General features: G+C 36.0%; 2 protein-coding genes and 1 pseudogene across 7 annotated transcripts; all 3 read right to left on the minus strand.

Annotated features, from left to right (window-relative positions):
- Nucleotides 1-9305: 9305 nt before the first annotated feature.
- LOC150101248 (uncharacterized) lies at nucleotides 9306-402247 on the minus strand. 5 transcript variants are annotated; one of them, XM_090401381.1, is made up of 14 exons: nucleotides 401835-402247; nucleotides 337011-337198; nucleotides 236049-236200; nucleotides 223249-223385; nucleotides 187362-187460; nucleotides 170073-170195; nucleotides 140533-140649; nucleotides 110798-110941; nucleotides 90036-90173; nucleotides 64391-64522; nucleotides 52774-52890; nucleotides 31792-31915; nucleotides 12906-12995; nucleotides 9306-10927 (listed from the first exon to the last, which is right to left on the minus strand). In XM_090401381.1, the coding sequence occupies exons 4-14, from the start codon at nucleotides 223279-223281 to the stop codon at nucleotides 10872-10874; spliced, it is 1173 nt and encodes a 390-aa protein (XP_090257507.1). In that variant the 5' UTR covers nucleotides 223282-223385; nucleotides 236049-236200; nucleotides 337011-337198; nucleotides 401835-402247; the 3' UTR covers nucleotides 9306-10871. The 5 variants fall into 5 exon arrangements, with proteins under 5 accessions (XP_090257507.1, XP_090257505.1, XP_090257504.1 ...); XM_090401379.1 differs by lacking the exon at nucleotides 236049-236200; XM_090401378.1 differs by lacking the exons at nucleotides 337011-337198; nucleotides 401835-402247 and adding an exon at nucleotides 281914-282399.
- A 10274-nt stretch (nucleotides 402248-412521) lies between these two features.
- Nucleotides 412522-459018, minus strand: LOC150101249 (general transcription factor II-I repeat domain-containing protein 2 pseudogene; annotated as a pseudogene).
- Nucleotides 459019-463317: 4299 nt separating this feature from the next.
- Nucleotides 463318-525942, minus strand: LOC150101250 (gamma-interferon-inducible lysosomal thiol reductase-like). Of its 2 annotated transcripts, XM_090401566.1 has the most exons (7): nucleotides 525786-525942; nucleotides 502609-502752; nucleotides 495067-495141; nucleotides 486196-486291; nucleotides 472760-472906; nucleotides 466249-466317; nucleotides 463318-463547 (listed from the first exon to the last, which is right to left on the minus strand). In XM_090401566.1, the coding sequence occupies exons 1-7, from the start codon at nucleotides 525867-525869 to the stop codon at nucleotides 463485-463487; spliced, it is 678 nt and encodes a 225-aa protein (XP_090257692.1). In that variant the 5' UTR covers nucleotides 525870-525942; the 3' UTR covers nucleotides 463318-463484. The 2 variants fall into 2 exon arrangements, with proteins under 2 accessions (XP_090257692.1, XP_090257693.1); XM_090401567.1 differs by lacking the exon at nucleotides 495067-495141.
- Between the last annotated feature and the right edge of the window lie 50774 nt (nucleotides 525943-576716).

Below are 576716 nucleotides of genomic sequence, written 5' to 3' on the forward strand. Positions count from 1 at the left end.
AACTTCAGTTTAATATAAATCAAAATATCACTCGACGTCATCATAAGGAGGTCATCATCTGGAGTATACACATATGTACAAAGAAACAAGTTGTACTATAATCTACATGGTATGCTAAAGTTATTGGTCAACCATTAAAAACTGTTAGCCACTTCTGGTGAAAAACAAACAAAAAAACCACCGTACTACATGAAAGCTAGAGTCCTGTTATTATTATTATCTATTAGGTTACAAAATTAAATTAAGCTAGAGAGCACATGTTCACACAAAAAAGTTACTCATATAAACTAAAACAAACCAGTATGGATGGTGCCCAATAAAAGCGCTGAAAACTTGCTGAGTCCTGAAGGCAAGGTTTGCTGGAAAACTTGAAGTGGACCGAATGTGTGCCATCCAAATTCTTGGGATTTTTATGCCACCATTCTTGTTAAGATTAGGGTGGTTAATCTTTTACAGGCTTCTTTAAATTTCCGTTCATACCAGGTTTTCGTATGATGCAAAGGACAAGTACTTTTCCAATCAATAGGTATACTTATGTGTAAGTAGGTATATTGTACGCCCACACTTCGTAGAACCGACCTTGGCTTTGTGCCAAGAATAATCAATTCATGCTGAAGTGGAGAAAGAAATAAAGGATACATGAATTGGCCACCAACACGCGAAGTCACGTGCTTTATACATAAATTTTTCCAACTGTTATACAAGCAAAATAGTTACCACTTTAAGAACTAGAATTTTCGTAAAAGAAAAGCTAATTTTCTGACGTACAATAATAAACACTCATCGCACGAAACGCATTGATTACCCTAATTTTGGAATGGATTCTCCTTCTTTTGACATGCGCAGAAGTGTCGAAGGGTCTCGCATCTGTGGGCGAACATCACTTATATGAATACTTATGAGTAACTTTTTTGTGTGAACATATTGCTATCTAATTAATTTAATTTTTTAACCTAATAGATGATGATGATAATAATAACAAGACTCTAGATTTGATGTAGTAATGGTTTTTACAACAGAGGTCAGGCCAATAGTTTTAACAGTTGACCAGTAACTTTAGCATACCATGTATACTGTATTTTAGTGCAGCTTGTTTCTTTGTATATGTGTATATTCCAGATGATGTCCTTATTGTGAAGGTAGAAACGTCGAGTGACATTTTGGTTTATATTAAACTGAAGTTTTACACGGCAGTTGTTTCCATAATTTCTAAGATGTATTCTGATCACCGTGTAACAACGAACGAAAGAAGACTTTCTTCTAGCAGTCTGGCATTACGGAACCTGAAGCTTTCAAATGACTACACTCTTATAATGAAAAAATGCGCAATACTCTCTACCAATAAAAATGAAATACTAACGGTAAAAAAAAGCAAGACATATTGAACCTTGGGCTAGTTTACCAACGAAAATAACTGCACTGCAGCTTATCTACACTGCTCGACAAAATTAACAAAACTTCTTTTATTAATATTTTTTTTTATCAGTCTCCGAAGGCAAACATTTGTTATAACAGGCATTCGAAAATGCAATTCCAAATATTCAATAAAAATTGAACTACCATGAACTGGATCTTTTCCAAGGTTCTCATGCTTCTGCTACTCTTCCCATTCATCAGCTGATACAATGCAACAAAATATTCTTCCCATCTAGTATAGCTTCCGTTTTACACCATAAGGCCTCAAAGTCGGTGCTACAAATCCTAATTGGATTTGTTATCTATTATTAGCAATATTCCACTCAGTCTCATCATTCCTAAAAATACCATATCCTTTGCAATCGATTCGACTCTGAGAACTAGGTTTCACTAATGTCAACAATTTTAGGCCACGACGTACTAACCGAAGTAACAAACTCAACCAGTTTGTTTCTAATGCTCCTGGCATTTATGTATAGACATAAGTTACTTCCTCGCTTTTTCTTATACTTAAATCTACTCTGCTTGGCCTGGTGCAACATTCTCTATCTCCTTCCCACAATTACTCTAAAAGCATGAACCCAAAGCATAGTCCATCTGTTCAGCAGATTCATAACAGTGCTCATTGATAACTATATTACATGTATAGATCCCACTTATGTATGTTCTCGGTATCCTTCCCAAGATGATCTAGTTTCCCTGAAGCGCTGCAATATGTCTCATTCCAATACATAATTTATCTAGGCACCTGATGCCAAATCCATTCAAGTGCAGGCCATCCCTCTTATACACATATTCTCTACCATCCGACTGACTCACTCCACACATCCAAAAACTCGCATCCGCTTTGCCTACATAGCCTGTGCATTGACTTTTCTGCTGTAATTGCCCTTCTCCTTAAATGATTCCTTTCATGTTGTTAATAAACTAACCATTTTTACATTCTCACTTCTTCCATCCCTCTCCCATACCATATTTGTCACTACTGAAATTATTAGTTCTGACAAGTACTGCTATGTCTTATTTAGTTTTACTATTGCCTTTTTAGATCCTTTATTTTATCACAGTTCCAGTCCGCGTAAGAATCTTTCTCAGCCATCCCCAAGTTAACTGGTCTTGGGCATGGACAGCAAGGTTTTTCCCCCAGTTCATCTGGGGTTTTTCATCCTATCGGTTTGCAAGCAGGCAAACCGGCCCGTGAACACACGCTGCTACAGTCAAAAATTCATTTCCCCCCTCAGCTGCAGGCCGGCTGGGGGTTGTACTAACAAAAGTCGTATCTACGTAACACTCGAACCCTGCAATGGAAGCGAGAAAAACGCGCAGAGGAAGAATTTTATCACAGTTCCAGGGTAGCAACTCCAAGCGCAAATTTTGTTATCAAATCACTGTACCATATGACATTTTTTATCTTATATTTTGATTGACTTACCTTATTATTAGTACAGCAATCCCTCGATTAATGCACCTAATGTGTTCTTTAAAACAGGCGCATTAATCGAATATAATAACCTATGCAAAAAAGTATTATTCGTTCCTCAAATTTCTTTTTTGATCGTCAATTTTTTTTATAAACGAATTAGGGTATGTCTCAAGGCCTAGTTAAAGGAAAACCATGAAGCTGAAAGGCAATAAAACATATTCAGAATATAAATTTATTATTCTGCTTCTTAACAAAGAATTCAGCTAACGTAGTTTGGCGGGCATTCTGTTTCTTTTTTTTCATACAACTGATGGTATGGCCCTATTGCCTCTTCTGCAAATTTTACTGTTTCTCTCTTCACCAGGGTCAGTTTCTAAGCATTGCTGCTTAAGAACTTCGGTTGCACGAAAAATATTTCAATTTGTTTCTGTGAATTCAGGATCTTCCACTGTGCATCTAAATTTAGCAGGTCGGAATCACTCAATTTCTCAGAATGAGATTTAATTGACTTAGATTCATTTGAAAAGCCTCTAAAATCATTTGCACAATGTGGAAGAATGTGCTTCCAAACGGCTCGCAGTAATTTCATTCGACTTTATAAACAGGCTGAGATTTCTCTGATTTGGCCATTAAAGTCTTGAAAGACATTCCCTTCCAAAAAGGCTGGTTTCATCGACATTAAATATTTATTGGTCAAAATAGCCCCCTTCGTCCACAATTTTCTTCAAAATGTCTGGATAATTTGCGACCACTTCCTTATCTGCACTTGCAGCTTCGCCTGTGATTAGAACACTATGTAGGCACGTTCAAACCACCCAGCACTAGCATGGATTTCTTCTTTTCCATCATTGATAGCCCTTTCTTTCAAGGATGCAAAGAGACTTAATGCTTTTGATTTAATAAGGCCAGTGGATCCGTTTTTGGTTACAATCTTCGATCCATGTAGAAAGACGTCTCTCTAATTCAATGATTATAATATTCGATTTCGAGTGCATTCATGATGAACTTAAAGCAATCTTACCTTTCTCTATGTATTCAGCAGTTTTGCTTAAAATTGCTCTTATAGTTGATTCACCCATTTTTGTGTTCTTGTCCTATCTTTGCTCTTGACTCGCCTTGTTCATTGCCTTTATTATTTTAAGTTTTTCTTCCAATGAGATTACTTTTCGAATGATTTTCATACTTCCACATTTTTGCTCACTAATTCCTTGACTCATGATGAAAGATTGGGAAAATACTTTAAAAAAAAACGTAAGGAAAACAATTGCAAAGGAGGCACGAGATATGATCATCAAAATGCTATGTAATTAGCAGACGACATTAATTTAAGAGTTAAATTTGAAACATAGTGTAGATAGAAATAATGTAGTGACATTAAAAAATAACTATTTTTTAATGTCACTACATATTATAATTTAGCTACCGATTTAAAATGTTTTAAATGTACCTAAATTATTTCATTCTGGTGAGTGATTTTTTAAAATAGTTAGCCATGAAAAATGTATAGATAGAAAATTTTTAAAATCTTTTTAGAGAACCTTTATATTGTTAATTTTTCTTCATTTATGTCAACAATATAAAGGTTCTCTTGACTAGGTTTCACGCTATCATTATCTCTTCTTATGCTGGTTTCTAGGTAACGGTTTTTTAAAACTATCTTAATTTAACAATATTTCTTAAAGGATATTAATAAATATACTGAATACAATGGGAACAGTAAAAACCACAATATAGTAAAAATACTATAATAAAACTAAAAAATAATAAAAAAAAAAAAAACTGAATAAATAATCACCTATTTAACAGAAACTTCAAATTACACACATCTGCTCACAGAATATTATTAGTTCAATTTGAATATTTTTGTCAAATTTTGCCAATAAACATCATCTGACTGAATGCAAACTAAATTTCATAAACAGTAAGTTTTGTACATACAGCCTACATCCAAAATTTCATTTAATTCCATTTGATCTGAACACAAATATTGCATTGCAACAGATAATTCTGACAAGAAATTGTAAGAAAGTTTTAAAGTAAAAAAAAAAATGAGCAGCTCTCAGATGCGAATTGTAGACACAAACATTATTCAAGAAAAAAATGAAAGAGTTTGAGAGCAGGAACCAAACCTTGGAGATTCAGTGGAAAGCCCTGAAGAAAACATTGATTCAGCCAGAGAGGCATGTGGAGCGGTTGTCTGCAAGGATAGGAAAATCAGAACTTCATGGAACTACAGACAGCGACCAGTGGTCCCACTCCAAAACCCAGCTGAATGCACCCTATGCCATTGCTCCTTCACCACCAAACTTTACTGTGGGTACACCATTCTGTGGTAACACGCATTCACCAGGCTGCCTCCACAGCCTGCAGTCAGACTGGAAACAGGTGAACCTTGATTCATTACTCCAGAGTAGCGTTTTCCACTAATCAATTGTCCAGTTCACATGCTCTTTGCACCAGGCCAGACGAGCCACCTTGTTCATTGTTGTGATGTTCGGCTTCTGTGCCACTGCTATTCCATGTAAACCCAGTAAATGGAATTCTTCTCGTGGTATTTAGTGCTCGCCATGGTGTTCCTGTCGCTCTGGAACTAATCACAGATGGTCTGTGATGATTGTAGTCGGTTTTTGTGTGTCACCTGTTTTAACACCATCCTGTCCATGTCAGCCATTTTTGGCAGCTGCCCTAGGTGTTTCCCTGCACTAGTGATGCCAAACTATCCCCATTTGTTGTTCACATCACAAACCGTTGATTTTGGATGCTCCAATTAAGCAGCAATGGTACGTATGGACATGCCAGCAACGTGACACCTCTCTTGAAGTCATTTGAGTTTACTTTGTGTTGCCATGCTACCTGTATTCAACTGCTACGACGAAATACCACTCCCTACTACCTGTACATGGTTTTTGTTATTAACAAACTTGGAATGGTCCATAACTTCAAATTACAAGGGTGTCCAGACAATTGTTGGTAGATGATGTAGTCTGGAGGTTGTTTAAAAAGCTCAAAAATGTAGGGAAGAGTGCTGTAAAGGAATTAGAGATATTAAAGGTAACATGAAAAGTGGAGAAAAGGATATTCTTGATGTCTGGAGTAATTACTTCAAAAAATTGCTATATGAAACATGCAGTGACAGCAGTGGTAAAAAACATTCAACAAGCATGCAATCAGAAATACATATCCATACTTGAAGTAGAAAATGCCATCAAAATCCTGAAATGTGGAAAGGCAGCAGGAGTAGATGATATTTGACCAGAAATGCTCGAGTATGGAGGTATAAAAGTATTGCAGTGGCTGCACTGCATAGCTCAGGCCTGGTCAGAGGGACGAATTCCAGATGATGGGAGCAGAGCTCTTACAGTACCCATATTTAAAATTTAGAAAGGGAAATAAAAATAAATACGAGATTTGGCGGTATTTCCATACTGAGTGCTCCTGGTAAGATTTATGCAAGTATACAAGGGTGGTCTGAAAAGTTCTCTGCCTAACAACGTAAAAACGCATTCATAATTTCAAAATTATTTTTATTTTTCAACATAATCTCCCTTCAAGACTAATACATTTATTCCAGCGATGCTCCAGAACCATTATCCAGTCCCTGTAGTGGTTCTCAGTAAGATCTGCAAAATACCTCTTGACAGCTGCAATTGCCTCTTGATTCGAAGGAAAACACTGACCAGCAATGAAGTTTTAGTTTTGGGAAGAGATAGAAGTCAGAGGGAACCAAATCTGGGAAATAGGGTGGATGTTCCGACAATTCACAGTACAGTTGCCTTAATTTTTCCTATTGCCAAAAAACCTTTAGGGGCAGGTACATTGTCCTGATGAAAGATGATTTTTTTTCTTCTGCAAACTGGGTATTTTCTAACGAATTTTTTCGTCGCATGGTTAAAAGATCAGAATATTCCCCACTTATTGTTTTATCCTTTTCAAGATAATAAACAAAATGCCTTAAACATCCCAAAACACAGATGCCATGATCTTTCCTGCTGATGGAACTGACTTTGTCTTCTTTGGTGTTGAACAACTGGTTTCTGTCCAGTGTAATGGTGAATCCAAGTCTCATCCATAGTAATAAATGGATGCACAAAATCAGCTTTATTCTTGATAAAACGCCCTAAGCACTGCCAGATTTTCATGCAAGTGCATTTTGATCTGCTGTAAGCAAGCGTGGCAGCCACCTTGCGCAAAGCTATTTCATTTGCAATTCTTCATGCAAAATACATCTTACAAGTTCTTTTGAAATGCCTAGTCTCAGCAATTTCACGCACTGACTCCCTGGTCATCCAAAAATCTTACCAATAGTGTTGCCATCTATATTTGATATTTGAGGCTGAGAAATTTTAAGATCATCCTCGTACTTGAGAAATGGTCGAGGATTGTGAAAGGGAAGCTCGGTGAAGAACAAACTGGATTCAGGAAAAAGAGGCTGTCAAGATCAGATTTTCCCTTTACAACAAATAGTTGAGAAATTGTGGGAACATAACAAGGTGCAAGTGAAAAGCTGTTCAAAACGCTATAGTTATATGGTGTCAATGAGGCATTACATCAAGCAATACTTTATTTGATTTGTAAGTTAGCAGTTAGAATTGAAGTACAGAAGATGGTTTGATGTTAAATCTGGTGTTAGACAAGGATGTACATTCATTCTGTTATTTATTATCTGCATGGATCACATTATGAAAGTGGTATTAAACTTCATATCAAAATTGGAGATGTTAATCACAGCTCTTTACTTTTTGCAAATGGTGTTATACTTTTAAAGAAATCCAGTACAACCCTGCAAGATTCCCTGGCTAAACTGAATAACTGTCATAATAAATTTGGCATGAAAATCAGCAATAACAAGACAAAGACCATTAAAATCAGCAGAAACATTGAAAATATCAACTGCATCATGAATGGAGAACCTATAGAACAAGTAAAATATTTCAGCTACTCAGGCACAATTTTTAGTGAAGATGGTAAATTAAATATGGAAATAGACAACAGAATCAACAAAGCTGGTATGGTAGGAAGTCAACTGAATAAATTTATATGGAATAAGAGAGAAATTAGCTGTATACAAGACAGTGTTCAAACCAATTTTAACTTATTGATCTGAGAGCTAGGTCAGAAGTAAAACACTTGACCAAACACTAGAGACAGCAGATATGAGAATCCTGAGAAAGATTAGGGGCATGAACAGATGGCATCAATGGCAGTATCATATTTAAAATGAGGATATTAGGAAAGAACTTGACATTGTCAGCATCCAGGAATGCATTAGCAGAGCTAATCTCAGGTGGTATGGTCACTTAAACAGAATGGGAGAGGAAAGATTAGCAAAACAAGTGATTTCTGTCCAGTTGGCAGAAAAAAGACCCAGAGGAAGACCAAGATATAGGTGGATTGATACAGTAAAGTGCCTTAGAAGACAGAAATATAAGATCTGATAATATTGGAGTCTTGACAGGTAACAGACTGATTTAGAGGAAAATTGTAGATAGGAAGTTAGTGATGATGTAATTTTTCATGTAATACTATCATAACCTGAGGGTATATATCAGGAATTTGATGATGATGATACAGATTAAATGAATATAAAGGATGTTTAGACATTTTGTGAAAATTATATTGTGTATATTTTGGTGGGCTAATCAAGAATGGGAAAGTATACACACTCTCCAACACACTTTGATTCCAATCCACCATGACATGGATGTTCATGAAGGTCTTTAGGTGATTGTTTTTATTTCTTTGTGAGACAATCCAGCCTGCTTTATGGAAGACTGAAATATGGCTTGAAAAGTTCCATGTCATTAAAATTAACAGGATTAACTCAACCTTAGCCAATCCACAGAATTAATGTGATGTTGTACCCATGAAATATTTATTACATTTCATATGTGGGAGTCACAAACAAGTAATTTTATAAAGAACATTGGTCTTTCTAGAACTTTGCAACAGCAGACAGACAGCAACATGCTTATGTCTACTGCAAAATCATAACAGTGGGGGTCACCTTTCAAACAGGTCTCTTGTATCTCTTTTAATGAATATTTACATCATTAAAATAATACAGAAACTGTTATTAATTCCTTCCAATAACATATTCCCATTTTTTCAAAAAAATAGCTGAAGCAACTGCCAGTATATGTAACTGTATGTATGTATATCAGCTGTTGGAAGTAAACTAACAATCTAGGCTTATTTATTTTTGAATTAATGAAATGAAACTTAGAAGAAATAAACAATAACCCCCCCACATGTTTTTGGAGAAAAGCATGTGGATTATTGTTTCAAATTCAAAGGAAGTAGTTATTATGGTCTCTTCCCAGCACAATATAGATATCAACTATATACAACTCACCCAATTTCAGTGATAACAGGACTGTTGATATTGTTATTATTCAACAGCTTCTTTGTTCAGTGGAAGATGTAAATAGAAAAAAAAATAACACAAAATAGCAAACAATAACACATATTAAATTCATTTTATTACGATTTGATACAAAAGGAGTGAAATGAATTTTCTTAAAGTCTTGCAAGCTTCCTAGACATATTTTAAATTACTTTAACAGGAAATTTTTGCATTATTACAAGAAATGACTTCTTTTTGTTTACCAGAGAAGTCTTTAAAATATTGTTACATCAACATAAAATATGCTCCCCTCCCTCAATCTATACGTTACTTCAAATATATTTGAAATATCTATAATGCAATGAAAATCTGTCTTGATTTACTGAATAGCACTGTAAAAAAAAAAAAAAAAAAAAAAAGGAAGAAATATTAAAGAGCTTTAAAATTGATATTAATATTTTGATTTCACAACCTCATTTGCAAGACTGCAAAATATAAAACACATCAACACAACAGCATTTCTGAAAGAGCATATTTACAACCTGAACAAATGTACATATAGCAAGAATAGAAACTTTAAGGTAACTTTTTTGTAAATCTTAATGTACATCAATTATGATACATCCTAAGTATTTCATGACTCTGTTGATTTATTAATAATGACTTGCATTTAAGAATAATGTCACAATAGTGCTTTTTTCATTTACTATCATGAATCAATTATGAAAAGCAAGTGTTTGTGTGCATATGTGTACATCACTATGTTACACATACACAAATATATATATATATTTCTTTTTTGATGCATAATAATTTTTTAAAGTAAACAGAAAACATTTTTGATTAAAAAAATGAAGCTGCCAAAACATTTTAACCGAATCGCTTAAATCGTTAAGTGATTCGGTTAACTTGAACTTTTTACTGCCTTTCATTTTAATAGAGCATTAAGTTGCAAATTATTTTCTTTGCAACATTCTCAAAAATCAGACTATAAAAGAAAAAAAAAATTTAAATATTAAATATTGAGATGTGTAAATATTAAATTTACACATCTCAATGACCTCAGTTTAGCTACTATTACTCAAAAACTAGTTTTCTTCCTGAATTTTTACATAAAATGACCTTCATGTTATCCAAATCAATATTTTAGACAAGTAATTTTATTCTACAAATATGTACAATGCACACATAAGTTGAAATTAATTAGGAATAAATAATTAGACTAGTTCAAAAATATATGCTGCATTTAATACATTTTTATAATGTAGACAGAAGTGAGAGATTTTTAACAGGTGGGTTATCACACATTTAATTTGTATCTGAATATTTTAATTACATAGGAAGATATTGTGCAGACTAATGCATAACTGCCATACCCTCCACACACACACAAAAAAAATAATAATAAAAAATAAAATATTAAACATGGCAAGAATAAAAATAATGTGTATTTAAACATAAACAGGAATAAGTTATAAATATTTAACTGCCTCTAACTTTGAGCAATTACCATACAGTTTATTTTCATCTGTACAAGAAAAGTAATGGACTGATCTGTCTGATAGATGTTTTATGAGGTTTTTCACTCAAGGCAGGAGGATGGCCACAAAAAAGTTTAAGGCCTCATTAAAATTATTTATAAAAAATCAATCTATCAATGCTAGAGAAATTTTTTACATTCCTTGACTGCTACAATGGAACCTTTACACTAGGAGAGTTCTGTTTCTCAGTAGTTGATGTCCTTACTGAAAACAAACAAACAAAAAACTGAATAGAATAATAACAGCAACATATATAAAAATTCCTAAACTTTGCCTGTTAGAATTTGATATATTTAATATTTAAACAAACACTTGCCTAAAGCTTTGCAGTTTGTATTCATTTCAGTGACAAAAATCATTTCAGATAATAAAGGTAGAAATATATTATCAAAATGAAAAAGTATTATTTTCAGTTTTAGTTATAATTATTTTAGTTTAAGAACAAACCGTAACATAATTGGGAAAATGTTTTTTTTTTTTGTTAAAGAAGGATAATGCAGAAAATTTGGTATGCTGAGAGGAGAAGTATCTTTCCCAGGAAAGCATTCTAACGCTTTCCTGGGAAACCCCCCCCCCCATATATTTTTAAATGATAATCCCACAAAAGTATGCTCATCTAAAAACACTGCTTAAGGGATTAAGCAAGAATCATTCAAGGAAACTTCAAGCCTGTAATAATATTTTCTTTCATAGAGTAATGCATGATGGGAATGGATTGCCATTGGATATTGTGTGTGCAAGCAGTCAATGAATTCAAGAACTAGTATGATAGCTGGCATGTGTAGTGTGTGGCCTCCTTTGATGAGTCTCTGACTTCCTAGTTTCTCATATTATTATTATTCTTAATAATAATAATATGAGACAAGCTAACTGACCTTCCATTGATCCAATAAAGATTTTTGTGCCTTACACTTGGTTCAAATCCAGGTCTTTCCAATCAAAGGCATATCTATTGACCGAGAATATCTAAGCTCGGTCCATATCTTGGACCAAGCTTAGATTATCTAAGCTTGGTCCAAGATTAGGCTAGAAAAAAGATTTATTAACTACGTAGATTTAGTTTACTGGTATAGAAAGCATGAGCATGTAGCTTGGTTCTGCATACAGTTGTATTCTTCCGATGATGACCTCGATATAGAGGTCGAAACGTCAAGTTTTATTTTATTTGTAATTAATAAAATAATCTGTTCAACACGTGTGTTTTTGAGTCCCTAAATCTACAAATATGAGTGCTGATCACTGTGTAACCCTAAAAGAAAGAAAGATCTGACAATATTGGATTCCTGACAAATAAAAGACTAATCCGAAGAAAACCTGCTGATTAGGAAGTTAGTAATAATATGAAGGCAGATAATTAGAATTTGATGAGTCTTTATAACAGTTCTCTGCCTTTTCCCAATGATTTCAAAGTCAATGAAAGTTACCCTTAATTGCTTGCAAGCATAATATACAGTACATGGATACTGTACATTATGCTTGCAGAAAATATATGTGAATTCACAGGATAGTTTTGCAGTAAAGAAACTGAGTTTACTGAAGGAAAAACACTGTCACTGCAGCATGAGACAAATTCTGACTCCAACTGGAAGAAATCTAATAAAAGTATTTTCCAAGTCTTCTGTGATATGAAAGTGCCTTGGCCTTGTATTTTTTATTTCACATAGTCCAGAAACCTTGCTCTAGAGACAAACACAGAACTTTATCAAGTCACTTCAGGCTTCCAAATAAGGGGACAGTGGTCTCAACCTGGGTGAAGAATTTCATCTCCCACCTAAAGACTTTGCCTGCTTGTTAGAAGTGGATACACTAACTACTCAGACAATGGGCTGACTGAGTGGTTAGTGTATTATGAATGAACAGCACAAAACATGAACTATGATAACTTTCATCTAGTATTCAAGCTCATAAATTTGCACATTATATATCAATAAGCCACAAGAAAAAATTCAACTTATTTTTCCTTAGTATAATGAAAAATAAGTTGAGACAATCAACAATAAATTCTTTGCAAAAAGAATTTAATGAGGATTAAATATAAAAGGATGCAATGCAACATTAATGCTAAATAATACTTACATAATTATAGATCCTGCAAACTGGCTATCATATTTAATAAATGCCTTGGTTAAATACTTAAAGTCTGATTAGAAGTAGTCAAATAATGAAATTATTCTTTACTTACTCGGTATGGCTGGGGTTACATGATAAGACAGTGTGGATGTTGCAGTATCATGGTTAGGTTTTTCATCGACATGAAGAGAATCTGTTTTTCCTAAAGTAAAAAGAAAGTTTTATTTTTTAGAAAATTGAAAACACTGTTATCCAATCATAAATATAGTAATATATATTATTTATCTGATCACACTGGAAGGCAGTTTCTTAATTCTGATAATTGAAGAGTTGGATAACTGAAGTATAATTAGATAGTGCAAGAAGTCTGTTGACATGCAAAGGTCAGTTAATTGAAGGATCACTGTTTTCAGATAAGCAATAGTTTATTGTATTTATATATTATACAGGTATCTCTTGCTTAACGTGGGATTTGATTAAAGCGGCAATCCCTTGATATACGCGGCAAGAGTTTTGATTAACATGCCTGTAACCCTGTGAAGCTCGCAGCTGATCTGACAGATACATGCAAAATGCTTAATATAAATATTCTTACACAATTCAGTGTATAGCTTGGAGGTCATGAGTAGCTGTGCATTCATATGTTACGAGTGATATTCTGCACTGTTTTTTGCTGTCAGTTTAGTTTAACACACATTATGTAAAGGTTTCTGATATTTGACAGTAAATTGTATCTGAGAGATACTACGACCTCCGATGTCAGTAGATTGTAATCTAGATTGTAACTGAAAATAAATAAACCTTTGTATATTACTGAAATAGAAAGCCCAAGGCTTATTTATCATCATGTCCTCTAGGAGATGTGCTTTACTTAAGTTAAGGGGATAATAAATCCCTCATTATTTTAAAGCTGGCTTTAAAATAATGATGGATTTATTATCCCCTTAACTTAATTTATGCCACCAGTAAAATAGCCTCTTGGCTCTTCATCGTAGATGTGCTTTACAGTATGGAAAATACTAAGGAAAGTGATCTGGAACTTACTCCACCTTTACTACGAGTTGCCCATAAGGTTGCTTATGCTTGCATCCGCCGAAACTTTCAGTTTCTATATATTTGGTACGAAACTCTTGTAGTTTCTATATTCGACTATGAAATAATGTTGGATTCAATATCCACTTAATTTGTACCATCACGTATTATATTTGCAGTGTTTTTTCTCTGTTTTATTGCTTGCTTGCTGAGGTCTGGAGAGTCATTTTGCTTGTTATCGTAGAATTTATGCCGATAAGAAAAAAACTAAACCTGTTCAAATGACTTTTGATAACTTCTTTTGATAAAAAACTGCAGTAAATAATGTAGGTATAAGTATTTATTAAACATTTACTTTGCATTAATTTTTTATCTTTCTTAAAAGAGTACGATATAAAACGAATTATTAATACAGTAATCGATCATGGACGAATTGTAATTTTTACCATTGATTATTAGATTTGATTAACACGATAACATCGAGAGATACCTGTATTATGTTTATATAACATAATGTGGGAGGAAGGAGAAGGGACTATACAATACTTGAATTATTTATACAATCTAATATTAGAAAAAGAGGGAATTCCTAATAACTGGGGACTCAGTAAAATCATCCCAATACATATATTAAGAGAGAGAGAGAGAGAGATAAAAGAAAATGCAATAATTATAGACCCATATCATTGTTGAACTATTTTAATAACTGATTTTAATGAAATCATTAAAAGCAGAATAAAAAAAAGAGTATGATAACACTGAAAACATTCTAAATAGGCTACACAGAAGACAGTTACAGTAGTTTGGGCACATAGTCGGAATGTACCAAGAAAGAATGCCTTATGTCCTTCTTTACTAAAGGATTGTATGATCGAAGCAGAGAAGGAAAACTGAGAACAAGATGGCATGAAGCCTTGAAAATTCCCTTGGGCTTGACCTCATTTCAAAAGATAGCAAGGCTGGCAAGGGAAAGAACTCAACAGTGGAAAAGAATCCATGGAACACTTAACCTGTCCTGAAGATGATGATGTTTACAGTTTCTAGATTATGTAATGACACTTTGATCTTCTGAGAATGATCTGATGCATAAGCAAAATTATACTACAAGAACAGCTACAGCAGAAGAGTGTTATAAAAATAATCACAAGGACAGGGAAAATATGTTATAATGAATATCCCTTATTAGATAGCTAAACATTTGTCCCAGAATCAACAGTATATTTGTCTTATTGAGAATTTACAAATGATTTATAAAAGAGGAATTTAATAGTGTCAGAATTTATACTCTGAAGTGCTACATGTCAATAGCGAAAAGGTGACCATAAGCCTCTACATACTGTACACAAATGCAGTTAACTGCATGTCATACAGTAGCTTATCTCCTATCTCATCCAAATGTTTCTGATTATGATTATTATTCAGAGCATTTTGTGCATATGATAAGATAAAAGTTGTTTCACAAAGAATGTCATTAAGAAAGAACTGAAAATCTATGGAAAATTGTTCAGTACAATAACTAATTTATAGTAATCAGACTGTACAGGATTAAAAGGAACATTAATTCAATCATGAACATGCTGTAATTTATGTGAACAGTCATGAGTACATTAAATAGTTCTTGAGTGATATAGTTTGTTATTTGACATTAATTTTAATGGCAATTAGCAATCACATGGCAATCTGTGGTAATATTTATATAAAGCTGTAAAATGATCATAACTGCTCATTATAAAGAAAATAATGGAATAGTGTTCTTGTTACAAGCTGAAAAATATTTCCACATTTAGCATTATTACACTGATTGCAATACACCATTTTTGACAATGACTTCAAATATTCATAATTAATAATTAATTGTGAATTCTTTCATGAATGAAATAACTGACGTTACACTGAACTTCCTAGCTAAGGGAGTACAAGTATAAATTCCATAACCATTTCAATTATGCATATAATATACCAGCAATGTCTCCCACAATAAACCTAAAATGTAAATGCATTAATTCAGTAATGACAGAAGTGCTCATTATATTAGCTATTGATAATCAGTTATCACTTTAGAAATGTTAGAAAGAACTATATATTCCCAATTGCAGCTAAAGTCAGCTGAGCAATGTTATCTGTTGAGGTATAAAGGTAGGCCCCACCCCAACCCCATGATGGGTGCCTGATCGTGCTGAAATTATTCTGAAAAATAAATGTTAAGAAATATGTGTTGAGTAATTCCGAGGAATAACGGTGTTTCAAACTTACTCAAAATCACTTGACTGAAACAACCTGCAGGAGATTCCCTTTATCTTCATTATAGTGCCTGATTAAATAGAATTTTTCAGGAGACCTTTTAGCAATGTAAGAAACAACTGTATTCTATCTGGTCGACCAGGTGGATGATGTTACCCATAGAGGTGTTTGTGGGAAAGAAGGTAAAAATGAACAAAGCTTCCATCCCATCCTAACACCACGGGAGTTTTTCACTATTTTTCAAGTGCTTTTAAGTAACTAGATTCAATTCCTGAGATTTGCTTGGTAGTATCCTATTGATATTGACTGTGACCACCAATGAATTAAAGTGCTGGTGGAACATATTCGACTTAGATCTGGAATTACAGAATATCAAATTTAGCTGCAATAGTTGGTTAGTGACTTGCTACAGTACTTTGTTTAAAGTTATTACAAGAGTGCTGATAAAATGATGATAAACTACATCTGGACTATTGACATGTAGAGTCAGTCATCTGGATTTTGATGGGATGGAAAAATTTTAGAAATATTACAAAGCTGGTTGACAAATATAATATCAGGAATCAGCAATGAAGACAAGCTGAGAGCATGCAGAATTTGATGGAAGGACAAAGTGTAGGATTATGACTGACACATAAATGTTGTTTGAGAGGTGTTTACTAGATGGTTTAAATAATGCTAAAGGAAATGAAGTTGCGCAAAACAAGCGTATTGTCTGTTAACTGTATAAGGTCTCTGGCTGATTTGCATAACACGAAAATATTATGAATATGGAAGTGGCTAACTGATCTTTACTTGAAAAGTCCTTACAAAGAGTCCTTTGATAGAATCAACCTCAGATCTTTTCAACCAAAGAGTATCACAATTTCTGAGTACAGTGCCTCTGGGAACATATTCCATACTGCCCAAGAGTGATATAAGTGCAAATAGTTAGTAAATGTGTTTCAGGAGTAGTACTCTGGATTTGTAACACCTAGAGTAGATCTAATGCAATGGATCAATTAACAACACAGATCTTTTGTAAAATAACAAAGATTCATAGGTTTCATTCACAGATGAATGAATTCACCATTTTAGTGGCATTTAATACTGCAGATATCTAAATGCTCTTCTGGCAGCTTGACAAACATCAAGATGATACCTTATCTCATTTTAGCCAGCCCTCTCAGCAACATGTGGTACATAAAATCCTTTATGTATTGCCACAAAAGTGTGATCAAACTTGAAGAGTGCAGAACTGTGTCTGCTAAAGAAGACCAATAAAGATAAATGGATTTTTTTTTTTCACTATATAATTTAATGAAATTACAACGTACTAGGATATACATTAAAATAAATTTTAATATATTTCAATATTTCGGCAACGTCACGTTGCCATTTTTAGAAACTTAAGTACAACACACGTGCACGCAGGCACAACAAAACAGTAAGTGATGAAGAAGTAGGAAGCTATTATTTCTCCTAAAGTCCTGATGGTGCCCTCTAGCAGGCAATGTTGGTATTCTTGGGCAATTGGGCTGAGGGTCTTCTGATGTAGGTTTCCCAAATCTGAGGAAGTCTCATGCAGCCAAATTTGTTGAGGTTTGGATCATTTCTTAGGGCTGAAGCTGATTCCATGAAAAGCCTTTCATATCTGTATTGGCTACGGTGTATTATCCTGGCTTTCTTCCACCATATTCTATGGCAGGTATCCAGCGCATGGTCTGCAAGACCAGAGTGGCTGTATTGGTGAAAACAGATGTAGTCGTTGTGTTCTGAAATTCTGATATTTGCTGTCCTGCCTGTTTGGCCAAAGTAGCACAGCTTACAGCTGCAAGGGACCTAGTATACACCGTATAGGTCTAGAGGGAAGAGGTTGGTCTTTAGTAGAGCAGATAAGGGATGCCAATTTTCTATATGGTCTGTAACATGAAGTTATATGTTTTTAGGATTTTTGTGATTTTTGGTGAAAACAGATGTAGTCGTTGTGTTCTGAAATTCTGATATTTGCTGTCCTACCTGTTTGGCCAAAGTAGCACAGCTTACAGCTGCAAGGGACCTAGTATACATCGTATAGGTCTAGGGGGAAGAGGGTTGGTCTTTAGTAGAGCAGATAAGGGATGCCAATTTTCTATATGGTCTGTAACATGAAGTTATATTTTTTTAGGATTTTTGTGATTTTTTTCCAAGGGTATGGCCTCAGATATAGGGTATGGTGATAGATTTAGAGTAATCCTTGTTGTGTGTGTGTGTGTGGGGGGGGAAGTTTGTGGTTTACTGGTTTCAATATTTTTTGGATTTTTTTGGGGCGGCGGGGGGTGGGGGGGGGGGACGAGGAAAGTGTCGAGAATATGGTTTAGTTCTGGGGACTTGTTTTGAGCGTCCCCCCCCACCCCCCCCCCCCCCCACCCCCCCCCCCCCCCACCCCCCCCCCCCCCCACCCCCCCCCCCCCCCACCCCCCCCCCCCCCCACCCCCCCCCCCCCCCACCCCCCCCCCCCCCCACCCCCCCCCCCCCCCACCCCCCCCCCCCCCCACCCCCCCCCCCCCCCACCCCCCCCCCCCCCCACCCCCCCCCCCCCCCACCCCCCCCCCCCCCCACCCCCCCCCCCCCCCACCCCCCCCCCCCCCCACCCCCCCCCCCCCCCACCCCCCCCCCCCCCCACCCCCCCCCCCCCCCACCCCCCCCCCCCCCCACCCCCCCCCCCCCCCACCCCCCCCCCCCCCCACCCCCCCCCCCCCCCACCCCCCCCCCCCCCCACCCCCCCCCCCCCCCACCCCCCCCCCCCCCCACCCCCCCCCCCCCCCACCCCCCCCCCCCCCCACCCCCCCCCCCCCCCACCCCCCCCCCCCCCCACCCCCCCCCCCCCCCACCCCCCCCCCATGATAACACTAATTTTTTGAGAGGTGTGATGAGCGGACTTTTGATGAACGTATCTGCCAGTAAAGGTAGGTTTTTCGAAAAACACTGGTTGATAAAATTACTGGAGGCTGTGTACGTAAGAAGGATGTCCAAAAATGGTAAATTACCAGCCTTTTCTTTTTCCATGGTGAATTGAATGAGTGGATGAAAGCGCTGTAGGAAAGTGGTAAGTGCATTTTCAGAATGAGGCCAAACAGCCAAGACATCATCAATATAATGAAACCAATGAGAGGGTTGGGGATGAATGGATGAGAACAAGGTATCTCCCAAATGGTTCAAAAAATAGTTTTACAAAGGTGGAGACAGGGCTACCCATAGCAGTGCCTTCAACTTGTGTATAGAACTTGTTTTTCCAGCTGAAATATTCTGATTCTATAATGTGTGCTCCTCTCCCTCAAGCTTACAACAAGAACTTCTCACTATTAAAACGTTAATGGAATTTAATGGTTACAACCCTAATCAAATCCAGCAGATAATTGACTCCTATGTTCCAACACCTCAGGATTACAATTCCTTATATTTCTGGCATCTCTGAACCGACTGATAGAATTTTAAACAAGTATCACCTCATTCCCACATATTTTCCTATCAACAAAATTTTTCACCTGTTGCCATCTACAGAAGACAAATTGTCACCTCTATCATTAGCTGGCACTTACCAGACACCTTGTGAATGTAATCTAACATACTTTGGGTAGACAGCCGTTCTGTGGAAAAAAGAATTAATGAACATCAATATTATATGGAATACACAAAACCTCAAAAGTCTGGTCTGGCACAGCATAGCACTGACACTAAACACAGTACCCAGTGGGATGAAGCTCGTCTTCTCCATAGAAGTAGGTTTAAATATGAACACCATTTCAAAGAAAGTTGTGAAGCCCTTTTACACAGGCCAAATCTGAATTAGAACAATTGTCTCTCTCTCTCTCTCCCCCAAAAGTTTGGGAGATTTTCATTTTATGTAACCATCAAAAATAGTTTTTAATAATATTATTTATTAATTAATTTCTAACAAGCAGCAAGAGTTTTTAATTGGTAAACCACCGACTGCTGTATGTACCTTGTATTCCCGTTTCTTTGATTTGCTTGTTTCTATGCACTGATGATACACCATTATTTTCAGTATGAAATATCTGTATTTCATTTCATTAAAGTTAATTACTGTGGTCATTGCATAATTTATTGTTTATAGTTATACCACAGGTACCTTTAAAGATTCTACATCTTTTCTTAATCAGTTTTCCTTCTAGGCACACACACTGTTGAGGTCACCTGTCCTCTTAGTAACTCAGACCATATCTTATACAAGTTTCATTTCTAGTGGAATGCCCTTCTCTCAGCCATTCTCATCCACATGTCTTTTAGCATTACTGTAGCACCTATTGGCTGTTTCCTCCTTTCCATAGTCAAATTACCATTTCTGCTCTCCAGATATGAATACTTGCCACAATCTTGTTACAGATATTACCAATGTTGGAATGAGGACAACAAGAAGTAACACTCAAATATGGACAAAGTTAATATCTAAATGGTATCCTAGAGATGGAAAAAAAGCTATGCAAAAGTCAAAGAGAGAAGATGAGATTAAAGAGATGGCTGGAACTTAGTGACATAGAAAAGCTCAAGAAAGGACAGAAAATGAGAACTTTCATTTCCCATACACTATCCAAGCTGTTGTTCACCAAAATGTGTGCCAAAGCATTAAAACAACAACAGCAATAGTATATTGCAAATCCAGTTTCATTCTCGGCCCACATGTTGTTGTTGGCAACTATTGCAAGCCTATGCAGCAACTGCAAATATAAATGACTCTGAAAAGAGCTGAATGCAAAAAACTTGCCTCTTGTTTCTCGATTACCCATGGTTCTCATTTTCTCATCACAATTTCTCCCGTTTTCCTGCCTCTTGTTAATCCAGATGGTGATATTACAACATCACCTAAAGACAAAGGTGATTTCTTTTCTTCTGACTCCTGCATACACAACCTAGCCAAATCACTTCCATCTAGAACAGAAACAACATGCTGCGTGCCTTCCGCCAGAAAGAGACCTGAATCTTGAATGACTTGGCTACTGAAAAAGGTTATTGGTCCTGATGTGCACCTCCACACACACCAATTATACTGTGCTACTAACACTTGTCCTTATCATCTCTGTACCCCAGGGCTTCCCAAACTTTTATAGGTCAAGACCAACTTTTGAAAACAGTAATTTTTCCCATCCACTCGCTTGTAATGCATATTTTAAAAGGGGCAGGTGAATAAAAAATATTGCTTACTACTTTAAATTTGTTTTATTGAATACACTTAATTAATATATAAATTTATTAATGAGATACATAATGAGGTGTATATAAAGAATGGGCTTGTTTTCTATTTTTGCTGTGACATCTTTGACATCCACATTGATACGTGTTATTTTCAGATACAAGGTGTTTGATAATTGAAGTTTATTTTTAATTCCTATCACTGCTGAAAATCCAACTTCACATAAGTAATAAAGGGAAGCAGCTCTCTTAAAGCTGCAGTAGAAAGAGACCCAGCCAAAATCAGCTCCGTAACCCACACTTTGAGGATCTCTGCTGTACCCTATTATACCCAGCTGGTTTGTCCTTCAGCATGAAAGCAAGTTAATATTCAGGTGATTCAAAAAAATAAAAATAAAAAATAAATAAATAAAAATTGAAGTCTGCCATCAGCCTACTGACTAAGTGTTTTCATCTCATGCCCTCTAAAGTAATGAAAAAGGTCCTTAATGGTTTACTTATTATGTGGAGAGTTGCCACTTATATCATCACATAATCCACAGGTAGACCCTTAAGACTACACTGCCTCTGAACATGTAACTATGGAAAGGCCTGGAGAAACCTATGCTGTTGTGATTGACATTTTCAAGTGTTTCTGATAGGATCATGCATATCCTCTTCCTCATGTAAATGCCCTTTTCTCACTGACCTCAAACCACAGTTTTACTGATAATGGCACTCTCTATTCCTACTCATATGACATGCTTTGCAGTGTTCAAACATCCCTAGTTTCAAGATGCACATCTAATCTCGTAAACACTAACTGCATTCCATTCTTCAATCAGGTGATGACAACCTAAACATCTTCAATGTCTGTAAAAACAGGATTCTGTCTTTATTTCTTGAAGAAAAAAAAAAAAAACTAGTAGTTCTTTTTCTTGCTTTTGATAACAAGCTCACAAGAACAGACCTCTCTCTCTTGAACTGACACTTATTTCTAGTCTTTCTTGGCATAAACAACACTTCTATAGCATCCCCAACATCCAAAACACTTAGCATGGCATTCTTTTTTTTGCTCAAGACCTGTCCAGCAGATCCTTTTCACCTGTCCATCTAATAATTATATATAAATACTAAATCTTCCCAAACTTATAATACTGCTCTCATATTTAAAGTGATGCACTAAATATCAAAAATTCATGAAGCTGTTCAAAATAGGACAGCACTCACAGATTCCCACCAATGCCAGATAGCTGGTTTCTGCATTGTGTGTTTTCTACAGATACTCCATGGGCAATATCAGCAGAACTGGCATCCATAGTTCTTCCCATTTCTGCTACAAATACACATAAGCAACAAATGTCCATTTATAGTTCAAATGCTAACACAATGAACATGCCACTTCCATTCCATCTGTCTCTGTTCACTAGAACAGCCTTTTCTAAGAAGTATTCCACAAATATTATAATCTCCAATTCTTCAAAAAGAAAATTTACAGATTTATTCTGTCTCCCCCCCCCTCTGTTAACCCCTGCTCACATGGCATCAACTGCTACTGATATCAATGAAATTTTTAGGGAACACAGAAACTACAGAGGTATCCATTATAGATAGTCAAGTAAGAATGGTTTAAATTAAACTTCCAAGAAATTATATTCTTGTTTAATCCTTTATCCAAGTGTAAACACACACAGCTTGAATATGAAGATATTTCACATGATAACTTTGTCTACTTACACTTGAATAAAGAATTAAACAAGAATATAATAAAACTTTTTGATGTAAGAATATATGCATTCTAAAATGCTATACTCTATACATCAATATAATTAAACAGGATACCGACTCATTTTCAGTAATAAATTGCACTTTCGCGGGTGCGTGTGTGTAGTGATATAAAAGTGCTTATTACTGAAAATTACTAATATTCTTTTTTAATTATATTCACGTAAAGAATACAGCAATTTAGAATGCATTCATTCTTAATATAATGGATACCTGCATGTAGTTTTTGCATTCTATAAAAATTTCATTAATCATCATCATCATCAAATTCCTGATATGTACCCTCAAGGGTACATATCAGAAATTTGATGTAGGGTACATACAGGATATGATAGTACTACATGAAAAATTTACATCATTACTAACTTCCTATCTACAATTTTCCTCCAAATCAATCTCTTACCTGTCAAAACTCCAACATTATCAGATCTTATATTTCTATCTAGAATTCTAAGGCATTTTTTACTGTATCAATTTACCTATCTTAGTCTTCCTCTGGGTCTTTTTTGTGCCAACCTGACAAAGAACATTTGATTTGCTAATCTTTCCTTTCCCATTCTGTTTAAGTGACCATACCACCTGAGATTAGCTCTGCTAACACATTCCTTGATGTTAACAATGTCAAGTTCTTTCATAATAACCTCGCTTTTAATATGATATTGCCACTGATGCCATTTGTTCATGCCTCTAATCTTTATCAGGACTCTCATATCTGTGGTCTCTAGTCTTTGGTCAAGTGTTTTACTTCTGACCCAGCTCTCAGATCCATAAGTTAAAATTGGTTTAAACATTGACTTGTATACAGCTAATTTAGTGTTTTGGCTAATTTCTCTCTTATTCTATATACCATATTTTCCGGTTTATAAGACACTCCTATGTATAAGACGAACCCAAGAAATTTAATACAATTTTCTGGAAAAAACTTCTAATCGTTCTAATCATTTTTTCTGTAGGAGGAGGTCCAAAATGTCTTTCAGCTTCCCTATTCCCATGTTCTTCTGCATATTTCACAACCTGCAATTTGTAAATTGAAGAATATGAATGTCGCCTGTTTTTTTCCATCACTAAAATCTACGGGGAAATATCAAACTGAACACAAAATATCTCAACACGTCAACTCAATACTGATAAACATCGGTAACTGATTACTCGGATAAGATATTATGAAACTTGAATAGGGACTCCCTGTTCTTAGCCAATGACATGCTAGAAGTCACGTGAAGGTCATACATCAATTTGATTGCACCATTAACCGCCTACAAAGATCTTGGAACATAAAAGGGAGTGCGTATAACTTTGAAAAGAGGAAATAATCTTTACCTTGATTATATAAGACGCACCCCATTTTTAAGATGAATTTTTAAGGTAAAAAAGTGCATCTTATACACCGGAAAATACAGTAAGTTTATTCAGTTGACTTCCTACCATACCAGCTTTGTTGAATCTGTTGTCTATTTCCATATTTAATTTACCATCTTCACTAAAAATTGTGCTTAAGTAGCTGAAATGTTTTACTTCTTTATAGGTTATCCATTCACAATGCAGTTGATATTTTCAATGAGTCTGCCTATTTTCATCGTCTTGTCTTGTTATTGCTGACCTTCAGACCAAATCTATTACAACAGTTACTCAATTTTGTCAGGAAATCTTGCAGACGTGTACTAGATTTATTTACAAGTATAACATCTGCATAAAGTAAAGAGCTGAGATTAACATCTCCAATTTTGATATCAGGTTTAATACAACTTTCCTTCTTAATGTGATCCATATAGATAATAAATGACAGAGGGGATAATGTACATCCTAGTCTGATACCAGATTTCACATTAAACCATCTTCCTGTACTTCCTTCAATTCTACGTGCTGACTTACAACTCAAATAAAGACTAAGTAAGTATTACTAGATATAATGCTCCGTTGACACCATACAAGTGTAGAATTTTTAATAGCTTTTCTCTTGGCATTTGTCGTATGCCTTTTCCAGATCTATAAAACTTAATTATAGATCTTTTGTTATATTCCCATGATTTTTCAACTATTTGTCATAAAATGAAAATCTGATCCCAACAGCCTCTATTTGGCCTGAATCCAGCTTGTTCTTCACTAAGCTTCTCTTCCACAATCCTTCTCGACCTTTTCTCAAGTATACTTGCATAAATCTTACCAGGAACACTCAGTAGGGAAATACCTCTGTAATTCGAACATTCAGTTTTATCTCCCTTTTTATATATGGGTACTATGAGAGCTCTACCCCAATCATCTGGAATTTGTCCCTATGTCCAAGCCTTTTGAACTATGCAGTACAGCCACTGTAGGACTTTTATGTCTCCATATTTGAGCATTTCTGGTCAAATATCATCTACTCCTGCTGCTTTTCCATATTTCAGGCTTTTGATGACTTTTTCTACTTCAAGTATGGATATCTATTTCTGACTGCATGACTGTTTTTAATACTATGCTGTCATTTATTGTTTTGTTTAGCAATTTTTTGAAGTAATTATTCCATACATCAAGGACATCTTTTTTCACCACTTTTCATGTCACCTTTATCATCTCTAATTCTTTTTACAGTACTCTTTCCTCCATTTCTGAGCTTTTTCGACAGCCTCCAGAATACTTTGCCACCTTCTTGATATTTATTTTCTATGTTCTTACCAAAGTCTTCCCATGACTTTTGTTTAGCTAGTTTTACACAGTGTTTAGCTTTCTTACATTTGTCTCTGTATTCTCAAAGAGCACAAGCAGACTTACTTGCCAGGGACTTTTGATATGCTTTCTTCTTTTCTTTCACTGCCTCTTTAACCCTGTGTGTCCACCATGGAGTTCTGATTTTTCTATCCTTGCAGACAATCTCACCACATGCCTCTCTGACTGAATCAATCAATGTTTTCTTGCCACTGAATCTCCAAGGTTTGGTTCCTGTTCTCAAAGGGTTTCATTTTTTCTTCAATAATGTTTGTGTATTTCAGTCTGCAGTTCACATTTCAGAGCTGCTCAACTTATATTCATTTTAAAACTTTCTTACATGTTCTTCTTTTCAACATGAAATTCAATTTTATCCTACTCAAGACTAAACAGTGATCACTTCCAATTTCAAATCCCCTGTACACTGTAGTGTCCTGCACCAGGGAGAAAACATCACTATCAACAATATCATAGTGAATGAGACTTTTCTTATTCCTTACCTCTTCTCTCCATGTGAATTTGTGCACATTTTTATGTTAGAACATTGTGTTAGTAATAACCATGCCATGTCCTGAGCATAAATCCAACATGATTTGCTTTGCTCTTTTCTCCAAATTTTCCAAAAATATAGACATACAAAAATTTCATTAATAGAAATATTTATCAATTCTACAGACAAGAACAATATTTCGTTAGATTAACATCAATCTGATTCAGTGCTTCAGTTTTTTTTTTTTTTTTTGGGGGGGGGGGGGAAGAAAGTACCAAATGAACTACTACTCCTGATGCAACATTAAATTTATTTTTCTTAGCCTTTTCCTCTTTTGTAAGTTCAGAGATATCCTTTTGTGAATGTTTCATGGTCACATTACAAGTTTCAACTGTTAAACTACCTCATCTACTTTCAACATGCAGTGTGTGTGTATACAAAGTGAATATATGAGATTTTTGCAGAGATTCATTACAAAAACCAAAGTTTCGAATCACATTTACTTACAAATTTCCTACAAAAAAAAAGTATAAAAAAGTAATTAACTTGTGAAGGATGGCATGCAGGCATCAATGACATACTAATGTATCGTAGAAAGTTTTTTTACCTTGGGTAAAACTTTCTAAATCTTTCTATCATCCAGAGATTTTTATTAAGAAGGTCAAGCACCTTTTGTCTACTTGTATGTGAGATATATTATATATGACATCTGCATTACTTCAACCTTGGTATCTCTCCCAGGTCTGGCTCCCACTGAAGTGACTTCAATAAAGGTCGAAACCAGTCTGGGTTGTGGCACATGCATGAAATGGGGTGTGCTTTGCATTATGGGATACATACTAAGGCAAGTGATATGAAGTCATTAGCCTCTATATACAAGTAGCTCAGACGTGGATATATTTCATGCGCAAAACTTTGCTTTGCTTACTTGGAAAAAGAATTAAAACCAAGTATAAAACTTTTTGGTATCTTGAATGATACATTAGTATCATTCAATAAATAACATTCCAGTGATCACATAACATGACAACTCTTGGGTCATTTCACATTTAATATCAATAAAAGCTGTAAAATTTGAAAACATTTAAACCCATGCTTAACTATACACATCAGTTATTCCAAGTCCACTCCAGGAATAACTTTTAATAAAATACAGAATTTTCAGTGGCATTCTACTGAGCACCTCCTCTCACTCCTGTTTAACATGCTCTCTCTCACACACACAACACACTGTGCCATTCATGCCTGCACATCAGATGAGAACTTGCTGGATCACATAGCATGTCTTTCAACAGGCAAGCACATTTTTACAATGTTTTCAATATATATATCATTCCAGTTTCAATTTCATCCTGTAGAATTTTATTTGTAAAATCAGCATTCATGAGCTATCTTATGATACAGAAAATCTCAAATGTAATTCTATCAGATTTCAGGTTTATACATATATATGCATTATAAACAGGTGTGACCACACACACACACATATATATATAAATATATTTTTTTTTTTAAACTGAAAATCTGAAATAAGTTGTTGGGTCATTGTGTTTAGTTGGATACTGCTTTTAGTGTTACAATAAAACTTCTCTTTTGTTTTGCTTTCATCTGTGGAAGGGAAGGTTTTTATTTTTCTCTACAGGATTACTTTCATTCTATTTGTCTCTAATTATGATAGTCTAATTGTATACATACTATATTCATCATCATTTATGATGAGAGAAATCTATACAAGAAATATTCATATAACAAAAACTCATGGAGATAAACTATCAGAAGAAAGTGAATCAAGTTTCTCTGTTTTGTGCTAAATGTCAGATGGTTCATGAGATTCATCTTCAAAAAGAAGTTTATGTATTGCCAAAAATGTTTTCTTGGTCTTTCTTTTCCTCTGTGTCCATTAGTTGGCATTTTGTTAATTGTTGGCTAATTGTTACATCAGAGCAAGATCACTGAATGTAGGTGAAGGTGGATGTCTAAGCTGGTGTCTTAACCATTTCAGTTGACTTTTTTGAATTGTTTATATTAAAGGACTTTGCTGACTTTTTGATCCTTCTAGTAACCTTCTGAAGCAGTAGATGTGTTCAAGAGAGCTTCTATTTTTCAAGAATCTGCTTAATTTTTGGATAGAAGAGGTGTTACATGTGGTTCACTTTGGTTTAGAAGCATCCTATTATAGATTTTCAGTGTGACAGGAAGTAGCATAATTCCTCTGTAATTTTCTGGGTTGTTTAGATTGCATTTTTTGGGTACTGGTATCATTAGGCGTTCTCTCCACTGTGATGGAATGTTGGATGTAGCTAGAGCTGTCTTACAGACATTTAACAGAGTTGTTTCCAAAACCCTTTTCCAACATGTTTAATAGCCTCCTCTGTTATACCATCCAATCCAGGTGCTTTCTTGTTCTTTTGGGTTTTTAGTGCAGTTTCAAATTCTTGCATTATAAAATTGTTACATATATAATGGGAAGTTCTTTTTGGATTATTATTTCTGGCAAAGTACCTGAAGTGAAGTTTACTGATGAAATTCAGTGAAATTCCACACTAAACGTTTTTCCTTTTTATCTTCAGGTATCTTGCGATTTTTAGCTTTTATTCTTGGTCATTTGGGCTTCCTTTTCTTGATGCATAAGGAATTAGCTACCTGATACATTTCTCTCATGTTATGGCTATTTTGATATAGTTCTAAGTTTTGACAGAATGGATAGTTTTTCTTGTCATTTCAAAACACTATATGCTTGATCATTTAGTTCTTTTAGCTGAGTGTATAGATTCTGTGCACTATGATTCCTGCATTGCTGCTTAATGTCATTGCATTTCTTTATCAGTTCTTCAGTGGTTTGTATTACCCATTTCCTTTGAAGCTGCTACTTCCTTGATGGATTATACAATATGAACAAAGCTCTGACATGATTCTTTAGGCCCAGGCCTTCCATTAGTTTTGTAATATTTCCTTATACACTGAGTTTGCATGGTAGGGAGTAAGGTCATTCCAGTGATATCTTTTCTTGTTTTCTTGTTTTAGGTTGAAAAGTGCTGAGACAAAGTTTTCTATGTGCACTTACTATTCTGTGATCAGTTTAGTTCTACACTGTTATAAGCCCTGCAATTTTGAGCTAATCACACCCACTTTCTATTGATTAAAAAATATGATCAGTTTGTGATTTTGTTCCTTATTTGGATGTTCCTAGGTTCATTTTCTTCTAGGTTTGTGTGGAAATTTGCTCTGTGGATTGACAAGGTTATGAGTGTTGCATAGTTCAGCTGGAAGTTATCAATTTCATTTGTTGTATTCTGGAACAGGAAAGGCCTCATTTTTGTGATTCCTGAGGCATCTGATCCTACTTGCGCATTAAAATCTCCACTTATGATGTGGAGATTGTGTGCTAGGACAATGTAGAGAAAGTCTGAGAGTTAACTGTAGAAAGCATTCTTGGAGTTTCATCTGAAGTCTCAGTGGGTGCATAGGTACAGGTTATTGTTGCTATAGGGTTAGAGATTAAAGCTATTATCATAATTCTCTCGGAGACTTTGGTGACAGATGATATATGATTGTAGATCCTTTTGTTGTCTGGTATTCTGATTCCTCCATTACCAGATATGTCTGTTGATGTATAGATGAAAGTCCATTTTTTACAATTCGATGCGACTTCAATTCTATTCAAAATCTGTTCTCTAACTGTGTTCTTGGATGCACACTGCATTAAAGTTTGCTGACTCTGCTCCAGTGTAAAGTTCATGAAATTTTCCAGATTTCAAGAGGGTATGAACAATGTAAGTGAATATAATGAATGGGTTTTTCCAGAGTTAATGTTTTGAGTGTCTACTTCTTCCTGCTTCAGCTTGTGGGCTTCCTTGAAGACTCTCACCCACGAGCTTCAACTTCTCTTTGGGAAAAAGGAATGGAGGTTGCACTATATATATATCTTTTATTCCTTTCATAATCAGCAATAAATCCACATATTCAGTAATTGACTCCAGCCAGTAGGCCACGTTAGCCTACTGGAAGTATACTCAGCATCAGCATTTCCTGGGGGACACCAACTAGGAAATGTGCCTTGTGCCCCCCCCATACTATATTAGTGATACAATAAAACATCTACTTTGTTTTGTTTGCATCTGTACCATATGGTGTCTATGGAGGCAGGGAGTTTTTCACTATATAGGGACATTTTTATTCCAGTTTTTGAAAAAAATGGATGTAGTGAGTAAAAATTTGTTTATTCTTCTAAATAAAAAATGAATCCTTCTATGGTTTACAAGATGACTGCACGTGGTGATCAGCAACAAAATATTCGCATATCTAGGATTTATTACTATGTAAAAGGAGTGCAGATCATTTATTCAAAAGCAAATTCTTCTCAGAAAAAAAAAAAAAAGTTAAATATAATTTTTAAAGCTACCAATATACACCGGTACTGTTTATTATTGGCTAGTTATTTATATTTTGCAAACAAATCTCTTTACCTTTCCTAATTTTTTTTTTTTAATTATACCCATCATAAATGTGAACATGCATGTAGACATTATAGGATGACATGCTATTCATCCATCTCAAAGCAACTTATCTGACACTTGATACCACAAATGTAAATTATTAGCAGTTTATTTTGCCTCTAATGAAAGTATTTCTATCCACATTTACACCTATTCTTTCCCTCTCTTACATATGCCAATCCTTCTAACATGTTCATGCCTGATTAATATCAGTTTAGATATTTACACTTTTTAGTTATACCAACCAAATATAGAATTCCCTTTAATTATTTGTTTATAATATATCCTGAAAGACACATGTTCTTTCCTTCCACCTATGAAATTTTGGTTTCAATCAACACATCACAATTTGTGGTATGTCTGTCCAATGCAAACAGGAAGTATGAGACAATTTCTTATGTTCTACCTAAGGCCAACTACAGCACAAGATAATTTGTTCCTGTCCAATGTGAAAGTGCTAAAAGTGGTAAGTGAATTTCATCATGTGATATAAGACAATGACCTTGCTTACCACAGGCTTGAAAAAATTCTTTGCTTAGTCCTCAGATAGGGTTTCTAGATTATCTAACTCTTAAGCAAAATTTTTAATTTCCTAATTACATAAAAAGTCAAATATGAATAATTTTCTTCTTTTGCCAACATGAACTCAGTCAAAGGCAGCATACACTCAAATATTCTCACGTTTTAATGCAAAAGTGTTAAAAAAAAAAACTTCTCTGAAGCAGTGAGGTAGAATAAATCTAACCATTTTTCTTTATGATATTTTCCTTTCTCGGTGATATTATAAAAAGAAAAGTACTTTATTTATTTATTATTTTTTTTAAAAGTTCATAATTTAATTTTAAAATCTATCTAGTACAAACTATCAAAGATATTTTATTTGAGTCAAATTAACAATACATCTGTAATTTGCTAATGAATCAGTTAACACTTTCACATTTAGGTGCCTTAAAGTAACACTACCTGATACAAAATTAAATTTATACCTAATATAAAAATAATACAAAACCATAAATTTCTTTCTTAATAGAAAGCAATGTAAAACTGTGACAAAGGAGATTATCAATAATTATAAAAAAAAAATAAAAAAAATAAAAAAAACAGATAAAAAAGATATTTACTGATCTGTTGCTCCAAATGGTGAACCAAATTCATCATGGTATCTACTTTGTTCTCCAGTGTTACCTGATTTTGCTGTACTGAAGCATACAGAGCAGACAACTGCTCAAAATATTCATTCAATTTCTATTTAAAAAAAAAATGAAGTTAATAGTTGGATATATTATTATATATCAAAATATAACAAATAATTACTAAGTACAATGCCAAATGAAAATCTGAAATAATAATAGAACAGAATGTTTCCAAGAGGATTGCTGGTATTTTAAGGTAAACATTTTTCATGCCAAATTATTGATAATTACTTAAGAACAATCACTACTCAAAGTTTTCTTATGTGCATACATCCCATTTCAATCAGTAGGTGTCAGTCAAGATGGCATATGGTTCAGCTAAAAAGCTCAGTATGTTTTGTGGAATAAAAAATGAAAAATAGTTCTTGGGGAAGGCTGTTCCACGGAATTGTAATAAATGAAATAAAAGACAACTGGGAACAACAGGTCTGTGAGCGGCAGCTTAATTATAAATGGATGTTGGGCAGGTGTTGCTCATGTTCCTGCAGGATTAGCAGAGGGAGGGAGGAATTATTGATTCTAGTTCTGCTGAACAGTGCCAATGGAAACATTTGTAGAAGAGAGAGAATGCAGAAACAGACTATCTTCAAGTATGTGTATGTGTGTGTGGGGGGGGGGTCATCAATCAACAACCACTCTCTTCTGGACTGCATAGAGAATTTTTAGAGAAGTCTTAGGTGCACCATCCCAAGGTTAGGCGAATCTGAGATTTGTAAAGAGTAAATAAATGGACAGGAGAGAAGTAATGTCTGGAGCAAAAAATATGTCAAGTTTTCTGAAGCTCAATATATTATAGAAATGATGTGATTATGCCAGGTGAGACTAGAAGTAAGAGAGTCAGTACAAACAGAGAGAGATTGGTCTTGACTGTTGAGCTTCTGAGAAAACAAGTAAAACTATGTTTCAGAAGTATTGACTAGAGATATGAACATTGTTAGTAGATATAATGAGTACACTTCTTTCAGAGGTGATGTTTTGAGTGCTTACCTGTTTCTGCTTTAGATTGTGAGCTTCCTCGAAGGCATTTACTGATAACTTATCATTGATAAAAAAGGAATTGATATGGCTTTCCTTGCTTCCTCCTGGCATCACATCCTTCCTGTAGTCTTCTACCAGAATAACATCAGCATAATCTTGAAAAAAACATCCTTATTGCAGGATGGTATGAAGATCAGTATTTAGGGTATTTATCATAGATTGTTTTGAAGCTTGAGAACTGCAAGGCTTATCATATGAGTAGGATGAGTGGAGAATGCTATCATTAGCAAAACTCTAAATAGAGTTTGAGGTAAATGAGAGCAGGTCATTTATATATATATATATATATATATATATACAGGGTGGCCACAATTGATTGGTGAAATCCATATTGGTAGTCATTGATTAGTTGACAATTCTCCAAATATCAAAGAAGATCTATGTTGATCTTCTCCATTACTATAGACAACACTAAGATGAGAGCAATAGGTCAATAGTTGGATGGTAAATGCTTATCATCCCCCCCTTTTTTTTTGGAATTGGTTGCTATCGTCTATAATATAGTGTACAGATGATAAAGAACAGGTGTTGAATTCAGGAGCACATCTGTAGAGTACAACTGGTTTGATTCTATTAGTATTCAGGTTGTTCAAGATTATGCTGATGTAATTCTGGCAGAAGACTATAGGAAGGATGTGATGCCACCACGTCCCACATAAGAGAGAAGGCAAGGAAAACCATATCAATTCCTTTTTATCAAAGATAAGTTAAGCCTTTGAGGAAGCCTACAAGCTAAAGCAGGAACAGGTAAGCACTCAATGTCAGACGTTTCAGGAGATTTGCACTGGAGCAGAATTAGCAAACCTTGATGCAGTCCAAGAACATGGGTGGAGAACTGATTTTTTAATGGAATGAAGTTACATCACACTGGGAAAAATAAAATAAAATAAATGGACTTTATTTTATTTTCACAGTGAAATCTGAATCCTAGTGATCATTTTGTTGACTAGAGTTTTTGTATCAAGTCTCAGTGGTTACATTTCAGCAATTTTCAGTCACCTGTATATATGCAACCACTGAGACTTGATACAAAAACTCCAAGAATAATTTCTATGATCTGCTCTCAGACTTGTCGTCATCTGGTAGCATCCTCTAGCAAGAGGGTTGCAGCAGATGAGCAGCTCTTCTCCATTTTTCTCGGTCTGTTGCCCCCATCATTCTTAAACCAGTCCATTCCATGATGTCATTGAACCACTCTCTAGTTGGTCTTCCACGTCTTCTCTTCCCCTCAACTTTCCTTTGTAATATAGTTCTTGTCAGGTGTCCTGAAGAACCTCTCAGAAGATGTCCTGCAAATATGGTCTTTCTTTGCATAATATTCTTGAGCAGTGTTCTTTCCATCCCAACTCTTCTTAAAACTTCTTGATTTGATATTCTCTCTGTATAGCTAATCTTTTCCATCTTTCTATAACACCACATTTCCAATGCATTAATTCTTTCCATATCTCTCTTTCTGAGTGTCCATGACTCACTTCCATAACTTGCAATACTCCAAACTGTTGCTTTAACTATTCCAACTCTAACACCTATTTTAATATTCTTGTTTATTAAAATTCTCTTCATTTCCATAAATGCCGATTTAGCTTTGCCTATTCTATTTCTAATGTCCAACTCTGAAGTTCCTTTCTCTGAGATCCAGCTACCTAAATATTGAAATCTTTCCTCCACATCTTATCTTTACATTATCTCCTATTTTTCTGCCCATTATCATTATCTTGGTCTTCTTTGTGTTAATCCTTAGTCCGTACTCTTTACAGCAGATTTCAATTCTCTGAAGAATTTGTTGTAATCCATTTTCACTTTCTGGCATCACCACTACATCATCTGCATATCTTAAATTATTAATGGTTCTTCCATTTATTTTTATTCCTTCTTCTACATCCTCAAGCACCTCTCTAAGCATTTGTTCACTATAAAGGTAAACTTGCATCCTTGTCTAACTCCTCTCTCCACCGGGAATTCTCCTGTTTCCTCTCCATTTACACATACTGATGCTATTTGTGACCAATATAATCTCTTTAAAATTTCCAAGTCATAAGAGTTAATATCAATATTTTCTAGAATGTCAAAAAGCCTTTTCAAAGTCTAGAAATCCCCAAAACAACTTTCCACCATTTTTCTCCCCAATAATTCTTAGACAAGTTATAGCCTCTCTAGTTTCTCTGTTGGTTCGGAATCAAAACTGTTCCTCATTCATTTCTTTTTCTATTTTACTCTTAATTCTCTCTAAAATTATTTGTGCCAGAATTTTTGCTGTGTGAGTTATAAGACTTATCGTTCTAAAATTGTTACAGTCCAAAACTCCCATCTTTTTTGGAATGGGGATAAAAATTGATCTTCTAAACTCCTCTGGTAATTCTTGTCCCTCATAAATTCTGTTAATAATTGGCCATAACACTTCCATACCTTTTCCACCTATATTCCTCATTAGTTCCATCTGTATACCATCTATTCCAGAGGATTTTCCTTCTTTCATCTTTTGAATTGCTAGATTTGATTCCTCCCTCATGTACAGCCTCTGTCCACTATGCTCTTTCATTTGATTTTCTCCTCTTTCTCTATTTACTTACATATCCTCCCTATTTCTGTAATATCTTCTCTTTTTCTATCAGCATTTCACCTCTTTCATTCTCAACTGCTCTAATCCTTTGCATCTTTCTCCTTTCTGTCATCATATTAATGTTTTTATAAATACCTTTTATGTCATTTCTTTTTGTCTTTGCTGTTGTATCTTTACTTATTTCATCTACCCACTCTTCCTTTTTCCTTCTTATCTCTCTTTGTATCTCCCTACTCAAGTCTTTATACTGCTTTTTTTTTTTCTCCCCTGTTTTACTATCAACTAACTTTCTTCTTTGTGTTATTTTCCTTAAAATATTTTCCATCATCCATGGTTTCATTCTTTTCTCTCTTTCCTCTTCTTTTTTTGCTAAATGCAATTTTGTAGCAGTAATTATGCTTTCCTTCAGAATTTTCCATTTTTCACTTGCTCTAAGACTACCTCTGCAAATCCCCACATGGGAAAAGATTTAATGTAAAAATAGGATCCGACATTTCAGGAATTAAAAAATATATAGAACTTTCATGTACCACAAACTTGTATCACTAATAACCTTGACAGAGCAAATTTCCACACAAACCTGGAAAAGAAAAGACCTCAAAGCATTCAGTTGGAACAAGATTGCATATAAATCATATTCTAATTAATGGAAAATGGATGAGATCAGCTCAAAACTATAGAGCCTATGATATCATAGAACTAAACCATGATCACATAATAGTAAGTACACATAAAACTTTGTCTCAGTGCATTTAAACCTAAAACAAGAGACATTAAACTAATAGAAGATCTAAATGCCTGAAGACCTGAAATGAAGCTCTGACTTCAGAGCTTCACTTACAATGCAAAATCCATCTATAAAGTTCAAATAAAAAGTAAGTCACCAAGTGCTTTATCTCAGATTAAATGGGTAACAAACTGAAGAATCTATAAAGAAAAACAATGACATTAAATAGCAATACAGGAATCAGAGAATGTACAATAATCAGCTAAATGAACTAAATGTACAACTGTGTGTATGTGTATGTGTGTGTGTGTGTGTGTATATATATATATATATGGCCTTTCCAAATGCCTAGGAAAAAGACATCCAGGATGTCAGAAATTAGAAATCAGTATATACCGGGTGATTATAAAATAACGTCAAGTGTTCAGAGCCCTCTAGCGAGTAATGTATTGGACGAAATATTTGGCGCTGTTTACCGAGTAAAATGCATTAATTTGCATTATCGTGTTTCTTGTGAGCGATCATGCAATAAAAGGAAAGACTGTGAGATTTCTTATCATTCGTAGACGAACTGCTTTTTGATGCCTCTTACCTTACATGAGCGTGCTTTGTTAGTCAAACTCTATTATCAGCGGAACAATAATGTCAGTGCTTGTCTTCGTGATTTTCGGCGTATGAAAAATTTATGAAAAGGACCGATTAGCGTAACAAACTTACGAAAATTGATGCGGTGATTTGAAACTACTGGAACTCTAGCAGTGCAGGTAGGCAGGGGATGCAAACCAATCAATCACCAACAAGTTGAACAAGTTGCAACTGCTATTGTGGAACAGGAGATGACGAATATGCATGAGCAATATCCCGGCAAATGGATATCGCATACACAACGTGTGGAAAATCCTACATCAGATGTTGAAGTTTTACCCCTATAAAATCAGTCATGTTCAAGAATTGCGGCCTGGTGATGCGACCACAATCGACTTATCTTTGAGATTCTTAGTGCACATGGAAGTGGATGATGCATGGCCGTGGCAGATTTTATAGAGTGATGAAGCGCACTTTTATTTGAACGGCGATATTAGCACACGCAACTGTCGCATTTGGGCTGCAACTAATCCGCACGTGTGTCTGCAGATGCCTATCCACTCGCCCAAAGTCACAGTGTGGTGCAGATTTATGGCATCTTTTATCAATGGTCCATACTTTTACAAGGAAAATCGCCAAAATGGACCAGTGACCTGTTCCATCAATGCTAACTGGTATGCCAATATGCTACAGAACTTTGTGGTTCCACAACTGCAGCAAAGAGGATGTCTCGATTCGACCATCTTCATACAGGATGGTGTACCACCCCACATCAGACTTCAGGTACAGCGTGTTTTGCGACAACATTTCTCTGACAGAAGAATCATTATTCATGCATTTCCCACGCCATGGCCACCGAGCTCACATGATCTCAATCCTTGTGACTTTTGGCTGTGGGGATTTCTTAAAAGCATTGTGTATCAAGGACATATACCCGATATTCCAACTTTGAAAGATCGAATAATGTTACATGTGAGACAAATCAATTCTGATATGTTGTGAGCCACTGTGGAAAATGTCGTGCACCATATGCAGTTCCTGGAACATCAGAATGGTGGTCATATTGAACCTCATTTGTAATTAACAATAAATGTCATGAAATTGATGTGTGCTGTCTCTCATTTGCCATTTAGTCATTCATTAGTCACACCTACGTAAATTAATTTGGCAGCGCCAAAATTTCCCCTGTTGGCAACTTTTGGTACTTTTTTTTCATTAAATCGAACCCCCATGTTCCACGGTGTACATCTACCGAATATTGGTGTGTTTTGTCCAATACATTACTCGCTAGAGGACTCTGAACACTTGATGTTATTTTATAATCACCCGGTACATAAAACCAGGAAATGTAACTGGTAGCTAATTCCTTATGCACCAAAGAAAGGAAGTCTGAAATAAATGGTAAAAATGGTAAGATACTCAAATACAAAAATGAAGAACTCTCAGTGTAGAACTTTGAAAAACAGTTGAATAATTCACCAATGAACTTCGTTACAGATGTTATGCCAGAAATAATAATCCCAAAAAGTACACCCCATTATATATAACAATTTGACAATGCACGAATTTGAAACTGCAATAAAAATCCCAAGAGAATGAGAAAGCACCATGACCAGATGGTATAACAACAGAGGCTATCAGATATGGAGGAAAGGAACTTTGGAAGCAACTACTAAATATCTGCAGTACAAATACATCCAACATTCCATCACAATGGAGGGAAGGTCTAATAATGGCAATACAAAAATGTCAATTTAATCAACCCAGAAAAGTACACAGGGATCACACTACTTCCTCCAAAACTAAAAATCTATACCAGAATGCTTCAAAACTAGATTGTAATATGTAATAGCAATTCTGCTCAAAAATCAAGGTTTCTTGAAAAAAAGGATCTATGTCGAATACATTCATTCCTTAGAAGGGACAAGAGATAAAACCTTTCAGTTCAATCAACAAACAAAAGATACTCAAAATTCTGTTATTATAGCATATTTGAAAATAATTAAAGCAACAGCAGAATGATGCCAGAATTACCATGCAAGAGCAATGGTTAATGGAGAGATGACTTTCCTATTTCCACTGGAGTTCTTCAATGAAGCTCTCTGAAACTATATCTTTATATTATTATTCTTGACTACGTATGCAGACAAACAGTCTGCTTTGCAGATGATGTTGTGCTAACCAACTAACATTCAGACTGTGCAAAACTGTCTAGATAATTTACGTAAAAATGCAGCACTGATTGGGTTGACAGTGAACAGCAGTAAAACTGAAATCTTAAAAACACAGAATAGAAGGAAACATTAAGCTAAACAACTACACTCTTGAAGATGTGGCACATATTTTTTTTTCTCAATAATACAATGGATAAAAAGGGAAACAAAATCACCAAAACATGAAATCATTTTTGCTCATACACAATTTTTCAAAAGGTGACTATGCTTTGAAGTGCTGCCAAGTGATAGTGATAATTGCCTCTTGTAATCTGATTATGTCTTCCTGACATGTGCCTTATGATGTTCATGAGACTCAAAAATGTCTTTCTCTTTTAGCAACTCCTGCTAAATGATATTAATCCTCCATTTAATTCCTACTTTATTTATCCTCCTAGTTCTAGATATGCACTCTGCTATGCCTTCCTTCAAACACTCCTTGACCATTTTCCATGCACTACTAACACCCCTCACCTGCAATTTGTTATCCCATGATACCACTCCAAGTAGTCTCTCAATTTGTCATAATTACCAGCTCTGTAACTCCATATGTAACATTTAGCAAAAAATTAATCTATTATCTGTCAAGACTTCAATCTTATCAGATCTTAAAAGACAGAAATCTTATATCAGATTTCTGTCTTTTAAGGTGCTTTTTACTGTATCTATCAAATCTACATCTTGGTCTTCCTCTGGGAGTTTTTTCTATCAACCTGGCAAAAAAACATTTGTTTTGCTAATTTTTTCTCTCCCTTTCTGTTTAAGTGACCATACCACCTGAGATCAGCTCTACTAACACATTCCTGAATGCTAACAATGGTGAGTTCTTTCCTAATATCTCAATTTTGATGTATTACTGCCATATGTAATACTCCACTAATCTTTCTCAGAACTCTCATATCAGACATCTCTAGTCTTTGATCAAGTGTTTTATTTCTCACTCAGCTCTCAGATCCATAAGTTACAACCTGTCTGAACACTGTCTTGTATACAGCTAATTTAGTGTTTTGACTAATTTCTTTCTTATTTCATATAAATTTATCCAGCTTTACTAATTCTGTTGTCTATTTCCATATTTAATTTACTGTTTTCACTTAATATTGTGCCTAAATAGCTGAAATAGTTTACTTATTCTAATAGGTTCACATTCAGGATGTTTTCATGCCTATTTTCATTGTCTTCATCTTTTTTTATTGCTGATTTTCATAACAAACCTATTACAACAGTTATTCAATTTAGTCAGGGAATGTTGCAATTTTGTACTGGATGTAATCAGAAGTATAACATCATTTACATAAAGTAGAGCTAAGATTAACATCATCAATTTGGATATCAGATTTAATACCACTTTCCTTCATAATGTGATCCATATAGATAATGATTATTCATTATCTCAGTGAAGGTAATGTGCATCCTTTTCACACACCTGATTTTATCTCACACCATCTCCCTGTAACTCCTTCAATTCTAACTGCTGACTTGCAGCTTAAATAGAGACTATGTATTGTTTGATATAATATCCCATTTATACCATATAACTGTAGCATTTTGAACCTCTTGGCACATTGTCATATGCCTTTTCTAGATCAACAAAACTTATATACAAATCCTTGTAATATTCCCAAGATTTCTCAACTACAGTTGACCACTGAATCATGCAGGGATTAGGGATGCCCTGTGTTGTTTGAAAATCTGTGTATGACTTTTGACTCTCCAAAAACACTAAACTACTAATAGCCAACTATTGACTGGAAGCCTTACCAATTACATAAACAGTCGATTAACACATATTTTCTATCTTATATGTATTTGTATTATATGTATGTATTGATAGTACTAATCTTGATCTCTATTGATGTTGAACTGGGACATGTTCTGGGATTTGTTCCAGTAGCGGACTTTTTACTATTCACCCTGGTTCACTGACAAAAATAATAGGAACCTTTTTTAATAAGCAAAAGGCTATTTTACCGGCAAAAATTGTTAATAGAAAGGGGGATGGTAAATCCCTTTATGTTTTAATAGCCAGGTACAAAACTCGGATCGAAATCCATAGAGTTTCATGCCGAAAAAAACTATCGGCAGGCCCAAGTGTAAATGATCACTTGGGTAGTACTACACCAGGGCAACTCCATGCAAAGGTGGAGCAAGCTCCTTCACTAACTTTAATATTCTCTCATAATGTAAACGCCAGCTCCTAAGAGATGTATATATGTTGTTTTACATTATGAGAAGAGGTCACTACCCAGACCGGTTTCAACCTTTTTTGAGGTCTCATCAGTGAGTAGGTAGACCTGGAATATCAAGGTTTTAGGTGAACATGAACTTACATACCTCTACTATCAAATTGCCGAAGTGGTGTACTCCTTTATTTAATGTTAATTACTAATTCAATAAGCCAAAAGGCTATTTTACCGGCGAAATTGTTAATAGAAAGGGGGATGGTAAATCCCTTTATGTTTTAATAGCCGGGTACGAAACTCGGATCGAAATCCATAGAGTTTCATGCTGAAAAAAACTATCGGCAGGCCCAAGTGTAAATGATCACTTGGGTAGTACTACACCAGGGTAACTCCATGCAAAGGTGGAGCAAGCTCCCTCACTACCTTTAATATTCTCTCATAAAAAGATGTATATAAATTGTTTTACATTATCAGAAGAGGTCACTACCCAGACTGGTTTCAACCTTTTTTGAGGTCTCATCAGCGAGTAGGTAGAACAGGAATATCAAGGTTTTAAGTGAACATTAACTTACATACCTCTACTATCGAATTGTCGAAGTGGTGTACTCCTATATTTGATGTTAATTACTAATTTAATAAGCCAAAAGGCTATTTCACTGGCGAAATTGTTAATAAAATTGAAAGAAATAGAAATTGTTAATAGAGTTTTGTACCCGGCTATTAAAACATAAAGGGATTTACCATCCCCCTTTCTATTAAATAGGAACCTTGTTTAACTGGGCAACAAATCTGATGCAATCACAAGATTCAGCAATCTCAATCAATCAGTTAGTAATCACATGCTGCCTTAAGTAATCATTCCTCAGTAGCTGCATAAATTCCATTTCCTTTCACCCACATGACCATTCCTCTTTCCAATCTATATTCCAATAGTTGTAGTTCCCCATAATAATTATCCACCCTCCACTTACTAAGTTTATTTACCAATGCATACCATTCGTATCCCCTGGCCTATAGCAGCAACCAACTATTTTGTCTTGTTAGCCTGTATCGCAGATCAGATTTCTTCAAATGTACTGCTTTCCCTTTCACTGCTACCCTATGAAATTCTCCTCGTTTGGCTGCAATTCACCAGTTATCATCAGTAATACCCCTTCCACATCTTATTTGCTTTATATGCCCTGAAAATACTGCAGCCATTGAATTCTATAGCAATAACTTTTGGCTCAAAAGGGCTAACCAATGCCAAAAACTCCTCTTTGTTCCAAATGCTTCTCACATTTAGTGTACATAAAGGTAAGTTACTTCCTACACCCACAACTACCTGTATACCTTGTAATTATACTCTTTATGGATTATACAGCATTGTTGATCTCCACATTTACCCTAATTCAAGCACTAATAAAAGATGAATATATATAGGCTCCTGGGAAAAGTCTGTGTCTTTAAAGTAGTGCAAGCCACGGCAACTCTGATGTCGAAGGTTACTTGCTCATAAGCTCTGGTAAATTCTGAAACTCATTACATTTCATTTACATTTAGCTATAAAATATAGATGAATTTATAATATTCTCCCTATTAATATCCTAAATAAGCCAAATTGAAATTCTCTCTATATATACGAGGTGGTATCAAAAAGTTTCGAGACTAGCTCTGTTTACGAGAAATTACTTTATTTATCTACGTTTACACACTATCACCTTCAAAATAGTCCCCTTGCATATCAATACAGCACTCCCAGAGTTCTTGCCACTTCTGGAATTGTCCTGGAAGTCTTCTTTTTGAAGCATGTCAAGCACCTTCTTCGCGCTGGATCTCCGCAATGGTGTCAAAACGGTGACCTTTGATCACGTTGTTTCTGGCGAGAAACTCATGTGTGAGGAGAGCTCGGTGATAGGATGCATTGTCGTCGTGGAGTATCCAGTTTTTCGCGTGCCACAGATGTGGTCGCCGAATGTCTTCCCTCAGACGCCTTAAAACCTGGCAGTAGAACTCGACGATCTGACCCCTGAGGACGAATTCTTGATGCACAATGCCGCAAATATCGAAAAAGACGATGAGCATGCACTTGATCGAGCTGCGGACCTGCCTAGCCTTTTTCGGTCATGGAGATGATGGGCTCTTCCACTGTGAAGACTGTTGCTTCATCTCAGGGTCGTACCCGTACACCCAAGTTTTGTCACCGGTAATGATCCTCGACATGAAGGATGGGTCATCCACGACACACTGATGGGAGTTCTTGGCAGACTTCAATGAGGTGTTCCTTCTGCTCCTGGGTCAGCAGCCTGGGGACGAACTTGGCAGCAACGCGGCACATATTCAATTCACACGTGAGGATTGCCTGGACTGTTCCGTATGACACACTGACAATGGCAGCAATGTTGTGGAGTGTTTTCTGACGATCCTCATGCACAAGTTGCCGAATGGTCTCGACATTTTTGGGGGTTGAGCTCGTTGAAGGTCTTCCTGATCTCTCATCATCTTCCAGTGATGTTCTTCCGTGCTTGAAGCACGTGTGCCACTCAAAACACCTAGAACGACTCATTGCAGCATCGCCATAAACGCTGAATCATGTCAAACGTCTCTATGGCAGATTTGCCCAGTTTCATGCAGAATTTCATGTTTGCTTTTGTTCTAACTTGCTGTCCATGATGAAATTGCAGATGTGGTAACGCAGGTGATCAGAATAGCATGAGTTGCACAGCTCCTGATGTATACAAGACAATGTCTTTTGGCACACTGACTTATGATGATAGGTGCTCCCTGTGACTGTGCCAGCCTTGTGCTGCCATCTGTTGGCATGTTACAAACCTAGTCTCGAAACTTTTTGATACCACCTCGTACATAGCTTTATTTTTTGATTTGTACACTGATATCTTTCTGCATCACAAAAGTTATCTTGTAACAAATGTCCAAAAGGATTGCATAATTTATGGATGACCCTTATTTGAATTTTTCATTTGATGCTTAATAGGTATCACTTAATTTAAAATAAACCGATTAGAGACAATAAAAAGGTACATTTTGTAATAGCATTCTTGCTGTTTATTATCACAACATTGAACCTAGAGCAGTTTTTGGCTTATGTACTGCAGACACAAACTACTGTTCTGCGTAACCTCCATTTAGCCGGAGGGGAATTATTACTGTTATTCTGAACAGCTTTGGCAAATTTACCAATAAAAATAGTCCAAACAAAGCCAAAATCGAACCTTGTGACAATTCTAAATACCATCTAAATATCACAGATCTCCAGAGTTTAATTTACTACATATTCTAGAAAGCAGTTAAATAACATAGGTGATAACTTCTGCTTCTCACTCCACACTGCATAGGAAAGGGAGTGCTATACTTTCTCTTAATTTCAGTCTTTTCAGAAGACAAGTAAAGGGATTCAATCAAGAGTATCATTTTGCTATCTTTTCCATAATGTGGAATTTTCCAAAGAACATCATGCCAAACAGAATCAAAGGCTTCACGAAGGTCAAAAAGATTATTGCATATTACTTTATTATGTTCTATGAATTTTTCTCCAATGATATAAAGTACAAATATATGGTTTATTACAGTCCTGTTTTTTCTAAATCTGGCCTGGAAGTCTGAAAAGTTGAATTTCATTTTAGCTTCAATTTATGGGAGCAAGATGTCTAAAACTATTTTGGTTGGATGGCTGATGAGACTAACTGTCCTTAAATTATTGCACTTTTTGCTGTTTCCTTTTTTTCAGAATAGGAATGAGAATAAGTATGTGCCAATCTTTTGACCAGATTTCAGTGTTCCACACCTGCCAGTAAATTTTATGGAGTGCACTAACAATAGGTTCTTCTCCTTGTTTTAAACAGTTCTGATGGGATATTGCCAACTCCTGCAATTTTTTTCCTGTTTTTGATCTTCAAATAGCTCTTTCTACTTCTCAAAGTATACAATAATCACTATTCTCTGTTATCACTGGGGCAATTCCCATTAAATTTTGATGGTCCAAGCTATCATCATATTTCAATAGTTTACTTGAATGATCATACCATTTTTTCAATATTTTTTCCTGATCAGTAATATTTATTCTATTCTCATTCTCACTTATTCAGGTCTTATGAATTCAAGGCTTTGTAAGTTTCTTAATTATCTGGTATGCTGATGTATGGTTATTCTTTTGAAGGTTATCCTCAATTTCTTTTTATCTTCCCTAGATAAAAAATCTTTTTATCTTCCCTAAATAAACATTTTTTTGCAAGTTTTATCTCCTTTTTAATCTGTCTCTTCAGATAAGTATAATGCTCACTGTTGTTTCCAATGTTCCAAATTAGTCATAATCTCCTCTTCTGATTGCAAAGCTCTAATTATTTGGACAACCTAAGGTTTACTGATATAGAATTCTCTTCCAAAAATGTTTTTGGCTACTTCACTGACTGTCTATGAAAACTGTTGGTAAGATGCATCAAGATCAAGAGAGAGAGTCTGGAGGGATTTCAGAAAGAGAAGCAATATTTGCTTTAAACAGTTCTTGAGTGGTGTTTGATTAGAACTGTGTGAATTAACTTTTGTCTTCTTATTTCTGTGTGGTCACATTCCAAATTTCAACATAAATGTTGCTATATAACTAAATTATGGTCACTTCTATTGTCATGACCAGGAGAGAATCTATTCTTGCTGAGTTTATACAGGTTTTACATTTAGTTTTTATAGGTACACTGTCAATGAGATTGAGTTTTTTTCCCATCTGCAAAGCAAATTCTATCAGTTTCATACTGCCATTTGTTTGTCCTAGTCAAAAAGCACTAACAAAAAAGAGAAAATGCCTTCCTATTATCTGTTCCAATTTTCACATTCCTGTCCCCTTGTACTATTCGAAAATCTTTCTTGGGTGTTTCACGGATCAGGTTATTGAACTGGTGATAAGAGATCCACTTTCTGATCGCCATGTGAGGTTGTTGGTGCATATACATATATTATAGATATATTTAGTGGCTTACTCTGTAATCTCACTACTGGAAGTGTACTATTTACAGGTTTTAAAGTCTATGACACAATGCTTTATGTTCTTTTGGATCAAGAAACCAATTTCTTCTTGCCTCCTTCTGGAGTACCGGAGTAAAGAAAGGGATTTCTATTCTCTGTTGTTAATTATCTAGATTCTGGGCAATGATCTTGTCTGACATATATACACCAATGATGGACAATTCACAGCTTGCTAGTTCATGTTGAAGTATCCTGAGCTAGCCTCTTTGATATAACATTCCAAGTCCCAATCATAAATCTATTTATCAGCAGAAATTCACCTTGAAATATCTTTATGTTCATTGAAAAATCACAGTTACATACTAATCTGAATTTTTATATTTATTTCTTCTTCATATTTTGTTTTTCATATTCACCAGGGATATTTTAGAATTGTTTATGTCTAGGTTTTCCATTCCTATCAATAGAAGATGAAATTATTATTATTATCTGAGAACTCGTGAGACAAGGACTCACGTTTACTATAAATCACCCAAAACCAGCTATCATACCTTCACTTAAATTCATTCACACTAGATGCACTCACTACCCCTAAGGGCAATTATTCCACTCACTCACTAGTCTCTGGGAGAAAATCCTAGCTCATACCCCTTTCTTGACTGCAAATAAATTTAACTTCCATGGATGCCCCTGTATTCTCTTCATTATATGGAAGCTTCCCATCTTCCATATAACGAAACATTTTTTCAGTTGATATTCTATTGCACCAATTCAAAGGTTTATAGACCTCTATCATATCACCCATCTTTCTCCTATTAACCAGAGTCTGCAAATCCACATACTCGCAATCTAAATCCCATAATCCAGATATAATCTTTATAACTCATTGTGACATTCCTTCCATTTTTAGCACCCTTTCCACAGCTTCTATATCCACTTGGAACCCGGGAGACCAAATCTGCAAACAATATAATCCAGGTGTGATCTTATCAAACCTTATAACGAGGCAAAATGACTTCCTTATCCTTACATGTAAACGTTCACTTCAACATAGCAATTATCCTCTGAGTTGTATTTGCAACTTTTGCTATGTGACCTTTGAACTTTAAATTACTATCCACTAATATGCCAAGATCCCATGCCTCTTCAGTTTCTTGTTGCATAACCCTGCTAATATAATATGCCGCTGGAACTCTAATCATGGCAAAGAGCAAAACACTTACTAACATTAAATTAAAAGTAATTTTCGTTTGCCTAAATTTCCAGTCTATTCAAATCATTTTGTAATCGCTGAATATCAGTAGCATCCCTGATTTCATTGCCTACCTTCGCATCATCGGCAAAAAATTGCACATCTGATGTTAGATCCTTATTGATGTCATTAACGTATAGATTAAACAATAATGCAAGAACTGAACCCTGAGGTACATTACTGGTCACCTTAAATCTGGCAGATTCACACCCACTGTATATCACTTTCTGATATCTGTCCATCAACTATCCCCTGATCCAAGTCAAAAGTTTATATTCCAATCCCACATTCTCCAGTTTATGCAACAGCCTTTCGTTTGGTATCCTATCAAATGCTTTAGAAAAATCCAACATTATCATAGTGTATCCATTCCCTTTATCCAACTGGGCCATAACATTGTTATAAAATATGAGCAAATTGCTAAAACATGACCTTCCTTTAGTAAACCCATGCTGTTCCTTGCAGAGTATAGCATGTTTGTCTACCCGTTTCTGTATGCAAGTTCTTACCAATTTCTCTAAAATCTTCACTACCACACCAGAAATACTGATAAGCTGGTAGTTAGACACATCAGTTTTTGCACCACCCTTGTGCAATGGAACTATCATACATTTCTTCCATTCCTGAGCTGAGACTCAAGTTACACAAACATGTGAAAAGTGTAGCTAATTCAGCTGAACATTCCTTTAAGCAAACAGGCTGATATTCTATTTGTCCCTATAGACAAATTCTTATCCAGGTTATGCAATAGCTCTTCAACTTCATTTTCATGAATCTCTAACTCTTCATCCAATGTAGCAGTAGCACTGTGCACCATGTTACATACACCTGGTTGATATATCTTAGCAAAGTGAGTACTAGTTAACTGAACAATCTCAGTAGCTTCCAACACTTGAGTACCACTGCATTCAATAAAGTTATTCTTCCACATTCATTCTTTCTTTTGCTTGTGGCATAATGATAAAATTGTTTTGGATTGCTTTAGCTTGCATGGCCAATTTCTTTTCATACTCAGATTTAGCTTTCCGCACAATACTCGTCGGTTTTATGGCCTGAGCTTTACAAATTTCATAACTCCTCTCACTCTTATTCTCACGATATTCTTTCTACATCATCTTCTTCTTGAGGATTTCTTGCTTAATAAGTTTGCACATCCATTTCACTCCCAACCTATTTATTACTTGAACAATAGGGATACAGTCAGATAATGCCTCATTTAAGCATTTTTTCAAATATTCCCATGCACTGCTGACATTTTTCCCATTCAGTAACTGATACCATGGGAACAAAGATAGTATTCTCCTAAGTTGATCATAATTTCCAGCTTTGTAGTTCAGTATGTGACCTCTTTTCGACTGGTTTCGACCTTTATTGAGGTCTCATAAGTGAGAGCCAGACCCAGAGGTCTGGCTCCCACTAAGGTTGAAGTAATGCAGAAGTCATATTTTCATTTCTGCATTACTTTTCCACCTTTTCCAATTCCCTGGTAGATTTTCTAATAATTTCTATTAATCTAGATATTTCTAACGTCAACTTATCCTCAGATAAATTATCATCATCTCTGCAGGAGTACTTTTGTTCATCAGGTCAAACACTCTCCTTAGTAGCAACAACTTGAGCTTTAGACACTACCTTGATACGATGAGTTTTCAGCACCATTTTTAAAAGTATTAAAAACTAATAATATTTCTTCAATTATATTATAAAATGCTATAGTACAATAATTACACTAAATCTAAGAAAACACGTAACAAATTAACAAAAATCACAAATCTTTCAGGAGCTCTCTAACAGCATGTCTTTTCACCTGATAGCCTCGACACCAGATCTAAAATATTACCGGTGAATAAGAAAAACAGAACACGAGAAAGAAATAAAGAAATGAAAAGTAAAACACACAACAATTTGGACAGGTGTGCAAGAGGAGGTATGAAAATGGCAAAATGTATAAGTCAGAATGAAAAACTCTGTTATAAATTTTCTGGCCTGGTTGGCTAAGTGGTTAGCATATCTGTTCTCCAGCCAAAAGGCTGTGGGCATGGATTTTGCAATTGTCTTTGAAAATACTAGTGGTGGTGGTCGGCAGTAGATGGGCATTGGTGTAGATGATGAAGGTAGTTGCAGTTGGTGGAGACGGAGAGTTGTAGAGTAGGTGCCCTTCCTCGATGAGTCTCTGGACTCCCTGGAGGTGTTATATAATAATAATAATTCGAATTCAAAAAAAATTACCACACTCTGCATTCAACAATGATAATGAATTATAATGCTTATGCCACTCAGCCTTCCCCTGAAATACAATACATCTTTTTTCCTTTTTTTTTAAATGTTGGGCCCATATATGAGTGGTTGGCTGATCAACCTATAGTACCGTATATGGGTAGTGGATTGGTAAAGGAGAAACGTGTTGACATTCAATTTAAGCCTGTATATTGTATTCCTTGGAAAAAACATCAGTGGGAAGAAGACTGTTCCACAGTATAGCAGTAGCAGGAATGAAGGAGGAGGAGGAGGAAAATAAACTTGTTCTGTGGGTTTCAAGGTGTACGTGTTCCAATGGGTTTAGTACAGAGTGGAGGAATTATTGGTGCTGCTTCGGATGAACATTTTCCATGGAACTATTTATAGAATATACAAATTGCAGAGACTAAATGTCTATGCGAAAGTGAGGGGAGTGAGTTGGTAAGAGATGGGTCATTTATCAGACTAATTGCTCTTAACTGCATCTTAACGAAGAACACCATTATCTGTCATCTGTTGATACCTGAACAGCACGTGTGATAATTTTGATTTATAACTGCTGCTAAATATACAAGATACTTTTTCAGTAAATTTTGCTATTATAATATGCACAATACTCTTCAAAAGTAACTGAACTTACATTTACAATTTTACATGAATGAGTTAGAGAATGACACTACAAACATTCTGATTACAAATGTTTCGAGCATAACTATTTTCTATTTATTACCTGAAAAGTAACGTATTAAAAATCATTTAAGTATGTATAGTGGTACTGTTAAAAAAAGTCAATTTATTGTTTTTTTTATACTTATTAAGTATCTATAACATCTTTCTTCTAGCAGCCTAGTATTATGCTACAGGGCTATACATACACACTTCAAGAACAATAAACTTTTAATTATGAACCAAATTAACTATGAAAACAATGACAATCCCTGGTCCAGCTGGCATTATACGAAAGCATTACAAATAACTTTTAAATAAGAGAAAAAAAATAAGTAGGAATAGTATTTAAAAAAAAAAAGAAGCAAGAAGCATGTAGATACTTTAAATCAGGATGTTTTTTTTACCCTCTTTTTGTTTGATGAATATATCAAAAACAGGTGACCTCTTTCATATTTATTAACAGGGCTGTTTCAACCCAACATACAAAGTCGACTCCCGCTATGACAAACTTGAAGAGACTACAAGTACAGTCTATGTGAACAGCTGCTTACCATAGTGAATTTCCTTTAGAACATGGTTGTGCTATGAGGATTTATTTGGTCAGGACTTTTTTTGGTACTTTTTTATAGTAAGAATTGAATATAGGTGTTGGAAATTGAAATAGATATTTTAAATAACTAATTCAGAATGATAATATATATATACACATTGTTGGATCCTACTTGTCCTTAATCTATACTTTGGATCCGACATGTTAGTCACTATGATGTTCTTAAACAAAATAATAAGTTGCTAGTTGGTTTCTAATTCAAATATAGAGAAAATTTATATTTAAAGACTGTGCCACTCTATATCTGAATTAGTTCAAGAATTGAAGAAAAATTAACCTTCAACTATTTCTCCTTAAAATATATACTGGCCGAGTATATTTGACTTACTTAATTTACCTGCTTTGGTTCGAATATTTTATGAATGGTGCAGTAAAAGAGATTCAGGCAAAATACAACTTTTGATTAACAAAAACAAACATTTAATTTTAAAATCACAAATTTTACACTTAACTTCAAATCACTAATTAAGTTATTAGAAACACTTCAGCCTTCCTGACAATACAGTCATACAAACTCAGACAATGGTAATTCTGCTATCTCTATTACAGTTTTCTCACAGTTCCTTAAGTTCCAAATACAATAAAAATTGCAGTAACACACCTCTTCACAAACAAACACTTTTAATTTTACACCTCAGTTAATTCTCACCAATAGTTACTGTTAATATAAGGAAATTCTAGGATGAAACTCACACACTTCTCTGTATAGGAATATTAATGGTTGGAATAATCTTACCGATAATCTTTTTTCTTCATTTACTTATACGTAAACACTTAAACAGAACACGGCACTCATTAAATAAATCTTCTAAGCAATAACTGAATTAATCACTATACACATAAACATTCTTGCATGAAATACTATTGATCATTTATGAATTAAGGCAATACACAATAATTCCTTAACTTGAGGTTTTATATGCACAGTTGTTCACTCTTCCGGCATTCAATTAATTCTTAGACACTACAATTCTAAACACAGCTATCGGTAAACTTCAACTTTACAGCTCTACTATTCTCTAGTAACTCCGTGCTTTATTTCAAGATTCTGTGTGTCCTTGACAGGTCGGCCCTGAAATTAAATCTCAATTCAAGTATTGCTAGTCTATTTAGTAGTCACTCAGCTGTCTTCCGTAGCTATAATTGTTATTCTACAACTTATTAGCTAACCGCCTCTCGACTAGTAGACTTTATTAGCTGCTTGAGTGACTTGCCGACTCGCTATTATCGCACTGTGATTCCCGAATGCTCCGATTCCAACCTAATGCTAATCCTCTCTCTCTGTTTCTTTATTATTCTTATTTTCAGCGTTCTTCGCTTATATCTCCGTTTTTCCAGCCTAAATTCTTCTCGTGATATCTTTAACTAATTCCTTTTTAGTAAACTTTCAGCTTTCTCCCCACGTTCTGTTCCAAAAACGTGCTCGCTCACTTACATATGTTTCCATGACAACCAAACAAAATATAATAAAATTGAGCTATTACATAACGTTAAACTTTACAAACAGGAATAAATAGAGAATGTTTACATTTCAAATAATGCGCAGTTAAATTATCAAATACAAGTTCTTATAATATTAACATAGTAATAATTAAAATAGCTTAATAATATTTAATACAGCCTTTTCATTATTAATTCATATATCTTTGAATAAATAATTAAATATTAGACAAAATTAAAGTAGTTATATGAATACTAAATTATAAAATAAGTTATTTACATTAAATAATGTTTACAAGTCTAGCTTTTGTGATGGAAGATCATGTTGGATTTTGAAGCAAATAATAATTACTCCAATCTCTATATATTCAGAATCCAACAACATCTCAGAAAAAAATATTAAAACATTATGAATATATATTCTGCAAATAATGTTTACCTTGTTCTTAGTATTTTGTTCCTTAAATAATTCTGAGAGAGTAGAGTTAAAGAGTTGCTCAACAAAAGCTGTAGAATTGCTCTTCAGAAGTAACTCAAGATCTGCTGAGGAATTTAACTAGAAAATAAACAGGCTTATTTAAAATTCAATTGTTAAAATATACAAAGAAGACAGACAAAAATCTTTGTCCCTATCAATGTTTTAACACAAAGATATATTTCCTTTTAAAATGCACCTTAATCTTCTGATCTCCATTACCATTAAATTTCTGATACGTACAGTATGCTATGATGATAATAATAAAAACTTTTCATGCAGTATTAACTTCTTATCAAAACCTTTTCTCCAAATCACTTTTTTATCTCTCTGGAAGAGTATTGTCAGATTCTATATTTGTCTTATACAGCACTTTTAACTGCATCAACTCACTTAGATCTTGGTACTCCTCTAGAACTTTTTCCTGCCATCAAACTTCTGGTTTGTAGTTTTGCTTTTAAATTCTGTTTAACCATATTACTGCATGTTCACACACTAATGAATCTAACGATTTTAAAGTCCTTCCTAGTATCTTAATTTTTAATATAATAAAAGCTGCAGGAAATTTTAAGTTAATGAGGATAATAAATAAGATGCAACAAGAATATGCTATGTATGTGCATATTTTATATACAATTATATTTTTGAACTTTAGAACTTTTTCCTGCCATCAAACTTCTGGTTTGTAGTTTTGCTTTTAAATTCTGTTTAACCATATTGCTGCATGTTCACACACTAATGAATCTAACGATTTTAAAGTCCTTCCTAGTATCTTAATTTTTAATATAATAAAAGCTGCAGGAAATTTTAAGTTAATGAGGATAATAAATAAGATGCAACAAGAATATGCTATGTATGTGCATATTTTATATACAATTATATTTTAGTTGAATAAAGATAAGTAATGTCTCATTTTTTTAAAGATAATTTTGGGAACTTATAAATGTAAAATGTTTTGCTGATTGCTGTTCAAAAGATATAACTTGTGCATTTGCTTCATGGCTTAAAGGGAATGTCACCTGTAAAAGTTTCACGTAACTTTCCATACCTGATTATTTAATTCTTAGCTTGCAAATGGTACTAAATGTGCTATAGCTTATCAAGCTTTCCTGAGAAGGATTCACATAAAAATATTAAATAAATAAAATAAAATAATAATAGCAACTACAAAGTGGAATCTGCAAGAAGTCATGGATTCTACTACTAATCTCCTCAGAAGCCACAACTAGTGACTGCAAGTATGCAATTTGCTTCTGAAGATGGAAACATTTTACCTGTAGTTTGATACACAGGAAATGCATTTAATCCAAGAATATATTTCAAACATCTTTAAAAATCAAGTCTGTATAGAGATCACAAACTAAGCAATTATAATTCCCACACACCTGCATGTGTATGATTAAATCTCATTATAACATTAAAATTAACAAAGACAATGAAATATTACTTTTTTAAGAGGATTTTCTCCCACCATTTGGGAAAGATTGTAAATATGGGAAGATTTTTTTTTTTTAAATTTGCAAATAATTTGTGTTTGCAGTTTCAATAAAATCTCTAAAGTTAATTAATATAACCAAATTCTTTTCATGTTTAACATTTCTCAATCTTTTTTAAAATGAAAGGTTTATTTTATTTTATTATTATTTTTACATTGCCATGCTTCTAATTTTCCTTTCCTGTCTCCCACTTTTCCAAAACCTTACATCTCTCCTAGGAGTGAAACGTTATTAAGAATAACCTTTACAAATATCTTGGTCTCAAACATTGTGAGCAAAATTATATAATAATAGAAGAATGACACTTGCATATAGTTTTCCTTGTGGCAAACAGAAAAAGCAATAACAAATATTTTAAATTCTTTTTAAGTGCATTTCTTTATTATAGTCTGATTCAAAATTTCCTGAGAGCTTATGAGAATATAATCTTCAGCAGAAGAGTGGCTGTTGGTGTACACCACTTAAATTGGCCTTTTATTAATGCTTTCATGTTTTACTGGCCTGACAGCTGTTTTGAACTGTTCTCATCAGAAACCAGACAGAAATTTGGTTTGGATAGACTTATTTTTCATTTTAAAAATTTTATGGAATTTACAACCGTGTTAAAAAAACTTTTTTTTATATAAAAAAATATCATATATAAATTTTAAAAATTTTATAAAAAGTTTTTTTTTTTTTTTTTTTTTTTTTAAACACGGTTGTAAATTCCATAAAATTTTTAAAATGAATGCTGATCACCGTGTAACTCTAAAAGAAAGGATTGGATAGACTCTTAGTTTTCAACCATAGCAATCCTATGCCAAAAAGTTAATTTTATTTTTATTATATATATCTATATATAGGTGGAGTCGTGTGCCCATTTATATTGGGTGTGCTGTCACGTGGCTAATGCAACCCACACTACAAAATTCACGTCAATTTGACCATATGATTGCATAGCACATCAGCACTCATCTTAATTGGTCCAATGCAATTAATTGTAGGAATAATAAATTTAGTTTAACCCTTTATCCAAGTGTAAGCAAACAAAATTTGTGCCTGAAGTATCTTCAGGAATGAGGCAACTCATGGCAAAGGTGGACTAAGCTCTCCTCACTTATCTCCCACAATGCAAAGCACATCTCCTTGCAGACATATATAATGCTATGCATTAAGGAAAGGACCACTACCCAGACCGGTTTCGATCTTTATTGATGTCCTCATCAGTGGGAGCCAGACCCAGAGGTGGTGGTACTACAGTGGAAGTAATGGAGAAGTCATATTTACCTACACGAGTTGCCAAAAGGTGTCTCACCTTATCATTAAATTACTCTGGAATTAAAGAAAGATGTTGGAAGAATCCTTTATCCAAGTGTAAGCAAACAAAGTTTGCGCCTGAAGTATTTTCAGGACTGAGGCAACTCGTGGTAAAGGTGGACTAAGCTCTCCTCGCTTGTCTTAGCATCTCCCATAATGCAAAGCACATCTCCTTCTGGACATGTATAATGCTATGCATTAAGGGAAGGGCCACTACCCAGACCTGAAGATACTTCAGGCGCAAACTTTGTTTGCTTACACTTGGATAAAGGATTAAACTAAATTTATCATAGTCTAACCAAGTGAAAGGAAAAAAAAACAAACTTCCAACATCTTTCTCTAAATCCAGAGTAATTTAATAATAAGGTGAGACACCTTGTGGCAATTCGTATAGGTAAATATGACTTCTCCATTACTTCCACCTTAGTATCACCACCTCTGGGTCTGGCTCCCACTGACGAGACCTCAATAAAAGTATAAAAGTCTGGGTAGTGGCCCTTCCCTTAATGCATAGCATTATACATGTCTGCAAGGAGATGTGCTTTGCATTATGGGAGATACTAAGAGAAGTGAGGAGAGCTTAGTCCACCTTTACCACGAGTTGCCTCAGTCCTGAAGATACTTCAGACGCAAGCTTTGTTTGCTTACTCTTGGATAAAGGATTCAACTAAATTTATTATAATCTAACCAAGTGAAAAAAAAACAAAAAACTTCCAACATAATTGTAGGATAACTTTGGATACTTTATCAATTAATATAATTTTAAATATGGAAAGCATAAAAGTCAAATGAACAATAGCTATACTTCATGAGTGCCGTTTATGCAAGAAGCACAAAGGGTTTGTGCTTTGTGGTGAAATTAGATTATCATTAGCAAATACTAGAGTGAGACACAGATAAATTGAATTTTGATAGGATTTTTAAATAGAGCCATATAATACACACAGAAATCAGAAAAGTAATCACTTGGGAAATTCTTATTTTTCTGGATTGAACCAAAGAAAGGCTGAACTCATTTACTCACTCATTTATACAGAAGTTCCACAAGTTCAAACAACCTCCTTTTAATAAATTCACATAATCTGCAAAAGCTTTTGCAAAAAATGGGACATTCAGCAAATCGTCAACACTATTTCCCATTGTAAATATGGGCAAAAAAGTTATAGATTATTTTTTTGAAAATTACTTGTCTATATCGGTCCTAAACATGTCAGTTTCACATCTATTGCAAGCAAAACAGATGAAACTCAGAAAACAAAAACAGCAAATCGTGACAAATGACAACGTTCAACTGGATTAGTCGACAAAATAATCAATCACGGCCATTGATTTCTGGGTGCTTTTCCCAGCACACATTTTGCCTCACCTTCGGGGTGGATTATATCCACTGGAAAAGAATTTGACCTGTTGTGCCATCTGTATGTCTGTTCAAAGAGCTCAAAGGTATCTGTATTTGTGACCACATATCCGGCTTTTAACATGAATGTGATGTAATGTTTATGCATCTAAAAGTGTTCTCTTCACGATGAATTAGCATGCTGTGTTTAATTTCAGGCATCACGCAAAGCCAGGAAACAATGATTGGAGTCTTTAACAGGAATAAATGCAAAAATATAATATCAGTGTTATTGCTATTCTGTGTGTGTCAGGGGCATTCAGGGTGTGCAGTGAACACCCTGAATGCCCCTGACACACATGCACACAGAGCCCTAGATACGTAAATCTGTACTTATGTAAGAAATTCCTGAGATACACAGTACTTACAGAAAGCGCTTACCCGCAAACTATGTGCTCAGCCACACAGCTGCATCATCCCAGTTCCCGAGTGTCTCTTGTTATGAATGAACTATATAGTGTTGTGCTTATTTTCACGTTTTTCGTGTGTTTTCTAAATATTATTCACAATGGCTGGCTCATGCAATGAGAAATATTGTAAAAGCTTGGAAAGATGTTACTCCAGTGTGTTAGAAACAAGTGTAGAAAAAATCTCTGCAATTTTTTCCTGACAACTGAAGTTTTGAAAAGTACAAAAATTTGAGGAAGTCAGTGAAAAAATTGCAAAACAGTTCGAAACAGAAGTCAATGAACATGATGTGGAGGAACTTATAAAATTGTAGGATGAACAGTTATCAAATGCTGATCTCATTGAACTAGAAGCTGCTATAGTTGCAAGTGAAGAAAGACATGAAATGTCAGAACCAAAAAGGTTCACAGAAAAAGAAATGGCTGAAGCATTTTGAGAACTGACTTCTTGTTTAGCTCAGTTTGAGAAACTGGATCCAAACACTTGTTTTCTTAAAGTGCAAAGAATGGCTGAATAAACTTTGCCTGCTATAAGAGAAATTTAAAAGGAAAAAAAGAAAGCAAAAGTTCAAATATCTCTTGACAGATTTTTATAATTAGCAACAATATGTACCATTTTTTTTAATAAATGTAATCTTAATATTGGTGGGCAATTTTGGACTGTGTTTCAATTGATTATTCTTGATTTTCTTTTATTATCCATAATACGAGTTTGATTGTTGAAAGCCACAAGTTAAAATATAATGTGCAGTGACAATTTCCTGTTAATATATTATGTTGCCGGCACTAAAATGTAGTCAAATTCATCATCATCATCATCATCAAATTCCTGCCATGTACCCTCAAGGGGTGTACAGGATATGATAGTACTACATGAAAAAAATTACATCATTACTAACTTCCTATCTACAATTTTCCTCCAAATCAGTCTGTTACTTGTCAAGACTCCAACATTATCAGATCTTATATTTCTATCGTCTAAGGCACTTTGTACCATATCAATCCACCTATATCTTGGTCTTCCTCTGGGTCGTTTTCCTGCCAACCTCACAGAGAACACTTGTTTTGCTAATCTTTCCACACCCATTCTGTTTAAGTGACCATACCACCTGAGATTAGCTCTGCTAACACATTCCTGGATGTTGACAATGTCAAGTTCTTTTCTAATATCCTCTTTTTAATATGATATTGCCATTGATGTCATTTGTTCACACCTCTAATCTTTCTCAGGACTCTCATATCTGCGGTCTCTAGTCTTTGGTCAAGTGTTTTACTTCTGACCCAGCTCTCAGATCCATAAGTTAAAACTGGTTTGAACACTGTCTTGTATACAGGTAATTTAGTGTTCCAACTAATTTCTCTCTAATTTATTCTTTCCGACTAATTTCACAATCATTCAAAAGTATATTTTCCATCTGTTTCTTATGTCCACATCCCTCCATAATACTCTTCCTTCAGCATCTTATTATTATTACTATAGTATTACACTATATTATTATTTCCACATATGAGCCATTATTATTATTATATATATATACTGTTCGTCAGGAATCCGAGTTACATACAAATCCAACCTAAGGACATTCTCAGGAAGATATCTCTTTTGTAATCTGGGGAATGCTTGTATTTCAGCTATTTAAAAATAGTTTATAGTGATATCACAAACTAAATTGGGAAATAAGCATCACAATAAGCAAGATTTATTCTGGTATGGTGGGGAGCCGAATGAATACATTTATATGAAAGAAGAGAAAAATTAGTCAAATCACCAAACTAGCAGTACAACCGACTGTGTTCAAACCAGTTTTAAGTTATGGCTCTGAGAGCTGGGTTAGAAATAATGTACTCAACCAAAGATTACAGACCACAGATATGAGAGCTTGAGAAAAATTAGGGACCTGAACAGATGGCATTAATGGCAGAATCATATTAAAAATAAAGATATTAGGAAGGAAGTCGACATTGTTTACATTCAACATTGTGTGAGCAGGGCTAATCTGAGGTGGTATGATCACTTAAACAGAATGAGATAAGAAAGGTTAGCAAAGCAGGTGTTTGATGCCATGATGGTAGGTAAGAGACCCATGGGGAAGACCATGGGCTTATGTGGATTGATTCCATCAACAGTACCTTAGAATCACAAAATGCCAGATATGACAATATTGAAGTGCTTACAAGTAACAGACTAATTTGGATGAAAATTATTAATAATGATTAATAGTAATGTAAAATGAATTATGCAGTGCTGTCATAGTAGCTTGAACAACCCTTAAGGGTACATATAAGGAAATTGATGATAAATAACTGAAGAAAGTATACAATCACAGTGACAAAAATATAATTAACAGAACTAATTAACCAGAATTTTTTTTGGAATATCACGTAACATTATCATCATCAAATTGCTGCCATGTACCCTCAAGGGGTGTACAGGATATGATAGTACAACATGAAAAATTTACATCATTACTAACGTCCTATTTACAATTTTTCTTCAAATCAGTCTGTTATTTGTCAAGACTCCAATATTACCAGATCTTATATTTCTATCATCTAAGGCACTTTGTACCGTATCAATCCACCTATATCTCGGTCTTCCTCTGGGTTGTTTTCTTGCCAACTTGGCAGAGAACACTTGTTTTGCTAATCTTTCCATGCCCATTCTGTTTTAGTGACCGTACCACCTGAGATTAGCTCTGCTAACGCATTCCTGGATGCTGACAATGTCAAGTTCTTTCCTAATATTCTCGTTTTTCATATGATATTGCCATTGATGCCATCTGTTCACGCCTCTAATCTTTCTTAGGACTCACATATCAGCAGTCTCTAGTCTTTGGTTAACTGTTTTACTTCTGACCCAGCTCTCAGATCCATAAGTTAATACTGGTTTGAACACTGTCTTGTATACAGCTAATTTAGTGTTCCGACTAATTTCTCTCTTATTCCATATGAATTTATTCAATTGACTTCCTACCATAAGTTTTGTTGATTCTGTTGTCTATTTCCATATTTAATTTACCATCTTCACTAAACGTCGTGCTTAAGTAGCTGAAATGTTTTACTTCTTCCACAGGTTCTCCATTCACAACACAGTTGACATTTTCAAAGATTCTACCTATTTTCATTGTCTTTTTATTGCTGACCTTCATTCCATATCTATTACAACAGTTATTTAGTCAGAGAATCTTGCAGACTTGTAGCAGATTTATTTAGAAGTATAACATAGTCCGTATAAAGCAAAGAGCTGACATTAACATCTCCAATTTTGATATCATGTTTAATACCACTTTCCTTCATAATGTGATCCATATAGATAATGAATAACAAAGGGGATAATGTACATCCTTGTCTCACACCAGATTTAACATTAAACCATCTTCCTGTACTTCCTTCAATTCTAACTGCTGACTCACAACTCAAATAAAGACTAAGCATTGCTTGATATAATGCCCCAATAACACCATATAACTGTAGCGTATTGAATAGCTACTTTCTTGGCACCCTGTCATATACCTTTTCCAAATCGACAAAATTTAAATACAGATATTTGTTATATTCCCATGGAAAGGCTTAGACGTTGGTTATGCATTTTCACTATATAATTAAAGGAAATTACAACGTACTAGGATATACATTAAAATAAATTTTAATATATTTCAATATTTTGCCAACGTCACGTTGCCATTTTCAAGAACTTAAGTACAAGACGCGTGCACGCATGCACAACAAAACAGTAAGTGAGGAAGAAGTAGGAAGCTATTATTTCTACTAAAGTCCTGATTGTGCCCTCTAGCGGGCAATGTTGGTATTCTTGGGCGACTGGGCTGAAGTTCTTCTGATGTAGGTTTCCCAAATTTGAGGAAGTCTCATGCAGCCAAATATGTTAAGGTTTGGATCGATTCTTAGGGCTGAAGCTGATTCCATGAAAAGCCTTTCATATCTGTATTTGCTACGGTGTATTATCCTGGCTTTCTTCCACCATATTCTATGGCAGGTATCCAGCGCATGGTCTGCAAGACCAGAGTGGCTATATTGGTGAAAACGGATGTAGTCCTTGTGTTCGGAAATTCTGATATTTGCTGTCCTGCCTGTTTGGCCAAAGTAGGACAGCTTACAGCTGCAAGAGTCCTGGTATACACCAGGTTGGTCTGGGGGGGGGGGGGGTTGGTCTTTAGTAGAGCGGATAAGGAATGCCAATTTTTTATATGGCCTGTAACATGAAATTAAGTTATGTTTTTTTAGGATTTTTGTGATTTTTTTCCCAAGGTTCCTCGGATATAGGGTATGGTAATGGATTTAGAGTAATCCTTGTTGTGAGGGGGGGGGGGGTGATTTACTGGTTTCAATATTTTTTGGATTTTTTTTGGGGGGGGGGAAGGGAAGGGATAGTTATTGGCTGAGAAAGTGTTGAGAAAGTGGTTTAGTTTAGTGGTTAGGGCATTGTCATTCGAACAGATAAGTTTAGCCCTGTTGTGTAGTTTCTTAATGACTCCACATTGTTGTGAGGAAGGTTGGTGGGATTGTTGGTGAATGTATCTGCCTGTATGGGTGAGTTTTCTATATACTGAGAAAACCAAGGTTCCATCAGGCTGGCGGGTGACTAGTGTTGTCTAAGAAAGGAATGCAGTTGTTTTTTTCCTCTTCCAGGGTGAATTTGATTCTGGGGTGTTGGTTGTTTAAGTGTGTTAAGAAGGAGAGGAGTGCATCAGAGCCATGTGGCCAAATAGTGAATACATCATCTACATAGCGAAGCCAAACAGTTGGTTTTTGTGGGGCAGAGTCTAAGGCTTTCTCTTCAAAAGTCTCCATATAAAAGTTGGCCAAGGGTGGGGAGAGTGGAGAACCCATGGATGTCCCCTCTATTTGTTTGTAGAATTTTCCTTGCCAAACAAAATAGCCTGAGTTCATTGTGAACTGAAATAGGGCTGTGAGATCGGGAAGAAATTTAGCTTGGATTAGCTCTAAGGATTCTTTGAGTGGGACATTTGTGAATAAGGAGGAGATATCAAAACTGACCATTATGTCAGTGTGTTTGAGTGTAAGGTTTTCTATGCTGGCTTTGAAGTGGGCCGAGTTTTTTATGTATGAAGGTGTGTTGCCAGTATAGTGTGAGAGAGTTTTGGCCAAATATTTAGCCAAATTTTTTTTATCACTGTGCTGTCATCACAGCTTGTTTCATTTAGTTTTTTCAAAGTAATTACTCCATACTTCAAGGATATCTTTTTCTTCCGTTTTCATTTCACCTTTATCATCTCTAACTCCTTTTACAGCACTCTTTCCTCCATTTCTAAGCTTCTTCAACAACCTCCAGAATATTTTGCCACCTTCTTGATATTTATTTTCTATGTTCTTGCCAAAGTCCTCCCATGACTTTTGTTTAGCTAGTTTTACACAGTGTTTAGCTTTCTTACATTTCTCTCTGTATTCTCTAAGAGCACAAATTGACTTATTTGCCAGGAACATTTGATTATGCTTTCTTCTTTTCCTTCACTGCCTCTTTAACTTCCTGTGCCCACCATGGAGTTCTGCCTTTTTCTATCCTTGCAAACCTCACCAAATGCCTCTCTGGCTGAATCAATCAAGGTTTTCTTCAGGGGTTGCCACTGAATTTTCAAGGTTTGGTTCCTGTTCTCAAACTCTTAAATTTTTTCTTCAATAATCTTTCCGTATTTTAGTCTACAGTTCACATCTGAGAGCTGATCAACTTTTATTCACTTGAAAACTTTCTTACATGTTACTCTTTTCAATATGAAATTAAATTTTATCATGCTCAAGACTAAATAGTGATCACTTCCAATTTCAAATCCTCTGTACACTCTGGTGTCCTGCACCAGGGGGAAAACATCACTTTCATCAATAACATAGTCAATGAGACTTTTCTTATTCCTTGCCTCTTCTTTCCATGTGAATTTGTGCACATTTTTATGTTGGAACATGGTGTTAGTAATAACCAGTCCATGTCCTGAGCAGAAATCCAACAGATATTTGCCATTATTATTAGCTTTGCTCTTTTCTCCAAATTTTCCCAAAATATTTTTGTATGTCTGACAATCATTTCCTACTCTATACGCATACAAATGAATGGTTTTAGAAAAGGATCAATAGAACTTTAAGGATCCTTAAGAATATTGACAGAAGAAAGTTACAATACTTTGGATATATTGAAAGGATGGAAGAAGAACTTCTCAGAACAGTAATAGAAGGTAAAGCTCCAGGAAAAAGAGGAAGGGGTTGACCATCATTGAGATGGATGGATGGTGTGTGTGTGTGAAGTGACTGATCTTCAGAGAGTTGAAAAATCAAGAAAAGCATACAACAGGACCACATGCAAGGACTGTGTGGCATATCACAGAGCATCAGAGTGACTATATGGCATCTGTGGATGTCCAATGAACAGATGATGATGACGGTAATGCTGAGTAATGATCTTTCCATTTTCTTCTGGGTAATCCTCAACTTGTTGGTTAGTCAATTTCCACATTTCACACCATAACAGTGTTATAGTGTGAACCTATTCAACCCAAAAAAGATGAATTTATAATAGATTCCTGTATCTCCTATGAAAAATTGAAAACCTGTAGTACTTTGATAAGCTAAGAAAATTGTTTTTATAATTTTTTATTTATTTTATTAATCTAGAAACTTTTTCATGTCATTTCAGGCCTTCAATAAGCAAAGCAATGGTCTCAGACCAGTCAATGCAATCAGTCTCTCCATTTAAAGAAAATTACAAATATCTATGCCCATGATGGGATTCAGACCAAACCTGTTTATTGTGAAGTGAATATATTAACCACTCAGTCAACTAAGCTGGCAAAGTTGCATTTTAATTTTCTATAGTTTTCTTAGTTTTATGGAGTGATGTTTGTAATACTCAAAATATTTGTTAATTACTTTAGTTAATTAATATTTTACTTGTGGTAACATATTCTTTCTTCGGTTAAAATTTCTAATGTTAAAATAAAGTGTATTATTAGCATGCATACCTGTTGAACTATAGTGGCATACAACTGTACTATTTTTAGTGACTGATGGAGAACATTCTCTAAACTGAAGTTTCCAGGGACAGCAGCTAAACATAAGCTGGAATTGACTAAATCTACCACAGCCTGGGATACCTGTAAATATTATGAACTAAATTAAAACAAATGAAATGCAAAGATATAAATAAAAGCAAGCACTATATAATGCAGTCTATGATAATATTTGCTGATATCTTACTATATAAGATTGTATCAGTTGGACTTTTCTTTTGTGTCTCCCACCCACAAAAGAAAAGATATTCCACAAAAGGTTTTTGTGTAAACCTACAGTACATTAGTACTATGGGTGAGCTACGGATTTTTTTTTTTTATTTTTATTAAAATTTACTGCTCTATCAGCTTTACTGATAGAGCAGTATAAAAGAAAGATTTGATAACTGATGAAATTCTTTCTCATGTGGATCAATGCAGATCTCATAAAAACCATACTCCAACAAAATATAGAGGTTCAGAAAATTATTAAAGACAAGATCAAAGAAGCAAAAGAAATATGGATGAATGAAAAATGTAAAGAAACAGAATTTCTACACGAAAAGCATGACAGTATTAATCTACACAAAAAACTGAAAGACTTCAGGTATATTTAAGAAAAAAACAACTATGTATCCTTCAAAACAATAAAAGGGTGAAATCACATCTGAAAAGTATGATAAAATTGAAGAATGGATGAAATATGTAGAAGAACTCTTTACTGATAACAGATAAAACCCAGAAAATACTTATGAACAGATGGAAGGTACATGCATTCTAAGATCAGAGGTAGAATATGCGATGAACTCAGCTAAAAATGGTAAAGCCTTAGGCTCTGATAGAATACCAGCAGAAATAGTAGTTATTAGAAGGCGACAACATTACTATATTAGTAAAGCTATTTAAATAAGATCTATGATATAGACATATTCCCTTAAGACTGGTTACAGTTAACCTTCATCATGCTATGTAAAAAAAATTCATTTCATTTGCTTCATCGACTTCAAGAAAGCATTTGACAAAGTCCAACACACTACAATGATTTAATTATTAAAAAGAAATGGATTAGATGGTAAAGATATAAGGATCATTGAAAACTTATATTGGAACCAAAAGGCATCTGCACCAGTTGATGACATTATTACAAAACCCATTAACATTAAATGAGGAGTAAGTTTCTCCTCGTAAATCTCTGTCGCCTCTCCTTTCTAACATATACTCAGAAGCCATATTTCAAAAAATCTTAAAAACGAAGAGAGAAAGTGATTAACGTGAATGGTGAAATCATCAATAACATCCGACATGTTGATGACTCAGCTCTCCTGGCTGATAATATTCAGGATCTTCAATATCTTCTCAAACTAGTGAAGGAAGAGAGCAAAAAAATGGAATTAAGAATAAATATCACCAAAACTAAATTCATAAGAAAAAAAGCAATTCTTAATTCAGCACTTTCTTTAAATGGGAAACAAACAGAAAGTGGGGTGCTTAAGGGTCAAAGCTGTATAACTGAGAGGAGACCTCCACACAGCCTTTAAAGGAATGCAGAGAAAGGACCAGGGCTTCTGACCTAATGTCCAATCCTCACCTTCTTGTGGTGCACCCTGTTGGGTATCTACTTGGATACTGAACGAATGAGGATGGACTGGCAATTTGAGATTTAGCCAACCAAATTGTATTCTTATTGGCTTAAACCAATATAGAAAATGATGGTACAACATGACAAAATTTCATGTCGGCTAGGGCGTCGCCTGGCTAAACAAGGCCCCCGTTGTTTTCACCAGGGAACCAGGGTGAACAGCGAAAAGTCAGCTACTGGAACAAATCTGAAAGCACACCCACACTCAACATCACCAGAGTTAAAGATCAGTACTATCAAAATAAGAAGCCTGAATGGCAAAGAAATGGAGCTAGCTGAGGAATTAGATAAGTACCAGATCGACATAATAGGGATGACTGAAACACAAAAGACAAAAACTGGTGAGATCTTTCTGAGCAATAAATACAAAATGCTATATTTAAGCAATAACAATCAAGGAAAAGAAGGAGTAGCCATAGTATTCAACATAAAATATGAGGCTAATCTTCTTGAATGGCAGTCAGTCTCAAGTAGAGTAATGTGGGCAAATATGAGAATGGGGAACTGGACAATGAGACTTATTTGTGCCTATGGTCCCACAGAAAGTTCTACGAAGGTAGAAGTGGAGGAAGTTTTTGAGGCTTTAGAAAAAGCAACTAACACAATGAAAAAAGAAAAGTTGGTCCTTGATGGGGATCTAAATAGCAGAGTAGGAAATGATTGTGAGACATACAACAATATTTTGGGAAAGTTTCGAGGAAAGAGCAAAGCTAATAATAATGGCAAATGCTTGTGGATTTCTGCTCAGGACATGGATTGGTTATTACTAACACCATGTTCCAACATAAAAATGTACACAAATTCACAAATGAGAGAAGAGGCAAGGAATAAGAAAAGTCTCATTGACTATGTTATTGTTGATAGTGATGTTTTCTCCCTGGAGCAGGACACCAGAGTGTACAAAGGGTTTGAAATTGGAAGTGATCACTATCTAGTCTTGAGCAGGTTAAAACTGAATTTCATATTGAAAAGAATAACACGTAAGAAAGTTTTAAAGCGAATAAAAGTTGAGCAGCTCTCAGATGTGAACTGCAGACTAAAATACACAAAGATTATTGAAGAAAAAATGAATGAGTTTGAGAACAGGAACCAAACCTTGGAGATTCAGTGACAAGCCCTGAAGAAAACATTGAATAATTCAACCAGAGAGGCATGTGGTGAAGTTGCATGCAAGGATAGAAAAATCAGAACTCTATGGTGGACAGAGGAAGTTAAAGAGACAGTGTAGGAAAAGAAGAAAGCATGTCAAAAGTTCCTGGTGAATAAGTCAGCTTGTGCTCTTAGAGAATACAGAGACAAATGCAAGAATGCTAAACACTGTGTAAAACTAGCTAAACAAAAGTCATGGGAGGACTTTGGCAAGAATATAGAAAATAAATATCAAGAAGGTGGCAAAGTATTCTGGAGGTTGTTGAAGAAGCTTAGGAATGGAGGAAAGAGTGCTGTAAAAGGAGTTAGAGATGATAAAGGTAACATGAAAACGGGAGAAAAAGATATCCTTGAAGTATGGAGTAATTACTTTGAAAAACTGCTAAATGAAACAAGCAGTGATGACAGCACAGTGGCAAAAAACACTGACCAGACATGCAGTCAGGAATATACATCCACACTTGAAGTAGAAAAAGCCATCAGAGGCTTGAAATGTTGAAAAGCAGCAGGAGATGATATCTGACCAGAAATGCTGAAGTATTACTATTACTATTATTACGGGCAACTCCAGGGAGTCATTAGACTCATCGAGGGAGGCCCCAAATCATATTCATCACAACTATTCGACATTCTTACAGTATCTATCATACCTCGCCTTAAACTCATTCACTGTCACAGCATCCACCACAGACTCAGGGAGCGCATTCCACTCATTCACTACTCTAAAAGTAAAGAACCCAGCTCTAACACCTTTACTAACCACACTTTTGCCCAGTTTACATGGATGTCCCCTAGTCCTCCCACAACCAGCCCTGTTCTCAAAAATATCTTCTGAATTAATTTTATAGAAACCCTTCAGTAATTTGAATGTCTCAATCATATCTCCCCTCCTCCACCTATCAACCAATTTTTGCAACCCACAAATCCTCAACCTGTTCTCATACGGTTCATTCCACTGACCTGCTATCATCTTGGTCACTCGCCTCTGGATCCTCTCCACCTCCTCCTCATTATGAAGGAAAGTGGTATTAAACATATCAAAATTTGAGATGCTGATGTCACAGCTCTTTGCTTTATGCGGACAATGTTATACTTCTAAATAAATCTGCTACAAGCTTGCAAGATTCTGTGACTAAATTGAATAACTGTTGTAATAGATATGGTATGAAGGTCAGGATTAAAAAGACAAAGACAATGAAAATAGGTCGAGTTTTTGAAAATGTCAACTGTGTTGTGAATGGAGAACCTGTGGAACAAGTAAAACACTTCAGCTACTTAGGCATGATTTTTACTGAAGATGGTAAATTAAATATAGAAATAGACAACAGAATCAGCAAAGCTGGTATGGTGGGAAGTCAATTGAATAAATTCATATGGAATAAGAGAAATTAGTCAGAACACTAAATTAGCTGTATACAAGACAGTGTTCAAACCAGTTTTAACTTATGGATCTGAGAGCTGGGTCAGAAATAAAACACATGACCAAAAACTAGAGACTGCAGATATGAGAGTCCTGAGAAAGATTATAGGCGTGAACAGGTGGCATCAATGGCAATATCAATATTAGGAAAGAACTTGCCATTGTCAGCATCAAGGAATGTGTTATCAGAGCTAATTTCAGGTGGTATGGTCACTTAAACAGAATGGGCGAAGAAAGATTAGCCAAACAAGTGTTCTCTGCCAGGTTTGCAACAAAATGACCAGAGGAAGACCAAGATATAGGTGGATTGATATGGTACAAAGTGCCTTAGACGATAGAAATATAAGATCTGATAATGTTGGAGTCTCGACAAGTAACAGACTGATTTGGAGGAAAATTGTAGATAGGAAGTTAGTAATGATGTAATTTTTTTCATGTAGTACTATCATATCCTGTACACCCTTTGAGGGTACATGGCAGGAATTTGATGATGACAAATAGAAAGAGTGACAATATTTAAATATCTCAGATGCTGGTTAAATGAAAAATGCAATCCAGAAATGGAAATAAAAGTTAGGATTGAAATGGCAAGAAAAATTTTTCTTCTGATGAAATCCACACTCTAACAACAATTTAAATTTAGAGCTTAGAGTACAAATGGTTAAATGCTATGTATGGTCTCTACTGCTGTATGGTACAGAAACTTAGCTCTCGAATACAACATTTATAAAAAAAAAAATAAAAAAAATTGAAGTCTTTGAGATATGACTATACAGACAAATGTTAAAAATCCCATGAACACCAAAAACATCTAATGAAGAAGTATTGGAACAAATGGGGAAATTACGTGAACTTCTAGATACCATAAAAAGAAGAAAAACTGCATATCTTGGTCACGTACTTGTATAATTAATTGTGAAGTATCTTATATTTTTTATTATGAAGATAATTCACAATTGATTATAAAAGGGAAGATAAATGGAAGAGGAGGACAAGGAAGATGAAGAAAATCTTGGCTGGCAGACATCGTCAGTGGACTGGCATGAGCTCTGAAGGAGCTCATGCCAGTCCACTCTTTACTTTTTTTTTTCTGTTATTTCTATTTAATTTTTATATAATCCAGAAACCCTGCTCTAGAGACCAAACATGGAACTTTTACAGTAAAAATTATAAATCAGTGAAACAGTGGTCTCACATGGGCGATGAAATTTACCTGCCGCCTAAAGGCAATCACAATATCTGTGCCCATAATGGGATTCAAACCTGCAACCTCCTGGTTGGAGAGCAGATAATAACTACTCAACCAACCATGGAATAGATGGCTATTACTTTCATTTTTAAAAAGTGATGACATGCTTAAAATTTTGAGCTAGGAGAATTTCAAGGTCATGCACTTCAGCATAAATATCTCTGTGTTAAATACCTCATTTGTATGAAGTTTAAGCTATGACCCATACCAACAATGGGACTTGCATTTCAAGCATATTAATTCATGATATGAATTATTCATAAACTGACTGAATCTCCAATTTGGTACAGTATGTATGCTGTAAAGGGGATACCTTTCTAGTTGGAAGAAACCAGTTCCACTAGGTGGCATGACCCTCACTGTCCAGTGATGCACTACAACTTTGCTCAATGAAAGCCAGGAGAATGAAATCATATTATAGAGATTCAAATTTGGATCCTCTCCATTGTTTTTTTAAGAGAAATGAGGTGAGAACAATGAGTTAATGGCTTGAGGATGATTTTTATCCCTGTTTTCTAAGAGGATAATATAAGCTCTTGTTTCCCTGCTTAGGTATATTCCAGATTAGTATGAAAGGTGTAAAGATGATATAGACTCAGCTTCATGAATATAACATAGTTAAAAAAACATGGCATTTCATTGGATATTTTCAATAATTTTGCACATATTGAAAGTTTCATGTTTTCACCATCCCTCCCAAAAAGTATGCATAATTAACACATTCAAGTAATAATTGGAAGTCTCCATTTTAAAAGATGAAGAAGCAAAGAGAGAAAGCTCAGTCACTTTTCCACTGGTTTGTCTTATACAGTTATTCCAAGAACATCATCCAGAAGATGCAATTTTCTCACAATCATTATTAATTCCTGATATGTACTCTCAAGGGATGTTCAGGCTTGCTACAACATTACACGATTAAGTTTACATTATTATTAATCTCCTACCAACAACTGTTCTGCAAATTAGTCTATTACTTGTCAGCACTTCGATATTGTTGTATTATCTAACATTTTGGTCTTCTAAGGCACTTTTGACTGAGTCAATCTACCCAAGATCTTGACATAAACACACCTGTTTTGCTACCTTTTTTTATCTCCCAGTCTGAAGTGGGCAATCCTTAGATTAGCACTGCTCACACATTCTTGAATGCTAACAATGTCAAGGTCCTTCCTAATGCCTTCATTTTTAATATGATTCTGCCATTGCTGTCACCTGCTCACTTTCCTAATTTTTCTCAGAATTATCATATCTATGATATCTAGTCTTGATCAAGTGCTTTATTTCTAATCCAACTCTCCGATCTATAACTTAAAACTGGTTTGAACACTGTCTTGTATAACGCTAGTTTCATTCTTTTGAGATATTCTAGAGATATTCTTTTGATAGATGACTGATGCTGATATTCTGAGACATGCTATTTTCTGATACAAAATCCTAACATCTGATACAGAGATTCAGTTTCCAACCCATACATTGAAAATTTCTCCGCCCTACTCAAGAGTCACAATATCTGAGTAGCTTACAGGCCTATCCTTACTGTCAATGGTCTCCTTATATCCCTAAAACACAGCAACCTTCCTTTTACAAATATCCAGGTGTATCAACTATGCAGAATACAGAAGAAAGAAAAAATATGGGCTTATACATCACGCATGCCCAAAAAATCACACCACCCACTAGGACAGTGATGGTGAACCTATGACACACGTGTCAGCACTGACACACTTGAGGGTTTCAGGTGACACACGTTGGATGTTGAAAAATATTGTTTTCATATTCTGATGAAAAAACTGCGATGAATCGTGTAAGATCGCTCTCAGTTAAGGCGAAGGTAGGTTTTGGCTTTGAGAATAAACTCAAAATATTTCAACGTGATTTAGAAAGTAACAATTTTAAGTATTCCCCAAGAGTGAAAATTTTTTTAACAAAACCAGCCCCCAAAATCGTGAACAACATATCAACCAATCTATCGAAGTTCTAAAGTCAGTAACTGAGCAGTTTTCTTCTAGATTTGAGCAATTTTGAATGTTGGAACAAACAATCCAATTCGTAAAGTATCCTGATGAAACAGAATTAATGGATCTTAAATTTAGATGGCTTTGAGTGGTTGGATTTAAAAGATCTAGAAATGCAACTAGCCGACTTCCAGTGTAATCCTATCTGGAAAAGAAAGTTTATTGCTCTTAGAAATGAATTAGAAGAACTCGAGCAGGAACATCTGCATGATACCGCGTGTAAAAATTCAGACTGTGAAATTCTAAGTGTGTGGAATAGCCTTCCCGAAAACTTTCATGCTCTTAAAATCTGTGCTAAAGCTCTTCTAACAATTTTCTCTTCTACATACTCTTGTGAAACTCTATTTTCTGCCTTAAATAACACCAAATCGAAAGGGAGAAATAGATTGAGCAATGATTTGAGCGTTGCCTGTGTAGCATTAAAATGTATACATTATAGAACTTCTATAAAGCAACTTTCTACCAGCACTCAGCAACAGAAAAGTCATTAAATGTAATGTAAGTTTGTAATTTCAGTTTATTAAATTAATTGTATAATATGAATTCATACAGTTTATATCAATATCCTATTAAATAAATAGACTAATATGATATGTACAAATCACCATCTATGATTATGTAGTTAAATTTATAATGCATGTATGCAAGTGGCACATCAACAACGTCAATATTTAAAAAAAAAAAAAAAAAGATGTTTGACACACCTGGGGAAAAAGGTTTGCCATCACTGCACTAGTACATACAGTGCAAGTTAACTATCATGTCCTAGAAAAGGACTTTAAAGTGAATAATAATTTATCTTAAATTTATTTGTGAAGGCAAAACTAACACATGTTTAGCTGGCAAACTACAGATTGCTCTCCCACTCTCCAATAAACATGGGTTGGAATTCCACTGATGCCACCATCATCAAATTTGTGATATGTACTCTCAGGGTGTGTACATGATAATTATGATAATACTACATGAAAAAGTTATGCCAGTACTAATTTCAGTTCAACAATTTTCCTCCAAATTAATCTGTTATCTGTTAAGACTCCAACATTATTAGATCTTATATTTCTGTCTATTAAGGTACTTTTTACTATATCAATCCACCTACATTGTGGTCATCCTCTGGGTATTTTTCCTGACTACTCTTGGCAAAGAACACTTGTTTTGCTCATCCTTCCTCTCCCATTCTGTTTAAGTGACCATACCACCTGAGATTAGCTTTAATAACACGTTCCTGAATACAATGGCAAGTTGTTTCCCCAATATCTTTGTTTTTAATGATACTGCCATTGATGCCATCTGTTCACTCCACTAGTCCTTCTCAGAACTCTCATATCAGACATCCCTAGTCTTTGATCAAGTGTTTTATTTCTAACCCAGCTCTCAGGTTCATAAGTTAAAATTGGTTTGAACCATCTTATATACAGCAAATTTAGTGTTTTGACTAATTTTTTTTATTCTATATTAATTTATTCAGCTGACTTCCTATCATAACAACTTTACTAATTCTGTTGTCTATTTCCATATTTAATTTACCATCTTCACTAAATATAGTATACGAAATAGTGAAATGGTTCATCATTCATAATACAGTTCATGTTTTCCATATTTCTGCCTATTTTCATTGTCTTTGTATTTTTATTGCTGATTTTCAAATCAAATTTATTACAACAGTTATTCAACTGAATCAGGGAACTTTGAAGACCTTTACTGAAAGCATAACATCATCTGCATGAAGTAAAGAGCTAAGATTAGCATTGCCAATTTTGATATCAATTTAATACCACTTTCCTTCATAATGTGATCCACATAGATAATGATAACAGTGGAGATAATGTGTACCCTTGTTGCACACCTGATTTAATATCAAACCATCTTCCTGTACTGTACCCTGTTCAATTCTAACTGCTGACATAAAGCTTATATAGAGCCTACGTATTGTTTGATATAATGTCCCATTTACACCAAATAACTGTATAGTTTTGAAGAGCTTTCCTCTTTGCACTTGTCATATGCCTTATCCAGATTAACAAAACTTAAATAGAAATCCTTGTTATATTCCCAAGATTTCTCAACTAATTGTTTTAAAGTGAAAATCTGATCTTTACAGAATCTGTTTGGCCAGAATCCAGCTTGTTCTTTGCCAAGCTTCCTTTCCACATTTTTTGTTAGCTGTTTCTCAAGTATACTTGCATAAATCTTACCAGCAACACTCAACAGGGAAATATCTCTGTAATTCTCACATTCAGTTTTATTTCCCTTTTTATAGATGGGTACTATGAGAGCTCTGCTCCAATCATCTGGAATTCAACCCTCTGAGGAGACCTTCTGAATTATGCAGTGCAGCCACTGTAAAGCTTTTATATCTCCATATTTGAGCATTTCTGGCTGAATATCATCAACTCCAGCTGTCTTTCCATGTTTCAGGTTTTTCTACTTCAAGTATGTATTATGTATTCATGACTGCATTCCTATTTGGAGTTTTCTACCATTATGCCAACACTGCTTGTTTCATTTAGCAGAGTTTCAAAGTAACTACTCCAGATATCTAGAATATCTATCTTCAGTTGGCACCTTCCTGATATTTTCTATGTCCCGTGACTTTTGTTTAGCTAGTTTTAGAAAGTGCATATCTTTCTTATATTTTTCTCTGTATTCTCTATGAATACAAGCTGACTTACTCGCCAGGAACTTTCAATATGCTTTCTTCTTTTCCTTTACTGCCTCTTTAACTTCTTAATTCCACCATGGAGTTATGATCTTTCTATCCATACAGATTATCTCTCTATATGCCTCTCTGACTGAATCAATTTCTTTTTCTTTTCTTTCATACTTATACCGTGATCAGAATACATCATAAAAATTATGGAAACAACTACTGTGTTAGAGTAAAAATTTAGTTTAATATAAACCAAAATAAGCACTCGATATTTCGACCTTCACATTAAGGTCATCATCTGGAGTATACACTTATATACAAAGAAACAAGCTGCACCACGTTTCACACAACATGCTAAAGTTACAGACCAACTGTTACAACTACTGGCCTGACCTCTGGTGGCAAAAAAACCTTACTACATCAAAGCTAGAGTCCTATTATTATTATCTGTTAGGTTACAAAATTAAATTAAGCTGGAGAGCAACATGTTTATAAAAAAAGGAAAAAATTATTAAATAATAAATAAAAAAAATTACTTATATAAGTATATACATATAAATTACAACCAACTGGTATGGATAGTAGCCAATAAAAGCTGAAAAACTTCTTAGAGTCCTAAAGTCAGGGTTTGCTGGAAACTAGGTGGGCTGAATGTGTGCCATCCAAATTCTTCAGAGTTTTATGCCACCATTATTGTTAAGATTAGGGTGGTTGATCAAAATTTCCTTAGTTTAAGTTTAAGTTTAAATTTAAGCAAGTACTTTTCCAATCAGTTTGGTGTAGGGTGTTAAGAGCGTGATCTGAGAGGCATGCTTAACCAAAATTGTTAAATTTAACGTGTCGTTTTTTTAGGGATAGGGATTGTACATTCAATTTCCCAAATATAAGGTAAGTTACAGGTGCAATAAACTCTAGGATGTGCCAATGGGGAGAGAGGATCCTTAGAGGAGTTGAATATGTTTTTTAATTCTAAATGTGGTTTAAAAGTGGCATTAAGATTATAATGGTGTAGGATTCTATTAATTTTTTCTGATAACCCTTTAATGTATGGGATAGCTATGGTTTTACTGTAATCTATATTATTTTTGATGAAGTTTTATGAAGAACTTTATTAATAGTATTTTTGTTATAGCCATTATTTATAAATGTATTGCTAATAATTTTTAATTCTTGTTTAAGAGCTTGTTCATTAGAGCAAATTGTTATAGCTCTGTTTTTGAGTGCTAATGACTCCAAATTTTTGTGAAGGGCGGTGATATGAGTTAGCATATATATATATATATATATATATATATATATATATATATATATATATATATATATATATATATATATATATATAGACAGGTATGTGTAGGTTTGCGGTCAACAGTGAAGGATAGACAGCCTGAGGGGAGTATCCAGGAAAGGGAGCGAGTTCTGATTTTCAATTTCAAACTGAAATTGAAAATCAGAAATGTATGAGCTCAAGTTGTTTATTCAGGTGGCTAAGGAATGTGTTTAACTTTTCTCGACCATGTGGTCAGATAACGAATCAATGTTTTCTTCAGGATTTGCTACTGAATTTCTAAGGTTTGGTTCTTGTTTTCAAACTCTTTCATTTTTTCTTCAACGATGTTTGTGTATCTGCGTCTACAGTTCACTTCTGAAAGCTGCTAAACTTTGCTAAAATTTGTTTGAAAACTTTACTACACTCTTCTTTACAACATGAAATTCAATTTTATCCTGCTCAATGCCATGATGTTTACAAATGTTTTAGGTGAATGAATTTTTATGCTGAGCATGCTGTCACTATCATGCTTTTCAGAGGTCTTAAATGGCTTGAAAAAGTTACATGTATGGTATTTAGAATAGAGTTCCTGGCTTATCTAATCATTAGCCTGTCCACAGTACTAAAGTATGCTATAACATTTTTTTACAGAATGACAGAGAACTTTGAAAACTGAAATGCTATTATATTTTTTCCCAAATATCTACAATTTGCACTAGTTTTATTCAGGATTTGTTAAAAACAAGAACCAAACCTTAGAAATTCAGTAGCAAATCCTGAAGAAAACATTGAATAATTACATGACCCCACCATTACTCCCCCACCCAAAGAGTCCAAGATCTCATTGTGGGCGGTCACTCCACTCAATCTACTCTCCACTACTTAATTCATCATCTACACTAAAAGGACAAACCACCATCAACAAACGTCACCATCCACCAATAGTGATTTATGTTTGTAAATTATATCACTACTCATCACTTTTTATCACATATCATTAAAATTCTTCATCCCATAGTCCAAAAAAAAAAAATAAATAAATAAAAAAATAGAGTAGATATATTCCTAACAGAGATCTTCCACTCAGTCCTTGATAGACTCTTTGCCAAGATCTGTAAGTGAAGCACCTCTCCATTTTTTATATTGTCTATCCAGTTAAGTCTGCTCTTTTTCTAACTTGGCTGCTGACAGATTGGACTGGAAAGCTACTATTTGGGATAACCTAGTCCCAACCCACCTTAGGTGGATGGTGATGAGTAGTAGTAGGACAATACATGTACAGTAGTCCTCCCTTATCTACGGGGGATAGGTTCCAAGACAACCCACAGATAAATGAAACTGAAGATAGTACTGAACCCTATATATACTATGTTTTTTCTTATACCTATGATAAAGTTTAATTTTTAAATTAGGCACAGTAAGAGATTAACAACTAAAAATATCTGCAATTCTCCCACATCTCTCTATCTATACATATCCAACCCCTCCCCTTCCCTCATTTTAGTCATACTTCAGCAGTAATATAAATGATTATCACCATACGTTGCTCGATAAGAAGACAACCAGGAACACCCCAAAAAGGTATGTCCAAAATTATTCCTTCCTTATATTCTTCATGTATCTGTCGTTAAAACATCAGTAATGCCCTAAAAATTGAGTAAAAAGTCATAAAAATTACAATAAGGGGGACCGGAAATTAATCAATTATTTGAACTACATTTTTAATATAAATTTTATTAAAGAAAAAATTAACATTATTCAATTACCGTATTTGCTGGCGTATAAGACGCACTTTTTTTCTTTGAAAATAGGTCTGAAAAACAGGGTACGTCTTATATGCCGATACTCAGTTTTTTATTATTTTCATTTCTGGAAATTTTCTCTGTTCCGAGTTATGAGATTTCTTTATTGCTTCCTTGCATTGTGTGTGTGAGAGCATTCCAGTTACATAGAGCAGGGTTTCTCAAACTTCACACATCTGCGTTCATATGATTGGTGTGATATTAACAAAAGATCGTGCTACTAAATGACAAAGACAAGCCGACAATTGAGTTGAAATGATAATTCTCTTCAACCAAATTCCCTATATAATATCTGAAACACATTCACTATATATTTCTTCATTTTAATACGTTCACTCAAACAAAACCATATGTTGCACCGGCAACATATGGTTTTGCTCGAGTCATACAGCATTTTCTGTGGGAGGGGGACATGCGATTCATTAGTTAGTGCCGTTTTTATCCCAGTTGTCTCTAATTGCATTGTTTGTTGAGAAACATATTGCACAGCCTGCAGATGTCTCTATACTTTATTCAGTGATACAATAGGAACGTTTTACGATCTCGAACTTCATGGATACATTTAATTTTATTCTATGCATTAATAATGCATAGCCGAAAATGGCCACGGACCCCCTGAAGACCTCTCACGTACTCCCGGAGGTACACGTATCTCACTTTGAGAAACAATGACGTAGAGTTCAGTGGATGCGCATGTGCTGTCATCGACGATCACAGCTGTGTCCTGTTCGTTTAAACTTTCCAATTGTTGTCGCAGTTGTGAATGGTGATAAATTTCTGCCGTTAAATTTTCTCTAAATTTCTTGGCAAATTATGGCTGAAAAAAACATCAGCATTGTTACAATATTGCATACAAGCTACGTGTGATTGCGTATGCTAAAGAACATGGAAACAGGGCATTTCGGACCACCCAAACTGAGAAAATGATAAGAACTTGGCGGAATCAGGAAGAGGATTTAAAAAAAGCAACTCACAGTAAATATAACCTACGAAGTGGAACAGCAAAATGGCCAGAACTTGAGGCAGAACTGAATACTTGGATTTTAGACACAGAAAAGCGGGACTTTCAGTGTCTACAAAAATGATTATTCATCGAGCAAAAGCGATAGCCACTAACAGACGGATCGCCAACTTTACTGGATCAACATCATGGTGTTCAAAATTCGTGAAGAGAAACCAGCTATGTATGCAAACTAAGACAAAAATATCACAAAAGATGCCATCTGAATATGAAGAAAAAAATGACTGAATTTCATCAATCATTTTTTTCTTCATATTCAGATGCCATCTTTTGTGATATTTTTGTCTTAGTTTGCATACATAAGTTCATGCAAAAGAAAACAAGAAAATTTTGAACTTGCGCAAATAGGAAACATGGACGAGATTCTGCTGACTTTTGATGTGCCCTCAAACAAAACTGTAGATTCCAAGGGCACTAAAAGTGTTACTATTAAAACTTCGGGGCACAAAAGAACTCACTACATGGTTGTTTTATCCTGCTGTGCTGATGGGACAAAATTGCTGCCACTATTGTTTTTTAAAAGGAAGATGCTACCCAAAGAAAAACTGCTTAAAGGAGTGTTTGTACATGTTCATGCAAAAGGCTGGATGGATGGAGGAGGAATGAAGCTATAGATAGATAAAATTTGGTCTGGGTACTCTGATGGACTGTTGGAGAAGCCTGCCATGCTAGTATGGGATCAGTTTCGTTCTCATAAAACAGACGATGTTACAAATAAACTCAAGGAATTGAAAACTCAGTTAGCTGTAATTCCAGGAGGTCTAACTAGTCAGCTTCAACCTTTAGATGACTGTATTAATAAACCATTTAAGGGATTTATGAAAGAGAAGTGGAATAGCTGGATGCAGTCTTCAGATTTTGAGGTTACGCCATCAGGAAGAGGCTTAGCATTTCGCAAGTTTGTGAGTGGATCAAAGCTTCATAGGATGCTGTGAAAACTGAGACAGTGGTTAAATCATTTAAGAAGTGTGGAATTAGTAATGCAATGGTACAGAAGACAATTTGTTGTATGAGGACTCAGATTCTGATTCACAAGAGGTTTCAAGTGTTTCTTCATTTAGATCTGGAGATGAATTTCTGGGTTTTGACGATTAAAAGGTGGGTACTCTTTCCTAGTTAGATTAGGCATTTGTTGAAACTAGACCTACTTATTACTTTATATTTGAAATACTGTAAATTCATTATAATATTCAGTGATAAAGTTTTTTTCCTAAAAAATGTGTACAAAAAAAGGGGGTGCATCCTATACGCTGGAAAATACAGTATACAATCGCCACCGTTAATTATAATCTTATTCCAACGATCTACTAAGTTTAGAATTCCTTTTTTGAAAAAAGTTTTTTCTTTGGAGGCAAAAAATGATATCAAACTTCTTTGTACATCATCTTGCGAACGGAAGGTTTTATTTCTTATGCTGTGTTCTAAGGACCTGAATAAGTGATAGTCACTAGGGACAATATCCAGCAAATATGGAGGATCTGGTAAAAGTACCCATCCTAACTGCCTAATTTTTTCTTGAGTCATTCTTGCAGAATGTGGTTTTGCATTATCTTGCTGCAAAATTACCTCTTTTCGACTGACAAGCGTTTTCTTAGATTTAATTGTGTATTTTAGTATATTATTGTAGTTTTTTAATGTAGTTATTGTATACTAAAGCATTATATAACATAATTGCAGAAATACTATTAGTTTTCACTACTCTTAAAAATGGCACCAAAACCTCGTTGTAAAAAGGCAGTGACTAAAGCTAAAGTTGTTGCTACTGAGGAGAGCATGTGTCCTGACGAACAAAAGCACTGCTGCATTGATGATAATAATTTATCTGATGATATGTTGACATTAGAAATAGCTCGATTAAAAGAAATTATTAGAAAATCAACAAGGGAATTGGAAAAACGTTTGACTAAACTTAGACATGATAAGAAAAATGATCAGAACAAGAACAGGCAGGAAAATAATGAACTTGGTAATCAAAATATTAATAACAACAAGGTAAGTCAGTTAATATCTAAGAAAAAAGAGATAATATGGTATGATGACTAAATTTTAAAATTTGCAATTGCTGAGGAATCACTAATTCTAGTTTCCTGGGAAGGAAAATTAAAAATATGACAAACATAATTGAAAACCAAAAAAAAAAAAAAAAAATGTACCAGGAGAAATGGTAGTTCTGGTAGGTACTAATAATTTAAGTGGTGACAAATATAGTATAAGAGAAGATATAAAAGGTCTGCTAGAAGTGAGAAAGAAATGTGAGAAACCAAAAATTGTAGGATTACTATTACTATGCAGATATAATAGTACTGAATCAAGAAGGAGGGCGATGATAGCAAATGATTTCACACGCAGGCTATACAGAAGATATGGATGCGAGTTTTTAGATGTTGGGGTGTGTTTGATGGCAGAATAGATTTGTATAAGAATGATGGCCTGCACTTAAATTCATTTGGGATCAGAAACTTGAAGAAATTACTTCTTGATATGAGACCTAATGCAGAGAGTCAGGGAAACTACATCATCAAAGCAGGAATGGGAAGAAATGTGTGTGAAAGTTCAGATATGGTATGCAAACGTGATAAAGATATGAATGCCTTTGAACATGGTTATGTCTTTGGCAAAGGAGTGGAAAAATTAACTTTGGGTTCAGACTTTAAAGTTATCTGGGGAGGGAAAAGAGAAAATTCTAGAACAAGACCAAATAGATTGTATATCTAATTATAAGAATAGGCTAGGTCGTAATTTAGTATGTCTATACACAAATGCCAGGAGCATTAAAACAAAAGGGTTGAGTTTGTTGCTTTATTGAATACGATGTGGCCGAAGACTGTTGGCATTAGTGAAATCTGACTATCAGAATCAGATATAGAAAGTGAGATCAAGCGTAACAGATATACTATTTTTAGGAATGACAGAAGATGAGGAGTACTAGTAATGATATCAGATGATTTAAGTCCAGTTAGGGTAGAAATACAAGAAAACGATGATGGTAACAATAACCGATGTAGAGGTGAGTTTGAGTCTATCTGGTGTGAAGTGGAGGTTAACAGAATGAAATATATGGTGGGGTGTTGTGACAGACCTGGTGGCTCAGTTGTAGGGGACGAAGAAATACATTGCTAATTTAGCCTTATGAGTACCAAGCGAATGATCATTATGGGTGACTTTAATTTTCCAAACATTGATTGGGTAGAAGAGAAATCTCATGATAAGAAAAAAAGAGGAATTTATTGAACTGTTGCAAGACAACTTTCTCATGCAGCATGTGAAATAAGGAACTCTAGGTCAAAGAGTGTTGGATTTGATCATAGAGTCAGAAAGGATCTTTGTCAAGAATATGGCCATTTTACCACCAATTGGTGACAGTGATCATACAGTACTTTCTCGGGAAGTATCTACTTGTATTGAAGATCCAATTAAAACTGGCTATATGCTGAGCTACAAAGTTGGAAATTATGATAAACTTAGGAGGATACTATCTTTGGTCCCATGGTATTAGTTACTGATTGAAAAAAATGTCAGCAATGCATGGGAATCTTTGAAAAAGTGCTTGAATGAGGTGGTATCTCAATGTATCCCTAGTGTTCAAAGAATAAATAGGTTAGGAGTGAAATGGATGTGCAAGCTTTTAAGCAAGAGATCCTCAAGAAGATGATGATGTAAAAAGAATATCGTGAGAGGAGTTATGAAATATGTAAAATTCAGGCCAGAAAACTGACGAGTATTGTGAGGAAAGCTAACAGAGTAAGAAAAGAAATTGGCCATGCAAGCTAAAGGTAATCCAAAAGAATTTTATCATTATGCAGCAAGCAAAAGAAAGAATGAATATGGAAGAATAAAATGAATGTGGAAGAATAACTTTATTGAATGCAGTGGTACTCAAGTGTTGGAAGCTACTGAGATTGTTCAGTTAACGAGTACTCACTTTGCTAAGATACATCAACCAGGTGTATGTAACATGGTGCACAGTGCTACTGCTACATTGGATGAAGAGTTAGAGATTCATGAAAATGAAGCTGAAGAGCTGTTGAATAACCTGGATAACAATTTGTCTACAGGGACAGATGGAATATCAGCCTGTTTGCTTAAAGGAATGTTCAGCTGAATTAGCTACACGTTTCACATGTTTGTGTAACTTGAGTCTCAGTTCAGGAATGGAAGAAATGTATGATAGTTCCATTGCACAAGGGTGGTGCAAAAACTGATGTGTCTAACTACCGGCCTATCAGTATCTCTGGTGTGGTAGTGAAGATTTTAGAGAAGTTGGCAAGAACTCGCATACAGAAATGGGTAGAACAAACATACTATACTCTGCAAGGAACAACAGGTTTACTAAAGGAAGGTCATACTTTAGCAATTTGCTCATATTTTATAACAATGTTACGGCCCAGTTGGATAAAGGGAATGGATACACCATGATAATGATGGATTTTTCTAAGGCATTTGATAGGATACCAAACGAAAGGCTGTTGCATAAACTGGAGAATATGGGATTGGAATATAATCTCTTGACTTGGATCAGGAGATGGTTGATAGACATATCAAAAAGTGGTATTGTATACAGTGGGTGTGAATCTGCCAGATTTAAGGTAACCAGTGGTGTACCTCAGGGATCAGTTCTTGGGCCATTATTGTTCAATCTATACATTAACAACATCAAGCAGGGTCTATCACCAGATGTGCAATCGTTTACCGATGATGCAAAGATAGGTAGGGCAATCAGAGATGCTACAGATATTCAGCAATTACAAAATGATTTGAATAGACTACAGGTCTAGGCAAATAAAAATGGCTGTTAGTTTAATGTTAATAAGTATAACGTTAAGCACTTTGGCATGATTAGAGTTCCAGTGGCATATTATATTAGCAGGGTTATGCAACAAGAAACTGAAGAATTCAGTTTCTTTAAATTCCTATTCACCAATACGACAAGGGATCTTGTCGTATTGGTGAATAGGAATTTAAAGTTCAAAGGTCACATAGCAAAAGTTGCAAATACAACTCAGAGGATAATTGCTATGTTGAAGTGAACGTTTACATGTAAGGATAAGGAAGTCATTTTGCCTCTTTATAAGGCTTTGATAAGACCACACCTGGATTATTGTGCATTTGTCACAGGCAAGAGATCAGAGGACAAGTTGTGAGTGAATTTTCAGCCTTGTTCTAAATACATTGGAAATGTATATTTTCTTCACATAATTTACAGGTTTTTTTTATTTTTTATTTTTAAACATCGTCTCATTCACTGTCAAGTTATTTACCATGGGTGAACGAAAAAACTTTATTAAAGCAATTTTATTTCCAGAGAGTTGGAAATAAACTTCTGGATCTGAATTCTGTAATCCAAACACTACAGCATTCCCTTTTAAAGAACCACAAAAACACTTGCAATTTTTATTGCCATTTTTCTCTAAAAGTCATAACATAAACCAATCATCTCCACTTTCATCCATCTTTTTATTTCCTTAAATGTGAAGTGAAACATGGACTTGGGGAGAACAAGATAAAAGACAAGTGGAAGCTGCAAAAATGAAGTTCCTAAGACTGCTCGCAGGCTACAAAAGAATAGACAAGATAAGAAATGAAGAAAGAAGAAAACAATTATCCATAATTAACATCAAACTATAGAAAGAACTGGAAAAAATCACATAGAAAGAATGAATGAGAACAGATGGCCAAATATTACCTGGAAATATAAACCAAAGGGACACCGGTGAAGAGGAGATGGGCAAAAGACTTTTTAAACCATTGAAAATGTTACAGGCAAACAATTGCCTAATAAGCGATGCCAAGAAGAAGACTCACCATATCTTCTTGGGCTCTGTATGTGTGTGGGTTTATATATACCAAATAATGCTGATTAGGGATCATCCTTATCTAAGTCCTCTTATCATTTCAAACGGTTTGGCTCCATTCTTGCCTCATTTTATTCTTATTACCATTTTCTTATATAAACTGTAGAGTGGTTGTAATAATTTTCTCACTAAGTAGTTTTTTTTGTCATCGTCAATTCCCAATATGCATCCTTAGGATATGAATAGGATATTATGGTTTTTAGTAGACAGAAATTTTCCATGTCTATTTAGCCAAAGTTTTCTTTTTTGTTTGTTTATTTTTTTTAATATAATCTATGAATGTTAGGTACATTTGTAAGCTAAATCAGTGGTTCCCAACCTTTTTTCATTTGTGCACCCCCTTTAAACTCATTTCTATAAATTGTATCCCTTATTTTTAAAATAGCTGATTTTAAATACTGACACTTTTATTCAGTGCTTATCTTAATGTAAACTAGTGGAGATGAGGTAACGAGTTGGGAAAGGAAAATTATTACACAAAAAGTACAAACCACAGATTTCATTTTATAATATTCTTAATAAAGAAATAAGTATAGCTTCATGTTAAATATTGATAATGATGATCAAGTATTTAACAAACTTCATCATCAAATTCCTGACATGTACCCTCAAGGGGTGTACAGGATATGATAGTACTACATGAAAAATTTACATCATTACTAACTTCCGATCTACAAATTTCCTCCAAATCAGCCTGTTACTTGTTAAGATTCCAATATTATCATTATCAGATCTTATATTTCTATCGACTAAGGCACATTGTACTGTATCAATCCACCTATATCTTGATCTTCCTCTAGGTCGTTTTCCTGCCAACCAGGCAGAGAACACTTGTTTTGCTAATCTTTCTTCGCCCATTCTGTTCAAGTGACAATACCACCTGAGATTAGCTCTGCTAATGCATTCCTGGATGCCGACAATATCAAGTTCTTTCCATATATCCTCGTTATTAATATAAAATTGCCATTGATGCCATCTGTTCATGCCGCTAATCTTTCTCCGGACTCTGATATCTGCGGTCTTTGGTCAAGGGTTTTACTTCTGACCCAGCTCTCAGATCCATAAGTTAAAACTGGTTTGAACACTGTCTTGTATACACCTAATTTAGTGTTCTGACTAATTTGTCTCTTATTCCATATGAATTTATTCAATTGACTTCCTACCATACCAGTTTTGTTAATTCTGTGGTCTATTTCCATATTTAATTTACCATCTTCAGTAAAAATTATGCCTAAGTAGCTGAAATGTTTTACTTGTTCCACAGGTTCCCCGTTCACAAAACAACTGACATTTTCAAAAACTCTACCTATTTTCATTGTCTTTGTCTTTTTAATCCTGACCTTCATACCATATCTATTACAACAGTTATTCAATTTAGTCACGGAATCTTGCAAACTTGTAGCAGATTTATTTAGAAGTATAACATTGTCCGCATAAAGCAAAGAGCTGTGACATCAACATCTCAAATTTAGATATCATGTTTAATACCATTTTACTTCATAATGTGATCCATATAGATAATGAATAACAGAGGGGATAATGTACATCCTTGTCTCACACCAGATTTAACATTAAATCATCTTCCTGTACTTCCTTCAATTCTAACTGCTGACTAATAACTTAAATAAAGACTAAGCATTGCTTGATAAAATGCCCCATTGACACCATATAACTGTAGCGTATTGAATAGCTTCTCTCTTGGCACCTTGTCATGTGCCTTTTCCAAACCGACAAAACTTAAATACAGATCTTTGTTATATTCCCAAGCTTTCTCGACTATTTGTCGTAAAGTGAAGATCTGATTCTGACAGCCTCTATTTGGCCTGAATTCAGCTTGTTCTTCACCAATCTTTTCTTCAATGATTCTTCTGAACTGTTTCTCAAGTATACTTGCATAGATCTTGCCAGGAACACTCAGTAGGAAAATACCTCTGTAATTCTCACATTCAGTTTTATTTTCCTTTTTATATATGGGTACTATTAAAGCTTTACTCCAATCATCAGGAATTCATCCCTCTGTCCAGGCTTTCTGAACTATGCAGTGCAGCCACTGTAAGACTTTTATACCACTATACTTCAGCATTTCTGGTCAAATATCATCTACTCCTGCTGCCTTTCCATATTTCAAGCCTTTGAAGGCTTTAAGTATGAATATGTATTCCTGACTGTATGCCTGTCGAGTGTTTCTTACTACTGTGCTATCACTGCTTGTTTCATTTAGCAATTTTTCGAAGTAATTTCTCCATACTTCAAGGATATCTTTTTCTCCTGTTTTCATGTCACCTTTATCATCTCTAACTCCTTTTACAGCACTTTTTCTTCCATTCCTAAGCTTCTTCAACAACCTCCAGAATATTTTGCCACCTTCTTGATATTTATTTTCTATATTCTTGCCAAAGTCCTCCTATGACTGTTTAGCTAGTTTTACCTAGTGTTTAGCTTTCTTACATTTGTCTCTGTATTCTCTAAGAGCACAAGCTGATTTATTTGCCAGGAACTTTTGATATGCTTTCTTCTTTTCCTTCACTGCCTCTTTAACTTCCTGTGTCCACCATGGAGTTCTAATTTTTCTGTCCTTGCAGACAACCACACCACATGATTCTCTAGCTGAATCAATCAGGATTTTCTTCAAGGCTTGCCACTGAATCTCCAAGGTTTGGTTCCTGTTCTCAAACTCTTTCATTTTTTCTTCAACAATCTTTGTGTATTTTAGTCTACAGTTCACATCTGAGAGATACTCAACCTTAATTCACATTAAAACTTTCTTACATGTTATTCTTTTCAATATGAAATTCAATTTATCCTGCTCAAGACTAAATAGTGATCACTTCCAATTTCAAATCCTCTGTACACTCTTGTGTCCTGCACCAGAGAAAAAACATCACTATCAACAATAACATAGTCAATGAGACTTTTCTTATTCCTTGCCTCTTATCTCCATGTGAATTTGTGCACATTTTTATGTTTGAACATGGTGTCAGTAATAACCAGTCCATGTCCCGAGCAGAAATCCAACAAGCATTTGCCATTATTATTGGCTTTGCTCTTTTCTCCAAATTTTCCCAAAATATTTTTGTATATCTGACAATCATTTCCTACTTTGCTATTTAGATCCCCAACAAGGACCAACTTTTCCTTTTTCATTGTGTCAGTTGCTTTTTCTAAAGATTCAAAAACTTCCTCCACTTCTACCTTAGTAGAACCTTCTGTGGGACCATAGGCACAAATAAGTCTCATTGTCCAATTCCCCATTCTGATATTTGCCCACATCACTCTACTTGAGACTGCCTACCATTCAAGAAGATTAGCCTCGTATTTTGTGTTGAATACTATGGCTACTCCTTCTTTTCCTTGATTGTCATTTCCTGAATATAACATTTTGTATTTATTGTTCAGAAAGATCTTGTCAGTTTTTTGTTTAATGTCACCCCTATTATGTCGATCTGGTACTTATCTAATTCCTCAGCTAGCTCCATTTCTTTGCCATTCAGGCTTCTTATGTTGATAGTACCGATCTTTAACTCTGGTGATGTTGAGTTTGGGTGTGCTTTCAGATTTCTTCCAGTAGCTGACTTTTTGCTGTTCGCCCTGGTTCCCTGGCGAAAACAACGGGGGCCTTGTTTAACCAGGCGACGCCCCAGCTGACATGAAATTTTGTCATGTTGTACCATCATTTTCTATATTGGTTTAAGCCAATAAGAATACAATTTGGTTGGCTAAATCCCAAATTGCCAGCCCATCCTCGTTCGTTCAGTATCCAAGTAGATACCCAACAGGGTGCACCACGAGAAGGTGAGGATTGGACATTAGGTCAGAAGCCCTGGTCGGTTCTCCGCATTCCTATAAAGGCTATGTGGAGGTCTCCTATCAGTTATACAGCTTTGACCCTTAAGCACCCCTTTAACAAACTTTTGATTTATTATTATTAATAATATTTATTTGTGTTATCTGAAAAGTCTGTCATAATTGGCATACAGATCACTAGCCGATTGAAAATTATTTCAATACTTATTACAGATCGGCTAGTGATTATGATTTCTTAGTATAGATTGCACGATTGTTCTGGAAAGGAGGAATGGTGACAAAAGCGAAGTGTCTCCATTAACAGTGATTCAAACTTAACATTTATTGTTCCTTAACTAATTTTGCATTTTGTTTACATTACTTGTTTTTCCGCCATTACTGATTATTTTTTGTGTACCCCTCAGGTACAAGTACCAACAGTTGGGAACCGATGAGCTAAATTATCTTTTTTTTTTTTTCAGTTAGTATTATGACCCTGGATATGTATTTTTTTTTCAACAGGACTGATGTTGATCTTCAATTTTTCCATATATTTTATATGGGAAAAACCTGTGTTTAATAAATATTCTGCAGTTTTCACAGCTATTTTGCCTCTTTACAAGATCATAATTGGACAGCACCTGGACCACTGTGTTTAGATTTTCTTCTAGGTATGGCAGATAAAGAAGGCTGTGAAAAGTGAAATGTCGATTATGTGGACAGATTAAGATCATGTGAACTGCACATTGGTCAACAGAAGAAAGAGGGGTGATATAACAGAGGACTATAAACTTCTGAATGGGTGTTATAGGATACCAAATGATGAAATTTTTTATTATATGGATGATGGGGCATCTGTGGAAGTTATCTTTTTTTGTGCAGTTAAGAAAGGGTTGAGGACTAGATTTTTCTCTCACAGAGTAGGGAGTGGATGGAACAAACTGTCTGTTGAATTAGTGAGTGCAATCTAGTGTGAATGAGTTTAAGAGAAGATATGGACATATGGTGTGGTTGACTATGGATTCTCTCTATAAGTTCTTGACTTCCTGGAGGTGTTTGATAGTAATTCTTATTACCTTAAAAAAAAAAAGAATTACTATCAAAAAAAAGGGGGAGGGGAGGAATCAGTTGCATGGTTCAGTCAGTAGAATATTTTATGGTGTTACATGTTTTGTTTGTTAATGTAAGATATCCTTAGTTAAATGTATTTCTTGCATTCTTGACTACTGAAATTTTATCTTCTCATGATTTTCTGCTTTTCATTTTTAATGCTTCATGTACTTCTGTTATTTGGGAGAGTATTATCAGTTAGATTTTCTAAAGATCTTTTAAATAATTCTGCAGTTTATTTCCTAGTCATAGTTTCAATAATCTATCCATTGTCGGTCTTCTTTCTGTCCAATATTTACTGTTTTTTTTTTTTTTTTTGTAAACAGTTTAGTGCTTTATATTTTTTGGGTTCTAGTTTATAATATATAGAATACTGTTTTATCCAACCAAACAATTGATTTATCATTCATTTTTGCAGTCAGTGTATCAAGACAGTATACTTAACAAATGAAATATTCTAAATATCTCCCATCTATGAGAAATTCCCAACAAAAGAATGTTTCCTAAGCCCACATTCATAGGCCACTATATTATTATGCATATATACTGAAAGCTAGAAAGGCAAAAAATGCACTACCATAATTATAGAGTAACTTCATTCCAATCCTCCCTTAGGGCAGGACACTGATGTTTTAATGTTATTACAGATACTTACCAAACTTTTTACTTCTTCCTTAGCTAATGTTACATTCAATTTGGGTTCCTGGGTAGAAAGTAATGCACCTTCAGTTTCCAAAACCTCAAGTCTTGCACTTAGATTATGAGTATCCGATTCCAACTTGCTCAGACTTTCCTTGGGAGAGAAAAAAAAAAAAAAAAAGAAAGGAAAATGCAATATTTCTGATCAAAATATGGGCTGACTAAAGCAGCCACCAGTGTTATTCCAAAGTATGAAAAATAATTTGAATACTAAAGAAGCAAAGCATGCTATTTTGTAATATATTTGGAACTTGTTTCTTCATGTTTTGTATGCACTTCAATTTAAACATGCTATACAATTTTTAATGGGCAGCAAGGTTTTGAAGTGTGCATGAGATGTTTCCAAATACTGCTGTCATACCTTTGGGAGGAATTTTTTTAAACATAATACCAAAGTGCTCCTAGCTGCTTATTGGGGAGCATCTAGAAACACCTTTTACTTACAGATCAACACTTTGATGTACACATTTTTAGTACTGCTAAGTATTAAATCATACAAACAGTAGACGTTTGTATGAAGATTGTGATGGAGAAAGGGTGGTGGTGGGGGGGATTGACTACTATTTAAAACAGGAAAGCAATAAAATTTTTGAAAGAAATCATGCCCAACATTCAAATGTCACAAAAAATACTGATGTGCAATAAAAACCCATTTCATATAAAAAATAATGGCAGGTTAAAAAAAATATCACCAATGTGAATTCCAAGTTAGCTGATGATTAACACAATTCAATTCATATCAGTATGTTTTTCTAACTGAAAAGTTTTTTAACTTCCTATGTATGAAAATTCCAAGATGTTTAGCCTGATCAGTGTCTTCAAACATAATCCCATCAGCACAATACACCACTCAATATCTTATTAAGCCAAAGTGCATAATCTTACATTTACTAACACTGAACTAACAGCCATTTTCATATGCCAGCAATTCCAGCTTGAAATCATAATCAGTCACACTCCTGATTATTCTGCTTATCTCTGCATCACCAGCAAAAAAAAAAAAAAAAAAAAAAAAAAGTTGTATGTCACCAGTCAAATCCTTCCCAATATAATAACAGACCAAGGAATGAACCCAGTGATACACCAATGGTCCACTTAAGTTTTGCAGACTCACCCCCCCCCCCAACAAATTATTTTTTGATATATCAGTCAGCTATCCTCTTATCTAAGCTAATAGTTCACAATACTAGTTTCTGTGGTGATTCTGATACAACAGAGAGAGAGAGTGCAAAGGAGTGTGTTAAAGATATTGGGGGTGTAGAATGTAGATCATGAGAACAGACTGATAATTTGTGGATTGCAGACACTAGCAGACAGGGTGTCCACATTTGACCTCCTTAGTTTCAGAGAACAGCAAAAAATCGAAATGTGGAAATATGTGAGGTTTCGGTTGTTCAAATGTTCCATAGACTACAATTTTCATCCAGACTTTTTTTCCTGCATCGCGATGTCATGGCACTGCTGGACAGGGCTGTCGTAGTTTTAAACATGGCATCAGGGACGAAGAAAGCGCAAGTTGTGTGGTAGTTAGCTGAGGTGAAATCAATCAAAGCAGTGCAACGTAAATTCCATCAGGTGTACAAAAAAAGGCAGCACCTGACCCCCAAGAGTATCTGTTTGTGGAAAGAAAATTTCCCAATGGCAGGAAGTGTTTCAAAACAACACTGAGAAAGGAAGCAGCCAATATCGGAAGAGAGGATTCATGGGACCTTTGCACAAAGCCCGACCAAATCTGTAAAGAATCACGTGAACTGCATATATACCCTGCTCCACTGTTCACAAGGTCACCCATCATAAGTTGCATCTACATGTGTACAAAGTGCAGGTGTTGCAGGAAATCAAGCAAAATGATAAGTCCCAACAGATAATGTTTGCAGCTGAAATTCTGGAATGTATCAATGAGAATCCAGATTTTCTTTCCCAGATTTGTTTTTCGGACAAAGCCACTTTTCATATCAGCAGAAAAGTGAACAGGCAAAATGTCAGGATATGGAGGAGTGAAAATCCTCACTGTGTCATGGAACACAAGCATGACAGTCCCAAGGTAAATGTCTTGGTGTGATGCAATGCGAAATGCTACCACGAAAAAAAAAAATGCCCATTTTTTCGTGACTAAAGGATTTACTTCGACAGGCTGGAAAATTTCGTCTTTCAACAACTCAAAGACTTGCAACTGCACATCCTCTTTCAACAGGATGGTGCTCCACCAAAAATATGATTTTTGCATTACTTCAACCTTGGTATCACTTCTGGGTCTGGCTCCCACTGATGAGACCTCAATAAAGGTCAAAATCTGCCTGGGTAGTTGCCCTTCTCATAATACATAGCATTATACATGTCTATAAGGATATGTGCATTGCATTATGAAATACTAAGGCAACTGATGTGAAGTCATTATCCTCTATATACAAATAGTCCAGTCATGAAGTGACTTCACGCACAAACTTTGTTTGGTTACACTTGGATAAAGGATGAAACCAAGAATATAATTGATTGGCATCTTTAATTTACAGTATAACCAAGTGAAAAAACTTTCAACATCTATCTCTAATCCAGAAGGATATTAGCAATGAATGGGCGACAGTTAAGGGGCATGCAGAGGAAGCCATATTAAATTGTATACCTAAGGTAAAAATGGTTAATCAGGTAGGAGTTAGATTGATGACTAAAATCATTAAGCATGAGATGAAGAAAAAGAAAATACTGTAAAGGGTATAAGAAAAAAGGTGACCAGCAAACTCACGAAGAATACAAGGGTTAGGCAAGAAGGATGGCCAGCAAACTCAGATTACGAGAAGAAACTAGCCAAGCAGGCTTAAAAGAAATTCCAGAGTTCTTTCTTTACGTGGCAAGTAAAAAAAGGAATTGTTATAGAAGAATAACATTAATGAGTGCTGATGGTGACAGAAGCAGATAAAACAGTTGAGTTAGTGAATGAACACTTTGCAAAAGAGTATATAATATCCAAGGTTAATGCAATGACATATGTGACAGACTTACGTGGAAACAGAGGTGGATGAATACAGTTGTGGGATTAGATTGTATATCAGATTGCGGTTTGTGAGAATGTGCAAGGGAACTGGCAATGCCTCTGACTAGGCTCTTTAATTTAAGACACAGCTCTGACAGAGTTCTAAGGGAGTGGAAAGAGGACAAAATAATCCCCTTACATAAGGAAGATTTTAATATTGCAGTAGCAAATTATAGACCAATCAGTATATCAGGAGTGGTGGTAAAAGTAATAGAAAAATTGGTCCAAAAGAGAATTCAAGAATGGGTGGATAAGAATATGATACTCTATAAGGGGCAACATGGCTTTGTGAAGGGTCAGTAATGTCTTTGTAATATACTAACTTTTTATAATAGTAACAGCTGCATTGGATATAAAAAAATGGCTACCTGATGATTCTGCTGGATTTTGCAAAGGCCTTAGACAAAATACCACATGGAACTGTTATGCAAATCAGAACAAATGGGGAAAGGATATGATGCTCCTTATGTGGATAAGAGGGTGCTGCTAGAGAGAGATAAAAAAATGGTATGCAGAGGAGCAGAATCTAAGCAAAAGCAGGTATTAATTATGTTATGCAAGGTTCAGTGCTAGGAACCATTACTGTTTAATTTATACATAAATGATATAAGAAATAATCTGAAAGGAAATATTCAGTTGTTTTCTGGTGGTGAAAATTAGGTAAAGTAAGAGTTAATCAAGGTGATGTAGAGAGCTTGTAGGATGACTTAAAGAGGCTGTCAGTACAAACAAAATATAATGGTCTCAGTTTAATGTGGAGAAATGTAAAGTTATGCATTTTGGGATAAATAATTACAAGTTGTGCACCACATTGATGGAACTGTACTCCAGGAAATAGATGAAGATAGAATTTATGGATGATGGTAGAAGAGTTGGAGTTCAGAGGATATAGCTAAGATAGTTCACTAGAATAGCATGGCTATTGAAAAACATCTTAACAAGTAGATTGTTGTTGGAAGTTTTTCTACTTGGTTATACTATAAATTAAAGAAACCAAGAAATTATATAGAGTTACACAACATACGACTTACGTAAATTATACATAGTAAATCTACTAGCGAGTATGAACAAGTTTGTGTCTTTGCGCAGGTGCATCTTTGACAGCCTTATTGCAGTACAGTGGTAAATGCCTCAAGCAGTTAGCTCAGTCACTTGTTATCACTGCTAGTTTCGTTGTTTTTTTACCCATAAAATGGAATGCAAACGCAAAACCGAATGTGCTGATAATATATCTAAAAAACAAAGGTTGGCAATTACTTTAGAAGAAAAGTTGAAAATAATTTGTATGTATGAAGGTGGGAAAATTCTATCTTTAAGAAAATTCTTGTGACGACTAAGTTGGCCGTCACAAGACCTTTTTTTATTTGAAGTGAATATTTCAGTTTGTTTTTATATTCTTATATATATTATGTATTTTTCATACTTTCATATTTACAGTATGTATATTATTCAAATACAACTGATAATTTTTTTTATAATTGAATATTTTTTTAATCACCTCAAAAATTAAAAATATTAAAAATGGAAAATATCTGATTAATGGCAAAAAAATTAATGTAAAGACTTTACATTAATTAATGTAAAAATTAATGGTATGAGTAGCCACTGAACATTTTATTGTACGTAATTTACAAATTCGACTTAAGTACAGGTTTATGGAATGCATCACTTACGTAACTCGGAGTGTAACTGTACTTGGTTTAATCTTTTATCGAAGTGTAAGCAAACAAGTTTTTGAATTATTTTCAGGACTGGGACAACTCATGTATAGAAGCTTATGACTTCAAAATAGTTCAGGTGCAAACTTGTTTGCTTACACTTGGATAAAGGATTAAACCAAATATATAATTTCTTGGTATCTTTAATTTATATTATAACCAAGTGGAAAAACTTCTAATAACTATCTCTAATCCAGAGTAATTTAATAAGTTGTGACACCTTATGGTAACTCGTATATGAAAATACGACTTCTGCATCACTTCAACTTTGGTATCACCTCTGGATTTGACTCACCCTGAAGAGACCTCAACGGTTGAAACCGGTCTGGGTAGTAACCCTTCCCATAATGCATAGTATTATACATACGGATATGCACTTTGCATTATGGGATACTAAGGCAAGTGATGTGAAGTCATAAGCTTCTATATACGAGTTGTCCCAGTTCTGAAAATAGTTCAGGCACAAACTTGTTTGTGCCTGAAACTTGGATGAAGGATTAAACAAAATTTATAATTTCTTGGAATCTTTAATTTATCTTAACAAGTAGAGATAAGGAAGTTGTAATTCCTCTTTTTAAGGCCTTGATATGTCCACATCTGGATTACTATGCTCAGGTCTGGGTTTCTTGGGGATGAGAAAGTGGTGGAGAGGATTCAGAAGCAAGCTCTCAAGATGATAAGTGGTCTGTGGAATGCTCCCTACGAGCATAAATTCAAGGTATGTATGAGAATTGCAGAAGTTGGTTAATAGGCAAAAAAGAAGAGATATGATAGAAACATTTAATTTGCTTAAAGGGTTTTATAGGAATGATACAGGGGAAATGTTTCAGCACTAGAGAGGGAAGGAACATGAGATCATCCCTGGAAGTTGAGTAAAGGTGTGGTTAGTAGAAGTGTCAGGATTAGATTTTTTTGCTTGGAGAGTTGTGATTGAATGAAATGGGTTGCCAGTTTTGAGTGCAATAATAATAATAATCCATACGTCACTTTCAAACCAGCCAAGAAGTTATCTTCTTTCTTATTGCTATTAAGGATAAATTATGACCTCCATACCTTGCCTAATTTTATCAAATACACTGTTCTTGTTAACTTTGCTACTTTGGGCAGAGTGGCCATTATGCTGAGATAAGAGTCCAAGAACATGAAGCATAACATTTCTGAATCAGAAAGTTCAGGCAATGCCTCTCATGCTATCAACACTAGACACAGAGTATAATGTAATCAAACCAAAATGTTTAACTACTACACGTTTAAATATGATTGCCTATTTCTTGAATCATGTAAAAATCTATGCTACCATCCTAATTTTAATCAAGCAGACTGTATATCTATCTCTAAATTTTGAAAAGTAATTGCAATAACTGTTTAAACATACATACATGCGCAATTACATAACTGTACCTGTTGACCGGGGTGCTTAAGGATCACAGCTGTATAACACAGAGGAGACCTTCACATAGACTTTAAAGGAATGTGGAGAACCGACCAGGGCTTCTGACCTAATGTCCAATCCTCACCTTCTCGTGGTGCACCCCATTGGGTATCTACTTGGATACTGAATGAATGAGGATAGGCTGGCAATTTGGGATTTAGCCGACCAAATTGTATTCTTATTGGTTAAACCAAAATAAAAAATGATGGTACAACATGACAAAATTTCATGACGGCTGGGGCGTAGCCCGGTTAAACAAGGCCCCGTTGTTTTCACCAGGGAACCAGGGCGAACAGCGAAAAGTCAGCTACTGGAACAAATCTGAAAATACACCGCAACTCAACATCACCAGAGTTAAAGATCGGTACTATCAACATAAGAAGCCTGAATGGCAAAGAAATGGAGCTAGCTGAGGAATTAGATAAGTACCAGATCGACATAATAGGGGTGACTGAAACAAAAAAGACAAAAACTGGTGAGATCTTTCTGAGCAATAAATACAAAATGCTATATTTAGGCAATGACAATCAAGGAAAAGAAGGAGTAGCCATAGTATTCAACACAAAATACGAGGCTAATCTTCTTGAATGGCAGTCAGTCTCAAGTAGAGTAATGTGGGCAAATATGAGAATGGGGAACTGGACAATGAGACTTATTTGTGCCTATGGTCCCACAGAAGGTTCTACTCAGGTAGAAGTGGAGAAATTTTTTTGAGGCTTTTGAAAAAACAACTGACACAATGAAAAAGGAAAAGTTGGTCCTTGTTGGGGATCTAAATAGCAGATTAGGAAATGATTGTCAGACAAAAATATTTTCGGAAAATTTGGAGAAAAGAGCAAAGCTATTAATAATGGCAAATATCTATTGGATTTCTGCTCCGGTCATGGACTGGTTATTACTAACACCATGTTCAAACATAAAAATGTGCACAAATTCACATGGAGAGAAGAGGCAAGGAATAAGAAAAGTCTCATTGACTATGTTATTTTTGATGTTTTCTCCTTGGTGCAGGACACCAGAGTGCACAGAGGATTTGAAATTGGAAGTAATCACTACTTAATCTTGAGCAGGATAAAATTAAATTTTATATTGAAAAGAATAACATGTAAGAAAGTTTTAAAGCGAATAAAAGTTGAGCAACTCTCAGATGTGAACTATAGACTAAAATACAAAGATTACTGAAATTATTTTATTTTTTCTTCAAAGATTATTGAAGAAAAAATGAAAGAGTTTGAGAACAGGAATCAAACCTTGGAGATTCAGTGGCAAGCCTTGAAGAAAGCCCTCATTGATTCAGCTAGAGAGGCATGTGGTAAGTTTTCTGCAAGGATAGAAAAATTAGAACTCAATGGTGGACACAGGAAGTTAAAGAGGCAGTGAAGGAAAAGAAGAAAGCATATCAAAAGTTCCTGGCAAATAAGTCAGCTTCTGCTGTTAGAGAATACAGAGACACATGCAAGAATGCTAAACACTGTGTAAAACTAGCTAAACAAAAGTCATGGGAAGACTTGGTAAGAACATAGAAAATAAATATCAAGAAGGTGGCAAGATATTCTGGAGGTGTTGAAGAAGCTTAGAAATGGAGGAAAGAGTGCTGTAAAAGAGTTAGAGATGATAAAGGTGACATGAAAACGGAAGAAAAAGATATCCTTGAAGTATGGAGTAATTACTTTGAAAAACTGCTAAATGAAACAAGCAGTGATGACAGCACAGTGATAAAAAAACACTGACCAGGCATGCAGTCAGGAATACATATCCATACTTGAAGTAGAAAAAGCCATCAAAGGCTTGAAATGTGGAAAGGCAGCAGGAGTAGATGATATTCAACCAGAAATGCTGAAGAATGGTGGTATAAAAGTCTTACAGTGGCTGCACTGTATAGTTCAGAAAGCCTGGACAGAGGGACATATTCCCGATGATTGGAGTAGAGCTCTCATAGTACCCATATATAAAAAGGAAAATAAAACTGATTGTGAGAATTACAGAGGTATTTCCCTACTGAGTGTTCCTGGCAAGATCTATGCAAGTATACTTGAGAAACGATTGAGAAGAATTGTGGAAGAAAAGCTGGGTGAAGAACAAGCTACATTCAGGCCAAATAGAGGCTGTCAGAATCAGATCTTCACTTTACGACAAATAGTCGAGAAAGCATGGGAATATAACAAAGATCTGTATTTAAGTTTTGTCGATTTGGAAAAGGCATATGACAAGGTGCAAAGAAGCTATTCAATACGCTACAGTTATATGGTGTCAATGGGGCATTATATCAAGCAATACTTAGCCTTTATTTGAGTTGTAAGTCAGCAGATAGAATTGAAGGAAGTACAGGAAGATGGTTTAATGTTAAATCTGGTGTGAGACAAGGATGTACATTAACCCCTCTGTTATGAAGGAAAGTGGTATTAAACATGATATCAAAATTGGAGATGTTAATGTCAGCCCTATGCTTTATGCGGATGATGTTATACTTCTAAATAAATCCGCCACGAGTCTGCAAGATTCTCTGACTAAATTGAATAACTGTTGCAATAGATATGGTATGAAGGTCAGCAATAAAAAGACAAAGACAATGAAAATAGGCAGAATCATTGAAAATGTCAACTGTGTTGTGAATGGAGAACCTGCAGAACAAGTAAAACCTTTCAGCTACTTAGGCACAATTTTTAGTGAAGATGGTAAATTAAATATAAAAATAGACAACAGAATCAGCAAAGCTGGTATGGTGGGAAGTCAATTGAATAAATTCATACAGAATAAGAGAGAAATTAGTCGGAATGCTAAATTAGCTGTATACAAGACAGTGTTCAAACCAATTTTAACTTATGGATCTGAGAGCTGGGTCAGAAGTAAAACACTTGACCAAAGACTAGAGACCGCAGATATGAGAGTCCTGAGAAAGATTAGAGGTGTGAACAGATGGCATCAATGGCAATATCATGTTAAAAACAAGGATATTAGGAAAGAACTTGACATTGTCAGCATCCAGGAATGCGTTAGCAGAGCTAATCTCAGGTAGTATGGTCACTTAAACAGAATGGGCAAAGAAAGATTAGCAAAACAAGTGTTCTCTGCCAGTTTAGCAGCAAAACGACCTAAAGGAAGACGAAGATATAGGTTGATTGATACGGTACAAAGTGCCTTAGACGACAGAAATATAAGATCTGATAATGTTGGAGTCTTGACAAGTAACAGACTGATTTGGAGGAAAATTGTAGATAGGAAGTTAGTAATGATGTAATTTTTGTCATGTAGTACTACTGTCATATCCTGTACACCTCTTGAAGGTACATGGCAGGAATTTGATGATGATGATACCTGTTGACATGGAACTTTAACAGCGTTTTCTCCTACTCGCACAACTGTAACTGAGACACATTGAAGTATATATACACACACATACTGTATGACTCATTCTTATGTTCATATTTTAGATGTTGTAGACAAATTCTTCTGCTTTCTCCCTGAATGATGCTTATGTTACATCAAGCAAAATATATACGAGTATTTAATAAATTCTATTTTCTTTTAAATATGTGAAACTAATTTAAAATGCACGGTGTCCCATAACTCTTAGTGCAGTTTTAAACTTTAATAGATCCAACATTATAAAAGTTACAGATTTATAGTATACAACAGCTTAAGGAGTATGTAATTAAGTTTTATCTACAATTATCTGATTTGTTTCTTATTAGTGCTCAACATGACCGCCATCTTGCACGATTTTCAAATTTCCGGAAAATTTTAAGAGTTGCTGAGCAGTGACTGCATTGATTCCATTTGTAATATTAGTCTTAAGGCCGTCAAGAGAAGCAGGTTTTGAAACATACATGATTGTTTTGATGTGACCCCATTAGAAAAAGTCTAATGGAGTCAGACCAGGTGACCGAGATGGCCACGCAAGAGCACCTTCTCTACCAATTCACCTGTCTGCGAAAATGTCATCCAGAAACTTTCGTACCTGTGTCACATAGTGATAGGGTGTCCAATCTTGTTGGAAAATTGTTTTATTCATAAGATTTAATCTCTTTAACTTGGGGATAAAAAAATTCTGAAGTATTGCTAAATAAGATTCACCCCTGACAGTGGGCTCATCAAAAAAGAAAGACCCAATAATGCAACACCTCCTAACCACGGCACCATACATTAACTTCTGGGGAGTCTCTTTTGTGTTGATACATTTCCTGAGGCTTCTCTGTACCCCAAATGTGTCAATTATGACTGTTAACTTTCCCATTTATGTGGAATGTTGCTTCATCTGAAAAAGTCAACATGTCAATAATATCTGTGTCTTCATCAGTTGACAGAAATCCAACCTGGCATGATAATCCTCTTCTTGTAACATTTGAACAGTCATAATTTTGTAAGCATGTTTATGGAGTTGTCTGGTTAGAATTCTGTGCATGTGGTTTTTGGTACATTTAACTCAGCAGCAGCATGTTGCACTGATTTCTTGGGACTATCAAATGCCCTTTCCATTTCGACCACATTTGCTGCCCTTGATGAACGCCTCCCAGATCTGGGTTTGTCATGAATTGATCCAGTTTCTTTGAATTTTTTCATTTTCTGTGGGGCGCCTCCTTGTTATAATGGGCAGAGAATTTTCTTCTTACTGCTGTTATGGACTTGAGTTCAGCATGCCACAGGATGCAATTGACTTTTTCTTCAATATTTGCCATCTTCAATCACACCAGTCTAAACAAAAATAAGAAAAATGTAATGAAATAATAATATCAAAATGCATCAAAAATTCTAATAGTTATACTTTCAAATGATATTTATTGCAACTCTGTAACTGTGATACTTTTGAAGCAGTTAAAGATCAAAACTGCACTAAGAGTTATGGGACACCCTGTATAATATCATGTCTACTATACATGCAATTGATAATTTTGTCCCATGGTGAACTATATTCCTAAAAGAACACTTAGGGATGTTTTCTTAATTCATTGACCTTTCATTTGTGGACTACAATACCTAAAAGCATCATTAGTCTCCTTAAAACTGATGTTATGCTAGAGGAAAGAGTATATCTCAAATGAAAATGTAAAAAAAAAGGCCATAAGTATTTTATTTAAATGCTTTGAATTTTTTAAATTAGAAATACATTTTAAAAATTACTTAAAAGTTCAAAAAACTGCTGAATAGAAATCCAATCCAATCACCATATTGTATTGTATTCATTAATTACTAAACCATTAAAGGATATAACAAAAAAAGTTCATTCAGATATTAAATACAGTGGGGCAAAGTTTTGCATTTAGAGAAAACTTTATGCTACTGTTTGTTCCTTTAAGTAGATGTGACATCGAGAATGAAATGGCAAGGAAGTTTAAACATTGGATTGAAGGCTTTATAAGCACAATTTATGTTATGACACGAACAGGACCACTTATAAATTGTAAACACATTTTCAATTTACAAATGTACAGAGACCCATAAATAAAAACAAGAAACAAAGGAGAGGAGATGCCAAAATATATTTTAATGGTCTTCTGAAACAACCAGTTAATTATACAGTAGATAAATTTTATTATTATTATCATCACAATTCTCTTGGACTCAATGAGTCACTGAGAAAGGGTTTTACACAAACAAATAGCAACTACCCCATTATATCTGGGACTGTCCCATGTTTGAAAATCCTAGAGTTTGTGAACAATGAATTACATTCATTTATAATAATTTTCTTTTTTTTGTTGATCTCAAAAATATTTACATATATACAATTATCATCTTGAGTAACATTCCAACATGTTATTTTACAAAGTACAGCAACTAAGTTCTGCAGATTATGGTTCATTTTCTACATTAGATTTGTAAAAAAAAAAAAAAGGAAAAAAAAAATACTAAAAAAAAGTTTATCAATAATTGTTACTGAAGTTGGTACTTTATAGTTGTGGTTGAATAAGATTACATTTTTACAGTGTTTATACAATAACAATATATTATATATATTTACAATTTTTGCTTTAATATATTTGAGTGCTGTAGTTGTAATAAATCGTTTTTTTTTCACTTTGTATTGATCTCAGCAGAGATGTAATGTCTCAGCTTGCATCCTTGAAAATTTTTTATTAAGCTTATCTGAGGATGCCACCAGTTAGTTATTGTTTATCGGTTTGATTGCTGTGTTGGAAGTAGGTTGATGTTTGATAGGTCTGACAGTCATAGGATGAGAAATGCATTCATGAGCGCACATACACAAGAATTTAGAATGTCATGACAAGTCACTGAACTGGAAAGCCTGAACTAATATACTGTGTTTCATTGAGTTTGTAAACTGTAGGGTGTGTATTTCTTGTTCATAATATGAATAAGAAGGCCCTTTTGGCTAAAGTTACTGTATCCAAAAGTAGTTTAGTTAGCATATCTGGGATGTAGGAGCTTCAAGTGACCTTTCAGTAATTATTATTTATATGTGACAATTAGCTGTCTGAGGTCTTGTTATATGGTATGTATTTCTGAGTTTCCTACAGTTGGCATCAAAATAATATTTTAGCATAGCTACATAGTGACATAAATGTGTTACTGTTAGCATTTTGTGTTCTGACACTGAAGTGTATATATAAATAAAGCCAGTATTTTCTCTGATTTTTGTTACCAGAAGATCAGTTTCATCATTTTGTACTATAATGATATTAATTTATTTAGTCTGTAGTGAGCACAGAACACATTTATTGTTTGGAGTTTGTTTTGTAGATGGTTTATTTAGTATCCAGTTCATATCTGCACTGAAGTAAATTCCAAGGTATCATATTGTTTCAAACTGAGTGATGGTAGTAGTTTTACTGTTCTGTGTGTTTTTTTTTTATGCTGGAGAGTGGATGTTGGATGGTTATATATATATATATTATCAACTGGTTGAGTCAGTGGATTTCTGAATATAATTAATTTTGTACTTATCAGAATTTAGGAGTATGGAGTTTTTGGTGAGCCAGTCCATAAACAGATTTATGTCATGCACATTGTCACATTTGTTTGGGCTATGCTTGCATTATTATGGATGGATATAGTTGTATTGTCTGTGTATTAGAAGATCTTGCCTTTGAGAGGCAACTGGTCAATATCATTCATATGGATGTTGAATAGAGTTGTGGAGAGAACAGCTCCTTGTGGCACTCCACAGGTTGCTGGTAGTTCTCTACTGTGGTTTGATATGTTTTCTAATTTGAGCACATAGTTTAGATAGTTTCTAAACCATGTGTACAGAGGCCCATCTATTCCAACATGTCCTAGCATTTCTAATAAGGTTTGATGTGTAAGTGTGACAAATGTATTGCAAGCTCTCAGATGTGAACTGTAGACTAAAATACACACACATTACTGAAGAAAAAATGAATGAGTTTGAGAACAGGAACCAAACCTTGGAGATTCAGTGACAAGCCCTGAAGAAAACATTGAATAATTCAGCCAGAGAAGCATGTGGTGAGGTTGTCTACAAGGATAGAAAAATCAGAACTCTATGGTGGACAGAGGAAGTTAAAGAGACAGTGTAGGAAAAGAAGAAAGCATGTCAAAAGTTCCTGGTGAATAAGTCAGCATGTGATCTTAGAGAATTCAGAGACAAATGTAAGAAAGTTAAACACTGTGCAAAACTAGAGAAACAAAAGTCATGGGAAGACTTGGATAAGAATATAGAAAATAAATATCACGAAGTGGCAAAATATTCTGGAGACTGTTGAAGAAGCTCAGAAATGGAGGAAAGAGTGCTGTAAAAGGAATTAGAGATGATAAAGGTGACATCACAAACTGGATAAAAAGATATCCTTGACGTATAGAGTAATTTCTTTAAAAAGCTAAATGAAACAAACAGTGACAGCACAGTGATAAAAAACACTCAACAAGCATGCAAGCTATCAAAAGCCTGAAATGTGGAAAGGGTTGAGAAAGATTGTGGTTGGGAAGCCTGGTGAAGAACAAGCTGGATTCAGGCCAAACAGAGGCTGTAAAGGTCAGACTTTCACTTTATGGCAAATAATTGAGAAATAATGGGAATATAACAGAGATCTGTATTTAAGTTTTGCAGACCTGCAAAAGGCATATGACAAGGTGCCAAGAGAAAAGCTATTCAAAAGGCTACAGTTGTATGGTGTCGATGGAGCATTATATCAAGCAATACTTAGTCTCTATTTGAGTTGTGAGTCAGAAGTTAGAATTGAAGGAAGTACAGGAAGATGGTTTGATGTGTTAAATCTGGTGTCGGTCAGGGATGTACCCCCCCCCCCCCCCATTATCTATATTGACCATTGTATTAAACCTGAAATTATATTGAATTACTCAGGTTTAATACCGCTTTCAATTATAATGAAAGTGGTATTGAACCTGATATCAAAATTGGTGATGTTAATCTTATCTCTTTACTTTAAGCAGTTGATATTATACTTCTGAATAAATCTGCTACAAGTCTGCAAGATAGCTGTTGTAATAAATTTGGTACGAAAATCAGCAATAACAAGACAAAGACAATGAAAATAGATAGAAACATTGAAAATATCAACTGCATCATGAATGGAGAACCTATAGAATAAGTAAAACATTTCTGCTACTTAGGCACAGTTTTTAGTGAAGATGGTAAATTAAATATAGAAATAGACAACATAAACAACAAAGCTGTAATAAATTTATATGGAATAAGAGAGAAATTAGTTAAAACACTAAATTAGATGCATACAAGACAGTTCAAACCAATTAACTTATGGTTCTGAGAGCTGGGTTAGAAATAAAACAGCTGATCAAAGACTAGAGACTACAGATATGAGAGTCTTGAAAAATGCTAGGGGCATGAACAGATGGCGTGAATGGCAATATCCTATTAAAAATGAGGTTATTAGGAAAGAACTTGACATTTTTGGCATCCAGGAATGTGTTAGCAGAGCTAATCTCAGGTCACTTAAACAGAATAGGAGAGGAAAGATTAGCAAAACAAGTATTGTCCGCCAGGTTGGCAGGAAAAAGACTGAGAGGAAGCCAAGATATAGGTGGACTGATACAGTAAAAAGAACCTTAGAATACAGAAATAAAAGAATATGATAATGTTGGAGTCTTGACAGGTAACAGACTGATTTGGAGGAAAATTGTAGATAGGGAGTTAGTTAAATTTTTCATGTAGTACTATCATATCCTGTACACCAATTGAGGGTACATGGCAGGAATTTGATGATGATGATGATGATAGCAAGGAAACATTTATTATATGATTTCTTGACTTTGTGACATTTTCCACTGTTATATTAAAAAAGCACCACAGTTCTAAATTGTTCATTTTTTTTTTTCCCCATCCCAAGTATGATATGAATTTATTCAAGTACACCATTTCAAAGCAAGTCATTTCAGCTGTAGGGAAAAATGATAATTGTAATTTCTTATAGTGATTACTGTAAAAAACTCTACGGTTCTCCTGATTAATTCAATGCATCCATTGGCATGTTTTAAGTGGAATATCTAAAAACCACTGATTTTTTGATGTCTTTTTTTTTTTTCTTGTTTCATCAGTTGTTGCAATATAAAGCTATTATAAAATTAAGAGATTTTAGAAAAAACTAAGCATATATCTTAGCCTCTACAGAAAATTGTTTCTACTACAGCACTCGAAGTTTCTCATATTATGCGTGATATTAGATTTAATGAAATAACATGAATAACATTGTTATTGTTAAAATAGCATTTTGTAAATCAGCAAAGAACATTGCTTTAAGTTAGCATGATGAATACACTACAACGAAATGAATAAATCTGATTTCTTTCTTTTAGAGAAACTTGTGCAATAGTTTTATGAATTAATTAGTTTTATGAACATTTGCTACAAGGTAGAATGCAAACAATGGATTTATTTGAAATAAAGTGAGCTGAATGATGTTATATTTCCAGTAACAGTATGTTCTAACTGAGTTGAGAAAAAGTTTAATTGAAAAAAAAAAAAAAAACATTAATAATGCACTATTCTAACCAGACTTTCACATATTTTTGATAATGATAGGCAGTCATTCCGATTCAAGTTCAGGAGGTGAAGCAAGGCTTACACACTTTCCTTAAATAAATGTTCAAATTTGTACGACAGTGATGTAGTAGGCGTGTTTCAGACCAAAGAATGTTGTGGTCTGTGTCTACTCCATGTTGAGCCAATTCAGATTTACTGGACTTTCTATGAAAAATATATGATCGATGTTCTTGTAATCTCTTTTCTATTGATCGTCCAGTTTGTCTTAAGTAGTATAGATGGCAGTCACAAGGAACTTCGTATACACCCGGCATTTATCTTTTGTATATACGGAGAGCATTTATCTTTTGAAGAGGGGAAATAAGTTGAGAGTTTATTGATGGGTATAAAAATAGCTACTAAATCATATTTCTTTAGAATTCTGGAAATTATTTTGACTGAAAGGAAGTAAGTAACAAAGAGTTCACGAAAACAATGGCTTTCCATTAGAAACAGCCTAACTATAGCAAGTGGATCACCATTTTGTTTACAGTTTGCTATGATTAACACTTTTCCCCTGCTTAAGTAATCTACTAATTCCTGCCTTCTGAAAAAGAAAGTTATTACCCCCCCCACCTCAAATTGATAAAACCAGCTAAAATCTTCAGTGATTATACGAGGGTGGTCTGAAAAGTTCTCGGCCTAACAATGAAAAAACGAATTTATAATTGCAGGCATAGACTTCTGTGGCTAATTGGTTCAAAAGATATATTTCGGTGATTACACCACATTTTTTATTATTCAGTTATACAAAATACTGAAATAATAGTTCCCGACAAGTTTCGTAAATCGTAGGATTTACATCTTCAGTGGGTAAATAGTATAACTTAAAGTTTAAACAAGAGAATTAATAAATACAAATCATAACCGTCTGGCTATTCATAAACTCAAATAACAGAATGCAGATATAAAACGTTATTGACTTTGAACAATACTGGACGATAATCAACGTCAATAACATTTTATATCTGCATTCTGTTATTTGAGTTTATGAATAGCCAGACGGTTATGATTTGTATTTATTAATTCTCTTGTTTAAACTTTAAGTTATACTATTTACCCACTGAAGATGTAAATCCCACGATTTACGAAACTTGTCGAGAACTATTATTTCAGTATTTTGTATAACTGAATAATAAAAAATGTGGTGAACATCATCGAAATATATCTTTTGAACGAATTTATAATTTCAAAATTATTTTTATTTTTCAACATAATCTCCCTTAAGACTAATACATTATCCTGTCCCCGTAGTGGTTCTCAGTAAATCTGAAAAATACCCCTCTACAGCTGCAATCACCTCTTGATTCAAAGAAAAACACTGACTAGCGAGGAAGGTTTTTAGTTTTGGGAAGAGATAGAAGTTAGAGGGAGCTAAATCTGGGGAATATGGCGTGAATGTTCTAACAATTCACAGTGCTGATCCCTTAATTTTCCCATTGCCAAAAGACCTTTGCGAGCAGGTGTATTGTCCTGATGAAAGATGATTTTTTTTCTTCTGCAAACCGGGTCTTTTCTCATGAATTTTTTCGTCTAGGCTGGTTAAAAGATTGGAATAATCTTCCCTGGTTATTGTTTTACCCTTTTAAAGATAATTAATATACAAAATGCCTTTAGCATCCCAAAACATCGATCCCATGACCTTTCCTGCTGATGGAATCAACTGTTTTCTTTGGCGCTGAACAACCAGCTTCTGTCCACTGTTTTGACTGCTGTTTGGATTCTGGTGAATCCAAATCTCACCCATAGTAATAAATCGATGCACAAAATCAGTTTTATTCTTGTTAAAATGCTTCAAGCACTGTTCAGAGATTTTCATGCAAGTGCGTTTCTGATCTGCTGTGAGCAAGCATGGCACCCATCTTACGCAAATTTTTTTCATTTGCAATTCTTCATGCAAAAATATATCCTACACGTTCTTTTGAAATGCTTGTAGTCTCAGCAATTTCATGCACTTTGACTCGCCAGTCATCCAATTCCATATCGTGTACTTGATCAATGATTTCTGGCGTTGTTACACTTTTTGGACGTCCTTCACATGGATCATCTTCAAGGCTGGTACGTTTAAACTCAGCAGCCCATTTCTTAATTGAAAATGAAGGAGAAGAGTGCCCATAAACTTTTATGAACTTCGAATGAATTTCTTTTGGCATTAAACCTTCTTTTACAAAGAATTTTATAACTGCACGATACTCAATTTTATCCATTTCAAGGGATAGAGATAACGCTTTTGCTTCGGATAGCTGTATAAAACAAACTACTTGATAGAATGACTTGCAATTTTGCATGGATACTTATGACAGATGTATGAACTTAGAAGAAAAAAAAAAATCTTGCTGATAGTGCTGCCATCTATGGTTGAGGCCGAGAACTTTTCAGACCGCCCTCATATTTTAAATTTAATAGTAACTTAAAAAGCATTCAGTGGCCCCAAGATTAGTGCATTAATCAATGATGTGCACAAAAAAATCCTTCAAATCACTGAACAAAAATCGCTTTCCCAACATGATCAGATAAACACTAGATAACTCTATTTTGTTTGGAAAAAATTAGGTTGTCTGAAAATGCATAAAAGAAATAAAAAAAGACATATCTTGGGTATTAAAATTGCACTAAAAACTCGACATTTTGGAAACAGGCTGTGATAAATTTTAAAAACCCTTGGAAATAGTAAAAATTCTTCATCAAACTGCTGAGAAACTTCATTACTAACTTCTGATCAATAATTTTCTTCCAAATTAATCTATTATCTGTCAAAAGTAATATTATCACCATATTTGTCTTCTAAGGCACTTTTTCCAGCTAGCTTGCCATAGAACACTTATTTTGATAATCTTTCCTCCCATTCTTGTTTAAATGACCATACCATCTGAGATTAGCTCTGCTAACAATGTCAAGTTCTTTCCTAATATCCTCAATTTTAATACGATAATGTCTAATATGCCATCTGCTCACTCCTCTATCTGTAGTCTCTAGTCTTTCATCAAGTTTTATTTCTAATCCAGCTCTCAGATCCGTAAGTGAAAACTCGAACACTGTCTTATACACAGCTACTTTAGTGTTATAACTAATTTCTCTATTACTCCACATAAGTTTATTCATACCAGCTTTGCTAATTCTGTTGTCTATTTCCATATTTAATTTGACATCTGCACTAAAAATTGTACTTAGGTAGCTGAAATGTTTTACTTGTTTTACTTCTACAGGTCAGGATACAGTTAATATTTTTAATGCTTCTGCCTATTTTCACTATTTGTGTCTTTTTATTGTTAATTTCCACACCAAATTTATTACTCTGAAAATCTGATCCTGATAACCTCTATTTGGCATGAATCCAGCTTGATCTTCAGCAAGCATCTCTTCCAATTATTCAATTTAATAAGGGGATCTTGCAAACTCATAGTGGATTTATTAAAAAGTATAACATAATTTGCATAAATAAAGAGCTGGGATTAACATCTACAATTTTGACATCTGGTTTAATATCACTTTCCTTCATAATGTAACCTATATAGATGATGAAAAACAGAAGAGATAATATACATCCTTGTCTCACCTGACTTAACATCAAACCATCTTCCTGTACCTTGTTGATTTACACTGCTGATTTACAATTCAAACAAAGACAAAGTATTGCTCGATATAATGTCCAACTTATGTCAAATAACTGTATATGGAAGAGCTTTCCTCTTGGCATCTTGTCATATGCCCTGTCCAGATCTACGAAACCTAAGTACAGATCCATGTCATATTTACAAGATTTCTCAACTATTTGCCTTAAAGTGAAAATCTGATCCTGATAACCTCTATTTAGAGTGAAACCAGCTTCATCTTCCCACAATTTTTCTTAGTTGTTTCACTGGTATACTAGCATAAATCTTAACAGGAATATTCAGTTGGGAAATACTTCTGTAATTCTCACATTTAGTTTTATTTCCATTTTTATAGGTATATGAGAGCTCTACTCCAATCAACCATCTTATTAGACCTTCTGAAGTATGCAGCCATTGTAAAACTTTTACATCTCCATATCTGAGCATTTCTGATCAAATATCATCTACTCCAGTTTCCTTTCAAACATTTCAGGTTTTTGATGGTTTTTTCTATTTCAAGTATTGATAATATATTCCAGATTGCATGCCTACTAAGTGTTTTTTACCACCATGCTGTCACTGCTGGTTTCAGTTAGCAATCTTTCAAAGTAATTACTCCAGTCATCAAGGTTATCTTTATCTCAAGTTTTCATGTCACTTGTATCATCTCTGATTCCTTTTATAGTGAAAATATATAAATATTCATCATAATTAACAGAATGCAAGCCAGGACAAATCTTTAAAAATAAAAAATAAAAATCCTTCCATCTTTTAAAGGACAGGATGATAAAATAACTCACTTCTATCAAAATACAAAAAAAATGCAGCTTTGGTTCAGTTTAATATTTGATGATTTTTACAAGCACCTGGAATGATCCTTATGTGATTTACCATTATTATTCCATTTATCATACATAATATAAACTCTAAATTAGGACTGGCTATATCAATAAATTCTAAACACTTACATGATGATGATTGATGTCTTCTATTAACCATGTTACAGACTCATTCATTGTCTCTATCTTTCCTGGAATCTCACTAAAAGGTAATAACTGAATTGCAAAAGAGCTGTTTAATCTATCAACAGTATCTGTGACCTGCAATAGCCCCTAAAAGTACAAAAAAGAGAGGGAAAAATGTATCAAATCCATAAACAAATTTAGAACAAACTACTTTTCTGTTCAAAATGGAAATAAGAATTATGTAATACTTGACAAGAATATACTTGATAAGAAGAAAAATTGTGCACATGAAATAAGAATATATACCAGCTAATGATTCAATATATAAAACAAGTCAATAGTCAAAACTTACATTATATGAAACACACAAATGGTACTCAGGGTTCCAGAAATAAAACTTAAATCTACTAGACAAAAAAATTACCTGCCAATGCTGTTGGTCCACTTTATATAAATATTGTTATAGGTGCTGTTTTAAAAAAACTAAATGTTATGATGGAAAACAGTGTAACTTTAATTCTCCTTATACGTTCATGTAATTAAACAGAAACATGCTTTCCTTTAATGTGGATTTAAAATGTATGGCACAACACAGTTCATCACAACTTAGTTTGTGTTTTCTTTCATTTATTGTTAATAATGAAGAGTGAATTTATATCAATTCTCCATTAACAGTAACTTAATAGGAAAGACAAATATTAAAATTCATGAAAAATAAAGTAGGTAACACTCCATGTGGAGCTAGACTTTTTAAATAACAGTATTAAAAAAGCATTTTTGCTAGGTCAAATTTTCAAGCATTTAATTAGACTAAGATTCATAGTGCGAGCTGAAAATAAGCTTAGGAAAATATTATATTATGATTGCACACCTACTCAAGGTGTTGGAAGAATAAGATGCATAGATATACTGCAGTATTGAATTAGATTGTGGTAATTTAAATTTTTGTTTTTATAATGACCAGTTTATTTTGTTAATGAAATTACATGGTGAGAAAAATATAACTACTGTCTTGTTTTTTAAATAATAGATTGCCTATTATATATATTACACAGATTGTCTATTACCTATAAACAAATCAACGTTGAATGATGATTTGTTTAAATTTTTCTTTATTGGAAACTTGCATGTGTCCTCTTGCTTGTAAACTTACATGTTTACAAGTGCAATAACTATGACATGTAATGTTATCCAGCTCATTTTTCCCACTTCATGAATGAAACAAAAATCATAAGTGTAATGCATAGTGGAGCATGCCATGGAGGGTAGAAATTAGGGTATTTTTGGAACTTGACAGCAGATATTTATGAAATTTGCATGTGTCCTCTTGCTTGTAAACTTAGATGTTTACAAGTGCCATAACTATGACATGTCATATTATGCAGCTCATTTTTCCCACTTCATGAATGAAACAAAATATCATAAGTGTAATGCATAGTGCAGCATGCATGGAGTGGAAAAATTAGGGGATTTATTATGTTATCAATTATTATGTTACAACAATAACGACAGAACATGAAGAAGAAATGGTTCACATTAAGACTTTTAACTGGTAATTAGCTTACGGAATTAACAACACATATAAAGGATATTAAATAAGGCAATTTTAATGAATAACTTCAATATTTCGGCAACGTCACATTGCCAACTTCAGGAACATAAAAATATGGTATGGGCACGCAGGCACTAACAAAAGCAAATGAGAAAGAAGACAAGAAACTAATATTGTTCCTAAAGTCCTAATGGTGCCCTCTAGCAGGCTAATTGGGTTGTCTTGACCGTTGGGCTGAAGTTCTCATAATGTAAGTCTCCCAAATTTGGGGTAGTTTCATGCACCCAAATTTGTTGAGGTTTGAAACGTTTTCTAGAGCTGCTGATGATTCTTTGAATAATCTTTCGTACTTGAACTTGCTGCGGTGTATTATTTTAGTTTTCTTCCAACGAATTCTATGGTGAGTATCTAAGGCATGGTCTGCCAGCCAGCCCAGAGTGGCTGTACTGGTGAAACCGGATGTGGTGTTTGTGTTCTGAAATCCTGATATTTGCTGTCCTGCCTGTTTGCCCAGAGTAGGACAATTTGCAGCTGCAAGGGACCTGGTATACACCAGGTAGGTCTAGGTGAAGTGGTTGGTCTTTGGTAGAGTGGATAAGGGATGCCAACTTTTTATATGGTCTATAACAAGACGTCAGGTCATATTTTTTGAGGATATTGGTTATTTTCTCAGAGGTGCCCCAGATGTAGGGGATGGTGATAGATTTAGTGTAATCTTTATTGTGGAGGGGGGGGGTATTGGTTTTAGTATTTTTTTGGGGGTTATAGCCATTGGCTAAGAAAGTGTTGAGGATGTGGTTTAGTTCAGTGGTTAGAGCATCGTCATCTGAGCAGATTAATTTTGCCCTGTTATATAGTGTTTTTATAATCCCATATTGATGTGAGGGGGGGGGGATTGCTGGTGAATGTATCTGCCTGTATGGGTGGGTTTTCTGTAAACAGAGAAAACCAGAGATCCATCAAGCTGGCGAGTGATTAAAGTGTCTAGGAAGGGGAGGGTGTTCTTTTCCTCTTTTTCTAAGGTGAACTGGACTCTGGGGTGTTGGTTGTTTAAGTGCGTTAGGAAGGAGTGGGGTGTATCTGAGCCATGTGGCCAAATAGCAAACACATCATCTACATATCGAAGCCAGATAGTGGGTTTTTGTGGGGCAGAGTTTAAGGCTTTCTCTTCAAAGGTCTCCATAAAGAAGTTGGCCAAGGGTGGGGAAAGTGGTGAACCCAAGGATGTCCCCTCTATCTGTTTATAGAATTTTCCTTGCCAAACGAAATAGCCTGATATCTCAGCCCTATTTCAGTTCACAATGAACTGAAATAGGGCTGAGATATCGGGAGGAAACTTGGCTTGGATGAGCTCTAGGGTTTCTTTGAGTGGGACATTAGTGAACAGGAAGGAGACGTCAAAACTGACCATTATGTCAGTGCAGTGTATTGGAGTGAGAGGTTTTCTATACTGGCTTTAAAGTGGGCTGAGGTTTTTTTATGTGTAATGGTGTGTTGCCAGTATAGCGTGTGAGCGTTTTGGCTAAATGTTTGGCTAATTTACATGTGGGGGAAATCAATGCCATCCACTATGGGATGTAATGGCACATTTTGTTTATGTATTTTTGGGAGCCCATATAATCGGGGGGTCTAGAGTTAAAGTTTTAGTTTGTTAGTGACCTCCACAGGCCAAGAAGTGACTTTCTTAAGGAGTCTGTGGAGAGTTCTAATCTGAGAGTTGGTAGGATTATATTCAATAGGGAGGTAGGTCATACGGTCTAATACTAAAGCATTAAGCTTACCTTTGTAGTCCTTTTGATTGAGCAGCACAGTGGCGTTTCCCTTATCCGCTTTAGGGATTACTATTTTTTTTTTTTTTTTTTTTTTCATTTCTAGTAGAGCTGCATATTCGTCTTTGGATAAGTTGGTTTTTGGAGGTTTTGCTTTGGTGAGAAGACCGGCTACATCCAGTCTGACGTTGTTGGCGATGTGGTTAGGAAGGTTGCAAATCCCACGTTTTGAATTTGAATCATGATTTCTTCGGCTGGTATTCTTTTAGGAGCTAGGGCGAAATTGTGGCCACGTGAAAGTGCGGTGAGTGCTTCAGGCTTTAAAACTATGGACAAGAGGTTGACTACTGTGTTGAGTGGTGGCTGTGGTAAGGAAGTAGAATTCTTTATCAAGTTTTCGTATTTCTTCAAGTGTCGACTACGTATATTTTTGAATTCTTTTGTTGACGAAGTGCATGAGACATCATAAAGAATCGTCCAAAGATCATGGCCAAGCGTATCTGAAAGCTCTTCTTCTGGCGCCCATAAGGTTTTGTTTTCGTCGGCAAGGAGAACATGCGTTGCGGTAATTTGTTCTCTTAATAGAGCGAAGCTAGTGCGATTATAAATACGGAGAGCTTTCTGTGAAGTAAAATGGTGCTAAAATTTAACACAATTTGGGATTATCTTGTTATCCCGGCAGCGTTTTAGGAAGGTCAGACGATTTAGTTGTCTCGATATCTTCAAATTCATTTTGCTGTATTGACGGGCCTTTCATGCGATGGAATCTCCATGGATGATCGTAATTCTAGTAGCAAGGCTTACATACCTTGGTCATACATAACTGATAATTAGCTTACGGAATTAACAACGCATATAAAAGATATTAATTAAAGGCAACTTTAATGAATAACTTCAATATTTCGGCAACGTCACGTTGCCATCTTCAGGAACATAAAAATATGGTATGTGCACGCAGGCACTAACAAGAGCAAATGAGGAAGAAGGCAAGAAACTAATATTGTTCCTAAAGTCCTAATGGTGCCCTCTGGCAGGCTAATTGGGTTGTTTTGGCCGTTGGGCTGAAGTTCTCATAATGTAAGTCTCCCAAATTTGGGGTAGTTTCATGCACTCAAATTTGTTGAGGTTTGAAACGTTTTCTAGAGCTGCTGATGATTCCTTGAATAATCTTTCGTACTTGAACTTGCTGCGATGTATTATTTTAGTTTTCTTCCAATGAATTCTATGGCAGGTATCTAAGGCATGGTCTGCCAGCCCAGAGTGGCTGTACTGGCGTACCGGATGTAGTCTTTGTGTTCTGAAATCCTGATATTTGCTGTCCTGCTTGTTTGGTCAAAGTAGGACAATTTGCAGCTGCAAGGGACCTGGTATATACCAGGTAGGTCTAGGTGAAGTGGTTGGTCTTTGTTTGAGCGGATAAGGTGCTTAAGTTGCCAACTTGATGGATCTTTGGTTTTCTCTGTTTACAGAAAACCCACCCATACAGGCAGATACATTCACTCCCCCCCCCCTCACATCAATATGGGGTTATAAAAACACTATAAAACAGGGCAAAATTAATCTGCTCAGATGACGATGCCCTAACCACTGAACTAAACCACATCCTCAACACTTTCTTAGCCAATGGCTATAACCCCCCAAAAATACTAAAACCAATACCCCCCCCTCCACAATAAAGATTACACTAAATCTATCACCATCCCTACATCCGGGGCACCTCTGAGAAAATAACCAATATCATCAAAAAACAAATATGACCTGACTTCTTGTTATAGACCATATAAAAAGTTAGCATCCCTTATCCGCACTTCACCTACACCTACCTGGTGTATACCAGGTCCCTTGCAGCTGCAAATTGTCCTACTCTGGGCAAACAGGCAGGACAGCAAATATCAGGATTTCAGAACACAAACACCATATCCGGTTTCACCAGTACAGCCACTCTGGGCTGGCAGACCATGCCTTAGATACCCGCCATAGAATTCGTTGGAAGAAAACTAAAATAATACACCGCAGCAAGTTCAAGTACAAAAGATTATTCAAGGAATCAGCAGTAGCTCTAAAAAACATTCCAAACCTCAACAAATTTGGGTACATTTGTTGTACCCAACATCTTCCTCATTTACTTTTGTTAGTGCCTGCATGCAGATACCATATTTTTATGTTCCTGAAGATGGCAACGTGATGCCAAAATATTGAAGTTATTCATTAAAGCTGCATTTAATTAATATCAGTTATATGCACTGTTAATTCCGTAAGCTAATTACCAGTTATGTAGGACTTTTAGAAGAAATTGGCAACTAAACCTTGCAGGTTTAGTTGCTAATTTCTTTTTCCAAATATTTTTGTCATTCTTTAAACTCTCTAAAGTCAGAATTAAGAATTACATATCCAGAAATGTTTTATTTCCAACTCTGTGGAAATAAAACTGCTTTAATAAATTTGTTGGCAGCCACCAGTGATCAATAACTTTGATAGTGGTGCCTTTTTATATATATATATATATATATATATATATAAAAGGCATAAATGATGTGGGGAAAAAAAATATTTTTTTTCAAATGTATTTAGAACGAGGCTGAAAATTCACTCGCCAAGTATCTGATCACTCATATGTTTTGAGTGAATTTCTGGAGCCATAACTATAGTAGTATCTACAGTTAGTAAAAAACAGAAAGTATATTACTGAAGTACGCAAAAAAAAGCAGGGAAAATGATACACAAATAAATTTTTGTAAAACCAAAACAATGGCAATAGATAGAAAGTGCCAATAAGTAGAAATGGATAAGAACTTAACTTAGAAGAATGAAATAACCTACAGCAGGTGAAACTTAATTACTTAGGTATGTTAATCAGAGATAGGTTAAATTATAAAGAAACTATCAAACAGTATAAATCAAGGCTAGTTTGCTATGACAAAACTTTCAAATATATGGAAAATACTCTAAGCTTAAAGTATATAGCTCAATACTCTCTACAGTGCTTTATGGTGCTGATACTTGATCAGAAGAACAAAGACTGACAGGCTTTGAAAACAAGTGTTTGAGAAAAATAAATCAAACAACTTGGACTGAAATGAAAACCAACAAGATCAGAGAAGAATAGACTATTATATCCTAGTAATAGCAAGAATGAAAGAAAAATAGCTACAGTGGTATGGATATATGTACATAATGCTTATTGAAACAGTTCCTTAAATTCTCCAAAATAGAATGATGGAAGGAAAATACCACTGGGAAGACCAAGTTGTCTGAATTCTTAGAAAAATTTAAATAACTTGGCTGCAGATAGATATGACTGGAAAGCTGTTGTTCATTGGCAGATGATAATGATTTCAATACTTTGAATTTAAGTTTCAAAATATGAAACATCTAAGTGAATATTCAAGATTAAATAACAGTCAACCATCACTACAGATGAGCTCATACGGACCACCAGAATAGTTTATCTTAGCGAATATTTTTCTTTATTTATCCTTTAGAATACACTAGATGCACAATATAGCAAATATCACTTTAATGGAATGGTATACTACAACAAACAATGAGAAAAAAAAAAAAAAAAAAAAAAAAAAACAGCCTGTCTCATAGAACCAATGCCATTTTAAGCTCACTATTGCAAACAGTAAAAGCACAAAACTTGCACAACAACAACAAACTGAATATCTTCACAAATGACAAACTACATCACAATTCATGGCACGAAATGTTAGGACGAAATGTTAATCCTGTAGGAAGTACTGCAAAAATAAAATACTCACCATTAGCTAGAGAAAACTCTAGCTAAGGTGAGTAAACAAAGAAAATGTGAAAATAAGAAAAAAAAAAGGAAATGACATGAAAAAAAGAATGAAATCATACCTTGACGTAACATAATAGACTGGTGTTGGATTCTGAATATATAGAGATTAGAGTAATTATTATTTGTTTCAGAATCCAACATGATCTTCCATCACAAAGGCTAGACTTGTAAATATTATTTAATGTAAACAATTTATTTTACAATTTAATATTCATATAACTACTTTAATTTTGTCTAATATCTAATTATTTAATCAAAGATATATGTATTAATAATGAAAAGACTGTATTTAAATATTATTAAGTTTATTTTATTTATTGCTATATTAATATAAGAGTTTGTATTTGATAATTTAACTGCACATTAATTGAAATGTAAATATTCTCTATTTATTCCTGTTGGTAGAAGTTTAACGTTATGCAATAGCTCAATTTTATTATATTTTGTTTTGTTGTCATGGAAACGTATGTTAGATAGCTTGCACGAGTTTGGAACACCATGTGAGGAGAATGTTGAAAGCTTATTGAAAACAGTTTTAGTTAAAGAAATCACGAGAACAATTTAGGCGGGAAGAAGGGATATATATGCGATGAGAGCTGAAATTATTGAGGAATTAAGAGAGAGAAAAAGGAGAAGATTTGGCATTAAGTTGGAATCGGAGCATTCGGCATTTGGGAATCACAGTGCAATAATAGCGAGTCGGCAAGTCACTCAAGCAGCTAATAAAGTCTAGTAGTCGAGAAGCAGTTAGCTAATAAGTTGTAGAATAACAATTATAGCTCCGGAAAACAGCTGAGAAACTATTAATTAGACTAGCGATGCTTGAATTGAGATATAATTTCGGGACTGACCTGTCAAGAACACACAGAATCTTGAAATAAAGCATCGAGTAACTAGGGAATAGTAGAGGCTGTAAAATTGAAGTTTACCGTTAGCTGTGCTTAGAAATATATTGCCTAAGGAATTAAATGAATGCAGGAAGAATGAACAGCTGTGCATATAAAACCTCAAGTTAAGGAATTATTGTGTATTGCCTTAATTCATAAGTGATCAGTAGTATTTCATGCAAGAACGTTTGTTTATGTGTATAGTGACCGACGATTAATTCAGTTATTGCTTAGAAGATTTATTTAATGAGTGCCGTATACTGTTCAAAGTGTTTACAGTTATAAAAAGGTTTTGTGCGTAAGTTGATGAAGGAAGAAGATTATCGGTAAGAACATTCCAACCATTAATATTCCTATGCAGAGATGTGAGTGTGTTTCATCCTAGAATTTCCTTATGTTAACAGTAACTATTGTGAAGATTAGCTGAAGTGTAAATTTAAAAGTGTTTGCTTGTAAAGTGGTATTACTGTGATTTTATTGTATTTGGAACTTAAAGAACTGTGAGAAGACTGTATTAGAGATAACAAATTTACCATTGTCTGAGTTTGTATGACAGTATTATCAGAAAGGCTGAAGTGTTTATAATAACTTCATTAGTGATTTAATCTTAAGTGTAAAATTTGTGATTTTAAAATTAAATGTTTGTTTTTGTTAATCTAAAGGTGTATTTTGCCTGAAATCTCTTTTACTGCACCATTCATAAAATATTCGAACCAAAGCGGATAAATTAAGTAAGTCAAATATACTCGGCCAGTATATGTAATAACAACATATTAAGGAGAGATAGTTGAGAGTTGGTTTATCTTCAATTCTTGAACTAATTCAGATATAATTCAGATATAAAGTCTTTAAATATAAATTTTCTTTATATTTGAATTAGAAATCAACTTACAACTTATCAATTAGTTAAGAACATCGTAATAGTAATTATGTCGGATCCAAAGTATAGATTAAGAAGAAGTAGGATCCAACACTGGCATAACTAAAAATTATAAAAATGAAAATTCAGAATTAATATTTAAATTTCAAATGTTATGAATATATAGAGCCTGAAAGACTTCAATGTGACAAGTTAAGTGATACATAATGAAGATATATGCTGGCCAAGTTGGCCGAGCGGTTAGTGTATCCGCTCTCCAGCCAAAAGGCTAGGTTCAAATCCCGCTGTGGGCATGGATGTTTGCGATTGTCTGTGAAAATACTAGTGGTGGGTGGTAGATGGCACTGGTGTAGATGATATAAGTGATCATCATTAGTTTTATTGAGGGGGGGGGGGACCATGAAATAATGAAAACAAATTTTAAATGTTTTAAAAGACTAAGTGTTTCATGTCCTATAATATCGCATGCCATGTCAAATGTGTATGTAAGATACTAAAAATGTAATACAGTAGAACTCGGTTCGAATTCCACAGGACCGCATATATTTGTTCGTAATAACCGTTATTCGTTATATCCAAGAAGGTCATAATTTGAGCGAATTAAAAATGTTTTCATTTTTTCTCAGCATAGGTATATTGGGTAACATAAATACATATGTGCATGCATACAAAATCATCAAGCGTGCTTTGCACAAGATGCATATTTTAAACTACAAAAGAAGTGCTTCGTCAACGTCATTTTTATTACACTTTTTAAGTTTTTTACACTTCGATAAATTGTTTCCAAAAGCTTTCAGAGTCAACTCGCGATTCTTCCAAATTGTTGATATTGTAGATGGGGTCAAACCATACTTCTTTGCTACTGTCAGATTTGATTGGCCACTTTCCATCTCCCGTATAATTCCTACTTTTTCGGAAACTGATCAAATTTTCCGTTTGACTCCCGACATTATTCCACAACCAGAAAATGTGTACGTACGAAATGTCAGTAAATGAATAACTAATGTGTATTATTCGTTCATTATTCCCGTGAAACGAATTCGTAATAAACATGAAATACATGCATTAAATCAAATGTAATTCAAATATACCTTCAAAATTATTCGTTATAAACGTGAATTCGCTGTGACCGTGATCGTTATAACCGAGTTCTACTGTATTTACATTTGATTTTTGCAATATTCGCTGTGTATGTTTTGTAATGATTATAAATACAATAAATGTTATAATAACATGTCTGTATATTTTACGATTTTTTTTCCCACTGGGGGTCGTGAAATATTTTTATTTTTCCAAGGGTGCTTTTAAATCCATAAGTTTGGGAAGCACTGATCTACACCAACAGGTGTAGATGGTTATTTAAAATAAAGAGCCAATAGGCTTCATTTCGGCGATGTAACATTATTTAAATGAAGGGGATACTGATTTAGCTTATGCTACAATCTGCTGAAACTTTTATAGTTTGCTATATTCGGCATAAAACTCTTTGATTCTTATCTTTGAGTTTCTTATTAGGCTTTGAAATAATGTGGGATTCAATATCCCCTTCATTTAAAAAATGGTGTAGATGGTATTTGCTGTTTGTTGTAGTTGATGGATTGAGTGGTGTAGACAGAGCTGTAGAGTAGGTGTCCTCCCTCGATGAGTCTAGACTCCCTGGATAGATCATGTAATAATAATAATATTTAAAAAGCCAAACGGCTATTTTTTCTGGCAAAGTTAATTAAATCAAGGGGATAAAAATCACTTATTATTTTACAGCCAGTATGCGAAACTCTGAGATCGACAACTACGATCTAAGAGTTTCAAGGAGCCTTGATTTCTAAAATATCAAGGATAGAGAGGGAGCTTGCTCCACCTTTGCTTTGAGTTGCCTTATTGTTGTACTACCAGGTGTTCACTTACGCTTGGATTCGCCGATAGTTCTTCGGCATGAGACTCTTAGATTGTAGTTTTCGATCTCAGAGTTTCGCATACTGGCTGTAAAATAATAAGGGATATTTTATCCCCTTAATTTAATAATAATATTTATTTATTTATTTATCGTATGGCATGTACATATGGTTAAAAGACAATAAGATAAAATACACATGAATATAGGTAAAATACACATATATGATAATATAAATAAAAAGTAAAACATCTACATTCAGGCAAATACAAACACGAAATTTATGACAAGCATCAGTCAGAAGATCAATCATATAATAATAATAATAATAATAATAATATATTCAAGATCCATCATTTTTTGTACAGCCAAGTAAATTGAAACTTAAAAGTTTTGAAATTTACCATAGAGTTTATGTGAATATAACCTTTGGCATAGAAGTTGCCTTGTTATGCACTTCTTAAAAGATACAGACTCTAGTCAATAGCCCATATATTTGCCTTTGGCTAGTGCAGGGGTAGGCAAAGTGGTTGATATCGACCTCTGGGGATCAATGTGGCTATCCATAATGCCAGGGGTCAATAAACACCTAAAACGATTTTGACTAGTAAACATGCAACACCAACTGCCTGATCGGCTGAGCCAACGAGGGAGAAGCACATGCTCTTCTCCCATTTATCGCCATAGCTATCAGAGTGTTCAGTGATCTGATAACTTTGAATTTAATGTGTAATTTTTTAAAAGTTATAGTGCCCCTGATAGTAAGAAGTGCTGACAGTATTTGCAAGAGTATTTGTTATTTGGATTTATACCATCATTTATGATTACTGAAAAGGCTTTTCAGTAATCATAAATTACTGAAAAGTCTTTTCAGTAATTTATTACGTAATCGCCATGAAGCCTGCAAAGATGAAAGAAAATCTCGAAAGGGTTCTGATAAGAAAAACAAAGATTTTAATTTTTTTTAAGGCACTGAAAGAAAAGATCATAAAACGACAAATTTAAAGACATTTTTAGAAGCACCTGCCAGTGGAGATCATGAAGGAGGACTGAAGGCATCATACAGTAATCTCTATATACATAGCAGAGAAAGGAAAACCACATACCATTGGTGAGGAGCTCATCATACAGCCATTAAAGATGTGATTGAAACTGTTAAAAAAAAGAAAAACTCTCAAACTGTTTTACAATGTATACCTTTTAAGTACAAGGACAGTGAGCTGGCACATTGATGAGACGGCCAATGATCTAGAGAAAACTTTGGGGTCAGAGCTTCAACATCGCAAGTTTTCCATCCAACTCGATGAGTCAATGTTCAATAGTTCAAATATTCTCATGGCCTATGTGAAATATAATAGTCAAATCATAAAGTGCATCGTTGACGAGTTTTTGTTTGCCAACAATCTTAAAGCTGATGCAAAATGCAGGACAATTTTGCAATGCCTAGAGGATTATATGAAGAAACTTTATGTTCCACTCAAAAATATTACTGCAGTGGCTCCCGATGGTGCACTAGTAATGGCTGGCTGTTACAGAGGATTTGCATCCTTACTCAAGAAAAAGGTTCCTGATGTGCATTACACAGAAACCATCTTGCAGCCAATAATCTAAATGGCAAACTGCATGCTGCCTTAAAAGTATCAGATCAGTGAATAAAATTAAAGCTCATCCTGAATTCCATCTGAATTTGCAACTGTTTGCAATGTTGTGTGAAAAAAAGTGATGAAACCTTTAATCAACTTCTTTTGCACACAGAGGTAAGGTGGTTGTCAAGAGGTGATTCCTTGCAAAGACTTGTTGACTTGTATGACTCCACTGTTGAGTTTCTTCCGGATGTGGAAAAATCACTATGTGACGAGTTAAAAAAGTATAAAAATCATTTTTTTTTATTTGGCAGACCAATATTCAAAATTTAATGAAATACAGAAACATCTGCAGGGTAAAGATGAAGCAGTTATTCAAGCCCGAACAATGCTAATAGGCTTACAAGCTAAAAACAGGCCTATTTAAATTTTCATTGGCATATAAAGATTATAGCTATTTTTCAAACTTACGGCAACTGGAAGGTGGATAATTTCCAGACTGTGACCTAGAGATATACATAAATCACCTAGAAAAATAAAAGGAAGACTTTAAAGTACATTTCAAGGACTTGGAAAAAATGCACGTACCTGAATGGATTGTTATGCCATTTCATTTGGAAATAGAAAATACAGACATTGAATTTGACTTACAAGAAGAGCTCATTGGCATGTGTGTGTCTGTAGATCTCGAAGCTAAATCCTTGTTTAAAAAAAAAAAATAAGCCTCAGTGACTATTGTAGCAATGTAAATACTAATAATAAATACCCCAAGCTGAACCCTTTTTACTTGCATTCCGAAGTTCATATGTGGTTGAAGCAGTTTTCAGCCATGCATATTCACTTTTAACAAAGGAGAGGAACAAAATGAACCTGGAAGAGCATGGTGACTTAAGGCTAAAACTCACCAATATCCAAATATATATTGGTGCAATAGTTACTCATCACACACATCCTTCTCATTAACCATTCCAAGTAAATCGATAAAATGTAAGTAAATTTTTAATGTTCTTTATAAATGTCTTTAAGTATTTTCATTAAATTTCTTAGCTAGAAGCAGTAATGAAGTAAAAGGTTGAAGGAATTATTTTTAAATTAAGAAAGTTATTATTCATAACATTTATTCATTTATTTAACATGATGGGGTCGATGAAGGATCAAGGATTCCATTAAGGGGTCAATGGTCTGAAATGTTTGCCAACCCTTGGGCTAGTGCATTGATTACGTTTCAATGGCCTGACAGCTGTTCCAAACTGTTTGGTTCTCATCAGAGACCAGGTGGAAACGTAAGAGGGCAAAATCCTCTGTTCATTACCAGAATTATATTCTTCATAAGTGAACCTGGTAAGTTTCAATTTATTTGGTTGGCTTGGTTAAAAAAAACACGATGGATCTTTAATAACCTCTTTATGAATTATCAAAACATTACATTAGTTTGAAGTTGAAAGTTTATTTTTCACTTGGTTAGACTATAATAAATTTAGTTTAATCCTTTATCCAAGTGTGAGCAAACAAAGTTTGCACCTAAAAGTATCTTCAGGACTGGGGTAAGGTGGTACAACACTAGGCAACTCGTTGCAAAAGTAGAGCAAGCTAACATCACTCCTATCTCAGTACCTCCCATAATGCAAAACACATCTCCTTGCAGATATGTATGATGTTATGCATTAAGGGAAGGGCCACTACCCAGACTAGTTTCGACCTTTATTGAGGTCTCTTCAGTGGGAGACAGGCCCGAGTGGAGATACCAGGCAGAAGCATTAGCAAGGTCATCTCTACCTATAGGCGTTGCCAAACGGTGTGCCACCTTTTTATTAAATTACTCTGGATTTAGAGAAAGATATTGAAAGTTTATTTTTCACTTGGTTAGACTATAATAAATTTAGTTTAATCCTTACGTCATTATGAAGATTTCATAATGATGTTAAATCTTCATGAACTTAATATGTGTGGTCTGTATCATTAAAATTAAAAAATAACCTTAGGCAGTCAGTCAGTGAACTTTATAACTGGTCATCTAAAACTATAAAGAGGAGAGACACAAGTAATGAAAGGATAAATGATTGGTGCAATATGGTATGAAAATCAGTTTCCTAACTGGACAGAAACCTTGGATCTATGGTCCATGTTTAATTATGAATATTACTGTTCTTATTTTTGTCATCTCCTTTGTTTCCTGGGAATGAAATGGGCTATTATTCCCCCCATCCCCAAAATTCAGTATAGCAACTACTGGAATAGCAAAGGAATGATATATATTGTTTGCTACACAGTGTCAATTTCCCCCTTTTCCATGCATGAGTTGATACCCTTCCAAGGCATGCCACACATACTTATAGATCCAAACCTCCTACATTCAAGTGTAGATCAGTAAAAACAGTGGTGCTGCATTCTAGCCACCAGATAGTCCATAATGAATTAGGAAGCTTCTTGTCAAATGGCATATAATTCTGCTGTCATATACTTTTTCAGGATATGTCCGGAGAGGGAGTACGGTGGTAGTGGTGTGTGGAAGGCACTTTTGAGGCCATGTTCTGGCAATGAGACTAGATGGTCCCTGCATGATGCATTTCCAAGAGTCTACTTCTCTTTACCATAAATGAAATTATAATGAATCAAACAAGTACTAACCCTACAACATTGCATTGACATCATCATCATCATAACACTAATTACGGGTATAGACCATATTGGTCTGTTCTGGTCTCATTATCCATCCAATATCCTTTTTTTGAGATTTACCCTGCCTTCTCTTTCTAAATAGCTTATATTTTAGCATTTGTTTAGAATGTCGGGCGCTGGCCATGCGGTTTACATGTTCAATCCATTTTTGTTTATAATTGTTTAGTTTTTCTTCTACTGATTTTGTTTTTAGTTCTTTTAAAATGTCTTCGTTCCTTTTTTGATCTAATAATGTGTATTTTGCAGTTCTCATAAATCTCATTTCACTTGTTTTAATTCTTTGTTTATTGCCCAAATTTCATACATTGCAACAAAACAAATTGTCCTCAAAAACCATCCCACCAAAAAAGACGGACCAACATACAAATTATGTCAGAATCTCCACAATAAAAACTCACTTTTTACATGCACATATTAACACCTACTGCATAAAGACCAACATATGCAATGATCATCACTTAAGTCATCCAGACCAGACCTCATACTCTAAACCAGTGGTCTCCAAACTTTTTGCTGTGAGGTCCACATTGGGTATTTCAGCACTGTTCAGCAGGCCGTAGTAATAAAAAACTCTAGAACTAGATATATGGGTTTTATTGAAAGCAGATAAAAACTGATTACAGAGTATGTGAGATTAAATTATCGTATATTAATGACAACAAACACTATCAGCAAATTCTCATATTTTTATCACAAATTATAATAAAACTATTAATGTGAATGATGTAACTGTTTGTGTTTTTTAAATCTTATTAAACTCAGGTTCAAATTTTGAAGTGCTAATTACAAGTAGCGATTTTGTTCGCAGAGATACGTTGTCCCAAAAAGAGAGATAAATTTACAAGCCAATTTCTTCAAATTTGCTTGTAAAATTTTTTAAATTCAAATTTTTTTCTTCGTTAGTCCATTTTAACAGACCTTTTACAGCCAGAAAGACCATAACTTGGACTACGGTTACTTTTTGCTATTCGGGAATATATTTTGAACACAATTTTAATTAATGCATTTGAAATCTATCAACACCCCATGTTTTTTTTTTTTTTTTTGCGGATTCTTATTGAAAAATTAGTCAAATTCGCGGGCTGCATCTGACCTGCGGGCCGCAGTTTGGAGACCCCTGCTCTAGACAGAAACCCACATTTCTACATCCACTACTGTCTATCTTATGTCCAGATAACGGACTTCACAATTCATTTTGCCATGAATGGCATTAGTGCCTTTGTGAGATCTGGCACTGCTTGCCACAAGATGGCCAATTTAGAATTTCCTGCTTTTGACCTTCTCTAGCTGAAAATTTGTCCTATTCGGCAACATTCATTTGCTGCATTTACTAGTATCCAAACTCCAAAGCCACTCTCTGATCTCTTCGTCTTTCTCTCCATAAAGCTCGACCATCTGTAATCCAGCTGTCCAAATAGTGAGGCCCTTCCTATGTGACCTTAACATCCCTAATTCCAACTGGCTCCTCTTTTCCAATACTACCAACCAAGCTTGATGAGATGCAGAAGTCTTTACAATAGGAAATTATCTGCTGCAAATCGTACATCTACCAACCCAAATTTCTGATAATTTAATTCACACGTGATCTCTTTTTAACTAGTTCTCCTTCCAGATACATCACAGAGATCACAATTTTTGCAAGTCTCCTCTCTCTCTCCCAGAATGCCCTACATCTGACCATTCTCAACTTTGCCGCTAAGAAGATGCCATGTCAGATGACCACTGGAATTTCTTCTCTTCCTTTCTATTGCTTCCACACCCTCTGACCCAAACACCTGCTTTGAGGGTGACAGACTGGGCATTTCATATTTTGAAACATTTTGTACGATGACTGTCAACTTTTCTTACTGTTGTTTCATAAGTTCTTAGGTGAAAGCCTTCATTCCCCATTCTTACTAAAATTCTTGTCCACTTTCTAAGCACTGGTTTAACTTTCAGAAGTGCATGTACCAAAGCAGTCTGAAGGAGAAAAGCACATGGATTTCATTAAGAACCATGCCTACTGGCTTGACTTCCACTGGTTTCTTGCTATGGTCATCTGACACAACTTCTGCTCATCTGCACTTCCGCCCCCCCCTCTCTCTCTCTCTCTCTCTATCTCTCTCATCCAAATGGCATCATCATTACAGCACACAAGGATAAAGTTGACCTTGTGGCATCACTCTTTTCCTCCAACTTCTGCACAGATGACCAAGGCAAATTGCTTCTTATTATGATATGGCTCTTGTGGTTTTTAAGCAAAAAAAGACATCAGACATACTAAGATACTAAAAAAAATCTTATTATCCTGATGGCATCGAGTACTAATACTACTGTCTCTACAATCTTCTACACTTAGCTGGCACTCCTCCAAATGCCTGGAGGCAATCATATACCCAGTCTATTCCAAAAAAAAAAAAAAAAAACAGAAGTCGAGCTACCAACAATCATAATCACCTCAGTCTGTCTTCTCCAAAATAATTGAGAAAGTTATCAACAGTCAACTTCTCCACTATCTAGAGGCATATCCAGTTAAACAGCAAATCCCAATATGGATTCCACCATTCAAGATCGATGGCTGATTTCTAAGCCCATTCACCACTAGATACGGAAGGTTTGGAGAAATGTGTTATTTCTCTTACTCTTCACCCCACCCCCAGATACTTATAACAGAAGATACATATATAACATCAGAGATGTAAATTATTCATAATCCATTTTATAGTACTGAAAGTATTTCTAATCACATCTATTCTTTTTTCTTCCTTATATTTCCTATTCTTTACATCTTTTAGTAAATCAAGTATAGTAACTAATAATCAAACATATCATTCTCTTTCATTATTGTTTTTTTAATATATTCTGAAAAGAACATTCCTTTTCACCTATCCCTCTCCTCAATGAGATTAATTACAACTGAAGAAACCATTATGAAAAGTCTGATGACACACATGAATGAAATTGTCGGAATTCGCTTGCTTCGACAGGTAGTTAGGTTTGCAGCATGCAAGCTACGATCACTCTGACCTGAACACTACATGTTAACACTAAAAGATGATGAATGATAATTTAATACCAAAAGTAATTATGCTGGAAGAAAGAGAAAAAGAGATGGTAGATTCATATGTTTATCTGAGACAAATTATAAAAATTAAAGATGAACAAATAAAAGAAATAAAAAGAATGATACAGCTAGGTTGGATGGCTTTTAGAAGGATGAAAGATATCTTCTAAGGAATATGCTTTGTGTGACACTTAAAGAGAGACTACCTTCCCATTTGATAAGATCGAGAAAAGGCATACAGGACATCATCAGTTAAATTATGCATTCAAAATGGAGATGGGTTGGACACGTTGCAGGATAGCCTAAATTAGTGAAAGAATGTAGATCTATGGATGGCAGCAGACATGGGGGGGGGGGGGGGAGAAGACCAAAGAAGAGATGGCAAGATGAAATTGTTAGAATTGCTGGAATGCAATGGATAAAAACAGCTAAAAATAGAATGAAATGGAGAAAAATGGGGGAGACCATTGTCTGGCAGTGAACTGATCCAGGTCGAAGAAGAAGACCTGCAACAAATTTAAAGATGTCAAAGTCCGTTATTAAATGGTGATATCCTTCATAGACACCAAAAGTTACAGCATAATTTATGAAGTATTGATCTTATTGATGAAATTATGTACTGTATATACATAATTTTCATTAATTTTGTTCATAGAAATGGTCCAAGTGAAACCAAAATTAAATGACTCAATGCTAACTTCTCAGTCAACTGGCCTAGTTGGCTAAGAGGTTACCATATCTGCTCTCCAACCAACAGACTGGTTGAAATCCACAATGTAGACATGGATGTTTGTGATTGTCTACAGGTGGAAGATGAATTTCACTGATCAGTATGAGATCATGACCATATTTACTGGAGTAGCTTGAAAAAACTGAGTGGTGGTCTCTAGAGCAGGGTGTCCAGATTATGTAAAAATAAATAAAAATACATAAAATTAATAAAAATAGATAACAAACCTAGGCTTACTAATGGTACAAAAGTTAAAAAAAAATATTTTATACACCATATAGGAAAATATTCAATTATATCCTACTTACTATAACAGACTTAACTTCTTCGTGCTTCATTGCACATAAGGACAAGATCCATTTCTTCCAGATATCTCTATCCTGAGCCAATGATTCGGCTTCTCCCCAGCTATTTCAGCCAGCCATTCTTCTTTCAATTTTTTTGTCATTCTCTTCCAAATTTATTTAGGCCTTCCCCTTTTGCATTTTCTTTATGGGATCCATGTCAAATATTTCTTTCCGCTTTCCATTCTCAGTATGTGTCCAATCCATTTCCATTTGCATTTTTTTTATTTCACTGGTGATGCTTTTTATGCAGGCAGTTTATATAAGCCATCATTTGTTACATGCTGGGGACAAAATATTTTAAAGATTTTACACACCATTTTGTTTGAAAACTATTTAATTTAGCTTCCTGTTTTTTTGGTCAGCTTTCATGTCTCTGATCTATATAATAATGCAGCCTTAACACTACTATTGAAGATCTTTATTTTGGTTTTATTATTTATTTCGAAGATTTCCACATATTATTTAATTTTCTGTGAGCAATATTAGCTTTTGTCAGTCTTTACATTATATCCCTGCCAGTTCCACTTTCAGTATCTATGTTTGTTCCCAAGTATGTAAAATTCTTAATTTCTTCTACAGCATGCTGATTGATTTTGATCTCTTTATAGCATTTGTTGTTTAGTTGAAGCACTTTTGCTTTAGTCATATTTATTTTAAGACCAGCCATTTCAGCTGTTTTATACAAGTGTTCCCATTTTGTCTGTACATTTCATTGTATTTTGATGATATCAAAACTACATCATCAACATAATCTAGATCTTCTAACTGTGGCATAGGATTCCATTTAATTCCTCTTCTTGCAACTGTAACTTTTCTCATAATCAGATCTTTTTTTTCCCCCCAGAATTTTTCATATCTTATCTTAAACCATTCGGATGTTATTTGTTGTGCAATAACACAACTTTTACTTCCCTTATACTTTTCTTTGATTATTCTCACACATTTGTCGGAAATTCCATAACAGGCACATAACTTTCAACAATTAACTGTACTGTGCTCTGTCAATATTATCAAATGTTTTAGCAAAATCTATAAACTTTAGCTATAATGAGCTTATAAATTCTATGCTTTGTTGAATAACTAACTCTTATTTAGAAGTATTGGTCAAGTGTTAATAAACCATTTAATAACCAACTAGTTTCACCAACTATTGCTGTCGGCTTCTTCAGGGTACGATAAGGTAGGCAAAGCAAATTACAAGCTAGATGTTAACAGACAATTCTAATTCAATGACAAAATAGTACTGAGCGTTATCAGATTATCAGTGGTTGTTATCAGATGGACGTATCTGATAACAGATTGTTAAGTTTGTCTTCATAGTCTTTTGTGTTTAAACTTAAAGAAAATAGCACTGTCATCATAAACACAAAAGACTATGAAGATAAAACTTAACAATCTGTTATCAGATAAGTCCGTCTATAATGTCTTTAATACAGAACCAACGTTAAAAAATCATAATGACACCAATGACTTATTACGTTGGATGACAAACTTGCCTTCAGATTTAATTAAAAAGTTAAAATCTATGCATCCTCTAACTCCTAGACTGTACGGCATTCCAAAAGTGCACAAGGATGGCTCCCCATTACGCCCCATTGTAGATGGAATAAACTCTCCAACTTATTTACTGTCTAAACATCTAGCCAAACTACAACACATCCACAACTCAGATACTTATATTAAAAACTCCAAACATTTTCTTGAAAAATTAAAAAACGTCCCTATCTCTGAAGATGATATACTTGCTAGCCTTGATGTTACTTCCTGTTTACCAACATTCCAGTAGTTGAAGTCATCAACATCTTAGACAATTTGTTCCCACAAGACATCACTTCGTTGTTTAGTCACTGTTTAACTTCTAACTATTTTGTATGGAAGAAAACCATTTACAAACAATTAACCGGATTGGCCATGGGTAGTCCCCTCTCACCCTCTTGTGCTGACTTATTTATGGAAGATCTTGGAACTAAAATCTTATCTCAGATTAACCCAAAACCTACAGCATGGTTTAGATATGTAGATGACATGTTTATCATATGGAACCACAAAAAGGAAGAGCTATTGGATTACCTAAACAAAATCAATTCGTTCCACCATACTATCAAATTCACACTAGAACTTGAAAAGGACAAACAACTACCATTCCTGGACATCATAATAAAGAAACTAGAAAATAACAGCGTTAACTTATCTGTTGATAGAAAACCTACAAATACTGGACGTTATCTACACTTCAGCTCATCACACCGCATCTCCCAAAAACTTAGCATTATTCGTATGCTAAAGAAAAGAGCTATACAGTTTACTACGGACCGAAATGATCTACAAGAAGAATGGACTACAATATCCAACGACCTATCCTTAAATGGCTACCCTAGAAGACTCGTCAACAAGATATGACATACCACAAAGACAACGTGACGTCACCCAATATATCACCACTATAACTATTCCATTCATTGGTACCATTTCCAAAAAACTGGCTCTCCTCCTAAAACCACACAATATAAGTGTGTGTGGTTTTAGGATCTCTACAACCAACCACATCATTGAATGGAATAAAAGGTATATGCCTTATACAGAAGAAAACTACAGTTCCAGAATCTTCAAAGAAGCAGCTACAGTCGCCCATTCCACAAAAAACCTCAACAGGAACCAAGGCTTAATCCTGTCTGATACATGTGTGTGTTTAGTGATCTTAATCAGATCACCAAACACACACATGAAATGAACTACAAAATGTTTCTAAACAAGTAAATCACGTATCCGCAACACATGTATTGTTTCATGCTCAGTACTATTTTGTCACTGAATTAGAATTGTCAGCTAACGTCTAGCTTGTACAGTGGTACCTTGGTTTGCGAGCATAATTCGTTCCGAAAACATGCTCGTAATCCAAAGCACTCGTATATCAAAGCGAATTTCCCCATAAGAAATAATAGAAACTCGGATGATTCGTTCCAAAACTCAAAAATATTCATATAAAAATGATTAATACAAAATACATAAAGTAATCGAATTTATTAATTACATTACAATTACATATTACAGTAAATACAATTAACTGTATTGGGTAGGAGGACTTTCATTGTCACTAATGGAATCACTGCTATCTATCTCATCGCAATTAATAACTTGCTGCGGCAGGTAACACTTGGAAACTATGAGCTTCTGAAACTCGGCTACAAACGCCACAAATGCCTTTGCGTCCGAACTCGCAGCCTCTCCGTGCCTCACAACACTATGGATGTCACTTCTTTCAACCCTTTTCTTCATTGGGGCCATTGTCGTAGTACAGTTAATAAAGAACAGTCACTACATTTGGACACAAAATAAAAAAATGATTTACGCACACACACGTGGTCACAACGCTAGCACGAATGTTGACTATACGAATGACGTATGCTGACTGAGACTGCGCATGCGAGACGACTACCCACAATCCCGGGTGGCTTGAGATTACGTGACGCTCGGCAGACAAGGGTATAGGTAATACAGTACCCGTATTGCAAGACGTCGTTCGTTCATCAAGTTAAAATTTATTAAACATTTTTGCTCGTCTTGCAAAACACTCGCAATCCAAGGTACCACTGTAATTTGCTTGGCTTACCTTATTGTACCCTGAAGAAGCCGACAGCAATAGCCGGAGAAACTAGTTGGTTATTAAATAGTTTATTAACACTTGACCAATACTTCTAAATAAGAGTTAGTTATTCATTAATCTCGGTGGTCAAGAATTATAACAATTTCAAATTCTATGCTTTGTTCAATGATGTTCATTAAAGTAAAAATGTGATGCACAGTATCTTGATACTTCTATCCTGCAAATTTAAAATGATTCTTATCAGGTTAAAGTGTTTTGCCAAATGTAGACAATACAAAATAATCCTAGTGAAAACAAAAGCAGATCCACAAATGGAGCACACCCACTACTGTGTGATGCAAATCTTAAAAATACAGTGATATGTGAATATCATCTCAGTACAGAATTTTGGGTGAAAAAAGTAAAATGTAAACAGAATACAATATATGTAAAATGTTAATAAAATATATATACAGGGTGTTCGGGATAAATTTGACAGTTTCGTAAGGAAACAGAAAATCTTCTTTGTATCTATTAAATTTAATGAATTGACAAAAAAACATTACAGGCAGAGTTAATTACAATACTATCAACAAGATTTACTCAAAATAACCACCATTAGCATCGATCACAGCTTCAATTCTGCTTCGGAACCTCGAACAAGCTGATGCTATAGTCTCCCTGGGAAGGGCCGCAAAAACTGTTTTAATTTTATCCATTAACTGGGCTTTTGTATTACTGGAAGTGCGATTGGTGTCTTTTTCAACTGCGCCCCATACAAAATAATCCATGGGGTTAAGGTCTGGGGAGTTTGGAGGCCAAACATTTGGACTGGTGAAGTCGTAGAAATTTTCAGACAACCATTTTTGACTTTTCCCAGAGGTGTGGCAAGGGGCCGAATCCTGCTGCCATACATACGGCCTACCATTGGCTACCCTTGTTATCCAGGGCTTGACTACAGTTAGCAACTCCACGAACAAAGCCCGAATTCCAATGCCAGGGTTCTTCAACACCTGTTCCTGCAGATTTGCGAGGAATTCTGCTGTACGAACGCAATCAGATCGTCTGCTAGGGATCTTTCTTCTTGCTACATCCTCGTAGTCACCATTGCAAGTCTCTAGTTCATGCCTGATTGTTTTTACTGTATTCAGGGAGCATTGGGCAGCAGTCGTAATATCCTTATTTTGATGGCGGGCACGAATCATCATGATACAAGTTATTCTCTTCCATGATTCAGGTGGGTTCCAGCTATCCATCCTTTCTGACATCTTATAAATGAATGAAGAAGGGTCCAAACTTTTAAATGAAGAGAAGTGTGTGTTAATACATGTAACTTACGGAAAAATATAATTAATTATAAATATGTCAAATTTATCCCGAACACCCTGTATATTAAATTTCATCCTGCCAGTTGTTATATGTATATACACACAAATTTTAAAAATATATTTCTGCAAGGAGCCTCTTGAGCTTGGAAGTTTCTCCCTGGAACTCAGTTTTTTTTCATCCTGCAATACAGACAAACCAGTCAGAAGAAAACATGCAATTTACAGACAGAGCTGATAATTCAGGATATCACAAGCAGGATAATATTTCCAGAATCCAAGTTACTTGGCCATGACTGGCCAATAAGGATAACATAAAAAACAAAGATGGGATGGGATGCAAAATGTCTGAGCAAAACCCAAACTAAGACTCTTCTTCTCTTCCATCTAAGACGAGTTGAGTCTTCTCTTGAGCAGGATCTTCCAGTCTTCTCTATTCCTTGCTGTTCGAAAAAGATCCTTATATGTTCTGCATCTCGCGATGTTCTTTATTAATTTCAGCCAGGTAATTCTTGGTCTTCCAGGTCTTCTTTTTTCAGTTGGAAAAGTATTGATTAGGACGTTAGGAAGTCTGTCTGCATCCATGCATACAGTGTGTCCAAACCATCTCAGTTGTTGTTTTCTAATTTTTTCTATTATTGTCTTTTTATACAATAGTTCTTGTCTGACTGTGATGTTTGTTTTCTTTTCTATCCAACTTGTTCTATTTATTTTTCTTAAGCATTTCATTTCAAATGCCAGCAGTTTTTTCTCCTCTCTTTTGTCCACGCTTCTGCTCCATAGATGACTGTTGGTATAATTATTGCTTCATATAATTTGATTTTGGCTTGTTTAGATATCTTGTTTGTTTTCCAGATTTTCTGTAATTTTCCCATGGTGGTCCATCCTATTGCTATTCTGTGTTTGATTGTTTTGAGGTCATCTATTGTTTCTGTTAGTTTTGATCCAAGGTATATGAAGTTATCTACTTGTTCTCCGTTTAGGGTGGCTGAGATGGTAGTTCTGTTCCTCCCTATTTTCATCGCTTTTGTATATTTATTGTCATGTCATATGTTTTACAGGTTTCGTTTAGCTTGCTGATCAACCTTTGTAGTTCATTTGGGGTTCTTGCAAGAAGGACGAGATCATCTGCATATTTGATATTATTTATGTTTAAACCGTTGACATTGATTCCAGGCTCATTGTCTATTGCTTTCTTTACAACTTCTTCTAGATATATGTTGAATAGGCATGGGGATAACAGGCATCCTTGCATTACTCCTTTTTGGATCTCTATGGGTTCTGTTGTATGTCTTTTTTTAATTATTGCATTTGTCTTAGAGTAATATTTTATCAGAAACTGTATTATATATTTGTCTATTGCTTTTTCTAGTAGAATTTTAAGAAGGATTTCTCTGTTGATGTTATCGAAAGCTTGTTTAAAGTCCACAAAACAACAATATAATTCCCAGCTGAGCTCTGCTAGTTGGTGCAATGTGAAAATTTGGTCTATTGTTGAATAGTTTCCTTGGAAACCAGCTTGTTCTATGCCTATCATTTCTTTGTAGGTGTTTTTTAATCTATTTTGTATAATTCTTATGAATATTTTATAGGCGTGAGGGAGTAAATTGATTGGTCTGTAATTTCTGCAGTCTCTTTTGTCTCCTTTCTTGTATATTGGGATGATCTTTCCGGTTCTCCAGTCATCTGGGATCTCTTCTATTTGTAGTATTTCACTGAATAGGGTTGTTAAATATTCTATTGATATGCTGCCTCCATATGACCACAGTTCAGTAGGGATAGTATCAATGCCTGGTGCTTTATTGTTTTTCATCTGTTTTATTGCGTATCTAACTTCTTCTTGTAAAATTTTTGGGTGATCATTATTTTCTTCTATTGTTGGCATTGTACTTTTGTTTCCTTGGTGGAAGATAGTCTTAAAATGGTTTGACCAGATTTTTCTTATATATTCAATATTCCCGGTTTCAGTCAACTTGTTGTTTATCATTGTTACTGCTTTTGCTGAGAATTCCTTTGTAATTTCTCTGACAGTATCATGGAAGACTTTTAGGTTGTTTTGTTGGTATGCTTCTTGGCATTTCTTAGCTTTTTCTTCTAACCATTTTTCTTTGGCTTTTTTTGCATAGGTTATCAACTTTATTTTTTAATGCTCTGTATTTTTCTCTATTCTCTTCATTTTTGTTGGTTTACAAGTATCTTGGCCTCTCTTTTCTCTTCTGTGGTAGCTATGATTTCTTGGGTTATCCACTGTTTGTTTATTTTGGGTTTGGAACCTAGAGTGTCTTTTGCAATTGATAACACTGTTTCTTTTCCTTCTTCCCAGTATTTTCCGCTGTTCTGTAAGATGGAGGGTTTTAATTTCAAGTACATCTGTTCTAAACATCGACTTCTGCTTGAGCTATCTTTTAGTTTTGATAGGTTGATGTTTTCTTCTTTTCTGATATTATTTTTCCTGTTGAATTTTATCTTCACTTTGGCAGTTAATATTTCGTGGTCAGCGTCAAAATCAAAACTTCTTAATGTTCGTACATTATTTACTGATCTTTTCCCTTGTTTGTTTATGATGATATAGTCAATGCAGTTCTTTATATTACCATCTGGGGATGTCCATGTATATTTATTATTAGGGCGTTGATAGAACAATGTGTTTGTAATCATTAGATCATTTGCTTTACAGAAGTGGAGTAATTGTTCTCCTCTGTCGTTAAGCTCTCAGTATCCAAATTTCCCGATCACATCACATCTTTTTTGTCTGCCGTGAACTGTCCTATTTTAGCATTAAATCCCCCATCACTATCATGAGTTCTCTATTTTTGGGATTATCTATTTCCTGTTGTAGTTCTTCATAGAAATTTTCTATTTCTTCCTCTGAATGGTTACTGTCTGGTGCATATATTTTGGATTATTTTAATTGTTTGACCTTTTTCTTTTGCTTGAAGTTTGGCTGTTATTATTCTAGGAGACACTGGGTTTACTTCAATTACTGAGTGTGTAAGTTTCTTTTCAATTAGTAATGCAACTCCTTCTCTGTGTATGTTATCTTTTCTTCCTGAGAAGTACAGTCTTCCTTCTGGTAAATCCATGAATCCATCTCTGCACCAATGTGTCTCTAATAAACCTAAAATACTCCATTTCAGTCTTTTTAAATTTTCCTGGACTAATTGTAATTTTCCAGGTCGGTATAGTGATCTTATGTTGAGGGTGGCTACATGTTTCACATCCTTGGCTGACTACTTTGCTGATTTCTCACCTACTCTATGTGGTCTTTGAGTAGGCGCATCGGTTGTCCCGTACACAGTAGCACTATCTTGGTTTGTAGACTTTCTCCTGATCATGAAAGTTACTGGCATAATAATGTAGCCAGCTTGTCATGCCTCTACTACATCCTTTGGTCCACGGCTCTTTATTCTTTATTCAGAGCAACCCATTTGGGTTTCCCCCATCCGCCACCTGGGGAATGCGCCTGGTAGGAGTGTGGTCTCCCCCAAACTAAGACTGCATAAGAAATTTCTGTAAGGACTCTTAATAACGAATTTCAATAAAATGTGGATAGCTAGAATCTAAGAATAACTTTCTAATGAATGGACACAATGTATCTAACAAATGCCCGTAAACCTAATTAATGTAAGAATAATTTCAGAGCATGAATCTCGTTATCTGATGCACAGTTACTGAAGTTTGTGAACTTCTGTAATTTGCAACAGTGAACTTGAAACAGCACTGCAGGTAGGGGCTTTCACTGAACATTTCAATGGTTTTTCACAGCTTCTGTTATAGTAGAATTCATTATACAGGAAAACCCCACTTAACGTGAATTCGATACGTGTGATAATCAGTTAGCGCGACTGAGTGAAATGATACTATGTCCTTCTTTAAGCGTGTGATTAATCAGTTAATACGATTTTTTTGATGTTATGTGAAATTTTACATTATGCAAAATTTTTGTCGCAGTGAATGCCGACACTTGGCAGGTGACTCAAAGATATCATCGCAAGTGCAGCCATGCAAACTCTGCTCTCTTGCTCAATCACTTTTCCTTTATTTTGCTTTAATTCAGACACCTATAAGGCTTATTATATTTGACCCCGGATATGGAAAAGAGAAAAACGGATAAAGAAAGCAGCAGCACAATAAAAAGAGAAGAAAAGTAATTATGTTAGAGAAAAGGCTGGAAGTCATTAAAAGACATGAAAGAGGGGCTAGTAATACAATGATTGTGGGAGACATGGGATAAGCAAGCCTACAGTTCAGACTATATTAAATAAGAACAAAGAATACAAATTACAAGGGAAAGTAGTTACTGCTTCTTTAAGCATGCAGATCACCCAAAATAGAAGCCATTTAATGATTGAGATGAAACATCTTCTATCACTCTGGATTGAGAATTGTAACCAAAAAAGAATACCTTTTAGTACAAGGAATTGTCAGGAAAACACTCTCGATATTTTTACAGTGTTCTCAATATTTTGTCATCGAAAGAGACAAAATTTCAAGAGGAATGTGAAAGCTTTACTGCGAGTTTGGGATGGTTTGACCATTTTAAAAATCAAGTTGGACTGCATATCGTAAGAATAACTGGGGAATCAGCAAGTGTTTCTAAAGATTCTGTGGCCAAGTTTCCTGAAGATCCGCAAAGGATAATTTAGGAGAGTGATAATTATGATCGTCAAATATTCAACGTCGATGAAACTAGTCTCTTTTGGAAGCGTATGCCAACAAAAACTTTCCTAGCTAAAACTGAAGCATCTCAACCAGTATACAAAGTACTTAAAGATCAGCTTACATTTTTATTAGGAGGCAATGCAGAGGGTGACTTTAAACTCAAGCCTATGTTAGTTTAAAGTGCACAAAATCCAAGATCTAATATTACTGAAGAAATCAACACAATTGGAAAAGAACTTGGATTTAGCGAACTGGATAATGAAGATGTGAGATACTGGCTCCATTCCCATTCAGAACAGTTAAGTAAGAATGATCTCCTTCAACCAGAAGAAAAGCATGCATATGAAGAAGAAGATAAAGAGTGCAAACAAGAAGAGAATGTTATGACTAAGACACTAACTGCAAAAGAACTTCAGCTAGTTTTCAATCACATTCAGCATGCTAAGGAAATTTTGTTTGATGCTGATCCTGATATGGAATGAAGTTTCGAAGTCTGCTGAAATCTTTATAAAGCGATCGCCAGCTACTGCAAATTGCATGATAAGATGAAAAAGTTGAGCACTATTCAAACATCTTTACTTACATTTTTTTGTAAAAAAGTAGCTCAATCAAATGTTTAGACATTAAATAAAAAGTTAAACAACTGATTTTTATTAACCTTAATTATTTTATCCTCTAATAGAGCTTATAATTTTTTCTTCTTTTTCAAATTTATGCTAACTGATGGATGAATTATTATTCCTAATGTTTATTGTATTCGTTTAATGCACATTAAATGATGGATTAATTAATCGCATTAATCAAGGTTTTCCTGTAGTATGTTTTCACTTTAAATTATGTGCTTAGCACTTCTATCATAATTTATCTATCAAAACTATCATAATTTATGAATATGGAAATTCATAACATGGTTATTTATGAATATGGCACTTCTTTTTACTTACAAGATAAATTAATTCTTAATATGTTGTTATTCATAAACAGAATCTATTAAATTTAAATTACCTTCTGCAGGAACGTCACAAGTTGTCTAGTTTTAATCAGCGATTCCTTAGCCTCTGCAGTTGCTTGAGCAGATTTATGCCGTGTCTCTGAGTTATTCCATAATTCTTGTACTGATGCCTAAAAGTTAGCAATATTATTAATTTTAAAAATATTACTGTTGAATATATAAGATAAGCTAATTCATCATTATTGCAAGTGAAAAAAAAAAAAATTTAGGACTGTGAAATAATGATAACAGAAGCCTTCCAATAATGTTAGTCCACAAAGACTTCTTATTGAAAATACAAGTAATTTTTCATAAGCAAGACCAAGAAACTCCCCCCCACCCACCCACCACTGAAGGAAAGTTGTAAACCTATGGTATATTAGTACCATGGACAGCTTAACAATTTTTTTAATTGGTTAGTATTATTTTTTTATTTATTTTTTTCTAACTTTAGAAAAGCTTCAATAATTGGAGCAGTAGTCTCATTGGACAGTGAAATTCAACTCTCAACTAAAGAACATCATCACAAACATCTATACCGACAGCAGAATTTGAATGGGAACATTTAACTACTTGGCTAACTAGACCAGCCATTTTTAAACAAAAAAACTTTGCAAAATAGTACTAAACTGCAAAGTCAGTTTCAATTATAGCAGATAAGAAATTATATTCTTGTTTGAATCATTATCAAAGCATAAGCAAAACAAAAGTATACATGGAGTATCTCCACAAGTAGGCTAGCTGTGATTCAGCAAACAGATACAAAACCAACAGCCTAGTCATGAAAAACAGTTCATAAACTTCTGCCTGCACACGTTTGGGTAAAGGATGAAAACACGAATATAATTTCTGCTTTAATATAGATACATAAGCTGATGCATACTTAGAAAATTAAAGATGGAAACTTCAATTTTTGTCAAACCAATTTATGAATTGTAAAATTTACACCAAAGTATCATAGGCATCCCCCCAGTACAATAACAACAATGGAGCAAAATAAAGTTACAATAAAATAATTAATTTCAAAAAGTGCCACTACAGTGTCAATATTACAATAGATGGTCAATAAATCCTCAATTTTTTATTAAAAAAATTCCCTTAATATAAATAATCAAGAGTTTGCATAAAAAATGATATAATCATATTTCCCACAAAGGGGATAAGCAAGAACATCAAGACCTGTTTAAGTTTGGTCAGCGTAGAAATGGTTCATTGCTCTCCATAAGTATGTTCTATGTAAAAGCTTAGCTTTCTTCCAAAAGACTTATGTTTAGTGGAGATGGCATTGTTAGATCTGAAATAAGCGACTTCAAATTTTACATGATGTCATCATTCCAGAATCTAACAATTAACAAAAAATATATATGCATACTTATCTTTTAGCGTAGTGTAACTATGTTTTTTTTTTTTCGTAACAACATCTTGTATGATAAACTGTGAATAATGTGAATTTAAATTAATGTATCTATATGTCTGGCATGAATATAAGTCAGCAAAAAGGGGCAGATATGAGAGAAATCATTAGTGAAATATTATAAATGAAAGAATGCATATTATTCAACAACATAGGGCAAAGATCGCCCTAATACTATAAGAGCAGTGTAAGCACCCGCAGGCATCACATGTGAGAAGACATCATGACGCATACGTTCCCGGAAACAAGGAGTCCCGTATGTTGATCGGTGAAGTCACCCAGCCTGAGACCAATGGATGAAACAATGAGAGAGAAATTCAAACTCGGAAAGGTGCTGCTCTAGGGGAGCGTATAAAACCCGCGACACGGAAATAAATCACCCCCATTTTTTCTTGTTCCTTATATATAAGGAGAGCAGTGAGGCATTTTTGGGAAATGCCTTTATGGGAAATATTATTATATCATATTTATGCAAATTCTTGATTATTATATTAAGGAAATTTCTTTAAAAAATAAATGAGGATTTACTGACTATATACTATTGATGTTGTAGTGGTGCTTTATGAAATTGATCCTTTTATTGTAATTTTATTCTGTTTCATAGTTTTGTACTAAGGATGCATATGATACTTAGGCAAGAAATTCACAGCTAATAAATTTATTTTACATAAGTATAAGTTTCTGACTTCATCATCATCATCATCAAATTCCTGCCATGTACCCTCAACGGGTGTACAGCATATGATAATACTACATGAAAAAACACCATTACTAACTTCCTATCTACAATTTTCCTCCAAATCAGTCTGTTACTTGTCAAGACTCCAACATTATCAGATCTTAAATTTCTATCGTCTAAAGCACTTTGTACCGTATAAATCCACCTATATCTTGGTCTTCCTCTGGGTCGTTTGGCTGCCAACCTGGCAGAGAACACTTGTTTTGTTTTGCTAATCTTTCCTTGCCCATTCTGTTTAAGCGACCATACCACCTGAGATTGGCTCTGCTAACACATTCCTGGATACTGACAATGTCAAGTTCTTTCCTAATATCCTTGTTTTTAACATAATATTGCCATTGATGCCATCTGTTCACGCCTCTAATCTTTCTCAGGACTCTCATATCTGCGGTCTCTAGTCTTTGGTCAAGTGTTTTACTTCTGACTCAGCTCTCAGATCCATAAGTTAAAATTGGTTTGAACACTGTCTTGTATACAGTTAATTTAGTTTTCTGACTAATTTCTCTCTTATTCCATATGAATTTATTCAATTGACTTCCCACCATACCAGCTTTGCTGAATCTGTTATCTATTTCTATATTTAATTTACCATCTTCACTAAAAATCGTGCCTAAGTAGCTGAAAGGTTTTACTCGTTCCACAGGTTCCCCGTTCACAACACAGTTGACATTATCAACAATTCTACCTATTTTCATTGTCTTTGTCTTTTTAATGCTGACCTTCATACCATATCTATTACAACAGTTATTCAATTTAGTCAGGGAATCTTGCAAACTTGTAGCGGATTTATTCAGAAGTATAACATCGTCCACATAAAGCAAAGAGCTGACATTAACATCTCCAATTCTGATATCATGTTTAATACCAATTTCCTTCATAATGTGATCCATATAGATAATGAATAACAGAGGGGATAATGTACATCCTTGTCTCATACCAGATTTAACATTAAACCATCTTCCTGTACATCCTTCAATTCTAACTGCCGACTTACAACTCAAATACAGACTAAGTATTGCTTGATATAATGCCCCATTAACACCATATAACTACTGCGTATTGAACAGCTTCTCTCTTGGCACCTTGTCATATGCCTTTTCCAAATCGAAAAAACTTAAATAGAGATCTTTGTTATATTCCCATGCTTTCTCGACTATTTGTCATAAAGTGAAGATCTGATCCTGACAGCCTCTATTTGGCCTGAATCCAGCTTGTTCTTCACCAAACTTTTCTTCCACAATTCTTCTTAACCGTTTCTCAAGTATACTTGCATAGATCTTGCCAGGAACACTCAGTAGGGAAATACCTCTGTAATTCTCACATTCAGTTTTATTTCCCTTTTTATATATGGGTACTATGAGAGCTCTACTCCAATCATCGGGAATTCGTCCCTCTGTCCAAGCTTTCTGAACTATGCAGTGCAGCCACTGTAAGACTCTTATACCGCCATACTTCAGCATTTCTGGTCGAATATCATCTACTCCTGCTGCCTTTCCACATTTCCATGTTTCTGTCTTTCATTTTCTAAATATAATTAATTGTTTAGCAAAATTTACTTTGTAACCCAGAGAAAACATTTTCTACAGTTAGCTTTGGTCCAAAGCATTTTAATAATATGGTGATACCACCATTTTGCAGATTGTATATGGAAAGTATTTCAGGATTTCAGTATATCTCAATTATGGAGAGGAGGGAGAGATTTTGGCTTTTGATGAGAATGGAAGTATTATTTTAGATTGCACCTGATTATATTGCTTATAAGGTTTTTCACGAATTTCACATTGCGCTGATGCAGTTTGTTTCCTACTGTCTCCCCCTCTGCATGAAACATGCAAGAGGTCTGATGGCCGGCAGGCCCTACCCGCTATGAGGACCAATAGTAGATTTATGGTGTTATAGGGAGGTAGGATTTCAATCTGTAGCCAAGTGGATTCGTGACACTCCATTTTCCTATTTTAGGACAGTTAGTTATATTATATTTTTGCTGGTAGACACCTGAGTGTGTCTACAGGATTTGCTAGTGGACCCTGAAAAGTCCACAGGATTACCTGTAATCTGCTCGGGACACCTGAGCAATCTCTACTCTTTCTCTACCTGTGTCTTTACATATTTCTCAACTATTGTTGTCATAGCAAAACCTCTGAATGAGGCCAAATTCGAGGAGGTATACAAGGAATTCCTCAGACTAGGAAAGTTGCTGAGTGACAACTGGCTGGGAAAAGTTAAGCTTTCTGACACATTCCCACCCTCAGCAGTCACAGAAGACAAAATGGATGAAGATCCCATAACTCCGATGCAATCAGATTTTGCACACTCCCCAAGTATGGAAGATGCTACATCCCAAGACAGCAGTTATCAGATCTTGGCAACGCATACAGAATTCCAAACGGTAAAAAAGAAGAGGAAAATCTCCACCAATGCTGAAGAACCCAAAACAACAGGGATGGAAGAACTGAATGTATCTAAAGAAAAGGTACCACCAGTCATCTTAAGGGATAAAGACAAATGGATTCCTGTCTCATCAGCCCTCAGGGAACAAAACATCTTATTCTCTTGGGCCGAAAACTCTGACAAGGGAGTTAAAATACAACCCACTACTGTCATGGATTTCAGACGGATGACCAGATTTATGGACAATGCTAACATCCCATACCACACCTTCACTTTACCCAGCGAAAAGAACCTGAAAGTGGTTCTACATGGGGTTGCTGAAGGTATCACTCCTAAAGATGTGAGCACTGATCTCTCCAGATAGGGCCTGTCACCAGTAAAAGTGAGCAGGATGCTCAGATCAGATAAAAGATCAATGCCTTTGGTGCTGGTGGAAATCAGCAACACACAGAAAGAAATCTATGATCTAACTGTAGTATGCAGACTCAAAATATCAACTGAGCCACTCAGGAAGAGGGCATCAGCTGGACAGTGTCATAGGTGCCAAGGGTTCGGGCACGCCCAAAAGTTATGTAAGGCAGCCTACAGGTGTTTGAAGTGTGGCGAGGGACACTAGACCATCACCTGCTCCAAGCAACGCACTACTCCTGCCTGCTGTGCAAACAGCAGAGGACCTCACCCTGCCAACTACAAGGGATGCCTTTTCAATCCAAAAAATCGAGGAGCAGCAAAAGTCAATCTTGCTCCTCCTCATAATGATACTACAAGCAACCTAATGGGTGTCTCCCAGTTCGAAACACCTCACCTTCAACTACACAGCAAGGAACATAACCTACAACCACGACCAAAACACATGCTGAGGCTGCACGCACTAAGTTGCCTACATCTCTCGAGCTAGAAAGCTCCAACCTAACATCAGTTTTAAATGCCTCGCTTGCCACCATTCTGCAGGAATTCAGCAAGACAAGCCTTTCACCATTTTCCAGAAAGAGATTCCTTCAAGGCACTCAAATCATTATAACATCCATCTGTCATGAGTAAAAAATTTAAACCCAAGTCGCTCATGATAGTGGCATGGAATGCGAATAGATTGATGAATAAGGTCTTGGAACTTCAAGAATTTCTGATTCGTCTCAGCGCTAATATCATCCTGATTGGTGAAACACACCTAAGACCAGCCAATAACCCTAAAATTCGTGGATACACTATGTACAGAAATGATAGAATTGGTGCGAGAAGGGGGAATGCACTGCCATATATATTAAGAATTACCTGAATCATAATACAATAGACAACCCTCAAACCATAAACTTGGAGGTGACTGGTGTGGAGGTACATACCAGCAATGCCGGCAGTCTCAAGATTTATGTTGCTTATATACCCTCAAGCATTCCTCTAATAACAACTGATCTGGACTCCATACTTGAACAAAATGATTCCATAATAATAGCAGGAGATCTCAATTCAAAACACACAGCTTGGTATAGCTCTTCAATTAACTCCAAAGGCTACACACTATTCAACTATGCAATGCTGAACTCTGCTGTGGTGACAGGTCCCACTGAGCCCACTCACTTTAGCCCATCAGGTAGCTCAGATGTGCTAGACATCGTCATTTTTAAAAACATAAGATACCAATATAAATTGGAAACAGTTAACGAATTATCTTCTGACCACAGTCCCATAGTGCTTAATGTAGGTTCATCAGATCAATTCTCTCCTTCGCACTCCTTCGATCAATGGGAATAAATTGGATAACATCAATACTGAAGATCATTTTGTCTGGAAATTCTTAAGAGCAATCTGCACTAAAAAGCAACTCATACCCCCTATACAAACCAAGAAAGGGACAGTTCACAAAGATGAAGAGAAAGCTGAAGCACTAGTAGATCTAGTAGATAACCTTGAATCTCAGTGCAATCCATCTTATACAAATCTTAATATCAACCTTATATACAAGATATAATGTCATGTTAGGACAACCTTACGACACAACAGTGTTAACTCTGAACATATCACTCCTACAAATCCAGCAGAAATGATAAATATCATCACCCATTTAAACAGTAAAAAAGTTCCAGGACCAGATGGCATAACTAACAGAATAGTAAAACTACTTCCAAGAAAGGCCATAGTTCATCTCGTCAACATTACAAATGCCATTTTTAGATTCCAGCATTTTCCTACTACATGGAAAACAGCCAATATCATGTCATAGAAGCTGGGAAAAAATCCTCATCTTCCTGAAAGCTATACAGACCCATAAGCCTGCTGTCCAGTCTCGGAAAGGTGACAGAGAAAGTGATCCTCTCAAGATTCCAAGCAGAAACAGATAATGTGATTTTCTTTCTTGACTACTTGCATAATAACTATAACACATTTTTGAATGTTAGTCAAGTGAGTTTTAATTTATCGTCCTACATGTTTCACCGATTTTTGCTATCGGCATCTTCAGGGATACAATTAGTAAGCGATATGAAGGTAACAGACTAGGTTTTAACTGACAGTTCTAATTCATACAAAATTAGTATTGTGCAAGACAATATGCGTGTCTCGGGAACATGATTTATTTGTTGCAAGACATAATGTAATTGGCGAAAGTTCATTTCTCTGATATTTAGTGATCTAATTAAAGCTTTCCAAATTTCCGGTAGGATTAGACCTCGATTCTTATTTAGGTTTCCTGTTGAATGGGCGACTGTAGCAGCTTCCTTGAAAGTTCTGGAATGGTAGTTCTCTTCTATATAGGGCATATCTTATCCCACTCAGTAAGATGGTTGGTAAAGGCAAAGTGGCAAGAAAGGCCTGAAATATCTTGTCTGTTGTTTCTAACATAGCCTATGTGCTCCTTCTGTCTCGTTTCGAAGCTTCTAGAGGTCTGACCAACGTAACTAACAACACAAGAGCAAGGTATATTATATACTCCAGAGTACTTGTAGAATGGATGAGGGTCTTTCGGTGATCTTAAAAATTTCCGAATAGTATTGACCGACTTGAATGCTACCCTAATATTGTGTGGTTTTAGAAGGATAGCCAATTTTTTGGAAATGCTGCTGACAAATGGAATAGTTACAGTACTGATGTATTGGGTGTCATCACCTTGTCTTTGTGGTATATCCGAAAAGAGAATCATGTTGCAGAGTCTTTTTGGATAACCATTTAAGGATAGCTCTCTGGATATTGTATTTAATTCTTCTTGTAAGTCATCTTGGTCTGTGGTGTACTGTATAGCTCTTTTCTTAAGCATACGGATAATGCTAAGTTTCTGGGCAAGTTTTCTATACACAGACAGGTTGATACTGTTATTGGTTTGTTTCTTTACTAGGATGTCTAGGAATGAAAGTTTTTCATCTTTTTCAATTTCTAATGTGAATTTGATGGTATGGTGGAAACTATTGATTTGGTTGAGATAATCCATTAGTTCTTCTTTCATATGATTCCAAATGATACAGATGCCATCTACATATCTGTACCAAGTTTTCGGTTTTGGGGTAATTTGAAATAAGAATTTATCCTCTAGGTCAGCGCTTCCCAACTGTGGCGCGGCCCCCCTTGGGGGCCGTAGGTTTTGTTGATGGGGGCCGTGAAATAATGAAAACAAATTTAAAATGGTTTAAGACTAAGTAGATCTTTTTTATTTTAAAAGAAACGTATTAACTTTAATTATTTATTTTTTGTTATTTTTTATATTTTAATGGAAAAATTCGCACATTGGTGTTGGTTCACAAACTTTGCTTCCTGCGTATTTCGGCGCTTAACGAATATTAGTATATATTGCTTATTCATATGTTTCATTTCAAAGCAGTGGTTAATTGTATTTACTTCGAATGCTCTCCAGGGAAGCTCTGAATTTTCCTGTCCCTCTCATCACGCGTTCGTAATCAGGGACTGTTGATATTGACTTTATATAGATATCAAAACTCGTTTATATTATCACTGTCAACCGACCTAGTTTTCTGTTACCAATAAAAGTTTCGCATATTCTTCACACATGAAAAAAAGCTTAAACAAGTTCATGTGGGGAGAGTAAATCCCTTGCAGTGGTAAACAACATGCCCTCCCTAACAGCCACTATACTGCAGAGGCAATAAAAACAAGTACTTTTATTATGCAAGTGAATAAGGTATGAGGAGTCTGTGTAATATATTTCTCAACAAATAGTGCAATTAGCGACAACTGGGATAAAAACACACTAATTAATGAATCACATGTCCCCTCATACAGAAACTATGCTGTATAGACTGACACAAAACCATATGTTGCATGGGCAAACATAGTATCTAACTAAAAACTATTGTTATTAATTATATGTGTGTGAGTTCGATTTCCCAAGGCAGCAATAAAATTCAACCGAACGTGTTAAAATTTGTAAAAGTGTTAAAACTAAGTAATATATATATATATATATATATATATATATATATAATGAATGTTATGGCAGTTTCACATATGGAATTCGGTTGAAGAGAGTTAGCATTTCAACTTAATTGTCAGCTATGCTTTTATCTTTCGGTTGCGCGATCTTTTGTTAATACCGCACCAATCATATGCACGTTTTAATAACCTGCCTTTGCTGTCTGTTTCGCGTTAGGCTTAATTACCTTAAAGGGAGAAAAGTCACAAAAGAGAAAAATGTTCCTGGTCCGGGGATTCCCTTATTCAGATAAATTTACTAATTTCATTTTATCAGTCTGTGGTGTGCAGGTATCGGTAAGTGGTGCTATTATTTGATCTATTCTACGTTAAAAAATTTAACCCTGAGATGGATAAGTAGCTGATAAAAAATAAAAAAAAATTCCCGCAAACAATCAGAAGAAGCAGAAACAGACTCAAAAAAAAAAAAAAAAAGGACAGTATTTCATATTTTACCAGAACAGCCCGAATCGTCTTCAGAACCAAATGGTAAGAGGCAAAAAATGTAATATATGCATTTGATTTTTGCAATATTCGCTATGTATGTTTTGTATTGAATATAAATACAATAAATATTATAATAATATATCTCTCTATTACGATTTTTTTTCGAGGGGGGCCGTGAAATATTTTAATTTTTGTAAAGGGAGGCACTGTCCCGAAGTTTGGGAAGCACTGCTCTAGGTCTTCCATGAATAAGTCAGCACAAGAAGGAGAGAGGGGGCTACCCATGGCTAATCTGGTAAGTTGTTTGTAGACTGTTTTTTACCAAACAAAATAGTTCGAAGTTAAACAATGATTGAACAAAGTAGTGATGTTTCTTGGGAACAAGTTGTCTAAGAAGTTGATGACTTCCACAACTGGAATGTTTGTAAATAGAATTGTGACGTCAAGGCTTGCTAGTATATCATCTTCAGAGAAAAGGATGTTTTTTTAATTTTTCAATAAAATGTTGTGAGTTTTTGATATAAGTATCCAAGTTGTGGATGCGTTGTAAAATCTTGGCTAGATATATAGACAGTTGGTAAGTTGAAGAAAAGATTCCATCAACTACTGGATGTAATGGTATACCTTCTTTAGGTATTTTAGGAACACCATACAATCTTGGAGTAAACGGGTGTATGGATTTTAGCTTTCTTATTAAGTCTATAGGCCATTCCACGAAGGGTCAAAGCTGTATAACTGAGAGGCTTTTGACTGTATAACCAGGGCTTTTGACCTAATGTCCAATCCTCACCTTCTCATGGTGCACCCTGTTGGGTATACCTCCTGGATACTGAACGAATGAGGATGGACTGGCAATTTTGGATTTAGCTGATCAAATTGCATTCTTATTGGTTAAACCAAAATAAAAAATGATGGCACAACATGATAAAATTTCATGCCGGCTGTGGCGTTGCCCAGTTAAACAAGCCCCCCCCCCCCGTTGTTTTTGCCAGGGAACCAGGGCGAACAGCAAAAAGTCAGCTACTGGAACAAATCTGAAAACACACCCCAACACAACATCACCAGAGTTAAAGATCGGTACTATCAACATAAGAAGCCTGAATGGCAAAGAAATGGAGCTAGCTGAGGAATTAGATAAGTAACAGATCGACATAATAGGGGTGACTGAAACAAAAAAGACAAAAACTGGTGAGATCTTTCCGAGCTATAAATACAAAACATTATATTCAGGCAATGACAATCAAGGAAAAGAAGGAGTAGCCATAGTATTCAACACAAAATATGAGGCTCATCTTCTTGAATGGCAGGCAGTCTCAAGTAGAGTGATGTGAGCAAATATGAGAATGGGGAACTGGACAATGAGACTTATTTGTGCCTATGATCCCACAGAAGGTTCTACTAAGGTAGAAGTGGAGGAATTTTTTGATGCTTTAGAAAAAGCAACTGACACAATGAAAAAGGAAAAGATGGTACTGTTCAGGACATGGATTGGTTATTACAAACACCATGTTCCAACATAAAAATGTGCACAAATTCACATGGAGAGAAGAGGCAAGGAATAAGAAAAGTCTCATTGACTATGTTATTGTTGATAGTGATGTTTTCTCCCTGGTGCAGGACACCAGAGTGTACAGAGGATTTGAAATTGGAAGTGATCACTATTTAGTCTTGAACAGGATAAAATTGAATTTCATATTGAAAAGAATAACATGTAAGAATAACATTATAAGTTTTAAAGCGAATAAAAGTTGAGCAGCTCTCAGATGTGAACTGTAGACTAAAATACACAAAGATTATTGAACAAAAAATGAAAGAGTTTGAGAACAGGAACCAAACCTTGGGGATTCAGTTGCAGGCCTTGAAGAAAACCCTAATTGCATCAGCCAGAGAGGCATGTGGTGAGGTTGTCTGCAAGGATAGAAAAATCACTACTCCATGGTGGACACAGGAAGTTAAAGAGGCAGTGAAAGAAAAGAAGAAAGTATAAAGAGGCAGTGAAAGAAAAGAAGAAAGCATATCAAAAATAAGTTCAGTTTTTGCTCTTAGAGAATACAGAGACAAATGTAACAAAGCGAAACACTGTGTAAAAATAGCTAAACAAAAGTCATGGAAGGACTTCGGCAAGAACATAGAAAATAAATATCAAGAAGGTGGTAATATATTCTGGAGGTTCTTGAAGAAGCTTAGGAATGGAAGAAAAAGTGCTGTAAAAGGAGTTAGAGATGATAAAGGTGACATGAAAACAGGAGAAAAAGATATCCTTGAAGTATGGAGAAATTACTTCGAAAAATTGCTAAATTAAACAAGCAGTGATAACACAGTGGTAAAAAAACACTCAACAGGCATACAGTCAGGAACACATATCCATACTTGAAGTAGAAAAAGCCATCAAAGGCTTGAAATGTGGAAAGGCAGCAGGAGTAGATGATATTCAACCAGATATGCTGAAGTATGGTGGTATAAAAGTCTTACAGTGGCTGCACTGCATAGTTCAGAAAGCCTGGACAGAGGGACGAATTCCCGATGATTGGAGTAGAGCTCTAATAGTCCCCATATATAAAAAGGGAAATAAAACTGAATGTGAGAATTACAGAGGTATTTCCCTACTGAGTGTTCCTGGCAAGATCTATGCAAGTGTACTTGAGAAACGGTTGAGAAGAATTGTGGAAGAAAAGGTTGGTGAAGAACAAGCTGGATTCAGGCCAAATAGAGGCTGTCAGGATCAGATCTTCACTTTACGACAAATAGTCGAGAAAGCATGGAAATATAACAAAGATCTGTATTTAAGTTTTGTCGATCTGGAAAAGGCATATGACAAGGTGCCAAGAGAGAAGCTATTCAATAAGCTACAGTTCTATGGTGTAAATGGGGCATTATATCACGCAATACTTAGTCTGTATTTGAGTTGTAAGTCGTCAGGTAGAATTGAAGGATGTACAGGAAGATGGTTTAATGTTAAATCTGATATGAGACAAGGATGTACATTATCCCCTCTGTTATTCATTATCTATATGGATCACATTATGAAGGAAAGTGGTATTAAACATGATATCAGAATTGGAGATGTTAATGTCAGCTCTTTGCTTTATGTGGACGATGTTATACTTCTGAATAAATCCGCTACAAGTTTGCAAGATTCCCTGACTAAATTGAATAACTGTTGTAATAGATATGGTATGAAGGTCAGCATTAAAAAGACAAAGACAATGAAAATAGGTAGAATTGTTGAAAATGTCAACTGTGTTATGAACGGGGAACCTGTGGAACGAATAAAACATTTCAGCTACTTAGGCAAGATTTTTAGTGAAGATGGTAAATTAAATATGGAAATAGACAACTGAATCAACAAAGCTGGTATGGTAGGAATTCAATTGAATAAATTCATATGGAATAAGAGAAATTAGTCAGAAAACTAAATTAACTGTATACTAGACAGTGTTCAAACCAGTTTTAACTTATGGATCTGAGAATAATGAGGTCAGAAGTAAAACACTTGACCAATGACAGCAGATATGGGAGTCCTGAGAAAGATTGAGGCGTGAATAGATGGCATCAATGGCAACATCATATAAAAAACGAGAATATTAGGAAAGAACTTGACATTGTCAGCATCCAGGAATGCGTTAGCAGAGCTAATCTCAGGTGGTATGGTCACTTAAACAGAATGGGCAAGGAAAGATTAGCAAAACAAGTGTTCTCTGTCAAGTTGGCAGGAAAATGACCCTGCGTTTTCCTGCCAACATTTGTACCGTTTAAATCCACCTACGTTTAATTTATACGGTACAAAACGTTTGTACAACGTTTTGTACCGTATAAATCCACCTATACCGTATAGGTGGATTTATACGATACAAAGTGCCTTAGACGATAGAATATAAGATCTGGTAATGTTGGAGTCTTGACAAGTAGCAGACTGATTTGGAGGAAAATTGTAGATAGGAAGTTAGTAATGATGTAAATTTTTCATGTAGTTATATCCTGTACACCTCTTGAGGGTACATGTCAGGAATTTGATGATGATGATGATGATGTAATAGTTCATTTGTGTCGTTATGGTTTTTTTGCATAGGATCTGTACTGAGAACATCATTAACAGACGTGTCTGATAATAGATTTTTAATTTTCTCTTCATAATCTTTTGTATTTAAGATAACAGTATCATTGCCTTTGTCAGCTTTAAGTATGATGATGTCTTTATTATTCTTTAATTTGAGTAGTGTTCTTCTTTCCATTTCGGTAGAGTTGGTGTTAGGAGATCTTGACAGAGCAGAAAGGATTATGCTGCTTTTTAATCGTAAGTCATTAGCTATTGGGTGAGGTAGCAATGAGATGGCTTTTTCTAAGTTGCAGATGAACTCTATTTTAGGAATAGCAGTAAGTTTTAAGGCAAAAACCCATAACGACACCAATGAACTATTACGTGGAATGACTAACTGGTCTACTACAATATCCAGAGAGCTATCCTTAAATGGTTATCCAAAAAGACTCTGCAACAAGATTCTCTTTTCGGATATACCACAAAGACAACGTGATGACATCCAATAAATCAGTATTATAACTATTCTATTCTATTTGTCAGCAGCATTTCCAACAAATTGGCTATTCTTCTAAAACCACACAATATTAGAGTAGCATTCAAGTCGGTCAATACTATTCAGAAATTTTTAAGATCACCGAAAGACCCTCATCCATTCTACAAGTACTCTGGAGTATATAATATACCTTGCTGCTGTGGTGTTAGTTACACTGGTCAGACCTCTAGAAGCTTCGAAATGAGACAGAAGGAGCACATAGGCTATGTTAGAAACAACAGACAAGATATTTCAGGCCTTTCTTGCCACTACCAACCATCTTATTGAGTGGGATAAGAGTCATATGCCCTATATAGAAGAGAACTACCATTCCAGAACCTTCAAGGAGGCTGCTACAGTCGCCCATTCAACAGGAAACCTAAATAAGAATCAAGGGCTAATCCTACTGGAAATTTGGAAAGCTTTAATTAGATCACTAAACATCAAAGAAATCAACTTTCGCCAATTACATTATGTCTCGCAAGAAATAAATCATGTTCCCGAGACACGCGCATTGTCTCGCATAATACTAATTTTGTATGAATTAGAACTGTCAGTTAAAACCTAGTCTGTTACCTTCATATCGCTTACTAATTGTATCCCTGAAGATGTCGATAGGAAAAACCGGTGAAACATGTAGGACGATAAATTAAAACTCACTTGGCTAACATTCAAAAAAGTGTTATAGTCAGAAACAGATAAGTTATGAATTTTGCCTAACGAACAATTTGGCTTTTGTAAGGCCCATAGTACAGCTCAACAAGTACACCGGCTGGTAGAAATCATTACTAAAGGCTACAACTGGAAACTCAATACAGCTGCCATCTTCATCAACACAGAGAAGGAGTTTGACAAAGTATGGCATCAATGCCTTCTCTACAAACTGATAAAATTTAACTTGACAATCAAGTTAATAAAAATAATACAATCTTACCTGAAAGACAGATATATGCAGGTCAGGTTCGGCAAAACGGTTTCAACCAGACGCACCTCAGGGATCTCTTCTGGTCCCTCTCCTGTTCTCAATCTATGTAGTGGATATTCCTCTGAACCCGAGAACAACATTCACTGCATTATATGCAGATGATACTGCATTGATGGCAAGATCTCCGAGCCCAAAACTGGCAACTAGAAGACTTCAAACCAGCATACACATTTTAGAAAAATGGATCACAGACTGGAGGATCCAAGTTAACCCCCAGAAAAGCTCAGCCATACTGTTCACTAGAAAGAAAATCCATAGCATGGAGGACATTTATTTATTGGGAGTAAAGATTCCATGGCAGACTGAAGTTAAATATCTTGGAGTGATTCTTGCTAGTAAACTCCTATTCAGCAAACATATAAGTTACATTACCTCGAAGATATCCAAAGTCTTAGCACAGCTCTACCCTGTGATCAACAGACAAAGTAAACTGAACACACAAACGAAATGGTAATTCGACCAGTCATCAGTTACGCATCCCCCGCATGGAGCCACACCGTGAATTCAAACATTCTGAAACTTCAGAGATTACAGAATAAGTGCCTGAGGATGATACTAGATGCCTCTTAGTTTATTAGAAACTCCCAGATCCATAGAGAAGTTAACATCCCTTATATATCTCTTCTCTTCTGCTAGATCTAGCTGAGAAGTTCTTTACCAAGACAAGCATCCATCCAAACCCGTTAATCAAGGAAGCTTTGGAATATAATGAAGAGGAAAGTTACAAATATAAAAGACCAAAATCTATCTTAAGTTCAGCTGAACACATCTAATTTCACTGCCCTCAATAGGCGAGCATATTGCTCATAAACACCCATTCAAAGTTCTTTCATTACAGACAAAGGGGAATATGAAAAGCAATTTTGCTAGCCAGAAATGTTATTCGTCAATTATGGCTATGAGGAATTACAGCACATAAATATCTCTTCTGCCCCTGCATTATTATTTTTGACATTTTGCTGGTGCCAGTGGTAGTTTCTTATTGCTATTATGGAACTATTTCAAGCAGGAATTTATAAGATTGAGAAATTTATCTGCAGGCAATCTCATTTCAGGTTATGAAAGTGCTGATAGTGCAATTTATATCTGCACCTTGCAATTTCTTTTGGTCACATCATGGCCATCGTTTCACAGGAGCTCAGCTACATTTGCTTATGGTGTAGAATTGTTTCTAAAATCACAGCATTTATTTTACTTTGTCTTATCAATAAAAGGTTTTTGTTTTCTTTTTATTTATTTATTATTAAAGAAAATTAGGGTTTTTAGTTTTTGATATAATGGTATCAATTTACTCAAGGAGAAAAGCAGAGTTCTTAGTTTTTGAAGGAATGGTACCAATTTACCCAAGGGTATAAACACTAGGAACAGAAATTCTAGGATGTGAAGAGGTGAGACAAGTGATTAAGGTTTTAAAATAAGTAGTATAAGTTAATAACATTTTTTGGTCATGTCATATGGTGGTGTGTTTGTGAGATGGGTGAATATATTTAATTGTAGTTAAAGATGTGGATACCAGAGAAAAATGTTACACGATTTTACTTTCTGGAGTAGTACAATAATACCAACAATGGTAGGTATTATTGTACTACTATTGTACCTTGTACTATTATAGAAGGCCAGGTGAGAACAATAAAAATCAATAGAATACAGAGAGGGCAGCAATGAAATCCTAATCCAGATGTTCTCAAACTGGGATAAAATTAATAAAATCTATCCCAGGAAATTTTTGCCAAGGTCCCTTCAAAACTGACAGGAAGATTTCCCCTGCACCAAATTTTTTCAATATAGGTACAACTCAAGTTTTGATGGACTATCCAGAGGTGCAGATACCATGTGACTCATATGACCACTTATGGACACCAACCGTGTCAAAGCTAAATGTTTCAATTATGTAACTGTCCTACGTGCTGAAATGCACAAGTTCTGGACATTGCACTAATACCCCTTTAAAAAGCAAAAAATTACTTCCACACTACTCACACTGAGAATTTATGGTCTGCCTAAGATTCATAAGGAGAACATATCACTTAAGCTGACAGTTAAATATATCAACAGTCACAATTATCACCTAGCCAAGAAACTAAGGATTTGGTAGGTCATTCTCATGCCTATATTTTTTTATATAGGAGTGAGAATGACCTACATTGTGACCTAAAAAAACACACAAAACATTCGCACAATAAAAGTGATTTATTAGTCAGTTTTGACACATCTTTCCTTTTCACAAATGTCCCAATCAATGGTACACTTCATCTTTTACAAGTCAAATATCTGCCAAATATGGCCCTCTTTGCTAATGTACCATGTTCTATGTTACTTTGTGTATCAATATACTCTTTACCTGCAAAAAGATGGTACAGCTATGGGGTATCCATTACCCCACTCCTACAATGCTGACTTTCATATGGAAGCTTTTGAACGTGCTCCAGATTCCTTTACTTTAAAACCCAGTCTGGCTTTGGTACATAAAGATTTTTCTTATCTAACCCCATGGTTGCCAGACTTCGGCTCTCTATTACTCCACTCCTCCAATGCTAACTTTCATATAGAAGCTTTTGAACATGATCCAGATTCTTTTACTTTAAAACCTAGTCTGGCTTTGGTACGTCAACATTTTGTTGTCTAGTCCCATGGCTGCCAGACTTTAGACACCTTCCTCAATAACCTGAAACAAAAATGCAGACAATTCACAATTGAAATTGAGAGTCAGAACATACTTTCATTTCTAGATGAACTTCTCACATGTCTTCCTTCTGGCAGTCTTTCCTTCACTGTTTACCAGGATAATATGTAAAAACTGCCATTCGTCAGCCAACACATTGACTGCAAAGTTCCTTTCATCGACTGGAAAACAAATCTGCCCAATAACATTCAGAATGGTCCACATGGGTTTCCATGGTAGGATCATAATATGCAAGCACCACATTACCCGAACCAACACGCAGCACAGTCTGCAGTGGTGCAAAGAGCAAGTACAGTGGGGTGTGGAAGCTCGAAAAGCTGTGTTACGGAGTGACGAATCAATCTACACCCTTTACCAAGCATATGGACATTTGTGGGTGTGGTGGATGCCTGGTGAACATCTCTTACCACACTGCGTAACCCTAACTATGAAATTCAGAGATGGCAGTATGATGTATGGTCTTGTTTTTCCTGGTTTGGCCTCGGACCTCTGTTTGTGGTGCCACGAACATTGAACTCCGAGAGGTATCTGAACATTTTGGACAATGCAATGTCTCCTACCTGTGGTGTTTTCTATGGAACTGACCATTGTCTATTTCAGCAAGACAATTAGACACCTTCCTCAATCACCTGAAACAAAAATGCAAAGAATTCACAATTGAAATTGAGAGTCAGAACATACTTTCATTTCTAGATGAACTTCTCACATGTCTTCCTTCTGGCAGTCTTTCCTTCACTGTTTACCAGGATAATATGTAAAAACTGTATCACAAAACTGCTTTTGTAACTGAGTAGTTTGTGGACTTGAACATCACACTTGACTGGCCTCCCACAGATCCCTGATCTCAACCTTATTGAACATGTGTGGGATGACCTGGAGCATCAGGCGAGGTCAAGGGACATCTGCTCTACAGCAGTCCAGGACCTCATTACAAGCCTACATGAAGAATGGTCCAATATTCCCATTGATCACTATTGTATGCTTGTGGAAAGCATGCCCTGTATGACTGCTGCAGTCGTCACAGAAAAAGGAAATAACATATCTTTTTAAGATGTATAACAAGCATTTATGATAAATTATTGATTAGACCACTACTGCTGCATTAATTCATTCTCTGGCCATGTAAAAATAGCTTTGATGTAGTTCCCTTGACCTCTAGTTGGGGGGAGGGAACCACATCAAAGCTATTTTTGATGTAGCTGACAATAATGGATGGTCACATTAGTGTCACTTTGGCACACTGTTTGAGGTGTAATGTATCTTTGTGCAGGCGTGTGTGGGTGTGTGTGTGCATTCCACATGATATCTTGAATCATCATCATCAGTTGCATCAGTCTTGGGACCGGTAGCTCAGCAGCAATTTCCTCCATTCCGCTCTGTCATTGGCTTTCTTCTTAACCTCCTGGTAACTCCTCAAACCCATGCTGTCTTTGACTTGGTCAAAAAATCTTTTCCTTGGTCTGCCTCTTCTTCTTCTCATCTCATCTTCCTTATACCCTCTTTTACCTTGCGGTGTCGAGGTTCTTTTCCCCTCTATTTTGCTTTCAGTTATTCTTTTCACAAGTCCATCATGTCGAAGTATATGTCCAAACCATCTATCCCTTCTAATTTTGATCAATTTAATTAGAGTTCTTGTTTTGTTTATCTCTCTCTAGACTTGTTGGTTTGATTTTTTTTCTGTCCATTTTATTTTGTTCATGCGATGCCAACACCACATTTCTAAAGCCTCCAATCTTCTTACATCTTCTCTGCCTAGAATCCAGGTTTCACATCCATACAGTGCAATGTCTTTACTAATTTTTTTTTTCAATTGTAGGTTAAGATTTCCTGTTAAAATGCTTTTCATCTTAGAGAATTGGGCCTTGTTCTGCCATCTTCTATTATTAGGCTTCCTAAATATTTAAAGCTTTTCACTTGTTTTATTTGTTCCCCGCTGATGTCTATATGCTCTGTATTGATAGGGATTTTGCCTGTAACAATGATTTTAGTCTTATCTGTGTTGATTTTCATTTTATATTTTTCAAGGTTATTATTTAGCAATTCTAGCATTGTTTTTAATGTTCTTCTGTTTTCTGCTATAAGGGCTATGTCATCAGCAAATCTTATACCGACTTGCTCATCATTTTATATTTATGCCACTATTTATTTTATCTTTAGTTGATATAATTTTTTCATGTAGTACTAGCATATCCTGTACACCCCTTGAGGGTACATGGCAGGAATTTGATGATGATGATGATGATGATTAGTTTCCTGAATGGCCTTTTCAATATATAAATTAAATAAAAGTGGTGAAAGTATACATCCTTGTCTTACTTGACTCCTGATATTTATTATTTTCTCCTTATCACTGATTTTAATCTGTCCATTTTGATTTTTGTAAATTTGATAAATTATTTTCCTATCCCTCAAATCTATTTCGATATTAATTAGACAATTTAGGAGTATTTGCTGGTTTACTTTATCAAATGCTTTCTCTAAATCAAGGAAGCAAATGAGTATTTTGACTAAGGTCTAATCTTCTCTCTATTATTGTTCTTAAACAGAGTATTGCCTCTCTTGTTCCTTTATTCTTTCTGAATCCAAATTGGTCTTCATCCAATAGACAATCTATGTCTTGAATATAAAGACCAAAATGTTGGGAAATTAAAGTAATTATTCTTAACATGGTGGTTGTGCCCATAATTTTGTCTAGATCACAGGTTCCCAAAGTGTGGGCGCTACTGCCCCCCAGTGAGCACTGAAGCCTTCTGGGGGGGGGGCTATAGTGGGATCAGAAGCATCTGGGGGGTGTTTAGGCTGTCTAGGGATCGGTGGCTCTTTATAGAAGAAATTAATAATATATATTTAAAAATTAATTTTTTTCTTGATTTTGCGATTAGATAATCATTTAAAATTTAAATATTGCATTTTAATTCATCTTATGCTCGTCTTACACGATCAATTTTTTTATCAATTTTCTATTTCAATTATTTAATCATTTGAAAATTTACCATGTCAGATAGAAATAGATGTCAATGAGAAAATAGTACATGTGTGTGTATAATAGGTTATGTTTATAGCAGCAAATATATTCGTTATATTTCATTTCAAAATATATATAAAATATATAAAACCACTTTTCTAATTGATTTGTACAAAAATAAATCCAATTTTATATAATTTAATATTACGAGTAAAAATAATAATGGCAAGAAAGAAATAAAATCGTAAATTTTAGTTAGCACTAACTTATATTGCTAACTAGGGAGAAAAGACAAAGCAAATATTATTCTAAACTTATTATACTGTTTTCTGTGGTTATGTTTTGTAGGTTTGTTGTTTATATCTTATTATTTTTTTTATTAATTATTATTTATAATTATTCGGACAATGTCGTGGTCGGACGAACAAAATGTGCTTGCGTGCAAAATAAAAAATGTGTCATACAGGATATTTTAACTTCTATTTTTTATATACTTAAAAAATTTATTCATTTTTTGCTATTGTAAAAATTGATCGAGCCATACAAGCTTTAGTCTATCCAACGCAGCAGACGAGTCTTAACTAGTAGTATGTCGGTCAACTATTACGCGTAATTCACTCAATTCAGCATGTTTTGACAGGAATATGGGTGCTTGCAGTGACTTGTTCAAAGCACGAGTACGATGGTATTGCAAACAAGTCAATGCATGCAAGTCGATTCGGGCTAGATTTCAAATCTATAAATACCAGTGGTTTAGGAATAAGTTTCATTATTTTTTGTGTGCTTTGCCAACAATCATCAGTCGAAAGTGTGATAGATAAGTGGAGTAATACAAAGTGTAAATTAAATCTTTTATTTTGTGAATATTTTAGCAAATTTTATTACTTCATTATGTTTGAATATAAGAAGAAATGTCGACAGTATAGTATTGAGTATCTAAAATATGGTTTTATTCAGTCTCCTACGAATCAATTATCACCCATGTGCTTGATTTGCCAAAAAGTGTTTTCAAATGAAGCCTTCTAGGCTACAAGAGCATTTGACTAAAATGCATGCCGGGGGAGGGGGGGTTTACAAATAAATGCAATGGGGGCGTTACAAAATTTATGTCTTGCAAAGCGGGCAGTGGCCCAAAAAAGTTTGGGAACCTATGGTCTAGATGAAGTGAGCATTTGACTGTCTGGCATCACTTTCTATTCCACATCCTCTAACACAGTGCTTCCCAAACTTATGGACGTCAGGGCCCCCTTTGCAAAAATTAAAATATTTCATGGCCCCCCTCGAAAAAAAATTAATAGAGATATATTATTATAATATTTATTGTATTTATATTCAATACAAAACATACACAGCGAATATTGCAAAAATCAAATGCATATATTATATTTTTTGCCTCTTACCGTTTGGTTCTGAAGACGATACGGTCTGTTCTGGTAAAATTTGAAATACTCTCCTTTTTTTTTTTAGTCTGTTTCTGCTTCTGATTGTTTGCGGGATTTTTTATTTATTTTTTATCAACCACTTATCCATCTCAGGGTCAAATTTTTTAACGTAGAATAGATCAAATAATATCACCCACTTACCGATACTGGCACACCACAGACTGATAACATGAAATTAGTGAATATTACCTGAATAAGGGAATCCCCGGACCAGGAACATTTTTCACTTTTGTGACTTTTCTCCTTTTACGGTAATTAAGCTTAACGCGAAACAGACAGCAAAGGCAGTCTGTTTATTAAAATGTGCATATGATTGGTGCGGTATTAACAAAAGATCGCGCAACCGAAAGATAAAAGCATAGCTGACAATTGAGTTGAAATGCTAACTCTCTTCAACCGAATTCCATATGTGAAACTGCCATAACATTCATTATATATATATATTACTTAGTTTTAACACTTTTACGAATTTTAACACGTTCGGTTGAATTTTATTGCTGCCTTGGGAAATCGAACTCACATACATCTAATTAATAACAATAGTTTTTAGTTAGATACTATGTTTGCCCATGCAACATATGGTTTTGTTTCAGTCTATACAGCATAGTTTCTGTATGAGGGGACATGTGATTCATTAATTAGTGTGTTTTTATCCCAGTTGTCTCTAATTGCACTATTTGTTGAGAAATATATTACACAGACTCCTCATATCTTATTCACTGGCATAATAAAAGTACTTATTTTTATTGCCTCTGCAGTATAGTGGCTCTTAGGGAGGGCGTGTTGTTTACCACTGCAAGTGAGTTACTATATCCCCACATGAACTTGTTTAAGCTTTTTTTCATGTGTGAAGTATATGCGAAACTTTTATTGGTAACAGAAAACTAGCTCGGATGACAGTGATAATATAAAACGAGTTTTGATATGTATATAAAGTCAATATCAACAGTCCCTGATTACGAACGCGTTATGAAAGGGACAGAAAGATTTGGAACTTCCCTGGAGAACATTCGAAGTAAATACAATTAACCACTGCTTTGAAATGAAACATATGAATAAGCAATATTTACTAATATTCGTTAAGCGCCGAAATACGCAGGAAGCAAAGTTTGTGAACCAACACCAATGTGTGAATTTTTCCATTAAAATATAAAAAATAATAAAAAAGAAATAATAAAAGTTAAATACGTTTGTTTTAAAATAAAAAAAATATACTTAGTCTTAAAACATTTTAAATTTGTTTTCATTATTTCATGGCCCCCAAGGGGGCCGCGGCCAACAGTTTGGGAAGCGCTGCTCTAACAGACTGAGTAGGCAAAAGGTAGCCAGTATGTTGGATGCTGACCATTATTAAAAGAACATATACCAATACAACTACCTACTTCCTAGTTAATAGGACCTTTCATGTGTTGGGTTATATATATATATATATATATATATATACATACAGGTATACCTCAGTTAATGTTACTCCTGGTAATGAAGCACCGCAATTTTAAACCCCATTTTACGTTAAAATATTAAAATTTTAAGGTCAACGCCTGGCAATCATCCAACTGGCGAATGGCGGCGACTCGTCGCATACTCCCAAGTTGTGGGTATGGCTGTTTTTAACAGTTTCACGCATCATCCATGTTAATTTAGTTATTGCTTACACTTCAAAGGGTGTGTTTCAGTGTGGTGCATTGCAATAAATGATGTATGTTCTCTGATAGCATTCTTGTAGATTTTGTGAATATTAATTGATATTTTGTTTTTCTACCCATTTAGTTAAAATGTCAGAATCAAGGAAAAGAAAAGCAATTTCTTCAGAAACTAAATTAAATATCATAAACCTGTTGAAAGGGGTGAAAGAAAATCCGATGTGGCATATTCTTTAGGATTAGCACAGTCAATTTTAACAACCATGCTTAGTCAATCAGAAAACATAAAACAGTCTGCTCAGAATTTTACAGATGTTACAGCAGCAAAATTAACTCGCTTAAGGAGTCCAATTTTAGAAAAAATGGAGAAAATGTTAAGTTTGTGGATAGATGACATGTCACAACGTCATATGCATTTAATCCAAATGGTGATTCAAGAAAAAATTATTTTTTTTAATCACCTGAAATCTAAGCAAGCTGAAGAAACTGCAGAAAATTTTGCGGCTTCTCGTGGTTGGTTTGAGAAATTTAAAAAAGGACCAGAATTCATAGTGTAAAATTATCAGGAGAAGCTGCAAGTACAGATGTTGAAGCTGCAAATAAGTTTCCAGAAAAACTAAAGGAAATAATTGCATGTGAAAAATTTTCATCAAATTTGGTGTTCAATGTTGACGAAATCAGTTTGTTCTGGAAACGGCTACCATTAAAAAGCTTCATTTTTATTGAAGAAAAATCAGCAGCTGGGTTCAAAGCAGCCAAAGACCATTTACCATTACTCTTTGGATCAAATGCCTCTGGAGATTTTAAGCTAAAATTGTTATCAATTTACCATTCAGGAAAATCCGAGGGTGTTAAAAGGTAACATAAAAATGCATTTACCTGTAATATGGAAAGCTAACAGAAAAGTGTGGATTACCAAGGAGTTATTTACTGATTGGTTTGTTAATCATTTTTGTCCAGAAGAGAAATGGTACTGCCAAAGAAATAATTTTGAAGAAAAAGCTCTTTTGTTGTTGGACAACACTCCAGGACATCCTACTGATCTTAATACATTAGACACATGCATTCCTGTCAAGTTGTCTCTCTTCCAGCAAACACAACTTCCCTGATTCAACCAATGGATCAGGGAGTAATAGCAACATTTAAAGCTTATTATCTGCTTGGTACATTAAGCAATTTAATTGAACTAGAAGATAAAGAGCACATGTCAATTAAAACATTTTGGAAAAACTACACTATCAAAGATTCAATTGAAAACATTAATAGCTTTTGGAAAGAAGTCACTTAGAAATGCTTAAATGGAGTGTGTGGTGCAAATTATGGTTGTACTAGAAGAAGAAAATAACATTCAAGAGATTAGAAATGAAGTTATCCAGATGGCTCAATGAATAGATTTCAAAAATGTTGACGAAGAGGATGTAAGAAATTTATTAAATGCAGAAGGTGATGGTTTTTCAGTGGAAGATTTAGTAGAAAAACTTGTTAGCAACGAAGCCAAAAAAATGAAGACGAAATTAAAGTTCCTACCAAAAAAGTTTTAGGAACGAAAGATTTAAAAAGGTGCTTGAATGACATTGAAAACGTTTTAAATTTTTTCAGTGAAAATTATCCTGATTTAAGAAGAAGTGTTATTGTTAAGTGATCAGTGTTAAATCCAATAAATCTGTATAGGCAATTGTTAAATGAAAGAGAAAAAAAGCATAAACAATCAACTTCAGATTCGTATTTTAAAATGTTGTGATTCTATCTTTGTTTGGTATGTAATATTGACTTTTTATTTAATAAAGCTTTTCAAAAAAGTCTTTCATTTTCTTTATGTATGAATATATCCCTATTATGGCCATAGTATTTTATCTCTGAGAACGAAGTTTCGCTTAACAAAGTAATTTTGTGGAATGCATCTTTGTCAATCGAGGTATACCTGTATGTATGTATGTGTGTGTGTATATATATATATATATATATATATATATTGAGTGATCAAAATTAAACTATCTCTGTTTAAGGCCTTGTTAAGTGTCACCTGATGATCCAAATGTTGCAAACCTTGGCAGGAATGCATTATCTGTCATGCAAAAGCAATATCTGAGGGGGGGGGGAGTTCCAAAATTCACCACCAGTTGGTGCTGTATGATGTACTGAATGTATACGTAGTAAAGTTTCTGTGTGTGTGTGTGTGCGTGTAAGATGGAGAGAAGTGATGCAAGCATATTAGCACACTGTTATTCACTTCTATTCATTGGGTTCCGTTCACTGTGCTGCTCTTCCCAGTATACGACAAACTGCAACCTTTGGACATTGTGTTCAAAGGCAGAATGCAGGTCAGGACTGATGTTGAGCAGATGTTGCGTTATGCTGTTTTCAGTGCTAGCAAGTTATTAGGATGATTCCGATAAACTGTCTTTGAAAAATCCTCAGAGCCAGAACAAGCAGAGGGGTCAGATCAGATGAATGAGGCAGCCAAGCAGTGGGAAATGCACAGCTGATCACTTTGGCTTCTGTGAAATATTCTCAAAGAACCTCCTGTACTGATCAACTGATATATAGAGAGGGGGGGAGGGCATCCTGCATGAAAATGACTGAAACCATGTACAGGTGCTGTTGCAGCTGTGATACAACAAAATTTTTTATCATATTGTGATACCTCTTGGCAGTAACTGAGCAGGTCACAGTATCCAACTGGTGAATGTCCTCAAAGAAGAATGGTTAAATGATAACCGAAGCTGTAAACCCACACCAGACAATAACATTGGGTTAATGCAAAAGAATCTGTTGGACTGCATGAAGATTTTGCATAGCCCATACCCAGCAAATGTGGGTAGTCACAGCTCCATTCAGGTGAAAGTGGGCCTCATCTCCCCACAAAATCATCCATGGCCATGAAGCATCCAACTCCACTTGAGCACGGAATGTTAAAGTGAATGTCAGTAGACTTTTAAAGTCCTGCAGGTGCAACTTCTATTCCTGTGTCAAGGTTATCTTGAATGGGTATAAATGCAGAATCTTCCATAGAATTTTCCAGACAGTTGTGCAAGGCACATCCGTACAGCACGTGCACTGCATAAGCAAATGCTGTTATTCATGGCCTGCTCCCAATGGCAGTAGCAACTTCATTCGCTTGTTGTGAACTGACTTGTTTGTGACCTCTGCGAGGTCTAACTCCCAACGATCCCATTTTACTAAAATGACTAATCATTTGTTGCAGAGCACATGGAGATAGTGGACCTCGTCAACATTTGTTCAAGAGACGAAATTCGTCGAGTGCAGCAATAGAATTGCAATTGTTTAGATAATACAGCTTCACGAGCAAAGTACGTTGGGGGGAAAGGTTAGTTCCATCACTGTGGATGGTATGAACAACCAGAATGAAGGGGAAATTCCTGTGTCCATCTTTTTAAACCCTCCTGCCACTTGCTGAGTTGTAATATGCAAATTCCATGCATTTGGTATTTACAATGTCCCTGGTAGTGAATTTTGGAATTAATTTTTTTTTCTCTCAGACATCGCTTCCACATGACGCACAATGTATTCTTGCAAAGTTATGCAGCATTTGGATCACTGGATGGCACTGCACAAAGCCTTAAATAGGGATACTTTCATTTTGATTACCTGTATATAAAAGCAAAGCAATCCTTTAAGTCCCTTGCACTTCGTGTATTCTAGAACATTTTTATAGTAAGTTGACACAATTAATATGCTGCAAAAGGAATGACAATTCTCTCAACCCATCGTTCTGGTATTTTTGAAAAAGTCAAATGGAACAAATATAGAACCTATTAAATATGCAGGCATTCTATTAATCAAACAACTTTTAAAATTATTTAACAATATCTGGCATCAAGGAAAAATCCCAGAAAGTTGGAATGAGGCAATTATCATTTCACTATACAAAAAAGGTGATAAGTGCAACTGTGAAAACTACAGAGGAATAAGTCTCCTATATACTGGTAATAAGTTATATGTACAAATATTAACTTCAAAACTTAAATCATATGTAGAAGATAAACTTTGTAAAGAACAAAATGGCTTCTGAAAGGATGATTGCATATTGACCCACTTTTACATTAAAAATCTTAATGAAAAGCATTGTGAATTCAACATAGAAACACCCATAGCTTTAACAGAATCTTCAGAAACAAACTTTGAACCATACTCAAGAATCTGAACATTTCAAATCAGTTGCTTGCTTGAATAACTAACGTGCATCAAAGCAACCAAATAGATGTAAGAATCAATGAAAAAGTTATAGAACAGAAATCAATAAATAGAGGAGTCCAATAACATTTCTAGAATATCTAAATTAGAGCCCTAAATTCCAATCTCTGAATGTTTTTCAATGGGGTTTATAGCCTTGTTAACCTGAATGGTGGCAAAACTGAATCTTGTGTTGTTTCTTACAAAAGAAAAGGAACCTTTTTCTTTCAGTCTTACTTTTCACAATGCCCACATTCCTCAACATGGTAAGATTGTGTTTTTTCCCTACAATCTTTCTTGGCATCTCAACATCCAAGAATTTAGGTTTTCCTCTTTTTCTAAAGATGATACTTTAATTTTTTGAATAGCTATTAACCCTTTACAGCAAAGTCTCTCTATATACCACATGCTATTATAACAAATGGTTGAAAAATAATTACTGAAGTTCCCAGACGTACAATGCAATTCTAAAAAATTCACTAGCAAACTATCTATTATAAAAATTACTCCTATGGTCCTCTGGTTTGCTAGGAAAATCAAATGACAAATCCTTCCAGTCACATTTGGTGTGATGCATCTAAGGACACCCTAAAACCTTCACCCAGCACAGAAGAGGTTGATTAATATGTTTATGCCAGTATGTTTCATGCTGTACCAGTGTAACCTATGCCACAAGAAACAGCTCTACTCTCTTTCAAATGTTTGGTTCCTCCTACTTGCATTTTCTACAATACGGCCGCTGTTTGCTGGAAGTAGTACTGTTAATTCCTGTACTTTCTTTTCTCTCTTTCTTCTAAACCTGTTGATGCACATGCAGTGGCTGTTTGACACTGAACTTGCAGAACACATTTTTCATCCTTGTTCTGTTGCAGTTTTTTGGAAGAGTACCATCTATAGGTGTTCAATATTAGCAAGTTTGTTCTTTTTCCACAACTTTCTGCTATTCCACAGTATTACTGTATTAGAAGTTGAATAACTTCTTGTATATGGAATGACCTAATTCAAAAAGTGACTACCACTCAAGGTGAGCAAAGAAATCAACACAGAAGGAAAGGAAGTACACACTGATCAATAATTGTTCTGTTATTTCAAAGATGCACAAGAACAAGAATACAAAAAACAACACAAAGCCAGTCATCATAATGAAAGATGGTGGCAATGGTATGACAATCCAGGGCAGGTTTCTCTAGTCCCTCAATGGTATAAGAGGAAGGGCTGAATGCTGCAGTCTATATAGCATCATGCAACCAAGTATGCATTTATGTTGACCATTTACTGTGCATGTAATGGACACTTCCAAATGAATAATTTGGAAGTGTCCATTACATGCACAGGACATATCAGAGCACATGTTTTCTAGGAATGATTTCAAGAATGATACAGTTTCTCTGTCATAATGAACAAGTCTCCTGTTACCAGATCTCATTTGAAAAAAGAAACATTCTTTTGGATATAGTAAACAACCAAATTCAGCACAAATTCTCTAATTTGTTTGATTTTCAAATCCAAAAAGCCTAAAATGAATAAAGACTACCAGCTAAATAAGATTTCATCCGTAAAACTGTATGACACTAAAGGTTAATAAAATCTTAAATTTATGATGAGTGAATAAGTTAATCTCTATTCAGTAGATAAAATGACTCGCAAAAAAATAGGTTTGAACTCACCTTAATAGTTTCAACATCTCCAGTTAAGCCTTGAGTAGATGAATGAAGAGTTCCTTGTTGGTCTTTTAATTCTTTAACCGTAGATTCTAGAGTAGTGATCTTGCTTCCTATGTTAGCAACACTCTAATAAAAATCAGAAAGAAACTTCAATATGCCTTATATATTTATTCCTATGATAACATTCATTAATTCAGCACTTTGAACTTTTGCAGTGAATAAAATATATGAAGGAAAAAAGTAACAAAATAGATATAATAATAAATTCAAGATGCCAAGAAATTATTGGGCTACTTGCATATAGAGGCTAATGACTTCACATCACTTGCCTAGGTATCCCATAGTGCAAAGCACATATCCTTATGGACATGTAAGGATATCATCATGTAAGGAAGGACATCACTTTAAATTTTCACTTCCAAAGTTAAAAAATCAATACTTTTCAATTCTCTTTCCAAATTTCTGGCCAACTGGGCAAAAGGACAGTGCTTCAGCTACCCAACTAATAGGCCATAGGCTGAAATCCCCTTTGTGAGCACAGATGTTTGTGAATGTATTTAGATGATAACCAAATTTCACTGTCTATCAGTGTGAGACCACTATCCTATTTACTGGAAGCATGAAATGGCTTGAAAATAGTTTGATTTTTGGTTTCTGGAGCAAGGTTTCCAGATTCTTTCTTATTCTTAGAAGTACTGTAATACTATAATACAGATGTACTGTGGGTGAACTACAGTACAGATGTACAATAAGTTTACAATCCTTCAATGATCGATGGAAATATAAGTAAAAATGTCTGTTCCAAAAAGAAAAATTGTTTATTCCACAACAAAGGCAATAATAGATACTATTTCCATAAAGAAGACATAATCAAGAACCATACCAACTCTATAGATCTATAATATATAGATAATGCTCTGAATCAGAGCATGCAGACTGAGATGGCTTGTTCATGTGGAAAGAATGGACAAAAAGAGAATGGCTAAACAAGAGTGCAAGACATGGCCTGATGGGAAGCAACTAAGAGGAAGACCATGTCAATGTTGCAAGAATAACATCCAAAATACTTAGATGGAAATAACTGACTAGAATGGAAGATCTCAAGCCAGAAGAGAGCAGAAGAAGTTCATACTTACAAGAAAGAAACTTCAAGGTTTAGTATGCTAGAAGAAAAAGGCTTCCATAAAGTTCTGTTGTTAAACAAGAAGAGGTAACAATTTCTCTGTTATCCAAAATGTGAAATAAACTTCAACCGTTTTAATGTCACTAAATATAAATCTTTCTCCTGACTTTTTTTTTAATCACTTGTTGTATGATCACCAGTAATAATTCCAGTGTTGCTAGAGATATGTAGCAATATTATCTCAAAGTCAGTTAACAACAATTTCAACATATTGTCCAAGAGGACCATGAGAGAAAAAAAAAATAATAAAAAATCACAGCCTGTTACAGGAAACTGAAATATATAAAACAAAACCTTGAAAATTAACAATTTTTAAAACATGCTTTTTACTAAAAAAAATAAATTAATAAAAAAAAAAATGCAAACTCTTTCTCTATTCAACTTATGTTAGCATATGAATAAATTTTAACAAGATTCTTTAGTCATATTTGATTTGTTGGATAGTTTCTTCTACCCCTTTCATACGTTTAGCCAGCACTTTTTTGGTCTTCCATATTTATTTGTATATTTTATATGTATACAGTAATACGGCCATTTAATTTATAGCCTAATGTATTGGTTTTGTATTATTTTAAGATTGTAAATGTTCTTCATTTAAAGTTTTGTGATGCATGATATATCCAGTTGCATTTCGAAGCAATTTCATTTCTGCACATTCTGAATTCACTTTTTAACTTTCTGTTTTATGGTTAAGGCTTCACTTCCATTTAATAAAGTGAGGTTTAGATATTCTAGTATACTTCTGTACTAAGGACGGCTTAAATGCTGGTCTGGTTGGCCAAGTAGTTGGCATACCTGCACTCCAACCAATATGCAATAAGCTCAAATCCATCCAGTGCAAGACCTTTCCTTTCCTTTAAAAAGGCCTAAGTAGCTTGAAATATTTCTGTTTGGTCTGTAGAAATCATCTAAATTATGTGAAAAAAAAAAAATAAATAAATAATGGCAGAAAAACCCACCCATTGCATTAAGCTTTAAGAACCTTTTGTGGGCAAGAGTCAACATTATAAAAACTACTATAAGCCATTTAAAAAAAAATAATAAATATATAAAAATTAATTAATGCCTATCACATTTTTATATAAGACAGTTTAAACTGTAACAATAAAGGAATAATTTACAAACTTTGAACTTTATGCCCTGTTTATGAGGTTGTCATATAGAAACATCTGGACTAATATGTACAGATCTGGTTGTCTGGGTTTCTACAATGAGGAAGTGGTAGAAAGAATTCTAAGGAGAGTGATCAAGATGGTGACAGAATTAGGAAATGCTCCTTATGGGAATACAGTGAAGATTCATGGATTACAACTGTTTAACTTTTGTTTGTGGTTCATTAGCATTTGTGGCAATAATGCATCGTGACGAAAGGTAAAAGAAAATCTAACAAATAACTGTTAAACTTGGTATTATCTTATGTACACAAAATTTAAAATTAAAAATTTTATTTAACTTCAAGCTATTTGTTTTCAAATTAAGAATAAACCAAAACTGTGATATTTATAAAGCATGTTTACTGAAAAGTGTACTGCTCAGTATTTTGATATAATACTGAACATTCTGCACCACCCACATCATCACTTCAAAATTGAGCCATTGTATATTTATTGAAATAAGGTACTGTCCAGCCACAGATGCGAGACCCCTCGACACTTCTGCACATGGCAGAAGAAGGTGAATCCGATCTTCCTGGCAGATTGCCAAGAAGAGTCAGTTCATGTTGAAGGGGAAGAAAGGAAAAAGGCAATGTACAAATTTGTCACCAACATGTGAAATCACATGCTTTATACGTAAAATTTTCCTACTGTTGTATAAACAAAATAGTTACCACTTTAAAAACTAGAATTTTCATAAAAGAAAAGCTAATTTTCCAGTATAATAATAAACACTCATCCCATGAAACACATAGGGTAATCAATGTGTTTCATGGGATGAGTGTTTATTATTATGCTGGAAAATTAGCTTTTCTTTTATGAAAATTCTAGTTTTTAAAGTGGTAACTATTTTGCTTATACAAAAGTAGGAACATTTTACGTATAAAGCACGTAATTTCACATGTTGGTGACAAATTTGTACATTGCCTTTTTCCTTTCTCCCCCTTCAACATGAACCGACTCTTCTTGGCAATCTGCCAGCCAAGGTTCTTGCATCTGTGGTCTGATAGTATACACATAAGACAACAACATTTGTTTCACATCTGTTCTCTTTAATGAGGTGTATGATCACACACATGGCAATACCCAGTGAGATTTTTCATTTTTGGTGCAGGAAGAGCCTGAGATGGTTCTTCCTGCACTTCTCACTGTAGAAACACCCAGGCAACTAGATATGTGCATAAGTACCTTCCTCTCGGTCCAAGGGGTTAGTTACCAGGTGATGCACAGTTCACTTTAGTGGCTGCTGTTGATTCCCTTATGAAAGTTAGATGATACTCTGCATTATGTTTTTCCCTGTTTTTGTACTGTACAGTATCTGAGAATTTAGAAATTTGAAATTTAGTACAGAAAGTGAAGAAAGAACTTTCTGTACTACTTCAGGTCTTTAACCAAACATTCAGCAGATATTAACATCATAATCTGTCAAACTCTTATGTTCTTATTTTATTCTGATATGTATTTCTTGAATAATTATTCAAGTACGATACATGTTCAGTTAATTACATATAAATATTTTATTGTGATGCATGTTTGTGTTGTAAAACACTGGAAATAATATTTGGCCTTGAAAAAAAAACATAATGCAGAGTTTCATCTAACTTTCATAAGGGAATCAACAGCAACCATTGATGATAACTGATGAACTGCAGCCAAGGAGAATAGAAGTTGAACTGCAGGACAGTGAAAAGAGCACATTCGAGGCTATTTGGTGTAAGATCGAGACTAGCAGAACAAAATATACAGTTGAGTGCTGCTATAGACCAGGTGATGGAATAAATGATGGAGATAGTATGCATAGGCAAATAGACTCAATGAGTGGAAGACGGGTAATTATTATGGGGGATTTCAACTATGGTAATATTGATTGGAAGGAGGAGAGGACACATGGGAGGAAGGAAATGGATTTTATGCAGTTACTAAGGAATAACTACCTGAGACAGCATGTAATGGAATATACTAGGGGTTCAAGAGTGCTTGACCTAGTAATTGCATCTGAGAATGTGACTGTAATGAATATGACCACGTTGCCACCAATTGGTGAGAGTGATCATAAGGTACGGATATGGTACATATGGGAGGTAACTAAATGTGTGGAATTTTCAATTAAGACAGGGTACATGTGGAATTACCAGGCTGGTAAGTATGACTAGCTTAGGAGATTGCTTGGTTCAGTGTCATAGCATGTAAAACTGCAGGGGTTGGATGTTGATAGTGCATGAGAAGTAGTTAAGGAGCGTTTGCAGGAGGTAATGGCTGACTGCATACCTACAGTCCTGATAGTAAATCAAGTGGGGGTTAAATGGATGAATAACACCATTAAGCTTGAGTTGCAAAGAAAGAAACAACTGTGGAGGGAATTTAAAGAGAAAGGTGACCTGCAGGCACGCGAAAAGTATAAAGCACAGGCCAGAAGGGTAACTAGTGTGGTAAGAAAAGAAAAAGCAGATTATGAAAGGAAATTAGCGACGCAAGCTAAAGAGAATCCCAAACAGTTTTTTCGATATGCTGCAAGTAAAAGATTGATTTTAAGGAATGCAGATAGTAGGGAGGTAACTGAATCAGTTGAAATAGTGGAATTACTGAGCGAGCACTTTGCAAGAGTATATCATCCAGGTGGTGATATTGAAGGAATGAAGGAACCAATAGCTTATACGGGAATTGAAGTGAATGAAATGGAAGTGAATAGTATATTACAAAACCTTAATGTGAATACATCTGTGGGATTGGATAGTATACCAGCTCGGGTCTTACGTGAAGCAGCAAAAGAATTGTCAGTGCCCTTGACCATTTTGTTTAATTTGAGTCTCAGGTCTGGGTTAGTCCCAAGGGGGTGGAAGGAGGGGGAAATAGTTCCACTGCATAAAGGAGGCTGCAAGACTGCTGTTGCAAATTACCAACCAATCATCATATCAGGAGTCATTGTCAAGGTTTTGGAGAAAGTAGTCAAGAGAAAAATACAGGAATGGATAGATGATAATGGGATACTGTATGGGGGACAGCATGGTTTTGTGAAGGGTAGATCATGCCTCAGTAACTTGCTCACGTTTTATAACACAGTGACGGCTGAACTGGATAAGGGTAATGGGTTTACAGTGATACTGCTGGACCTAGCTAAGGCCTTTGACAGGATACCACATGGAATTCTAATCAGTAAACTGCGGCATATGAGGATGGATATAGCATTGGTAAGATGGATAGGAGGGTCGTTGATGGAGAGATATCAGAGAGTACTTTATTCAGGAGTAGAGTCGAAAAGAAGGCCTGTGACTAGTGGTGTGCTGCAGGGTTCTGTTCTTGGACCACTGCTGTTTAATTTGTTCATTAACGATATAGGAAAGGATCTGAGAGGTACTGTTCATTTGTTTGCTGATGATGCAAAGTTGGGTAGAGCAATAGTGAATCCACATGATGTCAAAATTTTGCAGGATGATTTGGATAGATTGGAAGACTGGGCTAAGGAGAATGGATGTCAGTTTAATGTGGCAAAGTGTAAGGTTATGCATTTTGGGGTGAAAAGAATAGTAGCAGTATACCACAACATTGGTGGAACTGTACTCCAGGAGATTGACAAGGCCAGGGATTTGGGAGTGTTGGTGGACAGAGAGTTGAAGTTTAGGGGGCACATTACAAAAGTGGCTAAATCAGCTCATCAGATCAGCTGGTTACTGAAGAATACTTTGACAAGCAGAGACAAGCAAGTTATTGTTCCTCATTATCGAGCCTTGATAAGACCCCATCTTGACTACTGTGCTTAGATCTGGGCACCAGAGTTTCTTCTTGATGGGGAAGAGGTAGAGAGGATCCAGATGATAGCTGGTCTGTGGAATGAACCTTATGAGAACAGGTTGAAGATCTGTGGGTTGCAGAAGTTGGTTGATATGTGGAAGAGGGGTGATATGATTGAGACATCCAAATTACTGAAGTGATTTTACAAGATTAATTCAGAGGAAATTTTTCAGAACAGGTATGGTGGTGAGAGAACTAGGGGCCATCCATGGAAACTGGGCAAGAGTGTGGTTAGCAAGGGTGTTAGAATTAGGTTTTTTGGTTGGTGAATGAGTGGAATAAGCTGCCAGTGTCTGTTGTGGGTGCCATGACTGTGAGTGAGCTCAAAGCAAAGTATGATAGTTACTGTGTGGATGCTGAATAGTTGTTCTGGACATGATGTTTAGGGCCTTACTCGATGAGTCTAAGGACTCCTTGGAGTTACCCGTAATAATAATAATAATAATTAATAAAAATGTAAATAATTATGTAGAGTGTACTGATAGTGCTTATGTTAACATCAAGGAAAGTGTGATGTTAACATCACAGCAAAGCAGTTATAAAACCTAATTTCTTTAGTGTGTCATGGAGGATTTTTGAATACACAGTGCAAGAAATTAGTGAAGAAAAGTGCAAATAATAATTCAGTAAAATTTTAAGAATCTATTTACCTCTGGACAAAGGCACATGTGACAGCCATATCACTAAGCATAAAGTTAAGAATCCAATGTGGCTGATGCAGTCTGCATGACATCTCGCATTTGGTTAGCAATAGAGAATGCAAAAAAGTAAGCTGGTAAGCTGAGGAGAACATAACATAAAGAGAGAGAGAGGTAAATTCAAAATTATGGAATAATATGGATCCAGAATTTCCATAAATTCAAGGAATAAAACAAATGTTTTATTTAGAAAGAGCACGGACAGCTTATTCCACTCATTCACTACTCTCCAAGCAAAAAACCTAGTTCTAACACCCTTTTCCAGTCTATTACTAGCAACTGATATATATACAAACATTTTCAAGGTACTTCTTATAGGAATCTGTTCAAAAATTAAATAACAGGAACAGTTGATAATTTCTATCATTAGTAATTGAACAAAAGAAACTAATATATGTACTTCCATTATGTTATGCAAGAACTTGTATTCTTCATTTTGAATGGAAGGAGTGTTGTTTATATATTCTCTCAAATACTAGAGAATAGGACTATTTTGTTTCTTCAGTTAAATTCTCCTGTCTCATGTTGAAAGCAGAATGGATAACTACTACTAATACTTTGAAATGAAAACACAATACAGGCAGATTTGATATAATTAATCCACTCTGCTTAGTTCAATAACAGAACAACTTACAACTAACTGTTGTAAGTTTACTTGAAGTTGCCTACAGTGCAATTAATGAATTACTAAGATGATGATATATCTTGGCCTATATATATGTGTGTGTGTCATTATGAGTTTCTTAATTTTCAGATAGGGTTAATATACATTCATCGTTAATTGTTTGTAGAATTTAAACTGGGAAAAAGTATGAGAAAGAGAAATTAATATAAATTATAATTCACAATACAATTGCTTTTTATATGTTCATTCAAATGAGTTGTGTATATAATTACTGTAAATAATATTTGATGTATTATTATTTTTGGATATACTTGAAGTAATTACTTCAGCTATAATAATGATTAAAGTGGTTGAAATTAGGTTAAATACATGAGTCTGTAGAATCTCCAGTGAGAATGCAGTTGATGTTTTCCAAGTTTCCATACTATTTTCACAATTTTTTTTTTTTTTAGTTGCTAATTTTATACCAAATTTATCATAACAATCACTCAGTTAACTTGGTCCCATGAAGGTTTGTAGTGGATTTAATTAGAGGTATAACACCAGCTGCATAAAGTAAACAGCTGAGTTGAATATCTCCAATTACTCCAACAGGAACATGAAAAATTATCAATGGAGAATGTATAGAACAAGTACAATCTTTGAAGCAGTCAAAGGTGCACTAAAAGTCAGAAATGCAAGATCTGACAAGTGGACTAATTTCATGGAAAATTAAAAGTACATCAATTGTAAACTTACTCCTGTAGTATTGTCACAATATCTGTACACTCCTTGAGGGCACACATCAGGAAATTAATGATGATGATGTATGAATAAAAATATTAAAAAAATGGAAAAAATAAAAATCTGGAATGACACAAAAAGTTTATAATCATTTGTAAATGGGAGTTACAAAAATTAGTAAATTCCAGAAAGGATTTCTGTTTTAGGTCAGGGACTAGTCATTACTAACATCATGTTTCATCATAAAGATTTTTTTTTTTATTAATTTTATACACTGTTATGTGCCATTCAGTTGTTTACGACTCTTGTTAAACCTGTGAATAAAGACTCTCCATCCTACTTTACCTCATCCTTTCTTTCAGTAATTGTAAGTTCAAGTTGGTAAGTTCTTTTATGTTGTCCATCCAACTCTTTTGTGGTCTTCCTCTTCTCATTCCCTCAATCTTTTCCCCAACATAGCTGCCTTTTCCCATTACTCATCAGCTCTCATAATATGTCCAAAGTACAGCAACTTCTGTTTAGCGATCATCACCACCAAGGAGCATTCCATCTTTATATTCTCTAAAACCTTCTTAAAATCTTCTATTGGTCATTCTTGCAGTCCATGGGATTCTTAATAGTCTCCTCCATCCACATAATTCAAATGAATCAATTCACTTTCTGTCTTTCTTCTTAAAAATCCAGCTTTCACATCAATACATCACTACTGGAAATACCATTGCTTCAACAATTCTAACTTTCATGGCCTTATCTATCTTTCATAATTTTTGTCAAGTTTAACATTACTTCCCCCCCCCCCCCATTACTATCCTTTTAATTTCATCTTACCATCATTTCTGATTCTGAACCCCAGTAAATCATAACTTATAATGATTTCTATTTTATTTCCCTCTACTATAAATTCATTTAAATTGCCAGAAACCAGCACTTTTGTTTTGCTGATGTTTAAATTAAACCCAGCTTTGTTGCTTTCTGTTGTTACCAATAAAATAAACCGCTGCATATCTTCCTTAGTTTTTGCTAAGATATTATCTACATATCTTAAATTATTTTTCTGTCACTAATCTTATTTCCAGCTGGATCTTTGTCTAAATCAATTATTCTCATAATATATTCACTATAAATATTAAAAAAAGGTAAGGCAACAGTATACAATCCTGTTGTATTATTTTCTCCACTTGAACATTATCTGTTTCTCCAAAGACTGTTTTTACTGAAACTTCATGGTTGTCATACAGTTCTCTTATTAAGAGAATTTAGATGTTCAGATATACCCATTGATCTCATTACAATTCAAAGTCTGTTGTGATCTATGCAATCAAAAGCTTTCTTATAATCAATAAAACAAATGAATACTTCCTTCTGAAATTCTCTTGTTCTTTCCATAATCCATCTGATGTTTGCTATTTGGTCTCCAGTTCCTCTACCTCACGTAAAGCCTGCCTATTCTTGTGGCATTTCTCTATTCACATATGGCTCCAACCTTTGTTGGATCACTTTCAGCATAACTTGCATGTGAAATTAAAGTGATGGTTCTATAATTCTCACAATCACTGAGATTTGATTTTTTTGGAATTGGGATGAATACTGATGTTTTCCAATCTCTAGGCCAGTATATTTTCTTCCAAACCTGTTGATAAATTTCAGTCGATATATTCACTTCATTCCCAGCTAGTCTCAATAATTCCACTGACACACCATCAGTTCCAGGAGCTGATGGTGTATCAGTGGAATTATTTTCCTTTTGGCAGCTGTTCCATTGTTGATATCACTTCACTTTATATTATCATGGGTTCCTCAACAAATTCTCGTTCAATATTATTATTTTCTTGTACAAATCCTCTACATATTCTTTCCATCTTTTTTTTTCACTGCTTCTTCTTCCATCAGATATTTCCCAAATTACTTTTTACAATTCTAATCTAAGAAAAAACGTACCTGTAACATCATTTATTTTTCTAAACAGATCTCTTGTTCTATCCATAATAAAATTGCTTTCTTCAATTTCCTTGCACCTTTATTTTAGATGTTTTTCCTTATCTTTCCTAACACGTCTTTGAAAATCTGCACTAAGTTGTCCAACTCTATTTCCCTTTCTTTTCTTCTTTCCTCTGCTATATAAATAGTTTCTTCTGGCAACCATTTACAATCTTTCTTTCTTTCTTGTTGCTTTACTTAGTCTTCTCTGCTGATTCTATGATTGTACATTTTGTTTCTTCCCATAGTTCCTCTAATTCTCTTCCTTTCTTCTGCAAACTTTTTACCAATTTCTACTTTAAATGCTTCATTTATAAGATTTAAATCAAATCTGATACTGTCCTTTTGTTTCATCTTAGTTCTTAATTTCAATTTAACTTCAGCTATCAATAATTCATGATCTGTCCCATAGTCTGCACAGTCAGGTAGTGTTTTTGCTACTTGAATAGCACTCTTCCACCTTCTGCTGGCAACAATATAATCTATCTGATTTCTGTATTTTCAGTGAAGTCCATGTGTACAATCTTCTTTTATGTTGTTGAAAGCAAGTGTTTGCAATAAAGCAACTGTTCTCAACACAAAACTCCAACATCCTTTCTCCTGCTTCATTCTTAAGTCCTAAACCAAATTTTCCAGTTATGTCTCAATCTTCTTTTTCACCCACTTTTACATTCCAATCACCTAATATCAACAGAAAAATCAATGAGAACCAACAGTTATCATCCTATATAAATAACTTTTGAATTTTTTTTTTTTTGCTTTCTATAGGAGCTTTTATTCCTTCTTGAGTTCACACAGGAGAAAGAAAGACTAACATAAACACTGCTCTCTATATGACAGCAACATAAAGTCAAACTCTTTTTTGTATATCAAATCAGAGAACACTGAATTCAGAACAAATTTCCCTTCTATATGAAAGATTCTAAAGGCATAACTAAAACATGACAACAGCAGCAGCAAATCAAGAGTCTTAAATAAAAAAACAAACTTTGATGGGGTCCATTTCTATATGAACTGGGAAGCAATAAAGTTTCTTTCAGATTCAACTGAATAAATCCTATGTTGATTAATGAATACTAAAAACTTCACACTTATCTCTTTATACAAGGACATCCTTTCTCAGACTTCTATTTCTAACCCTTGTTCTAATTTCCGTTCTATCTTTATATATACAGAAGACAGAAATTTTCCAGCTTTTTCAGCTGTGTTCTTTTCATCTTTTCGAACAGCCAAATGCTTGACTACATTCAATAGCATTCTTTCAACTTCCACACATGCTCAGAAATGCAGATGATCAACTTCTGCTCTAGTCCACTATTGTGCACTGTTATTACTAATTTCAGTACTGTGCTTGAAACAATGATAAAGTTCTTTTCAAAGTGCAGGAAAGTTTATTTAATTATAATTGCAAAATGAAAGCAACAGAAATTATAATAATTCTTCATTTCATAATTTTTTATGCACTGAAATAAGTTCATTTAATTATTCACGCAACATGAATTACAGCGGGGATGTTGGCTTCTCTCATCAGCAACAACATATTTTGTAAAAAACGTTTATCTAGATACAAACAGCATCAACATTACAACCCTTTTGACAGCTCATACAAAATCATGATTAACGTATAACATCTAATTTAAATAAGTTTATTTTATAACTAAGAATACTTCAGTAACCAAAAATAACATTGCTAAATATCTTCCTTGTGACATTTTATTTTTATAAAATAATGTCTTATTACTAACTTCTTACTTTTAAATTAATTCTTTTTATATGTTTAATTTGTGGGATATCTGATTTAATACAGATATCTTATAATAAGTTTTATTACAGGTTGCAAGGTTGTCACCCCCCACTGAAGGAGGATGGTATGGAGATCAGTGTTTAAAGCATTGGTTGCAGATCTTGAAACTGAAGTGTTTGAGCACCACAGTGTTTGTCATATAAATAGGAGTAACTTATCATTGGCAAAATCATGGAGAAAGGAGGTCATTTATGTTTTTTTTTTATTTATTATTATTTTTTGTTTTTTATGTTGCTCCCACCCACAAAAGATTATTTGTAAACCTATAGTACATTTTGTACCATGGGTGGACTAGGGATATTTTTTCTCCCTATTTTTATAACTTTTATACATTTTTTGTTTTTCATTCATTTTTTACATAGTCTAGAACCCCTCCTCTAGAGACTAAACATGGAACTTTTTCAAGCCACTTCAGGCCTCCGATAAGCAGGATGGTGGTCTCACAACACCAGGACATGACATTCATCTCCCATTTAAAGACAATCACAAACACCCATGCTCACAGTAGGATTCGAACTTGCAGCCTGTTGGTTGGAAAGTGAGTATGCTAACTGCTCCACCAAACAGTTCAGCCCTTTAGTAGATCAACATGATGGCTATCCAACTGTAAAGGGTTTGAATGCAAGAAATAAGATAATAATCTGCTGAACAGCTCAATGCCAGACTTCATCAAATGTCATGAAAACATCAAGTGCAATAGCACAGGTTTCTCCAAATCTATACATGTTGCACATTAAAAGGTGGAGGTGTTGGTTAATTCAAGTGAAAGAATCTTAATGGTCGCTGATTAACTGGTGGGTCAACAGTTAGATGGCAGATTGTTATCTCCTTTTTGGAATGAAATGAATACAGAATTGACTTGCTTCCATGTGGTGCAGAAATACCAGCTGAGTACAATAGTGTAGAGACAATACAGGACAGTGTTCTTACTAATGTACATTTTGCAGAAATGCCACAGAAAATATAGTAGTTCCTGGTTTGGTTTCTTATACAGGAGTTGAAAAGAATAATAATGCCAAACAGTCAGTCAAATTTTTAGATGGTGTTACAAGTAGTGTCATTCCAAGTGAGGGAGAAAGGAAGAGATAGACATCACACTGAATAGCCTTTGCTATGAATCAAAAGACACAACTGCCATATGTGCAGAAGATGATTTTTTGTCACTTGGCATGAGAACAAAATTTTTTGCTTGGAAAAGAATGAACAAATATGGAATGAAAGATAATGCTGAAGATAGTTATTAATGCATTGTCAGTGAATGAGCTGATAGTGCATTAATAACAGTGAAAAGGAGATGGGCAATGTGTGTGTGAATACTGATTAGACTCACTGTGTTCTAGGATTCTACAGAATGCTTAGATAATAATAATAATAATAATAATAATAATAACAGAGTCAATTCTCAGCATAGAAAACATCTCTTTAGTGAAATCTCTCAGTAACAAAAAGTCCTAGTTAAAGTTTAGTAACATCAAAGTTATGCTAGAATAAATCAAATTATTCACCTGTTCTTTACATGTGAGAGTCAACTGTAATAATATATCTGAATGAAATGTCTTTTCCCCCACCATGAGTCTTTACCAGTGAGAATCACAATTACAGTGGTATCTTGCTAATCCGAACCCTCCAGTAATCCGAACTGGTTTTAAATGTAATTTCCCAAAATTATGACTTTACCACATCAATAAAACATATAAGTTTGAAGAATGTAGCATTCTCAGTTGCTACTGCTTGGGAAGTCATCGAACCTGAGGCAATTCGAGCGTCAAGGAAAAAACTGTGGCCTTCTAGAATTTATCAAGATAAGTACGGTGATACACAAAAAGAGGAAATCCAAAACTTGCATAATTTGGTTAAAAATATAAATCCAGATGTTGAAATTTCACAAACAGGTGTTAAGGAATGGATTACAGGTAGAACCGAAAGTGAATTCAAAATCAAATCAGATGCTGAAATTATAAATATGACACTACAGAATGAATTAGAAGACGATGATGACGATAAAGAACTCGAAGAAAAAAAAAAGTAAAACACGAAGAGGCTTGGTCCACTGTTATTCCATCTGTACATTAATGATATAGGGAAGAATTTGACAAGTGACATACAGGTATTTGCTGATGATGCAAAGATAGGTAGGGTAATCAGGAATGCTGCTAATATGCAGTACTTGCAGAAAGATTTGAATAGGCTGGAATTGTGGGCATTGGAAAAAGGGTGTCAGTTCAATATTAGTAAATGTAAAGTCATTCACTTTGGCGTGATTAGATATTCAATGTTGTATTATATTTGCAGGATTTAGCTAGAAGAATCTGATGAGGCTAGGGATCTTCAAGTGTTAGTAGATAGGAAGTTGAAATTCAGGGTCCATAAGGCAAAGATTGCAAATACAACTCAAAAGATAATTACAATGCTGAAACGAATGTTCACATGTAAAGATAAGGATGTCATTTTGCCTCTTTACAAAGCCTTGATAAGACCTCACTTGGACTATTGTGTGCAGGTCTAGTCTCCTGGTTTCTGTTGATTCTGATATATTGGAGAGAGTACAAAGGAGAGTGTCAAAAATGATATCAGGATTGTGGAATACCGATTACGATGACAGATTGACAATTTGTTGATTGCAGACTAGCAAACAGGAGAAAGAGAGGTGATATTGTAAAAATAATCATAATTAAAATTCTGAATATTTTTACGAATTGTTTATGTTAAAATGTTTATTAGTTTTAGTTTCATAACACACATTGTCGGCACTTGCGATGTGCCCGTTATTGAAATTGTTTTGTCAAAAATTATACGTAAAGAAGTCAAAAAATTGATGTACTTACCAGATTTGATATTTGTATTTTTTAAAGAATTTTATTGTAATTTAAAATTATAAAAGGTTGTGTTTTATGAAGACATTCTCTTGTTGCTAATGGAGACAACGTGTCAGCCATTATTTATACCTAACTTCTTGCTTACCAGTTTCATGGAGTGCGCATGCTCGCCGAGAAGTTGGATGTGTGATTGACAGCTGGCAAGGAAAGTGTTCGGTATCTGAGTAACGGCTGTAAACAAGAGAGCGTTCGGAAGGAATTTAGAACACAGGGCCGGCAGATATTTAGGTTCGGAAGAACTTAAGTTTTTTTTATGTGACAGTGGGAGGAAAATTAATAGTATATTCCAAAATAGGAATCGTGAAACTATTAAGTTTTAATGTGGAATAAGTATGTGGATAAATAAAAGAAAATATTGCTATATGCGTTTTAAATGGAATATTGGAGGAAACACTAATTGAAAGATTTATAGTAGATTCCGAAAAGGAAATCGTAGAACTGTAAGTTTTTTTTAATTGGAAGAGTTAAGACTGTCAATAAGCATTTAGTGAATAAAAGAAAAATTTGCTATTTACGTTCTAAAGGAATGCTCGAGAAAACTCTGATTAGGAAGTTTCATTTGTATTAAGGACGCCGGATCTGACTATTATTTCTACTGAAGAAAAGAGACAGAATTAAGTTCGGAAGAATTAATGTGTGCTACATAAGTGATGAGAAAGGATCCTGTAAAAATGAAGAATAGAGTCATATAATCTTCGGAAAAGGGCCTTGACCGAGAAAGAAATTGGCTATGAACATTTTTTGTGATTGTACAAACAAAGTGTTTAGTCTAGTCTTAAGTGTAAGTTAATTTTAAAAAGGCCTTGGATCCAATTAAATTTGTAGTTAGTTATGTAAAGTTGTTCGAAGTGTATATATATATTGTTTTTGTTTTATTAAATGTGTTTATTTTGTATTTCGGTCTTGAGTCAGTGATTATTTGGATTCTGAAAGAAAGAGTTAAGATCACTGCACCAACTGGAGTGAACCCTTGTGCATATAATAATATATAGGTACACTCGGAAATAAAAAAATTGTTAAAAACAGAGATCATCTCTATGGTAGGATTAATATTATGATAATATCTATGAATATTCTCTATATAAAAATCCACCAATTATTAACAATATGATTGAGACTTACAACTTCTGAAAGGTATCATACAAGATTTCAATTGATGGAGGGTAGGAAAAGAACGAGAGGGAATCCTTAGAAGCTGAGAATGAAGGATGACAAGAAGGGTGCGAGGGCTACATTTTTCTCTAAGAGGGTAGTGAGTGATTGAAATGGACTGCCACTGGACGTTGTGAGTGCAAGCAGTGTGAATGAATTCAAGAATAAGTATGATAGCTGGTGTGTGTAGTATGTGGCCTCCCTCAATAAGTCTCATGGAGGTCTCTCTCCATGGAGTCAGAGACTTATAATGGAGTCTGAATAATAATAATAATTATTATTATTATTATTGAGAAAAACAGGGCATCCAGAGCAAGTGGAATCTTTCAAGCTAAATTCCCCTTCTTGAAATTTTTGGAACCATCGCTGGCACTTTTGCACATTCAAAACATCATCGCTATACACTATACACTTCTTGAATACTTTTTACGGTGTTAGCAGCATGTTTGCCTTTTTTGATCTCATAAAGCATGATGTGCTCTTCAGTGACTCCATAGTAATAAAGAGTTATTTAAACAATAACTTATGTATGATGTTCTTGCAAGGTGGAATTCCTTAGAATGAGGCCATCTCAGCTTATCAGGCACTTATAAAGCTTTAAAAATCATGATTAGAAAAGCTGAGACAAGTTTGAACAAGTCTAGTAAAATGAAGGACATTAGTTTTCGGATGACCTGACAGATGGTGATAGTCATATCCTTTCCAACCTACTGGATTCAAATCCCACTGTGATATCAATGTCCATGGTGGATGCTCACCACCCAGTGTGAAACCAGCCTGTTTTTCAGACAAGTAGCTTGAAAGAGTATCATGTCCAGTATCTAAAGCAGGTATCAGAAATTATCTGTCCTTATCCCACTACGGTACTAATGTGCTATAGGTTTACAACTTTCCATGGGTAAGATTATCATAAAAAAATGCTAACATGTTTCTTCTACGTGAATTTATAAAGAAATTTCACACATATAAATGGCGCAACATATGGAACACTAGTATCATGAGTGACTGCATGAGATGAGGACCATTTCAGAATTGCACTATTCCCAAAAAAGAGCTTGAACAGTATGTCCTAACTAAAACTAAAATTAACTATTGCAAAAGAAAATGTCTTTATTATGAAAAGAATGATATAAAGATAATATTTATTACTAAAATGACCTGAACTTCTTTAAAGTCAATATTTTCAGGGGGAAACACACACACACACATTAAAAATTACATTTCAATATATTAAAATCTGCAGTATATTTTCAGCTATATATCTTGATTTTTAGTACAATAAATCATATATAGTGAGAAAATCTAATTTACTTCAGAGAGTGCAGAAAGATCTTTAGGCATCTGCTTGATTTCTGGAGCTGCGGCAATGCTTGCTATCATTCGATTTGTTGTTTCTTTCAGGTTTTGAACCTGTAAAAACAAACATAATTTAAAGAAATATTTCCAAATAATGTATAGAGAATAATTATATGCAAGAATAAATAAATATGTAGTTACTAATATATAATCATTGCAATAAAATGCATGCAAATTGGCATACTAAATTAACTGATTCAAAAAACACATAAGATGTATATATATATATATATATATATATAATTATTATTGGTGAAAAGACACATTAGAGATATATATATATCCCCAATGTGTCTTTTCACCAATAATAATTTCGGCTAAGTCTGCTATTAAAATGGTCCCATTACAATGACTAGCCACTGAAAGTGAATACTGAATAGTGCCTCTGAATAAGAAACATATTAAAAATCTCATTAAATTCCATCAAACCTGGAAGGAATTATCAATCATTCAAATTTAACCAGCATGGTTGGTCAAGGGGTACAGGGTTTTCACTACAAAAAAATCTTGGAGATTATTATAATAAACCATCAGCTCAACAACCCTTACTGCATCTACAGAGGATTGCAATTAGGACTGTGGGATTATGACATTGAGTACTCAATCCATTGTTTACTTTCTTTCTGTGAGCTTATATACTTCATATAAAATATTTCAGACACAAACTTTGTTTGCTTACATTTGGATAGGATTCAAGCAAGAATATAATTTCTTGGTATCTTTAATTTATATTGTTATATTTTCGTTTTTCATCCCATCTAGTAACATATATCCTGCAGTTCTTCTCATAACTTGCAACTGATGTAAACCATTTTTCATCTTAATATGAATTTCTTCTTTGTAAGTTAAACTAAAACCAAAACAGCTGAAGCAGTTTACTTGTTCAAGAATTGTATTCAATTGTATTGAAAATATGTTGAAAAAAATATCGAAAATACATATTTTACTACAAACTGGTTCTCTTCTTTGAAAAGCAATAATTCTGATTTTTGCAGTTATTTCCATATCAGATTTTTCAGCAATAAGATTTAAAGGATGCATAGAATACTGTCATTCATCATTATTGGCCAGGAATACTTGATTATCTGCATACAAGTGTATCAAGACTGCAATCACTTTGTAATGGGATATTACCACAACTGTCAGCCTCCAATGTCTGACCATGACATTAGAAAGTGAATTATTATTTTTTAGAATTTCAGAGTTTAGAAGAGGAATCAAATTCCTCCCATTAACTAACTCAGGAACTAAATGAAGAAAGGTTTAGAAAAATTTCTCTAGTCGGCGACTACGCCCTCCATAGCTCAGTTGGTTTCGACAAAGCCCTTTAGTTGGGAGACTGGATTCGAATCCCATCTATGAAGAGAGGAACCTTTATCAGGGGTTTTCAATCAAAGGTGAGTTAGCCAGTCACACAGAGTTGGAAAGGTTTTTTTTTTCCTCCTGAAAACCTGGGTTTTCATCCCTCCAAACAAAACAGGCAAACTGGTCCTGTGAACACACATCTACAGACATTGGATACTAGCTGTGAGAAGGAAGAGATTAGAGCCTTACCATGTTATCTTTCCACTAAACATTATGGATACCAGGTAGTGAGCCATAATAGCCAATCTCCTGGATGGAGCTGACATTTAACAGGACAATCAGCAACCAGACTCGACTATATGAAAACACTATTTCCACAGCACTACACATGCCTGGGTTAAAAAACTGCACATAACAAATGTTTCTAAAGTGGTCATGTCGCTGCTGCTGCTGCAATACTATACTGGCTATATATTTCAATACAATAAATACGAACAAGAACTTTTAAAACCTTAATTTCGAATGCCAGGTATTGCAGAACATTCAAGAATGTTTTTTTAACATATGGAAACATGTTCTACCTTGACTTCTTAACATATTGCTGTTCCAATTCAATGAATAACTATTAATGTAAAATCATAACATAATGTAAAACATATGCTGGTTGAAGATACAGAAGTGTACAGAGAATGTGAAATTGGGAATGATTGTCTTTCACTTTGAAAGACTTAACTGACACAAGCAGTGCAAAACAGTAGTAGAAAATTTCAAGAGGAATGCAAACAGGAAACTTGAAATGTGGAAAGGTAGCTGGATTATATGATGATGATGGTATTATTAAGAGACACCCTACAGGGAGGTCACATACTACGACACTAATTGTCAAAAGTTATCATACCTATTTACACACAAAACATCCAATGCCAATTCATTCCACTCACACACTACTCTATGAGAGAAAAACTCTAGCTCTCATCAACTTGACAACATTCATTCTCAACTACCAAGGTTGCTGCTCTCTTGTCCTTTCCTCACCCTCCATAAAGTAAAAATTCCATCTACTGAAATCCTGTATGACTCTTTCAGAAGTGGTAAGTCTCAATCGTATTGCCTTTTGCTATGGCAATTGATGTGAAGTCATTAGCCTCTATATACAAGTAGCCCAGTGGTGAAGATACTTTATATGCAAACCTTGTTTGCTTACACTTGGATAAAAGATTTAACCAAGAATATAATTTCTTGGGATCTTTAATTTATCTCTCTCTTTTGCCTGTTTGCTAGTGTCTGCAATCTACAAATTTTCCATCTGTCTTTATAATCTGTATTCCACAATCCTGATATCATTTTTAACACTCTCATTTGCACTCTATCGACTGTATCAGAATCACAATGGAAACCAAAAATCCACCTGTACACAACAGTCCAAGCAAGTTTTATCAAGGCCCTGTAAATAAGCAAAATGAATTCCGTATCTGTATTATCTTTACCTGTCAAGATCGTTTCAGCATTGCAATTACCCTTGGAGTAGTATTTGCAATCCTTGAACTTTGCCTTCCTATCTACTAAAACTACAAAATCCCTAGCCTGATCAGTTACTTCTAGCATAATCCCACTAATATAATATGACAGAGGATATCTTAACACACCAAAAGACATGACTTTACATTTAATAACACTGAATGACGTGCATTTTCACATGCCCTTATTACATATTCAAATATATTCCGCATATTATCATTCTGCAAGTACTGCATATCAGCCACATTTCTGATTACTGCCTATCTGTGCATAATCAGCAAATAGCTGTATGTCACCTGTCAAATCCTTCCAAATGTCATTAATGCAAAGACTGAATAACAATGGACCAAGGAATGATCAATGTGGTACACATCACTGGTTACCTTAAATCTTGCAGACCCACATTGATATATACCACTTTTTGTTATCGGTCAGTCACTCATCCTCTTTACATGCTAATATTTTATAATCTAATCCAATATTATTCAATTTATGCACATCTTCTGTGCTGTATTTGGTCAAAAGCCTTAGCAAAATCCAAAAGTATTATGATGTGCCCATTCCTATTGTCTAAGTCAATGGAAACATTAGTGTAGAGCAAGTTGCTCAAAAATGACTTTCCCTTAGTAAACCCATGTTGTTCATTGCAAAGTATAGATTCTCTGTCAACATATTCTGTCTGTGTGTGTGAGTCCTGACCAACTTTCCCAAAATCTTCATAATCACTCCAGCAATACTGACAGATTGATAGTTGAATAGTCTTTACAACATACATGGTCACCAGTAATCCTCAAATATGGACGTTTAAAAGTTTTGCAATGGCCATAATTCAGAGGAACTGGTCTGAAGGTCAAATTTGAGATGACTGGCATAGAGCTCTCATAGTTCCCTATAACAAAGGAAATAAAGCAGAAAGTTAGAATTGCAGAATTTCTCTACTAAGTGTTCAGGTAAGATTTACACAAGCATAGTTGAAAAGAATCTGAAGAAAAATTGTGGAAGAGAAACTCTGAGAACAAGCTGAGTTCAGGCAGGATATTCACTTTATGACAAATAGTTGACAAATCATGGGAATATGACAATGATCTGTATTTACTTTTGTTTTGTAGATCTGGAAAAGAAATACAAAAGGTGCCATGAGAAAAGCTTTTCAAAGCACTACAATTATATGGGGTAAATTGAACATATACAAAGCAATAAGAGTCTATATTTATGTTGTAAGTCAGCAGTTTGAATTAAAGAAAATCATGTGTAAAGACAAGAATGCACATTATTTCCACTCTTAATCATCTGTATGGATCACAGCATAAAAGAAAGCATTAAACCTGATACCGGAATTAGAGATATCCTCAATATCTCAATAGAGATACTGAGATAGAGCTCTTTGTTTTAGGCAGTTCATGTACTCTTAAACACATCCATTTCAAGTCTCTAGTATTTGCTAACTAAACTGAATAACAGCTGTAACAATTTAGCAAGTAACACAGAAACATAGTAGGAACATAAAAAAACTTCAGCTGCATTCTCAATGAAGAACCTATAGAACAAGTAAAATATTTAGTGAAGATGGCAAATTAAATTTGGAAAGACAACAGAATTAGCAAAGCTGGTATGGTGGGGAACCAGTTGAATAAATTTATGTGGAATAACAGACAAATTAGCCAAAACACCAAACTGGTAGTATAGACGATAGTGTCCAAACCAGTTATAAGTTATGGATCTGAGAGTTGGGTTAAAAATAAAGCACTTGATCAAGGATCAGAGACCACAGATAGGAGTTCTGAGAAAGATTAGGGGAATGAACAGATGGCATCAATGGCAGAATAATATTAAAATGGAAGATATTAGAAAGGAACTCGACATTGTTAGCATTCAAGAATGTGTCAGGAAAGCTAACCTAAGATAATATGGCAACTTAAATAGAATGGGCGAGGAAAGGTTAGCAAAACAGGTGTTTGATGCTAAGATGGCAAGAGAAAGACCCAGAAGGCCAAAGTCCAAGTGGACTGATTCAATTAGAAGTGCCTTAGAAGAGTGAAATGTTAGATACAGCAATATTGGAATGCTGTGAAGTAATAGACTAATTTGAAGGAAAATTGTTGATGAGATTAATAATCAAATTTAAACTTAATGATGTAATGATGTCAAAATAGCCTGAACACTTCTTCAAAGTTAATATCAGGAAATTGATGATGATGCACTGATGATACTTACCTTTCTGAAGAAATAAGAATAAATGTACTATAAGGAATTTTACATTAATTACAAAAAAACACAAAGAGAAACTTGAAACTGCCTTACTTTTGTAGCTGCAAGCTATTGCTATACTCACTTTTAAGGCTTTTTTTTAAAACAAACTGAAACTGGAATGCCATGTATGTGTGTCTATATATTAACCAGTTTGTAAAAATATGCCTACCTGATTCAGGAAGGACATGATATGTAGTCACACTAGTACCTACCTGTCAAGCAACAGTTGAGAGAGACAGCCTAGTGTGAATACTTTGTATAAAGCTTTACCACAATATGAGGATATTAATCACAAATTCCTCTACTGAACTCCTTCAGATAAAAGATAAAAGTGAATATTTTAATGTACACAGCTCATTTCTTTTGTGACTCCATGCACAAAAGGTATAAAGTACTGAACAGGAGTACCATGGGTAGTGTTTTTTTTTAAATTTTATATATATATATTTTTTTAAACATAATCCTTGAACAATATGTCTTAATATAATCCTTAAATGTTATGCCTCCAATAATTAGAGCATCAGTCTCACTGTAGATGATGAAATTATTCCATGGAGGGATTTGAACTCTCAACCTGTTGACTGCAGAGCAAGTGCACTTAGCCAACCAGACTGCTATACCACTATTCATATAATACTAATATTTATATAGAACACAATGTCAGCAATTACAGAGGTAAAAAGTAGTGAATTGAGAAGAAAATGCCTATAATCTATTATTCTTCTTTCATATTTTACATTATTTATTTAAAAATTAACCAAAAGAGCTGTAATTCTGTCCACAATTAGAAAATAATTAAAGAAAATTCATAAAAACATTATTAATCTTAACTAAAATAATAGTTTAGACATAAAAAGTAGGGTTCAACACTCATATTTGGCTATTTTTTTTACAAAGACATCTTCAAAGAGAGAGATAATTATAGTTAACAAACTTTTATCTTTAAAATACCCTCAAGTGGGATACAGCAGCACTTCCCAAACTGTGGGCCGTAGCCCCCTTGGAAGCCGTGAAATAATGAAAACAAATTTTAAATAATATTACATCCCATATTGTTTCTTAGTAGAATAAGAAACTCAAAGAGTTTCATGCCGAATATAGAAACTATATAGAGTTCGGTGATTCCAAGCGTAAGCAAATATCTGGATACTGCAACACCTGACCCATCTGGTAGTGCAAACCGAGGCAACTCATGGTAAGGGTGGAGCAAGCTCCGATCACTATTCTTGGTATTTACCCATAACGTGAACTTAGCTTCTAGGAGCTGTATTACTGTTCTACATTATGAGAGAAGGTCACTACCCAGACCAGTTTCAACCTTTATTGAGGTCTCATCAGTGAGTAGGTAGACCTCGTTAATACCAAGTTTGTAGCGAGCAGAACTTGCATCCCTTCTATGAGAATTGCCAAGAAGGTGTCCTAATAAATAACTAATTATATGAAGAGCCAAAGACTTCAATTCGTCAAATGAACTTATTTAAGTTAAGGGATATTACATCCCATATTGTTTCTTAGCCATATATAGAAACTATATAAAGTTCGGCGATTCCAAGCGTAAGCAAATACCTGGATAGTGCAACACCTGACCCATTTGGTAGTGCAAACCGAGGCAACTCATAGTAAGGGTGGACCAAGGTCCGATCACTATTCTTGGTATTTACCCATAATGTGAACTTAGCTGCTAGGAGCTGTATTACTGTTCTACATGAATTTCTTATTCGGCTAAGAAACAATATGGGATGTAATATCCCTTAACTTAAATAAGTTCATGTTGCCGAATTGAAGCCTTTGGCTCTTCATATAATTAGTAAATTATTAGGACACCTTCTTGGCAATTCTCATAGAAGGGATGTAAGTTCTGTTCACTACAAACTTGGTATTAACTAGGTCTACCTACTCACTGATGAGACCTCAATAAAGGTTGAAACCGGTCTGGGTAGTGACCTTCTCTCATAATGTAGAACAGTAATAAAGTTCCTAGGAGCTAAGTTCACATTATAGGTAAATACCAAGAATAGTGATCGGAACTTGCTCCACCCTTACTATGAGTTGCCTCGGTTTGCACTACCAAATGGGTCAGGTGTTGCACTGCCCAGGTATTTGCTTATGCTTGGAATTGCCGAACTGTATATAGTTTCTATATTTGGCATGAAACTCTTTGAGTTTCTTATTCGGCTAAGAAACAATATGGGATGTAATATCCCTTAACTTAAATAAGTTCATGTCGCCGAATTGAAGCCTTTGGCTCTTCATATAATTAGTAATTAGAAATTTTAAATGTTTTAATGCAAATATTTCACCTGATATTGACTTTTTGTGTAGCAGTATTGAAACACATCCATCACATTAAATTGTTATTAAACTTCTTTTATGTTTTTAATTCTTACTTTGTTTATTACTAATCGTTTTACATTTCATGTGCTTGTATTGCAAATGTAGAGAGTTTATTTTTCACTTGGTTAGACTATAATAAGTTTAGTTTAATCCTTTATCCAAGTGTGAGCAAACAAAGTTTGCACCTGAAAGTATCTTCAGGACAACACCAGGCAACTCGTTGCAAAGGTGGAGAAAGCTCTCATCACTCCTATCTCAGTATCTCCCTTAATGCAAAGCACATCACCTTGCAGATATTCAGGTGCAAACTTTGTTTGCTCACACACTTGGATAAAGGATTAAACTAAACTTATTATAGTCTAACCAAGTGAAAAATAAACTCTCAACATCTTTCTCTGAATCCGGAGTAATTTAATAATAAGGTTGCACACCCTTTGGCAACTCCTATAGGTTAGGATGACCTCTCATTGCTTCTGCCTTTGTATTTCCACTACTGGGCCTGGCTCCCACTGACGAGACCCCAATAAAGGCCGAAACCGGTATGGGTAGTGGCCCTGGCCTTGATGCAAAGCATTACATATATCCACAAAGAGATGTGCTTTGCATTAGGGGAGATACTGAGATAGGAACGATGAGAGATTTCTCCACCTTTGCAACGAGTTGCCTGGTGTTGCACTACCTTACCCCAGTCCTGAAGATACTTTCAGGTGCAAACTTTGTTTGCTCACACTTGGATAAAGGATTAAACTAAACTTATTATATTGCAAATGTACAATAACAATATATCTATCTATATAAAAATAAAAGATAATGTGTCATGTCAAATGTGTATGTAAGATGCTAAAAATAAAATATTTGCAATATTCGCTGTGTATGTTTTGTATTGAATATAAATACAATAAACATTATAATAATATATGTCTGTATTATGATTTTTTTTTCCCGATGGAGGCCGTTAAATATTTAAATTTTTCCAAAGGGGCCTTTTACATTCATAAATTTGGGAAGCACTGGTGTACAGGATAAGATGGCAGTAGTAACCATACATAAGCAGTTACATTATTGCAAGCTTCCTACTGACAATTTGCGCCAAACTTAGTCTTATTTTTTCAAGATTTCAATATTATCAGATCTTATAATTTAATCTTCTAAGGCACTTCAAACTGCATTGATCCATCTAGATCTTTTTCTTACCATCCTGGCATCACAGATATATTCTGCTATCCTTTCCTCTTCCATTCTGTTTGAGTGATCATACCACCTAACATAAGCTCTACTCACACATTCCTGAATGCTAAAATATCAAGTTTCTTCCTAATATCTTCATTTTTAATATGATTCTGCTAATGGATGGCAATATATCTTCCCTAATTTGTCTCAAAACGCTCATATTTTTGTCACTAGCCCTTGATGAACTATTTTATTTCTAAGTGAACTCAGATCAATAAGTTAAAATTAGTTTGAGCACTGTCTTGTAAACCTAACAGCTAGTTTTGTTTGTTTAGTGACTGCTTGTCTTGTAGCTAGTGGAGTGGTTTCTCACTAATTCCACAGAAATTTATTCCACCATACAAGCCTTGCTTATTTAATTTGCCACCTTCACTAAACATTGTGCATTTCAGAATGCAGTAGATATATTTTTTTTAATGATCCTTGCTTACTTTTTTTTTTGTCTTTTTTTGCTAACTTTAATTCACAATTTCTTACAGCAGTTACTGAATTTAATTAGAGAATCCTGAAGATTTCAGAGTATAACATCATTTGCATAAAAGAGCTGAATAACATCTCCAATTGTGATATTAGGTTTAAGACAATTTTCCTTCATAACTTGATCTATATAGATAATGAATACAGTGGAGTTAGTATACATTTTCTTTCATCTGATTTTTATTAAATCATCTTCTTATACTTTCCTTCAATTCTAACTACTGACTTACAATTTAAATATAATATGCATTCTTGTATAATGTTTCATTTTGCCATACAACTGTAGCATTTTGAACAAATTTTCTCTTTTCACCTTGTCATATTCCCAAGATTTCTCAACCTATGTTTTAAAGTGAAAAATGTCAGTTAAACAACTGATGTTTTTTCTGAACCTAGCTTGCTGGTCTTCAAGTTTCTCTTTCAAAAAAATTTTTTGGCCTCTTCTCAAATACATTTGCAAAAATCTTACCTGTGAACACTTATTAGAGAAATCTCTCTGTAATTCTCACATTCAGAGTTATTTACTTTTTTTTTAATAGTCTTCTCTTCTCAAGTCTTCTAAATTATGCAGTGCAGCCAACATACAACTTTAACTAGTAATTAGCTTAAGGAATTAACAACGCATATAACGGATATTAATTAAAGCAAACTTTAATGAATACCTTCAATATTTCGGCAACGTCACATTGCCATCTTCAGGAAGATACAAATATGGTATGTGCACGCACGCACGCACTAAATGAATATGTAAGTCCTAATGGTGCCCCCTAGCAGGCTAATTGGGTTTTCTTGGCCGTTGGGCTGAAGTTCTCATAATGTAGGCTTCCCAAATTTGGGATAGTTTCATGCACCCAAATTTGTTGAGGCTTGGAACGTTTTTAGAGCTGTTGATGATTCCATAAATAATCTTTTGTACTTGAACTTGTTGCGGTGTATTATTTTAGTTTTCTTCCAACAAATTCTATGGCAGGTATCTAAGGCATGGTCTGCCAGCAACGCTGGGCTTTCTTTCTTGGCCGTTGGGCTGAAGACCAACGGCCAAGAAAACCCAATTAGCCTGCTAGGGGGCACCATTAGGACTTTAGGAACAATATTAGTTTCTTGCCTTCTTCCTCATTTGCTTTTGTTAGTGCCTGCATTGCACATACCATATTTGTACGTTCCTGAAGATGGCAACGTGACACTGCCGAAATATTGAAGGTATTCATTAAAGTTTGCTTTAATTAACATCTGTTATATGAGTTGTCAATTCGTTAAGCTAATTACCAGTTATGTATGACCAACTTTATACCTTCATATTTGAGCAGTAGTTTTCAACTTTCAACTCGAAAAATACTGTATGAGAGACAATATGAAAGTGTCAGAGAAAGAAACGAAAGTAGAGTGATAGTCAAGATTGTAAACCTGCTGCTGTGATATGAATAGGGGCAAGTAGAGGAGGAGGACATATGCAATGATTACATGAATCAAAGCATGGGTGGTGCAAAAGGAACAGTGTACAGTTTGATGAGCTATGAACTGAACTTTATTAAAGGACTCATATACTGTATACATGCTGATGGATTGTAAATGGAGTTGGGGGGTAGATGTTTCAGGAAAGCATTTGTCACTGAAGCTGGGTAAGCACAAAGTCAGTAAAACCACAAGCTATTAGGATGAATGCAAGTTAATGCATGTGTGTGTGTGGGGGGGGGATGCACCCATGATGTGGCATAAGAATGACCAAAAAATGCAGAATCTGTTCTTTCAAGTGACAAAATCCAATGGGATAGTCCATATAAAGGTGTAAAGGTAGTTAGGGACTTAAGGGGAATGCTAAAGTGTATGTGCACTAATGCTAGAGGTATCAGGAATAAAAGGGATAGGGTTATGACAATGGTTGGTGCAATCTCTTACGGGCACTGGTGAGACTTGCTGACAAGCAAAAGTAGTTACAAGGAGAATTGTGGGAGACACAGTATTGTTAGGGAGGAAAGAAAATAGGATGGAATATAGAGGTACTGCAGATGACAGCAAATAAACATGCAGGCCAAAAAAATAGTAGGGAATTAGGAAGAGACAGCTCTGGAGGAGTTCATTTGAAGCAACCTGGACTCTGGTATGAGACAGAGATCAAGATATACAATTTATTGCTGCTACAGGGCTTTTTCTTGAGGGGAGGGATATGTCAAGAGAAGATGCTGACGACATGCATCAGTCAATTAATTGCACAATGAATGTAAGTTGAGTAATTATTATGAAAGACGTCAACTATACGAACACAGATGGAAGAAGGAAAGATCACATGACTAGAAGGAAACAGAATTTACTCACCTACTAAGAGATAATTACCTGAAACAGCATGCAATAAAGGACACTCAGGGTTTGAGATTGCTGGATTTGAAGATCTGACTATAAACACGGTAGACACAGTACCAACTGGAAAGAGTGATTATGTGTTCTAGACTTAGGAGTTAGCAAAATATGTGGAATTTTTGGTTAAGAGGGGCAGGGCAAGTTATTATGACAAGAATAGGAGAAGGCGTGAAACAGTATCATGGTAAGAATCTGCAGGGGAAGGATGTTAGTAGCACATGGTAAATTCAAGATCAAGGAGTATCTGAAAAAAGCAATAACAGACTATATACCCAGGGTCAAGAGGATAGATCACATTGGAGTTAGATGAATGTCTAATATCATTAAGAAGGAACTGCGAAAAATGTTGTGATCGGTACATAAGAAGATAGGTGACCAGCAAGCTTACGGGCAGTAGACATAAGGAAAAAAAGGTGACAAGTATGATAAGGAAACAAAATTAGATTATAAGAATAAATTAGCCAAGAAGGCCAAAAGAAATCCCAAAGAGTTCTTTCTCTATATGACAAGTAAAAGGAAGAATGTCTATGTAAGGATTAGTTTAACAGGCACCGATAGTGAGGCAAAAGAAACAGACAAAATTGTTGAGTTACTGAGCGACCACTCTGCAAGGGTATATCATCCAAGTGAGGATACTAATGTAATCTTATATTTTAATGTGAGTTTAATTTGCTCCTAGTATGTTATTCCCCACCTATATCCAACCTATATATTAAAGTCAGTCATGGTGTACAGATAACAATACATTTAATTTTATTTAACTTGGTTAGAATGTTCCAGATTTGTATCCGTGATGGTGCATTGACTCCTCAAGATCAACATGTTGTGTTCTAAAGAATGAAGCTCAATTATAAAAAATTAAAATATTTACTGTAAACATAATTATATACAACAAATAATACATGCAAAGAATAATTGAATGTCCATTTTTAGAATTACATAAACGAGCTCAATAATATTCTCCCATACTTTGACTTTCACAGTTAATTCAATATTGAGAGATAATAAATATTTTACAATAACAAACTGAATATAGCATTCAGCTTAAAGTTCTGTAGTCTCATTTGGCCATATAGTAATTTCCTTAACGCATCTATCTTTCAATTTTCTAAACAAAGTAGGCATGAAGAATAATCTCTCAAAAAAAATAGAAATATATTAATGGAGCAGTTTCAAATGCATTTCCAATATGGGGACTTTTTTTTTTTTTAACTGCAGATTCCATATTGCTCCTTGGAACATGTATCACTTGCCTTTCATTAAACACAAAAATATTCTCATATACAAAGACTGGATATATTAATTATTAGCATCACATCTTGAATTACTCTCCAAGTATCCTTGGAGAGTAATTCAAGATGCATATAAAAACTTTTCCAAGATTAGAGAACTTAAATTAGTAGTTTATTAGACCTCTTCGGCTCTCCTTCCTTGCCTACTCATTTCTTCCTTAGCATTCCTGTTACCAAATGACAACCGTTCTAAACACAACTACCAATGAGCATGTCCATTACTGAGATTCAAAGCGAAACTCAAGTGACAACATGGCTCTGTTGCTACAGTACTTGCATGTTGTATAGCCATAGTAACATATGAATACTACTGCAACACAAACTAACAAATAATATGCACACAACATTGTGTTATTCCCTAAGGATTACAATATACAGTAAGCAACATTACTACTTATACTACAATCAATTAAGTTTCTTTTATATTATTACTGCTTAATCACATGGCAGCTTCAATAACACTAAGCATATACTATTACAAAATGTGAACAAATCACGTATACACTTTTAGATTATCTTCTTCTTTTCAACCATTTTCTGTCCACTGCTGGATGAAGGCCTCCTCCAGTTCTTTCCACCTTTCTCTGTTCTTGGCAATGGTTGACCAATTTTTCCCAACAAATTTTTAATCACTCCACTTCTTTTAGGATGTCCTCGGCCTCGTTTCCCTTCTTTTTAAATCTGGTTCGTTAGTATAGTGGTCTATCGCTCATCTTCTCTCCTGAATAGATGTCTGGCTCATTTCCAATTTAGTCGCTTATGGTGAAGAATGTCATCAGTGATGCGAGTCTGACTTCTTATCCAGGTGCTTCACTTCTTATCTTTTAATGTGATACCTAGCATCAATCTCTCCATTTTTCTTTGAATTGTTGTTAGTTTATTCGTCATCGTTAACAAAAGCACTGGATTTTGTTAACGACCAAGTTTCACAACCATATGTGATGACTGAAAGTATATGCTGGTTAAATGTCTTCCTTTTTAAACAGAGTGGGACATCATTGTTTTGAAAAATGCTTTTAATTTTCTGAATGCACACCAGGCAAGTTGAACTCTCCTATTTATTTTCTTTTGGAGTCCACAGTTTAGATCAATGAGATGACCTTAGTATGTATATGAAGAGACTCTTTCCGAGAAATTGTTTTCTATTATTATGTTTTTTGCTGTTACAAAATGATTAAACAAGACTTTAGTTTTTTCTCTGTTTATTTTCAGACCAACTTTTCTGCTTTCATGATGTAGGTCTTCTATCATTATATTAAGGTCTTCTGGAGCGTTTGCAAAAATTATATCATCTGCATATCTTTGGTGTGTAAAGTTTTTGTTATTACTTTTTATGCCAAGGTTTGTCCAGTTTATATTGTTAAATATTTCTTGAAGGACTGCTGTAAAGATTTTGGGTGACAAGAGAGTCTCCTTGTCGGACACCTTTTTCAATTGATATTTTATTGCTACTTGTGTGATGTTGGATTGTTGCTGTTGCAGTCTGGTATATTTCCTAGAGGAGTTCCATATATTCTCCAGGAACTCCCTGATTCTGGAATGCTTTGATTATTGTATTAGTTTTGATGGAATCGAATGTTTTTTCATAATCAATAAAGACTAAACAGAGAGGCAACTGGTTTTCTTCTCCTTTTTCTATTATCTGTTTTACTGCATGAATATGATCAATTGTGTTAAAGCCTTTACGGAATCCTGCTTGTTCTACTGGTTGATTTGAGTCTAGAAGAGGGGTTAACCTGTTTGTTATTACTTTTGTGAGAATTTTGTACAGATTGGAGAGAATACCAATTGGTCTATAGTTCTTTACTTCTTCTTTGTCCCCTTTTTTAAATAACAGTATCAGTAGCATTTTTCCAGTTTTCTGGTATCTTCCCATCTTTTAGTAAGTTTGTGACATGGTGAATGATATTATTTCCTCCCCATTTAATTAATTCTGTGTGAATTAGGTCTTCACCAGGACATTTTTCATTTGTTTTAATGCTTGTTTTATTTCATCTGAAGTGAATGGGGGGGGGGGATGAATTCTATATGCGATGGAGAAAGAAAGAGTTATTTATATTTATCTATTGAAAGATCACTATAAAGTTCTTTAAAAAATTCTTCTAACCCGCTTAGGATTTGTTCTTGGTTCCTTATTATAGTTCTATTCTTGTCTTTTATTGCAGTTATTTGACTTTTGCCAACTGATAAATGTTTTCTTAGAATTTTCAAATTTTTATTGTCTTCAATTTTTTTCTTTTATTTTTTTAGTGTTATAAGATCTTATTTCATTCCTTATCTTTTTCCTCATTGTTTTGCATAGTTCTGCATATTCTATTTTAGAAATTAAGTTTTTGTCTTGTTTCATATTTCGTCTCTTTTTTAGTAGTTGTAAGGTTTTCTCTGAAAGTTTATGGTCTTTTTGTTTGTTGCTTTTGAATTCATTGGCTGCTGAGATTATTACTTCCATTAGGTTTCTGCTGATTTTATTTATGTCTTCTTCTTCAAATATATTTATTAAGTCTAGTTTTTGATTGAGTTTTTCTTCGTAATCCTTCTTCTTGTTTTCAATAGGTTTTAAGTCAAAACTTCTTGATTTTTTGTTGTTTAGCCATTTTATTCTTTCCAATTTGGGGTTTATTTTAATTTTGGCTCTCACCAGTCGGTGGTCACTATCTATTGATTTAGTACTGACGTATCTTGAACTATTTCTTTATTGTTACACAGTATATAATCTATTTCATTTTTTATTTCTCCATTTGGACTTCTCCATGTCCATTTTATTTTGAGGGCTTTCTTAAAAAATGTATTCATAATGTAAAGCTTGTTACTGACAGAGAATTCTGTAAGAGCCATTCCTGAGTTGCTGCTTGTACCATACACGTATGGTCCTATTGTGTCTATTTGGTGAATGGGATGACCTACTTTGGCGTTAAAATCGCCCATTACCATAGTAAAGTTTTGATTGCTATTTCTTTTTTTTGTCAAGAGTGTGCTGCAGTGAGTCATAAAATGCTTCTATCTCTTCATCAGTGTGGGATGAGGTGGGAGCATATATTTGGATGATCCTGATTTTAAGTTTGGAGTTTATTTTAAGTGTGGATTTCTATTATTCTTTCATCTGTATAATTAAATTCTTCTATAAGGCATGCAACTGTTTTCTTAATTAGAAATCCAACTTAAATGCTCACCTTGCCTGTGAACTTCACTTAAACCTATGATGTCCCATTTAATATGTTTTAGTTCTTGCTGTAAGACAGTAAGGTCTTCCTCTTCTTTTAGTGTTCGACAATTAAATGTTCCTATATAGAGGAAAAGGGGATTTTATTGATTACTATTATGAATTCTTTGGGCTACTATTCCAGTATTGCTTATTATTTGGGAGAGCTTCCCCACTGCATCATGCTCTGGTCTCCATAAATGGTTTTGATCAGAGTAGTCATATACTTGGGGAAATTTAGTCACATCCAGTGTTTGCCCATTCTGGCATGGGCTTTACGGCCTTTCTTTCTTCTTCTTGGCATTGTAGTGGAGAGGAGGTGGCCAAATCTCCCACGCTGGCCACAAAACGTCTTGGGAGATGAATTTTATAGCTTTCTGCCAGCTCTTTGCTCAGGATCAACTTTGTTATGGCTCATTATGGAACCATGTTTTAGATTATCTTATCATATAAAAAATGTATTTCTCATTAAATACATTTTTCACTAAGCATATATAAAAATGGAAAAAAATTAACATAATAAGCAAAACATTTGTATGAGATTTTTACAGTAACATATGCGATAAAAACTGATGTGAGAATAGAGGTTATTGAATTGCAAGTACTTAGGATATTGCAAAATCTCAATGCAAATACAGATGTTAGATCATATAGAACATTGGTTCAAATATTATGAGAACAGCTACAGTAATTGCTGTTGCCTGTGATAAGGCTCATTAACTTAAGTTCTTAGCTTTGGTCAAGTCCAAAAGGAATGGATGAAGGGCAATCTACTGTATTCATGCAAATATAACTCACCCTCACGTATATCTTGCACCTCTGATTTTACTTTATAAAAAAAGAAATTAAAAAGTTTCGCATATTCCTCTCACATGAAAAAATTTTGAAACTTTAAGAAATAGATAGTGAATGTTGTTATGGCAGTTTCAGAAATTTTGGAATTCGGTTCAAGAGAATCAGCAATTGTCGGCATGCCTTTGTCATAGAGTTGCATGATTTTTTGTTAACCACGCTACCAGCCAAGACATCTGTAGACATCAAGATTATCATGGATGCAAAATGCATATTAAAATTGTAATACTATTGATATTGCATTGACATATATGATGGATGCGAAGCGTATGAGGATGCGTATTTGATCCATAATGGCCGGTAAGGTGGTTAATACCACACAAATCATATGCACATCTTCATAGCTCACTGTAGTGAAGCTATGAAGCTGTCCATTTCTTGCTCCACTTTCACTTCTCAGTCATTCGTTAAGAATTGTTCATAACATATCTCAAGTCTTGTAAATTACTGGTAATTTTTGCTGAAATATTGAGAAATGTTCAAGTTACAGAGCTGGTTTTAAACTCAAAGTTATGATAAACTCAAAAATCTTATGATTCTGAAATGATAAAAGGACAAGCAATAATGAAACTGGTTATTTTAAGTTAATTACAACGCATTGCTGCTAAAAATTCAAATATATTGCATAATGAAGGTGAGTGGCTGATCACACAAATATCATTGATAATTAAAATTTCAATGCATCATTTTATAAATAGTGAGAGCAATTATAATGAATACTGAGGATTTAATTATGTCGATTTAGATTTTTCCTGAAACTTTTCGTTTTCGAAAATCCTCACATATATCTCGCACCATGCAATTTTGGGGAAAAAAGTCCAAGTTATATTCAAGTAAATATGGCAATAAATACGTAGTGCATAAAAGATGCTCTAAGACTGCAGTAGCAAATGCTGGCATAAGTTAGAAATGTTGGTCAAAGACAGAATTCAGGAAAGTGTGAATAAAAATATGATACTCAATTGCTTTTTGATTGGTCTTGCCTCAGTAATTTGCTAATTTTTATTTTTTATAACAGAGTGAAAGCTGAGTTAGATAAAGGGAATGACTACAAGATCACTGCTGGATTTTGCAAAAGTGCCTGACAGGATCTCACATTAGGCAAATTTGAACAAATGAGAGATGGATATGAAGATAGTGAGTGTGGTTGATGGATAAATACCAAGAATATGGGGAAACAGAATCAAGGAGAAAGCAGGTAATTGGTGTTCTACAAAGTCTGACCTGCATTTGGACAGCTGCTGCACAATTACATTTGAACATAAACCATATAAGAAATGATCTGAAGAGAAATATTCAGTTGTGTGCTAATGATGCAAAAGTGAATAGTGTATTAGTTGATCAAGGTGATGCAGGTTGCAGGATGATTTAAGTAGGATGCCCATATTGTCCTATTGGATGCCAGTTTAATGTGGAAAACTGTAAAGTTATGCATTTTGGAATGAAAATATTGCAAGCTGTATATTAAGGGATATTACTGCAGGAAACTGATGAATCTAGGGATTTGGGGATGTCGGCAGACATACTGCAAAGGTGACTAAAGGCTTATTTAGTTATTGACGAGCACACTAACAAGCAGGGATAAGGAAGTTATCATTCCTCTTTATAAGGTCTTGATACTGCCACATCTGGTTCTGGTCACATGGTTTTCTTGGGGATGAGGAAGCAGAGGAGAAGAATGAGAGACAAGTGAGCAGAATAGTATGTGATCTGTGGAATGTGCTCCCTATGACAAGAGATTCTATATTTTGGATATGATAAAAACATTGGGATTTAAAGTATTGAAACAGAGGCAATATTACAGCTTGGCTAGTAGGATAGAACAAGAGGTCATCCCTGGAAACTGTGTAGCAAAGGTGTGAGGGCTAGATTTTTCACTTGAACAGAGGGTTTTCCAGTCTCATTGTCCAATGTTTATTTATTTGTATGGGTTCCCTTCCCCTTCTCTCCTGTCCCTTCGGGTGGGAATGAAATTTGGAGAGAAGTGAGTGAGTGGAATGGATTGCCAGAGTCTGTTGCAAGTGCTCAGTCAGTCAGTGTACTCAAGTAGAGAGAGACTATAGATAGTATGGGTATCCCATAATGAGTCTTTGGACTTCATGAAGGTTTCCATGAAACATTTATTAACTCTGCTCTGTAGATCTCCAACAAGAACTAGACTTTCCTTTTTTTTTTTCATATCAGCTGTCTCCTGTAATGACTCAAAACTTAATTCTTCTACATCTTCCTTAACTGAAACTTCTATGCATAAGCACAAATAAATCTCATTGTATAAATCTCTAATTCCCTATTTTTACATTTGTTTCAATCATTCAACTTGAAACTGACTGCCACTTTTAAAAAGATTATATCCAAGTTAAGTGTTCAATACTACTGCTTTGAGAAGATTAATCTCAGTAGCCATGTGTTTAGAGATTATCTCTGTAATGATTTTTTATTTAATTTTTTTTTTATATTACGAGTGTTTATTATTTTATTTACACAAAGGTTCAATTCTGACTGGTGTAATGACTTTTTAACTGTTTCTTAGAATCCGGAAAATTACTGACTCAAGACCAAATACAAAAATATACACATTTAATAAAACAAAAACAATATATACACTTCAAATAAAATTACACAACTAACTATAAAATTAACGGATCCAGGGCTTTCTAAAATAAACCTACACTTTAGAGATCACCCATTCTCTAATTCATTCTATTACTAGTTTCTTTAACATATACTTAATCACGTCTACCAGACTAAACACCTTGTTTACACAATAACAAAATGTTCATAGTCAATTTCCTTGTTAAGGCCTTTTTTCCGAATATATAAAATTTTCTTCTTCTTTTCCATAGGATCCTTTCTTATCACCCTTATGTAGCACATATTGTTCCTCCTGTCTCTGAAGTATAAATATTCTGAATTCACCGAAGTATAAGTACTCATACCTCATACAGTTCAATTTTGCTAATTTTTGTACCAGCAAAAAAGATTTCTTCTACTGCTTTATCTAAGTTGTGCTAATTCAGTTGCCTTTTCCAGTAGAAATAACAAACAGATCCGGCATCCTTAAGACAGATGAAACTTCACAATCAGTGTTTCCTCGACGATTCCTTTAGAACGTCAATTGCAATATCTTCTTTTATTTACCAATACTTGTTGACAGTCTTAACTCCTCCACTTTAAAGGTTCACAGTTTTATGATTCTTTTTCGGAATCTTCTACTAATATTCCTCCGACTGTCACATACAACTAATAAACTTCTTGTAGATAAACTTATACGTTGGTGATACATAACAGTCAATTTTTAGGGAAAGGCAATGTATACTGTTATATTAATTAAAAAACTTTAATTAATACTTCCTATTTTTCGGTAATGTTACATTACCATCTTCAGGGAAAATAAAATGAATGATATGAACATGCAGAAACTAACACTGAACAAATATGGCTGAAGACAACACCTGAAGTCAGTTCTAGAGTCCTAAAAGGTGCTACCTAGTGGGCTAAATTGAGTAGTAGTCTTAACTATTGGGCTGATGTTCTACGAATGCAAGCTTCCCATATTTGGGGCAGTCTCATGCATCTAAATTTGTTAAGGATAAATAAACTTCATAAGAACAAAATTCCTCCATCTGCATTCTTAAGCTTCCATTAGCTCTCCCTTGTCTTTTTTTATTACTTCGATACCAAATGCTCTCTCTATCATCTGTCAATCATGCATCAAACTCCCCAGCGAGCATGCGCACTCTATGTAAAATGGCAAGCGAGAAGTTACATATAATGGCTGACATGTTTCTGTTAGCATAATGAGAATATCTTTTCAAAACACAACACAACTATCCAAAATCCAGTAAGTACATCAATTTTTTAAATGCTTTACATTTAATTTTGACAAAATAACATCAAACGGGAACATCGCAAGTGCCGATGTGTTATGAAACCAACACTAAAAATACACTAACATACACAATTTGTAAAAATATTCATAATTTTAAATTATGATTATTTTTACATCAGTTTCATCTTTCTGGGATTTTTTTTTTTTTTTAATTCTAAATATTTAACTTATATCTAACAAAACTTTTAATGCTTATTCCTAGATCTTAAATAATAACGTGATTCTTGCTGATCATTATTTACAATCTCTGAATGGGTACTAATTTCAGAATCATCTGATGCTAGAGATAATTCGGAATTTACATCCTCCAATCCATTATACTTACAAATTTCATTTCTGTACTTTTCAAATATTTCACTTAAATTATTTGAATTATGTCCTAAATTCAGTCATCACATCAGAATCAAATTCTACAGGTTTCTGAGACTCTTGATCTTCACTAACTAAATTAGAGGTATCATGAAGGTTGTTTTCTTGATCATAAATTAGTAAATAATAATATTTGGTTAACCGATCAAGTGTTGATCAATTTTATTAATTAACTGAACCAACTAGTTTCGCCACACTTATCTGTTGGCTTCTTCAGGCACTTACATATAGGTTTAAACACTCTCACAATTATGCGTAACTGCAAACCGACAAGAATAAAAACTGACTAGAATAATTACAAATAAATAGTACTGAAAGTAAGTGAAACACTTTTGGAGATCTTAGTAGTTTACGAATATAAGAGCTATTTGCATCACAACGGACAACAAGACCCTTCAAGATGAGTTAAAATTTATTTCCAACAATCTGTACTTGAACGGCTATCCAAGAAGACTAGTCAACAAAATCCTTTTCTCTGAACCACCACAAAGAGAACAAGAAGAGATTCAATATATAAAAACGATTGCAATTCCGTATGTAAGTGACATCTCCAACAAGCTCGCCAATCTCCTCAAACAACACAAAATAAGAGTAGCATTTAAACCTATAGATACTATTCGTAAACTACTAAGATCTCCAAAAGACAACCATCCTTTCTACAAATATGCTGGAGTCTATAATATTCCAAGCTCATGTGGCTCTAATTACATCGGACAGACTTCGAGAAGCCTCGAAATCAGGCAAAAGGAGCACATAGGCTATGTCAAAAACAACAGACAGGACATTTCTGGCCTATCGTCTAATTTCTCCACAATTAACCATGTCATCGAGTGGGACAAAAGCTGTTCCCCTTACTTAGAGGAAGATTACCATTCAAGAATGTTCAAAGCAGCAGCCACAGTCGCCCATTCTACTGTGAACCTTAACAGAAATCAAGGCCTAATACTCCCAGAGATATGGAAAACCCTAATCAGAACCTTAAAAAAGGAAGAAATGAACTTTAATACAAACTACAGGAAGTTCCTCAGCAACAGCTAGCTGATCTTGTACACGCGATACGTGTTTCACTCACGTTCAATACTATTTATTTGTAATTATTCTAGTCAGTTTTTATTCTTGTCGGTTTGCAGTTACGCATAATTGTGAGAGTGTTTAAACCTATATGTAAGTGCCCTGAAGAAGCCAACAGATAAGTGTGGCGAAACTAGTTGGTTCAGTTAATTAATAAAATTGATCGACACTTGATCGGTTAACCAAATATTATTATTTACTAAATGAGAGGTATTTTTACATTCCTCTGGTTTATTTAATTATAAGTTAACCAACGTATGATATTCTGCTATTATTTCATCCATGTTAGAGTCTTTTTGATTAACATCACTCTTATCTGAATTAGATTTCGTTTTACCTGAATTTAATTTTCTCCCTTGCTGTGTATTTGAAATATGAGGTTTGAAACTATTCATTTTCCTACTATTTGATTGTGAATGAGATATACAATTAGTATCAGGAAAACAACCTATCTGAATGTACATTTATAATTTTACTAGGATTTCTGACGTCTTGAAACCCAAAATTCACAGGAGAAAATCTGTCTATATATAGAAATGAAGCTTTCCGTCCTAATTTCCCAACCTTTTTTATACTAGATTTATCATCTAACAATACTAAATCTCCTGATGCAAAAGACTTATACCTTCTGAAACAATTAATATACTGTCTGGTTGTCTGTGAACCTTGTTCTTTATTCATCTTATGAATAACATGAATTTTGGACTTCTCTTCATCTTGATTCAAATGGTTAACCCTAGATCAGTGTTCTTCAACCTTTTTACACATGTGGACCAGGGAAAATAGGACAAATATTTCACGGACTATCTGATGGCTAAGACAGAAACATAAACCAATGTAGATAGTATTTTCTTTATTAAATCCAATGTTATAAAATTGCAATTTTTAGCTAGTGCGACATCTGCTACTGCTTAGAGGCTAGAAAATTTGATATGAGTGTTGTTTCTGAGAGACGAAGTGCTGCAATAACATCCATTCGATTTCTCTGTTTGGTTTTTATTACTGACATGACTGAAAAAGTCTTTTCACACAAATAAGAAGTCGAAAAAAAAATGACCAACAATTTGATAGCTTTATAACTCAGAGATGGGTATTCTTTTTCGAGTGATATCCAAAATTGAGACAATTGCATTTTATGTCTGGACACCAGAGTAACATCAGAAGACAACTCGATCAGCTTTTCTTTTTCACGAGGATCAAGTGCGCATGATTTTATATCTTCCAAGAAGGGATTATTAATCCAGACGTTACCTTTACGAGAATCCTATTTTCAGGGAAATAATTATTAAAGTTTTCAGCTGTTGACTTATTATTTGATTATGACTTTCTTGAAGATATAGAAAAGTGGAAACATTTCTATATCTTCATGTATGTGACTATCTCAAAGAGCCAGCTTCTTTTTGAACGCATCCATTTTATTTCTCAGTGTAAAAATATTTATACAAGACCCCTGAAGAGAAATATTAAGTTCATTAAGAAGGCTAAATATGTCCACCATATACGCAAGCTTAGCCATCCATTTCTCATTCAACAAAGGCTCTACTAGGTCAGATTTTGCTCTCGCAGAAACTGCTTTACTTCTTCCCTCGGTTCGAAAAGGCATGCAATAACACTCCCTCTCGATAACCACCTCACTTCTGCATGGAGAAGGAGATTTTGGTGGTGTGAGTCCATAGCTCGACTACAAATTTCATTAATGATCTTCACGGCATCATTATCACAGTGCTTAGGTCAGTAGAAAGCTTCTTTGCAGTTAGGTGCTCCCGGAGAATCATACAGTGAGTGGACAAAACTTCTGGGTATGCGACTTCCTTTATTTTCACACCTGAGCGACATCCAGTCATGCTCGCAGCACTGTCTGTACACACTCCGACACATTTGCTCCAGTCTAAGCTCTGTGCTTGAAAATACCCGTCAAGAGCATTAAATATCTCTGAACTAGTGGTCCGTCCAGGTAAGTCAAGGCAACAAAGTTCTTCCCTTAAGTCTTCATCTTACTATACCTCACAAAGCAAAGTATGATGGCATGGTTACTCACGTCAGTTGATTCATCAAGTTGAATCGAGAAACATCTCGATTTCTTTATCTCCTCTACAACTTACTTTTCAATATCAGTGGCCATATCAATAATTCTCCTCTGAATGGTGGTGTCTGAAAGTGATATAGCCTCCAGTTTTTTAGTGGCTTGAGGACCCAAAATTTCTCATACGACATCTAAGATGCAAGGCTTTACTAACTCCTCACCAATAGTAAATGTTTTTTTCATTTTACGTATTCGAAGAACAACTAAATAAGTCACTCGAAGCAGTGACTTGTCACTAGTCATCATTATTCTCATTTCATCTGGTCATGTAATCTTTGAAAAAAGTCCAGTGGCTTATTAATAAAATCTCTATGCTTCGAATGCAAATGACAAGCAAGTTTGGAAGGTTTTCATAGCGTCATTTGACAGAATTTCGGAACATACTACACACAAAGGCAGTGGCGATGGTTCACTGTCAGGGGCTACAATGAAACCAAGCTTTAAATAGTCCTTGTCGAAATGCCTAACAAAGTTGCCTTTTCTTTTTTTGGCTTGTATTGCATATTCCAAAGTACCAACATATTTCTTTTTCTTTGTTTCTTCTAAACTTCAAGCACTAGTACTTGGCATACTTTTGGTACCATCACTACTTTTCTCCTGAATATTGTCCTTGCCTCTACTAAAGAAGGTTAAAAGGTTTTGCTGTTTGACTTTTTTTCTCCATTTTGTAGGGTTTCAAATTTTATGAAAGAAATAACTTGTTTTCCGAAATACCACAACACAGTATTAGAAAACAATACGGACGAGCATGATAAAACAAGAATTTTTGCGACGTGTTGTCGACAGATGAGCTAACACAATACTGGCATTCGACGGCCGCGCCCTATGCCTATACTTCGGGCGCTACATTGTTGTGTGCAGCGTCCCACTCGTCCTGCAACAATGTAGCGCTCGAATCATGTAACTGCTACATGATTGGGGGAAAATTTTTGGCAGACTGCCAGGAAATTTCTGCAGACTGGCACCAGTCCATGAACCACAGGTTGAAGAACAAGGCCCTAGATGATTTATCATCATCAAATCCTAGAGATCTAGATAAGTAATCTATCACTGTATTTCTTTTTCCTGGAATATAAACCACATCAATATTATATTCCTGCAGTTCCAGTGCCACCTAATTATATACTGATTTTTATCCTTCATAGTACTTAGGAATGACAGAGGCTGGTGATCAGATCTTATTTTAATAGTTGTCCTAACAATAAGTACTTAAATTTTCTCAATGGAAAAATTATTGCTAGTGCTTCCTTTTCTAAGGCTGAATAATTCAATTCTGGACCAGATAATTTCCTACTAATAAAAGCTACTGGCTTAAAATCTTCTCCTTCTTTCTGTTCTAATACAGCAGCAATGCAATTATTTGAAGCATCAGCAGAAAGATAAAAAACTTTACCAAATTTAGGATAAACAAGAACTGGAGCTTTAGTTAATGACAGTTTTTAAGTTGTCAAATGCTTCTTGTTGAGCTTTACCCCAACTGAATATAACACCTTTCCTTGTCAAGTACACTATGGGTCTCAGTAGCTGTGAACAATTAGGAATAAATTTTCTATAGAAATTTAACATGCCCATGAATCTATGAACTTGCATAACTGTCTTTGGAGGTTTAGTTAATAATATTCCTTCTACATCTGACTGAGTTGGCATAATTCCTTTGTTACTGATTTTATGATCTTTCTCAACTTCTTTTAAGAAAAATTAGCATTTAGAGCACTTTAAAGATAGATTTGTTTCATCTAATCTCTTTAAAACATTCCACAAGTGCTTTCTAGATCCTTGAAATAAATTAGAAGTCCATCCTGAAAACAGATGACTCCATTTCCCAACATATCTGATAAGACAGAATTCATTAAAGACTGGAATGACATGGCAGAATTTCTTGCACCTTGTGCTAATCAACATAACTGATATTTCTGTCATCTAGTAGTAAATACAAAGTATTTTCTATCTTCTTTCTTTAAATGGATCTGAACGTACCCAGAATTTAAATCCAGTTTCGTAAAATACTTTGCTCCTTCTAAACAGATCAATAATTCCTCAATTTTGCACAGAGGAAAATCAATAGGATTTGTGATGGGATCTAAGACAAACCTTAGGCTTCCATTTGGTTTTTCAATTAAGATGAATGGATTGTTCCACTGAGAATATGACTTCTCAATTATTCCTGCAGTAGTTTCTGAAAACGCTCCATATATATTTCAGTGGAGTCTATTGCCTAATGTAAATAGGAGATTGAGTATAAATCTGAACTGTGTTCTACTTTGAACATTGAAACAATATCCTCTATGAAAACACCAGAGAAAAATTCAAAAGCAGATTTAAAGAATTTCAGAATTCTGATGTCCTGTCCAAACAGTATTCTAGTCCACACAAGAATACTGTTTGGACAGGACATCAGAAGGACACTGTACCATCAACAAAATTACATGCAAAAGCATGACGTTTCAGAAAATCAATTCCAAATATTACTTGTACATTTGGATTAGAAGATTCTGGAAAAACTATTAATGGATGACAAACTTTCAAAGGAAAACAAGGAATTGAGATAAAAGTATTTATTTTCTTATAAGCTGAAATTTCTGATTCAAATATACCCTTCAGCTTAACTGGATAACTTAAAACTGAAATGTCATTTGGAATTAAAGTTTTATTTTTGCTAAACAAACTATAAGAAATGAGTGAAATATGTGTACCTGTGTCAAGTAAGATTTCACAACGCTCATTTTCAATAAATCCTTGTAGAAATGTCAAAGGATTATCTCCATTATCATAAGGAGCTAATGATACATCAAACTCTCTTTCAGGGTTTGAGCTGCCTTTAGCTTTACCCATGTTCAATGAGTAGTTTGACATTTCTGTCCTTGTCAATATGATATTGGAATAATTATTTCCAGATTTTTCTTTATTCTCAGATTTCTTATTGCATCTAAAACATTTTGGAACATATCTCCTTTGAGATGTTTATTCCTGTCAATGCCATTAGATTAACAAGAGTAAGATTGATTATCTGTAAGATTCTTAGACATTGTTATCTCAGATATCATCTTAAACAGAAGTTCCTGTCCCTTCACTATAGGTCTCTGCTGTCTTTCTATTTTTTCACTAAGGAATGTTTTCAATTCCTCTATTTTTCCCAAATTATGTGATTGAATTTTGGATTAAGATTCTGGAATATCTTCAATGCAATTCACAGAAATTTCCTTAAACTGTTTCTTTTTCTTAGCACCTTCTAATTTTTGAAACTTTCCTTCTCTCACTTTATCTGCAGTTACTTTGTTAGGATAACAAGTTTCATTATACTGAAAATAGTTTACTTGTTTATTGTTTGAGGAATGGAATATATCTCTAAGTCTCCCTTCCTTTTCCCTAACAAGTTGAAAACATTGTTCAAGATTTTTAACTCTTTTCTTGTATGCTGTTTCTTTCAAATTATCTTTAAGGCCATGCCTAAACGGATGAAACAGTATAAATTATATATTTAGTTTAATCCTTTATCCGAGTGTAAGCAAACAAAGTTTGCACCTGAAGTATCTTCAGGACTGGGGCCACTCGTGGTAAAGGTGGTATTAAGTTCTCGACATTTACCTTAGTATCTCCCATAATGCAAAGCAAATCTCCTTGCAGACATGTATACTATGCATTAAGGGAAGGGCCACTACTCAGACCGGTTTCGATCTTTCCTGAAGATACTTCAGGCACAAACTTTGTTTGCTTACACTTGGATAAAGGATTAAACTAAATGTATAATAAATTGAAAGTTTATTTTGTGCTTGGTTAGACTATAATAAATTTAGTTTAATCCTTTATCCAAGTGTGAGCAAACAACGTTTGCACCTGAAGATATCTTCAGGACTGAGGTAAGGTAGTACAATACTAGGCAACTCTTAGCAAAGGTGGCCAAGCTACCATCACTCCTGTCTCAGTATCTCCCATAATGCAAAACACATCTCCTTGCAGATATATATAATGTTATGCATTAAGGGAGAGCCAATACCCATACGGTTTCGACCTTTATTGAGGTCTCATCACTGGGAGCCAGGCCCTGAAGTGGAGATACCAGGCAGAAGCAATGGAGAGGTCATCTTTACCTATAGGAGTTGCCATACGGTGTGCCACCTTATTATTAAATTACTCTGGATTTAGAGAAAGATGTTGATAGTTTATTTTGCACTTAGTTAGACTATAATAAATTTCATTTAATTCTTTATCCAAGTGTGAGCAAACAAAGTTTGCACCTGAAAATATCTTCAGGACTGAGGTAAGGTAGTACAACATTAAGCTAAATGTATAATTTATAGTCTAACCAAGTGATAAAACTTCTAACATCTTTCTCTAATCCAGAGTAATTTAATAATAAGGTGTGACACCTTTTGGCAACTCATATAGGTAAATATGACTTCTCCATTACTTCCATCTTGGTATCACCACCACTGGGTCTGGCTCCCACTGATGAGATATCAATAAAGGTCGAAACTGGTCTGGGTAGTGGCATTTACCTTAATGTATAGCATTATACATGTCCGCAAGGAGATGTGCTTTGCATTATGGGAGATGCTAAGGTAAGTGCCAGGGGCGGCTCGTGCATAGGCACTGCTGAACTGCAGTACTCCCAATTTTTTAGGATATATAAATATATTTATTAATTTATTTATATTTGCTTGTAATATTTAATTTTATAAAGGAATGGATTTTATTTTTAAGTAATTTTGCATTATACCAAACGCTATAATTTTATCGATAATAAACAATATTTTTTCATGTTTATTTTTTTTTTTTAAATTTTTACCATAATTTTGATATTTTATCCAAACACGTATACACTGTACTTACAGTGTGTATGTATATTTTGAAAGTTACAGCACCCCCACGATTTCAAGCCACAAGTAAGTGGTGAAACCACCTTTAGCACAAGTTGCTCCAGTCCTGAAGATACTTCAGGTGCAAACTTTGTTTGCTTACACTTGGATAAGGGATTAAACTAAATATATAATTTATAGTCTAACCAAGTGAAAAAACTTGATGAAACAGTAATCATTCTAAATAGGATTTCTCTTCAGATGAAACATTAAATTTATAAGCAATGCTCCAAAGTCTGTGGTAATACTCTGAAATAGACTCCCTATTACCTTGAATGCACTGATGAATTTTCCAAATGCTAGGCCCTAATTCTCCAATAGTTGAAAATTCTGATATTAGCAAACTTTTAAATGTTGCAAAACTGTCAGTGTCTCACAGTAAAGGGGATGTGTTTAAGAACGTTTTGGCTTTGCCAAATAATTTATTACGAAGTATAATTAACAAATGGAAATCTGATCATTTTTCTAAATCCCTAATCATTTTAGCATATCTAAAAAACGTTTCTATGCTTTCACTACTATCACCTGAGAAAGAAGGTATTACTAAAGTTGGATTAACTAACTTAAAAAATTCCTCATCTTTAACTGAAGAAACTTCACAACTAGAATTATTATTTCCTGTAGTTTTTACTACAGGAAATAATAATTTTACTTGAGTCAAGATTTACTTTCTGGAGTCTAAAATAAAGTTAGGTCACAACCAATCCTGTAGGTCAACTGCACCATTTGTTTTGAGAAGATTATTAATTAATTAATTGTTATTAATCCTGTTGGCTGCACCATTTGTTTTTTAGAGAGATAATTATTTATTATTTGCCATTTGTAAGAGATTATTGATTATATTGGATGCACCAGAACGTCAATTGTAATACAGTAGAATCTGCTTATTGTGATCACAGATATTATTATCAATTGCTTATTGTCATCAAAATCAGTAGGTCCCAAAACCCACAATTTAAAATGAATTAAAAATAATCCATCTATTGTAATCAAAGTTCCGGTTATTATCAAAATCCTTGAATGTTTAGCCTTTTGCATCTCAGATTTCTAAGAAATAAGGGTTAATGAAGAGAAAATTTGACAAAGAGCATTTGTCGAAATCTGACTTTCTTGCTAATCTTCCTTTAATCGCCAGGCAAATGCAGGTGGGTAAACTTCCATAAATCTTAAATATTCCAGGCAAATGCAGGGGGGGGGTATAATACAGTCTAATTATGATTTTTTGAGTTTATTTTCATGCTCTCTTTCAGTAAGTGAATTTGACTTTAAATGCTCATTAAAACAGCCCTTGGCATTATGGCAGAAGCAAGTAAAAAACGTAAAAATTTATCTTTTCAAGAAAAGCAAAGAATTTTGAGTGCTATTAAGTTGCCCAAAATGTGATGGCATAGTTGCGGCTGTACATTTAAAAATTTCACAACCACTCTTGTGTAAGATCTTAAAAAACATCAACCATTGAAACTGCAGCTCTTACTAATGAGAACATTGATCGGAAGAGAGCCCGATCTGGTAAGGATAATCAAGTTGAATCAGCATTAAAAATTTGGTTTAGTAATGTTCGTGAAAAGAATGCTTCAATTAATTGGCCTTTGATGCATAAAAAAGCAGAAGTTGGAAAAACAATGGGCAAAGAAATCACTGCAACTGATGGATATGGTTTAACAGGTGGAAAAAGCGAGAGAATATTGTGTAAAAGCGTATTCATGGTGAAGAAAAAAGTGCTGATTTTTTATCAGCTGATGCATGGATTAAGACCGAGTGGCCAACAATTTTTGCTGAATATTCTTCCGAGGATATTTATAATGCAGACGAAACAGGACTCTATTTTCGTGCAATGCCTGAGCATGCTTATTTGTTTAAAAATGAAAGTACTGTACTAAAGGATATAAATCTTCAAAAGAGCGAGTGACAGTTCTTTGTTGTGCTAATATGAAAGGTGAGAAACGAGAGCTCCTAGTGATTGGAAAAAGTAAAAATCGTCGGTGTTTTAAAGGTGTCAAAAGTTTGCCCACTGACTATTGTTCTAGTGCAAATGCTTTGATGACTAATGACATTTTCAACAATTGGTTACATTATGAAAAATTATGGATACAACTGTTAGAAGTAAAACTTTAGTTTAATATAAACCAAAATATATATACTAATAATATATATAAAAATATATACATCAGATGAATCAACTAGTCTGATAACAGTACTATCAGCTTGTGAACTATAATCCGACCAACAAGATAAAAAAAAAAACTGTGAAATTACTTAAGTCTGTCACCTCTTGGCCTTCAGACACTGTTAAAAAATTAATACCCCATTATGCCTGTTCTCCCAGAATATTTAGTGTTCCCAAGGTATACAAACATATCGTTCTACTTCAGTCGATAGCTGAGGAAATAGACAACCCTAATTATCACCTAGCCAAGAAATTAGCATCAACACTCAAGGAGTTGGTAGGTCATTTCCCCTCCTATATAAAGAACACACAACACTTCATAAACAAAATTAAAAACATAATACTCAGCAAAGATGATTTATTAGTCAGTTTTGACGTTTCGGCCCTTTTCACAAAATGTCCCAATCAATGACAATTCTTCTACAGAACAAATTTCCACCCAATATTACGGCTCTCTTTGTCCACGTACTACGTTCTGGTTATTTTGTGTGGCAAAATAAATTTTACCTACAAAAAGAAGGTACAGCCACTGGCTCACCACCATCCCCACCAATTGCTAATTTTTATATGGAAGCTTTTGAGCAAAGTGCTCTTGATTCCTTTACTCTAAAACCTACAGATAACAAAAACATTGTCAAGTTGACGATGTTTTTGTTATCTGGCCACACGGCAGCCAAACGTTAAACACATTCCTTAGCCACCTGAACAAACAACTTGAGCTCATACAATTTACTATTGAAATTGAAAACCAGAACTCGCTCCTGTTCCTGGATACACTAGTCATACGTATTCCCTCCAGCAGTCTATCCTTGACTGTTTACCATAAGCCTACACACACACCAGCCAATATATACATGCTAACTCATATCAGCACCCTTTGCAGAAAATTGGAGTCATCAACACCCTCAAAAACAGACCAATAACAATTTGCTCTAATGAACAAGCTCTTAAACAAGAATTAAAAATTATTAGCAATAGTCGTAAAGAGTCCAGCTATTCCTGTCTTGGGCTTTTCTTCTCCATTTTCTTCCAACTTTCTTAATCATTGGGTCTTCCCACCTTAAGGCTGGTCTTCCAGGTTTCCTTTTGGTATCTCTCGGATACCAATTTGTAACTCTGACTGTCCATCTGTTGTCTCTCATTCTGGAGAGATGTCCTGCCCATCTTCTTTTGCTGTTGTAGATTGTTTTTATTATCATATAAATAACAGATATAGCAAAAATACTGTTAATAAAATTCTTCATAAAACTTCATCAAAAAATAATATAGATTACAGTAAAACCATAACACTCCCATACATTAAAGAGTTATCAGTAAAAATCAATAGAATCCTACATCATTATAATCTTAATGCCACTTCACCTTTAAAATTAAAAAACATATTCAACACCTCTAAGGATCCTTTCCCCCCCATTGGCACACCCTGGAGTTTATTGCATCCATTGCACATGTAACTTTCCTTTTTTGAGGAAACTGGAGGTACAATCACTATCCGTAAAAAAGAACACAAACGGCACATTAAATATAACAATTTTGGAGAAGCAGGCCTCTCAGATCATGCTCTTAATACCCTACATCAAATTGATTGGAAAAGTACTTGCTCTTTGCATCATACAAAAACTTGATATGAACAGAAATTTAAAGAATCCTGTGAAATTTTGATTAACTACTCTAATCTTAATAATAATGGGGGCTTAAAAATCCTAGAAAATTATAGCAGAACGTGATTATATAAAAGACCAATCTGATACAAGTGCAATTGCAAAAAAGTTTTCCCTTCTTGATGCATTGCATTTAGTAGCAATGTCATGGAAGCAAGTCTCAGAGAAGACTATTAAAAACTACTTCCAAAAAGGTGGATTTTTTATAAGTTTTATTTCTGGAAAAATTCCCATGTTGGATTTTTTAAAACAAACTCTGAAACTCCTTCTTCTGAAGAATTTGAATATCTTACAAATGAAATTTTTGATAAAACCCCAGATGGTATGTCAAAAGAAGATTTGAAAATTGGTCTGATTGATAACAACATTGAAGTAGTGGCTACAATGACAGTGTCGGAAATATGTTAAGCTGCTTCCAATGAGAACTTTAAACTAGAAAGTGAACCTAATACAAGTATAGAATAACAAATTTTAGAAGCTGCTCCAACCAATGCCCAGATGCAAGAAGCTCTTTGAATACTTCGTTGTGGTGTGTGTGTGCAACATAGAGCAACAAACTTCGAAAGGCATTATGAGTATCAGCAATTTATTCATGAACTACTGTATTCAAACACACAATAGACAATACTAGATAAGTTTTTAAAATAAATTTTATATTGTAGATTATTAAAAAGTTGTTTATAACAATAAATTAAATTAAATAATGTTCATAACAATAAATTGAAATAAACAATGCAATTTATTATATCCTTTGCTCAATGTTATCAGCCAGTTATTGTTATCGAAAAGTGACTGTCCCAAAGTGATTACAATAAGCGGTGTCTACTGTATCTTCTTTTATTTACTATATACTTGTTGACAGTCTCAACTCCTCCACTTTACATCAATTTTTTAAACATTTTACATTTCATTTTGACAAAATAACATCAAACGGGCACATCGCAAGTGCCGACAATATGTGTTATGAAACCAAAACTAAAAATATACTAACATAGATAATTTGCAAAAATATTCATAATTTTAAATTATGATTATTTTTACACCACAACTACTCCTTCTCCGTGATTATCTTGCCGGAATATAACATCCTGCATTTCCCATTTCACCTCTTTTTGACTTTGCTTTGGTAACACTAAATATACAGGTGTGCTGCTCTGCTAATTCTTCTGCCAGTTCCACTTCCTTTCTGTACTGATACTTCTTATGCTGATGGTGCCTATGTTAAATTCTGAAGATGTGAGTCTGACTTTGTTTTGGTAGCTGACTTTTCATTGTTTGTCCTGCTTCCCTGAAGATAATAGTGAGATCTTGTTTAACCAGGTGACACTCCCAGCCAGCATGGCATTTCATCATGTTGTTTTCAGTTTAAACCGACAGGGAATCAATTCTGTTAACAAAAATTCCAAATTTTCAGTTTATTCTCATTTGTTCAGAGGGGATAGGTAGTCAAACAGAGGTAATATTAATTCAGCATCAGATTTTATCAGAATGCTTCAAAAGGCTATGCAGCAGTCTCTTCCCAGTTATCTAGCTTTGACCATTAAGAAACCCTCTCCCCTTTTGTTTATAAAAGTTAGTTAGTTATTATGACACTGTCAATTGAATGATCAAGATCCCCTCACTACACCTACTGGGGGGGGAGATTGTTAATTTGCTAATGATGACATGTAGATCCGGAGCTATAATACAGAAATCTGTACCATACATATATACATTTTTTGAAAGAAAAAATGTTTTCTCTGATTTTTTAAGAATTTAATGCAGCTCAACAATACTCTTCTAACCTTGATAAATATGGCTGCCTCAACCAAAAATTTGGAAGACTATCACCATAAGACTTCCGAATGATCAAAATCTTTTCACCATGCTCATATACTATATATTGAGCATTAGTTAAGTTAGAACTCTGTGTTTTCCTTTCAGCTATTGCACTACCTGTGTGCATATGTATATTTCGTGTCCTTTTGTTTATGAAGATGCTTTCCTATCCAAGGTGAAATAATGGCCAATAATAACTAAATATTGCCCATTAATAACTATATCTAAAATGTGAAAAAGGATACTTTCTTTTGGCTGTATCACAATACTACTATTTTGAACATTTTATTGCTAATTATTACTCTAGACATCTCCCTTTAAAGTCTATAATGATACTGAAGAGTTGATTTCTAAATTATTTCATGAAGTAGTTTACAAAATTAGGGTCTACCTTTGATTTTTTATGTTTCTTCAAGTGGGAAAAAAAGGATTCAAACAGTCTGAATATCTAATATTAATCTTTTAGATTTTCTTCCCTCTTTACTTGATATAGCATTTGACAGTAAGATTAAATAGCAATATCTTGTGAAAATATGTGTCTTGGAGTAATATGTGAATAATAATACTACATCAAGGAAATAATTTCTGTATCAAATAAACAGAAAAATAAATAAATAAAGAATCTAAAAGATTTAAAGGAAAAATAACAGCTGTTTATTTGATGGTTCTAAATTTTCTCCTCACTAATTTGGGTTATTCAAGTCATTTAAAACTGTGTTGTAGATTTAATGAATTTTTTGATTCTTTAAGTTATCAGACTGTTTCTCACTGATACAGCTGAAAATCACAGGAAGCGTGTGTGTGTGTGTGTGAGAGAGAGAGAGAGAGAGAGAAACTATGATCATATAAGCACAATATAAGACAAAGAAATTATATATAATTGGCTCCAGTGTCAACTGAGAATGAAAAGCTTTTGAAGCATTTACTAAGTAAATTATCTACTACAGGTTGTACAGAATTATTTTATGCTACAGAAAAACGATACTTTCATTTTGGCTGTATCACAATACTACTATTTTGAACATTTTATACAGGAAGTGTGATAATGCTGAATTATCTGAATACATATATTCTTTAACATTTGAAATCATTTACAAAACTTTCAAATATGCCTACCTCGGTTGACATTGAAAGAATGTCATTTGTCATCTTTTTCAATTCCTGTCCTAATGAAGTTACATTATTATCAAGGTCTTTTAGCTGGGAATGGATAGTATGCAAAACATCAGGAGTATTCTTACTACTTGCTTCAACTAGAAAGTATAAATTGATCTAATTCACTTAGTAAACCAAAATGTTGATGCATTTATAAAAAACATCCACAAGGTTAAGTATAAATATAAACAATGGCTCAGTTTTAATTAATTAATCAAGTATAATTAATTAAGCTAAATTAATTAATTATAATCCAATTTGCCAAGTAAGATTAAATCAAATTAAATTTTGCATCTAAGAGATTGCCTAAAAAAGGGAATTGTTGTTCCAACAGAAACTGCATACCAGAGGAGGATAGGAAGACCTGAACCAGTCCACAGAAGGCCAACCTGAGCATAATGCTTCAGGGTTACCTATCCACTGAATTCCTTAAGGTCCATACAATTCCTTATTTCCTTGATCCAGGATTCTGTTGTTCTACTATTTAATTCAAGTCTTACTTAGGCAAACCCCAGGACAAATCTAGAATCTCCATCCCTCAAGACAACTCTTAATCCTGCATTCAGAATTCTTGAAATATACTGATATACACTTTGATGTTCTTCCTTAACTTCACAGTATGTTCTCAGGCTGGTCTTCTCTGTCCAGGTAAACTCACCAGTGAATGAAACACAAACTCATTTCCAAAGAAATGTTCCTCACATCAGCAACATAAATTAAATCCAGCATTTTCCAATCAAATGCATATGTTACTTCATCAATCCAGCTGCCTTACAAAAGTGTTACTACATTAATATATTATTCTGGGAATCACTTACATAGAGACAAACACATTTAGAAACAGCATGTGAAAAGTAATATTAATGATTTCCAGAGATATACAACTTTAAGACATGTACCTATGCAGCATCTTAAGGTAACAGTGATAAATAAGATATATTCTTCACCGTGAATAACCCACACACACACTTCAATAGTAAAAATAATTTTGACTAAAAAACAAATATAGTGACATCTTATATCAATTACCTCGATTATTGTCAATTTAGTAAGTAGGCCTCTATGCAAGATTCAATCAAATGATAGTTGTGGAAATTTTTTCACTTAGTTACAAAGTATATTATATTTGATATAAAATTGTATTCTTGTTTTAATCCTTTACCCATGTGTGAGCAAACAAAGTTTTTGTATGAAGTTGAAAATATCTCTTCCCCACTCAGTCAAATTCATTTGCTGTCTCTATCGCTCCCCCAATGCAACCAACCACTCTGAGCTTTAATTTCATTTCCTTAAAAATTGATTTTCTCCAGTCCCACTTTCCCAATAGTGAAATTAACCTCCTAGGATATTCTAATGTCCACAACACCGACTGTCTTTCCTCCTCCAGTTGTACAGATCTTGCAGGCAGAGATGCTGAAACATTTGCAGCCACTAACAACCTTACACAACTTGTTCAGATGCCAATCAGAATACCAGATAACCCGAACCATTCCCCCAAACACCTAGATCTCTTCCTCACCAATGACTCTTCCAAATACACATTGAAAGTAGTGGTCCCCTAAAAGAGTATTTTGGTATTATAACAGTGCCAAGCGGGACAGCCTCCGCAACTTCTATGCCACATTCCCATGGTTGGACTATTACTTCCAGATTTCCAACCAAAACTTATCACCAAAGTAATCCTCACCGGCATGGAAACATACATTCCCCAACTAAACCCTGGTTCTCCAAAAGATGTGCCAAGGCTGTACAAATGAAAAACCAAACATACCATCACAGGCTCAAATCAAGAATCCATCCTCCTTTAGTAGACTAACAATTAGTCTACAGAAGCCAGAAATAGATGCAAAAAAAAACAATCAATGCTTCCAAAACAGAGTTTGAAAGAGCAAAAAAGCAGCCTGTCCAAATGACAGCCGAGCCTTTTGGTCTCTTGCCAAATCAACTGGTCATAACTTCTGCCCAACACTATTTCCACCCCTATCATACCCAGATGGCTCTACTGCATCATCACCCACAGAAAAGCCAGAAGATTAGTTTCACACTTTGCTTCTAATGCATGCATAACTGACAATGGTAAATGCCCCACAGCCATTCAACATATCCAACATACAATGTCCCCTATATCCTTTTGCCAGAAAAAGATCAGAAAAAGATATATAAAAAAAAGTCTCCTGGTCCTGATGGCATTCCTCCAATTGTCCTGAAAGTTTGTGCACAAAACTGACTCCTATCCTGTATATACTCTCTTGCTCCACTAATATCTATCCCACAACCTGGAAACTGGCACCCATTCTTAAGAAAGGCGACAAGTCACTGCATTCCAACTATTTTCCTATCTTGCTTACCTCAGTCATGTCTAAAGTAATGGAAAAAATCATCAATTCCCAACTCCTACACTACCTTGAAGGCACCCACCTAATAAACGACTGCCAGTATGGATTCTGTTGCTGCTGATCAACAGGAGATCTGCTCAAATATGTCACCCATCTCTAGACAAATGCCATGGAGAAGTTAGGCAAATCTCAAGTGGTTGAACTTGATATCTCAAAAGCTTTTGACCAGGTCTGGCACAAAGGCTTACTAAGCAAACTACCATCATTTGGTCTGTCTCAGGACTTCTATAGTTGGATTGCCAGCTTTCTATCTGGATGCACACTTGGGAAATCATCAATTCCCAACTCCTACACTACCTTGAAGGCACCTACCTAATAAACGACTGCCAGTATGGATTCTGTTGCTGCTGATCAACAGGAGGTCTGCTCAAATATGTCACCCATCTCTAGACAAATGCCATGGAGAAGTTAGGCAAATCTCAAGTGGTTAAACTTGATATCTCAAAAGCTTTTGACTAGGTCTGGCACAAAGGCTTACTAAGCAAACTACCATCATTTGGTCTGTCTCAGGACTTCTATAGTTGGATTGCCAGCTTTCTATCTGGATGCACACTGGGTGTGATGGTGGATGGTTCCTTATCCTCTCACCAATCCTCTTCCTGCTATATATCAATGACCTACTTCAGTTGAACTCCAACTCAATACACATTTTGCAGACAACAACACATTGCACTCCTCCCTTTCATTTGGTAAACCTTACTCTACACAACTCACCTCAACCTACAGAACATCGAGCACCACTGCCCTCAATTCTGATCTCTCAGCCATCCTCCAATGGGATTCAGATAACCTTATCAATTAGCACTTTATAAATAAAACAGAGTTCTGTCTTATTTCTCATAAAAAAAAAAACATTTTTTCCCAGTATTATTTTTGACGATAACCAAATTTCCAGACAATTTTAGATTTCTCTTCTTGGCATTACTTTGACATCAAACCTCTCCTGGCATGAACAAATCAAAACCATTGCATCTTCAGCTTCAAAAAAACTAGGATTTCTCTTTCGATCAAGACATTAATTCACCCTTTAACAGTTAACATTATACAAATCACAAATCTGCCCAACTATTGAATACTGCTCTCATGGTGGAGCCCCTAAAAGTTCTCTCAAAATGCTTGACTCAATAGGGAGAAGAGTACTTAGACTTATTAATGACCCTTCTCTTACCAATTAACTCCTCCCACTTTCATGCAGACAATTTCCACAATATGTATATTCTACAAATATTTCCATGGGAGATGCTCATCTGAAATAACATCAATAATTTCCCCACTTAGCACTAAGTTCGTTGGAACAAGTGCAGCTGCTGCTCAACATCTCTTCACAGCACACCTTGAAACAAACAGAACAAATTTCTTTTCCTCTTCCTTCATCCCTGCAACTGCTGCATTGTGGAACAGTCTTCCTGCTGTTGTGCTTCCCGAGGAATACAATATACAGTCTTTCAAATCAAGTGTAAACAAGTTCCTCCATTCCCAACCTATGACCCGTATATGCTACTAATGTACTATACGTTGATCAACCAACCTCTTGTGTATAGGCTCAACATAAAAATAATAAATAAAATGAAGTACCTTAACAATTAGTATACTTGAATAGGTTGCTGACTTCACATCAATTGCCTCATGGATATGAGGCAATTGATGTGAAGTCAACAAACCTTTATACACAAGTAGACTAGTTCTGAAGATTCTTCACGTGGGTTAAAAAAATAAATAAAAATCTACAATTTCTTGCCAAGTAATAATATACCGTCAAATGATTGCAATTCCAGGGAAATATCAAGATGATAAAATATGTGTTGGCAGTTCATGTTTCATTTATTTTAACAGTTTTAATTCACAACACAACAAGAAAACTGTGAAATATCATCAAATAAGTTAAATAAATATTAACTTATTTGATGATATTTCACTGGTGTTATACCAACATCTTCAGAGCACGAAGAGAAGTTTGCCCTTTATAATGTCTCTAGGAAATGCAGCCAACCCACTAGTTTGAGAGGCTGTATTGCTTGCTTGGTTCTCTAAGTATTCTATGTAGAAAATGGCTAAGGGGATTATTTAATTGTCATTTAATAATTAATTATTAATATATTTATTGTTTTAATATTAATATAAATATATTTGATACAATTCTTAATCATTGATTTAGTAATTAATAATTACATAACTATTTTCTTATTATACTTGCAATGTGAATTAAAACTGTTAAAATAAATGAAACATCAAGAAGATAAGTTTCCTCAAACCTTTCTATGTCAAAAGGGAGTGGTGTTGGCTAGACAATCTGCTTTCAATCAAAAGTGGCAGAACTGATATTGGTAGGTAGTGGCTAATTAGTAAACCTCCAATGTAGTGAAGAAGTCACTGCTAATGCTTTTGCCATAATTTTAAAGAGAAATGAGGTATAGTAGTGGAACAATACTTTTGATGACTGACATTCAACTTCTTTCAGGCTGAATATAGGCTACACCATTTATCCTATTCATAAATGACTTATCACTAACATCAAATTCTACTCATAGTTTTGCAGATGACAGTATGTTACATTCTTTTTCATTTGGCAAAACTTGCAATGCCAATATATCCCAAGCTAGAAGATCTTCTGTAATCTATTTACAAACTCAGATCTTGTTATATTTGGTATGAAGACAGGCTTGTCAACTTCAATGCTACCAAAACACTATGTGGCCTTATTTCACACACATCTTCATGAAAGATTAGATATCTATCCCTTCTTGGACTGACTTTCACTTCTAGCCTCTCTCTCTTGGCATAAGCACATTCCATTTCACAGCCTCTGCAAAATAAAAAAATAAATAATAATATTAAAAAAAAAAAAATGGCACTTTTCTGTTCAAAACGTTTCTCATCAGTGAAAATTCTCTACAAATTCTAAATCTGTCCTACATTAGAATATTGTTCTCAAATATCAGGTGATGTGCAATGCAATGAAATCCTCTCTAAAATCCAGAAGAGGATGATATAGTTAAGTAGTGACCTTTAGCTTACAGATTCCACTCTGTGCCTCTTCTACAGGTATTTTCATGGGCACTGTTCTGCTGATACCATTTCCCTCAAAAAAAAGTGAGCAGCTGCTGCTCACCACTTGTCACAGTAAGCCCAGGTGAAGTGCTGCATGATTTTCAATTCATATCATTTTTGGTAAAAGGTTAACTTCTGAAATGATTTTCATGCTTCATTTTCAGTTTTGGTTATGTTATGTGGTCAAATTTTGTAAGATGAACTCAGTGACAACATAACAATAATTCATTAGCTGAAATTCCATAGTTCATAGTGTATGTTAAAATGCAAATACAATATCCATGCAAATGATCGTGGCCACATCAAACTGCTTCCCTGCAGTTCATGGTAATATACCTTTATAACAAGACTAAGTTATTAATAAATATAGAATATTAACAAAATATCAGTCAATCATCAGCTAATGCCTTTTTGTTCCCGTACAGGGAGTAGGCAAGGCTGTTTCTTAGCCCTATCCAACTTTTTGGAGACTGAGTGGGCAGTTCAATCTCTACTGGTAGCCAATCAGAGATAGCTGGTCCAAGGCTATCACTAATTAATCGGCACGCAGTAAAGAAGGCAGCTAGTAAATGCCGCCATCTGATGGTCCCTAACACAACATATTTAACATCTGAAAATAGTGTGGGTTCGACGGCCGATTTTCTTGAGTTTACGGGATGAAAAACCAGCCAGCCCGTGCCAGAGATCGACTAACTCTAGAACCGGTCAAGAAAAGGCTTAGAAAAAGTTCTTCTAGTCGGCGACTAGATTCGAACGCCTTTCGTCGTGTGGTCAAGTGCAGAGTGCAAATGCCACTTCTACTGAGCTAAACAAACAAAATATTATAATATTAAAAAAATTACACACACACAAATGTGCCAACCCTCTCCAAGCAATGGACTATAGGTCTGAATCCAACCATGGACATAGATGTTTGTGATTATCCTTAGGTAGAAGATGAATTACTATCCTAATTATTGGAAGCCGTAAGTGGCTTGAAAAAGTTGCCAAGTTCCAGATCTGTCAGCCTTGAGAGAAAAGAGGAAGGAGTCTAGACTATGTACAAAAATAAATAAATAAAATTAAAAAATAAGAAAAATGCTTAGCCTGCCTACTGTACTACTGTACTATAGGCCTTTTTGTTTTACTCCTTCCATTTCAAAGTATCTCAGTTTCTTCCGTTTCTAAACGGATCCCACAACATTTTCTATCCCTTCAATAATCATCTGTTTCTTTCCAGAAATCTTCAAATGTCTATGTTTTGCTATGTTTACACATAACTTAGCTTTTCTATACTGCTCTTTATACCACTAAGATGAGTTAACTAGGTAAGGATCTTTCCATATAATTTCTCCCCTCCACCAGATTTTGAATTTTTGAGTGAAGGGCAAGTTTCAATCAGCATTCATAATTTTTCTTCAGATTCATATATCAAACTCACATAGGATTTGAGGTCAGTGAGAGAAGGTCATTTATGTATAGAAGGAATAGAATGGGTGAAAGAAGAGAGCCTGAGGAAGTAAGGCATTTCTTTCTCAGCATCTGTGGGGAAGAGGAGACCAGAGAGAATGCTGGCAACTAATCATAGAGGGAGTGGAACCACAGGATGGTGCTTAGTAAGGCTTATATCAATCCAACATCTTGGAAATAATGTATCAAGAGATACATTATTTCCTTAAAACTTTTCCATTTGGTTTATGTTCAAATGTGGATGGTAATGGTTGGTCGACAGCAGACACCTGCTGTCGACCAAGATTGGTTAGCCTCTAAGTCATAAAGAACTTAAATGGTAATCACCTTCTCCATGGTTTTTGAGGAGTAAATTAAGACAGAAAAACAGTTTAACTGGCTTTTAATACCTTTTTTTGGACTGATATAGATTTATTTCCATGTAATACGACAGATGCCAGTCAAGTAAAAATGGGACACAAGGCGGGTGTTAATTCCATAGCACAAGTAGAATAGGAGGGACACAATTCAGACCACATGATTTCCATGGTATACAAGCAATTCTTCTGATGAAATGAAAACATTAGAGGAGGCATTGAGCTGATCCTGATAATGTGAGAGATAATCTGCAATCGTCATCTATACAGAAATTAAGAGAAGAATGATACCAGGAGGTCTACCTCATCACTGGATGAAAAAATGCACCAGCAAAATAACAGAATGGAAGGACAGAAGCTGCTTCCGATGATCTTGGTAAGGGATCAAAAGGTTTATGGCCATTTGAACAGGATACAAGTTTACTGCATTTTGGCTATTTCAAAATCAGATTTTTTAAACTGCTGCAATTTATAGCGATGGCTATCATGAAGCTGCTGTAGCGCACTGATTTTTTTTCCCCTTTATCATCAAGTTCCCACACAGCATCAGATAGTAGTCAAGGATTATGGGTGGAATGGGAGATGAAACTTTCATTGCTGTTATTTTGTTGGAGCAGATGTTTGGATTAGGAAAATGAGAAAGGTAATCAAAACACAGAAAAGCAGAGCAGGTCTTGACATGTCCACTGAATTACCATTCAACATTCCTCTTAGCGTCTCAAAACCCTATGCCGCAAGCGCAAATGCACCTGCTGTCAATTATTAAATAAGGAAAAAAGAAAATTAAAACTGAAAAATATAAGTCTTCTTCTAGTAAGAATATTTATTGAAATCATAAAAAATGTTAACATTTATGTAATATTATGAACATTTTATAAATCCTCTGTCTTTGAGTGCAAGTGTTACCAGTGCCGATTTTGTGCATATGTTTTATGTATTTAGTCTACTGGAAACTGTGCATTTGAGGGATGTGTCACCACTTCACCAGTGTTGTTGGCATGCTTTGGCCATACACCACTACTTTTATTAAAAATTTTTCCCCAAAATGAGTAATCTAAATAAAAAAAAACAAACCTATAAATTCAACAATATTTATTGCTGGGAAGAAGATTATTGTTTTCTCCAAAGTAAAGTGAAATGTTTTTGTTTACTGTGCGATAGTATTGTATCAGTGATAATGAAACACAACCTTGAATGTCATTTCATAATTTTTTTTATACATGATGTATAATACATGATGTAGTATAACTACATTTCTATATATTTTAAAATAAATCGCAGGAATAATCTCTTATGCATGAAATTGTGTTTAATTTTTAATTTTTAATAATTATAATGATAAAGAATGATTATCAAATAATTCAGTTGTATAATAAATGTTCATGTGTACTTACACATGTAACATTTATTATAAATCCTCTAAATTTACACATCAAAAAAAAAAAAAAAAAAAAAAAAAAAAAAAAAAAAAAAAATCTGTGTCCACTACTCTCTTTCGAATACACCCGAAATCACAACCAGGTTGAGACCCCTGTCTTAGCCTAAAAAAAAAAAAAAAAGAAGGCAAGAAGCAGCTGTAAGCAATAAAAGATATTTCAAAAGGCTGTCTAAGATTGAAGGGATGAAAATAACAGAATGGAGCCAAGTGTGCTTGCTATACCTATGAAGAGCATTGCAAAAATTTCAAATTGTTATTTGGTCCTCTACATTAGTGCTTCCCAAACTTCTGAATGTCAGGGCCCCCTTTGCAAAATTAAAATATTTCATGCCCCCCCCCCCCTCGAAAAAAAATCGTAATAGAGAGATATATTATTATAATATTTATTGTATTTATATTCAATACAAAACATAAACAGCGAATATTGCAAAAATCACATGCATATATTACATTTTTTGCCTCTTACCGGTTGGTTCTGAAGACGATGCGGGCTGTTCTGGTAAAATATGAAATACTGTCCTTTTTTTGAGTCTGTTTCTGCTTCTTCTGATTGTTCGTGGGAATTTTTTTTTTATTTTTTTTTTTTATCAGCCACTTATCCATCTCGGGGTTAAATTTTTTAATGTAGAACACATCAAATAATATCACCACTTACCGATACTGGCACACCAGAGACTGATAACATGAAATTAGTGAATATTACCTGAATAAGGGAATCCCCGGACCAGGAATATTTTATTTTTTGTGATTTTTCTCCCTTTAGGATAATTAAGCCTAACGCGAAACAGACAGCAAAGGCAGGTTAATAAAAAGTGCATATATATATATATATTACTTAGTTTTAACACTTTTACGAATTTTAACACGTTCCGTTGAATTTTATTGCTGCCTTGGGAAGTCGAACTCACACACATCTAATTAATAACAATGGTTTTTAGTTAGATACTGTGTTTGCCAATGCAACATGTGGTTTTGTTTCAGTCTATACAGCATAGTTTCTGTATGAGGGGACATGTGATTCATTAATTAGTGTTTTTATCCCAGTTGTCTCTAATTGCACTATTTGTTGAGAAATATATTACACAGACGCCTCATACCTTATTCACTGGCATAATAAAAGTACTTGTTTTTATTGCCTCTGCAGTATAGTCGCTGTTAGAGAGGGGTGTTGTTTACCACTGCAAGGGAGTTACTATCTCCCCACATGAATATGTTTAAGCTTTTTTTCATGTGTGAAGTATATGCGAAACTTTTATTGGTGACAGAAAACTAGCTCGGATGACAGTGATAATATAAAACGAGTTTTGATATGTATATAAAGTCAATATCAACAGTCCCTGATTACGAACGTGTGATGAAAGGGACAGGAAGATTTGGAACTTCCCTGGAGAGCATTCGAAGTAAATACAATTAACCACTGCTTTGAAATGAAACATATGAATAAGCAACATTTACTAATATTCATTAAGCGCTGAAATACGAAGGAAGCAAAGTTTGTGAACCAACACCAATGCGTGACTTTTTCCATTAAAATAAAAAAAAATCTACTTAGTCTTAAAACATTTTAAATTTGTTTTCATTATTTCACGGCCCCCTCAACAAAACCTACGGCCCCCCAAGGGGGCCGCGGCCCACAGTTTGGGAAGCGCTGCTCTACATAACTATTTTGGACATAAAAGGCAGCAGTTTTTAATTTTTAGTAAATTTTAAGGCTACTGTTTTCATAGAAGAAATGCTTCAATGAAGGTGATGATGGATGGAGTATAAATGAAACTTATAAAAAAGTCAAGGACTTGAGGATACAAACCTAGAGCCTGTAGGATAAAATACAAAATGGGTATAAACACATGGCCACCATCTTGAAAAACTTTGCTTGTGTGAAAATGCGAATAAGAACTCAAAGAGTATATCTCCTTAAGAATTGAAAGAGAAGTAAAAAAAAATAAGAAATTGGAAAATAAGCTGTGATTAAAATCTTCTGAAACTATAAAAATTCAAAAAGTATGATATTACTTTTTTTTCCTCCTCCAAATAAATATGGGATGCCATTCACTTGATTACGCTGAAAATACCATAACGGCATTAACAGTACACTTAAAGTTTTATTTTGTAGAACTTTTAAAAAGTTTTACAAAATAAAAAGAAATTTCATAGTCTATAATTACTTCTAAAAATTTTTATATTTATTTCCTATTTGAAAGCTGTAATTTCATCCCAAATTTAGAGGAAAAAAAAAAAAAAAATTCACTGTTTGGCACTGGTAGAGAATCATTTGCATATTTCATCAATGTACTGAGTTTGCACTATCTAATGAATACTGGTAGTTACTAGCTGATGCATGATGCGAAGAAGAATGCTATTCTGCTGTACACTGCATCATTTCTACATTCAAAAGATAAAAGAGCATTTCAAATGGTCTATCTTTTGAATGATGTAGAAATAACTCTGTAAATTTAATAGTGTAATTTTTATAAGTTTATATTGTTAACTTAAATCTGAAGAAGCAGACCAAAGAGTCTTGTGAAACTTGATTTAATATATTCATACTATTTAGATGGACATACCAAGTACTCTTTTCTGAAGATTTGAAAATAACCACAGAAGGTTCCAGAGAAACCATACTGCATAATTTTTTTTTTTTTTTTGTAAATTTTTTCAGCAAAGTAAACTAACTGTTTATGAAGTTAATTTATGCTATAGGTTGATTTTATCTATCTGACCAATTTTTTTGTTCAGATGAAAAGATTATGGGAGGGAAAATCTATCATGTATAAAAACAGCAGCTCAAATTTTTTGTTCTTCATGTCCAAAATGGGATTCAAACCCATGTCTTTACACCCAAAGAGCATCATTGCAATTAGTGATACTATGATTTTAGAATTCACAAGTTGTTCTGATTTAACAGCTTATTGTAACAAACATAAATCTATGCAACTAAAACTAACAGAATTGAAATTTTTTTACTAAATACCATAATTTTTTTTTTATTTAGATGTGTAAGTACACTTAAGTGGTAATTTAATAGGCTTTTAATAGCAATCAGTCTTTTATCAAATGCAGTTGACACATTATTATCACAAGACACCTATATGGGATACAAGACCTCCCGACAGACAACATAATATTAGTGTATGCTGCGCAATCCACTGTGCATTATGCCATCATTTTACAGATAATTTCTGCCTGTTAATTATGTACTCTGGTCAGTTTGCTGGCTGTGTTGGAACAAAAAATCCCGCTACCTCTCTATGAGATTTACTAACTCAATTTCACTCAAAAATACTAATATAATAATAAAAAGTATGGATTATCGATTCTTCTTGTCATGACAAAAATCAAACTCAGCCATTTTCTGATCAAATGTTGCTAATCTCACTGTTCTTCCAAATGTGCTATGGAGGCAGTGAAGACATATATCCACAAAATTGCATTATGAAGTGCTAGTGAGTCATATAATGAAGCATGATTTACTTTCTAAATGTGATCTGAAAATCATTCAATTTTATAATGTACTGAGATAATAAATAGGATCATATGAAAATGGAGTAAAAATTTGGGAACCTATAATTTTTTATGGGATTTTCCTAATACTAAAGCAGAATAATAGATATATAATGCAGCTTTCTCACTCTCTCTCTGAGAGAAGAGAGGGAAGAAATATATATATATATATAGATATATATATATATTTAAAAAGTGATAGTTTAATGATTTTATATGCTACAATACTAGTACAGTTAAATTAATACATGCATAGAGATTATCAAAATTCATTGCACTACATAAATTTCTGCTAAGTTCTATCTAATAGTCCAAGCTATTTAATAGATATGACTTCTAAGTGAAACGAAAAGCTAAACTAAAATTTTCTTTTCACAATGCAGTTACTTGCAATAAGTAAAGAAATAAACCCACATGGCAACTACTATTTTGCTGCTAAATTTCAAATTATGCAAAGAACAGAATATTTAAAAAATGCCTAAGAAAGCAAATGAAGTCAAATTCAAGAATAACCTACTATGCTATCTAGAACAAGGAGAGACATGGTCCTGCAGATACCTCCTGCAGTATTACCTTTCTGAAGGTGAGCACGCAGGAGATCCAAGTCCTCTCGAAGTCCGAGGTGTAGCCAAACCAATGTTGCCAAGGCCACGACACAGGCTGTAACCAGAACAAAGAGGCAAAGAGGCAAGCAGGCCGCACACAGCCGCAATGGACTCCCACCCCTGGATGATAGCACCAACAAGGGAAAAAAAAAAGTATGGACTAAGCCAAATTCAATGAGCAGACAAATATGAATAGTATTATGACACATTTCCAAGCATTTGAAAATTAAATATATAAATAAAACAGTAAACTCTTGTTTATCTTGCCTTTGATTATCTGGAATTCACGAAGTGTTCTAAATGCCTTTCCAATGTGCATGTGGATTTTCTGCATAATTTTGGATGCAACTTAAAGGAGTGGATATGCCTTTCTATTTTTCATATGCCTATAAGCTGTATTTGGGAAGAAATTACCCACTAGCTTTATAGAAAAATATCCTATGCAACTTCCAACATATCAACAAAAAAAAAAAAAAAAAAAAAGACCTAAACTATCACATTTAAACCTGTTGTGTTCACTTCCACAGAAAAACTTGAAATGATAAAATAAAAGTTAACAAAAAATGCAGGAGGTTTCCTAAAGGACTGAATTTACAAATGCTTATCTCCCTCTCTCTCTTACTACTCTGGAAGTAGTAACAAATTTGTATTCATTTCAGTAAAATTATGGAGACTACAACCATGTTAGGAATAATTACTTTAATTTCTCAACATTTCAACCTTCATATTAAGGTTGTATCTGGAGTATACACATATATATAAAAAGAGAAGCTATATTACATTTCAAACAGTATGCCAAAGTGACAATAATCTGATTTTTTATTATTAATATTATCATTATTACGTGACACCTCCAAAGACTCATCAAAGGAGAGTACCTACCACTCTCCGTCTCCACTGCACAATCCACCAACTACAGCGAACCGCATCATCATCCATGCCAATGCCATCTACTGCTCACCACAACCACTAGAATTTTCACAGTCACAAACAACCATGCCCACAGCAGGATTCGAACTCTTAGCCTTTTGGCTGGAGAGCAGATAAGGCTAACCAGGCTGGCATCTACTGGCCTGACCTCTAGTGAAAAAAAAAAACTACATCAGAGCTATATTCTATTTATAACATCATCAGAGAACAAATTCATATAGTTTTAATACAGCAAAAGTGGTGGCCTAATCCATAATTTAACATAGGTGTTGTTATATTAGAGTTAAGATACTAGATTACTTATATATCCTAATCATAATTAATTCTTAGACCAAAAGGTTATGTTAGTAGAATATGTGCCATCCATATTCTTTGGATTTTTAGACAAACAGCCACCCTGGAGTACCACCATTATTGTTAAGATTAAGGTGGGTGATAAGAATTTCACAGGCCACCTTAAATTTACGCTTGTACCATGTTTTGCCGTGATGTAAGCAACAGGTGCCTTTCCAGTCAATTCTATGTAGAGTATTCACAGGGCATGATCAGAAAGGCCAGATTTACTGTAGTTGTTAAATCTGATGTGCCATTTATGTTCCTTTTTTTCTGACAGGAATTGTGTGTCCTGTTTCACCTATATAGGACAAATTACAGGTGCAATGAATACAATATACTCCAGGGTGGCTGTATTAATTCTATCTATATGAATTTGTTCTCTGATGATGTTATAAATAGAATAAAGCTGTATTTATTTTTCACTAGAGGTCAGGCCAGAAGAATAATGGTTGATGAAATCATTGTCACTGTGACATACTGTTTGAAATGTAATATAATTTGTCTTTGTGTATATATATATATATATATATATGTGTGTGTGTGTGTGTGTGTGTGTGTGTGTCTGTGCATACGTGTGTACTATAGATGACCTTAATATGAAGGTCGAAACATCAGGAAATTAAAGTAATTAGTTGAAGTCCACATAATTTTACTGAAACAAATGCTGATCATCACCATGTAACACTAAAGGAAAGAAAAAGTAACAAATTAGATTTCAAATGTCATTTTCCACTGAAACAGTAAGTCTCCATTCATCAAAATTCATGCATTAAGCACAAAATGACTACTTGGGTAACAGACCAATTCACTAACCTCCAATATATCCATCTTATCTTATCTCAATAAACTTCATGCTTGTGTCAAGAAATTTACACTGCACCATTAAGCAAGAATATTTAATGAACTGAACAAGTGCAAATCTATTATACAGCAAATGTAGCTGTCATATGGGACCTAGATGGAATTTAATACAGGTATATTTGGCATGTTAATAGAGGTCCACATAGAATCCTTAAAACTTTCAATACTTGAATCACCTACTGCAAAAGAGTTCCTGTTAAATGGAGTTTAACAGGAACCCAACTATCCCTGAAGTAGCTTCTGAGAATATAAGCATTTGTAAATAATTAAAACAGCTAAAACACTTCTTGTTTATCATGCATATGGTCAGCAGTTCTATTAACATACAAGAGTGCAGTGCATATGTGGGTGACAAACATAAAAAGAAAAATTGAATATTGTTTTTAGGGGAAAAAAAAAAAATAGGAAACAGATCTGCAATTCAGCATTTTTATGATTTCATTTTTCACTGCGCTGTTAATGTACTATAATTAATGTAAGGTTTAGTCATAAAGGTTTAATTATTTTAACTGATTTCTTAAAAGAATGTTTTAATCTAAACAACAAAACCCATCATATCAAACAAAAATTAATAAACCATAACATCACTATATAACATATTTAATAACTTATGGAGCACCTCTGTGTAATCTTTCTTATGGCTACTTTCAAAGAGGCATCACTAAAGCAGAGATAGGTTTATGGGATACAACTACAGGACAAGGTTATTCTTATTTTTCAGAGCACAATTTTCAACCAAATTTCTTGGCTTCTTTAGTGCTAGAACTAAAAAGAATCATACAAAGTTAATCATTATAACAAGGATGTACTTGATTCAATGTGGTATAGGAAAAACTAGTTCAGGACTACCATCAGAATATGATAGTAATAAGAATATATATGTAAAAAGGAGGGGATGGGGGTGGGAGACAGGTTTTGGTTTATTTGGTTTCATTTATTTGGATTTACAGCCGAAGCAACTTAGGCTATAAGGCCAATGTATTACGTCTGTATGTATTTTAATCACTATGTGATTGCTTTGTGGGATGAAAAACTTAAAGTCTCTTGGAGGAAAAGGCCTGCCACCTCTGTATGAAACCAGCTAACTCCTTCAGTTGAAAAGCCCTGATAAAGATTCTTTGCATCTTAGGTGGGATATATGCTTGCATTTAAGCAAGTTTAGTTTTTACATAAATAATACTTTATTATCCACTTGATGAGAAAATTTTATATGTTATCTTTATTCTAAACATTTATTCACTTTCTTGGAAAGTTTGTAAAGTGAGAGCTGTAAACAAAACAATCCAGCCACACTACAGCTGGATAAACAAGAGTTTACTGTAATGACTGGTAAGATACCAATATAGCATTTAAGATATTCCTGCTCATTATTCCCTCTCTTTTCATAGAATAAATAAATAAAAAATAAAATTAATTTTTTTTAAAAAATCAATTTACAAGGATCTAGTAATAATAATTACTAGATCCTTGGGATTTAAAATTAAAACTTAAACTATACATCTGAATCAGTTGACATAAATATAATATCAATATAAGAACTACTCAATTTCATTTTTTTAATGAAGATTAGAAATGGCCATTACTTCAAAGTGGCAAGCCCAAGAAATGAATTACACCATTATTAAGGATAGCAAAGAGGAGGAGGATTGGATTTCATGAAAATTAATGAGTTATACTTAAAAAATAAAAAAATAAAAAAAAAAACACATGCAAAAGATTGTGAAACCCACAGTACTACCTATTAGTACTAGTGTACAAATAGGATCTAATTAGTAAGTAAAGTAGTATTTACTTTACTCTCACTTAATCTATTTCTAATAATATTAGAAATAGATTAAGTGAGAGTAAAGTAAAAAGGAAGTATTGTACTTTGAATTGGGGATGCTGAGTGATGAAGCTTTGTAGTGGGCAACAAGATGAACTATATGTTAACTTGTAAGGACTACTGAAGAACTTAAAGGAAAGGGAGGGGGAACGATTAAGGTGTGTGTGTGTGTGTGTGTGTGTGTGTTGGGGGGGGGGGTTGAAAAGAACAACTGCATTCTTTGATTATACAGCATTATCAGATGTGAAGACAAACACCAGAAAAGGGGAATTGTTTTGTGTGTTTTCTATAGCATTGGTAAATGAGAAGAGAGGACACATAAGTAAAAATATATATATATATATAAAAAATAAATTGAACGACTGGATAACAAGACAGGCTAAAGGTGTCAACATTCCAAATGGATAATAATTATTATTATTAACATCTGACCACCATGGAGTCAGAGACTAATCATGGGAGATAAACACTATCACACATGAAGCCTCCATGTCTCACATCTTCATTCAATCCACTCACCTTTATTTAACCACTCTACAAGAACCTTCTCTTCACTCCACTGCTCACACTTTCCTTATACAATTTCCAGGGATGGCCTCTTGTTCTACACCTCTCTCACACTGTATGAAATATCTCTTCCATGTAAACTTGATAACAATCCCTAACTAACTTATGTCTCAATCATTTCCTCCTCCTTCTATTCATGAGGCTTTGCAATTTGCATTCTCTCAATCTGTGAATCTTCTCAGTCACCAGTAGTGACCCTCCTCTTTCGGGATACTGCACCCACACATACAACTTTCTGATACCTATCTGACAGCCAGTCACTGATCCAACTCATAAGTCTGATATCCAATCCCATTCGTTTCAATTTATTTAACAGCTTGTTGTGTAGCAGTCTATTAAAAGCTTTTGCAAAATCCAAGTACACTGCTGTATATGCATCTCTCCTGTCCAAAGTATTTGTTACAGTACATAAATTAGTAAAACATGATCTCCCTTTAACAAACCCATGGTGACAACCACAGAGAAGACTGCTGGTAGCCACAGCCATATCACCAAAGTAAAATTGTTCCACCTTTATGCAGTGGAACAATTTTACCTTCTTTCCACTTGGAACCTGTGTTGCTGTAAGGACTTATTAAACAGGTGTACATATGAGATCAATTACCGATCTTTACAGACTGTGGGGCATTTCTTACTACCAGTGATACCATTAGGAATTTATGGCCATTGTATGTTCACAGGCCTATTATGGTACTATTTCCATTTTGAATGTACAGTAATACCTCAAGTTATGATTCTCAAGGCATTTCCATAGAGTCAGGAGACTCACTGCAGAAGACCCATTATTCACATAATACCTACCAAGTCTTGCCTACTCTACTTGGATTTTTTTTTTTTGTGTGTGTGTGAGTTTTTAATGTCCATTTTGGCTGATTCTGCACTAGTTCTATGTACAGGGAAGTTTGTGATTTTGAAAACCTTATAGTATTAATTAACTTCAGCCTTCGTCAGAGCTGTTTGTACACTTCATGTGTTCAGCAGATTTTAATTTGCTTGTTTTGAAGATGTGTTGACTATTTTTGTTACTTTCTGCTGTTAAATTTTTGTAAATGCATATCATCTTATATTATGAACATATACACACACACAGAGCCTAAACTACAATGTGAACTTGCCAAGCTGGTTTCCAATAATTTCCTATTTGAACTCTTTTTGATACTCCTGTCCTTCATATCTTCTTTGGTATATCAATCCGAAGATTGGTAATTATGGCAGCACATCATAACAACCTGTCTTGTGATCTCCTTTTTATCTCTTGTACTGGGCAGATGAGGATAATGTTATCTATGAGTCAACATGGATTTGAGAAGGGGCAGTCTTGTTTTAGCAATATGGTAGCCTTTTATAATAAAGTTACAAGAGCATTAGATGAGGGAAAGGCATATACTGCCATTTTCCTAGACTTAGCAAAGGCATTTGACAGGGTGCCACATGATATGTTGATATTCAAGTTGCAGCACATGGGTCTGGATGTCAGATTGGTCAATTGGATTCAGGATTGGCTGTCCGATAGGTATCAGAGAGTTGTGTATAGTGGAGCAATATCAAAGAGACAGAAGGTTACAAGTGGGGTTCCACAGGGCTCAGTACTGGGACCGATATTGTTTAACCTTTATATCAATGACATTGTCCATGGATTGCAAAGGGATATTCAGTTGTTTGTGGATGATGCAAAGCTGGGAAGGGTTATTAGTAATAGTGCAGATGTGAAAGCCCTGTAAGAGGATTTGAATAAGCTAGATAGATGGGCAAATGAATGGTGGCATCAGTTTAATGCAGCAAAATGTAAGGTCTTGAGGTTTGGGACACTGCATACTCTATGGGAGGAAAACTGGAGGAAGTGGGGGAGACAAGAGATCTGGGGTTGATTGATAGAAACCTGAAATTAAGGGAACATATTGCAAAGGTAGTGAAGCTAACACAGAGGACTGCTGCAATAATGAGAAGGACACTGACCAGCAGAGATAAAAGGGTTATCATCCCGTTGTATAAGACTCTGATCAGACCACACTTAGATTATTGTTCTCAGATCTGGATCCTCATAACAATGTTAGTTATGAGGATCGGCTGAGGGAGGGTGGACTGCAGGGTTTGGTGGATAGAAGAAGTGATATGATTGAGACTTTTAAACTGTTGAGAGGTGGTTACAGGGTTGACACTGGGAATATCTTCGCTTGGTTGAACAGCGGGAAGGAATCATGACAAGGGACCATCCCTGGAAGTTATGAAAGAGGGTGAAGAGTGGTTTCTTTGCATGGAGGGTGGTTGAACCATGGAATGCATTGCCTGATGGAGTGGTGGGAGTGAGAACGGTCAATACGTTTAAGGAGTGGTATGATCGACTTTGTGTTTCCTAGGAAGGGACTTCCCTCGATGAGTCTTGATAGACCTGTGTTTCTTAGAAAGGACCTCCTACAATGAGTCTTTTGACTCCATGGAGGCCTGAATAATAATAATAACTTCTTCAAACAGTAACTGCAACACTGACAGATCTGTAGCTAACCCATGGACAGGGGTGGGCCAGTACAGCTTAAAGATTCTTTTCCTGAAACTCCTAGAACATGTGTCAACCTTGCCCAGTGACATTGACTCTGTTTACAAAATCATAGATATATTAAATGATATATTTAGCATTTATAACAGCTTCTTTGATAGACTGCAATTCTCCTTTGGAACTAACCTTGATTAAATTCGTTGCAGGAAATTACAGCCAAAGCCAACTAAGACCCGTGTATTATATCTGCAAATTACATATTCTAATGGCCAGATTGCCTGTTTTGCAGGATGAAAAACCTCAGTTTCTTGGAGGAAACACCCCTGCTATCTCCACGTGAAACTGACTAGCTCACCTTCAGATGATAAAAAAACTTGTTCTTCAGGTACTAGATGGGATTCAAACACAGGTCTTTCTAACTAAAGAGCATCATTATGGAAGTGACCTTGATAAACTTTCAATTGACATGCTTAAAACTATTTTAAGTCTTACAAAGATAGTGACAGTTTGTGACAAAGAAAGAACTGGAGTCTCCCAGTATATATTATTAATGTTGTGATGACACAATTAAGATTTCCTGCAGAAACACTTGCCACTTTAATTAAGAATTAAAAATCAAGGCTTCACATTAAGTGGTAAAAACAAACACAAGTGAACAACAAGCAGGTGGGTAAAAAGTGACATAACTTTCAAAGAAAATCTCAATAATCAGCAGTCTAAAAAACTTAAAAAAAAAAAAAAAAAAAATAATAATAAATGTCTTACTTTCCTATGGAATGTGATAAAAAATGCACTGACTCAATTACATACTTCAATGCACTATGAAAATGTATAATAAAATGCTGATTATCAACAGTGAATTTCCATTTAACAACTGCAGATCTCAGCAGATAAATAGATAGTGTCTGCTTTGGATTCATCATTACCATCAAATTCCTGATATGAATCCTGAAGAGATATAGAGGATACTATGATGGTACCATATGATCAAGATGACATTATGTTTAACTTCATACTGACAATTTCCCTCCAAATTAGTCCATTATCTCAGGACTCCAATATTGTCAGATCTTTTAATTGTTTATTTTTTTTTAAATTGAGTGGATATTGAATCCAACATTATTTCAAAACCGAATAGAGAAACTACAAGAGTTTTGTGCCAAATATAGAAACTATAAAAGTTTTGGCAGACCCAAGCGCAAGCAAACCTTTCAGGACAGGGGCGACCGGTGGTAAAGGTGGAGTAAGATCTGATCACTTTCCTTAGTATTTCCCATAATGTAAAGCACATCTCCTTGTGGACATGTATGATGTTATACATTATGGGGGGGGGGGTCACTACCCAGACCAGTTTCAACCTTTGTTGAGGTCTCATCAGTAGATAGGTAGACCCAGATTGAAGTGATGCAGCAGTTAAACTTTACTATATGAGTTGCCAAAAGGCACCAAGAATTACTGAAATAAAGAGCCAAAAGACTTCACTTCAGTGATGCAAAATTATTTAAATTAAGTGGATATTGAATCCAACATTATTTCAAAGCAGAATAGAGAAACTACAAGTTTCGTGCCAAATATAGAAACTATACAAGTTTTGGCAGAAATACTAAGGAAAGTGATCAGAGCTTATTCCACCTTTCCCATGAGTTGCCCCTGTCATGAAAGGTTTGCTTGCACTTCGATCTGCTGCAACTTTTATAGTTTCTATATTCGGCATAAAACTCTTGTAGTTTCTCTATTCGGCTTTGAAATAATGTTGGATTCAATATCCACTTAATTTAAATAATTTTGCATCGCTGAAGTGAAGCCTTTTGGCTCTTTATTTCAGTAACTTTTAATTAGTGTTCTAAGGCACTTCTAACTGTATCAATCCAGCTAAATCTCTGTCTTCCACTGGATATTTTTCCTGGCACCAAATATGTTTTGCTAACCTTTTTGTTCCTAGACCACCTGAGATTAACTCTGTTCATGTGTTCCTGAATGCTAACAATGTTAACTTCATTCCTAACATCTTCATTTTTAATATGATTCCGCTAATGATGCCATCCGTTCACTCCCCTATTTTTTACTCAGAACTCTTATATTTTGGGTCTCCAATCTTTGTTCAAATGCTTTATTTCTAACCCAACTCAATAAATCCATAAGTTAAAATCAGTGTACGCACCATCATGTATATCATTGCTTTGGTGTTTAGGCTATTTTCTTCTCTTAATTCATATAAATTTATGTATTTGGCTCCATTTGCTTATACTGTCTATTTCTATATTAAATTTGACATTTTTCACTAAAAATTGTGCCAAAATAGCAGAAATATTTTACTTGTTTAATAATGATAACATGGAAACTATATATAAAACATAGAATTAAGAAGGGCTATGAATGAAAGTAAATGATTCAATGTGTAGGCTATCTAGGATTGGTTGCGAGTTCTTGGATGTGTGGAGTGAGTCTGAAAGAAGATGCGATTTTAGCCTCCACTTGAATGTGTTTAGTATCAGAAATAGCAGAAATGTTAATAATCTTCCATTCTTCTCATCATAATCAAGTTTCCCAGAAATTATTTATTGGTATAAAACCTAATAATATGGAGAATCAGGGAAACTAGATTATGATGTGAAGGATGTGGGAATCTTAAGCACAACTAAGTAGTTCTTACACTTAGTGCGCAACTATATTAATAACACAAACATGATTAATAACGGTCGTGATTATGATGAACAGATGACTGTGTTCGTCCAGCTCAGATTTATTAATAATGTGCAAGGATGTCTGTTTAAGTGCAGCATTAGATCTGAACAGGAACCTGAAAGTTGTCCAGGTGAGTCACACAGACTACAGAGAGGAGAGGAAAGTATACAAAATATACAGACGTAACTTATGTCTGTACACAAATGCCAGAAGCATAAAAAATACAGGGATTGAGTTTGCCTTAGTGAATACAATGTAACCTCAGATTATTGGCATTAGTGAGATGTGGCTCTCATAAGCAGATGTGCTAACTAATATTAAGTATTTTAGGAAAGATGCACAAGATGGAAGGGGAGGGACGTGTTGTTAATGATAGAGGATAATTTGAATCCACTTAAGGTAGAAAGCTATGATTGCAATACTACTGACCATTTTTTATATTGCAGACAGCCTGTTGCAAGACAACCCCCCTCAAGCAGCATGTGACAGAAGCACTATAGAGAGACAGCATGTGACAGAAGCACTATATGGGGTGGAATGAGGGGTAATTAAAGATGTGACTGTTCTGCCCTCCAGTTGGTAATGGTGATCATACCATACTTGGAAAGTGGCTAAGTTTATGAAATGTACCATTCAAGAAAGTTTACATGCTGAACTACAAGCAGGAAATTATGACCAACTGAGGAAGTGGTTCTACAAGCTAAAGACAACCCAAAAGAATTTTATCATTATGCTGAAAGTAAAAGAAAGAGAATGAATGTGAAAGAATAACTCTCATTGGTGTGGATGGTACATTTTTTTCAGATGCAGAAGGACTGTTCAATTAATCATGCTAGGTACCATGATATCATTTGCTGGATGGGAAGTGCATAGGCATTTAAAAAAAATACATAAATAATGCATGATTGGAATGTGACCCTAAAAGCTGAAGAATAAATAAGATGAAAGTGAATTTTCTTAAGCAGGAGATTCTTTAAATAAATAAATAAATAAATAAAAGACATAGAAGGAATACTTCATACACAAGGATGGAGTCAGGTATGAAAATTATAAGGTGCAAGCTAGGTACAACTACTGTATGGAAAGATAAGTGTGAGTATGAAAAGAAAGTGGTTCTACAAGCTAAAGACAACCCAAAAGAATTTTATCATTATGCTGAAAGTAAAAGAAAGAGAATGAATGTGAAAGAATAACTCTCATCGGTGTGGATGGTACATTTTTTTCAGATGCAGAAGGACTGTTCAATTAATGAGTGCCAATTTTGATAAAAGCTATGAAACTGTTGTCTGCAACTTAGAGCTCAATGAGCTTTGTTTTGAGGGTTAAAAAAATCCCTCCACAAGCACTACACTAAATGAAATTCATGGGTATGAAGAAGAGGCACTAGAGCTGTTGGAGGATTCGGCAATGGGGACTGATGGGATATCAACCTGGATGCTAAAAGAGTGCTCAGCTGAACTGTTATTTTGTTCAGCTGAGCACTTATTTTAATATAACAGCCAGCACATACTGGCTGTTATTTTGACCCATACAATTAGAGTACAATTTGAGTCTCAGCACAGGAAAGATTATCCTAAAGAGTAGAAAAAATATATGATAATCCCTTTGTACAAGGATAGTGCAAAGACTGATGTATCTAACTACCGACTTATTTAGTATCTTCAGAGAGGTAGTGAAGATTTTGAAAAAGTTGGTAAGAGATAGTATAGCATAGAATGAAAGAAACTATACTTTGAAGTGTAACATGATTACTAATAACATAATTACTAAGGGAAAATAATGTCTGAGCAACTCACTCACATTTTATAATAATGTGACAGTTGAATTAGAAAAGAGGAATAGATATGCTGAATCTTGTCAAAAGCTTTAACTTCTTAAAGCTTTATACAGGATTCAGCATGGAAGATGTTGGATAAGATGGAGAATATGGGACTGGATTATAAGTTACTACTTTAGATAAGAGGATAACTGATTGACATATAAAAAAGACATGTGAGTATGCAAAATTTAACGTGACCAGTGGTATACCACAGGAATAAGTCAGTTCATTGCTAGTCAATCTTTATATTAATGATAATGGGAAGGATTTAACATGAGACAAACAGTTTGCTGATGAAGCAAAGATTGGCAAGGTAATCAAATATGAAAGTGATATGCAACATTTGCAAAATGATTTGGATAAGCTGGAATTTGTGGAAAAACAGCTGTCAGTTTAATGTTAGTAAATATAAGGTTATGCATTTTGGTGCAATGAGATATCTAATGGTGTATTATACTGGCAGTATTACACTAGAAGAAATTGACCAAGTTAGGGATCTAGGAGTTTTATTTAACAATTGTGATTATAAAATTTATTTACTGGAAATAATAACTGGAATTTAATTTAAAATGAAATATGAAAAACTTACCTGTTTTGTTTATTAAGTAGGCAAGATTTACTGTTTTCAAATAAAGCACCTTAACAATAGCACATAATGGCAGTTAATTTTTCTAGCTTTATGAGTGAAATGAAAACCGAAATATGAGTAATGGTGCACTGTATAATACTGATATGAAAGAAAGGAGGGGTATTTTTGGAAATCAGGAGTCAATATATAAGTGTAATATAAGTGTTTGGGCGATTCCTTAAAAGGGAATGCTGTAGTGTTCAAATCATGAATTTCAGATCCAGAAGTTTTATTTCCAACTCTTTGAAAATAAAACTTCTTTAATAAATTCCTTAGTAGCCATCTGTGATCAAATAACTTGACAGTGAATGAGATGTTTTAAAATGAATGCATTTAGAATGAGGCTGAAAATTCACTTGCTACTTGTCCCTGATGTTTTAAAATGAATGCATTTAGTATGAGGCTGAAAATTCACTTGCTACTTGTCCCTGATAACTCACCTGTGGCAAGTGGATTTCTGGAGCCCTGCCTATAGCATTATATTATTGATAATTTGTGAAGGTAAAACATCATTACTTTCATATTCATCAAAGTCTGTAAAAAAATCAAAATCCAAGTAGTCATTTCTTGCCTCACACAACTTTCAGGTAATAGTGAAGCTCATCCAGCATGTAGAGAGACATGCAAAAATTAAACCACTGAAAAAAAAAGTGAGAATAATCATGTTTACATAATTAGGTTTACATTATTACTAACGTCCTATTAATAATTGTTCCTCAAATTAGGCTGCTATTTTTCATGACCAATGTTGTCAGATCTTGTGTTTCATTCTTCTAAGCATTTACACCTTTTATCCTGCCATAAAACACCTATTTTGCTAACATTTTCTCTCCCATTCTGTTTAAGTGACTATACCACCTGAAATAAGCTCTACTCATACATTCCTGAATGTCAACAATGTCAAATTTCTTATCTTAATTTTTAATATGATTCTGCCATTGATGGCAATATATTTATTTACTCACTTATTTTTCTCAGAACTCTCACAGGCTCATCTCTAGCCCCTTGAAGAACCATTTTATTTCTAACTGAACTCTCACATCCATCCTGTTTTGGCTAATCTCTTTTATTCCATATAAATTCACTTAAATGGTTCATCACCAAACCTGCTTGCTTATTATATTGTTTATTTTCAGATTTGCCATCTCCACTCTAAAAATTGTACCTAAATATATTGTCAGAATATTTTACTTGTTCTCCACTGAGAAAGTAGTTCATATTTATCAAGTTTCTGCCTATTTTCAGAGATTTGTCTTTTTTGATGTTGCAGCAATTCAGATTTAACAAAATTGAACAATTTAGTTAAAGAATCCTGAAAATTTGTACAGAATATATTTCTTAGTATAACATAAAGTAAACAGTAAAGTTGAATATCTCCAATTTTAATATATACTTTAATGCCATTTTCCTTCATAATTACAATTCATGTAGATGATAAAAGAATGGAGATGTGGTGCATTATCTCATGCACCACATTCTTGATTTTACAAGTCATTTCCTATGGCTACTTCAATTTTAACTGCTTTACAACTTTAATTCAGACCATACAGTTTTAAATGACTTTTCTCTTGGAATCTAATTATTATTATTATTATTGGAAATTCCAAGGAGTCCTTAGACTCATCGAGGGAGGCCCTAACATCATGTCAAGAACAACTATTCAACATTCACACAGTATCTCTCATACCTCACCTTGAACTCATTCACAGTCATAGCACCCACAACAGACTCTGACAGTATATTCCATTCATTCACCACTCTCCAAGTAAAAAACTTGGCTCTAGCACCCTTGCTAACCACACTGTTGCCCAGCTTCAGTGTGGTTAACAAGGATGTATGGCCCCTAGTCCTCCCACCACCAGTCCTATTCTCAAAAATATCTTCTGAATTAATCTTATAGAAACCCTTCAGTAATTTGAATGTCTCAATCATATCACCCCTTTTCGGCCTATCAACCAATTTCTGCAACCCACAAATCTTCAGCCTGTTCTCATAAGGTTCATTCCATAGACCTGCTATCATCTTGGTCACTCGTCTCTGGATCCTCTCCACCAAGAAGAAACCCTGGCACCTAAATCTGGGCACAGTAGTCTAGATGGGTCAAGGCTCGATACAGAGGAACAATAACCTGTTTGTCTCTGCTTGTTAAAGTATTTTTCATCAACCAAGTGATTTGATGAGCTGATTTAGCCACTTTTGCGATGTGCCCCTTAAACTTCAACTCCCTATCCACCCAAATCCCTGGCCTCATCAATCTCCTGGAGTACGGTTCCACCAATGCGATATACTGCTGCTATTCTTTTCACCCCAAAGTGCATAACCTTACACTTTGCCACATTAAATTGACATCCATTTTTCCTAGCACAGTCCTCCAAACTATCCAAATCATCTTGCAAAATTTTGACATCCTGTGCACTCACTATTGCTCTACCCAACTCTGCATCATCAGCAAACAAATGAACAAATTGAAAAGTAGCGGTCCAAGAACAGAACCCTGCAGCACACCACTAAGCTGGGAAGCCCCAAATTTGGAAGGCTTACATCAGCAGACCTTCAGCCCAACAGCCAAGAACACCTACTTAGCCTGCTAGGGGGCACCAACAGGACTTTCAGGAGAACAATATTTTCATCACTTCATTTTAAGTTACTGTATTATAGCGTCTACGTGCCTTTTTTTTGTAAGTTCCTTTTGAAGATGGCAATGTGACGTTGCCAAAATATCGGAAATATTTATTAAAGTGTAATTTAATTTATATTCTTATCTACGTTGTCAATTCCTTAAATGATTTAGTAATGCATAACCAACGTATAAGCTGTCTATGAGAAACACCACTAATCATGTGCCTTTTATCTGGAAACTTAGTTAGAACACTTAATAGGGAAATTCCTCTGTAATTCTTACATTCAGATTTATTTCCCATTTTATACATAGGTACTATGAGAATCCTATTCCAATCATCTGGAATTTGAACTACTGATCCTGACCTAAATTATGCAATGCAGCCAAAGTTTAACTTTATATACCTTTATATTTGAGCACTTCTGGTTGAAAATGATTTACTCCAGCTGCATTTGAACATTTCAGGTGTCTGATGCTTTTTGCTACCTGATATTCCTGATTGATTGCATTCCTCTTGAATACTTTATACCACTGTTCTGTCAGTCTTTCCTGCATTTCTAAGCTTTTCCAAATATTTTGCCACCTTTATGGTATTTATTTCCAAATTCTTACTTTGGTAAGAATGTAAGACCTTGAGCAGCAAGGTCTTGAGCCTCTACATTTCTATTTCATTTTGAGAATTAATTTCACGTCTTCACATCTCGGAATGGTGTCCAATCATCAGCTTCTGGCATTTCTTTTGCATTTAAGGTATTTCTGTGGTATTATATGATGCAGAATTCCTCATGGAATTACTGGATTTGATATTAACTGTGAATGACTATTCGTTTTATTCATATTATTCTGTTGATCAAATATTATCTGCTTTTGCAAAGTTTATATATATACAGGGTGGCCATAAATTAACTTTCCCTCTTTGAATATCTGTAGCTAAAAGACCACATTTTATATTGAGACTTTTGAAGGCATGGGGAGATGAATTCCACGAAAAAAAGGTTTAGTACCAAAAGTCGCCAATAGGCGAAGTTTTGGTGCTGGCAGAGCCGAAAGCAGTCAAATATTTGCAGTAAACGCAGGTAAAAAGGATTATGCAAATTTTACTGTGCATAGGTGACAGTAGCTCCACCAATTCTACTTAAAAAGGGATTGGGAACATTCAGGCAGTTATTCGAATGACTGACGAATTGTGCTCAATATGCTTCCTACCTTGCCTCAGAATGCTTGACTTGTTAAGTTGTTTTACCTTAAACAGTGCAATGCCATAGCAGCCCTTCGGGAATTTAGAAGGCTTCATAACCTGCATACAGGTCCTATGTCAGCTATGATTAAGAAGTTTGAAGAAACTGGATCACTAGGAGTTAGACCTGGCAGAGGATGGAAAGCAGTGCAAGAAGAGACAATAACAGACGTTGCTACTGCAGTGTTCGATGACACAGGGACCAGTACTGGTCCAAGCGCTCGTGCCATAGCTCATGGCTTATGGTACAGTCTGGAAAATCTTACGGAAAATGCTTCACTACTATCCATATAAGTTCAGTCGTGTGTAAGCATAACTACCGTAGATTAGGATAAGCACAGCTTCGTGCTAACGTTTCTTGCCCAAATGGAGGTTGACAATGACTGGTCTTGGAGAATATTGTGGAGTGATGAGGCTCATTTTTATCTGAATGGGTTGGTTAACACTCACAACTGCAGAATTTGGGCATCTGAACATCCCCAAGCGATCCAGCAAGTACCACTACATTCTCCAAAAGTAACTGTGTGGTGTGGCTTCACAACCAATTTCATAGGACCATACTTTTTTTTGAGCGTATTACCCCTACAGGTCATGTAACTTGCTCCATTACTGGAGAGATTTATCGAGAAATGCTGGAAAATTTTGTCATTCCTGCATTGCAGCAAAGACAATGTTTGGACTCCATAATTTTTATGCAGGATGGAGCACGGCCACACATTGAATGTCAGTACAGCACCTTTTACGACAGCATTTCAGTAATGAGAGGGTTATCAATCAGTTCTTTCCTACAGCACGGCCGCCTAGAGCCCCGGACATCACTCCATGTGACTTTTGGCTGTGGGGGTATTTGAAATCCGTTGCGTATGTTGGTGGCATTCCCAACTTGCATGTCTTGAAAGAGAACATAAAACGAGCTGTTATGAACATCCGATTTGACTCCTTACGTTCAGCTGTAGAGCATGTTGCACACCGGATGCAATTTGTTGTACACAAGAAAGGTCAGAACATTGAAAATCATGTATGTAGTCCAGGGGACCCTGATTCTGATTAATAAAACATTATTTCCTGTGAGTTCAATCACTACATTAATTTCTGTGTTCTCTCGCAAGTTGCTGCTTTAGTTTAATTATTATTATTCTTATTATCATTGTAACGCACCACATATCCAGCTCGAATGAGTGACACAGCTGTCGCTTAAACTGTCAAAATGTTATTATTCCATTTTATCTTCCTTTGATGTAATTATCTGCTTGTTTTTGGCTCCGCCAGTGCCAAAATTTCCCCTATCGGCAATGTTTGATACTAAATCTTTTTTCCCAGAAATCATCTCCCCATGCCTTCAAAAGTCTCAATATAAAATTTGGTCTCATTCCATTTATTGGTTTAGCTACAGATGCCTCCAAACAGGGAAAGTTATTTTATGGCCACCCTGTATAAAAGAGAGAGTAAATTATCCTAAGACCAAGATTTAAGTCAACATTCAAGGATATCCCATTAGAATTTCTAGAAGCAGATTTTACTGCACACAACATGTGCAGGTGTAAAAGAAACAGGCATAATGAAAATTCTTGGATGCATGAAGTAAGTGAGATGGGAGAAGACTTGTCCGAACGATAATTTGCAACTGAACAGATTTGGCATCAGGAGCCTGGAGAAATTATTTATCAGGGAAAGCAGCCTAATGGGTACTAAACTATAATAAAATTAGTTTAATCCTTTATCCAAGTGTGAGCAAACAAAGTTTGCACCTGAAAGTATCTTCAGGACTGGGGTAAGGCTCCCAGTGAAGAGACCTCAATAAAGGTCGAAACTAGTCTGGATAGTGGCCCTTCCCTTAATGCATAACATTAGACATATCCGCAAGAAGATGTGTTTTGCATTATAGGAGATACTGAGATAGGCATGTTGGTAGCTTGCTCCACCTTTGCAACGAGTTGCCCTGGTGTTGTACCACCTTACCCCAGTCCTGAAGATACTTTTAGGCACAAACTTTGTTTGCTTACACTTGGATAAAGGATTAAACTAATTTTATTATACTCTAACCAAGTGAAAAATAAACTTTCAACATCTTTCTCTAAATCCAGAGTAATTTATTAAAAAAGGGTGGCACACCATTTGGCAACTCCTATAGGTAGAGATGACCTGCTAATGCTTCTGCCTGGTATCTCCACTTAGGCCTGGCTCCCACTGAAGAGACCTCAATAAAGGTCAAAACTAGTCTGGGTAGTGACCCTTCCCTTAATGCATAACATTAGACATATCTGCAAGGAGATGTGTTTTGCATTATAGGAGATACTGAGATAGGCAGTTTTGGTATCTTGCTCCACCTTTGCAACGAGTTGCCCTGGTGTTGTACCACCTTACCCCAGTCCTGAAGATACTTTCAGGTGCAAACTTTGTTTGCTCACACTTGGATAAAGGATTAAACTAATTTTATTATACTCTAACCAAGTGAAAAATAAACTTTCAACAAGGGTACTAAACTAGTAACAATTATAGATGAATTAAATTATTATTATATGATACCTCCAAACATTATTCAAACAATGACTGCATAGGAGAGAAAACACATGATAAGAATAAAACAAAAATTGACTGAGCTGTTGTGAAACAAATTTCTCAGGCAGCATATGAAAAATGGAACTTGAGGTTGAAGTGATCATGCAATACACACTTGGGAAGTAATAGAATATGGATGTTCCAATTAGGACATGTTACATGCTGAACTACAAAACTGGAAATTATAACTGAGGAATATGTATGATCCCACAGTATCAGTTGAATGAGAAGGATATTAGCAGTGTATGGAGAACACTGATGACACAGCATCTGAATGTCTTCCTAAGGTTCAAGGAACAAACAGGATGGGAATGAAATGCAACCTTATTAAACAAGAGATTACTTGGCTAGTGAAGAACACATTAATGTTAAGAATGTGTGATCAGAATACATTATGGAAACAACTACCGTGTTAGAGCAAAACTTTAGTTTAATATAAACCAAAATGAACACTCGACGTTTCGACCTTCGTATCAAGGTCATCGTCTGGAGCATACATGCATGCATATATATATATATACAGAGAAACAAGCTGCACTACACAATCTACATGGTTTGCTAAAGTTACTGACCAACCATTACAATTATTAACACCTGACCTCTGGCGAAAAAAAAAAAAAAACTTGACTACATCAAAGCTAGAGAGAGTCCTATTACTATTATTATCTATTAGGTTACAAATTAAATTGGGCTAGAAAGCAACATGTTTATATATATATATATTTAAAAACGAGAATTTGGTTTGCAAGAATTTTGGATGGTACATATTCAGCCTACTTAATATTTAGCACATTTTAGGACTTTAAGCAATTTTCAGCTTTTATTGGAAACTATTCCATACCAATTGGTTGAAATTTATATGTATAATCACCTAGTTTGTTTTTATTTTTAATATATATATACATATAAAGTGGTGTTCTGCAGGGCTCAGTACTGGAAACATAACTGTTAAATTTTTATGTTAATGATATTATTATTACAGGGAGGAGGGTTACTAGTAACAGTGCTGATGTTATGGCTCTTCAATAGAAATTTGAATAAGCTGGAGAGGTGGGAAAATGAACAGGCATGTGAGTTTAATGAAACTAAATGTAAGGTTTTAAAATTTGGGATCCACAGTTTTGATGCTTTAATGCATACTCACTTGGTGAAGTTATTCTGGAACAAGTGGAGGAAGCAAGAGATCCTACGGTGATCGTAAGTAGATATTTGAAATTTTGAAGCCATCTCAGAGAATGTTGCAATGTTCAGGAGGACAATGACCACAAGGGATAAAAGGATCCCATTGTATAAAGTTCGGATCTGACCACATCTGAATTTCTGTGCTAAGATCTGGTCACTGGGATTTGATAGTGATAAAGTAATCTTGGAGTGGATGCAGAGACACAGCAAAAAATGATATCAGGACTGAGCAATGTTGATTATGAGGACAGACTGAGGGCATGCAGACTGCAGAGTTTGGTGGACAGAAAATAGGGGGCAGGGTATAATTGAGACATTTAAGATGTTAAAAGTTTATTATCAGATTAACACTGAGGAGGTTTATTATATGGTAGAACAAGGAGCAATACCTGGAAGTTACAAAGGTAAAGTAAAAAAAAAAAAGTGAGTAAAAGAGTAAGAAGTAAGTTTTTTTGCATGGAAAGTGGCAGGAGCATGAATTGCACTGCTTGAGAGGGTGTGAACGTGTAAATGGTGGATGAGTTTACAGAGTGGTACAAGATTTTGTACTGACCAGCTATGACTTCCTGAGATGAGTCTTGTGACTACATAGAGTTCAAGAAAATAATGATAAAAGGTGCAAAGAAGAGATATAAAGTTGATATTGGGATTATGGAATGTAGATTATGAGAACAAACTAAGTATGTGCAGACTGCAAACACTGAATAGGAGAAAGAATAGTTATATGACAGAGGCCTATAAACTTTTAAAAGGGTGTTAGAGAGTATCAGCTAATGTAGTTTTTTGTTATGCGTGGGAAAAGGACAAGGGATATCTATGGATGTTGAAAAGGAGTTAGCTTTTTTTTTCACAGAGCAGTGAGTGAGTGGAATAACTTGCCTACTGAGTGGTGAGCGCATCTTATGAGAAATGGTTTATTCATTTATTTAGATTTACAGCCAAAGCAACTCAGACTATGAGACCAGTGTATTATGTCTGTTAGCTATATGTGCATGAATGGCCAGTTTGTCTGTTTTGGGGGATAAAAAACCTCAGTTAACAGGAATATGTGAATGAGTTGAAGAGAAAGTATAACAGCTGGTGTGGGTGATTGGGAGGGCTCTGATGATAATAGTATATTATTATTAACATCTGACCTCCGTGGAGTGAAAGGACTCATTGCAGAAGATCTATACTTTTCATGCCAAAAGTGCATCAAACAGGAATAGGTTCACGCCTTGAACCTATTCCAGATTCTGCACTCACCAATCACTCTCCATTCAAATCTGCTTCTCACTCCCCTGTTCACACCCTCCTTATACAGCTTCTATGGATGGCCTCTAGTTCTACCTTGCCTCTCTCTACTCTACTCTATGAAATATCTTCTTCATAATAATCTGGTAACAAATCCTCCACAACTTATATATCTCAACCATATCCTCTCTTCTTCTATTCAGAAGGCTCTGTAAATAGCATTCCCTCAATCTCCACTAGTGACCTTCCTCTTATGGCATACCAAACGTTCATATACAACCTGCTGATACCTATCTGACAGCCAATCAGCTATCCAACTTACTAGTCTGTTATTTAATCCCATTTGTTTCAAGTTTAACTACTAGCTTGTCATGTGGCAGTCTATCAAAGGCCTTTGAAAATCTAAGTACACCACTGTATATGCAACTCCTTTATTGAGTGAATTTGTCACCTTGTTCTAGTATGCAAGCAGATTGCTGAAACATGACCTTCCAACAAATCCCTGCTGACTATCATAAAGAATACTGCTATTATCAACCCACTTCCTGATCCTCACCAACTTCTCTAATACCTTAACAACAATCCCAAACACATAGACTAGCCTATAATTTGTAGCCTTAGTCTTATTCCTCCCTCCCTCCCCTTTTTGAAGTGGAATAATTTTTCCCACTTTCCATTGCTTTAGGACTTGCTGATGATACTGAAGGCAATGATGAAGAGTGAAGTTAACTTCCTAAATGGGTTGTCAATGCCACTTGACTCAAAATATGTAAAGCAGATGATGATAATGGAGGGGATGATCCAGAGTATAATTTTTTGAATAAGATGAGAGAATGGTGGTGGAATTTTAGAAATGTTTGTGATAAAAATAACAAAGGGCTGAATGAGATGACTGCGGAGTTCTTTGACCAAGAGTTCCATGGTCAACTGAACAAGAACACAAAGAAGAAAAAAATGGTTAAAATATAAATAACAGCATTTCCTCTTCTAATATAAGCTCTACAGTTAAGTTGCAATTTTACAAAACATATTTGCAAATGAGCCAAACCTGGAGGCTCGGGCTTTTCATCCTGCATACAAGCAGATTGCCAATTGGAACAGACAAAAATACTATTTGTGGCAGTAGCTGGTGCATGCATGTTTATTGACAATAGCTAAAGAATTCCTCAGAGATGCACTTGGCTCTTCTGCAAACTTTCTTTCACATTTCAGTTTCATCTCTGCTTTCAAATCTACAAGCTTGAATCCCATTGCATCATTTAATGTTTTGGGGCAGTAGATAATTTTTGTCCAGTATAAAATCAATAAGCCTGCTGGATTAAGCCTGAAGTAGCTCGAAAAAAAAAATCCATGTTTGGGCTTTACTAATGCAAGGTTTTCCAGATTCAATCCTTGGTAAGCCAACCTAGCTGACTGAGTGTTAACATATCTGCCTTCCAACCAACAAGCTGTGGGTTTAATCTAACAGATAAGCTTAGGTGTTGACAGTTATTCATGACTTATTTTTCACGGTATTAACAACACCACACCACACAATTTTATCAAAGAGATGTTTTATTAACTTATATTTTGCTGATTTTCAACTCAGCATCAGAGCACAACACACTTGTACATGCAACAGTAAGTGAGTGAAACAATATAATTGCAAAGGACAAAAGATCTAAAGTCCTATTTTTGGTGCCCTCTAGTTTCTCTTAGGATAACAGTCTCCCAAATTTTTGGCAAATTAATGCAACCATATTTGTTAAAGATGGGAGATCTTCAAAGCTATTGCTGACTCAAAAAATATCTTTCAGATCTTTAACGACTTCTAAATAGCACATTCGTTTTCCTCCATCTAATCCTATGTGAAGGGGTGTCCAAAGCATGGTCTGCCAGTCTCGACTTGCCATAGTAATAGTAGTGAATGTATCTTTCATGTTCTTCCAGGCAGATGTTAACTGATCTTCCTGTTTGCCCATAATAGGCCAAGTCACAGTCACAAGGAACTTCATACACTCCTGGGTGTGCTAAAGGGTGAAGTTTATCCTTAGGCGAGCAGATCAGAGTTGCCAGTTTGACATGTGGTGAGAAGGCCATGTTTCATCAATACTTGGGCTATCTTTTCTGATGTACCTCTGGTACAGGGAATGGAAATAGTCATGTTGTATTCTTGTGTATTAGGAGAGGACAGAGTAATGGGCCTATGTAATATTTTATCTATTTTGTAGGGATTATAGCTGTTGGCTAAGAACATATGGTGCAGATATTGGAGTTCTGTGGTCAGAGCTGTATCGTTAGAACAAATGGCTCTGGTTCTGTGTGTAAGTGTTTTTAAAATGCCATACTGTTGGACTGGATGATGATGTGATTGTTTATGTAGGTATCTTCCTGTGTGTGTAGGCTTTCTGTAAATAGAAAAAGATAGTGATCCATCTGAAAGGCGGGTGACTAATGCATCAAGAAATGGTAAACCGTCATTTGATTCTTTTTTTACTGTGAAGTGGATTTTGTTGGCTGTTTAGGTAGGTGTCTTGTCCATGGGCTAACCTGTTCAATTCTCTGGACAATTTCAGGGGGATGCCTTTTTTTAGAGGGTGCCAAAAATAGTACTTTAGATCTTTTGTCCTTTGCAATTATATTGTTTCAATCACTCACTGTCGCATGTACAAGTGTGTTGTGCTCTGATAATGCCGAGTTGAAAATCGGCGAAATATAAGTTAATAAAACATCTCTTTGATAAAATTGTGTGGTGTTGTTAATACCGTGAAAAATAAGTCATGAAGGCTGTGGGTTTGAATCCCATGAACGTTTGTAATTTTCGTTATGTTTGAGATAAATTTCATTGTGCGAGATCACTACACTGCTTATTACAGGTTGAAATGGCTTGAAAATGTTCTAGTACAGTTTCTAGACTATATAAAAAATGAAAAATGCAAACAATGAAATAAAAAATTCCACAGTCTACTGGTCTGGTTGGCTGAGTGATTAGTGTATCTACTCTCCAGCCAAGAGGCTGTAGATTCAAATCCTGTTATGTTATGAAGTGAGACAAAGTTAAGTGGGAAGGAAAGTGCTGGAGATGAAGCCACCAACAATCTGTCCTCCAAGTCTGAGGTCCTCCAAGACCTCAGACTTGGAGGTCCTCCTCCAAGAAAAAAAAAAAAGGCTTTTGACATAATGGAGTAGAGAAGGTTGATCTGCTGCAGCAATCCTACTTGAGTGGAAGTGAAGTAGAAACAGTTGCAAGAAGAGATGTAAAAACTAGTAATTATTGCTTATAAAGAATTGCCGTTTTGACCAACTACATGATGAATTTGATAGCTTTCCAATACAGTTATACAGAGGAGTTATGTTCTGTAAATCAACTCATATGATGAAAATGCGCCACAGGAATGAAGAACTGAAATATGCTGTCAGTATTACTAAGAGCAAATTAGTGAGAAAGAAATCCTCATGTGAAAAAGAGAATAGTCCATTTGAAGAGGATAGTCAAAGGAAAGAAGATGAAATTTCTGGAAAACACATGAAGATATAACAAAAGGATTAAAAACATATTAGAATGGAAGATAGCAAAAAAGAAGAAGAAGACAGCCCAGATATACATTATTATATGATGTACTTTGATTCACTGGAAGAAGTATAAGCTAACGAAGAAAAGCACAGCAATAGGAAGACTTGAAAAAAAGGACTTACCATAGCAATAGAGACTGTCCCTATTCTACTTATTATTTTGTGCATTTTTATGTGTTTTTGTAACTTGAATGTTTCCCTGATGATGTCTCGGTGACTGAGACAAAATATAGGATTGATTAAACTTGCCTTTAATTATATTCCTTCCACTAAACCTTATGAGTTTAAATCAATACTGTTAATACTACACAGTCAATTATCTGTATCCAAAATTATTTGAAAACAGAGAAACAAACCAATATGTAACAGGATAAATTATTTAAAAAAAAATGCTGTAATCCAAATATTAAAATTTAAATTGGAATAATAATAACCTTTTCAAGATGACCTCTCACCCCTTTTTTTTTTAAAAAAATATGATAATACTGTCAATGAAAAGTAGAATCAAATTCATGTTAGCACTCTGGGTGACAAAGGTTATTCACGATTGCTTAAATCTCCACTATCCAGCCTGTGGATTCAAATTCCATAGTGCAATTATGGTCGTAAATGTCTTTAGGGGACAAATAATGTCTACTGACATGTTACCATCCTAATTACTGGACACCTGGAATGGCTTTAAAAATTATCTTAGTCAATCTTGAAACCTTTGGTAGATGATATCATTTTTTTATTTTCCTGATCTCAGTAAAGTCACATAAGATAAGAATTTTAAGGCATTTCTGGTCTCACACTAGACAATGACAGTCATCGTCAAGCAGACTTTCACAAACATTCATGCTACATACAATAAGATATTTAGCCACTGCTAGTCAGTTACAAAGTAGATATACTACATATTCAAATCAGCAAAATGATTCTATTACAAAACATGCATGAAATTTAAGTTTAGTAAACAGTTATCACACACCATAATGAAAGTTTTGGTTGCAACTTAAAATAGGGCTAGCTGTAACAATTCAGTCAAATGCACAAATAAAATGCAATTTACTCCAATTAGCTATTATAAAGTAAATTTCTGATGATCCACTAAATATATTGTGAATTCTGAAAGGCTGAACCTTTTTTCCTAAACACCCTACCTATCTTTGCATCATAGCCATATGTTGCTTGTCAAATCCATCCCAATATCATTAATATACAGATTGAATAACAGTGGACTAAGCACTGATCCTTGTGGTACACCACTGGTGACCTTAAATCTTGCAGACTAACATCTCCCCAAAGACCACTTTTTGACATCTGTCAGTCAGCCATCCTCTTATCAACACTAATATTCTCTGATGCAAACCCACATCCTCCACTTTATGCAACAGTCTACCATGTTGTATTGTGTCAAAAGCCTTAGCAAAATCCAAAAGTATCATGGTTAGGCTTACCATACGTGCCGGTTTGAAGGTATGATCCCGGCCAGTTTGTCCTGGTTATTTGGTAAAAATTTAAAAGTGCAGAATATACATGCAGTACAAAAAGTGCAGCCTTGGAAAATGGCGATTAGGCAACACGAATACCCGACTTTGACAATGGCCTGTACGCAGCGTCACAAGTCAGTGTTCAGCATGCACAATCTTAGTAGAGTAGTGATTGCGAGTGGGTGTTTCTTTTCGGCGTGTTGTTTGCGATTTTTTTTTTACTTCATTAAATTAATTTACCCCAAAATGCCAAAAAGAAACTGTGTGTTTATGGATGGATTAAAAAAAATTATCCGTTTTTGAAAAATGTTTATGGTCATATTGACAAAGTGAAATGTGAACAGTGCTCTTCAGAATTTTCTGTGGTTCATGGTGGGCGTTCAGACATAAAAAATCACTTGACATGTGCAAAACATAAGGCTAGTCTAGCAGGGGCAGGAACTTCCTCAAAAATATTGTCATATTTTAAAGGTGCCGATCCAAGTGACAAAGAATTGTTAATAGCTGCTAAAGAAGCAACTTTTTCATTTCATGTTGCTATTCACAATCTCAGCTTCAAGTCTGCCAATTTTCCATCTAAATTGATATGAAAGCTTTTTTGAAACAAAGTTTAGACTGGGTAGAACAAAATGTGAAGATGTCATTGTTAATATGATTGAGCCAGTGTTGTTTCAGAAGCTTTGTGAAGATTTAAACAAAACAAATTTTGTGACGATATCAATTGATTCTTCCAACAGCAAAGAAATTAAAACTGCCATGTGTTGTGCAGTATTTTGCACCAGATTGTGGAGTAAAAGTTAAACTTTTAGACTTTCAATCAGTTCCCAGTGAAACTGCAGAAATACTGACAAACCATTTAATGTCAGTTATGAAAACTCATAATATAACAAAAAAAAATTATTGGATTTTGTGGAAACAACTGCAATACCAATTTTGGGGATGTAAAATGGAGAGGAGAAAACAATATTTACAGTCGACTGAAGAAGGAACCAGGAAGAAATATTGTGGGCATTGGTTGTGGTGCTCACATTGTTCACAACTGTAGTTGATGTTCTACCTATTGAAATAGAAGCTTTAGTAGTCAAAATTTATAAATATATCCACATTTATACGGTTCGAGTCACTCAACTAAAAGCGTTCTGTGAATTTGTAGATGTAGAGTATAAAAAGGTTCTTCAACATGGCAACACCCATTTTCTTTCACTACTTCCAGCTATTGACAGAATACTTGAAATCTATGGGGGACTGAAATCATATTTTATTTCACAAGAACACTGCCCAGTGATGATAAAACAGTTCTTTGTTAATGATTGTTGTGAAATGTATTTGTGGTTTGTGCACGGGCAACTGAAATTGTTTAACAAATCTATCTTGATTATGGAAAGTACAAAAGCGAGTGCAACAGATATTGTCACTGAACTTAGAAAAATAAAAACAAATCTTGAGAAAAGGCGTGATAATAAATTTATACCTCAAGAAGCAAAAAAGCTTTTTAGAATACTGGAAAATGATGGAAGTATTAATATTAATACAATACTACAAGAGTTTACAAAATTTTATGACCGATGTCTTTCTTACATTGAGCTTTAGGAAAACAGTTTTGGTGGAGCAGAATCTTTTACTTGGATAAACAACAATGAATCAACTTGGTCGGAAATTGAAGCTTCAGGTGAAAAATTAATGAAACGCTTGCAAATAATGCAATAAACATGGATGAACTGTTTGATGAAGTGATGATTGCAAAAGCTTTTTGGTCGGCAAACCATTGCATTTTGAAAAATACAAGTTGCGAAGAAAAATGGATACAACTATTCAGTCATTTCAAAGAAAAGAACATTTCATTGTCCAGTCTTGTCCAAATTATAGAATACATTTTCAGCCTGCCAGGCACATCTTCACCTGTTGAAAGGATATTCTCAATAATGAATAACATATGGTCTGAAGAAAGAGGTAGAATGGCTGAATCAACAGTAAAAGCTGGATTGCGCTGCAAACTTAGTAGTGAACTAAATTGTAGTGAATTTTTCAATGCAATTAAAAATAACAAAGAATTTTTAAAGGAAGTTCACACTAGTGATAAATATTAATAATAAGTTATATTCAATTAAGAGTAATTAAAAATTATTACTACGAAATGTTGTTTTTTGTTAACCACTCCGTTATTTAGCCTTTTGAATCATAAGTACTTAGCGTAGAAGGCGTTACTTTCTGTTTTGAGCAAACTCTCAAAAATGTCCCGGTTTGATAAAAAAAATTTATGGTAAGTCTAATCATGGTGTATCCCCTTATCTAGTTCAATGGTAACATTGTTATAGAATGTAAGCAAGTTGCTAAAACATGGCCTTCCTTTAGTAAACCCATTTCTGAATGCAAGCCCTAACCAATTTTTCCAAAATCTTCATCGCCACTCCTGAGATACTAATTGGTTAATAGTTGGAATACACTGGTCTTTGCCCCACCCTTGCACAATGGAATTAACATACTTTCTTTCCATTTCTGCAGAATATTCCCTGTTCTGAGACTCACATTAAGAAGCCTGCTGAAAGGAATAGCCAGTTCAACTGAACACTCTTTCAGCACACATGCTGATATCTCATCAGTCCCTATTGCTGAATTCTCATTCAGTTTTGTGGAACAGCTCTAATACCTCGTACTCATACACCCGAGTTTCTTTCATCCAGTGAAGAGGTAACAGTGAGCTCAATGTCGCGTACACCAGTTTGATAGCTTTTAACAAAATGGATACACATTAGTAGCAAGGCTTATACGTTGGTCAGACATAACTGGTGATTAGTTTACGGAATTAACAACGCATATAAAGTATATTAATTAAAGGTAACTTTAATGAATAACTTCTATATTTCGGCAACGTCACATTGCCATCTTCAGGAACATAAAGATATGGTATGTGCACGCAGGCACTAACACAAAGCAAATGAGGAAGAAAGCAAGAAACTAATATTGTTCCTAAAGTCCTAATGGTGCCCTCTGGCGGGCTAATTTGGTAGTCTTGGCAGTTGGGCTGAAGTTCTCATAATGTAAGTCTCCCAAATTTGGGGTAGTTTCATGCACCCAAATTTGTTGAGGTTAGGAACGTTTTTTAGAGCTGCTGAAGATTCTTTGAATAATCTTTTGATATTCTTTGAATTTCGAAAATTATTCTTTGAATAATAATAATCTTTAAAAAATCGCTGTGCAGTATTTCTATGGAATATCCAAATAATTATTTTTTGACTTTTAATTAGCATCTTTGACAATTAATTGGAACAAAAATTTTAGTTATACATGTGGTATGGGCTCCAGAAACAGGTTGCAAGAAATCAAGGTTTTAGAAAAAAAATAAAAAGTTAATTTTTTATTAGTTCTACTTATATTTACTTCTTCAGTGTTCAAAATTCAACAAATTCAGTCAAAATATTGCTTAGATGTTACATAAATAATAGAAATTATAAATAAAATTTGGTGTGTTATTATGATGAAAATATCATTTTACATTGGGGTGTACATCACTATAATTATCCACTATTGGTCACAAAAGTCGAGTGGTAAATTATTGAATTAGGCCATTCAGTTTTTGAAATGCAAGGCATATTACATAACATCATACAGTTTGGGTAATATTCAGTTATCTTTTAGTATCTGCAACCAGGGTTGTCTAATATATAAGCACAATACTGTTATAGCAAATAAAAATTGCAATATGAATGTTAAGAATGCAGATGATTAGAACACAAAAATTACTAGAAATATGAAGTAATATAATGAAATATGGACTGTTTTATATATGGACAGTGCATGTGGCAGTATCTTTCCTTAGTGTGGAAATCCAAAACACACTCTTAGAAAAAGTTGGACATCACACTGCTTGCAGCATATATTTGTGTACTTTCTGTCCTGTCTTCAAGATGTTTGTTTTACTTTTTCTGCACACACTTTACATTTCCTCTGTCCTCTTCTTCCCTTACTTCCTGGGGCAACAGGAATCACATGTGGAAAATGATTTCTTCCAATAAGACATCCACTTTCCTGAGGAGCTGCAGGTTGGTCAGTATCAGTGTCTAGTCCAGCTGATATCACAAGATCCTCAACTACTGCTTCAACATATTGTTGTAGTCATATATTCCTGTGGGTTTTGTTATATAATACATATGAGTTCACTATTGTGAGATCCAGGATATGTATGAACAGTTTCTTCCATCATTTCAATTGACGGCGATGGAAGGAGTAATATGACAACAACTGATCACTATGATCCACTTCAACTTTGAATTTATTGTAGTCAGCAACAGCAGCTGGTTTTGTCTTCTGGTGTTGACCTCTCACATCAGTATGTTTGGTGGACAGAATGTAGACATCTCGAACATCTCACCATTTCACGGCTAGCAGGTGTTCTTGTTGCCTTGATACTTGCTTTCCTTTCTTCAGTTTTTGTTGGAAAGCCCGTTTTGGCATTTCACATCTATTTGGCATAACTGCCAACAGCTTTGTACCATTTTGCCATAAGAATCTACACTATCCATGTATATAGTGTAGCTTCTGTTGTAATATGGAGTTGTGAGTCTGTCCACAACATTGAAAGCAGAATTGAAATCTTCCTTATCAGTGTTCCCTGTATAGACTTCAGCCGTACACACATCCAGATTTCGCCTCACACAGTTCAAAAAGTTTCACGACATATTTCTCAGGTTTCCCTTTTATGAATACTCTAATACTCTTCCTCTGAAGCCACAAACCCCTTCATGAACTGTCAGTTCTTCATATGGAGTGTAGAAAGTTTGAAAATCATTGAGAAGTTTATTGAACACTGGACGACTAGTGTACAGAAGGTCATGCCCAGGATTTCCCCTAGGAATGTATGTCTCGTTATTGAGATGAAGGAAGGTCAGAATAAAAAAGAAGCAATCACAAGATATCTGGAGGGAAGAGGCAAATTCTGAATCATAAACAGGTTTGGTAGACCAGTAATCCCCAATTCTGGGTTTCCTAACAAGGCCCATGTGCAAAATAATTGCCAGGAAACGTTTCATTTAGGATATGGTAACAGGTTTCCATCTTGAGAAGACTGAATGTTTAGGTAATGGCCCTTTCCTTTTTTCTGCTGCAAGTTGTTGTGCAACATATCTGTTGGTTTCAGTTTTCATATCAGATATAACATTGTTATTTACGAATATTTCAAAAACTTCAAAAGGGAATAAATTTTCAATGATGTTGGATGCACAAGATACACCAGATACTGACAAAAAAGGTATGTCTTGCATAGTACCCTCATTTTTCCAGTTCAACTGTGCATCATTTGGTTGCTGATTGCCACTTCTCCCCAATACTCACATGTCACGACCTCGTGTGTGATCATGAACACAACTCACTGGACGGCCTCGAATTTGGTCGCCCCTCATTTGAAGTTCTGCATCATTGTCTCAGAGCTCACATTTATGGGTAGATCTGCTTCCTCATGTTCTGGATCACTGTCTGCCAAATCATCTAATTCAGATTATTTGTTATCGAGTATTTCCTCGAACATTTGTTCTAATTTGAGTTCACTCAAGAACTGTTTTACACCACTGCTTTGGGCACCACTGAGTCCATGGTGACAGAGAAATTCAAACTGATCTCTCAGGTCACAAGAAGAGAGTTGTGAATCCCTTATATTGGTTAGAATGGAGCAGCCAGAGTTATGGCTGTGTGATGTAATATAAACATGAACACGTGCGATTACATGACGCAGCTGATGGGCAGGCATTATGATACACTAATATAAATTCCCTTTTTTATTGATAAAAGTCAACCATCCTCATGGATAATGAAGCTGAAGGTGCAAATTTAACTACAGTACAGTCTAATAATGAATTTCAAACATATATTATTATTTTCGGAATTTTTAATTTAGTGATGCAAATAAACATCGATGGGATTTGGGAGTCAAGCGCAATTGATGTATATTTACATTGATAATACTCAAAGTGTTAAGTATTGTTTAAATGCTTCCTATGCACTGTCGATATTCTTCTCATCCACAAACCAATCCAATTCCAGTGAACTCAGTATACTCCTCAGATGGTCAAATTTACTGCTTTGTAGTTCAACATGTAACCTTTTCTGAATGGAACATTCATAAACTTAGTCACTACCCAAGTGAGTACTGCACCAACCAGAGGCAGAATAGTTACGTCTTTAACTAAAACGGCCTGTGACATTATAATCAAATCTAACAACTCTTTGACGTCAAGTTCCTTCTGTCACATGCTGCTTGAGGAAGTTGTCCTGCAACAGCTCAATAAATGCATTTTCATTCTTCTCATGAGATTCTACTGCTATCTAATCAATATTTGGATAATTAAAGATAAATTAAAAATAATGATTACTATTTGATGATGCATTTCTTCATCATTAGCAACCGATCCACCAGGTCTGTAACAACACCCTACTATGTAATTGACCTTGTTAGATTTCACCTCGCACCAGATGGCTTCAAACTCATTGCCACATGAAATACTGTTAGTAGTAGTACTATAATCATAGGTTCAAACTCTAACTACATTCAAGTCATCTGATAACATTAGCAGACCCCCCCCCTCCTCTCCTGTCTATCCTTTCTAAAAATACTGTATCCTTTAAACACAATACCAGTTAGTACGTATGATTCTGATAGTCAGGTCTCACTAATGTCTACAATCTGAGGTCCCAACATATTGACCAAAGCAACAAACTCTACCCCTTTATTTCTGACACTCCTAACATTCGTGTACAGACAATAATCTACCTGCATGTTTTTAATATACTCTTGTCTGCAGTCTGCATGACACAGTTGGACAACTTTTAGTTCAGATCTCTACTTTTCTCTAGTGCCTTATACATGTAGACATCTTTGCACACATTTGATGGGCCCAAACCAGACGAATACAAAGTCGAAATCATTCTCTCCTCATCAGCATTTCATAATAAAGGCCATCACCATTAACACAGTTATATAACACTGTCGCTCTTACACTCACATTCTCACCATCCCTCCACTTTATAATTTAGTTTCCTTGACTCTCTGTGTTAGGTCTCATGCCAGTTATTAGTTTCTCTCAAGACTTCTGATATCAAATGCATTCAGGCGTATGCTGTCCTTCTTATACAAATGGAATCTTCCCTCAAACTCACTCAGCACATCCAAAAACTCAGATCCATTCCTTCTACACAGTCTACACATCGAATTGTTTATCATCATAGCCCTTCTTAATTCATTTTTATCATATCAAGGTGATGATTTTCACTTTCTCACTCTTACCTCTTCCAACAACCATGTCATGTCCTCTCTCATACTTAACTTATTGCTAATTAATATGTTAGTACCTACTAGAATTGTTTCTTGAATATTGTTTACTTTTGTCTCTGACACTTTTCTGTTTGACCAAGGCAACAAACTCTATTCCTTTGTTTCTGATAATCCTAGCATTCATGTACAGATATGTATGAGTGACTAAGCTGATTAGTTTGTAAGTAAACAATGTATTTTTTTTAAGTACGATATTGTCTGAATGGTGCAATGCATGGTAGAACAATGGCAGTAAAGATATTGTTGGATAATTTGAATTTATATTATTTTATACATTGCAGTGTGTGTGAAGCCTATTCATCACAAAAATTAAAGGATTTATGAAAGGAGAGTGAAAGAGGTGAATGAGTTTGTATTAAGTGTTTTAACAATAAGTGCTAGTTAGGTGAGAGCAAAGCAAATATTAGTAGAGCAGATAGTATCGACAGTAAAATGTTAAATGATAATGTCAGAATTAATACTGAACATGCAGCAGAGGAAATATATGAGAACAAAACAGACATAAATAAGGAAATAGAGTGCTTGAATGTTATCCTTCACAGGACAAAGTGCAAAATCAAAATGGTGCAGAAGTGGCAAGCGATTAGCAGAGCTGAGAAGAGAGAGAAGCAGATAGTCCAAGGTAAAAAGCAAGATCATATCAACAAACAAACAAAAAAAATATGGTAAGGAGAAAATTATACAGGAATTCATTGATCAGAGGAGTACTTATCAAAAGTACAACAAAATCATGTTTCGCTGGTGCCAAAATTAATTATATTAGTCATGCCATCCAGATGCAAAATGGTAAGGCAAAAGTGCTAATTCTCTTGGTTGGCACTAATGATCTGAGAAGTGAGAGGTACTCTATGAGGGAGAATGCAAAGGAGTTGTTGGACAAAGCAAAAATGAAGAGTGAGAAGGTAAAAATTTAAAGTCTCCTACCATGTTATAATAGAGCATATTCAGGAGGAGAGTGCTGATAGCAAACAAATCAATACATTAAATTAAGGGGATAAAAATCCCTTATTATTTTACAGTCAGTATGCGAAACTCTAAGATTGAAAACTACGATCTAAGAGTTTCATGCCGACGCACTATCGGCGAATCCAAGTGTAAGTGACCACCTGGTAGTACCACAACAAGGCAACTTGAAGCAAAGGTGGAGCAAGCTCCCTCACTATCCTTGATATTTTCTCATAATGTAAAAACACACAGCTCCTAGAAGATGTAATACTGCTTTACATTATGAGGAGAGGTCACTACCCAGACCGGTTTCAACCTTTTTTGAGGTCTCAGCAGTGAGTAGCTGGACCTAGATGATATCAAAGTTTAAGTGAAAAGAACTTACATACCTTCACGATACGAATGCCAGAAAGGTGTGCCCATATATTATATTATAACTAAGATGAAAAGCCAAACAGCTATTTTTCTGGCGAAGTTAATTAAATTAAGGGGATAAAAATCCCTTATTATTTTCTTATTTTTATTTTTTTATAAAATCCCTCATCAGTTACTCACTGATGAGACCTCAAAAAAGGTTGAAACTGGTCTGGGTAGTGACCTCTCCTCATAATGTAAAGCAGTATTACATCTCCTAGGAGCTGTGTGTTTTTACATTATGAGAAAATATCAAGGCTAGTGAGGGAGCTTGATCCACCTTTGCTTAGAGTTGCCTTGGTGTGGTACTACCAGGTGGTCACTTACACTTGGATTCGCCAATAGTTTGTCAACATGAAATTCTTAGATCGTAGTTTTCGATCTTAGAGTTTCGCATACTGGCTGTAAAATAACAAGGGATTTTTATCCCCTTAATTTAATTAACTTCGCCAGAAAAATAACCGTTTGGCTTTTCATCTTAGTTAGAATCAATACATTGGTAGTGTAGAAGGAATGGTGTACAGTTTGTAAACTTATGACCTGTGTTTGATGGAAAGGAGGACGAGTATAAAGCTGATGAACTGCATCTAAATGGTTTTGATGTTAGGTGTCTAGAGAGAGCTTTGTTCACTGAGCATGCTGAAGCACAAATTCAGGAAAACTTAAGCAATTAGTGTGGATGCATGTGAAGGTACCTATGAGGTGTGAGAATGACCAATAAGTGTAGAATCTAGTCTCTCAAGACAAAATACTGAAGATAATAGTCAATTCAGGAAGTAAAGGTGGTTCAGAGAATAAAGGGATGCTGCAATTTCTATATAATAATGCCATAAGTATTACGAACAAGAGGGAGGAGTTTTTGACATTAGTGCAACCTCGCCAAAAGTTATAGGCATCAGTGAGACTTGGTTAACTAAAGATGTAGTTACAAGGAGAGAATGTGAAGGGTTTAGTATTTTCAGGGAAGAGAGGATGGGGAGAGGGATGCTGCTGATGATAACAGATGAATTGCAGCCCAAAACAATAGGAGACAGGTGCCTAGCTGGCTGTTCATTTGAAGCTTCACTTGAAAGTCTGGTCAAAGCTAATAAGACAAAATATAGTTGATTGTTGCTATAGGCAAGGGGGTTTCCAGAGATGATCTGAAAGACATGCATCAGCAAATTAGTACGAATGCATGCTGGGTGATTATTATGGGGGACTTCAGCTATAGAGATACAGACTGGAAGGAAGAAAGATCACATGGCAGGAAGGAAATGGAATTTATACACCGACTGAGAGATAATTACTTAAGGCAACATGTGATGGAAGGGAATCAGGGTGCTAGAGTATTAGACCTGGTCATAGGATCAGCTATCTATAACTGAGGTGGCCACATTACCTCCGATTGGGGAAAGTGACCATGCAGGAGTTAATAAGGGATATGTGTAAAACTACAAGGCAAGTGATTATAACAAGCATAGGAGGAAGTTTGAAGCTTTGCCATGGCATAAAGCTCTGCAATGGAAGGATGTTAGTAGTGCATGGGAAATAGTTAAGGGGCACTTACAGGAAGCTATATTAAATTGCATACCTAAGGTATGGGTGGGAGAGTATTAATCAGGTAGGAGTTAATCAGGTGGATGAGTAATATCATTAAGCATGTGCTTCAGAAAAAGAAAATGCTGTGGAAGGTATATAAGAAGAAAGGTGACCAAACTCATGAACAGTAGGTAGGATAAGAAGAGGGACTAGTATGGTAAGAAGACAAACTCATATTACGAAAGAAACTAGCCGAGTAGGACAAGGAAAATCCCAAAGAATTCTTTTGCCACGTGGCAAGTGACAGGAAGAATAACCTTAATGAGTACTGATGGTGTTGAGGTGATAGAAGCAGATGAGTTATTGAATGACCACTTTGCAAGGGTATATCATCCAAGTAAGGTTAATGCTGTGACATATGTGACAGAGACTTATGTGGGAACAGAGGTGATTGGAGCTTCTTAGGATATTGCAGAATCTCAATGTAAACACAGCTGTAGGATTAGCTGTGATATCAGATCACGTTTTGAGGGAATGTGCAAAAATAATTATTTTTCTCTCTTTCCAGAGTTCCCTGACTAGGCTCCTTAAGTCTCATCTCTGGTAGAGTTCCAAGGGAACTGTGGAAAGAGAGAAAAATAATTCTCTTGCATAAGGGAGGTTTAAATTACAGACCAATCAGTATCTCAGGAATGGTGGTAAAAATATTGGAAAAATTGGTCAAAAAGAGAATTTGGGAATGGATGGATAGGAATATAATACTCTATAAGGGACAACATGGCCTTGTGAAATGTCGGTCATGGATTTCTTGGGAAAGAGGATTCAGAGGTGAGCAACCAAATGGTGAGTGGTCTATGGAACGTTCCCTAAGACTTAGAGTGTTTGGACTGCAAAAGTAGGTTGAGAAGGGGAAGAAGAGGAGATATGATAAAAACATTTAAGTTACTTAAAGAATTTTATAGGATTAATACAAGGGAAATGGTTCAGCACTTAGCTAGAGAGGTCATCTCTGGAATTTGAGTAAAAGTGTGGTTATTAAGGGTCATAAGGAATAGATTTTTCACACAGAGTTGTGAATGGGTTGCCAGGGTCAGTTGTTAGCACTTTCCCTGTTAATGGGTTCAAGGAGAGGTATGACAGATTGTGTGGATAAATTTAGTCTTCTCTGGTAAGTCTTTGGACTCTGTGGAGTGCCTGTAGAATAATAATAACAATTAAGACATCACCTATTGAGAATCATATAACTAAGACTCATCATATCTGTAATTGACATAATTTAAAAATATATCAATATCTGGACTTGTTTCAGAAATTTCTCAAATCATGAGTTCTTAACTCACAAATTCATACACAGTGTTGCTATTAAGGTACACACGCATATAGAAGGTAAATGTTAATAAAAATTATGTTTAAAAATAAGATATGCAATATTCATACTAAAACTTTAAACATTTAAAAATTAAACAATTTGCTAAGCAACTGACGATGCCAAATGACTGAGATGTCATTCGGTATTGAAACAATAAGTTCCTAAGGATTGGGAAAAGAGTATGACAGTGACATGGCATAGTATGGTGCTAGAATGAAAACATCAAACCATAGAGGGAATTGTATTTCTCCCATGGATGTTAAGATTTCAGAAAAATGAATTTCATTGCCTGGTATGAGACCACTGCCCTACTTATTGAAGGCCTGAAGTAGCTTGAAAAAGTTCCATGTTTGGTCTCTAGAGGGGGGTTCCTGGACTATGCAAAAATAAATAAAAAACTCTAAAAATATATAAAACTGATTAAAATTTAAAAAAAATATAAAAAATAAAAAAAGTCTTAGCCCACTCACAGTACAAATGTACTATAGGTTTACTGATAACTTATTGTGGGTGGGAACCACATAAAATATAAAATAAAACATACAGAAGTATGCAGATGAAGATAATATTATTTATAAATACAGCTGGTATTTGTTAAGGTCTGCTGGTTTCAGTAATTGTGTTACAGTTTATAATAAAGTAATCAGAGCAGTGGGCGATGATAAATTGATATTTAAGTTACAATGTATGGGTTTCAATATCAGGTTAGACGAGTGGTAATTTGCTTTATAATAGATATCAGTGAATTGTGTATAGGGGAATAGTATCAGGGAGGAGGAAGGTTACAATTGTAATTCCACAGGATATAGTAGTGGGATCATTACTGTTCCATGATGGTAACTGGATTACAGAAAGCTATTCAAGTGCTTAAATTCAATTTAATATAGCTAAATGTAAGGTTTTCTGAAATTTACTGATGGGAAATTGCATCCTCTCTTAATGGACCAATATCAGAGAAGTTGACAAACCACAGAATCTTGAGTTGATTGCAGATAGAAATTTGAAGTTCAGAAAGCATATTGCAAAGGATGTGAGGTGAAGACAATCCAAAGAACTGCTGAAGGATTGAGAAGAACACTGACCAACAGAGATAAGATGGTGAGACTTGATCAGGTCACAAATTGTTTACTATGCTCAGATCTGGTTATCAGATGTTAAAGAAGAAAGTAACTGCAGATAGGGACAGAGATAGGAAAACAAAATATTAGGACTGCTAAATATTGGCCAAGAAGCAGACTTGTCAGCCTCAGTGACTTAGTGGTTAACGTACCCACTTTGCAAACAATCTCCAACAGGCTACAGGTTTGAATCCCACCTTGAACATGTGTTTGTGATTGTCATTCACTTAAAGATAGCTTCATCATCACCAACACCATACTTACTGGAGGGATGAAGTGACTTGAAAAAGTTCAATATTGTCTCTAGGATAGGGTTTATGGACCTATAGAACATGAATGGTCTAAGGAATTTATTTTATTTATTTATTTTCATTTTAAAATTTATTTTTGTTTTCCATAAACCCTATCCTAGAGAAAATATTGAACTTTTTCAAGTCACTTCATCCCTCCAGTAAGTATGGTGTTCAATATTGTCTCTAGGATAGGGTTGTATAAATAAACTGATCAAGTCTCACCATCTTATCTCTGTTGGTCAGTGTTCTTCTCAATCCTTAGCAGATCTTGAAAAAGTTCAATATTGTCTCTAGGATAGGGTTTATGGAAAACAAAAATAAATTTTAAAATGAAAATAAATAAATAAAATAAATTCCTTAGACCATTCATGTTCTATAGGTCCATAACATTTTGTGGTGGGACACAAAAAAATCAGGGTATGTAATATCCAGTCTTGTGGAAAGGAGGGAATATAAAAGTGATATGATTGAGAAAGTTAAGCTGTGAAAGGCAATTACTAGAGCAATTGACAACAAAGAGATTTTTTGTATGGGACAATAAGGGGAAGAAACAGAGACAAGAGGCTGTCCTAGGAAATATTGCCTGAGAGGGCTGGTGAGAATGAGTTTAAGAAGTAGTGACTTACTTTGTGATGTCTAAAGCTGACCTCCCAAGATGAGTCCATGTTATGTTCCAGAAATTATTATTTTAAATATTTGTATGAAAGTAGTTAAATTTATATAACAATAATCTCCACTATTTTTCTTTGCCATTCAGGCTTCTTACATTGATAGTACCGATCTTTAACTCTGGTGATGTTGAGTTGGAGTTTGTTTTCAGATTTGTTCCAGTAGCTGACTTGTCGCTGTTCGCCCTGGTTCCCTGGCGAAAACAACGGGGGCCTTGTTTAACCGGGCGACGCCCCAGCCGGCATGAAATTTTGTCATGTTGTACCATCATTTTTTATTTTGGTTTAACCAATAAGAATACAATTTGGTCGGCTAAATCCCAAATTGCCAGCCCATCCTCGTTCGTTCAGTATCAAAGTAGATACCCAACAGGGTGCACCACGAGAAGGTGAGGATTGGAGATTAGGTCAGAAGACCTGGTCGGTTCTCCGCATTCCTTTAAAGGCTATGTGGAGGCTATAAAGGCTATAAGAGTCTTACAGTGGCTGCACTGCATAGTTCAGAAAGCCTGGACAGAGGGACGAATTCCTGACGATTGGAGTAGAGCTCTCATAGTACCCATATATAAAAAGGGAAATAAAACTGAATGTGAGAATTACAGAGGTATTTCCCTACTGAGTGTTCCTGGCAAGATCTATGCAAGTATACTTGAGAAACGGTTGAGAAGAATTGTGGAAGAAAAGCTTGGTGAAGAACAAGCTGGATTCAGGCCAAATAGAGGCTGTCAGGATCAGATCTTCACTTTACGACAAATAGTCGAGAAAGCATGGGAATATAACAAAGATCTGTATTTAAGTTTTGTCGATTTGGAAAAGGCATATGACAAGGTGCCAAGAGAGAAGCTATTCAGTACGCTGCAGTTATATGGTGTCAATGGGGCATTATATCAAGCAATACTTAGTCTTTATTTGAGTTGTGAGTCAGCAGTTAGAATTGAAGGAAGTACAGGAAGATGGTTTAATGTTAAATCTGGTGTGAGACAAGGATGTACATTATCCCCTCTGTTATTCATTATCTATATGGATCACATTATGAAGGAATGTGGTATTAAACCTGATATCAAAATTGGAGATGTTAATGTCAGCTCTTTGCTTTATGCGGATGATGTTATACTTCTAAATAAATCCGCTACAAGTCTGCAAGATTCTCTGACTAAATTGAATAGCTCTTGTAATAGATATGGTATGAAGGTCAGCAATAAAAAGACAAAGGCAGAATCATTGAAAATGTCAACTGTGTTGTGAATGGAGAACCTGTGGAACAAGTAAAACATTTCAGCTACTTAGGCACAATTTTTACTGAAGATGGTAAACTAAATATAGAAATAGACAACAGAATCAGCAAAGCTGGTATGGTGGGAAGTCAATTGAATAAATTCATATGGAATAAGAAAGAAATTAGTCGGAACACTAAATTAGCTGTATACAAGACTGTGTTCAAACCAATTTTAACTTATGGATCTGAGAGCTGGGTCAGAAGTAAAACACTTCACCAAAGACTAGAGACCGCAGATATGAGAGTCCTGAGAAAGATTAGAGGCGTGAACAGATGGCATCAATGGCAATGTCATATTAAAAATGAGGATATTAGGAAAGAACTTGACATTGTCAGCATCCAGGAATGCATTAGCAGAGCTAATCTCAGATGGTATGGTCACTTAAATAGAATGGGAGAGGAAAGATTAGCAAAACAAGTGTTCTCTGCCAGGTTGGCAGGAAAACGACCCAGAGGAAGGCCAAGATATAGGTGGATTGATACGGTACAAAGTGCCTTAGACGATAGAAATATAAGATCTGATAATGTTGGAGTCTTGACAAGTAACAGACTGATTTGGAGGAAAATTGTAGATAGGAAGTTAGTAATGATGTAATTTTTTCATGTAGTACTGTCATATCCTGTACACCCCTTGAGGGTACATGGCAGGAATTTGATGATGATGATGATAATCTCCACTAACAAAGCATAAAAACATCATATCAGAATTAATATGAAATAGTTTGCAAAGGACAATTTATGGTGCTGACCACTATAATTATATGGTACAAATGGAACAATATATGAAGAAATGTACAGTTATATTTAAGTTCTTAATGAGCATAGAATTAAAGGATGTAGAGGAAGACGATTTGATGTCAAATCAGGTAAGTATGTACTCTTGTGTAGAGGCTTAAGTGCTGTGAGGACATTATGTTGGAGGTTTAATGGAATTTTTTACAACACTCAAAAAGAATTAAAATAGAATTTAATACTTCCTATATTTTTATATAGGAATAATTGTTCTTATAGAAATTGTTCTTATAGAAATACTTCCTATAAGAACAATTGTTTACCCTTCCTAGACACCTTAGTCACACGCCTGCCTAATGATACACTTGCCTTCGCTGTATACAGAAAACCCACACACACACACAGGCAGATACATTCACAAACTTTCCCACCACCACCCCTCACAACAATATGGCATCATTAAAACTCTTACCAAGAGAGCCCACAATCTTTGTTCCAGTGGAACCACCCTCACTACTGAGCTTAACCACATACACAGAACTCTCCTCTCCAATGGCTACAGCAAACACAGTATCAAAAAAATAATCAATTCCTCCCCCCCATTCCCCCGTCCCTCTCGTCAACAAGATTTTAAAAATGCCATCACCATACCCTACATCCGTGACACTTCAGAAAAAATAGCCAAGATATTAAAAAAGTATAACCTACACACAGCATATAAGCCCTACCACAAACTTGCTACCCTTATCCGTTCTACGTAAGATCAGCTCCCTCCTCTCTCTCTGCCTGAAGTTTACAAAGTATCCTGTTCCTGTAAGCTTGCGTACTTTGGACAGACAGGCAGATCAGCATCCATCCGCCTGGAGGAACACAAGTCGTACATCGTTAAACACAACTATGGCCATTCAGGCTTGGCTGACCATGTTTTGGACACCACCCACAGAGTATCATGGAAGAAAACCACCATGCTCCACCACAGCAAATTCAAGAAAGAGAGACTTTTCTTAGAAGCAGCAGCAGCTCTGAGAAACCAACCAAATCTTAATAAATACGGTTGCATTAAGCTTCCGAAGATTTGGAAAACACTCATCACCAGAGGTCCCACCTTACATTCCAGGCCACCTACTACAGCCCTTAGAGGGCGCTCCACCTAGATAGGACTTTAGTGTCACCCACGTGGTTGGGCTTAGTATTGTAAGTTTTTGTGTGCATGTTACATTAATTGTTTTTGTAATCCCCGTAGATGTCCTAGTGACTAGGATGAAATATAGGAAGTATTAAATTCTATTTTAATTCTTTTTGAGTGTTGTAAAAAATCCATTAAACCTCCAACATAATAAGTATGTACATCCTCCCACACTGTTTTCATTATCTGGATTGTATTCATTATCTATCTGGATTGTATGACGAAGTGATAATAAACTTGATATCAAAATTAGATATAATAAACTGAACTCTTTTACTTTATGCAGATATTATACTATTAAACAAATGCACTACAAGTCTGCAGTGATCTGATTAAATTATAATTAATTCTGATAATTTCTGTAACATACCTGGTATGAAAATCATGGTAGGAAGTGAGTGAATGAACATATACAAAATAAGAGGAATCAGCTAAAACACAGAAGTAACAGCATACAAGGTGGTCTTCAATCCAATTTTAACTTATGGATCTGAGAGCTGTAATATAAACAGAAACAGGGGAGTGAACCATCAGCATTTAAGAATGTGTGAGCACAGCAAATCTAAGGTGGTAGGATCCTGGGAATTTCCTTGTCTGGCATTCTTTACAGGCTGTAGTAATGTCAGCTCCTCTAATGAGTTTATTAAGCCTGTCTTGGGAAAGGCATTACTGTTTCAAGAGCCATGATCAGTCCAACTAGATCTTGGTGGACTGATGTGGTAAGTAGCAAGTTAGTAATAATGTAAACTTTTCATGTTGTACCATCATGATATCGCCAGCAAAGGATGGTCGACTGGTAGAGTCTCTGCTACTAATAGCGCATGCAAAAAGTTAAGCAAGTCTGAGCATGGTTAGTAGTTGGAAGGTGACCAATTGTTCAATGCTGCTGGCACTGTGCTGAGGGCTGGCCATTCTCAGAGGGTTAATAACATGAAGTTGGATTAACTTCGGCCTGTAAACTAACGTATGTCAGCACTCTGTGCCCTCAGGGCACAAGAGGAAATGACATGACCATCACAGTATTCTATACACCACTTGCGAGTACATATTGGGAATTCGATGATGATGAGGTTAGCAAAATAGGTATCTGATGACAGGAAAAAGGCCTGATGGAGCTTTCTACACAAAGATCAATTAGCAGTTAGTAGTACTACAGAAGTTTGGAATGCAAAATCTGACAAGTACACAGATTAATCTGGAAGAAAACTACTGACAGAAAGCCAGCAAAAATGTCAAATTAATTATGCAGTACTATCAGATCTTCACTTATACATTATACAGAAAACAAAAAAATTTAACTTAAATATCCATTCTGTTTAAATAGCATTCATAAATAAATGTCAAAGAAATAATGTCTACTCGCACTTGTGACAAACAATGTACAAATTTGAAAGCTATGTGCCAGCCAAGTGGTGAGCATCTCAACTCCCCAACCAACAGGTTGTGGATATGAATCCCATTGTGACATGGATGTCATGAGGTAATAGATGAATTGTGCTCTGATGCAAGACCTCCACCCTGCTTCATGGAGACTATTACTTTAAAAATATTTATGTTTGATTTCTAGAGCAAGTTCATTATCTAACATTCAAGGTAATAACACTATGGGTTTACAATTGTTCATTCATATGAAAACCATATTTGCATCCTCCTCCTAATACTCTAGCCATATGCTAGCGTCAGGAAATGTGTCCTAGTTCTGAAACCACTGCATCAAGATTAAAAGAAAACTTATTAGTCAAAGAACTTCTTATTTTTAACCTCCTATAATGTAAGCAATAATTATAAAGCCTTTTAATTTGGCATAACAAATCAGAAGATGAAATGTGATGACAATTACTGCATTATGCATCCCCACAATGAGTTTCTGACTCCATGGAGGTCACATGTTAATAATAATAATCTTGTTTGCCTCTTTATTCACAATGTTTTCTTTTTCTTCATTTATGTTCCCAACTGCCCTTTTCATATATTACTCTCTGCAAACAATCTGAAAAACTTTTCCAACTCAGAATAAATCATCTGTTTTCGACTGGTAAGAGTTAATAATATTTTTCCAAGAAAAATTATTAATATCAATGGACCTTTCCAAATTATAAAAATGATGTGAGTTTTGTGAAGCAGACTACGACTGATAAAGAGAATACTGACAAGTTGGATAAAGAGTTGTCAGTTTTCTGCATTAGTTGACATTACTATTATAGTGCCCAAACCTGGTCTCCTTGAAATCAAGCAGCATTTTGTGATTTCCAGAAACCTAGTGAGGTCTTTAAATTCAATAAGATGATAGATACTGCTGTGATATACCCAATCCCCCCCCCAAAAAAAAAACAAATTCTTATCATATAACATTTCAAAATGACAGAAGTTGTGTAAATACAAATGACAGAGTTTGATTTAAAGACAACGAGGTGTGTGTGTGTGGGGGGGGGGGGGTGATTGAGAATTTCATAAAGGAATAAATTAACATTTTTTATGACAACTGCATTCTAAAAGAAGGTATGTGCAATCTATATGCATTTTTTATGTGAAACTTAGTATGATAACAACATGTATAGAAATACTACACATTAGCCTTGTTAGGTATGGTAAACTGCTAAAAATGGATTTTTCAATTACAACTAGTCTAACTGTACTTCTTATTAAAAAAAATAAAATAAAATAAAATAAAAAATGGAATAAGAATTTATTTGATTATTCAAATGATGTAAAACTGGTTCACTATCTGAATAAGGATTACCAAACAATTCAATTATCTTTAAAATCAATAAGCATTCCCTTCCATTTTACTCATAGCCTTACTCCTTTTTACCCCCCCCCCCCCAAAAATAGTTTCGGCGGCCGTTCAATTCATTGCTGGTAATAACAAGAAAATGAATATTCTGGAATAAATAAGCAAAGCGCTACTTTTAAGAAGTATGCTATTAAATCATATTGAATTACACAGCATTTATATAAAAAATAGCGATGAATAATTAGATGGCTCATACTTTTTACAAGTACTTCTTCTTGGCTGCAAAATGGAGAAATCTTCTATATCTGAAGTTTCGGATTCGTGCCTAAGCAGCTCATGAGCTGATCCTGATCCCGATGTTTTTTTCGTCCTTTTCCCTAGCTTTCCATTTGACACAAGGGCATCAAGCTCTTTCCTTTTTTTCATTTTCTTATACTGTTTAACTTGGACATCTAAGCGACTTGGTGGATCCACGGTTATTCACGACTACAACAATTATACTACCCGAATATAGAAAAACAAGAAATCCACCAGCGATTACAACACGCTTTAATGATTTTGTCAGATGTCGATCATATTAACAAGAACTCCGCTAGTCAATACAACTGCAGACAGAATCATCAACCATTAAGATTTTCTCTGTCACACGATTAGAAAAGAAACTATGTAGAGCAGAATATATATCATATTCCGTTTTCTTCAAGTTAAAAATGTCTCCAGCAAAATAAAATATATTTGAACTACTTACAGGATTACGACAACCCGAAACCAACTGAGAAACAGTACACCTACCGATAGAAATTTGGCCACGTGATTCGGTCTACCAATAAGATGAACCTAATAATACAGTTATCTTTCGAACCTATGAGCGCAGCGATGGATCGAAGTGATTATTAGAAAAGAAAGTGTCTTTTATTTTCTCTTAAATGTGATGGTGAATAAAACTTTGCCTGAATTATAACTTTACCTTAAATGGTAGACCTGAATGGTAATAATAACACCCGAAATGGTATTGTTACTATTTCTGTATTCTATAAACCAAAACCAGTTTTGATTAATAAGTTATAATTTACTGATCAAAACTGGTTTCGATCAGGGCCACTTCTATAAGGTCAGCATAACTTTAATGGTTAAAATATAAAAGGACGTGAGTCCGATTCGAAAACATTCAGTAAAAATAAGTCAGTGACATCTATAGTGCGGAGTGCCTTGCTGCAATGTACCATGGTTTTCTATTATAATATTTATACCTACATGCCGAGCTGATTGATAAAAGCCGAATGGCTTTTATATTTACTATTACAATATTTATACCTACATGCCGAGCTGCTTCGGCAGTTGATTGATAAAAGCCGAATGGCTTTTATATATCGCTCTAAGCTTGTTCATGGTTGGTAGCGCTGCTACAGTAGTAATTTGCGACTAATAAGTTTTAAGAAACAGCGGTGAATTACAAAGGCCGGTTTTTCATTTGTCCATTGTAAATAACCGCTGTTTCTTAAAACTTTATGGAAACATAGGAAATTTCCCAATCTGTGTTTCCTTGATGTTTGGTGAAACAATGTTAACTTGACAATTTTTATGAAAACTAGCGTAAAATCAGTCGACTTTGTGTATACATTAATTACAAAAAAAAAAAAAAAAAGTGTCCCACAGTATTTTGTATCACAAATAAAAGAGACGGTTGTGGCATTGGTCAGCTTGACTTGGCCAAAAAATTATCAGCATAAGTGAAACATGGTTCACAGAAGATGATATAGTTACTGGAACAGAATGTATGGGGAGTGTTGTATTTTTCAGGAAGACAGAAGGAATAAGACAGGAAGATGGATATTACTGATGATATTGACGGCCTTGTTGGCCGAGCGGTTAGCATATCCGCTCTACAGCCAAAAGGCTGTGGGTTCAAATCCCGCCATAGGCATGGGTGTTTGTGATTGTCTGTGGAAATGCTACTCGTGGGCAGTAGATGACATTGGTGTAGTTGGTGGAGACGAGAGCTGTAGAGTAGATACCCTCCCTCGATGAGTCTTTGGACTCCCTGGAGGTGTCATGTAATAATAATAATAACTGCAAAACTTCAACCAACTTAAACAGAAATTAATGAGATGTGAGATTAGCAGTATAGGCAAAGGAGAATGAATGTCAATTTAATGTCGCAAAGTACAAGTTATGCATTAGAGTGTTCAATTTGCGAATGCATGCAATGAATTTAAAGGGAAATTAGAATGGTTCAAAAGTTGATGGAATATATTTGAATGGGTTTGGTGTTGGTCATTTGGGACAATTGTCTACTCAGAGTTCAAGGGTTCATAAGAAAGTTCCACTAAGAGTCAGAAAGAGGTTGAGAAGCAGGCTGTGTGAGGGACAGGAAGAGGATGGACACAAAGGTTAGGAAGTGATTATGGTAGGGAAGCTTGATGCAGTGCAAAACGGTGATGGTGAAAAGAATATGAATAAAAATCAGGGAAAAGGGGATGGTCAGAATGATGAGAAGAAGTGTACTATAGCAGAAAGAGTACAGAGTGATTATGTTGATGGGATGACTTCAAAGAGTGGAGAATTGTTATGTATGGAGTATCAGAAATAAAGGGGCTGAGTTTGTAGCAGTGATCAAATCCGTATGCCCAAAGATAATTGGCATAAGTGAAACTTGGTTGACTGAAGATGATATATTGTCAGAACTTGAAATGGTAGGATACAAAATATTCCAAAAGAATAGGAAGGCAAAGAGAGGAGGGCCATTGGTATGAAGTTGAGATCAACAGAATAATATATCTAATAAAATGTTAAAATGTTTCGGGTGCTTAAGGGTCAAAGCTGTATAACTGAGAGGAGATCTACACATAGCCTTTAAAGGAATGCGGAGAACTGACCAGGGCTTCTGACCTAATGTCCAATCCTCACCTTCTCGTGGTGCACCCTGTTGGGTATCTACTTTGATACTGAACGAACGAGGATGGGCTGGCAATTTGGGATTTAGCCGACCAAATTGTATTCTTATTGGTTAAACCAAAATAAAAAATGATGGTACAACATGACAAAATTTCATGCCGGCTGGGGCGTCGCCCGGATAAACAAGGCCCCCGTTGTTTTCGTCAGGGAACCAGGGCGAACAGCGAAATGTCAGCTACTGGAACAAATCTGAAAACAAACCCCAACTCAACATCACCAGAGTTAAAGATCGGTACTATCAACGTAAGAAGCCTGAATGGCAAAGAAATGGAGCTAGCTGAGGAATTAGATAAGTACCAGATCGACATAATAGGGGTGACTGAAACAAAAAAGACCAAAACTGGTGAGATCTTTCTGAGCAATAAATAAAAAATGTTATATTCAGGCAATGACAATCAAGGAAAAGAAGGAGTAGCCATAGTATTCAACACAAAATACGAGGCTAATCTTCTTGAATGGCAGTCAGTCTCAAGTAGAGTAATGTGGGCAAATATGAGAATGGGGAACTGGACAATGAGACTTATTTGTGCCTATGGTCCCACAGAAGGTTCTACTAAGGTAGAAGTGGAGGAATTTTTTGAGGCTTTAGAAAAAGCAACTGACACAATGAAAAAGGAAAAGTTGGTCCTTGTTGGGGATCTAAATAGCAGAGTAGGAAATGATTGTGAGACATACAAAAATATTTTAGGAAAATTTGGAGAAAAGAGCAAAGCTAATAATAATGGCAAATATCTGTTGGATTTCTGCTCAGGACATGGACTGGTTATTACTAACACCATGTTCCAACATAAAAATGTGCTCAAATTCACATGGAGAGAAGAGGTTAGGAATAAGAAAAGTCTCATTGACTATGTTATTGTTGCTAGTGATGTTTTCTCCCTGGTGCAGGACACCAGAGTGTACAGAGGATTTGAAATTGGAAGTGATCACTATTTAGTCTTGAGCAGGATAAAATTGAATTTCGTATTGAAAAGAATAACATGTAAGAAAGTTTTAAAGCGAATAAAAGTTGAGCATCTCTTAGATGTGAACTGTAGACTAAAATACAGAAAGATTATTGAAAAGAAAATGAAAGAGTTTGAGAACAGGAATCAAACCTTGTAGATTCAATGGCAAACTCAAGAAAACATTGATTGATTCTGCCAGAGAGGCATGTGGTGAGGTTGTGGTCAGAACTCCCTGGTGGACACAGGAAGTTAAAGAGGCAGTGAAGGAAAAGAAGAAAGCATATCAAAAGTTCCTGGCAAATAAGTCAGCTTTTACTCTTACAGAATACAGAGACAAATGTAAGAAAGCTAAACAGTGTGTAAAACTAGCTAAACAAAAGTCATGGGAGGACTTTGGCAAGAATATAGAAAATAAATATCAAGAAGGTGGCAAAATATTCTGGAGGTTGTTGAAGAAGCTTAGGAATGGAGGAAAGAGTGCTGTAAAAGGAGTTAGAGATGATAAAGGTGACATGAAAACTGGAGAAAAAGATATCCTTGAAGTATGGAGTAATTACTTTGAAAAACTGCTAAATGAAACAAGCAGTGATGACAGCACAGTGATAAAAAACACTGACCAGGCATGCAGTCAGGAATACATATCCATACTTGAAGTAGAAAAAGCCATCAAAGGCTTGAAATGTGGAAAGGCAGCAGGAGTAGATGATATTCGACCAGAAATGCTGAAGTATAGTGGTATAAAAGTCTTACAGTGGCTGCACTGCATAGTTCAGAAAGCCTGGACAGAGGGAGGAATTCCTGATGATTGGAGTAGAGCTCTCATAGTACCCATATATAAAAAGGGAAATAAAACTGAATGTGAGAATTACAGAGGTATTTCCCTACTGAGTATTCCTGGCAAGATCTATGCAAGTATACTTGAGAAACGGTTGAGAAGAATTGTGGAAGAAAAGCTTGGTGAAGAACAAGCTGGATTCAGGCCAAACAGAGGCTGTCAGGATCAAATCTTCACTTTACGACAAATAGTCGAGAAAGCATGGGAATATAACAAAGATCTGTATTTAAGTTTTGTCGATTTGGAAAAGGCATATGACAAGGTGCCAAGAGAGAAGCTATTCAATACGCTGCAGTTATGTGGTGTCAATGGGGCATTATATCAAGCAATACTTAGTCTTTATTTGAGTTGTAAGTCAGCAGTTAGAATTGAAGGAAGTACAGGAAGATGGTTTAATGTTAAATCTGGTGTGAGACAAGGATGTACATTATCCCCTCTGTTATTCATTATCTATATGGATCAAATTATGAAGGAATGTGGTATTAAACCTGATATCAAAATTGGAGATGTTAATGTCAGCTCTTTGCTTTATGCGGATGATGTTATAGTTCTAAATAAATTCGCTACAAGTCTGCAAGATTCTCTGACTAAATTGAATAGCTGTTGTAATAGATATGGTATGAAGGTCAGCAATAAAAAGACAAAGACAATGAAAATAGGCAGAATCATTGAAAATGTCAACTGTGTTGTGAATGGAGAACCTGTGGAACAAGTAAAACATTTCAGCTACTTAGGCACGATTTTTACTGAAGATGGTAAATTAAATATAGAAATAGACAACAGAATCAGCAAAGCTGGTATGGTGGGAAGTCAATTGAATAAATTCATATGGAATAAGAAAGAAATTAGTCGGAACACTAAATTAGCTGTATACAAGACAGTGTTCAAACCAGTTTTAACTTATGGATCTGAGAGCTGGGTCAGAAGTAAAACACTTGACCAAAGACTAGAGACCGCAGATATGAGAGTCCTGAGAAAGATTAGAGGCGTGAACAGATGGCATCAATGGCAATATCATATTAAAAATGAGGATATTAGGAAAGAACTTGACATTGTCAGCATCCAGGAATGCGTTAGCAGAGCTAATCTCGGGTGGTATGGTCACTTAAATAGAATGGGAGAGGAAAGATTAGCAAAACAAGTGTTCTCTGCCAGGTTGGCAGGAAAACGACCCAGAGGAAGACCAAGATATAGGTGGATTGATACGGTACAAAGTGCCTTAGACGATAGAAATATAAGATCTGATAATGTTGGAGTCTTGACAAGTAACAGACTGATTTGGAGGAAAATTGTTGATAGGAAGTTAGTAATGATGTAATTTTTTCATGTAGTACTGTCATATCCTGTACACCCCTTGAGGGTATATGGCAGGAATTTGATGATGATGATGATGATAAAATGTTATGGGCCAGGAAATGTGGAGGGCACTGAATGTGAAATGTTTAGATTAGTTGGACAAATAAAAGGAAGATGATCCTAATGGGAGATTGTAATTATACGAATAAAGATTGGAAAGAAGAAAAACGATCTTCATAAACAACACTTCAGAGTCCTGATATCGCTTTGGTCATTTATCTTTGGACCTCTCTCTAGTGTTTCCAAATCACAGTGAAAACTAGGTGACCAAATCTGAGCACAGTAGTTCATGTGTGGTCTGACTAATGCATTATATAGAGGCACCACCATCTCCTTATTCCTATATGTCAATTTTATCATAGCAGCAGTGTGATGTGCAGTCTTTGCAACACTTGCAACGCACACTCAGAACTGCAGTCCACTATCTACCATCACTCCAAGATCCCAAATATCATTCATTTCCATCACCATTACTCCTAATTTTGCATCCTTAGCAAACATTTGAAGATCTCCAGTCAATACACATGAAATATCAATAACAAATAAGTTAAGCAGTAGAGTCACAAGAACAGAACCCCCGAGGCATGACACTAGTTAGTTGCCTTCCTTCTCTGAAACACTGCTCCATCGTATACAACTTGCTGGTATCTTTCAGAAAGTCAGTCATCGATCCGTCTAATCAATCTGTTATCTAATCCCATCTTCTGCAGCTTATACACCAATCTGTCATGTGGTAATCTATTAGGTGCCTTTGCAAAGTCCAAGAAAATCACTGTATATGAATCTCCCTTATCCAACACATTTGTCATTTTATAAAATGTAAGCAGGTTGCTAGAACAAGACCTCCCCTTCACAACCCCATGCGGACCACACAGAGAATCTTATGTCCATCAACCCAATCCTGAATTATATTTTTAACTAATTTTTTCAACACTTTGATGACAATTGTAGATATACAGACCAGTCTATAATTGGAATCTTCTGTTCTAGAACTATGCTTGTGGAGAGGTATTATTTTGCCTTCTTTCCACTCCTTAGAAACCTTCTCCACTGCAAGACTGTCATTAAATAATCAGATCAATATCATGGCTAACTCTTTTGCACATTATTTACAAATACATGGTGATATGTCATCCATTCCCTGCTGACATAATTGTTATCAAGTTGACATTGAGAAGATTTTTTACAGAATGGGAGGGGGGGGGGGAATAGAACAAGAGGCCATTGCTAGAAATTGTATAAGGATGGTGTGAGCAGAGGAGTGAGGTTTTTTTGTGTGGAGAGTGGTTGGTGAGTAGAATGCACTGTGTTGTGAATGTAGACACATTGAATGAGTTTAAGGCACAGTTGGATGAGCATTGTGTACAATAGTATGTACCTCCCATGACGAGGCTCTATGGAGGTCAGATGTTAATAATAATAATAATTCCCTCAGCCTTATTAACATCTAACCAAAGCAATACTTGACACACTTCTGATTCTTTCAATGTTAATTCTCCTAATCCTTGCCTCCCTTCTACATGTACAGCATCATTCACACCACTATGATATACACTGATGAAGTGTTCATTAAATAATTCCACTATATTATTTGCTGTGGTTACTCTGCTGACATAATTATCCACTAGTGTCAATCTGCCATAATTATTTTCTCCCTTGCTTGCCATATAGCACAAAAATTCCCTTGGAATAGCTTTGATCTGAATGGCTAATCTCCTCTCATATTCTATTTTTTTCTTTTTTAACCATGCTTGTCACTTTTCTGGCCTGCAGTTTATATTCTTCATGCATCTGTTTACAACAGACTGTCTTGTCAGTTATGCATTCCTAAGCACCATAAACAACTTTTCTACACAATTCATCAACCCAGTGTATTGATGCTAGTTGACTACAGAGCTTCTCATAATCACCCACATATAGACCTTGATAACTTTTTTCTGCTTGACTACCTCCCAAACCAATACCTCATGATCACTTTCATCAACAGGTGGCAGTGTTGATACCTCATTCACAATCACATCCTGTGAGGATATCACCAAACCTGACACTGATCAACCTTGTATTACTTCCATCACAAGATAGTTATCCTACAGAAACTCAGCAAATTTCACTCTCCTTGTTACCATACACCTTTCAATCATTTGATAGACATTGCCGGTTGAGTGGGGTCCCTCACAATGAATCTATTGACTTTGTGGAGGTTACTAAAGTAATAATAATAATAATTTTGGCCTGAACAGATTACCAGCTGTGTAAAATACTGATAGAACTATACTCTAGGAAATTGTGGATAGGGATTTGAAGTTTAGAGGGCAGTTTGGAAAAGTGGATAAAACAACCCATTGGATTACTTGGTTACTGAAGAATACCCTGACGAACAGAGATAAACAGGTTATTATACCACTTTATAGGGCCTTGGTAAGATTCCATCGTGCCTACTGTGCACAGATCAGGTCACCTGAGTTTCTTGGGGATGAGGAGAAGGAGGTGGAGAGGATCCAAAGACAAGTGACCAAGATCAAGATGATGGCAAGTCTATAGAATCTAACTATGAGGATTACGTTAAATTAGGATAAGGGAATAGAACAGGTTACAAAATTGGTTGACAGGTGGAACAAGGGTGATATTATTGAGATATACAAATTACTGAAGAGTCTTTACAGGATTAATACAGAGGAAATTTTTCAGAACAGATCTGGTAGTAGGAGAGCTATGGACCATCCTTGGAAATTGAGCAAGGATGTGAGCAGGCCGGCTGGTGGCATGTGTGAAGTGTGCAATATACACAGGTGCTGCAGAAGAAAAGGCACCTAAAAGATGTCAAAAAATATGAGATAAGAGTTTAAACGAACAACGAATGGTATATATAATTATGAATATACGTAGTCTTCCATTCGGGCCCCTTCAGATCTTTCCGGAAACGAACAAATAAATTCTGAAATTGTATCCTGGACCCGAATATATCACTGTAATTTTTGATTAAAATTTACGAAAATATACTTAAAATAGTTCTTTATTTTTTGATGTATCATAAATCAACTTATGATTAATTGTTGAGTTCCGTGTAAAAAAAATTTGTATAAAGCAGGACTATCCATAGGTAACATTATATTGTAAAGCAGTTTTCATTTGTTTTTCATTCCCTGTTCATTTTATTCACACTTTATTCAAAAAAAACTTTTTTGGAAAGGTGCCGAACATCAATCGCACACACAAGAAAAAGACTAGGCACCGGCTCTGGGTGCGAGGACTAGATTTTTTGCTTGGGGAGTGGTGAATGAGTGAAATAGGTTGCCGAAGTCTGCTGTGGACACCATGACTATGAATGAGTTCAAAGCAAAGTATGATAGATGCTGTGCGAATGTTGGAAGTGCTTGGCATAATGTTTAGGGTCTCCTCGATGACCGTACGGACTCCATGGATGCACATATAATAATAATAATAATAATATTAATGAGGATTCTAGGTCTTAGGATTACAGTTCATTGGAGGCTATCTGATGTAAGATAGAGGCCAACAAGACCAAATATTTGTTGGCAGCTGCTATAAGCCAAACAGTGTTCAAAAAGATGTGGAAACCTTAAATTTAATGAAATGAATATAGTACAGAAAAATAATTAAACAAAGGTTCAATTATTCTGATATTTTAACTGTCATGGAGATCTTCAGGAATATAATATTAAAATTGTAATATAACACAGAACAATAAATGGAAGAAATTAGACTATTTTAAGCCTTAAGTCCTATGAGGGAGCACCCTCTATGGGTGCTAGATCTCTGCACTGTTTTCTAACCTCATTTGAGGCTGGCTTCCTTTCGCTGCTCTCCTAAGGATCTCCCCTCTCTATTCCAAGTGTTAAAAAGGTTACTCATTCTTGCAACTTTTATCATACAATCAAACTGAGAGAATCTTCCAATAATCTTAGTGAACACAAGAAATATATCTGCACTGACCTGACAGCTAGACTTGACTGACCATAGCTATAGTCAGTCAGGTCAAGCTGACCATGCCTTGGATACCTTGCACAGGATCATAAAAAAAAGACTACTATGCTTTATCACAGTAAAAACAAACTTGAAAGACTCTTTTTAGAATCAGTAGCAAATTTTTTTTTAAAAAAGCCTACTGTTAAATGTTATCGTGTTAAACTTCCCAAGATTTGAGAAACTTTAATTCTTAGGCCTGCTACCTAACAGCTAAGGCTAGCTAATGGCACCCATAGAGGGCACACCTTATAGGACTCTAGGTTTAAAATAGTCTAATTTCTTCCACTTATTGTTGTGTTTTTGTGTGTTATTTTCTTGAAGACATCTTTATGACAGAAACAAAATATTGGAACATTTAAATAAACAACAAATTAATTATTCATTCCATTCAATTTAATGATAAGTGTAAACTGCCACATAGACCTAAATAAGTATTTACATGAATTGGCAGATTAGCAAAATGAGTGCAGACCAAGCAATTATTATAGGGGACTTCAACTCTGGGAACGTATGTTGGAAAGAAGAAAGGGCATAAGGCAGAATGAAAATGAAATGTATACAGCTACTAAAGGATAATTACCTGAAATAGCATGTGATGGAGGACGGATTAGAGAGTGCTGGATCTGGTAACAGAACTGGAAGAAGTATTCATAATCATAGTAGCAACCTTATCTCCACAGTGACTATGTAGGCTTGTTCTAGGAGTTTACTGAACATGTGGAATTAAGTGGAACTACAAAACTGGTTGGAGGCAGCTTGAAGCCAAGGAAAGAATATCAGTAGTGCATGAGATGTTAAGGATTGTTTGAGAGAAGCAGTATAAAATCATACCAACGCATAAAACCAAATAAGGATTAAATAAATCATTCATGATATAAAGCACAAGAAAAAAAATACATTGTGGAGAGAATGTAAAGAAAAAGATCATCTGCAAACTCATGAGCAATACAGAGTTACATAGTGCAGGTAAGAAGGGTAACTGGTATGGTAAGGAAGGCTAAATCAGATTATGAGAGAAAGAGAGAGAGAATTAGCTAAGAAAGCCAAAGGAAATTCAAGAGTTTTTTTTTTCGCTATATAGCGAAAATCAAAGCTACAAAAGTATCAAATCAGGAAAGTTACAAAAGTAGGTGGAGATTTTGAAATTGTCACTATGTCAGAGACTGATATGAGAATTAAGGTAGATGAACTAGAGGCACTTACCATATTGAAAAATATGAATGTGAATATGACATCAGGTAACACTGAGTCCAGTGGGGACAATGATAGGTATAGAAGCAGTGACATTTTTATGTTCTATACTAATGCCAGGAGTATTCAAAATAAAGGAGATGAATTGGTGGCGCTGATAGCATCAGCCTGGCCAAAGATTATTGGAATCTCTGAGACGTGGCTGACGGAGGATGATATAATAACAGGAATTGAAGTGGCAGGGTATAGTATTTTTTTTTTTTTGGCAGGATAGGAAAAGAAAACGTGGTGGTGGAGTACTGCTTATGATAAGTGACGACTTATATACTCTAAAAGTGGTGGCTTTGGAAGGCAGTGACACTAATGGTTTTGAAAGCATACGGTGTGAGGTAGAAGTGGCCGAGATAATAGAGGTGTTGCTACAAACCAGGGAGTGCAGAGGGTGGGGGAGCAGGAGATGTTTGGGCAGTTGAGCTTGGCAGGTGCAAGAAGAATGATTGTTATGGGAGATTTTAACTACAGCAGTATTGTTACACCTGATATCTTGAGAATATAGTATTCTCAGTTATCATGGTGTAACATGAAAAATAAATAACATAAAAAAAAAAAACCTGCACAAAAAGGATAATTTAATTAATAAAATATTCTTGCATCCAGTATAAATTGAGTAAAATGTAGAGGTCTATTGTTTAGTTAAGATAACAAAAGAAAAGAATGTATTAAGATGTATTATGACTAAACAAGGAATTTGTATTAAATAAGTAGCTAACTAAGAATTAATGTAGTAATGCGATTAAGAATGAAAGAGTTAAGTGCATAAGTATAAAAGAATGAGTCATGAAATACGCTATGTAAGAGGCTACAGATTAAGCATTAAGTAGAATTCTGAGAAAAGGTTTAAAAGGGGGTTAAGATAGAGGCTAACAAGAGAAATAACGGAATATCGCTTAGGGCCTATACCCGGATAGAAACTTCGTTACGAGTTGCCGATCAAAATGACGTATGGCGGCAAAATGCTACCCAATTGGTAGACAGACGGAAAACAAGTAGGAGGCGGGAAAAAGAAGTAAGAAAGGGCGGCATTAGGGGAGCAACTATAAAAGGGTTGGTAACCCCCCCCCCCCTCGAGACTTTTTAGAAGAGTAGGCTCCTTTGGGTTTTGGGGAAGACATTTAGATAGTCAGGGAGGCTTGAGGCCTTTTTGCCTTTTGCCAGAGGAGAAGAAACGTTTGGATAGTCGCGGTGGTTTTAGTTTGGTTTTCTAGTGGATTTCACGGTGTTCCTGAGTGGAGAGATATGACTTATATCCTCATGCCACAACAAGGAATCGAAGGTGAGCGGGAAAGCTATTCCCGTATTCCTATGTAGAAAGCGAAATATACCATAGAGTCATAGGAAGCTGTGATAATATCGATGTCCTCGTTTCGGATAGTACAGCCGACGGCGCAGATGTTTATATAGCCCTGAATTGCAAGAAGCTATGCAAGCAAGTTCGTTCAGTAGAAGGTAAAGGCCCGTATAAGTGAAGCTAAAGAAAGGTATTGTGAATTTTGTCTTATGTTAACCAGAAGTTGTTTGTGATAGGTACCATTGTCTTAATACGGAACTGTTAAAGTGATTAGGGAGAAATTATAATAGGACTTTAGAATTTGATAGAGAGTGTTAAAAGTAAGCTAGCTAGTGTTGATAATTTGTGAATAATTAATTATCCTAAGAATCTTGAGTGCCTACTATATTGTAAAAGGAAAGTTAATGACATAGTTGTGTGTTAATGAAGTAAATGGTTTTGTTAATATTGAGTTTGATTAGTGTAAATTGAGTAATCAAGTAGCCTGAGGAATTTGAATGCCTAGTGTGATGTGTAGAGAATCGGAATTTGTCATAAGTATGTGCTAGAGTAGTTAATGATTTTGTTAGTGTACTTGAAGTTGAATAATCTAATAATGTGTGGTGATCTAATTTGTCCATGCTAAGTGAATTCATGTTTTGTATGAAATCTTGTGGCGGCATGATCGTAGTAACCTTTGTCGAATCATAGCCCAACTACTTGTATTAAGCAAATTTTAGTGTGCAAGTAATTTAGTTGAGTATTTTGATATGTACCATGTTTAGAGAAATAATAAACCTTTTGCTTAATGAAAAAAAAAAGAGTTGTCTGATATTGCTAATCCAATGCACCGCTTAGAAACATTCGAGCCTAATCACGCGGGGAATTAATGTTAAGAAACGGGAAGTTTAAGGAATTAATGTCGAGTAACAAGAAATAGTGTCACGACTGCAATAGTTACACTTTCAGATATTTGAGTTCCTTTTCTCTGTTTATGTATAAAATATCTTAAACTAAATATCCCAAAGGGCGCAGTTAAAATACAAATACTAGGGATACTACAGGGAACAATAACTCAGATATTAGTAGAAAATTTGGTGATGTCTTGAAAGTAGAAGTTAGAAGAATATAGACGAAGGCAAATTTGTAAGACAAACAAAATCGTAGGATAGAAGGGGACATACAGTATAAACTGGGAAGAGGAAAATCCATGTAATAATAAGGGGATGGAATTTCTAGAATTCTTGAGGGACAAATGTCTTATGCAACATGTAATAGAGGAAACAAGAGTTTTGGATTTGGTCATAGCATCAGAAGAGCTGATAATAAGTGACATGACATCTCTTCCACCAGTTGGAGAGAGTTACCATGTGGTTTTGACTTGGAAGATGAATAGACATGTAGGTGTATAAAGAAAAGGGAACAAATGTGGAATTATAAGGCAGGTGATTATAATAGTCTTAGGTATCAAGTAGGGGCAGTTCCATGGAGGGCAGAATTGGACAGCCAGGATATCACTAGTGCTTGGGAAATTGTGAAGGAATATTTGTTAGCAGCGATAGTAAGCAGTATTCCACAAGTGAAGAAGTGGACACAATTTGGTATAAAGTGGATGACAAACAATATCAAACAGGAACTGCAGTTGAAAAAGAGATTATGGAAGAGATATAAGGAGAAGGGTGGAGGGCAGATACATAAAGAATATAAGATGCAGGCCAGGAGAGTGACCAGTATGGTGAGGAAGGCAAAACTGGAATATGAGAAGAGATTGGCACTAAAATTCAAAGAAAATCCTAGGGAATTTTTTTAGCTATGTGGCCAGTAGGAGGCAAAATGATTTTGGAAGAATGACATTGCGGGATAAAAATGGGAATAGAGTGACTAATGCAGAGGACATGGTGGAGTTGTTCAATGAGCACTTTACTGGGAGTATTTCATCCTGGAGAAGAAGGTTTTAATAGTAGAGGAATAGGGCAGGTTCAAGGTTTAGAGGTGCAAAAGAGAGTGCGTTCCAACTGAGAACTCTGGATACCAGTAAAGCTATGGGACTGGATGGTATTTCACCACGGGTTTTGAGAGAATGTGCTAAAGAACTGACAGCTCCGTTGACCTGGCTCTTCAATAAAAGTCTGGCTGTGGGAAAAGTATCCAAGGAATGGAAGGAAGGTAAGATAGTGCCGCTGCACAAGGGCATTAGCAGACTGGAAATGTCTAATTATAGGCCAGTAGTATTAAGGTATTGGAGAAATCAGTGAAGGACTATATACAGCATTGGGCAGATGAGAGTAATGTTATCTGTGAGAATCAACATGGATTTGTTAAGGGGCGCTCTTGCTTTAGTAATATGATTGCCTTTTATAATAAAGTGACAAAAGCAGTTGATGAGGGAAAGGCACATACTGCCATTTTTTTGGATTTTGCAAAGGCGTCTGACAGAGTGCCACATGATAAGCTGATATTTAAGTTGCAGCACATGGGTTTAAATATCGGGTTAGTCAAATGGATGATTCAGGATTGGCTGTCTGATAGATATCAGAGAGTTGTGTATGGTGGGGCAATATCAAGGAAGCAGAAGGTTACAACTGGGGTTCCACAGGGCTCAGACCTGTATTGTTCAACCTTTATATCAATGACATTGTCAATGGACTGCAAGGGGTATTCAGTTATTTGCGGATGATGCGAAGCTGGGAAGGGTTATCAGTAATAGTGCTAATGTGGCAGCCCTGCAAGAGGATCTGAATGAACTAGACAGAATGGCAAATGAATGAGGGTATCGATTTAATGCAGCAAAATGTAAAGTTTCGAAGTTTGGGATCCATTGATGGGAGGATGCATACTCGATTGGAGGAGCTATACTGGAGGAAGTAGGGGAGACAAGAGATCTGGGGGTTATGATTGATAGAAAATTGAAATTCAGGGAGTATATTGCAAAGGTGGTGAAGGTAACCCAGAGGATTGCTGCAATACTGAGAAGGACATGACCTGCAGAGATAAAAGAGTTATCATTCCATTGTATAAGACCCTGATCAGACCACACTTAGACTATTGTTCTCAGATTTGGTCCCCAGGATTTGAAGAGGATAAATTAACTGTGGAAAGGGTACAGAGACGGATAACCAAGTTGGTTTCAGGATTGTACAATGTCAGATACGAGGATCGACTGAGGGAATGTCGACCGCAGAGTTTGGTGAATAGAAGGAGAGGTGATATAATCGAGACTTGTAAACTGTTGAGAGGCAGTTACGGGGTAGACTTTGGGGAGTTCTTTCACTTGGTGGAATGGCAGGAAGGAGTAATGACAAGGGGTCATCCCTGGAAGTTACGAAAGGAAGCTGTGTGCAAGATGGTGAGGAGTGGTTTCTTTGCGTGGAGGGTGGTTGAACCGTGGAATGCATTGCCTGAGAGAGTGGTTAGAGCAGGAACAGTCAATGAGTTCAAGGAGTGGTATGATAAATTTTTTGTTTCCTAAAAACAACCTCCCATGATGAGTCTTTTGACTCCATGGAGGCCTGGATAATAATAATAATAGCAGTGGAATTAGATGGCATGTCAAACTGTATACTATATGAGGGTGCAAGAGAACTTGCAGTACCTCTGACAAAAGTGTTTACTCAAAGTCAAGTTTCCAAGGGGACGGAAAGAGAGTAGAGAGTAAGGTGATTTCATTACATAAGGGTAGCTCCAGATGGAAGTAGCTAATTACAGTTTTTTAGTATCTCAGGAGTGGTGTTTAATGTATTAGAAAAGGTGGTTACTGGTAGAATTCAGGAATGGATGGATAAGAATAAGAATAAAATTCTACAGTAGGCAACATAGCTTTGTAAAAGGTAAGGTCTGCCTTAGTACAGCAATCCCTCAATTAATGCGCCCCCGATTAGTGCGTCATTTTTTTTCGATACCCAAATTCGATTAGTGCACCTATATACATCTTAAAAATAAATGTTACAGATTTAAAAAATTTTCAATCTATACATTTTTTATGGCTAACTATTTAAAAATTCATTCACCAGGATGAAATAATTTAGTTATCGATTTGAAACATTTTACAAAGTTATTTTTTAATTGCATACTACGCTATTTCCATGTACACTATGTTCAAAATTTACCACCAACATTTATGTCATCTGCTTTATAATAGCATTTTGCTGATCATATCACGGGCAATTGTTTTCCTTACTTTTTTATTTTAAATTATTTTCCTAACCTTTACTCATGAGTAAAAGAATTAGTGAGCAAAAAATAGAAGTGTGAAAATGATTCGAAAAATAATCTGATTGGAAGAAAAACTTGAAATAATAAAGAAAAATTAACAAGGCGAGTCCAGAGCAGAGATAGGACAAGAACACAAAAATGGGTGAATCAACTGCTGAATACCAAGAGAAAGGTAAGGCTGCTTCAAGTTCATCATGCAATCACTTGAAATCAAAGTATTATAAAGACTAAATTAGAGAGACTTCTTTTTACGTGGATAGAAGATTGTAACCAGAAACGAATCCCGCTAAACACTGGCCTTATTAAATCAAAAGCATTGTCTCTTTGTAACCTGGAAAGAAAGGGCTATCAATCATGGAAAAGAAGAAGAATTCCACGTTAGTCTGGGTGATTTGAGCATTCCAAAAAGTGAAATAGCCTACATAACGTTCTAATCACAGGAGAAGCTACAAGTGCAGATAAGGAGATATCCAGAGGTTTTGAAGAAAATTGTGTAAGAAGGAGACTATTGTGGTCAATAAATATTTAATGTTGATGAAACCGGCCTTTTTTTGGAAGTGAATGCCTTCCAAGACTTTTCTAGCCGAATCAGAGAAATCTCAGCCTGGTTATCACGTCGCAAAGTCGAATGAAATTACTGCTAGCAATATGTGAGCCGTTTAGAAGCACATTCTTCCACATTGTGCAAATAATTTTAGAGGCTTTTCAAATGAATCTTAGTTAATTAAATCTCATTCTGAGAAGTTGAGTGATAACCACCTGCTAAATTTAGATACATGGCGAGAAAATCCTGAAGAATATGAAGAAAATTTAATCACTGACAAGCCCAAAGAGGTTTCACAGAAACAATGTGAAAATAGTTTTTGTACAATCGAAGTTTTTAAGCAACAATGCTTAGAAACTGACCCTGGTGAAGAGAGAACCAGTAAAATTCGAAAAAGAGGCAATAGGGCCATACTGTGAGTTGTATGAAAAAAAGAAACAGAATGCCCGCCAAACTATGTTAGCTCAATTCTTTGTTAAGAAGCAGAATAATAAATTTATATTCTGAATATGAAATGAAAGTCAGAATGTAGAAAATAGTGATATGATAAGAAATTGGGAGGTAGTACCAGAGAGCTGTGAGGGCAGGGTTGAAAGTGAGAATGAAGGTAATAATATAGAACAAATGAATGGTTTAAGTGATAATAAAAAAGATGAGATAGATGCAATGAGTGAGATCGCATGGTTGAGCAGAGCGATACATAGGGTAAAGCGGAAGCTGGAGCATATGCACAAATGTCTACCAAGTGTACCAGCTAATAAACGGCAAAATTATTATAAGAAAAATAAGAGTATGGTTGTGAACGTAAACAAAATGAAGGAGAGAGTGCTGTACGGAGATTCTTTAATACGAGGTGTGATAGATGAGAGTTTGACAAAATTGAACCGACCTAGTGCGACCATTAAGGACGTAAGCGAGTCTATTAGGGAGCAAAAGCAAAGGGTGAAAGAAATGAGAGTGGTGGCAGGCAGAGCCGGCGGAAGCAGGCATTCAGAGCATGCGGGTGCTGCTACGAAGGGGGCGCCACCCCCTTCGTGCCTGCAGAACCACACACGCCCAGATCGTTACAGGGGCGCTTAGATAGAAATTGCATGCGGGCGCCAAAGACCCTAGCGCCGCTTCTGGTGACAGGTATGAATGATTTGATGGGAGATGAAATGGCTATGATAGAGGACCTGAAGGAATTGTTTGAGGTAGCAAAAGAGAAGAGGGAGAGAGTTAGGATGGTTAGTCTGTTGCCACAGTATGACAGTGAAGAGTTTAGAAGGAGGGCCATAATTGCAAATGACTTTATGCACGGATTATGCAGAATAAGTGGTGTGGAATTTGTGGACGTGTGGAGCGAGTTCAATGAGCGAAAGGATTTATATAAGATGGATGGTTTGCACTTGAATGGATTCGGTGTAAGGAGACTTGAAAAAGTGTTGTTGAATGCAGTGGATGTGCAGAATCAGGGAAACTAGATTTATTAAGGCGGGGGGGGGAGAGTAGATATGCAGACCTTAGGTAGGCAGTTGAGTGTATGAATGAGTATAATATGTCCGAGCATGTAAGAAGGACAACAAATCAGAATGGGATAGTTAGTATAAGGCATCAAAGTAGGGATGGGACTAACGGGCTTCTGCAATTCATGTATACTAATGTTAGGAGTATTAGGAACAAGAAGGAAGAATTTTTGGCCTTGGTTGGCACTTCCAGACCACAGGTTATTAGCATTAGTGAAACATGGCTGACAGAAGATGATATAGCTAGTGGGATTGAATGTGAGGGGTATAGTGTTTTCAGGAGTGACAGGGAGAATAAATTGGGGGGAGGAGTGTTATTGATGATAGCTGATGAGCTGCAGCCAAGGAGAATAGAAGTTGAACTACATGATAGAGAAAAGAGCACATTTTAGGCTATTTGGTGTGAGATTGAGGCTAACAGAATAATATATACAATTGGGTGATGCTATAGACCAGGTGATGGAAATAGATGGGGGAGATAGTATGCATAAGCAAATAAAAGAAATGAGTGGAAGGAGAGTAATTATTATGGTAGATTTCAACTATGGTAACATTGATTGGAAGGAGGAGAGGACACATGGGAGGAAGGAATTGGATTTTATGCAGTTATTAAGGAATAACTATCTGCTACAGCATTTAATGGAAAATACTAGGGGTCAGAGAGTGCTTGACCTAGTAATTGCATCTGAGAATTTGGCTGTAATGAATACGACCATGTTGCCAGCAACTGGTGAGAGTGATCATAGGGTCTTGACTTGGGAGGTGGCTAAAGGTGTGAAATTTAAAATTAAAACAGGGTACATGTGGAATTATCAGGCTGGTAAGTATGACAAGCTTAGGAGTTTGATTGGTTCAGTGCCATGGCATGGAAAACTGCAAGGGCTGGATGTTGATAGTGCATGGGAGGCAGTTAAGAATTGTTTGCAAGAGGCAATGGCTGACTGTATACCTAGAGTCCGAATAATAAATGAAATAGGGATCAAATGAATGAATAACACCATTAAGCTTGCGCTGCAAAAAAAGAAACAACTGTGGAGGGAATTTAAGGAGAAAGGTGACCTGCAGGCACAGGAATCATATAAAGCCCAGGTCAGAAGGGTAACAAGTGTGGTAAGAAAAGCAAAAGCAGATTATGAAAGAACATTAGCCATGCAGGCTAAAGAGAATCCCAAACAGTTTTTTCGATATGTTGCAAGTAAAAGAAAAAATGTATATGGCAGATTAATTTTAAAGAGTGCCGATGGCAGGGAGGTAACCGCATCAGTTGATATAGTAGAATTACTGAGCGAGCACTTTGCAAGAGTATATCATCCAGGTGGTGACATTGCAGAAATGGAAGAACCAACAGCTTATATGGGAATTGTGGTGAATGAAGGGTAGGTGAATAGTCTATTACAAAACCTCAATGTCAATTCATCTCTGGGATTGGATGCTATACCAGCTGTGTCATACGAGAAGCGGCTAAAGAATTGTCTGTGCCCTTTGACCATTTTGTTTAATTTGAGTCTCGGGTCTGGGTTAGTCCCAAGGGGGTGGAAAGAGGGGAAAATAGTTCCACTGCATAAAGGAGGCTCCAAGACTGCTGTTGAAAATTACCGGCAGATCAGCATATCAGAAATTGTTGTCAAGGTCTTGGTGAAAATAGTCAAGAGGAAAATACAAGATTGGATAGATGAAAATCGGATACTGTATGGGGGACAGCATGGTTTTGTGAAGAGTAGATCATGCCTCAGTAACTTGCTCACGTTTTATAACACAGCAACAGCAGAACTGGATAAAATGGGTTTACAGTGATTCTACTGGACCTTGCTAAAGCCTGTGATAGGATACCACATGGAATTCTAATCAGTAAACTGCAGCATATGAGAATGGATATAGGGTTGGTGAGATGGATAGGAGGGTGGTTGATGGAGAGATATCAGAGAGTGGTTTATTCAGGAGTAGCGTCCAAAAGACGACTTGTGACTAGTGGTGTGCCACAGGGTTCTGTTCTTGGACTAGTACTGTTTAATTTGTTCATTAACGATATAGGGAAGGATCTGAGAGGAACTGTGCATTTGTTTGCTGATGATGCAAAGTTGGGTAGAGCAATAGTGAATGCTCAGGATGTCAAAATTTTGCAGGATGATTTGGATAGTTTGGAGGATTGGGCTAAGGAGAATGGATGTCAATTTAATGTGGAAAAATGTAAGGTTTTGCATTTTGGGGTGAAAAGATTAGCAGCAGTATATCACATTGGTGGAACTGTACTCCAGGAGATCGACAAGGCCAGGGATTTGGGAGTGTTGGTGGATAGGCAGTTGAACTTTATGGGACACATCGCAAAAGTGGCAAAATCAGCTCATCTAATCACTTGGTTGCTGAAAAACACTTTAACGAGCAGAGACAAACAGGTTATTGTTCCTCTGTATTGACCCTTGATAAGACCCCATCTTGATTACTTTGCCCATATCTGGGCGCAAGGGTTTCTTCTTGATGGGGAGGAGGTGGAGAGAATCCAGAGGCGAGTGACCAAGATGATAGCAGGTCTATGGAATGAACCTTATGAGAACAGGTTGAAGATTTGTGGGCTGCAGAAATTGTTGATAGGCGGAAAACGGGTGATATGATTGAGACATTCAAATTACTGAAGGGTTTCTATAAGATTAATTCAGAAGATATTTTTGAGAATAGGACTGGTAGTGGGAGAACTAGGGGCCATCCATGGAAGCTTGGTAAGAGTGTGATTAGCAAGGATGTTAGAGCTAGGTTTTTTACTTGGAGAGTGGTGAATAAGTGGAATAAGCTACCAGAGTCTGTGGTGGGTGCCATGACTGTAAATGAGTTCAAGGTGAAGTATGATAGCTACTGTGTGAATGTTGAATAGTTGTTCTTGACATGATGTTGGGCCTCCCTCGATGAGTCTAAGACTCCTTGGAGTTGCCCGTAATAATAATAATAATGTTTTATTGTCTTTCAGCTTCATGGTTTTCCTTTAACTAGGCCCTGAGACATACCCTAATTCTTTTATAAAAAAAATTAAGGGTCAAAAAAGAAATCTGAGGAACGAATTATGCATTTTCCCATAGGTTATTATATTTCATTAGTACATTTTCGATTAATGCATCTGTTTTAAAGAATGCATTAAGCGCACTAATTGAGGGATTGCTGTAATTTGTACATATGTTATGATAGTGACAGCAAAATTGGATAAAAGAAATGACTACACCAGGCATGTCAAAGTCGTTTACCTCCAAGGGCCAAATCAAGAATTATACATCAAGCTTTGGGCTGCAACAGAAAAAAAATCTCGAAATAAGGAGGAAAGAGATTTTTTAATATTCACATTAGAGTATATAAGTACAAAATATAACCATGTTATAAAAATACATATTTAAATAAAATTATACATATAATTTTTTGAAGAAACTTGACATTTTTCATTAACGAAATCTTCAAAATTTGGTGGAATTTGTTGAGCTGTAGTTATTTTCAATATTGCTTGCAGGTCTTATCACATGCTGGTCTGTTAATCTTGATCTTTCCACAGTTTTATTATTCTTTAAAGTTGAAAATAGTTGTTTGCATAAATATGTGCTACCGAACATAGATAAAATACACCTAATTGCACATAACACATTAAGGTATCGATCAACTGATAAATAATTATAGAACTTTGGAATTCCAACATCCATATATTTTTGTTTCAATACGGAATCACACTGAATTTCGATTAATTCCAACTGTAAATTGTCATCAACAGTTTCAACATCAATCGATAGAGGAGAATAAATAGGTGAAAATGATTTTCATGTTTCTTAAAATATAAAAATCTTCTTTTGAATTCATTTTCTAATAACTTCATTTGATTGGCATATTCTGAAAATTTCAATTTCGGTGATTTTTGTAATAATGATTGACAACATTCAAAATGGGATAAATTTTCTTTTTAAATTTGTTTTTCCCAAAGTAATAATTTCTGTTTGAAAATGTTAATATTGTCAAATAACATGGTAACTACTTGATGTTTGCCTTGTAGCTTAAGATTAAGTTGACTAAGATGACTTGTAATGTCAACTGAAAAAGTCAGGTCCTTTATGCACGGATCATTTTTTAATATTTCGCATTCATAATTTTTCGATTCTAATAAAATTGTAATTTCGTCCAGCAATTCAAAGAATTGCTTTAAAACTTTATGACTGCAAAGCCATCTAATTTCTGTATAATAAGGTAGATCGCTATATTCGCTTTCTATATCTTCTAGAAAGTTACTAAATTGGCAATAATTAAGCCCACATGCACAAATATAATTTACAATTTTTCTGACATTTTTTTAGGACATGTTCAATATTTAAAACTTTGGATCATAGTCTTTGCTGATGAATAATGCAATGAAAATGTTGAAAATTATCATTATCTTGTTCTTTGCATTTTTCTTTTAAACTTGTAACAACTCCTTTAACCACACACCAGTCATGGCAGGAGCACCATTAGTTGCAAGACAAACTAGCTTTTTTAATGGAAATTTTATTCATTCAAAACTTCCATAAGGGCATCAAAAATATCAACTCCAGTGGTTGTATCATGCATAGGAATAATTTCTAGAAGTTCTTCACTTACTTTTAAGTTCATATCACATCCACGAATAAAAACAGCTAGCTGAGCGATATCCCGTACATCTGTACTTTCGTCAACTGCAAGGGAATAGGGTCTGAAATGTTGGAATTATTGAGTTTAGTTGATTCCTTAAGTCCCGGCTATATCATCATTTCTGCTAGCAATGGTATTTCCAGATTAGCTTATATTTTTAAATTTCTTTAATTGATCAGGACACAACACTTCAACTGCTTTAATAATACATTCACGAATAAATTCCCCTTCAGTGAATGGTTTCGACTTGCTTGCAATTAAATATGATAACAAATAACTGGTTTTTACCGTAGCTCTATTATCTTCAATAGGTTTGGTAAATACACTTTGTTGATTGTGAAGTGTCAACTTTAATTCTGACAATTTATCTTCATGAAGTTTCACAACATATTTGTCATAGTTTTCTTTATGATTTGTATCGTAATGCCTTTTAATATTATATTCTTTTCAAACTGCAATAGAGTTTCTACATATCAGACAAATTTTTTTTCCCCTTGAATACAAAAATATTGTAACTCCCATTTTTCTTGAAAACTACGATGTTCTTCTTCTTCAATTAATCATTTTTTACCATTATTGTTGGTTGAGGGTTTTGACATTATTTTTATAAATTCTTTATTAATTATAAAGAAACGCTACACTTTCTTACGACTTGAAAATTGCTAATGGCTAGCTTCTGATTGCTGTAGTCAGCAGAAGTAGCTGCATACTTAGATTAAAATCCGGTAAAATTCAATATTTATGCAGTAGTGTAACAAGATTTTTTGAAATGACAAATAGAACATAATTTCCTTTAGAAATTGCAGAGTAGTTTGGCATATAAATAATGTTAAGTGGAAATGTTAATTTTTTAAATATATTTATTTAATTCGATGTTGTCAAAAGTTACATAACTATATTGGTTACAAAGTTTGGCAGGCCGCATGTTACTTGTCAGCGGGCCTCATGCAGGCTGTGTGTTTGACATGCCTGGACTACACCATGGTATTGCTAGATTCTACAAAGTCATTTGACAAAATACCTCATGGAAGTCATAAGTTAGCACAAATCAGAATGGATATGAAGTCGTGGCATGGATAGAGGCAAGTGACTGACAGATAATCAGAGGGTAGTATAGGAGAATTCAAGTAAGTGGTGGGGAACCTCAGGGTTCTACTCTAGGGTTACTTCTGTTCAATTTCATATAATGACATAGAGAATAATTTAAGGGGGAATATGCAGTTGTTTGCTGGTGATACTAAGCTGGGAAAGGCAACAGTTGATAAAGGTGATGTATATGTTTTGCATTATGATCTAAATAGATTGGCAGAGTGGACGATGGTTGACAGAGTTGAAGTACAGAGGACATATTGCAAAAATTGGCAAAACAGCTGACAGTAAGAATAGGGAGGTTATTATACCTTTTTATATGGCCATGATTCAGCTACATCTTGACTTCTGTGCTCAGATTTAGTCACCTGGGTTTCTTGGGGGTGGTTGAGAGGCAGAAAATAGGGGACATTATTTAGAGATTCTATAAGATTGGCACAAAGGAAAGTTTTTCAATACACAGTGAGTAGAAAGAGAATTAAGTGTCACTCCTGGAAGATGTGTAGGAACAGAATGGGTAACAATGTGCAAACTAGATTTTTTTGCTTAGAGAATAGTGAATGATTGGAATGGATTGTCAGATTGTTGTGAATGCCCTGACAGTGAATGAGTTTAAAGTAAGGTATGATAGGTGTTGTGTTAATATGGTTTAACATGGATCTTCCACAATGAGTTTACTGACTCCATGGCGATACCTGTAATAATAAATCTTACCCAATAAAAATCCGTCATCAAGTGAGTGAGATGTGTTAACATGGTGTTGGAGAAAAAAGATCTTCTTCTTCCTTTCCAGGCTTATAGGCCAAGTGGCCTGTTCCGGACTCAATTTCATCTTTTTAAGGGTCTTCCTCTGCATCGAGTACCTTTTGGGTGGTAATTTAGAATTTGTTTAGGTATTCTGCTTCTATTCATTCTTAGTATGTGTTCTTTCCATTTTTCTCTATAGCAAATCACTGTTTCATTTAGGGAGTTGTAATTCCAAGTTTTTTTCTGATTTCGCTGCTTTTCATTTTGTCCATTATTGTGACTCCTTCAGTTCTGCGCAGAAATTTCATTTCTGATGATTCAATTCTTCTTTCATTTCTATATAAATTATTCAAGCATTTGTTCTCAATTTACAAGGAGCTTGGCCTATTAGATTGTAATTTGCTGTGGATACCTTGCATTTTAAGGATTTTTATTGTTTAGAGAAAGGAAACTGTGAGCAAGTGGGTGAGGAGTGGTTTCTTTGCATGGAGGGTGGTTGAACCATGGAATGCATTGCCTGATAGAGTGGTGAGAGTGAGAACGGTCAATGAGTTTAAGGAGTGGTATGATAGACTTTATGTTTCCTAGGAGGGATCTCCCACGATGAGTCTTGATAGACTTGTGTTTACTAGGAAGGACCTCCTGCGATGGGTCTTTTGACTCCTTGGAGGCCTAGATAATAATAATAATATATTTTTAGGCATATTTTGTCAGTGTATTTGTATTGTGCTATGATAATGGCAGCCACTGTAAGTCTGTTTGCCAATATTTTATCACCTAGCCTATCACCATTCAAGGACCATTTATACTGAATATTATAGGATTTTGTGTCATGTGATGCTTACAGTATGTTTTCATCCTGAGAGTTAGAAATCTGACAGGTAAGAGACAGGGGAGTGCATATCTGCATAAAATGTAGAAAATGGAAAGCGCTTGGCGACCTTGACATCAGCTCAGATTTAAGTGGCTATGGTAATGGTGTGTCAGAAATCAGTTAATGCAGGCAAAGAGATAACGTAGATGAGCATCGAGTGGGAATGCCAACATGGTTGTCTACATGGCTAGCATACCTGCTCTCCAACCAACAGGCTGTAGGTTCGAATCCCACCATGAGCATGGATGTTTGTGATTATTTTTAAGTGGAAGATGAATTTCATTGACCAGTGTGAAACCACTGCGCTGCTTATCGGAGGCCTGAAGTAGTCTGAAAGAGCACCATGTTTAGTCTCTAGAGCAGGGTTTCAGGACTATGTGAAAAATAAATAAACACAGACACATCACAGAGAGACACTGAGAGAAGGGGGGGGGAATATGAAGAATGAGTTCAGAAATGTGAAAGGGAATATCAGGACACTGGAAAGGGTGACTGATAGGAGAGGAATAAGAGGATGAGTGAGAGGGGGTTATGGGAAAGACAGAAAGAGAGACAACAGGAGTACTAGGAGATGACAGGGACTGGGAGAAAGGCAAGATAGTGCAGGAGCTAAGGATGGAGTGTAACAGAAGGGCAAGTAAGTGGGAATGTTATGAGAAAAAGAGGAATGCAGGTAAGCAAAGAAATAAATGGAGCAGTGAGATATGTGGAAATTCAATAATTTGTGGAATGCAAGATAGAATGCTAGAGGAGTGCTTGCCTAGAGAAATGACAGAGAGCATGACAATTAAGTAATGAGAAAGAGTGGATGAGGTGACTGTGGGTACAAATGACCTAAGAAGTAGTGCAAATTAAGTAGTGAGAGATTTGAGGTTTATGCTTGAGGGTGTAATGAGAAAGAGTTGATAATGATAATGTAGCAATAAGGAAAAAAACATGAATAATGAATGTGAAAAAAGAGAGAGGAATGGATTATGAGGATGCTTGGAGTGCATTTGAGGATGGAAGAGAGCAGTATGTGTGGGATGGATTGTATTTGAATGAGGATAGATATATAGGCATCTGGAGAGAGAGCATGTTCTCAGGGCAAGGAAGAGTAACTGCAGGGAAACTAGAATTGTTAATGTGGCACAGCAGGAGTCTCCACTTGTGGAGATAGAGATTCGGTAGATGGGGGGAATTATTATTATTATGCGACACCTCCAGGGAGTCCAAAGACTCATCAAGGGAGAGTGTGCCAACAGCATCGAACAATTGATCTCCTTCCAACTCTAACCATGCTCAAACTTGCTTAACTTTTTTGCATGAACCATTAGCAGCAGAGGCTCTACAAATTGACCAACCTTTGCAGAGTCAAATGGATTCTGGAGAGAATAACAGTAAGTACAGAAGTACTGAGGAAAATTCATTTGGTACAGAAAGGTTGAGAGATTCATTGATGTTTCTTTATACAAATGCCAGGCATATCAGGAATAAAGCATGAGTCAGTGACATTGATAGCTTCAGCTGGTCCCAGGGTTACTGGGATAAGTGAAACATGGTTGAATAAAGATGATATACTGACAGGAACAGAAATGTATTATGTATTTTGAAAGGATAGGAAGGGAAACACAGTGGTGGAGTATTGCTCATGATAAGTGATGAGTTGTGTTATCTAAGAACAGAGGATTTGGAGGGAAATGACACTAATGGTTTTTACAGTATATGATGTGAGGTGAGGGTGGGCAGGCCAGGATACTGAATAGGTTGTTGCTATAAGCCCAGGAATACAGAGTTTGAGGAGCAGGAAATGTTTAGAGTTGGGTTTGGTCAGGTTTAGAGCTTGAGTTTGGCAAGCACAAAATAAATGATCATTATTGGAGATTTTAACTACAGCAGTATAAATTAGGAAGAGAAACAGTATATAATAGTAAAGGAATGGAATTTCTAAATTCTTGAGAGACAAATGCCTTTGTCAACATGTAATAGAAGAAACAAGTTCAAGAGTTTTAGATTTGGTCCTGGCATCAGAGGATCTGAATGTAACTGAAATATCATCCTTTCTCCCACTTGGAGAGAGTGACCATGTGGCCTTGAGTTGGGGGATGAGTAGACATGCAGAAGTGTCAAGGAAAAAAGAGCTTTAAGTGGAATTATAAGGCAGGTAATTATAATAATCTTAAGAATCAGCTTGGGGCAGTTCGATGGGTGGAAGAATTGGAAGGGAGAGATATCACCAGTGCATGGGAACTAGTAAAGAAATATTTATTAGCAACAATGCCAAGCAGTACCATCGACAGGATGTAGCATAATAACGAGCGCTCTTATTAAGCTGCACCCTCAGGGTGCAGCTTAATAAGGGTGCTCGTTCAGCCATATTGCGGTAGGCGCCATCACTACACTAACAAGTGCGGAAAGGAGTTCTTTCAAGCTTAAACTGATTAAAAATTATTTGCGAACAGCAGTGACCCAAGAAAGATTGGTTGGTCTAGCAACTATATCGATAGAGGCGGACATAGCTTATAATTTAAATTTAGAAGAGCTTATAAACAGTTTCATTGTGCATATCTCCGTAGAGCAAACATTTAATTAATAGTATTATGTAATCATTTTGCAATAATGTTTCTCTTGTAATAAAAACAAAATAGTAATTGGAGGTTTTCTTATATTTTTGTCTTATAATCAATCAGAGGCGATATTTAATTGTTTGCCTCAGGGTGCAATCTAATCTGGCGACGGCCCTGATGGCAAGTTGTATACCTCGAGTGAAAAAGAGAACAAGATTTAGTGTAAAGTTGATGACTAATGATAACAAACATGAACTACAGATAAAAAGGAGTTTATGGAAAAAAGTATAAAGAGAGGGGTGGAGACCAGTTGCATGAGGAGTATAAGACTCATGCTAGGAAAGGGACTTCTCATATGTGTGTGATCCAATAATCACACATATGAGAAGAGATTAGCCCAAGGAAAAATAAAAGGAAAATCCTAAGGAATTCTTTCATATATGGCCAGAAGAGAAATGACTGCAGAAAAATGACACTGTCAGATGAAAATGGGAGTAGAGTGATTGATGCAGATGTATTACCAGAGTTATTGACTGATCACTTTATTGAGAGTATTTCATGCTGGAAAAGATTTTATTATTAGAGAAATGGGGAGGATTTAGTAGTGCAAGAGGAGATTGTGTTAAAAATAGTAAGTATTCCAAGTGTCAATAAGGAAATGTGACTAGATGGGATTTCAGTATGTGTTTTAAGAGAATGTGCTAAGGAACTGACAGCTCAGCTGACTTGGCTTTTTATTGAGTCGCTATGAGAAAGGTGTCCAAGGAGTAGAAGGGAGGTAAGATTGTCCCATTGCATAATTATTATTATTATTCGTGACACCAAGGTAGGTGTTCATGGTAGGTGTTCTCCCGAAGACTCATCGCGGGAGAACACCTACTGAATTTTTATTGAGTGCTATGAGAAAGGTGTCCAAGGAGTGGAAGGGAGGTAAGATTGTCCCATTGCATAATTATTATTATTATTATTCGTGACACCAAGGAGTCCGAAGACTCATCGCAGGAGGACACCTACTGTACAACTCTTTGTCTCCACCACTACTGAACCTCTACTACCAATCAACTACATCAGCGCCATCTACCACCACCACAAGTATTTTTTTGTCTGTATGCAGGATGAAAAACCTGAGTTTCCAGGAGAAAAAACCTGCTACCACCGGCAGTAATAGAATGGAGGTGTCAAAATATTGGCTAGTTTGTATTTTTTTTTTGTAGTTGTAAAGATTTGCAAGAAATTTGTGATAGATCATGTATACAGCATTTCACAGATGAGGGTAATATTATCAATGAGAGTCAGCATTGATTTGTTAAGGGGTACGCTTGTTATAGTAATCTAAATGTCTTTTATAATAAAGTATCAAAAGTGGTTGATACTGTCATTTTCTCTCTTTTTTCTTTTTTTTTTTTTTATTTTAAAGGCATTTGACAGCCATGATGTGATAAGTTGATAATTAAGTTGCAGCAACAAGTTCGTGAATTGGATTTGAGTTTGGCTGTCTGATAGATATCAAAGTTCTGTATAAGGGAGTGGCATCAAGGAAGCAAAAGATTACAAGTCAGGTCCCTCAGGGCTCAGTATTAGGACTCACATTGTTTATCCTTCATATTAATGACATTGTCAATGGATTACAGGGAAATATTCAGTTTTTTGCATTTGATGTGAAGCTAGGAAGGGTTATTAGTAATACTGCTGATGCAGTAGCCCTTCCAGAGGATTTGAATAAGCTGGAGAGATGGACAAATGAATGGGGTCCAGTTGAATGCAATTAAAGTGTTGAAGGTTGGGATCCATCATCGGGAAGCTGCACACTCTGTTTGCAGAGCTGTAGCAAAGGAGGTAGATGAGGCAAAAGGGATTAATGATTGATAAAAACTTGAAGTTTAGGGAACATATTGCAAAGGTAGTGAAGGTAACCTGCAATACTGAGGACACTGATTAGCAGAGATAGAAGAGTTGTGGTTCCATTATATAATGCCCTGATCTACACATGGATTATTGTGCTCCAATTGGGTCCCTACAATTTGAAGGGTATAAATTAACCTTGGAGAAGGTGCAAACGTAGGTAACAAAAATGATATAAGAAATCATACAATGTTAGCTATGAGTACAGACTGAGGACATGTGCAGACTGCAGAGTTTGGTTGATGGAAGATGAAGAGGTGATATTACTGAGATGTTGAAACTGTTGAGAAATAGTTAGTGTTGACATGGGGGGGGGGGGTTCTTTCATATGGTAGATCAAAAGGAAGGAGCAAGGACAAAGGGCCATCTCTGGAAGTGAGAATGAGTAAGAGGATAAGGAGTTGCTTTTTTTTTTTTTTTTTTTTTTTTTTTTTTTTTTTTTTTTTTTTTGCATGGAGAATGGTTGGACCTTGGAAAACATTGCCTGATTGGATAGTGCACAAACAGTGAATGAGTTTAAGGAATGATATGATAGACTTTGTGCTGTTTAAGATGGCCTCCCACAATGAGTCTAATGACTCCATGGAGGTCTGAATAAAAAATAATAATAATATTCAAATGATACCACATTTCTTTGGAACTTCTCTTCCTCACGTGAAAGAAACGTATGTTTCAGTGCTGCTTTACAAGCATAAAAAAAAACCTCTCTGTGTGTGTGTGTGAGAAAGAGAGAGAGAAAACAAGGCTTTGCCATTTAATTTTGTAGATGAACTTATAATTTTGTAATTACAAGTTACATAAAATAGTGTAGTGTGAGTACATTATTTTATAAAAGTTATAAGCAGTTTCATAAAACTGCTTATAACTTGATCTGTTTGTAATGCACATGTCCAATATATTTTAAAATCTTTTAAAATGAAGCAAAAAAGCATGTAATGCTATAAAGAATGATGTTGATATATTAGTGCTTCTAAATAACTTGAATAGACTGGTTATGTGTACAAAGGAGGGGGAATATCAATTCAACATCAATAAATGAAAAGTGATTACATTGTCAAATTCAAAAATGTCATGCTGTATACTACAGTGGTGTTATATTGTAAAAGATGCAAAAGATTTTGAGATAATGGTGGAAATGAAGATGAAGTTCAAGGAACATATTGCAAAAGTAATAAAAACAGCACAAAAAGTGCTATTATAATAAGAACAAGGATAAGGTAATCATTACACTGTTCCAAGGCTTTGATCAGATTGCATGTGGACATAACTGCACCTATTAAATCACCTGGATTTCTCAAATATGAGCAAGCCTCAGAAAAATTTTGGATACAGATAAGAAAAGCAGTATTGGATTTGTACAATGTTGGCTATGACGTTAAGGTTGAAGGAAAGCCCCTTGTCCTTGCTCTTGTTCTACCATAACATAAAATCTCCCCAACTAAATAAGTGGAGGATGGTGTGGAGATACTATGGCTAAGACAAAGACGGTTAGGAGAAGCTTAGCAGGGAATACTTTTTGACGGGTTGAAATAAGGAAGGAATAAGAGGAAATCATGAAGGTTGTTTTCTTGATCATAAATAGTAAATAATAATATTTGGTTAACCGATCAAGTGTTGATCAATATTTTATTAATTAACTGGACCAACTAGTTTCGCCACACTTATCTGTTGGCTTCTTCAAGGCACTAACATATAGGTTTAAACACTCTCACAATTATGCGTAACTGCATGACTGACAAGAATAAAAACTGACTAGAATAATTACAAATGAAATAGTATCGAACGTGAGTGAAACACGTATCGCGTGTACAAGATCAGCTAGCTGTTGCTGAGGAACCTTCTGTAGTTTGTATTAAAGTTAATTTCTTCCGTTTTTAAGGCTCTGATTAGGGTTTTCCATATCTCTGGCAGTATTAGGCCTTGATTTCTGTTAAGGTTCACAGTAGAACGGGCGACTGTGGCTGCTTCTTTGAACATTCTTGAATGGTAATCTTCCTCCAAGTAGGGGGAACAGCTTTTGTCCCACTCGATGACATGGTTAGTTGTGGAGAAATGAGACGATAGCCCGAAATGTCCTGTCTGTTGTTTTTGACATAGCCAATGTGCTCCTTTTGCCTGATTTCGAGGCTTCTCGAAGTCTGTCCGATGTAATTAGACCCACATGAGCATGGAATATTATAGACTCCAGCATATTTGTAGAAAGGATGGTTGTCTTTTGGAGATCTTAGTAGTTTACGAATAGTATCTATAGGTTGAAATGCTACTCTTATTTTGTGTTGTTTGAGGAGATTGGCGAGCTTGTTGGCATCTCCAACAAGCTCGCCAATCTCCTCAAACAACACAAAATAAGAGTAGCATTTCAACCTATAGATTTCAACCAATAAGTAGCATTTCAACCAATCTCCTCAAACAACACAAAATAAGAGTAGCATTTCAACCTATAGATACTATTCGTAAACTACTAAGATCTCCAAAAGACAACCATCCTTTCTACAAATATGCTGGAGTCTATAATATTCCATGCTCATGTGGCTCTAATTACATCGGACAGACTTCGAGAAGCCTCGAAATCAGGCAAAAGGAGCACATTGGCTATGTCAAAAACAACAGACAGGACATTCCTGGCCTATCGTCTCATTTCTCCACAACTAACCATGTCATCGAGTGGGACAAAAGCTGTTCCCCCTACTTAGAGGAAGATTACCATTCAAGAATGTTTAAAGAAGCAGCCACAGTCGCCCGTTCTACTGTGAACCTTAACAGAAATCAAGGCCTAATACTGCCAGAGATATGGAAAACCCTAATCAGAGCCTTAAAAACGGAAGAAATTAACTTTAATACAAACTACAGACGGTTCCTCAGCAACAGCTAGCTGATCTTGTACACGCGATACGTGTTTCACTCACGTTCGATACTATTTCATTTGTAATTATTCTAGTCAGTTTTTATTCTTGTCAGTCATGCAGTTACGCATAATTGTGAGAGTGTTTAAACCTATATGTTAGTGCCCTGAAGAAGCCAACAGATAAGTGTGGCGAAACTAGTTGGTCCAGTTAATTAATAAAATATTGATCAACACTTGATCGGTTAACCAAATATTATTATTTACTATTTATGATCAAGAAAACAACCTTCATGATGAATAGAGTCAATGGTGATACGAAAATCAAGGTACGCCGTTTTGAAATCCTAAAATGTAAAAAGGCAAGATTACTAAACCATCTCACTTTTTTAAAACGTTGCCGTGATAACTGCATAATTCCTAAGTTTTTACATCTTAAACCTCTTTTCAATACTAGACAAGCTAAAAATATTTATTTCAAGACATCGATGCTCCTCATTCGTGAAAGGTTACATCACACAAGATTTGTGCTTAGTCAAATTGACTCACAATGTTATGAACTGTTCATGGATCTATCCAGCTCTTTAGATGAGGAAATTTGGCAAGTGTTAGATAAAATGATCAACACCAGTTTCACCAAAGTTTTTAACAAAAGCAGACAGACCCAGATTAAAAAATTTAACCACCTCTATACCACCTACAATGAGTCTAAACCTTCTCTACCAGACAACCAAGTTATTCTTAATTTTTCAAACCACATCTTAAAGAAACCTGAAATCGACATTCTCAAAAAGGGTTTCAACTATGCAATAGCTCCACAACAGATTCCCAAGATAGATTTCATCTGTAGTCTAGAAAAAGGAATCTCATTATTACCGCCTCACACAGCAAATGATCTAAGATTAAAAAGTTGCATAATACTTTCCGCGCCCTATTCCACAAAACAAAACTTCTCATCACTGGATAAAAGAACTATTCGTGATTTAAAAAACAACAAAGACATCATAGTACTTAAAGCAGATAAAGGAAACAGTACTGTGATACTGAACTCAAAGGACTATGAAGACAAAGTTAACCATCTACTTTCTGACTTGTCTGTTTACCGTCTTTTAACAAAAGATCCAACATTAAAAAATCACAATGATACCAACGAATTACTATGCAATTTATCTAACTGGCCAACAGACTTGATTAAAAAACTAAAATCGATGCATCCTTTAACTCCGAGACTCTATGGAGTTCCAAAAGTGCACAAAGAGGGTATTCCTTTACGCCCAATCGTTGATGCAATCAACTCGCCCACCTACTTATTGTCAAAACATCTCTCGAAACTCCTACAGCAATACATCCACAACTCAGAGAGTTACATCAAAAACTCTGGACATTTCGTAGAAAAGCTAAAAAACATCAAGATATTGGATAATGATCTTCTAGCCAGCTTAGATGTCACCTCTCTCTTTACAAACGTTCCCGTAGTAGAGGTCATTGACATCTTAAGTACCTTATTCCCACAAGATATAACCATATTGTTTGCTCACTGCCTAAACTCCAATTATTTTTCTTGGAAAAATAAAATCTATCAACAGTTAACAGGCTTGGCAATGGGAAGCCCACTCTCACCTTCATGTGCTGACCTCTTTATGGAAGACTTAGAAAACAAAATCCTATCACAAATTTTTCCTAGACCTAAAATTTGGTTTAGATACGTGGACGATATCTTCATCATATGGAACAACAACAAAGATGACATATATGATTTTCTCAAAAAGATCAACGCTTTCCATCATTCTATTAAATTCACTTTGGAACTTGAAAGAGAAAAACAACTTCCGTTTTTAGACATCTTAATCAAAAAACAAACTGATGGCAGTTTAAATCTATCGGTCTACAGAAAACTGACCAATACAGGTCAATACCTACATTTTAACTCCTCTCACCACATATCACATGAACTCAGCATTATACACATGTTAAAGAAAAGAGCTATTTGCATCTCAACGGACAACAAGACCCTTCAAGATGAGTTAAAATTTATTTCCAACAATCTGTACTTGAACGGCTATCCAAGAAGACTAGTCAATAAAATCCTTTTCTCTGAACCACCACAAAGAGAACAAGAAGAGATTCAATATATAAAAACGATAGCAATTCCGTATGTAAGTGGCATCTCCAACAAGCTTGCCAATCTCCTCAAACAACACAAAATAAGAGTAGCATTTCAACCTATAGATACTATTCGTAAACTACTAAGATCTCCAAAAGACAACCATCCTTTCTACAAATATGCTGGAGTCTATAATATTCCATGCTCATGTGGCTCTAATTACATCGGACAGACTTCGAGAAGCCTCGAAATCAGGCAAAAGGAGCACATTGGCTATGTCAAAAACAACAGACAGGACATTTCTGGCCTATCGTCTCATTTCTCCACAACTAACCATGTCATCGAGTGGGACAAAAGTTGTTCCCCCTACTTAGAGGAAGATTACCATTCAAGAATGTTCAAAGAAGCAGCCACAGTCGCCCGTTCTATTGTGAACCTTAATAGAAATCAAGGCCTAATACTGCCAGAGATATGGAAAACCCTAATCAGAGCCTTAAAAACGGAAGAAATTAACTTTAATACAAACTACAGAAGGTTCCTCAGCAACAGCTAGCTGATCTTGTACACGCGATACGTGTTTCACTCACGTTCGATACTATTTCATTTGTAATTATTCTAGTCAGTTTTTATTCTTGTCAGTCATGCAGTTACGCATAATTGTGAGAGTGTTTAAACCTATATGTTAGTGCCCTGAAGAAGCCAACAGATAAGTGTGGCGAAACTAGTTGGTCCAGTTAATTAATAAAATATTGATCAACACTTGATCGGTTAACCAAATATTATTATTTATTGAATAAGAGGAAAGTCCTAGAAGTTGTATTAAGATGTGATGCATAATGTGGTCTAATCAGGGCTTATACAATGGAGCCACCACCCTTTTATCTCTGTCCAGTCAATGTCCTCAGTATTACAAAACACTGGATTGCCTTGAATTCACCACCTTCAAAATATGTTCTCTAAACTTCATCACCCCAAGATCCCTTTCCTTCTCCAATTCCTCTAGTATATTTCCCCCAATAGAGTATGCTGCTGCTCATCATCAGAGCCTAAATTTTAAGACATTACATACAACTGAATATCTCCTTGCAGTTTGATGACAATATCACTGACAAAGGTTAAACATTAAATATCCCAGTAATGAGCCCTGTTCATTGGCTGGTTGACTGATTTATGGTCTATTGGCACAAGGATAGCAAAGGTCATACTGCACCATAGCAATGGTTACAGCAGTATACAGTGGTGACTTGTTAACAACGGCCTCAGATAACGACGAGTGGCTGTAAGAAAAAAATCTCTTGTTAACGACACAGGCTTTGGTTAACGACTCTCGATTATGTGAACCTCTATCCGATCTAAAAAACCAGAATTTTCTGATCGCACTCAGCCACGCACGGGAAGACAGTGTCAAATAGAGAACAGCCACGGGGCATAGCTGTGAAGCTCAGATATGCTTGACCCATCATAGCCAGCTGTTTACATTTTCCGTTTATTGTTTCTTTTCTTGTAGTGTACTGTGCTTTATTTTAAAATTTGTGGTTATAAATGCGTTTTATGATGAAAATGAGTATTTAAGCATTTATTTTTTATGTGTTGGTTTATATAGACAATAAATTGGCGGGTGCATGTCACTGTTCGTTCGCCATCAAAAGGCAAAATCAAATCTCATCTATATAATAATCATTGTATCTATAAGCTGCTAATCAGTGTATGTTACGGTAAGTGCTGTATCTAATATCGTCACCTTACAAGCAAAATGCACTAAGTCAAAATTTGCAGGTTTCGAATTTAACTGTTAACTTTTATTTCAAAAAGTTTTTTTTTTTTGAACTTTTACTTTTATTTTCAGGTGACGATATGTTCTTTGTATCCCTTGTCTTAGTGTTGTACAATTTGTAATAATACCGTATTTTGCATATCTTTTTTTTATAGAGTGAATTTTTTTTACCGTGTGACAAAATGGGTCCAAACAAATCTGAGGTTATCAGAACTGCAGATCTATTTAATGAAAAGTCCATGCAGTTTTTCAGAAACATTTTAAAAAAGAGGCAGAAGCAAACAACCCTAGACATGTTTTTTACAGGTCCATTTGTCAAAAAACTCCGAAGCGACCCAATTGTCCTTCTGGTGAAGATTGATAATTAAAAACTGTTTTCATGAACAATTCATTTTATTAATGTTAATTTTTTTGTAGCAAATACATATAACTGTATAATAAATAAATGATATTTACCATATTTTTATGACATTTTAAATGAGTTTTATCTGCATTTTTAATATATACTATGGTTGTGGGTTGGAGCCGGAACAAATTAATCGATTTTCAATTAAATCTTATGGGGAATCGCGCCTTGGTCGATGACGGTAATCCTGGAACGGATTACCATCGTTAACCAAGGCACCACTGTACAAGATATTAATAGTCAGAAAGAGATAAATTAGTAAATAAAATGTATGTACAAAAATTAAGTTAAGCAACGCAGTATCTATATATAAATAAAATTTATAATCAAATGTGTTTGTATAAATTAATCCTCTGAAAGTTAAAAACATGCAATTTGTCCAAGTCTGATAACATCTGCTTGAGTGTATATGGCTTGGCTAGATAGGAAAAAATTTCATACTTCTCTTGTGTGAAGTACTGGCACTCCATGGTAATATGACAAATGGTGTGTGTGTGTTGCATTTTTCACACATTAGTCCTCAGTAAATAAGAATATGTAAGATGACTGTGACCTATGTGGTCTAGCAAGTAATTACATTTAGTAACCACATTTAGTGCTGTGTGAGGTGTAACACCTCACACAGCACTAAATGTGGAATATATAGAAGAGGAGATAGCCTGTAAAGAACAAGGAGTCTGTATAAATTACACACTTTTAGTAGTGGTTCTCTTTTTTATATGCATAAGTGCAAGCTGAATGGCATGCTAAGCTGCTGTATTTCCTGACATTACCATCTCCAACTAGATCACATCTGATCCTAATAATTTTACAGCAAAGATGCATGCCATTCAGCTTGCACTTGTGCATATAAAAAAGAGAACCACTACTAAAAGTGCGTAATTTATACAGACTCCTTGCCCATCTATACTGATGCTTCAAGATCAGAGATCTCTGATCTTGAAGCATCAGTATAGATGGGCAAGAAATCAGAGTAGGCTGCCGTGTGCATTAAACAATTGCAAGTAGACAGATGATGGAGTATGAAACTTCTGTAGTTGACAAAATGAGAGGTTGCAAGATGGAGTGCAAGCTTGCCAAGGAGGAATGCTGTTATGTTTGGTGCAGGTAATGCTGTCAACATTTATGCCAATAACCTGCATACCAAAAGGATGTACAGCAGTCTGATGTACATGATATTGAGCTTCCCAATGCAGATAAAGAGACTAGTCCACATAGGTTGCTCTGGAAGACTTTATTTTTAAAACATAATTAAGAGACAACTGTTTCCATCTAAGTGATAGAGCTGGTTCATCTGCTTCAACATAAAGACTTTGAGTGGGCAATGTGTGAAATGCACCATTAGCTATCTGTATACCCTGATGATGAATGAAATCCAACCATCGTAGGTTATTTTACCTTGCAGAACCATAGACTTGAGACCTGTAATCTGCTTTGAACATATAAGCACATGATAAAGACAGAGCAATGAAGATCCATCCATATCCCTTCCAGTAAAGAATAGTGTGTGAAGGAGATTCGATGCTCTCTTGCACTTTTTCTTAGTCAACGAACATGTACAAGGAATGCAAGTTTTCTATCAAAGGTGAGTCTCCCAAGAGCTTGGCTTCTATTGCTGCTGGAATAGCACTTTGTCCCATTCTTAATTCAGGATCTGGGTAAAGAATGGGTTTTTGACAAAAGCACTGAAAACACATGCTTCAATCAGATCCTGAACCCATTACTAAGAGCTCATGGAGAGAATAAATTGCTTGCTGAAATCGTCTTTCAATTACTCTCATGTTTACAGGATGACATTAAATTGCCAAGTCATCAACATATAGAGCATTGCCTACAGTGGGAAGAAGCTGTTTGGTGATTGAGTTAGCTTTGATAGCAAAAAAGTGTCACACTTAAGACAGAGCCTTTGGGAACACCCTGTTCTTCATGATATGGCTGAGATAGTATATTTCTCACTCTGACTTAGAAAGGTCAAAAGATGGAAAGTTTTTACTAGATACAGGAAGGTGTCCTCTGAAGCTTAGGTTATAGAGGTCTTTTGATATGCCATATTTCCAGGCTGTGTCATAAGCTTTTTCATGTCAAAGAATACTGAAACCAGATGTTCTTGTTTCAGAAATGTCTCTCTTATAAAAGTTTCTAAATGGACCCAATGGTCCAAAGTTGAACAATGTCTATGAAAACGACACTGTGTATTTGAGAGGTCAACTGTATATGTGATATATATTTTGCATGCATGACATATTAACAGATGGCTATATTACACAGTGTCGTTTTCATAGACATTGTTCAACTTTGGACCATTGGGTCCATTTAGAAACTTTTATCCACCAGTTTGTGCAATATGAGTATTTCTGATGATTCTTCCTTCAGCCTAATCTCTAACCCATGTACTACAGTTGGATGCACTGGTTTAGCCGACACCAGAAGTTTCACTTTGTCTGAAAGGTGTTCTTCTGGCTAAGACTAGAACTGTGTGCATACATAGTCGAGCCCTTCTACATTATTTTCCTCAAAAGATATTACAACAGCATTTGACATGTGCATTTTTATTTTGAAAGAGATGTCGATTGCTTTCCTAAAACAACAACAATGTAAGAAGCACTGCATTATCTAGAAATGTTGCATATTTATCAGCAATGAAAACATTACTTTTTTCTTGACTCATGCCTACACATGTAGCATTGATTTGTTATAGGTGTATGATCTCAGTCATCTGCACAAGTGATATATATTAAAAAATAAATAAAAAACTTCTCCTGCTGCTCTGCTCTTTTAACAAGCGTATCACTCTATAATTTCTCAGATGAATTTCTTTAATTCTCTGGGACTTAGCATAGTGTTATCCATTATCTACATTACTGTTCTCGAGTGGCAGATCACGGCATCAAAAGTAATCACCAGATCCAATAGGAGGGAAAAACCTCCCTCTGTATAAAAATAACATCAGAAGCAGATATAAATCTTAAAGAGTGTTTCGGGAATCCACCAGAGTCCTACAACATTATTCAAATTTAAATAAACATGACTGCCTCATTTTGCCCAAAATTTGGGAGACTATCATCTTGAGACATTCAGCAGATTGAGAGGAAACCCATCACTGCCCCCACAGGGGAGGCACAAGCTAGGACTTTATATCCTACCTTTTTAAACTCAAGTCTTTGCCTTCCTACTGGGATGCATGAATGCAGGAATAAAGTATATCTTTATGTCCATTAAGATGCCTTGGTGACTAAGACAAAATAGCTCACACCACGATTTTTTAACTTTAATTTTGATGAAAAAAGTGCGATTTATATTCGAGTAAATATGGTAATATTCAGATCTCCACTAATGATTAGATTTCTCTTCTTGGTCTGAATTCCACCTCTACCTTCCTTTTCCTGGCACAAACACATTGCATCCATAGCATTCTCAGCCTCCAAAAAAACTTGATGGCTTCCTCCATTTAAGACAACACTACTTCTCAACTGTATAACTCAAGTAACTTGAGTAAATCAGGTAAAAGCTAGATGGATGAATAGTATCATAAAGATGAGCTGCAAAAAGAGAAAAAAAAAAAAGAAAAGAAAATGTTGTGGAGGGTATATAAGTTGACTAGCTAATTCATAAACAGTACAAGGATCAAGCAAGAAAGGTGACTAGCACGCTAGGGAAGATAAAATCAGATTTTGAAAATAAATCAGCTGAGCACACATAAGGAAATGCCAAAGAGTTTTTTTCATTATGTAGCAAGTAGGAGGATGAATGACTATGAAATGATAACTTTAATGGGTTTAATTTTTGACTCAATGACTTTAATTTGACAGCAGCATATGAAGTCAACTGAATAAATTTATATGGAATAAGAGAGAAATTAATCAAAACACTAAATTAACTGTATACAAGACAGTGTGCAAACCCATTTTAACTCATGGATCTGAGAACTGGGTTAGAAATAAAACACTTGACCAAAGACTAGAGACTGCAAATATGAGAGTCCTGAGAAAGAGGGGGGGAGGGGGAACAGATGGCATCAAAGGCAATATCATATTAAAAATGAGAATATTAGGAAAGAACTTGACATTGTTAGCATTCAAGAATGTGTTATCAAAGCTAATCTTGGGTGGTATAGTCACTTAAACAGAATGGGAGAGGAAAGATTAGCAAATCAAGTGCTCTCTGCCAGATTGGCAGAAAAAAGATCCAGAGGAAGACAGTGGATTGATACAATAAAAAGTGCCTTAGAAGATATAAATATAAGATCTGATAATGTTGGAGTCTTGACAGGTAACAGATTGATTTGGAGGAAAATTGTAGATAGGAAGTTAGTAATGATGTAAGTTTGTCATGTAGTACTACCATATCCTTTACACCCCTTGAGGGTATATGTCAGGAATTTCATGATGATTTGACAGCAGCATATGACACACAAAACCTTAGAATGCTTATAGTCAAAATTTATAGCATGACAAACAGCTATCGGTTAGTGGAGGTATTTAAGTCGTTGCTGTTTAGAAGGAGATTCTTTGTTGAATTTCAAGGGGAAAAAAGTGCAGATGGCGTATCCATAAAAATGGTCTATGCCAGGGAAGTGTGCTCTCCCCACTCCTCTTCAATATATATATATATACTAGCAACAACCTATAAACCCACAGTCAAGAACCTTCTTATATGCAGATGACTAGGGCAATAGCTCATCAAGCAAAATCCTTTGATAACACAAGAACTAGAAGCCCTTACAGTTTACTATAAGGGAAAACCAACTGAAACCAGTAAAATAATAAGAAGGCAAGGAGTTGAATATAAAATGGAATGGTGTGAAATTGATCATTTATCCATATCCAACTTACCTAGTGTTACACTAGATAAGACCTTAAATTATTGTGTTGAATTTTTTCTTGACAATTATTCATGAGACTATTACACTTTTTTTATAATCTTTGTCAAGTAGCTTTATTTTATCCTCCTACATGTTTCGCCAATCCTTTTCTATTGGCATCCTCAGGGAATACAAACTAGTAAGCTAAAATGAAGGTTACAGACTAGGTTATAACTGATAATTCCAATTCATACAAAAAATTGGTATTGTGCGTGACAATGTGCGTGTCTCGTTAACGTGATTTATTCGTTATGGTTCATTACGTAATTGTTATGAAAGTTCATTTCTTTGATGTTTAATGATCTGATAAAAGTTTTCCAAATTTCTGGTAAAATTAGACCTTGATTCTTGTTTAGGTTTTCAGTTTTACGGGTGACTGTAGCTGCTTCTTTAAAGGTTCTTGAATGGTAGTTATCTTCTATGTATGGCATAAGGCTCTTATCCCACTCAGTATGATGGTTAGTAGAGGCAAAGTGGCATGAAAGGCCTGAAATGTCTTGTCTGTTATTTCTGACATATCCTATGTGTTCTTTCTTTCTCGTTTCAAAGCTTCTTGAGGTCTGACCTACGTAACTAATACCACATGAGCAAGGTATATTATATACTCCAGAGTACTTGTAGAATGGGTGAGGATCTTTCGGTGATCTTAAAAATTTCCGAATAGTGTTGATTGGTTTGAATGCCACTCTGATCTTATGTGGTTTTAAAAGGTTAGCTAATTTTTTGGAAAGGTTGCTGACAAAAGGAATCGTAATTGTACTGATGTATTGGACGTCATCACGTTGTTGATGTGGTATATCAGTAAAGAGAATCTTGTTATAGAGTCTTTTTGGGTAGCCATTTAAAGAAAGTTCTCTGGATATTGTGGTTAATTCCGTTAGTAGGTCATCCTTGTCTGTCGTATACTGTATAGCTCTTTTCTTGAGACTATGGATAATGCTAAGTTTCTGAGCTATGTGATGAGCTGAGTTGAAATGGAGGTAACGTCCAGTATTTGTAGGTTTTCGGTATACAGATAGGTTGATACTATTATTGGATTGTTTCTTTATTAAAATGCCAAGGAATGGCAGTTTTTTATCTTTTTCCATTTCTAATGTGAATTTGATGGTATTGTGGAAACTATTGATTTGGTTGAGGTAATTCATTAGTTCTTCTTTCGTATAATCCCAAATGATAAAGATGTCATCTACATATCTGTACCAAATTTTCGGTTTTGGAATGATCTGGGTTAAGATTTTTTTCTCTAGATCTTCCATGAATAAGTCAGCACAAGCAGGTGATAGGGGGCTGCCCATAGCTAATCCAGTGAGTTGTTTGTAGATCGTTTTTTGCCAAATAAAATATAGAAGTTAAACAGTGTTGAAAATTTATTTATCACTAGGTTAGACTATAATATAATAGATTTAGTTTAATCCTTTATCCCAGTGAGAGCAAACAAAGTTTGCGCCTGAAAATATCTTCAGGACTAAATATAGTGTTGTACTATCTTATCCAGTAAGTAGTGCAACACCAAGGCAACTCGTGGCAAAGGTGGAGCAAGCTACCAGGCACTTCTAACCCAGTATCTCCCATAATGCAAAACACATTTCCTATGTGGATATGTATACTGTTATGCATTAAAGGGATTGGCCATCTACCCAGACTAGTTTCGACCTTTATTGAGGTCTCTTCAGTGGGAGCCAGGCCCAGAGCTGGAGATACCAGGCAGAAGCAGTAGCAAGTCATCTGTGCCTATGGGAGTTGCCAAAAGGTTTATCACCTTTTATAAAAATTACTCTGGATTTAGAGAAAGATGTTGAAAATTTATTTATCACTAGGTTAGACTATAATATAATAGATTTAGTTTAATCCTTTATCCCAGTGAGAGCAAACAAAGTTTGCACCTGAAAATATCTTCAGGACTAAATATAGTGTTGTACTATCTTATCCAGTAAGTAGTGCAACACCAAGGCAACTCGTGGCAAAGGTGGAGCAAGCTACCAGGCACTTCTAACCCAGTATCTCCCATAATGCAAAACACATTTCCTATGTGGATATGTATACTGTTATGCATTAAAGGGATTGGCCATCTACCCAGACTAGTTTCGACCTTTATTGAGGTCTCTTCAGTGGGAGCCAGGCCCAGAGCTGGAGATACCAGGCAGAAGCAGTAGCAAGTCATCTGTGCCTATGGGAGTTGCCAAAAGGTTTATCACCTTTTGTAAAAATTACTCTGGATTTAGAGAAAGATGTTGAAAATTTATTTATCACTAGGTTAGACTATAATATAATAGATTTAGTTTAATCCTTTATCCCAGTGAGAGCAAACAAAGTTTGCGCCTGAAAATATCTTCAGGACTAAATATAGTGTTGTACTATCTTATCCAGTAAGTAGTGCAACACCAAGGCAACTCAAACTAAATCTATTATATTATAGTCTAACCTAGTGATAAATAAATTTTCAACATCTTTCTCTAAATCCAGAGTAATTTTTACAAAAGGTGATAAACCTTTTGGCAACTCCCATAGGCACAGATGACTTGCTACTGCTTCTGCCTGGTATCTCCAGCTCTGGGCCTGGCTCCCACTGAAGAGACCTCAATAAAGGTCGAAACTAGTCTGGGTAGATGGCCAATCCCTTTAATGCATAACAGTATACATATCCACATAGGAAATGTGTTTTGCATTATGGGAGATACTGGGTTAGAAGTGCCTGGTAGCTTGCTCCACCTTTGCCACGAGTTGCCTTGGTGTTGCACTACTTACTGGATAAGATAGTACAACACTATATTTAGTCCTGAAGATATTTTCAGGCGCAAACTTTGTTTGCTCTCACTGGGATAAAGGATTAAACTAAATCTATTATATTATAAGTTAAACAGTGATTGAACAAAGTAGTGATGGGAATAAGTTGTCGAAGATGTTGATGACTTCAAACACTGGAATGTTAGTAAACAGAGAAGTAATGTCCAAGCTTGCTAGTATATCCTCTTCAAAAATGGGGATGTTTTTTATTTTATCTATAAAATGTTTTGAGTTTTTAATATAAGTATCAGAGACGTGAATGTGTTGTTGTAAAATCTTCGCAAGATACTTTGACAGTTGGTAAGTGGGAGAATAGATTCCATCAACTATTGGGCGTAATGGTATACCTTCTTTATGAATTTTTGGAAGCCCATACAATCTAGGAGTAAGTGGGTGCATAGATTTTAGTTTTTTTATTTTATTTGGCAAAAAACGTTAATTTAAATAGGATGACAGTATGGCCAAAACATAATGGATCTCAATTTAATGTGGAAAAGCGTGAAGTTATGCATTTTGGAATACAAAGATTACAAGCTGGCTGTGTACCACATTGAGGGAAATGTACTCCTGGTAACTGATGAAGACAGAGATATAGTGGTGGTGATGGTGGTAGTAATAGTAGATAGAGAGTAGTAGATAGAAAGTTTAGAGGGCATATTGCTAAAGTAGCCAGGGTAGCTCACAAGATTATCTGGTTATTGAAGTGTGCACTAACAAGTAGAGATTAGGAGTTATCACTCCTCTTTATAGAGCCCTGATATTCCCAAATCTGGTCACCTGGGTTTTTTTGGGATGAGGAAGTGGTGGAGAGGATCTAGAGACAAGTGATTAAAATAGTGAAGGTTCTGTAGAATGCTCCCTATGAAGACAGATTGGAGGTCTGTGGGTTGTAAAAGTTGGTTGATTGGAGAAAATAAGGGGGCTATGATAGAAACATTTAAGTTACTTAAGGAATTTTATAGGATTAATACAAAGGAAATATTTCAGCACTTGGATAAAGGAGCCAGAATTAGAGATTATCCCTGGAAGTTGAGTAACAGTGTGATCAGCAAACGTGCGAGGACTAGATTTTTCACTTGGAGAGTGGTGGTGGTGATAACAGAATGGGTTGTCTGAGTTGGTTGTGAGTGCTTTGTCTGTTAATGGTTTCAAGGATTGGTTAAACCAAAATAAAAAACGATGGTACAACATGACAAAATTTCATGCCGGCTGGGGCGTTGCCTGGTTAAACAAGGCCCCCGTTGTTTTCGCCAGGGAACCAGGGTGAACAGTGAAAAGTCAGCTACTGGAACAAATCCGAAAACAAACCCCAACTCGGCATCACCAGAGTTAAAGATCGGTACTATCAACATAAGAAGCCTGAATGGCAAAGAAATGGAGCTAGCTGAGGAATTAGATAAGTACCAGATCGACATAATAGGGGTGACTGAAACAAAAAAGACCAAAATTGGTGAAATCTTTCTGAGCAATAAATACAAAATGTTATATTCAGGCAATGACAATCAAGGAAAAGAAGGAGTAGCCATAGTATTCAACACAAAATACGAGGCTAATCTTCTTGAATGGCAGTCAGTCTCAAGTAGAGTAATATGGGCAAATATGAGAATGGGAAACTGGACAATGAGACTTATTTGTGCCTATGGTCCCACAGAACGTTCTACTAAAGTAGAAGTTGAGCAATTGGAGGCTTTAGAAAAAGCAACTGACACAATGAAAAAGGAAAAGTTGGTCCTTGTTGGGGATCTAAATAGCAGAGTAGGAAATGATTGTGAGACATACAAAAATATTTTGGGAAAATTTGGAGAAAAGAGCAAAGCTAATTATAATGGCAAATATCTGTTGGATTTCTGCTCAGGACATGGACTGGTTATTACTAACACCATGTTCCAACATAAAAATGTGCATAAATTCACATGTAGAGAAGAGGCAAGGAATAAGAAAAGTCTCATTGACCAAGTTATTGTTGATAGTGATGTTTTCTCCCTGGTGCAGGACACCAGAGTGTACAGAGGATTTGAAATTGGAAGTGATCACTATTTAGTCTTGAGCAGGATAAAATTGAATTTCATATTGAAAAGAATAACATGTAAGAAAGTTTTAAAGCGAATAAAAGTTGAGCAGCTCTCAGATGTAAACTGTAGACTAAAATATACAAAGATTATTGAAGAAAAAATGAAAGAGTTTGAGAACAGGAATCAAACCTTGGAGATTCAGTGGCAAACTCTGAAGAAAACATTGATTGATTCTGCCAGAGAGGCATGTGGTGAGGTTGTCTGCAAGGATAGAAAAATCAGAACTCTATGGTGGACAGAGGAAGTTAAAGAGGCAGTAAAGGAAAAAAAGAAAGCATATCAAAAGTTCCTGTCAAATAAGTCAGCTTGTGCTCTTAGAGAATATAGAGACAAATGCAAGAATGCTAAACACTGTGTAAAACTAGCTAAACAAAAGTCATGGGAGGACTTTGGCAAGAATATAGATAATAAATATCAAGAAGGTGACAAAATATTCTGGAGGTTGTTGAAGAAGCTTAGGAATGGAGGAAAGAGTGCTGTAAAAGGAGTTAGAGATGATAAAGGTGACATGAAAACTGGAGAAAAAGATATCCTTGAAGTATGGAGTAATTACTTCGAGAAATTGCTAAATGAAACAAGCAGTGATGACAGCACAGTGGTAAAAAACACTGACCAGGCATGCAGGCAGGAATACATATCCATACTTGAAGTAGAAAAAGCGATCAAAGGCTTGAAATGTGGAAAGGCAGCTGGAGTAGATGATATTCGACCAGAAATGCTGAAGTATGGTGGTATAAGAGTGGCTGCACTGCATAGTTCAGAAAGCCTGGACAGAGGAACGAATCCCCGATGATTGGAGTAGAGCTCTCATAGTACCCATATATAAAAAGGGAAATAAAACTGAATGTGAGAATTACAGAGGTATTTCCCTACTGAGTATTCCTGACAAGATCTATGCAAGTATACTTGAGAAACGGTTGAGAAGAATTGTGGAAGAAAAGCTTGGTGAAGAACAAGCTGGATTCAGGCCAAACAGAGGCTGTCAGGATCAGATCTTCACTTTACGACAAATAGTCGAGAAAGCATGGGAATATAACAAAGATCTGTATTTAAGTTTTGTCGATTTGGAAAAGGCATATGACAAGGTGCCAAGAGAGAAGCTATTCAACACGCTGCAGTTATGTGGTGTCAATGGGCCATTATATCAAGCAATACTTAGTCTTTATTTGAGTTGTAAGTCAGCAGTTAGAATTGAAGGAAGTACAGGAAGATGGTTTAATGTTAAATCTAGTGTGAGACAAGGATGTACATTATCCCCTCTGTTATTCATTATCTATATGGATCACATTATGAAGGAAAGTGGTATTAGACATGATATCAAGATTGGAGATGTTAATGTCAGCTCTTTGCTTTATGCGGATGATGTTATACTTCTAAATAAATCCGCTACAAGTCTGCAGGATTCTCTGACTAAATTGAGTAGCTGTTGTAATAGATATGGTATGAAGGTCAGCAATAAAAAGACAAAGACAATGAAAATAGGCAGAATCATTGAAAATATCAACTGTGTTGTGAATGGAGAACCTGTGGAACAAGTAAAACACTTCAGCTACTTAGACACGATTTTTACTGAAGATGGTAAATTAAATATAAAAATAGACAACAGAATCAGCAAAGCTGGTATGGTGGGAAGTCAACTGAATAAATTCATATGGAATAAGAGAGAAATTAGTCAGAACACTAAATTAACTGTATACAAGACAGTGTTCAAACAGTTTTAACTTATGGATCTGAGAGCTGGGTTAGAAGTAAAACACTTGACCAAAGACTAAAGGCCACAGATATGAGAGTCCTGAGAAAGATTAGAGGCGTGAACAGATGGCATCAATGGCAATATCATATTAAAAACGAGGATATTAGGAAAAAACTTGACATTGTCAGCATCGAGGAATGTGTTAGCAGAGCTAATCTCAGGTGGTATGGTCACCTAAACAGAATGGGCAAGGAAAGATTAGCAAAACAAGTGTTCTCTGCCACGTTGGCAGCAAAACAACCCAGAGGAAGACCAAGATATAGGTGGATTAATACAGTACAAAGTGCCTTAGACAATAGAAATATAAGATCTGATAATGTTGGAGTCATGACAAGTAACAGACTGATTTGGAGGAAAATTGTAGATAGGAAGTTAGTAATGATATAATTTTTTCATGTAGTACTATCATATCCTGTACACCCCTTGTGGGTACATGGCAGGAATTTGATGATGATGGTTTCAAGGAGAGGTGCAACAGATATTGTGTTAATAGTTTAGGTCTTCCACAAGAGTCTTAGGAGGGGAACCTGTGCAATAATAATAACTCCTAATACTATGTAAATACCAGATCTTTACAATCTTAGAACACTGTTTTTACATCTGAGGTGCTGCATCAAAACCTCTCTGAAACTCTTGATACTGTCCAAAAGAGGGCAGTTATGGTTACTAACTGATTGACCTCTATCTCTCACAGATTCTCCATCCACTATCTAACAGATTGTGTCTTTTCACAGATACTTCCATGGACATTTTTCAACCAAACTGGCATCATCATTCCACTTCCTCTCATTTCTGCTAAGCCTACAGTAATGTGAGCAGCTGCCAAACATCTGTTAGGTCAAATTCTAACCCACTAAACCTGCTGCTGTCATTAATTTTTCATTCCATTTTTCTATTTTCTGGAACATCATTTCCCATGAAGTATAGTATTCCTCAAAAACTAAAACCTCCAGATGTTCACAAAGGAAATCAACAGATTCCTTCTCTCTTAACTCCTGTCTATGCATGGCATCAATTTACTAGAGGTTCTGTTACCTTTCAAGTGATACTAAAGAAACACTTTTTGATATTAATTTCTTTGTTACATTTTTTTTTTTAGAAACTAACACTTGGATATCCACCTAATTCAGTATACAATTCACTTCACTGGGTTTTGGAAGAGAAGTACTTTCCCAACTCTTGGAATATGAAACATGCACAGCATGTTTAATATTCTGAGAAACATTTCAGATTTCTGCTGCAGATTCTACTACTTCATTTTTCTAGTAGTGCTTTAGACTTCCATTTTGTGATTCCTGAAAAATACTGGTCTAGTTGACCGAGTGGATAGTTTCTGCACTCTAACCAATGCCTAGCTGCAGGTTCAAATCTCACTTTGGCATGGGAGTTTGTAAATATCTGTATGTGATAGATGACATTCACTACCTCATGCGAGGCAACCACTCTGTTTACTGGAGGTCTGAAGCAGAGCAGAGTTCCAAATTACCTTAGTCCACTAAGATACTAATCCCTTTGATGGTGTCTCCACTTTGTCTTGGTAGAAGGGCTTATGTGTCTCAATGATCCAGAGAGCTATGCCAGCAGTAACTATGTTACTACTAGGGCCTCCCAAGCTGGAAAGATTAAAGGATAGAGATCAGACTAAAAGAGACACCTTTGTCCTCCAGTCTGGGGATTGTTATGACAGTCTGACTACCTACCTAATATAAAAAACACAGGAGTAATTAAATTTATAAACTGGATTATTCATAATGGTAACCAACTGGAAATAACTAATGTACTTCAAGTTGAAACATGGAATTTTTGTTGTCCAGGTCTCTTCAGTGTGTTACTGATATTATATTGAGTTACCATATTCAGATCTTAGCTTTATAAAAAACCAGATGGCCATGGTCATGGAACCTAAAAAAAAACCAGAAAAATATTCTACAGTGGAATATATAATGATAGACATGAAAATGGTGTAGGGCATTCTTGAACCATTTGTTTTTCTTTCTGCTGCTCATGAACTGAAGAGTTACTGCACAGTCAGTAATAATATTTTTGATCTGACTTCCATGTTTCTCAGTTACAGAAAGTTTCTCCCAGTTATATGGTGCATGATAACAGCTTGACATATGCAAAAAACGTTCAAAACAGTAGATGACTTAAATCTAGATTGATGGGCATCTGTTTGATACTGCAACCATTAATGGTCATTCCCAAGCAGATAAGGACGATGATGATGATGTCAAGGATCAATTTTATGAAGATCTAAAAGGGATATATGATTGTTTTATTATTATACAATACCTCCAAGGAGCCCAAGGACTCATCAATGAAGGACACTCTGCTCTACAACTCTGTCTCCACCATTTAATCTATCAATTACACATAACTGCTACTACAATCATCTACACACAATGCCATCACTGCCTAACAACACTAGTATTTTTTGTTTGTAAACTGTGCATATTCTCAAGGCCTATGTGTTTGCATGCAGGATTAAAAACCTGAGTTTCCAGAGTTTCCAGGAGAAAAAACCTGCTACCCTCCATATGAGATTGGCCAATTCACCTTCAACTGAAAAAAACCCATATAAGGATTCCTCTCGTCATGACAAGAATCAAACTTAGGCCTTTCTCAACTAAAGGGAGCACCGTACCATGGTTCTTCCAATTGTGCTAGCTGTTGTGCACTGTATACAGTGCACAACAGCTAGCACATTAGTTACAGGTAACTTCAATGCAAAAATAGGAAAAGAAATAAGATACAGACCAACAAATGACCCAGATAGTCTGCATGATGTTAATAATGACAACGGAGTTAGAGCTATTAATTTGTATCTTCCATATGTCTTACAGTCAGCAGCATGCACTTTCTCAGCAGAAATATCTGTAAGCAAACAAGGTTCTCCCCAGATGGAATAGTACAAACAGACTGTGTAATGATAACCAATAAACACAACACATGTGTATAAGAAATGTCTGTGCCTATAGAGGAGCTGATGCAAATACTGATCACTATTTAGTAACAACATTTCAAGTTAAAACTTTCTGTTAAATAGAGAAATGTCAACAGAAATAGAAATACTAATCAATATAATACCAAAAAGTGCAAAGATGTAAACACACAAAGACAATGTGTAGAAAATTTCGTTCCTCCTATAACTGAGTGAAACAGAAATCAAATCAAATCAAAATTATTATTAGTCACTGTGCAGAAGAAACTCTTCAATTCACAAGCAACAGAAAGAAAATAAAATAAAAAAAAAATGATTCAATCATTCAGCCAAAGGAAATTGGCTGCTTACTAATTAGTAAAAAATTATTAGTTAAAAAAAAAGGACCCCTAAAGAATTTTTTTTTCATTATGTAGCAAGAAAGAGAAAGAACGATTATGAAAGGATAACTTTAATCACAATCACTGTTCAGAAAGTGACAGATTAACTGGAGGTGCTCAGCATATTGAAAATTTTCAATGTGAATACAGCAGTGGGACTTGATGGCATGTTGGTAACTGCTTGCTACAAAAATGTGCAAGAGAATTGGCAATATCTCTGACTGCAACACTTAATCTAAGTTTCGGTTCTGGCAAATGGTTACAGGAAAGTGAAAACAGAGTAAGATAGTCATTACATAAAGGTGGCACAAAGACAGAAGTAGCAAATTACAAACCAATTAGTATCTCAAAAGTAGTGGTTAAAGTATTGTAAAAGTTGACAAAAGAGCTCAAAGAATTACTTGAATGTTGAAAAATAGGGGGGTTATTACTTCTCTTTATAAGCTATAATTCAGCCCCATCTTGATTACTCTGCACCGATTTGGTGCAGTCTTAGGAAGACTGATAGTGTGCGAGTTGCAAAGTTCTAAAAAGCAAGAAAGAGGGGAGACGATAGCAACTTATAATTTACTAAAGAGGTTCTACAAGATTAAGACAAAAGAAATTTTTTAATATATGACAAAGAACAGTAGCGCACTGAGGATTTAATCTTGGGGGGGGGGGGGGGGGGGAATAAACACTACGCATTGCATACGACTTATGACTGAGCATCTGCAATGATCGGTAATTCATAAGTAGTATAGAAATAGAAGACATGATACAACATAAATAAAAATAAATTTTATTAATTAGGAAATTAGGAAATTAGGAAAAGATTTTTGGAAAATTTTCTAGTGTTTTTTCCCTTTTTCTTTGGGTGTGCCACTGACAAAGAAAGAGAAAGAACTAGAGGTCACCCTTGGAGTTATGTAAGTGAACATATAGTATCAACAGTAGAAGCACATTAAAAATGAAGATATATAAACTAACTTTGCATTCTTAGCATTCAAGAATATATGAGAAGAGCTAATCTTAAGTGATGCAGCCATTCAGCAAATGGAAGAGAAAAGTTAGTAATGCCTTAAAAGAAAAAATGTAAGATTTTACAATATTAGACCTAAAACTACATTAATTTGAAGAAAACTGTTGATAGGAAAGTTTGTAAATTGTCCACTTAAGTGTGATAGTACTAAGTAATTCAAGTACTATCTTGAAGGTGCCCACCTAATAAACGACCGCCATTATGGATTCCGTCGCTGCTGATCAACAGGAGATATGCTCACATGTCACCCATCTCTGAAAAAATGCCATAGAGAAGTTCAGTGAATCTCAAGTGGTTTCACTTGATATCTCCAAAGCTTTTGACCAGATCTGGGGCACAAAGACTTACTAAGCAAACTACCATCATTTGGTATAGGTTTCGACCTCAATAAAGGTCAAAACCGGTCAAGGTAGCCCTTCCCTTCATGCATAGCATCATACATATCATACCTGCCTCAGGACTTCTGTAGTTGGAGTGCCAGCTTTCTGTCTGGATGCACACTGTGTGTGATGGTGGATGGTTTCTTATCCTCTCACCATTCAACTAATGCCAGGGTTCCACAAGGTTCTGTCCTCTCACCAACCATCTTCCTGTTATATATATATCATATATATCAATGACCTGCTCAGTTGACCTCCAACCCAATACATAGTTTTGCAGATGACAGCACATTGCACTCCTCCCTTTCATTTGATAAACCTTACTCTACACAACTCACCTCAACCTACAGAACATCAAGCACCACTGCCCTCAATTCTGATCTCTCAGCCATCCTCCAACGGGGTTCAAGATAACCATCAATTTCAATGCTGATAAAACCTAGTTCTGTCCTATTTCTCACAAAAAAAGAACCATTTTCCCCAGTATTATTTTTGACGATATCCAAATTTCCAGACAATTTAAGATTTCTCTTCTTGGAATTACCCTGACATCAAACCTCTTCTGGCATAAATACATTACAACCATTGCATCCTCAGCGTCCAAAAATCTAGGATTTCTCTTTTGATCAAGACGTTACGTCAGCCCTGAACAGCTGTTAACATTATACAAATCACAAACCCAAATATTGAATACTACTCTCACATATGGGGTGGGGCCCCTAAAAGCACTCTCAAAATGTTTGACTCAATACAGAGGAGAGCAATTAGACTTATTAATGACCCTTCTCTTGCCAACTCACTCCTCCCACTTTTGCACAGTATATTCTGCAATGTGTATATTCTACAAATATTTCCATGGGAAATGCTCATCTGAAATAACATCAATAATTCCCCCACTTAGTACCAAGATCGTTGGAACACATGCAGCTACTGCTCAACATCCCTTCACAGTCCACCTTGAAACAAACAGAACAAATTTCTTTTCCTCTTCCTTCATCCCTGCAACTGCTGCATTGTGGAACAGTCTTCCTGCTGTTGTGCTTCCCAAGGAATACAATATATATGAGTATAGTCTTTCAAATCAAGTGTAAACAAGTTCCTCCTTTCCCAACACACTACCCATATACAGTACTATAGGTTAATCAACGCACCTCTCGTGTATAGGCTCAACATATAAAAAATAAATAAATAAATAAAAAACTAAGCATAGTATTATTATACTGCCATGTGCACTCAATTGATGGTATATATCAGGAAATTATGAAAGTGATGATCATAATATATGAAATTTGATTTACTTAAGTATTTCTAATTTTATTTAAAAACAGATATACTACTTTTATTCCCTTTTGTAGATAGATTTTATTATAACTATAATAATATGCTTACCATCACTGAACATCTTCTGCATTCTTTCCACACGTGTATTTAGATCGGAGACATACCAAATCATAATGCTGAATATTATAATTAATAAGAGTAAAATTAACAATTTAACACCTTCAGCACAACCACAAGGGCAATTCACATGATTTCTTCCATTAATTGTTTTGACTTTTGTAGTTGGACGGAATCTCCTGCAAAAGAGCAAACATTTTCCAATCAGAATAGTTTAATGACTGAGTGAATGTAAACTTTTATGTTGTTATCAAATTTAACATCAATTAAGTTATAGCTGTCATACTGGACAGAGCAGCTATTCTTTTATTACTGAGATTCCAAAACATCTAGGCAATTAGCCATGGCATTTTTTTTTTAACTTAACAAATGAACAATTCATATCTCAAGACACAATTATCCTCTATTACACAAATTCGTAATAGTAATACTCATAAAAGAAGTGCAAGTATGCCTTGATTCCCACCAACGAAAAGTTGTGGTAAATCCAAAATACATTTAGTATCACGGATGGGCTGAGGTTTTTTCCCTCTCAATTTTTATTAAGTATACACATATATATAGTGTTGTACCTTGGGTATACTATACGTTAAAGATACCAAGCAATTTTATGAACTTGGTTTTAATCCTTTTTTTCCAAGTAAGCAAACAAGCAAGGTAAGTCAAATTTGCACCACATCTCCTTGCAGACATGTATGATGCTATGCATTAAGGGAAGGGCCATTACCCAGACCAGTTTCAACCTTTATTGAGGTCTCATCAGTGGGAGCCAGATTCTGAGATGTCAAGGTTGAAGTAATCAAAACTTATAAATTTTACCTATACAAGTTGCCATAAGGTGCTTTGACCTTATTAAATAATTAAGTAATTATTGCATTACTTCAACCTTGGCATCTCAGGGTCTGGCTCCCACTGACAAGATCTCAATAAAGGTCGAAACTGGTCTAGGTAGTGGCCCTTCCCTTAATGCATAGCATCATACATATCTGCAAGGAGATGTGCTTTGCATTATGGGAGATACTAAGGAAAGTGATCAGAGCTTATTCCACCTTTACCACGAGTTGCCTCAGACCTGAAAATACTTCAGGTGCAAACTTGACTTACCTGCTTGTTTGCTTACTTGGGAAAACAGGATTAAAACCAAGCTTATAAAATTGCTTGGTATCTTTAATATATATATATATATATATATATATTTGTATTATTATTTAATTTTTTATACAGCATGGAAACCCTACTCTAAAGACTCCACTTGGAACCTTACAAGCCATTTTGGGATTCTAATAAGTGAGCTGGTGGTCTCACAATAGGCAATGAAATTCATCTCCGACCTAAAGACAATCACAAACATCTACACCCACAACAGGATTCAGATTCATGGCCTGTTAGTTGGAGAATTGATAAGCTAACCACTTAATCAACCAAGCTTTCACCATACATCTTCTTGAAGTGAAGCCAGTCTCTTCTCTATTAGCAAATTATTATATGAAGCAACCTCAGAAAAAGATTTCATCTCTTGCTTTTCTAAAACCACATTTCATGCTATGCTAATATGTTTTCAGTTTAGGTCTGAAGTAAAAAGAATAAAGAAAACAATATACATGTAACTCTCGTTATATGTGGGGGTTGCATTACTCAGAATTGCTGCGTAATTCGAAAATGTATAAAACAGGAGATTTATAGCATGGGATAACAGGAATTGCATTCCCAATCAAGCGAGATTCCAATCTTTCAAGATTAAATCAAAAATGCACCTATTTTTCATACATATTAAGGCATAACAATAATCAAACAGTCGAGTGAATTTAGCTCTGCTCTATATTTGCTGTTTGTGACTTATGAAAAACACTTCAATTTCATTGCTAGAGATTGTGTGTGGAATGCACTTCAAAACAAAGGAATGCCAGAAAAGATAATAAACCTCATACAGGAAGGATATAACAAATTCTAATGCCAGGTGCTGTGTGATGGATATTTGTCACAATCCTTTCGAACTGTATCTGGAGTGCGACAAGCATGTCTGCTATTTCCATTATTATTTATACTAGTGCTTGATCAAGTTCTAGGACAGACAGAAATGAAACATGCCAAAGGAATATCATGGAAAATAAATAAAACTTTGGGTGATCTAGAATATGCACATGTCTGTGAGCAATTAGACATAATTGCTCACAGACATGCCGATATCCAAAACAAACTAACCACTTTAAAAGAATCACTGAAAGTTGGTTTAAAAATAAATATAAACAAAACAAAAGAAATGAGAATCAATGTGAGCAACAACACACCAAGTACAACCGAAAATGGAAAACTCGAAACTATTTCAGTTTCGAGTTCCCTCCCTTTTTTTCTGCCTTGCCTTAATCTTTATCACATGTATGGTCGGCTTTGATTCTGATTGTGGCCAGCAATATGTCTACGACTTATCGAGTCCCTTATGCTGTACAGTCTGTCAAAAAAAATTTTTTTTTTCTGACTGTGTCAGCCAGACTGCACTTCTTCCGAGAGTGAGGAATTGGAATATGGACTAACAGCAATGCAGGGACTTGTAACCTTAACCGAAATTGCTCATTATCTTATTCAACACTAGGCTAGCTATGGTAATTTTCTACTAGCACACAGGCCTGCAACTGTTTTGGAGATAGTGCACTGACAAGTATCAGGTCAGGATGTTGTTTACTTACTTACTGTTCTCTTCCGTCAGGGACGGGTTGAGTCTTCCATGTTTCCACAACAACCTCCAGGAGTGTCAGTTTCTTGTGTGGCTGGTGAGCTGTCTATATGTTTGTAGTCCAAAGCTGACCTTTATTGTTGTTATCCATTTAGTTCTTGGTCTTCCTTTTATTCTTGAATACAAAGCAAGGTTAGGTAGTCTTTTTGATGGCATTCTCTCGACATGTCCATACCACTGAAGTTGTTATTTTGATCTTTTCGATTAATGAGTCTGTATATTTTAGGTCTTGTCTTACGGTTTCATTTGTTTTCTTTACTGTCCAATTTGTTTTATTTATTTTTCTGAGACATTTCATCTCAAACACCTCCAGTTTTCGTAACTCTGTCTTCTTGAGTGTCCAAGTTTCTGGAGCATATAGCACAGTGGGTATTATAATTGCATTATATAATTTTATTTTTAGAGGTTTGGAGATTCATTTACAAATTATTTATTATAACTAAGAAATGTATGTACAGTTGAAACAACAATTAATTATAGCTACACCTACCCTTTCTAAATCTTGATTAAAAGCTATTATAAGGCTAAAGACAATAATGAGGAATGAAGGATGCTCTCGGACAATTCAAGGCTAACCTTTGGGCATATTATACACTACTAAGATAACTTATTACATACCTTCTCACAGTTACTTATATCCATATCACAAGACTACCAACTTATCACAGTTACTTACAGATCTTCCTTCACAAACAGTTTTTGGTACTCAGTGAAAGTTCTGTTAGGATATCTCATTCTTCTGTCTTGATTATGACGTTTCTCTTACTCATTAGGACGTCGCGGCAATGCATTTCATTCTTTATGGTGGTTCGATGCGAATTACGAGTAATGTTCCCTTTTTTCTTTTTCTCGGTAGTTGATGACTGGAAGCCTTTCTATCGGGATAATTCCTGAGGAGATCTGGACTACATCGGCGAAGTCTCTCCTTTGGTTCCCAGCCAAAGGTGCCAGTGGTTGCTGAGAGCCAGGCAACTTCTGAATCCTGGAACACCCAGGAACCCCCTTTCCTACTCACCAGGTTGCTTAAATATCCTTTTCCTTTCTTTGTCTTTACTTTTGCATTTTTTGAGCTTACCTCAGACGTGTCGATGTCATTTTCATGCGCCTTTTCCGAAGTCTTTGTTCTTGATGCTGTCTAACCTTCACAAGTCTCTGCAACTTTTCTCTTCAGGACTTTCCTTTTGTTCCTCCCTAATCCAGGCAACCTTTCTGCTGACTCATTACTTAACAAAGAATGACTAAATTTAACACACGTGAACCACAGTAGTAGGTTTTTTTTATTACGTAAATATTTCGTCCTAGGTATCCTTGGACATCATCAGTACAGTAGAACAATACCAGGAATAACACAAAGGATAGGGTGCGTACGTGCAATGGAATCCAAATTGCATGCAGTGGCGCGTTGTGGCCTGAACTTAAATTAAATTTAATTAATTAAATTAAATTAAAATTAAGTTATTTTTGCACAATTTTGTATAACAATTTCCCATACTTCAGGGATGGCAAGAACATCATTGCAGTTTAGATTTGGTCTGTGAAGTAGGACTTCAGCACTTTCTTTATAGAAGTGTTCATATTTATATGAAGATCTCTGTAGGAGTTTTGTCTTTTCCCAGTGGATCTTGTGGTTTGGGTTTTTAACTGCGTGTTGAGCAAGGCCTGATTTTTGCGGTTTGATGAGGCAGATATGGTTTTGATGTTCCGAAATGCATTTAAAAACTGATCTGCCTGTCTGTCCATAATAAGAGAGTTTACAGGAGCATGGAACCTCGTATACACCAGGTAGTAGCAAAGGTGAAAGTTTGTCTTTAGGCGAAGGTAACCAGTTGTGGATCTAGTTGATGGGTTTGTAGGTGGCAGCAAGATTGTATTTCTTCATAATTTTCGAGAGCCATTCGGAGATGCCTTTGATATAAAGTATGGGAATCCTATGGGCTTGTTCTTGTCTAAGTTGATGTGTGGAGAAGTTGCTGATGATTTTTTTGAGTTGTTTTGAGATTATATCCGTTTAGAGTGGCTGTGTTTTTGATTATTTCCAATTCTTGTTTTAGAACCAGAGCACACAGATTTTGCTCCTCCGAGGATTCTCTAAAACAAGAATTGGAAATAATCAAAAACACAGTCACTCTAAATGAATACAATCGCAAAACAACTCAAAAAATCATCAGCAACTTCTCCACACACATCAACCTAGACAAGAATAAGCCCATAGGATTCCCATACCTTATATCAAAGGCATCTCCGAATGGCTCTCGAAAATTATGAAGAAATACAATCTTGCTGCCACCTACAAACCCATCAACCAGATCCACAACTTGTTACCTTCGCCTAAAGACAAACTTTCACCTATGCTACTACCTGGTGTATATGAGGTTCCATACTCCTGTAAACTGTCTTGTTATGGAGAGACAGATCAGTTTTTAAACACATTTCGGAACATCAAGACCATATCCGCCACATCAAACTACAAAAATCAGGCCTCGCTCAACATGGAGTTAAAAACCCAAACCACAAGATCCACTGGGAAAAGACAACTCCTACACAGATCTTCATATAAATATGAACGCTTATATAAAGAAAGTGCTGAAGCCCTACTTCACAGACCAAATCTAAACCACAATGATGTTCTTGCCATCCCTAAATTATGGGAAATTGTCATACTAAATTGTGTAAAAAATAACTTAACTGTAATTTAATTTTAATTCAATTTAAGTTCAGGCCACAACTGCATGCAATTTGGATTCCATTGTACGTACGTGCCCTATCTTTTGTGTCATTCCTAGTATTGTTCTACTGTACTGATGATGTCCTAAGAAACCTAGGACGAAATATTTACGTAAGTAAAAAAACTACTACTGTGGTTCACGTGTGTTAAATTTAGTCATGAATTCTTCACAGGTTTCTCTATATAATCAAGTCTTAACAAAGAATGATTCTTTTTCTTTTGTGTTGAGCACAATTGTTTTACAAGTAATATCAAAACCATACATATATTATAACTATTTTTATATATACTTTACATCAACTTTATATTACATCTTATGTATTTTCCTGACTTAAGACCCTTGTAAAACCGAGCATGATAAGTTTTACTTATCGTGTGAGATTTTACAACATATATTGGCAGTGTTTTATCAGCAGATGGAGGAGCAACTAGAGATGTTGACATACGGATTCAAAATACAAGAAGTGCATATGCTAAACTTAGCAGAGAATGGAAAAGGAAAAATATTCACAGATACAATATTAAAAAATATTTAATGCATGTATAAAATCAGTTCTTTTATATGGATGTGAAACATGGCTGTTTTCAATGGAAATACAAAGAAAACTACAAACATTCATAAACCAATGTCTGTGGAACATACTTCGAATTTGGTGGCCACAAATTATTACTAACAAAGACCTCTGGAAAAGAACAAATCAGCAAAAAGTCAATCTTGAAATCAGAAAAGGAAAATTTCAATGGAGTGGACTTAGGAAAGATTATGAAGAAATCTGTCACACAGCTCTGAAATGGAATCCACAAGGAAAGAGAAAGTGTGGCCATCATAAAAAATCATAGAGGAGATCGACTTTAATAGAATGTGAGAATAAGTGTTTTACTGAACTAAGAACAACAGCAAGGATAAGGAACCGATGGAAAGCATTTACAGATTCCCAATGTTCCTGGGAAAGAAGAAGAAGAAAAGGAAGAAAGACATAAGAATAGTAAATAAAGTATTCAGTACATATTATACTATTATTATATATAATATAAATATAATATTATATTATATATAAATAATAAAGTTTGAAAAAAAAATATGGGAACTCATCACAGAAGACCTAATCTATCCACACAATCTATCATACCTCTCCTTGAACCCATTAACAGACAAAGCACTACCAAATGACTCTAGCAACCTGTTCCACTCATTGACAACTCTCCAAGAAAAAAATCTAGCCCTCACGCCCCTACCAACCACACCTTTATTCAACTTCCAGAGATGATTCCATCATCTAGTCCCTCTAGCCAAGTGCTGAAACATTTCCCCTACATCTATCCTATAAAACCCTTTAAGCAACTTAAATGTTTCTATCATATCCCCTCTTTTTCTCCTATCAACCAACTTCTGAAATCCACACACACCTTCAATCTATCCTCACAGAGAACATTCCAAATGCCACTCACTATCTTGACTCACCTCTGAATCCTCTCCACCACTTCCTCATCCCCAACAAACGCAGGGGACCGACTTGAGCACAGTTATCCAGATGTTGGCATATCAAGATCTTATAAAGAGGAATAACAACTTCCTTATCTCTACTTGTTAATGTGTTCTTCAATAGCCAAGTAACCTTATGGGCTACCTTAAAAACCTCAGCGATATGTCCTCTAAACTTTAACTCTCAACTGTCTACCACCACTCCTAAATCTCTAGCTTCATCTATTTCCAGAAGTATAGTGCCATCAATGTAATACATGGCTTGTAACCTATTTATCCAAAAATGCATAACTTTACATTTCTCCACATTAAACTTACACCCATTACCTTTTGCCGATACTAACAGCCTATTTAATTCGTCCTTAAAGCCTTCCACATTGCCTTGATTAACTATTACCCTGCCTAATTTCACGTCATCAGCAAACAATTGTATATTTATTATTCCTCACACCTCCAAAGAGTCCGAAGACTCATCGCGGGAGGACAATTTTCCTTTCAGGTTATTTCCTACATCATTTATGTACAAATTAAACAGCAATGGCCCTAGCACTAAACCTTTGTAGCACAGTCACCTGTTTATGCCTCGATTCTGCAAATCCATATACCACTTTTCAATCTATCCAGCAGACACCCTGTTATCCACTTAACCAGTGTCATATCCATCCCAATTTGTTCTAATTTGCATAACAGAATTCCATATGGTATTCTGTCAAATGCCTTTGCAAAATCATCATGCAGCCATTTCCTTTATTCAACTTAGGTGTTAGTCTATTATAAAAAAATGTATTCTGTCAAATAAATAATAAAGTAACACGTAAAAACCACAGTGAAATTTCCTAATTAGTAAAAACACAGATATTTCTTACTAAAATTAATAGTACATCTTCGGTGTCTGTAACAGTAATAGGAATGGAATACAGGCAAACGTTCGGAGGATCACCTATTAAAATACAATTGTTACCGTGTGCTAGGAAATAATAGAAATAACAAATTTAATCTATTAAGATAAATGGTTTTTTTTACATAAGATAAAAGTCTCCCAGATCTTTGAGAGAGACATACAGTCATTTTTTATTATTATTTATTATTATTATTGTTCCGGGAAACTCCAAGGAGTCGACAGACTCTTCGAGGGAGGCCCTAACATCATGTCAAGAACAATTATTCAACATTCACACAGTATCTATCATACCTTGCCTTGAACTCATTCACGGTCGTAGCACCCACAACAGACTCTGGAAGCTTATTCCACTCATTTACCACTCTCCAAGTAAAGAACCTAGCTCTAACACCCTTGTCAACCACGCTCTTGCCCAGCTTCCATGCATGGCCCCTAGTCCTCCCACCACCAGTCATATTTTCAAAAATATCTTCTGGATCAATCTTATAAAAACCCTTCAGTAATTTGAATGTCTCAATCATATCACCCCTCCTTCGCCTATCGTCCAATTTCTGCAACCCACAAATCTTCAACCTATTCTCATAAGGTTCATTCCACAGACCTGCTATCATCTTGGTCACTCGTCTCTGGACTCTCTCCACTTCCTCCCCATCACAAAGAAACCCTGGTGCCCATAGCTGGGCACAGAAGTCCAGATGGGGTCTTATCAAGGCTCGATACAGAGGAACAACAACTTGTTCGTCTCTGCATGTTAAAGTATTTTTCAGAAGCCAAGTGATTTGGTGAGCTGTTTTAGTTACTTTTGCAATGTGCCCCCTAAACTTCAACTCCCTATCCACTAACACTCCCAAATCCCTGGCCTCATCAATCTCCTGGAGTATGGTTCCACCAATGCGATATACTGCTGCTATTCTTTTCACCCCAAAGTGCATAACCTTACACTTTGCCACATTAAATTGACATCCATTTTTCCTAGCCCAGTCCTCCAAACTATCCAAATCATCCTGTAAAATTTTGACATCCTGTGCACTCACAATTGCTCTACCCAACTTTGCATCATCAGCAAACAAGTGAACACTTCCTCTCAGATCCTTTCCAATATCATTGATGAACAAATTGAAAAGCAGTGGTCCAAGAACAGAGCCCTGTGGCACTCCACTAGTCACAAGACGTCTTTTAGACTCCACTCCTGAATAAACCTATTTTTGATATCTCTCCTTCAACCACCCTCCTATCCATCTCACCAACCCTATATCTATACCCATCTGCTCCAGTTTACTGATTAGGGTTCCATGTGGTATCCCATCAAAGGCCTTGGCAAGGTCCAGTAGTATCACTGTAAACCCATTACCCCTATCCAGTTCAGCCGTCACTGTGTTATAAAACGTGAGCAAGTTACTGAGGCATGATCTACCCTTCACAAAACCATGTTGTCCCCCATACAATATCCCATTTTCATCTATCCAATCCTGTATTCTTTTCTTGACTAATTTCTCTAAGACCTTGACAATGATTCCTGATATGCTAATCGGTCGGTAATTTACAACAGCAGTCTTGGAACCACCTTTATGCAGTGGAACTATTTTCCCCTCTTTCCACCCGCTCGGGACTAACCCAGACCCGAGACTCAAATTAAACAAAATGGTCAAGGGTACTGACAATTCTTTAGCTGCTTCTCGTACAACACGAGCTGGTATACCATCCAATCCCACAGATGTATTGACATTGAGGTTATGCAATAGACTACTCACCTCCACTTCATTAACCACAATTCCCGTATAATCTACTAGTTTATTCATTTCTGCAATGTCACCACCTGGATGATATACTCTTGCAAAGTGCTCACTCAGTAACTCAACTATCTCAGCTGATTCAGTTACCTCCCTACCATTGGCATTCTTTAAAATCAATCTGCCATGTACATTTTTCCTTTTACTTGCTACATATCTAAAAAACTGTTTAGGATTCTCTTTAGCCTGCATGGCCAATGTTCTTTCGTAATCCTTTTTTGCTTTTCTTACCACACTCGTCACCCTTCTGGCCTGCGCTTTATACCGTTCATGTGCCTGCCGGTCACCCTTCTCCTTAAATTCCCTCCATAGTTGTTTCTTTTTTTGCCGCTCAAGCTTAATGGTGTTATTCATCCATTTAACCCCTACTTGATGTATTATTCGGACTCTAGGTATACAGTCAGCAATTGCTTCATGCAAGCACTTCTTAACTACCTCCCATGCACTATCAACTTCTAGTCCTTGCAGTTGTACATGCCATGGCACTGAACCAATCAAACTCCTAAGCTTGTCATACTTTCCAGCCCGATAATTCCACATGTACCCTGTCTTAATTGAAAATTCAACACCTTTAGCCACCTCCCAAGTTAAGACCCTATGATCACTCTCACCGATTGGTGGCAATGTGGTCATATTTGTTACAGCCAAATCCTCAGATGTAATTACTAGGTCAAGCACTCTCTGACCCCTAGTATTTTCCATTACATGCTGTCGCAGATAGTTATCCCTTAATAACCGCATAAAATCCAGTTCCTTCCTTCCGTGTGTCCTCTCCTCACTTCAATCAATGCGACCATAGTTGAAATCTCCCATAATAATCAACCTCCTTCCACCCATTTCTTCTATTTGCTTGTGCATACTGTCACCACCATCTTTTCCATCACCTGGTCTATAGCAGCACCCAATTGTATATTTAGTTCTGCTAGCCACAATCTCACACCAAATGGCCTCAAATGTGCTCTTTTCTCTATCCTGCAATTCAACTTCTATTCTCCTTGGCTGGAGCTCATCAGCTATCATCAACAATACTCCTCCCCCCATTTTATTCTCTCTGTCATTCCTGAACACACTATACCCATCACATTCAATCCCACTAGTTATATCATCTACAGTCAGTCATGTTTCACTAATACCTATAACCTGTGGTCTGGAAGTGCCAACCATGGCCAAAAACTCTTCCTTCTTGTTCCTAATACTCCTAGTATTAGTGTACATGAATTTAAGACCCCTATTAGCCACAACCCTACCTTGATGCCTTATATTAACTATCCCACTCAGATTTGTTGTCCTTATTTGCTCTGGCATATTATATTCATTCTTACATTCAACTGCCTCCATAAGGACTGTATATCTACTCCCCCTCCCCCCTTAACAAATCTAGTTTCCTTGAATTTGCACATCCACTACATTCAGCAACACTTTCTCAAGTCTTCTTACACCGTAACCATTCAAATGCAAGCCATCCATCTTATATAGATCCTTTCGCCCATCAAACTCACTCCACACATCCACAAATTCCACACCACTCGTCATACATAACCCACGCATAAAGTCATTCGCAATTATGGCCCTCCTTTTAAACATTTCACTGTCATACCATGGCAAAAGACTAATCATTCTAACTCTCTCACTCTTTTCTTTTGCTACCTCAAACAATTCATTCAGGTCTTCTATCATTTCCATTTTATCTCCTTTCAAATCATTTGTACCTGCCACAACAATAATTTCTTTCACCCTTTCCTTTTACTCTCTAATAGACTCAGTTACGTCCTTTATGGTCGCACCAGGTTGGTACGATTTTGTCAAATCCTCTACTAACACACCTCGTACTAACGAGTCTCCATACAGTACTCTATCCTTCATTTTGTTCATGTTCACATTCATACGTCTATTTTTCCTGTCATACCTTTTATTATTGGTTGGTTCATTCAGTCTACTTTTGTTCATGCACTCTAGCTGCTGTTTTGCTCTTTCTATTCCACTATTCAACAACGCGATCTCACTCAATGCATCTATCTCATCTTTTTTATTCTCTGAGAAACCATTTATACTATCATTCACACTTTCTACATTCACACTCTCACAATTTTCATGTACAGCCTTGCCGTTTCTTGTCATATCCCTATTTCCTTCATTCTGAAGGTTGACAAAAATATCACACTCGCAATCCGAAATACACTTCAATTCCTCATTCTCCCTACATTTTCTACACACATTCAATCCTTTATTATCATCTAACCACACTCCGACCGCACTCCGCAAAACGTACATTTCACAGCTAGTACACTGACTCATTTCTATTATACTACCGTTCTTTGATAAGGATGGCGAACCTTCATTACTGGCCACCATTTTCCTTCGCACAGATGCCATACTTATTTGCAATGTGTTTTGTCAAATTATACGTTATAACACACCAAAAACAGACGCACTAAAATACGCAAGGCAAACATAACAAAACTACACAATATTAAGTAATTTGTATCGATAACTGAAATGATACTTATCTTATCTGGAGCTTGCACGAACACTACACATTACGAATTCATCTAGCGGCGACTTCCCGACATAGATTATATTATAAAACACTTTAGTACACTAACCACGCTAATAAAGCTCCAATAATATACCAAAATTACACACTTAAGTCCATTACATTGAATCCAAAACATCAATAAATCAACAAAAATCACAAATCTCTCAGGAGCTCTCCGATAGCACGTCCGTTCACCAGCTAGCCTCGACACCAATATTTCTGTTTAAATTCGGTCGGTGTACGATAGTTTCACAACTTTCTTTGAATAAGCGTTCATATTTGAATCTGCATCTATGGAGGAGAACTGCTTTATCCCACTGGACACTATGAGTAGAGTCAATACTGTGCTGCGCCAGACTAGACCTCAGAGGTTTGTTATAATCAATATAATATTGATGTTCTTTTATTCTTTTTTCCAAAGAACAGCCAGTTTGTCCAAAATAAGAGACATCGCATTCGCAAGGATTTGGTAAATGCCAGCCAAAGATAGAGAAGACAGTTTATTTGTAGAAGGTAATAAAGAAGAAATTTTGTTGATGGGAATATATGTTGGAATCAGTTGATACTTTTTCAGAATTCTACCAATAGGTTCTGAGATTCCTGTAATGTACGGAATAGGAACTCTGCAGACTGTTGAAGAAACTGTAGGTGTTGGAACATGAGTCAAGTATCTGTTGGATTTGATTGGAGTTGTAATCATTTGATTCCATTAACGTTTTAATGATGGAAAGTTCTTGTCGTAAGATTATTGGGGAAGAGCAAACTTTATATGCTCTATGAATTAGAGATTTAAGAATGCCAAATTTTTGAGACATATGGTGCGTAAACATTTTGTGAATGTATCTGCCAGTAAAAGTGGGTGTTCGAAAGATGCTTGTAGATAAGGTACCAGAAGACGTTTTAGTAAATAGAATGTCCAAAAATGGTAAAGTACCAGAGTTTTCTTTTTCCATAGTGAATTGGATGCGTGAGTGAAGGTTATTTATTCGTTGTAAAAAAGTGGAAAGTTCATCTCCAGTGTGTGGCCAAACAGCAAAAACATCATTGACGTAACGGTACCAAAGAGATAGTTGAGGATGAATGGATGAGAACATAGTATTTTCTAATTGTTTCAAATAGTAGTTTGCCATAGGTGGAGACAGAGGGATACCCATGGCAGTACCTTCAATTTTTTTGCAGATTTTGTTTTTCCAACTGAAATAACCTGAGTGGATGACATATTCGAATATCCTTGCGATATCTGGGGGGGGGGTATCTTCATATAATGAATTGACTGTTGGTTAATGGGATATTGGGATAACAATAATGGGTTAATGGGATAACAGAGAAACGATGTCAAAACTGACTAATATTTCAGAATCTGTAATTTTTATATCCTTGATTTTTTCAAGAAAATCTGTTGAGTATTTTATATAGGATCTGGAATGAGTGAGAGCACTTAAGGAATGTGATAATGCTTTTGCAATCCGATAAGTTGAAGAGTCAATGCAATTTACGATAGGTCGTACAGGACAGCCTTCTTTATGGATTTTTGGGAGTCCATAAAGATGAAGGGTTTTTCCAAAGAAGGTGCGTATTTTATTCACGTAGTTCGGATCTCAACTTAAAACCTCATCAAGTAATTTATTTAGCTGTTTAATTTGTGAATTAGTAGGATTACGTGCGATCTCTTGATAGGTCGTGGTGTCTTCTAATAGGCTGGATACTTTTGTCTCATAGTCAGTCTTATTCATAATTACAATAGCTTTTCCTTTATCGGCCTTAGAAATGGATATTGTATTATCTTTTCTTAAAGAAGTTAGACCTTTAATCTCAGCATTTGATAAATTGCATGGAGGTAATTTGCTTTTGAATAGCGAAGTCGCAACTTCAAAATGTAGTTTGTTGGCATCTTCGCAAGGAAATTCTGACAAATTGTGTTCTATATTATGTAAGAAATCAAGATAAGGAATGCGTGAAGGAATAACAGCAAAATCAAGGCCTTTTGCTAAAGCACTGGCTTCAGCGGGATAATGGCCGATCGGAAATGTTTACAATCCATTTATTTGTAGACGCACTGTCAGAGGTAAGGTCTTTCTTTTGCTTGTTATATAAAGAGTTGTATTTTTGCATAAGATTTTGAAGATTTCTCTCATAAGACCAGGATAAGGATTGTTTTGATAAGTGAAGAACAATATCCAATAATTCTTCATTAAGAACAGCTGAAATGTCTTCTTCGAGAACTGATATAGAATTGATATTAGAAGCTAATTCTTTTTTGGCAGTACAAAGTTGATTACGAATTAAGGAAAAACTTGCTCGTATATAAATAGAGTAGGCTCCAGGAGATCGAATTGTTTCTTTAAATCTAGTGAAAGTGGGAATGACTTTAGTATCACAGCACTTTTTGAGGAAGGCAATCCGTGTTCGAAGCTTACCTTGTAGAACCGATAAATTTCCTAATTTTCCTGTTAGTTTAGTAAACTTTTCCCCATGAAGCATGATGATTCTGATTTTTAGTGGAACCTGTGGCATAGTAATTAAATAATAAAGTAACACGTAAAAACCACAGTGAAATCTTTAATTAGTAAAAAGACAGATATTTCATACTAAAATGGAATCAAATGATTACAACTCCAATCAAATCCAACAGATACCTGACTCTTATGTTCCAACACCTACAGTTTCTTCAACAGTCCACAGAGTTCCTATTCCGTACATTCCAGGAATCTCAGAACCTATAGGTAGAATTCTGAAAAAGTATCAACTGATTCCAACATATATTCCCATCAACAAAATTTCTTCTTTATTACCTTCTACAAAGGATAAACTGTCTTCTCTATCTTTGGCTGGCATTTACCAAATACCTTGTGAATGAGATGTCTCTTATTTTGGACAAACTGGCCATTCTTTGGAAAAAAGAATAAAAGAACATCAATATTATATTGATTATAACAAACCTCTTAAGTCTGGTCTGGTGCAGCACAGTATTGACTCTACTCATAGTGTCCAGTGGGATAAAGCAGTTCTCCTCCATAGATGCAGATTCAAATATGAAGTTTATTCAAAGAAAGTTGTGAAACTATCTTACACCGACTGAATTTAAATAGAAATGACTGTATGTCTCTCTCAAAGATCTGGGAGACTTTTATCTTATATAAAAAATCATTTATCTTAATAGATTAAATTTGTTATTTCTATTAGTTCCTAGCACGCGGTAACAACTGTAATTTAATAGGTGATCCACTGAACGTTTGCCTGTATTCCATTCCTATTACTGTTACAGACACTGAAGATGTAGTTAATTTTAGTATGAAATATCTGTCTTTTTACTAATTAAAGATTTCACTGTGGTTTATACATGTTACTTTATTATTTAATTACTATGCCACAGGTTCCACTAAAAATCATTCTGTCAAATGCCTTTGCAAAATCCAGAAAATCATTATGCAGCCATTTCCTTTATCCAACTCAGCTGTTACTCTATTATAAAAAGTTAGTAAATTACTAAGACATGACTGATCCTTCACAAAGCTATGTTGACCCTCATACAGTATCATAATTTAATTTACCCATTCTTGAATTATTTTTTTTTACCAATTTTTCTAGTACTTTTGCCACCACTCCTGAGATACTGATTGGTCCAAAATTTGCTACTACAGTCTTAGAGCATCCATTATGCAAAAGAATTATTTTGGCCTCTTTCTACTCCCTTAGAACTCTACCAGAGCTGAGATATAAATTAAAGATCAAAGTCAAAGGCATTGCATTGCCAGTTCCCTTGCGCATTCTCGCAAAATCCTAGCTAATATCCCATTTAATCCCACAGCTGTATTTACATTGAGATTCTGCAATATCCTAAGTACCTCCAATTCATCTACCTCTGTTTCCACATTAGACTATCACATAGATTACAACAGTAACCTCACTAGGATGATATACCCTTGCAAAGTGGTCATTCGGTAACTGAACTATTTTATCCACTTCTGTTTCCTCGTAAACATCAGCACTCATTAAGGTTAATCTTCCACAGTCATTCTTCCTCTTACTTGCCACATAATGAAAAATCTCTATGGGATTTCCTTTGGCCTGCTTGGCTAGATTACAATCTGATTTTGCTTTCCTTGTTATGTTCATCACCTTTCTTACCTGAGCCTTGTTCTGTTCACGAGCTTACTGGTCACCTTTCTCTTTATATACCCTCCTCAGCAGTTTCTTCTTCTTCTTCTGCAGCTCGTGCTTAATGATATTACTCATCCATCTAACTCCTACCCAATTAACCCTCTTTACCCTAGGTATACAATTTAATACTGTTTCCTCTAGATGACCCTTAACTATATTCCATGCACTACTAACATCCTTACCTTGCAGTGTTTTATGCCATGGTACAGATTTAAGCTTCTTTCTAAGCATTTCATAATCACCTGCCTTGTAGTTCCACAAATACCCCTTCTTGATAGAATATTCCTCATGTTTTACAATTTCCAAACTCAAGACGACATGGTCACTTTTACTAATTGAAGGCAACGTTATCACCTTGGTTATGGGTAGCTATTCATATCCTATGACCAGGTCCAATAATCTCCCATCCCTAGTCTCCTCCATCACATGCTGCCTTTAGTAATTATCTCTTAGCAGGTGTATAAATTCTATTTCCATCCTGCCATGTGATCTTTCTTCCTTCCAGTCTATATCCTCATAGTTGAAGTCTCCCATAATAATCACTTGACCTATACTCATTATACTAATTTGGCGATGCAGTTGCCAAATTAGTATAATGATACCAAGGAGTCCATAGCAACAACCAACTGTATATTTTGTTTTACTGGTCTCAATCTCCCACCAGATTACTTCAAATGAATAACCAGCTTCTCCTTTTTGGCTGCAATTCATCTGCAGTACTCCCCCCCTCCCCAACCTATCTTCTCTGAAAATACTAAATCCTTCACATTCAATCCCTGTACATCATCTGCTGTTAGCAAAGTCTCACTCACTAACTAACTAACAAAATAAATAAAACCATTAAAGTAATTCTTGTATAAAGTAAACTTAAAGTAAAACATGGTGAAATATGCTACATGGAACATTAGAAGAATTAGATAAAATTTTAAATGAAGAAAATATAGAAATTGCAGTTCTTACAGAAATAAAAAAAGAAACTTAAAGGAACAAAAGAAACAGCTAATTACAATAAAACATATAGTGGAGTGGATAAACAAATACATGAAAAAGCTGGTGTAATGATTTCGATCCACAAATCAATTAAAGCAAAAATAACTCATTATACATAGATACTGGAATGAAAGAATATTAGAAGTGCGATTAAAATTAAATAAAGAAAATTTAACAATTGTTGGAGTGTATGCCCCTGAAGAAGGAAAAGAAGAAGAAAATGATTACTTTTACAAAGATTTACAAGGAATACATGAAAAATTAAATAAAACAGACCATATAATTATAGCTGGAGATCATAATGGCAAAATAGGAATGAAAAAAATTAACAATAATATAGAACAATTTGGAGAACCAACAGTAAAGAAAAATGGAAAGCGACTCATTGATTATATAATATACCGGGTGTTTATAAAATAACGTCAAGTGTTCAGAGCCCTCTAGCGAGTAATGTATTGGACAAAACACATCAATATTCAGTAGACGTACACAGTGGAACATGAGGATTCGATTCAACGAAAAAAAAATTGTACCAAAAGTCGCCAACAGGGGAAATTTTGGTGCTGTTCACCAAGTAAAATACATTAATTTGCATTATCGCGTTTCTTGTGAGCAATCATGCAATAAAAAGAAAGCCTGTGAGATTTCTTATCATTCGTAGATGAACTGCTTTTCGATGCCCCTTACCTTATGTGAGCATGCTTTGTTAGTCAAACTCTATTATCAGCAGAACAATAATGCCAGTGCTTGTCTTCGTGATTTTCGGCGTATGAAAACTTTACGAAAAGGACCGATTAGCATAACAAACTTACGAAAACTGATTCGGCAATGTGAAACTACTGGAACTCTAGCAGTGCAGGTAGGCAGGGGACGCAAACCAATCAATCACCAACAAGTTGAACAAGTTGCAACTGCTATTGTGGAACAGGAGATGACGAATGTGCAGGGTACCAGCAGTGCACGAGCAATATCCCGGCAAACGGATATCGCATACATAACGGTGTGGAAAATCCTACATCAGATGTTGAAGTTTTACCCCTATAAAATCAGTCATGTTCAAGAATTGTGACCACACGAATCGACTTATCTTTTGAGATTCTTAGCACGCATGGAAGTGGATGATGCATGGCCGGGGCGGATTTTATGGAGTAACGAAGCGCACTTTTATTTGAACGGCGATATTAAAAACATGCAACTGTCGCATTTGGACTGCAATTAATCCGCATGTGTGTCTGCAGATGCCTATCCACTTGCCCAAAGTCACAGTGTGTTGCGGATTTACGGCATCTTTTATCATCGGTCCATACTTTTACGAGGAAAATCGCCAAAATGGACTAGTGACCTGTTCCGTCAATGCTAACAGGTATACCAATATGCCACAGAACTTTGTGGTTCCACAACTGCAGTAAAGAGGATGTCTCGATTCGACCATCTTCATGCAGGATGGCGCACCACCCCACGTCGGACTTCAGGTACAGCATGTTTTGCGACATTTCTCTGACAGAAGAATCATTAGTCGTGCATTTTCCACGCCATGGCTACCGAGATCACCTGATCTCTATCCTTGTGACTTTTGGCTGTGGGAATTTCTTAAAAGCATTGCGTATCAAGGACATGTACCCGATATTCCAACTTTGAAAGATCGAATACGTTACACGTGAGACAAATCAATTCCGATATGTTGCGAGCCACTGTGGAAAATGTCGTGCACCATATGCAGTTCCTGGAACATCAGAATGGTGGTCATATTGAACCTAATTTGTAATTAACAATAAACGTCATGAAATTGATGTGTACTGTCTCTCATTTGCCATTTAGTCATTCATTAGTTCCACCTACTAAAATTAATTTGGCAGCACCAAAATTTCCCCTGTTGGCGACTTTAGGTACTATTTTTTTTTTCGTTAAATCGAATCCCCATGTTCCATTGTGTACGTCTACGAATATTGGTGTGTTTCGTCCAATACATTACTTGCTAGAGGGCTCTGAACACTTGACGTTATTTTATAATCACCCGGTATAATAATTTAAAAATAATGAATACATTTTACAAACATAAAAATATACATAAATATACATTTGTGCAAGAGGACAAATATCAATAATAGACTACTTTATAGCCAATGAAAATGCAGCAAACCTGTACCTAGATGTTGAAGTCAGAAGAGGGCTAGAAATCGATTTAGTGCAGGCAAAACTAAGGTTTCCACCAAACTGGTTACAAAAAATACAAAACATAAACAAACAAAAAAAAACAAAATCTAGTTAAAAAGTAAGACTACTAAATGATTCAAGTATAAGAAATTTATACCAACAGAGAATTAATAACTACTTAGAAAAAATATAAGAAAATGAAAAACATTGAGAAAGAATGGAATAATAGAAATGAAATTACTGCATCAGCAGAATATGAAAGTCTAGGAACACATAAAAAATATCATAAAAATAAAAAATTACATATATGGAACAATGAAATAAAAACAATGATTGAAAATAAAAAACTTGCTTTTAAAAGATGGTTAAGTAGCACAAAACAAGAAGATGAAATTTAATATAAAAAAAGATGAACAATAGACAAAAGAGAAACTAGAAAGAGACACAGAGAAAGCTGGTAAAAATTTGTATCATATCTAGAAAATGACATACACAAAATAAGACCCAATGCATATAAGATACACATGAATGCAGATATAAAAGAAACTGCAAATATAAATTGTGAAATAGACGTAAAAGAATTATTATTATTATTACACACAGATGTTGATAATACACAACCTAAGAATCATGCGCCCTGCACCACTATCAATTCATTGTCACATATACCACTGCATTAAGAACAAAAATACCTGCCAATGTCCCAAAATCAAACCTGTAATGCATACAAAATACCTTGCTCTCTATATAAATTGCCACCTTAAATGGACAAAACACATAGAATACCTACATACCAAACTCCGGATCATCGCAGCAAAACTCTTCCAAGTAAAAGACATTATTCCATCCAACATAAAAAAGGAAGCCTATGTAGCTCAGTGGATGTGGTGTTTGCACACCACGGCGCTTAACTGCACGAAGGAAGACTTCTTTGTTTCGAATCTAGTTGGCGACTAGAAGAAATTTTTCTAAGCTTTTTTTCGACCAGTTCCCGAGTTAGTCGATCTCTGGCATGGGCAAGCAAGTTTTTTTTTCTCCTAGAAACTCAGGTTTTTTGTCCCGTAAACTCAAGAAAATCGACCGTAGAACCCACATTATTTCAGACATTAAATACGAGTGTTAGGATTAGGGACCACAAGATGGCGGCACTTGTTGAGCCATCTCTCTCTCTCTCTTCCTTGCGTGCCGCTTAATTAGTGATAGCCTTGGACCAGCTATCTCTGATTATTAGGTAACCAGTGGAGATTGAACTGCCCACTCAGTCTCCAAAAGTTAGATAGGACTAAAAAACAGCCTCGCCTACTACCTATATACGGGAATAAAAAGGTGTTAGCTGATTTTTCTGATTACTGACATAAAAAACTCCTATATCACCGTATCTGTGAATCCCTACTCAGATGAAGTATAACAGTCTATGCAAACATATCAAACAGCCACCTAACAAAATTAGAAACATTACACAGGAAAATTGTGGCAACAGTGATTTGGACACCTTACACGAATATCTGACCAGCACATGGTGACACACAGAATCCTGAGCATTAAAAACCTGAAACACTACATCACATTAACAAGGAATTACTTCAACACTATCTATTGAAACAACGTATAACACAACCAACAACAACAACTCTCTACATCCCTACACCCTTCAACAACTCATACGGTTCTTTTGTGAGATCACATCAGATACCCACACAACTCAACAACCTACCAAGAAATTTAAAACACATAGATAACAACAGACCATTATAGCACAAACTCTGGAAAATATACCAACAAAGTTAATATATACCATTAACACTAATATATACATAACAAATCACCAGCATCCAATGCCTACATCCCATGCATAAACAGTAACAACAACATAAATAGTGAAGACTAAATCCCACTCTCTTCATAAAAGCTAACCCAAGCTTCAAAGTAGGTGGGATTAACTGGCCTAACTCATCTACACGTAATCCTTATAATCAAAGAATGTAGATCATGTAACAAAGCAGTCAGTAAAGTATATAACAATAAAGAAGATACTGATTATTATGCGATAATATCATTAATATAATATTACTATGTAACACGAAAAAATAATGTAATAAATTATTCTTATTATTAAAAAACGATGTAAATAATGAGTTTACATTGTATGTTTGTGAGAATTAGGAAATATAATATTTTAATTGCATACGTGTAAATACTGTTGTATAATCGCACTTTCTCAAACTTTGAAAAAAAAAATAATAAACTACAACATGTAATATTATATAACTTGTGTAACTCTGAACTATATAACTGTAAATTATTATTGTGATTGTTATTTTAAAAAATAGCAAAAAACTATGTTAGCATCATTATTATTGAAATCTCATTATGTGTAGCACTTAGTGCTGAACTTTGTAAAATAACATACTGAATGTTACTCAAGATGATCATAGTATATATATATATATATATATATATACATATATATATATGTGTGTAAACATTTGAGAGATCAAAAAAAAAAATGTAAAAAAAAAAAAAAATTGTCACCTCCAGGGAGTCCAAAGAGAGGGCATCTACTATACAACTCTGCTTCCACCACTCAAATCCACCAACTTACCGCAACTACACCAACACCATCTACCGCCGACCACCACCTCCACTAGTATTTCCACAGACAATCACAAACATCCATGGTGGATTCGAACCCGCAGCCTCTTGACTGGAGAGCGGATACCCTAACCACTCGGCCAGCCAGGCTGCGGAGTAATCAAAGAATCTAATTCTTTGATTACAGATCTCTGGCATCAAAAAAAAATTACACCAGAAACTTACAAAATACTTTAAATGATATAATAATAATATTATTATTATATTCTATCATTTATAATTATATCATATATTATTATATTATATAATTATAATAATAATAATAATTATTATTATTATTATTCAGGCCTACATGGGGTCAAGAGACTCATCGTGGGATGTCCTTCTTAGGAAACACAAAGTTTATCATACCACTCCTTGAACTCATTGACCGTTGGCAATGAGTTCAAGGCAATGCATTGGACAAACACATGGCAATGCATTCCATGGTTGAACCATTCCATGGTTCAACCACCCTCCATGCAAAGAAACCACTCCTCACCATCTTGCTCACAACTTCCTTTCGTAACTTCCAGGGATGGCCCCTTGTCATTGCTCCTTCCCACTGTTCCACCAAGCGAAAGAACATCTCAATGTCCACCCTGTAACTGCCTCTCAACAGTTAAGTCTCGATCATATCAGTTCTCCTATCCACCAAACTCTTCAGTCACATTCCCTCAGCTGATCCTCATAACTGATATTGTACAGTCCTGAAACGATCTTTGTTATCCACCTCTGTACCCTTTCCACAGTTAATTTATACCCTTCAAATCCTTGGGACCAAATTTGAGAATAATAATCTAAGTGTAACTCTTATCTCTGCAGGTCACTGTCCTTCTCAGTATTACAGCAATCCTCTGGGTTATCTTCACCACATTTGCAATATGCCACCCTGAATTTCAGTTTTCTATCAATCACACTCCCAGATCGCTTGTCTTCCCTAATTCCTCCAGTACTGCTCCTCCAATCAAGTATGCAGCCTCTCATCGATGGATCCCAAACAACTTCAAGACTTTACATTTTGCTGCATTAAACCAACACCCCATTCATTTGCCCATCTGTCCAGTTTATACAAATCCTCTTGCAGGGCTGCCACATCTGCACTGTTACTGATAACTCTTCCCAGCTTAACATCATCCGCAAACAACTGAATTAAATGATATAATAACAATGAAAGAATTAAAGGCCAACCTAAATAAAATAAAAAATGGCAAATCAGCAGGAGATGGGATAAACTCCAAACTGTATAAATTTGCTGGAAAAATTTTTTTATCAAATATTATCAAAATTTTTAAATAAAATACATACAAATGCCAATAGAATGGAATACAAGTATAGTAATACCTATATTTAAGAAAGAGGGATAAAACAAAACCTGCTAATTACAGAGGTATTAGTTTATTGAATACCTACTACAAAATATATAGTAGAATACTTAATGAAAAACTGAAAATATACAGTGAAAAAATATTATTAGAATGTCAAAATGGATTTAGAAAAGAATGCTCTACAACAGATGCAGCTTTCTCTTTAAAACTACTTGTAGAAAAAAGAAGAGAATTTAATCGAGAAACTCATCTTTTGTTTATAGATTTACAAAAAAGCATTTGACAAAGTAAAAAGATATATACTATTTGATAATATTACAAAGAATAAATATACCTAATATTTTACTACATGCAATATTGAATATATACAAAGATAATGAAATAAAAATAAATAAAAAAAATGTCTGAAAAACAATCTATAAGACAGGGATGTCCTCTGTCCACAACACTTTTCAATATCTATATGAATGAAATATTAATACAATGGAACACCTTAAACAATCCAGGTATAGAAATTTTATGGAATAACAAAATAAATAAGCTGTTATTTGCAGAGGTAATAATATCAGATAAGGAAGACAATTTACAAAGAGCAATATATAATTTAAACGTTATTGTAGAACCAGTTTGGAATATAAATTTCCACAGATAAAACTAAAACAATGGCATTTTGTGGACAAACTCCAGTTAGAAGTAAAATAGTTATTAATAATAGAATAATAGAACAGATAAACACTTTCAGTTATTTTGAATGTGAAATATAATATGAAGGAGAAAAATACATAAAATTTAAAACTTCAAAATTTTTACAGATTACAGGCGTGATAAATAGAACACTCAATCCAAATATAGTACAAAAAGAAACATGCTTGAAAATATACAATACTTTAGCAGTGCCCAATTATAAGGCAGTAAAATTTGGGAAATAAGCAAACAAGATAAATAAAGAATAAAAACAAGTGAAATGATATTTATGAGAAGAACTGCAAAATACACATTATTAGACCAAAAAAGGAACGAAGACATTTTAAAAGAACTAAAAACAAAATCAACAGAAGAAAAACTAAACAATTATAAACAAAAATGGATAGAACATGTAAACTGAATGGCCAACACCCAATATCCTAAACAAATACTAAAACATAAGCCAATTGGAAAGAGAAGGCAGGGTAGACCTCAAAAAAGGATATCGGATGGATAATGAGACCAGAATAGACCTGTAATTAGCTTTATGATGAAGTAATTCTTTATTACCATATTTAATACATTGTAGAATATCTTAATTGCATCTTCTTTAGCTGGCATGTTGAAGTTGAAGGTTCCTGGGAAGTTGAAGGCTGCTTTTTCAAGAATTAATGTAAACCTAACTTGCAATTTTCAACTTCTCAGTGTGTAACCTCTTTCTGCTATCTTTGCTTTGAAGAGATCACAAAATTCTTCAACGACAACATGATTTGCAGCACCAACAGTCATGTTGAGATTGTTCGATCAAATAGCAACTCTTTATAACAATCAAACCACTTGAGGCAAAAGGTTTTGGTTGCTTCTGATCTTTCATCAGATCTTCATACAAATTTTTGCCTTCTCTCATATGAATGCCCCAGACAAGAATGTTCTGCTGGTTCTGATGCATAATCCATATAGCCAACAATCTTTCCATTTTCTCAATTGCACAAGATCAAGATTTCATTACTCTGGGTCATGCTGAAATTCATAGATGAGTGAACACTCTTACAAATTGTATCAGCATTATTACAAAGGTTCTCACTATAGAATCACTCAGTCCCATGGCCCTTAGAATTTCAATACTATGTTCAATTCTAAAGAGTGGGGTTTCATAGGGCTTTTCTTCATGAGGTCTTAATTCACATTCTTCTTTCACTCTTAGTTTCCTTTGTCTTTCTCTTGCCAGACTTTTTGCTCAAAGAGCGCAAAAGTTATTTGCACCTAAAGACAATACTGCATAAACCAATAAGGAAGTAAGGACACAAAATGGACAGCAGTAGGAAACAAGGGGCATGAGTGGAAGCTTCAACACCTTAGATAGGAAACAGCGATAGTTCTCACTGAAATGTATATACAAAACCGATGGATAACGAAAATATGTATAAAGGGTGTTTGTTACCTGTATTGCAATAAAAGTAGTGTTTTATTACTGCAGTACTCAACTTATGGGGAAAAAGTTTTCAGTCTGAACAATTCTCCACATATTTTAAGTGGCAAATATTTTGCATACTAAACAAAACACTTTGTAACAAAAATAATCAAATTATTGCAGACTGAGCTAGTTTTCAATTTAGGGGATTCAACATGTGCAAAGGGAAGGGGGGAATCAAATAAAGACTGAAAATGATCATCTATAAATGGGTTTAAAATTTACTTTTAACATATTTCACTTTTGAAAGTGTAAATTCATTCATGTACACAGATCCAAAAATTTAACTGTTTTTGCAGGTTTTCTTAAAAACTGGAAATAAATTATTACTTAAATTAAGGGGATATTAAATCCCACATAGTTTTAAAACCGAATAAGAAACTCAAAGATCGGAATCAGAGAGTTTCTTGCCGAATATAGTATAGTAAACTATAAAGTATCGGCGACACTAGCGTTAGCCAATGCAAGTGATCCTAGTACGTAGTACAATACCGGGCAACTCGTTGCAAAGGTGGGGGATTTTTCTTTCTTTCTTTTTTTATGATTAAGAAATAATATACAGGGTATTTCAAAATTATGTATACAGTACACACTTTAAAAACATATAATTCATGAAATAATAGGATTATGGAATATGATTTTGTATCCTAAATATGACTTCTTGTACTTTAAAGCTAAAACACACAGAATTCTTTTCCAATAATTATTATTATTATTATTATTATTATTATTATTACACGACACCTCCAGGGAGTTCAAAGACTCATCGAGGGGAGGGCACCTACTCTATAGCTCTCCGTCTCCACCACTCGATCCACCAACTACAACGAACTGCAACGACCTTCATCACCAATGCCATCTACCACCCATCACTACCAACCACCACTAGTATTTTCACAGACAATCACTAATTTAAACTAATTTTTAACAGATACCAACAAAAAGGATGAAAACGCACTCAGTTTTCCCATACTGAGGTCACAGAGTGAGTGCTTGTGAATTATCTTCCTAAGCCTCTAGTCTGGACCTTCATGCCTTGGGAATTTTTTGGGGATAGTTGAAAAATCAAGTTTAAAATTGCAAATTGTTAACACTGAAAAAAATGTGGAAAATACAGCAAGAGATGCAAAACATTTCACCTGACTGTGTGCTTTTTGTATGTAGAACTACTGAAGAAATATTTCATGCATGTATCCATACTGAAGACAAATATTTTGAGCATCTCCACTAAGTTTGATTTACTGCAAAAAAACTGTTTTAACTTTAAAATGCAAAAAATTAAAAAAAATAAAATTATTCATACTGTTCCCAAAACATGTTTTTTCCGAGTGTAATTTTGAAACATCCTGTGTATGAATACTGTTAAGTGAATGAGTGATTGAGAAATCAAAATGTTTACCCACTTCTCATAGGAGAAAAAAAGTAGAATTTTGCACAGAATGGCTTTTGTTACAACTGACAGAGAAAACATAAAAAATACAAAATCTGAGTTTATTATTATTAATATTATTATATTAATAATAATAAGAATAGTGTGTTATCACCATTACTTTTCAACATCTATGCCAACGATCTCTCCATTTTTCCAGGAACTAGAAATTTTATCTATGCTGATGACTTGTCATAGCTGCTCAATCAAAAATTTCAAGTCTATTAAAACTATTCAATCACTTGCCTTAAATAGTCTAACTATTTAAGGCAAGTGATTATATTATAGCAGTAATCAATTAAAGCCAAACCCCTTGAAAATCCAGACTGGCCTTTTCCACCTTAACAATAAGGAAGCCAACAAGAAGATACAGTTTTCTTGGGAAGGTTCTAACATAGATCATTTCTGGAACCCAATCTACCTCAGTGTGACTCTCGATCACACTCTTTCATATAAAACACATATATATATAAAAAAAAAGGCAAATGTTAATGCAAGAAACAACATACTAAGAAAGCTTACTTCCTCCAAATGGGATGCAGACCCTAGCACACTGAGATCTTCTGCCTTGGCCCTCTGCAATTCTTCTGCTGAATATGCCTGCCCTGTATGGTTCAGATCCTGCCATGCTGAAAAACTTGACCCAGCAGTGAATGAAAGCTGCTGCTTAATTACAGGATGCCTGAAACCAATACCACTAAGAGACCTGTATACTTTGGCTGGTATTGCATCCTCTTCAATTCAAAGGTCTGCATTCTCAGCTGATGAAAGAAACAGACAAATGAATGATGATCGCTACCCACTATTTGACCAGACTACAGTGCCCCAAAGACTAAGATCCTGACATAACGTTCTAGCAACTGTTGAACCACTTAAAAATCCTCCACAGACAAGCCTTCAACAATGGATTGCACTATACCCTGAGAATAATACCTGGTATTCCAACAGCCAAATATCTTCCACGTGGTGCCCACTTGGACTGGAATACTTGAAAAAGCTTCAACAGACTATGAATAACAGGGCACTAAACAAACCCTCATCAAATGGGGCTACCTCGTGAGTGTGGGAAGACCCAGTCCATGGAACACCTTTGTTCTTAATATAAATGCCCAAAAATAGATAAATGAAATACTTGAGCCCAAGCTGAAGCCTTCTGCATGTGATCTTTTCCAAGATAATGAAGCATTTATATTTCAACAGGATTCAGCTCCATGTCATATTGCTGCTGAGTGCAAAAGTGATTTCAAGATAATCATATTCCACTGCTGGAATGGCCTGGGAATAGCCCAGACCTTAACCCAATCAAAAATCTATGGAGCCGACTAAAGAAACTTGTTAGTCAGAAGCAACCCACCAATAAAACCCAATTAATAGAAGCAATAATTCAATCTTGGTTTCACATTATAACAGCTGCAGAACTAATAAACTTGGTTCACTCCATGGGAAGGAGTTGTAAGGCCATAATTAACGCTAAAGGTTACCCAACTAAGTATTAACTCACATTGTGAGAATTTTTGTATATCTAATTTTTTCTGTTTCACTTTTCTTCTTTATAACTGCTTTTCTAATAAAAAATCCTTCATAAAAGTTGTTGCATTACATTCTTGATTAAATTATCTTTTCATTGATATATAATTTTATGGTATTACACCAAAAAAAAGTGGTGTCATGAGCCATCAAACCTCAAAAATACACTTTTTCCAAAAGGTTTCCACAATTTTGGCCACTAGTGTATATATAGTTTCTTTTTCCTGTATAATTTACCTACTAAATTTAAGCTGTCCTTATTTGTAATGTATCCTAATTTGTTGTAAATAATATTGTACCAATTACTTACTACTGTACCACTTGTGTTTGGATACGAAATAAATAATATTATTATCATCATCAGACCATTATGGAGTTAGCCATTCACTGTGAGAGGTCTCATCCATTGCAACACACACAAACACAGCTCATCAAACCATGCCTTAAACTCATTTGCTGTTTCTGCATCATTTACTACATACTCAGAATGCATTTCGTGCAAAAAAACCTGCTCCTTACATCCTCCTTATACAGCTTCCAGGAATGGCCTAACGTTTTACTTCTATCTTCTCCCCATTCTATGAAAAATCTCTTTCATATTAATCTAGTAACAATACCATACCAACTATATGTCCCAATTATATTCTGCTTCTCCTCCTCCTATCCATGAGGCTCTGCAAAATGCATTTCTTCAAATTTCACAATACATTCTCATCTCCTTAAAAATTAGTGACCAAACTGCCCATGGTAATCCATATGAGCCTAATCTAGGTATTATACAAGGAAACCACAACCTTCTAACTACTATATGTCAATGTCCTCTGCATTGTAATAATCCAATGTCAATCAATTGTGATGTCCTTACAATTTTAGCAATGTTCTCTAAAGTTTAGGTCTTTGCCACCTTCTTTTAAATAACAATCTCCTACTAACTGTATACACTATATTCCATCTTTGCTTCCTAAATTTTAAAAGCCTACAGTTGCATCACCGAAATGACAACACTATTTGCTTGCTCACTCACACTGCCATTCAATTCTACCTGCAAAACCACAAGTTGCTCTCTGCTCATCATCTTGTTTGTTTGTATTATCTGCAAACAACTGCATGTCTCCACTTTAAACCTCCCCAGTATCACAAATACACGTTTATTATTATTATTATTCCTGATACCTCCAAGGAGTCCGAAGACTCATCGTGGGAGAACATCTACAACTGTCTCTACACTAACCTCTACTACGAATCATCTCCATCAACGGCATCTACCACCCACTTCCAACACCACCACAACTAGTAATTTTTGTCTGTAAATTGCGTGTTCTGAAGGGCCGATTTGTATGTATGTGGGATGAAAAACCCGAGTTTCCGGGAGAAAAAACCCTGATACCACCGTATGAGATTGGCTAACTCACCTTCGATTGAAATCGACCAGATAAAGATTCCTCCCGTCGCGACGAGAATCGAACTTAGGCCTATTCCAATCGAAGGGTGCAATGTACCGTCGTTCTTCCAATTGCGCTACGGAGGAGCAAGCAAATACAAGTTAAACAAAGGCCTCAAAACATATCACTAGGGTACCTGGCAACTTTCCTTTTTTGAAGACACTACTTCCTCATACACAACTATCTGATGCCTATCAGATAACCAATCTATTCGGAGAACTAATTATTATCTAACTCCATCCGTTTAGATTTAATTACCAACTTGGCATGTAGTAATCTATCAAGGCCTTTGCAAAATCGAAGTATACCACTGTGTGTATACATACATAAATCTTTCTTTTAAGGTTGCACAGTGATCAGCATTCATATTTATAAATTTAGGAACACAAAAACACACATGTTGAAAAGATTATTTTAATAATTATTAATAAAATAACACTTGACATTTCGACCCCTGTATCGAGGTCATCATCAGAAGGATACATGCATATAAGGAACCAAGCTACATGCTCTAGCCCTGTATATCGGGAAACTAAATCTATGTAGTTAATTAATCTTTTTCCTAGCCTGACCTCTAGCAATAAAATTTAAAAAAAATAAATAAATAAAAAATAAAATAAAATAAAATATAAATAAATAAATAAATAATTAAAATAAATAAATAAATAAATAAAAAATACAACTACAATAAACTGCTAAAGTCCTCATGTATTAATATTCTTCTGGATTTGTACAGTTTGATTGTAATAATATGATTTCCTTCGGTTGCTGTTGAATGTTACAAACAATTCACCAGGTTGTCTACTTGTACTGGGATATTTCTTTGGCTTGTTTAGGCTGTTATACAGGTTGGAGATGGGTCCTCCACATTCTTGGAATGGTTAGGCCATCATTTTTGTTGAGATTTGGGTTATTTTTGAGCATTTCACATGACTCTTTAAATTTCCTCTCAAACCAGGTTTTGGTGCGGTGTAGGGACTTGGTATTTTTCCAATCAATTCTGTGGTATGTTTGGAGTGCGTGGTCAGAAAGGCCGGTTTTTCCAAAATGGAGGTATTTGATGTGTCGTTTGTGTTCGTCTTGTCTAATTGGGATAGTTCGCCCTGTTTCCCCTATGTATGGTATGTTACATGTGCATTGTATTTTGCATACCCCTGTTTGTGTGGAACAGGATCTTCAGAAGAACTGAGTAGGTGTCTTAACTTATTTGGGGATTTAAAGATGATTTTAATGTTGTATTTGTGTAGTGTTCTGTCTAATTTTTCAGAAATGCCTCTAACATAAGGAATGGCAATGGCATTCCTGAAATCTTTTTTGTTCTTACTGGTATCTTTGTGGAGGATCTTGTGAATAGTTTTATTACTGTATCCATTTTTTATAAATGTTTGGTTTGATGATCTTATATTCCTGGTTTAGAGCTAGTTCATTAGAACAAATAGTTTGAGCTCTGTGTTTAAGGGTGCTTACGACACCTAATTTGTGTTGGGTGGTGGTAAGAATTTTTGTGTATGTATTGGCCTGTATGTGTAGGTTTGGGTTGACTGAGAAGGAGAGACAGCCAGAAGGAAGACGTGTGATAAGGTGTCTAGGAACGGAAGAGAGTTGTTTTTATCCATTTCAATGGTGAATTGGATACGTTTGTGTTGTTTGTTTAGGTGGCTAAGGAATGTATTTAGTGCTTTGAGGCCGTGGGGCTAAATGGCGAAAATATCGTCGACGTATCTGAGCCAAATTTTGGGCTTTAGACCTGCTGTCTCTAGAGCACGTTACTCAAAGTCTTCCATATAAAAGTTAGCTATTGGGGGGGGGGGGGAGTGGTGAGCCCATGGCTGTACCTTCTTTTTGAAGGTAAAACTTGTTTTGCCACACGAAATATCCAGAGCGGAGTACGTGGGCAAAGAGGGCCCTGATGTCGTGTGGAAATATGTTCTGTAAGAGCAAGATAGTGTCATTGGTGAAAAGGGAAGTTATGTCAAAGCTAATAAATCTTGGTCATTGAGTGTAATGCTTTTAATTTTATTTATGAAATGTGTATTTTTTATGTATGAAGGGGACTGACCTACCAATTCCTTGAGTGTGGGCGCTAATTTTTTGGCTAAGTGATAATTTGGACTGTCAATTTCTTCAACAATCAGACGTGTGTGTCTGCTTTGTGTATTTTTGGCAGGTCATAAATTCTGGGCGTGCAGGCATAATGAGGTATTAATTTTTTTTGTTGTTTCTTCGGGCCACGTATGGACGGATTTGATTAATTCAGGTTGTTTTCTTTTTGATACGTTTTGTTGGGTTGTAGTTTTTATGGTATTTTATGGTAGGTGTTGTGTTCCGATATCAAATGGTTCATTTTTTCAATGTATGTTGTACGGTCTAAAAGGACAGTGGCATTACCTTTATCTGCTTTCGTGATTATAATGTCTTGGTTATTTTTTAAGGATTTAATGGCCAGATTTTTGATTTTGTTTAAGTTGCTGCTTGGTGTTTTTTGTTTGAATTTAGTATACACAATGTTTCCATGCGTATTTTATCAGCTAGATTGGTCGGGGAAGGATCTTAAACCCCTCTCTTTAATAGTCAGCTTTGACATAACTTCCTTTTTCACTAATGTCCCAATCAATGACACTATCTTGCACTTACAGAACATATTTCCACACGACATCATGGCCCTCTTTGCCCATGTATTCCGCTCCAGATATTTCGGGTGGCGAAACAATTTTTACCTTGGACTCACCACTTTCCCCCCCAATAGCTAACTTTTATATGGAAGACTTTGAGTAACGTGCTGTAGAGACAGCAGGTCTAAAGCCCAAAATTTGGCTCAGATACGTCGACGATATTTTCACCATTTGGCCCCACAGCCTCAAAGCACTAAATACATTCCTTAGCCACCCAAACAAACAACACAAACGTATCCAATTCACCATTGAAATGAAAAAAAAAACAACTCTCTTCCGTTCCTAGACACACTTATCACACATCTTCCCTCTGGTTGTCTCTCCTTCTCAGTCAACCCAAACCTACACACACACACACACACACACAGGCCAATAAGCGTAAGTCATCAATTGAGTAGTACAACACTATGGCAACTCGTGTCAAAGGTGGAGCAAGATCCGTCACTATCCTTAATATTTTCTCATAATGTAATGCGTTTTACATTATGAGATTAGATTTTACATTTCTTTTACATTACGTTTACATTTACATTACGTTTTACATTTCTCATAACGCGTTTTACATTATGAGAAAATATTAAGGATAGTGATGGTGCTCGCTCCACCTTTGACTCGAGTTGCCATGGTGTTGTACTACCCAAGTGATGACTTATGCTTGGACTCGCCGATAGTTCTTCAGCATGAAACTCTTAGATTTCGATCTCCGAGTTTCGTATCCGGCTTTAAAATAATGAGGGATTTATTATCCCCTTAACTTAATTTACGCCACCGGAAAAAAATAGCCTTTTGGCTCTTTATCGTAGTAATAATAAGATATGGGTACACCGGTCTGGCAATTCATTAGTACGGGTATATGTAAGTTCGGTTCACTTAAACCTTGGTATTCCAGGTCTACCTACTCACTGATGAGACTTCAATAAAAGTCAAACCGTCTGGGTAGTGACCTCTCCTCATAATGTAAAACAGTAATACATCTCCTAGGAGCTGCGTTTTACATTATGAGAAAATATTAAGGATAGTGATGGAGTTTGCTCCACCTTTGACACGAGTTGCCATAGTGTTGTACTACCCAAGTGATGACTTACGCTTGGACTCGCCGATAGTTCTTTGGCATGAAACTTATAGATTTCGATCTCAAAGTTTTGCATCCGGCTTTAAAATAATGAGGGATTTATTATACCCTTAATTTAATGCCACAGAACTGATTGGAAAAATACCAAGTCCCTACACTGCACCAAAACCTGGTTTGAGAGGAAATTTAAAGTCATGTGAAATGCTCAATCATAACTCAAATCTCAACAAAAACGATGGCCTAACCATTCCAAGAATGTGGAGGACCTATCTACAACCTGTATAACAACCTAAACAAGCCGAAGAAAAATCCCACTACAAGTAGACAACCTGGTGAAGTGTTTGTAACATTCAACAGCAAATGAAGGAAATCATATTATAATAATCAGAACTGTACAAATCCGAAGAATATTAATACATGAGGACTTTAGCAGTTTATTGTAGTTGTATTTTTTTTTACTTTTTATTTATTATTATTTTTTATTTATTTATTTTTTAAAATTAATTTTATTATTTTTTTATATTTTTTTATTTTATCATTAGAGGTCAAGCTAGAAAAAAGATTAATTAACTATGTAGATTTAGTTTACCAGTATACAGGGCTAGAACATGTAGCTTGGTTCCTTATATGCATGTATCCTTCTGATGATGACCTCGATACAGGGGTCGAAACGTCAAGTGTTATTTTATTAATAATTAGTAAATTAATATTTTCAACACTTGTGTTTTTGTGTCCCTAAATTTATAAATGTGAATACATTTATAAATTCACATTTATAAATTATATAATCTTGGAGCTTCCACGAGCTACTCAGCATGTCCCCATGTAGTGGATGGGGAACCCCGACTACCATTCATTGGTATGAGGGCAGCTCTCAATATAATAAAGAGCCCAGGACCAGTGGTTTTGTTAGACTGGAGATCCCATGTGAAACTATTAACATTCACCAATCCACAGTGAACCCTTTGTGATGAATTATGGCAAAACCTTTAATGGTGAATCAGACAGACAATAATGGATCTCATTCCCAAGAGGCTAGATTATTATTACCTATGGCAGGGGTGTTCAACCCGTCAATCGCGGAGCAATTTTTGGTTGATCTCTTGTGTATTTCTCCTTACTTACAAATTTAATTAAAACTGAAAACATAACATTTTATTTATCATTATTTTGTATTATTTTTAATTTGCTTTAAGTGTATTGCTATTGTTTATTTATTTTTCGTTAAAATTGTCAAATCAGTAATTTTCTTATAAGTCCAGGTAAATGAATTAATTTGGATTAGTGGAAATCGAACAGCGCGCCGAGTGAATACGATTATAGGCAAAGTGTAAAAACTCGATTGTAGCTTAAATATTCCAAAGCACATTACATAGATTTTTTACTTAGGTTAAGTCCCATGTGAATATTGTAAAAAAATAAACTATGTTTGTCTTGGTGTAGTTTGTATTAGATGTTTTTGTAAATAACTATTTTGAAGCTAACTGTATATACTGCTTTAATAAGAATTTGTTAGAGTGTTAAAAACAAAGGCAATGTTTTTGTTGCCGAAACTGTACATAGCGGCATTAGAAAGATTGTTATTGAAACTTGCATGTATGAGAAAGGCTTGCAGGCTCTAAGTGTAAACATCTCCGAAGTCAGTCAGATAGATGTTGAAAGTTTATTTTTCACTTGGTTAGAGTATAATAAATTTAGTTTAATCCTTTATCCAAGTGTGAGCAAACAAAGTTTGCGCCTGAAAGTATCTTCAGGACTGGGGTAAGGTGGTACAACACCAGTAAAACTCGTTGCAAGGGTGGAGCAAGCTACCAACAATCCTATCTCAGTATCTCAAATAATGCAAAACACATCTCCTTGCGGATATGTCTAATGTTATGCATTAAGGGAAGGACCACAACCCAGACTAGTTTTGACCTTTATTGAGGTAGCTTGCTCCACCTTTGCAAGGAATGCCCTGGTGTTGTACCACCTTACCCCAGTCCTGAAGATACTTTCAGTTGCAAACTTTGTTTGCTCACACTTGGATAAAGGATTAAACTAATTTTATTATACTCTAACCAAGTGAAAAATAAACTTTCAACATCTTTCTCTAAACCCAGAGTAATTTATTAAAAAAGGGTTGCACACCATTTGGCAACTCCTATAGGCAGAGATGACCTGCTAATGCTTCTGCCTGGTATCTCCACTTGGGCCTGGCTCCCACTGAAGAGACCTCAATAAAGGTTGAAACTAGTCTGGGTTGTGGCCCTTCCCTTAATGTATAACATTAGACATATCTGCAAGGAGATGTGTTTTGCATTATGGGAGATACTGAGATAAGAGTGTTTGTAGCTTGCTCCACCTTTGCAAGGAGTGCCCTGGTGTTGTACCACCTTACCCCAGTCCTGAAGATACTTTCAGGTGCAAACTTTGTTTGCTCACACTTGGATAAAGGATTAAACTAAATTTATTATTCAGTCAGATAGAGTTCAAACAACTTTCCGATGGCCGGCAACTTACAATCAAAAGAAAGCGGAGGAGAACCAAAGGCATGCCGAACTTGAAACTTAAGATGAAAGACTCATACCGATTCTTTGGGAGTTGCCAAACTTCATGCGAGGTCTCAGAGGAGGCCTAATAAAAAGGGACTGAAGCAAGCAGAAGGGGTCCCGGTTCCAGAATTGCTGTCAGAGAGGAGGCCTCCGGTCCAGAGTTGCCATCAGAGAGACGGAGAGTCTGCCCGGATCCATGTTGCTTGAGAGAGGAGTTTCCCGCTTCCAGAAAGGAGCTTCTCAGTTCGAGACTAGAGAGAGACTACTTCTAGGCCGCAGACAAGGTTTCAAGTTGCCAAAAGGAAGAGTTCGAATTTCCGGAGAAAAGTTTCCAGGCCTGGGAGGGATCCAGTTAACAGCAGTTATAGCTGTTGAAATGGCAGAAAAAGAAGGCAGTCATCCAGGCATTTTCGCCGAGCCCAAGCAGAGGAGAAAAGGCAAGGCAAATTTCCTGAAGCACCTTAACTCGTAAGTTTTTCTTTTCAATGAGGGAGAGTAACCTTTTGCCAGAGCTGAATGAGCCCACAGTCCGCTACATTCCCGATGAGATGCAGCCACGCCAAAATTTCCTGAAGAAGATCTGAGACTAAAGAATTGCCTAAGAACTTTTAGTGAAAGACTTCTGACTGAATGTGAGATACAGAGCTTTTTTAAGTTCAAAACTTTTATAATCCTATTATAGTTGATACAAGAAAAACTTTTAGGATATATATGTTTAATAGTGTAGTGTTAAGAAATGTCCATAAGAGAATCAATTGGCATGTTAGAGGTTGATATCAAATGTTTAAAGATAACTTAACACAGATTTAGGTAACCTCTTTATGAGTAAGCTTAGAGACTAATAAGTAAAAATTAATAAACTGAGAGTAGGTAACCTTATGTGTTAAAGAAAATATTCAATGTTGAAGAAAGAAGGTTCTAATTTTTGCTAAACAGTTTTTATAGATGGATAGAGAAAGCAATCTCCCTAACGTTAAAATTGTGTATATTTCATAGTAATCTAAATAATTGTGATTTGACTTTCTTTTTAAAAGAGTGCTGTGCCTGTTTGTTTATTTACAACTGCACTGTTTCTAAAATAAATCGGACTTGTTGAATGGGATTCTAAGTGATTGGCCAAAGCGTGAAATTAAGAAAAAGAATAGACCACAACTGTTTGTGAAAGTTTTAATATAGGAATTTGTGTTAGAGAATGAGAGAGAGAGATCTACCAGCCGTATATTTGATGAGTTCTTTTTGCTAATCAAAGATATTAGTGGTGCAGTCTCATTTTCGAAAGTAATAAATAAACTAATATCAGTCATTATTGCATCTTTGAAAGTGTGTCATTTATTAGCAAAAGCAAAAACGCCTTTTACTGATGGAGAGTTAATAAAAGAATCGTTTCTTGCAGCAGCAGAATCTTTATTTTCTGATTTTAAAAATAAAAATGAAATCATTTTGAATATTAAAGATTTACAACTTTCCAGAACAACAGTTATGAGAAGAGTTGAAATTTTAAGTGCTGATCTGGATACTCAGTTAATGTCAGACATTCACCAGTGTGTTGCATTGTATTTCAGTATTTCATTACAATTCGATGAATCAAACGATTTCACTGATATTGCTGTTAATGATATTTATTCGCATGGTATTTCAAGATTATTCAAGTAAAGAAGAACTTTTTAAAATTATACCATTCTTGGAAAGGACTATGGGAGAAGACATTTTTTCAGCATTTGATGAATTTGTGAAACAACACAAACTTCTGCTTTTTAAGCTTTTGTTTATTACTACTGATGGTGCTCCTGCAATGATAGATAACAAATCAGGCTTCATTTCATTATGTAAAAATGATGACAAATATCCAGATTTTTTAATGTACCACTGTATTATTCACCAACAAGTACTGTGTAGTAAAAGATTAAACACAAAAGATGTTTTGGATATTACATTTAAAATTGTAAATTCTGTTCGAGGAAAAGCCCTGCAATGGCAGTTATTTAAATTACAGGCAGATGATGATAGGGAACTTCTGTTGTACAATAATGTTCGCTGGCTCAGTAGAAGTCAATTTTTAGAAAGATTTCTTGTATTAATTAACAATATAAAAATTTTTCTTGATTAAAAAGGAGATATTTATCCACAACTGAGTGATAAAAGATGGTTTCTTATACTTATCATTTTTAGTAGATTTCTGTACGAAATTAAGCAATTTAAATTTAGAGTTACAAGGTAAAGATAAAAATTTAATTGACATGTTAAGTTCAATAAAAACTTTCCAACAATACTTACTTTTATTAAAGAAAAATATAAATGACCGCAAATTTAGACATCTCCCATATTTATTAAAATTTTTTGAACAAAATCAAGAAATCCTTCGCTATGATTTAAAAGAATTTATTCATAAAATAGAATTAGTTGAGGAAGAAATAAATTCAAGATTTAAAGATTTTAATAAAACTGAAATGATTGTATCTTTTATCAATAATCCATTTCAAGAGAACTTGAACATCACAGAAATTTCAAATAAAATTAGTGGGCTGTTTGATATAAACCAAGCTGAAGTAGATCTTGGGATAATAAACATTCAGAATGGTTTACATTTAAAATCAATAAACAATGAAGTCATTTGGAAGTATGCACATGAAAAATTCCCAATATTAACTGATATTATTATTATTATTATTACTATGGGCGACTCCAAGGAATCCTTAGCCTCATCGAGGGAGGCCCTAAACATCATGTCGACACAACTATTCGACATTCTCACAGTATCTATCATACCTTGCCGTGAACTCATTCACTGTCCACCCACAACAGAATTTGGCAGCTTATTCCACTCATTTACCACTCTAAAAGTAAAGAACCCAGCTCTAACACCCTTACTAACCACCTCTAATCTACCAAACTCTTTTTCGACATACTTGTTAGAATTCGCTTTTTCAAATGTGAACGTCATAAAAAATCAATTAAGAAACCAAATTACATGTTAAAAATACCAAGCAATTTTAAACTTGGTTTTACTCCATTTCCAAAGTAAACAGACAAACAAGTCAAGTTTGCACCTGCAAGTGATGCAAGTCTAGCCCCTTACCTTTAATACAAAACACATCTCCACGAAGGGGATGCATGATGTTTTGTATTAAAGGTAAGGGGCCACTACCCAGACCAGTTTCGACCTTTATTGAGGTCTCGTCAGTGGGAGCTAGGCTAGAAATACCAAGATTTAGTAATACAGAGCTTATAAGTATTTTACCAGAACAAGTTGCCATAAGGTGTTTTAACCTTATTAAATAAAAATCTCTGGAGGAGATATAAATGTAGAAAGTATTTTACCTTGGGTATAATAAATGTTAAAAATACCAAGCAATTTTAAACCTGGTTTTACTCCATTTCCCAAGTAAGCAAACAGACAAACAAGTAAAGTTTGCGCCTGCAAGTGATGCAAGACCAAGGCAACTCGTGGTAAAAGTAGCATAAGCTCTAATCACTAATCTTAATATTTACCCTTAATGCCAAAACACATCTCCACGAAGGAGATGCATGATGTTTTGTATTAAAGGTAAGGGGCCACTACCCAGACCGGTTTCGACCTTTATTGAGGTCTCGTCATTTTTAACATTTATTATACCCAAGGTAAAATACTTTCTACATTTATATCTCCTCCAGAGATTTTTATTTAATAAGGTTTAAAACACCTTATGGCAACTTGTTCTGGTAAAATACTTATAAGCTCTGTATTACTAAATCTTGGTATTTCTAGCCTAGCTCCCACTGACGAGACCTTAATAAAGGTTGAAACCAGTCTGGGTAGTGGCCCCTTACCTTTAATATAAAACATCATGCATCCCCTTCGTGGAGATGTGTTTTGGCATTAAGGGTAAATATTAAGATTAGTGATCAGAGCTTATGCCACCTTTACCACGAGTTGCCTTGGTCTTGCACTACCTGTAGGATCAGCTAGACCTGCATCACTTGCAGGTGCAAACTTGACTTGTTTGTCTGTTTGCTTACTTGGGAAATGGAGTAAAACCAGGTTTAAAATTACTTTATTTTTAACATTTATTATACCCAAGGTAAAATACTTTCTACAAACCAAATTACAAATGATCATTTGGATGATTGTCTGCGATTGGCCACTTCTTCATATCAACTTGACTATGAAAATATTGTGAGGTCCAAACAATGCCAAATTTCACTCTTTTTTTTTTTTTTTTTTTTTTTTTTTTTTAATCGACTAGCATTTCCTGTAACTTGTGAGTTTGTAATCAATCTGTTGGGTTTTTTTTTGTTGTATTAAAATAATTAAAAGTGATAAATAAATTTTTAAATACACAAATAAAGTTTTTAGTTGTGTGTTTTTTTTTTAGTTATTTATTTGTGCTTAATCAGATATCAGGTTGGGGGAACGTGATCTATATAAGAGAGTAAATCACCAAATAACTTATAAGAGAGTAGATCCCCGAATAACTTTTTATAGAAAAGTAGCTCGCATAGTAAAAAAGTTGAACACCACTGACCTATGGCAACAAGTAAAAATGATGGCTAAGAATCTCCAAGTAAATGGATCACACTGCAATTAGAAACTAGAACTTTAACCTCTAGGACTCTGAGCAGTGAAGCAAGACTAATTGAATTAACTGAAGAGCTAAAGCAAACAAAATGGAATATTCTTTAACTGTATGAAGTTAGTTGTAATGGTGAAAAAAATTCTTCAATTAAAATAAATGAAGAAATGCTATACTATAGAGGCAAAGATAAGGAAAGAATCAGTGGAGTTGGGTTAATGGTCAACAGAAAATTTGAAGAACAACATAACAGAATTTGACAGTATTTCTGATCAAATAGCAAGTATTGTTATCCAGATCTCAAAACGATATACTCTCAAGGTCATTCAAGTCTAAAATATTGCTAAAATTATTAATATTAATTACTAAAATACTAAAACTAATTCTGGTTATACCAATAATACTAAAATCTGTGCGTGTGATGAAGGATTAACCTATAGAGCCAAACATTATCACTACAAGGCAGGGGACAAGATGTTTCATCATTATCCTACTGGAAACATGAAATGATCCATCCTCTTTATGATTAGTCACTTTTAGAGGTTAAGCTCTGAATGATTTATTTGTTAGTAAGCAGCTTAGTTGTGCAGAATTTATGGTTTAACAAAATAAAAAAAAATAATAATAATAAAATAAAATAAAACAACCAGAAAGGCTTCAAAATTTTGCAAATTAAGTGATACATAATGTGGATATTAAAATCCACATTATTTTTTATAAACAAATAAAATGAAACTTGGAAATCATTTCTGTCCAAGTTACACAGTGATCAGCAGTAGCACATTCAGGGTTTAATCTCAGGGGTGGGGGGAGAGTTCAGTAGACAATTTGAGAATATACACTACACATCTAATATGACCTATGACTGATTCATAAGTATAGAAATAAAAGACACAACATAAATAAAATTTTTAAAAATGAATTTTAATTAGGAAAAGGTTTTTGAAAAATTTTCTAGTGGTTTTTTTTTTCATTTTTTTTGGGGGGAGGAGGTGCCACTGGTGATCAGCATTCATTTTTTAAAAATTATAAAAAAAGCTACAGTGTGATAGTAAACTTCTGTTTAATATAAACCAAAATAATCAATTGAAGTTTCAACTTTTCATATCAAAGTCATCATCTGAAATGAACACATATGCCAAAGTCACATGGTTTGGTCAACCATTAACACTACTGGCCTGACTGCTAGTGAATAAAAAACTTCCTACATCAAAGCTAGTGTCCTGTTATTTGTTAGAAATCACTAAGAGATAAATTAAGATAGTTATTAGTCACAGATAAATTAGAATAAAAACAGTATTGGTTGGTGGCCAATATGCAGAGCCGGCCATCTAAGGGGTGCGGTGGGTGCAATGCACCCGGGCCACATGATCGAGTGGGCACAGTCGGTACACATTTGCGGAAACGTATTTTTTATTTCATTTTTTTTTCTTCTTCTAATTTTGCTTATAACTAATGGGATTTAATCGACAGGATTTTAGGGCCCCCAGTAATAATAATATCTCTGTGTTTCTCTATTATATTAGGATTTTTGCTTAACCCTTTTGATGCATTTATGCAGTACATAAAAATTAACAAACTGGTTAGTTTACTCAAAAGCTCAAGACTCAGTATTTTGCTAAAATACTAATTAAGTAATTTAGAATATTCTCTTTTCAATGATTTTGAAACAAAACTAACTTGCATCTAAAACTTGCCAGTGCATCATACATGTGTGTTATTAACTGATCTTTTCCCTGAAGTTTGACACTTAAATCATTCAAATGTCTTGTAATATCAACTAAGAATGCTAGATCTTGTACCATGCCTGATCATTAAGAAATGCTACATCATGATTTTTTATTTCTAGGAACAATTTGATCACCTCTAAAAGTAAGAAAAAAAATGCTTTTTAGAACCTTATGACAAGATAACCAACGAATCTCAGTGTAATAAGGTTAGCCCTTCAAATTCACTCTTCAAGTCATTTAGAAATTGTGTAAAGTGGTGGTGATTGAGGCCTCTGGATTGGATGAAGTTCACAGTATTTGTCACAAGCTTAAGTACGCTGCTCATTTCCAATACTTTGGCGCACAGGACCTGCTTATGAATAATGCAGTGGAAATATTGCAGTTTTGGAATGTTTGGATATATTTCCTTTAACTTTGCTGTAAGTCTTGGTACAAAATCTTTATTTTTCCTTGTCATTGCTGAGCATCATCGGTTGTTAACGCTATGAGCCTGTTCAGAGGAAGTTGATAATTTTCCAAAATGCCCCACACAGCATCAAAAATATCTTCCCCTATAGCGGTTCCATGGATTAGAATCACTTCCTAGAACTCTTCGGTAATATTCATATTGTCGTTGCACGCCTGAAGAAACAAAGCAATTTGACCCACATCGTGAACATCGAAACTTTTGTCAAGTGCAATTGAAAAGTACTGTGCAAAGCACTGTGCGAAATACTTGCACGTTTTTGGGACATACGTTTTCGGCTGCTTTTATCATACACTCCTTAACCTCCCAACCAGCCACGACGTCTATAGACGTCGAGCTAAATCTGGATACGAAGCCTCTAAAACCCATTGAACCCATTGATAAGAAGTGCAATTTGGTGTCACTATTTCATCCACATTGGCTGGTAGGGAGGTTAACCAGGGAACCAATACTAAAAGGTTTGGAATGTTTCGCCAATAAATAGCTGATTTCATAACTGGCTCTCACTGCTGATTCATTATCTTTCATAATTTCTGAAAACACTTCTTGTTGACTTTGAAGTGAATTCTTCATATTTTTTAATTTTTCTTCTCTTAGGTTACCCTCAAAGAGTGAATATTGTTCTTTGTGAATTTTATCGTAGTGCCTTCTTATATTATATTCTTTGGCAACACTAATTTGTTTTGTTACAAATAATGCACACAATTTTGTCCTTTGTTTCAGTGCAGAAGTAATTCAATTCCCATTTTTTTCTTGAAATTTTCTTCCCTCATCAGCAATTTTTCTTTTTCTTGTTGGCTTGGAAAGTGACATTGCCTAGGTGAATAAATATATTATTAAAAATATTAATAATTTTTATAAAAAATGTTTGAATAAAAACGCACAAAACTGAAGACCAGTGCACGATACTATTGCAAATAAAAATAAAAAATAATAATAAAAGAGATTCCCTCACTGCTAGGTTGTCGCTGAATCGTGTTCGGCGCATTGACTTCAAAGATCACTGATTGATTGTAGCAGGCAATTACAAACTCATAGCTGGATTCACGAGTGCGAATGCTGCACGTCACATGAACAGCTAATAGCCAATAGAATTCAACTTTTTCAGCACTCTACCAGCAGCGTGCTATAAATTAACAATGAAAGCATAAATATAGTTTACGATTGATTAGGATCGAATCTAACATTGAAATTTAGACGTAAATTTTTATTATTGCAATTATATTATAGCAGATTGTTGCATCCGTATTGTAACTATATAGTTTACAATTGATTAGAATCGGATTTAACATTGAAATTGCAGTATAAATTTTTATTACTGCAATTATATTATAGCAGGTCGTTGCATCCATTTTGTAACTATAAATGTTGTATGAAAATGAATAAATCATGGTGCGAGATATATGCGGAGATTTTTAGAAACTAAAGTTTTCAGAAAAAAAAAACAATTGTCTCTAATCGCACTAAAGAAATATATTACACATGTTGAGAAATATATTACACAGAGAGCAAATGTCTCTGTACTTTATTCAGTGGTACAATAAAACTACATGTTTTTCTTGCGTCTGCAGTATAATGGCAGTTTGGGAAGGCTTGTTTACAGCGGGGAGCAAGTTATTGTCCCGACGTGAAAGTGGTTAAACTTTATTTTCGTGTGCGATGTATGTGCAAAACTTTTTAATTTCTTTTTTCATAAAGTAAAATCAGGGTACAGGGGTGTGAGTCATATGTGAAGGCGAGTTATATTCGAGTAAATATGGTATTTCTGTTTTATTATAAAAAGCAACCATCCTTTTTTTTTAATCTTTCCTCGAGGCATCGGGGGCTGCAAGAAATTGCTTTGGGGGCTGCCAGTTTGACACCCCTGCAATAAAATGACCTGCTTTGACTTGGTCTGCAGACGTATTGGCTAGCATGGAGGGCACGTGGTTTGCCATGGGAAGCGAGTCACTATTGCCATGAGGTGAACGTGATTAAACTTTTTTTTTTCTGTGTGAGGTTACGCAAAACTTTTCAATTCCTTTTTTTCGCAAAGTAAAATCAAGGGTGCGAGTTATACACAAGGACTAGTTATATTCCAGTAAATACGGTAAGTTATTTTTAAAGCTATGTGAAATGTATTATCAATACTCAGGATTATGAAGTGTTGTCTGCATGTGATTAGATTTTAACTACATTAATTTCAACTCAGTTAATATGATAGATAAGGGTGAAACTGATGTACTGAAGTAAACAAAAGAAAAAATAAACTCATTCCTTGAGTGTTTTTAAAATTTTGTAATATTGTAAAAAATATGTACATATTTAACTTTTTGTTAATTCATGAGATAAAAATATTTAATATTATTTACTTATTCCACAGGCAAAGCCTAACCATTAATGTCCATGCCAAGAAAGTATCCCTGTGGGTGTCAAAAAAGGAAATCAGCAGAAAAGAAAAAAAAAAGCAAAATCTCAAAAAGTCACAAGTAGATTTGTTTTCATGGCTAAAAAATAAATCTGACAACAAAATTGCTATGACTTCTGCAGTTACAATTCAAACTTCAACTGAAGAAGAAAACTCCAAACAAGCTATACAACTTTACAATGAAAACGTAGAATATAAAATATTATAACTGATATATTTAGATTATTTTGTGTTAAAACCGAACCTAAACAACATCATCAAGACGCATTCGTTAAGAATGTTGAAGGCAGATCATTTTCTACACCGTATTATTTTTAAAAAAAATGTAAAATGATGAAACTCAGCTTCGCAGCTGGTTAGTTTACTCAAAAGCTCAAGACTCAGTATTTTGCTTTTGTTGTGTATTATTTTCCAAAAGAAGAGGAAAAGATCAATCAACACGATTTATACATGGTTTTAATAAATGGAGAAAACTGTCATCTGTAATTCGAGATCATGAGCTTTCTGTTGGTCACTTTAATTCTTTTATTGCTTGGCAAGAATTATTAAAAAGGCTTAATTTATGTTCAACTATTGACAGAACAAATCAAATTAATATAAATAAAGAAACGGAATGTCTAAAATTAATATTCCAAAGAATTGTAGATGTAATTCTATTTTTAGCAAGTAATAATCTATCATTTCGAGGATCCCATGAAACAATAGGAACGCAATAATGGAAATTTTTTAAGTTTAATAGAATTAAGTAAATATGATACACGGCTAATGGATCATGCAAACAGAATTAAAAATATGAAAAAAAGAATTGTGCATCATTTGGTGCATAGATTTCAAGAGGAAATTATTGCTGCATTAGGTAATGAAGTCCTTAATAAAATTAAAGACGATATAAAAGCAGCCATATATTACAGTGCCCAAATGGATTGTATTCCTGATATTTCTCACAAGGAACAAACTTCAATAATTATTAGATATGTAAATTTTGTAGACAAAAAATTGATTATAAATGAGTCATTTATAGGATTTATTGAAGAGTCAGCTGTACTAACAGACCCACTGTTTTCGAACAGAAACATAACAAGTCTCACAACTGGCCAGCCCTTCCTTTTCCCTATATGGAACTGGGCAGGAATAAGAATCATAGGAGACCTCTTGACCCAGACGCTAAACTGGAAAGGATTAGCAAATTCGCTTTTAAAAAGAATAGGTGAGCCTGATTTAGATATTATTATTATTACGGGCAACTCCAGGGAGTCATTAGACTCATCGAGGCAAGATGACTTGCCCTCTACAATTATGAATTGTAGAGGGCAAGCATACAATAATGGTAGCAATATGAAGGGAACATATAAAGGCATACAATCTAGAATAATTAGTTTAAACCCTCATGCGATTTATGTACCTTGCTTATCACATTCTTTTAATTTGATAATTTGTGATGCTGCTTCCAGTAGTATATATTGAAAAAAAATTTTCGGAATATTGCAATATTTATACTGCGTATTTTCTGCATCTACAAAAAGGTGGGAAATTATACAAAAGCATATAAATATTACACTTAAACCATTATGTGATACTTGATGGGAAGCCAAAATAGATGCAGTCAAAGCAGTGCATACACAGTTTGAACAAACTTATAATGCCTTAGAAGAATTTATTGGTGCAATTGATACTTGTTGCTATAGAGTAGTTATATGCTGTATATAATGGTTGGGACTTCCAAATGATATATTTAGAGGTAAGCTTTCTTCCTTTTATCTATTTTTGTGATTACGCATTGTTTAGCTGGTAGACTCTTGCTTGAGTCTGAGGAATTTGTCAACAGACCACCCTCCAAGATCGTCAGGAATAAGACATTGGAATCTTCCCTCATTGTACACAAGGATGGAGAATGTAAAAGATATCAAGTTCGCCATTCAACATCTAAACAAAGATATATCACTTGACATTCTCAAATTCATCCTAAAGAAATTTGAAACGGATTATCCTGGTTGCTTGAATCTCTTCACTCAAGTAAATGACACTGAAGATGATGATTTGAACATCCACCTACAAAGACTCCCCGACAGTTCGATTGTTCACAGGAGGAACAATCTAATAAAAGATGCATCGGAAGGTGGAATGGAAGATGATGTAACAACTCACCAAAATCAGGTCACCCAAGATAGAAAAGAAAAGGTCCCTTCAGTTATCCTTCGAGATAAAGATAAATGGACCTCATTCTCAAGATCCCTAGGAGAACAAAATATCAGTTTCTCCTGGGCAAGAAATACTGAAGAGGGAGTAAAGATTCACCCTACCACTGTCACAGATTATCGCATGATGACGAAAATGCTGGACAACTCTAAATTGCCCTTTCACACCTTTGCGCTAGCAAACAAGAAGAACTTAAAAGTAGTTCTAAGAGGAGTGGCTGAGGGCATCACAACTGATGAAATCACAGCTGACCTCATCAATCAAGGATTGATCCCAATCAAAGTCAGTAGAATGTTGAGGTCAGACAACACACCAATGCCACTGGTGTTGGTCAAAATCTCCAACACACAAAAAAGAATCTATGAAGTTACCAACATTTGTAAGCTTAAAATTACAACCGAACCTCTAAGGAAGAAGGCATCAGCAAGGCAGTGCCACAGATGCCAGAGGTTCGGGCATGCCCAAAAACTGTGCAGAGCTGCCTACAGATGCCTAAAATGCGGTGAGGGTCACCAAACTAACTCCTGCACCAAGCCCAGATCCGCCTGCCTGCTGTGCCAATTGTAGAGGACCACATCCGTCTAATTACAAGGGATGCCTTTTCCATTCAAAAAAACCATGGATCAACAAGAACGAATCACACTCCTCCAAGCAATGACACAAACAATGAAACAGGTCGCCCTCCAGATCATAATACCTCACATTCGGCAACACAGGAAGGCACTTGACCTTCATCCATGTCCAAATCATATGCGGAAGTGGTAAGAACCCAGACTTCTTCATCGCAAGAACGAACAAGCTCTAATCTCAGAGCAGCTTTAACCTCGTCACTTGCAACAATGCTGCATGAATTCAGGGAAATAGGGGGAAGAGATCCTGGGTGGACAGGGTGACATGGCATAGGGAAAGTGGATGTTGCAAGTAGCAGCGAATGTGTGTACGAGATGGAGTGTATTGCGATGTGGGTGGGAAAGTGGAGACTGAGCGGATGTATGTGGTAAGTGGAAATAAAGGTGATTGGGCAAGGTCAGATGTTGTGGGGAAATCACAACCAACAAGTGGCTTGAACAGGATTGGTTATAGACCTAAAAATGAACTGCTGTTTGTTTATTACAAATGCCAGAAGTATCAGAAATAAGGGAAATGAAATGGTTTCACTGATCTCTCAAAAACTCAAGAAATTCATTTTCCTTATTCCCGAATGCTGTATCTCTTCATTCCAATCTATACCGCCATAATTAAAATCACCCATAATAATTATCCTGTCTTTGTTCACCAATACAAGTTGTTTATACATTTCTTCATCACCATCACTCCAAAATCATTGAAATAAGTGAAAAATGGTTGAATGAAGATGATATCCTAATGGGAATAGAAATGAAAGAATATAGTAGTTTTCACGAGAATAGATAAGACGAGAAAGGGGGGGGTGGATCATTGAAATAAGTGAAAAATGGTTGAATGAAGATGATATCATAATGGGAATAGAAATGAAAGAATATAGTATTTTTCACGAGAATAGAAAAGATGAGGAAGGGGGGGGGAGGTGCTGATGATGATAGTAGGGGAATTATATACACATAAGATAGACAAGTAAGAGGGAAATAATGGAAATAGTTATGAGATAGTGTGGTATCGGGTGGAGGTTGACAGGAGGCTGCTATAGAGCAGGGAATGTAGAGGGTGGTGATGAAGAAATGTATAAACAACTTCGATTAGTGAACAAAGAAAGGTATTATTAGGGTGATTTTAATTATGGCGGTATAGATTGGAATGAAGAGATACAGCATTCGGGAATAAGGAAAATGAATTTCTTGAGTTTTTGAGAGATAACTATCTCTGGCAACATGTAATGGAGGGCACACAAAGATCAACAGTTTAGATCTGATAATTTCATCAGAGGATGTTATCGTTGAAGTTTTGCACTTTCGTCCAGTTGGTGAGAGTGATCATGAAGTGATCACCTAGGTTGTGGCTAGCCATATGCAGACTTCTGTGAGGAAAGGATATTGTGGAATTACATGGCTCGTGATTATGACAAGCTTAGGAAACAGCTTGGAGCTATAGCATGGAATGAGAAGTTGAGTGGTAAGGAAATAAATGTTGCTTGGGAACTGACAAAGAAATACATAACAGCATCAAACCCCCTCATTCATCCATTTTAACATCTACCTTATTCAGCCTTTTGGCCTTTGGAATGTATTCCAAAGGCCAAAAGGCTGAATAAGGTAGGTGTAAAATGGATGAATGAGGGGGTTTTAGCATGAAATCTGGAAGAAGAAGGTACTTTAGAGGCAGTACAAGATGAACAATGATAATAATCAGTTACATGAAGAGTATAAAGAATAAACCAGGAGGTGACTCAGTAAAGAAAACAAAACTACAGTATGAGCAGAAATTGGCAAACCAGGTGAAGAAAATCCCTAGAGTTTTTTTAGATATGTGGCAAATAGAAGGAAGAATGATAATAGTAAGATAGTGTTAATGGATGAAAATGGTAGAATGGTAACTGCTGCAGAAGACATTGTTGAAGTATTCAGTGATCAATTTATAAGGGTGTTTCATTCTCATCAGAGTGGAATTATCAGGAACTTAAGTGTAGAGGACATAGGAGAATATGGCTTTTGAGGAGGAGGTAAATAGATAGTGATAAAACTGTGGCTTCAAATTATAGGCCAATTTGTATATCTAGTTGTGGTGAAGGTACTAGCGAGATTAGTAAGAAATAGGATACAGAAATAGGTTGATAACAGCAGGTTATCAGCATGGATTTGTTAAAGGGAGAACATGCTTTACTAACTTACTTATGTACCATAACAAGGTAACAAATACCTTGGACAGGAGAGATGCATATACAGTAGTGTACTTGGATTCTACAAAAGCTTTTGATAGACTGCCACATGACAAGCTGTTAAATAAACTGAAACATATGGGATTGGATAACAGACTTCTGAGTTGGATCAGTGACTGGCTATCAGACAATTATCAGAAAGTTGTATACGGGGGTGCAGTATCCCGAAAGAGGAAGGTCACTAGTGATGTGCTGCAGAGGTTAGTTTTGAGACCATTGTTGTTCAGTTTATATATTAATGATATTTGGATGAATTTAACTATGAAGCTGCTTGCAGATGATGCAAAACTGGAAGTTAAGTGGAATGGTCAGTTCGATATTAGAAATAAGGTTTTGAAATTTGGTAAGAAACGATGGGATGCAAAGTATACACTTGGTGGGGAAACTTTCAAAGAGGTAGAGCAGATGAGAGATCTAGGAGTGGTGGTGGTGGACAAAGACTTGAAATTCAGGGGCCATACTGCACAAATTTTGAAGACGTCACATCGGATAATAGAAATGATGCAGAGGACCCTAACATGAAGAAATAAAGAGGTTATGATACCATTGTATAAGGCCTTGCTCAGGTCTCATATGGAGTATTGTGCATAAATTTGGTCGCCGGGTTTTCATGGTGACAAAAATATGTTAGAAACGGTCCAGAGAAGATTCACAAAGGTGGTCAGTGGTCTTTGGAATGTGGAGTATAGGGACAGAGGGAGAGAATGTAAATTGAAAAGCCTCGTAAATAGGAGGAAGGGGGGGGGTGAGTGACACAGATAAGCTAGTCAGGGGTTGTTATCAGGTTGACATGGAAGAGATTTTTAATAGAATGGGATGGGGGGGGGAGAACAAGAGCCCACTGCTGGAAACTGTATAAGGAGGATGTGAGCAGAGGAGTGAGGAGAAGTTTCTTTTCATGGAGAGTGGTTGGTGAGTGGAATGTATTGCTTGAGTGTGTTGTGAATATAGACACATTGAATCAGTTTAAGGCATGGTTGGAAGAGCATTGTGTGTGTGATAGTATGTACCTTCCACGATGAGTCTCTAACTCCGTGGAAGTCAGATGTTAATAATAATAATATGCTGCATCTCAAATATCTATACAATCTACAATTATCATTTTGTCCATTTTTTTCATCCTACTTGTCACTGTAACACCCTTAAGCATACTTCCAGGAAAGCACCTTTTGTAGATATTCATATCTTGCACTTTCTTTATCACCATACACCAGATTACAAGAGAGAAAAGTGTGGTGGTTCCATTGTACAAAACTTTGATCAGGCCACATCTGGATTTCTGTGCTCAGATCTGGCCACCGAGGTTTGAAGGGGATGAAGAACCTCGAAGAGGGTGCAGAATGGATGACAAAAATGATATCAGGACTGTACAATGTTGATTATGAGGAAAGACTGTGGGCATGCAGACTGCAAAGTTTGGTGGATAGAAGACAAAGGAGGGATATGATCGAGACATTTAAGCTATTGAAGAGTTATTATCATATCAACCCCGAGGAGATATTTCATATGGTAGAATGACAGGAAAGTGCAAGGAAAACAGGCCATCATATCGGAATTGATTTGTCTCATGTGTAACGTTATTCGATCCTTCAAAGTTGGAATATCGGGTACATGTCCTTGATACACAATGCTTTTAAGAAATCGCCACAGCCAAAAGTCACAAGGATTGAGATCAGGCGATCTCGGTGGCCATGGCGTGGGAAATGCATGACTAATGATTCTTCTGTCAGAGAAATGTTGTCACAAAACACATTGTACCTTAAGTCCGACGTGGGGTGGTGCCCCATCCTGCATGAAGATGGTTGAATTGAGACATCCTCTTTGCTGCAGTTGTGGAACCACAAAGTTCTGTAGCATATTGGCATACCTGTTAGCAATGACGGAACAGGTCACTAGTCCATTTTGGCGATTTTCCTCGTAAAAGTATGGACCGATGATAAAAGATGCCGTAAATCCGCAACACACTGTGACTTTGGGCAAGTGGATAGGCATCTGCAGACACACGTGCAGATTAGTTGCAGCCCAAATGCGACAGTTGCGTGTGTTAATATCGCCGTTCAAATAAAAGTGCACTTCATCACTCCATAAAATCTGCCACGGCCATGCATCATCCACTTCCATGCGTGCTAAGAATCTCAAAGATAAGTCGATTCGTGTGGTCACATCACCAGGGCGCAATTCTTGAACATGACCAATTTTATAGGGGTAAAACTTCAACATCTGATGTAGGATTTTCCACACCGTTGTGTATGCGATATCAGTTTGCTGGGATATTGCTCGTGCACTGCTGGTACCCTGCACATTCTTCATCTCCTGTACCACAATAGCAGTTGAAACTTGTTCAACTTGTTGGTGATTGATTGGTTTGCGTCCCCTGCCTACCTGCACTGCTAGAGTTCCAGTAGTTTCAAATCGCCGCATCAGTTTTTGTAAGTTTGTTACGCTAATCGGTTCTTTTCGTAAATTTTTCATACGCCGAAAATCATGAAGACAAGCACTGGCATTATTGTTCCGCTAATAATAGAGTTTGACTAACAAAACACGCTCACGTAAGGTAAGAGGCATCGAAAAGCAGTTCGTCTATGAATGATAAGAAATCTCACAGGCTTTCCTTTTATTGCATGATCGCTCACAAGAAATGAGATAATGCAAATTAATGCATTTTACTTGGTAAACAGCGCCAAAATTTCCCCTGTTGGCGACTTTCGGTACTTTTTTTCGTTAAATCAAATCCCCATGTTCCACTGTGTACGTCTACCGAATATTGGTGTGTTTCATCCAATACATTACTCGCTAGAGGGCTCTGAACACTTAACGTTATTTTATAATCACCCGGCGTGTGTATATACAGGGTGTTCGGGATAAATTTGACATATTTATAATTAATTATATTTTTCCGTAAGTTACATGTATTAACACACACTTCTCTTCATTTAAAAGTTTGGACCCTTCTTCATTCATATACAAGATGTCAGAAAGGATGGATAGCTGGAACCCACCTGAATCATGGAAGAGAATAACTTGTATCATGATGATTCGTGCCCGCCATCAAAATAAGGATATTACGACTGCTGCCCAATGCTCCCTGAATACAGTAAAAACAATCAGGCATGAACTAGAGACTTGCAATGGTGACTACGAGGATGTAGCAAGAAGAAAGATCCCTAGCAGACGATCTGATTGCGTTCGTACAGCAGAATTCCTCGCAAATCTGCAGGAACAGGTGTTGAAGAACCCTGGCATTGGAATTCGGGCTTTGTTCGTGGAGTTGCTAACTGTAGTCAAGCCCTGGATAACAAGGGTAGCCAATGGTAGGCCGTATGTATGGCAGCAGGATTCGGCCCCTTGCCAAACCTCTGGGAAAAGTCAAAAATGGTTGTCTGAAAATTTCTACGACTTCACCAGTCCAAATGTTTGGCCTCCAAACTCCCCAGACCTTAACCCCATGGATTATTTTGTATGGGGCGCTGTTGAAAAAGACACCAATCGCACTTCCAGTAATACAAAAGCCCAGTTAATGGATAAAATTAAAACAGTTTTTGCGGCCCTTCCCAGGGAGACTGTAGCATCAGCTTGTTCGAGGTTCTGAAGCAGAATTGAAGCTGTGATGTAACGTTATTCGATCCTTCAAAGTTGGAATATCGGGTACATGTCCTTGATACACAATGCTTTTAAGAAATCGCCACAGCCAAAAGTCACAAGGATTGAGATCAGGCGATCTCGGTGGCCATGGCGTGGGAAATGCATGACTAATGATTCTTCTGTCAGAGAAATGTTGTCACAAAACACACTGTACCTTAAGTCCGACGTGGGGTGGTGCCCCATCCTGCATGAAGATGGTTGAATTGAGACATCCTCTTTGCTGCAGTTGTGGAACCACAAAGTTCTGTAGCATATTGGCATACCTGTTAGCAATGACGGAACAGGTCACTAGTCCATTTTGGCGATTTTCCTCGTAAAAGTATGGACCGATGATAAAAGATGCCGTAAATCCGCAACACACTGTGACTTTGGGCAAGTGGATAGGCATCTGCAGACACACGTGCAGATTAGTTGCAGCCCAAATGCGACAGTTGCGTGTGTTAATATCGCCGTTCAAATAAAAGTGCACTTCATCACTCCATAAAATCTGCCACGGCCATGCATCATCCACTTCCATGCGTGCTAAGAATCTCAAAGATAAGTCGATTCGTGTGGTCACATCACCAGGGCGCAATTCTTGAACATGACCAATTTTATAGGGGTAAAACTTCAACATCTGATGTAGGATTTTCCACACTGTTGTGTATGCGATATCAGTTTGCTGGGATATTGCTCGTGCACTGCTGGTACCCTGCACATTCTTCATCTCCTGTACCACAATAGCAGTTGAAACTTGTTCAACTTGTTGGTGATTGATTGGTTTGCGTCCCCTGCCTACCTGCACTGCTAGAGTTCCAGTAGTTTCAAATCGCCGCATCAGTTTTTGTAAGTTTGTTACGCTAATCGGTTCTTTTCGTAAATTTTTCATACGCCGAAAATCATGAAGACAAGCACTGGCATTATTGTTCCGCTGATAATAGAGTTTGACTAACAAAACACGCTCACGTAAGGTAAGAGGCATCGAAAAGCAGTTCGTCTATGAATGATAAGAAATCTCACAGGCTTTCCTTTTATTGCATGATCGCTCACAAGAAATGAGATAATGCAAATTAATGCATTTTACTTGGTAAACAGCGCCAAAATTTCCCCTGTTGGCGACTTTCGGTACTTTTTTTCGTTAAATCAAATCCCCATGTTCCACTGTGTATGTCTACCGAATATTGGTGTGTTTCATCCAATACATTACTCGCTAGAGGGCTCTGAACACTTAACGTTATTTTATAATCACCCGGCGTGTGTATATACAGGGTGTTCGGGATAAATTTGACATATTTATAATTAATTATATTTTTCCGTAAGTTACATGTATTAACACACACTTCTCTTCATTTAAAAGTTTGGACCCTTCTTCATTCATATACAAGATGTCAGAAAGGATGGATAGCTGGAACCCACCTGAATCATGGAAGAGAATAACTTGTATCATGATGATTTGTGCCCGCCATCAAAATAAGGATATTACGACTGCTGCCCAATGCTCCCTGAATACAGTAAAAACAATCAGGCATGAACTAGAGACTTGCAATGGTGACTACGAGGATGTAGCAAGAAGAAAGATCCCTAGCAGACGATCTGATTGCGTTCGTACAGCAGAATTCCTCGCAAATCTGCAGGAACAGGTGTTGAAGAACCCTGGCATTGGAATTCGGGCTTTGTTCGTGGAGTTGCTAACTGTAGTCAAGCCCTGGATAACAAGGGTAGCCAATGGTAGGCCGTATGTATGGCAGCAGGATTCGGCCCCTTGCCAAACCTCTGGGAAAAGTCAAAAATGGTTGTCTGAAAATTTCTACGACTTCACCAGTCCAAATGTTTGGCCTCCAAACTCCCCAGACCTTAACCCCATGGATTATTTTGTATGGGGCGCAGTTGAAAAAGACACCAATCGCACTTCCAGTAATACAAAAGCCCAGTTAATGGATAAAATTAAAACAGTTTTTGCGGCCCTTCCCAGGGAGACTGTAGCATCAGCTTGTTCGAGGTTCCGAAGCAGAATTGAAGCTGTGATCGATGCTAATGGTGGTTATTTTGAGTAAATCTTGTTGATAGTATTGTAATTAACTCTGCCTGTAATGTTTTTTTGTCAATTCATTAAATTTAATAGATACAAAGAAGATTTTCTTTTTCCTTACGAAACTGTCAAATTTATCCCGAACACCCTGTATATATATATGCAGTTCCCATTTATGAAAAATTTTTGTAAGCCTATAATATGTTCAAACTATGGGTGAACAAAGGATATTTTCTATTTTTCATTTATTATTATTTTTATATAGTCCGGAAACCCTGCTTTTATGAACAAACATGGAACTTTTTTCAAGTTCCATTTTTCACTATGGGCATAGATATTTGTGATTGTCTGTAGGTGAGAGATGAATTTGATTGCCCAGTTGTTGGTTGGAGAGTGGTACGCTAATCATTTGGCCAATCAAGCCATCAAAGAACTAATACTGTAAGCACTAGAAAATGTCGGTAATATTCTGTCACTGAAATGTTGGTAACTTTTAAAAGCAATCAGCTATTAAATCTTGGGTGTTTTTATAACAGCCCCCCCCCACACACACACATTCTTCTTCTTCTTCTGCAGCTTTTCCCACTTAAGTAGGGTCGCTGTTTGTGGAGGGGACTTCCACATTACTTCTCTTAAAAACTGTTACATTCTTATTTCTTATAGCCTACAAAGAAGGATATAAAACAGATTTTATACCATTTAACCTTCAGAAGTCATGCAATCAGAATATAAATAATCTATTTATAATTGAATGTGGAGATACAGCTAGCTAAAAAAAATGATATATTTTTTTTGTTGTTGTTATTTTACTATAATGTAGTTTCGTAGTTTCATTATAGTATATTTAGTACACAGCTTCATTATAGTATACAGTAACCAATTTGTTACCAAATATATAACAGAATTTCTTTTCCAAAGAAGTGAGAAGAAAGAGATCAAAATAGTTTAAAAAAAAGAATGATAACATTTTGGAAAATCATGGAGACAACTACCATGTTTTACTCAAATACAGTAGTGGTCTCCATATTTTGTATGGTGGAGCAATATCAAAGAGGCAGAAAGTTACAAGTGGGGTTCCACAGGGCTCAGTATGGGACCTATATTGTTTAACCTTTATATCAATAACATTGTCCGTGGACTGCAAGGGGATATTCAGTTGTTTGCGGATGATGTGAAGTTGGGAAGGGTTATTAGTAATAGTGCAGATGTGGTAGCCAGCAAGAGGATTTGAATAAGCATGATAGATGGGCAAATGAATGGGGGTGTCGGTTTAATGCAGCAAAATGTAAGGTCTTGAGGTTTGGGACATATCGATGGGATGCGGCATACTCTATGGAAGGAGTTAAACTGGAGGAAGTAGGAGAGACAAGAGATCTGGGTTTGATGATTGATAGAAACCTGAAATTTAGTGGCCATATTGCAAAGGTAGTGAGGGTAACACAGAGGATTGCTGCAATAATTAGAAGGACACTGACCTGCAGAGATAAAATGGTTATCATTCCGTTGTATCAGACTCTGATCAGACCACACTTAGACTATTGTTCTCAGATCTGGTCCACAGGATTTGAAGGGGATAAATTAACTGTGGAAAGGGTACAAAGGCAGATAACAGAGATGGTGTCGGGACTGTACAATGTTAGTTATGAAGATCGGCTGAGGAAGTGTGGACTGCGGAGTTTGGTGGATAGAAGAAGGAGGGGTGATATGATTGAGCCTTTTAAACTGTTGAGAGGTGGTTACAGGGTTGACATTGGGGAATTCTTTCGCTTGGTTGAACAGCGTGAAGGAGTGATGACAAGGGGCCATCCCTGGAAGTTACGAAAGGAAACTGTGAGAAAGAAGGTGAGGAGTGGTTTCTTTGCATAGAGGTGGTTGAACCATGGAATGCATTGCCTGATGGAGTAGTGAGAGCGAGAATGGTCAATGCATTTAAGGAGTGATATGATAGACTTTGTGTTTCCTAGAAGGGACCTTCCTCTATGAGTCTTGATAGACTTGTGTTTCTTAGAAAGGACCTCCTACGAAGAGTCTTTTGACTCCATGGAGGCCTGAATAATAATAATAATTTTCCAAAATGTATTCGGATCACCGTGTAAGCCTAAAAGAAAGGAAAAGAATGATAAACTTGAGAACTGAAATAAACTTATTTAGTTTTTATTTTCTGTGTTTAATTTTTTTTTTTTTAAGTTGCTCCCACTTATGAAAAGTTATCTGCACACTTATAACACATTTTATACTGTGGGTGGGCTAAGAAGTTTTTTTTCTATTTTTATTAATTTTATATATTTTTTCAGTTTATTTTTTAAAATTCCGGACACCTTGCTCTACAAACTAAACATGGAACTTTTTCAAGACACTTTAGGCCTCCAAATAAGCAGGACAATGGTCTCACACCAGGCAATGAAATTCATTTTCCACCTAAAGACAATCACAAACATCCATGCCCATGGCAGAATTTGATCCCAGAGCCTGTTGGTTGAAGAATAGGTACAATGACCACTCAACCAACCAGGCTGGCAATGAAAAGTATTAATTTAAGCCTTTCATTTCATTTAATTTTTATTTAAGCATATAAATTTTATGCTGCAACTTCTCATGTTATAAAGGTACACTTTTCCCCAATAATTTTTCTGTATTTATATACTTAATAAAAGCTAAATAAATACATAAAAATGACTGAGAAAATAAAGTGTACTTGTACAACATGAAGTGAGCTGCAGCACAAAATTTCTGTAATTAAATGAAAGGTGTTATTAACATACAAAACTTGAATGATTCCTATAATGAAATAATTTCTCAACAGCAACTTGTATAATGCAAGCAAACTATGGATGTTTAGTCCTAAATATGACTCATGTTGGCCTCTTAAAATTTGTGTGATCTCAAATATATTAAGAATATGACCTGTTATGTAAGGTGGTAAAGATCTTTTACATGATTTAAGAAACAAAATATTGGCTCTAAAAGGAGATTTATAGTTGCAGACATAAATCAGACAATCTAAAAATGAATACCTCAAACTTTAGAGAATTTGAGGTAGCTTCCCTCTAAATCCACTAACAATCAACCCGAACCAACAAAAGATTTCACAACAACCACTAAATCCCACACCCAAGTTTTCTGCCACTACACCATTACACTACCTTATTAAATACTATTATTTAGGATTATGAGCTACAAAGAATGAAAACAGAAAGATTACCAAAACAAGCCTAAAAGTACAAGCCATTAGGAAAAAGAAAACCAGGACATCCTCTTAAACGATTCCAAGATGACTTCTAAGGCTGGAACAAATCCTTGATATGCATGATGATATGCATATGCATAGTAATTATCTTTTTGTTTTATTGTCCAGATTTCACTTCCATACAATAAGACTGTAAGGCTAATGTATTGTATACTTTGTCTGGTTTGTTTTTGAACTAGGTTTGGTTTAAATACAGAGTTAAATACACCTGTTATTTTTAAATATTTTGCAATTTTAATGTTAATATCTTTTTCATTTTCATATGTGATCATACATCCTAGGTAGTTAAATGAATTCACCTGTTCTAAGATCTTGTTATCTCTTACTATTTTAGTTCTTTCTGGATCTTGTCCTTTAAAGGCCATAGTTTTTGATTTTTCGGTTCATATTATCATACCATAATCTTTAGCTATCTCATTTAGATCTAAAATAACTTTCTGTAAGTTATCTTCAGAATTTGTAATTATTATTTGGTCATCAGCAAAAAGGAGAGTGTTTAAGTTCACAGTTGGAGAAAGTTTAATACCTTGATGGAAATTTTTATTCCTTTTTATTATTATTTCATTTAGATAAATATTAAAAAGAGTTGCTGAGAGGGGACATCCTTGTCAGACCCCTTGGTTTATCTCTCTCATATATGATAGCTCATGATTTAATCTTATTTGTATTTGATTATTTTCATATATACTTATGAAAGCTTTTAGGATATTATTTGGTATTTGTCTTTCATTTAATATGTTAAATAAAATGCTTCTTTTAACTTTGTCAAATGCTTTTTCAAAGTCAATAAATGCAATATGTGTTTCTAAATTATATTCTCTTCTTTTCTCTATTATTAATTTTACACAAAAGGATGGGTCTATACGTGATCGTCCTTTTCTAAACCCATTCTGTACTTCTAAAATAAAGTTTTCGGAATATTTCATTAGTTTGCTACTTAAAATTCTACTATATATTTTGTAACAGGAATTTAGTATGCTTATACCTCTATAGTTTTTAGGGTCATCTCTATTACCGTTTTTAAAGAATGGAATCACAATTGCTTTTTTCCATTGTGTTGGGGGGTTACCAGTTGTATAAATTTTATTTAAAAATAATAGGAGTCTTTCTTTGAATCTTGATCCTGCATATTTATACAGTTCTGAACCTAGCTTATCTTCTCCAGGTGATTTTCCATTTCTTGTTTCTTTCAGGCTGATTTCTAATTCTTCTTTAGTTATTTCCTTTTCATTAAGTGTTTGTCAGTTGTCTTTTTTAAAATATTTATCTGTCCACAATTATGTTTAGAAATTCTTCTAATTTCAATTCGGCGTTTAATTTTATGTTTTCTTTAGTATCTGCATTTAGGTGTTTCAAAATCTTATATACATTAGGTCTTATTTTATATAAATCATGTTCTAAATTAGAAATGAATTTGTTCCATGATTCTCTATGTCTTTTTCTGACTTCTCTTTTAGCTATGGCTCTTATTCTTTTATATTCTATTTCATCTTCTAATCTTTTACTGCTTAACCATTTATGATAGGTTTCTTTTTTCATTTTGATTATTTCTTTGGTTGTATTATCCCATATCTTCATTTTTTTCCCTTTATTGAATTTTTTGGTCTTTCCTAAGCTTCCATTTGCTGCTGCATTTAGTATCGTTTTTATATTAAGCCATTCTATTTCTATTTCTTCATTTTGTTTTATTTTATCTAGATATTGGTTAATTCTTTGTTCATATAGCCATTGTATATTTGTATCATTTAATAGTCTAGATAATCAAATGTTTTAAATTTTCTTTCTGTTCTTGTTACTTGTAGCCATTTAGGTGGCAATCTTAATTTTATTTTAATGAGGAAGTGGTCACTGCTTATTTCATATCTTCTGTGAACTCTAACATCTAACGAAAACTTTGATGTCTTTTCAATTAAGATAAAATAATGTAATATTGATTTCCATCCTCTTTCTGCCCAAGTATATTTATGTATGTCTTTATGTTTATAGAAAGAATTCATTATTTTTAGGTTATTATAGACTACAAAGTCAATCCAATTTTTACCATTCCTGTTTAGAGTATGTATGTTCTCCATATATTCCTATATTATTATTAATTTTCGTATTTCCAATTCTTGCATTTAAGCCTCCTGCTAAAATTACGTAATCATTTTTATTTATTTTATTATATATATTTTGTAGCTGATTATAAAATTCAATATTATCCTGTTCTCTTCCTTCCTCTGGGACATATAAACCAATTATTGTTAAATAACCTCTATCTATTTTTATTCTAGCTTCTATTATTCTTTCATTCCATAATTTATAATGTTTTAACTGTTTTGAAAGGGAGTTATGAATCCAAATCATGACGCCTGCTTGTGCTCTTCGGTCTCTGTCAACTTCACTGTATATCACATTCAAATTTTCGGTTCTCATGGTTCCTTTTAATTTCTTTTTTTGTTTCGGTGATTACTGCTATTTTTAAATTTAAAATTTCTTTCATTTAATATTTGGTCTAAAGATACAATATCATATAAATTTTCATGAACTGCATAATTGACATTATGCAGTTCATGATGATAAGGAATGAAACCCCAAGAATGGAAAGAATGTATGATAGTTCCATTGTACAAAGATGGTGCAAAAACTCATGCATATAAATACTGACTCAGTATCTCTGTTGTGATATTGAAGATTTTAGAGAAGTTGGTAAGAACTTGCATACAGACATGGGTAGACCAACAAACTATACTCTGCTAGGAGCAGCATGGGTTTACTAAAGGAAGATCATGTTTTAACAATTTGCTCATATTTTATAACAACGTTACAGCTGAGTTGGATAAAGAGAATGGACACACAATGATAATGTTGAATTTTGCAAAGGCATTTGATAGGATACCACATGAAATGCTGTTACATAAACTGGAGAATATGGGATTGGAATACAAACTCTTGATTTTGATCAGTGGATGGTTGACAGACAGATATCAAAAAGTGGTATATAGTGGGTGTAAATCTACCAGGTTTAAACTGACCAGTGATGTACCTCAGGGATCAGCCCTTGGGCCATTGTTGTTCAATCTATATATTAATGACATTAGGAAGGATCTAACAGGAAATGATGCACAGAAGGCAGGGCAATCAGGAATGCTACTGATATCCAGCAACCACAAAATGATTTGAATAGGCTGGAAATTTGGACAAATGAAAATGGCTGTCAGTGTAATGTTACTAAGTGTAAAGTTATGAAATTGGGCATGATGAGATTTCCACCAGCATATTATATTAGTGGGGTTATGCTACAAGAAACTGATGAGGTTAGGGATCTTGGTGTAATGGTGGATAGGAATTTTAAGTTCAAAGGTCATATAGTAAAAGTTGCAAATCAACTCAGAGGATAATTGTGATGTCGAAGCAAACTTTGACAAGCAAGGATAAGGAAGTCATTTTACTTCTTTATAAGGCCTTGATTATAAGTCCTCACCTGGATTATTGTGCACAGATTTGGTCTCCTGAATTTCTAAGTGAATGAAGAAGCAGTGGAATGGGTGCAATGAAGAGTTACAAAGATTATATCTGAATTATGAGATTCAGATTATGAAGATAGATTGTGAGTATGTGGATTAACCAGAGTTAACAGGAGAAAGAGAAGTGATATGATAGAGGTCTATAAACTCCCAAATGGGTGTTATAGGATGTCATCTGATGAAATTTTTCATTATATAGAAGGTGGGGGAGAACATGGAGCATCCATAGAAGTTAAGTTTGTTTGCAGTCAAGAAAGGGGTAAGAGATAGTTTTTCACTCGCAGAACAGCGAGTAAGTGGAATAGATTGCTTCCGTACAAGTTGCAACTTGTATGTAAGCAGTAGTGAGTGCATCTAGTGTGAATGAATTTAAGGGAAGGTATGACAGCTGGTTTGGGTGATGTACAGCCTCTCCCAACGAGTCCCTGACTACCTGGGGGGGGCTCAGATAATAATAATAAATACGTATTTTCTCTTGAGAGTAATCCTAATCAAACTATAATATAAATTTACTTTAAGTTTACAAATATTTTTTGCCACAAAAATCACAACACTACATTTCTCACATTTATTGAATATGTGAAACATATGGCAGCATAGAGAAAATATGACAGAACACAATGAAACAACATAATAGATAATAACAATATGGATCACAAAAAAATAATGGGTTGAGGAAAAGAAATATATTTGCAGTTGTGAAAGTATTTGAATATATTTGCAGTTGTGAAAGTATTTGAATATATTTGTAGTTATGAAAGTATTTGAATATATTTGCGGTTATGAAACACAGTTCATGAAAAAGTATAACAGGAAAATTGAAAGAAAAAAAAAAGAATTTAGAAGAAATGCTAAAAACATTTTGGAATCAATTTTGATGTCTTCCAGTACACATCCAAGTAATGCACACAAATAAAAAAAGTGCTATTTTGCTACAGTCAATTACATTACAGTTCATAACAATTGACTTGAGACAAGTCAATTGTTATGAAGTCTATAATTTGCAGTTTCACCAATTAAGCAAACATCCAATTCCCTCCACAGCTGACCCTCCCCTCAAGGAATGTTTTGCTACTCATTGTACTTTAATCCAGGATTACTAACATAGTAATTTACATAATCAAAACTTAAACATTTTATTTCATGTGCAGTGTAGCCAAAAGTCACTGCTTGTTTACCATGGCTATGGGATCTTCGGAATAAGACTTGGGAGACAATCTACTGCTGCTGTTCAGAGGTTACAGCCAAAACAGCAAAGGCTGTGAGACAAATGTATTATGGCTATTAACTGCATGTGTTCTGGCTGGGTTGCTTGTTGTTTTGTAGGATAAAAATCCTTGGTTTCCATGAGGAAAAACTCTACCACAGTCCCATATGAGACTGGCTAACTCAATGTGTAGTTGAAAAGCCCTTACATAGATTATTTGCATTGTAAGCTTCATTAGTTCATCCATAAAACTATAAAAGCTCATCCAGTGCCTACTCTCTGGATTAACTTTTATGAGTTTATAAAACTTGTCTTAAATAAATAAATTAAATTAAATTAAAAAAAAAACCGACAAGCCAAAGGAAATACTACATAGTTATCATTTATGTAGTCAACAGAAGGTGAGAAAATGTCTTTAGGTGTTTATTATAGATTATGTGGATGAATTATTAAACGACTTTCTCAGAGTACATTAATCTACATGGGATTTGTATATTTATTATGACAACCTCACATACAAATGGTTGCGAGTCCACAGCACATTATTACTGTGGATGAGCTAAATATTAGATGAATAAATCATTTATACCGCCAATTTTCATTTCTAATTATAATTACGATTAATGGCTTAATATTCAGATAAACTAATATATATGAACAACTTATATATATCTTATTAGTGGGGAAGGGGTGCTATGGTTATAGAAAATAGAATTCAATGCCTTCTCAATAAAAACAACTTACTTCTTAAATCTAACCTTACGTTTAGGAGGACTAAATTCAGGAGAATCTTGTTCTGATTCGGTTGACGGTATTTCGAGTAGTTTTATTGCTTCGATGTTATTCTTAAATGTCATTCCGTTACTTTCCATAGTTGGTCTGAATGTTTTACTGATAATAACTGTCTGCTAAGTAATAACTCAAAGTTCAACTTTGTATCCTTTGCATATATTACACCGCACTAAGTTATTAAAACTGATATTTGTTTTTTCCAAGGCACTTTGGTTTCATGTTTAACTAAATTAATCCCATTTTTGAAAAACCACATTTTTACAATGGGTTACGTTTTCTTTCATAGAACAATAAACGTGTACCCAAACTTTTATTAACATTGCTTGGATATATACAACGAACACAAACTCTTTTCACCTGCCATAAACGGCATATCGACTGGATAACATATGATTCAAACACATCACCTAGCAATGCAATTCGAAAGCGACCTCCATTTGGAATACATCGTCTTTTTATTTATCCGTGCAAAAGCATCTAGATTTCAAAAGTAACTAATTTAGAAATTTCTGTGCATATAATAATAGTGAAAATGATTTGATAAACTATGTCGTATGATCGAATTTAAGTATGATCCATAAATAGAATCTTTCTTATGACAGAACATTTATTCGCTTATGCTCTGAGAAATAAATAAATAAATATGGTTTACCAACCTAGAACACTTCTCTTTCATACTCTAAACTTCGGAGAAATTTGTAAATGAAAGGAAGACGTTCATGGTTGCTAACACAGAGTTGTGGTACCGATGTCTATAGGATGTTTAAGTAGCTTTCACTGCCTTAATCCATAGCTTACTAATCCCTTGTCACCAAGTAGTGAAACAGTAACTAATTTCTAGTTTGGAATGCCATTAAATAATGCGATTTTCACAAACTTCTATTTTATTTTTATTTTAAGCTTTCCAGTTCAAAAACCTATTTCTGGGACTAGTTGGCAGGTCACAATTAAAAAGCAAATACACTGTTTCGAAAGAAGTCAACGGACACCGTAGTGTGAGAAACAAACAGCCATGGTGCCCACCTTAAAAAGATGTAGGACCTTTGCAATCACAGCAGCAATCCTACGGGACAAACTTTCCACAAGCATACGATAACCATCAACTGGAATTTTGGACAATTCTTACTGTAGGTATGAAATGAGGAGCTGGACTGTTGAGGGGAAACGTCCCCTAACCTCACCTGATGTTCCAGTTCATCCCACAGATGTTCAATAGGGTACAGATCAGGGCTTTGTGGAGGCTAGTCAATTGTGGTGACGTTCATGTGCACAAACCATGCAGTTACAGCAGCAGGTAGCCTCATGACACGGTGCATTGTCTTGCTGAAAGAAACAATGGTCAGTTCCGTAGAAACGCCACAAAGTAAGAAACATTGTATTATCTGGAATGTTCAGATTTTTAATTTTAAAGGGTGCCTCTCGAAGTCTCGTTGTTCGTGGTCATGGTCACATAAACAGAAGTCTAAGGCCAAACCAGAAAATATAAGACCATATAATCCAACTGCAACCTCCGAATTTCATAGTTGGTATTACATACTCTGGTAAGAGAAGTTCACTGGCCATCCGCCACACTGGTCCACCTGCTCGGCAAAGGATGTAGAGTGATTCATCGCTCCCTAACACAGCTTATCAAGTTTCCATGCCCCACTGTATATACTCTTTGAACCATGCTCTTTGTACCACTGAAGATGATGCTGCATATTAGTTCGGGTAATGTGCGGCATGCATATTGTGGCCCTACCATGAAACCCCATGTTGTGAGTCTCAAGTTATGAACGTGTTTTGTGCAAATTCGTGTTCCAGTCGATGGCTGGAACTCTCCAAATTGAAAGTGTCGGCCGACGAATGGCGGTTTATACATATTACCCTTTGTAATCCCTCTATGGTCACATTCCATGAGTGTGGTGAGTTGTCTACTGCGGGTAGCACTTGAAGTTGACTCTCTGCTTCCATCTCAGAACAGTATCACCGACTTGACCTGGGATGGCCCCATTTGTCAATAGTCCCTTATTAAACCTGAATTCAAGTTTAATAAGCAAACTAAACAGATAGACATACAACATGGCATCCAATCACAAATGCTTCTTTAAATGTTTATCATTTCCCTTCTCACAGAGATTTCACCGGACACAGTTGCACTGATTTGGGCGCATCATGTTCTCCCAATTTATACTGGTTACAAGCACCTGACTTATTACTGGGCATGGTTCACCATGTACTATAATGAGTAAGGGATGTCTATTGACATCTTTCCAAGCAGCATAAGGCTCCACTTTCTTGTTAACAGATTGTGGGTTTGAATTACTCTATGAGATCGATATCTGCATAATTTTTGAAGACATGATTGCCTCTGTGGTCTTCAAGTTTAATAAGCAAGCATTATCACTACAAGCTTGCTTATCAGACCAAAATTGATAACCAAGTTTGTGGACTCCATTGTGAGACAACGACATTTGCTAATCACATGCTTCAAGTCTCAAAAAATATACAAAACACCAAATTCAGAATGAAAGGAAATGAAGTAATAATGAATGCTGTAATGCCTTTTATTCACCAAAGGGAGCTAGCAAGAGCATTTAATCCTAACAACGTTTTCGAGATTATTGACAACCAGGCGTCACCCTTAGTCATCAGTGTAGCTAACACAAGACTATCAATGATTACACAGATATCTAGAGAGGAAAGTAGGGCATACAACTGCCACCATTTCGTCGTTTTGGACGTAACATATTATTGTCTGGAATAGTGTATTTGTTAAGGTCGTTTTTCTTAAGTTGCAAAGTTAAAAAACAAAGTTTCTGGGATAAAAGCAGTACTTCAGTACTTGCAATAGCAGAATTATCTGCAGGCTGCCTCTCAAACTAGACTGACTTTAACATCAGGATCACACAGCTGCTAAATGTCACTCTTCACATTTTAAAATGGTGAACAAAACTAGAAAATCATCCATACTGCATTGGCCATCAGCTAGTTCAAGGAGAACTATGACTGGTGCTAAGGCTAATGGGCAGAAAGCAAAAATACAAGAGAACACTGTCTTCTTTGCTAGCTAACGAGTGCAGGGAAATGAAAAGTAACTGGAAGAAAGATGAAAGAAAAAATACACATTAGCTTAAACAAAGATTGTTTATTAAGCAAGTCATGGACTGAATCAATTCAGAATTAAGAGGATATCAAAAGTCAATGTATGAAATTTAGTAACAACAGTTCTCTAATACTATAGTCACTGTAGAATGTTGGATGGATAAATGAAGATTTATTGTAAAAAACACAGCTTTCATTCAGGCTGAACTACAAGAATTACAAAGATGGATTGTCACTGAATCTCAGCAAGAACTTAAAAGTAGCTAAAAGGACCATGAAGAAATATTCCAAGTAGATTTCTTGAATACATGTAATCTAAAAGATATCCACCAAATAACCTAAATGATATACAACAAGAAATGCGATGTACAATTGTAGAATCCTTGCAAAACCAAAGAATGAGGGTGACATCCAATGCTGAAACAAAGCCAAGGGTAACGTTTAGGTGCAGTATTGTGTATTAAGAACTTGGAAATATAAGCAAGTCCTACAAAACTGTTAGTAATGGATATGCCAAAAAGAGTGACACTGGGATGTCAAGTAAGTGTGAAATAAAAATAATAATAATAATAATAATAATAATAATAAGCAAGCTATCAACCTAAGCAACATTTTCGATGGAGAGCAGATACGCTAGTCACTCGGCCAACCAGCCAACATGAAGTGTACTCTTGTAAAGCAATATGAACTTAAAACAGAACCAGTTTGATGAAGTATGTGAAGACGTAAAAATAAAAAATTTGTTAAACATTAAAAACAAATTCACTATAAAAGTCAAATAAGTCAATACAAAAAAAAAAAAAAAACATTCATTTCCAGATCAAATAGAATCAGCTTTAGAGAAATACTGATAGGAAATTCCCATAGTGTGTTGATCATCTGGACGCAGAAGAAACGATTGAGTTATGGAGGAAGCTTTGGGATAAGAGAAAATAACATAATAACATAATAATGATAAGAGAAAAGAACATAAAAGTACTTGAAAAACAGTTGAACAATACTCAGGTGGAGGACCTTGTCATAACAATACAAATGGTTCAAGGAAGCAAAGAAAATGCTAGATTGGAATGCATTAGATGAGGATGCATAGGTTTTGTCAAAAACCCATGTAGAGCATGCTTTTTCAAATGCCAAAACACAGGCTCGATTAACTCAACAATTTAAAGATTGCATATACACTCCATTGAGGAATGAGTGACTTCTAGAGGGAATTTTTAAAAGGAGTATTCCAAGAATTAACATCCCTTAACTTGCCTCTGTATGACATTTTAGTACTTGGGATAGAAAATATCAACTGAACAACAACAAAATGCCACACTTGTTATCCTAGCAGTTACTACTAAATATAGTACGAATGCTCACTGAAGGCAATGTATGAAACTTGAACTTGAAAAATGAGCAATACTGTCTGTGGTTCGAGAAACTAAATAGAGTCTTGCGTATTCATCAGATCTCCCAATGGAAAAATATTTTTTTTTCTCAGAATAAATCTTTCAAACACCTAGAAAGTACTGAAAGTACCTCCTCCCCCCCTCTAGTTACGCCTCTGCTTAAGACTAATACATTTATTCCAGCGATGCTCCAGCACCATTATCCCATCCCTGTAGTGGTTCTCAGTAAGATCTGCAAAATACCTCTCCGCAGCTGCAATCACCTCTTGATTCGAAGAAAAACGCTGACCAGAGAGGAAGATTTTTAGTTCTGAAAGAGAAAAAGAAGTCCAAGGGAGCCAAATCTGGTGAATAGGGTGGATGTTCCAACAATTCGTAGCGCAGATCCTTTAATTTTCCCATTGCCAAAACACCTTTGTGGGCATTGTCCTGAAAATAGATGTTTTTTTTTTCTGCAAACCGAATGTTTTCTCACGAATTTTTTCGTCTAGTCAGGTTAAAAGATCGGAATAATATTCCCCGGTTATTGTTTTACCCTTTTCAAGATAATTAATAAACAAAATGACTTTACCATCTCAAATGACTTTAGCACCCCATCTTCTTTGGCGCTGAACAACCCGTTTCTGTCCACTGTTTTGACTGCTGTTTGGATTCTGATGTGTACTGGTGAATAAACGTCTCATCGGTAGTAATAAACCGACGCAAAAAATCAGTTTTATTCTTGTTAAAACGCTTCAAGAACCGTCCAGAGATTTTCACGTGAGTGCGTTGTTGATTTGCTGTGAGCAAGTGCGGCACCCATTTTGCGCAAAGCTTTTTCATTTGCAATTGTTCATGCAAAATATATCTTACACGTTCTTTTGAAAGCCTACAGTCTCAGCAAATTCATGCACTTTGACTCTCTGGTGATCCATTACCATATCGTCCACTTGATAAATGATTTTTGGTGTTCTTACGTGTATTGAACGTCCTTCACGTGGATCATCTCCAAGGCTGGTTCTGCCCAGTTTAAACTCGTCAGCCCATTTCTTAATTGTCAAAAACGAAGGAGAAGAGTGCCCATAAACTTTTATGAACTTCGAATGAATTTCTTTTGGCTTTAAACCTTCTTTTACAAAGAATTTTATAACCGCACGATACTCAATTTTATCCATTTCAAGGGATATAGAGCAACACTTTTGCTTCAGACAGCTGTATAAAAAAAACGACTTGATAGAATGACTTGCAATTTTACATGAATCTTTTGGAAGACGTATCAACTGAGAAAAAAAAATCTTGACGATAGTGTTACCATTTATTTACGAGAACATTTCAGGCCACCCACGTGTGTATGCTTATATATATATATGCATATGCCTTTATGCAGATTCAGACTATAAATAAAGGCATGATCGGGTCGAAAAACCTGTAATCTGGAACATGTTTAGGAAGAATGGTTTGCCAACTTACAATATCGCTTGAGAACATGGGTTAAGAAGTTGTTGAAAATGAAAATGCAACGATAGTGTGGACTTTAAAATTCAGTCAGACTTCAGAAATACATTAGGCATCAGGCATAGCTGTAGTTAACACTATGCATGGCTTATCGATATAGTAATACCAATGGAGAGCAGAATAGAGAAGAAGAAAAAGTGCATGAAAAAATGACTATGTATAAAATCAGAGAATGAAATTCAACGAATTTTAAGGCTTCCAGTATTTCTTCTCAGTTACAGAGACATCGTCAAGGTGTTCCACACATACATGCAAAGGCAGTATAAAACTAACTGAAACACGTGGAAGAAAGACTACAGTCCTAGCTAGTTGGGATGCCCTCCATTGATACTTCTGGGTGGCCCAGAATGTAAACTGGGATCTCGAAGTATTAGCAATACTTTGAGTGTTTTCGGAAGTTTTATGCAACCATATTTATTTAAATTAGGCTGATTTTTAAGAGCAGCAGCAGATTATAAAAAGTCTTTCTCTTCTAAATTAACCGTGATGAAGAATGATGGTCATTTTTTAAGTGATTCTGTGAACTGTATCCAAAGCATGATCTGTAAGGCCATATGACTATAGTCATTACTGCAAATGTATTTTTTATGTTCTTCCATTCGGATGGTAGCTGATCTTCTTGTTATTCCATAGTAGGCCAACTTGCAGGAATAAGGAATCTATATGCACCAGGAGTGGATAAGGGTAGCCAGTTTTAAGCGGGGCTGAAAGTGGTACAAATATTGTATATCTTTAGGGTTCTCGGTATTTTTTCTGATATGTGTCAGACATAGGGGATGGAGACTGTATTAATAAATGAATTAATAAAATCTTTCTGAAGAGTAAGTCGTGGATCGGGGGAAATTATTATTTTTTTATATTATGGGATCTGTAGCCATTAGATAGAATAGTGTGATATATATGATTGTGCTCTGCTGCAAAGAGGTCTCATTGGAACTAAGGTTATAAGCTCTACTGGTTATTGTTTTAATGGCACAATATTGTTGAGAGGGATGATGTGAGAGTTTGTGAATGTATTTGCCTGTGTGAGTGGGTCTCATATATGCTGAAAAGGACAGGTTACCACTATGTAGACTGGAGATCTTAACACACAGAAATAGCAGGAGAATTTATGAAACTCCCAGAAACAGCAGGATGAAGGATATCTCATATTTTAAGAGATATTTTTAGTTGATTCTTATATATATATGAGCTGAATTCTATGCTTTTGTATCCAAAAGCATGGAATTTAATGTGCGATTGACAAATCCCACATTTGCCAGTCAGTGTTTTGTGATATTCTAACATGTTCCCGAACTCAATAATAATAAATAAATAAATAAATAAAATATATCTGCTAATGCTTTTGATTCACTGTAGAGAGTAACCAAGTCTGTTTTAGTCCTATCTAATGTTTGGAAACTTAGGAGGGAAGTTCAAACTCCATTGATAGCCAGATATAGTGAGCCAAAGAATATTGCCAATTATCAACTGCATCGGTTGAAGAGAAAATCTGCTAAAGCCTTTTATTCTCAAATTTACATAAAATAATAATTTCTTCACAATACAATTATTTATTATTATATGCAAATACTATAATAAATTTGAGAGGGGTGTATTCACATATGTACTACATAGTATGTACTACATACATAAATATTAACAATGCTGCATTTTACAGTTTATACGAGTGTATTGAGAATGCTATATTTATAGTAAGTAAAATATTTTTTTAGATTACCTGAAACACTTGATATGCATTAAATTAACTGAAGACAATTTTAATATATATAGCAGGTGAGAATTGATTGTTTGAGCTGCAGATAATTAAACTTTAGAGAACGTCAGAAACATCAGAGAGGTTTTGTGGATTTGAAGTGAGAGAGAGAGAGAGAGAGAGAGGGAGAGCATAAAGGAGCAGGCAGACCTAGAGAAGGTCAAAAAAAAAAAAAGAGGATTCAAGATTTACAACGAAGTAATTCAATTTTGAAATACGTAATATATTTTAATATAATATTAGTTCTATATAAAGCATAATGCACCTACACATCCTCAAAGCTTGTGCTAAGCTTATTTAAGGATGACATTTATTGGTTATAGCACATTAATTTCATGCTTTATTAGCAGTAATTCAGAGATATTCTGTAAGACTTTCTGTAATATATTCTGCATATGATACAATTAATGTCGATTGTAGCATATGCAGATAACATGAACATCATGTTAAAATCCAAACGGAAAGCAGAGAAATTGTATTTCGAATTAGAAACATTTGCATACAGACTAGAACTAACATTAATCAACAAAAACCAAAATAATCAACTAGGCAGAATCGGTTAACTGATAAAATGCGAAAATTTCAAACTGAAAAGAAAAAGTGGGACAATTTATATACTTAGAAGTAATAATTGCAAGCTGACCAAATGAGATAGTAGAATTCTAGAATCAAATAAAAAGTGGTAATCATGCTTCTTATTATCTGTCATATGTATTCATGTCAAAAGATTTCTATTGGAAGACTAAATACAAATAGTTGATAATTTGTTCAATTATTACCTATGAATAAGATACCTGAATATTTATGGCAAAGGCGGAGGAATTGTTTAAGCGTTTGAAAGGAAAATTCTCTGACAATATTTGGCCTATTGACTGACAATGGTCTCTGGAGTACTAGATTAAGCAAAAATTATGTAAACTCTACAGAGAACTTAGGATATCTAGTTTAAACAAATTCGAATGGTTGCAGTGCAGGATTTTCGAATTGAAAATAGAAATGCATTCTATAATTAGTAAATTTTTTTCTAAAAGACAAAAAGGAAAGCCAAGAATGAGGTGAATAGATACCATTAGTCGAGAGTAACATCATATTGCAATGTTCAAACTGGCGAATTACTATTTTAGATAAACAGGATTGCAGGTAACAAATCCATAAGACCAAGGCTTGATTTGGACTGTAGAACGATAATAAGAAAAATATATGGACTGTGCATACATTTATTGTACTGTTAAACAACATATGAAAGAAATCTGACAGACATGAAATACCAGAGAATGGTGCCCACAATTGTTTCAACATATGCCATCTTCAACTAAGAAGAAGTGTATCTGCAACACATCAAGTATTATGAACTGAATCAGACAAGATCAGTGGACTGTGGAGAAATGATGAATGACAGTTAATTGCAGAAGTGTTCAGGAAGCATCTATAATAAGATAATAGAGTGAAATGCATCACTCGTGAGAACATAGCTGAAATGGATCAGTGGATGAGCAACCAGTGATCAGTGGGCAACATGAATTTTTAGAGATTTTGGATGAATTCAGACAGGACAATATTCTAACTTTGAAGATTACTATGCTATTATCACACCTTTCTACAATGTCATGAGGTTTATGGTACTTGTTAGAAAATAGTTTGAATCTTGGAATGTTTACGCATTGCCAGTCTTCTAAAATTAATAGCAGCAATGTTGAATGTGTGTGTATATATATATATATATATATATATATATATATATATTAAACACGCACATTTGATACAATATATCAAAACAGGGTTTTTTCTCCAAGAAACTCGGGTTTTTCATCCCGCATACAGACAAATCAGCCCTTCAGAACACACGCAATTTACAGACAAAAAATATACTAGCTGTGGTGGTGGTGGTTGTGGGCAGTAGATGGCGTTGATGTATGTGATTGATAGTAGAGGTTCTGTGTAGTAGTGCCAACGGAGAGTTGTACAGTTGGTGTCCTCCCACGATGAGTCTTCGGACTCCTTCGAGGTGTCACGAATAATAATAATAATAATAATAATAGAACACACTTAAACAAGCACTTTTCGTCATACAATGCATTGTCCGAACTCAAGCGGTTAAGCGCTAGAGGGTGCTTTCCAGTGAACACTTATAAGCGCTGGTTTTTGCAGTCGTCGCTATTTATGCCGTGGAGTGAAAAAAGGATGGATTCTTTCACAAATCAGGAGAAGGGTGACATGCATTTCATTTACGGAGCTGGGAATGCGATGGAAGCCCAAAGACTGTACCAAGAGTACTTTCCAACCAGACGCGTGCCTGATCGCAAAACCTTTTAGCGATTGCACCGATATCTGTACGAAATGGGCTCCTTTGTCAGTGGCATGCAGGATACAGGGCATGCAATGTGAGGACGCCGTGTTACAGAGGAAATTCTATGTAGGGTTGCAGATTGTCCCGAATGTAGCACGCGAGCAATTTCCCATGCCGTACGTCTGCCCCAATCGACGGTGAGGCGAGCTCTACGAGACGAATGATACATCCCTACCATGCACAGACGTTGTACACCTTGACACCTGCAAATTATCGACCTCGTGTGGATTTTGTACAGTGGTTCCTGCAGGAGACTGCAGTGCAGCCGGACTTTGACGCACATATCTTATTCACTGACGAATGCATCTTTACACGTGAGGGCATTTTTAATACCTACAATTATAATGTGTGGGCGAGCAGAAATCCGCACGCCACACGTCCACATTTATACCAGTGGCGTTTCTCCATAAATGTTTGAACTGGAATCCTACATGACCTTTTGATTGGCCCATACCTTCTGCCAGCACCACTGAATGGGAGAACATACCTTGTATTTTTACAAATGGTCTGGCCAGAATTACTGAACCCTGTTCCAGCAAATATTCAAACACGTATGTGGTTCCAACACTACGGAGCTTCACCCCATTTCTGCGTGGATGTGGGGAACGTCTTGGATGCAACATTTCCAGGACGACGGATTGGTCGGGGTGGTCCCATCGCTTGGCCTCCACGATCGCCCGATTTCTCATGTCTGGACTTTTTCCTATGGGGCCATATGAAAAGCGCCTGATTTACGAGAGCCCCATCGATTCCAACGAGGACCTTATTGCCAGGATTTCTATTGCCGCTGCCGCTGTTGGCGGTCACTCTTTTGAGCAGTTTCTGTAATTTGTTCAATGAAATTTTTTAATTTATTTTCTGTAATTTCTGCAATTGTTTCAAATCTCCTCTGGCATTCTTGTGTTTCTTCATTTCCTGACACAGTAGTTGCTAACCCCTAGCCTTTCACCTCTTGAGTTCGGACCATGCATTGTATGACGAAAGGTGCTTGTTTAGGTGTGTTCTATCGTCCCTTAAAGTTTGGTCCGAGTTCTGAATCACCCTGGGCGTCCCAAAATTCACGCAAGAAGTAATTTTGATAGCAAACACAGGTTTTTAATTAAAAATTGTAATTTCTTATTGATTCATAAAGCATAAAGTATAGGGTTATGCATGGAATAGCATATCGGGTAAATGGCCTCCACGGCTTTGCTGGCAATACGCACTCTTTTGTCGAAATTTTCAATGACCGTTTTGCATAAATATGGCTGAATTTCGTTGATACAGTGCTCAATTTCCTCCTTCAAGGCGTGGGTGGTCGTGGGCTTGTTGGCATAAACCTTAGACTTCAAAAAACCCCAAAGAAAAAAGTCCAACGGCGTTAAGTCACATGATCTGGGCGGCCAATTCTGATCACCAAAACGGGAAATTACACAGCCAGAATATTACTCATCAGTAATTAAATTGTTTCTCAGCCTGTATGGGATGTAGCACCGTCTTGTTGAAACCACATGTCCTCCACATCCATATCTTACAATTTAGGCACAAAAAACTGGTCGCGATAGCCAGCTCCATTAACTGTTATTGCCTTACCAGCCGCATTTTCGAAGAAGAATGGACGACCGATGATATATCCAGCCCAAAATCCGCACCAAACAGTGACACGTTGTGAATGCATTTGTTTCTCAACAATCACTCGTGGATTTTCTGAACCTCAAATGCGGCAATTTGTCGATTAACGAATCCATCAAGATGAAAACGAGTCTCATCGCTGAAGATGATTTTGTTCGAAAAATAAGCATCCACTTGTTGTTCCATAATCCATTCAACGATCTCTTTTCAGTGTGTGTGGTCAGTAGACTTCAGTTCTTGAGCCAATTGAACTTTGTAAGCATAAAGATGCAAAGCTTTCGTGAGAATACGCTGTAGAGAGCTTCTCGAAATACCCAATTCAAGACCACCGTGCCGAATTGATGTTTCTGGACTCTCAGCAACACTCTCACGAACTGCTTAGATGTTTTCTGTTGAACGACTTGTTGAAGGACGGCCAGAGTGTATAAGATCACTAATTGATCCAGTTCCTTGAATTTTTTAATTAATCCTTTCACAGTTGATGAAGTTAAATCACTATTCCGACCATATTTTGTACGAAAATTGCGAACTGTAGCTGCTAACAGAGAATATTCACATGTTACAAAAGTATATTACAGCAAAAGATTTTCGTTTTGGACATATAGTACATGATGCTTGAATGAGAGTGGATGATGAGACTGAACTGTAATGTTGGCTCTTTAGTAAAAGAGCCAACATTACAGTTCAGTATCACTCTTAGCTATCTTTCAGTTAAAGTGTATGGTCATCGGCAATCAGAACAGGATACCAGTAGATTCTGCTCTTCGATGAATTTGGCTATAGTTCTTGTGTCTTTGTGATATGAGTGACATTCGAGAGAGACTGCAATGTAGTTCTACATGAAGTTTTATTTTCTTCATTCCGAGAGCAATCCACTCATATCAATTGTGTGCGCATATGTGTATACACAAGTGATACATGACAGTTTCCTTTCCCTAGTATATTAACTCCACACTATCTTCAACAGCTATGCCATAATCTCTTTCTCTTTACCCGTACTTGCTGGACCTGCACTCAGCAACGATCACCTATCAAGTCAGGAACACAATCCTATACTACCACTGAAGTAGAAAGAAAGAAAGAACCCTATCATTTCGCACCTGGAAAGAATAGCAATGGCCACAGAAGCTATAGACACGGAAAACGTGTCAGTCAATTTTAAATCTTATGCTAATATAATGTAGCTGATGGAAATATCCTATCTTCCTCAAAAACACTGTTCACACACAAATGTTCATACACATCAGCCAAGAGCAGACTAATTAATGCTTCAATAACTACCACCGCTACCGTCATTTCAAGAAAAAATTAAATTGTGATTTTCGCCACCAAAGACAACCATCCTCTTGAAGAGTATTAAATATCTCCCGAATGGCTGTTACTGTTCGATCTCATCACATGTGAGCAAAAGCAGTACTACAAAATCAGTGTCTATCATCTAGAAGTAATCCCCATGGTGCCGACAAAAGTAACAGCATCAAACGTTCCCCCCGCTAAATTCCTCACAATTCATCAGATTCGTATCACAAAGATATGGTTCTGTCACGGGCGAAATATTCATATTGTGGAAATCCACGAAAATATCTGAATTCGCCCATATCAAAAGCTTCCGAAGACAGACAGTACTGCATTATCCAAACAACGACTCACTACAAAAACTGTTAAAGTTAATATAACACTAACCTAAACAGAATAACTTACTACTTACTTTTTACTGGACAGGCCGAGGATCTTGACCAATCATGGCTTATCTAGTTTTAACAAACAGCATGCAAACATCGACCGTCCCAACAGTGACCAAGAACAAATTATAAGCGCTCACGGTGCTACAACAATAATTACCGATCCATCTTCCCATAAATTCAGGACTTCTAGAGAAAAAAATACTCAGCAATCTGGTGTTACATCACCTACCGCCATCCATAAAGCAACAGACGTCCCAGACAATGAGAAAACTTTACTTACGCATGGCGACATAGAAGATGAAGAAGCTTGAGGTGACCCCCCCTCCCCCCCACACACACAGAGGACCCTTTAGCGACGAAGCAATTTTTGTCTTTCATACAGAAAATCCGAGGCTCTCCTCAAAAATTAACTAATACACTACACGAATATCAGAATTATTCTCAACGTCAGGACCTACACTCCAAATTGAAATGCAAAAAGAGCAGAGCAGAGCAGACAGAGGTTAACATATACATACTACTTAATTAATGGGCTGCAAATGCAATACCAGGACCATTATTAGATCCCAGTGTATAATCGACCTTTTCATAATCATAATGTGTTGAGTATTTTTTTCTCTTAATATAAGATGATGTACATGTGCCTTACACAACAGAATAGTCCTTGACCAGGTACAGAAATATCATACAGATCTAATACCTCATGTCCTTTTATGATTGCAATCGTAATCTTATATGTATGCTCCCATATAAACACCGAACTGTAATAATACCCTGCATATGTTCAATATTTATATACCACAGCAGGATGCTCTATCAACAAAAATCTTGGCCTTCATATAAAGCCAACTTTACAGTTGACTAAAAACATATCATACTAACTGAGACTTTAACTGCGCTCTTGACCAAGCAAAAGACCTGCTGGAATGTACCGAACACCATACCTCGTTAATAAACAAACTTCAGTCACTGATAATCAATAATGTACTTACAGATGAGAGGTCCTACACATCAGCAATCATAGTAACTAACAGGGCCTTTTTACCAAGCACGATTAGACAGATACTGCATTTCCAAAAACATTGTTCTTCTAGTTAGAAACTTCTCTCTCATTGCTTCATACTTCTCGGATTATTTTTTCATCAAGATGAAACTTTCGTTATCTTCAGAATCATCCAAATCAGGAAGCACCTGATTTGGATCTTAAACAATACCCCTCTACAAGATTCAGATTATCTATTAAAAATTCAGGCTTTGATAACTATTCTTGCTCACTAGAAAGCGAATACAAAACCAATGAAAACATGATGGCCTCACCCAAAATCTCAAATGGAATCCTTCACGCAGATTTACAGTCATGGGAAGAAACTCCAGAGGAATATTAGCATCGACAGATCAAATAACAGCTTCAGCATCTACTAGAAGAAAGTCCTGAATATCACTCAGTCCTCCAAGCCATGCAAAGACAAAGTATGCCATACTTAGATTGAGGCACTCATATCACTTAGATCAGATGCACCCACAAAATATATTTTTCTCTCTTAAAAATAAGGCACAAACCGCATCTCAGCAATTGCACTTCAAAATAGCAGCATCATATAAGATCCAAATAAAATTATATCTGAAATCTTATAATACTATAATACACTTACCTCCACATGAAGATCTCTTCAGGCCATCCCCGAAATATTGAAAGAAACGAAAAGAATTTCTGCATGAGATCAGAACTACTTAGAAAACCAATCACGCAAGGTGACCTCAAAACTGCATATAAATCTCTGTCAAATAACAAATCTCCTGGCCTTGATGGACTCCGCAACAGAGTTTTTCTAAATCTTCTGGATACACTAGGATCATTTCTCCTTAAAACAGTGCAGAAAACATCCGTCATGATCTGAGCAGCTCGACTGATACCAAAGAGGAAAGACCATACATATATTCGAAACTAGCATCCAATCTCACTAATCAATACAGATTGCAAAATCATTTCGAAAGTTATTGAAAACCAATTACTGCCCACACTTCCTGAAGTTATTGGCAATACGAAATTAATTCCAGGAAGATTAATACATGATAACCTCCATCTAATAAGAGATTTCATTTGCATCGAGAATAGTCAAACTGAAAACCTAGCATTCAGTAGAGTAGACAGAGCAGAGAAAGAGTACCTATGCAAAGTCCTACTAAGGGCATTTTGATATGGTCCTCTCATTATTAAAAAAACCAAACTGCTGTACACGGATACGCTTTTCTGTTTAAATACCAACAACCCGCTCACCTGTACTTTACCGTACCATCGAGGGATCAAGCAAGGATGTTCTCCCTCTCTCTCTGATCAATTACATATACTAGCCATCGAACCTTTTTTAACACCGCACCGTAATCTCCTGACGAACCAGCATAACAGAACAAGATCTGAAAACAGTGTGCCAGTATATGCTGGAGATGCCACCATTATAATACGTAACGTCAAAGAATTGAAAGTAACCGATGAAACACACAGATTATACGCACAATTCTCAGAGGCCCAATTAAATTCTGCAAAATCTACTAGCTTGTGGACAGACACATGTAAGTATAAAACTGACTCTCCAATTGAATGTGCCTGGTTAAATGAAGGCCAAAAATACTTTGACGTACATCAAGGCAACACTCAAATATATAATACACTGAAATGAACACAACAACACAACACCTTTGAACAAGTGCTAGGAAAATCGAACGGCATACTTACAACGTCTTCACTTATTGGAAGAGTTTAATCATCAACCAGGTGGCTGCGAGTGTGCTCACTCACCTTCAAAGAACTGAAATCTCCCGAAGACGTTCTCCATCACCTTCAAAATGCAATAACACGATTCTTCTGGAACAAAACTAACGACACAATTTATTCTGCACTCGGCGAGTCACTCAGTAAGGGAGGCTAAGGCCTAATCTCCCTTGAAAACAAAATCATACCTTTCTCGCCAAGGCACTTCACACCAATCAGACTTATTCAACAACGTTTGATCACGTTATGAAATCATCGATCAGTGGATTTATACTGTCCACAAACATCTGAATGATCAGTACTGTACCATCACTTGCTAAATTGCCCCCAATTTGCAGAGATGCTTTTCAGCATTAAAAACACAAAACTCATCGCACTGACAAGATCAACAGAGTCAGCTGTGCTTACAGAACCGCTGCTTTCAAACAGAAATATAACAAGCTCCACAACTGGCCCAGCATATTCTTTTCTCTACATGAAACTGAGCCGGAATAAGAATCATGTAGGATCCTCCTGACCCAGAACTTAAAGTGGAAGACCTTCTCATGCCTACTACTGAAATCCCCAAAAACAGAAATGCAATATCAACAGATTCCAGCTAACATTGTAAAAATCTTTCCAGATATCGCTAAGCTTCAAGGCATCTGAATTACTTGAAGAACTCCTGTCAGTTCCATAGCATTCTAGCACTGCTAATGTTACTTTCTGGTGAATACTGTTAAATGCCTTCTGAAAGCCAACAAAGCAAGTATATATGTTTTTGTTTTTCTCCTAGCTTTCTCTGCTATAAACCGCATTGTCAAAATCTGTTGAATTGCAGTTCTATCTTTCCTAAATTCTGCTTGCTCGTCTGCAAGGTATGCTTCCAGTTGTGTTCTCAATCTTTCTATCAATATCATAATCATCATCTCCTTACCAAGATGACTTGTCAAGGCAATTGTTCTGAACTTTTTACGTTCTAGCTTATTTCCTTTCTCATATAATGTCACTAATATCGATTTCATCCACTCCTCTGGCATTTTCCCTTCTTTCCATACCATATTACATAATTGGTGCATTTCTGTAACCATACTTTCGTCACAATATTTAATCATTTCTCCAGTAATGTTATCATTACCAGGACCTTGTTTTAGCCGTTCTATTGATTTTTCTTTTAAAATGTCTGTCATGCTAATTACATGGTGGTGATATCTACTTCAATTCTTCAGTCAGTTTCCCAATGTTATCTAAATCTAGTTTTTCTTAATATAACTCACTACAGTATCTTGTCCATCGCTGTGCATTTTTTTTATTTACTCATCAATACTTTGTCTCTTTCATCTTTAACTGGGGTCTGTTTTGGTTGCCACTTTCTATTAATGGTTGTAATCATTTTGTATACCTCCCTTGTTTTATGCTCTCCATAATACTCTTCTATATTGTTGCATTTGGCTTCTAACCATTTCATCTTAATCCATTCTGACTGCTTTTTTTCACCTCATTACACTTTCTTCTACATTGCTCTTCTATTTGTCTGATGTATCCTTTCTTATCCTCAACATTATCTTCTCCTTTACTAACTTCAGTGTTTCTTGTCTAATCCATTTCTTCTTGATCTCTTCTTCTGATACTGTTTCTTCAACTGCACTTCTATCGCCTTCATTACTGAGTTGTTGTTTTTTTTCTCAACACTTTTAAGTTTCTCCTCTAACACTCTTCTGTACTTTCTTCCTCTTTCTGCTTCACTTATTCTTGCTGTATATCTTCGTTTCTGATGATGGGGTTTATATTTTCTTTTTAATTTCAACTTGATATGTGCAATCACTAAACTATGATCTCAGTCTATATCCGCTCCTTGAAAAGTTCGACACTGCTGTACTAATGTTATCCATCTTTTTTAATCGTAATCATGTCGATTACGATTAAAACGTTCTTGGTTTTCCCATCATTTCATCGCCATTTCCATTTTCTGCATTCTTTTTGTCGGAATCTTGTGTTCCAGATCATCATCTCGTGGTCCACTGCAAATTCTAACATTTTTTTAGCTCGTTCATTTCTTTCTCCGAAACCATATTTTTCCATAACACTTTCCCAACCATCAGTATCTATTGTGACTTTGGCATTCCAATCTCCTTCAATAATTACTACGTCTTGCTTTGGTCTTGTTTCTATTGTCTCTGTTAGAGCTTTGTAGAATAAGTCAATATCTTCATCTGTGCTGTCAGATGTGGGTGCATATATCTGGACTATTCATATATTAAGTGGTGTTGCTTGAAATCTTGCTACTACACCCTCTGTCCAAAAAGAAACCGAACTTTTCGAAAATAGAAGAAACTAGTGGCGTCACCTGTTGTATCTTTTTGTTGTCGAAAGCAGCAGCCTTCATTGGTGTTGTGTCAATTGTTTATCACATTTGTTTCGTTAGAAGCTGAGTTATAGTGCCAAGAGTGACAGTGCGTTTTGACGAACGGTTGGAAAACGAGTTTAAAAAAAAAGACAGCTGCGATTGACTTTTGTGTTAAACTTGGTAAAAGTTTTACCGAAACGCATCAAATGCTTCAAAAAGCATACGGTGATGAATGCTTATCCCATACTCAAGTTTATGAGTGGTTTAACGATTTCAAAGTGGTCGTGAGACGCTTGAGAACGACGAAAAATTGGACTGAGCGAAGTTAACATACAAAAACTGCGTGATTTCACCAAAATCAACTGTGTACAACATTTTAACCGACAGTTTGTATCTTCGTAAATTGAATTCGCGATTTGTTCCCCACAAGTTGACCAACGACCAAAAAAAATGTATCGAATTGAACACTGCAAGGACTTCATTAAAACCGCACGTAAAAACTCAACTTTCCTTGAAATGATCGTTACTTGTGACGAAACATGGTGTTTTGAGTATGAGCCCGAAACAAAGCGCCAGAGTGCTGAGTGGAGACCACCAGAAGAGGGGCATCCAAAAAAAAAGTCACTTGCAGAAGTCATAAGTAAAGATAATGTTGATTTGTTTCTACGATTCCAAGGGTATTATCCATAAACAATGCGTTCCGCCTGGCCAAACGGTCAATGGTGAGTTTTATCTCGAAGTTTTGAAGCGATTGATAGCGAGAATTCGTCGCGTACGGCATGAATATCGTGACGACCTACAGCTCGTCAAAACACATTGGGACTTCAGATTGTAGACATTAGTGAGATCTTGCCATCAGAATCAGGCATACTAGCTGGTATCGAGTGAAAAGGTTACAGCATTTTTAGGAATGATAGACAGGATAGGAGAGGCGGCGTGCTGATAATGATATCAGATTTCTTGAATCCAGTAATCTGATAGTGTTATGAATTATGATTGTAGTGCTAGTAACAGCTTTTCATGTGGCAGTGAATTTGAAGCCATCTGGTGTGAGGTGGAATCTAACAAGATTAATTACACAGTGGGGTGTTCTTACAGACCTGGTGGATCGGTTGCTAGTGATGAAGAAATGCATCACCAAATAAATACGATGGTTGCGAAAAAGGCAATAAAAGGTGAGGGGGCTTTTAATTATCTGAACATTGATTGGGTAGCTGTGAAATCGCATGAGAAGAATGAAACTGAATTTATTAAGCTGTTGCGAACTTTATCAAGTGGCATGTGACAGAAGGAACTCGAGGTCAAAGAGTGATTTGTAACATAAATGTAATAATTACAAATTTCCTAGAGATAGCATATCTAATTTATTAAAATCTGATTTATTTATTTATTTCTAATTTATTTCATTTAATTTATTAAATTCTGTGTAATAAATTTTTAAACCCAACTTGGTATAAACATACACTTGTTAAAAAATTTTTATAATATATCAGATTTAGCAGCTCTATTATATGGAAGCGAAATTTGAACAATAAAACGAAGCCAGAGATTTGGGTGTATTGGTGGTTAGGGAGTTGAAGTTTAGGGGCCACATTGCAAAAGTGGCTAAATTAGCTCATAAGATCACTTGATTACTGAAGAATACTTTGACGAGCAGAGACAAGCAATTTATTGTTCCTTTTCATCGAACCTTGATAAGACCCCATCTTGACTACTGTGCCCAGGCCTGGGTTTCTTCTTGATGGGGAGGAGGTAGAGAGGATCCAGAGGCTAGCGACCAAGATGATAGCTGGTCTATGGAATGAACCTTACGAGAATAGGCTGAAGATCTGTGGGTTACAGAAATTGGTTGATAGGGGCGGAAAAGGGGTGATATGATTGAGACATTCAAAGAAAAATTATCTCTGAATTAAACTTGTAAAAGATTAATTTTGAGAATATTTTTCGGAACAGGTCTGGTGATGAGAAAACCAGGGATCACCATGGAAACTGAGCAAGAGTGTAGCTAGCAAGGGGTGTTAGAACTAGGTTTTTTACTTGGAGAGTGGTGAATAAGTGGAATAAGCTGCCAGAGTCTGTTGTGGGTGCCATGACTGTGAAGGAGTTCAAGGCGAGGTATGATAGATACTCTGTGAATGTTGAATAGTTGTTCTTTATATGATGTTAGGTCCTCCCTCGATGAGTCTAAGGACTCCTTGGAGTTGTCCGTAATAATAATAATAATTTTTTTTATTTTCTTAATTTTTTTTATTGTTCTTTCAAATATTTACATATGTACAATGATCATCTAATCTATTCAGTATATTATTTTACAAGGTTCAGCACTTTGTGCTACATATAATGAGATTTAAATAGTATTGATGATAACAGTTTTTTTTTATTATATATCAATCATAATAATAATTTACAATTATATTGTTCAGAGTTACATAAGTTGTATAATATTACATGTTGTGGTTTACTATTTTTTTTTTTTTTCAAATTTGAAAAGGTGTGATTATACAACAGTATTTACAGATATACAATCTGAATATTATGTGTCCTTATTTTCACAAACATACGGTGTAAACTCATGATTTACTTTTAAAATAATTTTTTTTTTTTTACATTGCATACATTTGTTACAGTTATTATGTACATTACATTCATTTGTTTACATATGATACATTACTTACATTTGTTTACATGTGATATTTACATTACGTACATTGGTTTACATATAATACATACATTGGTTTTCTTGTGATACGTACATTACATGCATTTGGTTGCATATGATACATCTTGGATGAGAACTAATTTTTTTTCCTTTCATCATCGAAGCTTAAATGTAAGCTTATCTAGGATGACACCAGTTGGTTATTATGGTTTTTTTTTTTTTTTTTTTTTTTTTTTTTTTTTTGCTGTGTTAGGATGCTACGGAATCTATGATTGAGAAATTCGCGCGTGCGCACTCACACGCACGCACACACACACACACACACACACACACACACACACACACACACACACACACACACACACACACACACACACACACACACACACACACACACACACACACACACACAATAAATTGGAATGTACTGATGTGTCGCTGAACTGGAAGCATGAGCGAATATATTGTGTTTCATTAAGTTTGTATGGTATTTTGGGTGCGGGTTTCTTGTTCGTAGTATGTCCTTAGAGCTCTTTTCAGGCTATTGTAGTTTGTAAGGTTTCTGTATTCAAAAGGTAATTTGTTTATCATGTCTGGGATGTAGAAGTTTCGCGTGGCCTTTCCGTAGTGATTATTGTATTCATATGTGATATAATTAGTAGTCTGAGGTCTTGTTATACGGTATGTATTTCTAACTATCCTGTAGTTGGCATCGAAATAATGCTTTAGCAAGGCTGCATAGTGACATAAATGTTTTGCTGTCAGTATTTTGTGTTCTGCCATTGCAATGTTTATAAGGTCGTGATTTTCTCTTTGTTCCCAAAAGATCAGTTTTGTCATTTTGTACTGTAGCGACATTAATCTATTTAATTTGTAGGGTGCACAGAAAGCATACGTTGTTATAGCGTATCTTAGTATATTTTGGCATAGTGCTTTGTATATTAGTGTTTTTAGGCGTATGGGAATTATGTCTTTTAATCTGTAGAGTTTGCCACTTATTGTTCGGAGTTGTGTAGATGTTTTATATGGCTATTCCAGTTCATATCTGCATCGAGGTAAATTCCAAGGTATCGTATTGTTTCAACCTGAGTGATTGTAGTGGTTTTGCTGTTCTGTGTGGTTTTTGTGTTGGAAGGTGGATGTTGGATGGTTATATATTTGTTATCAACTGGTCGAGTCAGTGGATTTCTGAATATCATTAATTTTGTCTTTTCTGAGTTTAAGTGTATGGAGTTTTTCGTGAGCCAGTCTATGATCAGATTTATATCATGTTGCATATTTGTTTGGGCTATGCTTGCGTTATTATGGGTGGATATTATTGCTGTATCGTCTGCGTACTGGAATATCTCACCTTTGAGTGGTAACTGATTAATATCGTGCGTGTAAATGTTGAATAGAGTTGGGGAGAGTACAGCTCCCTGTGGCACTCCACAGGTTACTGGTAGCTCTCGGCTTCGGTTTGATCCGATACGTGTGATATGCTTTCTATTTTGAAAGTAGTTTGTAAATCACCTGTGAAGAGGCCCGTCTATTCCAACATGCCTCAGCTTTTCTAACAAGGTTTGATGTGTGAGTGTATCGAATGCTTTAGTTAGATCAATAAAGACTACCATGGCTATTTTGTTTTTGTCTAAGGCGGTATTAATTACGTCTGTAAAGTCTTCCAAGAGAGATGTTGTTCCCTTATTTTTCTGAAAACCATATTGTGTTTTGGGGATAATATTAAAGATCTCAGTGTATGCTGTGAGTTTCTTCAGTATGATCCGCTCCATAATTTGATTGATAATTGGTAATGTTGGTATGGGTCTGTAATTGCTGATTAAATTTCTTTTTCCTTGTTTGTATATGGGTGTAATTATGGCGGTCTTTAGCATACTTGGTATCTATCCTGTTTTAAATATTTTATTTATTAGTTTTAGTAGGATAGGATTTAAACTAGTTGCATGTTGCTTTATATCTTTAGGTCTTATACCATCAATTCCCGGGCCTTTGTTTGGTTTGATTTGATGTATTGCAGAGAGAAGTTCTGCTTCTTTTATGGTTGGAAACCATAATGTCAATTTTGATTGTGGTCCAAGTGGAGGGTCGCCTTTTTTATGATTAGGGGAATATTTCTGTGCCTTGGATGGAGTCTGCAAAGTATTGGTTAAAGGCATTTGCTAGTTGTTGATTAGGTTTTGCGTCTTTCATGAAGCTGTGTTTTATGGTTTCGGAGGCGGTGGTGTTGAGAACACAATCTAGCATCTTGTTGATCAGATGCCACGTTTGTTTCATGTTGTTTTGTGCGGAGGTTAGTTTGTCTCTGTAGTAGCTTCTTTTTGCATTTCTGATTTGTGTTGTAAGGCGATTCCTTGTTATCTTATATTCAGTTTTTAAAGTTGTGTTATTTGGATATTGCTTTAATTCTTTCCATAAAGCGTCCTTTCTGTGTATTTCTAGGATTAAGTTTTGTGTTATCCAAGGATTCTGTGTTGTTTTTGATCGAATTCGGACTTTCTTTGTAGCTTTCTTATATATTTCCTGCAGTGTGAGTTTAATGTTGTTGTATAAGATATCTGCTGAATCTGATGCCAGGTGTTCCCAGTCTGTTTTTCTTATTTCGTGGTTGACTATTTCTTCGTCTATTATTGTTTTCTGTCGTTTTTCTTCTGTGGGACATTGCATGGGTATTGTCTTGGTGTGCAGGTTTAGAGCGGTGAAGTAATGGTCTGCTACTTTGCACTTTATGACTGATGCAGTGTAACTATTTGGTGATGCTCGGACGTTTATATGGTCTTGACAGGAGGCAGTGATAATATTTCCGAATATTTCTTCTCTAGAACATGATGTTATTGTTGGTATTAGATTGTACATGGATAGTGTGTCTAGGTATTGTACAGTGTTGTTCTGGTTTTCATTTGCAATATTAATGTTTATGTCGCCAATTATCATTAGGTGTTCGGTTGAGCATATTTCTTGGCTTGAAAGCCAGCAATTGAGTTCGTGTAAGAATTTTATCATGTTTAGGTTTGGTGGCCTGTAAATAGCATTTAGTATTATGGGATGCTGTGGTATTCGTGGTATTCGTGGTATTAATGATTTCGAGGCAGAGGGTTTCAGCATGCTCAAACTGATAGGCCATTTCTTTTGCTATTAATTTTTGTTTCTTAAATACTAGTATTCCACCCCCTCTTCTTGTTTGGCGGCATGATCTATGTTGTTGGAAGCCTGGAATTTGGAAAGCAGTAGCTTCGTCATTAGTTATGGATACTTCTGTAAGATTAATATATCAATAATATCAGTGTAATTCCTCAGATAAGCCTGTAATAATAACCAATGTTTTCGGATGCTTCTGATGTTAATATGCACGATTGAGAGACCTCTCGCTTGTACTGTGTTTTGTTTCCATGCATCAAGAGATTCGAAAGTACAATTACTGATGTATTCTGGTGTAATTACATCTATCTGATGGTTCACATTCATTTTTGTTGTGTTGAGATCTTCTTATTGAACTAAGTTAAGAGTCTTTTGTTTCACTCTGGCAACCTGTCTATAACTTCCGAGCTTTTTATTTGTATAGACTTTGAAGTTTGTGATTTTCTCAAGAATATTTTGCCGTCTTTGATCCATAAAAATTGATACTTTTTTTCTGTTTTTTCCTTTCTTGCTTGGTACAAAAGATTCTGATTGAAACGTGTTAAATACTCAGATAGAAAGATTGGCGTATTGTCTTGCGATGCATTTAAATCCTTGACTACTGGTTTTTTCAGTCTGCTGGCTTTAATGAGATTGTCTCTTGTAGCCTTGCTTGTCAGACGAACTATGACTGGTGCCGGTCGTGGCGAACCTTGTTTTCTGTTCTTCCTGGGAAATCGATTTATGGTCTGAATATCATTATGCTGTATGGTTTCGGAGGCAGTGGTGTTGGGAACAGAATCTAGCATCTCATTAATCAGATAATAATAATAATAATAATAATAATAATAATAATAATAATAATAATAATAATAATAATAACAAAAGGATGAGCAAAAATCAATAGCAGCTGAAACTGGAAAAACGCAAATTTATGAGAAAAAAATAGCAAAATATGCCCTATTTGATCAAAAAAGAAATGAAGAAATATTGAAAGAATTAAATCAGGCCAGAATAATATAGAGAAATAAAGAAATACATCAGTGGCGTCGCGTGATCATTTCGGTTAGGTGTGCTGTCATGTTTTCCAGGGAGGAAGCTTGGAGACAAATAATTACATCAATAAATTTTTGTAATTATTGATTTAATTAAATAATTACATCAATAAATGTCTTTTAGCTTTTTTTATGTAATGATTTGTCGATGTAAACTATAAATACATTATTTTCATTTTGCATCGATTTCAATGATCTTTAATTGCTGGGGGAAAAAAAGTTATTCAGAATTAATAGTTTTTAGCACAATTTCATATATAAAAAAAATTGACAGCATATTTTACTAAAAATCAACTAATTAATTAATCCTAAATTAAATTATTTCAGTTTAAAAGCAAAAACATCATAAAACTAACAAGTAAAATAATATTAAATTACATACATTTACATTTTAAAAATGCATTTTTTTTGTTTAAATTTGTTTCACTATAAATTTACAATTCACACTTCACTCTGTAACTTACTAGATAGAGGGAAAACTAACCGGTCACTGTTCACAAATGAAAGAGATTAACCAAAAACGGGAACACGTGTTTAATTACTGCAATAAAACACATATTCTATGGCTACCCGGCAACAGGTCAACCTATAATAAAATTTTAAGACAGACAAAGCATTCCCAGGGTCAAGGGTATAAGATTACATATCTCAATCAATTTTACGATTATAATTTGTGGAATTTTTTAATCGATCCCTGGGGAAGGGCCCCGTTCCCCCACTACCCTGCTGACGCCCATGACCGTGGGATTGTCTTTTATTGATGTATGAAAGTTTTGAGAGGGCATAGGGCATCAGCACTCATCTTAATTGGTCGAATGCAATTAATTGCAGGATAACTTTGAATACTGCCTAGAGTGGCGGAACAATCTTTTAGGATTGATTAGAAAACAACAATGCAGGAGAATGCTATATTTGGCTGGTATATTTGAAATACTGAAAGATGAAAATATGTGAACCATCATTTATAAGACATGTGAGAATAGGAAGGAATAAGTGTGAGTAGAAACATTTGCATTAATGGTAAAGAATAATTATTAATTATCATTTGTGATATGTGTGTCCTATAAGTTGCTGGGTAGAGCGAATAGCACGATCCTATAAAGTCTAAACATGAATAATTGAATTTATGATGGCATAATTAAAAAAAAAACTTACGAGAGAGAGAGAGAGAGAGAGAGAGAGAGAGAGAGAGAGAGAGAGAGAGAGAGAGAGAGAGAGAGAGTATTGCAGGAATAAATATGGTTTGATAGACAGCAAATCATCTCGTAAAATTTGATGCATATGTTATGTGTATTTCTCTGGTTTGTGTATATTTCGCTCTGTTTTCCAAAAATTTTATTTTGTTTACTGAGACTCAGTATACATAACATCCGATCATTATCAGAATTATCCACATTTTCGGGAATCCTAAATTCATTTAGTTTTTTTTTTTTTTTTAAAGTATCAACAGTTCTTCTGTCTTATCAATCTCACATATGCTGGTATTTTGTTGTAGATCAGCAACGTCTTATAATACACAGAATATTCAAAATTAATTGGATATTGAATACCACATTATTTCTTAGCTGAATAAGAAACTCAAAGATGGGAAATCTAATCTGAGAGTTTCATGCCGAATATAGAAAACTATATAAAGCTCGGTGAGTCCAAGCGTAAGCCAACACCTAAGTGAAGCCTGTTGGCTCTTATTTCAGTAATTGTATTTGTGCACCTTTTTGGCAACTCGTACAGTAAAGATATAAGTTCTGACCACTAAAATCGTCCAAGCCGGTCTGAGTAGTGACCTTCTCTCATAATGTAGAACAGTAATACACCTCCTAGGAGCTGTGTTTTGTTATGGGAAAATGCTAAGAACGGTGATCGGAGCTTATTCCACCTTTACTATGAGTCGCCCTAGCATTGCACTACCAGGTGTTGGCTTACGCTTGGACTCGCCGATCTTTATATAGTTTTCTATATTCGGCATGAAACTGTCAGATTAGATTTCCTACCTTTGATTTTCTTATTCGGCTAAGAATAAGAATGTGGTATTCAATATCCACTTAATTTTGAATAATTTTACTTCGCCGAAGTGAAGCCTGTTGGCTCTTATTTCAGTAACAGGAATAGATATTGTTTACCGTCTGTTGTTTCCGAAGACTAGAATAAAAATGCCTGTATACCGTTAAAAAACTTTGCAACCTCAACAGATGCTATACTGCACAAGCAAAAGAAAAAACAATTAGCATTTTTCTCCTAACATTCACTTTCAGATTTTCAGTTCCAGAAAACATGTGTAACAGTTGTTTGTAATAAAGCCGTCGGATATAGTAATTGCTCAACTCATGACAGTCACACCATTCAATTGGATTGGTTGACACAATAACCAATCACAGCCGCTGTGTGCTGAGTGAGCTCAAAATTTAAGTTCACCTAGTCACACCTTCTCAGCAGTTTAAAAAAATACAACTCTAATAATTTGACACCCTGCGCCCTCTTTACATCTTTTCGAATGGCTCAAAAGTGTATGTATTTTGATAGCACGCCCGGGCTATTAACGCGAATGCGATGCAATATTTACGTCTAAAAAAGCGCCTTCTTCATGAAGCACTAATGCTTTATTATCCTCGTGAAGAGGACAATGAAGCATTATTACAGTATATTGTGTTCAATTTTAGGAATCGCGCGAAGTCTTTAACGTGAATAAATGCAAAAATATAATATCAGTGATACTGATATTTCGTTGATGAGCACCGCACACCTAGCACAACCGGAATATTCGCTCCTGAAATACATTTATATTTAACTATAAGGGGAAAGAAGAGGAGGTTGCTGATGGCTTACTGAGGCCGGAACAGGCTGTAATAGGCCTAAATCCTTCAAGCATATTATTGTTATTACCAGAGACCTGCATGGGGTTGGGGGAAACCGCATACATCCACACCAGTTGTCGTACATTCTCTTAACTCATTCACACCTTGCACTGACTGCCTCCAAACGCAACGCTCAACGGGAAAAAAATGTATCTCTTATCCCTTTCCTGAATGCATTCATTTTCAACTTCATGAACGCCTTCTCGTCATCTACTCACCTCCATAAATTTAAATATTATATCTATATTATGTTCTATCTCCTCAAGATATTTTTAATAATTTGTAAAATAAATAAATGTCACTTGTCATATCCCCACACCCGAGGGCACAGAGGTCTGACATACGTCAGTTTGCAGGCCGAAATTAACCCTGTGAGAATGGCCAGTCCTCAGCAGAATCGAAAGATTACTCCCTTCCAACTACTAACCGCGCTCAGACTTGCTTAACTTTTTGCGTGAGTCATTAGTAGCAGAGACTCTACCAATCGACCAACCTTTGCTGGCTAAAGAAACAAATAAATAATTATTTAATAAGCCAAAAAATTCGTACAGTGTTTTTTAAACTGAGACGCGTTTTATGTGAAACCCTGAAACGCGTCTTAGTTTTAGGGTTTTAGTCTTAGTTTTTAATTTTCGTATTTTGAAAATTATTTAATTTTCAAAATATGAAAATTATTTAATTTATAAAAACAACTCAAATATATTAATAATATAATACATAAATATTTGTAAAACTAAAACTGTTCTGATTATTGTACTTGTCAGACGAAGATATCCTCTTCCATAAATCTGAGCAGTTCTTTTTAAAACATTGTGCAATTCCAAGTATGAAACATGGGAAATTAAATTTAACAAGCATTGTTTTCAGAGTCGAAAATGATAGTTTTATTTTATTTTTCTACTGTTCGCAACGTACTCATCAAGGAGGAAATTCTCTAAACAGCAACATTTGTATCTGGTTAACAAAATGACACTGGTATCCTAAACCTAAGGAGGAGCACTGTTTTTGAATATTTTAACCGCAAATTCAAGCGAATCAGCTTGCGGCAGTTTCTATAACTAACGATTTCTTGTAGAAAGCAGGTACACATTCGAATTTTCGAATCGCGCCCAAAGATATTACGTGGTAGCACCCAACAGGATTAAAAGCAAAAGGCTGAGATAAACGAACTGTGTTTGAAGGAAGCTCTTTTCTTCAAGGAATAAAGAATACAGCTGCAAACCTCGATATCATGTAGTGTCTCAAATACATCATCTAGATAATTTCGTGCGGGAAAGAATTATTGAAAAGCTTGAAGAAGGCCGCGAATTACTGATATTACCAGAGAATATGGAATCTCACATAGCGTTGTACCCAGGCTCCGGGCTGGGACGGTTCCGAACAGATCGCTTTCGCTCTGCCATGGAGCATGAAGACAGATATTTGGTTCTAACAGTGTTAACAGGTTCTAAATCTCTCATGATATGTAACTTATCGTGTTTCTAAGGAGATTGCACTTAAAGAAATGTCATTTTTTTTCTGTAATAATCTGATATTTGTAATAAATTAACCATGAGCTTCTGTTAAAATAATGTGGCGCATGACGTCCTCACGTAACGCTGTTAACTCACATGTAATTAGTAAGTCTAAGAATAGTGAACAATTCTAAGAATTGCCGTATATGGCAATTTCAAAAGATGCGCGAAGTATGCCGTCGTCATTGTCGGATGTTAATACGTGACCATATATGGAAGTTTCGAGAGAAGTGCGCATACGTAGAACGAAGTCCGGGCCTTTATAAGGTGAGACGTCGAGAAGGACTTTTTCTGAGGTCTCTGGGTCTTAGGGTTTTCACCTACTGTTACCTGAGTCCGCCGTCGGTAATGTAAATAATGAAAAGCGTCGTAGGTTCTAAGTCTTCTACCTGGGTCCGACGCCACGAGGGGTTCGCTGTCGGCAATAGAAAGGAAAGATCTGCACATTGCCGCCACGTTAAGGGTCCTATAGGGCATGGAATAATTGGACAAGGGATCTAAGTACACAAAGAAAGACAAAAAGGAGCACTTACGTGTGAACAAAGTTCATGTAAAAGGCAGTGCTGAACGAGAATTACACGTGAGCAGTGTGTATGTATATAATAATTCAGAAGAAGAATGTACATCAGGTGTGTCTGTTTATGGGTACAATAAGATTATGTAAATTGATATTGAAAACGAAGTTCTTCAACGTCATGTTCGGTCGTTCCATGGTGCTGTAGGCGAAGAATTAATTTTTATGGTTGACAATGCCACGAGATATCAAAGACGAGCAGTGGAGATACTTCTGGAGAACAAGGATATTTATCGAATTGAGTGGCCATCACGCTCCCCAGATCTCAATCCCATAGAACACGTTTGGGACACAATAGAGAGTCGCATTACTGCTCGAAATTTCCCTCCAGAAAACAAACAAGGCCTTATCCTTGCTTTGAAAGAGGAGTAGGCCAGTTTTCCTCAAGAACTCCTGAAGTCCTAAACTACATCGTTAGGAAATTTGAAACGTTTGCCAAAAATATATTGCAACTTAATTTATACAAAATTTATAACACATTTTTTGGGTAATATGATGTATTAGTACGTTGACAATAAATTTATGTCCACATTTAGTTGTGGTCATGAAATTTTTTCATATACAAAGTAAAAAATGCAGTTCGTCCTTACCTTTTGGACATCAGCGTATATTGAATAAGTTTGGATAGTTTGGAATATTGTATGTTTTTAAAATGACAGAATATCTGAACCCACCACCGTTGATCACTGGGAACGGGATCTTCATTCCTTTCTGTTCTGTTTTGACAGGGAACTTTCTGTTCCCTGTCAAAACTCTGTGATTAAATAAACTCATAAAAAAAAGTTCTGTGTTCAATTTTTGAGTCCAGAAAACTTTAATGCTCAAATGAAATCTATTGATTTCTCGACATCTAGAATTACTTCAACTGCGGACACATTCTGGCCCTCGATTTCAGCAAGCACTGATTGAAATGCGGAACCTTGGCTGTTAAAAAGTACAACCAGAGTTCCGAACAGGGAGTTTCAAAAATATTCTTTTTTATTTCCGGTTATTTGTATTGACTGAAGGAGTTATTTTCAGTCCTGGAATTATTCTTTCGAAGGCTAGCATCACTGACTTGACAACTGCCTGTACACTTCTAGTGGGTTGCAAAATACAGTGAGTTTGTTCCCGCTAACAGTGTAGATATAACGGAGTATGTACATATAACATATAACGGAGTAACAGTGACATTTTTCTCTAGTATTCTCTTCTGTCTTCAATGACAACAGCTTCCCTTGGTCAGCTTTTGTAATAATTAGGTTCTTATTTTTCTTCAGCGATATCCGTGCTTTTAGTTCAGAGTAAAATAGATTCGGCCGAGGAGGCTTGGCATTAAAAAGAATTTTTGCACATTCAAATCTTGTCCCTTTAGCTGTTTTTTGGGGTCAGGATCGAATACCACTCTCTATGCTATGGAAAAAAAAATCTATTATGGGTACCTTATTCGGAGCAACGGCGAAACTATGACCTTTTGACAAAACAAAACGTTCGCTGTCTACTGAAACTTGTATTCATATCCTATTCCTCCTATCCATACCCAAGGATATTCACATGTCACTTAATTCTGAGATCTGTATTACAGAGTAGTGGGGTGCTCTAGATACAAAGTCAATCTAAGGAATCGATGTGATCTGCACAAGATTCATGTGTTATTATGTATACTTAAAATTTATGTTGAGCAAAGTGAGTTTTAGTGAGAGTTCTCAGTTTTAATGAAATCATCATCAACAGCCATTTTCTGTCCACTGCTGAACGCAGGCTACCCCAAAGGTACTTAGTAAAATCAATGCAAGTAAATACAACATACACTGCTTGCAAGGGAGTCAACGGGCATCCCTATGGATGCCCGTTGATTCCCTTAATAAACGATGGTGAAGTGAACTATATAACTAATCACGTGTTCATAGCCCGTATAAATTGGAAGAACATGATGCTCCTAAGTCAGTGCAATTGTGTCGAAGTGAAATGGCTGCGAGAAGAGAACTGACGGAGTGTGAAAGAGGCTTTGTGATAGGATGACGTGTTGCAAGCCTATCTGTTTGGCAAATTGTTAACAACGGGGGCCATCCCAATCAACACTCAGTGATACCATACCAATATGAAAGCGCAGAGAGTCAAGTGCAAGTGCTCCCCATAGTGGACGACTAACCACACTCACCGAACGTAACTGTAGGATGCTACGAAGTATAATATGGAAAAATCACCATTCGTCGGCAGGCACACGTTGAATACAGAGTTCCGGGCATCGACTGGAGTTCCGAGGCATCGTCGCTCCATAACACAGCATTCCAAGCTGTGTGTTATGGAGCGACGTTATTGGTATATCATGCTATGCCCTCTACTGAACAGATGTACGAGTGTGGGTGTGGCAGATGCCGGTGACCGTCTCTTACCGGAGTGGGAAACTCCAACTATGAAATTCGGAAGAGCCGTGATGGTACAGTCCTGTTTTTCCTGGTTTGGCCTCGGACCACTGTCCATTGACCAACATTTTGGACAATGCAATACTCCCTACTTTATTGTGTTTCTGGTGAACTGACCATTACCTCTTCCAGCAAGACAATGCATTTTGTCATAATGCGCTGTAACTACATGGTTTGTGGAGATGAACGTCACCACACTTGACTGGCCTCCACAGAGCCCGACCTCATTACATGGCTACAGGAAGAATGGGCCAAAATTCCCATTGATCGTTATCGTACACTTGTGGAAAGCATGCCTCGTAACGCTGCTGCAGTGATTGCAGTGAAAGGAGATTGACTTATTTCCAAACAATATATCGAGATTTTGTGTTCTTTTACCTTACATGTTATAATAAAATAAGCAGCATATACATAGATACATATTATGCATTTGGATTTTCTTTTTGCTTTTTGGATTATGCTCAGAGTAGCTGACGAGGCTACAGATTTTGGAGTTATGATCGATAGAAAATCGAAGTTCATAGGTCACCCAACAAAAATTGCAAATAAAACTCAGAGGATAATTATGATCTTGAAACGAACATTGACATGTAAGGATGTAGAAGTCATTTTGCCTCTTTACAAGACCATCATGAGACCCCACCTGGACTACTATGAACAGCTTTGATCTCCATGGTACAGAGGAGATAAAAAAAAATTGTGGAGAGGCTGCAAAGAAATATTAAAGATGATATCGGATTATGTAACGAAGATTACGAGAATAGATTGTGAGTATGTAGGCTGCAGATACTAGTAAGCAATAAAAAGAAGGGAGATATAATAGACGTTTGTAAACTTTTTGGAGGAAGTTACAGAATACTGGTCGATAAAATTTTTCATTATATGGAAGGCGGGGAGAAGAAAAACGGTATCCGTGAAAGTTAAGTTTGTGCACCTATGGAACAGTTTTGTGTGAATGGAACAGCTTGCCTTTTGAAGCAGTGGGTTCATCTAGTGTGAATGAGTTAAAGAAAAAGTATGATAGTAGTGTGGGTGATGTATGGCCAGTACCGTCGACAGGGTGTAGCATAGAGGCAGCCTGCCTCACGGCGCGGCTTAATAAGGGCGCTCGTTCAGCCATATTGCGGTAGGCACCGTCGCTACGCTAATAGTAACTGCTAGTGTAGCAAGTGCAGAAAGTTTTTCCAAGCTTAAACAGATTAAAAATAATTTGCGAACAGCTATGACCCCACAAAGATTGGTTCGTTTAGCAACTATACCGATAGAGGCGGACATTGCTTATAATTTAAATTTAGAAGAGCTTATAAACAGTTTTATTGTACGATATCCCCGTAGAGCAAACATTTAATTAATATTATTATGTAATCGTTTTGTATTAATGTTTCTCTTGTAATAGAAACAAAATAGCAATTGAACATTTTCTTATATTTTTGTCTATAATCCATCGGAGGCAATATTTAATTGTTTGCCCCAGGGCGGGATCTAATCATGGCCGTCGCCAGATTCCCTCAATGAGTCCTTGACTCCCTGTAGTTAAATAATAATAATAACATTGAGTCTGTAAACATTTATGAGATACTATGCGTTTAGTGAACTGGTAAAATAGAGATTGGTCTGTAGTTTATATAATTTTTGATGTTGCGTTTTTAACAGATAGGTGTAATTGTTGTCTTACCTAGATCTGTTATGAATTCATAAATACGATAAAAAAAGATTTGTTTATATGAAGGAGAAGTCTTGGGTGCCATTTTGTATAATTCGTACAGTTGCTTTCTCATATCGTAGAGCCTTGTTGGTGTTTAATCTGCTTACCATTAGTTGTAGTTCATGTTCCGAGATTTCTGACACAAACATGGAGTTTACAATTCCTTTACAGCCGGCTGTTAAGGTTTGAGGGCGACCCATCGTTTCTTCATAAAAGACCTTTCGCCAGTTTGTGAGGCAGAAATATTCGAACCATAATTAGGAATAATTTAGAATTGCCGAGTTTAGATGAATCTGTTGATAGTGTACAATAAAATAAATCACTGGGTCTTATTCTTCAGCCAATTTATCAATAGTAAAAGGAGCTAACACCTTCGTTACATTTTCTTCTGATCTTCTCCGCGCACATTGCGTTCAGAACATAACTGCAATATTTTACAGAAATCATTTAACAGGAAGCTTCGGTTCTGTTAAACCCAAAATCCTTCCGCAGCTACAATCTCTAAATCTTTCCCATTGGGTGAAATGCTTTTAAAAAAGTATCAACCGACTTTCTTGAAGAAGCACTTACGTTAGCCAATTTATGTTTTCCAGTTTTGATGCGTTTTTCAATGTCAGACGATACACGTTTCTGAGTGAGCTATGTTTCTGTTCCTGAGACTTCAGACAATTTTTTCCAAGTCCCGGTAGTACAGTTCCATGAAAATTATTTTTTTTTTAAATAGATTTAGTATTTATTGAATTTTTATAAAATACAATAAATACTCAATATGTGATAAGATGATCGAATTCCTTGAGCTACTTAGGGACAACTATCTTAGGCAGTATCTGGTTGAAGCAACACCTAGGACTCTAATATTATATTTAATAATATCATCTCATGCAGTAATTATAGAAGACGTTGTCATGATGCCACCAACTGAGAAGGTAATCATATGGTTCTGACTTGGGGAGTGGCCAGGCAGATACAAGTTTCGCCGAGACAAGAGAAAGAGATGTGGAATTTAACAGAAGGGGACTATGATAAATTAACAAACGGACTGGTGATGTGCAGTGACTTAATCATTTGAAGCGGAAAGAAATCAGCCGTATTTCATGTAGGGGGGGGGGTTAAGGGTGGTGTTGAATAGCATTAGGAAAAAGGACAGAAAACTGACAGTTAAACCAGAAAATGTTTAGAATATTAACTAACCCTGATGTTAATAAGGCTGTGGGACAGGATGGGATATCACTACGTATAATACAGGAATGTTCAAAAGAGATGGCTATGCCCTTGACTTGGTTGTTCAACAGAAACAGTCCTAGGTAAGCATCCGTAGCAGAAGACTTGGGATCCAGACTATTGATATTAAGTCCCCCTAAAGGAATAGGGCGGTGTGCTGTGCGAGTGGTGATACAGCCTATTCAGGTTTCTAGTTTTGGGAGAAAACTGTGAGGGTTTGCTTCCGGTTGCGTTAATGATGTATTTATATTTTGTTTTTCGGTTAACGCTGATTTCTAACACTAGTGATTTGGCGTGTTCAAATTCTGTTAGAATTTCGGCAACATTCCAACTTTCTTTAACGAAGGCCATAATGCCACCCCTCTTCTGTGTTTTCTACACCAAATGTAGCGGTGAAAATTGGTAATATTGTATGCATGCGCCTCTGTATCGTTTAACGAAATTTCAGTTAGAATTAGTATGTCAGTATTAGTCAGCGTGTTATTAAGCATTGTTATGAAGGTGAGCCAGAGTTTTTTCTTCTTATGCTGGTATGTAAAATGAAGAGTTCAAGGCTTGGATGTAGATTGTCTTTCCCTCTGTTCAGTGTCTCATAAATATTGGGTTTTCTGATCGAACGTGTTCACCTGGGTTTGTGTTGTGTTAATAATGTATTTGTTATTTTAGATTACAGATTTACCTTATTATTGTGGGAGGAAGAGAATTACCAAGTTATTCTGGCAGGCTAGTTAGGTCAGAAGCAGATGAAATCACATCCACTCAACTCCTCTCTTCTTTTCGCATGAATTTCTGAGAGCCTTTAGTCCACAGGATTTTTTTTTTTTTTTCGCTTTCATCTTCTTGGCTTGAAACATTAGGTTTTTATAGTATGGTATCTGATGTTCTGTTACATATATCGGCGATGGAGGTTGTGGTAATTTGAGCATTGTTGTTGGCTTAAGGTTTTTTTGCATGCTCTAAAATGCGATCTTTGGCTACTTTTGGCTGACTGAAGTGATGTCTGTTTCTGTCACATGCCGGAGAGAGAGTCGTTAAAAGCAATAAAACGCTATTCTAGGCTGTTCATCCACTCTTTCATGTTAACGAGTTATTGAACTCGAGGGAGGTACCGACGCTGGTTGAAGTTGGCGCGAAGTTTGCACGCTAATTTTTCAGCCTTCACAGCAAGCATGAAACCAATGACAACAGAATTTACCCAAAAGACACTTTTTTTTTTCTTTTCTCGGATGGCCAATCTTGTCTACAGCTTTGCACTTAATAGCACCGTTTGATTTGTCACCGGTAGCCTAACTCTGTCATTGAGGGACTTGTTACTTCGTGAAGTGGGAAAAGCGAATACTTAAACGTTGCCGACAGTAAAATCGAGGAAAAAAATGTTTCGAGACATCAAAATACTTACTTGTCGCCCAATGAGTGTTGAGCTCTTTTAGGACTGACTTCTGTAATTTCATTTCGTGTGGAGTTTTGGTGGAAATAGCTTTTATGAACGTTATAAAATGAGAGAGAGCCACAAATTAGAAGCAACAGGTTCCAAAGCTGCAACCCAAACCTGAAAAGTCCACCGTGCTTTGGAATTCGAACTCATACGCTTTATTGAAGATGGGTTATTTGCTATGTCACAGTTAGGCGATTTATTATGAACATCATGATAAGCAATGAATGCATGATAAATCATTCACAAAAGCTTATGTGCGTATCACGTTTCTTATTTTAACTCCAACTGAACGTGCGTAAAAAGAACTGAAATGTTCACAGTCGCTTCACTACTACTTGCTAATCATGCATACTTTTTTATTTAATATTTATGACTATTTTTCGTACAGTAGGACCCCCGTATCCGCGGTTCGATATCTGTGGTTTCACTTATCCGCGGTCAACCCCGATCCGAAGATATTAACATACGAAAGGTCAGCTTACGAAACTTTCATAGTCTCTACAAACATTCGGCTTTGAAATAATGTTGGATTTAATATCCACTTTGCTTATGTAATTTTACATCGCCGAAATGAAGCCGTATGGCTCTTTGTTTTAGTAATAGACAGTTCGGCTGATCGCAGAGATTATCCAACACCAGGGCAACTCGTTGCAAAGGTGGAGAAAGCTACACACATCTGAGGTTGCTAAGATTCCATTCACATTCAGATAACTTTTATCACAGTATATTGTTATAATTGTTCTGTTTTATTATTAGTTATTGTTGTTAATCTCTTACTGTGCGTAATTTATAAATTAAACTTTGTCATTGGTATTTATGTATAGGAAAAAACATAGTATATATAGGGTTTGCTACTATCCGCGGAAGATGATGGAACCAAAAACCGCGGTTACGGGGGGGGGGGGGGGGCTACTGTATTTTCTTAAGGAGTACTCCTGGTATAACGTCACTGGATTTTTTAAAATTCAATTTATTTAAGGCATTACTGAAATTTTAAAGACGCGGATAAACGAAAAATATGGAAGGAATAATTTTGGACACCTTTTATAGGATGCTCGAGGTTGTCTTGTTTTGGAGGAGCATCAGGCGTAGAACGATAACAAATTTATATAACTGAACTGCAAAATATGACTTAAAGGAATGGGGGGGGGACGGAAACTGTGGGAACTAAAAATGCAAAAAAACAGTGGCATGTGAATTAAAAGCCGAATTTCCAAGGATGGTCTGCAATTTTTTTTTATTATTTTTTTTGGAAAAAAGAGAATGATGGAATATAATGAATGAAAATTAGGGGTGGAAGTTACGGGGTGCGAGCCGTTTCGACTGAGTGTCGGCTTCAGAGTTAGTGGAGGCTATGTCATGTCGACTTACTGTTTTTGTCTTAGTTTTATTTATTTATTTTTTAAATAGTGGGGAGTATATCGTCGTAGTGTGCTACACCTGTATTCAGTGGTGAATATATTTGAATAAGGATAATCAAAACGAAATATGTAGGACGATTTCTTCAATGCAATATTAATAATTGTCTGACGAAAAGTTGCTTGAAATTCTAATGCAATTTTGTTACCTCAAAAAAAAAAAAAAAAAAGGTTCTATATCTATGGTACTGTTGCAAAGCTTAGAAACGATTTCCGGTACTTCTCTCCAACTTCCTGTTTGCAGACATCTCATTTACATTGTGCGGCTGATGTTTTGCATTAGCTGCACAATATTGCGAAGTTTACTTACTGCCTTGCAGAAGTCTTAGAAAATTAAAACCTGACTCTAATTCTGGGGACTCACGGGAAGTATAGAGAAACACTGGTAAAGAATTTCTCCTCTGTAATTTCGAGATCTGTTCCTCCGAATAGAGGCTCTTTACACCTCCCCTTACTTAAGATGGCAATGGACTGTTCTTTCCATTCCTGTGCTTGTCAGTTCCTTTCGTTATGTTTGGTGTGTCATCTTGTCTTCCTTAATGCGGCCAGTTTGGCGTAAAATTCAGCACGAATTAAACAGAAAGAATTCGTATGCACGGTGGATTCAGATTATGCTTTAAGTAATTTGCATTTTGACCTCCTCCTTTCTCTCATTCCGTGCAAAAGTAACTTTTAATTTTGATATCAGGAGGTCACTTAACTGATTCTCAACTCTGCCACCTTCACAGAATGCACCACTTACGAAGGTAAGTAAATAAAAACAAATTTTCTTGAATCTAGATTCTTGCATCGGACCCGAACCACAAGAAAATTCGGTTGTGGAAAATGTGAGGGGGGGGGGGAGAAACGGCTGCGAGTCATTTTTCCTATCGCAAGTGCAGATTTTTATTTTATTTATTTTCAACCTGTTCCGCGCTAATTTTCGACAAGTTACGGCGATGAACTGAATGGATGTTTATTTTCCAATGGAGTGAGGAATGAGATCCGCGTGCGAAGTGAAGCGACCACTAGTGAATGAAATCAAATTTAGGAAGATCTACACAAGCATGCGAAGGGTATTAAGGAGGTAAAATTTGTCTTGTTTTAACGCATTCGTACAGAAACAAAGCAGAGGTGCAGTTAACTGCGCCATAGCGCTGCAATCGACAACGCACAGTCGCCACTCGCCGTTGTGCTTTCGCTACAGAAGTGCTCGATTGCTCAGACAAATGAATTGGCTCCATAGGTTGTCACGTCAAGTCGTTGAACTATTCATTTTTAATGTGTCAGCACCGCAATATATTTTCTCGTGTCGGCAAATTTTTCCCGACACTTCAATTCGTACATTTTGGTTTGCTAAATTACAAAACCGAATTTTCCTGTGGTCCTAAACTTATGGGGAAAGCTTGCATAATAAACTCGAAATGCTAGTTCGGATTGGTTTTATAGTAATAATAATAACAGTTTCATTAAGGCAACTTTTTAATTAGCAGCAATCTTGTTGGTTCATCTGCCTTAAAAGCTCGCTATTACCCAGATAAAGAGAGCGTGGTTGACTGCAAAATATTTCGGCTGTAATCTGCCCGCTATTCAAATATTAAACGTCCTGTTTTTATGGGAAATCAAGTTGTGGTGGTGCTTAATAATACGGTCTCAGCGGACGTTACTTTGTCTACATACATAACAGAGACCCCCTCATCATGATTAATGTATTATAATATTTTTGAATTCAGACGCCTAAATTTCTGTACTGTATTTAGTAATGAATGGAGAGAATGCAGCACAATTTAAAAACTGATTCAGTCCTTTTTGTACTCTCTCTCTGTGTGTGTGTGTATTGCAACAGAGAGAGAGAAGTTCCAAATTTCACTCAGTCCGGGGTTTAGTGGCATCGTGCTAATGCCTGGAATGTCGAAGCTCTGCAGATTCCTTTTATGGAAGGAAAGTGCAAGCAAAAAAGTTGATTCAATTTTTATTTGTGAAGGTGAGGTCTTCACATGTTAAAGCAGATCTAAGGAATGAAAATACAAATGATTTCAAAATATGTCTGAAGAAGGTAGAAAGCAAAGTTTGTTAAGGATAATCACGTTAATATTTGAATTTTTTTTTTCATTTTTGGGTGTGTGCAAGTCTTCAACAACCTCGATCGCTTAAACTGATCGAGTCACGCATCGAGACCCCAATTTGATCCGTGAAAAGGCCTCAGCTCTTTTATATGATCATATAGCCAGAGGCTATCAGTTTTCCTTTTTCACCAATCTCATATAAATGAACAACCAAAAAACCAATTGAAACTAAAGCGCAAAGATGACTGATACCCAGGTGGTTAGCCCCATCTGCGTTAACCGCCTTGAGTTGGCCTCCTCTGCCCGGGATTGCTCTCCAGTCATCCCTGCAATTGACTATATGACTACATTGAATTAAGAGGATGGAACTATTTAAAAAAACCTCTCATAGCAAAAATAGACAGAATTTTATCTCCCCCTGGTGAATATTGCATAATGTGAGTAGTCTACACCATAGATGGCGAACCTATGGCACGCGTGCCAGAGGTGGCACGTCCGAAAATTTTGCTGGCACGTCAACGAATTACAGGTGATATCTTTTTATACGCTTATAAATTATTCAACTTTTCTTTTTAATTATTACAATACGTACAAGTTAAATTTTGTTTTACACGAGACAGCAGCTATGATGACGTGGATATGATTGGTGCGGTCTTAACAAAAGATCACGCGACCCAAAGTCAAAGAAAGGCAACCGACAATTGTGGAGTTGAAATGCTAATTTTTTTCAACCGAATTCCATAACATCTGAAACTGTCATAATAACATCCATTATCTATTTCTTAGTTTTAACACATTCAAGATGGGGTGTCGTTTATCGTTCCGATGGAACTTCTCTTTACCATCGGGCTCAACTCACACAAAGTTTCAACCCTTGGCTGAATTTTATTCCTGCTTGTTTGGGTTGAGCTGGTAGGTGAACTCGCACACGCATTATACGTACAGTGACCATATTTTTTTGGAGAAAATAAAGGACAAATCAGAAATTGTTTCATAATAATAATAAAGTTGCATTTATTTGTTAAAAATCGTTAAAGAGCTTTACAACGTTTATTGTAAAATATAAGCATATACATAGTATTAAGCAATCATTATTACTTAAAACATTTAATTTTCATACTTGACACAAGAATTGAACTTTTATAATTAATCAGGTTTGTGTTTTAGAAATCATAAAACTGTATTCAATTCATGTCAAAGTTCCATTTGGTATAAATGCATGCTTTCAATGTTTCGATTTTAAATTGTTTTTTTTTTTTCACTGGTCCACATTTTTCACTAATGAAAATACTCGTTCAGTGGGGGAATGAAATGCAGGGAGACATAAGCAAAACTCAACGATTTTTAAAAGATATGTACATGTTTCTCTGCGAAATATTTATTTTGTCGCCATTCTTCGCTCTTTTCACTGGTGACATAACTTTCAATACACGAAACTTCATCAAATAGTTCGCCGTCATTTATATTTAAGATCCAGTGACTGGAAATGAACAAAACACTTTCTTCGATCTTCGCCTGCAGAGGGATTTCTCGTAGCAGGACCCATCGAAATACTTCCATTTTCACGGAACAGTTGTCCCAGTTATTTAAATAATTAATGTAGGTTTGGTAAAATTTATGAATTGCATCTTTAAATATGTTGGCATTAATATTCAATTTACTATTTCAATTCACAAAATAAAGGCCAAAATGGCCATTTTAGAAAAAAAGAAAATCGAAAGGACAGAGCAGTGAAATAAAGGACGCATGGTCAGCGTAATTATATGGCATGCTTCAATTCGTGATGGAATTTTATTTGAAGTTAGTCTTTGTGATCTGTCATAATGACATCGAGAATTTCAAACGCAATCAAACAAACACTTATTTCGTGTAATTGAAAAATTGGACAATAGTTTTTAGTTAGATACTGTGTTTCGGTGCAACATATGGTTTTGCTTGAGTCTATACAGCAGAGTTTCGGTGGGAGGGGACAATAATAGTGCAATTAGAGACAGCCGGAATAAAAACTGCGGTAACTAATGAATCGCACTATTTGTTGAGAACTATATTACACAGACTGCAAAAGCCTCTGTACCTTATTCAGGGATACAATAAAACGACACTTGTTTTTCTTGCATCTGCAGTATAACGGCTTTGAAGAGGGCGTGCTTTTAACCGAGGAGGGGGAGCGAGTTACTATCGCCTCGAGGTGAACATGTTTAAACATTTTTCGTGTGCGAGGTAATATGCAAAACTGTTTGATGTCTTTTTTCGTAAAGTAAAATCAGGGGTGCGAGTTATACACGAGGGCAAGTTATATTCGAGTAAATACAGTTAGCATTTCGCCGACAAGTTGAGCTTCCCCTGCTCAGCTGACTTCTATGGTGAGTTACGATGCATAAATATTTTTCTCACTACCGTTTTTTTTTTTTTTTTTTCAAACCAATATTAAAATCAATTTAATAATACAATAATCAATTTTACGCTGAATAATATTATAAATTCATATATAAATAAATATTATAAATAAAATTTATAAAATTATAAATAATTATAAAGCATTATATATTATTATAAATTGATTAATAGATTTCCCTACTAAAAAACTGGCCGGCACGTCATCAACTCGATTTGTAAACTTTTGGCACGCGCACATAAAAAGGTTCGCCACCACTGGTCTACACCATCTAGTGATAAATTTGATATCTCCTGGAATGCTTCTTTCTAAATACAAAAAACGTCTGACTGAACAATAAAATTTCCACAATACAATATTATAAATCATTTGTATGTCATATTGCTGGTTTTCAAATCCATGTTTTTTTCTAACCTTCCATAAATGGTATTTTAATTCGTTAATTATAAAAATCAAAATTCTCTTCTCGTTGTTGACAGGTGGTGGGTATTGTAAAAAAAAAACCTGTTCTGCTGCAAATAGTGAAATGTCCAAAACATTACATAATCTGTTCCAAATACGCAGAGCAAGAGGGCAGCTGTAGAATGCATGTTCTACTCTTTAGTTTGCAATATTTCGGGGATTTTTGAAGCTATATTGCTTAAATAGCAGAATTTTAAGACTGGAAGTCAAAATCCTCCATGCTTCGTTGATAGTTGAAGAAATTCCTTTTTAACTTCTTGGTATTGGCTAGATCAAAAAAATTGCAGAGGTTGACTATATAATTGCTTTTCTTCAGCTTCTGTGATGTCTCTAATATTTATTATGTACAACTGAGCAGGAAAGATTATGGTTTTGAGTACTATGGCTTTAGAAGAAAAGGAGACTGGCCCTATTTTCCAGTCTTCCAATATTTCTAGGTTCTTGGGCTGGTAATATTGGGTAAGTAGAGAAGGGAATTCCAAGTATATAATGAGGGGTTCTCTCTTTGGTGTAGTCCAAAAGGAATTCCTCCAAGATCCTACTTTAGTAGTAGGCCAGGCACTTCTGACAAGATCAAGATGAGATAAGGAATCGTGACGTGATTGGTTGTTGAGATGATGACGCATTGTGTGTGACGTCATGCGTTTGGAATGTTAGGAATTTTTCTGTGTGTGTGACGTTACGTTGTTTTGTTCACGTATGGAATTATGGGTGATGATTAGAGATAAGATACGTGTCGTGATTGGTGGGACACTTTGAACGAGATCAAGATAAGATAAGACATCTTTCTTGTGATTACGTGATTATATCATTCAAGATAAGATAAGGAATCGTGTCGTGAATGTTTGTTATTATCAGATGTAGATAAGTGACGTTATTGTTTTGAATGGAAAAGGGAGATATATTAGTGAATAAGGATTCGTGTCGTGATTGGTGGAACACTTCTCACAAGATCAAGATAAGATGAGGAATTGTGACGTGTATGCGCGTTGTTTTCAGATGAAGATAAGTGACGTAATTTGTTAGTTGTAAATAAGTGACATTATTGTTTTGAATGGAAAAGGAAGATATTAGTGGATAAGGATTTGTGTCATGATTGGTGGAGTACTATGAACAAAATAGGGGTAGGGTGAATGGGGGGAAGCGTTCTGGGGAACATACGTCTCTCTATGATATCACATTATGTTTGGGTTTGCCTATGGAATTGTGGGCGATGTTTTTGAGATAAGATATCTTGGAATTTTCCCAGGGTGACACACATCCGTCATTGTCATCATGTTTTGTCTTTGGTTGTCTACAGATGGCTGTACTAATTTTCCAATACAGTTTGGGTATTTCTTTCCTGTTGAAGGTGGGAATTCTTAGAGTAGAGTCGTGATGGCGGCAGTGATTAGGCTTTTCAGAATAATTTAATTATATGCTGGTGTCCCTCAAACACACACTTTTTCCCCGTAGCTCATACATATTTTATTCTATATTCATATTCTAAAGACAATTCGAATTCTTAGAGTAGTTCTTGAAATTCTTAGATATGGCGGCAGCGTTATGGGGAAAAAAACAAAACAAAAAAAATATCCAGTATTAGAAATGCGCTTATCCAAACATACGACCAGCGGTTATTGTAATTAGAAATCACTTATGTTTAAGTTTAAATAAAAAAGATTAGCTTACATTTCTTTCCAGAATGGGACATCTTGAAACTATCGAGGTTTTCTGAATATTCCAAATTGCTGATTTTAACATATTCATAGCACAAAACACACAAACAAGATCTGAAATGAAGTTGACACTTTTTTCATTATAGGTTACTGGGGCTAACATATTCACACCACAAAAACACACAAAACATAGGAATTGAAAGATATTTCTGTAAATAACCAGAAAAGCTAGTTGACTACTTGATTTAAATTACTATCCGATTGGTTCTCTGCATTAATTCCTTCCCACAGTTGCTCATGCTATGTTTCCCAATGCTTGGTGGGAAAGTCTATGCGCCGTTTTGTTGAGGATGTGTGTTTATTTCCTGTTTCGAATTCAGGAATTCTGACAAGTGAAATGATTTTTTTTTTTCAAATTGATTGGTTATTTTCTCTATTTTACTTTTAAAATTCAGTTTAACTACATATTCTAACAGAATAACTGAGCAAAATAAATAAATAAATAAAATGCATGTGAATTTATTTTCCAACACTGTAGATTTCTCATTAAGTCTCATCTTAAAGATATCTCTCTTATCCGGTCGCCAATTTGTTGTACCTAGGTGAGAAATCATGTGTTCAAGTTAGAACTCTTGTTTTCCCATGGGAAATTATTGCTGTAGTAAATTAATGATTACATTTATTTTTTTAAAACCAATATGACTATTAATTTTACCTTCGATTCCTTGTGCTCATAATCTATTTCTGTAAATGGAACTTATTTTATTTATTTATTTTTTCTTTAGCATTAGTAATTTTAAGTAACGGATATGAGACAAACAAGGTTTTGCACTCTCCACAGCATTTTCTTTTAGAAACTTCTTTTGCCAGCACAACAAATAAATAGTTATTTCTTATTATTTCAAATGAATATTAGCTCTGTAATATATACTTTGTTAATTTCTATGTTACCTTTTATTTGACTGTAATATTATTAACAAATTGTATTTACTGAATCTAACATACAGAAATTAAATCAAGTGAAAAAGAGAGTATTTTTTTCCTCTTATTCTTCTGATTTAACATTTGCGCTGATGTTCATAGTGCATGATTTGCCACTGGTCTTTACGTGTAATTCACGTGATTTTTCTCCATGTGACATTTCAAAACAGGTTGAACTATGGTTTTTACATAGTTCAACTATGTAAAACTCATTTCCGTTAGTCCCATTTGACTGTTGTCCTCTCAGCCTGACATTTATTTCACAGTAGGGATATTTATATATATATTTTAACACAATTATTATATTAGATATTCTTTCCAATACAAATAAATAGTTATTTATTTTTATTTCAAATAAAAATTAGCTCAGAAAAAAAAGAAAGATAAATTGTAAAGAAAAAAATGTTTACCCTCATATAAATATTTATGATCACAGCAAACAAGAAATTCATCAGCTTTTTCAAAGTTTTGAAATTCATGCAAATATTGTTTTCATCATTTGGTATCATTTAAATGAAGAACGGATCTGGCTATTAAGTTCGTTAATGTTTTTAATTTTTCTCTTCCTTTGGCGAGTGATAGTTGATATTAGCATGTTGATTCTATCATCCAATTTCTTAGTTTGTCCAGAGATAGTGAACCAGTTTCCCACTTCAGCTGATGATTATTTTCTATTAACCAAAAATTCTGCTTTTTAACTCTTTCAGGTAATTTTTTCCACCTACGTGGTGATTTTGTCAATGCATATCTTACAATAATTCCATCAGAAATACAAATTTCTTTAGGAAATAAATTTGAACTCTTATTCAAAAGAAATTGTACATCAATTATACCAATGATAACCGAAAATTCGTATTTTTCACCTACTGTCGATTTTTCATATTCGTTTTCCTTCATTCTTCTTCTTAGATTACTTCATATTACACCACAAATAAATAGTTATTTAATTATTATTATTTCACTGATTATTAGCTCTGATCTTATATTTTATGTTAACTTTCTGTTACAAAATTCTAAACAATTGGAACTCTTCATGAAGAACCATTCAATGAATTTTGTGGTGCACCCATTATTTTTACATTACCGAACACAAAACACCACAACACAAAAACAGCAGCTGCTGTTGATGAACGTTTACCTTAAGTCCAAAGTCACTCGACTCTATGGTATTTTGTTATAGTATTGTTTACACTTGCCATGCTCTACCCTGACTGTTCCTTCAAACATGAACCCTTTGCGCAGATGACTCAATGACATGTTTTCACATGCTGCTGGATATACTGTTGGTGTGTTTTTATCTTACTTTGTGTGGGGAAAGGTAAAATTTGTATTTGTGTCATCTGGAGAGTAGTACAAATATTTTTACTATACCAAACTTTAAGAGTTAAAGTCACGTTTTGGGTTAATTAGGTGCTCTCTCTGTGTAAAACAATCAAATTCTAACAGTTCAGATTTTCGATTATGTGAACGAATTGTTTTCAGATAACTCAAACAATGTCAATAGGTAGCATTAGTTTCACAGTAGTGATTCTTTTTTTACAATAATTAAACAGAATGCATTAAGGTATAAAGTTATGGATTTAAATATCAAATTCTAATCAGAATAACTGAGTAAAAAGTTCACTGTGGAAAAACACAACAACGAAAACACATCTTTGTTCATTAAGTTTACAAATGCATATTTTATTTTGCTGAAATACTATTTACAAGTATATTCACAGAGAAATAATCAAAACGTGTAATTACCTAAAATATTTCACTATATTTACTTTGCACTCTTAACATTTTCCAAAGAGTTCAATAAAGAAAAATTTCATTACTCACTGTTTCTTGGTTACAATACATCAAAATAGCTGGTCACAAAAAAAGAGTTATTAGATCAGATACCATGGTAAGCACAGATCCATACATTTGATATTGTGTCAGTCTGGAAATGACACCATGCCTCCCTAAACATTCTGTGTATTCTTTTGTCAACAAATATACACAGTTTTGTAAAATGTTCATAAATGTCCCAAAATAAAGAATCTTTATCGAATTGGATAAAATCTTGAAAGTCTAATTTTACTATTGATGAATTTAAATGATTAGCGATAATTTTCCCCATGATACGAATATCTGGTAATTCAGTTTCAAAAAATAGAAAATAATTATCAGTGTCGTACATTTTTGTTGAAAATCTCTCAGCTTCTTCACAACTAATAAAGAAAACTTTACTTCCATCAGCTCCTGTATCATCGAGTATTAGTTCCCCATCTTGGCATTTCAGAATATAACACTTGCTGAGGTCCATTTCGTAGTCAACTCTTCTTTGCAAGTAGGATATCAGACCACTTCCTGCATAACTTTTCCCAAGGGATCACGGATAAATACATCACAGCGTGTCTTCTAAAATAATAATCGGTTTCCATCCTTTTAGAGCTATGTGAAGAGTCTTGTCTCTTGCTATTTTCCTGAAAAAAAATTTTCAATGACTTTTGTTGCTCACCCATTACTTTACTGGACACAAAACACCACAACACAATAGCTACTCTGCCTGAATGAATTTGCCATAACTGCAAAGACACTTGACTCATTTGTTTTTCCTGATAGAACTGTTTACCTGACCCTTCACCCTGACCGTTCCTTCCAAACTGAAACTTTCGCACAGATGATTCACGGATATGTTTGTACATGCTGTTGGATATGATGCTGATGTGAGATTATCTTACTTTGAGATATCATAGGGCAAATCTTATCTCTGTGGCTCGAAAGGTATTCTATATTATTTGTCCTTATTATGTTAAGTATTTTATCCTCAAAAAGTGTTTTTGATGTTAGACCATGTGACTAGTTCTCTCACTCATATGTCCGAAATTGTTGGAATGGGAAAAAAATAGCATTAGGGGTGGAAGTGAAAAGGTATTCAAGAGGGTGATGGAGGTCTTCCCTGAAATGCTCCCCCTATTTTCCCTTTTTCCTCCAGAAGATGTCTGCTCAGGCTAGTAGAGATGCGGATATCTTTTAGTGATGTTACCTCCAACTGATACTGATAAATGCAGAGCAAAAAAAAAAAAAAAAAACGCTTCCCTGCAATGCTCCCCCACCCCATACTCTAACCCCTCATCCGTCTCTCCTCCAGAAAATGTCTGCTCGGCCTACTGGAGATGAGCGAGCTCTTAATTTTCAGATATCTTTTAGTGATGTCACCTCCAACGGATACTGATAACTTTGGAGGAAAAAAAAGCATGCTTTTTTTGATGTTTTTTATTGAGGTTTTCAATACAATCCAGTCTCCAGCTGCTATGATGTAGTGGGTGCCATATAAATATGGCTCCAATTCCTGGAAGAATTTTCGTCTAACTGTTCCACTGTATGGTGCATAAACATTCGACCTTTATTGAGGTCTCATCAGTGGGAGCCAAACCCAGGAGAGAGATATCAACGATCAAGTAATGCAGAAGTCTTATATATATCAATACAAGTAGACAAAATGTGCTTGACCTTATTAATAAAAATCTCTGGATGATAGAAAGATTGGTTTTAAACCTTTTCTCAAGGAAGGAAAACAAAGTTTTGCACATGAAATATATTCACGTCAGAGCTACTTGTATATAGAGGCTAAAGACTTCATATCGCTTGCTTTAATATGTATCCCATAATGCAAAGCACACCCCCCCCTTTCAAGCTATATAATGCAATGCATAATGGAAAGGGCACTTCCCAGACCGGTTTCGACCTTTATTTGAGGTCCCATCATTGGGAACCAGACCTGGGATCAAGGATCAAGTAATGCAGAAGTCATATCTCATATACAAGTAAACAAAAGGTCTTTCACGCACAAAACTTTGTTTTGCTTCCTTGGGAAAAGGATTAAAACCAAGTATAAAATTCTTGGTATCTTTAATATAATAAACCCAAGGTAAAACTTTCTACACACACACACACACACACACACATATATATATATATATATATATATATATATACACACACGTAATTATATGCTTCAACTCGGTTGTTGTAATACATTTTTAAAAATAGATTTAATGACTTAAAAACCGAGATTACTTATAAAGATTTAATAAGATTAATACAACTAGTTTCGGCTTATAATAGCATCAGGTATTCTTAAAGGAAGAGAATAGTAATAAACATTGAAGTATCTAAAAACTTGAAAATATAGGTAAAATATCGCCACACATAATTGATACATAAAAAATGTATTTTTTCAAGTTGTTCTAACAGACGTGCCATTGTTTATTGCAAGTATGCGTGCAGACTCACGTGAATGCCAATATTGAATACCTGCAGCATGGCTATCTGGGATGTTATAACTTAAATTGTTGTTTAAGTGGACCTGGTTCAGAAGGAATTCCCTTGATTCTATAATTTTTCTCTCAAACTCATTATCAGAGCGAAAAGTATTTTCTGATCTATCCCAGCAAACGGAGTGGCTTTGTTGATCATCATTAGGATTATTTGAAAAAAGAACATGACTGGATAACGCAGTTGCATGTGATCTTTTGTAAGAGATGTCTCTCTTATGCTCTTCTATCCGTTGCTCAACAGATTTGTTAGTTTGTCCGAAATAAGGGATATTGCAATCGCACCATAATTTATATACACCTGGATATTTTAGGTTGTGATGAGGAGGCTTTGGATGATTGATTAGAGAACGGATTTTTGGAAGGGTGGTGAAGAACGTCTTTATGTTATATTTTTTAAGGACTTTTGCTAATTTGTTAGAGACTGTGCTAATATATGGGATGGAGATGCTGCCTTTAAAATTACTAGTTCCTGTGGTGCACTGTCTAGGAGGATCCAGAAGAAATTTCTTAATCGTTTTTTCAGAGTAACCATTTTGTTTAAAGATAAGCAAGAGTTGATTTATTTCTTTTTGTAGTTCATCTTGTTCATTCAAGAGAGAGCGTGCTCTGTGTCCTAAGGTAGATATAGTTCCAAGTTTTTGTGGTGGAAAATGATGAGAAAGATTATGCAGATATCTATTGGTATGAGTAGGTTTTCTGTATATAGAGATTTTTAATCTTTCAGAGCATCGTGTAAGCATGACATCCAGGAAAGGCAAGGAGTTATTATTTTCTAGATCAGCAGTAAATTTTATATTAGGATGTTGGATGTTAAGATGATTAAGAAAAGCTATGAGAGTTGTGTGCCTGTGATTCCAAACAATGAAAATATCATCAACATATCTTTTCCAAACTTTCGGTTTAAATGAGAAGGAAGATATGGCTTTTGTTATTGTTAATTTAACTTGTATGTATTGTTACAATACTACAAGTTAAATTTTGTTTAACACCATACAGCAGCTATGAAGACATGCATATGATTGGTGCGGTATTAAGAAAAGATCGCGTGACCCAATGGCAACCAATAATTGTTGAGTTGAAATACTAATTCTCTTCGACCGAATTCCATAACATCTGAAACTGTCATAATAACATTCACTATATAATTCTTAGTTTTAACACATTCATGACAGGGTGACATTTATCGTTCTGTTGGAACTTCTTATTACCTGCGGGATCAAGTCTCACAAATTTTCAACCCTTCGTTGAATTTTTATTGCTGTTTGCGTTTGAACTGGCAGAGGAAATCACACACAGATTATATGGCATGTTTCAATTCATGGTAGAATTTTATTTGAAGTTAGCCTCTGTGATCTGCCATAATTACATCGAGAATTTCAAACGCAAGAAAACACTTTCATATAATTGAAAAATTGGACAATAGTTTTTAGTTAGTGTGTTTCAAGTGCAACATATGGTTTTGCTTGAGTTTATAAAGCATAGTTTCTGTGAGGGGGGGGGACATGTGATTCATCATTTAGCGCCATTTTTATTCCAGCTGTGGGTAATTGCACTATTTGTTGAGAAATATATTACACAGACCACAAAAGGCTGTACCTTATTCAGGGATACAATAAAACTACTTGTTTTTCTTGCATCTGCAGTATAATGGCTGTTGGGGAATGAGTTACTCTCGCCTCGACAGCAACATATTTTAAACATTTTTCGTGTGCGAAGTACATGCAAAACTTTTTAATGTCTTTTTTCGTAAAGTAAAATCAGGGGTGCGAGTTATACTCGAGGCCAGTTATTTTCAAGTAAATAGGGTAAGCATTTCACCAATAAGTTGACATCCTTCTGCTGCATCCCATACTCAGCTGACTTCTATGGTGAGTTACAATGCATAAACATTTTTCTCACTACCATTTTTTTTTCTTTCAAATCAACAATAATCAATTTTACACTGAATATTGTAAATTTATATATAAATAAATATTATAAATAAAATAAAATATTATTTATAATTATAAAATAATTATATTAAAATGTTTTAGTTTTTGATTATTTATAATATTTATAATTTTTTATAATATTATAAAATATTATATAGTATAAATTTACAAATAAATAAATTAAGTTAGATTAATTTTCTATTAACTTTTCCCCAATTAAAAACTGCCCGGCACATCAGCAACTCGATTGGTAAATTTTCGGCATGCTCCGGCACATCAACTCGTTTGTCAATTTTTGTCACACGCACATAAAAAGGTTCGCCACCACTAAATTGTCATAAACCAAGTATCTCAACATCGAACATTAACTTTTTCACACTAAAAGTGTGCAAATTGTGTGTAAAACAATTTTGTTATTACAGTGCTAATATTGATAAAATTGCAGTATAATGTTACAGATATTTTTTTTTTAAAAAAATTCGGGATTTAACGGACACACTTTAGCCCCTATTAGTCCGTTAAATCGAGGCAAAGAAAAAATGGGATATGACTGGAACCAGAGTTGACAAGGAGGCATATAGATTAGTGAAGAATAGTGCAAAGAGAGCTGTGGCAAGGGCGAAGGCGAGGGCAGTTGAAGAGGTTTATGAAGTACTGGAGAGAAACGGTGGTGAAGCTAAGTTGTTGAGAATAGCGAAAGCTAGAGATAAGGCCTCGAAAGACATAACATCAGTTAAGCAGATAAAGGACGCCACATGAGATAAAGGACGCCACAAGAGGAGGACAAAATCAGCGGAAGATGGGAAGAATATTTTCGTAATCTTCTAAATGAGGAGAATCCAAGAGTGAGGTGTGAGGATGGAGAGGCAAACGAAGGATTGGTGCAGGACATAAGCAGAGAGGAAGTGTATTGGGCACTGAGAAAAACGAAGAATGGAAAGGCTGTGGGGGCGCACCAGATACCTGGAGAAACTTGGGCAGTGAGGGCGTAGACATGTTATGGAATCTGATGAGGAAAATAGCTCAACAGGAAAAGATACCAGAGAAAAGGAGGAAAAGCATTCTCGTCCCAATCTACAAGGGAAAAGGAGATGTTCAAGATTGTGGCAACTATAAAGGGATCAAGCTGATGTCACACACGTTGAAGATATGGGAAAGAGTAATTGAAAGAAGGATATGGCGGGAAACAAAAATTAATGAGGAGCAGTTTAGATTTATGCCAGGAAGAGGGACAACGGATGCGTTATTTGCGCTAAGGCGACTGATGGAGAAATATAGGGAGATGCAGGTGAAGCTACATATGGTGTTTATAGACCTGGAAAAGGCGTACAACAGAGTGGCCAGGCAGGACATATGGAGGTGTATGAGGAAGAAGGGGAGTGTCGGAAAAGTACGTGAGGTTGGTGAAGGAGATGTATGAGGGAGCAAAAACTCAGGTCAGGTCTAGTGTCAGCATGACAGAGGGATTTCCCCATTGTCGTAGGGCTCCATCAGGGATCAGCTCTGAGCCCCTACCTGTTTGATCTGGTCAAGGATGTACTAGTGGGGGACATCAAGAAGGAGGCGCCATGGAGCATGATGTTTGCCGATGATATTGTTTCTCTGCGAATCATCCCGAGAGAAGCTTGAAAATACCCTGGAAGAGTGAAGAAAGGTATTGGAGGAGAAAGGCATGAAAATTAACCGGGGAAGTGACGAGGATATGATCATACAACTCCAGTGTGAAAGGTTAACTTCAGGGAAGAAATTCACGTACCTTGGGTCGGTCGTCGAGAGGAATGATGACCTGGATGAGGAAATACAGCACCGAATAACATGCGGCTGGAGGAAGATGGTGGTGAGGCCGGCGATGCTCCATGGCGCAGAGACGTGGTCAATAAGAAAGGCAGATGGAGGTGGCGGAGATGCTGATGTTGAGATGGATGAGTGGTGTGACAAAGAAGGACAGGATAAGGAATGACTACATCAGAGGGACGATCGGTAAGAAGGTACAAGAAAGCAGGCTGAGGTGGTTCGGTCATGTAGAGAGAACCACCTCAGCCTGCTTTCTTATCTTTTCACGTAAACCTACAGTACTGTACTGTGTTTATCTCCACTGTAGGTTTACGTGAGAAGATAAGGTGAAAAAGAAATTATTCATATCTATTTACAGCAGGGGTCCCAAACGCAGCAAAGGGCCACTCAATTAGATTTATATCAGACGCGATTCGTATTCAATATTATTCTGTAAACCAAAACATAAACTAATAAAAGAAAGGTCTAACAAAAGCCCTTTTGTTGCGGGGCCTTTACGACTTACGTAAATAGTTACACCACATTTAAATTTATAACCATTTTTAATTATAAATTTTAAAAATATAAGAAGTTTAGATAATATAAGTTCGGTTACATTTTATTCGTACTTTAAGAAATAATTATTTAAATACATTATCTAGGAGATTTTTATCTAGGAGTCCTTTTTTTAATTTGATTTTGATCCTGAAACCTGACATCTTTTCCTCTGTACCAACATGTCAATATCTGCTTTTTTGTTTCGTATTGCAATATGAAGTATTGCGTTTAATCTAGAATCTTTCATCCGTGAGCGGAACTTTGACTTATTAAGTTTCATAATTTTCAATTATGAAAGAAAGAGACAAACGAAGATTAACAACAGCATAAATGAAGTTTATGAGCAAAACTGCCAAGTGTACTCTATTTGATCACAAAAGAAAATAAGAAATTCTGAAAGAATTAAACCAAGAATCAATAATAGAAAAAAAATTAAAAAACATAAATGGATGGAACATGTTCAAAGAATGAAAATAGAAAGATTACCAAAACAAGCCTTAAAGTAGAAGCCATTACGAAAAAGAAAACCAGGACGTCCTCTTTAAAGATTCAACGATGACTTCTAAGGCAGTAACAGGCCACGCTAGGCCTAAATCCTTCATATGCATGATGACGATGATAATTGAAAATAATTGCTCACATACATAGGTGCTTCCAAAGATTGACAACATTTTTTCACAATAAATTTTACATTTGAGATATTTACTGCCGAGGTATTTATAAAAATTTGGTATGCCAACTTCATTATATTTATTTTTTAGTTCAGTGTTGCACTGGAGTTCAATTAATTCCATTTGTAATTCTTCGTCAACATTTTCAATTCTTCTTCTTCTGCAGCTTTTCTTACTTAAGTAGGGTCGCTGTTTGTAATGAGTCTCCTCCACAACGTCCTGTCTTGGGCTGTAGCCATATCCAAATTCTTCATCCTCAAGTCCTCCTCCACCATCTCTTCTTTGGCCGCCCGCGCTTCCTTCTCCCCTGCACATCCACCTGCATGAACTTTCGTCCCGCATACTCTTCCTCCATCCTCATCACATGACCAAACCATCTGAACCTTGCGTCCAGTATCTTTGCTCCTAAGTTCGTAACTTTCACCGTTTCCCTTACATAGTCATTTCTCAGACGATCCTTTCTGGTCACACCCCAAATCCACTTAAGCATTCTCATCTCCGCTACCTCCATCCTGCTGATGTTCTTTTTCCTCAGGGCCACAGTTTCCATAGCATACGTCATAGCTGGTCTCACTACTGTCCTGTAAATTTTGCCTTTCAGATTGATCGGCACCCTCTTATCGCATAACACTTCAGCCATCTCTCTCCAGTTCTTCTATCCTGCATCCCACTTCCTTCTCAGCCTCACCATCCACTTTCATTGTTGAACCTAAGTATCTAAAGTCACTGACTTTGCTGATTTCCTTCCAGCTCCAGATCTGTCTCCTGGCTGCCATCCACTTTGCAACACATGTACTCTGTCTTACTTCTGCTCAGTCTCATACCTCTTTCTCTCTCTCTTCCAGCACTTTCCTCCAACTTTCCAGTTTAGCTGCCATTTCTTCTCTTGATTCTGCACACAGCACGATGCCATCTGCATACAACATAGTCCAAGGCGAGTACTTTTCAGCATTATTTCTAGAAATCGATTTAAGTGTAGGGAAGTGGGCTAAATTATTCTTTGCAACTGCGTTTGCCAAAGATAAAGTTTTGCCAGAAATGATTTAATTGAATTCCACATATGAGAGATCAACTGTTCACGTCCTTGCAGAGCAGTATTTAAAATGTTTAAGTGGCTTGTTATGTCGATTAAAAAGGCCAAGTCTTTGCACCAATCTTCATCGGTGAACTGAGGAATCAATTTTCCTTTGGATGAAGTAAACATGTCGATTTCTTTTAAGAGTTCAAAAAATATTTTTAAAACGACGCCACCATGACTAAGCCGTCTAACCTCCGTATAATATAGCAAACTGCTGTATTGTGAATCCAGTTCATCCAACAAAGCAATGAATTGTCGATGATTCAAGGCGTGAGAGCGTATTCTGTTTACTGTTTTAATCGCTATACTCATGACGTGTTCCATTTTTAGTTTTTTTTTAGCACAAAGTGACTCCTGGTGCATTATGCAATGAAACGATTTAAGTTTGTCCTTGCACAACATTTCCTTTTTCATTTGAAGTTTTCTAACAAGTCCGACGTTAACACCAACCATAGCAGGAGCCCGATCTGTAGTCACACTTACTAATTTTGACCAGTCCGCGTGAGCATTTTCAATACACAAATATAAGTCACTTCCTGTCGTTCTTCCTGACATAGGCACTATATCCAATAGTTCTTCAGTCACATTCATATCGTCATCAACGCTACGAATAAACATTGCTAACTGGGAAGTATTAATAATGTCTGTACATTCGTCAACTGCAATGGGAAACGCTACAAAACTCTTTTTTTTTTTTTCACGCAATATCTCTTTGAAGTTATCTGCTATATCTTCAATACGCTCGGTAACAATATTTCCTGATAGGCTTATACTTTGAAATGCTTGCTTTTTTTTTTTTTTTTTTTTTTTTTCGGACATATGATTTCGATTCACTTGAAATACATCAGTGAAATTCATTAGTGAAAAGGCTAGGCTACTGCGAAGCAGTAGCCTAGCCTTTTCGCTAATGAATGAATCCTTGTAATTCTTTTATTTTATGCTAATTAATGCAGTTAATTTTATGCAGTTATGCTTTAATACTGCATCTTTACATTTGTTTACATTTCTCTCGACTGCAAATGGCCATGTAAGTCTTTGTGTGCGTAAGTTTTGATAAATTTTAACTTTTCACAATAGATTTGTGTATACGTTATGGTAGCAAATGATAAATAGACTTACTATCAAATAATAAAATAAAATCTACTCATATTTTATGCATTCGTGACATACCTAACGTTTTTTTAATTTTTTTCGATATGTGTAAGCTACGCGGTTCGTCTGCGTGTTTTTTCGGCGGAAATCTTCAAAACATTTTCAACATATTTATTCAAAATAAACCGCGTATAAGTGGATCCTCTGTTCAAACCCGCGTTCAACTGTATGTGTGTGTGTATATTATTTATTGCGAGTTTTGTCATTCTCGTTATTATCTAAAAAATGAACGTCACTGAAGCGCCATTCATGCTGGTAGCAATTTTGCTGCCAGTTAATTTGTGCGATTCGAGGGGAGAAATAATCCTTCTAATTTTTTTTGTTCAACCATTGCATGATCGCCGGACCGCATACATTCAGTCTGAAACGGAAAATTTGTGTGGACGAAAGGCTTTTTCACGTGCAAAAAACATTTTGTTAACAAGTTTCCCGTTTCGCACTGAATGTGCGCGGTAGCCTGCTACATAACCACGTAACTCTTTATATAATAAATATAAATAAAAATGCCTAATAAACGTTCATAAAACAGGGTTTCCTGAGACCCAGAAATTATATTAAGGGTTTCTTTAGGGTGAAAAAGATTGAGTTAGAGGGAACATTAGGAGAGAGGCATCCTGAAACGACCGCCTGCAACTGGAGGTAAAAATAGTGTGTAAATAGAAGAGAAGAGAAAAAATGTTGCATTTGCTCGTTCGGTGAAAAACTATTCTTAGAGAATTCGGTGTTATTAATAATTTTAAAATTAAAATTTTTATTATACATCTTCAAGGCCCACCTTTCCTAATTGGGTTGTGGGGGCAACAGCTTCAATAGGAACTTACAATGGTCACGATCCTCTGCCACCAAGCTCAGGTGTTCTGGTGGGATTCCCAAACGTGTCCACCCAAGGTTTTGGATATAATCTACCAGCGAGTCCTTGGCCTTCCACCCTCTGGCTTGGCAAAGAAGGCCCGCTGAGGGAGCCTCTCTTGTGGCATTCTGACCAGGTGCCCCTAGCAACTTAACTGTGATCTCTCAACACGGAGAAGCAGCGGTCGAGTATTGAGGGTTTCCCGAATTGCAGAGCGTCTGACTCTGTCGAGTCTTGTCAGCTCCGCAACCCCTCGAAGGAACCCATTTCAGTCGCTTGGATTCGTGTCCGCATTCTTTAGGTCATTAACCAACTCTCATGACCATAGGTGAGGATGGGGACATAGACTGTATTGAAGACAGCCAGCTTTTCCTTCTGGCTTAACTCCCACTTCAATACTACCGAACGGCCAAGCTCCCGCAATATTGAGCTTGCTAAGCCAATTCCAGTATCTAGCTCTACGTCCCATTTTCCATCATTCGTGAATATGGACCCAAGGTATTTAAACTTCTCCACCTGCCTCATTGGGACTCCACTTACATGTAGAGTGCACTGGGATGGTTGTCGTGAGACCACAAATGTTTCAGTTTTGGCTACACTGATCTTCATTCCGGCTTCTGCACAAACAGCTACAAACCTATCCAGATTCCACTAAAGGTCATCTGTGGAAGAGCTAAGCAGAACTAGGTCATCTGCAAAAAGCAGACGTCCAATGCTACATCTTCCAATTCTGACACACTCACTGCCTCGGCTGCGCCTATCAATCCAGTCCATAAATATTATGAAAAGGAGGAGTGACAGAACACACCCTTGGCGGAGGCCAACGGAGACTGTGAAAGGTTCGGACTTTGTGCTGTTTCCCCTGCAACAAAACTCTGAGCATTCATACAGGGACTTGATGTCAACTAATAGTTGGCCATCCGCTCCATACTCCTGTACTACTTGCCAAAGCTTATCCCGAGGAACCCGGTCATATGCCTTCCCCAAGTCCACAAAACATGTGAAGACATTCTTGGCATATTCCCAAGATTTCTCAAAGACTCGCCTTAAAGTGAAGATTTGGTCAATTGTGCTTCTACTCAACTATGCTCCTGCACGTCTTTCCAAGCACCTAGCATACATTTTCCCAGGTGGGCTGAGCAGAGAGATGCCATGATAGTTACTGCTATCCTCCCTTCTTGAAGACCGGTATTATTATGCCTGTCTGCCTTTGCTTTGGTACTCGCCCAGATATCCAAGCTGCCCGACACACTCGAGTCAGCCAGAGAACACCGTCTCGATTTAAGGCTTTTAGCATTTCGGGCCGAATTTCATCATCGCCAGCAGAGATGATGAAATCTGAGACTAGGTATTGCCCCGATCTGCACCTCTTGGATGTCCACAACTGCTGGGCCATCCGGGTTAAGAAGGCTCTCAAAGTATTCACTCCATCTGTGGAGTGAATACTTTCATCTGTGGAGTGAAAATCTTCTCGGTTGTTAAAAGTGCACCATCAGAGACCTTAATTGCCCTTGCTGTGCACGATTTCCTCCCTCGAAAGAGAGGGATGGTCTGCCAGCATAGTTTGCATTTGCATAGGATAAGTCTAATCTTTCTCCAAAGGATTCCCAAGCCTTCTGCTTTGCTGTCTTTACTGCCTCAGCAGCAGCTTTTCGTTCCTCAGCATACCGCAAACGCATCTCAGGTGATCTGACCCTAAGCCATGTTAGGTAGGACTCCATTTTTTGCCCGGACAGTTTTTTGACTTCTTGGTTCCACCAAGGTGTCATTTTCTCACTGTCCGTTGCCATGCTGAGTCGCTTTCTGCCACAGCACGAGAGTACAGAGGCAGTAACAGCTGTTCTGAACAGCTTCTACTCCTCCTCAACATCTGCAGTATGCTTGGGAATCTCTTTGAACCTGGCGGAAATGTCATCTGCAAAATTCTTCCTCACAGCCTCATTTTCCAATGCCTCCCATTTCACATGGTATAGCTGCTTAGGCCTACTAGCATTGATGGTAGCATCTGGTTTCTGAAGCCGTAGCATGCACACAACAAGGTGGTGGTCAGTTGACAATTCTTCATCTCTTCTCACACACGAACGTCCAACACTGAGGAAAAAAGGTCTGCTGAGACTATAAAGAAGTCAATTAGAGACCTTTGTTCTAGTGTATTCTTGTACCAGGTATACTTATGGACTTCTCGGTGCAGGAAGAAGGTATTCATTATGGACAAGCTGTTAGTACAGCAGAAGTCCAATAATTTCAACCCATTCGCGTTAAGGTCAGGGGCGTCGTTCCTCCCAACCACACCCTTCCATGTCTGGTCATCTGTTCCAACATGTGCATTGAAGTCAACCATTAGCAAGATTGATTCCATGTCTGCCACCCTGTCAAAAGCAGCATCCACTTCCTCTAGGAAGGCAGAGTATTCTGACTCCAGATTAGGTGCATAGGCTTGCACCACAGCCAAATCATGGTTTTTCATCTGAAGCCTTAATACACATACTCGTCCCCCCAATGGGATCCACTCAGCAACACAGTCTGACAGCTGGGGGATTGTGAGTATCCCCACACCCGCCTGAGCAGACATTGTCGGGCTCACACCAGAGTAGTAGAGCTTCCACCCCTTATCCAGGTCGACAGTTCCAGAGCCTCTCCTCTTGGTCGAAGAAAGCCCGACTAAGTCTAGCCGGTAACGCTTGGCTTCTTCGACCAGTTCCAACTCCTTCCCTGTCAGAGAGAAGATGTTCCAGTTGCGACAACAGCACCAGACTAAAGCCATAGTCTGGTGCTGTTGTCGTTGCCATTTCCGTCCTTTTGCAGAACCATTTCTTTTGCATTGCCCCTAAACACCTCCCCAAACGGGTAGCCGGCCCATTGATGGAGTTTCCTCTAGCAGAGTGCTGAGGAGTGGTGTCTAAGGGAGACTGTAACATATTTTTCGAACGGGTCCCTCTGCCTAAAACCCGAACGCGTCCCTTGGTAACCCGCGCGACGGACGATGCGGTATTAACATTTTTTGATGGCCTGATCATGTTACAGTGTTTGATAATGTCCTGTTAGCACAAGACGAAATGAGCAAAATAGGAAAGATTCCCCTCGAATACTCGAATAGCATTTGGGGGAAGGAGCAAGAAGAAAGAAAGAAGCAAGGGAGGAAGAGGAGGGACCAGTACACAGATTTTTATTTTTATTAGAAATTTTTATTAACCAATAAAAAATATCATATAGAAATGGTTTCGGATTTCTTTGTCAAAATCCACCTTTGGCCGAACCAGGATGATAAACGGCGGTTATCTTTCTTCTTCTTCCGTTAGCCATCGAAGCTACTCGAAAATGATTACAAACTCGAAATTTCCCTCCTTGCTGGAGCAGGACGCTTACATATTGGTGGAAGTGGGCCCTAAAGCGAAAAACAGTTTCGTTAGCTGTCGAAATTCAGTACTGATGCAATAATAATTAATTCTGCTACGATATACGCTAACGAAATCTAATGTTTAGATTTATTTCTGGTACACGCTTGCACCTTTCAATGCCTGACTGTTTTTCTTTTTTTTAACGTATTCTTTTCATGCTTATTTTGTACCTCGTTTAGTAATATTTTAATGAAAAGGAGAGGAAGTGCTATCCATGAAAGAATGTGCTACCATAGGTAACACTTCCCCTACTCCCTTCCATGCATTGTAAGGACATGCCTGATTGGTTGAGTGGTTAGTTTATCCCCTCTCCAACCAACAGGTCGCTGGTTCGAATCCCACTGCGGGCATGGGTGTTTGTGATTCTCCAACCTTGTGTACCTTTAATATGGCAGTACGACCTTTGCTGTCCTTGCATCATTAAAACGATAAATCATCAGCATTCTCAGGATTTGCACACAGTTGAAGCTGTTTATACAATTGCCGTATGGATATACGGCAGTTGACCAAGCGTTACAACAAAATAAACTGCAGCCGTCTGTCTAGCGTATTGTTACATGAACTCGTACAACTGGAAAACTAAACGAAGCTGTTCCCTTCCCTTCCCATCTGTCTGGGCAATCGATTCTTTCGACAGCGCTGAAAGTTTGAGTAAGATTGGCTTGTTTTGGCTGGATCAGCTCTGCGTTGATCGAATCGGGTACATTAGTATTCTTTCGCTTTCTACAACACTTACGGTAACGAAATCATTTCTGCTTGCTTCTGATCGTTTAGCTTCCGGTTCCAAAGATGGTGAAGGCAGCATAAACACATCCTTGTCACGTAAACCCTTTAAGCAACGTTATTCTGCTCTCGGCGAGTCATGATAGCGTTATCGGAGTTAAGATGGAGAAAGAGTAACGGACTCGGATAACTGAACAACACGTCCCAGCGCCCCCTTTTCCTGAACCTCGCTCTCTTTAAAATCACTGCTGAAATGCACTTTCCCAGAACTGACATTGCTAAGGTCTGCACCACAATCGTTTATAAGTCTTTCTGCGTCGTCCTATTGAGTATTCTCCCTTCCCCCTCAATAAATTCCCTTGTTACTTGGTCATTTTTACGATATAATATTTGAGGTGATAAAATTTGGTCCTCTAAACTCCGCACACGACTATTGCTTTATAGATCATTCATCCCCGCATTGGTTTGCTTGGATTGGAACAAGAGTTATGGGGAACCTTTTTTTTTTTTTTTTTTTTTTTTTCAACAGTCTAGGTGAGTTTCATCCTCTCCACCGATCCTATCTTCTCATTGAGTTCTCTTTATTACGAAGAGGAGATACGAGATATTAAGATCACAGCCAAAAGTTTCTTCAGCATTTCCACCATACTAGATAACGTACGGAACAATAATCCTATTTAATGACCAGGAAGTTGCAATTATTGTCTTGTGCGCTTCTGCTGATACTTCCTAACATGATGTTGACAACGTGCCTAGAAATTATGGTGCCATAAGCTAAACGGATCCTGCATTAAAAATAAATAAATAATAATTAAAACATCGTATTCGCAGATATTCAATTTTTACAATATGCATAGCGAAAACATTTATTATTTTAAATGCGAAAAGAGCTGTTCTTTTTTAATTTCCCCGCAATATTTAAATCATCATCTTCTAATAATTTCTCGGAACGTTCAACTATACACCCGTTTGTCCCGGAAATTCCATTCTCAAAAGATACATCAGCTTGGGTGAACCCTCGAGAGGTTGTAAACCAGTAGTACAGTATTAGTACTGTGAAAGGAGTTTTCCATTTTTATTAATTTTATAATTTTTTTTTATTTTTCATAGTCCGGAAATCCTTCTCCAGAGAACAAAACATGGAACTGTTTCAAGTCACTTCTGGATCCCAACCAGCAGAGGAGGGTGTCTCACACCGCTCTGCTCATTCCCAAGAACGACCAAAAAGTGTCATTTTGCAGAAATGATATCCGACTGTCGTTTCCATCTGGAATGCTGAGCGCTTAACTCTTTCCGTGTATTCGTCACGCACGATGACACCAAAGCGATCTCCTTTTATGCACAGTGGCGTCCATTTTCTGGAAATGAGAGGGTGTCCTCCAACACTCTTGATATGCTTAGCTTATCAGGTGGGAGACGCGACTGCACTGCTGAGACGTGCGTTCAGACAAATTGAGCCCAAACGAGTTTTGTATTTTTTAATGTTGACCATATCGTCACGTGATGGTTACTCCGGAGCATTCACTCTTGACGGTAGCGGTGAAGTCGAGCAATAGGGGATGCCGTAGAAATAGTAACGGAAATCCCTTATAATCGAGGTTTTAATGAAATCCCGGAAAGTTCAAATTCCAGGAGATTTTTGGTTTATTTCATGCTGATAAACCACACGCAGTCAATTCACGGAGTTAAGCGCCCCAAGTGGGTCCAAAAACGTAGTTGTCGATTAAAAACTCTTTCCGGATGCATTTCTCGCTCTGAAACTCGTGACCAGAAGCTTATCGAGGACCATCCGGGTCACAGGCTTGTCGTATCTATTTCGACAAATGTTATTTGAGATTATCATGAAATAGATACGACATGATAATCAACTAGAACTAGATACAAATAGATACGACATGATAATCAACGATTTATCGCAAGATATATAATTTAATGCCCCGTAAACAATATATTGTCAACACTTACTCTGTAACTGTCGCAGACTAAACCCGTGAGATCTTTTAGGGCCCGAGACTGGATAAGGGGAGTATTCGTCTGAAAAGAAACACAAATATACAGATTTATGTCACGCGGAAATGAAACATTAATATTATTAGTAATGATCACTCACTCACTGTCTGTCTGTCTGTCTGAATTCACTTCTTACCGCTCAAACGAACATTGCAATTCTTCTTGGTCCCTAATTGCACAACGAGTTAGATATTAAAGATTAAAAGGGGGGGGGAATGTTTCGTGCATAAAACATCCCTATTAAACTCTTTTTTCCCATTATGAACGAAAGGGAAAAAAAAGAAGGAATTGTTTGATTTGATATCGTTGCGTCTGCTAAAATAGGAAATGGCGAAAAAAACAACTGGGGATGTGTGAGAATCGGATGTCAAAGTACAACTTTTAGTGGATTTTAAAGATCTTGATCAATCCTTTCAGTAACTTAATGATTATCTAATAATTTTAAATAACTTATTAAAATATATCATATTTTACAGGTATTAAGTAGGAATATTTATTATTACCAATGAATCTAAATAATATATTATTACGTATGTATTAATAATATTACATTTTAATTATACGCATTGATATTTAATAATAAAATATTAACTTATTAGTAAATATTAGTTTTCTCATAAACGTTAAGTAACGTCACAAAATATTCGGTACTAGCTTTGCCGAGAAAGAAAAAAAAAAAAAAAAAAAAAACGATAATTTTAAATGATTGCAGCGTACAGGTGAGTGCTCGTATGTGCTTTCAGAAGGTTTCTGTTGTCAACTCGTTTCCACGCTGATATCTCTCTTATCGTGCACTTTTATCGTTTAGTTCTGCTTTCGTAACAGGATGTTGACGTGGGAAGATAAAATTAATCCTTTCAAACGCTCGTGATAGTGCTCACGATGTTAATGTGTTTCCTCCGACTACCAAACCTGAAAGAATTGAATATTTTAAGCAAATGTCTTTCAAAGGGAATAACAAAATCTGTTTTTCATGCCGTAGTTTCCGTAAGATAGAGATCACGTTCGAAAATTGCTTTAGAAGTAAGTTGGTGAAAGCGTTTGGTTTACCCGCTTGTGGTTAAAATATGAAGAATTTATTTCTTCTTGTAACGAATGTGAAGTTTTTTGAGTCTTTCATGGTAAGCACTGCGTCCTGACAAAAGTTGACTTCGAATCAAATAATCCCCCATTAATGCGCACGCGCACTTTTTTCCTCCAGTTTCTAAATAGTCGCGCGAAATCCTAGAATTTCTCCTGAATACCCTAGACTGGCTGTCGAACTACTGGCATAGGAATGCTATGGCAGTGGGACAGTTGTTAAGGGTGACAGGATATTCTCCCAGTTGCCGAAATTGTAACCAAAAAATAAAATAAAAGCTGCGTGACTACGAACATCCTATCAAGGGCACAAAAAATGTGGATTCGGTTTTGTGTCGAAATCAGGCCATTTGCCCAACGAACGTTGTCGCTGAATAACTTCCTAAAATGGAACCATTTTAGAAACTTTTCGACAGGTTAACTGAAGAGTTAACCACTTCTATACGTCAGCAGAGGATCTGCCTGCAGACACACCGACTGGAGAACTATCCCCCAAACTACTGATAGAATTATTGGACCTGAGAGTGAGCCTGCAATAACAGGCCACTGCGTAATACGTAAAGTTAATACGCAAAGGATGACGGAAATCCGATCCTGATCCGATCTTTTCACGTTTTAATCCTTTCCATTTTAACCATTTCTCCAATCCCGTTATAACTAAAGAAGCTCTGCCTTTCTCTCGTCAGCCTAGATGCAAAGTTATGGTACGTGACATGAACGCACTTAAGTGTTCGTACACCGTGTTTGGAATGCGAATTCGTAAGGGATGATGACAGCGAAATTATTTGTTTACGATTTGGTTGCGGTTTTAAACTCGAATTTCCCCAAATCCGCTTAGTCATTCTCAGTGGCGGCTCGTGGCTTGAAATCGTGGGGGTGCTGCAACTTTCGAAATATACATACGCACTGTAAGTACACGTATACGTGTTTGGATAAAATATCGAAATTATGGTAAAAATTTTTAAAAAAATTAAACATGAAAAAATATTGTTTATTATCGATAAAATAGTACAGTTTGGTATAATTCAAAATTACTTAAAAATAAAATCCATTATCATAACCCCAATAATGTTCTAAAATAAAAACTAAAACAAATGTTATGTCTTTAATTGTAATGTCCAAATATTTAAAGAGACCGAGTAAACACGATAAGCACTACGAACACTCTAGTACTGGCGCAAACTGCATATAAACAATAGTGGAACTGCGCAACGGACAGTGCCGCATTGCGCTAATAGCTCGCATCTCACTATGACGTGCATATGCTTGACACATAGCAATATGACACTGTAGTAAACACAGTGCTACTAGCGTCCTTCGCCCTCCTAAGTGCTACAAGATGGATTTTTATTATTTTTTATGCAAAATAAGAGAATTGTATAGGATTGTTGATGATAAAATTAAATATTATAAGCAAATATTAATAAATATATTTATGTATCGAGAAAAATTGGGGGCGCTGCAGTTCCGTAGTACCTATGCACGAATCGCCCCTGGTCATTCTCTCTCGCCTTCGTTCATTAATGAGCAGGGCAAGATCTTCACAAGAGGGACAAAAAGACGGGTTTTGGTACAAACTGAATTTTCTTGAAAATACAAAGGAAAGACTGGTAAGGGGTGTGCGTGCGTGCGGAGGGGGGGGGGGAATTATTCGTTATTTTCAGCCTCCTAGATCGTTTATTGTTAGGGGAGGGATGAAGGGGTTTGAGAAATTTAAAAAAAATGCTAGTTAAGATCAAAATTTCTGGTTTTTCATATTTTGTTTTTATTGGTTGTGTATCACAAGTCGCTTTTTGGAACTTGTGATTCTTACTGAACTTACTGGAAATGACATTTTTACCAAAGTTTAGCGATTTAAATTGCACCGAAGCAGCTAAGATTATGAGGCCAGTGAAGTAGGCGTGTTCATAGCCCGTGTTCTCTGGTCTCCTTCCTATTTTGCAAAATGAAAGTCTCCGAGTTTCCAGGAGGAAGAATCCCTCCATATAAAACACTAATGTTTTATATCCCGTGATTTTTTTAAAATCATTTATAAAGTCCTTAGGTTACTCGCTTTGTCGACAGTTGGGGTATTTTCAACTGAAGGTCAAACATCGATCTCTCAACTAGTCATGTATGGCTAAGGATTGTGTCCGTACCACCTTTAGCAACTACTGCATGAAAATTTTCAGACACACAATTCAGGGATTATATTGCACGGATCATAGCTTATTATAATCCGACCGTTACTGAAATTGTAAAAAGAGCGAATTTTTAATATCTGAAGTTACCAATACGAGGAATTTATGGAAACAATTCCATGTACCACCCGATTCTTCTCTATACTTAGTTAAGCGAACAGGTCGCGTTCGCTTGCAAGATGGAACCACTTCGATTGGGTTTCACTTCAAGAATCTAGCTCAGAGCACAGAAAGGAATCACAGGAAAGATGCTGTCAGCTCGTGCAGGCTAGATATGCGTGTCGAATTCACATGAGCCGCCATTCTCAGCACTTCGTATAAAAACATTTGCAAATTTGAAGGAACTTTTTGAATCCGTTACTCGTCTTTACACGAATTCCGACGCACCTGTTTAAAGAACGACTGACAACATACGTTAAGCGAAGGATTTTTTTAGGGCGTGAAGGAAGGCTAGTAAAATATAGAAATTTTCGGGCTTCAGGAATTGTCTCGTAGATTGCACAAAATTTCCGCTTCTTTGCCCACGGAAAAACTGGAAAACGTTTTGCTGTGTCACTTAGCACGTGCGTATACAATTACACGGTGTTGGCTTTTTAGGACGCTTCTAAAGTTGTGCTGGAATTCTCATTTGCAACATTAAGCTGTGCAGAGAGTGTGGAATTGGTTACCCCACACAGCGTTATTTACTTATCTTCGTACGCCAAAAATCAGTGAACCTCGGAATCAGCCGATAAATACTTCGAAAAAGTTCATTTGGGACTGGAATGTCTCCAATAAAAGGTGTTTTTTATACTTTCTATTCAGAACCTTTTATTACTTTTTAACATTCCAAAATAAAACAAATTTAAATAAGTTGAGTTTTATCATCGCAGGATATGACTGTGTGTGTTTGCGCGCGCGCAATTAAGCAAATTGTCTTTGTTCTCTTAAGATTTTGGCGAGAGCAATTAGCGCCACAGATTGGTAGATCGGCCTTGGGCAAGACACCGTTCTCCCCACCCACACTACGGCGCTTAAGACAATTAGCAGATTAAGCTGCCCTTGAGGTTGTCTCGTGTTAAGCGTTGACAGGCGATAAAAATTCTTGAACGGAAGAGAAAAGCAAACATCTTGTGTTAATAACAAGCTGTTTCCTCTCCTAACACTTGTCAAATTTATTCCAGCCCACGGTCGGTCGCAAATGATTGATTATTGAAATTGGCCATCAGCATGAATACTGTCCTGATGCGGAAATAAAACAGCCCGCGAAAATATTTTGACCCAAGTTCACGCATTCCTACTTACTTAGCGGTTTTTGTATTATGTTTTGTACCCTCCCACAAACGAGAGGTTATACAACCGATAGCCAATCGATGCCGTTCGTGTTAAGAAAAAATCCGATCTTTCTTTTGAGAAGATGGAGGTTGTAGTCACCCATTTTGTCTGTCGCTCGTGTTGCTCTTTAACGGAAATAAACCATTGCCGAGGGATAATAACGAATAAATTTATTATTTTTACGGCTATTATGCCAGCTTTTGTTTAGGAGTGCCCAGTGGTGTGCTATAAGAGCCCTTTGTTAAATTTTTCTCAAATTTACGAGCCTCTTGTTTACTTTTTTATTTTTTCAAACAAACAAACAAACATAATTTTTTTTAAATATATTAAGCGACAAACTCGCACGGTAACCTAACAAAGTGATTTTATTAAATAAAATATTATAGTTACTGTTACCACCATTTTACAAATAAGAATTCACTTTTGGTAATCGCATATAAATAAATAGGACTATAAATTAATGCCCCTTGATTGGTACCGTTGATTATCACTTGAAGTCTGAAACAAAGAGAAATATAACTTACTTCAATATTATTGTGTTTAGATAATATTTATTTATTATTTATAGATTGCTTGTCATAAAAACTTCTATCGCAAACAAAAGAAATTTATTTTGTTTATAAAAAATGCGGACTATTTCATACGTGCGATTATAAAAGATTTTATTCTTATTATATTTTGTAAAATATAAGAATAAAAAAATGTTTTTCTTATGTAAGATAAATTAACACAGATGATCGTGTGCAAATATTTCATGTTTAGATCAGGAAATATTGGTTTAAAAATGATAGCTTTTACAGGTTGATTGTCCCCTCATACTTTTTGATTGGCATGTGTACACAAGCTGTATTAATAAAAGTTTTTGTGTGAAATACGGCTTTTTTTTGTTCGACGATGCGAGCCCTTTGTTAAAATTTCCATTGCTCACCACGAGTGCCTCTTTTTTAATGTCATTATCACTCAAGAATTCTTAGGGCATTGTGGATGTATTTTAGAGACAAATATATGTAGCATAATAGGAGAAAATTCGCACATACCTTTTCTTGGATGTTGTTGCCTGTCTTCTTTCTGCGGTGTGCATACTTCTGCTGTTATGGTGTTGAAAGGGGAGTGGGGGGGTTGAATTAATTTGAAAAAACTGGGTTTTTTTATATATAATATATATATACATATATTATTTTTAAGGGTGGGAGGGGCGCATTTTTTGTAGGGTGGGAAAAAGATGAAAAAGGGGGTTGAAAATAGCAACTGTTTTTTTAGAGGAAGGGGAAGGGTTTATGGGAAAAGGGGGCCGGGGGGAGGGTTGACGGGGTGCGAGCCATTTCGAACGGGTGGGTCGTCGTCTGAGCTCATGGAGGAAGTGGATGCTATGTCGTGTCGGCTTGGTGTTTCTGCCTTTGAAGTGTTTGTGTTATCGCCTATTAGTCGGAGTTGTGACCTAATTTTTATGTTGTGGAGCTTCCAACTATTAATTAATTAATTTATTATTTAATTCACCAATATCTCGTAATCAGAACTGCAGGATCACAACTAGTCATTATGCCGTTTGCTTTTTCGTGTATCTGCACGTGCATGCAGATACACGTGCCTATCCTCAGCTTTTCGTATGTTGACTAAATAAAAATATTGGCTTTTGAATAAATAAACCTTAGTTAATAATTATCTATTCTTAACCTTTAAACAACAGGAGTTTAACTATTCATTTAAAAACTAAACGATATCTTTTCAGTAGCAGTTCATAAATTTAACCCGAGAATTTTAAACTTCCTGAGTAGTCGACTCGCAATAATTATTTAAAATCCAAGTGATATGTAAAACATTTTAAACTTTCATAAGCATACGTGGTTTTAGAGTACTTTTACGGAACAACTGAGATGATGCATTTTTCTTACCCCATTCACGACGATCCATGGAATAAACGTATGTTTTGGGTGAAGACAATTCGTTCTTTTGCCCATCTCATATTCCAAATTGTTTCCTTGTCTTCCGGACGCACACTTTTGTATCTCCTTCCAGTTTATTCCCAACGAGGAGGCGCACTGAAATATCAAAGAAATGACCTGTTAATTAATTGATGCAACCTCAGTGTTGTAAGCAAAAACTATCGGCTCGATACACATTCTCTATGCGTTTGTATGACTAACGTCCAGAGTGGATTGCATTTTCAACAAACATGCTCTGTGTTTCCGCCTTGGGAATGGATGTTTTAAGAAGGCTCTTAGGAGGAAGATGGTTGTCATCGCTCGCTCTGAGACCCTGCTTATTGGAGGCCCGAAATACTTCAAAAAGTACCGTATCTGGTCTGTTGAGTGGTGTTTCCGAATTACATAGACCACTCGTGATACTAAATGTACGACACTTTTACACCTTTCGTAGGTAGAATTTAAATAAATTAGGAATAGATCCGTATTTAATCCGTATCTGCTGATCCCTATCCACCAATATTTTTTCTTTTTTATGGCGTTGTTGTACCATGTCTCGTATCAACACATTAGATATTAAAGAAAGCAGGCTTCAGAGATAGACGAGAAAAATGAGATAACAAATCTGAAGAGAAGGAACATATACTGATCTGTGATGACATCTAAGTCGAGTCTGGTATCCATTATTTCCACACGATAGTCAAAGATGTTTTGTGCATTTGTACTACCGAAAAGCACTAACTCATTTATCCTAATGTGTCACAGAAATTGGTGCGCTCGCTCCTTCACTAGTTAAAAGAGAAGACGCAAATCACTCGGTACAAAATCAGAAGTATGCAGAACTTACAGCTCAAAGCTGTCGCCGCTCTGCTCATGTGGTGCACTTAACAAACTGAAATTGGATTGAGTTTCACACTGCTTTGTATGACTTTCTTGATGATCCGATGGTACGATACCTACATAATGCGATCTTGTAATTGTACGAGAAAAAAAAAAAAAAAATAGAGACCCTCTCTTATCTTTTTCTTTCAGATTGCCTTTATCAGAACTGTGCGGTGATCTAGCTGTAAGGATTGCAGAGTAACCACTTATTTAAACCTGACATTTGTCCTGGGAGAATACTGATGGTGAGGTAGGCTTCATGGATGAAAACTGGGAGATATTAAGGAAAGGAACTGGAGGAGCGAACAGTACAATAAGCACAGGTTATTGTACAATAAGTTAATGAGAATATAGAGCCTATAGGTTCTACTGAAAACGAGATGGTATAAACAAACCGGAGAAGAAGCTTACGTTATTACTAACTTCCTTTCGATTTTCCTCAAAATTAGTCTGCTATTCGCCAGACTTCCAATATGATAAAATCTTACCTTTCGGTCCGAATTCTAAGAACTTCATACTGAAATTTTAATATGAATCTGATTGATAGGATCTGTTTATATCCCTGTTATTTTAGAACACTCATATTTGTTGTCGGCAGTCAACTGTTTCTTTGTAATCCAACTTTCAGATCCATAAGTTAAATTTAAATTGGTAAAAGCTTCGTCACTCTAGTTTACTTTTTGGGCTAATTTTTATTTATTTATTTTTTCATTATACATTTCTGCCAATATACAATTATTGAACTGCTTCCTCTCCATAACAAGTTTGTATATTCTGTTGTCTGCTCAACTCTTTATTTTTCATTTTCACTAAAATTACTTCCAGAAAACTGAACATTTTTAGATACTGTTCATGTTTTCTATTTTCCTTCCATTTCCGTAGTTTTGATCTTTTTATTTCTCAATTTATCATACCAAACATGGCATAGCAGTATTCAAATTAGGCTGCTAAGAGGTTGATTGTAACACAAAGCCTCTTCGAACCAAACTGCCGTCTTCATTTGGTGCAGCCCGTAATAACCAACGCATCGGTGGTAGAATCTGAAACGAAGGAAATGTCATTCCTAATGCTGGTATGGAGGCGTAAGTGGCAGCGCCACCACGAGTGTTTTATTTTAGCTAGTAACCAAATTGAAGGAAATCATCCTACTCGGAAATAAATAATAAAATAAAAATACATCGAAAAATACTTTTGGATTAAAACCAAGGAACGAATAACGTTGACCGAAACGAAAATGAAAATTCTGAACTGTCACCGGAAACGTTCAGGGTGTAGCATATAAAGAAGAAGAAATAAGGCAAGAGTTGGTTTGGAAATAACTAAGAAAAAGAAAAGCAGTTAAGAGTAAAAAAAAAAAAAAAACGAAACCAAACAAATAACTATATACAGATATATATTGTGGAATTGGAAGAGAAGAGAACAAAAGTAGAATTAACGATATGGATAAAGAAAGAGTGGAAGGTACATATACAAAGATATAGCTATTGGAATAATAGCTTATTAGAAATAAGAATAAAAACAAAAAGAGGCAAGCAAAGAATCGCAGGAATACATTTAATCCGGCGAAGATTAAGAAATCGAAGAATTTTATAAGTTATTACAAGATAGATCGATTAAATGAAGCCAAGCAATTTTATATTAATCGGATGAATTTGAGTGCAGAAACAGACAATGAAGCAATCTGGGATGGGAAATTGCTGAGAAAACCGTCTTAATGGAAAAGGGTGAATGGACTTCTCAATTTACAACTTAATGAGCAGCTTATATAGATAGATATGCAAATATATTTAATTGATTTCATTTAATTTTAATTAAATTTAATAAATGCTCAAATTTCATTATGCCGCTATAGAAAAAAAAACAATAATTGACTATTTGACAACTAATAATAAACTAACATAATTAATAAATGATGTAAATATTACTGAGGTGACAATATTTAATTCGGATAATTAACAAATATTATAATACCACTAAACTGAGTCAAGGAAGAATTCTATGATAATAAGCACTTACATAAAAATAAGTCACAAAGAGAAATATATATATATCGCGGAAGCATAAATAAATATCTTGAAAAGAAACAGAACGGAAAAATTGAAGTTAATTATACGTAAACCAGTCAGAAACTCGAGAAAAAGAAAACACGGAATATGAAACATGGATTCCAAATATGGATTGAAGAATATAATTTATGATGAAAAGAAACAGAGAAACAAACAAAAAACAGCTGCCTTGCTGCAGGAAGACTGGAAGAATAAACATAATATAAAGAAAAAAAAAACACGCAAAGAAAAACTGTCCATCTTAATTAAAATAATTATATAAAACAAAACAATTAAGAGTCAAAATTTTAATTATTTGGGCTACAAGATAGGAATATGTTTCAACGAAGATTTAGACACTTAGATGTGTCTAAACAAAGTGCTTTTTATAAAGCAACCAGAGCATAATGACTAGAAGGAGTCATCAAAACACAAACTAAGAATACACTTTATCAATGTATATTCAATGTATATTCGTTGTCTTCCATACACGTCATTGACGTGTATGGAAGACGACGAGAGAAGGAGATAGAAAGACAAGAAAATTACACAGTCCAACACAATTTTAGCTGACTTTTATGAGACTTGTTTTTACTAATTTGGGTGCGTTGATTTCAAATAGCAAACCTATTTTTCTCTATCACGTCAGGTTTTTCCTCTATGGCATTTTCTTTTTGCTAATTTGTAAGTTTTTGATAATTTTTAGTCCATTGTACTATTTAGAGGATCAAAAAAATCGATTTTTTAATATTATTTTTTTTAAGTATGTACTTTTAAAAATCTGTTTCTAACTTTTTATCAAGAAATTCGAAAAATTCCCGAAGATATAGCCTATTATTCAAAGCGGTGCGCAGATCAGAATCGGAGCGCTCACCGATTAACCGTAAAAAATAACAATTTTACTTACACATGAGTTTCAGGGAAAAAATTTTTGTTTGTAGCAATTTCTGCTGTGTGTTCTGTTTTGGCAATCCCTTTGAATACTCCAACAGTAGTTGGCCATCATGTGAGAATCCCATCTTCCATAGTTTTTAAGTCTTGATGAAATCTTTCGCCTTGTTCATCGCTTACATCACCTATATTCTCGGGAAATCTATCAAGATGACTGTATAGGAAAGGAAGCTTTATGCTCATGTTGCAACCTAGGCGCTGGAAATTTTCAAGCATTGTTTCCACTAGATCTTTGTAATTGTACGCTTTTTTGTTTCCAAGAAAATTATTCGCAACCGTCGTAAATGAAGTCCAGGCCTCTTTCTCAATTTCGTTCATAGAGTTGATGAAATTTGGGTCTCTCATTAAAATTCTAATTTGCGGTCCATCAAATAACCTGCTTTAATTTTTTAACTAAGTCGTGGAAGTTTTTCACATATGTATTGGAAACAGTCACCTTGTAAATCTAAAGCTTTAACATACTGCTTCATAAGACCTAGTTTGTGTAGAGGTGGAAAAATGATTTTTTCTCTGTCGATTAAAGGTTGATTTATAACTTTCTGTTCTCCAACATTTAAGGATATTGTTTCTGACTCCAGTGTTGGTTTCTAGCTCGACTATCCCAGAAGCATAGAAAACACGGAAACTTTGTATATCCTCTTTGAAAGCCAAGTAAAAAGTTCACCATTTTAAGATCCACACAGATGATCCAGTTATGGTCTGTATATTTTAATAACTTCAGAACCTTTTTAATATCCTCATATGTTTCCTTTAAGTGGACTGAATAGCCAATAGGAATTGAGCCATATACATTCCCATTGTGTAGTAAGACACACTTGAGACTTCTGCTTGAACTGTCGATAAATAAACGCCACTCATTTGGATGATATTGTACAACACTCATTTCAGTTAGTAAACCTGACACGTTGTTACAGTAAACAAACCCACACTCGTGTTTAAAATATTGTACAAGATTACTTTCCCTGCTACGATAAAAAGTTATCTTCGTATCTTGCTCCAGTAAGTTTTTTCATTTAATCTTGAAGCTAACAATTCCGATGATTCCTTTGATAGGCCCAAATCTCTTACTAAGTCATTCAATTCCGCTTGAGTAAAACGTTGCGGTCCAGAACTAGAAATTAAATTTTCATTGTCTAAATCAACATCCGGGTCTTGCTCCTCAAGAACATCTGAGATAATCCCGATCATGCTCGTTCTCAAGTAAAGGAAGTCCTTTATAAATTGGCACGGCTATTTCATTGGAATGAGCAACTGGCCGAATTGCTGAGTCGAGATTTGGATACACAATGTTTTTCTTATTCTTATTATAACCAGAAGTCTGAACTAAACAAAAATAGCAATCATCTACGTGATTTTTCAGTTCACGCCAAATCATTGGAATGCCAAAAGCTAATTTTTGGCGTTTTCCCTTGCTTCACTGTCGTAAATTTTCTACACATGACTTACACACTTTATTTGGAGCCCATGACTTGTCCTGATCTGCAATTTTTACGTCAAAGTATGCAAAGCACACTTTCTTAACGAAATCAGTGATATTTGTCCTTTGACTGGGAACAGTAAAGCTGCCACAAATGTAGCAGAAGGAATCTACACTATTGACGCATTTTCGAGTAGTAGACATGATGTATTTTGTTCACTGACGACTAACATGCAATTAACAAGACAAAAAAAAACCAGAGACTTTACTGAAACGTTATAAGCGCTCATCATACTTTCATGATCGATTAACGATTGACTGATTTCGATCATTTTGTTTGTCCGCTATGACGCATATAGCATTCATTTGTTTTAGGCAGTTGTCATCGCCTACTTTTCATCACCTAAATGTATTAGGTCGGTTATCGGCCTCTCTCGCATTCAAAGCGCCAGTACGTGCTGTTGCAGGTTCTTACACATTTATTCGTTTACTAACAAGCGAGAGAGCGGTGAGCGCTCCGATTCTGATCTGCGCACCGTTTTGAATAATAGGCTATATCTTCGGGAATTTTTCGAATTTTTTGATAAAAAGTTAGGAACAGATTTTTAAACGTACATACTTTCAGAAAATAATATTAAAAAATCGATTTTTTTGATCCTCTAAATAGTACTACCTCCTTAAAACTATCAAAAACTTACAAATTAGCAAAAAGAAAATGCCATAGAGGAAAAACCTGACGTGATAGAGAAAAATGGGTTTGATATTTGAAATCAGCGCACCCAAATCAGTAAAAAACAAGTGTCAGATCATAATCAGCAGAAATTTTTTTTTTTTTTTTTTGTTGGCCAGTGTTATCAGTGCAGCAAAAGTGGCAGATATGAGGAATGACGACAGGTTACCCAAGACCGGGTAAAAAATGAAAGGCATAGCGAAAGAAATAAACCGCACCAACAGTGGAAACAGAAATATACGAAACTAGGAAGGGCATTTGCAGCGAATGACAGATGATGGAATACTCTTGAAGATGATGAATTACAAGCCAGAGAGCCGAAGGAACACGGGTTGACTGACGACAGGCTAGGCGGATGCCACAACAGGCTGCCTGGCTTAGGATCTTGAAAGAGAGGGGGGGGGGAGAAGATTGTCATCTGTATAAACTAAACACCATCTCCAGTTTAATTATCGGACTTAATGCTCCTTTCCCTGAAAATGTGATCCATTCGGATGACGAATAACAGTGGAAGTAACGTGCACCTTTGTCGCACACCTCATTGAACACCAAACCATTTTCACCTTCTTCCTTCGCTTCTGCCTTACATCTCTGACATGGACTGACTGCATTCGCGATATAACGTTCCATTTGCACCACATCAATGTGGCGTTTTGAACGGCTTTCCTTTTGACACTTTGTCATATGCCATTTCAGGTCCAAAAAAATGAAGTGCAGATCCTTGTTATATTCTTAGAATTATAAAAATCTGATCCTGACAATCCTCATACTTCAACCCAACTTCTTCTTTCACCTTTTTTCTTGTCCTCTTCTGAAGTAGGCCTTGCATAAATGGATTAAATGCAATACTCAGCAGGAAATTCTCTCCAGAGAATATTCTGCAGTGATTGTATGAATATTTATTTCTTTAATATTGTGACATTGTCGTGTGCTCTTTTGAAAACTGGTTTATACAACATTACTGAGAAAAAAATTAGTTTGAGTTTGGGTTGGATATTTATTATCCCGCTTCTTGTGTATTCAAGGAACTCGCGTGAAGAGCAATTTCGGCGGTGATTTATTTTATAGATTTTATCGTTCGTTCGTTCGTTTTACTTCTCTTTTGGTGAAGTATAAATGAGTTTATCATCCCCTTCAAACAACACTAAAATGCTGCACTGAAATAAAATTCACACAACAATATCAATGGCGTAAATACAACGCTGCCTTACACTACAATCCTCAACTGTTCCTTCAATATCAAATAAGGTGAAGGACCGCCTTTTTTTTTTTTTAATGCGCATATCGTCTTTGAAAGTTTGTAAACGTATCGTACATCAGTACCGTGGATTGGTGACTGGTCGGATAATCTGGAAATACAAATGAGCGCAGCTGTAATTTTAAGCCTTCACAGATATGCAATTAGCAGGATTCTGTCCCCTGAGAGCTGCCGGTAAGAAATTTGCTGCTCCTGGGTGAGCACTATTCTGCCGCCTCCAAATTCCAAGAAATATGAAAAAAAAATTGTTGTTTATATACTTGAACAAGTGATTTCAACATTTTAAAACACAAGTTTTACGGTAAGAATATCAACAAAATATTTTTTAAATAATTAGACAAAATACAACCATTATAATGATAGCAAATAAGCAATAATTAAGATTTACTTCAGAGGCCTTTCTTAATGCAAAATCATCGAGTTTTCCTAAATCTAAAATTCATTGTAAATTGCCAAACTCGATAATCTTCGGTCGGCCACTGGTGATCTCAAATGATTTTGTTATGAATTTAAGCTTGGGAAACCTCTTTTGGTACCAACAATGCGTAATTACCGGAATGGTTAATGCTATTCGCACGACTGTAATTACAGTTGCACATATTTCTGTAAAGGTTTCATTCAATGCCTCCCGCGGTCCAGTTCCTGGCTAAATGATTCTGAATGTCTTCACAATTTTCTCTTCGTTTCTTCTTGAATTTTCTGTAACTCTTCGGGATTGCTGCCTAGCTTCTCAAAGAGAAGATAAGAAGACTTACTTGAGTAGCTGACAGCTTTCGCTTCACGTTTTTTTCTTATACTCTGCATCACATGTTTGGAGCAGCGTGAATCATTTCCTTTAAGCGTGTTTTTTTTTTATAATTTTGCAATGAAATGTAATATTAATATTTTATTAATAATAAACATTTTCGTTTTCATATAATTACTTTTTTGTAAACATCCAATTTCAAAATTTGAAAAAGAAGGAATCGGAACCTCACGAATTAGAAAATTCGCGTGAGAACCTCGATGAACTTACTACACACATAAGTTACGGAAAATTAAAATAAGAAATTTAATGTAAAACACTTACATGTCGTGGGATATCATCAGAGCGAAGACACCAAATGAACGGACAGTTGCAGGAGAGAAAAGAATGATAATGAAAGTACATATTACCGCGAGCTCTTTTTCTATCGCTCTCCGGACAGTAGCACTATCTTACTGGATTCCTCGGGAAATTGAAAACATGTTCATTAACACCGTAATAAACATGCTTAGTCAATGGACAAATTGCTGGTTACGATGCAAAAGTAAAGAGGCAGTTTAAAAGACAATTTAATATTAAATTATATCTTTTGCATGAAATTTGCATATCCCGTATATGTACAACCCATATATATATATATGTCCGTGTGTGTATTCCCCAATCTGCACTTGGAGAACATGGAATTCCTAATTGCAACAGAATGCTTATCATCACAAAAATCTTTATAATCTTTATAAGTTCTTCGAAATTTGAGGAGCTCTTCAAAGAGTGCTCAACAATTTTGTAATCAATTGAAACAAAATCACCGTAATGATTTAAAATTCTAATTTCGAAAGTCACAAATAATCTAACGATTTCGTTGTATGTATATGCAATATACAGGTGTGTGTGTGTGTATATATCAGTGTCGGCCGGTGAAAATTTTAAGTGGGGATGCTGCATATAAAAAAAAAACTTTTTTTCCTAATCAGTAACTAATTTATTAATAAATAAATTTACATATTAAAAAATTGCTTTATTAAAAATATTTCATCCTCACTACGAACAAACATCAATAATAATGAAAGTTTCGTATCAATAGCAATGACAAGCGCAAACGAATATCGGCGTGCATTTTTGGTTTCATAATCTACAGCGTTAATCGAACAATTCCAATTATTAACTATTCAATCAATGTCGAAACATAAGCTGTAACCTTTAACATGTTGTACTGCATTTATATAATGTTGTAAGCGTTGTTATTATTTATAAACAAACAAAATTTTACTTTTTCATTTTTTCTTTGGGGGTGCTGCAGTCTCGCAGTACGGGCCGCGACTGCTAAATATATATGTGTGTATATATAAAACACACACACACACACGTATTCATGATTTAGTTATTCGTTTTTTTTTTTTTTTTTTTTTCATTTCATTTCCAATACACTATTCATATCCCCTTCATGCGAAAATCTCTTAATTGTATAAGTACTTCACTGCACTGTGATGCAGATGTATAATTTATTAGTTTAATTAATTTTATTTTCAGTTTACTAAATTCTCCTTGTTAAACTGTCCCTTTACTTTTACATCGTAACGAGCATGCGCTGTTTTGTCCATTGGCTAAGCCTTATTTATTGCTGTGTTAATGACCATGCATGCAGTTTCCCACGTACAGGCAGGTGTAACAAAGGAACTGAGTTGTATGGTATGGAGCAGTTTGCAGAACGCCCGTGACAGCATATTTTACCAATTATCGAAATTATCACACTGAAGAAGGGGAATAAAAAAAACCGAGATAAACTGCTGCCCCCCATGCGTTCCTAATTATCACATGACTATAGCACTTTTTAACATCTTGTCATTCTATCCTCGCGTCATCCTTTCTTTTGGTAATTTACGTACTGTATATAGTAAGTTCATCCTCAATAACGTTCGTATTAAGAATCGAAATCGCGCGTGAAGCTCACAAGAGCTGCTCACTAAATGAATGTCTTAGTGCCAACATTTCTAGTGTTGATTTTATTGACTTTAATATTAATATTTTGCTACGTTTGGTTGCGATGGGTTAGAGAAGATAATAATGCCATACATAAATATATCTCACGAATATTACTTACTGACTACATGCACATGCACTGCTTAGACAAAAAAATGCATCTCCATATGTAGTCATAAACGATTGCGAACAAGCAAATAAAAGGCTATCGGAATGTTCCCGAGTGTCCATGTTATGGTGATTGTTTCATTAATCCAATCTGAATTTTAGAAACAAGAAATAAAATAATAAAATATATCCAGTTAATAATTTTTAGGGGCTTCCATTTTTGTTAACTTCAAGCTTGATGTCCCCAGACATTGTCGTAGTTGCTTAGTGGGTTACGACAGCTCTGTGTTCTCTCCCTCCTCTCCTCCCACACACACATCTTCTTCTGGTTCCCATCTGCCATACGGCCGCGGGAGGGTAGCTAAATGCTACCATTCTAGGGAGAGATGATTATGAGCAAGGTGGTTTCCCGTTGCCTTCCTTGCCGTAAGTATTTATGACTGTAACCTGTGTGTTCACGGGGCCGGTTTGCGGGATGAAAAACCCCAGATAAACTGGCGGAAAAAACCCTGCTGCCCACGCCCAAGACCGGCTAACTTGGCTATGGCTGAGGAAGATCCTTGAGCTCCTCACGTCGTGGACGGGAATCGAACCTAGGACACTCCTTCCCCAGGCATATGGTTGCGAAGCGCAAAGCCACTAGGACACACATACAACGAGGAAATTCGGTACCACTTGAACACATTTACAAACATTCCTGCCCACAAGGTTCGAACTTGCAGTCAATTAGTCGAGACGCGATCTCTTTGAGTAATGAAGCCAGCATTTAAACTGTAATAAGAATCTTTGTGTTTAACTTTTTTGGTGATGATTTAACTTACGTATTTTGAAGTATTAAAATTAAAAAAAAAAGTCAATTAACGTTTAATACCCGTCTATTCCTTAAACTAAAAAAAAAGAAACACGAGTGCTAATATAGACGATTCCACTTTCAAATTTCGTTGAAACCTTCTTTGAGCAGCAGTCACAGACAAAGAAAGGGATATCCATTGGATTCTTAGAGATTATTAACAGTCATCATATCGACGCGTTTCTCAATTTGAAGAGATCGAGAAATTGAGAAATCTTTCAGAAATATGAAGCGCATTAACTCTTCCTATAAAACGTTTCCAACATCCTGCCGATATGACGTTTTCTTCCCAGCTGTAGACTGCCAGCAGGAAGATCGTTATAAGTTTGATTCTGGCTGCTGACCACAGGAACCTTTATAGGGATTTTTTTTTTTTTTTTTTTTTCCCCAACAGGTTCTGGAGTCAGCAAACAAAACGAACATTCAGAATTCTCTCCATTTTAGATGACATATTAGGTTTGGCAACCACGAAATGGCAACAGTTGTCTGCCGGGATCGCCTCCCCGGATGTCAATGAAAATCATTGATAACCTTGGGTCAGCTACAGTGACTGATCGCCGCCCTCCAATATTGAAAGCGTTTGGGCTAAACAGCTTCTTTTAGAAAACAATTTCAATCCGAAGAACGGAGAAATAACCCCTTTTTGAAATCGGCTCAAAATTTTCCAAAGGGTTTCGAGTAAGTGGGGCGCGGTCGAGTTCGTAGGTTGGCTGCTCAACACTCATTTTATGAAAAGAATAAGCAGGCGTCGGCCGTAATGCATGTCACGCAATTTTCTCCTTTCATTTCTTGCGAGGTAGTTCGTTCCGTTAACTAAAAATTCGCCTTCCCCTTCCGAGCCCAAGCAGCATATCCCTGTGTGCTGCTTTGGCTCGCGCTGCCTCTTCTTCACCGACACACAAGAACTGCATGCGCTCGTTGATCACTCAGTAACTTGTAGCTGGAAAACTTATGAAAACTACTTCAGAAAGTGAGCGAAGGAGTTGGTAATTCTACCTTTTAGCGGTTTTCTTTTCTGAAGTTAAACTTAATACGAAAATTGTGCTTAAATAATAAAAGGTAATCGTTCGTTAACGGCATCAACAGGTGGTTCGTTTCCATATTTCTGCTGGCATTATACCCTGAGTCAAACACCCAGGGAGGACTGTGCTGGTAGATTTTTAACAGTGGGATCGCTAAATAAATAAATAATAATAATAATAATAAAATTTGGCGATTCGAATTTGGAATCCGTGTAGAATTACTGCGGAGATAGATAAACCTAAATGTGATATGGTTTGTTGCTTGCGGCTATTTTTGTGAGGAAAAAAAAAAACTCTCGTTTCTGTAAACAAAAATCAGTGGCGTTTGTTCCATTTCAGATCAACTAATTCGGCCTCAGCCAAACATTCTCCCTCCCACCCCCAAAAAAAAGTCTTGACGGGATTCAAACGCGGCATTCTTTGCCGGTCAAACTATTCTTTCAAATGCTGCACGCCATTCATCCGAGTAAAGCAGCGGTTCCCAGCCTTTGCGTACCCATTTCTATAAATTGTTTTCAAAATGGCTGTTTTTAATACTGACACTTTTGTTCAGTGCCTGTCTTAATGAAAATAGTTTACTTTACTTGTTTTTCCGCCATTATTGATTATTGTTTGTGTACCCCTGAACGGCCCAGCACAAACAGGGGTACGCGTACCACCGAATGGGAACCGATGGACTAGAGCAGCGCTTCCCAAACTTATGGATGATATTGTATTTATATTCAATACAAAACGTACACGGGGAAGATTACAAAACTGAAATGCAAATATTACATTTTTAGCATCTTACATACACATGTGACATGGCACACTTAGTCTTAAAACATTTTAAATTTGTTTTCATTATTTCACGCCTCCCCCTCAACAAAACTAACGGCCCCCAAGGGGGTCGCAGCCCACAGTTGTGGAAGAGCTGAACTAAAGAATGCACGGAGGCGTTGAAATCCCCCCCCCCCTCTAATCAAAATGTTTTAAACCGTTGATACATAAACACGCACTTAAATCTGGCAATTTCAAAGAGTTGTGACACAACACGCAATTGTCTGAAGTGCCATTTGGAATAAGCACTCAGACTGAAATGGCTTGGAGAAGCTGTCGACATCGTCAGGGAAGCTTCCTTTACGAACGAAAGTAACAATCTTGTAAAGAAACTTAATTAAATTAGAGTGAAGTGATATTAATTTAAAACGACAGAAGACGAAAGCTGTCCTTTATGGAACTGAGGCTGCACGGATTTTCACTGCTGTTTTTTTTTTTTTTTTTTTAATATTATGGAACTACCATATTTTTGGATTTTAATGAGTGAGTGGGTATCACAAAGAAGGAACAAAATGAAATCGAGTAATAAGAAGAGTCCTCGTCTCCACAGTTTCTTTTCTTATCTGCACCCATTCGCGTTTCGACAGAAGTGGATTTCTTACCTTTTTCCCTGCAGTCTGAGGATGGAACGCAAAGCACATGCAGCGGATGAATGCAAGACTGGTGTTGGTGTTTCTCAGAAGATGAAGTGCGCATGTCTGAAAAAAAAGATAAAAAAAAAAAAAACGTTAAGAATATTTAATGCAATTTTCCCACAGAAAATGCAAACATCATTGAATTATGGGGGTACCATATTTACGTTTAGCATAATTTTATGAATATTGATAGCAATACCGTCTTAAAGATTTAATGACTTTCGCTGTTCATTAATTTTCAGACGTATTTTACGAAGAAGAGAGAGAGAGAGGCTGAATTTTTAAGAGAACGACATCACACATTTTATCGAATTTGAAATATGGATTTTAGGCAGCGGATATTCCCACTGCACGGTGTGAGCTGCTCATATATTGGACGTCCGAAGTGGCTTGAAAAGTTTCCACGTTTGGTCTTTATAGCAGAGATTCCTGCCGGTAAAAAAAAAAAAAAAAAAGTTATTGGTCCTTTCGTACACCATGGTACTAATAAGGTTTACGGCATTTCGCCAGTGGGATTCTCATCACATATATTTGTGTTACCAACACACGTCCAACTGTAAACCAATTTCTCGACCTGTGGATGAAATATGGCTGCGATATCAGCTGCAGTTCTTTTCACCTCTTTGCTGCAGTGTATATTCTGTTGTTTCAGAACTCAATGTATTCAAAACATTTTGCTTCTCTCCCCTCCCTCTCTTTTCAGCTTGAGACCAGCGTTATTTTTACTGGGAATTTTCATTCATTTGCTTCAGTACTACCACTACTCGATATATTCACGGATTTTTTTTTCCTCCAAACCACATCGGCGCATTTTCAGCATCACAGTAATACTGACGCATACCAATAGTTATCTGTCGGAATATAAATTAGGGGGAATTACACGAAATGCTTCTTATTGTTGATTAATGTGATGTTTCTAAACTTGTCATCTAGTGTGAGAATAATCGTTCGTTAGTGGATGCAAGAGTCGGTTGGGCGATCCGCTGTTAGAATCGCGCTACGAATTGTAACGTGTTAAGAGCTATCGAAATATATTATCCCGGATTATCCACATCCACAGACCACAGTTCCGGATAGACTCGACGATATTCGTTTGCACTTGTCACTGCATGTAACAAGTGAATCCGATACTGCTCGTTGAGCAGTGTCGCTACAGATATATTGTATGCTTGCGCGCGTTATTTCTGTGTACGAAACTTTTATTATTGGTGTTTGTTCGTGGTGAGGGTGAAATATTTTTAATAAAGCAATGTTTTAAAAAAAAAATTAGCTAACGCATTTTGATTCCCGTATATAGAGAGTAGATGACGCCGTTTTAGCCCTATCTAACTTTTGGAGATTGAGTGGGCAATTCAATCTCCACTGGTACCCAATCAGAGATAGCTGACCCAAGGCCATCACTAATTAAAAGACGCAGTGAAGAGAGACGGATCAACAAGTGCCGCCATCTCGTGGTCCCTATCCCTACCTCTCATATTTAATGTGTGAAATAATGTGGGTTCTAGGGTCGATTTTCTTGAGTTTACAGGGGCATATGGTTGCCCGCTTGCCCGTGCCAGAGATCGACTAACTCGGGAACCGGTCGAAAAATGGCTTTGAAAATTTTTCTAGTCACCGACTAGATTCGAAACCAAGAAGTCTTCCTTTGTGCGGTCAAGCACCGTGGTGTGCAAACACCACATCCACTGAGCTACACAGGTTACTCTTTCTCCTAAAAAATCAGCTAACGCCTTTTTATTCCCGTATTTAGGGAGTAAGCGAGGCCGCTTTAGTCCTATCTAACTTTTGGAGACTGAGTGGGCAGTTCAATCTCCACTATGTCAATTTACTTATTAATAAATTGGTTACTGATTAGGAAAAAATGAATTAATTTCCTTACTTTGTATATGCAGCACCTCCACTTAAAAGTTTCACCGGCCGCCACTGGTGAGTTCCCTTCTCGCAGCCATTTCATCTGGAGACATTGCACTGACTTGGGAGCTTCATATGCCCCTAATTCATACCAGCTACAAACACGTGATTCGTTATATGATGCAATGCACCTTGTCCACGGGGAAGGGGTCCACTGACTTCTTTCCAAGTGGTGTATGCTGTATATTATTTTATTACTTTTTTATTTATTTTATTAGTACTATTAGTGGAATTTTTATAAACTGTCCCCCAGATCCTTCACCTATTGGAGGGAACAGCAGTAAAACGATTCCGCAGGCAAGCAGCTGGTAACAGTTCGCGAGACCGAACTAGTTGGTAACGAATCTGGAAGCTTCCTGATCAGCTAGTGTCGAAAGCTGCAACCACATATTTTGTCAGTTCATGACTGGAGGTGGAACTGTCGAGACCATGTGTGGCTAGGAGCCCGAATTCCCTCTGTGTGGGAGGTATGTTTGCGAGTCTGCCATCTGTTCCTCGCCAAATACAATGGACCCCAACCCAAAGAAATGCGACTTTACTGCAGATCGCAAAAATTATCTCTAGAAAAATCCCATATAAAAAATCCAAACAAAAAAGTACATGAAAACATGAAAAGTCCAACCCCAAAAAAGCATTCGAAATCCAACCCAACAACGAATTCTTACCAAAAATAAGTTTTAACATCCGCTTGACCAACATCCGTGGCATGTGCACCACCATCACCCAGGGTCATCTAAACCCAGAATTACCATTCCTATCAGAACCTCAAGAACAACAGTTCACCTCAACTGCCCAAAATAAGCAATTCTTCCTGCCACAAGGTCGGTAGGTGCGTTCATCAGAACCGACATACCATGCTGGAGAATGCAAAACCTCGAATCCCTTCTGTTTGATCTGATTACCTCAAAATATCCCTAACAAATCAACTTTTCCTTTTCATATGCTCTCTCTCTCTCTCTCTCTCTCCAATTTCTGTTAACTACTCTGATCTCTTCAACTCTCTCTCTCTCTCTAGCCTTGACTCTGCAGTCAAATTATCCCAATAACGAGGTCATCCTTCTTGGGAACTTCGTTTACAACTCATACTGGCTTCACTTTTCCTGTTTCACTAATCAGGCAGGCATAGATTCTGATCACAGCTCATCAATCTTCCTACCAGAATAATTAATCCCTCAAATTTGCAAACACACGTGACATCTTCCTAACAAGCTCTCCTTACAAGTATACTGTGGTTATTAGTTCTCCTCTTGGTAACTCGGACCACAACCTCATACAAGTCTCTTTTGCCACAGAACAGCTTCCACCCATCAGTTCACAGTCTCGTGTCCTTCGACACTACAAGGATACCAAACAGAACGACATCCGTGACTTCTATTCCTCATTTACCTGTTCCAACTACTGCTTCCGTTCTTTTGATCTAAACACTTGCTGAGACCGAATAACCGAAATCATGATCACAGGAATGAAGACCTTCATCCCTTATTCCAGTTCAAATCCTCTCATTTAAGTCATGGTGTCCAAAATTGTGCACCAACGCAGTAAAAGAAAAAACTCTGTATACAATGAATGGCTCAAAAACAAAACTCCAGCTGCTCTCTCTGCCTATACTGTAGCCACAACAGTTGTAAAAGAATCATCACCAAGTCCAAATGAGACTCTCAAAGAGCCAAATGGCTGTCGCTCCTTCTAGTCCCTTGCCAAGGCCATTAGACATGACCTCTGCACACCCAGGTTTCCACTACACTCACACCAGATGGCCCTGTAGTTACCTCATCTAAAGACAAGGCCGACTTACTGGCATCAGTCTTCTCTTCTAATTCCTGCATTGATGACCTGGGCAAAGTTTCCTCCACTCCACAAAGAACGGCTTCCTCCGTGTCATCCATAGTCTTCTGCTAAAAAGAAATCCAAAGAATCCATGATAACCTGAACACAAACAAGATATCTGGTCCTGATGGTATCCTACCCATTGTGCCTCATAACTAACATTACCCCTTCAATCTATCCTATTCAACTGGCATCTGCCTGACAACATGGAAACATGTCCACATCCAGTCCATCCCAAAGAAAGGTGATCAAAGTCAACGAGCCAACTACCGTCCAATTACTCACGTTTCTGTTCTCTCAGAAATTATGGAGAAGGTCATGAACAGCCAACTCTTGAACCATCTAGAGATCTACCAATATAATCAGTGACCAACAGTATGGATTCGGCCACTCGCAATCTACAGCTGATGTTCTCGCTTTCGCCACCCACCTCTGAATTCAGGCCATGGATTGGGAAATTGGGAGAAACTTACATGGTTGCATGGCACTCGTGTGCCGTAGGTCTTGTGGCCTGTCGTGTGAGGGTCAGATATAAAACTAACTAGCTAAATAAATAAAATATTGTATACGATAAAGGGATCAACCTGTAATTAAAACTCCTCTCTTTCCTGGGGCAGTTTGGGACTTTTCAGAAAGTTGAAATTCGACATGTTTAAAAATAAATAAATGAAATAAAAAAAAAATAAAAAAAAGAAACTGTTACACACTAGTGGCGGAAAAAAATAGAAATTTCAAAATAGCTAATAAGCTATAATAGCGTTAAATTCGTTAAAATCATTCCTATCGACTTACAATAATTTTGGTTTTGTAACTGAAAAAAATTCCGACTGAAAAAAAAAATGTTGCATTGATGGCTCAGTTAATCGCATAAGTAATGGAGTTAATCAAAATCTCATAACTCGAATTAAAATAAGCGAATTTTTTTTTTTTTAGTGTGAGATTGTCAGAAAGAACCCACAATCTGACGGTGGTTGAAATCAGGAGAAATCTGATATTTTAACGCGATTTATTTCGTTTAGTTGGATGCCTTCTAACTGTTTATAATGCCGCTCACGTACCTTAAGGCGGTACTTTAATGATTGGGAGATCACCAAAGGCCGACGAGAAAAATGCAAGAAAAGAAAGTGCTCCAATTTCACTCCGAAAAAAAAAAAAAAAAAAAAAAAAGGTTCCGGGAAAAACGCGCACACTTCAAAATCCCCTACGGCAGTGACGGTCAACTTACGGCTCGCCAAAAGTCAAATGACAGACGATTTCTACAATATCCGTGCGCATACTGGGCTCATATTCGCAAGTTGTCGAGCTTGCAGAAAAAAGGCACAAAATCTCTCTCTCTCCTGTGAACTATTTAGGGGAATTGCAATGCTTTAAACTTAACTCTTTAATTTAGTTTAACCCTTAACATTTAGGAGCTTTACATACATTTAAAAATATTTAAATTTAAATGCAGGAGATAAAATGATAATTCTGTATTCTCATCTAAGAGAGACGATCGTCGTCATTCGTCTGCCCTGCAATGGATTAAACTTGAAGAATCTTCACCTGGGGGCAAAGATTCCACTTGGCAGGATATTCTAAGTAGTAATGGATTTAATCTCTTTTTTTAGGTATTTGATTGACCGCTGGTAAGGCCGACGAGTTCGAACCCGACTTGATAGCAAAATAAAAGCGAATTTATTTTACTGTTTTGTGTTTGGGTAGTACAACCACGCGTTCATGCCTAGAGTCGTGAGTGCCGTGTAATACTTCTACTGCTCTGTCCATTTAAACCGCAAAATAGATAAATAAAATATATAAAATAAATAAATAATTAAATTTATTCATAGAAATATTTGAATCGCAAATGCAATACATAGAGATGTTTATGGAAACTACAGAGAAAGTCAATCCAGGAATAGATACAGGTACTGTCCGACCACAGATGCAAGACCCTCCGATGGCAATGTGCCAAGGAAAGTCAATTCATGTTGATGGGGAGAAAGGAATAAGGCGATGTGCGAATTCACTACCAACACGAGAAGTCACGTGCTTTATACGTAAAATTTTCCAACTGTTGTACAAGCAAAATCGTTACCACTTTAAAAACTGGAATTTTCATAAAAGAAAAGCTAATTTTCCGACGTATAATAATAAACACTCATCATTGATTACCCCATTGTCGGAATGGATTCGCCTTCTGCCATGCGTAGAGGTGTCGCATCCGTGGTCGCACAGTATATGGCATCAATCATTAGCAAGTCAACTGCTAAGAATATTAAGGACATTGAAGAAACATTCATCTTCTGGGATGCTTTTCTGCTCACAACAAGAGGGGTGCTTGAACCGTGTAATTATTCCGAAGTGAGGCACGGAGTAGCGAACTGAGGGTCATCCTGCAGGGATTTGTAGCAGTATAACAATGAAACTTGCCGTCGTCCTTACACAGCCCCAAGACCTTCGCCAGGCTAGATCGCGCCTTGAGGGAAACAATTAAATATCGCCCTTGATTGATTATAAGACAAAAATATAGCAAACTTTCCAATTGCTGTTTTGTTTTTATTACAAGAGAAACGTTAATGCAAAACGATTACATCTTCTTCTTCTTGGCTTTCCGTATTAGGCAATCGTTTGCCTGTAACGTTTTCAAGGGTTTAAAAAGTCTTCTCTCAATCTCCTCTTGGGTCTTGTTCTCTGTCCCTTTTTGGTTTTTATTTCCAAGCAATATTTGGCGATCTGGCCTCATGCATTCTTTCTATGGGGGTTTTCCAGTTCTTTCTATAGTTTGCGATGTCTTCTGTTATGTTAATTATGGATAACTGTTTTCTTATTTCTTCATTTCTTATCTTGTCTATTCTTTTATGGCCTGCAAGCAGTCTTAGGAACTTCATTTCTGCAGCATCCATTGTCTTTTATCTCGTTCTCCTCAAGTCCAAGTTTCAGTGCCCTATTTCAGAACTGGTTTGGCTCTTATTTTATAGAGTTTTATCTGAATTGTTCTCGACATCTGTTTGTTGAAGTGTCTGTTCAAAGGTCCAATGACTGCTAGGAATTTCTGCTTTTCTTATGCAATGTCGATTTCTCTATGGGGGCTTGTGTAATTTCCCAGATATTTAAATTTGTTCACTTCTTCTATTACTTTGTTGTGGATGAATAGTTTGCATCTTTCAGATTCTTTACCTTAAAGTGCTATTGATTTCGTTTTATTTATCGAGATTTTCATGTCATACTCTTTCTATTGAAGAAAACTGCACGGATTGAACGATTACACAATAATATTAATTAAATGTTTGCTCTACGAGGATATCGCACAATAAAACTGTTTATAAGCTCTTCTAAGTTTAAATTATAAGCCATGTCCTCCTCTATCGATATGGTTGCTAGACCAACCAATCTTTCTTGAGTCATTGCTGTTCGATTAAAAATAACTTTTTAATGGAATTTAAAAATAAAAATTAAAAATCAGTTAAGCTTGGAAAAACTTCTTTCCGCACTTGCTACGCTATCAGGAATTGTTAACAATATCCTTAGAGCGGTGGTTACGTTGTGATAAATTTCTACAAGATTCTGGTTATATCTAGATGATAAAATTTGGCGAGGACCACTTTTCTCTTGTATTATTTTTGAGAGAATTTTTATTTCTTCATTTTTTTTTCTTTTTAATTCTTCAATAAATCAATTGCATCAGATGTTTTTCCACTGCTCAAAATCCAAGTCTTTACAATGCTTTAATATTTCGTCCGAACTCCAGTTATGTAAATTATTTATATTATATAAAAATCCAAATCACCATTGCATGCAAATACCTTAAGTGAAATTCAATAAAACTACAGGACTTGCTTTTCGTGCGTCTGCAGTGTAGTAGCTGTTGCGGAGGGCGTATTTGTTACCGCAGGGAGCAAGTTACTATCGCAGTTTGAGTAGGAATTTAAATTCATTTAAATTATCTTTAAATTAATTATTTTTCTTAATGATTCCACTAAACGCCGCATGTTTGTAAAATATCTTCTGGCCGTAATACGGCGCCTAACGCAATATGGCTGAATGCGCGTCATTTTTAAGCGGCGCCGTGAGGCAGGCACAACCCAATTTCAGGATGGCATTTAACCTGGAAACCGGCTCGAGGAAAGCTGCCTATCCATCCACTCGAAAAAAAAAAAAAAGTCAGAATATGAGCAGAAAAACGTTCGTGTGAAACCACCCACTCACCATAAGGGACTGCCCATTTCTACGCTTAAGAACGATTCTTCCTCCTGAAGAGAAATAAAACAAAACAATTAAATGAATAATGTTGTCCACAGGGTACGCAGAATGACATCGTGTCGGCACTGGTGTGCGTACCAGATTTGCTCTCTAACGATGTTCTGCTCGCTCTTCATCCTGCTGTATTAAGCTATTTTTTTTTCTCTTTTTCTTTCAGTTATCGCCTTTCCCCTAAGAAAGCGTCTGAATGTTGAAACGTGTTCGAGAAACCTCCATTAAGAAAGTGACGATTGTTTGTAAATGCAGGAAGTGGATCGCCCCGCAGAGCCATTTCCGATTGCGGAGTGCTCAAACTGTGGCGTGAAAGCAGAGTTTTCACATTATCTAATCCCCCCCCCCCCCCCCAACAGTATCGATGTCAACACGCTTATAACCTTTCACGCGCGCGATTCACAGTATTGATCGTCGTGAATTCTCAGAAGCTAAGACGTTCTTACTGAGAGATATCCGCAGCTTGTTAGCTTTCGAAAATGCCCCCCCCCCGCCGATTATTGCCAATTTTCTCGTATTAATACGTGCATTGGAACACTGAAGCGAACGAAGCCTTTTCGTAGAATTTATCCCCATTCTAATGTTTCCACCTCCCCATAAGAAACATTACGTCGCCTAATTAAGGTTCGCGTGACATAAAAGCCAAATTTTGTTTTCCGCAGATCATGGCCGACCTTATTTAATTCTAGGGGCCCCACATGATTCTTTTATGTCCTGGAAAAGGTCATTCCTCTCGTAAATGTCGAGACCCATTTATGGGTGAGTTCTTAATTATCTATATTTCATATTCAAAGGTTAAATCGATTTACGTTTTGTATCCTGTTTAGAAAACCGTGGAAGCACCGAACGATGTCATTTGGAGTAACTTACTTGAACAACGTTTCCGTAGCATTCGTCTTCGCCGTGCTGACAAGTGAAATTCCACCGTCCTTTGATAAACGTTGACTTGCAAAAGAAAAAAAAATATACACAAAATAAGAGAATGGTCTTATTTTTTCCTAATTCAGTAAATCACGCAAACAAAATAAATAAAACATTCGCAATCTAAAATGTTTCATTAAAAAAGCAAAATTAAGTGAAAAAAAATACTAGAATTACAGCATCAATGACTTGGCGTTTTAAGTACTAAATTAAGAGCAAATATTTTAACTTCCACAAAGTATAAGCAACCACCAGGAATTAGATTTCAAAAAATCTTAGTTATCCTAAAATTCTTAAACGGTTTTCATTAAACTCTCTCTTTTCTTTAATTTTGAATTTCTGTTAACAAATGAGAGCTGCAAACAGATTGGCTCCCCAAAAGAGTGTCCATCCAATTAGATATCACACGCGCAGTAGAGTGCTAAAAGAAAAATAAAAACCAGTAAAAGCGAGAAGGTTTTAAATGAGCTTGTTGGCGCGAATTTCTCTTTCACGTGCGGTAGATTAAGGGTGCCTGCACGTGTACAGCACGTCAGAGTAAAAGTGGTCTGTGGAAAAGTGGTCTGGAATCTTACCGATGTTTATTTTCTTGAACAGAGAGAGAGGTTTCATAAGAGTGAAGTCAAAGTGCACATGGGCGATGACTAGCAGCTGCTCGTGTATAGGTTTAAAGGCTGGTTCATTGGAATAAGGCCCGCGACAATACAGGTAATCCTCGTATAACGCGATACTTATACAACGCGGTTTGTTTACCGTATAAAATGTTTCTTTTGAAAATTAACTTCGTTTTCTGCCAGGAGAGCGCATTAAAAATCAAAGTGTGTTCGTCTCAAGCTGAGCACTTTCTTTCCTGGTGAGTTGCATACAATATGTAATGCGTTTTTATGTAAAAATTTATTTTTACAGTTCGTATCGGTATTAATACGTATCGTTTTACAGGCATCGATTTTCTGTCTCTTCATATCTTCTGGGGTCCATATTTGAAAGAAATGCTCCGCATGGGAATTCTTTATTGCGCAAGGCAGTAGAATTACGCGACTTTTACCAACCACCACGGCTTTTCTTCGAGAAAGTTATATCCGTTTTCAAAATGCGTCCGTACAAATACATGTGTGATGTGCTTTAGTGCGTGACCAAACACTGGAGAAATCGATCGACTTCTTATCATATTCGAATAGTTCAAAAACTGTTCAGGTCACTTCTGGTTTACAATGAAGGTGATACATTCGGCTGATGCGCATCCTATACTACGGGTGAATATTTTGTAAATTTACGGAGAGTCCTTTTGCAATACTGAGAAATTGAACGGAATTCTTCCTCAGCGACAACCTTGAGTTCCTGAAGAAAACAGATTCCTTACAGGATTTGAAACAGCATAAAATTTTGCAAATTTGTTTGCAAAATTTTATGACATTCTTACATTCTTACAGCTTTCATGATGGATAACGTTTGGTTACATTGATCCCGAGATCGCAAAATATACTAGATTTAAGTACTGCCTACTAAAAGACTTTTAGTACTCTTTTAGTACTGCCTACTAAAAGACCACGAGATACACGCGGTATTCGACATGGTAAAATATCTAGTGCAGTGGTGACGAACCTTTTTATGTCCGCGTGCCAAAAGTTTACAAATCGAGTTGCTGACGTGCCCGGCACGTCAGCAACTAATTAATACAACACTAAATAATTAATTAACATCAATTAATACAAAATCAATTGCAGAATTTTATTGATTCAAGTTTAACAATTAACATAGAATTTCATAAAAATGAACTCATAATTTTTATTATGATTAATTTTATTAATTAATCTCATAATTAATTAATCTCAAAAACTCATAATTAATTTGACATACACATTGTCGTGTACAAATCAGTATCAACCTTTTATTAATTTATCACTATATCTCTTTATTATTGAGATTTTTGCTGTTGTGCATTAGATGCCAAATGCTTTATATCAGGTTCATATTTTGTCACCTTTAGTAATACACACGCCGAATGAGATTCATCAGTCATTCTATTCCTTAAACTGTCTTTTATAAAATTTATTTCGAAAAATAATGACTCACAAGCATATGTAGAGGAGAAAATTGATAATATAGCCATCGCTAGTTTTTTTAAACAACAAAAGGTTTCAGGAATGGCATTCCAAGTTCTCTATATTTCCTCTTCTGCATTCTTTTTAATTGCGCCCAATAATCGATCATTTTCCATTATTTCCAAGTCGTTTCTCAAATCTACAAACTTTTGTTTCCATTAGATTGAAAATCGATTAGTTGCATTTCTACATCTTCCAAATTCAGCCACTCAAACATCCAAATTGAGTTTATCTGCTGATGTGTCCGGATGCAAAATGAATTTTGATGTCTCTGCAAATTGCCTGAACTGCGTAAATCTTGAAGAAAATTCGTTGATTATCGACTGAATAACTGTAGAAAACTCTTTTGTCAATTAACTTGATCTGTTTTTTCATGGGATTCTAGATCTGCAAAGTATTTTTTTTTGTATTTGGAAAATATCGGAATGTTTTGGAAATAACGTCACGATTAAAAATTGGTAATTTAGCTTCGAATGCTTTGATTAAATCAAACATGACAATAATTGTCTTGTTAACACCTTGCAGTTTAGCATTTAATTCATTTAAATGTAAACACAAATCAGTAAAAAAAACATTAATTTCGAAAGCAATTCGACGTTCATTAATTGATTGTATTTTTCAATGATTTCCTCATTATGTAAAAAAAGTCTGATTTCATCTAAACATTCAACAAATCTTTGAAGAACTTTCCCCCGACTTAACCATCGGACGTTGTTGTACATAAGTAAACCATTGTACACCGAGTTTACCTCACTTAATAATTCTATAAATTTTCGTTTATTTAAAGCGCGTTCCGATATAAAATTGACCAATTTTGTTACAATGCTCATATCTTCCAGTGGCTTGAAACTAGCCTTTGCGCATAAAACCTGCTGATGTATAATACAATGAACACCCAGAACTGAATGTCCAATATGTTTCGTAAAGAAATTGACGAACCCATTTTCCTCTCCAGTCATACTGCAAGCACCCTCCAAAATTGTATCAGTAGTTACTGATACAATTTTGGAGGGATCTATATCTCTTTCAGCAAGTGCATTTACAACTGCGTTGCAAATATCTATTCCTTTTGTTGTTGTTGTTGCTAACGATGTTAAACTTATCAATTCTTCTTTGATGTTATTCACAACATAGTAACGAATAAAAATTGCTAAACGAGCTGATCCAGTTATGTCAGTACTCTCATCAAGACAAAGAGAAATTAAATCAGAAGATTTTATATCTGTTTTTTGCAGATGAGTCATATTTTTAGCCATTTCTATGATTCTATCTTTCACCGTGTTTCTAGCCAAAGGCATATCTTTTATTCTTCGAATAATTTTTTCCTTGTTTTCAAAATCTTCAAAGAGAACTGGTGCGCATTTTAACCACGCTTCTTTTATATATTCCCATTACTAAAAGGTTTCCCGTGTTTAGCAATTACATTTGAGGCAAAAAAAAACTAGCAGCAGTTATATTTGAACGAGTGCCGATAAATGTCATTAGGGTTGTTGACTGGATATTCCTATTTTTAATTGCCCGAGCAATAAATTCTTTCCGTTCGTCCTTGCTTTTCTCAAGGAGCGATTTATGGTGTGTCTCATAATGCAGTTTTACTGACGACGTTCTGCACACTACTGTCCCGGAGCGTAAAACGTATATTGCTTTATTGTCTTTATTAATCATGCCATACTCAGTCTTCAGTCCACCAGCTTTGGAACTCTCTGCTGCTTGACTGTGATAATTTTCGCCAGCCATGTTCAGTAGAAGTATACCAAAATAATTCACAATTTAAATCAAATGCATTTTTTATAGTTTCAAAAAAATCGACATTTTATTAAATGCCTAAATTAAATTATCTTTATAATTCCCATTTACAGTAGCAAAAACAAAACCGTGCACATACGCAACAACAATGCACTTGCCGCTGCTTATTTCTGCCTACTGGCGGATGCGCGGTGCGAAATGCATAATGAACGCACGTGCGATTAGAAAAGGGAAAAGTCAGGGAATCCTAAGGATCAGTCGTTCTTTTTCTATAAGACTGTATTTTTATTTTTTCTTACTGTATTAGAGGGCTCAGTCTCAACAAACTTACTCGTAAATACCTTTCCCATTTTTTTAAAGTTCATACATTAAACCAACATAAGTTTTAACATTATATACATTAAGTGGATATTAAATCCAACATTATTTCAAAGCCGACTACAGAAACTGTAGATGTTTTGTGGGAAATTTGACTAGCGAACTTACGGGAATACACTCTCCGCCATACTACCAGTGGCTCTAGCGGTCCAACTCGTAGTATGGCGGAGAGTGTATTCCCGTAAGTTCGCTGGTCAAATTTCGCACGAAACATCTATAATTTCTGTAGTCGGCTTTGAAATAATGTTGTATTTAATATCCCCTTAATTTATATAATTTTGTATCGCCGATGTGAAGCCTTTTGGCTATTTATTTTAATAAATAAGTATTATGAATAAGTATATAAGTATAAGAGCATATAAAAGGGAAGATAAATGGAAGAAGAGGACAAGGAAGACGAAGAAAATCTTGGCTGGCAGATATCAGACAGTGGACTGGTATGAACTCTGAGAGACTGCTCAGAATAGCTGAGAATCGCTCAAAATTTGCCAAGGTGGTCGCCGACCTCCGATAGGAGATGGCACTCAAAGAAAGAAGAAGTAGTATTAATAATTAATTATGGCATAATCATAAAGAGTATTAATACACTATGGTGTAGCATGTTGACAAATATAAAAGTACGCATTTAAATTAGTTATCAATCACAGGACTGATGCTACAATATTGTAGTTTCCTCAGGCCAACATCATTAAATTAATTTGTGGTAAGTTTCATTGACATATCCCACTCTGATCACTAAAAATGTATAATATTATTCAGTATAAAATTGATTATAATGATGTTAGTTTGAAAAAAACAAAAAAAAAATGTAGTGAAGTCACCATTGAAGCCAGTGGAGCAGGGGAAGCAGCAGGAGGACGTCGACTTGTCGGCGAACGCTTACCGTCGAATATAACTTGCCCTCGCGTTCAACTGGCACCTCTGATTTCACTTTACGAAAAAAAGACGTTAACAGGTTTTGCATATATACCTCCCACACAAAAAACAACACGCCCTCCCCAACAGCCATTATACTGCAGATGCAAGAAAAAAAAATAGTTTTATTGTATCCCTGAATAAGGTACAGAGGCTTTTGCAGTCTGTGTAATATATTTCTCAGCAAATAGTGCAATTAGAGACAGCTGGAATAAAAACACACTAATTAATGAATCACATGTCCCCTCATACAGAAACTACGCTGTATAAACTCGAGCAAAACCATATGTTGCACTGGAAACACACTAACTAAAAACTATTGTCCAATTTTTCAATTACATGAAATAAGTGTTTGTTTTATTGCATTTGAAATTCTCGATGTCATTATAACAGATCACAAAGGCTATTATTTATTAATGTCAAATGCAAACTTCAAATAAAATAAAATTCTACCACCAATTGAAACATGCCATATAATGCGTGTGTGAGTCCCCCTGCCAGCTCAAACGCAAAGAAGCAGCAATAGAAATCAACCAAGGTTTGAAACTTTGTGTGAGTTGAGCCCACCGGTAATGAGAACGATAAACGACACCCCCGTCGTGAATGCCTTAAAACTAGGAAATAGATAGTGAATGTTGTTATGACAGTTTCATATGTTATGGAATTCGGTTGAAAAAAATTAGCATTTCAACTCCACAATTGTCGGTTGCCTTTCTTTGACTTTGGGTCGCGTGATCTTTTGTTAAGACCGCCCCAATCATATGCACGTCATCATAGCTGCTGTCTCGTGTAAAACAAAATTTAACTTGTACGTATTGTAATAATTAAAAAGAAAAGTTGAATAATTTATAAGCGTATAAAAAGATATCACTTGTAAATCGTTGACGTGCCAGCAAAATTCTCGGGCGTACCATAGGTTCGCCACCACTGATTTTCTAGTGTATGGGATCTGCAGTGGCCGACAACAAAATTACTGCACATCTGAACATCTCTGAGGCATGTGTTTTTTATTTTTATTTATTTATTTATTTATTTTTTTTTAAAAACGGACCTGTCATACGGTCTCATATTCCAGAAACGGAACTGGGACACTTATAGACTTAATTGCATTGGAGTGATCCAATCTCAAAGAAAGAAGAGCATATTTCTCTAAAAAAAAAGGTATTTTCATACTCTGAATTACATTAAAGTTAAGGCGATGCATCTTCATTCGCTCTCTTAATGAGTTTGGGATCTACTCTGGTTTCGTAAATGTGGTGCAATAATACAGCGTGCCAATAATATCGCAAAGCCATTTTCCAGTGGGTGGAAGATGAAAGAAAATAAAACTCCATCCTTTGAAAATAAAAGGAGAAATCTAAACTAAAGTTTAGATTTTCACTCCGCCTTCACTTTCAGTATTCGTTACACGCTAACCAATACAAAAATAGTTGGTTCTTTTTATTTATTTTTCTGGCCGTCGTGCAAATGATGGGATAAGAAATTATAAGCGCATTAGAATTAGCACAATGGACGAGGATCCCGCCCTGGCATCAACGTGTCTTTCTGTTCTTCGGACCTCTAAAAAGCAGTGCGATTTCCTCTCCGTGATGAAAATCGCAGCTTTACAGTGCAGTGGGTACGGAACAGTAACTCGCAGTCTGAGAGAACACCGTACTGCGAACAACTGATGTATTAGTAAGTGATAATAAATCAATTAAATGTGATAATACTAATGATAATAAGAAGAATCATCTTTACATTGAGTAGCACATGGTCCAATGCCATAAATGGAACTCTGGTGAGTGTATTATCAGCTGAAATTTTTCCAACGTCGTAGCCATTTTGCCTTCACAGTTTGGAGTTTTGCCAACTGATTGTTTAAAGTCGCTTCTTTAAGTGAACGGTGCGACTTGTCTCTGAACTTGAATAAATTATTTATTTGTTGTATGGGAACACTGCAGTTGTTTATTCGTTACAGTTATATGCCGGGGGGAGGGGGATAGGACAGTGAACAAACGTTGTGAGTTTGCGTACTATTATGTCTCTGTATCACTATTATACCAGTATACCAGTTTTTTCCCTTTACCCCCAGAATCTCGGGGTTTTCATCCAGCAAAACAGGTAAACTGGCCCGGAGAACACCAAGCAATTTATAATTTCATTATTAGACTCGTTTTTGCAACAAACTGTTGGAATGAACATGCAGTCCACCCCCTTACTGTTTACGCAGATAACATCGACCATTGGGAGGATTAACTGTACACTTGCTTAATTCAGTTGGAAGTCGCAAATTTTTAAATAACTATTCGATTCAGTTAAATTATTCCATCTCCCCATCCACGCTTATCCTATTAATAATATTCGTTACCTTGGCATTTCCATAGGGAATCATGGAGACACTGGTGATATTATGCAGTTTCTGGTACGTTGGCCACAGCTGTTTTGTAATGAATTCGATGCTGTCGGGACACAAGGACTCGTAATAGACATCCAGGGTTACTTGCTTCGGAATCTGAAATGAAATGAAATGTAATTTAATGACATTTCGTCCATAAAACTTTTAATATCGCCATCGTTATTATTCGAATTTGTGCTTTTAAATACGACATTAATGCATTATTTAAATTTAAAATGGAAATTGCTAATGTTGTTAAGATAGTTGTGGTCATCGTAAACATTTCGCACATTGTTACTATCCCTTACGTCGCGTAAGGCAGCGCTTCCCAAACTGTGGGCCGCGGCCCTCTAGGGGGCCGTAGGTTTTGTTGAGGGGGTCGTGAAATAATGAAAACAATTTAAAATGTTTTAAGACTAAGTAGATTTTTTTTATTTTAAAAGAAACGTATTTAACTTTTATTATTTCTTTTTTTGTTATTTTTTATATTTTAATGGAAAAATTCACACATTGGTGTTGGTTCACAAACTTTGCTTCCTGCGTATTTCGGCGCTTAACGAATATTATTAATTGTATTTACTTCGAATGCTCTCCAGGGAAGCTCCAAATCTTCCTGTCCCTTTCATCACGCGTTCGTAATCAGGGACTGTTCATATTGACATACATATCAAAACTCGTTTCATATTATCCTGTCATCCAAGCTAGTTTTCTGTTACCAATAAAAGTTTCGCATATACTTCACACATGAAAAAAAGCTTAAACAAGTTCATGTGGGGAGATAGTAACTCGCTTGCAGTGGTAAACAACACGCCCTCCCTAAGAGCCACTATACTGCAGAGGCAATCAAAACAAGTACTTTTATTATGCCAGTGAATAAGGTATGAGCAGTCTGTGTAATATATTTCTCAACAAATAGTGCAATTAGAGACAACTGGGATAAAAACACACTAATTTATAAGTCACATGTCCCCTCATACAGAAACAAAACCATATGTTGCATGGGCAAACACAGTATCTAACTAAAAACTATTGTTATCAGTTAGATGTGTGTGAGTTCGATTTCCCAAGGCAGCAATAAAATTCAACCGAACGTGTTAAAATTCGTTAAAGTGTTAAAACTAAGTAATATATATATATAATAAATGTTATGGTAGTTTCGCATATGGAATTCGGTTGAAGAGAGTTAGCATTTCAACTCAATTGTCAGCTATGTTTTTATCTTTCGGTTGCGCGATCTTTTGTTAATACCGCACCAATCATATGCACGTTTTAATCACCTGCCTTTGCTGTCTGTTTCGCGTTAGGCTTAATTCCCTTAAAGGGAGAAAAGTCACAAAAGAGAAAAATGTTCCTGGTCCGGGAATTCCCTTATTCAGGTAATATTCACTAATTTCATGTTATCAGTCTGTGGTGTGCCAGTATCGGTAAGTGGTGATATTATTTGATCTATTTTACATTAAAAAATTTAACCCTGAGATGTATAAGTGGCTGATAAAAAATTTAAAAAAAAAATCCCGCGAACAATCAGAAACAGACAAAAAAAAAAAAGAGGACAGTATTTCATATTTTACCAGAACAGCCCGCATCATCTTCAGAACCAAACGGTAAGAGGCAAAAAATGTAATATATGCATTTGATTTTTGCAATATTCGCTGTGTATGTTTTGTATTGAATATAAATACAATAAATATTATAATATATCTCTCTATTACGATTTTTTTTCGAGGGAGCCGTGAAATATTTTAATTTTTGCATATTGCGGCCCTCACATCCAGAAGTTTGGGAAGCACTGGCGTAAGGGATAGATGATAATCCGGAAACTAATCCAGAGACAAACATGGAACCGAGCGATGAAAGTCATCTACCATCCAATGCCATTGTGCTCCGTGTTTCCCAGTTCCTCCTTTCTATCTGTTTTAAATGCCTTTGGAATATTTTGTCCCTAAACTTCGCTAACCGTCCGACAATCTCAGGAAATAGTTTCAGTGACAGTCCAAAAAGAACTTTAGTTGCGACATGAACTTGAAAGTTCATGTCGCAACTAAAGTTCGAAATTTGACTAGACTTTTAAGTATACTTTTAAAATGAAGATCTTTGCCTTTTCCTCAAGGAAGTTCTATTACATTTTGAAACTGACCGACCTGACTTTTCCGATATCTGAGTTAATACATCTGGTATTAATCTGGTGTAATCTGGTGTAATACATCTGAGCACTCAAAATATCTTTGCTTTTGACATGCGAAGATTTGAAAATTCAGAGAAAAGATGCTTCGAAGCATTCGTCGTTAACGTTTAGCAAATTGCTTCGTCCATTTTAATTTTATGGCGAAAAAAAAAATTGTGTTTGGTGAATTTTTACGGAGGAAATGTTTGGCCGTGAAATGAAAAGTTCTCTTTCGTAGGCTACGTTTCTTACGTGGTTGTGAATTTCGAAGCTTACATAGAATTTCCACAAGCTGCCATTCTTCCCTCTTTTCTTTCAAGTTAATGGAGTGGGTGGCTGGGACAAATCCAAGAAAATTGTCATTTGTACCACAAAACCATTAAAACTTCTTTTAGACGGATTAACCTAACGACGTCACTTGACTGACGTGATTCCGCACAGGATTACTTGTTACGTCCAAGTATCGCTGCAATACGCAGTGAGCTTTCGTACGAAAAAAAAAAAAAAAGAAGCATAAATCCATTTTCTTTGCTTCTCTATCAAGATGAAGAAGTTCCCAGAATAAACGAAGTGCGTCACTTTTGGGTGTCGATCCCAGGACAGGATCTGCGCAGAATCCTTTACTGGAATCTTAAATCTTTTCCCACATCATTTAATTCCCGTTCTATAAAGTGTTGGTGGAGGTGAAGCAGAGATTGTTTGACCGCTAAACATAAGAAATATCCTTTCCATTCCTAGTATTCATCTAATCCCAGTGTGCTAGAGAAAACAGGAATAACTGATTTCTGGATAGATTATTTATTACTGTTTTTATCTAACAAATGGCAAAAGACTTCTTGTTACTTTGAGTCCATTCCTTCAATTTTTGTTTTTTCAGTTTATGGATCACCAAGTTTCATCGTAAACTACGTCTCGTACATATTTTGACCAATGAACTCTGTAGTGTTATGTTGTTATTGCCTTTCATTCAGTGCAAAACTGCGACAGTAACAACAAAATGCTTCGGGAGGATTTGAACAAGCTCATGATTTACTTTTTTCTTTTTTTTTTAATGATGAAATATTTGATGGACAGGAAGCTCACAAACGGAAGCAAAGACGATGAGCTCAAAGCAAGAAATATTACTAATTATCGTCCTAACGATGTTCCCAACACACTCCCGCACGCTTCTTAACTCGGGACCGGTCTTCGAATGCAGACATAATTTACGGTCTGCAGTAGTTTCCGAATTATCCAACCCTTAACTATGCACCAATATACGCAGCCCACACATGACGTTTTTGTACGATGGGTCTGTAAACCTTTCGTCATCGGGATATTCATATTCCCAAAATACAAAAAAAGCATCGACGTAAACCAATAAATAAATAAACGATTGTTCAAACAGATATGTAAAAGAGGTACGTGAAGGTATTTTAAGTATGCGTGATAAGGGAAAACAGTTCTGTTTGCGCAGGCAGCATACTTAAGTACGAGATGGAAATTCCTTTTTTATTTATTTTGTGGTTGTCAGATCAACTAACTGCTGCCACATTCTGTCATTTTTCATTGGTTAGACATAATCTGAGAAGTTATCAAGCTGAACTCCCTACTCAGTGGTCGATACTTTTATTTTTACTCGAGTTCGATTCTCTTCATGATGGGGGGGGGGGGGGGATATTTATGTGGTCCTCTTTAATTGAAAACAAATTAGCAGGGTTTTCACTTCTGTAATTCAATTTTTAAAATTTTTTTCTTACTTTCTCTTTTTAAAACTCGGGTTTTTCTTCTGAAAAAAAACAGCCAGAAAATACCCGCATTTAACAAACAAAGAGATCACGTTGTGGGTGGTTAGTGTAAACAGTGGATCACGTAGGTTGTGTTGTATCGAGTGCGCTCACGCGATGACTCCACGGATGTGCCACTTTAAAGAATGTAGAAGAGATTTTTGCTGAATATTTTGTACTTTAGCAACATAATCGAAGACTAAAATTATATTCTTGTTTTTATCGGTATCTCAGGATTCAGGCGTGAGCAAACAAAAGTTTCCATGCCTTCACCCTTAAGCTGCTTGTACACAGAGGTAGTTGTGACTGCACAAGTCCTAGTATCCCACGATGCTCGGCGCATCGACATCCCACCCTGCCATCATGAGAGGAGTCGCTACTCAGTCTCCAACCTTTATTGCGTTGTCCTCATCGGTGAGAACTGGATCCGTGGTATTCTCAGCTAACTCTATGGCAGAGAAATCCTCATGGTTCCACAATATAAGTAGCAAAATGGCGAACTCCACATGATTAGAATACTCTAGATCAGCGATTTTCAACCTTTTTCATAACACGGCACACCTAGACTAGTTATTAAAATTCTGCGGCACACTAAAAATATATTCGTTTAATTTTTTTGATGATCTGGCAAAACATAGGCATAATTTTGATTGAGTTACACACACAAAGATGGAAGACCGGACACTAATAAATAAATGCGCAAATTACGACATTATTTCTTTCAATTAATTAGTTTTCATAAATCTCGCGGCACACCGGTTGAAAATCGCTGATCTAGATGGTAAATATCTGGATGAATATTCTTGTTTTCACCCGTTATGTGAGCGCGTGCAATGCATGCCATTGTACACGTCTGAGAAGGGATTGTGCCGTGCATTATGGGATGCCAATACAACTTGATGTGAAGTCACAAATACTAATGTATACGAGCAGCATAAGAGGTAAAGATATTTCACGTGCAAAGTTTTGTCTGCTTGTGCTTAGATTAAAATAAGGATGAAAAGGAGAAATGAATTTTTGTTTCAAGTATAATTTACTTGACATCCGGACATTTACCGTTCAGAGTATTAACAGTACTTACTTGGTGTAATTAGCAGTCGCGCACCCAGAGGGGGGCGGGACAAGTGGCCCTGGTCCCTCCAAAGAAAAAGGAAAAAAACATTAGAAAATTTTCAAAAAATCTTTTCCTAATTAAAGTTCGTTTTTTTAATATTTATGTTGTGTCGTGTCTTCTATTTCTATACCACTTATGAATTAGCGATCATCGCAGATGCTCAGTCACAGGTCGCATGGGATGCGTAGTGTGTATTCTCAAATCGTTCTACTTAACTCTCCCCCCCCCCCGCACACCAAGATTAATTCCTGAGTGCGCTACTGGTTATGAGTATAAATCACTTTCCACCTTAGCTAAAAAAACTTCGTGTAATATTAGCGATATTTTTTAAACAGCAACAGCATAGGTTTATATTATATATAACTGCAAATAATATGCGCTGGCCATCAGGTGATTGATATTGAGAGAGTTTGATATTCATAACTTGAGGCTCACAAAATTTGGAATCTCAATTGTTTATTATTTTTTAAATGAAATTTAATTGACAAGTTTATAAAAATGCATTTACAATTGTTAAATTTTTAATAGCAGAATCTGCGTTAAATAACAATGTCTGAAAGAGCCTCCGCAGCTCTCCGGATTTAGGCGAAGACCTTCAGTCGGAAAAAATATAGATTGGAATCCTGTCAAGTACAGGATGAATAAAGGAAGTGAAAGCTTCTCAGCGGAAGATAAGTTAGAAGGTTTCATACGGAGGTGGGGTGGGGGGTGAAAATTTTCTCATGGAATTTTCATCTCGCAACTAAGCAAATGATCAGGAGAAAAACACACACACACACACATATACGATATCGACAAGGCAAGCCCTATCCTAAAATTATGTGCATCAAAGCAAATCTGGTTAAGGTCGTCGTCATAAGAATCCAAATAAAAACAAGACATTTTAGGAATCGCTTTCGTACCTCGTTTGCATGTTATATTTGCAGTCTGGCACTTCCTTTCTGAAATCTGCTGACGAGGGTTTGAATCTTCTTCTTACCGTGAAAACGGATATTGGCGAATGTCTTAGAGTGACAGATGAATTTCTTCACAGCCGAGGAACTCCCCCCCCCCCATCCATCCTGTTTATTGCAGGTTTCTACGGTTTGTTCTTCTAAGCAGGGTTTCGGATTATACAGCACCCACCCAGCCCACAAGGCAGTATACGTGCGCTAACTTTGCAATGTTTCACACGTGGATTGAAAGTCAGAAATTGAAGGGCCTCTGAATTTCTCCGTTGAAGGCTCCTTAAACTTTAACTTCACATTGATAAAGCTTAAGTTATTTTTTTCTTTTACGTAAATAAAAAATAGACAAGTTTTTGTGTGCTTATAAAAATGCTTCGTATTTATTTTAAAGCGACAATTATAAATTTTCCAATAAAATAATTATAATTTTCATTTAATTTTATTAAAATAATTAAATCAAATAATAATAAAATGAAAATTTTATCAAAATAATGGCTAAAGAAAGAGTCCAACAACATGCTAAGTGTTTGGTATGCCCAGCTGTCTAACAGATATGACGTGATAATAGTTAAAAGTTCCTGGTAAAGATCTCAACGAATTTTATGTAAATTAAGATTGCTTTTAATGAAGCCATACAAAAAAGAATAAACGCCATCACATTATTCTCACTACTTTCACCATAAAATAATGTTTGCGATAATGAGACTTTCAAAACCACCTTCAAAAAGCTAAAATGTAGAACAACCCCCCACATAATTTTTGGTCCTCATATTTCCCTACTTAGTGACAATCTCCAAAGAGTTTGCTGTTATGGCTTTGACCAGGGTCGTCCTAATCACTAAGGAACCGAGAGGAGGTAAGTTGCGAGAGTGGCATAAATTGAAACTCTTAAAAATTAGTAATTGGATATATTTTATTATTTTATTTCTTATTTTAAAAATTCAAATTGGTTTACGGAAACAGCCCTAAAACAGACACGCGTGTATGTTCCGAAAGCCTTTTATTTCTTTGTTCGCAAGCGGTTATGACCACACATTCAGACTGATATTTTTTGTCGGCTAATATTTGTTTTTGTATGCAATCAGACAGTAATTATCGTGATATATACTTATGATGTTATTTACTTCTCCGGTCCATCGCAACAAAACGCATCGATAGCAAAAGATTAATAAACTCAATAAAATCAACACTAGAAATGAAATAGTTGGCACTAACATATTCATTTAATGAACAGCTCTTATGAGCTACGCATGCTGTGGCGGCTCTTGGCTTGAAATCGTGGGGGTGCTGCAACTTTCGAAACATACATACACACTGTAAGTACAGTGTATACGTGTTTTGATAAAATATCAAAATGATGGTAAAAATTAAAAAAAAAATAAACGTGAAAAAAATTGTTTAAATTTAATTTTTTGAATTATACTAAAAAAATAATTTTTTTTAGTATAATTCAAAATTACTTAAAAATTACTATAACAAATGTTATGTCTTTAATTATAATGTCAAAATATTTAAAGAGACGGAGTAAACACGATAAGCACTACGAACACTACTACTGGTGCAATCTGCATATAAACCACAGTGGAACTGAGCGACGGACAGTGCCGCATTACGAGGGCGAAGAACGCTGCTGGCGTCCTTCGCCCTCCTAAGTGCTACAGTTGGATTTTTATTATTTTTTATACAAAATAAGAGAATTGTATAGGATTGTTGATGATAAAATTAAATATTACAAGCAAATATTAATAAATTAATAAATATATTTCTGTATCGATAAAAATTTGTTCAGAAGTGCCTATGCACGAGCCGCCCCTGTTCGCATGTGAATTTGATTATTAATACTAACACACATTCATAGACAAAAAGCACTTACTAGACACTTCAAAGTGATTCATATCACATCAACAGAGAGATGATAAAAAAGAACGCACAGTTACATGAAGCAATAGACAACTGATGCTAAAAAGCTATAGTCACGTGATAATTAGGAACGCGTGGGAAAAGTAGCTTAGCTGGGCTTTGGCCATCATTCGCAAATTCGTAGTAATGCCTTTTTATTTTTTTATTTTTTCCTTCTTCAGCGTGATAATTTCGATAATTGGTAAAATATGCTGTCCTGGAAACTGCTCCAATGCCAATCACAGCTCAGTTCCTTTGCTACCCCTGCCTCTAAGTGGGAAACTGCATGCATGGTCATTAACACAGCAATAAATAAGGCTTAGCCAAACAAAACAGATATATATATGCACACATACATCCTAATACATACACCTGTATATTGCATATGCATACAAATAATTAGTTATTAGCGAGAATTTTGCAGTTAGAATTTAAAAAATTTAGAGAATCAATGTGATTTAAACTAGGCTGATTACTTCCGAGCATTCTTTGAAGAGTCTCTCAAATTTCAAAGAATTTTTGTGAAGAATTTTTTGGGCTGCTAAAGTTCCTGTGGCAGTTAGGAATTTCATGTTCTCCAAGAACAGATTTCTTAGCTTGGAGAGAAAAGCAAATATGTTCTTTATTTTTTGTGGTTATATCAGTTGTTTTAAAACTTGTTCTAGATGTTTATCAGAACTTTTCAGCCCCTCCCCCCCCCCTTCCTCTCGTGTATATATATACATATATATAAATATTTAGAAAGTTTTTTACCTTGGGTATACTATACGTTAAAAACACCAAGGAATTTTATAAACTTGGGTCCTTTTTCCCAAGTAAGCAAACAAGCAGGTAAGTCAAGTTTGCGCCTGAACTATGTTCAGGTCTGAGGCAACTCGTGGTAAAGGTGGAGTAAGCTCTGATCACTTTCACTTAGTATCTCCCCTAATGCAAAGCACATCCCCTTGCGGAGATGAATGATGCTATGCATTAAAGTAAAGGGTCACTACCCAGACCGGTTTCGACCTTTATTGAGGTATCGTCAGTGGGAGCCACACCCAGAGATGCCAAGTTTGAAGTAATGCCGAGCTTATAAATTTTACCTATACAAGTTGCCACAAGGTCTTTGACTTTATTAAATAAAAATCTCAGGATGAGAGAAAGATGTAAAAAGTTTTTTACCTTGGGTATAATACACCCAAGGTAAAAAACTTTAAAAACGTTAAATTCACCAAGAAATTTTATACTTGGTTTTAACCCTTTTCCCCAAAACAAAGCAAACACAAAGTTTTGTGCGTGAAATATATTGACGTCTGAGCTACTTGTATAAAAGCAAGTGATATGAAGTCATTAGCCTCCATATACAAGTAGCTCAGAAGTGAATATATTTCACGCGCAAAACTTTGTTTTGCTTACTTGGGAAAAGGATTAAAACCAAGCATAACCTTTCTTGGTGAATTTAACGTATAATACACCCAAGATAAAAGACTTTCTACATATATATGTGTGTATAAAAAAGCTACCATTCTTTCTCTTTCTCTCTTATATATATATACAGTATATATATATATATATATATATATATATATATATATATATATATATATATATATAAAGAGAGACAGCGTCTTTTTGGAAAGAATGTGTGTCGGTACGCATTCTTTGCTAGTAGGAAATGTTGGATATCACGTGTCAATGATTAATAAAAGTGCCGGTATCGTCCCAAAAAGCACCATATATATATATATACATATATTCAGTTTATGTGAATATATATATATATATATATATATTCAGTTTATGTGAATATATATATATATATATATATATATATATATATATATATATTCAGTTTATGTGAATATATATATATATATATATATATATATATATATATATATAATAACATATGAACTGTACTTGTACGCTATATGCAAATTTCATGCAAAAGTTATAATATAATTTTAAATGTATTAAATTGTTCTTTGTAAACGGTGTCTTTACTTTTGCTTCCTAACAAGCTCTTCTACCAATTGGCTAAGAAAGTTGATTGCTGTGTTAACTTTGCCCATTTTTTCACCCATTGGCCAAGGATGTTTATTGCTGTGTTAATGACCATGTTTTCATTTTTAGAAGGATTCCGATAGGGCAGGCACAGTGAGTGACCGGAAAGCGGTAGAAAAAGAGCACTTAGGGATGTCCCTTGTGATTTCATTCTTCTTCCTGCAACTGTCTCTTCCTTTGCTGTCTTCATTCCTACGGTGTGATGAGATCCCACCACATGTAAGTGTTTCACATTAAATAAATTTCTTGGTTTAATGTTTTAGTTTTAATTTCCCGTAACTGACGTGTGTAGTAAGTTCATAGAGGTTCGCGTGCAATTACTGTGCATTAAATGCACAAAAATTCGTGGGTTCTTTTTCTATTACTTCACTGGCAACAGAAATAGAAATTTAAGCAGATATTCAAAATTGGAAACTGTACAAAATTAATTTTATAAAATAAATACGCTTAACATTTGGTGCAACGCATAAGAAGAAAACGCGTGAAGTTAAGAAAGAGCGCCGTCAGCCACTCAAGTAAGTAGTCTTCTTATCTTCTCTTTGAGAAACTGGACAGAAATTCACGAAGAGTTACAGAAAATTCATGAAGAAACGAAGAGAAAATTGTGAAGAAATTCAGCATCATTTAGCCAGGAACTGGACCTCGGGACGCATTGAAACTTATATTGAATGAAAACTTAACAGGAATATGTGCAAATGTAATTGCAGTCGTGCGAATATCTTTTATAAGATCATCTTAAATCTTCAACCATTGCGGCAATTACGTATTTTTGATGCCAAAAGAGGTTTTACAAACTTTAAATTCATTAAAAAATATATATTATCATTTGAGATCACCAGTGGTCGCCTGAAGATTATCGAGTTTGGCAACGATTTAAATTTAGAATGAAATTTCACAAATTTTAGATTCTCGCTGATTTTGCATTAAAAAGGACCCGTGAAGTAAATCTTAATTGTTGCTTGTTTGCCATTGTTATAACATGGTTGTATTTTGTTTATTTAATTTAAAAATATTTTGTTGATATTCTTACGGTATTCTTACTGCTTATGAGAGTACTGCATGATAGTTTGTATAATTATTAACTTCCTATATATATATATATATATATATATATATATTATAAATTGATTTTGCATTCAGATTTGAAATAAATGTTACTAAATATGCCTCTTAAAATCCAACCAGACGTGACACCTGCCTACGAAAGTATCTTGACTCGTGTTTCATTAAACTCTGGTATTATTTCACCAGCAGCTCATAACCGGTCTCATTGCATTGGAGTAGCAAACCACGTCCATTGCCTCGAAAAAACACGAACAGGACACAGTTGTGGCGGTATCAACATCGTCTATTTACTGGACGATGCGTTGCAGACTTTGCCTGAATTCGGTTGTAAATGTCTTTACAGGGACTAAAAACGAACTTTCATTTATGTGAGTTCTGAACTTAACCGAGACCAACAACTCAGTTGGGTTCGGTGGCGACAGTTTTCTTTAATATTATTAATCGCGGAAGGGCCAAATCTCACTTCGCAAATGCCGCATCAGAGCAATATCCGACGCACCCATGAGCCTAGTTGTGCTTTTTGCGTCTAGAGCATCGGTTCCAAACCCAGCACGTACCCACGGGGGTACGTGCTGGGTTTGGCCGTTCAGGGGTACACGAAAAATAATCTGTAATGGCGGAAAAACAAGTAAACAAAATGCCAAAGGTTAGTTATGGAACAATAAATGTTAAGTTTGAATCACCGCTATCTTCAATAATGTGTGAAATGTGTGATTACATTTCTCAAGAAAATAAGAATGACTCACATAAATGAAAGTGTTATTGAATGAAAAAATAAACTCAGAATATAAAACGATTTCAGCATAAACTTTATTTTAAAGGGATTAAGAATAGTCAAGGTTTTAAAAGAAACACTTCTCAATGGGAAGTAGGGTACAAAATACAGTCGGGTCCCATTTTTATGCGGTGGATACGTTCCACAGAATACCGCATATAAAAAAATCGCACTAAAAAGACCTAACTTGAGTTGAAAAATTAGGGATACGTTCCATACTTTTCTAAAACCGCATAAAACCGAAGCAATGAATTAAAATAAACCAAAAATCGCAGGAAAAATTCAGGAAAATAAAAATGCCTAAGTTTGTATATTTTTTCATCAGAATTATCGTCGCTATTTACACAATATTCGGCAACGTTTGCGAACTAACTGGTGCGAAATCACTTAGTTCACCAGAAGAGAGAGTCAGCGAATCAGATCTGTACGGTGAAGGCAATGGTTCTTCACAAACAGAATTAGCATAAACCTCGTTCTGTGCTGATTTTTTTTCTTCTGACAATGTAACCAGTGATTAAACTTTGCGATGATAATTTCACTAATTTTTTATACAGCTCGCGATATCCAGACATACAGTTCTTCAGCTCACGTTGGAATTTAAAGGCTCGTTCAGAATTTGTGTCATTAACAAGAAAATGATTTTCCAATTTATTGCACAGTTCAAGACCTTATCGAATTATATTTGAAGTGAGGGAGACAGGTTTTTCTTCCGCTTCACTATCGTTTCCTGGATCTTCGTCGATATCTAAAGTTAATCGATACCCAATAATATCATCGTCACTTCATCCACAAGAAATTCGTCTACATCGTTCTGGCTAAATGTATCAAAACCTTTTCCACCAATTTCCTGTGCCAAAGTAATGATTTCATCTGATAATGTAGATGTTTGCAGCACACCCAGGCCAAGCTGCTTTCCAGCAGGCATTTCACGTTTGTGGTCTTATTTCAGCGATAGGAGATGCAACATGATTTAAGCAGTCCAAAAGAGAATTTTTTTTTTTCTAAACGTCAGTTACTCACTGTTAATGATTCATTTTCTTGTTTATCCAATATAAATTTAAAAGTGTGCGTAACGTAATATTTTTTAAAAGTAGCAATTGTGTCTTGATCTAATGGCTGAATAATGCTTGTTGTAGTGGGTGGAAAAAACACTACCTGCACGACTTGGTTTATTGTCAACAATTAATAAAATCATGAGCGTTTTGCTTCATATATGTTTCCACTTCTGGTACAAAGCAATTATTGAGCCATTCAGTAAATACATCAGTTGTTACCCAGGGCCTTTGTATTAGCCATCCAATGAACCGGCAGCTGTTTTACATCTTTGGCTTTTAGAGCACGTGGTCTTAGAGATCGATCCCTTGATGCATTGCTACAAAGTAACACCGTTACTCGATCATTGCCTGCTTTAATCCCCTTGCTTTTTTTTCTCAGACTTTGCGATGGAAGACTAGTTCGACTAGGCATTTTCTTCCAAAATAATCCTGTTTTGTCAGTGTTAAACACTTGATGGGACAATATCCACCATCTTCCTGTAATCTTCACGTTATGAAGTGCATTCCTTTTTAAAAACCCGGTTAACTATGCTTTGCTAGCCGAAAATTCTTTATCAGCCTGGGAAGTGGAAGTAGATGGCTCCAATTGCTTCATCTGTTCATAAAACCGAAGAGCTTTTTGTTTAATTAAATAACCACTTATAGGAATTCTTGTTTGAGTTAATTCTTCAATCCAAATTACGAGCGCTCCTTCCGGTTTTTTCTAATAAAGCATCTCTTGATTCCGATGATAATTTGGCACTTAGTTTTGTGCCAGAAATGACAGATTTTCTTATTGTGACTTCATTCTTTTTAATCGCTCTTATAGTCAATTCGCTTAAATTGAAATGTTTACCAATCGCCGTAGATCCCTCTCCTTTTGCTAAACGATCTAAAATTGCAATTTTCATTTCCAAAGAAACTGCTTTTCTTTGGTGCTTTTTTTTCTCCATTGGGCCAAATTAAATCTTTAAAATAAAAATTAGCAAAATTTAGACTTATGATAATGAAAAGAAAGCACTCACATGCAAACTTAAACTGTGACGGACACTCACTGCTTACACGTTACTCACGTTAGGCCAGAATGTGCTGCAACACCCTGTTCATTATGTTTTGAAGTTATGCACAGCATAACTTCAAAATCTGCATAAAATGTTACACAATCTTCATAAAGTAAAGAGCCGAGTTGGATATCATTTTTCGTATTAGCTTTAATGCTATTTTCTTCTTAAGGAGTTTCGTTTCGATTATGAATGGCAGCGCAGAAAGTGTGCTCTCTTTAATTACTTTAATTAAGCAAATGAAGCTTAATTTAATCGCTGATTTACAATTTAGATATAAATAGTTACAGTGTATAACTTCGAACAGTGTCCCAGATATCACGTTGACAGATCTGATATTCCCAAGATTTCTCAAGTCTTCTTGCAACCTTTATTTTTCATGCATTCAACTTGCTGTTGAAGCTTTTCTTCCAGTTTTTCTTAGTTCTTCAGAAATATGAAATGTGCCCCTCATTAGGGGCATTCCTCTGAATGCAATCCGAACATTAATTTTTATTTCTCTTTTATTTTATAGATGGTACTATGAGAGCTCAACTCCAATCATCTGCATTCGGCCTTTCGAATTATGCAATGCAGTCGCTGTATGAATAGCCTTTATAACTCCACATACGAGATTTCCCATTTCATGCTGCTGATGGCTTTTCTATCTCGAATATTGATAACTAATTGATATCTCCTGACAGCATTCCTCTTCTTGAATATTTTTCTGTAACTTAGAGTAAGTTATAGAAAAATAACTTCTGTCAGTCTCACTAACGTTTCAACTTCAGACATTCAGAATAGCTCCAGTTCTGATGTCACCGTTATCATCTGGGATTCCTTTTTTAGCGTATTCTCCTCCATTTCTAAGCTCCGTCAGTAATGTCCACCTTCCTGATGCTTATCTTCTATCCCTTTACGAAAGTTTTTTTTCAGAACTGTTTACTTTTACAAGCCGATTAGCATTTTTTGGTTTTTCTGTGTATTCTTTTAGCAGTTGCTGACTTTCCAGGAGATATGATTTTTTTTTTTCAGGAGAGCCTTTAATTTCCTGAGTCCATAATGGAGTTCTGAGTTTTCTATTCTTGTATTACCACTCTATTTCTTTTTCTGTTGCTTTTTCCAATTCCTTCTGTTGATGCTTCCTACTCTTATGTTTCAATTTTGGTGATTGTTTCAGTGCCTAACTTAGGGCTGTTCGTTCTGGTTTCCATGATAAAAACGGCACGGACTTGTTTAACCAACTGTTTACGTCGAGGATGCAAAACATCATCCTGTTTTATCATTATTTGGTTTTTGGATAGAGCCAGCAGGTTGGCTGGCGAACACCTGCTGATGTGGACTAATGGAATATCAAAAGTACTTATTCAGAGAATAAAACGCACTCATCCATACTTTATTGCGAAATAGAAAATTTATCACGTCAGTACATTCTTTATTAATGAACAATGTACTTGAGTGGGAAAATACTGTCTGACAAAACTTTAGGTGTGTGTGTGCGCGCGCGGGCACGTGCATGGGACAGTATTTTTGCTGTCAGCAGGGAACTTGTTAGGCCGTACATCATTTTGTCCAACCTCTCGATATACAGGGGTTGGTCCAAATAATAATGAAACACTTGTTATACACATCTCTTTATTAATATGGTGTTGGACCACCTTTTTCCTTCAGTACACTGTGATTTCTTTGGATTTTGAGTCCATTCGAAGTTTCTAGTTTCTGGTGGATTTTGTACCATTCTTCTTGAACATCTTCAAGTTGTTTTAAAGAACGTTGGAAGTGGTTTTTTATTATAGTCCAGAACTGACCAGAGCGGTTCAATAATGCTCAAATCTGGTGATTGTGCTGGCCAAGGAGGAAGTTGAATTTCACCTTCATTCTCTTCAAACCACGGCTGTACAGTCCAAGCAGTGTGAACGGGGGCATTCTCGTCTCGGGATAGTGCACTGTTTGGAAATAACGTTTGGATCATGGGGATGCACTTGATTACCTAAATGTTCTAATAATCACTTGCAGTAATGTCGTGAAGAGTAATAATGGGACTAACCGAATACCAAACGAAATTGCTGCCCAGACCATTCTGAAGGGCTCCTGTGCTTTACTGTAACAACGTATTGCGGATTAAGAACACTTAAGGACTGCTTCCTTAAGTGTTCTCCAAATAAACTTGCCCTAATGTAGGAAATTGGTTGAAGGTCGACTCATCTGACTACCACGTTTAGTTTTCTAACGTCTAGTCCGACGGTCGTGACGCCATCGTTTCCGCATCTGAGCATTCTCTTCAGTCATCAGGGATTTAGCAGTTGCTGATGAAAATTCAGTTCTGCTCTCACCTGTGCTGCAGAAGTTCTGTGATTTTTCCAAATACTTCTCAATGTCTGGCGATTTCTTTGTCATTTTTGATTTTCGCCCACTGCTTCTCTCTTCGGCGATGCTGTCTTGCCCCAGTTTGTCTATGTCGCTATAACCTTAGAAACTGTCGATCTCGATACACCTAATAATGTGCAGTTTTTGTCCCTGATGCTCCAGTTAAACGCGCACCAACGATCTGTCCTCTTTCAAAGTCGGACGGGTCTCCCATTTTCCGATATTTTAATGGAAATCGCCTAGTACAATCACTAATGCACTTGAATGAGAACTAAAGTATAACACACACACACACACACACACACACACACACACACACACACACACACACACACACACACACACACACACAAAAAGAACTCAGTGCTGCGAGAGTTTTTTCTATGTAGCCAACACAACCAGATCTGTTCTTGAATATCTCAGTGTTTCCATGATATTCTACATATAAAACATGGACCAAAGGATCTAACGTGCGCGAGTCATTGAGTCTTAAATAAGTCCAAAGGCGCAATGAAAGTTCGCCTTATCTTCGTTGGGATCTTGTGTGAAAACCACGATACTTGAGCACCAACGGCTCGTATTGCCCGCATCGTCGGCGAGTGTGGAGTGAGAGTTGCGAACTATACTGGGCAGGACGAAGCCAGAGAAACCTCTGGAGGGCTGCAGCGGTTCTGACTTGCAAAAAAGATCGTCAGACCCTGTCCAGTGAAGCGAATGATTAGATGGTAGGGTCGAAACGACCCCAGACTTTAAATGGATGAGAAGTCAAACTTGCTTGACTCGAACGAAAGGATGAGTAGCAGCGGGTATGTCACCTTTGGTAAGCAGAACTGGCGCTGTGGGATGAACGCCGGGTTACGGCGCCTGATGGTAGACCCTCATGAGACTCCATGAAAGGTGTTGGTTGCTAATAGACATCAGGACGGTGGCCATGGAAGTCGGAATCCGCTAAGGAGTGTAACGACTCATCTGCCGAAGCAACTAGACCTGAAAAATGGATAGCGCTTCAGCGTCCAGTGCATACCTGGCCGCTGCCGCAGATCAGGTCGTAAAGGAGTGCGTTGAAGGTACTCTGGGCTTAAGCCTGCCCGGAGCTGCCGTTGGTACAGAATCTTGAAGGGGAAAGGGGTCCATGCGAACAACAGTGGAGCAGGGGGCAGTTGGTCCTAAGGGATGGGAGAAATTCATTCCGAAGCGGGACGTTGCGAAAAAATGAACTAGTCACGCTGGTAGACCGAAAGGGAATCGGGTTAGTATTCCCGAACTCTTCTGTGGTCAAGTGCGGTAACGCAAACGAACCCGGAGAACTCGATGGCAGTCCAGGGGAGAGTTTTGTAAGTTTGGCTCCCTGGAATCGGTTCGTCCGGGATAATGATGCTATTCCGGTAAAGCCCGCTCCTCCTGCGGTGTCCTGAGCACTCCTGTCGGTCCTTAAATCCGAGGGAAAGAGTGATTTTCGTGCCGGAATCCGCTGCAGATCTCCAAGGTGAACAGCTTCTAGTCGATAGAGTAAGTGTAGGTATGGGAACTCGCAAGACGGATTCATAAAATTAGAACAAGGATTGGACCGGGCGGGGTGGGGTTCGAAGGGGATGTGCGGTACTGCAACTAAATCTGCTTGGTAAGCAAGTAAAAGTTAAAGAAGCAGCAGTTTCAATGTTAACAAAACTTCGATGTTTCAGTGTTAACAAAAGCCGTGAAAGCAGTGACTTTTATGAACTCTCTTAAGGCTGCAATTTTATGCGATGTAATGGAGTCTTCTCATAAAACGTTATTACTGCACTCGGAAATTACCGAGACGTCGAATATTAAAACACTGCGTGAGCTGAGAGAAGTTTCTTTCAAACAAATACCACGACGTGTGCGAAAGTGGATTCTCAACAGTCACCTCACGAAACATCGAAGCAACTTAAAATTAAGGCCTAGTTTAAGACTGCGCCAAACACTGATGTGGTTCGATGCAAGCTCCTTAAAACTTCTTGAATTTAGTGAGAGCATGTTGCTATTCTAGAAGAGTTATGTTACTTTATTATTTGTAATATTTCTTGATTAAACTATTTTGCACAAAACCGCTTTGTTATAATTTCCTTCCAGATTATTTGCTATGAAAATTGTTTTAGCGATTCTGAGAAAAACATTTTTAGGTGAGGTTCCTCACCTAAAATTGTAAAATAAACATTATATTGTGTATTTCAGCTATAATTAATCCCTCGTTTATGAATGTTGCTACATTATTGGTGTTGGGGAAGGACGGACGCACAATTTTCGTAGATGGTGCAAAGTTGGAAACTGATTAACAGGGGCGAATGTTGGTCTTGAAATTCACGCTTGCTCTTGTTATCATTCGGGGAGTGACAGGTGTCAGGGAAGTCTGATTAGCGGAATAATAAATTACTGACCATTTAAAACTATATATTTCGAAATGTATGTACATTTAATCATACAAATACACTATTTATTTTATTTTACAAATAATATTCTATCTTTTTCAATTTAGCTACTTGAATACAAATTCTACCCTACGGTTCTTCTTTATGAACTGGTCAATAAAATCATCATAAAAAGTTTGTTGTAACTTAATTTTCCCAAGCAACACGCACACTTGTAAAGGCTGGCTGAAGCTCACTGGCTAGAGCTACGTTGACTGCGCATGGCTTGTGTTTAAGCAACAGAGTGAGACGATGTGAAGTGGCTATGCGCGCGCATGAAATCACAGTGCTGCTGCGAGGACCTGGAAGCTCCTACAACCGAGCAAGCCAAGGTAGCTCGACTAGCGTCAGCCTTCGATACACAGCGCAAAGCTCAATTATTGCCGCGCGTGCTTAAGACGTCTTCTGTCTACAATTAATGAGCTTGCATAGCAAGCATGGAGAATTCGCCACTGGTGATTAGAAACGACTAATTTTACAGCATCCTTTCAGAACGATTCGAATGGAGTATTTGGGGGTGAGGAGAAGGAATGCAAGTTCAATGTTGTCATATGCAAGGTTTGAATTTTGAGGAATTGCAGGCTTTGTGTGGCTCAATCTATCATGCTTACTGACACGATGTATTTGCGTTGTGGGTGAGGAGTAGGAACGCTCACGGGGGAACTGCAAACGTAGAAAATACATAAAATGAAAGGGCCACGAAATATAACCTCTATGTTGAATATTTATGGGTAGTGATAAGGGTGTTGCTTCATGGAAAGCTTATCAGTCTTATCTGCACCCTTGTATGCAAGGATGAGTTGATAGCAGAACTGATTATTAAAGTATAAGAATAAATTAAGGGTCTGTGGATCTTAAGACTAAAGGGCCTTAAAGAGTAAAACAGTGAATACGATTGACTCATAAAAACTCTTCGGTCTCTTTGAGATTTGACTCCCTCCACTGGGTTTGAACTTAGTTCGTTTCAAAAGAAAGGCAAATACCCGAACCGTACAATGCAAGTCCAAAGAGGATGAGCAGATTTTTCTCAATGAAATATGCTATGGCACTGCCAGTGAAAGAATTTAAAGAGAACTGAAGGCACTGTTGGAGCTCGTGTGCTTCGGCGTTCAGTCATGGGACTGTTGGTGGAGATAAATCTCTATGATAGTAACAATAAAGGCGCAATATTCTAACTCTTTTAACTTTTCTAGAACGATCCCAATGGCTCACGATGTTAATCTCGTCCACGGTAGAGTCTGACCAATAGCACTTCAGTACCTAGGGTTTGCTAAGGAGGTCCGGGGAAACAAAGTGCCACATCGAGCGATGATATTGATCAACGCCTACATTAGGAATTCACTAAAATCTCTCGAGCAAAGACTATTTCTAATTCAGACTGTATTCTCAGTTCTTAAAGGGGTATTTTCATAGTTGAGTTGTTTAACTCCACCTACAACAGCCGAAGCAGAAAAGGCCCTTTGTTTGCGTCCTATTCGGGAGTCGAACCCAAGTCTTTTCAACAGAAGAGCAAATGTTGCTCATGCGCTACCGACGTACTCGGTTTCCCTGGCAAAAATTGACTAAGTATTTATAAATAAATTGCACACAAATAAAAACGTCCCTTTTATAGCAACTGTTTGTTTAAAAAATGCAGTGACGAGGAATATCTCGGTCACGAGTCCGGAAGAGTTATTTTGGCTTCAGACGCAGAAGTTTCTCTGCTGCGACTATTCCTCGGGGTATAGACGCATGCACCCTGCTTCCTCTCAGAAGCCCGATACCCAGAATGGGAATTTTTAAAAATTAATTTCTAATTCAGCGATCTTTTTTCTCAACTTCATATTCTAAAATTTAATCCCCCCCCCCCCTCTAAAACGCTTCTCGTTGTTCGTTGAATTTTATTTTTTATTTTCAGTTTTATTTCTTCATTTAACCCTCTCTCGCTCTCTTCCCGTCGTGCCTTTTTGTCATCGATTTCGCCCTCTTTAGTGTTCATATTTAATGCCTAGAGCATTGTTTCATCTAGCTACGATGTGCTCCGACGTTTGCAACAACCCGCAATTTGGCCTCCGGTCTCTACAACTAATCCTCTCTTTCTGCTATAAACAAAGACCTTCCTTTTAGTAAACTTCTTCAAAGAATTAGAGTAAGCGAGTCCGTAATAACGGCGAGGCTTGCCATATAGTGCAATTGGAAACTTCAATATTAGAGGTAGATGAAGGCCAAAAGTTCCAATCGATCACGTGCTTATCAGTTTATGTAATTGATTAAGAGTTTTTTATTTTTATATTTTTAGTTGCCCAAAATGTCGAGTTCGTTTAGAACAGTGCTTCTCAAATTTCTGGATGTCAGGGGCCCCCTTTGCAAAAATTAAAATATTTCACGGCCCCCCCCCCCCCTCGAAACAAAATTGTAATAGAGAGATATATTATTATAATGTTTATTGTATTTATATCCAATACAAAACATACACAGCGAATATTGCAAAAAGCAAATGAATATATTACATTTTTTGCCTCTTACCGTTTGGTTCTGAAGACGATGCGGACTGTTCTGGTAAAATATGAAATACTGTCCTTTTTTTTTTTTGAGTCCGTTTCTGATTGTTCGCGGGGATTTTTTTTATATTTTTTATCAGCCACTTATCCATCTCAGGGTTAAATTTTTTAATAGATCAAATATCATCACCATTTACCGATACTGGCACACCACAGACGGATAACATGAAATTAGTGAATATTACCTGAATAAGGGAATCCCCGGACCAGGAACATTTTTCACTTTTGTGACTTTTCTCCCTTTACGGTAATTAAACATAACGCGAAACAGACAGCAAAGGCAGGTTATTAAAACGTGCATATGATTAGTGCGGTATTAACAAAAGATCGCGCAACCGAAAGATAAAAGCATAGCTGACAATCGAGTTGAAATGCTAACTCTCTTCAACCGAATTCCATATGTGAAACTGCCATAACATTCATTATATATTGCGCTTCGCAACCATATGCCTGAGGAAGGAGTGTCCTTGGTTCGATACCCGTCGGTTACGTGAGGAGCTGAAGGATCTTCCTCAGCCATAGCCAAGTTAGCCAGTCTTGGGCGTGGACAGTAGGGTTTTTTTCCTCAGTTTATTCTGGGGTTCATCCCGCAAAGCAGGCAAACTGGCCTTGAGAACTTAACACTACAGGCCATAGGATATACCGGGGCATAGGGCTGACTACCTTATCTTGTAAAAGGATTGAGGTCAGATGGTCAATGGATCCTCTACACCGCAAGGTAAAAGAGGGTATAAAGAAGATGAGATATATATATATATTACTTAGTTTTAACACTTTTACGAATTTTATTTTCTGTTGAATTTTATTGCTGCCTTGGGAAATCGAACTCACACACATCAAATTAAGAACAATAGTTTTTAGTTAGATACTGTGTTTGCCCATGCAACATGGTTTTGTTTCAGTCTATACAGCATAGTTTCTGTATGAGGGGACATGTGATTCATTAATTAGTGTGTTTTTTCCCAGTTGTCTCTAATTGCACTATTTGTTGAGAAATATATTACACAGACTCCTCATACCTTATTCACTGGCATAATAAAAGTACTTATTTTTATTGCCTCTGCGGTATAGTGGCTCTTAGGGAGGGCGTGTTGTTTACCACTGCAAGCGAGTTACTATCTCCCCACATGAACTTGTTTAAGCTTTTTTTCATGTGTGAAGTGTATGCGAAACTTTTATTGGTAACAGAAAACTAGCTCGATGACAGTGATAATATAAAACGAGTTTTGATATGCATATAAAGTCAATATCAACAGTTCTTGATATTAAAATATAAAAAAATAACAAAAAAGAAATAATAAATAATAAGTTAAATACGTTTCTTTTAAAATAAAAAAAATTACTTAGTCTTAAAACATTTTAAATTTGTTTTCATTATTTCACGGCTCCCCTCAACAAAACCTACGGCCCCCAAGGGGGCCGCGGCCCACAGTTTGGGAAGCGCTGGTTTAGAATATGAGGACACGTTTGCAAGCATTTACGCACGAGAAAGACATGTGAAAAGTGTGTTCCTTCTGCACAGATCGTCTTTGAATTTTTAATGCTTTTTTACTTTCTCATCTCTCTCTCACACACACACACACACAGACACATGCATGTATGTTACGCCTGGGAAAATATGAATGGTATGAAGAAACTGGTGTGAAGTCATCAGTGTTCAATGTTTGGTCATGAAAATGTAAACCTTTCACTTGCCATGTTACATATCCAATTATGCCTTGGAACAGAAACCTAACTATGCGTTATTTTTTATATTAGTGATTATTGAAACGGATTCATTTTCTATTAGTAATTAATTGAAAAACACGGACAACTTCTTTTCAGGAACTCTTGTATTTAAAGTATTAAGTTATTCCAGGGATGACATTTACACAAACTTGCATTGCGATACGAATGTAATATTTCTGATACGAAGGTGACCCCAAGTTTTCTGTCGTTTATAACTCCACCCAACGGCACTTTCTTACCTGGTCAAGGGCTGCAGCTAATCCGACGAGACAGAAAAATGCCAGCGTCAAGCGCGGATACATTATGAAAGACAGAAAAGGCATCTGGGTTGACGGGGTATCTACATTGTTTCAGTAAGCACCGCCGCTGGATTATTACGACTGCTGCGCAATTACCTTTACACCCGGCTCAAAGGTTCGTGTTCTATCGAAGCTGGCGCAATGCCAAGAGTTTATCTAAGAAACCGTTTTATATTTCACACAGTGAAGCCAAAAGAGAAAGAAACGAGTGCTTTGATGATATGAGGAGATAGCTGATCGATGGGCTGAACCACTATGAGAAATTCCCATCCCCCACTTTTTCTTAATCTGAAGTTTTAATGCGATGCACCTTTCCTAATACCAAGCCATCAGCTGAAATCCAGTTTCGCTTTAAAGCACTGCCCCGTGGTAAATCATATTCAGCTGACAGTGAATTTTCCGTCGATACATTTTTGACACATCGATGCAAAATGCGCTTGATTATTTTTTTTTCCTTTCTGAAAAATTTATAACAATTGCCCAATTTCTGTTTTTATTAAGACCGTTACTATAGCAACAGAGTAAACTTGTGTTTAGAAATCAAATTCAATTTTTATGCGACTCCTACCCATGAAAGGTCTTATACCTGCAGCACATTCGTACCGTAGGTGGACTAAGGTTTTTTATTTGTGTTTCATTATTATTACGTATTATTATTTATTATTATTATTATTATTATTATTATTATTATTTGTATTTTAAACTTTTTAGAGTGTATACTCGCTCTACGTTTGTCGAGGAGTCGCCTCGGGCCTCCGGTAAGAAGAGTGGTGGTCTTAAATCGGCCATTAAATTCATCTCATCTAAATTTAGAAACTCACGAAGGTTTTTTTGCCTTCAAATGTTTGTAATTTACGAGTACTCGACATTGCGCTTATGCAAAAAAAATAAATAAATAAATAAATAAAATAAAATAATAATAATAATAAAATAATAATAATAAAGAAAGAAAGAAAATAAAATAAAGAAAAAAAATAAAAAAAGAAATTTTGTCCTGAGGGTTTCCGAGCAGAAACAACATTCAAAGCAACTGCGAGACCGTTGAAATTCGAAATAAAAATCATAAATTGGAATGAATACGTGGGAGGAGCGCAATACGACGAGGCAACTCCTACCGAAGATTTCTTTCCCGTAACTTTTTATTTCAAGAAGTTACTTTTCCCTAACACCCCAACCGGGCAGGACGTATATATATATATATATATATATATATATATATATATATATATATACACGTCCAGATAAATCTGGATACGATTCTGTAACACTTATTGAATAACATGGATAAGAAGCGCAATGTGGTCTCACTATTTCATCCGCCTCGGCCGGTAGAGAGGTTTTCATAATCGACTGAATTTATGTATAGCTTCATGAACTCAATTAAAGAATTAAGGAAGTAATTACTAAAATAAAGAACCAAAAGGCTTCAGTTCGGCGATGTGAAATTATATAAACCAACATTATTTCAAAGCCGAATGTAGAAACTATAATAGTTTGGTAAAGTAAGTTGACCGGAGAGATTACGGGAATACATTACAAGCCATAAACGATAAAACAAATAAATAAAAAGACAGAAATATGTAACTACATGTCATGGCTCGTCTTTTTATTTATTTATTTTTTTATCGTTTAGGCCTGTGTATCAGCGACAGCTCACATGCTATTTCGGAGTTTTTATTTATTTTATTTCCGATGACCAGCGGTCACACTGAGACGGATCTATTTCTGCTTACTGTATGTTTAAAAAATCATTCTCTACTTCGGCTAACCCATGCACTACATTATTATTATTAGTAGTAGTAGTGATAGTATTTTCATTTCATTTTGATTTCTCAACATGTTCTCTGCAGAATCGAAGTCCTTTCGAAATTGTTTACGCGAGGACTGGAGCGCAACAACAATTCTCCTTCTTCTTCACACACAAAAAACAAAAAGATACTCTTAACGAAAAGACCAGCTACAAATAAAACTTTTATTTACTCTCTCGAGAATTAGAATGAACAATTTAAATACGGCATGCAATTGCAGAGTATAAATATAAATATTCATAAGTAATTTAAACAACTGAAAAAAAGGGAATGCTGTCTCTGTACTGCGAAGTAAGAGATGAACTTCATCATCCAACCAAAACCGCCATTTTACTTATTGTATGCTTAGATTTGCAAACCACCTCTCTAGAATTTATGGGGCTTTATTAATGTGTGCAAAATAAAATACTGTTACAGTATTACAAATGTACTAAAAAGAAAAATATCCATTTCTCCGCAGAAATACAAAATTAGCTAATTGCAAAGCACAACTGACTACTGCACAACCCACAGAAATGGTCAATTTCTAGGAAGGATAATCCATTCGATGGTGAATGCATTTAGCCCATTCCTGGTGTTAGCAGATTGAAGTGTTGCTAAATCAAGATTTGACCAGGCAATGGACAAACAAGTCCGCTCTATGGCGCTTTAGGCACAAGTTCACTTCAGGGTGCCCGAGGACACAACGGGGATATCCAAATGTAGCAGAAACGTGACAATAACGGTGCGCTGTCATGTAAATTTCCACTCGATTCCCTTAAAGTTTCGCAAACAAAGGCGCCCCTGTTGGGAATCAGGGACGATGATGCAGTTAATTAAACGAATAATTGAGTCATTAAATTTGCGTCGAAATAGCCGCAAATCAACCGAGGAAGAAAGACCGTCTTGGATGCAGTCACGTGAACATATAATTACTCGCATTCGCCAAGGGAAGGGGCTTCTAATTAAGAGAGAGGGAGAGTTCTCCAGGAGGAATCGAAATGGCAGATTGGATAGACAGAAAGATAGATAACACTGCCGGTGTTGGCTAAACAATAGGCAGCTCTTCACCTTCTGCTGAGATAAGTTATTTCTGCGAGCTGTTCACTTCGAGCGATCTTCTAATTTGATGGAAAGAAACCCAAGCCATGTTAAGAGTGAGGAGAAAAAGGAAGATGTCAGCTCTCCAGTGATCTCATCGAAACCGTCTTAAACTGCTTCATTTTAATCAGAGGAAATGAATAACATCTCTTCCGATCTTTGCGAATATTGTAGATTATTTCGGTTTTGTCTTCTACAGATCATTTATTTTCATTTCCACTCTTTCATATATATATATATATATATATGTATGTGCGTGTGTGTAGGTCAAACATGCGTATCGATAGGATTTCCAGAGCTGAAAAGTGCACACTGATTGTGGTGTTTGCATCTGATTTTATTCGAATAATCAACCCCCACTGGCGCAGCTTCCTTCTTATTCCCTTCCTACTTCATCAGCGAGAGTGTCCTAACTTCTCGCCCTCCCTAGAATTGCGTCCTGTGTTTGTTACTTTCCTTGATCGTAAAAATATTTCGGACATTCACCAAAGGCGAATGGTGAATGGCGAATTTAACTGCTGTCGGACGAGTGTTCAAAAATACTTCTAGAAGTCTCAGTTTATAATCCCTCCTCCATTGCTTGGCATTGCCCTAATTTTTAGACATTTCAACCAGTTGTATCCCCCCCCCCCCGCTGCTCTTCGCCTTACTCATCGCTAACTCATTTATTTCACTCCTCATGAATGCGGAAAATGAAGCATTTTTCGACTCACCGGAAAACAGCTAATCGGGACAAAGTACTGAAAAGGGCAACGTGTATTGTCGACCTGACGCAATAAGAACACTAAATGAAAATATTGACGCGTTCGTGTTTATGAAAATTTAATTGACGTGCATGCGTAGAATCGACGAGTTTTTTACGATAAACAAACGAGAATCTAATTTTATAAGCGATTCAAAGCACAACGAATCTTTTCTTTAACGCCCAGCGGAGCGCATTTTATACTTCTCGTCGTCGGAATGAAACAAGTGCTTCCCATTACGGAATGCCCTTAAAATATGTTGACGAGGTCAATGCAGCGTCGATGTGTTTGGAAACGACACGTAACCAGAAGGCGGTGAGATTGTGGAGATGAAACACAGGTCTGTCTAGTCGCATGGATGTACGACACTAACTGAACGTTCGACGACTCAGACGCGTAACAACTTGTTCCTTCGCATTCGAAATGCTACGAGGAGCGAAGTTACGGCCGGTTAGCTCGAAACGTGAAAAGCTGCCCAGAGGGACTACTGGAATCAAACTTTCCAGTGTGCAATGAAAAACAAGCTCACCTCCTTAAATATTTTATTTTCGCTGTAATCCTTCATGGTTTTAATTGCGCTCTTAAAAATCGCGTTTTAAATTAAACTGTTACTGAAGATCTTTCTTCGGAGATGGAACGGTACGGCGGCAACTCATGTAGAAGGGCAACCTGCAGATTTCTCTTACTGCGGAGCTACTGAAAAAAAAATACTGACGAACACGAATAAACTGACGTCCTGCAACAAGTTGCTAGCGGCTACAACACCACATGTGTATGTATGTATACACACACACACACCTACACACCATATGTGTGTAGGTGTGTGCGTGCGGTAAAGCACAGGCACTTCGAGAGAGCGATCCCCCCATTCTGAGACCTTACGAATATTACAATGAAACCCCACGGAGATCACATCACGCCACACAACTAAATGATAAATTGTCAACTGATTACTTCGAAACAGCTGCCGAAGCTGTTCGAATGAAAGCAGTTTTTATTTTTGATAATTTATGCACACATCGCGCGGTACAAATACGTCACAATTTCCGAGAACGCTTGTACAAGCCACTTCCATAATTATACAAGTCAAGTGGATATTAGAGCCAACATTATTTCAAAGCCGAATGTAGAAACTGCGACAGTTTCGTAATCTGACCTGAGAGTTGCCCGAGCGCGGACTACTTTAGAAAACATGAACGCTGCGCAGGAGTCCATATATTCGCTTTCTAATTAGTCTATTTTAATTCCATTAGTGCGTAATTAGTAGGCACCAGGGCAACTCAATGCTGGATTTTATATCCACTTGATCTTATATCCGCTCCTAGTCTATATATTGCCTTTTATCGGTCCATTTTGATAGGGTTTCACGGACCTGACAAGTTGTTTCGAACTAGTTGCTTCTCCTCAGAGATCTCCCTCGGAGGTCTCCCAGACCACACCCAACGAATGACCAAAGGATCGCCCAACTCAGCGGCGGGTCCACTCAGTGGTAGGTTCGCCCTAACACTGAGCAGAACCACTCGTATCCCAAGGAAAAACATTTACCGACAATGCCCCGATAGAGGTCACTCATGAAAACACCAACCCCCGGAAACTCAAACTGCTCTCCAAGGCAAAACTCTCCACTCTTTCCTCCAAAATCCTAAGCCTATTTCCTAGCTTATACTAGAAATACAAATCTATTTATTTAATTTAGCAAAGTGTTATATATATTTGTGCAACAGCTCTAGTATTTCCTCCTCATACGGGGAAGAGGTAACGGTGAGCGAGTTGCATACACCAGGTTGATAGCTTGAAACAAAACGACTGCTCATTAGTTGAACAACCTCTTCTGCATCTGTAACCCGCACGCCATCTGGATTTAGAAGTTATTCTTTCCTATTCATTCTTTTTTTTTTTACTTGCAGCATATCGATAGAATTCTTGTGGGGTTGTCTTTAGCATGCAGGGACAGTTTCTTTTCGTACTCAGACTTTGCTTTCCGTACAACAGTTGTGACTAATCTAGTCTGCTGATTATAATTTTCCCAGCGGACATGATCCTTATGTTATGCACGTATTCCTTTCACATCATCCTTTTCTTACGAATCTCTTGCTCAATAAGATTACACATCCATTTGACTCCTACTCTATTTATTCTTTGAACTCTAGGGACACACCTGACAGTGCATCATTTTTAAATGCTTACCGTGCGATGTCGATATTCTTCTCATCCAGCAACCAGTCCCATTCCACTGAACTCAGAATACTCCTCACTTGGTCATAATTTCCTGCTTTGCAGTTCAGCATGTAACCTTTTCTAAATGGAACATTCATAAACTTAGTCACTTCCGAAGTGAGTATCACATGTTCACTTTCGCCATCAGGAGACAGAATAGTTACGTTTTTATCCGAAACGCCCTGTGACACTAATCAAATCTAACATTCTTTGACCTCGAGTTGCTTCTGCCACATGCTGCTTGAGACAGTTGAGCCGCAACAGCTTAAATTCGGTTTCATTCTTCTCATGCGATTTCACAAGTAACCCAATCAATGTTCGGATAATTAAAAGTCCCTCACCTTTTGTTACCTTTTTCTCACCCATTGTATTTATTTGGTGATGCATTTCTTCACCACTAACAACCGATCCACCAGGTCTATGTAATTGATTTTGTTAGATTCCACCTCACACCAGATGGCCTCAAACTTACTGCCACATGCAATAGTGTTAGTAATAGTAGTACTACAATCATAGGGCTCAACTGTAAGTGGAGTCAAGTCATGCGATAACATTAGCAGCACGCCCCGTCCTATCCTATCCTTCCTAGCGTACCCTTTACACTGATACCAGCCCAGTATGTGTCTGATTCTGATAGCTAGGTCTTACTAATGCCTACAATTCCAACATATTGAGCCTGGCAACAAACTCTACCTCTTTGTTTCCGATTCTCTTAGCATTCGTGTACAGACATAAAAATAAAATGTACCTGCTTGTCCTTTTGCATACTCTTCTCTGCAGTCTGCATGACACAGTTCAACAACTTCCAGATCTCTGTTCTTATCTAGTTCCTTACTTATGCAGACATCGTTACACATGCTTCATAGGTCCGAACTGGACGAATATAGAATTGTTCTGTCCTCATAATAATTTTCATAATAATAACCATTCTCATTATTAACACGGTTACCTAACATTGTCGACCTTGCACACAGATTCTCACAATTCCTCCCATCACAATTCAGTTTCCGTCTCTTTACAAGTAAACACGACTTTGCTAGCAAAGACAACTCTTTACTAGAGTCGTCTAGCACCAGAAACCTAAGTTATGTGAGATAGACTCAAAGCCGCATAAGGTGACGTTATTAAACGCCATTTTTAATGACGTCATTGCAAAAACATTTTAAAGTGCCGCGCAGTCGTCAGGTGATGTACATTTTTTTCTCACCAGCAGCAGCCTTGCGGCTGTAAAAAAAGTTGCATGTTCATAGTCATTGACGGAAAATGAGTGACATGACGAGGAATATTGCAATGCGTGCAGGAACGACTGGTGTTATTGCAAGGGTGATAAATATGCCGATTGTCATGACATCGTCAACACGTGCGTGTACGCCTGCTGATGTATATGTACTACCAACAATTAGAAACAAGCACAACCTTCTTCTCACGACTTACCAAACACAAATATTGCGCTTTCATATTCACATCCACCGTGACCTGTTTTCCGATTTCCTCCGAGCTGCTAAATCCTCCACTTTCTTTCAAGTGTCTGTACGCACCTTATGCTTTCCTAGAATAACAAGAGCATCGCGCCACTATTTTTCTGAGCTTCCCTTCTACTGTATCCAGTGGTGAGCTATAAGGGGCTCGTGCGAGCCCTTTGTTAATTTTTTCTCAAATTTGCGAGCCTCTTGTTCTTTTTGTTTACTTTCTTATTTAAAAAAAAATTTTTTTTTTTTTTTTTTGAAACATATTAAGCGACAAACTCACGGAAACCTAACAAAAACTAGTCTATTCGGCAGTGGATAGATTATTTGGAATTATTGTTTCAACTCCTCTACAACGAATGCGCCCAAGTTTGAAAATAAAATAAGACATGCGCTATCTTTACCCTTCTCCCTTCCGGTAGCCAATCGTATGGTAAAACCAGTAGCCAATCAAATGTTTTATAAAAGATTATAAAAGATTTCATTCTTATTATAGTTAAAAAATGTTTTTCGTATGTAAGATAAATTAACACACTTGATTGTCTGCAAATATTTCATGCTTAGATCACGAAATTTCCTGTACACCCCTTGAGGGTACTTGGCAGGAATTTGATGATGATGATGATGAGATCACGAAATATTTGTTTAAAAATGATAGCCTTTAGAGGTTGATTGTCCCCTCATACTTTTTCATTGGAATTTGTACACAAGCTGTATTAATAAAAGTTTTTGTGTGAAATAGGGCTTGCTTTTTTTTTTATCTTTTTTTTTCATTTTTTTTTAGCTCTACGATGCAAGCCCTTTGTTAAAATTAGCTCACCACTGACCGTATCCTCCCCAGTTGCCTTAAGATAACTTAATCATCTCTCGCCAAAATGCCGTGGACCATGAAGAATCGTAAACTAACAATACAGCAGCAGTTTGTAAAAAGAAAATATCTGGGAAATAAGACTAGGATAAAAAAATAATAATAGTAACCTACCCACGGGTTTTCGCGGAAACTTGACACATCTCGGAAGATGATTTTGTTGAGAATGAACTTCACGCGGTGGATCAGTCGCTGTTCAGTGTGTTACTGTCATACTTTTAACGGTTCCACGAAACAACACATCGAGTGGGTTTTGGCTGCTCCATGAACAATTTAGTTGCAGGGTCTTGCCTCTAATTTCCCAAGGGCTCACTTATCTTTAGTTTTAATGTACTGTTTTTTTTTTAATTTTTATTTTTAATAAACTCATCGATCTGTGTTATGCGACTAATGACGGCTTTAGCGTGGATGCATCGCGAAAGAAAAAACTTTATTAATGCGATGCAGTTTTTGTTTCCGAAGATGACATCAAAAAGTCCTAGAACTTCTTGATGTCACCTTCCGAGCCTTAATATCCGTTCTTTTACATTGTTATAGCCTTTATTCTTTAAGTGACCCCCCCCTCAAAAGCAATTAACATTGGTACTATTTCTAAAATGATATAGAAAAGTGTGAGCAAAACAACTAGAATATCGCGGTTAAAGTTCTATCATTTAATTCTAAAAATGAAGTTTTATGTTCAGTCTGTCAAAGGTTAATGATTTCGATTACAGATAGTAGTGTCCAAATTTTACGATGAAGTGTAGCCTTATCGCTATCTTTTATGCTCGTGCATACCCCAACGCTTTCCTGTGACCCCGGACGCACTATTCTAAAGGTCGAGAGATCCAGCTGACCAAGGATAAGAACTTTGGCCAGTGAAAAATAAATTGCTGTTCTTGAAAAAGCCTCCACGTGCTTTGCAATACGGTTTGGATGCAAACAGTTTTCTTATGATTCATAACTTAGGGATTACTGTTGTGGCATTGAACACGACAAACCCTAAGTTGTTACGAAATTCGGCTACACGAAATACCGCAGAAACCAGAAAGAGAATGGTCACGATTTCGATGCCTCATCCCAGAAATATTTTTCTGTTTTAACGCTGAAAGCAAAGTTGTTTGCTTGCCCGAACAGAAACAAGTCTCGTTTTGACTGGCGTTTGGAAACTACTCGTCCATTCATCCGGCACATTTGACCCACATAACGCAAACAACCACTTGAGAGCTATTCGAAACCGTGAACTACATACGTGACAGGTGCAACACGACGATAAAAGTGCTCTGAAGTGTTAAATAGTTCAAAAACAGAACTATTATTCCCCTCAGTGAATAACAGTTCAAGCATTCCCAGTCGCTGTGGAAATGCATCTCGGGGTGCTGTAAACAGCAAAATAAAGCAATTTGAGAAACTTCTGGTAATAAGGAATGCCAGAACGGTATTTCGTGTTACCTACCCTCAACTTCCTTCACATTCTAATACAGCTAAGTAGAAAAACACGAAAGAGCAACTACGGGGGTTGGAACACTTAATTGTATAACAGAACAAGTACAAGAAAATACTGCAAGTGAATACCAAATGTGAAACTACAGAAAGAGAAAAAAAAAGTAATTGAATAATCCGGAGGAAGAGAAACCAAAGCTGGAAATTGAAAAATTTTAGGGAGATCTTCATTATGTAACGGACAAAGTGAATAAACACATAAAAGAATGTGTAATAATGGAGATTTAAATGCAAGAAGTTTCGATGTGGCTATTCCAGATATATGCCAAGGAAGAAACTAATGAAGAAATAATAAATAAAAATGAAAAATTTCTAGTTTTGCAGGAATAATGACTTAAGAATAAACGAGAGGACAAAAAATTGCAGTTGATTGCATTGGAACTAACCGAAATCAAATAAAGTACTATTGATGCAATTACTAAAATAAAGAGCCAGAAAGGCTTCACTTCGGCGAATTATATAAATTAGTGGATATTAAATCCAACATCATTTCAAAGCCGAATACAGAAAAGTTTCGCTTGAAATTTGACCAGAGAGGTTACTGAAATACACTCGCTGATATTTACGAGTTGCCATAACCGGACCTTAATAGGCGAGATGATCGCTACCCACGCGTCCATATAATCCCCTCCTATTGGTCCATTTTGAAAAAGTTACACTGACCTGACAGCTGTTTTTAAACTGGTTTGTTTTCGTCAGAGACCGGTGTTGAAATAATCAAGTGGATTTAATATCCACTGGATTTCTAACACCATCAGATAATGACCAATAGGAGGTGGGAAAAATAAAACCAGCAAAGACATCAAAGAAAAAAAAAAAATAGAACAGACACAATATACAAAGAAAAACAAACAAAAAATGTACCATAGAATTACTCCAGGAAAAAAAAGTAGGATACTTCTAGCAAAAAACATTCTTAAGATATACAACAAACGATAAAAGACTAAATCAAAGTACCAGCAGAAAAAAAATGAGAAAAATGAGACACCACGGGATCAGAAAGAGGTGAACAGCTTAGCAAAGAACAAGTAATTCGCAGATATTTACAAAACAAGTCAAATACTACTGTACGAAGAATATGTACAAAGAATATAAGGAAAACTACGCAAAAGAATTTGAACATGATTTTTATGGTACTCAAAATCGAGAGACGCAACTCGAAACAACTCAATGAAAGTATAAAGCTAACAGAGAAAAGAATAACGACGTACGCTTGTCAGATCGAAGGTATGCACCGAACGCAGTGTTCATGATTGCGGTGTCAAATGAAAAACACCTGGCGGCGATACAATTTGAAAGACGAGATGGAGTGTTGTTCACAGTGTTTTTCTGATATAATAAAGGGAGAACAGTTCAACAACGATTTGAATTGATCAAATTGGTTCGACCAGCTTTAAATGCTTCGCTTATTAAAATAATTGCGGTATAACAGACGGGATGGTATCTTTAGGACTATTGATGACCCAACTTCTTCACCATTGGAACTATGAAGAACGCAGTTCGATGGAAGTGAAGCACTTCAAGCGGGCCACATTAAAAAGGGAGGAAGTATCGGAAGATGCAGATGTGTGTGTGTGTGTGCGTATCAGTTGAAAAAAAAAAAAAAATCGGGAATTGACTGATGACATAGAAATGGTCATCGATTCGAAATGAGTTGCTTTTTGTTATTTATTTATTCACTATTATTATTATATAGATATAATACAGCTGCCAAAATTATGTTCTGGATTGGCGTGAATAATGAAAATGATCACTTTCTGAGGTATGAAGTGAACCAGATGGAAATGCAAACAAATGAAAATCGAAGAATAACTGGATTTGTCAACCAGAAAAAAGGCGAATTTCAAATATAATGCTGCACAAAAGCACGAGATATCAAAATAAAATAAAATAAAAAATACGATAAATTAGAAACCAACGGAAAAATAATTCAACAAGGTTTAAATATTTAAAATATTAAATATTTAGGAATAAAACTAAATAACTAACTACGACATCACACAAAAGTAAATAAGAAGAATGCCATAGAATGTCTAGTCTTTTCAAAAGTCTCATCTGGGAGAATAAGGAAGAAGTAAAGAACCAAAAAATAAATACCCTTAAACACGTGAGACCAGTGTTAACATAACGCAGCAGAAATACAAGTCAGTTTAATGAAAAGATTAAGAAAAATCGAGGCGGAACAGTACGAGACAAATGACACCAAAGGAAAAGAGAAGCAGAGGAAGAGATGGCGGAATAGTCTTGAACTGTAAGCATTTACGCTTAGTTCTGAAAGAAGAGGACTTCATCTTGCCTTCACTTTTGTCCACTTTCTAGAAGAAAGTGAGAGTTCATTCGGATACGTAAATTGGCCTGGACGCTGGACGTTGAAGAAACATTTTAAGGATACCGTATTATATTGTAAACCAGATCACATCAGGACAGATGGGGGGTAGAGGGCGGCTAAGAAATCACTGTGGTATAAGGCGGAGAGAATCCAGCAAAAGGCAGGTTGCCATCGATGTGCCTTCAAAAGGTTCTGCACTTTCGCCCTTCTCTAATCTGCACATGGGAGTCACATAAAAGATTTCTCCCTGAAGACAGGAATACGCGGATGGGGATTTTAAAAGATGAACGGAAAAGAGAGAAAGGGAGAAAACAGTCTTAAAATTGGATGTGATTAGCAGTTGGGCGCTGAGTGGAAGGGTTTTCACTCTCTGCAACCATTCATCCGACGTATTAAAATGTTAATTTACAATAAGCCAGGAAAGTTAAAATGCATCAGCAAAGTAAATTCCTAATTAGCTAAACTGTTTCGGACTTAAATTCTTGCACTGGCAAATTTCCCGTATTCGCCACTGAATGTGCTGTGCAGAATTAACGACCGCTTTCACCATTTTTTAAATTACGATCATTCAAATCTCACTGCTGATTCTCGAAAATGGTCAGTTTTGACGTTTGTTCATTTTCTATACAAATATAGTGCGGGGTTGTTTATTTTCTCAGGTTCTGTACTGTAATTTTCCAGTAAGGAACCTACGAGAACTTGCGGTTTTTCTTCCTCAGCAACTCCGATGCATCCAGAACACAAACTGCTGAAGTGCGGTAATGACGACTTTGAATGCGACAAAGATTGCCTTTCATTTGAACTGGTTGGGCTAGGAAGGAGGTGGTGGTAACAAGCTGCTTAATAACCCTGCGATATTAAGATCGATAACGATAACATTATGAAGAACATTAGTGTTGTTCATTCTTTAAGAATTCTCAAGAAATGTGTTGAATTCCGTTAATCCCTTTTATAAATATTATTGCTGCCATTTTCTTTATTATCGCGATGAAAGTCTCTTCGATAACGTACTTAGTTCGCTTCTTTTGGACCGAGAACAAACATTACGTTTCTCCTTTTACAAACGGAAATTCTTTCTTTTCTTCATTTCCTTTCTAAGAAGAGTCATTTTTTGGACGCCACACGAACGCTTTGTGTCCCACAAATGCGCATTAAGGATGGTTTTTCGAGGAAGGCGAAATTATAGAGTCGAAGTGGCAGCTTCGATAACATCTGTAATTTAAGCAGCAGCGACGAGCGAGACAAAGCAAACAGCGACTGCATTTGATAAGACGGAAAAGAACTTCTTTGTTCGGTTGGTTTTTGAGTTAAAGAAAATAGCATTAATGTTAGCGCACCGTCAAGTTATTACTTAGCTTGCATCTCGCTGGGGAGAGGCTCATTGCATAGAAACAGCATCTCCGTCCATTTAGTCGATCGATTTTTCCAAAATTTTTTTGGAATTAGAAACATAATTTAGACATTACGAAGAATTTCTTAAAGATCGATCCAAATTTCCGTCAGTCAGGGTGAAAACGAGAATTTCCTTTTTTTTTTTTTAATCTAATTCATAGCAGTCGATGTTTCGGGGGATACGATTAAGACATCAGGGGCCACAACTGTAATATTAAGTCTGGAATAATTCATTTATAAAATTAAAATTTTTTAATTTGCACTAGACTTAAAATAATTTCATATTTTGCCTCCCCCCCCCCCATTAATTCTCTCATCCATTAGCTTAAAACGTTTGGTTCGCGTGATAAATCGGGAATGGATCACTTGCGTCTCTTATTTATATATTTATTTATTTATTTATTTTTAAATTTTTATTTGTTTATCAGAAACTGCGATAATAATGTCAAACGTCAAACTTTCCCCACCAAGAACGGCGAAGTGCGGGTACTTCTCAATGGAGCAAGTTGTCCATTTTTTCTGCTGCTTGCAATTGTCGCTAATCCTTAAGTCGCTGTCCAAACACCACCTACAGCATTGCAATATTGAGTTGCGGATTCCAGGTAACGCAGTCAATACGTGCGATCTAACCCAAGGGTACAATGGTGTACACTCGGAAATTGAACCGCTGCTTCGTGAGATTTTGAACTCCCTTTCTGGAACGCAGATTTGATGTCAATGCAAACTCCAACGAAAACTAAAGAACCGAGTCGGTATTGTGTCACGAAGAAACACGTGCATGCGAATATTTTCAATCCAATAAAAAGCTGCCATTGAAACGAGAATATTTTCATAAATTCCCCGAATATTTTTCCCTTTCATGGCGATCCTCAGTCACATAAGGTGGCGTATATGCACTGCGAAACACACGAATGCCAAGATGGAGCCGCTCAAAGCAGATCAATAATAAAAAAAAAAAAAAAATTAAACTCGCTTTCAGAATTTTTATTTTGCATCCCGAAAAAGGGGATTTTCATTTACAAAGGTGCGTTTCTAGAGGATTCTCTACATCGTCAAACACTACACAAGCAGGCGGCACTCCTCATGTGTGCTGTTGAATGGCAGTTTGTGTAGTGTGGAGTACCCTCTCGGGACATCACGGGCGTCATGTAATAATAACAAACTTGAAAAGGAATTTTTTAAAATGCACAACTTTTCATTGAGCAACTAAGATCATCGATATCGAATAACCAAATGCTCAAATGCCGACGTGCTAACTCGCATTACTCTGCGATGATTGAAATGTACCCCCACAACAAACAGGTGCGATCTTATTGGTCAGATATTACGCGACATGAAACTGATAAGCAGAAGAGATGGTAGAATACTCCACAGTTCAAAAATTTTCATTGAAAAAAGTCGGTGCAGAACGGAGTTAATTTGCGCAGAGAACAGAGCAACTCAGATCTCGAAAATCGTTTAGAGACGAAATTGGTGTGTAGCTCGCACAAACATACACGCCATCTTGAGATTCGAATCTGGGACTGTTGGTTCGTTGACGCGATCTGCGGAGATTCTTCAACAGTTCCTTGATGTTATGGCCAGACCCTGTGGGGTGCAGAAAAACGTCTGCAATGTTGGAATAAAGGAGAAAAAGAAATAAAAACCTAATATCAAGGTATGATCTTTCATACAACTTTTCATATAACTCAATCTCGTGCGCGGCGCAAGAGCGCCGCGCACGAGATTGAGTTGATCCGTCGGATTTATAGAATGGCGTTCAGCTTGAATACTCGGAATGAGTTTGTTGGAAAGAATTTTTGGGAGCGGGATTCAGCATGCGTTAGAAATCCGGTGTTGGGTTCGATGCGGAAATCAGGGGATTGAGATGTGCGCAGATAATTGTTGGGCGAAATAATGCAAATACGAATGAGGATGAAGATGAAGAATGTGGAGAGGTTGGCTGCACGTGGATATTTCAGAGAATAAGAAAACAATCACGCCCGCACGCACGCACGCACACACACACACACACACACACACACACACACACACACACACACACACACACACACACACACACACACACACACACACACACACACACACACACACAACGCATCATACACGTGCGTTTGCATCGTCGATTTTGTCATCTGAGCACGAAGCGATATCAAGTGTAATCGTGATATCCCGCAATCAGTTACAAAATAGGAGACGACTGGAAGTTTGGTCACACGTGGAGTGCGAAGCGGGTTCCGATTTCTTCATGTTAAGGGTAACGCACTGGCCCAGATTTGTCGTTGTACACCGAAGTGTGGAGCCCACGCCCCGTTGCCAAAACAGGTTTGGAGTGAGTACTGCTTTCGCAAAGAGGGTTTGTCAATCAAGGATCTCGGACCTGATCTCATATTCCCATTTTATGGCCTTATTTACCAGCAACCAGTCAACCCCCCCCCCCCCCTTGTCCCCTCTGCATCGTCTTGTAACAGCACTTTTTTCGCTATCAACGTTTGCTCAATTTCTGCATAAATCCGCACATCACTTCCCGCTCTCGTTCTCTCTACGAGTCGTCTACAAAATATTCAAAAGCTGCGATTTCAGCTTCGCCATGAAATGCAAACTTCGCCCCTTTGCAGAGAGAGCAAGAAGAAGCTTCTCGAGGCATCTCAACGATGCCGACGAATGCATCGTTGAGATGCCTCGAGAAGCTTCTTCTTGCTCTCTCTGCACATCGAAAGAGGCGAAGTTTGCATTTCAGGGTACGAGGGGGGGGGGGGTTCATACCCCCTTGTACCTTTCGTAGGACTAAGGGGAGAAATGAGTGAGTTTAGCCAGACATAGCTGCAATAACATTTCAGATTACTATCACTCAACATAGTGATAGTAAGAACGCCCTACCTGAGAGGTTCTTCGGTTGAAAGATGATGCTGGTTCGAATCCCGTCTGCTGCTCATCGAATTAATTCACATGAAAAGTTTTCATCCAAAAACTGGTCTCATAAGTGAAAGACTTTCTTAATCTTTTTCATTCGCGAAACGGAAAAATGCCACGTGACCTATCAGAACGTGAAATGAGTTCGGTGCTCGGAATAAGCGGAAGAGAAGTCCGTTTTTTATTCGGAGATTTGGAAGATGGGAACGATAACGGGATCCGCGTTTTTTATTATTACCCAGCAAACCTTGCACAAGCTCAAGACTGAATGATTATCCGAGTGGGGGACAAAACGGCCGCTTCCCTTACAAACACCCTCTGATTGCATCAGAGGATCAACTTCTTAATCCACCTTTCACATTTTCCCTAAGATCACTTAATCCCCTTTTCTTCCTTCCTGTCAATGTTGTTGCTTAGATGGTATTAGAAGGCTGTAAATTTCTTCACTGGAAGTACTCGTTTTATACGCAATAGAGTTTACATTCTCTCTCTCTCTTCCACATTTCGAGGCATCTCGCTGTACTCCATTCCACCGATCTCCATCCACTCAACTTAAATCCATTTGGACTTTTTTTTTCATCATTTCTCATTTCTATCCCCCCCCCCATCCGATTTTCCTTCTTCCTTAATGTTTGGCGGGTTTAAATCTCCCTTAGCGACTTTCACTAATTCCGCATTTGAATTTAATACCAACAATTTCTAATGAGAAACTTGAAAGCGACAAAAAAAGCGTTCGTAATTTTGATAATTACGTCATCGTTACGTCGAGTCCTAAAATAATAACGGGAAAGAAAGAGAGAAAGAAAAACTAAATATGAAATCGCGATGTCATCTCGCCCTCGTCTTCTTTGAATGTTTTCGACTTGGCGGCGGGATAACAAACAAACTTATTTCGTAATTAACGCAGCAGAAGCGTCAATGAAGAGATTTAGGAAATGTTTTCATTACTTGCAGGTTTATTATCGAAATGAATTTTTTTGGCAGAAATGATCGAGCAGATTACAATATCTTTTCAGTAATAAATTGCAAGGTAAACATTGCATCACACTACAGCGCGCGTCATTAAACATCGCCTTCCATTAACGATAACAGAAAAGTGCTGCAAAATAAACGAAACAGCTGCTCACACTTGACCACATCTAACGGGCAGCTAGCATCGCGTTGTTACCAACAGGGGCGGTCGTATTGAATTTGAGCGAGATCGTGCATATGAGGCTGCAGATGAACACGAAACTACCATGCTGCTTATTCGAGGCATGAAATAGATTAAAAAAAAAATGATCTCAAGAGCATGGCTTCCCCGTCTACACATGATATCAAAGTGTGCGATTGATCTCCATTTTATCTGATGAACCCATCTACGACGTGTCCGAGTTTACCATAAACACCGCTATTCACAAAAATTATTCTTCCCAGTCAGTCCCAGTGGGATCACGGGACATTTCAGCCGACAAGCGTATTCACTTAAGGCAGTAGCTTGTAGAAACAGGGAAATATGGTTCACAGGCGACCCCCCCCCCCTTCTCTCTCTCTCTCTCTTCTCTCCTCAATTTGCTCTCTCTATTCCCCCCCCCCCCCACACACATACTTTGTTATATATTCGTTCTTTCTGCTTTATTTCTTTTCTGTAGGAATCTTTGCGGGTGTTCCAGAGAACTGGCTGCCATCCCTCTGCTTTCATTATTGCTGGTCACATGTTTGGGTATCCGAACCCACTTCTTGTCCTCTTTCATTCCATCTATCTCTGTGCTTCGAAACAGTCTTCTTCACCCGATTTTTCCTGCTCTGCACCACAGCCACCAATTGTTTAATTATTTAATGTAATATTCCTTTCTTTACAAGCCCCCCCCCCCCACACACACACACTAGAATTATCACACTCGTGAGATAATTCCGATCTCTTTCTGTATTTATTAGATCGAAGACCGAGTCTTTTTTAATTACTATAATTAAAAGTCGTCCGCATGGCTTTTCTAATTCATGAGCTGGCATATTTAAAGCATATTTAATGTGCTGGAGTTCTGAACTCCAGCACACTATCACAGGATTAATATCGAGTACATTCAGAGTGTCATCCACAAAACAACAAAATCCACAAAACTCCTCTACAAAACAAACAAACAAAAAAATGCCTTCGTTAGTAATGTCTATTATATGATATATCTGTTATGAAATCAAACTGTAGAACTAAACACTAGAATTAATTACAGGGCCTGCGACTGTACGCTTGATCCGTAGTCATACGCAGGTTCTCTGAACTCGATTCTTTGTTCCCGTGGCTCTTGTGCTTTCGACGACCGAGAAAATCTGCGCCCAGAAGAACGAAATGAACATCCTTTTGCGTAGAACGGTCTGGCGGCTCTGGTATTTCCAAGTATACAGAGTGCAATGAAAGAAAATTTCTTGAAAATGAATGAGAAAAGAAAATGAAAAGTTCTTCAGGAAAAGGTTATTTCTTTTTGAAATAAGTTCAAAGGAATTGCGAAGCCATGAACAGATTCGATGTTCCAGATCATGGATAGCAGTTCGAGGAGGTCCCTTCTCAAACACCCCGCATCTCTGCTAGTTGGTTTATTTATTTTTAATATTTAAACTGTACGAATAGTTACAGTCACAAGTACAGACACATGCAGATACAGTTACAAGAATGATTATTTAAGATTTTTTCAGATTTATTTAGTCTTCATCATGTTGTGATCTAGTAACACACAACCTTCTCCCTGTTAATTTTTTTGAAATTTTTGAACCAGACCCCACCTTGAGAATTACACGAAATTTGCTCGAAATGGTAGCTCAAAATATTTTACTTCTGTTATTATTTATTAAAAAGCAAACGTCCCCTCCTTCAAGTTTTCGCTTATGAAGCTTCTATCGAAGCAAAATAAATCTTTTATCCTTGTCTCTTAGATGGCGCCACATTCCGTTGAAATTTTCTTTCAATTACAATTTTTGATTACATAAATCACTGAGCGCGGTTAATGATAATTTCTCCTGTTTTATCGAAGTATGCCACGGATGCAAATTCTACGGTAGTATTTGGTGAGGCGTAGCAAAGCAGAATTTTAAAATGCTAACGAGACGCTGTAATCCAGTAAGAATGACAAATTAGCATGCGATTCTGTTAATTCTTAACGTTTTACTGTTTCCATCTTTTTTTAGACCAACCTCTTACGTTTGCCATTGGAAATATTTTAAGATGTCTTTTTTAAATTAAGAGACTTCATAAAAGTTGGCGTCAATTTTCTGTTTCTAAATTAAATTAAATATCTCTGAACCTTGTTCAGAGATTTCACATTTAGGGTTCATGAGGCAAACTTTCACCCAACACGCAGCAAGTTTGTTGGCATCGGTTTGTAAATGTACTTTTTCGTACACAGTTTAAATATTAAAAATAAATAAACCAACTAGCAGAGATGCGGGGTGTTTGAGAAGAGACCTCCTCGAACTGCTCTCCGTGATCTAGAACCATCGACTCTGTTTATGGGCTACAGCTTCGCAATTTTCTTTGAACTAAGTTCAAAATTTCAAAATTTTGAACTAGATAATCCCGGAGTAGAATTCAGGGATTATCTAATCCAGTGTTTCTCAAACTTTCGGTACAAGCGTACTCCTTTTAAAATTTCGGCTACATCGTACAACTTACCGAAATTGCCTTGGCAAAGGAAATTTGGGGAAAGTTGGAATAATATTTCATTCGAACAAGAATAATTATTTATTAACATCTCTGTAAAATTACAAAGAGATGAAATATTTTTGAATTATTAAATACATTTTAGTTACGAATTTAATACAGAAGAAACAAATTATGAAATTTAAATTTAGCAATAAAAAAAAGTTAAATGCGACAAAACTAGTTGAATTTAAACTTTTAATGCAAAACCAACCCAGAGACGCATTTTGTCTAAATTATTCTTTAGATTTTTTAAAAAACTCTAAATTTGAAAAGTGCCTCGTCGTGTACCACTGAGAATACACGTACCACACTTGGGGAAACACCGGTCTGATCCTTACCGCGTACTCTAGCAGTGCACTACAGGTTTTTAGTCTTTAGGGAGTGAGATTATCGTAAAGCAATAATAAATTGGAAAACACCAAAGTTCGATTCTCATTGACGAGAGGAATCTTTGTGTTGGTTTTTCCAGCTGAATTATTCAATCTCATACGCAGGTAGAAGAGTGTCACCCGGAAACACGGTAGCGTCATCGTGTTTTCTCGGAAAACAAGTTGGGAGTAGTGTGCCGCGCCCCTCCCCGATAAGTCCACGTACTCCCTGGAGGTATCAAGCAATAATGTTTCGGATTTAATCCTGGAACTCTTGGCATTGCTGCGCATGCTCGATAAGGCCGATTGACTCTTTGCAGTTAGACCGAAGCAACTAAGGCTGTGAGGCGAGAGAATTGTCTCAGACTTGGGTGTGGTTTGCTGGCTGGTCTGGAATTTTCGGAGGAAAAATCAGTCGTGTTTTGAAGGTCTTCTCTGGAAAAACCGTAAGAAGGGTCTTCGCGTCCTGATTGGAATTCGAACTGAAGTTTAAGAAAACTCACAACGTGATAAACTCAAATTAGAACCGAAGTGCGTTTGCATTCCCACCCGGAAATTGTGCTGCAGAATTTTGAATTCTGATAATGAAGTAACTTTCTTCCCAGTAGAGCATTTAATTCCGGATTAAACGACTTTCTACTAATCGCCGTACACTGCTGGGTTTCACGCTTAGGTGGATAAAGATGCGACCCCCCCCCGTACAGAATCAAGCTGTCCCTATTGCCTGATTGTCCACGCATCATTCCTAAATGCAATCTGACACTTCTCCCAGTAACATTTTGCTTCACAAATGACTCCGCACGCGAAATGGGGAAACGCTATTCCCTCTAAAAAGGTGCGAATGGCGATCCCATTCGTCTTGAACGTGGCGTTTATTCTGCAGTGTAGAAATTACCGAACATTAAATCAGTGCCGAGTTTGCAGTGGCTTATTGCTCCACAGCGGGTTGAAAATGTTTGTTGAGCAGTTCGATCAGTTACTGAATAATACTTCATTTTGTACTTTTTAAGAAAAAAGACGAATGCGTATAATCATTGTCATATTTACAAATCTGAGTGTCATATTGGCAATTGGGCAGTAAGCGTACCAAAGGAAGGTAACGCGATGTAGTTATCTCAATCTCAATAAAGCTGAGGTGTGGTAGAACGGTTTCCAACCTTAGAGATCGAAGCCTCCAATAAACATTCGGTGGAATCACACCGAGCGACGCAAATCGTCTACCACCAAAAGGTTATTACTCCCAAAGCATCCCATCTTCGAGATTCGAGAGACTCCCGGAAATACACGGAATAAAAATATTTATTAAAACTAAGTGAAAAGAACTAAAAACAACAAAGGATGTTTATCCCCTTATTTTCTATATTAAGGTGCCAGAAAACTAGCCGTTTGGCTTTTCATTTTAATTACAAAATATAAGCACACCTTTATGGCATTCGTATAGTGAAGGTATGTAAGTTCTTTTCACTAAGCTTTGATATCTTCCAGGTCTACCTACTCACTGATGAGACCTCAAAAAAGGTTGAAACCGGTCTGGGTAGTGACCTCTCCTCATAATGTAATGACAGTATTACATCTCCTAGGAGCTGTGTTTCACATTATGAGAGAATATCAAGAATAGTGAGGGAGCTTGCTCCACCTTTGCTTCGAATTGCCTTTGCCGATAGTTTTTCGGCATTGAAACTCACATAGATCGTAGTTATCGATCTTTAGTTTCGCTTACTGGCTATAAAACAACAAAGGATGTTAACCCCTTATTTTCTATATTAAGGTGCCAGAAAACAATCTCTTGATTTTTTTTCTTTCCTCACAATTGTTCAGAAGCATTTGTAAATTTTATATTCTGAGGGGGCGTTACTTGCAGAATTGTGACACACACACACACACACACACACACACACAGAAAGGGAAAGAAGCAATTTATTAAAGTAGCGTTCGTTTGTTTATTGCCGTTTGAAGAAGCGGAGTTGGGGAGGCTCTTGTATCGTCTTACAGCTCTTCGCTTTGTTTGCGAAGCTGTGGATTTGCTGCGAAGGGAACTGCAAGATCAAGTCTGCGTATGCCATGCGAGAGCTTCTAGTTTCATGTGTGGGGATGAACTGAATTTTTTTAAAATTCCTGTTCATTAACATCGATGATTTCTTTTTTTCGTCCAGCAGTAGCAATATATTTTTTGCGCAATGTTTTTTTTTATTTTATTTGAATATTTTTAAAGAATATTTTTATTTATTTATTCATTAACTGCCTCCGTAGCAGCTCAATTGAAAGAACAATAGCGGGAGGAGGATGACATTGCGCCATTCTAATCGAATGACAATCCGAGTTCGATTCTGATCGTGATGATGGAATCACTTATGGGCTTTTAGCACTGAAGGTGACTTAAACTGATCTGTGCGGTAGGGTTTCCTCGGGGAACTCTGGTTTTTCGTTCCCCATACAGGCAACTTGGCCAAGAGAATAAACGCAGCTTACGAATAAAAAACCAACTATTTGTTGGTGACCGACAGGGGATGGCGTTGTGCGTTGATTTTCGTAGTTAGTTGGAGGATTAAGTAGTGAGGATAAATACGTGAGCTGTGTGTAGCGAGCCTCCCGCAATGAGTCCTCGGAAGTCTCCCATATTAACAGTAATAATAATTTGAGTAAATGAATGAGTGCAAGATTTCAAACACGTGACTGATTGATGATAGGTCTCTTTATTAAGAGACCTGCCGTGCTCTTAATAAAATGCGAAAATTAACAGAATTTTCACCTAGACAGAATCGCCTACATTTTAGGTGAGTTTCTAGCAATGCCTACCTACTTTTTTTGTCGGGGGGGGGGGCTAATCGAATATTATTTGCACTCGCGAAGCATTTCGGTATCATACAAAGAAACTCGTGCCTGTCAAGATTAAACAAAATTGGGTATGAAGTTAGTTTTGGATACAGTCAGACGATCTTTATTGGCAAAATCTTAGAAAAACGATTCCAAATAAGTCATACTTTTCCCCTTGCCGAAAGAAACCGGTATTTAGGATCGCCATCTCAATCTATCGAGCTTTTTAGTTTCCATTGCCGTGTGATGAATTAAACAAAACAAAAACGTGCGTCACCAAGTAAGAACCGGATCGCACGCATTCACGAAAAGGCGCGTTTCCTAACCCTTACCCATTCGTTTTCTAATGTGGTCCACTATGGCGTGCAAAAGTAAAGATGCCTCGGGAATCTTATTTTTGAGCAGCTGTTTTATTAAGATGTGTCAGCATTAATGCATCGCTCGTTCGGATTATTTCCTTTGCAAACTGTCAAAATGTATTCAGTTTTTGCATAACTTGCGTACGGAATGAGAAAATGGGATCTTACAGGCGATTAAACATTCCGCGAAGAACGCCTAAAACGGGAAAAAGCTCTGAACCTAAGAGTGAGTCTTAGTGGGCGCATTCTTGTATGGGTGAAGACGCATTCCTTAGGAAAGTTGAATGAGCATCCAATTTGTTCGCCTGTAAATACGCAAGTTAATTCTTCCGCTCTGAGTTTATTGAAATTCGGCACTTGCATAGTTTCACGAGATTCACCTTTTGTCTGATTAGAGGAGATTGAAATGGTTCGGTCTCCAGAACAACATTTCCAACTCTCGGCCCACCTGCGCTACTGGCACTGATGTGCGCATTTATCCCACCCACGAAGGACTGCGTTTGTGTGGGGTTGACATAAAACAGAATTCTATCCAATAGAGTGGAGTTCGTGTGATTTTCCGCATTCATAACGGCCGTTACAATTTCTCGCGTCATTTCAATTTTGGTTTCGGCCGGATCATTTCTATCGGTAAACTCAAAGCCAGAAACTGCGCGATGTTTTATAAACCCATTCTCTAGTTTTTTGGCACACCCTTCATCATTATTGGATTTTTACCAAAGTGTCGTCATTGGAGAGATCTTTTTCTCGAATACCGTAAATTGGTTCATATATCGTGACAGTTCTCGTGAAACCGATGGAAATGTCGCTCGTCCACAATCTCAAATGTTGCGCCTGACAAGAACCGAAGATGCCGAAGTATTCTGCATATGTGGAGCCTACATTTTCGAGTGGTAAAACGATTCACACACACACACACTGAATGGATAGATCTCACTGAAATTAGTATTTAGGAGCGCTAATAACGTGGGTTCCACTTCTCAATTATTAAGATGCATTGTAAAGGCAACCTTAGGCGAAAAATTACCATCAGTTGCAATTGTTAACGAAAATTTTATTATTTTTCTTAAATATGAATTTACACTCACTAATCGTGAATCTTCAGTACATTAGTGCTGGTTCTATGTGGAGTCGAGGAGTAAGATCTGCAAACCACACCCAACAACTTGAATCAGCGAGGCGATTTTCTCACATCAAGAGCTTTTTGTTAAATATATAAACATTTTCCACTTTTTCTCAAAAATTCTTATATAATCTTATATAATTTAGTACTGTATATTCAATAGACGTAACTTAGAGCCTATATCTTGCATTAGTCATATTAAAATTGTTGATTTCCCAGTTAATTACTATGCAGACGGTGAATTCTGTTAAAACCGTCTTTCACAAGAAAGTAATGCATAAGACGATTGTTATTGTGGCTCAATACATGGAGAGTTAGTCCTTCGGTTCATTTTAGATTGTGAATTATCTGCCTTATTACTTCGCCGGTTGGATCATCATTAAAAGGTTGCATCCCATTCCTAAGCGTTGCAGAGAGTGTGTTCGAGGACCTTAAGGAATGAACGCCGCAATCGGTATCGCAACTTTGAGATCACAAACGCAATGAAAGAGGATAACACGCGATTTTCATTAATCAGACTTCTCTTCTTACGCTGACCTGCAGGTTCGGTTATTCGTTGCACAAACGGATAACATCCCTAACATCCTGTCCTCCACAACGCCTACTGCCTTTTCCGCTTGAGACCCAGCTCACACAAATCTCAAGTAACCGGAGATTTGGGATTGGTTACACCGATTGGGTTGGTGGATCTTATCCACAAGTGGACGTCGCGTGGCTTCCTTTTTGGATAATCTCGAAGGACACTATTTTTCCAGAGTGAGTTCTTTCATTCCCTCACCAAGCCTATCAAAGCACGAGCAACTTCTGTCCTCATCCACTCACAGTTCATCTCCAAACGAAACTTCTGGCGTTCCTCGATGCTGCTTTCCCAAAGGAGAAGCTCCTTCTATTCAGTAAAATTTTCTTATCGATTTCCGCCCATCACTGATGCCCACGTAGATTTTGTAGCGTCAAGCAATTGGGATTAATATTAAGAAAATGAACTGAAATATTCTGAAAAGTGGTTTAATTTTCGTGATTTTTATTTTCAACCATTCTTCGTTGATATTCGCGTGATCAGACGTAATCTTCTCTTTCGTTTATGGTTAGAAATCATTTCCATTCCTCAGGAGGTATTATAAAAATACCTCCCGAGGCAAAGTACCTCATCTTAAATCAAGTCGATCTCCGCGCACTTATGATTAAGAAATTTGTTCAGCTGAGAATAATTCCAGTTATTGCAGTATCGCTTGTGATCGATAGTCTTTTCTTCTCTTTCACTCTTTCTCTCTCTTCAGTGCTGTTTTTACTACTTGATTTTTTTTTATTATTTTTTTTCTGTATACTCTTTTTAATTCTCTTTACTAAATTCCCGCTGGTTCTGATTAATTTGTACGCATCTGAATGTCAATTTCAATCAATTCGAATTTAATTTCTTCGATCGGAAACAATTGTTTTCATTTCTCGGCCTCGTAGCGATGTTCGTTCACCGCCACGAGGACTTATACAGCGGAATGCTAAAACCACTCTCTCGCATGTCGCCACTACGCTGAATTGTTCCTCGTGACCTTCATTTTTTAAAATCTTTTTTTTTTTTTCCCTGACAAAATGAATGGTTTTTATGTCAGGCGAGTGTAATTAAAGCTGTTGCGAAATTTTGGGCCAACTTTGAGTGAAATTCGTTCTTTGGTTTGATCAACGGAAATTCACATCAACGGAACATCCGTCAGGCACAGACGGATATCCCGTTGATGTGAGAAGCGTTAATAAGTGTTTTGCGTTGCATGAATATTCCGAAACCGTCTCGGCGCTTCCTCTTTTCTTCACCCGACCTGTAAACAGGCCTCGTAAATTATGCCTGTCAAGTTAATGAACTTCCTTTCTTTAATTACTGCCGGCTATTTCATTCTCTCCCTCCCTCCGTTTTCGCTGCTTCGTTTCTTTTTTCATAATTCACGAAGTTAGTTCACGCTTCCACGCACGAACTTTTTTGAAATTTTTAAATTCGCAAAACTTTGAAGAATGAAGTTAAATTACTACTTTGGGATTTTTTTATTATTATTACACGAAAAGTTTGTTATACGAAATTGACGGAAAAACTGTTCGCCAGCTGCTGATGAAGAAATGATGACGACGCAGCCCCTAAAAGTTCTCGCATTTCCAGAAGCCCAACTCTCCGCATGCTGCTGCTGTTCTTGCGGTGCTCGAGTTTGAGTTGTGTTTGCCATCTTCTCAACTGTTCACCGAAAAAATTGACGTGATTAGTTAATTGTAAGTTGTAATTTTGAAGAAATTTATTTGATAAGCAGGCTGTCTAAGAATCTGCATAGAAAGATGAACAGAGAAGAGGAGGGACCGTGAGTTTGGAGTTGAACTGAATGGATTGCGAATCAATGGGCAAGTATTTCAGAAAATACCCATATTTACTCAAATATAGCTCGCACTTTTTTTTTTCCTCAAAAATTAAAGGTTAAAAATCGTGGTGCGAGATAATGCGGGGATTTTCGGAAACTAAAGTTTTCAGGAAAAAACTGAAAATGGGTATCAAGAATCTCCTCTTCGCTATCGCTACTTCTGTGCTTTGAGTGATTTCCTTGTGTGTGCATCGTCTACCCAAACAGCGTCATCTTCTTTCCCATTATTTCAATTACGAATAATTTACAATACTTGAGATACGGAATGAACAATCCTTCACGAATAACCAATGAGAAGTGAAAGCAGAGCGCAAAACACAGCAATGGAAGGCCTGTAGAGATAGAGCAGCTATGAAGACATGCGTATGATTGGTGCGGTATTAATAAAAAAAATGATAAACGGGTGTTTTGCCCGTTTATCGTTTCGACCGGACTTCTCATTACCGTTTGCGTACCGCGTCACGCCGGCTGGCTGAACTCACCACAAAGTTTCAACCCTTCAATTGCATTTTATTGCTGCTTGTTTGCGTGCAGTGCTGCTTCTGTCGGGCTGGACTCGCACCTACATTATATGGCATGTTAGTTTCAGTTCTTGATAGAATTTTATTTAAAGTTAGCCTTTGTGATCTGTCTTAATGACATCAAAAATTTCGAATGCAATATATAACTGAAAAATTGAACAACAGTTTTTAGTTGCAAACTGGGTTTGCTGGTGCAACATGTGGTTTTGCTTAAGTCTAAACAGCGTAGTTTCTGTGGGAGGGGACATTGTCGTTTTTATCCAAGCTGTCTCTAATTGCACTATTTGTTGATAAATATATTACACAGACTACAAATGTCTCTGTACCTTATTCAGTGATACAATAAAACTACATGCTTTTCTTAGTCTGTTAGTGGCTGTTGGGGACGGCGTGTTATTTACAGCAGGGAGCGAGCTATTATCGCCCTGACGTGAACGTGTTTTTTTGTGAAATTTTTTTCGTGTGCGAGGTATGCAAAACTTTGTAATTTCTTTTTTCGTAACGTGAAATCAGGGGTGCGAGTTATATTCGAGTAAATACCGTAGTGTGTGTGTAACAGAGAGAGAGAGAGAGAGAGAGAGAAAAAACGTGTCTATGGAAACGGCTGTGCAAAGCGATTATTTAAGAACTTGTTGAATGGGGATTAATAAAAAGCAGTTATTTCTCTTTATTAATCTTTAGAAAGAGCAGATTTAGCTGCTTTGATTAAAATCTATCCAAACGTGAGGAGTAGTGTGAACGCAAACAAGCAATTTTTCTTTGAAGTTCACTGCTGCTTGTCGACCTTGCCGATTGCAAAGCGAAGAATCCATTCCTTCCATTTCGTCAGTATTTTCTGTCTCCAACCAACCATCAAGTTTATCTCATTTCATAAACGAATCCCAGTTGGTAAATTTGGCCCAAGTTAGCAGTTTGTAAATTACTTGGAGCCTCCAAGTCGCCGCATTCATCGCTCGCTCGCAGTCATCATTTCCCTTCCACATGAGACTGGTCAACTTTCTCCCCACCCACTTTCTTTTCTTTCAGGTAAAGGACACTTATTGCGTGTTCCCACTACGCAACGGAGACTCCGAGCAGTTTTTTCAATAACGAAAAAAGCAATGTCGGTGTATCGGTACAGTTGGATGGATAAAGCTGTCCAAAAGGTGCTTAAAACTTCTTTTCCCATCTTTTATCAGAGTTTTTTTCCCTTCGGTGTGGGAGAATCCTGCTCTGGAGACCAAATGGAAGTTTCTTTAAAAGCAGTTCGGACCCTCAATAAGTAGAGCGTTGCTCCGATATTCACCAACATGTCCGGTGGGGAATTTGGCTCCGTCAATGTGGGCTGTAGAGTAGAAGTGCTGTCCGCTCTTTGAGCTTCCGATTCATCGCTATTCAGTCTACTGTCTAACAGCGTACCTGTATCCCTTAAATTGACAACCTTCTGTTGTCGAAGTAGCATGCAAATGAGGAAGGGGTAGATAACTTGGAATTTATACTTTGAAGAAAAATGTTCTTCCATAAGAAAAGTATCGCAAAACAGACTGAAAAAAAGATTCCATCAGTATCTTTGGATTCCCAAAATACTATTCTGCGTTTTTTTTTTTTTTCAGTATATTTTTAAACTTTGAGAAGATGTTATACTCAAGTATACTTGCCAGGCGGAAAAATAGCGACGGTTTCGTTCCAAAAGGAAGGTGAATCCATGTCCAGACTCTGGAAGGCATCTAACGACGATTTGTAACCCGAGGGAGTGTTGCAACTTCTCCACTGTTTGATTATTAAGCGAAATGTACGAAGATTAAGCGAATTTAATTAAGGATTGTTTTAAATTAACAGTCTGAGCCAAGACTACCTTATAAGGGGGTGATTTGAAACGTGACCACATGTTCACAGTGTTATGACAACAACACGTGACATGGTTACTGCAACGTCACGAGTTTGTAGAGAAATGTGAGGACTCTGGGATGGCCGTTTATTGATGAAACAATTGCTTTCTCACCGAAAATAAATTGTCCAAAATAGCAGGAAAAAAAAAAATATTTATATATACACACACACACACAGGTATCCCTTGCTTAACGCGGATTTCATTATCGCGGCAATCCCTTGATATACGCGGCAAGAGTTTTGATTAACGCGCCTTTAAATTTACCACGCAAAATCATGCTCACGCCACGAGGCTTCTAGCCTCGTGGTCATACAAATTCTCTTAATAATCTGTGTGAGAATGTGAAAGTTTTATTTTCCCCACCAAATACGGCATCGTTTGCTATAACCCGTGGACATGAGTGTCATTCCAACTTTCAAAGCCTATTTTCTTAAAAAGTATTCTCAAAGGCAGTAGAAACAACAACGGGAGAAAATGCGATTACGCTCCACGAATTTTGGAATAAATTTAACACCAATCACGCAATTGAGAACATTCGTGACTCGTGGGAGCAAAAGTGCCTTCTAGTTGCATGAAAGCTGTTTGGAAAAACCTTCTGCCAGAATGCGCTAATGACTTAGGTTGTTTTCAAAATCCTTTGAGCAAGTGAACAACGTGGTCAAAGAAATCGTTGCAATTGGAGAAAACCTCGGTTTTGATGGTGTTGATGCAGAAGATGTTAAAGTATTATTGGATTAAAATTCAAAGATCTCAGTGACAACGATCTTCTTGAAATTGAACAACGCACATATGAAGACAACGAACAAATGGAATGTGAAGATGAGGTTTCAAAGGAAATAACAATCAAAGAATCGGATGGAATATTTCACACTTTAGAATCGCTTAAGCAGCAAGTAATGGATGAGGATCCAGATGTTAATCGAAGAATGCTTGTTTGCCGAGGTCTAGAGAGTCATTTTGCTTGTTATCGTAGATTTTATGCCGATAAAAAAAACTAAAACTGTACAAACGACTCTTTATAACTTATTTTGATTAAAAAAAATTGCAGTAACTAATGTAGGTAAAATGTAGGTATTTATTAATGTAGTAATGTAGATATTTATTAAACATTTACTTTGCATCCATTTTTTATCTTTCCTAGAATATAAAATGAACTATTAGTACAGTAGTCGATCAGGGACGAATTTTACCTTTTACCATTGATGCTTCCTTTAATGTCTACTGGCCTCGCGTGATGGATGTAGACTTAATGTACATCGTATCGTTTCTCATTTTTCTCTCTCTCTGTGGCTAAAAAATAAAAAATGCTTAAATCAATTTCCTAATTAACCACTGGACGATAGTAAGGTGATAGTTTATAAAATTATTACACGTATCTCCTCCCCCCCTCCCTTTCCTGCTAATACCGGCACCACACAGCAGTAAATTAGCTGCGTATCTCAACGCAACACCCACGTGTGCAGGATATCAGTTGGCAGGGCCGACGGATGCGGGCGTCGCCGCCGGGGCACGATTCATAAGTTCATTTTTAAGAAACAAATTTTTTTTCATAAAAACAAAAAATTCTTAGAATGATCAATATTAAAATAAATAAGGCCGGATACACCGAAATAAAAATTTAAACAGCCACCTCTTTGATCAGCCGGCTGTTTACAATTTTGCAGCTAGAGCAGGCTAAATGCTTGCCTGCAGAATATTGTCTATTGCAGTCTATCTAAAGTGAAACGGTGAACAGTTTTTATGCCCAGAAACGAATTTTCGTACAAAACATTTGTTGCTAGTTAACCAGTCATATGGTACGCATCTCAGTAGGTTACTGACAGTAGCGCAGTGCGGACTATTATTTCGTCTCTGTGTCGTGTTATGTAATAATTTCTTGTGGGTATAAAATAGAAATGGAATCAAAAATTAAAAATAAATGATATCCGGTGCACAAAATCGTAAGCGTCATGCTGCGAAAGAAGCAGATATTAAGAAACAAACTGGGACCCTTAATAAATTTGTTAAAATATTAAAATATTCTGATGCAGATTGTAACCAACTCGATGCATCAGAAATCAGAGTTGAAGAACCGTGCACAACCATGAAAGTACTATTGCAACTATTGAACAAGATAACAACACGCATGATTTAAGATTTAGTTGTAGTTGACCACGAAACTAACACATTGTTAGTCTGTAAATTTAGAAGATCCAGGTGAACGGGGAAATATTGATGAAAAATTACGAGTTGTTTTAATTGAAATGGGGCCAGTTCAAAAGAAAAATATAATATATCCCAGAGATAGATATGGTCGTAAATTTGAACTTTTCGCACCTACTGAATCAAGTAGTCTTGTAGAAGGTTATAACGATTGGAGAAATGGAAGTACAACTTTGCATAGACATGAGACTAGTTTAACTCGCATGAAAAATTTCTTAAAATGGAAGGAACTTGATAAAAATTAAAAAAACAAAACTACTATTGATTTCCAGACTCAAAGCGTGTATGAAATGGAAAAGAAACATTGGACGAGTTGTTTAGAACGCTTGATTGAAATTATATAATTCCTTGGTAGTCAAAATTTAGCTTTTCGCGGATCATCTGGTAAATTATATGAAAGGAATAACGGCAATTTTTTAAAATTAGTCGAACTGTTTGCGAAGTTTGATCCCGTTATGGAAAATCATGTTGAAAAGGCCCTACAACGAAACAATAGAGTACACTGTTTGAGTAAAAACAGTCAAAATGAAATATTGGAAACTTTAAGTAATGCAATCAGGGATACAATTTTATTATCAATTCGAAAATATAAATATTATTCCATAATTTTAGACTGCACACCTGATGCAAGTAAAACAGAAAAAATGACCATTATTATTCGCTTTGTTTCCTGTGACAATGGAATTGTCAAGATCAGGGAATACGTTTTAGGTTTTGCAGATATACCAGATTCCACAGGACGTGGTTTATGTGCATCAATAATGGAACAACTGGAAAAATGGAACATTCCCATTGAAGACATGCGAGGTCAAGGGTATGACAATGGGGCAAATATGGGCTCCAAAATTTGCTTTTGAACAAAATTCCTTTAGAATCTATCGAAAACTTAAAAATATTCTTACAAGAGTATCGATCAGATACAAATTTTAAAGAAGTTCTAAAAACGGCAAACGAACTGAGTGAAGAGGTGGACGGAGAACAAGAATTTAAAACTGGTACGGAAGTTCGACGACGAAAGAAGACACGACAATTTGACTACGAGCATCATGACGAAACGCCACAATCGCCAGAAGATAAATTTAGAGTGAATGTGTTTTATACACTTCTAGGCGTTGCAATGTGTTCGTTAATAGAACGTTTTGAACAACTAAAAGATATGATAATTTCAATTTCTTGTATAGATTACTACAAATTAATAACGAAGATTTACGAAAAAATTGTGACGATTTAAAGATTCTCTTGAAGGACGGCGACAATAAAGACGTAAATGCAATAGAACACTATGACGAGTTATGTGCTTTCCGGGATATTATTATTATTATTATTATTATTCGTGACGCCTCCAAGGAGTCCGAAGGCTCATCACGGGAGGACACCCACTATACAACTGTCTCCACCACAACTACCAATCATCTCCAACGCCATCTGCCGCCCAATTTTTCGGAAGGATAATTTAAATATTCAAAACTCTTTCGATATTCTTAATTTTATCGTGTCCAATAATTTATCTTTCCCTAACTTTTCAATTGCTTTAAGAATACCACTAACCTTACCTGTTAGTGTAGCGAGCGGTGAACGTTCCTTTTCCAAGTTGAAATTGATTAAAACCTACTTAAGAACAAGTATGTCACAAAAAAGGCTTGTTAGTTTGGCGTTAATAGCTATTGAAAATGACGTATGTGCGGAATTAGACGTTAAGACCACTATTTCTAATTTGGTGAATATGAAATCAAAAACCTTAAAATTTTAATTTAAAAAATCTCAAGTATATTTATGTAATTTAATTTATTCTAATATAATATGTTCTAATTATTTCTGAATTCTTTTCTTATTTTCTCATCTATCTTGAGTTTCTTTTATTTTCCTAAAAGATAGTTCCACTTATAAAAATTATTAAAAAACTTTTACAAGTTACGAAGAATTTAGTAACTTGTAAAATGCAAGAATTTTTTGAACTTTAGTTCAAATAAATTTTAACTTTAATTAAAATTCATTTTAATTTTGTTAGCAATTCGGGTCGGTGAGAAGGCTATAATCCCTGTATCATTATATTCAACGATTAAAGTGAAGTGGCTTTATCAAAATTTGCTTTAACTTTTGAGAATTTTTTGAATATTCGGGTTTTTAACGATTATCCTGCCTAGTCAACACCCCCGGTTCGTTACATTTAGCGAACCAACGTGTGGCTGTTCTGTCAAAATTTATTTAAGAAATTTCAAATAATTTAAATTTTTATTATCGTAAAAGAACCACACACGCCCGGATCGTTACAGGGGCGCTTAGATAGAAATTGCATACGGGCGGTTCTAGACCCTAGCGCCGGTTCTGTCAGTTGGAATGTACGAAATCGAGACAGAGTAGCTACTCTGCCGTCATTCCAGCCTCGTACACACAAGTAGAACCTCCTTGTTTTCACTGAATATTACTTTGCATTCTTGTTATGCAGCCTGTCAGTGGCAAGTCCACTCCAACACCGAGACCACCTCGACTTCGGCGTTGGTCGTATTGGGTTGGTGTCAACAGCGCTACGTTTACTTTTAATTGCCCCACGCATCTTATTACAAGTCGGCCTGCCAACCTGAAGATGAAAGCAAAAAAAAAAAAAAAAAAATGTAGTCGTCAAGGAATCTTCTGGGACTTATAGATTCAGGTCCTGTTTGAGATAAACGTTCAATAATATCAATAATATTATTGAACTTTTATCATAAATATCATTAATATTATTGAAATATTATTATTCAATAAACGTTTAATTATAATATCAATCGACCTTTAAGGGCATTAATTTTCAGGAACCTCACTGCATTAAAGCAAGGAGCTCCACCCCATTGTGAGCTACATATTGAATGAAACTAATCAACCCTCCTAGCCTTCTTTTATTTTATTTACTACTTTTTGTAGTAAATAAAATAGTGGTGGCCGGTGAAAATTTTAAGTGGGAGTGCTGCATTTACACAAAAACCTTTTCCCCCCCTAATCAGTAACGAATTTATTAAAAATATTTCATCCTCACCACGAACAAACACCAAGAATGAAAGTTTCGTATCAATAGTAAGGTGACAGCGCAGACGAATATCGTCGTTAGATCGCAGTGCATTTGTTTCGTAATCTAAAGCGTTAATCGAACAATTCCCATCATTAACTATTCAATCAATGTCGAAACATAAGCTGTAACCTTTAACATGCTGTATTGCATTTATATAATGTTGTATGCATTGTTATTATTTATAAACACAAACAAAGTTTATTTTTTTTTTCATTTTTTCCTTGGGGGTGCTGCAGTGTCGCTGTGCTTATATACGGGCCATCACTGAAATAAAATCGCCTTCAGGAATAATTTCATTCAATATGCAGCTCGCAATGAGGTGGAACTCCTCGCTTTAATGCAGTGAGGTTCCTGAAAATTAATGCCAGCCTGGTTGGCCGAGTGGTTGGCGTATCCGTTCTCCAGCCAAAAGGCTGCGGGTTCGAATCCCACCGTGAGCATGGATGTTTGTGATTGTCTGTGAAAATGGTGGTGTTGGTAGTCGGCGGTAGATGGCGTTAGTGTTAGACGAAGGTTGCTGGAGTAGCGAGACGAGGAGTAATGCCCTCCCTCGATGAGTCTTTGGACCTTACCCCAGTCCTGAAGATACTTCAGGTGCAAACTTTGCTTACTTACACTTGGATAAAGGGGTAAACTAAACTTATTATAGTCTAATCAAGTGAAAAATAAACTTTCAATAATAATAATAATACGGAATACAGTTCGAAATGCAGCACCTTGATGTTGCTCAAGGTTTCTCTCCAACAGCATCTGAATCCATAAATGTTCATAGTTTTATCTTGAGCGGTTCTGAGTCGGTAATTCTCGTATAACGGGTTCAGTTGAGTTTCAGTAAATGCGAAAGGATGGACAGACTGAAGGTCTCCGATTCATAGTCCTTGTACTTCGGCATCTCTTGCGTGTGTGGGATGGTCACAGTGAAGTCACGAATCACACATTTCTTAATTTTCTTCTGTTGTTTATAAATAGCGAAATACAAGAAAGCATAATTTCGGATTTGTATTACAAAAACAATTCCGCAGCCGTGCTCGGACCACTTTTGTTTGTTTTGTTTCTGTTTGCCGCACTTTTCGCTTATGAATTTGAAACAAGTCGACTTTTCCCCACAGCGAGCTCCAATTCGTTAGTTTAGCTCATTCGATGCAATGGCGGGGTTACTGCGGTCAAGTTGGAGCACGTGACGTTCTTGCCGCACGAGAACAGTGTCACACAGAAAGATCAAACATAAAAAAAGACATCCGGAGTAGTGGTCACGATTCTGTCGGTGAAAACGCCTCGCCTGACTTGTACGAAGCGATCTTTGCTGACAGGAGGGATGCATTATTCACACGTCTTATCAGAGCATCTTTAACTATTAAAACGATTCCTCCCTCAATGAATATTAAAGTTTTTACTTCGTGAACATTTCAGAGGGATGCATCAAAATTGCAATCGATTACCGCTAAGAACCCCCTCTCTCTGTTGTCATACTTTCCAAGTAAATGGGCCCGTTCTTCGGTCGATTTTTTCAGCAATTCAACTGGAAATTTTTGATATTTTTATTTTATGTTTTACAATCAGAATTACACCGCAGACTTTTGTTTAGAACTATTCTGAATCTTCTCTGAATATACAGTATAAGCAAAATGATCTTAATTTTAAGGACAGTAACAACCCCCCCCCACCAAAAAAAAAAAAAAAACCGCGGATCTTCATAATCAAAAGATATTCTCAGTTCAAAGAGAAAATAAAAATTTTAAAATTGAATTTAGTGATAAAACTTTAAAATATCTGATGTTTCTCTTTTTCAGAATATCAAAAAATTATGCCCAGCACAAACAAACATTTTGTGTTATCAGTTGTCGTCTGTACGGGGAATATGTCAAAAGAATCTCAAACAGCAAAAGGAACGCCGTCTAATTTCAGCAAAGAACTTTAAAGCACAAAAGTGATGAATGAAATGAAGGTTGGAGAATAAAACTGAACTCGCTTCCCTCTTTCGGTCCCTCAACTATCGCAAGACCAACATTTTGCTCTGACTGACGTCTCACTTCGAAGACGTCACTCAGTCTTCATTTTGCGAGAAAAGTTGCGCTGTCTTCAGTAGTCACGTTTGCTGAATATGGTTTGAGTCCAGCAGGTAAATTCTTGCTGATGACCTTTTCTCAGACAAAGCGAGGAGAAAGCGCTGCACATTCTTTCCGCCAGGCAAATTCCCACCGGTGCTGCCAGTATGAAAGCAAACTGAACACGTGAAGAGAGACGACTTCGCCACTTATTAGCAGATTAGCACTGTGAACGAATCGAGCAGTTCTGTCTGAAATTCGTTACTTTATAAATAATTCAATATACTTCCCCCTCCCTCCTCAGAGCATATTTTAATGATTCAGTAAATATGCACAGCCATTTCACTGCAAAAATAATTGCAGATCACGCACGACATTCCAGTCACGGTGAGTTAGAATAAAGATGGAAACACGATTCTTATTTGCGTCTCTTTCAGGTGCTGAATGACGATGAACGAAGGAAATGAAATTTTAACTTCGTTATTATTCGGGGCGTTTTCACTGCTGCCAAACGCCTCCGACTCTACTGGGTGTACCGCTGCTAGTAAATGCAAACAAGTTGTTTTCGACAACACTGGCGACAGTGTGAAGGATGCTTTTATGCTTCTCTGAAGAACAAAACTGGAAAACATACGGAAATGACCAGAAAATGCCAAACCCAATAGCACCCCAAAATTACATCACTTCCGGATTGGCGCAGAGAAAATCAGTTTCGTGAAGTAGCCTGTTTATTTTTATATGGAAATCTGGAAAATGGCGTGGCGTAAAATTTTATGGACGACGTACCCCTCCCCCCCCCCAAATCAATCTCTTGACATATCAACAGGTAACAACTGTTATGAATAAAAACAAATGTCCGAACCGGAAGACAAAAACAGTTTCATCTGTTTGTGCAAAAAAATAGCAATTGTGAGATTGTGTGCACTTGAAGATCAATGAAAGGAAATTATGAGAATTTGGTTCAAACCCTTTTGAACCAAAAAATGTTCCTCTCGAAAAAAATGTTCCTCTCGAACTTTTTTTCTTCTTCCTAATAGCAGGAATTAACAATCCCGGATCGAAATTGTTATCGTGAATCTGCCGGCGCGGAGCAAAATATTTCACTTACAACAAATAATATTTCACAAATAATGTGAAACACACAGACATACACACACGAGCGCCTTAGTTATTTATTTAGTTTATTTATATGTTTTTATATAAACATTTTTATATATTTTATTTATTGACTATTCAAGATTAATTTAAGAATTCTGAATAGTCAAAAATAAATAGTGAAAAAAATATGACGCAAAAAAGTCTTTAACAACAAGGAAAATGAATATTAATAATTTAAATTTATCAAACACAAAATTGAACTAAAATAAGTTTTATATAGGAAGAAGTTGTGTGTGTGTGGTTTTATTTTCCTTATTTTTGTTTCCTTATGCATTCACTTTTTTAATTATTGCTCCATTTTTTTTCTCCCATTTCACTTTGACACATTTAGAAATTTGCGATTTGGTTTTTCCGTTTAGTTTGTTGTCTGCACAAAGACCCAGTTTCACTGGGTCTTTGTGCAGACAACAAACTAAACGTTTTTTTTTTTTTTTTTCTCGCAGATTTCCACTGGATTGCATACTGTTCACGTAGCACGCATACATACCCACCTGGCGTTGACTTTTGCCCACTGGCACCGTGGCTGCACTGCATAGTTCAGAAAGCCTGGACAGAGGGACAAATTCAAGTTGATTGGAGTAGAGCTATCATAGTACCCATCTGTAAAAAGGGAAATAAAGCTGAATGTGAGAATTACAGAAGTATTTCCCTACTGAGTGTTCCTGGTAAGATCTATGCAAGTATACTTGAGAAACGGTTGAGAAGAATTGTGGAAGAAAAGCTTGGTGAAGAACAAGCTGGATTCAGGCCAAATAGAGGCTGTCAGGATCAGATCTTCACTTTACGACAAATAGTGGAGAAAGCATGGGAATATAACAAAGATCTGTATTTAAGTTTTGTCGATTTGGAAAAGGCATGTGACAAGAAAGAAGCTATTCAATACGCTGCAGTTATATGGTGTGAATGGGGCATTATATCAAGCAATACTTAGTCTTTATTTGAGTTGTAAGTCAGCAGTTAGAATTGAAGGAAGTACGGGAAGATGGTTTAATGTTAAATCTTGTGTGAGACAAGGATGTACATTATCCCCTCTGTTATTCATTATCTATATGGATCACATTATGAAGGAAAGTGGTATTAAACATGATATCAGAATTGGAGATGTCAATGTCAGCTCCTTGCTTTATGCGGATGATGTTATACTTCTAAATAAATCCGCTACAACTCTGCAAGATTCCATGAATAAAGTGAATAGCTGTTGTAATAGATTTGGTATGAAGGCTAGCATTAAAAAGACAAAGACAATGAAAATAGGCAGAATCGTTGAAAATGTCAAATGCGTTGTGAACGGAGAACCTGTAGAACAAGTAAAACATCTCAGCTACTTAGGCACGATTTTTAGTGAAGATGGTAAATTAAATATGGAAATAGACAACAGAATCAACAAAGCTGGTGCGGTAGGAAGTCAATTGAATAAATTCATATGGAATAAGAAAGAAATTAGTCGGAACACTAAATTAGCTGTATACAAGACAGTGTTGAAACCAGTTTTAACGTATCGATCTGAGAGCTGGGTCAGAAGTAAAACACTTGACCAAAGACTAGAGACCGCAGATATGAGAGTCCTGAGAAAGATTAGGGGCGTGAACAGATGGCATCAATGGCAATATCATATTAAAAACGAGGATATTAGGAAAGAACTTGACATTGTCAGCATCCAGGAATGCGTTAGCAGAGCTAATCTCAGGTGGTATGGTCACTTAAATAGAATGGGAGAGGAAAGATTAGCAGAACAAGTGTTCTCGTCCAGGATGGCAGGAAAAAGATCCAGAGGAAGATCAAGATATAGGTGGATTCATACATAATTGAAATATAAGATCTGATAATGTTGGAGTCTTGACAAGTAACAGACTGATTTGGAGGAAAATTGTAGATAGGAAGTTAGTAATGATGTAAATTTTTCATGTAGTACTATAATATCCTGTACACCTCTTGAGGGTACATAGCAGGAATTTGTTGATGATGAAAAAATTAATGAGTGTAAAATAAAACTTCGAATGAAAATTGGAGCAATGGGACAGCGTATTCGCGTTATCCTTAGTCCCAAAGGATAGGCGAAGCTTGCGAGCGGTTGCGTTTTTGTCACAAAGCTAAATGCGAACTCGGTGAAATCACCTGAAGGAGTTTTTTCTTTTCTGGTGTTTGTTCAAATGGTCAACTTTTTCATCCATTCGCTCTCTCTTTTTATGTTTTTTTTTTCTTCTTAATGCATTGAGCAGTTTTAACATTTCTACATTTTTTAGCCGCGTTCGTATTATTGATTCCGCCAATTCTTGAACTCGATTCTTCCTTTTCAGTATTAGAACGGTCGATGGTTGATCATAAATGACTTTCTGCCAGGCTAATGGTCGTTCTGCGATGAAACAGGCAGTCGCCGCGCACACGCACACACACACATACATACTGGCAATCTCTTGAGATGTTAATGAAATGGGCCGAAAGAGTTTCTACGGATAAGTTTGCTTAAGATTTTATTATCCGCTTCTCTTTTTTGTGATCGATTTGCACTAATTAATCTGTGACAAGCGTTGTTACGGCTAGGGAGCAACGCCCATTCCCTTCGGGGGATGACACAGCGTGCGGGAAGTACTCTTGTGATCTTATTCGGCGACATTTTCAGCATTCACTCACTCCAGAAATATAATCATCACGTGACCTGAATCATGCAGACCAGAATTGCAGATTAAGAGGACACCCAAAATGGTTTTTTATTTAAAGCAAACTGTATTTTGTTTTACCCGTTGATTTGTAGAATGGATTTTAGCGGAAAATGAGAAGGAATTGTATTCTTCACGTGCATACAAGTCTGCTCGTGAAATACATCTTCAGGATTAGCGCTTCACATCGGGGACTCCCGCGAAGACCTTTGTTTGCAAAGGAAGCGCGTAGATTTCAGCAACCCTTTCGAAATTGCCTTGTTTTGAAAAGGCAATTTCGAAAGGGAATTGTGTGAGAAGACAGGCTTCAGCAAGCCTGTCTTCGTGTGAGACAAGTTTCAGTGAAAAACGCCGTATTCAAGGTCTCTCGATCTCGTATCGAACTGCCTCCTTTCCAACCAAAGGGCATCGTTGCTACCAGCTAATGTAAAAATGATTAATGCATTCATCCAAAATGAAATACATATTGTAATGCATGAATCCTGTGCTTCACAGAATTTGTTCTCTGAACAAACTAAATTTCCACATACAACTTTTCACAAAGAATAAACGGTAGAGTGCGACAATTGCCTAGCGGCATCTTCCCCAGAGGAGTTTCCTCCTTCTGCCAATGCTAAATGGACTTCACGCTAATCAAAGTGTGCTAACTATTCATTCAAAGTATTGGCTAATTAGTTACTTAAAGTAATTTACTTTTATGTAGTTTATAGATTGTATCAACTTCTTCAAGAGTTGCATACTGGGGGGTTCTTTAAACATGGATACAAATCATCAAATTCCTCATGTGTACTCACAGGTAGTGAGTGTATGGAATATTATGAGAGTACGGCATGAAAAAAGTCAATAATTTCTGCCTTCCTATCGACAACTTTCCTTCAATTAATCTTGTGCCAAAGCATTATCAGATTTCATATCTCTGTCTTCTAAGGCACAGCCGGCTTGGTTGAACGAGCGAATCTGCTCTCTGCAGCCAAGAGGCTGCGGGTTCGAATCCCACCAAGGGCACTGATGTTTGTGATTGTGCTAACCGTTTACCATATGTACTGGTGTCCTGGCGCAGTATGCCCTTTGATGTCGGTGCTATTATAAAAAAGGCACTTCGCGGTCTCTAGTCTTTGGTCAAGTGTTTTACTTCTGAGCTAGCTCTCAGATCCATAAGTTAAAATTGGTTTGAACACTGTCTTGCTAATTTAGTGTTCCGACTAATTTCTCTCTTATTCCATATGAATTTATTCAATTGACTTCCCACCATACCAGCTTTGCTGATTCTGTTGTCTATTTCTATATTTAGTTTACCATCTTCACTAAAAATCGTGCCTAAGTAGCCGAAATGTTTTACTTGTTCTATAAGCTCTCCATTCAAAATGCAGTTGATATTTTCAATGTTTCTGCCGATTTTCGTTATATTTAACGTCTTATTGCTGACCATATCTGTAGACTAATGTAAAGATGCCAGCAAGTAGAAGAAGAAGACCCCCAGTCCTGCAGTTCTTTGCGATCCCACCAAGGTGGTGGTGAGAAATCTGCTAGAACAGGAGGTGCTACGAATCCCGCAAGGTAGATCACCATCTGGAAATACGACCCTATTTATTAGTTCTTTCAATACTCGAACTCTGTCTTCTGACTCCCATATTGATTTCCTGTTTCGAGAAATGCAAAAAAGGAAAGTTTGATGTCCTTGCTATTTGTGAAACCCGAAGAAGCTCAGAATTAACAGCAAAATGGAACAATGGCAACCAAATTTTCCTGGGAGATGCAGATAACGCTACAGCGGCTGGAGGAGTTGGCTTCATCATAAACGAAAAGCTAACTAAAAATATATTCCTTGCACAATCCATTCTGAACGACTAGGAACAATAAAAATATGCACCTACTTCAACAGCTGACAAAGAAGAAATAGAAAACTTCTATGAAACCCTACGAGAAACATTACAGAAAAAACAAGATTCACTATAGTGCGTGGGGATTTCACTGCAAAGACGGGTACAGGATCTATTGAAGAAAAATGCATTGGACCTTGGGGGAAAGGGGAAAGAAACGAACGAGGTGAACTCCTGGCAGAATTTTGAAGCAGAAAGGCTTTACATTGCGAATAGTTTCTTTAAAAAGAGAACTGGAAAAAGATGGACTTGACAATCCCCAAACGAGAGACAAGAAATGAAATTGATTATATCCTATTAAATTGCAAAAGAATAATAATAAATGTCGAGGTCATTGGAAAAACCGACTGCGATATTCGTTAAGACCACCGCCCAATGAGATCCACTCTCAAAATACATTTAAAAAAAAATGAAGAACGCATACTGGCACAGTCCAACCATAAACAACGCTCAAAACAGATAAATCCAGAAGAATTTAGAAAAAAAATGTGAAAGAAACTGATTGGAAATTAAAACACGACATCAAAGAATTAACAAACTTTAATAATCATCCATTGAACTGCAAAGAAAGAGGCTCCTATGAACTTCCTCCTAAGACCAGGGAACGCCTATCAGCAAGAACGATTGAAGAAAAGAAGAGTACTGAAAGATACAGGAAAATACCGTTTAGAATATAAAATTATCTGTAAACAACTGAGGGAGCACATCAAATACGACTATAATATATATATACCGTATATAGAATGACAAAATTGGCAGAAGCAGCCAGGCTCCGTAGTAGCCTAAAAAAATAGAAAAAGAGATAAGTCTAAAGCAACCACTACCGTCAGCCTTCATAGACAATCAAGGAAACAGACACACAAACAGAGGTGAAATGGAAAAAATAATAAAATCGTTTTTTTCGAGAACCTTTACTCATCTAAACAGGTAGTCACAGCGCCAGTACCAGATGAAAATTTGGAAATACCATCTACCCTACCTAAAGAAGTAAAAATGGCTATCAACCATATGAAAAATGACCGATCATCAGGAATAGACGGTATAAAATCCGATGAATTAAAAATGGGTGGACAAGTGCTCTTTGAAGCTCTAGCAGAAAGATTTACTCGATATATCCAATTAAGGAAAGCCTACTGAATGGAAAACATCAGACCATTATTCTGCATAAAAAACGTAATAAGGAAGACATAGGTAATTATAGGCCCATCTGTCTATCAGCACACACATAAAATATTCGCCTGAGGCATCCTAAACAGAATACAAACCTCCATCAACGGAAATAGCTGCAAAGAACAGGCCGGTTTCAAGAAAGACTTTTCGACAATAGGCCACATTCAAACTATTACTCAACTAACAGAAAGATGCAGAGAATACCAGATTCCACTTTGTCTTCTTTTTATAGATTTTAAAAAGGCATTTGACACTGTTCAACATAATGCAGTATTCCAAGCTTTAATAGAACATGGAGTAGAAATAACATGTATCTAGCTCATAAAAGATCTACAAAGAATGCACACAAATATCACTCTTTTCAATCACCCGATTAAAATTAACTTAAGTAGTGGAGTAGGTCAGGGCGATGTCTTATCACCGAATCTCTTCATATCTACTCTGGACAGCATCATTCGAAAAATGACATGAAAGGTGAAATAAACATTCGTGGAATGTTAAATATCCTATTATTCGCCGACAATATCTCACTCCCCTGAACTATTACAATTAATGCTGAATGACAAACTGAAACTGCCAAAAAATTTGATTGGAAATACATCTAGACAAAACAAGATGCTTTGATAGCCTTCAACAAAATAAAATCAACATTCACCAACCAAAACATAGATATAGAAATCAAAGCTCACCTTTTCAATAGTCACATCCTACCAACATTAACTTATGGCAATGAAACATGGAACACAACTTTAAAAGAAGAACATAGCTTAATAACAACTCAATGTGCAATAGAAAGAAGAAGAATGTGAAATATAAAAAGAACACGTAAGACACACAGAAAGTTATGAAAGTTAAAGAAGAAAGCTAAATATGGTCTTAAACTTAATCTCAAAAAGATGGGAAGAAATGGAAGCAGTTAACAATTTTTTGCTCCTAGGATCCGGAATTTCATAAAGATGGTTATTGTACTGAAGAAGTTAGAAGAAGATTATTACTCGAAAAGAAAGCAATGAAAAATATAAGCAAGATCTTTAAAGATAAAAATATTAGTCTCGCAACAAAAATCAGAATCGTGAAGGAAATGTCATTCTCTGTGGTGCTGTATGTGAAAGTTGGACCCTGAGAGAGAGAGTGAAAGAAGGAAGATGGATGCATTTCAATTATGAGTTTGGAGACGCTTACTAAAAATACCAATGACTGCAAAGCAAACCAATAAATCAGTGATAGACAGAATAAAGCTAGATTGCTCCCTCGAAGCTATGATCATCAAGCAAAAATTGTCATACTTCGGACATATTATGCGAGCAAATGACAGTCTGGAGAAGATGATGATGCTTGCTAAAGTTGATGGAAGCAGGAGTAGAGGAAGACCAAGAATTAGATGGGTGGATGGAGTTAAAGAAGCAACTGGAGTGCGCTTGGAAATTCTGAAAGACATGATCAAGGACGGATCTGAATGGAGAATGTATCTTCATAGGATCACCAGGAGTCGAAGACGACTCGACGGAACAAGACACACAGAAATCAGAAAGAAGTCTGGACTCTGGAAGAAGTAATAAAAGCAATCTACAACAGAAAAAGTAGATGGGCAGAACATCCCGCCAGAATGAGAGACAGATGGACAGAGTAAAAATTTGGTATCCAAGAGATACCAAAAGGAAACCTGGGAGACCAGCCTTAAGGTGGGAAGACCCAATGATTAAGAAAGTTGGAAGAAAATGGAAAAACAAATGCCTAAGACAGGAATAGCTGGACTCTTTACGTCCTGCAGTCATGGAGAAATCTGACTGAAATAACAGGTCCATCAAGGTAATAACACCATCCGCATAAAGCAAAGAGCTGACATCAGCATTTCCAATTTTGATATCATGTTTAATACCATTTCCTTCATAGTGTGATCCATATGGAAAATGAATAACAGAGGGGATAATGTACATCCTTGTCTGATACCAGATTAAACCATTAAACCATTACATTAAACATTAAACCATTTCTTGTACTTCCTTCAATTCTAACTGCTGACTCAAATAAAGACTAAGTATTACTTGACTGAGTGTTGCTTGGTATAATGCCCCATTGACACCATATAACCGTAGCGTATTGAATAACTTCTCTCTTGGCCCTTTGCCGTATGCCTTTTCCAGATCGACAAAACTTAAATACAGATCTTTGTTTTATTCCTATGCTTTCTCAACTATTTGCCGTAAAGTGAAGATGTGATCCTGACAACCTCTGTTTGGCCCGAATTCAGCTTGTTCTTCACCAAGCTTTTCTTCCACAATTGTTCTCAACCATTTCTGAAGTATACTTGCATAAATCTTACCAGGAGGTAAGATTTATGCAAGTAGAGAAATGCCTCTGTAATTCTCACATTCAGTTTTATCTCACATTCAGTTTTATTTCCCTTTTGGGTGCTGTGACAGTTAAAGGGAGTTATAAAAATACTTCCTGATTTTCATTAATATTTTTACTCTCACAGTCACGTGAGAGCTACAAAAATCCAAAGGATATTTATAGTTCTAGATATATCGGAGTTGTTGTTCAGAGGGTGAGGGGGGGGGGGCATACATCAGTAGCGAAGTGCATCGAGTTGTTTTCAAAAGTTCTATGCTGCTACTGGAAATAATTCTTTGGTAGTGAACGAGTGAGCTAACGCCCGGAAAGATCCTCATTTGAGTCAGTGATTGGCTATAAAAGGAATGATCGTACAATTTCATTCTTCAAGACGATAGCGTTCTTCCATGACTGCCAAGTGAACACCTCCATTGAAACGTCAACAGGGCACTTGTCATTCCACCAGGTTAAATCCTGTTCGTGCTTTAGCGGCGGCGAAAGACAGTCTCTCAGGAAAAAAGTAAGGAACGTCTTTATAAGACCACCAGTAGCTTTCATTTTAAATCTAAGATCTTTTTCACAAACGGAGAAATTGGACACCGAACTTCAGTTTTCACGACCCGATGCCGCGTTTCTCATTAATGAAATTAAATTATTGTAAGTTTTATTAATGCGAATAATTCCTTTTTTTCTGGAAACTTTTCCGTTGGAGTCGGAATGTGAGATTGCTCGAGATTTGTTCAGTTTAGAGCAAACACTTTTGAGTTTTGAAATGCGGTCTAAAAATCAGGGAATGAAAGCAAATGTCGAAGGGTCGCAGTCGTTTATGCATCCGAATTCCGTTAGGTCCAAATCTGCGAGTGAAATACCCGTTGACGTTTCGCTTAATGAGGCAGAATGTGATTCCGAATTACCAGAGGATTACGTAATTACGTGCGTTCTCCGATCCGTCGCATTGGGTGGTTAACAAGTTCATTGCCAACCACGCGATATCGCGCGGTGCGAGGTATCACCGCGTGGCCGATCACGCGTTATCGCGTGGACGTCGCTAACTAAATGAAAAATAAAAAAAAAATTTGGCCACCACACGAAATTCCAATTTTCAGCTTGGCAATGAAAGTGTTAAATACGCAAGCGTGTGTACGAATTTTGGCCGACTTGATGCTATGCGGGATGGAAGACCAGATCCTCAATCGAGTACGCACTGATTCAACTGAAAAGCAAGTTGGGACTGTCGATACTGACAGCGTGCGGGAAAAGAGTTTACCACCCGCATTCGAGATCAGCTGCCTGTTGCAAACCCCAAGTGGATGGGCTGGCAATGCAGGATCACCTTGGATGGCGAGAAAGAGGGACCGAAAGTAGTCCTCACGTTAGTGCAATCAGTTTGTTTCCATTCTTCACAAGAAACCACACTCGAGCTACAGAGCTGTCGTGTTGCTTTAGCGTTTCGTTAATTTTAAATTGTCGAAACAAAAGTAATCTTCGCCTAGTCGGCATCATAAGTGCAAAAATAAAACTGGAACGAAATACTTTTGAATTAGTTTGAAGAGGAGTTAACATCGTTCACTGCATCGATAATTCCTAACCCAAGTATTTTAATATTTTGACGACTTTAACTGTAAAAGTACAACAAGCATTATTTGCACATATTGGCGAAGTGTTTGTAAAAAAGAAAAGGAAAAAGCATTAATGTTTTCCAGAAGTTCCGTATTTAAATTAGATAACGGACGTGGACTTCATGTTCGTGTTAACCACTCCAGGAAGGGGCTGCATATACTCCTAAGCTCTCCGATTTTTTCTTTAATTATTGGATTAATTAAAGAAATAAAAATGGGTACATATTTTATTCGCCCTTTATTCTAAATTGCAATAAAATATTAAAATGCATACCGTATACTTAGGAACGGCTGAGAACAACTGGAAGGGAAGCTTGGTGAAGAACAAGCTGGATTCAGTCCAAAAAGAGGCTGTCAGAACTTGAGTTTTGTAGATCTGGAAGAGCATATGGCAAGATGCCAAGAGAGAAGCTATTTGAAACGCTACAGTTGTAGGGTGTAAATAAGACATTATCAAACAACACAGTCTCTATTTGAGTAGTAAATCAGCAGTTAGAATTGATGGAGGAAACAAAGTGGTATTAAACCTGATATCAAAATTGGGGATGTTAATCTCAGCTCTTCACTTTATGCAGATGACGTTATAGTTTTAAATAAATCCGGGACAAGGCTGCAAGATTCCCTGACTAAATTGAATGACTGTTGTAATAGATATTGTTTGAAGGTCAGCAATAACAAGACAAAGACAATGAGAATAGGCAGAAAATATCAATTGCATTGAGAATGGAGAGCCTATAGAAGAAGTAAAACATTTCAGCTACTTAGGCACGATTTTTAGTGAAGATGGTAAATTAAATATAGAAATAGACAACAGAATCAGCAAAGCTGGTATGGTGGGAAGTCAATTGAATAAATTCATGTGGAATAAGAGAGAAATTAGTTGGAACACTAAATTGGCTGTATACAAGACAGTGTTCAAACCAGTTTTAACTTATGGATCTGAGAGCTGGGTCAGAAGTAAAACACTTGACCAAAGACTAGAGACCGCATACGATAGTCCTGAGAAAGATTAGAGGCGTGAACAGATGGCGTTAATTGCAATATCATATTAAAAACGAGGATATTAGGAAAGAACTTGATATTATCAGCATCCAGGAATGCGTTAACAGAGCTAATCTCAGGTCACTTAAACAGAATGGGCGAGGAAAGATTAGCAAAACAAGTGTTCTCTGCCAAGTTGGCAGGAAAACGACCCAGAGGAAGACCAAGATATAGGTGGATTGATATTGATTGTAACTTTTTCTTGTAATAATGACTGTACTACTGCCATCATCCTGTACCCCCCCCCCGGAGGGTACATATCAGGAATTTGGAATTGTATTTGGATCTACGGTAGACCATGTGTCTAGACATCAATAATAATAATAATAAAATATATAAAAAAAAACTACATACCAGAACTGCCAGCCAGTGAGCTGTTAATGACTGCAGCAGGCAACTGTAACTGATATTGACGTCATTGAAATGCAGGAATTCTTAGCGTGCCTCCATCCAACTTTCACAGAACTCTGGTAGTTCGCTTCTTGTTATCCTTTAGTAGATTCTGCCGCAGTGGCTTTCAGTTGCAGGCAGATGCGTTTAGTCTCCGCTAGTGCTCGTGCACTTTTAGGTGTTATAATGGTGTATCGGGGAGGGGGTGGGGAATGTCATTGCTTACATTGATAATAATCAAAAACGAAATTTTGACCCGAAAATATGAATAAAATAATGAAGATCGAAGTGCGTAACCAACCACGGCTTTGGCCTGCTTTTAGACGTTATTTTGTTTCTATTTTTTGCTGTGAAATTCAAAAGAATTTATTGGAGAAGACGACCTTTAACTGAGTTAGCGAAAGTACTGTGGAAACTCCAAGAAATCCAAACAGAGAATTGAAGGCGTGTTTGAGAAATGGATAAGGTGGGAAGAAGACCGTTTCTCACTTCGAACGGAGGAGTTTCCGATACACTTATTACGAAAGAAGTAATTCGGCAAGTTTTACTCGTCTCATGTCTGAATTAATTTTTTCGAGCGAATTTTTGGATAGCGATGGGGATCAGAAGACGGGCGCCAGCATTTCGTCTCTAATAAAATGATTCACGGTTTTAAAGCGGCACAAAATGCGTTGGGACGATCGACAGAGAAAAAGTTCTGCGCGCATGTTTATTTTTTCCTTTGAACTGTCGTTTTCCAGTTCTGTTTGATAAAAATTTAACTCGTGGAAATCTGACAGTTAATTTGAACAGAATGTCATCGTTTTTTCGACATAATTGACTGCTCGGCCAACTGCTGAAGTGTCTTTTTGTACCTCCTGTCTATGGAAGAAAAGGGCTGCGACTTCAGTTACGTTTTGTTTTCTTCCCTTCCTTTCTTTCTTTCGTTCCCCCCCTCCCCTTCATTAGGAGGCGATTTCAGATGATCCATCGAAGCGTTGTCTCCCTAAATAGGCATATCCTGTGTTTCATCAGTTAACGGAAAACGCCATTAAGGTAATTACACTCAGCCTCGTTGGCTGTAATTAGATCTAAACATGCGCTTACGCACCGGTAATGATTAGCATGCATTTTCATAGATCGGTCTGCGCTCCAAATAAATGCTAATGGTGGTCAAATGCGTTATCGCAGCTGCTTCTAAGGTGTGCCTCCTTTTAACTGTCCGTCCGAGCGGTTCTAGTTTATTACCGAAAGGTAATTTAGCGCCCTCACGAGACCAGCCATGAATTAGCTTCACCTAACAGAGGGGGATTGATGTAGGACCATGTTTTCTTTTCTCTTTTCGGTAAATGCATTTGGAATGTATATTCAGTAATAATGATTCAGTAAAAGTTGCGCATCAATCCACAAAGCGCTTTTGTCCTTCTACGCGGAGGGTGGCCCACGAAGCAGAACAAAATGAACTTTGGGCACTGAATGCGACTCTGAATGTAACCGCACATGCAGTCCTGCACGTGTAGTTCACTTGAAATATTTATGGACAATGCGCTCATAGAAAACGGAACATTACTGTCGATGTGTTCCAGAGGGGAAGGTTTCTTGCGCTTCTCAAATAAGCCCAGTTTAGATTTTCACACGCACTCTGTTCACGCATGTAAGTGTTTCAGCATTTGTCAATTCTCAAAATATTTTTTCTGTTCCTTTCAATAAAAAGTATTTACATTTTGAGTTATTATGCATTTACACACCAGAGTGTCCTGTATTTGGGACGCAAGCTATTTGCATAGTAAAATGTCTGATTCTTTTCGTTTTCAGATATACGCAATACAAGATATATTCATTCTCATGCATACATTCATAAATACGTACTTGCAAAATGGACCCTAACCAGTTCCAGAGCAAATCCAAAATTCCCTCAAAACCATTTTGTG

This window comes from Typopeltis vanoorti, chromosome 12 (assembly GCF_054136105.1).
Source record: "Typopeltis vanoorti isolate ZY-2024b chromosome 12, IOZ_Tvanoo_1.0, whole genome shotgun sequence".
Lineage (NCBI taxonomy): Eukaryota > Metazoa > Arthropoda > Arachnida > Uropygi > Thelyphonidae > Typopeltis > Typopeltis vanoorti.

Coding starts and splice junctions, on each gene's coding strand:
- LOC150101248 (XM_090401378.1), bottom strand. CDS start 282,083: ATGAAAAAAAGGAAAGAGCTTGATGCCCTTGTGTCAAATGGAAAGCTA. Junction 236,201..281,913: donor AGAAGAAGTACTTGTAAAAA/GTATGAGCCATC, acceptor GCTATCATCCAG/GGGTGGGAGTCCATTGCGGC. Junction 170,196..187,361: donor ATCTTTCTGCACTCTCTGAA/GTAAATTAGATT, acceptor GATTTTTATTAG/AGTGTTGCTAACATAGGAAG.
- LOC150101250 (XM_090401566.1), bottom strand. CDS start 525,869: ATGCCTTTTCTGTCTTTCATAATGTATCCGCGCTTGACGCTGGCATTT. Junction 495,142..502,608: donor TTCCCTATGGAAATGCCAAG/GTAACGAATATT, acceptor TTCTTTTGCAAG/TCAACGTTTATCAAAGGACG. Junction 472,907..486,195: donor CTCAGACTGCAGGGAAAAAG/GTAAGAAATCCA, acceptor TTGATATTTCAG/TGCGCCTCCTCGTTGGGAAT.